Genomic DNA, 543,644 nt, shown 5'->3' with positions numbered 1-543,644 from the left:
TCAAGTACCGAAGAAGCTGAGAACTGCTCAAGGGCAGGGAGGGCTTAATTGCCGCTTGAGGTTCAGGACAAAACAGACCAGGCTACTCGGTTTGGGGAAGAAAACAGAGAAACAATTTAATGCAACATCAACTAAAACATACCCCCAAAAACCCAAAACATAACCAAGATGAAACAACACAGAGTAATACATCAATGAAGAGTCCAACCAGCCTTTTTAAGAGCACCTTCTTGCCACCCCTCCCCTCTTCCCGGGCTCAGAGCCCTGATCCCGGTGTTTTTACCTTGCCCCCTCCATGAACGGTTCGGGGGGGCAGGCAGTGGGGGTTTCAGTTTGTCTGCTCCCAATAGCTTCTGCCGTTTGTCCCTCTTCAGGACGGGTGAACTCCACACCAGTCCTTCCTGCAAGTCCGTGGGGTAACACACACACACGGCAGCCCTGCACGGGCTGCTCCGACGCGCACTTATTCCAAAGGCTGCAGCTCCTCTCTGCCTCTCGTGTGGGGCTGCTCTGCGGCCTGCAGGCTCTCCAACACGGCCTGGGCCATGGCCGTCTCCCCACACAGTCCCTCGCCCGTCCGGGCTCACTCACATGGAGCTGCTGGTAACTCTCAGTCCTGCCATGGATCTCCATAGGTTGCAGGGGCACAGCTTGCATTCTCGCCACAGCTTGCAGAGGAGTCTCTGGTCTATTGCTTCTCCTTCCTTCCTCCTTTTCTGTCTGAAGGGTCCGCTTGGTCGCCTCCATCTTGTACCACTCTTACACCTCCTCCCTCGCATTTCAAATTCCTGTCCCCTAAATAGTGATGGCAGAGGCGCCAGATTGGCCCAGCCGGGCCAGAGGTGGGTGTGAACCCAGGAGCCAGGGGAGAGTCTGCAAACTCTTTACCGGGTCTTCACTGCAACCCGCTCCCCCTGTTACTAAGCCAAAAGCTGCTCCTTGCTAAACCAGAACACATGTCAACAACTATCTGCCAGAAGTGTCACTGAGGTTTTAAATTCAGGGCATGCAGACACATCTTTCTCATTCCTTCACCAGAATCATCTCTTGCCTTTTCCTCATTTTAAATACCCTAGAAAGAGAATTGGACATTCTTTCAATGGTGTCAAGCAATACCATAGCCTTTACATTAATACATGTGCAAAGGACATTGAGTTTCAGTTCTTGTCACTGATTAGGGGATTATTATCCATGTCTCTTGGGAGATGCCCGTGCTTCCAAACTAGTGGTTGTTCTTAAAGCCTTTAATTCTTACCTCCTACTATCAAAGCTATGGCAAAGCTCATTGGTAACTCATTCGGTTAGAAATTGCAGCCATAAACCTGATATTGACCTCTAGTTTTGTGGTTAGAGCACAGTGTTAGGGGGGGACGACTTGTACCCCAGCTCCAGAGATGTTTGTGGCATTTGTTTAACACAACATTCCTACAACACATTAAAGCCTGAGATAATTACAATCTATTTTGTATTAGTGAAGTAGCAGTGATAGATGAACATCTAAAATACTATGCAGACAAACCAAGGAGTATACTTTGCCATTCCCTCATTGTATGTACAAATAAGCATAGATAGTAATACATCAGAGGTAAAGTTAATAATAAATCAGTAGATTTATTATGATTTTGGATTTATACACCCCTGAACTTTCTGTATGCTAGATATTTTTTATGTTTTCATGTGACAAATGGTTTAGTTTCATGCAGTTTAATTTCAAACATGGTTCATTGCCAACAAGACCAGATTTAGGTGAAAGTAGGCAAAGTAATTTTCAGTAAGAAAGCATGTGGGAGGGTGTATGGGGCTGAGAAGACAGGAGACAGATAAGAATTGTAGTTTTGGGGTCCTGGTTTGGGACAGCAGGTAGGCTCAGTGTTGGAAATGAAAATATTAGAATTAATTTTGCAAAACCAGAATTTATTGAAACTTACTAAAGTTGAACTGCATGAGTACTGAGCCCTGAGGCCACAAAACTTCAGGGTAGCAAAACCCTGGGAGTCCTCTGGTGCTAAACAAGGAGACCCGCAACAAGAAGGGGGAGGTAATTTTCCCACCTGGAGTTAACAAAAGACTGGGGACATCTAAGTGCAGATAAAACAATTGTAAATCTGCATGAGAAAGAAAAAACTTCTGAAATAAGAATGGAAACCAGCTGGAGACTGAGAAAGAAACAAGAAGACACCAGACACAGATGTTACTATTTGAATAAGCTGTCGAAGGAATAAATGAGAGTTTAGCTTATAAAATAACCCAGGGACGTCTTAGTTCAGGACTGTTACAGATTGCTGTGATAAAGTTCACAAGCCAATTTAAGTGACTCATGGATCAAATTTATGAAGCAAGTGGCAAATAAGCAAAACAGCGCTGGGCGGCCGGGAGACTCTGCTCCACCAAAGGCGCACGACCCCCCCTCCCCCCCAAACACAGTCTTATCAGTCAGGTGCATCGCTCCCTGGTGTACTCTGCGCATGTGCCCGTCTTGTTACTAGGGGGTCTTCTTCTGCCTCCTGGTGGTCGTAGGGTGGTCGCTGGGATGAAGTCAGTAGTCTTCCTCTAGGGGCCCGCTCATGAACTCTTCTCTTGGCTCTTATCAGCTCATGTGCAACCTATTGTACCTCCTATAAGCACCTTAGCCAGCTGCACCTGTGCACATTGTACAAACTTTACGGTTAAAGTCTTACAAGACTTTTACAATGACTTGAAACGATTCCTTTCACAACTATTCTTTCATAATTTGATTAACGAACATGACCTTTTCCATTACAAGGGCCATCCTTTTAAGAAGGAGTCCAGGTTGACCCTGCATCAGAACCCGGAATCTGAACTCTTCATTGCAGTTGGAAGCCGCACGTAGACTTCTTTGGGAAACAGTTTAGAAAGCAAAAGCATCAAGTCCACACTCCATGACTTGATGAGAAAGGCCTGTTGGAAACTCCAATGATGCTTTGGAAGGGTGAAGGTGCTCAGTATGCAGGTAGGAGGGGGCTGAAAGTTTGTAAAGTAGGTTCCCTGGAGCTGGAAAACAGGAGAATTTGTTTTGGTTTTTTTTTTTTTTTAAATATTATTAACTAGGACTTCACTCCTACGTTAGGTTTCAAGTCTCCACACAGCATACTGGTAGTTCTTGAGCTGCAAAAGCACAAGGGCATGTGATACATGTCCGCAGGATAAATATCTTGATTTTTCTTCCTTGCTGGAATACAAGTAAATAACATAATAAATAGTATTCTTTTGGCTTTTTTTCACAATGAAAAAAAATAAATTAAAAGTCTGTAATTCTTTTAATATGTAGTATACTCAGTTTCACTGGATGATTTGGGGGGATATTATAATATACCTACTCCATGCTGCTTGTCTGTGGTAGTATTTTAATTGTCAACAGAGAATATTTTCAGAATATTTGAGTTCAGTATCTTATGAAGCATGAATCTGAAAATTAGCTCAGCAACAATATAGGAATTAATTTTATTCATTATACATTTGTTAGCAAACTTCACCTTTCAAACGATGTGTAATTTCATGTATGCCTATTTACTTGACTTTTAGTTTTCAGTTCCATGTTATTATCAGTCTTCCAGATTCCCTCAGTTCCATTAAAAAGCCTTGAAAAGCAAGTCTGGCTTGAACACCAGTCTTGACTACCAGTAGAGATACCTGAATTTGTTTTTGACACAATATCCAACAATACTAGCACCGGCTAATACCCTTTTCTCTACACAGGCAGCTGGCACTTCAGTCCATTCTGTGGACTAAAGCAGGTTCACCTGCATCAGGTCACACAGGAATACATCCAGGCAGGTTTGAAAACCTCCAGAGAAGAAGACTCCACATTCTCCCTGGGCAGCCTGTGCCAGGGCTTCCTCGCTGTCACAGGAAAAATATTTTTCCTCTGTTTAAGTGGAACATATAGTTTTCCAGCTTATGTCCATTACTACTTGTCCTGTCACTGGTCACTACAGAAAAGAGTGTCGCCTCATCCTCTTAACATAAATCTTTTAGGTACTTATAAGTGTTGATAAGGTCTCCCCTCAGTCTTCTTCTCTCCAAGCTAAACAGCCACAGTCTTACATCATAAGGAAGATGCTCCAGTCCTCTCAGCATTTTGGTAGCCCTACGCTGGATTTTGTCCCAAAGTTCCCTATCCCTCTTGAGCTGGGGAGCCCTGAATTGGGCACAGGACTCCAGATGAGGCCTCACCAGGGCAGAGTAGAGGGGGAGGAGAACCTCCCTTGACCCACTGGCCACACTCTTCTTGATGCATCCCAGGATGTCATTCGCCTTCATGGCCACGAGGGTACATTCCTGGCTCATGTTTAATTTGCTGCCCACCAGGACTCCCAGGTCTCTCTCTGCAGAGCTGCTCTTCGGCAGGTCAATCCCCAGCCTGTCCTGGTATGGGGTTGTTCCTCCTCAGGTGCAGGACTCTGCACTTGCCCTTGAGGAACCTCATGAGGTTATTCACTGCCCATCTCTCAAGCTGATCATGGTCTTCCCATTGTCAGCAAACCTGTGTTGATACGTACCTTCCTAGACCAATATAGTGGGTCTGCATTCTAGAAAAAAAGATTTCTTTGGCTAGTGGAGTTTAAGCTGGAAGGAAATAAAGTGACCTTTTTATTACTGGGCATTTTGCCGATACAATATTGCAAAAGGCACTCGTAATTAAGATTGCTGTACCTGCTTAGCTTTTAGACAAGGCCTGAGACTCCAATGTCTAGTCTAAAGTTCTGTATTGTTTGCAGTTTAAGTGAGTATGAATGTTTCTCTTGAGTGAGGAACTACTTACATTAAATTACAAACTGTGTTGTTATTATTTAGGAAAACTGTAGGTGACTGAGATTACATCAACACATTGTTCATATTCCATATTCTTACTTGCAGCATAATCTACATTTTTATCTATTTTCATTGCTTTTTGTTTAACACAATAAAAGAACTGCAGGAAAATTCAGCTTGGAAGAGACCTCAGGAGTTGTCTAGTCCAACCTACTGCTCAAAGCAGTGTTGTTCAGGGCTTTACCCACATCCTGGTTTTGGCTGGGATAGTTACTTTTCTTCCTAGTAGCTGCTACAGGCCTGGATTTAGGGTTTATGCTGAAGAGAATGTTGACAACACAGGAATGTTTCAGTTATTTCTGAGCAATGCTTGCACTGCACCAAAGCCTTTTCTGCTTTTCACCCTGCCCTGCCAGCAAGTAGGATGTGGGATACATAAGAGGCTGGGAAGAAGCATTGTCAGGACAGGTGATCCAAACTAGCCAAAGGGATATTACGTATCGTAGCTCAGTATATAAACTGGTGGGAGTAGGTAAGGAGAGGGGATTTATGCTTGGACACTGGTCAGCAGGTGGTGAGCAGTTGCATCTCTAGGTTTTGGTTTTTTTCCTTTTTTATTTCTCTCTTTTTTGGTTATCTTATTTTTCATAATTATTAGAATATAGTTTATTATTGTTATAATTTAAGTTTAGTTATTAAACTGTTCTTATCTCCACCTATGAGTTTTACTTTTTTCCCCCAGTTCTTCTCTCCATCCCACTGAGGCAGAACAGGGGGAGGGAGTGAGCAACTGTGTGGTGCTTAGTTGCTGGCTGGGGTTAAACCAGAACAACCCAATTTAGTTTCAAAAACTTACAGAGATGAAGACTGCACAACATCTTCGGGCAATGTGCTCCACTGCTGCACTGTTCTCATGGGGAAAAAAAATGTTTCACTTCTTCTCCAGTCTGAACTTTTAGTTTCAACTCACACTCATTGTCTCTCTTCCTGCCATTATGCAGTGCTTTGGAGAGCCAGGCTCTGTCTTCTCAATGACTTGAAGAAGGGGAAGGCTGCTTTGAGATGCCTCCAAAGGCTTCTCCTCTCCAGACTGAAACAGCTCTATCTCTCAGCTGCCCCTTGCAGGGCTGATGCTCCAGACTTCGTGAAGCCTGCTGGCTCCAGTTTTTCAATGTCTCTCTTCTAGGGAAAGAGAAAAATGGTGCAGTACAAAAGATGTTATCTGTCATGGTTTAGCAAGGAGCCTCTATTCCTTGGTAAAAGGGGGAAGAGGTTGCAGTGCAGACCTGGTAAAGAGTTCTCGGACTCTCCCCTGGCTCTTGGGTTTAGACCCACCTCCAACCCAGCTAGGCCAATCTGGTGCCTCTGCCACCACTATTTAAGGATAAGAATTTAAAGTGCTTGGCAGGAGGTATAAGAGTGATACAAGATGGAGGTGACCACATGGACCCTGCAGTCAGAGAAGGAGGAAGGAAGGAGAAGCAATAGACCAGAGACCCCTCTGCAACCTGTAGTGAGAATGCAGACTGTACCCCTGCAACCCATGTAGGGCAATGGCAGGACTGAGAGCCAGCAGCACCTCCATGTGAGTGCACCCGGACCGACGAGAGACTGTGTGAAGAGGCAGCCAAGGCACAGGCCGTGCTGGAGAGCCTGCAGGCCGCAGAGCAGATTCACACAACAGGCAGAGAGGAACTGCAGCCTTTGGGATAAATGCACGTTGGAGCAGCCTGTGCAGGGCTGCTGTATGTGTGAGGTATCCCATGGACATGCAGGGAGGACTGGTGTGGAGCCCACCTGCCCTGAGGAGAGACAAACAGCAGAAGCCATCAGGAATAGACTGACTGAAGCCCCCATTCCCTGCCCTCCTGGGCTGTTCAGCGGGGGGAGGAGAAGAAGACACGGGGATCAGGGCTCTGAGCCTGGTAAGAGGGGAGGGATGGGAAGAAGGTGGTCTTAAAGAGCTGGTTGTACTCTTCATTGTTGTACCACTCTGTGTTGTTTTGTGTTTGTTATGTTTTGTGGTTTTATGGTTATGCTTTAGTTGGTGTTGCATTAAATGATTTTCTGTTTTCTTCCCCAAGCCGAGTAGCCTGGTCTGTTTTGTCCTGGACCATAAGTGGCAATTAAGCTCTCCCTGCCCTTTGGTGATTCTCAGGTCTTTGATACTTGAGGCTAATCGTGGTCTTTTGTCCCCTGATGGGCCTAAACCACAAATCATCTCATGAGTGCCAAATGAAAGGGGTGTTTATTCTCTTGATGTCCTGGCTATGCTCCTGTTCCCAAAACCCACGATTGCTGTTGGTTCTCACAGCTGCTTAGGGCGCATGGCAACCTGCTGTCTTCCAAGTCCATAAGATCTTTTCATCAGGACAACTCTTCACACAGTCCTCAGCTTGTATCACTGCACGGGCTTCTTTCTACTGAGGGCAGGGTTTCACACAGTTCCCATCAGTCCATTCCTCCAGCCTGCCTAGTTCCTGCTGTAAGAGACCGCTGACCTTGAGTGTGTTGACTGGTCCCTCTGTTTTGGTGTTATCTGCAAACTTGGTGAAAGTGCACATTACCTTCTCCAGGTCACTGACACCCATGTTAAATAGGACAGATAGAAGTATTGAACCTGTGGTACTCCACTTGTTGCTGTCTGCCAGGCACAGGCACTACAAATCTGTATTTTTTAGTAGTACAACATCTTTTTCCAATTAATCTCCACTGATGTTATTTCAGTCTCAATGACAATTAAAAAAAAAGGGATATGGTTATAAAAAGAACATGTTGATCTTTTAGAAATAAGATAGAGAATGGTTCAGATGAATGTGTATTCCCCTCTATGTGATGTCTTTAGAAAAGGAAAAGAAAACTCCACTGATGCTGTATGAAGCTTAAGTGATAACCTTTATCTGGAGTAAATAAATCTTTTAAGCACATACTATGTTTTCCATAAAAATATCTGTTCATAGGACAGAAACAAGTGAAAATTCAGTGCAGTGGTAGGTTAATACCTCCTCTTTCCTCACTTCTTCTTAGTGTTCTCTATTCACATAGGAAAGAAGAATAGCTGAAAGAAGAGAAGCAATCTTTTAATCTAAATTTCCATCATGAACTGAATTGTAGAAAAAAAAAAGGTTATTTTGTTACGGTACAAGATTGCTTGCCATGAAAAGAAAACCACACTAATAAAATGCATATTCCAACCACGATCGGACTTGTACCAAGTGCTGGGAATGCACAGTGCTTGCTGTATGCAAAAATAAAAACAATATTTAATAGCAGCTCTTCTCTCAGCCTTTGAGTATGTGGAAAATTTTAGTTTGTGGACTGTCTGGGTTACTTCCTTCAAAGCTACAGAGCAAAGGTCCCCTGCATACTTGGTATGAAAGCAGAATAGTTACCTAACCAAGAAATACCTGTGGAAACAGAGAATTTTCTTTAAGGACTTCATCTCTAAGGAATCCATATGAACATGCGTGCAAGCTAAGAAGGTGTAGGCAAATTGAGAAAAGAAAATGAAGGAATATCCTGCCACAGCCTGCACTCTCTTGCTGTCTCTTTCTGTTGTTTCTAACGCATTCATCATGTCATTATTTATAGCTAACATGAAACAAAGACCTATCTGACTTGATGAATACACTGACTTCCTAGTTCTTGGGTCAAAAAAAAAAAGTATCAATGAGAATATTTTCCTTGCTTTATTTCTGAAGAAAAGAGATGGAGAATAGAAACAAAAGTCATGCTTCAGCCAATACATTCAGTGCCCTTTTAGTTTCTTAAGGAACTTCAAAGCTGGTATCTTGGCCTACTTGTAGCACTATATAGGCTGTCCTGCGCCCTGGATGTTACATTAACCAGAAGAACTACTGCAAATGAATGAGTTTTAAGACAAACAATGCGCAAGTATTGCCCTGTGTATCTTAACTGAATCCCATCTGTAGACTTTTCAGTGCTTGTTGAAGATTATGACCAGGCACATACTGCAAAACTGGAATCCAAAGCCTGAGACTGTTTCATATACCTCTGTGTCCACATTATCCTTAATTTCCTTCTGCCAATAGCACAAGTTTAGGTGTCTGAGGAAGTTTCTGCCTAAAATGCTAGTGTCTAAAGTGTCTCAAAGGTTTAACCACATTAAATAAGGCCTTCTCGAATTGTGTCCTTGCACTTAGTTTCCTAAATTCTAGCACGTTAGAGACGTTACTGGTTTACTTTTCAAAGTATTTTATTGCTCGGTGTGAACTCTTTGTCTACCTGCTTTTTGCAAGCTTTGAGTGTTTTTACCACTTTTGCTACATATTCCGCCTATGCACCCCAAGTTCTTTTGTCTGTCAGATTTAGATGGGAAGATCATAGATGCTACAGAAGAGACTATATTTGATGATTTTGGTACTCAAATTCACATTAAACTGTAACATTAGTGTTACCATGCAAAAGACAGCAAATGAGAATTTGACTAAAGTCACAGTGTATAAAGCATGAGATTTAAATTTTTGGAACTAGTTGAGGAATGTAAACAGAACTACATAGTAGCTTCATTGTTTTCACAAGTTGGCAACTTCCAGGAACAGCAGAATCATTTAATTTACCATTCAGTTTAAAGTCTGTAATTGACAGGTCTTAAGGATATGTGACAGTAAGGGATTCAAGACAGGCTAACAAAATAGATATTGTTGCCTTCTCCACATAAAAAATATATTTTCTATCGAGGATGACATTAAGGTTTTTCTGAAGAGTTTTTTTGTTTTGTGAGGTTTTTTTACATCAACTCACAATTTTGAGAAAAACATCAGTAAATGAAAATCTTGTTTCAATGTTTTGTTAGAGTACCATTCAAATGCTCATAGAGAAGAAAATAGAATATTGTTATATACATGGAAGTTTACAAGATGATGTGACATAGCTCTCTAACTCTTCAAAAAGAATATGTTTATTCACATACTTCCCAATCCTATATTGTATCTTTCATCTAATCAGGTGTAAAAATCAGATCCACTGATCTGCAGTTAGGGCCCCGTTTTCTCTATTATAGAGCCTTTTTTTGCTGGTGGGATTACATTGATTGTTCTCCCTTCAGAAATCCAAACTAAGCCATAACTACCTTGCAGTCAAAATGCAGATCTCTGGACCATTTTGTTCCTCATGGTCTTTCCATTTCATTTCTAGAAAAAGGTTTGGTTGTCCATCAACACAGTCTAACGTCGTTTGGTCCTCAACCAGTGACTGGATCAAATTGCTGCACATAATTATTTCAAACCCTTTTCATCCTGATGCTAATAATCTGATGATTCTCAGCATCCATAATGGTACTGAAATGCAGTGAGAAGAAAAGTTGGCTGACAGAACTGACCTCAAAAGTAACCTGGTTCAGTCAGTGCCCAGCCTTTCTGATTAATGGAGCTGCATGCCAAGTGTTTTACTTTAGACAGAAGCAATGCAGTGCACACCTTATGCCTTGGAGAGGCCAAAGAATGGGAGTCCTATGACTAACAGTGTTCTTACAGGACATCAGAGCTCCATCATGGTTTGGGGGATAAGTTGAACATAAAGCTGGGGAAAATAGGTGACTTGACTCTAAATAAGACCTGATGACTACTTCTTTTTATAGGTGGAGAGAGTTTGAGGAGTAGCTCACATACCAGAACAGACCATACTCATCATGTGCTTGACATGCATGACATGTCATTATTTTGACATGGTAACCACATTTGAAATACTGAGGAGTTAAATGCATTGGAAACCTACAACTTACCTATTCCTGATGTAATTCCTTCATACGTTCCAATGCACAATTACCTGTCTTTACCTAATTCTTGGTATTTTCTTGAACTAGTGTTCAAAAACAAGTGAACTAGTGTTCAAGAACTAGTGAACAAGTCTCAGTGGTAAAGATCCCTCTACCCACCAAAACCACTTGTTTTAGAAATTCACAAGTTTGTTACTAGAATGTTTTCTCTAACACATAACCTTTCTTCTTCTTGCTACAATTTAAATTTCTGACATCTACCTAGTGTGTTTTTAAAATTTCATTTTATTAACAGTTGTAGCCCTAAAGTGAAGCACCAGCAGCTGGGTCCTTTACAGTTCCCTTTGACTGTACTTGATAACATTCCATCCATCCTGACGCTTGTAAACAGATGCTTAGATATCCAGCCAGCTGAAACCTCTGACAGAGGTCACATCCAGAAATAGCTTGTACAGAAATAATCCCATAAAAATATTTGACATAGCCAAGAGGAGGGCCCTGTAATGGTGAGATTTGTGCGGCTTGCATCCATGCAGTTTAGCAAGAACGTGATTGACTTTCACCCTAGGGACTGTGTTCCTGAGTCACGTGTGCTACATTATATATACACTGATTACCCAACATGTTTACATCCACTTCCTCTAAGTAAGAAACTATCACTAAATGTCTGTTTCCCATTTTTAGAAATGCAACTTTTAATGTTTATAACTTTGAAGAAGTAGTTTTCAGCTGTCACCCCTAGGGCAGACTTAACCTTGGCATGATGAAGACAGCAGAAGCTGGGGCTGTGTCTCTGTCACATGAGGGATACAGGGTTAAAGGTCTGTGTGCCTCTGCCTGCACTCCCAGATCATCCGTGTCTGGCTAAAGCTCCTAGAGCCTGGCCAAAACCCCAGGAGAGCCACTGGAATATTCTTGTTGTGTTCTTGAAGTTTAATTTAAAATATGAGATGAACCATTAACTTTCCTGAGAGTAGGAAAATGTGAGGGAAGTTTATAATTCTGGAAATATATCACATAAGAAAGTATAGCTTCTCTTACACGTGGAGAACCAACAGTATTTGACACCCTGTAGAGGAAGTGGAACCTCAGTGCTGAGATTTCATATCTGCCTAAAGGACTAGGACCTCCAAGCCCCATCCAATTACCTGCAGTGGAGAAATTCAGAGAAACATATAACTGGGTAGGATGGGCTGAAGCAGGCAGAACAAAGATGACAGCAGTAAGATAACTGTCTTTGGTATGTACACATTTCAGTGGTTTCAAAAAAATAGTCATGGCTGCAATCTTATATTGGGCCTGATTCATTCATTTTTTCCCCACATCTTCGTATTTTACTGAAGCTGGCAGGGACAGCAAAACCAGAAATGGGTGGAAAATTTTTATTAACTACTGAAGAGTAAAAACCACAGATACTAGTGGGATCTCAACCGGCCTGAGAGTTGGGCAGAGAGGAACCTCATGAGGTTCAATGAGGACAAGTGCAGAGTCCTGCATCTGGGAAGGAACAACACCACAACCAGTACAGGCTGGGGATTGACCTGCTGGAGATCAACTCTGCAGAGAGAGACCTGGGAGTCCTGGTTGATAATAAATTAATGATGAGCCAGGAATGTGCCCTCGTGGCCAAGAAGGCCAATGGCATCCTGGGATGCATCAAGAAGAGTGTGGCCTGCAGGTCAAGGGAGGTTCTTCTCACCCTTTATTCTGCCCTGATGAGGCCTCATCTGGAGTCCTGTGTCCAATTCAGGGGTCCCCAGCTCAAGAGGGACAGGGAACTTCCAGAGCATCTTCCTTATGAGGAAAGGCTGCAGGAACTGGGGCTGTTTGGAGAAGAGGAGACTGAAGGGGAATCTTATTAATGAGCATATAAATGGTGGACGTCGGGAGGTTGGGACATCCCTTTTTTTCTGTTGTATCTAGCAACAGGACAGAGGGTAATGAGATGAAGCTGGAACACAAAAAGTTCCATTTAAACATAAGAAAAACTATTTTACTGTGAAGGTGAGGGAGCCCTGGCACAGGCTGCACAAGGAGAATGTGAAGTTTCCTTCCTTGGAGGTCTTCAAGACCTGCCTAGATGCATTCCTGTGTGACATGACCTAGGTGAACCTGGTTCAGCAGGGCACTTGGACTAGATGATCTCTAAAGGTCCCTTCCAACCCCTACCATTCTATGATTCTATGATGATTCTATGATTCTATGATAGCATCAGATATAGAGCCTACATACATCCTGACAGCTAGATGTTGTGAGATAAAGGTACACACCACTGATTCTCAACAGCTCACTTACATGTGCAGAGAGGAAAGGATGATAGTCCTGAACACATCCTCTGCCACTCATATGCAGGGGTTTAGTCCATGTTTTCCAGCTTTTGTGTCATCAAAACATCTCAGACTCTCTCAGACCCCATCTTAAGCAATATGGCCTTGAGTATGGGACATCAGAACTCAGCCTCTGAAATGATTATGAGTTTTCATCTCATTTCATGCTTAAATACATTCATAGCCTGCAAAAATCCATTTGTCTGTCAAAACTGCCCTTTACCTGAAATTATTCACCTCCTCCTCAGTGCTTTCCCTAGGTATATTCATGGTTACTTTATTGCCTCTTGGCTTTGACTTTGCTTTTATCAAGGTGCTTTAATCCCCTCTCAGGGAGAAATCTGATACAGTATTCAATTCTAGTAGGAACAGAAGTTCCCCTGATTGTGCTTTGTATAATGATACTACTGCTGAACTGATCAAAAAGGAGAATTTCTGATTCAATGGAAATACTTTTATTATTTACTTCTTTCTGTTTGCTTTGATTTGGACCTAAATCTGAACATTTGAAAATTTCCAGTGAACTGAATTTCTGAGAATATCATTAAAAAACTACCCACGTGAAGATCACTCATCGCCTCGGTTTTATTGCCTGTGTTTTTGGCTAGAAGAGGAAATAAAGGTACTTAAACCTCATATATTGGATCTGTTTTGCCTGGAGTCACAAAATCTGAAATCCCAGTCATGAAGCATCAGCCCTGGTGTGGTACATCTGCTGAATGTAGTGTGAGCAAAGTTTCTGAAGGCTCTCAGCAGTTGAACCCTACCTTGAATTCTGCTGAGTCTCCTCAGAGCCTGCATGGTCCAGATCACACATTTCAGTGCATTAAACAGACTGTTCAGTGAATTGTCTTTTTAATCTTATTACTGCCTCTCTCTGCATGGTCTCTTGTCTGATACATCTTTCTGCCTATAGTCTCTCCTTTAGAGCAAGCCAGAGTCACTGGGTAGAGCTGGTAGTTGCTGGTAGGCCAATGCTGCTGGGGGAGAAGCCATGCCAGACGAGGAGCACGACAGGTGGTGCACTTGGAGGTCCTAACAGGACTATGTGCACGTATTTGCCATGATTCTATGTGCATTGCTGGCAAAGCTGCATGTAGTTATCAATTCTATACTTCATTTTTCAGCTTGTACTAAATTCTATCTTCTTTATCATAATCAAGATATTTTCACTGTAATGCTAAAAAACCCAGGATAATAGAATTATAGAATCACAGAATGGTAGGGGTTGGAAGGGACCTTTAGAGATCATCTAGTCCAACCCCCCTGCAGAAGCAGGTTCACCTAGAGCAGGTCACATAGGAACATGTCCAGGCGGGTCTTGAAGACCTCCAAGGAAGGAGACTCCACAACCCCTCTGGGCAGCCTGTGCCAGGGCTCCCTCACCTGAACAGTGAAATAGTTTTTCTTAAGTGGAACTTTTTGCGTTACAGCTTCATCCCATTACCCCTTGTCCTGTTGCTAGGTACTATAGAAAAAAGAGATGTCTCAATCTCCTGACATCCACCCTTTAGATATTTATAAATGTTAATAAGATCAGCCCTCAATCTCCTCTTCTCCAGACTAAACAGCCCCAGTTCCCGCAGTCTTTCCTCATATGAAAGATGTTCCAGTCCCCTGATCATCTTGGTGGCCCTGCCCTGGACACTCTCCAGCACTTCCCTGTCCCTCTTGAGCTGAGGAGCCCAGAAAAGGACACAGGACTCCAGATGAGGCCTCACCAGGGCAGAGTAGAGAGGGAGAAGAACCTCCCTTGACCTGCTGGCCACACTCTTCTTGATGCATCCCAGGATGCCATTGGCCTTGTTGGTGACAAGGGCACATTGCTGGCTCATATTTTGCTTATTATCAATCAGGACTCCCAGGTCTCTCTCTGCAGAGCTGCTCTTCAGCAGTTCTACCCCCAGCCTGTACTGGTGCATGGGATTGTTCCTTCCCAGATGCAGGACTCTGTACTTGTCCTTGTTGAACCTCAAGAGGTTCCTCTCTTCCCAGTTCTCAAGCTGGTCGAGATCCTGCTGAATGGCAGCACAGCCTTCTGGGGAATCAGCCAGTCCTCCCAGTTTGACGTCATCAGCCAACTTGCTGAGGGTACACTCTGTCCCCTCAGCCAGGTCGTTGATGAAGACATTCAACAAGACTGGCCCCAGAATCGATCCCTGTGGAACTCCACTGGCCACAGGCCTCCAACTCGACTCTGTGCCATTGATCATCACCCTCTGGGCTCTGTCATTCAGCCAGCTCTCGATCCACCTCACTGTCCACTCATCCAAGCCACACTGCCTGAGCTTTCTGATGAGGATGTTATGGGAGATTGTGTCAAAAGCCTTGCTGAAGTCAAGGTAGATGACATCTGCTGCTCTCCCCTCATCTAGCCAGCCAGTTATGCATTCATAGAAGGATACTAAGTTGGTCAAACAGGATTTCCCCTTGGTGAAGCCATGTTGACTTCCCCCTGATAACCATCTTATCCTTCATATGTTCAGTGATAACATTCAGGATAAGTTTTTCTATGATTTTTCCAGGTATGGAGGTGAGGCTGACCAGCCTGTAGTTTCCTGAGTCATCCTTCCTGACCTTTTTGAAGCCTGGAGTGACATTGGCCTTTCTCTAGTCCTCAGGCACCTCGCTTGTCCTCCATGATTGTTCAAAAATGATGGACAGAGGCTCAGCAATCACATCAGCCATCTCCCTCAGCACTCTTGGATGCATCCCATCAGGACTCATTGACTTATGAGCCTTAAGCTTGGCCAACAAGTCTTTAACCCCTTCCACCCAGGGCAAGTCCTCTGCTGTCCTGGCCATCCTGTTATCCTTGCCTGAATGGGCTTCCCAAGGGTCAGCCTTGGCTGTAAAGACTGAAGCAAAGAAGGCATTCAGTTCTTCGTCCTTCTCTGCATCCTCAGACACCAGGGCACCCTCAGCATTTAGCAGCGGGCCCACATTCCCCCTCACCATCCTTCTGCTGCTGATGTACTTGAAAAATGCCTTATTGCTGACCTTATCATCCCTGGCTAAATTTGATTCTAGAAGGGCTCTAGGCATCCTAGTTGTACCCCTGCATGCCCTGGCAATGTTCCTATACTCTTCCCAAGAAGCCAGCCCCTGTTTCCACCTCTCATAGATGACTGGTTTCTGCCTGAATTGTCCCAGCAGATCCTTGCTCATCCATGGAGGCCTCTTACCTCCTTTTCCTGTTTTCTTGCACATTGGGACACACTGATCCTGGGCTTGGAGGAAGTGGTGCTTGAAGATTGACCAGCTCTCATTGGCACTTCTGTCTTCTAGAATCATATCCCATGAGATCCGTCCAAGTAGATCTTTGAAGAGGCCAAAGTCAGCTCGCCTGAAATCCAGGGTCATGGTCTTGCTTGGTGGCCTGCCTGTTCCACACAGGATCTTGAACTCCACCATCTCATGGTCACTGCAGCCGAGGTTGCCTTCAATCTTCACATCCCCAACCAGACCCTCTCTGTTCGTCAGTACCAGGTCCAGCAGCACACCCCTCCTCGTTGGTTCCTCTATCATCTGCTACAGGAAGTTGTCATCAACAGTCTGTAGGAACCTCCTGGACTGCGTGTGCTTGGCTGAGTGGCTTTGCCAGCAAATATCAGGGTGGTTGAAGTCCCCCATGAGGACCAGGGACTGTGATCATGAGGAAGATCTCAGCTGTTTGTAGAAGGCCTCATCCACATCCTCCTCCTGATCAGGTGACCTGTAGCAAACTCCTACAACAATATCACCTGCCTTGCCCTGCCCATTAATTTTTACCCATAAGCACTCTACCTGCTCCTCATCTCCACCCAGGCACAGTTCAGTACACATTAATTGCTCCCTCACACAGAGAGCAACTCCACCTCCACGCCTTGTCAGTCTGTCTTTCCTGAACAACACATAACCCTCCATGGCTGTGCTCCAGTCATGGCAGCTGTCCCACCACGTCTCTGTGACCGCAATGAGGTCGTAGCCCCTCATCCGCACCCACATCTCCAGTTTCTCCTGCTTATTCCCCAGGCTGCGTGCATTGGTGTAATGGTAGCACAGGGGCTTACTCAAACACACAGGACGAGTGCAGGTGCTTCCTCCCCGGTTTGGCTCTTTCTCAGGGTGGTCAGCCTTCCGTATCTCAGCCCAGTGTGCAGATGAAGGGCACTTATCATTGCATTCCCCGTCCTGCCCTGTTTCCCAGCTAGAGGGGACAGCTTGTTCTGTTTTGCTTCTCCCCCCACCCCCCAAGGCCCTTAGTTTAAAGACCTCTTGATTAAATTTGCTAGTCTACTCCCAAATAATCCAGTGCCTTTATGGGAGAGATAAATCCCATCCCATCCTATGAAGCTGTAGTCCCCAAGGAAGTATCCACTGTCAAAGTACCCAAAGCCTTCCCACCGGCACCAGCCTCTCAGCCAGGAGTTCACTTGGCTAATTTTTCCATTGCAAACTCCTCCTTTAACTCTAGTGAATAGGATAGAGAAGAAAATAACCTGAGCCCCTCTGCCTTTTACCTGCTCACCCAAGGGTTTAAAATCCTTTTGGATCCTGGAAAATCAGATCCTGGATCAGGCAATGAGCTTGTTCTCTGGGCTCTAAATCACCCTCATCACTTAATATGTTGTTTGGCATAATTTTGACCTGAGTCAGTAAGTCTTAAATAACACCAGGGTAATAACACTGTCTGGGGACTGTTTTCAGTAGACAATATGGAGATGCGTAAGCCACTAGAGCTGGCTCCTTGCTTTTACACAGTCCTCCAGTGCTGTCCCAGCAGTGTCTGAATCCCCAGGTACACAACATAGTACACATCATAGGTATGCAATTCATGCCTTATGTTTCACACTATGAAAACACTGGTCTGTCAGACTGAAACCTGATACTTCACACAATTTTATTGACCACACTGAAATAATCATTATGCTATACAAGAACTGGATGGGGGCCCAGAGAAACCCATAGCCAAAAACTATGTAGTGTGGGTGCTGCCCCTATCTAACTGGTTTTATTTCATTTGGTATACAGATGTAGCCCTGGTCATCTGCCTTCTTGGTCTATCTCTTATTAGTTTCTATAATTTAAAACTCAATATGGTGAAAACAAGAGTGTTTTTTATTATACAGTAGCCAAACAGTCACCAGTTTTCACCACTCCAATCAAAAGCTTGCTTTGAGCCAATGCACTCACTTTTAAATGGTGCTTTGTGTAAACTTCTTTTCTCTCAGCCAGTGATCTCTAACCACAGCCCTCCCTTCACCCAACATGGTTTTTGGAGATTATAGTTCAGAAGAACATAGCTGGAATTAGAAGTCCTAAAGCAGCCGTTCTCATTGTCTCAATTGACCCTTTCAGCTGCTTCATCTAGCATCAAGCCTTCCTTTCTGTAGTCTGTCCCATGTAAAATGAAAACATTGACAAGTTACAAATATTAATGTGCTTTGCAAACCTCTGCCAAGCCTTCTCAGATCCTGCCTCTCTCCTTTACCGCTTTCAGCTGCACAACTCTGCATCAGTTCAGCTTAATATTTTCAGAGGTGCTGGTGCTCCTTATGATCATTCCGAGCTCACTCTTGTAATTGAACTATAAATTTCAAAGATTTGCTGGAGAGTCTCTTATCTGGTCATGGATCTGATTATTTGCGTCTGCACCCATGATTGCTGTTCCTTGGGCTCATGGTCTTTTCTGTTATTGGAAGTCAGTTAACTCCTTCCCTATTGCAGGGGGAGGGAACTATCTTCCTTTCCCCACTCTCAGGATTTATTTATTTTCTTTCAAGTTTTTATAGATACATGGTTGAAATATCCATTTGAACAAGGATGTTAAAAGATAGGAGAGTGAAGATAATCGTCAGAAACAAAGCTTTAATACTATTATGAATCTCCTTGTTCATTTATATCATTGAAGTAAAATAGATACCACTCTGAACTTTGCTGTTCATGTGCTCTCTTTTAACTGCCAGGCTCAAATAAGGACCACACCACAGGGCGTAACCATCTACATCCTGCTGTCCACAGCAGCAGTAGCAGCAAGATATGCAGCATCTGATTTTAAGCAGAGGAGATGGAGTCCTTGCTTGCTAACATCTCAGCTCCCTCTCCACAGCCACAGGTCTGGTCTGAGAGCACCCACACTAAGAATGGACTTGGTGTTTGATAATCAAAGCAGGCTGACAGCTGTGCTGAGCTGTGAAATCATAGGGAAATGCAACTAAAGATACAAGAAATAAAACTTTTATGCCATCTAATAATACCTATCAAGTCTCCAAGTCATTTTATCATGACTTTTTCAAACAGGGGAGCTAAATTTACAAATATACACAGTATTGTATATAGTATAGTCTAATCCTCACGTGTCTGTGTTGAGTGGTAATAGTCATGCCTCCTTTTCCAGGAAAATGAAGACCACAATCATAGTTACAAAAGTTGAGTCTAATGGGAACATTTGTCATTAAACTTAACACAAAACCAAATATTGATGTTAAACAGTGCTTTCATTAATAGCAGAATGAAATTATTACTTGTTTCTTCTTGCTGTTTTATTCATAGATCTTGTGTTTTCGTTAAAATAGGAATGATAAACTGCTGCAGAGGGTTCAGGGTACAAAAACTGAAATAGTCTCTTTCAAGGCATGTGAAGCTGATAGAACTGCAGAATCAAGTCTAAATCAAAATCTAATGCTGGCAAGCTAAGCCTGAAGTGTACTCATTTGCGCATTTTTTACCTAATTACATTTGATTACAACAGACGAGAATGACTTGATTCTTACCAATAGCAGTAGAGTAAATGCAATGAATCGCTTAGTTCTTTCTCCTGCTATAATAGCCTGAATCATCTTCATGCTGTTCAAAGAGTTTCAATTTGTCTCTCACTAAGGATGACCACTTTTCCTCTGTATTTACTAGACTTTTTGTAGCATTCAGACTTGTGCCACTCATCATTTATTCTGTAAGTGTTTTATCAACTACTTCCCAAAGTACAAATTTGTCATGATGATTATCTTTCTTCACATTTTTTTTATATTAAAGTCTCATTTGTCTTTTCTAGGGATAGCTTTTGTTCCTTGCTTCTGAATGCTGCCAGCTCCGTTCATGGTTACTACCTGTTCTTTCCTTCTTCAAATACTTCAGTATCCGCAGATACAATAGAAGTTAGACTTCAGAATTGTATTTCCTTTGCTATACTGCTATATCTGTTACTGCTTTTCAACTCCTTTTTAAAGTATCCAGTTATTCGTCTCCTCAGCCTTAAACAAACTCTTATATTTAATTATAATAAAAAAAATAATCCTCCAAGTTCCTATAATCTTGCCTAACAACACATTTTTCCAATGCTTTGAGCTATTAATAGAAATGTTTCCCTTAATTTTGCATACTAGCTATATATTTGTCAGAGTCCTGGCAATTTACAGGCAGATGAGAGTGAAGAACAGCTGTCTTCCATCTATTAAAGTATTCATTACCTTTTCTGAAGACAAACCTTCACCCTTGAGAAGGATGTGGTTCTCTTGTCTTGCTTCAAAGGCAGAACCCAGGAAATTTGCACTGAAAGTGAAATGAAGCTTGGAAGAACAGAAATTGCTACTGTAACCATCACAGTACTCAACGTTTTTCCCCACTCTATTTCATAAGAATGAAAAAATGGCCCCACAGTGAGTGCCCAATAAAATCAGGGGCTCCAAACTGGTTAGACAACTAGACATTTAAAGGAGTTATGTTTAGAGCAGTTATTTACCTGTAAGTGTTGGAAACAGTGGGACTTGCTAAAGTTAACATCATGACCTCATAATTCTGCCTGCAAGGACAAAGTGGGTGTTTGTCTTGTGTACCCTTTTCTAATAATCTGTGCTATTCCATAACATTCTGCTTATTTCACAACAACCTAATGAGCTTTGTGTGTTGCAACTTCACCCCAGAGCTACTTAGTTCAATGGGCTGGCAAGTATGCTGTTTGCTGGAGCGGTAAATACCAGCAGAGTTCTCAGGTCAGCAGGGTTTGTGGCATAACCTCTGACTGTGGTCTGGGCAGAGACTGGGAGCAGCATGTGTGCACCTCTGCCAGACTCTGGCTTGTGACCAAGGTCATTTAAACAAGGGCCTTGTTCCTTCAACTAGTCACTTGTTGATTTTCTCCCTATTTTTCCCTACCAGAAGCTGTTCTATGCAATTGCCCTACAGCATCTCTGGCAGGTACTGCTCATGAAAGGTGAATACAATGATTTCCTCTGGTGAAGCATAAAGCCTCTGAAGGGAGAGACCGTTTAACCTTGACAAACATCATCTTTGGATTTGGCTCTACCAGCTTGGGTGATTCAGTTCACTCTCCTTTCCTAAAGGTCAAGTAACACAGGATTTGCATCCTATCACACTCATGTCACACATGACCAGCATTTTGCTCTGGCCAGATACATTTCATTAGCATCTGAGCTCTAGGAAAAGTATGGGATTTTCATGTAGGATGCTGTTGTTCAGTGTGCCATTGGTCTGCTAATACACCAGAGGTTTCCATCCTCCCTGACCAGAAAGGTCCTTGAATCTTTCCATAGTGAGAAGAAGCCTTGGATCAAGCTTCAGAAAGTAAAGCAGAATGGGCAATGGAAGTGAACACCAGAGTCTAGAATACAAATCATATCCTCATTTTGAAGAAAAACAAACAAAACTCACAATCCACTAAAAAAAAGCCCACACTAGTATAAAAGTGAGACATAAATGTCTTTCCGATAGTAGTTTTGGTATAAGTTCACTTGTCACTAAGACAATTATAGAGAAAAGCAATCTCTTGTGTGCAGAAAGGAGATACGCTGAGAGACAGAAAGTACTTGGGATGTGGAGGACGTGTTAATCAGTGACGCGCTTTAAGTCAGCCTGTGAGTTTTAAGCACTTAGGCAATCTTCAAAGATTACATTTGCTCCAGATTCCTTTGAGAGTCAGACCATTACATGGGAATGTTCTTGTCTTAGTAGTGAAGAGTTGCTCTACAGTAGTGCTTGCTTTCTACTCAGTTTAATTATTGCTGTAAACCCTCATTAGTCCCTATGATCAGTTGGCACCGCTATCTGTTTTCCCGTTTAGTGTTCTGCTTGAATTCATCTCTCTTTCAGAGCTCTGCTCATCTCAGAGCACAATACACCTTCAGTTCCTTTCTATCTGAAGGAAGTAATTATTGCCCTCACAGCCTGTGTGTCTTCAGTCATTGCAAATGCCTGAGGAAATTTCAGTAGCACAGGCCAAGTGAAACTCCATTTCCTATCACAGTTATCCTGAGACAGTAAGTTTTCTGACCATTTTTGTTGTGACACCTCCATAATGTTGTCTATGTCCAACACTGACACATCTGTAATGTTAAAGTGCAAATACCTTACATTCTTCAATGCATTTATCTTCAGAACACATTTCTGATGCAGAAAAGTGCTTTATCCCTATTTCTAGATCAGAATTGAGGCCTCCAGAGTTTGTGTCTTAAAAAGCCTTATACTTTGGTTCTGTCCTCATTGCCTGTGGAGAGATCCTTGATAATGGCAGAAACTGGAACATCTAAACATAAGCAAGATCCCTTCTGAATTTCTTTCTGAAAACTGCAGAATGAAAATAGTTAGTGATTCAGGGAACAGGGCATGAGTATGTTGCAGTCCAAGATATTACGGAAGGTGCTGAGTAATTTTTCCTATTAGTATTTCCACGTACTCTTTCAGGAGAAGAAAAAAAAAAGTACTCGGTTTCAAGAGGCAGCTCACATATTTTGTACTCTAAAGAAAAGACTTCTTTTCCATTGCATGTATTGGTAAAAGGCCAAGAAGGTGGGTCTCATTTCAAGTTAGAGAGACATTCAGTGCATCATGTGAGAAAGGACAAAAAGGGAGGACCATGATTTTGCTGGATTGTTTTATTTTACAGTTGGTTGGGCTCCAAGCAAACAAGAAGTACTTGGCAGTGAGGCAAAGTTACTCCCACTGCACTGTCATTATAAATCAATGACTAACTGGAAATGGACAAATAAATATATAGACAAAATTTGTTAAGTCAAGTTGACCCTAAAACAGAAGCTGAGGATTATAGGTTAAAGACACAAGCAACCTCTAGCACATCTTGAAAATCAATCGCTTAACATTTATTTAAGAAGACATAAAATTTCTCAATACATTAATATTTGTCACTCAAATCATACCACACTGTAAACTCAAACTAGGCCATAAACTGGTTTTTTTTTGGTACAGCAGTCATTTTCAAGATTTAACCTTTTTTTTTTTCCCCTTCAGAGGGGTATTTTGAGAGAACAGAGGCAAGGCAGACTTTCCTGGGCTCCAGCCTGAGGATTCACACATGTACATCAACCTTATGGTGCCACATCACTGTTAAAGATTATCGTTGCAGTAATTTCCAGAGTAGCAATAGCATCCGTTTCATGACTGGACCATAGTAATCTTTTCTGACTAAAAAGAGATAGCAAAGCTGATTTATTTCTGATCACAAGATCAAGAGGGGGCAAACTGGTTTTTGAACTCTTCTCAGAGATTCTAGGCATTTCCTATCTCAAATACTGTCAATCAAAAATACAGTGGTACTGTAACACCTCTCCTTTAAAGCTGCCAGAGTTGAATACTGCTGCTTAGATAAACAGTAGAGTGTAAAATACAATACTTATTTCAATAAAAACACCTGTAAATTCTCAGCTGAAAAAGACAGTGTCATGGGTTTGTGTGGAGCCACTTTTTGCTTGGTAACAGGGTGAGGGGGCTGCAGTACTGGTCCCATTAAGCACTTCTCAAAACAGCCTCCAGGTGGACCCACCTTCAGCCTGGCTAGGCCAATTTTAGTGCCTCTGCCATCTCTGTTTAAGAGGGGAAATCTGCAGTGGAATAGGAGGTGGAGGAGTGGTACAAGGTGGAGGTGTCCATGCAGACCCCACAGTCAGGGAAGGAGGAGCATAGGACCAGAGAGCAACCTGCAGCTTGTGGTAAGAACACAAGCTGTGCCCCTGCAGTCCACAAAAGGTAATGGCAGGACTGAGAGCCATCAGCAGCTCTGGGTGAGTGTGCCAGGACAGGCAGGAGACTGTGTGAGGAGGCAGCCATGGCGCAAGCCATGCTGGAGAGCTTGTGGGCCCCAGAGACCTACACAGGAGGCAAAGAGGAGCTGTAGACCTCAGGATGAACGGATATCAGAGTGGCCTGTGCAGGGCTGCCCAGTACATGGAGGGCCAGCGATGAGCCCATTGCCTTTAGGAGTGACCAGCGGCAGGAATTATCAGGAAAGACTGACTGAAATCCTGCCCACCTGAGCTGTTCAGGGAGGTAGGAGATAAAGACACAGGGATCATTGCTCTGAGCCTGGGAAGAGTGGTTGGGTATGGACAAGGTGGTCTTAAAGGGCTGGTTGTGCTCTTCATCACTGTACCACTCAGTGTTTTCTGTTTGTTATGTTTTTGGTTTTTACTGTTTTGGTGGTTGTGGCATTAAATTATTTTCCATTTTATTGCACAAGTTAAGTAATCCTGTCTGCTTTGCCTGAGACCATCAGTGGCTATTGAGATCCCTTGTCTTTAGGGTGTTCCAAAGGCCCTTTGTACTTATGTCTGATTGTGGTACTTTGTTCCCAGATAGGCCTAAACCATAACAGACAGCTGTATGCTAGAGAAAGCACTTGACTGAGTATTGCAGTGTTTGGTATTTGGGATTTTATTGGATGGCACATAGAAGAAAAGTCTTTAAAAATGGTTAAAAATGTTACAGAGGTTTTTTTAGCTTAAGCCCTCAATCCCAAGAGTCTTTGACTGAAAAAAAAAAAAAAAGGTAACCCGAAGGAAAAAAAGCCCACAAAGATCCAAAAGCCAAATACCCCAAAAAACAAACCACAGTCTGGGCAAGTTATGAGTTCATTCCAAGTCAGACTCAGATGTCATGTATGTTGGAACTACAGGGGGAAAAAATGGACTAATCCTGTGAACCAGAGCTTCTATAGTTTTGAGTATTTAATCCTGCAAGTCAGTGAAATTCATCTCCAGAAACCAACTATGGTATTAATATAGCAATAATATCATAACTTTCTGATAAATGGCTTTCAAGTGGTAGAGGAAAAAAAAGTCTGTTAAGTCTGTTTGGAACCAGTTGCTTGAAGATTCTATTTGAAAATGATCCTTAATACAAATTTTAAGGAGTCCAGGTTTTTTTTTGCAGAGGAAGGGCAGTGGGTATATCAGCCTTACCGTCTTGCTAGTGAGATGAAAACTTTTCCCCTTGTTAGTACTTCATGACAGTAAAAGGCTTAGTAAGAGAAAAACGTTTTTCCTGTGCCATTCTTTCATCATTTCATTCTAGCCTCAATCTGCATGTGCACTCTTCCACTGTTTCCTGTTCAAAATCCACATGCCTCAACTACTCTACATCTTAAGTTACCCATTACTGTTGATTTCTTCTTTTGTTGCACTTATCCATCCATGTGCCACTACCTTTGAACACTATAACTTCCAGATTTCTCATCTTCTTTCAGTTTGGTTCATCTTCTTTCCAGCTCTGCCCTCCTCCACCCCCCATTCATGAAGCATCGTCATTCCCTGAAATCCTTACATCTACAGCTTCAACTGTCTTCTCAAGCTCTGAGTTCCTAGTACCCCTATATTCAACTTTAGAACACACCTTCTTCCCACAAGAAAAACATAGCATTACAAGAACAGAAACTTCTACTGCCTTACAGATATTGGGCAGTGTGCCTTTTTTCTTAGTCTCACATACAAATCTAGATCTATCTGCTCCTGAAACTAGAAAAGCAATGCAAAAAAAATTAATGAAAAAGCATATGCATAAGATTTGAAAGGCACTCACAGATGCCCACATTCCACGACACATCTCTCCTCATACCAATGCTTTTGAGGATACTTGAGTGAAAGCCAGATGCTACAAGAACACAAAGAGACAAATCTGTTGGTTGACACCAGGTTAGTATACTGTGAAGTAAGAACTCCCTTCCACAATCTTGAGCTAAGGCAGGTTTTATCCTGTGAGAATTTCCATAGTCTCTGTCAATGCTCTTGGGGACAGAGAAACAAGCTACATCTTGCAACAAGGATGTTAATAGCAAGGCTTTAATTACAAATGAAGAGAAGTACTGCTGTTCCTAATGATGCCTTTTGGTATATTTGCACACCCTATCAAGTGCTCACTAAATATGACATTCATTTTAATAATTTTCAGTCTTCACTAACATTATTAGTACTTCTGTATTTTTTCTTATTTCAGAACTTCATTTCCCCAATATGTTGCTGCAGCTGTCTGGTTGGATATAACAAGCATGGCACATTTGCCATTAAGCATATCCCTAGTACTCTGCATTGATCCATATGCTCTACACTGAGGATGTGATTTATGTAAATAAGGATGAAGCAACCCAGGAAAACTTTTATAGAGATGACACCATGAAATATCACCAAAAATATCACCAAAATATCACCATGAAAAGCCATGAAGGAGAATTGCAAAAACATTACATCAGAAAGAAAATTGTCTCCCAATTGGAGTAATTCAGCTTAATTTAGAAAACTTCAAAACACTCTGTACTTTTCATGTATATTTGACTAAATGGTTTCCAGGTTGCAAGAGAAGATCCAGCTCGTACTAGTCGTAAAACCTTTATGCTGATTTCAGTGGTGTTGGATTCAGCCACAAAGCCATGCAGCCGAGAATGCACTTGCAAATACACGGGAAAGTACTACAATGTCAAATACAGCTCAGGCAAACATTAATGATGCAACCACACAGATTTTTGTCACCAAAGTGCCTTGGTGACAGAGGATCCAGAGAAGGCTGAACTTCTGAATGTCTTCTTTGCTTCAGTCTTTACAACCAAGGCTGGCCCTCAGGAAGCCCAAGGATAGTAGGACCGTCTGGACAAGAGGACTTGCCATGGGTGGAAGAAGAAGAGGTTAAAGACTTGCTGGCCAAGCTTAACACTCATAAGTCAATGGGACCTGATGGGATGCATCCTAGAGTGCAGAGGGAGCCGGCTGATGTGGTTCCTAAGCCGCTATCCATAATTTTTGAACATTCATGGAGGACAGGTGAAGTGCCTGAGGACTGCAGAACTGAGCTTTACTCTTCAAAAAGCACAAGAAGGAGGACCAAGGAGACCACAGGCTGGTCAGCCTCACCTCCATCCCTGGAAAGCTGATGGAACAACTAATCCTCAAAGTTATTAATAAACATACGAAGGAAAATATGGTTATCAGAGGGAGTCAACATAGATTCACCAAGGGGAAATCCTGTTTGACCAATCTGATAACCTTCTGTGAGTGCATAACTGGCTGGCTAGATGAGGGGAGGGCAGCAGATGTCATCTACTTTGACTTCAGCAAGGCTTTTGACACCATCTCCCATAACGTCCTCATTAGAAAGCTCAGGCAGTGTGGATTGGATGAGTAGATAGTGAGGTGGATCGAGAACTGGCTGAATGACAGAGCCCAGAGGGTGACTGGACCTTATGCTGACAAATAAGAAGGGCCTGGCTGGGGATGTGAAAGCTGGAGGCAACCTTGGCTGCAGTGAACATGAGATGACAGAGTTCAAGATCCTCTGTGGAGGAAGCAGGACACCAAGCAGGGCCATGACCCTGAATTTCAGGCGAGCTGACGGTGGCTTCTTTAAAGATCTGCCTGAATGGATCTCATGCGATAAGATCCTAGATGGTAGAAGTGTCCAAGAGAGCTGGTTGATCTTCAGGCTCCGTGTCCTCCAAGCCTAGGATCAGTGTGTTGCCACATATAGAAAAGGAGGCATGGAGCCTCCATGGATGAACAAAGAGCTGCTGGGACAAATCAGGGAGAAAGCAGCCATCTATGAGAGGCAGAAACATGGTCTGATTTCTTGGGATAAGTATAGGAACATGGCCAGAGCATTCACGGGTGCAACTGGGAAGGCTAAAACCCCTTTAAAATTAAACCTCTCCAGGAAAGTTAAGGAAAAAGAGAAGGGGTTTATCAGGTACACCAGCAGCAAAAGGAAGACTGAATGTGGACCTACTGTTGAACACAGAGGGTGCCCTAGTGACAGAGGATACAAAAAAGGCTGAACTACTGAATGCCTTCTTTGCTTCAGTCTTTACAGCTAAGGCCAGCCCTTGGGAAGCCCAGTCCAGCAAGGAAAGGTCTGGACAGCAGAGGACTTGCCCTGGGTGGAAGAGGAAGAGGTTAACTAGTTGGCTAAGCTTAACACTCATAAGTGAATGAGACCTAATGGGATGAATCCAAGAGTGCTGAGTGAACTGGTTGATGTGGTTGTTGAGCTGCTCTCCATCATTTTTGAACAATCATGGAGGACAGGCAAGGTGCCTGAGGACTAGAGAAAGGCCAATGTCATGCCAGTCTTCAAAAAGGGCAGGAAGGACAATCCAGGAAACTACAGACTGGTCAGCCTCACCTCCATCCCTAGAAAGGTGATGGAACAGCTCATCCTGAACATTGTCACTAAACATACAAAGGAAAAGGTGGTTATCAGAAGGAGTCAATATGGCTTCACCAAGGGGAAATCCTGTTTGACCAGCTTGATAGCCTTCTATGAGTGCATGACTGGCTGGCTAGATAAGGGGAGAGCAGAGGGTGTCATCTACCTTGACTTCAGCAAGGCTTTTGACACCATCTCCCATAACATCCTCATTAGAAAGCTCAGGCATGGTGGCTTGGATGAGTGGACAGTGAGGTGGATCGAGAGCTGGCTGAATGACAGAGCCCAGAGGGTGGTGATCAGTGGCACAGAATCGAGTTGGAGGCCTGTGGCCGGTGGGGTTCCACAGGGATCAATTCTGGGGCCAGTCTTGTTCAATATCTTCATCAACAACCTGGCTGAAGGGACAGAGTGTACCCTCAGCAGGTTTGCTGATGATACCAAAATGGGAGGACTGGCTGATTCCCCAGAGGGCTGTGCTGCCATTCAGCGGGATCTCGACCAGTTTGAGAGTTGGACAGAGAGGAACCTCATGATGTTCACCAAGGACAAGTGCAGAGTCCTGTACCTGGGGCAAAACAACCTCATGTCCCAATACAGGCTGGGGATTGACTTACTGGAGAGCAAGTCTGCAGAGAGAGACCTGGAAGTTCTGCTTGATAGCAAGCTAAAAATGAGCCAGCAATGTGCCCTCATGGCCACGAAGGCCAACGACATTCTGGGATGCATTGTTTCCAGGGGGTTGAGGGAGATTCTTCTCCCTCTCTACTCTGCCCTGGTGAGGCCTCATCTGGAGTCCTGTGTCCAGTTCTGAGCTTCCCAGATCAAGAGAAACAAAGGACTGGATAGAGTCCAGCACTGGATCACCAAGATGGTCAGGGGACTGGAGCATCTTCCTGATAAGGAAAGCCTGCCGAAACTGGGGCTGTTTAGTCTAGAGAAGAGGAGATTGAGGGGGATCTCATTAACGTTTATAAGTATCTAAAAGGGTGGATGTCAAGAGGTTGGAGCATCACTTTTTTCTGTTGTATCTAGTGACAGGACAAGGGGTAATGGAAAAATCTGGAACACAAAAAGTTCTATTTAAAGATAAGGAAAAACTTTGTTCACTGTGTGCCAGTGGCACGGGCTCCCCAGGGAGAGTGTGAAGTCTCCTTCTCTGGAGGTTTTTAAAACCCCCCTAGATATGTTCCTGTGCAACCTGATCTAGGTGGACCTGCTTGAGCAGGGGGGTTAGACTAGATGATCTCTAAAGGTCCCTTCCAACCCCCACTATTCTATGGTTATGTGATTTTTTCTGAGAAGAAATGCAAAAAGAGGACCCTCTGTACAGGTTGTACAGAGTAAGATTGAAAAGAAAAATGAACAGTAAAAATGAAAAGAAATAATAAATCAAGGCAGGTGTTTAACCCTAAATCTTGTCACGAAAGATACTGATGAATTGGAAGTTTATGGCTACCTGGGCAGTAGCAGTCATAAACTGACTGTATTCATTAACACTTTCAGGAAGCCAGTACAAGCTCTACCAGTGCTTTCTGAAAGCTTAAGAAACTGTAATTTAAGATTTCTTTTCAGAACCCTGGCAAACAAAGCACATAATAGTAAGGAGTACCTGCACCAGTCAAAAAGATCTGAACAAATGTCACTTTAATAAGAGGATAAAGAAACACAGTAAGACAATAAACCAGTAAGAGATTAAAAAAAATCTACATAATAAGTTAGCACCAGGCAATGCTATTAACCTTCTCATGGTCCTGGGCAGAAGTCTTATCCCAGCTAAGAAGTATCTGTCATAATCAGTCCCTAAGGAATCTGGCACTCTACAAAATGTATTTCTGAGTAAAATACAGCTTTTGTTATTTGTATTGCTGCTCTTCAGCTCTAATACTGCTCTTCCTGCCTTGCTACTCACATCTCTCATTATCACAGCACTTTCCCATCTGCTGTTGATTTTCATCATGTGAGCTCTTTTATGCCCTCCATGAGACTACTTTAGTGCTTTGTTCTTAGGGAGATTACAAGCTGTCTCTTTACTTTGAAAACGGACATTATTGACCATCATTTTTTCTTATTTCAAACTGCAGATGCAGTTAGGGTAACAATTGCCTATGGGGACATTTGTCAAAGATCTAGTTTCTATAAGTTCTAGTCATGACTTAGAGCCTCACAATCTCTTCAATTTTGTAATTTACTTTTTCTCTAATGAAAGTATCCCAAGTCACTGCATATCAGGCTCGTAACTTATGTCTCGTACAGCTGTTCTCCTCTTGTTTAACAGATGCCAAGAGAGGACTTCTTGCAGATAGATCCCTCTCATCGAGCACTTTGGTAGCTGTAATGTATTTCTACTTCTGTTTGCCTTGAAGGACAGCTCTAGCAATGAGAAGCAGTGAGCTGAAATTTTTTTTCCCAACAGTAACTTTCAGATAATTATTTCTGAAGTAATTTTCTGTTATATCTATTGACAGGACAAGGGGTAATGGAATGAAACAGGAACACAAAAAATTACATTTAAACATAAGAGAAAACTATTTTACTGTGAGAGGGATGGAGCCCTGGCACAGGCTGCCCAGGGATAATGCAGAATAGAATAGAATGTAATAGAATACAAAGGCATAGTGTGATTTAAACCCCGTTGTGCTAGACCCACATAAACCATATACTTTTGCTTGCTTTGATTGCTTGATGCACAACACCTACATTCAGGAGACAGTCTGCAGATGGATGTAGGCATCTTTGGATGGTGATTCTCGGGACTGAAATTAGACACTCAAATCCAGACTATGTACCCATACCTTCTATAGTGTAATCTACAGATCAAATAAACAAGGGTACAGGAGTGCCTTGCATGAAGGACTTAAAACTGCTTGGAGAGAACGATGCAAAACACCATCTGTGTCTCTACCAGGAAACAAATAGGCATTACAAGCTCTAATTTAATGACAGTTAGCCTTAACCTTGTCTGCTTTACACAGAGCTACTGTAATGCATTCCTGTACCACCCCTGGTGCTTTGGGTGGGCTTGTTGTCTCTGGAATAGCACAACACAGGGCAAATGCAAGACCTATTATGGGCCCAGGTGCTGCATTCAAGTTAACATTTTCTCCTAGAAACCTGACAGTTCTAAGATGAAGGCATAATAAGTATAGCATGGAAAGAGTCTTCAGAGGACATGGAAGCTGATGTTCTCTGTGGGAGATAGTCCTGTCCCTTGTGCTTAGGTTCAGCTGTAGCTGTGACATACCTGTGCTGCAATCCAATGACATGCACTTGCATTACTCTTCTATCGTCTAGCTTGTTGCCAAACTCAAACAGTACTAAAGCTCAGACAGGTCCAGGTGTTCACGTGGGATTGCATTGAACCTAATGTATTTCCATGTATAACAAATAATCAGCCATCCAGAAAACTGATAATTGGCTATTGTCAGAAACACAGGCTTTAGAAGTTTTCAGGCTGAGAAAAAAAGTGAGGATAGACAGAGTATTAATTAAAACAACCCAATTCTCATGTAAAAATAAAAAGAAAACCTAAACCACTACTATTATCAGAGAAGAAAAAAGTAAAAAGGTCATTTAATGAATCTTCAAAGGAAAAAGGATATCAGACCTGCTCCATGTGACAGATCATGTTTCACTCACAGTCAAGTATTTATAATATTTTATAATTAGGTGCATTTTCTATGGAAGTGACATATACCACAGCCTGGATGCAATCTAATGATTCCTCTAATAGAAGACACAAGTGTTTTGACTCTATCTTTGTTTAGTGAGGAAAAATATCTTAATTAAAATAAGTTTGTTGACTTCTGTTCACATAGAAGTAAATATATACTAATGAGAGCAGCTCTCTGGAAGTTTTCTGGGAGTCTTCTTGGTGTTACATACGAGTAGAATGACATATTGGCAGTTACCTGGGCACGTCTGTAAAGAGTTCAATGGGATTGGCACACCCTGTCCCTTGGAAGGAATTGCACTACTATTTTCAATGTGAAATCCATGCATATATAAAAGAAAGAACCATTGACATTATTTCAAAGTATGAGGTTAACAATAAGCATTTAAACAGATAGCTATAAACCCAGTAAAGTGAGGATTAGTGCAGACTGTGATGCAAGTTGATTCCAGACTGTAGCTTTGTGGATTCCCATTTTATACTCAGAAAACAACCACAACGGACTACTAATGACATATTCTCTATTTTCTGGGTCCACAGCCCAAGATAGACAGAGTTTGATTTTGCAGATGCTGACAAGTCAGTATAGATGAAGCCAGCAGACACTGTGACTGGCTGGTAGGACAGGCTTTGGACATCTCCAGTGAAGTACATAGGTAATGAAGCACTCAGTTTAGGCTCTGATTCTGTAAATACTGGGATAAATATTTGTGGTGTTTACCATGTCAGGTATCCCGGAATCACAGAATCTTAAGGTTTGGAAGGGACCTCAAAAGATCATCTAGTCCAACCTCCCTGCCAGAGCAGGACCACCTAGAGTAGGTCACACAGGAGCTCACCCAGGTGGGTTTTGAATGTCTCCAGAGAAGGAGACTCCACAACCCATCTGGGCAGCTTGTTCCAGTGCTCCTTCACCCTCACAGTGAAAAAATTCTTCCTTGTGTTTCATTGGAACCTCTTATATACCCATTGCCCCTTGTCCTATCATTGAACGTCACTGAGTAGAGCCTGGCTCCATCCTGCTGACATCCACCCTTTACATATTTGTAAACATTAATGAGGTCACCCCTCAATCTCCTTCAAGCTACAGAGCCCCAGCTCCTTCAGCCTTTCATCTTAAGGGAAATGCTGCACTCCCTCCAATCTTTGTGGCCCTGTGCTGAAAATGTGAGAGAGCTAACTCTGTGTTTGCAAGATACTCTGGTCTCATGGTAACAAGCATCAGAGAGAAATCTAAGATAGAAGAAATCTTTCTTTGTGGATATAAGGTTCTGATTTTATACAATAAGCATGACAAAGTCACATAGTGAGTGAGGGGAAGAAAAATAAATATGATAACATTATCTCATCTAGTCTGCACTTTCCATTTACAACACAGAAGTACCTGTTCTGGGAGACTAAGGAGAAGGTTTAAGTGGCTTCCTCTGAGCACCTAAGTGCCTTGTTCAGCTGAACAATAGTGCTTATGCTTTGCCAAATGCCATTCTTTATCCCTGTACTACAAACACTGGGCAAGATAAAGGTTAAACAGCTAGACTTAATTTTATCATTTCTGCTTTTACAATTAGCTTTAACAATTCTGAGTAATAAATGCAGACAAAATAATCAATAAAGAAATAAGAGAGCTGGACCTTTGCCTACAATCCCTTAATAAAAAATGCTGCACAATTAACACTCTCTGCCTAGTCCACATACTGTTAACTAATATAACCATTTCAATCAATTGTAAATTATATTGCTATGAAATTTTATACACAGCATGAATCAGAGAATCATGGATTCACAGATTCACAGAATCTTAAGGGTTGGAAGGGACCTCAAAAGATCATCTAGCCCAACCTCCCTGCCAGAGCAGAACCACCTAGAGCAGGTCACACAGGAACTTGTCCAAGTGGGTTTTTAATGTCTCCAGAGAAGGAGACTCAACAATCCATCTGGGAAGCCTGTTCCAGTGCTTTGTCACCCTCACAGTGAAGAAGTTTTTCCTCGAAAAAACTTTGGAACCTCTTATGTTCCAGCTTGTACCTGTTGCCCCTTGTCCTATCATTGGACATCACTGAGAAGAGCCTGGCTCCGTCCTCCTGACACCAGCCCTTTACATATTTGTAAACATTAATGAGGTCACCCCTCAATCTCCTCCAAGTTAAAGAGCCCCAGCTCCCCCAGCCTTTCATTATAAGGGAGATGCTCCACTCCCTTCATCATCTTTCTGGCCCTTCACTGAACTCTCTCCAGCAGCTCCCTGTCCTTCTTGAACTGAGGGGCCCAGAACTGGACACAATATTCCAGATTCGGTCTCACAAAGGCAGAGTAAAGGGGGAGGAGAACTTCCCTCAGCCTACTAACCACCCCCTTCCTAATACACCCTTCTAATAAACTATAATGAAATTTCTATAATATGCATTATTCATATATTGAGCATTTAATATTATTTTATTTTTATAGAAGTACATTAATATTATTTATAGTTATAATTGAATAAAAAACATTAGTTAGTATGTTCCTTTTTCCTTCATAATATTTTCCTCCTGCAGTACCCATTTTACAGCACTGGAGACATTTATGTTTGATTCCTATTACTGTTCTGTTCATGCTGATGATTATTTGAAGGTATTTTAAAACCTTCATTTATAGTCAGAAAAAACATCTGTACAGTTACTAGTGATAGAAAATGAATTGTGACAGGGCTAAAAGCTCATCCTGTGAGATCTTAAATATGTATAGAATTGGATGCAACTAGCAGGAGAAAAGTAATAGCATCATAGAGACCAAAGAGTACATAGACCATGTCTGTCAGGTTATTTCTAGGCCATTCAGATACAAAGTTGATGTACTAAAATCAGTTCACCTTATCTACACAACTGTACTGCTTCAATGAGAGTGCATTTTACTGAGGTGGAGAACAAAATTTGTTTTTACTCTACATAAAACTAAGTGAAAGTACAAAAAAGGAAGGTGATTAAGCAGTGAATGTTCTCTGGAAAAGGTTGCCCATACACATATTCACAGCATGAGCATACATATTTACAGCTATTTGATACAGAATCTTAGCCTTGTCAAAGGCTGCCCATCCAGGACCTTTTCTTGTCTTTGAACTTAATCCACGTAACTCTCCTTTACAACTCATTCAGGATTCAGCTTGCAAGGCTTTTGAAAGGAAGTCTATTCAAATGAATAGTTCGTATCACATATATATGGCAGTTTTGCACTCTGTAATTCTATTACTGCCCATTTACACGCAAAACACAAATCTTGTCCAAACTGAGCAATCAATCCTTATGATGAGACTAAATCCTTGTAAAGTTCAAATGAGTTCATATCTGAATATATGGTAATTACTTGCTTATAACCATGCAAAATATTAGTCCTCAATGACACTACGAGAATTTCAAGATAGAGATAAATTTAATTTTTTAATGTTTTCTAAAAATACTTCATCTTCAAAGAGTAAATTTTAATCTTTCTTTCCAATTATCCAGGTATGCCAATTATACTATTGTTATAGTTATCAAAGTAACATTATTCATTATGCTTTGTAATAAACAAAATTCTCGTTAGTCATGTTTTGGGGTTTTTTTTGGTTGGGTTTGTTTTGGGTTTTGGTGTTTTTTTCTTTCCCCTGACATGTAGAATGGAAAGTACACATATTTTTTTTTCTAAAAACCATTTTGAGACAACTTCAAAGATGACATGGTGGCATATCAGTGGTACCAAACTGCACCCTCTATGTTGCTGGGATTTTTGACAGACAAGCATGTTTTATAAGTGTACAGATGCTTGAGTATTACTTATGTAATAAAAGCAGTGCAAGGTCAACTGTGGTATGTGTGTATTTCTCCACTACAAATGCTTTCTATTCAATTGCTGTCAGAAGCATTTTCAAGGCAGTGGAACAACTGCAGTGCTAATTAATGAGGGATCCTGAAGAATTCTTGCAATGAATAGAAATGATTGCCACAGTCTGTTATTTAAATTCACATTTGTCAGTCCTTTGACTTCACTCCTGCTACGTGGCAAAATATTTGAATTCTGATACATTAATACTTTGATGTGTCATGAAGGAAGGAAATCTCCAAGCTGACAGCAGGGCAAAAGACTTGGTGTATCTTCTCTGAATAACCGACACTGTGCACTGCTTAGTTTTATGCAGTAAATAGTTGATATGTTTCAGATATAGGAAATATTACAGACATCAATGAAGTTTTTTTGTTTGCACAAAGTAGTAGTATTTATAAATTCAGACTAGTTGCATATGATATTGGAAGACAGAATTTGTTGTAATGTGTGGTGCAGTGACTTGGTGATTCTTTTGGCATATACATGTTTTTCCCTCACTTTCACGTGTGACAGTCACTCCTGTGCAATGCTTATAAGGGTCTGACTCATTGCAGGATGAACAGGTGAGAGAGCTGCCCATAGGACAATTCCTACTGTGAGCAAGATTAAGCACAAGATTGTTTTCCTCCTAGCTGGAAATTTTATATCCTTTAAAATCTCAGTAGAGAAAATTTAAAAGTCAAGCTGTTGCTAGCACTGTAATAGTCCTTAATAGAAACAGATATAACAAATAAGGCAGAATAAAACCTAGGCCTTAGCCCTGCATAACAATTTATGCTTGTGGACTCCTCCATCTTACAGGCACCTTTTTGGTTGTTAGTGAATAAATAAAGATGCCAGCTTCAGTTGAAAGAACTCAACTCCACAGGGAGGCAGAAGCTTCATAAAGAGTTTATCAGAACAGTCTGTCACTGTTGTGAAACCCTAATATAGCTAATGGACTGATGGAACACATTTGTGCTATTTTGAGAGCTGCCCTTTGCTATGGCATATGGACTTCTTTCCTGAAGTTAGAGCAGCTGTGCTGTGGCAATGTAAGTGGAATAGGAGCAATTTAACTGCTTAGGGGAACATAAACCCTTTCATAGTGTCCCAAAGAAGTGCTTTATCACTCACAGTCAGCACTACTAAATGAGCGCCAACATATTTTCTTAAGTCTTTTAAAAACAGTAAATGATGATGAAACTGCAGAATGAAATTAAATTCTCTATTATTGTGCTGGTTTAAAAATCCCCTTGTACACTGCACATCAGGAAAATCAGGCTTTTTAAAAGTGCTTAATGCTCAAACATATTTTGAAGTTGTCTTGAACTCTTCTAGAACACAAAGAGCTTCAGATTGAATACTTTACCTTTCCAAATGTTTGAAAAGTAAATATTTGTTTGTGTTTCTACAGTATGTATGTTCATATCTCTGTATGTTAGAAATAGACTCAAAGAAATTTTCAAGTTATTTCAAGGGACTTCTTTTTTCACTGGGATACTGCTTGATTGATTCATGTTATGGATTACATAGTAAGAAGAGCAATGACAGACCCTCTCACCTTTTTTTTTCTTGCATAACAGCCCTTCTCAAGTACACAGCCCCACTGCAGCCAATTATGGTTATTATCTGAGATAATAAGACTAAGTTTTGCATGTTCACAGTCCTGAGAAGAAGGGGAGGTCAGGAGGATGACAAATACTGCTTTTTATGATAACACGTAACATTGATGACAACACTGTGAAAAAATACAAACGTACTAAGCCATTGATCTGAGTGAAAGCTTCAATTTTATGTGGAAAGACTTTTGCATTATAAAACTTAAGCAAGAAAACATTAATTTATATTGCTGACATACATGTCTTCTGTTTACAATTGTAGGAAGTATGTAAAAGAGAGAGACTCTATTTGGTTTGTTTGTTACATTTGCATTCAAATAATTAACACATATCATGCATAAATTCCAGGAGAGAATTTGTCCCAGAACAGAACAAAATCCAGCAATGTAATGACTGAAGCAAGCCAGAAACATAGGGTTAGTCTGAAGTTCCTCCTCTGAATTCTGATATAGTGCTAAACCTTTCTCAGCATAAAAATTGATATTACTTCTGTATCTCATTCTGGCCTAAGCAGATATCTAAACAAGTTGAAGTCCTCAAATATTAAACATCCTGATACATTTGGGATGGGAGAATGATTTTCAAAGGCAGCAAAATTACCTAGCAAGGAGGACATGAAACACTGCAACTCTTACTGTTGGTGCTGCATAGTTGTGTAAGCTTATGAAAGCATCTTGGGGAAAGCATCTTGAGCCTTTTACTGTGCCTCTTCATGAGATCAGAGGAAAGCTGGAGTGAGCTGCAAAAAGTGCTCAAGAAAAGGAACCATGACCAAACAGCACTCTAAATCCTTTGGTTATACAGACTACTTCTGGCTATCCTTGAACAAAAATAAGAAAGGAGCCAGGCAAGGGAAGCATAACTGAAGAAAATCTTTCCAGGTATGTTTTATAGACATTTGTCTCCAAGCAACAGAGAAGACCATACAAACTGTAATCAATTCATTACCGTAAAAGCTCAAAACTGGCAAGTGGTTTGAGGACAAGCATAAAAGTAGAAAAATACCTCTGGACAATAAAAAAAATCCTATGCTAGCATTTAAACTAATCAATAGAGCCCAGGACCTTGGAAATGTTGAGGCTCATACAGGTCAGTTTATACTGGAAATGGAATTTTTTCTTATTGAGGCATACAGAGGCATACCAGAGAATCACTTATTTCAGTTCTATGTGTTCAAGAGGGGTCTATGACACTTAAATGAGAGAAGATGTGGTGGTAGTAACACAGTAATTTTTAACTGTACTCCTTGTAGCCCTACTACATTCATAGCTAATCATAATAAAAGACTTAGTCATAAAAAAATACAAGACTGCAAGGTTCAAGTCATCTGTAAGTCACCTCTAGAGAAATTTTTGACTCCTAAAAATATATCTTACATTTTGTTTTCCTAAATAACAGTAGCAAGGTCCTGATCTGTTGGTTGACATGTCCAGGTAATAGTACAAGAGAGAGGCATTATACTTGGCTTCTAGGCATATAAAACAGCACAACTCGTTTAGGTAGATAGACCCTTCTTTTGAACTAACGTGACTGTTCTGTTCCATTTTTCTGGAAGATATATGAAGGCTTCCACAAGGAAACTCCTTCAAGTTCATAAGCTGCCAGGTTCCTTCAAGTTTTGAACCGAAGCTGATGTTAACTGCACAGAAGCAGGCAAATTCACCAGACAGAGGGCAGGGGACAGGGACTACTCCCTGTGCAGCCACAATTTGGCTCATTGGCCCTATGAACTAGAGACAGTGACTCGGCGCTACCTTGTCTCATGGGTAGGAAACCTGTGGTGAAGCTGTTTCTGCAAAGTTGCTGGGAGGTGACACTTGTCCTGGTCACAGCATGGCCAGCTCCACGGCAAACCTGGCTTGGAGGGTGTGCTGAGAGGGATTGTGCTCCCAGGGTTGTCCTGACATGTCCTCACAACTCAGCTATTAACCTGGGGATCTTACAATCCTCAAAAAACCTCCTTCTACAGGTGCTCTCTGAGGCACCTTCAGGGAACAAGGTTTGTTGAAATCAAGCTCTATAGAGCAGTCAGAATTGATGATTGACTAGACTAGTCTTTCTAACTTGCTAACAGCAACTGAAGAAGCACAAACAAGGAAAACCTTGTTTTTAGCAGTTTTAATTAGAAACACAACAATGCCACCATTTAATGACAAATGTCATATCAATTTGCTAAACATCACAGTGGTCTTCTAATCAACAGCATTATTAGGCTTGTAGTTAAGATAAAGTTGGTTTTACCATTTTAATGCATATAATTTTTCTCTGGAAAAATTAATCTTCATATTATTTCTGTTTTATGAGGCAATAACCAAATCAGACATAGGTGTTTGAGCTCTCATTCTAGCTATTCACTAATATGACCGTTGTTTCAGAAAATGATCTGAATATCATCATCTAATACAACCACCTTGTTGTTTTAGTCATTAGTAAGCTCTGGGCAGATTCTTGATACTTTTTCCAAGCTCAGCTAATAAAAACTAAGTGTTAACAAAAGAATTCAAAACTGAGTGTCTCACAGATTCTGGCATGCCCAAAGCATAGTCAAATTGATAAGATCTGTGAAAAATTTTTAAAAGTAGACTCATAAAGCTACCGTGGGTAGAATCCACAGTAAGAACCCACAGTAAGAGTTTTCAGGAATTCCATCAGAAGTTGTACAAATTGCTTTGTTGGAACTTTACATGCTATACGGATTTTTTTTCACCAGTTTAGCTTAATTGTAGACAAGAGTACAAATAAGGACAACATTCTCACTGAAGTCAGAATTAATTGGGGTGAAGTTTATGAATTTTTCAAAGAGTTTGACGATTACAAGGCATGACAGTGATCCTCTATAGTTTTTGCTATAGTTGTGTAATGTGTAAAAGCTCCCAAAAGATCACTTTTGATTTTATGACAGATGGCTTTCAAAGATAATTGATTAAAGAAACCATAAATAGAACTAAAACTACAGGTCTGATAGAATGTAGCTTTTCAGGAATGAGTAGTCCCAAATATTTCAACTAGTGTAAAAAAAAAAAAATCAAGTTCTGAGGTAAATGTAACAACCAGCATCCTACCAAAACCAGTTCCAACTCCTACAGGGAGCACTGCTTGTTTATAACTATAGATAAGTATTTAAAATAATTTTTGACATTCAGTTAATAAAAAATGGATCTGAAATGTTTCTTAAAATAAGATTAATTCAATTACAAATATTACAAAAAGAAACATTGAGGAAACATTGAAATTGCTGAAAAAGAAATACCTCATTTCAACATGCCTAAAAAATATTTTCAATTTTTAATGACTGAAATGAAATTCTATGCCTACAAACTGATACATATTTTTTAAAAAAAGAAAAAGCACACAGAATGTTTTAGAAAAATGGCTAAGCAGACAGGGTAGTAGACAAATCATTAAGTCTGTGGATAGATATTTTGAATCATTATATAATGAAAAAAAAATTAAAATTTTGTGGGTTATTTTTTGTGTTATTGGGATAATTCAAGGTTACTTAAGTCTTGGAACTAAAACTGACAGGCTCTCCAGAAACTATTTTAAAGAAAATAATTTCAACATGATGTCATTAGCAGGTAAAATGTTACATTTATTCCCTCAAATGCAATATCATCACTTCATCTATTTAACCATCTTTGGCAAAATGGAATGCAATTATGAGATAACAGAGAGGTCACTTGTGCTGTTTATCTAGCAGGATAATGTAATTTTAAATGGCATGCAGTTAATTCAGTTTTCTTTTCCAAATAATACCACACATACCACATCACATTTCTGTTTGCATTTCTCTATGATGATCTTAAGGTCAATTGTTATACACAAACATAAATCTAAAATTATTTTCCCAAAAGGAAACTTTCTATGGAGAGAAGAGGGAAAAAAAGAGATATTTTAAAAATTAAATATTCAATTTCTAGGCATGTCACAGAATTGTAATGAAAAAAGAATTTAAAGGTCTGCTTTTTCAGCTTCCTGTGTTGTTTTGAAATCAGAAAGTAAATTTTGGTTCTGTTTTGTAGATTTGTTAAAACTTCCTCCATCTGACCCCTTGCTCTCCTTTCACCATCTGCACTGCAGAAGAGAAAGAAAAAGAGCATGTAGGAGTTGTAGAAGGGAGTGACAGATATGGGCAGTCTCCACACCTGTCAGCCTCAGTCCAAACAAACAGTCAGACTGGATACAATGGTTTAATTGTCTAACCTGAAGAGAACATAATCCCTTCTGTCACCCTGTCCAATTCCTCACAATGAGGAAAAAAGTTTTCTAATAGATCCGTTGCTTTAGAAATGCCATTTTCAGATTTCTTGTGCTTTTTTTCTGCAACTTCTAGTGCTCACCACTATTAGAATAATGGAATTGTTTTGGTTAGAAAATATCTTCAAGATTATTGAGTCCAACCACTAATCTAACACTGCCAAGCCCACCACTAAAACATGTCTCTCAGCATCTCATTTATGCATCTTTTGAATATCTCTAGAGATGATGACTCCGCCACCTCACTGGGCAGCCTGTTTCAATGCTTAACAACCCTCTTAGTGAAAAAGTTCTTCCTGATGTCCAATCTAAACCTCCTCTGGCACAACTTGAGGCCATTTCTTCTTGTCCTATCTCTCTTTATTCGGAAGGAGAGAGTAATCATATCTCCCCTTTGCCCTCTCTTCTCCAGACTAAACAATCCCAGTTCCCTCAGCCACTCCTCATCAGATTTGTTCTCCAGAGTCTTCACCAGCTTCATTGTCCTTCTCTGGATATGCCCCAGCATCTCCATGTCTCTCTAGAAGTCAGGGGTCCAGAACTGAACAAAGCACGTGAGGAGTGACCTCACCAGCACCAAGTACAGGAGGACAATCACTCACCTAGTCCTGCTGGTCACATTATTTCTAATATATTCCAATAACATTTCTAATATTCTAAGCCAGGATGTCATTGGCTTTCTTGGCCACTTGGGCACACCGGTGGCTCATGATCAGCTGGCTGTCAATTAACAGCTCCAGGTCCTTTTCCTCTGAGCAGCTTTCCAACCACTCATCCTCAACCCTGTGGTGTTGCATGACATTGTTGTGGCCCAAGTGCAGGATTTGTCACTTGGCCTTGTTGAATCTCATACAATTGGCCTTGGCTTATTGATATCCAGCATATCCATGTCATTCTGAAGAGCCTTCTTGCACTCCAGTAGATCTATGCTCTTATTCAGCTTGGTGTCATCAGGAAATTACAGAAGGTGCACTTAATACTGTCTACTGTCTAGTTTAGGCCCATCAGGGAACAAAAGACCACAATTAGCCTCAAGTACTGGCTGAGAATTGCCAGAGGGCAGGGAGAGCTTAATTGCCATTTAAGGTTCAGGACAAAAGAGACCAGGCTGCTTGGCTTGGGGAAGAAAACAGAAAATAATTTAATGCAACATGAGCTAAAATATGACCTTAAAAACCCAAAACATAACCAAAATAAAACAACACAGCATAATACAACAACGAAGAGTCCGACCAGCCTTTTTAAGAACACCTTCTTGCCACACCTCCCCTCTTCCAGGGCTCAGAGCCCTGATCCCAGTGTTTTTACTTCCTCACCCACTGAACAGCCCAGGGGGGCAGGGAGTGGGGGTTTCAGTCAGTCTATTCCCTATATCTTCTGCCTTTTGTCCCTCCTCAGAACAGCTGGGCTCTGCACCCATCCTCCCTGCAAGTCCGTGGGGTAGTCCGCGTTTCTCCAGAAGGATGCCATGGGAGACAGTGTCAAAGGCTTTACTAAAGTCCAGGTAGACCATAACCACAGCCAACCTCCACTAAGAGGGTTCAGATTTTGTTATTTGAGCCTCTATGGAAATCTCCATGGTCCTACCTTGACTATGCAGCACCAGACAAGACCAGCAGCAGCTGCAGAGCTGTGTGTGTCTCCTGTGACCACTCAGGGCCTGACAGATGGAAGCTGGTTCTTGTTCAGAAGATGTACAGCAATGCAGGAGTGCTTTCGGACCCAAAGTAAAAGTCTTGAAATGGACAAAGCATGTAAACTTGTCCTTGGTGGTATGTTCACAGGATTTCAAGGGTTCTTGACAGAGATGTCCTGTGTCAGCCTGCTAAGAGAGATATGGCCTACCTGCATCCACCTATGTCAACATCCCCCTCACATGGCCTCAGAGCGAGGATCGGCTAAATGGTGTGACACTAGGCAATTATCTCATCTAAGGAAGTCCTTTCTTTGGCTGCTTCTACTTTGTTTTGAGGAGTTAGAAATTAAGTACTTTCTCTCACAGGATTTACAAATTCTGTCAGCTTTGCAGTCAGTGTTTGAATGCTCTCTGAATAACATCAGGATTTTATCTCTTGCAATTGTCAATGCAATGAGACTGGCCTAGAAGCCCAGTCCAAAAATGTGTTATTTGGGAAGACCTCTTAGTAGAGAGAAACTGTTTGTTTTGGTTAGTTTTGCATTCCAGATAAAGCCTTCAGTAGTTTGTTGAGATAGAAATGTTGCCCTGCCAAGTTTAATATTTCCACATCCTTGAGAAAACCAAGATGCTGAGAATCAGGTGGTAAACACAGATCTCTGGTTCCAGGGATGCCCTATCTTCAAGAGTCTTCTGCTTTATTGTTATAACACAAGATGTATTTTTTTCAGAGGCTAAGCTCTTCTGCCAGATCTTATATGCTCATTAACACATTGGAAAAATCTTTTGAAGTTAGTGGTATACATGCATATTAAACACCTTTTCTGAGGAGGGAAGTGATGAGACCACTCTGCCTGAAAGGGTAGAATGGCCCTCGAAAGGATTTGCTTGGTAAGGGTTAATCGTTTCTGGGAACCTGCCTGAAAGGGTTGGCTCCTTGAAGCGTAGGAACCTGCCTGAAAGGGTTGGCTCCTTGAAGCGTAGGAACCTGCCTGAAAGGGTTGGTTTCATGAGAACAAAGCCCTGGTTTTACCAAGCACATTCTGTGTTTAGAGTAAGCGATAGTAACAGTACCAGATGTCTTGTAGTCACGGAACATGCATTAAAGATATGTGGTAAACAACATCATAAATTTTGTAAAATAATACTTGATTGTTTTGTAGCATATAGAAACTGCACATATTCATATTGTTTGTTGATGTGAACCGATGATCTTTGCGATATGTAATGACTATAAAAGAGCCTATGAAGAAGTAATAAACTATCACTTGCCCTAAGAGCAGTGGTCCGCCTGTCCTTCATCGTCCTGGAAAGAGCTGGTCTCTGACAAATGGTGCCGAAACCCGGGAAACTCGGTTGCCTTTGACCAGGGTGAGCTGCCTCCGAATCAACAGAACCGCGGTAAGGAAAAGGGGAAATAAAGGGGGGCAGAACTTCTAGGAAGGTGTAAAATATAAGAAAGTAGAAATTTATCTCAGTAAAATAAGAACAAAATCCCTTTTTTTGTCTTAGATTTTCCGTTGACCAAGTCTGAGACTAAGTCTGGATCCAGCCGCACCTAAGCCCTTTCTATAAGGTGTCTTAGAAAGCAAGGGGGTCCAGACTGAACCTCGTGACTCAACGGTAGGGCTCCCTCATATTCAGCATTTACAATTTAAAATATGGGACATGTACATAGTACGGAAAGACAGCTGTTTGTAGCTATGGTTAAGACATTGTTAAAAAGTCGAAATATATCTGTAACCACCAAGCAAGTGGGTGGATTTTTAGAATTTATAGACACTGTGTGTCCTTGGTTTCCGAATAAAGGCACTATTAATTTAGAAACATGGAATAGGGTCAGTGAAAACATTAAAGGCTATTATGCTGCTAACGGCCCTGATAAGATCCCTATAGATGCTTTTCCTTTATGGACTTTAATTAAAGAATGTTTGCAAGGTGATACTGAATATGATAAATGGCAACGACAAACACGTCCTCGATCTCGTTCAGCGGATTCAGGTTTAAAACCTTCTGCTCTTATTAATCCCGGTTCACAACCCTCTGCTCCACCTGAATATCCAGCAATAATCAATAATGAACAAAAAGATATTCAGGAATCTAATTTCAAAAATCCCTTTCTTATGTACTCAAATAAGGGAGGTAAAAAATGCCGACCATTAAAACAAAGCAAAAGTACCTTGAAAACTATAGAATTATCTGAAGAATTATCTTCCAATGAGGAAGCTGAATTAGAAAAAGAGGCTGCTCAATATCACCACGATAGTGATGAGATTTTTGTTCAAACACCTTTTGTGCCTAAAAAACACCAAAAAAGAGAACCTATATTTTTGCCAGCAATAGAAGCTGGTAAGCGCCCTCCTCCACCTGATATTTATCATCAATTGTCACCCCATTCTCCTTTACAATTAACTTTGATGCAGGCTAGACAACAAGGAGAAGACGTTGGCGGATTTTCTAAGATGTTGCATGCATATCCTATAACATATACTCCCCATCCTAATCAGGCTAACCTTAGAATTGCTACTCATATTGCTATTTCTTTTTCCAATCTTAAAGAATTAAAAACAGCTGCTGCTCAATATGGTGCAACCGCACCATATACTACTGCTATTTTAGAAACAATTGCAGCTGAGGTCCTTCCTCCTTGGGACTGGAAAGGTTTAGCTAAAGCTACCCTAACAGGAGGAGAATATTTGCTATGGCTCACGGATTTTGTAGATTCTTGTTATGATTATTCTCAAAAACCACATTTTCGCCAGCAAGGAATTACTCATGAAATGTTGGCTGGTACAGGACCGCATGTTGATTTAGCACAACAACTAGCTTATCCTGCCGCAGCATACGATGCCATTAGAGAAATTGGCTTAAAAGCCTGGAAGGGATTACCTAGACATGGAACTTCTAGGGAAGAATTAACTAAAGTCCGACAGGGACCAGACGAACCTTATCATGATTTTGTGTCTCGTTTGTTACAAACTTCATCTAGGCTCATACAAGATACTGATTCAGCAATGATTTTAGTTAAAGAATTAGCCTTTGAAAATGCTAATAATATTTGTCAATCTATTTTAAGACCTTGGAAAAATAAATCAACATTAAATGACTATATCAGATTATGTTCTGATGTTAGCTCTGGGTATATTCAAGGCATAGTCACTGCCGCAGCACAACAGGGCAAACCTGTTGAGCAAGTTTTAGCTGCAATGCAATTTAAGAAAAACAGAAGGGTTGCAGGCTCTCCTGGTAGTTGTTTTCATTGCGGTCAAATGGGACATCAAGTACGTCAATGTCCTAATAAAAAGATTCCAAATAATAATGGAAAAAATCCGGAAAAAATTCGGAAAAAATGTCCGAAATGCAAAAAGGGTAATCATTGGGCTAATGAATGCCGATCTAAATATGATAAGAACAGAAATTCTTTGATACAGCCGGGAAACTTCTCAATGGGCTTGCCCCGGGCCCACCCAAACAAACAGGGGATGTACCCTGTGCAGGTGCAAACCTCGGAACACCAGCCAAACAATCCATTTCACAACTCCACCGAGCCACCAGTCACAGTGCCGGACTGGACCTGTGTTCCTCCTCCCACTTCGTATTAACACCTGAGATGGGGGCACAAGCCATCCCAACAGGGATATATGGCCCGTTACCTGCAGGAACATGCGGTTTGGTCTTGGGACGAAGCAGTCTGAGCATGAAAGGATTGCGAGTTATACCAGGCCTAATTGATTGTGATTATGAAGGAGAGTTAAAAGTTATGTTACAATCTGAAACTTCTGTCTTTAATCTACCTGCAGGAACAAAGATTGCACAGTTGCTTTTAATTCCTTATGTTTCATCTATAGGAAAAGCTGATTCCCGCATTCGGGGAACAGGCGGTTTTGGATCTACTGACGTTTATTTTTTACAGCCCATCAATCATCAGAGACCTGAACTTCAGTTAACTATTAACGATAGAGTTTTTACGGGACTCTTGGACACCGGAGCAGATGTATCGGTAATGACTTTAAAACAATGGCCAAAAGAATGGCCCTTACAGCATGCCTCAGCTGATCTAAAAGGAATTGGGGTTGCAAATTTGCCTCTTCAAAGCTGTAAGATTTTAAATTGGACGGATAATGAGGGACACTCTGGTACCATTCAACCATATGTACTAGAAAGCTTACCTCTTAACCTCTGGGGCCGAGACATCTTGACACAAATGGGTGCATACCTCTATACGCCTAGCAGTTAGCTTGATAAATTTATCAGTAACTATGTATGCAGATAAAATCTGTTGGAAATCAGATCAACCTGTTTGGGTTGATCAATGGCCTTTAACTAAAGAAAAGTTGCAAGCTGCTCGTCAATTAGTAGCTGAACAATTGCAATTAGGTCATATAGAACCTTCTACATCACCATGGAATTCACCTATTTTTGTTATAAAAAAGAAGTCGGGGAAATGGCGACTTCTCCAGGATTTGAGAGAAGTCAATAAAACAATGTGTACCATGGGAGCGTTACAACCTGGTCTACCCAGTCCTATTGCCATTCCTCAAAATTTTGAAAAAATAATTATTGACTTAAAAGATTGTTTTTACACTATCCCCTTACATCCAGATGACAAATGTCGATTTGCTTTTAGCATTCCATCCATAAATTTTAGTGAACCTATGGAACGCTATCAATGGAAACTATTGCCCCAAGGAATGGCTAATAGTCCTACTCTTTGTCAAAAATTTCTTCATGAAAGTATAAAAGTGACTAGACAACAATTTCCTGATGTTCTTTGTATCCATTATATGGATGATATTCTTTTAGCAGCCTCTTCTATCGATAAGTTGCAACATGCTTATGCTCATATTGAACAGATGTTAACTAAACATGGTTTGAAAATAGCACAAGAAAAAGTACAAAAATCATATCCTTTTCAATATTTGGGGTTTCAACTATATCCTAAATCTTTTATGCCACAAAAAATTGCCATACGAACAAATTCTTTGACAACTCTGAATGATTTTCAGAAACTTTTGGGAGACATTAATTGGCTCAGATCTTTTCTTAAGTTAACGACAGCCGATTTGCATCCTCTTTTTAAAATACTTGAGGGAAACCCTGATCCTACTTCTCCTCGCAAGTTAACAGAAGAGGGAAAACAAGCTCTTCGATTGGTTGAAAAAGCCATAGAAAATGCTCAATTACAATATGCAGACATAACAAAGTCTTTCTCTTTATATATCTTGCCTACAGTAATGACTCCTACAGGAGTCCTGTATCAGGATGGTGTTTTGTGTTGGGTACATGGATCTCACTCTACAAAAGGAGTTCTTGTTTCATATCCTCAAAAGATAGCAGAACGAATTAAACAAGGACGAAAGTTATGTATTACTCATCTTGGGAGAGAGCCAGCAGTAATTGGAATTCCATACACACCTACTCAAATTACTTGGCTGATGGCCACTGTAGACGATTTTGCTGTAGCTTTAGCTGCTTTTCCTGGAGAAATAACACAAAAGTTCCCTTCTGATAAAATTCTTAGTTTTGCTACCTATCATTCTTTAGCTTTTCCTAGGGTTGTTAAAGGAGCTCCTATAACAGGAGCATTGACTGTTTTTACAGATGGATCATCTAATGGACAAGCAGTTTTGTATACCCCTACAGATCATTATGTTTGGAAATTAGAGAATGTTTCTGCACAAATGACTGAGTTGTATGCTATTTATCAAGCACTGTTGAAATTTTCTGAACCTTTGAATATCTATTCTGACAGTCGTTACATTGTCACTTCATTACAATTTTTAGAAACAGTTCCTGTCATAGCTTCTAAAATTTCTTTTATACAACGATATTTTGGTTTGATTCAATCTCTCTTAATAATAAGAGATGCACCTCTTTTTGTAGGACACATTCGTAGTCACTCTAAATTACCTGGACCTTTGAGTCACGGCAACAATCAGGCTGATTTGTTAACTCGTTTTACTGTTGCTACTGTTGCAGAAGCCCAGCGTTTGCACTCTCTGCATCACTTACCTGCAGCTACTCTACAACGTATGTGCCATATCTCTCGAGAACAAGCCAGAGAAATTGTTCGAACATGTTCTTCGTGTGTTTCTTTTTTACCAATTCCTCATTATGGAGTTAATCCTCGAGGTCTTTTATCTAATGATCTCTGGCAAATGGATGTTACTCATTATCCTTCTTTTGGCCGCCTCTCTTATATCCATGTAACCCTTGATACTTTTTCTCATTTTGCAGTAGCTACTCCTTTATCGGGAGAATCAGCCGCACAAGTGATCTCACACTTATTACACTGCTTTTCAATATTAGGTATACCAAAGACTATCAAGACAGACAATGGCCCAGCATATACTAGTGCTAAATTAGCAAAATTTTGTGCTCATTTTTCTATCATACATAAAACAGGGATTCCTTATAATCCACAGGGTCAAGGCATGATTGAACGCTTTAATCTTACTCTGAAAACACAACTAAAGAAATTAAAAACGGGGACATGGGGGATTAAGGACACTCCTTTGTCTTTGTTAAATCATGCTCTTTTTGTTTTAAACTTTTTTACTCTCGATGCAGCTGGCCTTTCAGCTGCTGATCGTCATTGGCAATCCCCAGCTCAGCAGAAACCTGCAGTGTTGTGGAAAGATCCTATCGATGGATCTATGAGAGGCCCTGACCCAGTTTTATTATGGGGAAGAGGGTATGTTTGTATTTTCCCAACAGATGAGCCTGTACCTCGGTGGATTCAGGAACGCTGTGTTCGACATGCCAAAAACGAAGAAAGGCAAGTTCCGAAAGAGGTTTCAACACCTAATGCTGACACCACGACAACCTCGACAACAACAACAAAATCTTGATTACTGAGATTTGGTTTCAAGCATGTGTACCAGAATCTTATGTATTTTTGAGTGGATTTACACTAATTATAAATACAACAGATCACTCTGTAAATTGTACAAATTGTGTTTTATCTAATTGTGTTAACTCTTCTATTTTAAATTTTGTTATGTTAAAACAGCCACCATATGTGTTTCTACCTGTCAATTTAACACATGACTGGTATGCTGATGAAGGCTCTGAAGTGCTAACTATTGTGACTCGAGCACTTATGCGTCAAAAACGAATTGTAGGTATGATAATAGCAGGAGTTCTTGCGATAATAACTGCCATATCAGTTACTACCATGGCTGCCATATCTTTAACTACTGGCATTCAAACTGCGCAATATATAAACAATATTTCTGAAACTATGATTGATACTTTGAAAGAACAAGCATTATGGGATGATAAGATTGAAAGAAAATTAAATGCGTTATATGACACAGTTAATCTTATGGGTCAAGAAATTCAAGCTTTAGCCATCAAAGAATCACTGTCATGTCATGCGGCATATAAAGCCATCTGTGTGACACCAGTTCAATGGAACCAATCTTGTTATGATTGGCCTAAGATACAAAAACATTTGTCAGGAATATGGAATAATGCTAACTCTTCAATTAACCTAAAACAATTGCATGGAGAAATTCTCTCCTTACAAAATGTAGAAAAATTGCAATTACCTCTTGCCCATCGTGCTCACGATTTTGTTAGCATATTAAAGGCTTCTTTTCCATCACTATCTTCATTTTATAAAGGAATCTATGGCCTTATAGGAGCAGCTTTATGTATAGTGGTATTGATTGTAGCGTTGCCTTGCATGTTCCGTACAATATATGATATGTTAAAACAATCAAGTATAAAAATTAAAAAATTACAACTAATGACTACACAACATGTTCCTGCTACAATACATACTGAATAAAAAGAAAAAGGGTGAAATGATGAGACCACTCTGCCTGAAAGGGTAGAATGGCCCTCGAAAGGATTTGCTTGGTAAGGGTTAATCGTTTCTGGGAACCTGCCTGAAAGGGTTGGCTCCTTGAAGCGTAGGAACCTGCCTGAAAGGGTTGGCTCCTTGAAGCGTAGGAACCTGCCTGAAAGGGTTGGTTTCATGAGAACAAAGCCCTGGTTTTACCAAGCACATTCTGTGTTTAGAGTAAGCGATAGTAACAGTACCAGATGTCTTGTAGTCACGGAACATGCATTAAAGATATGTGGTAAACAACATCATAAATTTTGTAAAATAATACTTGATTGTTTTGTAGCATATAGAAACTGCACATATTCATATTGTTTGTTGATGTGAACCGATGATCTTTGCGATATGTAATGACTATAAAAGAGCCTATGAAGAAGTAATAAACTATCACTTGCCCTAAGAGCAGTGGTCCGCCTGTCCTTCATCGTCCTGGAAAGAGCTGGTCTCTGACAGGGAAGGCTCATTTTTTGATTGGAATCTATCATTTTATACAAAAGGCTAATACTTTGGAAGCAATAGGATTATGTATCTCCCTAACATTTGGATAAGAAAGCAAAAAGAAAAGCTGAAGTTATGTGTCTCAAAAGCAACGTATGTCTGGCATGAAAATTTAAGATGGGTTATCTCAACAGTTCCAATCATGCAGGAATGAGGGGATCAGGTAATGCAAACATCCATGAAGCCACAATTGTGAATAGCAGAACTGGATCCTGATTGAAGTTGCTGTCAGAAGAGTGTTAATTCACACATACATTTGTCTTTTGAGTAATGAATAAAGAATCGTGAAGGTATAAAAATATTAACAGAGTATCATGGTATTAACAGTAGTCTCTGATATTGGCTATTCCTTGTCTTCTTCTGTTTTTATTATTCGACTAAATCAATTTGCTTCTAAATGCTGAAATGTTGAAAGTTTACCTGGTTTCTGAAACAAATTTAACTTTGGGAGACAGGAGTTGACAACTTAGATGTATCTTGTACCTGGAGAAAAACCTGATTTTCTTCCTTCAAGAGATGGTTCACTCATATACATGTCCAACCCTGTGGGTCCATCACAGGCTGTCATTTAGGAGAGATGTCATGGGCTGAAAGAGACTTCCTGACAGGACAATCTACCTTTACAATGAACAATAAATATTTTGAAGTGAATTTTATTATATCAACACTATTATAGCTGAATTATATGCAGATTGTCTAAAACAAATCAGAATGATCCAGTGATTCATATTTTCAAACTATAGCAGCAAGGGTTTTTAACATCTAATTTTTTTCAAAGAGGGAAAAACTTGAAGCTTAACCATTCATTGAAAATATTCTCCATTGATATTTATCACTTCATTTGAGAACAGCCTTTACTGAACAGTACTGAGTTGTTGCTAAGACACACTGATATATGATACCCAATTATATTACTGACATCCAATTTTTACTCCTTGTCATGTCATAGCGTGCTTGAAAATCCTATGAATGGAAGGAACGCTAGCAGCTTTCATTCAGTATCTTTTGTATCTTAGTTACAGACTGAAGTCCCTTTTTACTACATGTTCATGACAGTTCCCCATGATTTCAGTGAAATTGATTTTTGGTGGTCTGCATCTGCATCTCTTACACAACCGTCTTGAGAATAAATCAAATGTTCACTTTGATTTTAAAGCACCATATGCCAAATTGTAGGAAGACAAGTCTTAGGGTTTTTCTATTTTCCATCTTAATGTGACAGCCCATTTTGATCTGCAGGTAATACATTAAGAAGCACTCAAACCCATAGCTAATGTTTTCAAGGCACTTCATATTTCAGTTGTTTTGACCTATGCAATTGACTGGTTGAAAGCTGAAAAGCTTAGTTTTTAGTATGCATTTTTATGTCCTAAGTTGTTTTGTATGTCTTATTTTTCTTCTAAAACAACCACTCATCCAGTAGTTGATGTATGACAAATACAGTTTCTGCTAGGGAGTGTATCTTCATTTATACAAACATAACTGTTCAGTTATGTATTTTTTTCAATTTAACAACAGAGCCGAGGATCCCCATAGCCAAGGCTGGAATCTCAATACACTCCAGGGATACACAAGTGGAAGCAGCAGAGCTTCCTTACAGGGTTTATGCCTCTAATGGCCAAAAGCAGACAAATGGTAAGGCAAGTAATGCTAGATTCCTTAAGATTTTGCAAAAAGGTTCATGATCTAAAACATCTGTATGTTGATCTAAAACATCTGTATGTATGATCTGAAACAGCATGTATGATCTTCAAACAACTTACTCAAACCAAACTCTCAGTGAGATCCTATTAGGATATCAAGATCTAATACCTAGGAGCCTTTTATAACAAGTAAAATTATCTATGTCATACATTACACATTGAAATATATGGAGGGTGAACAAAGCTATTACAACACTATATTGAAAAAGCCCATCAAATTAGTTTGCAAGACAGCAAAAAAACTGAGATATGTACACATATAAAGATTGAAGGAAGAGGCCAAGGCAGGAAACAGAACTATAGGTTAGGTTTCCAAATAAAAGAAAAAAAAAAGGAAAAAACCCCTACAAGGACAGTTGGCACTGAGGAAAGATGTAAGAAATGCAGAGGACTATTTCACATTGCAGGAATCTGTTAGCACTGGTTATCATAGAATCATAGAATCGTAGGAGTTGGAAGGGACTTTTAGAGATCATTTAGTCCAACGCCCCCGCAGGAGCAGGTTCACTTAGATCAGGTTGCATAGGAATATGTCCAGGCAGGTCCAGGAGACTCCACAACCGCCCTGGCAAGCCTGTGCCACTGCTCCATCACTCTCCCAGTGAAATAGTTTTTTCTTATGTTTAAGTGGAACTTTTTGTGTTGCAGCTTCATCCCATTACCCCTTGTCCTGTTACTATCTACTATAGAAAAGAGGGATGTCCCAACCTCCTGACACTCATCCTTTAGATATTTATAAATGGTAATAAGATCACCCCTCAATCTCCTCTTCTCCAGACTAAACAGCCCCAGTTCACACAGTCTTTCCTCATATGAAAGATGTTCTATACCCTTGATCATCTTGGTGGCCCTGCGCTGGACTCTCTCCAGCACTTCCCTGTCCCTCTTGAGCTGAGGAGCCCAGAACTGGACACAGGACTCCAGATGAGGCCTCATCAGGGCAGAGTAGAGGGGAAGAAGAACCTCCCTTGACCTGCTGGCCACACTCTTCTTGATGCATCCCAGGATACCATTGGCCTTCTTGGCCACGAGGGCACATTGCTGGCTCATATTTAGTTTACTATCAATCAGGATTCCCAGGTCTCTCTCTGCAGAGCTGCTCTTCAGCAGTTCGACCCCCAGCCTGTAGTGGTGGATATACTTGTCTTACAGGGGTGCTGGAATCTTTGCAACTAGGCTGGCCAACTTGGTTAAGACAGCTTTAAACTGAAGTACTTGGGGTGCAGGGTGTGAAATGGCGAAGCATGTGCTGTCCCATCCATTAGGGAAACAGGGCAGGGCAGGAGAAGCAGCAATGAATGCTCCTCAGTTGCACACGAAGATGAGAGGCAAAGGGCTGACTACCCTGAGGGAATGTCTGCCTGTGGAGGATCTGCTTGCAGCAATCCAGGGTAACCTGTGTGCTCAGGTAAGCCCCTGCAATGCCTGTACACCAACATACAGCCAGGGGAATAACCAGGAAGAACTGGAGATGTGGGTGGAGGTACAGGGTCATCATTTCATTGCAGTTACAGAGACACTGTGCAACAGCTCATGTGACTGGAGCACAGCCATGAATGGCTATGTACTGTTTAGGAAAGACAGGCTGACCAGGCGAGGAGATGGAGTTGCTCTCTATGTTAGAGAGCAATTTATGTGTATTGAACTGTGCCTGGGTGGGGATGAGGGGCAGGTTGAGTGCTTATGGATGAGAATGGAGGGTTAGGGTAGTGTGGGTGATACTGTTGTGGGTGTTTACTACAGGCCACCTGATCAGGAAGTGGATGAGGCCTTCTGCAAACAACTTGCTGCACCACAATCACAATCCCTGGTCTTCATGGGGAACTTCAGCCACCCTGGTATTTGCTGGCAAAGCCACTCAGCCAAGCACAGACAGTCCAGGAGGTTCCTACAGATTGTTGATGACAACTTTTTCTCAGAAATGGTCGAGGAGCCAGGAAGGAGGGGTGTGCTTCTGGGCGTTGTGCTAACAAATAAAGAGGGTTCCATTTGGGATGTGAGGGTTGGAGGCAACCTTCTGTTGCTCCACTGTTGGCTGCAGTGACCGTGAGATGGTGGAATTCAATGTCCATCAGGAAAGAAGAAGGATACGTTGGACTTCAGGAGAGTTAATTTTGGCATTTTCAAAGACCTGCTTGAAGAAATCTCATGGGATAGCTTTCTAAATGGTAGAAGTGCTCAAGAAAGCTGGTCAATCTTCAAGCACCACTTTATCCAAGCCTAAAATCAGTGTGTCCTCACAAGTAAATAAACAAGAAAAGGACTGTAAGAATTCTGTAAGAATTCCATTCATTCTGGAGAATGGAATCCTCCTCTGGAGTTAGAGGCCTGTGGCCAGTGGGGTTCCACAGGGATTGGTTCTGGGGCCAGTCTTGTTCAACATCTTCATCAATGACCTGAATGAAGAGACAGAGTGTACCCTCAGCAAGTTGGCTGATGATACCAAACTGAGAGGACTGGCTGATTCCCCAGAAGGCTGTGCTGCCATTCAGAGAGATCTCAACCGGCTTGAGAGTTGAGCAGAGAGGAACTTCATGAGGTTCAACAAGGACAAGCGCAGAGTCCTGCACATGGGGAGGAACAACCTCATGCACCAGTACAGACTGGGGACTGACCTGCTGGAGAGTGACTCTGTGGAGAGGGACCTACAAGTGCTGGTGGTGATAATAAACTAAACATGAGTCAGCAGTGTGCCCTTATGGCCAAGAAGGCCAATGGCATTAAGAAGAGTGTGGCCAGCAGGTCAAGGGAGGTTCTCCTCCCCCTCTACTCTGTCCTGGTGAGGCCTCATCTGGAGTTCTAGGCTCCCCAGCTCAAGAGGGGCAGGGAACTGCTGGAGAGTCCAGTGCAGGGCCACCAAGATGATCGGGGGACTAGAACATCTTTCTTATGAGGAAAGGCTGCAGGGCCTGTGCTTGTTTAGCCTAGAAAAGAGAAGACTAAGGGAAGACCTCATTAATACTTAGAAGTATTAGAAAGGTGTAGGTCAAGAAGATGGGGCAACACTTTTTTCTATTGTGTCCAGAGATAGGAGTACAGGTAATGGAAACTAGCTGGAAAACAAAAAGTTCCACTTAAGGAGAAACTTTTTTCCTGTGAGAGTGAGGGTGCCTTGGCTCAGGCTGCCCAGGGAGAGTGTGGAGTCTCCTTCTCTAGAAGTTTTCAAAACCCACCTGGACATATTCCTGTGTGACGTGATATAGGTTGACCCGCTTTAGAGGAAGGGTTGGACTAGATGATCTCTAGAGGTCCCTTCCAACTGCTGCCATTCTGTGATTCTATGATAGAATCTTAAATTTGAAATATACATGTTAATATTGAAGTAATAGAGCTACAGAAAGATTTTAACATTGTCCCAGCTAAGTAAGGTATTGTATATTAGGTACTCTAAAGCAGACTTGGATTTGCTCAAGAGTCTGGACAGGATGATTCTTATCCTAGTCACTCTTACCCTGAGAAGTCCTGAATTGGAGCTACTTTGATTCAGTGCAATTGCTGAATCTACATTTCAGTAGATCTGCTTTTAAAATGCACCAGTTTCTTATGAAACTTTCTTTCCTTCTGAGGAAGAATGGCTGTGGTTTTGATTAAAAATACAACTTTGATATTTTGTAATTTATCCTTTTTGACTTCCTTTTAATCCTTCAGTTTGCTGATGAAATAGAAAGAGAATCTGTTTGTATATCCCCACTGAATTATCTATCAGAGATACATTGTAGATTGAAGGACTTGTTCTTACTTTTCTAATTGTATTGAAATTCTGTACTATAGCATTTCATTTGGGAAGAATTAGCTCATTAACTACATTTCTCAAAAATAATATTATTTGGCTTCCTCCTTGCCTCCAAAGAACATTTACTCATAATTTCTCTCTTAGGAATGGGAATATCAAGATTTGTTTTAGTAGTCATTATCACAACAGACCCTAGATGTTCTGATTTTTTTTTGTTTGATAGTGTACATTGTTTTCTACTTTCCTAATTTATTATTGTTAAAACATGTATGGATTTAATTGTTAACCTTCCTTGGGATTAAATCCAGAAATGCTTTTAAAATCAACTGCAAAATTGAGATTAACTTAAATAAATTTTAACCTTGTTTTTTCACAGCTTTGAAACATGTTTAGGCAGCTGCTATAGTACCAGATGTTCTTACTTGATTATAAGGAGAGAGGAGAAAATGCCTCATAGTTGGTTGGATTGTGCTATGCATTCTGGATTTCCCTTGAAGAGTGTGCTGATGCTCAATATTTTAGAAACTTGAGTTACCTATAAATAGGCTTTAATATTGTTTTGATGTTCTATGTTTTGAGACTACTGAATGTTTATATATATTGAATTACATTCTTTGTGCTTCCCAAATTTGTGTAAGAAACAAATAAACAGAAAAAACAAATATAAAAAAAAAGAAAAAAAGATACATAAATCCCTTCACTCAAAAAACCAATATTTATATTCTACTGGTCTCAGATTTCTCAAATGTACACAAATGACTTAACACCAGATGATAAACACAGAATCATAAGGTGGTTGGAAGGAACCTTAAAGATCATGTAGCTCTAACCCCTCTGCCATGGGCAGGGACACCATCTACTAGAACAGTTTACTCAAAGTCCTGTCCATCCTGGCTTTGAACACTGCTTGAGATGAGCCACCCACAGCTTCCTGGGCAACCTATCTCAGCGCCTCACCACCTTTACAGTGAAGAACAAATTCTTTACATCTAATCTAAATATGCCCTCCTTCAGTTTAAAACCATGAGCCTTTGTCTTATCACTACATACCCTCATCAAAACACAAAGAAACATCTCCACAGATTCAAAATTGGGAACCCTTGTCCTTAAACACTAAGTATAAGCCAGCACTAAAAATTTAAACACTAAATGTGAGACAGCAATGTGCCCTTGTGCCAAGCAATGTGCCAAGAAGGCCAATGGCATCCTGGGATGCATCAAGAAGAGTGTGGCCAGCAGGTCAAGGGAGGTTCTTCTCCCCATCTACTCTGCCCTGATGAGGCCTCATCTGGAGTCCTGTGTCCAGTTCTGGGCTCCTCAGCTCAAGATGGACAGAGAACTTCTGGAGAGAGTCCAGCGCAGGGCCACCAAGATGATCAGGGGACTGGAACATCTTTTATATGAGGAAAGCCTGCGGGAACTGGGGCTGTTTAGTCTGGAGGAGACTGAGGAGAGATCTTATTAACATTTACAAATATCTAAATGGTGGGTGTCAGGAGGTTGAGACATCCCTTTGTTCTATAGTAGCTAGCGACAGATCAAGGGCTAATGGGATGAAGCTGGAACACAAAAAGTTCCACTTAAACATAAGAAAAAACTTTCGCTGTGAGAGTGACGGAGCAGTGGAACAGGCTGCCCAGAGGGGTTGTGGAGTCCACCACAAGTAAATAATATAAATCTTGCTTAAGTAAAAGCACATTGTAAAGAAAAATATCAGTGACGTATTTGGTATTCTCAAACAGAGTAGAACTGATGTTGCAAGACCACTGCAGTGATTTCAGCAAGGTTTATATTAACTAAAATTTTTTTTTTTATAAAGATATTCATTTTTTTTCTCTTGGTCTTGATATTAGACATCTGCTATTGGTGTGAATGGCCATTATCTTGCAAACACACTGCAATAATAAATCCAAGGGAGTCAGGTACTATCCAGTTTATCTCCTAGTATTTGCTTTTTATATTTGGAGGCCACTGAAATTACAGCCCTTGTAATCTTTGCACAGCACAGCTCAGGAGGCAGCACAATCAGAAGACACTGCTCATCTTAAACAATGCCTCAAGTGAACACTCATCTCCCTAGTTTTATTCAGAACATGCTTGGAAGAACCTCATTTCTCTTCATTGGCTTAAAACTTTCCCTGGAATAAATCCTAGCTATGGTTTCTTGAGAGAGAGCCTTCTGCACCATGGTTTTCCCAAATTTGAATAATGTATGCCTGTCAGACAAGGTTCCAGGCAAAAAAAAAAAAGGGTAAAGAAACCCTTGCTTGCCCATTTCTCTTTTCTTAAAGATTGGAGAAACATTCAGAAGGCTGAAGATTTGGATTTTGTTGTCTTCCAAGATGGGTTCAAACACACATGTTCAATCTGCTGAAAGTAAAACTGAAATCGTAGGTACTGGAATGGAAGTCCATTCTGTCCTCTCAGACCTATTTCAGTCTGTGTGGAGTTATTAAATGTTCATTGGAAATGGTAAGGCTTTTCATGACTTCATGGTCTGGTGGCTAGAGCACTTTCCTGAGAGAAAGCGATGGAATTCTATTCTTGTTCTAATTAATATTTCATTATCTCTATTAAATGTTTGTGATATATGGACAGGGAAGAGTACACTCCAGCTCTCTCACTTCTAATCCCATCAACACCAGTACATCTCAAAGTCGCAAAGCAGAAATATCAAATTGGTTGCTTGCAGTCTGTATCAGGAAAGCATCATCATCATCCACTTCTAGAACAAAAGACTATTTCTTCCTCTCTTAGCAAAAGAGTGGACATAGAAACAGTGGAGGAAGGCTCAGACTCTGAAGCTCTAGTGAAAAGAAGCTCCTTCATGACTATCAGAGTAAAGCACCTATGACTCAGAAAACATAAAACTTAATGAACAATCTTTTTTTAACTTCCTCTGGTGACTACTTACATGGTGTACTGAGATTTTTTTACATTTTTGTAAGCATCTTAATCTATTTACACAGTTTACAGAGATTAGAAGCCAACACAGAGATATGGAGTATACTTCTGAGACCACATACCTGCTCTGCTCTGTGCTGTGATGATCAATTCCTTTTGACCTTACGTCACAGATAATTGAAAAGTGAGAAGTTGAAAAAGCCTGAATATAGTATCTCAAAAATCTTGTTTTGATCTTCAGTAGTGAGATAATTTTAGGAGGATAAAAAGGTGTTGAAGAGGAAATGAAAACGAGAAATCTTGAAGGCAGAATGAGAAAATAATACATATTTGGGTAAACACTATTTCTCTGAAATTTGGAGATAGGAAGGAGGACTTAAAAAAGCAGAGTAAAAATTATTTTATTATCTTAAGTGTCAATTTAGTCTCATGTTGAAATAGCAACCCTGGCCTGAAAAATCCCAGGAATCAGCCCTGTATCTCTGTTTTCCATCTTTGATATTTTACCTTGTATAGACCATCTATGCTAAAGAAGGCAAAAATAAATCATGAAAAATAATACTTTTGGACAGCCTGAAGATCATCAAAGGGGATCTGTCACACAAGGTGGAAACTCAAATCAAACCTCCAAAATATTTACACACAGAAGCAAGCAAACAAAACCAGCTAAATAAGGTATAAAAAAAAAAAAAATCAAAGTTTTGCCTAGGGTGTATTTGGTTATAGAAGAAAAACATAGTAAGAACCCTGCACAAATGATGTGTGGATGTTTGTGCAAAAGAGAAAGGTTGAATTTCTGCATGTGCATACAGTTTGTATATGGAAGCAACACTCAGCATAGCAGATGCCTGACCTGCTGAGCTAGTACAATACACCCAGAAAGTTACTTAGGGTTGCTAGGATAAGATGGAGCATCTTGTTCATTTTGTGTGTTACCCTCATCACTCATTCTGTGTATGCCTAGTTTGAAATGGCATAAATGAATCATCCCTAGTTAATACATTGAGCTCATCCATTTATTTGTATGAATGATTTTGGTGCCTTATTATTTTTATTTATTTGTCCTAGGAAACCTGAAGAATACTTTTTTCCCAGTCTTTCAACAAAGATAATGAGTTATATTTTCCCAAATCAGACACTGAATTGCAAATCTCTAGAAACGATGATCTTTCTTAATATTAATATTAATATAGTTGCAGGGCAAGCACAATACCTGAGCTTTTGGTTTTATGTCTTGGATAATTTGAAACAGATTTTACATATTTGATTGTCTCTAAATTGCATCACATGGTATCATGACACCTTGACTAAATTCTTGAGCTGGTAATTCTGTTTATCAACAGTGTTACCCACTAAGCCCCAGGAAGTGTGGTTCACAGTGACCGACTGTGCTACTTCTTAGGCATAGAGATACTTTCTACCCAGATCTCTGGAGCAAGGGCAGGTGGTAGAATTTCACCATGAATTGGGCACCTATGCTCTTTACTCAACCACAGATTGCCTTCTTTCAATCTGCCTTCTCTAGCATAAGCACACAACAGTTTGTTGACTAGAAAGACTTTCTAAAATATCATATAGATAATATATTCAATATAATCATTCCTCAGAAAAAGATAAATAGGCAGTGGTGAGAGTCAATGGTTTATGTTTCTTATATGCCAGTAGAAGAGAGTTCTATAACCATTTGTGGTCAAAATAACATAAGAACAAAGGAAAAAAGTTTTTGTTGTTGGTAAGTTGGATAAATTGAACCATCTCTAAAATGTGTCAGAGCAGAGAAGTACAGAACAGTCCAACAAGCTGATGTGTTTCTGATTGCACTGGGTCTGTCAGCTGCCAGGGATGTTGTGTCATATGCATCTAGAAGCACAGTTGCCCTTGGCTTTGAAGTGGTCTGTGTGAAGATGTTCCTGGAAACTCTGGCTCCTTGGGAGGCACCATCTCCCTACCTACCTCTAGCAAATTTGACAAATGAGTTTTCCTGGGAATCCAGCTTACTCTTCAGCAACAGTTATTAAATGGGGAACATATCTGTAAAGCATTTAGCTTTTAATGTAATGTTATGCATATGACATTTGGTGTTTGTCAAAAATCTGGTGCAACAAAACTGCAAGCGGTTCTAATCAAGCCCTGGGGGAGGGGAGGGGGGAGGAGGGAAGAGGAAAATAACATTCACTGAGCTAATCTTTAAGCTGGTTTAGTCCCAAAGGCACCTGTTGACATGTCCTGGAAGTCTATATGTTTCAGATGTTTCATCTCAATATAGGAAAATTAATTCCAGAAAGGTAATTCTAGACAGGTAATACTGGAGTTGTCCTCTCAAGCAGTCTACTGTCTTTCAGTGCCTTGGTTGGTACCAAATTAGAGATATATCTGATTCTTATTCTGAACCAGAGAAAGGCATTGCAGTACTCAGAAGCCCACATTTTCAAAAATATGCTATTAAAACCAGATCTGGTTACTAATAGAGCTCAGCTCCTACTCAGGCAAGTGGAAATTGACAGAAAATCCAGCACCATGAATGTTACCAGAGAAAAAAATATTCTTCTGCTGGTAGGTGTTGAATTCATGTTCAAAATCATGCTGTGAAGCCACTAAGTCCAAATCAGCATTAATTATTATTAAAATAATTAATTATTTTTATAATAACAGACAGTTCATAATCTCCTTTGAAACATTACAATTCTAGGTCTTATTGAAAAGGAACAGATGCAGTTCTTTGAAAATATTATGGACAAAAATCTCAGGTTTTAAAAAAACCCCAAACCACTGGCCATTACTAATGATGTATTTCATGAGACTCTCAGGATTTGCTTTTGTGTTATTAAGTTCTTAATATTTATGATCATGGAGGGGAGCCTAACATTCTGACCCATATGCATCAAAAAGAAAATGAAATGAATCTCTGATGTACTAACGTACAGATTTTCTGAGGTTCAACAGCTGAGTTTTTAAGTGCTTAGTGTCAGCAGTCCTAGGTGCATATGTCTCGTTGGAAATTATTTCTTTTTGGTTAAACATGTCTTCATTGAAGATGTTGATTCATCTAAACCAAAATATTTAATGAAAAAAGGTCATTTTCAAAAAGTTTCTTCAACATTTTAAGATGTTTTGTGTTAACACTTTCAAACTCAAGCATTTCATCTTCTGAAGCAGAACACTGCTAGAAACTAGTACAAAGAGTTGGTGCACAGCCATGCTGACAAGCACTCATTTACTATGGAGAAATCATGACTAATTAGCTGATCAAGCTGTATGGTACCAAAACTTTATTTTCCAATGGCACTTTATAAGGCAACACAGCTTTCCAAGTCTTACTTAAAAAGTATCAATTCACCTGTGTGGAAAATAATGATAATAAAAAAGTCATCAGTTTACATGTAGTGTTGATGTGTGGGGAAAAAGCAATCTGAATTTCTAATACTACATTCGGGAAAAAAGACTTTACAGAATTTTCAAACACTCAAATGAAACCCTATGATTCTTCCTCCTCATCCCCTAACCTCATATATGTAAGACATGCTTAAAGAAGTAGTAAGGGGAGATAAAAGTAAAACACAAATAGGTACAGGCTAGTAAGGTGAATGAAGAAAGTTTCATGCCTTGCTATTTCTTAGATTTGGAGAATATCTTTTCAGTAATCAAATTTCTTATTCATTCAAATATTTGACATTTTATGTTTTTTTAAATGAAATTCTGCAAACATAGGGACTGGACTCTTATTATGAGTACAGTAATGAGCCACACCTGTAGTTTGGATTGAGGAAATAAAAAATTTGGAAAACAATCAGAACAATATAGGTGATTTGAAATTTCCTGTTAAGTACAGAGCTTTGAACCTGAGAAATTTTATCTGTTTAAAATTCTTCTGATATTCAAAACACAGCTTTCTTTGATCTGAAGCAAAAAGAGAAAAGTTGGAAATGCTTACATGTAACCTGCAGAGATACTAAAGCCTTTTTTTTGAGGGGTGGGGGAGATAAGACTAAGGTGATACTGTGTGACTGGCCTTTTAAAACTCTAGAAGTAACTTTTTTGAAAGGAGACATAATTAGTTCTCTTCTGTCATTTTTGTTTCTTGCCTCTTGACTGCTGTTTCTTTGACCTTATGAAAACAACATCATTAGATATAAACTCTGATATTACTTTCACTCAAATGGTGCTAAAGCTGCAAGTGATCACAAGGAGCAAAGTTTGTATGTTCTAGTAAAATATCAGAATATGGCACATCATTCTTTCTAATGTGCACATCTATTTGTTATAACATATGGAAGTAAACCAGACTCAAATATATAAATTAGCTGAGATTTACTTTGTTAAATATTGATTATTTAAACATCTGGTATTTTCCACAGCAGAATTCTGTTAACTCTGCCATTCTCATTAATCGTAGCAGAGCTATACATGGAAATGAAGGGCAATAAACCTTTTCCAAAAGGCTGACTCTTGAATTCTAGCCAGCAGCAGTGAAACCAAATTTCCATGTTCAAATTTTAGTTTTTCTTAGGTACAGTGATGGAACTGGCAAGTCAGTAAAAGACAAAAACAAACCAGGAAAGATGCTTAAATGAAATCAGCATGGCAACTTAGGTTTCTTTCAGCTCCACAGAAAGCATAATAATGGTGTTCTCCTTTCTAATTTTGTGTTTAAAACTTTTTGTACTACTTATCAGAACAGCCGAAGAGAAGTAATTGGAAAAACACCTTTCCTATAGCAGAGGTTAAAAGTATGTAATAAACTGTTCTTATTGTGAAAATAATTGTTACAGCCTGGGTGCATTTTCAGCACATGCAAGACAATACTTCTAAGGAAAGAGGTAAAAACAAATTTATGGGTTTAGAGAAATATAAAGGTTGTTTACATGTTCAGCTGGGGCTGATATATGTAAGTAAAGATTAGTGGCCCAAATTTATGCTAATTTTTTAAAAGGCCAAAGTTTCTGGAACAAAGACTGCAACATATGTCTCTCTGAACAAAATAAACAACAACAAAAAAATCAGCTCCTGCTTAACTAGTATACAAGAACAAATTAAATACAAACCTGTAGTGGTTTTGCCTGGGCCAGGTTTTTTGGTATTGGGGGGAGCTACAGGGGTGGGTTCTTTAAACAAAGAGCTGCCAGAAGCTTCCCCTGTACCTGATAGGGCTGGGGCCAGTCAATTCTAAGATGGACCCCGCAACTGACCCAGGCCTGGCCAATTAGTGATGGAGGTAACATCTCTGTGAATAACGTATTTGAGAAGGGGAAGAAGTTGCTGTACAGTTGCAGAACTGCAGCAGCTACAGGGAGTGAGAATGTGAAAACATCTCCACAGACACAAAGGTCAGTGGAGAAGGAGAGGGAGGAGGGTGCATAGGCCCTGGAAGAAAGATTCCCCTGTGACCTGTGGTGCAGCCCATGGTGAGGCAGCCGTGCCCCTGCAGGCCATGGAGGCCACCGAGGAGCAGAGATCCACAGCCCGTGGAGGACCCCATGCCAGAGCGGGTGGATGCCTGAAGGAGGCTGTGAATCCATGGGAAGTTCACCCTGGAGCAAGTTCCTGGCAGGATCTGGAAGACTGTGGGGAGAGAGGAGCCCACGCTAAAGTGGGTTTGCTCTCAGGACTTGTGATCCTGTGAGGGACGCAGGCTGGAGCAGTCAGTACCTGAAGGACTGTTCTCCTGGGTGGATGACCCACGTTGAGGCAGGGTGTGAGGAGCTGCCCCTGTGGGAGGCCCCATGCTGGAGCAGTTTGTGAGGAACTGCAGCCCATGGGAAGGACTTACATTGGAGAAGTTTGAGAGGGACTGTCTCCTGTGGGAGGGACCCCACAGTGTAGCAGTGGGAAGTGTGATGAGACCTCCCCCTGAGAAGAAGCAGTGGCTAAGTCCATCTATAATGAACTGACTGCAACCCCCATCTTCTTCTCTGCTGTGGGTAAGGAAGGAGAGTCCCAAGAAGACAGAGAGGTGGGGGGAGGTGTTTTAAGATTCAGTTTTGTTTCTCATTTCCCTGTTCCTATTGTTCCTTTAATAAATCAAACCCTTTTCTCCCCAAGTTGAGTCTGTTTTGCCCATGATGCTAATTGCTGAGTGATGTCTCTATCCTTATTTCAACTCACAAACTGCTCATTATATTTCTCTCTCTCCTGTCCAGTTTAGGAGAGGGTGTGATATTATGACTTGGTGGACATCTGGATAAACCACCACAAAACCAAATCTTCACAGTAGCTGTTATGGAAGGAGTCATTACTAGATTTTAGTGGCTAAGTCTTCCAGCATCTTTAGAGTTGCAGTTCTATTTGTAAAATATGTTTTACTCTGTGTGTGTTCTTTGTTTGTTATGTTCTGGTGTCCATGGGATTAATTAAAACATTAATACAGACACAACAATATAATAGGTTTGGTGTATAGTTTCATGGCTTTGGATAATAGCAAGTGGAACTTGAAGTTCTGGTATCTTGGTGGAGATGGCAGTGTGTGCTTGCAGCCCAGAAAGCCGACTGTATCTTGATCGCATTAAAAGAAGTCTGACCACAACGCTGAGGGACATGATTCTGCCACTCTGCTACATTCTCATGAGACCCCACCTGCAGTACTTGTCATGGTTTGACATGACAGCCTTTTCTGGTAAGGGTGAAGGGGCTGTAAAGATGGCTCCTGTAAGAAGTTGCTCAAAACTCCCCCCAGCTCTGAGCCAGACGCACTTCTGGGGCTGAGCCAATTAGATGTCTCCACAATCACTTTTTAAGAAGAGGAGGTTTCTTCTTCCATCTTCCTCCATCTTTTTCCTTCTGCCGCCCCTTCGTCTTTTTCTGGCTGGTGGTGGTGCAAGAAGTAGGAACAGTGAGAGAAACAACCATGCGGACTCCAAGGTCAGTGATGAAAGAGAGGAGGAGATGTTCTGGAGCAGAGACTCCCCTGTATTATATGGAGAGAACTGGTGAAGCTGAGATTTATTTTCATTTCTTTAAAGACTCTGCATCAGTAGTAGAGACTCATTTTGATAATGAGCCCGTATCAGGGCCAGAGACTCATTTTGCTAAAGCTGGCCCCAGACCAGGGGCAGTGATTCACTTCATTAAAGGCCTTGAGCCAGGGACAGTGACTATGGCCAGAGGAGGCCGTGTCCTGTGGGGGGAATCCAATCACTTCACGGCAGACCCCGAGCCAGGGGCAATGATTTTTTTCTTTAAAACTATGGCCGGAGCAGGCCATGTCCCGAGGAAGGGACCCAATAGCCACAGCTGTAACTGTGGGGAGGAACCCATGACAAAGCAGCTCATTAAACTCGTGCCCAGAAGAGGCCTTGTCCCGAGAAGGGGACCCTGTAACTGCAGAAACTGCAATCATGGCAAAGAATCCACGCCAGAGATATTCACCAAGGACTGTGTCCCGTGTGAGGGACCCTGTATCGGCAGAAGCTGCAGCTGCTGGGAGCAACCCACACCAGAGAAGTTTAAGGACTGTGTCCCATGGGAGGAACCCCATGTTGGAGCAGGGGAAGAATGCCAGGAGTCATCCTCATCTGAGAAGACAGAAGCGGCAGAGCCCATCTGTGAGAGACTGACCACATCCCCCATCCCCTGCCCCTCTGAGTCAATGATGGGGCAGGAGGTAGAGCTATCGGGAGCAGTGAGCTGGGCCCAGGAAGAAAGGAGGGATGGGGGAGGGAAATCTTAAAGTGCTGGTTGTAATTTTCTCATCATCCTACTCCCTTTTTGCTTTTATTCCATTCTGTTTCTTGTAGAATAAACTTTCCTACTTTCCTCTCTAAGTCAAGTACTGGAGTCTGTTTTACCCTGAATCGTAATTGGCAGCGAGCCCTCCCTGCCCTTGTCTTAATCCACAACAATCTTGCTTATCTTTTTACTCCCATTTTTCTGGGGCCTCTGCCATCCTAATGAGGGCGGGCATGAATGGGGGCACTGAGTGAGAGACTGTCGTGGTGCTGCTGTGCTAGCTGGGCCAAACCATGACAGTATTGCATCTCAGTCTGGGACCCCCAGTACAGGGAAGATACGGACCTGTTGGAGTGGATGCAGAGAAGGGGCCATGAAGATGACAAGAGAACTGGAGCACTGCTTCAGGTGAAGACAAGCTAAGAAACTTGAGGCTGTTCAGGTTGAGGAAGAGTAGATTCCAGGAAGACCTTGTAACTCCAAGTATCTAATAGAGGCCTACAAGAAAGCTGGAGAGGGACTTATTACATGGGAAGGTGGTGCTAGGACAAAGAATAAAGGTTCCAAACTGAAAAAAGGCAGATTTAGTTTAGATATTGGAAGTTCTTCCCTGTGGAAATGGTGAGGACCTGGCACAGGTTGCCAGAGAGGCTGTGGATGCCTCATTTCTGGAAGTGTTCCAGGTCAGGCTGTATGAAGCTTTAAGAAGCCTGGTCTACTGGAAAGTGTCCCTTCCCATGGCAGGGGGGTTAGAACCAAATGATCTTTGAGGTTATTTCCACCTCAAACCACTCTATGTTTCTATATTAAGTGTTTGGGAAAATGAGATGAAAGTTTTGTTTGACACATGTTATTGGTCCAAACTGCATATGACTTATTTATACATCTTGCTGGAGGAGGTGGTAAAATCTTAATGTGAATTTATTGTGCCAGGAAGCAAAATGGATGTACCTATTTTAAGGCCTCAAGTTAGTCTTTATCGTTTAAAGTCTAATCATGATATGATAGTAAATAATCACGATAGTACAGTTTTTACCACCTTCCCTGAATGTCTTGCTTCTAGTTTTAAAGTTGTGGGTTTTTTCTGTAATCAATTTCTAATTTAATTTAGAAATAAACGGACAACTAATCTACAATTCTAACTACACACTCACATTTATAGTCTATACCTGAAGCAGATTCAGTGTTGACTTTTCATGACAGTCATGAGGAGTGTAATAGTGCACTGCATCTTATCTAGGAGGAAATAAAAAGTAAAATATATGCCATGATATTCTATGATGACATTACCACTTTGAAAAATGTCACTAAGAAATAGTTTCAGGGAAATACCAGCTTAAGTTTGTGAAACAGACACATGTATTTATAAGGGTGAATCCATCTTCCTTTTGAACCTTCCTTATACTGCATCTAAAGTAATACTTAAACCTGCCTCTCCATTCACTGGATGAATTTGTGTTCTTTCAGACGAGATGCTTTTTCATAACGGAACATTCGTTATTTTTTCAATGTGATAATGAAATAAATGTGTTTAAGGTTTTTCACCTAAAATTTCAACATATAGGTAAATTACCTGTGATAAATTACTTCATTTTCTCATGAAAAATATTAAGTACCTTGAGTCCACTTACCCCTCAATGAAAAAAAGTTGACAGAGAGCTGGAGAACATACCTATACATGCTTTACATCTGTCATAGGATAATTTATCGTGCAGCTACATGTTCATGAGTCCAAACCATGACACATGGGTAGAGGATTATGGGGTTTTGTGTCTTTCAGAGGAAACAGGGTTGGGCAAGATAGTGAAACAGTGTTCCAACATTTTACTACAGCTGCTGCCACAGCACCATCCCTTTATCTGAATTCTGCTCAAGGGAAACAATGCTCCCTATAAATAATTCACTATCTTTGATACTCTATGAGGCAGAGAAAGTTAAAAGAAAAAGCACAGAGTAAAACTACATCAAAAGACCAGAGGTGCCTTTATGGAGGTGAGGACTGATATCCAGCAGTTTAAGTTCTAGTTACCACCATCAGTAAAAATTTCTGCAAGAGCTGCCTCAGGTATACAAGTCACTCTTCAGTGCATTACTGAAATAACATTCATTTGTGTCTAGGAAACTCCCTCTTGTTTATTTTCCCTGAAACTTACATCTTTTTAGTATTAGTGATACGAGTGTTACACTATTTTCTATAGCAAGCAACTTGCTACACATACACTGTGAGCTTTGTGAATAAATAGGAGTATCTATGAAGTCCTACCTGGCACTACATTGAAGCTTTTTTTCTATCTGTAGATTTTGTTTTCTCCTCAAATATTACAGCTCTGTCTCCAACTCATGCATTACTATTTATTAGTACAGTGTGTTCCTCTGCTTCAAATACTGTGGCAGTTATATGGCATTGACTTGATGCCTTAGTAAACAAAAGAGTAAAAGGATAATCAGACAGTCAATAAAAAGATTGCCAGAGTAGACTCTGACCTTTGTAATTCTTTGCAAATAGCAGTTCATTTGAGGTTACCTTGTTCATGCAAATTGAGAACTTCTTGTGATGAGGCTCAAAATCCAGCCTGTTTATTTGCAGGATGGATCTCATTAGCAATTTCATCTAATTGAAACTATGAAAAACCTGTAATATTATAACAGAATGCTATTTAATCTTAAGATTCTTTACCAACTTATCCCTTGGCATTGAAAAGAGTACAAACTGACTGTAGATTAAAGCAACCACTTTTATCATGGCCTCTGTTTCTTTACATGAAAGCTACCGAACAAGCTTGTCCTTATTAAAATAACTATGAAAATAAGCTCATAGAGATCTACAGCTGCAATGACAACTTTTTAATAGCAGCTGACCTTTGTAAGCTGTAGGCAAGATCTAAGTTATCTCTAATCAGTGCCTCTCTAATCATATAACTTGTATTTACAAGACTGTTGATCAGCCTCCTGGAACAAATCTGCAGCAATTGTCACAATAACAGGCTGTGAATACAGGGCTCACATCCTTTGCAAACCTAGGCAGAGGCTTCCAGCAATCAGGTTACAAATCATGTCATAGTCTTACACTCACAGACAGACATTCAGTTTGTTTCTCTCCAGTTTCCCAAGACCATTGATGAGGATGCTGTTTCTATGATCCCGTCTGGTTCAGAGTTGCAGAAGTTTATATGATAACTAAGGAAAACACAAACATGAAGTACAACAGAATATGTCTTGTCAGAAATCTCAGGCAGTGTGGCTTGGATGAGTGGATGGTGAGGTGGATCAAGGGCTAGGGGAATGACAGAGCCCAGAGGGTGGTGATCAATGGCACAGAATTGAGTTGGAGGCCTGTGGCCAGTGGGGTTCCACAGGAGTCGGTTTTGAGTCCAGAACAGGGCCACCAAGATGATCAGGGGATTGAAGCATCTTCCTTATGTGGAAAGGCTGTAGGAACTGGGGCTGTTTAGTCTAGAGAAGAGAAGACTGGGGGGGAATCTCATTAATGTTTACAAATATCTAAATGGTGGATGTCAGAAGGTTGGGACATCCCTTTTTTTCTGTTGTATCTAGTGACAGGACAAGGAGTAATGTGATGAAGCTGGAACACAAAAACTTCCATTTAAACATAAGAAAAAACTATTTTACTGTAAGGATGATGGAGCCCTGGCACAGGCTGCCCAGGAGGTTGTGGAGTCTCCTTCTCTGGAGTTCTTCAAAACCCACCTGAACATGTTCCTGTGGGACCTGACTTAGGTGGACCTGCTTCTGCAGGGGGATTGGAATAGATGATCTGTAAAGGTCCCTTCCAACCTCTACCATTCTCAGAGTCTCAGATTCTATGATTCTACAATTGTATGATTTGGACAAGCTTGAGAAGTGAGTTCTTGTGAACCTTGTGAGTGTAAGGCCCTGCACCTGGTTTGGGACAAACTCCTGTATCAATACTAGCTATTGAGAGTAGGCCTGTGGAGTACTGATGGATGAAACCTGGACATGAGCAGGCAACATGTGCTCGGAGCCCAGGAAGCCAGCTGTATCCTGAACTGCATCACAAGAAGTATGGCCAGTGGGTTGCCTTCTATTCTGCCCTTGTAAAACCACACCTGCAGTACTGCACCCAGCTCTGTAGTCAGTGCAATAAACACATGGAGCTATTTTGCAGCAGGAGAGTGGTAAAAATACCAGAGGGATGGAATGTCCCTCCTGTGAGGACAGGCTGAGAGAGTTGTGTTTGTGTAGCCAGGAGAAGACTTCAGGGAGACTTTACAGCAGCCTTCTAAAACCGAAATGAAAGACGTGAAGGATGGAGTGAGACATTTTATAAGAGCATATAATAAGATGATATGATATGGTGATAGGATAAAGGGTAATGGCTTTAAACTGAAAGAGGGCAATTCAGACTACATGTAAGGAGGAAATTCTTTATGATGAGGACGGTGAAACACTAACAGGTTGCCTAGAGAAAGTGGTGGATGCCTCATACTGGAAATGTTCAAGGCCAGCTTGGCTGGGGCTTTGATGAACCTGACCTAGTTGAAGATGTTTCTGTTCACTGCAGAGTGATTGGACTAGTTGACTTTTAAAGGTCTCTTCCAACTCAAACCATTCTATCATTCTATAGTTGTTTAATTTCATTATCAGCAGTTTTTGTTAGAAAACAAATTTTAAAACAAGGTTGTTGCACATGATGAAGATACTTCAACAACCTCTGAATGAGCTTAAAGTAACATGAAAGCATGAACAAAGCTTTCTGCCTAAACATATTGCCAACTGTGATTGCATTGCACCTTGAGATGTGAGATGTGTTTAAATACTTGAGTTAGTTTTAGACTCAGGCATTTTAGTTAACTCTATGGGGAAATTCTAATTTTATGCCAAAGTTATACACCAGGAGGTATCAAATACTAAACCAAAAAAAGCTGCAGAAACTTTTGTACATCAAGAAGAGGTGCTAGACAGAAGTAATTCTTGCTTATGAAAAGTCAATGAAATTTTGTTGCAGGATTAATAAAGTCAGTTCTAGCATTTATGTGATGAGGAGCTGGATTGATCGGAAATCGTTAATCTGATTTGTAGAATAGTTGACCCCTGACAAGTATCTGTAGATAGTACTAGAACAGATGATAGAAAGCTAGGAAAGTTCACAATTTATTAAGAATTCCTGAAAAAAAAATTAGCTAATTTTGCATGTAATATACAGCAATACAAACTTGTGGTTGGAGAACAAAATGCAAAATTATGAGGGAAATTAAGGCAAGAGAAGGAAAACTTGGAAAAGAAGGCAATATAAAATGTGAACAAAAACTTTTTAAAATGGCTTGACAAAATCTCTGAAATAAAATGTCTTGGATAATTAATATTGTTGAAAGATATTGTTAACAAGGGCTGTATATGCAAGTCCATACATGTTAAAAAAAAAATAGTGGAAATTACCAGCAACAGAACATATTTTGTAATATTTTTCTTGTTTATAAGCATGGCTATGGTCACAGAAATATTTCAGATATTTATAAGGTTAAGTCTAAAGCTTTTTTTGTAGGAAACAAATATACTTGAAAGTAAACATCTTTTAATAACCTGAAGGTAAAAAAGCTCATAAAAGCAATGTAAAAACAGAAACAATACTTCCCCCAGGAGTTCAATAGGTATAAACCTGCATTTTAAAAGATTAATTCTAATGTGTCATTCAGTTTTGAATTGTTAAGCTGGGCATGCCCTGAAGATGATTAACCTTCAAAGATCACCAAAGCACACATTTAGAAATGATCAGGAAGGCATGAGCTTTCCATTCAAAGAACAGTGACCTCAAAAATCAATTCAGTGCATCTTCTCTCATCAACCCCATGGCACTGAGTTCTGTGCAGCTGAAGTAATAAACAAAATGATACTTCAAGAACAGAAAAGTAAAAATGGAAAAATTGAATCTTGAATCTCTTTGAGAAGAGAGTACTGTGATGTCCTGTTGAACTTGCACAGTGATCTGGTTGCTCTAAGTGCTGAGTCTGAAAGAAAAAGAAATCTATCAACATGAAACTGAAAAGAAAAATGATCTAAAATGCAAATCATTGTTTATTACCATTGTGATAATACATAACAAGACCTTCATCAGTCTCTTGCTCAAGAACCTCAAATATTACAGTAATAGAAGGGAGACTCTGTCTCCCTTTTAGAAGGGGATTCCTTAATGTCTTTTCAGAAAGACAGACCATAGCATGGAGATTCTTCATATATTTCTCCTGACTTACACTAACTGGTAAAACATCAATAGTTCTTTGACTTTACCTAAAACAAGACCCATCATATTTACTCGTTTCATGTACACATGGTTAAATTAATATACCAAAATACTCCTTTAATGAAATAAAACAATTTCATCCTAGTACAGAAGAGTGTGGAAGCCTTCACAGGACTGCAGAACATCAGCATGTGTAAGGCCTCACCCTGTAAGTTTTGTTAAGACACCTAACCTAGCAACTAAAAATGGCTAACCTGACATGAAAGGTTGCCGGAACAACAAGAAAAAAAAAATATAGAGTAACTATTAAATTTGTATTTTTTCTTTAATCTCATTAAAGCAATGATGAAAACTCAAAGTGTAGCTTTCCTCTTCACTTGTTCTGCAATAGACTACACAGAGAAGATCTAATATATGCTGCTGAAACATTTAACCACCAATTTTATTTTTTTCAAAATGCTTCAAAGATCGTACTCTCTCAAAAAATAAGGGGCTAGATATGGAGATAAGAGCAATGCAATATCTAAAATATGTGGATACAGCTCTCTGCATTTGTAGTGTTTATGCAGTTCACTTCTAAAATACAGTAAATTTACAGAATTACTAAAGCAGGCTACTTCCTCAGCTTTTTTCACAAATCACAGAGTGGTAGGGGTTGGAAGGGACCTTTAGAGATCATTTAGTCCAACATCTCCATTAAAGCAGGTCCAGCTAGATTGGGTCACACAGGTGGGTTTTGAAAACCTCCAGAAAAAGAGACTCCACACCCTCTCTGGGCAGCCTGTGCCAGGGCTCCTTCACCCTCACAAGAAGGAAGTTTCTCTCAATGCATAAGTTGAACTTTTTGTGTTACCATTGTTACCATTGGCTTGTTACCATTACCACTAGTCCTATCACTGGACACTACATAAAAAAGCCTTGCCCCATCCTCTTGACCTACACCTTTCAAATACTTCTAAGTATTAATGAGGTTCTCCCTCAGTCTCCTCTTCAGGCTAAACAGTACCAGATCCTGCAGCTTTTCATCATAAGAAAGATGCTCCAGTCTGCTGATCATCTTGGTGGCCCTGCGCTGGACTCTCTCCAGAAGTTCTCTGTCCCAGAATTGGACACAGGACACCAGATGAGGCCTCACCGGGGCAGAGTAGAGGTGGAGGAGAACCTCCCTTGACCTGCTGACCACACTCTTCTTGATGCATCCCAGGATACCATTGGCCTTCTTGGCCATGAGGGCACGTTGCTGGCTTGTGTTCAGTTTATTATCAACCAGGACTCCCAAGTCTCTCTGCAGAGCTGCTCTCCAGCAGGTCAATCCCCAGTCTGTACTGGTGCATGGGGTTGTTCCCTCCCAGGTGCAGGACTCTGCACTTACCCTTGTTGAACCTCATGAGGTTCCTCTCTGCCCAACTCTCAAGCCAGTTGAGATTGTGCTGAATGACAGCACAGCCTTCTGGGGAATCAGCCAGTCCTCCCAGTTTGGTGTCAGCAGGGAACTTGCTGAGGGTACACTCTGTCCCCTCAGCCACATTGTCGATGAAGATGTTAAACAAGACTGGCCCCAGAACTGATCCCTGTGGAACCCCACTGGCCACAGGCCTCCAACTCAACTCTGTGCCATTGATCACCACCCTCTAGGGTCTGTCATTCAGCCAGCTCTCGATCCACCTTGCTGTCCACTCATCCAAGCCACACTGCCTCAGTTTTGTGGTAATATTCCATCATAGCAACAGGACTTCAAGGAGGAACCAGAATTATGATTGGTAAAGACGAAATGAGAGCTGGAAAGATGAATTATAAAAATTTTGCACAAACTGACTCTTTTAATTTTTCCTCCTGATGTGCATTAGGATTGAACAGACAATATAATTAACTACATCGGGTTCAGTCTTGTTCTCTGCAGCCAAGACCTAAGGCAGCTAAGGTAAGGCCCTGAGTACCTTCACTGTAAGGCTATGAAGAGCTAATGCAAGTGAGAAATTGCACCAATAATTTATTATCTTTAGAAGATATAAATACTATCCACATTGGATTATAAACTTTCATTTCTAAATCAAATATCACTATTATCATGTTTTATCTCAACACACAGATTTACAAAGCTTTAAGTTGATATTTTTATTCCCATTAATGTGGATATTGTAAAGATAGTTGCCATTCCAGTTAGAATATTGTAACTTCCAGCCTACATTTATCCTTTCTGTACATTTTTAAAATATTCACTGGTCTATGCTTTTAATTTAAATGCCATTTATTTCTTCTTGTTTTATGAAGGTTTTCATTTAATTCATGTATAGTTTATGCCAATACTTTTGTATCATAACTGCTATTTCTTTTGTTCTTTAATAGATAATCAAAGATTTCCAACAGATTGAGGGAGCAGATAATGCAAGAAAAATAGTAATTTATTTATAGAAATGCTATTAACTGATCATTAAAATCATCTTCGTATTGTTTGATATACCCCTTTATTTTGCAAAGGAACGAGAACCACATAGAGCAGCCACACAGAACGAGCTCCTGCTGGCTTGCACAGTGGCAATTAAACAAGGACACTATTTTCTCACTGATTCCTCAGCAAAAGCAACCTAAAAGTTTCCTACTTGAACCAAAATGTTTCATATCTGTTTTGTATAGAAATATTCTTCTGTTTTCTAATTCGTCCTGCTAGACTTATGAAATACAGGTAGACACTGGTAGCAGCTACTTCTAACTCTCCTTTAAGTTTGTACTACTAGTCTACAGCATTTGTTATGAAATACACATGCTTTGAAACTCTAAGCATCAAGCTGTTCAAATGTGTCTACTACTAGCAAAAATTAAATATCAGCCACCAAAACGTAACTTTATCATGAAACAAGGGTGCTGACACCGAAGTCCAGGGAACCTGATCCTCTTTGAAAGCAAATATTTATCTGTAAAACGTGTTCTTTCTTGAGAACTACCATTTTGCCAAAATTCTTGCAATATTTATGCTACTATCCAGAGAATTCATAAATCTGTATAAAATTCTAGATTACTTCTTTCAGAGCATGACCTAGATAAATTGCCCAAAACAGCAAATAAAATCCTGGAAAATCTTCTTTTCTTTTTCTTTCCACAAAGGCATCTAGTCTCAGTTTACATGTCTCAGTTTACCAGGGATGCCTTTGGCTAATCAACCATGTTAGCACTAAACATAATCCTTTCAGAACTGTTTTAGGCTAAGGTTTGGAATACATTTTAGCAGAGCTGACTTAATGTAAAATGTACTGTTGCACCAGCAGTCTCCTGAGTACACATACTTTGGACTTAACATATTGCTATGGCCTTATCTGTTGAAGTCAGCTCTCTTCTTGCAATATTTGGCACAATACAGCATAATGAAGTTGTTCTGTATAACTGTTAAATCTTACTTTTTAGTTCAGACTATGAATATGGTAAGCACCTATCTGTCTGAACTGGACTGCGTGGATACGGTATTGCATAATCCCTGAGAGGAAAGGACAGAACGCTGAGTTTCATCAGTTTGCCTTGCCCAATTGCATGAGTGTTTGCATGCCTGTCATATGACAAATTACTCTTGAAATGCATACAATCATATTTTTCTTATGGAACAGAATTCAAGACTAAAAAAAGTACCCTTTTACTAGTTTTATGCTAAACTATAGGTGACATTAGGATTGCTAAGATCCACACAGTGGATTATGCTTAAGGTTTTTCCAATCATTAACATGTTGTTTATCTCTGCTAATGATACCAGTTATTTTGTGACCAAGAGACCTGAATTTTCATCTCACAATTGGACAGACAAAAATATATCTCAAATCCATGTCACTGCAAAGGAGTCACTGCCAGTTCATCCATCCTGACTGTGAAGCAAAACTGTAATTCTCTCAGTATACTACTACTCTGTTTGGAAACCTGTTCAGAAGCAGAAGTCATGCTGTAAAAGTTAAGGGAAGAAATAGGAAAGGAAGGATGATTATTCTATCTTGAAACCTTCATAGTTCAGTAGCTCAGCTTTTAAATCACATGAAATTACTTTATCATTCCTGAGCAGTATAAGCAAATCTATGTTCAGTTAAAACCATGGTGTGATCAACATATTATAATATTTCCCTGTATTTTCAAGTCTTATGCAGTGAAATTCTAGAAATGATGGAAACATTTATAGAAGTCTTCTGACTAAACTTCTTTATCTTAGGAAAAGAGCTAGAAGGATATGGCTTCAAGATTCTTCATTTCAAGTAATGCCAAACTATACACCGTTCGAAAAAAAACCAACAAAATTTTAAATGAACTTCTCATAAAACAGATCTGCATTAAACAATCAAGATAGAGACCATGGAAAGAACAAATAATCAGTAGAACTATTTTATCATCTATAAGGAATGAAATAATTTTTACAACAGAACTAATTAAAAAAAGCCTAAAGGAAGAGAAGCATTATTCATGTACTGAGTAACTGAAATCTAGAGGCTGTCCAATACCATCATACTGGAGTTGAAGTGTTAGTGATGTCATAAACCCCAGGAAGCTCTTCAAATGCTGGTCAAAATATATTGCAATATTAATACACATATCAAACTGAATTTCTAAATTCTCTGTTTCAGTACTTACTAGATGTATTCTCAGAACTTGAAACTAGGGGATCACACAAGTACCCTTGGAGGCAAATAACTGAATTAATTTGAATTCCCCCAATCTTTTTTTTCTAAACTGAATGGCCATTTCTTGATCAGCAGAGGCTTTTCATATGTGACTTATTCTCAGATAGAAGGAAGTATGTTATTCTAGTAGAGAAGGAACGATTCATCAACTTCATCATTATTTGGATGAGGCTAAATAAGAACAATTAATCCCTGAAGAACAATCTGTTTTATTTTCCTGGTCTGGAAAGAGCAGTGACTGGGTAGCTCAGAATTCCATTTGCAGCATGGGGCACCAGTTATGTGATGGTTATATGATTTCCCTGTCAGATGTGAGCAAGGGAAAAATAACTTTAAAATTGGCATTCCAGAAAGAAAGGAGAAATCTTGTCCCCAGGGAAGTGCACAGAATTTTCTACCATGATACTCAAGAAAGTAGTAGCATGATGTCCTCATCTTATTTCAAATCCCTGTCACAAGTCTCTATGGTATGAATAATTTCTGCTGTTGCTTTGTGGATGGCACTGGCAGAAATATCAATTAACAGTGCTATGGCTATATAAATGTCATGCATACTACCACTTGGTCTGTTTTAATCAGCAACAGGGGAAGATAAAAAGGATTCTTAAAGTGATCTTACAAAGTGTTTCCTCTGTATGTGCTGTTTTCATTATTTATCTATACTCACAGAAGGCAATTTAGAAAAAAACTCAGGTAGGCAGACCTGATGTCTCAGTGCCAAGAAGACCTGCCCCATTCTGATCTTTTGCATAGTCTTCTAGGACATTGGTCGCAGATGGAACTCTTTCAATGTCTATGTGTCAGCACACTTTAAAGCATTGCCATGATTGTTTTGTAAATTAGCTCTGCTCAGAAACAGAACCCTTGATGTTGCAGATATCTCTGGTGAGCTCAAACTAGCAAACAAAATAGGCTCTCAGGGTTTTCTAGTTTCTTCCTCATTAAGCCTGAGAATTTGGGTTGTTCCAGATATATAGCCTATGGCAGAAAACCAAGTAAATAAGATTTCAGCAGGAGAAAGCACACTGCAAAATTGTGACAATTTACAATTGAGTGGGTTAAGGTTTGTTGCTAGCGTATGGCTTAATTAAATAAAACCCACTTTTAAAAGGTTACTCTGTGTGCAACTGTTAATATGTAAACACTCAGTACTGAAAAAAGAAAAAAAAGAGCTCCAAGGCAATTTATTCGTTTAGATGTCAACAAATAAGCACTAAAAGAGAAATCTGGAATTAATATTTGGTGTTTGGTTGGTTTTTTTTAAATTCTGATTTTATCAGTTGGGGGCAGCTCCTTAGGTGACAGATTTAAAATCTGTGGGCAGGAAAGTCAATTGTGAACTCTATAAACTCTCAGATCCATATTCAACAGCAGAGGGAAACAGAATAGGAGAGAAAAATATTTCTACACAACAAGAAAAGTTTAAGTCTGACAAAAAATACTACAGTTGCTACTATGTTACTGCCAGTAGTGCATACGTCTTATATGGGCAACTGAATGCTTTCCATTCAGCGTGTAAGAATCCTGTTCTCTCGACCTATATTAACTGGACATGCTCTAAAATTTTCTGAATCAGAGCCATACAGAAACCTCTCAAGTATAATTATTCCCTGCTCTGTAAACTGTCTGAAGTTTTTTTTAAACATGTAGGTATGGGCTATTGCTCATAATATTGTAATGAAAAGATAGACACCTTCACTTATAATTCAGAGAAAACAACCAAAAAAAAAGAAAAAGTAACTACAAATATATCTATATTGCATCCTAATTGGTCTTTTTGGCAAGCTGAGACAATCCAGATGAGGTGTACTGTGGGAACACACTAGGACTCCCCACTGGCCTACGTGCCCAGATTTTCTCCTTAGAAACAGAGTGTACATATGTATCTGTGTGTGGATGGAAAACTGCACAGACAGATTTTGTCCTACAGGGAGTCAACATGCTGAGGGCAAATGTCCAGGTCTGGAAACTGGGAAAGTTTCCCAGATCCCAAAGTACAGACATAGCCACAGAGAGACAGGATCTGGCTCCCCATTTCTTCGATTTTCGTGCTCCAGTTGTCCAAAACTATCTAAAAACAGGTCTAAAAGGGTTCACTGTCATTTGCTTTTTCACAAAAGGTGCCTTCAAGGAAGAAAGAAGACTCATGAATACTGATGTGAAAAGCTTCAGATCCCAGTTTTCTGATCCTCTTGAATCAGTTTGATGAGAAATCAAAAACAAGGACCCAAATAAGGTTCCGGTTTGAAGCAAAAGAGAAAATCTCCAGCAATAAAGCATAGCAGATGAGAACATCTGTTTCTGAGGATGCGTAGTGCAACTCTTGAACAACATCCTGTAAGCAGAACAAACAATATAATCTCCCAGCCTTTCCTTCTGTAGGCTTAGGAGAAAGTGTTCAAAAATAAAATTGCGTTGAAGAGAGATAGCCAAACTGGCAACCAACACTGGAAAATCACCATCTTTGATGGAAATCTGTAGCCATCAAGTTCAGTGTTTATTCCAGTCCAATGGTTATAGTCTATAAGAAGATTCCTGTTCTTGTAAAGTATCATTTCTGAGTTTCATAAGATTTCCAAGTGCTTTCACAACAAAAAGTAAGTCACATCAAAACTAAGATCCAGCAACTTTTTATCAAATATCTGACAGAGTGTAGAAGATATAAAAATAAAGACTATTACATCTCACTGAAAGTCTAGAGAGACTTTTTTCTTAGAGATTTTTCACAAAAACACTGACTGAACTTTGCTTACTCTCTGGATTAGACAAAAAACCTCCAATAAATGAAAATAATGTAGCAGTACAACAATTCTCCTATTTTCTTGACAGCAGGTAATGCAAGTATTTACAAATTATTCAGGTATTTCCAAAAATAATTAAGTTGGACAAGCTACATTTGGAGTGATAGCAATCTAATCTCTCCACTAAGATTGCACTTTTCCCTTTATACTTCTGATGATCAAAAGATGGTTAATGTGGTTGACAGAAATAGAAATCTTATGTGTTGATCTCCTTCAGGCTACTAGTAACTTCATCTACTTCAATGTCAGTTGCCAAGGGAACCAACAAATTGAGTCAGTGATAAACAGGGTAATCAATTTTAGTTATTTTCTTCTGCTTTGCTCTACTAAGACAAAATGTCCTTTCATCTTAGTAAGCTGATCAAGCACACAGGTTTTGTCTCTTGTTCAATTAATACAGTTTGTATGAAAAACAATACTTCTGCTGCATCACAACAGTAGAGCTTGACAGATCAGTGAACTGAAAAGCAGTCACATTTACAAACGCTAAATCAAAGCTTGCAAAAATGGCATGGCTCTTAGTAACTGACTGTTAAGAAATGCCTTTCCTTTGAAAGACAGATGAGCAGTGTAGATATATAAGCCAGGATCAGTTTAATCTTCATTTTTCACCCACAGCTAGTTAACTAGCCCTAAATTTGATTAAAGAATCAAACTATAAGGAAGTAAATTGTGGGTTCAGACTTAAGGTACACTTGAATAAAACCCAAGGAAAGTCTGAGAGACTAGAATGGCAATAAGAGTCAAGAAAAACATTTCTGATCAAATTTTTAGTGGAAGAACTCTTGCTATTATAATCTTCATGTGGACAGCAACATGGTTGCCATGCAGTATCCCTAAAAGAAGCAAAGAGACAATATGATAGTTGTGTCAGAACACAATCCAATCCCCTTGGTCTTGGTCATTTCTTGAGCAGAGGAATGTGTGTTAGATGTGTTCTTGAAGTAAGACACTCAGTCCACAACCTGTCTTTCACTGATGCATTCCAGTTTAAAGCTGTTTGAAGTCAGTGAGAATTTTTACCATGAAAGTTTTGCATTAGATGTCATCATTCACATGTGTGACATAATAAACACAAATCATGTATTTAAAAGGGAGAAAAAAAAGTGCTAGTATAAAATTTACAGAAAGAGCTACACATATAAAAACAGACTACTTAATATAAAATTCAGGTTCAAAAGACTGATAACTACTTTTTTTGAAGAGTGAAAATGCACCTTAATTTAAATTAGGTGAGAAAATGGATGCCTAACATTGAAAAATGGAAGTCCTAGGACTACAGAGAAGCTCTCATCCATATTTTTTATTTAACAACACTGAGTTTCTACCACGTTTCTATCCCAACTATAGTTTAATGTACTTAGAATTACAGGAAATTTACATGTCCAGTTATTGTAAAATCACACTAGAATTGTTTTGAAACAGCAGCTATAAATTTAACTTGAAATCAAAATGATATCTGAGATTACTTCAAAGAGCAGTTAGTATTTTTTCTGCTAATAGGAGAAAGGTTCATCACACTATGTTGAAAGGTGAAAGGGAACACTCTTTAGCAAAAGAATTCTTTTCTAGGAAGGCTTATTTAGTAGTTTTGCAGTCAAGATGTTTGTGAGGTCTTAGAAATAGTTTTGGTTTAGCAATTCCAGTTGGACAGATAAAGGAGAGATTTAAAGAACACAAAACCAAATTTATTAGTTGTAGTAACTCACAGGCTTGGACGACAGATGGGCCAACCATTTAGTACTCAGTAAGTCTGATTAAACTTTAGCAGTAAAAAAATTATGCAAAATAAATTCAAATAAATTATGGATGTGATGTCAGTACCTTCAAATGCGATAGCCTCTTTCCCCTTGGATTTATTTTATACTGATTCTCTAGTAGCAATGATAGCCCATAGCCACATTTTTTATCCTGCGTGGCAAATTTTGTCAAACAGTAGCAGTGGAGAGCAGTCAGTTGTGAATCTAAATACTAAAGAAATTTTTTTTTAGGACATGACCTTTGAGCAAGTTTATCTGCTGAGAGCTGTGGCAATGCAGTTTGAGTGACAGAAATTCAAGCTTCTTCAGTGATTTTTAAACAGTGCATAATGAAAAGTGTTGACCACAAACATCAAATGACCATCTGAACTATTTTACTTCTAGAATATTTCAGGAGTATTCAGTACTTCTGGTAGTTCAGGAGTGTACTTTTAGCAGTCACCACTTACTGTCTTGGGTCAAAACATAGGGACAACTAAGAGCATCCAACCTTGTTTCCTTTCAGGCAATGCCAATCTGGAAGAGCTATTCCAGCAACTACTGTGTGTTCTGGACAACTGAGAAGACCAGGCGTTGTCTGAAGTAAAACTCCAAAAACATATATGATACAGGCAGTTCATCCTCAGCAGCAGTTCCACCATAGAGATCATCTGCTCTCCTCTCCTGTACTGTTTGCTCTTACAGACATTGCGAGTGGCACCATCTCTTTGAAGCTTGTGCTTCCTCCCTAATCAGAACTGGTTCCAGAATTGGTGATCTGCCCAAAAAATACAAGAATTAGGTTCAAGACAAGATTATCTGTGCAGGTGCTGCTTCACAGCTAAGGAGATATGAGAACTGTGAAAGACAATCTGCTGAGCTTACAGAAAGCAAGGTCTTCTGTAAAAGAAGTGGCAGTGGCAAACATATGAACAGAAAGAACTGTGACTCTGAATTATAATTCTTTTTTTGTTTCAGACCACTACAGTTTCATTTCACCCTTTCTTCAGGGCATAGTCCTTATCCATCCCTACATGTCTTTTTCTGTCTTTTCATTTGCATTTGTTAATTCATGATGAGGAATTTGTCCTGGCTAAAGTTGTTTATCTCATCTGCTTTGTTGTCCAGATAATGCCTAACAGTCTAAAGGACAGTGCATCAAAGAAGGTCCCAGTCTGCTGTGAGACAAATACATAACTTCACCAATGTTTTAACAAAGATTTGCACCAAAATACATCTGGATCCAGACCTGAGTCTTCTTTTAAAACATTTCAAGGCAGAGAAGTCAGGTTTGTTTTTTTTTTTATTGCACCTCCAGCCAAAACTGAATTGGTGTAATAATTTTTTGAGAGACCTATAATACCTTCAACATTACCCTCTTTCCTCACCTCTTATTTCCTGTCTTAAATGACCATTGGTATATAGTTAGACTGGTATAAGACAGTAAAATATTTATCTGCATTTAATGGCAATCTTCTTAAAAGAACCAGATGCAGTTGTCCTTTCTTTACTGTGGACTAGATTGAAATTCCATTTCATATTCTTCATGAATTCTGGTTATACTTTAAGTTAATGTCTTTATCTTCCCATAAGTAGTAAGCAATTTAAGGTATTCAACTAAATCATTTATGCAGCTGTTAGTGACTTGAATGTCTCCCAAATGGTTGCAAATGAAAGTATAGCCTGAATTGATTTTAATACTTTCAAAGTTTTAGAACAGTCTCTTAAATCTACACAGTTAGTCTTCACTTTTGAATTTAATATATGCAGTATAATACATTGTTCTTTCAGAATCATTGTCTATATTGTCTGAAAAAGTAAAATTCAAGTGGTGAAACATAAAACCACCACTGCAATAACTTTAGAAACAATAAGCAGAGCATTTATTTACTACTTGCTTCTAGAGATCCAGAGTCTGCCCTTTGCTAAACAAGTTGTACTCCTGCCACGATTTGATATGGAGCTGTTTCTCGTAATGGGGAGGAGGCTGTAAAGATGACTCCTGTAAGAAGTTCTTCAAAATTCTCCCCAACTCTGCACCAGACTCACTTCTGGGGCTGAGCCTTGGGCACCTTCACAATCCAGCTTTTCCAGCTGGTGGTGGAGCCAGAAGACAGTTGGAAGACAGAGGAAAGCAACCATGTGGATGTCAAGGTCAGTGAGGGAAGAGAGGAGGAGGTGTCCTGGAGCAGAGACCACCCTGCATCCTATGGAGAGGACTGGTGAAGCTGAGAGTTCTTTATATTTCATTAAAGACCCTGTGCCAGGGGCAGTGACTATGCCCAGAGGAGGCCATGTCCTGTGTGAGGGACCCTTGCAGAAGCTCTAACTGTTGGGAAGAACCCATGCCAAAGAAGTTAATTCAGGACTGTGTCCCATTGCAGGGACACAGAGGAAGAGTGCGAGGAATTATCCTCATCTGAGAACAGAGAAGCAGCAGAGCCCATCTGTGAGAGACTGACCACATCCCCCACTCCCTATCCCCACTCCAAGCCATTGAGGAGGAGGAGGTAGAGTTATTTGGAGCAGTGAGCTGAACGGAGGGAGATCTTAAAGTACTGGTTGTATTTTTCTCATCATCCTGCTCTCTTTTTGCTTTTAGTCCATTCTGTTTCTTGTAGGTAGTAGAATAAACTTTCCTACTCTCCTCTCTAAGTCGACTACTGGAGTCTGTTTTGCCTGAAATTGTAATTGGCAGCGAGCCCTCCCTGCCCTTGTCTCAATCCACAACAACCTTGCTTATCTTTTTACTCCCATCTCGCTGGGGCCTCCATGATCCTAACGAGGATGAGGGTGAAGGGGGAGCACCAAAGCAGAGACTGTCCCAGTGCTTCTTTGCTGGCTGGGCAAAACACAACTCCCTTTAAAGAGGTCCATGTAACTATGGATGAGAACATGATATTACAAACTAATAAACAGATCAAAGATAATTTTTTTATTATGTCTAAAACAATACCACCAGAAAATCAGAGCTGTCCTACTTATTTCAAATGACTACTGGCCCTTGAATTCACAGGTTGCAGACATGATATTTCAAGTGTGTTCACTAAGCTCTGACTTTGCTTTGTACTTTTCTTATACTGGTTTTGTTAGTTGTTTGGAGTATTTTAAAGTATGTATATGTTTATAAGATGGAATTGTAAATCTGCCTTTTGTAAATGAACATGCCTGTCTGGAGTGGATTAGTATTTGCACCCTGATTTGCAAAAACAACTACAGAATACCCAAGAAACAATGTTTTTATCTATCATCCCAGATGAGAAAAGCTCAAAATATCAAGTACTTAAAAAACTCACATGAACTGTGATGATATTATTTGTATGCTAATAGGTTTGCTAGCCTAACAACAATATAAGGCTGTGAGAAACACAGATAATTCTCATCCATAACATCAAAAAGTCATCCATAACATCAAAAAAGCCATTCATAAAGTGGTAATACTTATCATGTGAAAAGGCTGTGGAATCTAGCCCTATCTATCCACTACTTCACTCAGATTTGAAAGCACTAAAAACTACTAAATACTCACTTATTTCTTAATCCATTTTGTTCCACTATACATTGAGAGATATTCTATTATGTGGTGTGAATGGCTGCTTGCTGAGAGAAATTAATGACACCCCTACAGCATTCTGTGGGAGGGGAAAGGGGAGAAGTACTTGCTCTGTTTTAGCTTGGACAACTATTTACTCTCAAATATTCACTGTAGTATGTTGAAAAAAAATAGTGAAGAAATTTTACCTCCTCTTCAGGATTAATTGGTATACTGTGTTGTTAGCTGCCTGTTTTGGAAATAAAGGGAATCTTTTAAAAGAACTCCTGCAGGCAAACAGTTTTCACTTTCTGGTGAGAGACAGTGAGCTCATTTTTACAGAGAGGTTTAGGTGAAGCTCACACCACTTCTACAGCACTGTATCTGATAGTTTGCAAAATAGAGCAGCCTCTGCAGCATTTTGAGAATGATAATCACAGAGCTTCATTTCATTTATTTGGGATGCACAGATACTATTGTCTTTAAATGCTTGAAATTGCCTGACACTGAAAAGTAATTCCACCATATTGTATTTGTAATTGATCTAGCTGGAATAATTTTCTATTTTCAGAGTCATCCTTTCTTGTAAGTAACTTATCTGAATGAGACTAAATAATATAATACAAGAAAGAAACAAATCTTTAATGTTGAGTTTTCTACCACAGGAAAGATTATGCTTCATGTTCAGTATTGGCAGACTTCGCTCCTTAAGTGACAATCAAAAAAAAAAAAAAAAATCGCTGCTGATGGGTAACTGTCAAACTACACAGTGTGAAGGCTGACAGCTTCTTTACAACACAGCCAGAGACAAAGCTTCAACCTCTCTGTACTACCAAAATCTTGTCTGGGAAGCACAGACAAACTTGACCTGACAAGGATTTCCACTGGCAGCCACTTTAAGAAAAGTGTGGTCAAGTTATCCACTTTCACTCTTTAATTGTTAGTTAATGATGTGAATGATCCAGAGCTGAATTTTGCCCTGGGTCCTTCTGAAAGACAAAGCACTGCTTCACAGAGCAGTAAGCTGGAAGAACCACAGAAGCCAAGGAAATTGGTCTTGACTGATACTCCCACAAGTGCAACAGAGCACCTGCTGTTGCTAAATTTTAAAAAAAGAGGCAAAAAAAAAAACCAGAGAGGATAAAATTCAGACTATCTAAGGACAACTGGGACTTCACTGTGTGCTCATTTCTCCAGATCATTGATGAAAATGTTGGATGGAAACTATCCTTCTCCAGTCCTATGGACCTCCACTGCTGATTTGTTTCCACCTTGAAAAGTGATAATTGAGCCCTACATTTGCTACCTACACCTTAATGAGTATTCAGTCCTTAAAAGGAAAAAAAGAAAAAATATTCAGAAATTGAACTACACCTCATTTGTGATAAAGGAATGGACTCTTTTGAATTTTGTTTTCATACATACTTGTAGACTGAGAACCAAGTGTCAATAGGATATGCTAATGTGTCATGTTTTAACCCCAGCCAGCAACTGAGCACCATGCAGTCACTTGTTCATACCACTTCCACCACAACAAGGAGAGGACAACTGTGGTAAATGAGATAATAATAGTTTAAAATCTGAAATTAAATAAAATTTAATAATAACAATTATTATTAAAAATAATAGTAATTAAAATGTAATAGACAGAAGGAAATAAAGCACTCAGAAAACCTAAAAAAAATCCCAAAGCCAAGTACTGCACAATGCAGTTGCTCATGACCCACTTATCAATGCTGAAGCATTGGTATACATCTCCTGCAAAGTCCTCCCAGTTTATATACTGGACATGAGGTTCTATAGTATGTAATGGCCATTTTCAGGCAGCTGTCTTGGCCATGCTCCCTCCCAGACTCTTACACACCCCTATTCCACTTGCTGGCAGGGCAGGGTGAGAAGCAGGAAAGTCCCTGATGCTGTGCAAGCACTGCTCAGAAGTAACTAAAATATTCGTGTGTTGTTAACATTCTTTTCAGCATAAACTCAGAACACAGACCTGTACTAGCTATTAGGAAGAAAACTACCTCTGTTATTACTGAAATCAGGACAGAGAGTGGACGGGAGAGAGGGAAGTATGCCTTGTTTGCTACCTCTTTTTGACAGTGAGAGTACCACAAAACCCCACTTGATAATCAGGAATACTACACAGTGCAGAAACAGTACAGGTGGCCTAGCATGCATAAGAACACACTTTGGTATTTTAGAGGTGTTCTTGAGTTAATAAACTATGCTGTAATGTGAGCTATATAAGTAATAATAGTTACTTTGCAGCATTTTTTATTATAAAGAATTCCAGAAAGCTAGGTGTAGTAAAAGAGCTGGCAAACAAAACCAGCTCAGATGCTACAGAAACTGTGCTGCTAAAAAAAATTAATTGCTTGGACAAATCAGTGGTACCTGGAAAGCCTGAAAAATTTGAGACTGTAGTTTGACAAGTTAAAGATATTTCTTTTCTCCAACTGTAATAATAGAACAGGGAAGCTATTGGTAAAGACAAGTAAGCCCTACTAAATTATAAAAGGCGATTGAGAAAATCCACAGTTGTATCAGAGAAAAAAAATCTTCCCTTTATTGCTGCCCCAGATAACAGGTCTAAGTTTGTTTCCCCAAAGGCTCTTCCAAAACCAGTAGACACTCATAAAACACCTATGGAAATGGAATATAAAAGCACACAGCAAAGCTCCCTCAGAACACAATTACCCTACTCTGGTCAATTGTATTTTTAAGCAAACTCACAAAATGATAGGTTATGGAATTAGTTAATATGTTATTTGGTTTCCAAAAAAAAGAAAGAAAACGTTTGCAGAATTAGATGGAATTGCAACATATGTTAGAACCCAGATATCAGAGAAAACAGAAGGAAAGCTCTAAAGAGTAAGAAAACTGAACAGTCAGACTGGGAATTATAAGAAGACTGCTATTTGATGGACCATGGACATATAGGACATACTGAATACTATGTTTCTCTGTCAGAATTGTAACTTAAAAATTCTATTGTAGCTTTGAATGTATTTTCTTCTTTGTGTGAACCTCAAATGCTGCTTGTATGTTGCCTATAGAAGTTTTATTTGCTATGCAAGACTGGCTGAGTCTAAATATATCTTTATATTGAGTGGACTATTGTAATGAAAAGTGTAGAATTGCCACACTTGGAGGCTTCCACTATATTTTAGATGTATTCATACTTAAAACTGAAGACTTTGGCAGAAATGTATTAGAAGAGAACTTAAATGTTGCATTGTAAATAAAGCCTATTTTAGCCATTTGAACTCCTTGCATGTTCTAGTCCCACTTAAACTACCTAAAGTCTGCAGAATAAACACAATTCTTCCAATGAAACTTGTTTTAAAAAAAGTTAAGAATACAATGTGGCACTGCAGAGATTAATTGAACTATCATCTTCCAAGGCAGTGTGTAATGAAATTGCTAAAAGCTGCCCTGGAGTTTTCATTAATACTAATACATTTGTGCTTGAGTTGAAAATGATTGTGTTTTTCTTCACAGAGTGTAACTTGATTATTCTTATAATCTTTCTGCATACTAATGATTTTAAAACAGTATCCAATATGTTCAGCACATTTATTTCACTGAGTAGAGTAGCATGGTTGGCATGGCACTGGTTAGGAGAACGAAGGATGTATTTTGGGCAGTAAGCTCTCAGGACTCATCCATACTTGTGTCTCTGTATCTTAGCATAGAGGTCTTTGGGCCATGGTGGCAGTGCTTATATTTGCCAGTGTATATACTTGTCTGCTTCACTGTGTGCAGAAGTCATGGAACAACAGTGAAATAGTCCTACTTGTGCAGGTCTGTTAGCTAGGTATGAAGAGCTTCAATAATACAGTTTTTATTGGAAGACTGTATACAGGTTTTGTTCCAACAATGAGAAAGAGATGCTGAACTGGAAATTATTCAGAAAGCATATCTAAAAATGATCTTGAAATCTGTTCCTTAATCCCACTTGAATGAGATGAAATGGTCTATATACATGAAGAGATTTCTAATACCAGACAGTTCCCTCATCAAGCACAAAAGACATGAAGTAATTCAACAATTAGAAGCTGATACTAGCAGACATTATTATTTTCAAGTTCTGTAATGATCAGTGTGTGCATATAGTAGATTGTCTGATAGTTGAATAGTTCAAATTATTAATTGGATATTTATCACCATGGTACAGAAATTGTTGGCTTATAAACAGTTGGTTTGCAACAGATCAGGCTGATGAATTAGAAGATTTGGACTCTTCTCATAAAATCTATGACTATACTGTTTTTATAGAAGACCATTACTAGAAATGCCTTCTTCTGGCATTCCAGATAGCTTTGAATAGACTTTCTTCTCCTGGTCATTCTTACTAAACAAGTTTCTCACTATAAGCAGATTCACAGTGACACTGGTGAGAGGAAGGGAGTAAATAAGATGAATGAGATGAAAAGTGAATGAGACAGCACCTTGAAGAGCCTATCTCCTATTTGTTTGGTGCTTTTGCCTCAAAGTACTTCACAAAGATTTATGATATAATAATCATTATATTTTGAAAGTTAGAGAGATTTGAAAGCAAACATTTAAATAGTGTTAAAAGTTTTGTAGGAAAATTTTGAAAAGGAGCCCAGTTGTCTTTCCAGTCTCCAACCTTGAGCAAAGGACCACCGTGCATTCTTTAGAAATATTACAGATATATTTGAAACATTGACAAAGATCCTGATCTGACAGAGGAATTGATAAGCCATTTACTCAAAACCATAATTGTGAAGTTTATGAATGCCCATTTGTAACTTGATAAGTACAGGAGTAACACACACCAGAAAATAAATATTAAAGAAGGAAATAAAAATATGTATTAAAAGGAAGTAGCATTCCTACATCAAAATTTCTCTTCATACAAGATAAACAAGAAGGAGATATATTTTTTTCCCCAAAATGTCATCACAATAAAAGAAATTAGAACACAGCTAAACTACAAAACTCTGTCTCAAATGTGTTCCCTCTTTTTTCATGATCAAAACTTGTCTATTTTACGGCTAGAATGAATGAATGATACTCAGTAATAACATAACACAGGGAAGACAGAAAAAGCACAACCATTATACACAATTTAGTGAGCCACTTCAAAGGGAGAATGCAATTACCATATTGCAACATACTAGTGAGCCCACTAAGGGACAAGAAAGACAAGGCAAAAAGTTAGTGACACAAGACTTAGGACCTCTGTTTCGTGTCCAACATAAAGTGTAGCCGAAATGCAAGTCTAATCAGCACAGTTGGAGCAGAAACATTTCTGCCATGTTCAGACTCTATGGGAGCAATCACTGGCAATCCCTATTTATTCAGCAACGTACGTCTGAATATTGCTATTAAGGATGTTACTTAAACACTGATAATGTTTCTATTCTAAAACCAGAAGTGCCCTGAAACACTATATTCCATTCTTGAGCTATGATTTCACTATTGAAATAAATGTAATAAACACGTTGACTGAATGACTAATGACACAATAGAAAGGCAACAGCATTCAATGTCTTTGTCATCCTTTGAGTGGCTAGCAGCAGTGATCAGATATAGCAAATGTTACGTTTTAACTGGTATAAATTATCAACAAAGAGGCAGAGAACTAATGGCTTGATTAACAAAAGCATTGAAACATTTTATGAGATGACAGAAAGATTGTTATTAGCATAGGTATCTAAATTGAAAAAAAAAGTTCCGTGTTGCTGTCATCTACATATGAAGATGTCTAGCAATCTTTGGTGCTCAAAGTTTCCAAATTAATGTTAATTAAGATATGGAGGATATTACCATGACAATTTTTTGGATCAGTTTTGATACTACTAGTCAGCTTAGTATCTTCTTCATACTTGGAAAATTCTAAGTAGGTACTTTACTTCTCCTCTCTGCTGAGGACTATATTGGTACAGGTTTTCAAAGCATACCTAATATATCTCTGCATAGGAAAATGTCAATCTTCTTTATCTGGGAGCTGTGTGAGGATAAATGAATTTAAATGGAATAGTGTTTAACAGGACCTCAACATCCACCTTTGTCTTCAAGAAACATGAACTAATTAACAGGGGATCTAGAGCGCTTTGAACCCTTCTGGTGGAAGCATGTGGCAGCTGACACGAAACTGCATTTTTCAGCCATGTGGACATAATTTTGTCCTCCTATTAACAGTTCCTGTGGGCCCATTAATCTAATTCTTTGGCAATTGCTCAGCTTTTCTAGATTTTACCTGAAGTTTTTTCACCCTGAAATATGAAGCACATTTGTACATGTTTTTGTATATCATTAACCGAAAAAGCTCTCCACTGGGAAAGCCTCTCATGAGGTTTACATTATTAAACTGTATTGAACGGTGCTAAGAGAATAATTTTCTTAATGATGTCTTAAGGTAAATAACTGCATACCCATGGTTTAACTCCAGCACTCAGCAATGGAAGTGCACCTTGAGACACTTTCTCTTCCCTTCCAGAGAAGAAGCCAGAAAAAGATCACAAGAGAATTGAATGTAAATCAAATACAAAGGAATAAGCTCTTGAGTTGCTAATCAAGAAAGGATTACAGCCATTCCCTTGTAGTGTGGAGCATTTTCACACTTTGCTTATACAGTTGTTTGTGTACAGTGTGTTTCAAAATTAGATATTGCAGGTTTCTTCTAATGTCAATAGGAAAATTTCCATTAATCTTTCATCAGTGCTAACACAAGGTCTTCAGCCATTTTGTCTAAATCTCATACTTCTTGTGGTACAAAAGTACAAGCATCATGGTTACCACTTAGCTCTGTCACCATATTAACTGCTGTTTTTTACTACTAGCAGGATAATCAGTGGCAATCACTTCTTTCAAAGTCTGGAAAACCAGCCATCAGTTGCATGGGGAAAAGCTCTCAGATACTCTTTACTTAACTAGCATTTCAAGCCCAGCTCCTTCTTCTATATCTGGTGTCTCCTTAAGCCTTCCTTTACCTGTCTGCCTATTCCTCTAAGGAAAGGTCAACTTTCTGTAAAGAACAGTGAAATCTGTTATCATTTTTAACAGTGATGTGCTTCTATGTGGTGGACAATTCCTGTTTTGATTTGTTGGCTATATAAAGAATCTTAACATCTTCCTAGAATTGTTGTAAACCAAGAGATGTACTTACATTCTTCAGTTATGATAGAGATGATTTACTGGTGCTGAATTCAACTAATAACTGGCACACAGTCCAAAGACCTTAAATGCACAAAAGAGATTACTAGGCGTGTAGATGGAGAGACATTTTTTATCTAGCATTGACCCAATTAACTTTGAAAGAATAGATTAGAATTTACTGAATAGTTGAATAATTGTTTTCTCTCTATTTGCAATCTTTCATGTTGTATTTTCAGTTATTGGTTAGTATTTTTCCACTAAGAACAAGAAAAATATTCTTGAGTTTGCATTTAGTTAAAACTTGTCAGTGGATATACATTAATATCTACTTGGATCCAAAAATAAAAGAAAGGTTTCATAAATATTCTGAAAATATTCCAATATTTATCAAATAACCATCTTTGCAAATTTTTTTCTAAGTGATATTTGTGTTAAAACTAAAAAGTAACTCACTACAAAACAATGTCTATGTTCCAATCCAGAAAGGTACTGTCGTCTACCCAGAAGTGCACTGACCCACTTATTCTGCTGAACAATGGTGCAGGATAAGGTCCATGTTAGCATATTGTAATTTCTTTAATACCTAAATTAGTCAAATACAAAACATCAGGAGACTTTTTTTTTAACTGTTTAACTGATTCAACTATTGTTTTTACACTTGCCTATGAAAAAATAATTGGACACAAAACCTAAATCAAGACCATTCTCCCCTTTTTAAATATAATTTTCAGTTAATAGCATTGAAACATTTCACCTTACAGGCTGAAGGGAAAAGAGCAGGAGAATTTGCTTTTCGAAATTAAGTAACTCCAGTTTCAGGATTTTTGTGTGATTCATTTGCCCAAACACATTATACTCATCTTTTTGTATTGAAACTGGTATATTGATGCTAGTAATAGAATCACAGAATGATAGGGGTTGGAAGGTACCTTTAGAGATCATCCAACCGCCCTGTAGAAGCAGATCCACCTAGATCAGGTTGCATAGGAACATGTCCAGGAGGGTCTTGAAGACCTCCAAGGAAGAAGACTTCTCAGCCTTCCTGGGCAGCCTGTACCAGGGCTCCATCATCTTCACAGTAAAATACCTTTTTCTTATGTTTAAATAGAACTTTTTGTGTTCCAGCTTCATCTCATTACCACTTGTCCTGTCACTAGGTACAACAGAAAAAAGAGATGTCCCAACCTCCTGACACTCACCATTTAGATATTTATAAATATTAATGAGATTCCCCTGCAGTCTTCTCTTCTCTAGACTAAACAGCCCCAGTTCCTGCAGCCCTTCCTCATAAGGAAGATGCTCCAGTCCCCTGATCATCTTGATGGCCCTGTGCTGGACTCTCTCCAGAAGTTCTCTGTCCCTCTTGAGCTGAGGAGCCCAGAACTGGACACAATACTCCAGATGAGGTCTCACCAGGGCAGAGGAGAACCTCCTTCGACCTGCTGGCCACACTCTTCTTGATGCATCCCAAGATACCATTGACCTTCTTGGCCACAAGGGCACATTTTCACACATGAAAAAGAAATGATGGTTACATGATGCAAGTAATTTGAAAGCAAACAGACTAAAGTAAATCACTGGCTTTAATAGTTCAGTATAACTATAAAGAATTTTTTATAGACTATGAGATTCAAAAGGAAAATTCTCAATTATTTTTTATTAGTTCCATTTATTTCTTTAGGGAGTTGCCCTCACATCTCTTCACATGAAAGACAAGAAGTACTTGCCTTCCCATCCATTAGCTCAAGTCACTCCTGATGGAACAAAAACTGTTTCCAAGAATATACAGAATTGTGACCAAACAAACTAACATATGATTTCATGTACTCTGCTGTTTATACACTAATGACATCATGATTGGTTATTAAGAAGAACTCTTTCACTGAGAGGGTTGTTATACACTAGAACAGGCTGCCCTGGGAGGTAGTGGAGTCACCGTCCCTGGAGATATTTAAAAGATATGTAGATGAGGTGCTGAGGGACATGGTTAAGGGGTGGCCTTGGCAGTGTTAGGTTAGTGTTTGGATCTGATGATCTTAAAGTTCTTTTCCAGCCAGAACAGTTCTATGATTCTGCAAATACTGGTTCAGATTCAGATTTCAGTTACACTGACAAATACAAAAGGATTTCCTATAGATAAAAAAAGGTTCTTATTATTTATGCATACATAAATGAGAAAAATATCTGTCCCAATAGAGAACTATAGTTAAAGCATGTAGATCAACATTTAAAGACAAAAGCAATATACAAACTTAGAAAAAAGAAATGAAAAGACATTAAAACATCTCAAACTCCTTTCAGAGCATGGTTAAGAAAGTAACAGAACAAGTACTATGTCTTAATTACAGTGTAATCAAGACAGTAGTAGTTGTACACACTTCTGATAATCTTTCAAAAAAAAAAAAACAGGATTGTGTTATGTCAACTTGTGCCCACAGGCTGGCAACACAAGAACTCTCTCAGTTAATAAAACTGAACAATAATTGAAGGAGCTTTGGAAAGACAATTTCTATGCCTGGGGAGAAGGAAATCTCTATCACATAACAGCATTAGGAACACCACTGGGCAGGAAACAGCATCAATACTTTTTTTTAAATTATTTTTTCATTTAGCTCAGATGCTGACAACAGCTGCTCAGCACTTCTTCCAGTGGAAAAGAATATATCTTCCATCTATAAACACCCTTTACTACTGTACTGTAGCAATGGTAGTTAATGATGAAAAAGACATAAGTATCAGAACACCCATGGGAAGAGTTAAACTTCAAACCAGAAGGAAAAATAAAAGCTTTTCCATTTCTTTTTCTGTGTTGCCTCTTCCACGGTTCCAACAAACCAGGCTGAAAGAAGCATCTTCCTGCCTAACACAAATGCAGATTTCTTCAACAATTTAACTTTGGCAATAACAGGTCATTCTTCAGATGGGGCTTTCTAGAGAACAGATAGTAACAATAACATCTGCTGCCTGTCTGTGCTAGCTGGAAATTCAATTTGTGCACCTGACTCTATTCCAAATAGAAATTTAAAAAAATGGCACATTCATGCAAATGTTTGAGAAAGCTAAATCTCATATGACTCATTCCTCTTCCTGTCAAAATAGATTAATAGTCCTGTTTATCCACACAGAACATGCAGCATTATCAGTAGGACACGGGCTTTCCCACACAACTTGGGTAGTGAACAGTGAGATACAGATCTACAGAACATTATATTGCCACCAGCCACTTTCATTTATTCCTTCATGACTGGACTGGAAGATGCTGGTCTGCTACTTTAGTAGTTGGATAGCCTTCAACTAGCCCACTCTGTGCTTCTCTCAAGTCTGGATAATAAGGACAGATGATTCAGATGAAGGGTTAGCAGCCCTCTAAAAGTCAAGTAGCAGAGTTTGATTTATGCAAGAAATCCTGGACATTTGTAGGAATATAATGGAAAACCCTTTTAGTTCCTGCAACTTGTTTCTGTCTTTGGGAAGAGGGGCTTGAAAGTGGGTATTTCTCCAGAAGCCTTGGGAGAGTCTCTAATTCTTTAGTAGAGAGGAAAAGCATTTCAGCATTTGAAAAGAGCAATTGCTCTCCCACTGTGAGAAAAGGGGTCTTGACCTTCTGCTTTCAAGAGAAGATTCTGAATTCCACATCCTAAATGCACATGGAAAAATTGATACCCTTATAACTATAGGATATGAAAAAGGCCAGAGTTGCATGCAGAAAGTTTGCATGGATTTCCACGATAATGGACTTATGGATTCAACTTAGCCATAGAAAAGTCAAGTGTTGCAACACTGTAGCTTCTTTTAGTATTTAGATACGGTTTTATACATATAAGCATTGCTAATCTGTTTTATTTTGTTTGCAAAATAAACTGGCTCACAAAAAGTTTTCCAACACAGTTTAGATGTGGCAGCTAGTCCTCTCGGGACAATAGTGGCCAGCAGCTAAAGCACTTGTCATTGTTCTTATTAAACACAAAGACTCTACATTTAAGCACACATACAACATTAAAATGTTGAATACTTGTGATGTAGCTGCAATCAGAGCCTGGTGTTTGCTGTAGTTTCTGTCCCCACAGAACTTTACCTGCAAAGGTGAAAGGAATCAACAATACTCCTTTGCAGACAGAATCTACCTTCTCCTTTAATAGTACCTGCTGCACTGGCACAGTGTATACCTTATAAAATAGATGGACAGCAGCAACTTAACATAGGCTGGGGATGGGACACAAATGCCCCAACTCCAAATTATTAAAAGCCTTGGGAATGTAAACAAACAATTTATCCTATGTCCCAGACTGTAATCCAGACACCAGGGCTGTCATGACCAAGACCTGGAGGATCCTCATTATATACTCAGTGGTGCTCATGTGCATGTCCTCCCATCTTCTGCAGAAAATACTCTTTATTTTATGTAAAATGTGGACACGGTTTAACAGGCTCGTAAGGAAATGTGTTCATCTATAAACATGTTGTAGGCACTGCCCTGGAAAAAGGCCGATGAAGGACCTCAGGCAACTATATAGAAAGAAACTGATTGTACATACGGAACCAAAAAACATACTGGTTATCATCTGTTACATTATCTTTGAGATGTCACATAATTTGCTTTTATCTGATTCTAGACTTCATAGTAATTATTCTTGTTCTAATGGTACAGTTCATAGTTATAACTCACTCACTGCCTTCACAGAAAGAGCTCTGGATGTATGAGTGCTCCACGTTTGTTCACCATTAAGAAAAGCGGCAGCAGGAACCACCTTAGTGAGTACAAAAATTTTATAGATAAGATTTAAATATTTTTTGTATCTCTACTACTATCAATTCCTACTATAAATTCCTTGTATTTTACCTTTTTTCCTCTCCTGTATGGTACAATTTGACCTACATTCACATCTTTAATGCCATCACTTTATTACTGTCAGTACTTTCTTTATTAATCCCATATTTCTGAAAGCATGCAAGTTAATAGCAACCATGCATAAATCAGAAGCATTTTGGGGGATGGCCCTACTTCCTTTCCCTGTCTATGCAACACACAAAACCAGTCTGCAGATACATGCCAAAAAAAAACCCAAAAAAAAAAAAAGACAACAAAGGAACAAGAACTTGACATTCTCAAAGAACTTTTTGCAACATATTTGTGAAGTGGAGAATTTTGCAGCACTGAGAGCAATGAGTGCAGTATGGACCAAGTGAATACATCAGTTGAGAACAATCAACTGAAAAAGCTGAAGGAAACAAGAATCAGAGAGACTCATAAATGATCTGGACTGTAGTCATGCAAAAGGATGTGGGACGTATGTAGATGCTTGAAGATTGTAGGACCATCAGGGCTGGGAGTGGCAGGGTACAGGAACACAGGACATAGCCAATTTGAAACAATCAATCAGCCTGGGAAATGTGAAACAATATCTGAGACACAAAAACAGAGTGGCTAGTGATAATCTGGAAGAAAAGTGTCATGAATTTGCTTTGAAAATTACAAGCTGTTCTAAAAATGGAATGAGCATGAATAACCAGAACATTTGCAGCCTCTTGGATAATAGCTGCAGATAAGCATTATTCTTTTGCAACAGTATAGTCAGTGCTAAAGGGTATTAAAAGATTATCTGCTAGGCAAGATAGCATGAACAAGAACTGAAGTCCATAACAAGCGGATTTTTTAAGACCTTAACTCAAAACTTAGTCACCTAGTTGTTAGTAAGACATCATTGGCATGTTTCTCTGCCACTCATTTCCCTCTCAAAAGCTTTGAAATTACTTTACTTCATGGGGACACAACCCAGATCAGTTAAGAGTGTATGAACAGGGAATGCTTATTGAATATTCCTTAAAATAAAATAAATAAATAAGACTTTTCTCTGAAGTTATCAGGATGTTTGAGACAGGCTACAGAAACACAGTTTAATTACACTGAATCAATTAATGGAATTCACTATTTCAGCTTATAGAGGAGATCAAGAGGATTGAATCAATTCAAGAAATATAGACTGTCGATCCTGCTCACGCAGCCTTGATCTCGGTCAGTCTCTAATACTACTGACTGCAGAAAGCCAGGAGACAACAGTAGGGGAAAGACCAGTCTACATTTGTACTTTACTTATGCTGAGACTTTACCACTGATGGAGACCAAGATACTTTAGTCCAGCCCAGTACAGTTGTTCAGGAACTGGATCAAAAGAACATGATATAGGCATGAAAATACTAAATAGGATAGCACACAAATTCCAGAAACCCGATACAGAGCAAACTCTCTGACTTGTAGATCTCCTTCAGCAGAACTGCTCTCCTGAGGCTTTCCCTCTGGAGTTTATTGTTCAATTCATAGACTTGGACTGAGAAAATAAGTTTTTCTGTCAACTAAAACTGCATATTTGCTTTCAGTGATAAAGATTTAGAACTGTAAAGCAGGAACTGACCTGCACATTAAAACGAAAATAAGTTCAGTTCATTAAATACTACGAAGGGAGTCAATGCTGCCATTTTGCACTTCATTTTGTTCAGGTTAACATCTTAAAAATCCTTTGAGATTCTCTTCTGAAATTGAGCCAAGGTCCAGTGTAAGTTTGCAATGGCCACAGATTGATGGAAGAAGCACATTCCAATCCAAATGTACAAAGACTGTATTTATATTACTGTTTAACTACAGAAAGAAAAACTTTGAGTCCATTGTGCAGTGGCTTCCAAATCTTTAACATCATAGAGTTCATGGTTGTTACAGTAGTCAGAATCAAATAGGAGTTGATAAAATCCGATTATTTCTCCCTAAAACTGTAATAGGACAAAATACAGTGTCTCTGATAAGTTTTATATAAAATTGAATATCAAGAGACATTGTTCAAGCATTTCTCAAAAGGAAGGTGACACAAATAGTCTTGAATTGAGATGCTTTTATTGTATGTGATTTTGCTATAGAAATATTTGTGAAGTTTTACCCCAGAGTTAAAAACCAAAATAATACAATATATTATGGTAGAGTTCAAGACCCTGTGTGGAAGAGGCAGGACACAAAGCAGGACTGTGACCCTGGATTTCAGGTGAGTCGACTTTGGCCTGTACAAAGACTTGCTTGGACGGATCTCATGGCATAAGACTCTAGAAGGTAGAAGTGCCCAAGAGAGCTGGTCAATCTTCAAGCACCACTTTCTCCAAGCTCAGGATTAGTGTGTCCACATATGCAAGAAAGGAGGAAAAGGAGGTAGGAGGCCTCCATGGATGAGCAAGGATCTGCTGGGCCAACTCAGGCAGAAAGCAGCCATCTAGGAGAGGTGGAAACCGGGGCTGGCTTCTTGGGAAGAGTATAGGAACATTGCCAGGGCATGCAGAGGAGGGGGAATGTGGGCCCGCTGCTAACACAGAGAGTGCCCTGGTGACTGAGGATGCAGAGAAGGCTGAACTACTAAATGCCTTCTTTGCTTCAGTCTCTACAGGCAAGGCGGACCCTCGGGAAGCCCAGTCCATCAAGGATAGTAGGATGGCCTGGACAGCAGAGGACTTGACCTAGGTGGCTGAGGAAGAAGTTAAAGACTTGTTGGCCAAGCTTAAGGTTCATAAGTCAATGAGTCCTGATGGGATGCATCCGAGAGTGCTGAGAGAGCTGGCTGATGTGATTGCTAAGTCCCTCTTCATCAATTTTGAACATTCATGGAGCCCAATGTCACTCCTGTCTTCAAAAAGGGCAGGAAGGATAACGCTCGAAACTACAGACTGTTCAGCCTCACATCCATCCCTGGAAAGGTGATGGAACAACTCATTCTGAATGTTATCACTAAACATGTGAAGGAAAAGATGGTTATCACAGGCAGTCACCATGGATTCACTAAGGGGAAAACCTGTTTGACCAATCTGATAGCCTTCTCTGAGGGCATAATCGACTGGCTAGATGAGGGGAGAGCAGCAAATGTCATGTACTTTGACTTCATCAAGGCTTTTGACACCATCTCCCATAACATCCTCATCAGAAAGCTCAGGCAGTGTGGATTAGATGAGTAGATGGTGAGGTGAATCGAGCTATGTGAAATAAAGGGCATGTTCCATGATGCTGTTGCCTTTGTCCTCATCAAGTTGTTTAAGATGCTGTGGTTTGATGAGGAAAATTGGGTATTTTAGTTCTAAACTGCAAATGGTTTATTAAAAATAAACATACCTTTCACATCGCAACTCACTCTTTGTAGTTTCCACTTCTCACCTTACTTGTGGTTAAGACTGCTCAATTCAATGAGATACAATTTTTTTAAAAATTAACAATTTATTTCAAGGCTTGTTTAGCATTACAAACAGAAATATTTAGTAAGGCCCAAACATTTGGGCTACAAAAGTTCCATACTTCATATGCAGAATTATGACTGTTATGTCTGAAAAAGTTATGATGAAAAGTGTCTAAGAAGGTTATGAAGAGCAACTAAAGCTAGGCGAGGAAGCCCATAGAAATCCATGTGTAACACTGACATGTGAGTGTTACTCTTCCACCCAGCCTGAATTCCAAAATCCTACTTAGAAAATGTTAGGTACAAGTAACATTATTGCTGGTTTAGCCCTGACTGGGTGGCATGTGCCCACGAAAATTTTCTATCACTCCCTCTCCTAAACAGGACAGGGGAGAGAGAGATATAATAAAGGGCTCACTGTCGAGATATATGCTCAATATTTATCATTACAGCCAAAATAGACTCAATTTGGGGACAAATTGTATAATTTAGTAACAAATAATCAAAACAAAACAGGGAAACATGAAATAAACCCTAGATTTTGAAACATCTTTCTGTCCTCACTTCATTCTTCCTCAGTTTCTACCTTCTCCACACAAGGAGTGCAAGGGGGTGGGGAATGGGGGTTACAGTCAGTTCATCCCAGATGATCTCAGGGGCAGGACATCTCACCCTTCCCCTGGTACAATGTGGGGCCCTTCCCACAGGAGACAGTCTTCCATGAACTTTTCCAACATAAGTCTTTCCCACAGACTACAATTCTTCACAATTGCTTCAGTGTTGAGTACCCCATGGTGTCAAAAGTCCTGCCAGCAAACTTGCTCTGGCATGGACTCCTCTGTCAACAGGTTCCCAGGTCCTGCCAGGAACTTACTCCAGCATGGGCATCATGTAGGATCGCGGCCTCCTTTAGCCATCCATCAGCTCCAGTGTGGGGTCCTCCACAGGATGCAAGTGGATATTTGGTCCCCTGTGGACCACCATGGGCTGCAGAGGCAGGGTCTGAGTCATCATGGGTTGTACCACAGGTCACAGGGGAGCCTTTCTTCCAGTGTCTGGGCACCTCCTCTCCCTCCTCAATCGATCTTGGAGTCTGTAGAGATGTTGCTCTCACATTCTCACTCTCTTCTGCTACTGCAGTTTAGCATCTGAGCAACAACATCTTCCCCTTCTCAAATATTAGTGTCCAGTGATAGGAGTAGGAGTAATGGACAAAAACTGGAACACAAAAAGTTTGAATACAAAAAGTTCCACTTAAGGAGAAACTTCTTTCCTGTAAGGGTGAGGGGACCCTGACACAGTCTGCCCAGGGAGAGTGTGGAGTCTCCTTCCCTGGAGGTTTTCAAAGCCTGCCCAGATATGTTCCTGTGTGACCTGATCAGGGGGCTGGACTAAATGATTTTCAGAGGTTCCTTCCAGCCCCCACCATTCTGTGATTCTGTGAAACATGTTAATCACAGAGGTGTTACCTCCATCACTAATTGCCAATTTGCTCCACCTTGATCAGCAGTGAGTCCATCTTAGAACCAGCTGGCATTGGCTGGGGAAACAGGGCAAGCTTCTAGCAGCTCCTTATTTAAAGAAGCAACCCCCATAGCCTCCTGCTACCAAAGCCTGGCCACACAAACCTATATGTTTGCTGGGTACATCAGTAAACACAATTACAAAGCTACAATTAATACAACAGAAATGAATATTCATGGCATGGTGCAAACCTTGTTTGATTGGATATGAGGGTACTTCAAACAAAAAGAGAATTTTTTGCATTCTTCTGGTCTGATAACAATGCTCAGGTGACTACTAAAAAAGCTTCAGTGTAGTCTAATTCTGAAATTGTACTTTTAAGCTTGTACTAAGCTGCTGCTCCAGTGATGATGAAGGAGATAGAGTCAAGAGTGTTTGAGAAATGAACTGAAAGTCTATTCTTTAACTATCTTGAGTTTTTTTCCATTTCCACCCTATTTCTTCTCATCTCTATATCTTTTTTGGTTTAGATGTTATGGTATAAGTGTGCATTATTTGCATGCATAATTTAGAGCTTTAAATTCTGCCTACATATGATGGCAGAACCAGAATTTTGTTTCAGCAGAAGAACTCTCAATGTCATTATGAAACTGGAGACTGAAGTGAAGGGTTCACAATAATTGGAAAGCTATATCTATCTTCAAAAAAGGCCAGAAAGGGCACTATAGTTGTCAGCTTCACCATATGCAATAGGCAATTGGAAAATTATGGAGTAAATATTCGTGAAAGCCATTTACAGGCACATGAAGGCCAAGAAGGTAATTAGCAACAGACAGTATAGATTTAACACGACCAAATCATAAATTCCTACACCTTTAGCAAGGCAATCGTGAATAGCAGGGATATCACACATATGGAACTTGGCAGGCTGGAGGAAGGCACTAGCAGAAACCATGTGAAGTTCAATTAAAAAAAATGGAAATTTGTGGACCTGGTGCAGAAAAACCCCTGTTCAGGCTGAGTACTGACAAATAAGGGAGCTACCCTGCAGGTAAAGATTGGGTGTTCTGAGTGCACACGCTGAACATGGCTTGTTAAGGTGATGAGTGCTAATAAGGTACTGGGCTATATTAGCACGTGTATCCAGCAGGTTTAGGGAAACAATTATCCTCCTCTCTTATAAAACTCACTGGACTTGTATCCAGTTTTCTAGGTTGGAAAAGGCCTTTAATGATGATCTCAAGGCCGGATGATGACTAACACTGGCAAGTCCACGGGTAAGTGACATCCCTAAGAACCACACCTACATGCCTTTTAAATACCTCCAGGGATGGTGACTCAACCACTTCCCTGGGCAGCCTGGTCCAGTGCTTGACAGACATTTCAGTGAAGAAATTTTTCCTAATTTCCAATATAAACCTCCCCAGGCACAACTTGAGACCATTTCCCATTCTCCTATCACTTGTTATTTGAGAGAATATGTCCCCTCATCCTCTTCTCCATTCTAAACAATCCCAGTTCCCTCAACTGTTTCTCATCAGATTTGTGTTCCAGACCCTTCACCAGCTTTGTGGCCCTTCTTTGGACATGCTCCAGCACCTCAGTGTCCCTCTTGTAATGAGGGGCCCAGAACTGAACACAGCACTCAAGGTGCAGCCTCATCAGCGCCCAGTGCAGAGGAACAACCACTTCACTGGTCCTGCTGGCCATAAGAATTCTGATACAGGCCAGAATGTCACTGGCCTTCTTGGCTGTCTGCTGGTTTATGTTGAGCTGGCTGTTGACCAACATCCTCAGATCCTTTTTCTTCAGGCAGCTCTCCAGCCACTCTGCCCAAACCCTGTAGAATTGCATGGGGTTGTTTTGGCCCCATGTTGTTTTTTCCACCTGGCACTTGGCCTTGTGGAACGTCATACAAGTGGCATTGGCCCATCGATCCAGCTTGTCCAAGTCCCTCTGAAGAGCCTTCCTGCCCTCAGGCAAATCAGCACTCCCACGTAACTTGATGTCCTCTGCAAACTGACTGAGGGTGCACTCAATCCTAATATCCAGATCATTGATAGAGATGTTAAACAGAACAGACCTTAACACTGAGCCCTTGGGAACACCACTGGTGACCAGCCAGCTGTTGGTCCATTCCCCACCACTGGTTAAAAGGATATCGTGTGATGTATGAAAACATTCTGCAGGATCTGAGCTTGTTCACACTGGAGAAAAGAAGGCTCAAGAGGATTCAGCTGCTGTTTTTGGCTTCAGTTCTACATTTAAGCAAGGATCAAGTCAGACTCCTCAGAGGTATACAACAATTAGGCAAGAAGCAATTACTAGAAATTGCTGCAAAGGAAATTCTGACTACATATCAGGAAAAGAAACACAACACAATCTTTCACAGTAAGGGTAGTTAAGTGCTGAATAGGTGCCCAAGTGTCTGCACAATCTCCAACATTCCAGATTTCCAGAATTCTCCTGGGACAAGGCCATGGCCAACTTGATCCAATTTCAGCATAAACAGAGGGCTAAATTAAACAGTTCCTTCAGACATTAATTTTCCTTTAATTCTATGGTTTTAAATTATAGAGACGTGCTCTTTTAAGCTCTTCTGCACAAAACATCTGCTCATTAGCCACGATTTTGTAATAACATTGATTTGACTTCAGCAACTCCTGCAAGTAAGAATTGTGTTAAACCTGTTTTTATACAGCTGGACTTGAAAATTTTGTTTGTCTTCAAGATGCTCACGGGGATTGCTCTGTCATCTGAAGATTTAAAAATTGTTGCTCATCTCAAATTCATATAACACTTAGTAAGAGCTTAATGCCCTTCGGCGTGAAGAGAGTACTATATAGGGCATGGCAATCTTCAAAGAAACAAAACAATTTACAAAACAGCTATTTGCAGAATTAAATTCCAAACAGTTCTAATAGATAAAAAAAGGGTAAAGATTACTATTAAAATGCAATAGAATTTGTCTCATAGCATTCTGCAATGATATTCCTTTGGGAACAATACTCTTATTGCCATATGATTTGTAGTTTATAGTCTGCTGGAAATCTTTGCAGAGGAAAAGAAAAACACTTTACTATTCTATACTTTACTAGCAAAAACATCAGTGGGTACATAACCTAGTAGGAAACTTTTAAAATATATCAAGTGAATTGCAATCATGCCTTTGATTAATAAGAAAGTACATACCTTAGGAAGTGCCACAGGTTTCAACAGGGGTGTACTAATTGCCTGAACACAAAACTAGATCCAATAAAGGAATTATATGTCTGTGATACATTACCACTTCCCCTTAGTTCGGTGACTCAGTGCACTCCTACACTCAAGAGAGGAATGAAAATGAATATTCAGACAGACCCTTCCTTTTGATCTTTGTGTCATCATTGCAGATCTTTCTGTCATTTTCTATCTTGTTCTTCAGCTACACATTTTATCTACTCTCTTCAGCCCTATTTCATGGGAGTAGTAATACGGTAACCTGCATGTATGCAGAGGACTTGTGTCAACCGAGTCTTTCTTTTGGCAGTCTGTATGTCTCATTAGTGTAAGGCTTCTCCCTGTAGTTGCCTGAGGATAGAAATAAATATTTTTTAAACTGTTATAGCTTTAGAAATTAAATATCCACAAAAACATGGCTCTTTGAAACTTCTGAAAATTTTAACAAACTTATTTTCTCACTTAAAATGGTCATGCACACTACATTTATTAGTTTTGTAAATATGTCATAACTGGGCACAGATGTAATGTTTCTGGAAAAATAACTGGAAGCTAAATCCTCTTAGATGTAAATTTTTAATATAGGTTATCCAGACTGCTTATAGAAGTGCATTTCTCCATTATCAGAAACAAAAGTTGCTAAGATCAGCTGCCGCAAGTTGCATTGAAGTCAGATACTTCAAGCAATCAATGTGGATATTCTTAATACTTCAATATTTTTATTTACTTACTTCTCTGTATTGAACACACTGGGCAAGGGAAGTAATTCTCGGTCATTAGTAGTGGCTCTAGCTGAACAGTACAACCACCAACTGCAGAAGTGACCTCTTAGTGCTCTGCTGCACAAATGCATGTGTTGGAGATGTCAACAACTTCCAATCTTACAAGAATGTGACAGATATGGTCAGGATATGATCAAAAGGGACCATATCCTGAACATGCAATAGGAGGCACATACTGGTTCGTATGTTTCTTTGAAGCCATATATGGTATCCAGTGATATTATTAGTATTATTTTCAGTTCAAAGTGACTCTTGCAACTTGTCAGAATGGTGTTTTCATAACAGAAAGCTGTCAGTGGAGGTTATGTACTGAATGCCTAAGGATAGGCACAAGAGCACACAAGCATCTGAAGATGCAGGAACAGGGAAGGAGGGCAGTGCAGCGTCACTATTTCCATACTGCCTATTGAGCATGCTTCTGGTGCATGCTATCACTTTATCTGTGCTTAGACCAGTTGGCACAGGTTACTGGACAGATAGGATGGTCAAAGACTGGTTGGCACAGCCATAACTGTAATGGGTTCTTTGCTATGAAGGAAGCAATGGGACTGTCAGTAGCCCAGTGCTCAATTTGCATCTTGACATTCGTATCAATATAAATGCAGTCAATATTCATGCTGAAGCATCAAATCTAACAGATAACTCTTTACCTGTTAGTGAAATTGTTATTCTGTAGTTATTTCTGCCATGGTGACATGTTGCTTCTGTAAAAAGATCAGTGTCCCAGTTTTTCTCTTGACAAACTGCAATTGCAAGGCTGGGAAACAGCAGTAACCGTGTGCAAAGTTCAGCATCTCATCTTCTTTAAACCTTTGACTCACACATTGGCATTTGCACAGTGACACCCCTCACTACTTATCAGAAGACAAATATCACCACTTATAATTTCTAAACATCAAAGACACAACAGCAAGCTATGCAGTGTTAGTATTATGCCAGACTGCACACATACATCCTGAACAGATTTATCTGTAGGACAGTTTTATCATTTATGAGACTAATGGATTGAAATCCAGTTACTCACCTCAGATTACTTTGATTGGATCATGTGCATAACTCTTAGATTTTACACTTTTGAAATCTATTGCTCATATTGTGTGAACTGGTTTGTGCTGTATCATTCACCTAAAAGAAAACAGACACTTTTCCAGTTCTGTTTTCCATATGGACAATCCTAGTTAATTTTAATTCTATGATCTATCATTGAAAACTATTATTTTCAGTGGGGGGAGAAGGAAAACAGAACAAGCTGTCCCCTCTAGCTGGGAAACAGGGCAGGACAGGGAACACAATGATAAGTGCCCTTCATCTGCACACTGGGCTGAGATACGGAAGGCTGACCATCCTGAGAAAGAGCCAAACCGGGGAGGAACCTCCTGCACTTGCCCAGGGAAACCTGAGTAAGACCCTGCACTGCCTCTACGCCAATGCACGGTTGGACTAGATGATCTCTAGAGGTCCCTTCCAACCCCTACTATTCTATGATTCTATGATTCTATGATTATTTATTTCTGTTTGTTTTTAACTTAGCATTGTTCACAGGACTGTAAAAGATGACGTATATATAAATTGCTGACTTATCCCAAAGAGTTCTTTGTTTAATAGAAATTCATCAAGGCATTAAATCATGTGTAATATAAAGTGTACACACTCAGTAACATTAAAGGAATACAAAATTTTCTGAACAAGCTGGTAGCTTAAAGGATCTGAGTAGGTTACTCATGTTATGAGACATACATAGTCTCTTTCCACCAATCTGCATTTCAGAAATATTTCAGGGTTTCTTTCAATACACACAGCACCAAAGAAATGTACCGGGTTTAATTATAAACTAACAATTTGTCAAGGCTTCCTGAAAGTTTTGAAAAAACATGTCTAGAAAATGTGAATTGTTTACATACCTCCTAATAAATAACTTCAATTCATGGAACTCATGTTTCACTGACATGATCAGAAGTAGTACTAGAATTGCCTAGCTTGATTAGCTGTGAAGATTTCTTCTTGTATTTGTAATTTTTTTCCAGGCAATATGGTGGGGTGGAGGGGAGTGGTCTGAGTAAGAAGCATGGGATAAGACTACACATAACCACTTACTACAAAACTGCAAACATGCTTTTAAAAATTTGATTTTGACAAGAAAGATATTCTAGTCATAATTCTTGCTCTTCCAGTGTCAGTTTGCTAGTGTTTGGGAAGACTAGGACAAAAGCAAAGCTTTAATTCTCCTCTTCATTATCATACATAAAGGTTAAATTTAACCACATTATTATCAGAATGCTCACAGAATATACTCTGCTGCTAAGATAACACTGACTAATAACTTGAATTTTTGACACACTCAAACTTTTTTGGCACTTGATTTTCCAGTCTTACTATACTTATCAAAATATATTATTTCAACTATTATAATACTATTGTAATTTATTTACAAATTTAAAATATGTTATTTCATGCTCTAGTTTATTATTTTAGGAAGTTAAAGTGAGGCATATCTGAAAAGAGCAACCTCATTCTTCTACAAAATACAAGACAGATTTGCAGTAATTTAGGGAGGACAAAACAAGCTTAGGGCTTCTATAAGGGAGAGTCATTGGAAAACAATAATATTGGTTCTGGATAAGGCATTTTGGTATAGAAACAGATCATTTTTCTTTTTAAAAAAATTAATCAAGTCCTTTGCCTACCTATCCTGCTAGTTGCACTGCACTATCTAACCAATGACAGAAATGCCAAAGACAAGTAGAGAGCCCATTCCTAGCTGAAAGCTTGATCAAAGGTGCAAACTTAGGTAGTAAAACTCAGTTATAAGAATGTCAATGGTGAACACAGATTGGTTGGCTCATTCCCCAGAAGGCTGTGCTGCTGTTCAGCAGGATCAGACCAGCTTGAGAATTGGACAGAGAGCAATCTCATGAGGTTCAACAAGGACAAGTGCAGAGTCCTGCACCTGGGCAGGAGAAAAACCCCATGCACTACCAGTACAGGCTGGTGATTGACCTGCTGAAGAGCAGCTCTGCAGAGAGACACCTGGGAGTCCTGATTGATAATAAACTGAACATGAGCCAGCAATGTGCCCTCGTGGCCAAGAAGGCCAATGGCACCCTGGAATGCTTCAAGAAGAGTATGGCCAGCAGGTCAAGGGAGATTCTGCTCTCTCTCTACTCTGCCCTGGTGAGGCCTCATCTGGAGTCCTGTGTCCAGTTCTGGGGTCCCCAGGTCAAGAGGGACAGGGAAGTGCTGGAGAGAGTCCAGTGCAGGGCCACCAAGATGATCAGGGGACTGGAGTGCATCTTCCTGGAGGAGAGGAAGCTGAGATGACTTCATTAATACTTACAAGTATTTGAAACGTGTATGGGGCAACACTTTATGGACAAAAGCTGGAACACAAAAAGTTCCACTTAAGAAAAAACTTCTTTTCTGTAAGGGTGAGGGAGCCCTGGTACAGGCTGACCAGGGAGGTTGTAGAGTCTCCTTATCTGGAGGTTTTCAAAACCTACCTGCACACATTCCTATGAGACTTGATCTAGAGGGATCTACTTGAGCAGGTGGATTGGACTAGATGATCTCTAAAGGTCCCTTCCAACCACTACCATTCTGTGTTTCTGTAATTCTTTGAAGGTTTTTTTTTTTTTAAATGTAGCTGACCATTCAGTTAAAGGACTGTTACAGTACAAAGCAGGTTTTGCAAAGCTTCAATAAACAGAAGATTTATGAATACTGGGTTTCTTCAATGGAAAAAATGAATTAGTAATGAAAGAACGGAGCTCTTGTCATTAAATCATGTAAAATATCAAGAAACAAAAGCCATTAATATAGTGTTCATTTAGCTGGAGGGTTAAAATTGAAATTCTGGAGGACTGAGGTTATATATTTGTGAACAACCCAATCACAGCCTCAAAAAAGTCAGTAAGACTCTGATCGCTGTCCCTTTATGTGATTCATCGGAAAAGAAGAATAAATATTAAGAGGTAGCTTCCAGTAGAAATTGAAATTTTGACTATGCTGGACTCTTCAGTAAGGCACAGCAGAGATAGACCCAAGACTCATGGATGTAGAACAAAGTTACCACAAATCCTTCAGTCTGCCGGTGGACCTCTTTGTCTCCATGTAGAAAACACCCAATGGTCTCCCATGCAAATTCCACCCTACCCTGACAGGCACCCAGCAGCTGCGAAGGTATGAAAAGAAGTCCCAGTTGTGAGTGGTCTCCAACAGTCCCATACCAGTACATTCTTCACAGCCAATGCTAGTACAAATTAAAATATTTTGAAGCTTTCAGTAAATGTAAGCACTGAGCAAGTTCCTTGGCATACAAGGTAGACAACTAACAGCTTTACTTGTCACTACATGCTGTGCCTTTCTTAGTTGTACCGACTCATTCGTCAGACTTTATTATATTCAGAAATTCCAGGTCTTGATTTCTTGTTGTGTGTTAAATCTTTTAGCATAAAGCTACAGTTGGATGTCAAAGTGGTAGAAGACAGTAGAAGACTTTTGAGTTCCAGTTAAATATTGAACCAAGTGGTGACTCATACAAATTTTCCCATGAATGCTTGTAAAATAATCCTGGAATACGTTCTGTTAAACTACAAAGATATTTCAACAGCAGCTACCCCACTCCTTTTATCTGGAACAAATTGATTTGTTCTAGTAGTTGTTAATACATCATTAATGTAATTAACAGGCTATGATTTCTTTTGATGCAAAAGGCTTGCAAACTGTAGCAAAGCACACTCATCACACCAACATTGCCACAGGAACAGAAAGATGCCACCCAAGTTCAATACTGAAGAGACCACTGTTATCTCAAGGTGCTACCAAACATTCTTCATCAGCCTATAAAAAGGCATCTGAGAGTGGTTATTCAGAGCACATCTGTAGAGATAGCGTAGTCAGAAGGTACCAGGACCATTTGTCAAGAAAACCTGGATCGACCAAATGTTGGTTTCAGAATACAATCTTAACCATAAATACTAATGGTTAAAGACTGTCCTTTATTATTCAGTATTTACTCTACCTAACAGTATTTTCTTCTCATGCTATCTTTCCTTGCTTCCTAAAATTTATTTATTCCATACTATCCTCATATTGTTTATCAGGAAGAACATTTCCTTCCTTCTTGCTGTTACCACAAATTAAGACATTAACTGATACACAGAATGAATGGGTCTGAATACTAAGTTGCTTCTGCGTTACATGAAACAGTGGTAACTAAAGCATTCAATAAGATCTAAACCTGATAGCTAACAGTATGATAAAAAATAGACAGAGTCATTTCTATTTATATGTAGACGACAGAATGAAAATTAAATGCTACAGTTTTATAATCAGAATTCCCTATATTACAGGACAAAAATGCAAGTACATTGATAATTTATGAATACATGTTACAATGAATTGAATACTGAAGAGTTGGAAAAACAGAGCAAAGGTTTATTTGTTTCATCTAAGTGATACATTAAACTAAAGCAGACAAAACAAACAGTCTGGCAAAATGGTGACAGTGAGTCTCGAATTAACTACAACTGCAAATAGGGACAATTTTGTTTGTGGTGAATCACTAATAAAAATAACATTCAGTTAATGATAACAAGAAGATCTTTGAGATCGATGGAAACTGATCTGACATTAACTGTTGTGCAAAATTTCAGCTGATCAGAGCCTCATAGCTCTCTATCTTAGACCGATTGAGGCAGCATTAAAATTGTGGGGGGAAAAAAAGGACATAAAAATTAAATTGTCGATGAAATTCTCTGAAAGTTTAACAAAGAGAGTTGAATACAGTAAGATTAAATTAAATTAAGAAATTACATTTCTGAGTGCAGGATATGGTGAGGGATATATTAGCTTTCTAGTATTAGCTTCTGAATCCAGAAGATTCTTTAAAACTCTGCCCAGTTGTCCATAAGACTATGTTTCCCAGAAAAAAATACAAAATAAGTCTAAATGAGGTGCCAGAAATTGGGTACAAAGTCTGAATTTCTCAGTTTACTGACTGAAGGATTCTTGTTGGAAACAAGGACAGGAAAATACATTAACCTTCTAAGTGCAAGATGGGGAGAGAAGGGAAAGATGAGAGAATTAAAAGCAGATGGGAAAAGGAACTAATTTGTTGAAATGAGGACATTTGATGCATTCATGGGAGAATCAAATTAGTGTGGGCAGAAAAACAACTCTGAAAGGGCTCTCCCAAAAGCTATTTATAACCTGACAGATTATGGATGACTTAGTGTAACAGAGGTGCTCATGAAGTTGAAGGCTACCTCAAATCCTTTCATTGATCAAACTGAACTGAGGAATGATGATTAACACAGTGTCATTGCTTAATGGTTACAGATGCACGCAGGACTTTACTGGTGGAAAAACACAGTAAGTTGCCAGTTATCTAAGTTACATAGCAAGACATTTACAGACCCTGCTCAAGACTTCATCACTTAGAAAAGTATTGGTTGTTCAGCATTTTATTATATTCTGTGGATTAGCTTTCACATATTTTTCCTAATGGGATCCCTAAGTTGCAGTGACAGAAATTTTCCAGATAGCTCAAGCTGCCAAAGACTGACAGTGCCCGAGTACTCCTCCTGGCTGCCTGAGCCTGCTTTTCTCTTCTAACCAACCTGATCTTCATGCTACGAGTGAGGGAAAATTGCAAGGTGAATTTAAATCTGACTTTTCTATGCTTAGCACTCCAAAGTATTCCAGTGATCTAATTTAAGTTCTAACTCTGCAATAATTTATTCTCTGTGCTAGGTTCCTCAAGTGTCAGATGAACAGAACAAGCAAGAGTGCAGCAAAATTAGAAACAGAATCACATGCTTCCCAGATAATTTTTCAGAATATATCTCACATGCTCTTGTTAACAGCAGTGTCCCAGTCTGGTGTTTTATAAACAACTCCTGTACTGAATTATTCAGAAGCAAGTAACAATGCCTTTTGGCATTTTCTTTTGCATTGCAGCAAAGAAGCTGGACATAGGGGACAATTAGATATTAGGCAATATGCTGTGAGAAAGATTCACTAAAAGTGCAGCAAGAACAATTTAGGATCACTAGGGATACGTGCAACTAGAACTGAGACCACTTCAGTATGCTTGTCTGCTGAAGGATATCAGGAGCTCCAGTTCTGCCAGATGGCTTCTAGATCTCAGCTGGTTTGGAGGTCTCCTCTCTTACCCTCTCTTCCCAGATTTTCAGTTCATATATAACTAGTTCTTGGGTGAGGTCTGTTCAGGTCAAAAATGCCATAAAACCAGTTAAAAACTGGAAAAAACAACTTGAACTTGTCCAATCCAAAACCTATGTAAGGAGACGATTCCTCTTTTCTCATGGAAAATGAAGTCATCTAGCAGTTCCCAACAAAGCAGCTGACAAAATATTTGAGGAAAGGCTGCCCTGCTGTCCTCAGGCATTTTTTAAACTACTTAGAAGTCTTCAGTATCACAAGTACTTAAAATATTAAATGATGTAAAATCCAGACCTACACTGTGCAAGTCATTAGCTCTCCAGAATATCTTGATGTAAGTTGGCATATACTCTTCCATTTTCACAGTCCAGGCCTTCACTTGGGTTACCAAATGTCTTGCAAATCTGAAGAGTGCCTTTCCAAAGCCAGGGAAGAGCTGTAAAATGGGCAAAGGTAATACTACTGCATGTGATCCACATACAGTATGTCTCATCTTCCAGAGTGTACCACCAGAGAAATATGTCAGAACACAGTGAAATCCATGGAGGATGCGTTATCCATGACTGATTTTTCATGCTGACTGCTTATATAAAAACAACTGTCAGACCAGCAACAACAACAAAACTAAAACCTAGTCTGAGCAGTATATTCCAAGGTCTAAGAGCCATCTCTAGTGTATCAAGACAAACTCTCAAAAAGGAAGCAGCTGATGAAGAACTGGTCTTCTCCTTACAAAAGCTGCAGATGAAACGTTCCTTACTGAGTTCAGTCATTCTCTGACTTACATGTGGTACAGCCACACTATCTGAATGTTTCAGTAGATAACATCCTTAGCTGAATACAACCTGAACAGTCTCATGCACAGTCTGCTTCTGTGGTGCTCCTTCTGTCCACACACTACATGCACCACTACATGACCAGTACCAACTAAGAATTGCTTCCCTTTGTGACATTAGATTCTGTCTTCACCTGTCCATAAGAGGTCAAAAAGCTGCCAAAATGAAGACTTTTTGTATTCTTCACAGTGAACTACTACTTATCAATGACACTTTGCTAAGGTCTTATTCTTACTCCAATCCATCTCAAAGAGATTAGTCTCAAAATGCTAGAGAATACTCTTGTTAATCATAGTTCTCCTTTCAACATGCATATCTGCACTCACAAACCATGTTATGATTGATAGAGCCCCTCTGATCCACAACAAATACAGTCATATTCTTAAGATAAAGGATCTTTTATCAATGACCAAGCCTCACCATTTATCCTATTACCTGCTTTTCAATTTTTTTAAAATTAAAATTTAAATTTCATTTTTTATGTTGCACTGTTAAGTACCTCACACACCACGTACAGTGAGGTCACTGAGTTGGCTACATGGTGTCCATGATCCATATCTCCAGACGGGGTTCATGTATTGAGGCTAAGGACAAGTCCAAGTGACAGTGTGCCCTGTAGAGCAGTGCCCTCTAGTTTGATTTTATGTTAAATGCTGTTGACACTCAACATTTACACTTGTTGACTTTGCCAAGATGCAGATTCACTAGATAATATCTTCTATTGATACTGTTGTGTAAAAAAAATAAACCCTTACTAGCACAGGATACATAACCCAGATGTAACTTGTCCTTGATTAATCATTTTCTGAACAGCAACTCAATTCTCTTCCATGAGTCTGAGAAATAAATACCTAACAATTTTACTAAAAGCATATCAGTTTCTTCAGGACATACATAGACCCACATCAAATAACCTGATGGTTGAAATACATAACCAGAAGATCAAGGAACACAGGCCAGGAGCTCTTATGACAAGGAGGACTTTCCATTATACTTATGCAATTACTTAATACTGTCAACATTAGCATTAGCACCAGCAAAAAATGTTCACAACTGAACATTTCACAACTGAAATAGTTTGGAAAAAAAAAAAAGCCTACTCATGAAGAATTTCAAATCACTTGTGGCACGTAATATTAACAGAATATTTCATTCAAATCTACAGTGCATTTGAGCCATGAGAGGCATGAACACATCAGTATAAATATTCTCCCAAAGTCACAACATTTGAAATCACAGTTATATCCTGATGTTGTGGGAATTTGTTTTTCCAACTGATTTCCTAGACACATCAGGGTCCTAAGAGCACCAGCAGGCCTTATAGCCCAACCCAGAACCTACCAGGGCCTCCTCCGTCTCTGACCATAGCCCAGGAATTCACTTTGCCCAGCCCAGAGCCATCAGCCCATGCTCTTGTGCTCCTGTGTGGCAGTGTACCTCACTAGTCAATGTCCTAGCCCAGCCTCAGCCTTTCTCTGTAATCAGGGGAAGGGTTGATGCCTGGGACTGGGGCTGCCTGGCCCACTGGCTGACTGCTGGGATGGGGCCTGGCTGTCAGATTCCTGCTCTGCCATCTTGTGGAGCTGCCATGACAAGCTGTATGGTACCATGACAATTTAAATGCAAACACATTATTTGCTTTTCAAACAAAAGATTTCTTTGAATTATTTAGAATACAATAACATGCATAGAGAACTGGAAAAAAACTGCAGCTGAATTGTGTTTTCACACTACTGTAAAAAGCATAGCAATTATTATCTCCAGCTTGTAAACATATGACTAAATAGGTACCAGAAATTCAGATGAAGTAATGACTGGTAAAATATCGCTGCCCCAAAATAAAACTGATATGACTCAGAACAGAATTATATGGCATAGCCTCCCTTTAATAGTATTTCTAATACGTGAGAACTTTCCTCATGTTTTTCTACTCAGTGGTACATTTTTATCTGACAGATAATTTATATTAAGCACTTTAGGCTTGCTCAGTGTTATCTGCCCATTTACTGTTGTTCAAACAGAAAGCAACACTGTAAAGATAGGGCCAAGTGACATTAAAAAGGTGAAAGCTGGCACGTAGAGCAGCATACTACCTATGCATGTGTGAAAAAAACAGAAAATTTGACTGTCTCAATCATGAGACAATTAGGTGATAGCTGACAGATAGCTTGAGAAAAATATATGTTATCTGAAGAGAGAATGTCTATATGGACAGCTGCTTAAAGACTTTTGATAGAGTGATTTTGATCTAGTAAGTGATTCAGGCTCCAGAGCCTTGGTTAATCATGATAGGACACCTTTGATCTGACTTATATCAACTATGGCAATGGTATTGCTCAACAAGCACACAGACCAGAAAAGATCTTAATGTAACATTTAGCAAAGACCAGGTGAATGACACTAACGGCCATGCATGTTTAGCACGTGAGCAGAGTTAATAACTCATTAGGTAATACGTCATACAGACACAAGAGGTAAGACTGATAAACAAATCTTAGCGATTATGAAGCAATAAACTTCCTAAACTTCTCCATGGTTACTGAACTAAGGCTGCTACAGAGATGCTTGGACAGGCTATACTGTCAGACTTCTACGTGTTCCTTTCCCCATTAGATCATAAAACAGTCTGAAGGATGAATCTGAAGGCAAGTATTACATCTGGGCAAAGTAGGATATGTGGCTTCTGGAAGTGGTGCCATTGGCAGCAGGCAGTGGTAAAGTGCAGGATGAAGAACTGAAAAAAGTATATTGGGTTAGGTTGTCAAGTTCAATACTGCATTTTGAACAACAGCCCAAGCAGATGCTTAAAAGTGAATAAAATAGTACCATAAGCAGATAGCAATGCATTTGAAAAGTGTTCACCTAGACTCTAACTACTTGCAGCTCAGGGATCCTCAAGCCAAGTGTATTTAATAGTTCTCAGAGAATCTCTCTCCCATTATCATATCTTGTCTACCGTAAGTCTTCTGTCACTCAAACTCTTGTAGTAAGAGGCTCCTCAGGTCACTAGAATGGTATATGAGAAGCCTTTATCATCATCATCATCATCATCATCATCCTCATCTCTCAAACCTGGCTTTTATTAACTTAATTTGAAGACTTACACTCATGTACACAAAAAAATCCTATCAGTAAATTATTTTGCGTCATCTCCAAGCTAATTTCACATAACACACCTTTATTCTAACTCCTGTCAGTGTTCTCTTGTGGGCTGGATGGTCTTTAGTTTAATGAGTAATTCCTGGAATGTAAGCCATCTCATATTCTCATCAACTTTTTCATATTCTTCATTGTATTTTTGCTACTTTTACTAGATTGGATTTTTTAGATGAGGAAGGGGGTACAGTCATTTATAAAATTGCTACTTATTATTCTCATCTAGCTTCTTTCTTGTCTCTTTATCCCCCTAAAGGCCTTTGTTTTCATTCAATGGTAATTTCTTTAGGACTCTGTGGTAAGGGAGCTCAAAGAAATCTCTTTTAAGGTGTGGGCAGACTAGACCAAGCAAACCTTGCTTTCTGTCACTCAAAGTTCCTAATGCCTCTAAACCACTATGCCCCTCCACACATTTATACAAGTATCCAGAAATCATTCTTTATTACAGTTTCCTACTAATTTGACCATTACAGAGACCAGGCTTAGTAGATTTTAGTTCCCCTGAATCTCCCGTACAAAGTTCTCTTAGATCTCTCACATACAGGCCTTTCTAAAATTGCCATCAGGTCTGAGATCTTTGAGTGCTGAAGTGGAGGGATTTTTGAACATTTCAGTTAACTAGCTCAGATATTTATCAACCTTGAACTGAACTTTTTTAAGTCCTGGTTAAATACTCTGGTCCTGGCAATCTATTGCAGTTTGGTTTCTATTTGTTCCACAACTTCTTTCACCAGCATTTCGCTCTGAGCAAAAATACTGATGAATTTTTCATGAAAGAATTTTAGCATATTAACATTTGAAATTCATGTGCATTGAACAGAAACCTCATTTAGTTTTTCTGATAAATATTTACCTTCTCTGAGTGCTCTTTTTCACATAGTGGTATCTAGTGACCCAGCATAGAAGGCTACCTGCTCCTGATGCCTTTAAAAAAAAGGTTTTTATGTTGGACTTGAGGTTTTGATTCTACCTTTTGCTACTTGTTCTTCCAGCTTTCTTGTCTGTTTTATTGTATTTTGCATTTAACTAGCAAATATTTCCAATGTTGTTTGAACTTTCTGAAAGACATATTTTTGCTTTTAATAAGTTTTCCCTTACACTGGTACTTAGTTATGCCATCCTCTTTTTGTATCTTCAAAGGGGTATATATATATCTATTGGGTAAGTAGTATGGATTCAATCTGTATCTCTGCTATGTTGTCCTTAAATATCAGCCAGAATCATTCAAAACTACACAATTGGCCATCCAAAAGATAAAAAATTGATTCTGCATTCTGTCAGTCTGCTCATTTGCTCAGCTTAGTGAAGACAGAAATATTTCAAATGTCATTTTAATTTCCTTTTAAATACTCTAAAACTTTCTCTAAATTGTAATCTCAAAAGTTTTGCATCTTAAAGATACTTCTTCCATTTGATTATCCAGATCTCAAATCCCTAAACAAACTTGCAGCTTAGTCATCTTTGTAGGTGACTAAGGATTTCACAATAAAGTGATATAAGAGCTGAGCTTCCCCATCTTACATCAGGAAGGGAAAGAGGTCAAATGTAACAACCAGGCTCTAACTCATCCCTCATCTCCCAGCTGCTTGTAAAGCTAATACAAGAGATTTGATTCTTCTGTAAAGCGGAAGTGTGTAAGACTTCATATGACATGCTACAAAAAATGGAACTTTCTTGATTTGGGAACCTAACTATTAAAGAACAAAGGCTGGAATTTCCATCTTTCCTCTTCTATAGAGTCTGGTATTCAGACTCTCAAATCTTGTTTAGCTATTGAGGACTAGTAATCTCATTTGATTTTTTTCTTTAAATGAAAGTGCAGTCTCTGTTCTCTTCCTATCTTTGTTCTCTCTCATCTTTAGTCACACAAACAGTTAAACAGTTCTTAAAAAGTACTAGCGAGAAATGGAGAACAACTACAGCAATTTTCCTATTTCTATTACCAGAAGGTAAGTCTGTAAAAAAAGTCAGTGAAATGATTAGGTTTCAGTGAGACCACCATAATTTTCCCCAAAATTCTCATTCTTACCATGAAGTTGTATGGTCATGGTTTGTTAAGTAATAGCATCCAGATTCTGATCTTATTTGCATCAAATTCATCCAAAGACAGCTGCACTGGTGTGATAAAAATTAAATCAGAACCTGATTTCTTTGCAATTCTTCGATCTGTTCTTTCTGCAGTCTCAGAAGCCTTGATAAACACAAACACTTATTTGCCATGACCTCTTGCTAGTATTACAGTAATTACAATCCCTGAGAAATGAGATTTCAGTCACTCCCTCATGTCTGAGCTGAGAGCACCTTGCACTGCATTGTCATGTAAAAATAGAGCATTCCCAAAAAAATAGAAATCACAGAATCTTAAGGATTGGAAAGGAATTTGAAAGAACATCTAGTCCAACCCCCCTGCCAGAGCAGGACACCCTGGAGTAGGTCACATAGGAACTTGTCCAGGTGGGGTTTGAATGTCTCCAGAGAAGGAGACCATATAACCCATCTGGGCAGCCTGTTCCAGTGCTCCATCACCCTCACAGTGAAGAATGTTTTCTTAATGTTCCTTTGGAACCTCTTCTCTTCCAGCTTGTACCTTGTTGTCCCTTGTCCTATCACTGGACATCACTGAGAAGACCCTGGCTCCATCCTCCTGACTCCCACCCTTTATGTGTTTGTAAACATGAATGAGGTCACCCCTCAGTCTCCTCCAAACTAAAGAGTTCCAGCTCCCCCAGCCTTTGATCATAAGGCAGATGCTCCACTCCCTTCATCATCTTTGTGGCCCTGCACTGAACTCTCTCCAGCAGCTCCCTGTCCTTCTTGTCCTTCTTGCCCAGAACTGGACACAATATTCCAGATGTGATCTCATGAGGGCAGGGGAGAGGGGGAGTTGAAGCACGACATGTACTGAAGACTTGTAACCGGGCAGAGTCCTCAGTCCCTGTCTCACCCTACATTCTATTTCTGTGTGCATAACATCTGTGAACACATAATAAATGTCCCAACAGCAAGCTAGAACACGTGCTGTATGTAACAGTCATGTTCATTTAATGACAAAAACAAGACAGATGTGTGAGCTAGAGAAAGATGCAGGACAGAGGGCAGAGAAGTGGAAAAATAGACAGTATGTTTGATGAATGTTCTTTGGTCTCAAAACTTTTGATGTTTGCAACTAACTTTCTCTTTCTAAAATCAAATTATTGGATGGATACTCATCTCTAGTACATCTACAATAATTCTATCTATTTTGTCTTGTTTTCCGTAATAAAAGAGATAATATTACATATATTTATATTTAAATAAATTGCACAAAATAACATTAGAAAAAAAAGTTGTGCTGTTTCCCCCAAGATAATACAACAAAGGTTTGGATAAGATTTCAGATTGCAAGTTGTAAGAGGCATATGACATCATTCATCTAACAAACCACAAAGAAAAAAAAATCAGAGAAAATCTGAAAGCCAAACTTCTATTGCCATAAACAAACAACATGCACTTCCATGTGACTCTGCTCAAACAGTGGATAACCTTCAATTAATACCTTCCAGTTAAAGATCACAGAATCACAGGATCACAGAATAGTAGGGGTAGGAATGGGCCTTTAGAGATCAGGCAGTCCAACCCCCCCTTGCTAAAGCAGGTTCACCTTGATTAGGTTGCATAGCAATGTGTCCATGTGGGTTTTGAAAATGAGCAGAGAAGACTCCACAACCTCTGTGGGCAGCCTGTGCCAGGGCTCCGTCATCCTTACAGGAAAGAAGTTTTTCCTTATGTTTAAGTGGAACATTTTGTGTTCCAACTTCTGTCTTTTACCACTTGTCATAATCACTAGACACAACAGAAAAAAAATGCTGCCCCATCCTCTTGACATACACATTTTAAATACTTATAAGTATTAATGAGCTCCCCCCTCAGTCTTCTCCAGTCTGAACAGTCCCAGGTCCTGCAGCCTTTCCTCATAAGAAAGAAGCTCCAGACCCCTGATGATCTTGGTGGCCCTGCACTGAACTCTGCAGAAGTTCTCTGTCTCTCTTGAGCTGGGAAGCTGTCACTTTTTAGGCCCAGTCAGCAGTGAAGCACCACGACAGTTTCTTGCTCACTGCCCCACTATCCATTCCCACCCTCATTAGGATACTGGAGGTCCCAGCGAAATGGGAGGAAAAAGATAAGCAAGGTTATTGTGGATTGAGACAAGGGCAGGGAGGGCTCACTGCCAATTACGGTTCTGGGCAAAACAGACTCCAGTACTCGATTTAGAGAGGAAAGTAGGAAAGTTTATTCTACCACCTACTAGAAACAGAATAGACAGAAAGTAAAAACAGGAGTGACTGGAGTGACATTGGCCTTTCTCCAGTCCTCAGGCACCTCAGCTGTGCTCTACAATTGTTTAAAAATGATGGAGAGAAGCTTGCCAATAACATCAGCCACCTCCCTCAGCACTCATGGGTGCATCTTGTTGGGACCTGTGGATTTATAGATGTCCAGCTTTCCTAACAGGTTTATACATCCTCATCCTCCAAGGGAAGGTCTTCTGTTCTCCAGACTCTCTGACTATCCTCCAGGGACTAGGCTTCCCGAGGGCCAACCTTGGCTGTAAAGACTGAAGCAAAGAAGGCATTCAGTAGTTCAACCTCAGCATCCTCTGTCACCAGGGCACCCTCCTTCCTCAGCAACGGGCTCACATTCTCCCTAATCTTCCATTTGATACTGGTGTATTCGAAGAAGCCTCTTGTTTTCCTTTACTTCCTTTGCCAGGTTTAATTCTCAAAGAGCCTTCCTGATTGCACCTCTGTTATGTTCTGGCAACGTTCCTATAGCCTTCCCAACAGCTAGGCCCATTTTCCACCTTCCATAGACTTCTTTCTTCTTCTTGAGTCACTCCTGTATCTCCTTGCTCATCCACACAGGCCTTTTGCCTCCTTTTGCCGATTTTCTACTTGTGGAAACACACTGATCTTGGGCTTGTAGGAAGTTACACTTGAAGACTGAGCAGCTTGCTTGGGCACTTCTACTATCTATTGTCCTAGCCCATGAGATATGTCCAAGCAGGTCTTTGAAGAGCCCAAAGCCAACTCGCCTGAAGTCCAGAATCTTCTGATGCCCTTCTTGATGTCCTGCCTCTTCCACACAGAATCTTGAACTCCACCATCTCAGGGTTACTGCAGCCAAGGTTGCCTCCAACCTTCATGTACTCAACCAGACATCCTTTATTTCTTAGCACAAGGTTCAGCAGCACAACCTTCCTTGTTGGCTCCTCAACCACTTGTGACTTTCATAAAGATATGATTAGTACATACTACCACTCTTCCATACAACATCTTTGAGGAATTATTGAAGCTTCAACTACAACAACATACTACAACAATATATACTAACGTCTTTACCCTTTTTTATATCATTAATAGTGATATTAGACTGTTATCTTCCATTACTTAACATGTAGATAAATAGTTTGATTTTATTCTTTCATGTGGTGGATTATAGAGTGGGATGAGACTGTATTGAAAAGTTCTCAAATTTAAGAAAAAACAATGTGCAATGTCAGTCTAGTCTTCATCTGTACACACTAAAATGTAGTTCCTTTCATGATTTACCTTCTCAGAAATTTCTTTTAAATTGACAGAGACTATGGAGTCAAAGGCTCTGTATCCAGTCTGGATGCAATAGGAAGCTTTGCTTCAGTATTCTGAAGACAGGCTGCTGAGTAAACCTGCAATAAAGTTAAGCATGGAAGTTTACGCAGTGTTTTAGAGTTGTTTTCTATACCTCGAAATAACTCTGCAATTTCTCTGACATATGTGGATCCCACTGAATCTTCAGTCTCACATCAAAAAAAAAAAAGTACACATTCTATTCTAAAACCATATACATACCTTCCTTCCCTGCTTCCCCCAATAATATTAATGGCATCTAATTTAGAGGTATTTACACTCCAATATAGCAAAAAAAATTGAGGTAGAAGCAAAAATTTGAGGTACAAGTAGATAGGGACATGGGAGAGTAGAAGTGTGCTGTAGCAAGCATCTTAGGATTCATTCTTCTTTTCTTAGCAGTGCAAAAAAATTAATATTTTGTATTGGTTTCTGAGAAGAAAACAAAGCATAGGTAGAAAATAATACAATCCATTCAAAATTGATTTTTTCGTATAAACATTCTACCCATCTAAATGAAACTATCATTCCCTTCCTAAATTGAGGAAGAGTCCCACCCTATAGTCTGTCATGATATTGTTTAATTGTGTGTCGCTTCACAGTGTGATACTACATCTCTACAAATGTGAATTCTTCAGAACAGGTTAACTGCAACATAGTTCATAGACTAGTTGTCACTAAAGCTGAAATACTTCTAGATTCTAGCAACAGCTATGCTACACACTGAAGATTTCAGTTGGCCAAATTGACAACTTGTCCTGAGATCGGGAGATATTTAGATGTCCTAGCACTTACACACTTCTAAAAGTTCCTCCTCACTGTTCGGATCTCTCTTGGAGGACTCTCAGTGTTTATTCTGCAGATTTCCTCCAGTTGCAAAGATGTGGAAGAATCAGGATTTCAGACTCCAAAGAACAGTTCAAGGGACTTATTTCTTTGCTGAACACTTACTATGGTTCCAGAAGTAAAAGATAACCTTGCTTTTGTTGCAACTCTTCAAATATGTTAACATTAAAAAGTAGACTGCTTGGTATATCTGTGGCATATCCAAACCCTTGAGTGCAGATGTAGGGGGCTCCTGTGAATTTATAGGAATTTAGTGAAGACTAGCAAATTACATCCATCAGTTGTTAGGAAATGAGATGCAAAAAACCAGTTTAAAATGGACTTGGTTTGTTGTGGTCTTTATCCTAAAGCCCAGCCTTATAAATTAAATCTCAATACTGATAAAACAGCAGTAGCTAGTACTATGTCTTTTAGACCAATAACTTCACAGACCCTGCTAGGGAATAAATAATACTCAATCTCACTTGTTTTCTATCCTCACATGTTTTCTCTTTTCCTGGAAAGAACCTCTGCTTCCACCAAATAACAGCAAAACTCCTATTGATTTGCAGACAAAACATGAGTAACCTTTAGGGTATTTTAAGGCTCAGTTCTAAAAGCTAGAGACAATAACACCCAATTTTGTAAAGAACAGAAACAGGAATATTAAGCCTTAGTGGCTTGTCTGGCAATTTCACAGTCATTCAGTGGCATAACAATAATAAAGATGTTTTAGCTCCTTTTCTAATTAAATTTCAATATGTTGCTGTTGTGTGAGAAAGTTGGGATCTAAAGATGCAGTTTTTACCTGATGCTAGGGGAAACTTATTTGCTTCAGTTGTTGCATTTCCAGCACAGCCACAAAATGGCTAAATGGAGGAAATATGTGACCTCAAACATACTTATATCTGCAATTTAAGAAAGCCTTTCTCATACATTTTTCTGGTAGATTTCTTCATGAACTACCTCAGAAAAATCCAGGCAAAAGACCAGGAATTCTGAATGAATACATTTTTTCGTTTAAAAAGTATTTTTGTCCTTTTTTTCCCCCATATTTTTATCATAACACTATATTCAATCAACAGAAACAAAGAGGTGAAGGAAGGAAGTTGGCTGTAAAAATGGAACCTTTAGGGTAAACAGGCAACTAAATATATCAATCATGACAAGGAAGATGCTATGGGAAAAACACCTCTAATTTTTCTTCTAAAATTCTCTTGAACTGAAATTACAAAACAAAAACTGAAGAGAAAGCCAGAGCAGAATGTCTTAGCCAAGAAGCTGTGGAGTATTTCTTTATGCAAGAAATTCATCTGAGATCTTTGTTCATATGTTCTCAGGTTTTCTTAAAACTTAAAGGCTTAAAAGCTTTCTTAAACTGCAGAGAACAACTTTAACTTATATCCAGTATGACATGTATCTTTCATAATGAAATCATCATATTCAGACTGGTGCTTAAGGTCTTTCATCAAGTATGTTTCATGTCAAGCTTCCAGCCTTGAATGAAGCCATTTGTTTACTTCTCCTACAACCATTTTTTGTTATTTCTTCTGCTTTTGACCATGAGAGCACTAAAACTCTTGAAGAACTATATCCCGTATGACATCTTCAAGAGCATCCAAGGAAAATATTTCGACTTTGTGCAATTCAGCTACTTGGTAGTACCAACAAAAAGATCAAATGATAAAAGAGAGAAACCTATAATATAGTTCAGATTTTCATCCAAAGATCTCAGACTTAAAATTTAGGAAAAAAAATCATCTTTCAAAATGTGTTATCTGGACTGAAGATGTCCTCTACTCAACCTTTGTCCCAAGCTGGTTTTGTTACTTCATTTAAAATATCACTGCAGTCATTGTGTGTTCTGATGTTGCTAACATTCATTACTGAAACTAAGTGTTTTCTATTGAAAACCATGCTTTCCTGTCCCTATGGGCTTTCTCCTTAGTAAAGCAAAGAGGCTTAATGAGGTTTTCCTGTAAGCTAATTCCAATAATAAATGCATGAACTGGGAGTAAGAAAGAATTGATGGGAGAATGCTGATTCCCTGTTTTCAGAATCTTCCTTTCAAAACAGCATGTTCTCTTTAATCCTCAAATACTATGGCCCCATGGAAGGCCATGGACTTCAGAAATGTAAAGGATTAACAAACTCTCAGATAACAGCTATTTTGGTTCTAGTTCTGCAGGCAGTATCAGAACCACAATGTTATTTCAGGTTATGGGTGTAAGCTACAATAGAAACAAGGAAGAATGACACTTAGACTTGAAAGTGAGACACTGGCACAGACCACTCTTTGTTCTGATACTTTGCTGGAAAGTTAAATGAGAGGTTCAACTGTTGCTTGTGTGAAACAGCAAGGTGTGAAGTAAACTAGCAGCTGTCAATTGGCTACTGTAGGGGTAGAAAAAAGACAGCAAAGAAAGTTCTGCAGAAGAAAACAAACACCACAAGGGGAAAAGAAATCTTTTATCCTAGACAAGCCAGAATTTTGCCTGTGTGAGTTAACATGTTTGAACATAGTTTGCTTCAATGTGTATTGACAAACAAAGATGAAGTGAGTTACTAAGTATGCTAACACAATGATATCTCCCATCTCACCACCTTATGAGATGTAGAAAAGTATAAAACACTATCAGACAAAGATGATTGTTTCTATGCTGTGACAAATTGGAACTCCACAGAAGACTCAACTGCTTCTGTCAGCATCCTTGGAACTGTATATGACTAAAATTAATTACTAAAAAAGAATTCCATAGAACTGAAGAAAAAAAGTTGAAGAGCTAAAACAGAATAAGAGATTATACACATGAGATAGTCTGTGAACTACTTAAAATCCTATTAAGATCTGTTCTTCCTTGTTACTTTAAAACCAATTAAATATTAATAAATTAGATTTAATTACTAACAATTAATTTAATTTAATTAAGTAATATTAAAACAGAATTAGTGAAAAACTTGATTTTTTTAGTATACTATCTAGAGGTAGGTCAATGTCGGTAACTAAAAACAGAGCCTCAAGCAACAACTCTAATATGTGGATAGTGTCTTGGTGATGTCCCTCTTTAAGTCTATGGCTTTTCCAAGATAAGTGATACAAATGATACTGGAAAGGAAAGATGTAACAAGATGCTAGAAATGTAATTCCGATATAACCCTTGTCTTTGACGTCAAGGGAGTTCATGCTGCTGCAATAGTTAAGTACTTTTTAAGTTTTAATGCCTTTGGCTCATTATTTCCTCAATGACTAGGTTTATTCTTAAGTGTCTAATTTCTGCTGATTTGGGAAAATCACCTAAAACAAGAGGAGTTCAGGGCTGCAGACAAGCTATAAAGAAACAGAAATTAATTTCTGATTCCTGGCTACGGGAATGTATGTTTTCTCAAGAATTGGTTTCACCAAACCGTGGAACGTTAGAATTACAATAATAGATACATCTGACATTACATAATATGATCACTAGTGCCACAAAAATATTACATTCTCCATCACTCTTCAAGTAAAGAAAAAATTGAAAGAATAGGAAAATGGCTTTAGAAGATACAGAAAATGCTATGAATTTCTCATACAGATTTACTGCAACAAGAAAGACAAGCTGCTTCTATCTTCATTTCCAATAAATTTCAATCCTTGTCCTAACATAACTGTGCTTTATTGATTATGGAAAGTTTGACTCTCCACTGAACAGCCAGCAGAGACCAACAGTATTTCTTGCTACTTATTTCCAAGCAATGCTTATGCTTTTTCAGACATCACATTTTTGGGAAACTACTTGCAGATAACCATGTAATGAACTGTTGTGTTTTGGCCCAGCTAGCACAGCAGCACCATGGCAGTTTCTCACTCAGTGCCCCCATTCACGCCCACCCTCCTTAGAATGGCAGAGGCCCCAGCGAAATGGGAGTAAAAAGATAAGCAAGGTTGTTGTGGATTGAGACAAGGGCAGGGAGGGCTCGCTGCCAATTACGGTTCCGGGCAAAACAGACTCCAGTAGTCGACTTAGAGAGGAAAGTAGGAAAGTTTATTCTACAAGAAACAGAATGGAATAAAACCAAATAGGGAGCAGGAGGATGAGAAAATTACAACCAGCACTTTAAGATCTCCCTCCCTCATTTGTCCTTTCTTCCCGGGCCCAGCTCACTGCTCCCCATATCTCTACCTCCTCCCCCCTCAACGGCTCAGAGGGGCAGGGAGTGGGGAATGTGGTCAGTCTCTCACAGATGGGCTCTGCTGCTTCTCTCTTGTTAGAGGACGATGCCTCCTTGCATTCTTCTGCTCTAACATGAGGTCCCTCCCCAGTGACACAGTCTTTAACGAACTTCTCTGGTGTGGGTTGTTCCCAACAGCTGTGGCTTCTGCTGATACAGGGTCCCTCACAGGGGACACAGTCCTTGGTGTATACCTCTGGAGTGGATTCTTCACCACAGTTACGGTTTCCACAGATACAGGGTCCCTCCCATAGGACACGGCCTCTTCTGGGCATGAGTTTAATGAGCCGCTATGTCATGAGTTACTCCCCACAGTTACAGCTTCTGTGAATAGTGGGTCTCTTCCTCGGGACACAGCCTGCTCCAGCCACAGTGATACAGAGTCCCTTCCTTGGGACATGGCCTGCTCCAGACATTATTTTAATGAAGAGAATCACTGCCTCTGGCTTGGGGTCTGTGATGAAGTGACTGGATCCTTCTCACAGGACATAGCCTCCTCCAGCCATAGTAACTGCCCTGGTCTCTGGGCCTTTAATGAAGTGAATCGCTGCCCCTGGTCTGAGGCCAGCTTTAGCAAAATGAGTCTCTGCCCCTGATACGGGCTCATTATCAAAATGAGTCTCTACCACTGATGTGGGGTCTTTAAAGAAATGAAAATAAATCTCAGCTTCACCAGTTCTCTCCATAGAGTGCAGGGGAGTCTCTGCTCCAGCACATCTCCTCCTCACTGACCTTGGAGTCTGCATGGTTGTTTCTCTCACTCTTCCCACTCCTTGAACCACCATTAGATGGAGAAGAAGAAGGGACAGAAGAAGGAAGAAACAGGAAGGACCATCCTCGCTTCTTCTTAAAAAGTGATTGTAGAGGCGTCTAATTGGCTCAGCCCCAGAAGTGGGTCTGGCTCAGAGCTGGGGACAGTTTCAAGCAACCTCTTACAGGAGCCATCTTTACAGCCCCTTCCCCCTTACCAGAAAAGGCTGTCATATCAAACCATGACACTAACCTTGTAAAGCAGCCCCAGCTCAGCTTTGAATGTTGATCTTTTTTTGAATAACAGAAGGCATAAGTTGCTCCCTTACAAAAATACACTTAATATTATAAATAAAATAGCCAGTCCTCAACAGCACTGGGGAAGTGTAAACCTCTACTATATTGTCCTCACCTGCTATCTGGTCCTACTTAGGCTTTTTTTTCTAAGAAAAAAAAAAAAAAAAAAAGGCCTTTCCATCAGACTGTCCCTTGTAAAAAACAAATGGTATAAGGTCACTTCAATCTGCTAAAGAGTCTCTCCCTGGAAGTCCCTGTCTGCTGCTTCAGGCAGTCCTGTCTCAATATGTGTTAAAACTGAGGACTGTCCACAGTTTTCTTTTCCTCTTTTGCAGAAAGATTCTCCTGGGCTTCTGCAGCTGGATGTCAGGAAGGTGCTCCAGTGCTTCAGTCAAGCTCTGTGCTCTGCAGATGAGTCCTAGGACTCCAACAGCAGCAAAAAGTGCATTTGCCTAAAAGCTAACATTTCTCTTGGTGTTTACCAGAAAAGAACTAAAGCTTTCAAATGTTGTTTTCAGATTAGACATACAAGGTCTCATCAAAAGTCATGTTATTTCATTTCCTTAAATAAATAAAGTACTCCATATATTGGAGGTTTTTTTCTGATTAAACTAAATACCTGCCTGAATAGGAATATACACAAGGTCAGGAACATTTTGTTTCTCCTGAAAATGCAATATTGCCACAGCATTCAAAACAAGAGTTACAATGTAAATCAGTATTTTATTTCCCAAATTAAGGTAATTTTGTTATAAAGTTAATTCTTCTAGCACTGCACCAGGTTTTCAAAGTCTTAAGTATGCTTTCATTTTTCCCCTTAGTAGCAAAATGGTTTTGATTAAATAATTTTAATGAAGGTACAATTTCAGTATTTATTATCTGATAAAATAGGAGTCAGAGCAATGATAATTTACAATCTCAGCCTTATCTAGTCTTTGTGATGTACTCCAGAATGCAGCTCTGAGTCCCAGGCTAGTCTTAAGGTCATAGAATACAGTCAACAATTGAGCCATTTAAAATCCTAAATTCTTTTAGAACTGGGATAAATTATCTGCAGGCTTTGACATACTGCTCATTTTGTCTCTGCATATGTTGCCTTTTCTCCAGCACTTTGTTTTGAGACAGAATCTCTTGTGAACTTCTCTAGAGAAAGATTCTGATGTAAACGTCTCTACTAATTCTAATACAGTCAATGCGGAAAGGAAAACTTTGGAATTTTGGGTTTTTTTACTATAGTCGTATCTTCTCCTATTATTCTGACAGTCTTTAAGTTACAATCACATTAGGAGAGTCATGAACATACATGTAACTAAAAACTTATAGAAAAGTTCATGCAACACCTTGCTATTTGGTAAAACCAAAAAAAATTGAAGGATAAATGGGACATATATTCAGGATTCTATGCGTCAGGAAAAAAAACATAAACCAATCCAGGTACAAAGCAGATATACGATATTCTAGTTAAGGTACCTATGGACTTGGGCAAATCATTACAACCTCTCATTGAAATTTTTCAGTTTTGTTTTTGTTCAACACAATTTAACAAATCAACAATTGTCACAGATTTTTATGAGTAAGGGGCACTTTGAAGATACTGAGGTTAATATTCCAATTTTCTCATTCTGAAAGCTATTCAATAGTAAATTATTTGAGACAGGAAATTCACAACAGACACTTCTGCTAAACTTTGATTGCATTTGTGGCCTTTGTGTTATATAAAGTTGTTACAAGTAAAAGTGAAAAACTTTCCCAGACATTCATTCTATTGCTTTTATTTATACTCACAGTTATGAGATGGTAATTTTTAATTTAATGTACAGAAACAGCTTGGACTGTCCAACTACAAATATCTGCAATTATTCTCAATGTGAAATAGAAATTTCACTTAGTGTTACAAGATTATTAATAAGATCACCCATAATTTATTAGTATACAGCAGTTGCCACATGAAGCTTCCTAACGCTTCACTCTCTCCTGAAAGTTTCACTTCCTACATTTTTTTCTGAAGTTTCTGATTAAAAAAAAAAATGTGTGGAAAACAACCGTGCCCAATCCTAAAAGATATTATGAGATTTCATAACAGTGGCTGAGACTGAATGCAAAACCAAGGCTTAGTGAACTTATCTAAAAGCAAAAGATTAATTTTTGGCTCCATGAATTGCAATGGAAAAATACTCTAACATGGCTAAGGTTAGAATTTCACCCACACTGAAGAGATGACTAGTAGCATTAATATTCATTAATATTCAGAAACAGCAAAACCATTTTGAGAAGTCTCCTATGAATATTTACAAAATAAGTTTGCATTTGCCAGTTTCTAAATGTGTGGTAGGCCCATCAGGGAACAAAAGACTACAATTAGCCGCAGGTACCGAAGAGGCTGAGAATTGCCCAAGGGCTGGAAGAGCTTAATTGCCGCTTAAGGTTCAGGACAAAACAGACCAGGCTACTCGGTTTGGGGAAGAAAACAGAAAAATAATTTAATGCAACATCAACTAAAACATACCCCCAAAACCCAAAACATAACCAAAATAAAACAACACAGAGTAATACAACAATGAAGAGTCCAACTAGCCTTTTAAAGAACACCTTCTTGCCACACCTCCCCTCTTCCCGGGCTCAGAGCCCTGATCCCGGTGTTTTTAGCTCCTCCCCCACTGAACGGCTCGGGGGGTGGGGGGGGGGAGGGGCAAGGGAGTGGGGGTTTCAGGCAGTTTGTCCCTCCTCAGGACGGGTGAACTCCACACCAGTCCTCCCTGCAAGTCCGTGGGGTAACTCACACACACGGCAGACCTGCACGGGCTGCTCAGACGCGCACTTATTCCAAAGTCTGCAGCTCCTCTCTGCCTCTCGTGTGGGGCTGCTCTGCGGCCTGCAGGCTCTCCAGCACGGCCTGGGCCATGGCCGTCTCCCCACACAGTCCCTCGCCCGTCCGGGCTCACTCACATGGAGCTGCTGGTAACTCTCGGTCCTGCCATGGATCTCCATAGGTTGCAGGGGCACAGCTTGCATTCTTGCTACGGCTTGCAGAGGAGTCTCTGGTCTATTGCTTCTCCTTCCTTCCTCCTTCTCTGGCTGAAGGGTCCGCATGGTCGTCTCCATCTTGTATAACTCAAACACCTCCTGCCAGCACTTCAAATTCCCGTCCCCAAATAGTGATCACAGAGGTGCCAGATTGGCCCAGCCGGGCCGGAGGTGGGTGTGAACCCAGGAGCCGGAGGAGAGTCCACAAAGTCTTTACCGGGTCTTCACTGCAACCCGCTCCCCCTGTTACCAAGAAAAGCTGCTCCTTACTAAACCAGAACACTAAATTAAATACATATTTTAGCCACAAAACAAATTCAAGTATTTTAGTAGGTTTGTTGGAGAGCTGCAGGTGCATGAACGAATGTGTTAGTCAGAACACTTCTTGTTTCAAAGAGAAAGTAAGAGATCAAAAAGTTCGGCTAACCTCTGATAAACTAGATTACACAAGTAACGATGCTCACCCGATGAATAGGACTGTGGAAGAGAAAGGAGATACCACAGAGCATATACTGCACATCTGAAGTGAGGATTGTTTTTTAGACTGTGTATCACTTTGCCTCTACAGTTAATCAGTTTCATTTACTGATTTACTACCTAGTCATTATTATAAGACTTTTCTGAAAGTCTTTGCCTTCATTTTGTTTTGAATTGCCCAATATTAACAACAAAGTAACCTCAATGCTTTTCAATGGAAATAACATTGATGTATCACAAGGTTCTGCAACAGTTAACTACCAAGAGTACAACATATCTGAAGATGCACAGGTGCATGTAATTTTGTTAGATTAAATACAATTTTGTGTGCTTTTTTATATATAAAGAGGCCTGGTCGCCATGCTTTAAAAAATACAGTCAAAACCTCTGAAGAGTCCAACAGGCTACTTTTCTATGATAACCACAGATAATTACTGTAATTCATACTCTTCCCTTTCACACCAAAACCGTGGCTGTTTGCTGTTCCCTTCCCCACCCACTCTACAGACCTCTGCCATGAGAATCCTCAGGTTATCCACCTTAAAGTAGGAATCACAGGTGAGGGGATCTCAAGTAATTATTACGTTCCTGTATTATAACCAAAAGCGGACTATGTCTTGCCTCATGAACACCAAGATAATTTTTATGTCAGTAAGGAACAAGTCATATCTAGAGTATTTACCAACTACAGCCAGTGAGTTCTATTGTTTTTACTAGATTAGGTATAAACAGTGTGCATGTTGATGACAGCTGCACCAGTGTCAGTTTTGGTCTGTTTCTCCATCTGGGAAATTTGACTAGCACTGATATCCTCCATATCAGAAGCTTAAGATACATGAAGCCTGTGAGACACTTCTTCTAAGGAGGAATTGACCACCGGAGAGACAGAAATGGTCTGAAAGCACATGTGAAAATGATTGAGTTCCTCCAGCTTTACCAGATTTGCAATAGAAAAGAAATTGCTGAGAACAGTAAAGGAAAACTACTGACACTGCAGTGCTGTTAAGACAGAGTTTGGGATAACAGCTGCTCTGTCCTTCATGTCCTTGGGTGGATAAGGGCTTGGCATGTACACTGCAAGTTGGTCTGGAAGGATCAACCATCTAAACGGATTCTGTGAGTGCTGAGAGGGCAGAAAGGGGTACAAAAGTATTCTCACTCATGGATCTTAGAGATAACCTTAGAGTTTTAATGTTTAGTTTCCAGGGAAAACAGTCAATGTATTGGAAATTAGTAAGATTTTTCAGCTCTATGTGTAGTGACATATCTAAAAGGTTTTGCATAGTTTTAGAATTATGCAGAAATAGTAACACTCAAATCTACATTAATTCATTAAAAACTCAATAGGAATATAAATTCTGAAAACTGTATGTAAGGGTAGCTTCACATAGGAACTCTGAGAATCTAGCAATGAGGAACAAGAGAGGTGGTCAGTAGTAGGTTCCACAACATTAGGAAAAGACCATAAATACTCTGGCTCATAAACACACAAGCTGCCTTGCAAACTTACATTGAGAGACCTGGAATATTCTACAGGGCAGAAAAGACGGCACACACGTTGGTTGAATCATAGAATTATAGAATGGTAGGGGTTGGAAGGGACCTTTAGAGATCATCTAGTCCAACCCCCCTGCAGAAGCAGGTTCACCTAGAGCAGGTCACATAGGAACATGTCCAGGCGGGTCTTGAAGACCTCCAAGGAAGGAGACTCCACAACCCCTCTGGGCAGCCTGTGCCAGGGCTCCCTCACCTGAACAGTGAAATAGTTTTTTCTCATATTTAAGTGGAACTTTTTGCGTTACAGCTTCATCCCATTACCCCTTGTCCCGTTGCTAGGTACTATAGAAAAAAGGGATGTCCCAACCGCCTGACACCCACCCTTTAGATATTTATAAATGTTAATAAGATTTCCCCTCAGTCTCCTCTTCTCCAAACTAAACAGCCCCAGTTCCCGCAGCCTTTCCTCGTATGAAAGATGTTCCATTCCCCTAATCATCTTGGTGACCCTGTGCTGGACTCTCTCCAGCACTTCCCTGTCCCTCTTGAGCTGAGGAACCCAGAAGTGGACACAGAACTCCAGATGAGGCCTCACCAGGGCAGAGTAGAGAGGGAGAGAAGAACCTCCCTTGACCTGCTGACCACACTCTTGATGCATCCCAAGATGCCATTGGCCTTCTTGTCCATAAGGGCACATTGCTGGCTCACGTTTAGTTTATTATCAATCAGGATTCCCAGGTCTCTCTCTGCAGAGCTGCTCTTCAGCAGTTCAACCCCCAGCCTGTACTGGTGCAGGGGGTTGTTCCTTCCCAGATGCAGGACTCTGCACTTGTCCTTGTTGAACCGCATGAGGTTCGTCTCTGTCCAACTCTCAAGCCAGTTCCCACTGAATCCCACTGAATGGCAGCACAGCCTTCTGGGGAATCAGCCAGTCCTCCCAGTTTGGTGTCATCAGACAACTCTGTCCCCTCAGCCAGATTGTTGAAGATGTTGAACAAGACTGGCCCCAGAACCGATCCCTGTGGAACTCCACTGGCCACAGGCCTCCAATTCTACTCTGTGCCATTGATCACCATCCTCTGGGCTCTGTCATTCAGCCAGCTCTTGATCCACATCACTGTCCACTCATCCAAGCCATCATACCTGAGCTTTCTGATGAGGATGTTATGGGAGACAGTGTCAAAAGCCTTGCTGAAGTCAAGGCAGATGACATCGTCTGCTCTCCCCTTATCTAGCCAGCTGGCTATGCACTCATAGAAGGCTATCAGGTTGGTCAAACAGGATTTCACCTTGGTGAATCGAAGGATTGACTCCCCCTGATAACTACCTTTTCCTTCATATATTCAGTGATAACATTCAGGATGAGTTGTTCCATCACTTTTCCAGGTATGGAGGTGAGGCTGACCAGCCTGTAGTTTCCTCGGTCATTCTTCATCCCCTTTTTGAAGCCTGGAGTGACATTGGCCTTTCTCCAGTCCTCAGGCACTTCACCTGTCCTCCATGATTGTTCAAAAATGATGGAGAGAGGCTCAGCAATCACATCAGCCAGCTCCCTCAGCACTCTTGGATGCATCCCATCAGGACCCATTGACTTATGAGCCTTAAGCTTGGCCAACAAGTCTTTAACCTCTTCCACCCAGGGCAAGTCCTCTGCTGTCCTGGCCATGCTCTTATCCTTGCTGGACTGGGCTTCAATCCTTCTTACTTGTCATAAGTTGACACTGTGCCCAGGTGGCCAAGAAAGTGAGTGATATCCTGACTTGGTTCAGAATTCATGTAGCCAGCAGGATCAGTGAAGTTGTTGTCCCTCTGTACTCTGCACTAGTGAGGCTGCACCTTGAGTACTATGTTCAGTTCTGGGCCTCTCACTACAAGAGGAATAATGAGGTGCTGGAGCATGTCCAGAGACAGGCAACACAGCTGGTGAAGGGTCTGGAGCACAAGTCTGATGAGGGAACCGAGTGTTCTTAGTCTGGAGAAAAAGAGGCTGAGAGGAGACCTTCTAACTCTCTACAACTATCTGAAAGGAGGTTGTAGCAAGGTGGTCAGGCTCTTCTCTCAAGAAATAAGTTACAGGACAAGAGGAAATGGCTTCAAATTGCACCAGGGGAGGTTTAGATTGCAAATTAGAAAAAAAGATCTTATCAACGATTGGACCAGGCTGCTCAGAGAGGTGGTGGAGTCACCATCCTTGGAGTTATTTAAAAGACACATAGAATGGACACTTAGGGAAGTGGTTTAGTGATGGACTTGACAGTGTTAATGGTTGGAATGGATCTAAAGGTATTTTCCAATCTCAGTGATTTTACATTTCCTGAAAATGTAGAGTTTTCTTGTGGAACTGTATAACCTGAACCATCTGCGTAGGCAAAACTGACCTTGACTTTGAAGCTTACAGAAATTTTAAGGTAAAGTCAGTAAAGGAAATCCTTAGAAACATTTTGTGGTACCACTGTTGTGTGTGGAATTACTGTGAATAAAATGTCATAGTGCTGCATAAAAGAATTAAAAAGACAACTCTAGGGCAGATCCTAGGGCTCTATTGAAGAGTTTACTAACTACATTTCTTTATTGGCTTGAAAAGACAACTACCTGGAAAGCAAGCTCCTTTTAGAGGTCTCACCTGCTAGTCCTTCACACTGTTTATTTCTTGGCAAATAATCCACATTAAAAAGAAAATGTAACCCCTGGCAGGTTCTTCCATAAGATCAAGTACAGACAAATGTGTTTAAAATCACTGTGAGTTTCTGTTTTACGAAATAAATACACCACATCAGAATAGTCCATTTTCTGTCAAGACCTGCAAAACTGCATTCAGGTAACAGGATTGAAAAGACTTCATCGAGCTGAAGTTTAAGCTGAATGGCATCTCTCTACAGTAGGTTGTTGCTTACTGTGACTGAGTTAGACAATTGTTTTTTATAGCTGAAGAAATTCTGAAAATCATTGTAGGTCACTATACCAATCTGAAAACAAGAAATAATAATTAAAAAAAATTTTCTACCTAATTAGACAGTGACTTGAATAACACTGTGATACCATCCATGAATGAAGGCTTGGGCTTATTTCCACCATTTTCACAGCACTGAGAGCTAACCTATTGTTTGAAAACACAAAGTTTTAGCCTCCAGAGAGTGTCTTCGATAGAGGGTCCTGTTAGAGACAAGGCACTCAACTTCACAAATTCTGCAAGATTAGACAAGAGCACAGCATCTTGCAAAACCAAGATCTTTTTAAGAGATGAATCCCTGAAGCCTTGGTAGAGGAGAGATTAGGAGAAGATAGTGAGAAAGAAAGCATTTAATTTGATTTTCCAATATAGGTCACTCAGGAATCTCAGATTTAAGTCAGACATGCTGTTCTGCTTGTTGTCAGCTAGGTTGAACAGGTTGTTGCTCCTGTCCAGTACTGACTGCAGCCACCTTCCAGAACTTATCTCTGCCATTCAATCTGCCATTTTTGCTCCCTATGTGGAACACTGTACAGTGTTCCTTTGTGTAGGATAAGGACGCTTACAGCTACTGCAAACGTATTACACAACCTGAATTTTTTTAAGAGTCAGGTGAAGGAGCAAAAGCACACTAGATACTGAAAAGCAATCCAAACCCTGCTGTATTTGGAATGCACAAAGAATGAACTACCATGCCTTTGAAATGAAAAAACAGATGTGTCATCTCATTTGAATTATGGTATCTGATCTGCAACTGAAATCCTTTGAATTAATCAGAGATTTAACACAAAAAGTTAAGTACCTAGGCTTTTAACATGACATCAGGGTGCTCTTTCTGTTTCTTAAGTGCACCTAATTGCAGTCCAGGACTGCACAGGCTTCTTCATCAATTTATACTTTGTTTTTCAAAGCATTCTGAGGAGACAGAGAATGAGTCAGAGAAGAGAAAACAGCACAGCTGATTGATCTTCAAATCAGTACTTTTTAATGTTCACTGGGAAGTGGGGAGTTTGAAGGCAGATAATGCTTACCAAAAGCTTCCTTTTATTTCTTTTTCAGAGAATTACCTGATCTGAATCAGAGCACATCAATAAAAATAAAGAGGTTCTGGTAAGCTGAAACAAAAAAAGGAGCTGTTTAAAGCATTTTCTATACTATTTGGAAACATTTAATTTCAAAAAAAAAAAAACAAAACCCCAAAAAAGATCTTTCTTCCTCAAAAGGAACTGAAAGATGGAGCAATTACAGACTCCAAACAGAATGAGACACATAAAAATAATAATAGGAAAGTGTAAGAAGAAGTTAATGACAATAACTACAGTATTATCCTTTGCTTTTGTGACATTATTTTGAAGCATAATAAATCTGAGTTTGTTCTCACCTTCAATATCTCTTTTATTGGTGAATCCGATTGTTTTATTAGAAATGGGTTTAGAGAAACTTTCTTTAAAAATATTTACTTATTATCATTGGTTATGAATGTGGGTCTGGATATCTGAGTATGTCTATACTGCTGGTAAAGGAATGACCATGGAACAATTGAGAAAGTCTTGACCTTACTCTTAAGTTAGCTGTTTTGGATATCGTTCTTAACATATATACATAGAACTTAGAAAGGCCGATTTAGATAGAATTACCTACCTCAGATAAGTCTACACTAATCTTCAAGGAAATTTCACTTAAGGGAACAGAAATGTTTTTTCATTTAGAATTTGCCATTTAAGTACTGATCCAAATACCTACTTCATTTTACCACCTATTGGCAGAAAACAGCAAAGGTGCCAAAAGACTGCAAGAAACTCACACTAAGAAAGCAGTACAACCTGCATGAATCTCCCTGTAATCTCTTAGGCTGATTTAAACTTGGAAGTGTGTAGCTTCATAGACTCTTGTCTGCAGTTATGATTACCCTAGGTAAATTATTCCTCTTACATATATTCTGTTCCTTGAAGCAGGAATATACTGGTTAATATATTCCTATAAGAATATTAATTTCTTGTGGCAGCATTATATAAATCATTATATTGATTTATTGTATCAGAAAGCTCCATGGTTGATATGGGTATTAACTTTCCACAGTATTAAAAAAAAAGGAGCTAATGTAGTAAATTCATCACAGAGAGAAAAAGTAATGATTCACTAGGGCCTCTTGGAACCTACTCAGAGATTGAAATTATATGATTCAGAATATTTAGGCAAAATACTTATCACGTATATAGGATCTTATTTTCATTAGATGTTGCATTATATAAAACATAGTATATTCACACAGAGGTTGCTGAATACTGGGGTAGACTTCTAAATTAAGAATAAATTTACTGGCTTAAATGTGATCAGTAGTAAATCTCTCAGGGAAAAGGCAAAATGAATATCTTAATACAAAATGTATTACAGCTTTGTAAAAGTGCTTCTAAATGGGTTCTGAAATACTAATGTGATGAAAACTTCGTTGATGTATGCTCATTCCCAAAACTGAGATCAAGAACTGCATTGGTTAGTGAACTAAATTATTAGTTGTGGTATTTTCAGGCTTTATAACACTGCAATCTCATTCTTGCTAGACACAATTAAACTCAAGATCTTATTGCATTAGGCCTTCTACTGATGTGTTGTCGTGGTTTGGCCTTCCTAGCAAAGAAGCACCATGACAGTCTCTTGCTTGGTGCCCCCCATCCACTCCCATCCTTGTTAGGATGGCAGAGGCCCGAGAGAAATGGGAGTAAAAAGATAAGCAAGGCTGTTGTGGATTAAGACAAGGGCAGGGAGGGCTCACTGCCAATTACAGTTCTGGGCAAAACAGACTCCAGTATCGACTTGGAGAGGAAGGTAGGAAAGTTTATTCTACTACCTACAAGGAACAGAACGGAATAAAAGCAAAAGGGGAGTAGGATGATGAGAAAATTACAACCAGCACTTTAAGATCTCTCTCCCCCATCCTTCCTTTCTTCCCGGGCCCAGCTCATTGCTCCCCATATCTCTACCTCCTCCCCCCTCAACGGCTCAGGGGCACATGGAATGGGGAATGTGGTCAGTCTCTCACAGGTGGGCTCTGCTGCTTCTTTCTTCTCAGATGAGGACGACTGCTGGCATTCTTGCCCTGCTCCAACATGGGGTTCCTCCCCCGGGACACAGTTCTTAGCAAACTTCTCTGGTGTGGGTTGTTCCCAACAGCTGTGGCTTCTGCCAATACAGGGTCCCTCACATGGGATACAGTCCTTAGTGAATAATTCTGGTGTGGGTTCTTCCCCACAGCTGCAGTTTCTGCAGATATAGCATCCTTCCCATGGGACACAGCTTCTTCTGGGCATAGTTTTAATGAGCTTCTTTGGCATGGGTTCTTCCCCACAGTTACAGCTTCTGTGAATATTGGGTCCCTCCCATGGGACACAGCCTGCTCCAGACATAGTTTTAATGAAGAGAATCACTGCCCCTGGCTTGGGGTCTGTAATGAAGTGATTGGGTCCCTTCCACATGACACAGCCTCCTCCAGCCATAGTTACTGCCCCTGGCTCAGGGTTTTTAGCAAAATGAGTCTCTACCCCAATACGGGGTCATTATCAAAATAAGTCTCTGCTGCTGATGCAGTGTCTTTAACAAAATGCAAACATATCTCAGCTTCACCAGTCCTCTCCATAGAATGCAGGGGAGTCTCTGCTCCAGCACATCCCCTCCTCTCTTTCCTCACTGACCTTGAAGTCTGCATGGTTGTTTCTCTCACTCTTCCCACCTCTTGAACCACCATCAGATGGAGAAGAAGAAGGGACAGGAGAAGGAAAAACAGGAAGGATCCTCTTCTTCTTGCTTCGTCTTAAAAAGTGATTGTGGAGGTGTCTAATTGGCTCAGTCCCAGAAGTGGGTCTGGCTCAGAGCTGGGGAGAGTTTCGAGCAACCTCTTACAGGAGCCATCTTCCCCCTTACCAGAAAAGGCTGTCATGTCAAACCGTGACATGTGCTCTTTTAATAGGTAAATAGATAATTTAAAAAAAAAACATTTTAGCACTTATCTTCTAAATATATTTATAATAGAACATTCATTATAATACTTTATCTTTTACATGTAATTATCCCAGTTTTTGGCAGGATGGTTACTAATCCTTTTATTGTCTAGCCAGTCTTGCAAAACAAGAGATATTCGCTCAATGACTTTCACTCAATATTTTTATATTGTATTAAAATATTTCCCTCCAGGTCTTCTGTCTTTTTTTTTTTTAAGTCTTAATTTGCAGTTATTTCTGAGGGTATGGTATGTAGCTAACAATTCAGTGTATGTATCCCAGGTATGTCTGCAATCACATGTACAATTGGTAATATTAAGGAAGTGAAATAATTTTGACATGAATATTTAGTTTATTGAATAGAACCTAGAAATTAAACTTTCATTTGCAAGATTTCTATTGGATCAGAAATTAAGTCCTATAGCAAATCTCAGTGGAAAATCCGCCTGTTTCTTTTTGCAAAAGAAAACAAATATATGAAAGCATCACAGTGATACACACAACCCCTTCATTACCACTAATTATAGCAATTTCTAACAGGCTGTGAAGAAATTTACTTATATCAGTGCAGTGCAGTCACAATATTTCTCAGTTATTTGTAATTTTAAAAGCATTAGGAAAAAATGCTATTTCATATCTTCTTGATAGCTCATTCTGAATGAGTTTGTTAAAATGAGACCGATTTTCAAAAGGTATTATCTAGATAGCTAATGCTCTCACTAATAATGAGAGATGTTTTTTAGTGTGGATAATTATACTAAATGCTGAAGTAGAAAGCATAAAGAATGTGGTTTATAATACAGACTGAACATCCATGTGGTGCCAGAATATAAAATAAACATATCCGGAGTAAATGGATTCCGTGGATTAGAGGGAGAGGAACAAAATTGCCCCCAATTTAGTACTAGTAAAATGTTATTTGTCACAGCTGAGGTTCTGAAGTAATTAATCTCTTGGAGCCAGAAATACAATTTAAAATTCTGTCCATGAAGGTGTTATTAGTTTGATCTCTTCACAACTTCTTTTTTTTTTTTTTCTCCTGGAAGACAGGACTAGGGGTAATGGGATGAAACTGGAGTACAAAACTTTCCAATTAAACATAAGGAAAAACTATCTCACTATGAGGGTGAGGGACCACTGGAACAGGCTGCCCAGGGAGGCTGAGGAATCTCCTTCCTTGGAGGTCTTCAATACATGCCTGGACACGTTGCTGTGCAACCTAATCTAGGTGAACCTGCTTCTGCAAGGGAGTTGGACTAGATGATCTCTAAAGGTCCCTTCCAACTCTACCATTCTGTGATTCTATGACAAAAAGTCAAAGTTTCCTAGTATTGCCAGTTAGAGATGTAGGTTTCTGAGTCAACCCACCACTTATGCCTTTGGCATCTGGTTACATTAATGGTAAATATAGGTATTGCAGTGTTAAAGCAGATAGTGTCTTACTTGAAAAAATATTAGATAGATAAAGAAACCCTATAAAAACTATGCAATCATCTAAAACAACGAGCAATCATGTTGAGATATCTACATATCTGTTAAGAAAGAACAGTGAGTGCCTTAGTGTATTAGTATATGCACACAATTTATTTAAATGAATGGTTTACATCATCTTCTATTTTACCTTAGAAAGGGAAGCCATATTTCTGTGTGTAGGAGAATAATTTCATCTGCCATGATATAAATACCAAACAAAATGTAGTAGCCAGTTTCTATGACAGAGACACTAACAACAATTTTTCCATTATTATAACAATGATTGTACTAAATTGTATCCTAAGATACTACAGTTCTCTTGGGTTGAGGAAGCACTTTCCTATGAACTTACTGACAAGTACAGAGATAGTTTTTAAGTTTATGTAATCTCACAAAGCATCCACATTAGTTCATACAGCAAAGGTATTGGATCCCCATCACATATTTCAGAGAGTGATACGATAAAGCTAAGTGATATGAAGGGACTAGTGAACTAATAAATTTTATTAACACATTTGGCAAGACCTAATCTATCTTGAGAAAGCAACAATATCCACCCAGCCTCCTTTAAACCCTGAATATATTTACTTTTGTCAGAAAGTAGCACACCTGACCCAAACTGCTCCCACACTCGCTGTCCTATGGTTTCCGTTGCCTAATCTTGCACAACTTGCATTGGATATCAGAGCTTCATGGGAGCCCTCTGGCTTCATGATACCCAAATGATCTGACAAGTACTCCTGAAGAGAAGGAGCAGAGGTGGCACTACTCTTCCCCTCGAAGCTCTCAGTCTTGTAGACCTTCATGATTGGCTAAAATGAATGCAAGTGATGGAGCAGAAACATCTGTCCCAGTTGAGGGGACGCCTACCCTGACAGAGCTCTCATGGGTGAAAAGATAGAAAAGGGAACTTTGAGTCTGACTTATTTTGAGAGGTTGATGTATTTCACAACCTTATAGTGAGAATTTTGTATTGGCCTTCTTTTGCTGCCTTGAAAGCTGCCTTAAGAGCTATGTTGCAAATTTAGGGCTTTAAGTATTGCAGTTAGTAAAGGATGTATGATGTGCTCATTTTTAACCACTTCCAATGAGGGATCCATGCTCTTCTACATTACTACAACAAATTAAAAGGGCTCTTTAAGTTCAGGATCTGACTGTTCCTTAATCCACTGAGTAGGATTTTGTGTCTCTGCCATTTGACAGCACCACTAGGACAAGTATCCCCAAAACAGATGTAGTGCTTGAGAAATGACCTCTGAAATGTGGCACAGGAGGGACACATCACCTCTTTCAACCTGTGGCCTCCTGTCAGGTACTGCAGCCCAAAATATGAGTAGCCTTCTTCACTGAAAGAGCACATTACTGCCAAAGAAGTGTCCATATTGTCTCTTTTTCTGATTTATATCAACTTATTTTAGTTTTGGGTGCAAGAAATTGCTTCACAACCTCTAGTAATGTACAGAAAAGAGCACTATGACCAAAAGTGATTCTTACAGGAGCTTCACTACCAACAAGATCAAATGGTACAGCCAAACTGTGGAATTTTCCTACTACTTGTTGGTACAAAGGGCTGAGATACATCTCCCTCTTTTTGTATCCCTGCTATGTACCATCTGAAGGCAAGCAGGAAGGTAGTTCAGGAGGAGACAAAATAGATGAAACCTAGACTTCTCCATTCTCTAGCTGCATTGCTTTGATACTCAACAAAGCCAGCAAATAGTTTGCCTTTCTGAAGGCTCCTGTTCTCTGCTCAAACCCCAGAGGGCTGCCTCACTTGGGGAGTGCCATGTCAGCTGTTGCCACTATTAAGTACCAACTTGTGGAGTTGGCCATTTTTGGCATTCACTCAGAGGCTTTGTGTGAAAATGCCTGACTAAATACTCCTGGCAGTCAGCTGAGACCTTTGCCACCAAAACACAACACGTTTCATCGTTTAAGTACAGTCTCTTCCCTCAGTGGAAGGAAGTGCAGCTCAAGGGGAGGCAGCATCAAGACACCAAAGCCAGCCCACAGCTCGCTGCAGCAAGCTGAATGTGGCTGCTAGAGCCACAGGGCCTCTGTGGGGTGGCCCAAGCCGAGAGCCCTGTCAAGAGCACCTAGGAGGCATCTGTCTTTGTAGCTTGAATTAAAATGGCCTGTTGTAAGCAGGAATAAAGTAATATAATGTGATTTGTACCCAATATAATGCTATTACCATGCCAGAAAGATAGTCAAAGATCTGTGGTGTAAATGGCAATGGGACCAGCAGTTTTCAGAGGAAATGTCTGTGCATCCATTACTATAGATAGGCCAAAAGGAATTTATTACCTTTTTTTCCCTCTGTGCTTGCATTTTTCTCTCACATGAAGCTTTGTAGCTTAATATGCAAGCCAAATGAGGATGATATAGTCACTTCCTAGTCCCTCTGGCAGAGAAGCCATAGGCATTGCAAGGCACAAAGTGTTCTATGGTTTTCTCCTGTTGCCAGTGGGACATTTCTAGGCTTTGTTGAGGTTTTTTAAATTGTTGGTTTTGGGATGCAACTTTTCATTCAGGCAGTAAAGATTATCTCACACAACACTACTGCCTTTGAATTGGCAAACAGGAATCACTGTGACCCTCACCTATGTCCTCTCCATGGGCAGCTCCAGCTCCTGCTCCAGGCTGTCTCTTACAGGACATATGGTACAGAGGAAGCTTGGAAGTTCTCTTCCATTGAAATGTGCTTTCTTCTGTCATTTGCATAGTATAGTTTTTCCCCTTTTAGCTAAGGTATCAGAACAGATAAGAACATGAAATCAGATTCTGAAGTTTAATTAGTGTAGTTAGGAAATCAAATAGGTAATTTCAGATGCTGCTGAGGGAAAAAAAGAAAAATCCTTACTGACAGTAGAGAATTGGACTCATAATATACCGTTCACATAGCACTAATCTCCCTATCTCTGAACCAACAATTATGTCTTTTCAATAATTTGAACACCAGCTGGCATCAGGATTTTGAATACCATGAACACTTGCAATACAATTCTTGGTGTGTGTGTTTGTATCTCCTTCACAGCTAATAAAAGTTTGGCTATGGATTGATACTTGCTTTCTCTACACAGAGGGAGTCTAATTTGTTGTTCATATTCTAACTTGACATACTGGCTCTAGCCGTTCAATGATCTGCTCAAATTTTAACTGGAAATCTAAAACTGCCACTGAAGTCTGCAGTGTGAGTTCAGTTTATTGCTCATCTTCCTCATCTACAGACTTTCTATGTTACCAGAAACAAACTTCACCATGCTCAGGTGGGACGGTGGAGACTTTCTAAGAGGTGCAAAACAGACTAACCACTCTCAAGCATTATCTGTTTGTCAAAGTTGCCAGAAGTTCAACATGTCCAAGTTCTGTTGCAATTCAGAAATACTTTATCTAACATTTCCTCTTACATGCCACCCAATCATACCATTGTCAAATAGAAAACATTTAGAAATAGAAAACAAATGAAAGTGGAGGTTTTACAGGACCTTTCCAAAGTAGCTTAGTAGTAAGAGACTTGCAAAGGAAACAGGAGATGAAGAATCAAAGTCCCTTCAGCTTGGCATGACAATGTCTAAGAGTGTGTTTCCTAGTCAAAATGAAAGCAAGGAAACACCACCAAAAATGCAAGAATCTTGTGGCTCTCACTTACTGTTTTGTCTGGTAAGGTGAAAAAGGAAAGAATGTGGTTTTGTCATCCATGTGTGATCTTTTCTGCTCAGGAGCCAGCAAGAGGGAATAAATGCACTCTGAGAGCATGAAACAGAACTCAAGACAGCCTTCCCACTGAGTGGCAAAATCAGAATTTCTCTTGATTACACTTTCTTTGGTGTTAAGAGTTTTGCATTCTTTTTGAGCTTGCTTAGCTTAGTTGCCCTTCCTCAGGCTATATTGTCACATTAAAGTCTTTGCAGGCTTTTGAGGACAACAATGTGCTTTCTCATTTCAGGACATGCGTCATAGTCACAGAACTATTGAAATAAAGAAATTATTCTGCTTGCAAACCTCTCCAGTTTATACAAAAGAGGTATTCAAATTCCAAGTGCCAAACTCTCTTCAGTCCCATTTAGTCCTTTCCATTGAAAAGTAGTTTCCTGCCTTCTTGGCATTTTTGAGTACCACTGCTTTAAGGATCTTAGAACTGCTGTTTGTGTCACATATGCTGTTGATGAACCTGACACCTTATTTCTTATATGTCCAGATTTTTCAATTGTTTGCAGCACTGTGAATACTACAGTTTGTTTAGACAAATCTGTTGCACACTACCACATAAGCATACCTAGACAAACTGCGATTTTATTTTCAACTGTTTTTAGGCATAGTTTATTTCACAACTTTTTGTCAGTCTCAATGATGACTGAATTCAGTGAACAGTATTTGCCAAGGGAAGAAAGCAAGGAAGGAATCACCAGGGTGGTGAAACAATTAATTTACTATTTCCATAATGGAATATTTGAAATGTTTAGACTGTAAGTAAAAAAACGTAGGAGAGGAAGAAGTAATTGCAGCAATGATGCTATCTTTTACACACTCTAGACCTTATGAGAAGAAGATCCTCCAGCCTTCAGAAGAAACAGAAATTCTAGCTCCTTCTCTGCCTGACTGAATGCCTGGTTTGAGCTGAGATTTACTCCTCCTCAGAGAATAGCCCAAAGCTCTCCTTAAAAGAGAGATTTAACTCAATCGTACAGTCAAGTCCTATAAATTCTTGTCATATAGCCATCCATACTTGCAGCCCTAGAGATGCATAAATTGGAGACATGCAGTGTCTTTTCAGAAATGCCTCATTTATTTCTGAGTGAGTTCAGATGTCTACATGACACTGCGTGAAGAAAATACTACTGGTTTAGTAGATGCAGACCCCTTGTGGTCATCATTCTCTTCAGGCAACGTGATTCTTTTGTATCATAGCCACATTTGATTCACATTTGATCACATTTGATTCTAGCAATCAAATTTCAACAGTTTCAAACAAATATTTGCCCAGGATTTAAAACCATAAATGAGAAAATTTTAAAAAATAATTTAATTTTCAAACAAATCTGAAAACATCATAGAATCATAGAATGGTAGGGATTGGAAGGGACCTTTAGAGATCATCTAGTCCAACCCCCCTGCAGAAACAGGTCAACCTAGATTAGGTTGCACAGTAACATGTTCAGGCGGGTCTTGAAGACCTCCAAGGAAGGAGACTCCACAACCCTTCTGGGCAGCCTGTGACACTGCTCCCTCACCCTCACAGTGAAATAGTTCTTTTCTCATATTTTTTAAGTGGAACTTTTTGTGTTCCAGCTTCATCCCATTACCCCTTGTCCTGTTGCTAGCTACTATAGAAAAAAGGGATGTCCCAACCTTCTGACACCCACCCTTTAGATATTTATAAATGTTAATAAGATCTCCCCTCAGTCTCCTCTTTTCTCCAGACTAAACAGCCCCAGTTCCCACAGCCTTTTCTCATATGAAAGATGTTCCAGTTCCCTGATCATCTTGGTGGCCCTGCGCTGGACTCTCTCCAGCACTTCCCTGTCCCTCTTGAGCTGAGGAACCCAGAACTGGACACAGGACTCCAGATGAGGCCTCACCAGGGCAAAGGAGAGAGGGAGAAGAATCTCCCTTGACCTGCTGACCACACTCTTCTTGATGCATCCCAGGATGCCATTGGCCTTCTTGGCCACGAGGGCACATTGCTGGCTCATGGTTAGTTTATTATCAATCAGGACTCCCAGGTCTCTCTCTGCAGAGCTGCTCTTCAGCAGTTCAACCCCCCAGCCTGTACTGGTGCAGGGGGTTGTTCCTTCCCAGATGCAGGACTCTGCACTTGTCGTTGTTGAACCTCATGAGGTTCCTCTCTGCCCAACTCTCAAGCCAATTGAGATCCCACTGAATGGCAGCACAGCCTTCTGGGGAATCAGCCAGTCCTCCCAGTTTGGTGTCATCAGCCAACATGCTGAGGGTACACTCTGTCCCCTCATCCAGGTCGTTGATGAAGATGTTGAACAAGACTGGCCCCAGAACTGATCCCTGTGAAACTCCACTGGCCACAGGCCTCCTACTCAGTTCTGCACTATTGATCACCACCATATAAAAATATGTTTTACCTGGAAGCCATTGCAGACTTATTCACTTAGCTTAAAGCTAAAACCTATGTTTTCCATTTAATTCCTTCCTTTTTTTCCTTCACTCTACTGGCTTCATTGAGGTGCTTATTCATTGAATTTATATTGTTCAGATCATTAAGTTTGTGTATTGTACTGATGCTTCAGGAAACCTGTGTGTGAATGGGCTTTACAGCATTGTCTGCAGTCAAGTAGTCCGTTTACAATGTTGATATTAAATTACAAGTGACTGTTGCATCAGTGCTTCAACATAATGTGCTAAATTTACAGCAGGTGTGATTTAATTAAGACTCAGGACCTATTCTTCTTGAATTACTAGATTTCACAGTCATTGATCACATCTCTTTAGTTATTCAAGGTCATGGACATGTTAGCAACACAATAGACAAAAGCTACATGTGAAACATGTAGAGAAATATTTAATGATGTACATGAAGACAATAAAAATGTTTCCATAAATACATATGTAACAAAATAAGAGCTAAGGAGAATCTCCATACTTTATTGGATGCATTGGAAAACATAATGGCAAAGCATGAGGAAAAGGCTGAGTTACTTGATGGCTTCTTTGCCTTTGTCTTTAGTAGTAAGACCCATTGTCGTCAGGGTATCCAGTCCCTGAGCTGTAAATCCATCCACTCTCCATCATTTATCAACAGTCCTGGCTAACCAAGAAGGGCTCAGTTAACTGGAAGTTAGCAAATATGACACCCATCTACAAAAGGGCCAGAAGGAGGATCCAGAGAACTACAGGCCTGCCAGTCTGAAGTCCATGCTGGGGAAGATTATGGAGCAGATCTGCTTTAGTGCTATAACACTGCATCTACAGAACAACCAAATAATCAGGCTTAGTCAGCATGGTTTCAGGAAACACAGGTCTTGCCTGACTAACCTAATCTCCTTCTATGACAAGGCGATCCACTTAGTGGATGAGAGAAAGGCTGTGAATGATGTCTACCAGGACTTTAGTAAAGCCTTTGACATCATTTCCCACAGCATCCTCCTGGAGAAACTGGCTACCCATGGCTTGGACGTATGTACTTTTTGCTGGATAAAAAAAAATGACTGGATAGCCATGCCCAGAGAGTGGTAGAGAATGGAGTTAAATCCAGTTGATGGCCAGTCACCAGTGGTGTTCCCCAGGGCTCAGTGTTGAGGCCAGTTCTGTTTAATATATTTATTAATGGTCTGGATGAGAAGACTGAGTGCACCCTCAGGCAGTTTCTAGAGTACACTATGTTGGGTGCAAGTGTTGATCTACCTGAGGGAGGAGAGCTCTTCAGAGGGACCTGGATAGGCTGGATTGATGGGCCAAGGCCAATTGCATAAGGTTCAACAAAGCCAAATACTGGGTGCTACACTTGGGCTTGAATAACCCCATACAATGCTATAGGCTTGAGGCAGAGTGGCTGGAAAGCTTCCCAGAGGAAAAGGACCTGGAGGTGTTAATCAACTGCTGGCTGAATATGAGCGAGCAGTGTGCCCAGATGGCCAAGAAGGCCAGTGGCATCGTGGCCTGTATCAAAAATAGTGTGGCCAACAGGACCAGGGAAGTAATTGTCCTCTTGTATTCAGCACTGATGAGGCTGCACCTCAAGAGCTGTGCTCAATCTGGGGCTTCTCACTACAAGAAGAATACTGAGATGCTGGAGTATGTCCAGAGACAGGCAACGAAACTGGTGAAGTGTATGGAGCACAAGTCTGATAAGAAACGGCTGAGTGAACTGGAGTTGTTTAGTCTGGAGAAGAAAAGACTGAGGGGAGACTACTCTCTAAAACCACCTGAAAGAAGGCTATAGCGAGGTCAAGGTCAGTCTCTTCTCCCAAGTAACAAGTGATAGGAAAAGAGAAAATGTCCTCAAGTTGCAGCAGGAAAGGTTTAGATTGGAGATTAGGAAAAAAAATCCATGAAAATGATCATCAAGCATTAGAACAGGCTGCCCAGGGAAGTAGTTATGTCACCATCCCTGGGAGTAAGTAGCACTTAAGGGATTCGATGTAAAGATGGATGTGGCATTCCTGGGTTAACAGTTGGACTCCATGATCACAGAATCACAGAGTGTTAGGGGTTGGAAGAGACCTCTAAAGATCACCTAGTTCAATCCCCCTGCTAAGCAGGTTCACCTAGATCAGGTCACACAGGAACATGTCCAGGCAGGTTTTTAAAATCTCCAGAGGAGATTCTACACCCTCCCTGGACAGACTGTGTCAGGACTCCCTCACCCTCACAGTATGATCTTAAACGTCTTTTCTATCTGAAACAGTTACATGATTCTACAAAAACAGTTACAACAGTTCTTGGTGTATTGACTTTTAACATTCAAGTAAAAAGGGTTTTTTATAGACCTAAAGATGTAAAACAAGTACAGTGCTCTTGAGAGGGTAGAATACCACTAGGTCTTTTGTCTGGATGTATATATGCATTTCCTTTCATGTCAATAATGCTGCAGGGCATGTCCACATCCAAAAACCAAGAACAAAATATCAGAATAACAACATCCAAAACCAATAAACATACAATTAAAAAACCAAATAAACAAGCATCTATCCTCCTGGATGTAGAATATTCCTTTAGTTCTTTCCCTTACATGGGAAGTTAACTTGTTTTCCCCCTTCTGTCTTCCAGTTCATTTTATTTATATCCTTCCAAAATTGTCTATACAGTACTATAATCACTGAGATTAACATCCTGCCTAACATATCTACCTGTAAAGTAAGAAAAAAAAAAAAGGGGTAAACCCTCTTTATTTTTCTGGAATGAGGTTTATTGGTCTGGTGGAATGAATGCAAATTTCACCTTAAACCACCAGTAATCAACATGAAAGTGTAAGTATTCAAGAAGCACTTAAATATATTTCTATGTTAATTATGTCACTAGCAGAAATATGCAAAATGGTTCCAGCATTGCTGTACTCTCTACTGTTTGTATGTTTAGCAGTAAGCATATCAATTTCAAACTGTTTCAGTTTTTTTTTCAGTTCTAGCTAAATGAAAGAAAATAGTTGGTCTAGGCACTGCAGAGCTGGTATTGAATTAGCTCTTATTATGCTGTTAATATCTCTGTCAAGTACTGGGGCTGTTTTTTACTGTGAACTGTGAAATACAAAGTCTTCCCTTCTCGAGAGTGTACCGTTTGGGCTTATTAGTATTCCTTTTATATTGTGGCTCTGACACCAGAGCAGCAGATGTTTGGTTCACTGCCTCTGCTCTTTTCTCTGTGACAAACACATCCACTGTCATTTCTGCAACAGACAGAGAACTAATTAGGCAGCAGTGATATTCTCCCTCATTGTCATGAAGAGAGAAATATTGAGGATTTTGTGTAGCGTTCTGTTAGAAAGAGGGAACTTTCTGGCTGTTGTCATTTTGAGATGTGCTCTCTGCTATTACAGATTGCCCCAACATTTCCGTACCTTATTTTCCATTCATTTTTTGTTTCAAAGACACATATTCTTTGCATTCCAATGTCTGCTGACAATGGGGAAATTATTAGCATATATCCAAAATTCATTTCCCAAGATTTTCTGCACCTTTTTTCTGTTTGGTTACTTTGTAATGGAAAAGGTCATGTTCGTTAATCAAATCATGAAAGAATAGTTGTGAAAGGAATTGTTTCAAGTCATTGTAAAAGTCTTGTAAAACTTTAACCGTAAAGTTTGTACAATGTGCACAGGTGCAGCTGGCTAAGGTGCTTATAGGAGGTACAATAGGTTGCACATGAGCTGATAAGAGCCAAGAGAAGAGTTCATGAGCAGGCCACTAGAGGAAGACTACTGACTTCATCCCAGCGACCACCCTACGACTATCAGGAGGCAGAAGAAGACCCCCTAGTAACAAGACGGGCACATGCGCAGAGTACACCAGGGAGCGATGCACCTGACTGATAAGACTGTGTTTGGGGGGGAGGGGGGGTCGCACACCATTGGTGGAGCAGAGTCTCCCGGCTGCCCAGCGCTGTTTTGCTTATTTGCCGCTTGCTTCATAAATTTGATCCATGAGTCATTTAAATTGGCTTGTGAACTTTATCACAGCAATCTATAACAACTTTACCAAACCCATTTATTCAGTCTTTTTCTGGATTTCAGATAATAAATGGAACAAATTTCAAAAGGAAAAATTCATGTATGTTTGCTTACAATAAGAAATTTTTAACTTTCTTTGCTGAGTAGTTTTCATGAGGAGTATCACGGCTATTTTTAACAGCACTTTTCTTGCATTCAAGAAAGAGCTAAAGTTGCATATTTTCGAATTAAAATAGTGCGTTTGTTACAATTGTTAAAAATACCTCACTTTTTTTCTGGAAACAAGAATTTATTTCTTGATAGTTTACCTGTGAAGCAAGAGACAGCAAGAGACTGTCAGGCTGATATTTTTATGAGAGTTCATTCTGAGCTAAGAGGGAAGGATCTGATAATCACTGAAATTTGAAATATGTCTGATTTTGTTTGCCTTTTAAGTTCTGAGGATTTAGTGAGTCTGAGAACAACACACAGGAAAACATACCTAGACCATTCAGCTTTTCTCTCAGCCTTCATCTCATCTCATCTCTTCACTTTAGGTTTCAGCTTCAGGTTTTCTTGTTTCTTATTAGCTACCAGACTGTTGCATGGTCTATAACCAACAAGCTCTTTTCTAGGGCAGTGCATGAAAAGGTTCTCCTCATGTAGTATGTAAAAATGATGATCACCAAAATATTGGGAATTAGACTTTGAAAAAGGGCTATTCAGATAAGACATTTCTAAATATATTCTTCAGCTGTCACACATAAGCAGCATTTTTTTTAGGTGATAGATTTTTCCAGCTTCTTTTTTCACTCCTGATTTAGTGATGTGATCAGGAAAACTAATCTTTGGTTTTTCACAATAAAATGAAAGAAGCAACAGTGAAAGTTTTCGCAATCTGGTTTTCAAACAAGAGAAAGAAGCCACTCTGAGAATAACAAGCATCTGAACTATCCTGAAACATGGGGAAAATGACTGTTTACCTAAAACAGTGTCAGAAAGGAAGTTGGTAAATAAAGAGAAATGTCTTTAAAACTATGTTTTACTGTGCTGGTTTTATCACTGTGCAGAATCATCCACTCACCTCACATCCAAGAACTCCCACTTTACTCTTATTTACCTCTATTTCTCATCTTATAAACAAATGCTGAGTGCACTGGAGTAAGATCTACCTTCCTGCTTTGTGTTTGAATAATACTTTGTGCAAATTGATGCCATGTCTATGGCAGAGAGCAGTGAATGCTGCAGAAGCAAAATCTGGATCCAAAGACTTGGATAAAGAGATACCGTAATTCAACTAGATAAAGAGATGGTAAATGAGCTTGGCTTCCAAAACATGTGAAAAGAAATGAGACAGCCACATAAAAATGGGCAAGGAGGCAAAATTACTAGTGTTTCCGAGTGCAAAAATACCATGACTGCTTCAGAATATCTGAAAAACTAATTGCTAGGGGCCAGGAAAGTATACTTCATATCCAGTCACTGTAGATGATGTATCTGTCTGATAGGATAGATGATGGACTAACCTACTACAGCTACTTGATGACAAACTCCTATAAATGATCATAGATATTGGACAAACTGAGATGTGGTGAGCAGTCAGAGAAGGAAAAGAGCACTGAGAAGCCTGGAAAGCCTAGGGAAGGTACAATTTAGAAAAGTACAGGTAAGGGCAGAAAGTGAATGCTCAAGCTAAAATGCAATTGTCAGGATACAAAAACAATTAGTATATCTGAGGAAAGAGGGAGAGGGAAGTGGGACTTGGCAGGGCAGGTTCCACCTTAGTATTGAACAGCCAGCCAGCCAGTACAGAGACAGGGGAGATTCAGAACTGAAAACTAAAGTTCTCCCTGGGACTGGGAAGCCAGGATAAAGTCTGGTGGAAGAAAGGAGAAGGTCAGAGGAGTTATGAGACAAGTACAATGTACAGACATTGAGTACTGTAGTGGTACATATGCTGAGGAGATGAAGAACATAAGAAGATGCACTTCTGTCCATTTTGTTCAAAATCTTTACAAGCAGGTTTGGAAGGAAGGCTGGTTGGAAGGGTTGTGTGTGCTTCTCCATTGCAGGGTGGTGGTTGAACTAGATGACCATTAATGATCCCTTCCAACCCAAACCATTCTATGATCCTACGAGGGAAGAATATGATGATGGTTACTAGAAGACAAATCTATGCACAGATCAATAAAAATGCATTTGGCTCTTGATTCAAAGCAAATAGTCACTAATGACTTCAGTAGATATTTTTTTTCCCTCACTGGTATTGATTTGTCTCTATTTATTTGACAGAAAATGATACCATTAACTCACTTTTTCTTTAATTAGGAAACCCAAGTTGCTCTAGTCACCCTTGATTAGATAGATTTTTTATTATTCTGTAGACTGCTTCTTTATTATACTGTAGACTGTTTCAGTTATGTCAGTAATCACCTAAACTACAGTAACCTGTTGCTAAAGCAGGAAAAAATCACTGCAGAAACCTCTAAGTAAGCAAAGGGTGGTTCTTGCTCTATACAGAGGGGAACTGGCAAACAGAGGACTGGAGAAATTGTAGTGCTTGGTTTGTGACAATTAAATCATCCAAGACATCTGTACAATCAAATAAAACTAGAGGTTCAAAAGGAGTCTGGTTAGGATACTTTGACTGAATAAGAAATAAATTTAATGAATTACTATATCCTTTAGACTTTCTAAAGGAAAACCAAGACACTCATTTTACAAAGACTCACATGCTAAACTTCAGGAATGTGAGTACTAATGACTTTGATGACCCATGCCACATGTGGTATTTGAAGGATCTGTGTCTGTAGTCAGATTCTAGATTATACTAAGCACATCAGAGGACTAATAACACTGGTCCTATTACATTTATGGCAGAAACACAGTCTGATGTCCTAGATTTAAAATAAACATTTTGTACAGGAAGCTCTTATTATTCTGCAAACAATTGGGGTAATTTCCCAGAGGGACGAGTCCTGTGACCTCTGTGTGTGATTGATAGCAAGGAGTAAGACAATATTGCCAATGCCCAGACAAAAGCAGAGTTTCAGCTGGGAGAGACTCTAGTACTTTTTATACCCAAGGCTTTCAGGCTGTCTCAAAGAGATAAACTAAGAAAGAATTCAATAACATCAAATTCTTTAGGAGTAGTGATGTTGCAACATGCTAAAGTAATACAGGATTTTGGAAATGCTCTCTGTGAATACATCTCTCTCTTTATTTTGGTATAGGTACTTTGAGTCCCTAACTTCAGATATTCTCAAGAAGACTCTACATAGATAGCTTTGAATAACTGCAGGATGAAAACCTCTCTTCATAAACCTTGGTGATCAATACAGGGCAAGAGGATATTTAATGATTCCTTGATCTAGAGCAGGGAGTTTGAGGATCCTAAACCTCTTAAACTGAGGAAGCAGAACTGTGGTTTCAGGCTACATCTATGCTCTATTTAGTAACTGTTTCCAGCTCACAATGTGGCTGGAACTAAGTTTTAGATTTTGTGTGGAGTCCAGTGCCCTGGCAGCTCAGAGGAGACAAGAGAACCTTGCTCTGTTATATGACTTACTGTCACCCTGGATGGACTGTGCGAGCTGTGTCTTCTAGACCTAAGTCCACAAACATGCAACTCAACATTCGGTTTCTTGGCAACAAGCATCTATATAGGACTGTAATGATGCAAACAGAGCTGCGGTGCATCTCATTGGAATGTGGTGCAGCTAAAGACTAGGGCAAGCATGGCTCAAAACTTACTGGTGCCAGGATATGTGCTTCACAGAGACCCCATGATCCAATTTTGTTAGACAATGATCCAGGTGATCCAGAAAGGAATAAAAATACTTAATTCAAAGATTTAGCTCACTACATTTGTAATTTTTTTTAAATGCATTGTTTGTTTATCTAACAGGATATTATAATTTAGGGCTTCCCCTCTGTGAAATTATTCTGGATCTGTTTTATGACACTTTATTGCTGAGTACAAATGCAATGTGCTGATGCTCTTTAACCAGGACAGGTGTATGTCCTTAGAAGTGTAGTTTAACTGACTTCAAATTATCAAAGTGCTCTTATTTTGGAATAACAGTGGCCTCACTTGTAATTGTTCAGGAAGAGCAATTTTTTTCTGAACTAATCCTCTAATTAGAAACAACTTTCAAACATAGACAATCTGTTTAGAGATTTCACAGATACATCAGGAAGAAAGCACCCATTCTGAGGAGTGGTGCCCTAGCTGTCATGTCAGCTTCTACCTGCACCTCAAATAAATATGCAGGCTGACAATCTCTGGGTAAGTTGCAAGGACCTTTCTGAAGCAACTTTCTGCCATTGTAGGCAATGGTGTGCCATTTCATGCAAATATCTCCATTCCACTTCAATATGAACAAGAGGAAATCAAACTAGGAACATATAAATGCACATAAATACACCAGCAGCATTTTCACCAGGAACACAGGATCAGACTTGAGGAACTTCATAGCATATTGTACATGACAATTGAAATACTGTGGATGTGGATCAAATATTCTAAGACTTTCCTTTCTCCTAGTGTATGCAATTCAGTGTGGCCAAGTATGGGGTAAATTTATACACCTGGGATGTGAGGATTAGGATTAGGATTAGGATTAGGATTAGGATATCGCTACATCTCTGAGTGCAGAATCTGTCATGGAGCTCTGGCTTTAGATGAAGCATTTTCTTCCACCCCTGATTTCACCTGATTTCAGAATCATCTGCTCAGATAATCACAGGTCAAGCCAATTAAATTACTTTGGTGTGCAGAGTAACAGAGCAGAAAGGAAACTTCTGTGCTGCACTGCTTGGAGACCAGAGATACATGTAATATACCCCTGGGGGAAAGTAAGGCAGGAGTTGTCTGTCAAGCTTATACTCAGCGTGTGAGACTTAAGGGAGGTGACTCAGGGGGCAGTAGGGAAACCCATAGACAACGGGCACTGTGGAAATATCAGTATCAAGTTTTTGGGTTGTAGTCAGAATATTCCATTATTGATTTTGAGTGCCTACCACAAATCCTATTGGTTACTGTGGAAGCAGTTTCCAATATCTTCTTCTAAGATGGCTCTTCAAACTAATTTCACTTTTAGGCAACACTCAGGCATACCAAGACACTCCTAAAAATCTTTGCACCAGTACTTCCTCTAACTTATTTAGTTTCCAGCTTATTTATAAATTATTAGCTGCTTGCAACTGGAACAAGTCATCAGAGAACTGCTCAGGTAAAAAGTTCTCATTGTGTGTCTGTATGTCAGCTAACTCATGTCAATTCACTTCCTGTGGTGAAAAGCAAGTTAAAAACAGTATTTGGGAGAAGTTTTTCTTATTTTAGTGAGTCCAAAAGCAGTTCAAGTCTATCAGCTGAAAAGAAGGATATTGATATTGGCTCAGCAGCACTCCTTTTCAGCAAAAGACCAAAAAATGCTGGAACCCAAGCGCACAATTCAGCCACTTATTGAATACACTCACTCATCTCTCTTATTTTATTTGAATGTAGCAGTAATCAGGTAACTAGGCTCTTTGCTCTCAATAACGAATGTTTTACAAAACTTGTGTTTCTAATTTTGAAAAAACATACAATTCTTTGAGTATTTTTATTAGGTAATCTTGCAGATTGGATTTCTTTTATTGCAAGTAGCTTGTGCTTTTAAAAAGCGCCTAATGCACAGCTATATCAGCTCATTCTTACTCTGTAGCATATGAGGTTTAGTCGCATGATGAATGAAAGTTACATTCTAAAAAAAAGGATTCCCAGCTAACTTGTTTAGTTAAATGCTCATGATTCAGATTCAGAACAAAATTAGAAATAATTTATCCCCCAGAATTTTGTGTGTAGCACATATTCAGGTCAAATTTAAACTATTGCTTTCACATGAATTAAAGGTATTTTTAAAACTTCATTTAAGATCAAGCTAGCTGAATTTCAAAGGTAAGGGTCTGTGAATATCCTCTTAGAGGAAGCATTTCAAAGCAATTGCTGTTTCTCGTTCATTTGTTAAGAAACTTGTGTAAAAATCTTCCATAAAAGACAAGCTGGATTTGATTCGAAGCAGAGGAGAATGCTTGGCTTTGTTCTTGGAGAAGAGCCTTTATATGTTTGCATTTCTGCAACGTGTCTCCCCTGACATGAGGCTGTGGAATCACCTTCATAATTCAAGTCAATGGAAGACAAATGGAAGATGTCATACCAGAATAATATCTCTTTATCAACAGAACATTATTGATTAAGAAATATAGCCCTCAGTTCCTCAGTCACCCTCTACCTGCCTTGGTTGTTTGATTGTCACTCCTGAGAATAAATAGGAGAGTTTATTTTATTACCACTTTGCAGAGAGTAATATGAAATAATTTAATAAATACAGTAGATGTTTCTGTGTTGACATTGGGATCATTTCATAATGCAACATTTTTTAGAGCCTGGCAAAATGTGCTTTTGAGACCACATCAGCCTTTCATACTCAGAGCTCTTGTCTTCCAGCAGTTTGCCAAGCTACAGAGGAATTTATTTGAGGCTCCAAGACTAGTAATGTTCAACTTTTTTGATGGAGCAGATGGTTTGATTGATTTCAGCCTTCAGGAGAAGACTGAACAGCCTGTTTCTTGTCCATCATGTGACTGAATCCGCCTGTTGCCATGTGCAGGGCCCATTCCCAGAGACACTAGACTTCTTGTGTGCAGACACCCAGAATGCAAATGTGCATTTAATGGGCCAACAGGTGCTTCAGGAACCTCCAAATGTTGATCAAAGATAAACACAAAGTCCTGCACCCAGGAGGGAACATAGTGCACACCAGTGCGGGCCAGAGGCTGAATGGTTTGGGTGCAGCTCTGCAAATGAGACCTAAGCTCCTGGCACACCAGGGAACATAGATTCAGCAGTGTGTCCATACTGTGATAAATATACACTGGTCTACATTGAAGACAAGTGTTCATTCCCCTGTGCCTTTGACTTGGGGATCTTAATCTGGAGCAAGCTGTCCCGTTTTAACACTGCAGTATGTGAGAGAGAAACCAGAGAGAATCCAGCAAAAGGCTACTGAGTCAATTAAGAGGTTGGAGCACCTGCCCAGGGACTTTGGACTGTAATGCACACACTGGTACCTGGGAGCAGTTGCACAGAGCAAATGAACAGGACTTTCTTCCTGACCCTGGACCAGCTGTGACCTCCCTCCTGGGAAAGGAAGGCTAGACAGAGCAAAGGTAATGTTGGAGGAGGAGTGAGCTAGCATGGGAGATAATGTAATCTCACTGGTTCATAAATGTACACTTCTATCCAGATCCAGTGTGTTTTGTTGTTTGCTTTGTCTTGCCGGTTGAGCGTCCCAGCTATGCATCTACCTACATTCTTGATTTGCAGCTTCATCCTCCTGAGGGAAATGAGAATAGCATGTGTGCAAACGTCCTCTGTCCCAAGACTTAAGTACAAGCTCTAGCTGCAATATCACCTTCTGTCCAAAGAATATTATTTCTTTACACTTTCAAGTAAGGAAAATAATTTATCCAGAATCATTAGTGCTAAAATGTCATCAAAACTAAACTAAATCACAGACTAAAGTAATGATGCCACCAATTATTTAACATCCTCCTGATATTGATATCAAACAGATTAAAAGACCAGGCAGTATATGCCGTCATTAAGAGGCTGTAAAACATGTTGATATTCTTATAGGCTTTTCTATAACAGCCAGTGCTTGCTGTCACATTTGAGAAGGACGTGAAATTGATTCCTTGAAGCAATTTCGACAAAGGGTCTAAGTATGCCGCCCGGACAGCATCCGTGGGTGATGTGGATCAGCACTGCCATCCAGTGGGACAGTCAGCGAGCCACAGCTCCTCTCTGAAGCCGCGAGGAAGAGAAGGATCCAGTCCGCTGGTTGCCGCTTGGAGCCCCTAACCCGCCCCGGGCCACTCCGTTCGCAGGAGCTGTCCTGTGCGAGGCAGGGTCGCAGCCCGAGGACTCCTGCCTCCCTTGCTTGGCAGGCACCCTCGCACCCTCAAGTACTGCTGAGGAGCTGGCAGCTGGCTCTTTTGTTATTGTTTTAAAGACTTAAAAATTTGCATCCCCACAGCCATTTTGGTTTTGGGAAAGATGTTTAGAGGATCATAGAATCATAGAATGGTAGGGGTTGGAAGGGACTTTTAGAGATCATCTAGTCCAGCCCCCTGCAGAAGCAGGTTCACCTAGATCAGGTCACATAGGAACATGTCCAGGCGGGTCTTGAAGACCTCCAAGGAAGGAGACTGCACAACCCCTCTGGGCAGCCTGTGCCAGGGCTCCGTCATCCTCACAGTAAAATAGTTTTTTCTTATATTTAAGTGGAACTTTTTGTGTTCCAGCTTCATCCCATTACCCCTTGTCCTGTTACTAGATTCAACAGAAGCAAGGGATATTCCAACCTCCTGACATCCACCCTTTAGATATTTATAGATATTAATAAGATCACCCCTCAATCTCCTCTTTCTCCAGACTAAACAGCCCCAGTTCCCGCAGCCTTTTCTCATATGAAAGATGTTCCAGTCCCCTGATCATCTTGGTGGCCCTGCACTGGACTCTCTCCAGCACTTCCCTGTCCCTCTTGAGCTGAGGAGCCCAGAACTGGACACAGGACTCCAGATGAGGCCTCACCAGGGCAGAGTAGAGGGGGAGAAGAACCTCCCTTGACCTGCTGACCACACTCTTCTTGATGCATCCCAGGATGCCATTGGCCTTCTTGGCCACAAGGGCACATTGCTGACTCATATTTAGCTTATTATCAATCAGGACTCCCAGGTCTCTCTCTGCAGAGCTGCTCTTCAGCAGTTCAACCCCCCAGCCTGTACTGGTGCAGGGGGTTGTTCCTTCCCAGATGCAGGACTCTGCACTTGTCGTTGTTGAACCTCATGAGGTTCCTCTCTGCCCAACTCTCAAGCCAATTGAGATCCCACTGAATGGCAGCACAGCCTTCTGGGGAATCAGCCAGTCCTCCCAGTTTGGTGTCATCAGCCAACATGCTGAGGGTACACTCTGTCCCCTCAGCCAGGTCATTGATGAAAATATTGAACAAGACTGGCCTCAGAATCGATCCCTGTGGAACTCCACTGGCCACAGGCCTCCAACTCGATTCTGTCCCATTGATCACCACCCTCTGGGCTCTGTCATTCAGCCAGCTCTCGATCCACCTCACTGTCCACTCATCCAAGCCACCATGCCTGAGCTTTCTGATGAGGATGTTATGGGAGACAGTGTCAAAAGCCTTGCTGAAGTCAATGTAGATGACATCCACTGCTCTTCCCTCATATAGCCAGCCGGTTATGCACTCATAGAAGGCTCTCAGGTTGGTAAATCAGGATTTCCCCTTGGTGAATCCATGTTGACTCTTCTTGATAACCATCTTATCCTTCATATGTTCAGTGATAACATTCAGGATGAGTTGTTCCATCACCTTTCCAGGGATGGAGGTGAGGCTGACCAGCCTGTAGTTTCCTGGGTCATCCTTCCTGCCCTTTTTGAAGCCTGGAGTGACATTGGCCTTTCTCCAGTCCTCAGGCACCTCGCCTGTCCTCCATGATTGTTCAAAAATGATGGAGAGCAGCTCAGCAATCACATCAGCCATCTCCCTCAGCACTTTTGGATGTATCCCATCAGGACCCATTGACTTATGAGCCTTAAGCTTGGCCAACAAGTCTTTAACCCCTTCCACCCAGGGCAAGTCCTCTGCTGTCCTGGCCATTATGTTATCTTTGCCTGAATGGGCTTCCCGAGGATCAGCCTTGGCTGTAATGACTGAAGCAAAGAAGGCATTCAGTACTTCAGCCTTCTCTGCAACCTCAGACACCAGGGTACCCTCAGCGTTTAGCAGTGGGTTCACATTCCCTCTCACCATCCTTCTGCTGCTGATGTACCTGAAAAATGCCTTATTGCTGTGCTTAATTTTCCTGGCTGGATTTAATTCTAGAAGGGCTCTAGCCTTCCTAGTTGCACCCCTGCATGCCCTGGCAATGTTCCTATACTCTTCCCAAGAAGCCAGCCCCTGTTTCCACCTCTCCTAGGTGGCTGTTTTCTGCCTGAGTTGTCCCAGCAGATCCTTGCTCATCCATGGAGGCCTCCTACCTCCTTTTCTTCCTTTCTTGCACATTGGGACACACTAATCCTGAGCTTGGAGGAAGTGATGCTTGAAGACTGACCAGCTCTCTTGTGCACTTCTAGAGTCATATCCCATGAGATCTGTCCCAGTAGATCTTTGAAGAGGTCAAAGTTGGCTCGCCTGAAATCCAGGGTCACAGTCCTGCTTTGTGGTTTGCCCCTTCCACACAGGATCTTGAACTCCACCATCTCATGTTCACTGCAGCCGAGGTTGCCTCCAACCTTCACATCCCCAACCAGGCCCTCTCTATTCGTCAGTACCAGGTCCAGCAGCACACCCCTCCTCGTTGGTTCCTCTATCATCTGCTACAGGAAGTTGTCATCAACATTCTATAGGAACCTCCTGGACTGCGTGTGCTTGGCTGAGTGGCTTTGCCAGCAAATATCAGTGTTGTTGTAGTCCGTGAGGACCAGCGACTGTGATCGTGAGGCAGCTCTCAGGTGTTCGTAGAAGGTCTCATCCACATCCTCCTCCTGATCAGGTGGCCTGTAGCAGACTCCTACAGCAATATCACCTGCCTTGCCTTGGCCATTAATTTTTACCCATAAGCACTCTACCTGCTCCTCATCTCCATCCAGGCACAGTTCAGTACACATTAATTGCTCCCTCACATAGAGAGCAACTCCACCCCCCCGCCTTGTCTGTCTGTCCTGAACAATACATAACCCTCCATGGCTGTGCTCCACTCGTGGCAGCTGTCCCACCACGTCTCTGTGACCGCAATGAGGTCGTAGCCCTGCATCCGCACCCACATCTCCAGTTCCTCCTGCTTACTCCCCAGGCTGCGTGCATTGGTGTAGAGGCAGCGCAGGGGCTTACTCAAACACACAGGTTTCCCTGGGCGGGTGCAGGAGGTTCCTCCCTGGTTTGGCTCTTTCTCAGGGTGGTCAGCCTTCCGTATCTCAGCCCAATGTTCAGATGAAGAGCGCTTATCATTGCGTTCCCTGTCTGTCCTGTTTTCCAGCTAGAGAGGATGGCTTGTTCTGTTTTGCTTCTCCCCCCACCCCCCAAGGCCCTTAGTTTAAAGACCTCTTGATTAAATTTGCTAGTCTACTCCCAAATAATCCAGTGCCTTTACGGGAGAGATGAATCCCATCCCATCCTATGAAGCTGTAGTCCCCAAGGAAGGATCCATTGTCAAAGTACCCAAAGCCTTCCCACCAGCACCAACCTCTCAGCCAGGAGTTCACATCTCGCAGTAAAATCCCCTCACAGGAGCTAACGTGTTAACGAAACAGGTCGTTCATTAATGGCTAAAGATAACCACCACAATTTGTTGTATTATGACAGCATGACTGTGGACAGTGTGTGCATGCATGTGCAGGCATACAGGAAAGCCTAACACACAGAGAAAGACTGGAAATATCGTTCTTAAAAAATAATTTATTACTTACAAAGAAAGCAGAAAGAGAATCTTGCATAAAAATCCCGTATTTGTAATAGCTAACATAGAAACAGGTTGCTGCAGTAAACCATCTACAGATAGATCATTACAGAATTATTATGATTAGCAGGAAAGCCAAACACGCACACAGTCACAAGTGTCGAATTTTCCCCCAAGTACTCACAAATCTTCAGTGTCTTCTGTATTTTAAAGGGTAAAGCATGCACACTCTATTAAAAAAAACAAATAGGGCAAACCACAGAATTATCATAGTCTTGCTTCCCACGGATTTTCCCTTGAAAGACTAAGACGATATACAAAAAATCCCGAAAGACGAACTAACTGAATATAAACATGGGAATAAAAAAAAAAGACACTTCCTGTGTCTGTCCTAGTTCATTAAAACAAAAAAAAAATCTCAAATGGAATGTCTGTGACATAGCTGTGTTCAGCACAACACACATACACTGGATTGAAGGCAGTTACAGAACGTGCACCATGTAGTCATTTGTCTATGTACCAAGACAAGACTATAGCATTTCCATGGAGAGAACACCGAAAAAACTCAGAATAAAACAAATAGAAGCAGAGGCAAGAAATCCAAGGGAAGTTTCTGAATACTCACCCAATAATTTAAAAAAACCTTAAAAAACCCAAAAAAGCTAGAAGACCGGATCTATTCCAAATTACACCAAAATGGAAAATGCAATCCCAGCTCCAAAATATTGTTTCTCTTTTTATAAAAATATTTGCAGCTGCGTAGGAAATTTCAAGCCAAGTACACCTCATATCTGCAAAAGGTCACAACTCTTTGAGTGGCTGACAGACACCTTGTAGTAAATAAATGTCCTGAAGTACTGGCAATTCTGTTTAACACTTTTCATTTATGTGATCACAGTTCAAGCTAATAATTTCACCACAACAAAAGCACAAGATGCTGACGGTTAATAAATCAAGCAGTACAAAGTAGTTCATTTGTTTGCTTCTAGGAACTTTAGTCTGGGGTAACAATTCTCATGCAGACATTACATCTTCTCTAGGTATTGTTTCTGGAAAAAAATAGAAGGGAATTTACTCTTTTGAAAGAGATACTGTCTTTCTAACCCATGGCTGTACAACGTACACTGTATATTTTTTGGTTGGGAACTACTGCTGTCAAGATCTCCAATGAATATACTTATTAAATGTGTGATGCACGCCACACGGCTGTGCCAGTAAATTAATCTAGCATAGGGTATATTTACAGAAGACATTAAATCAACAGATATACTGAGAAAAGATTGCATCCAGCTTGAAAGAAAGTAAAAAACCAAACCACACGGATTGCGCCCCCCACCTCCAATCAACTCCCATTCAGCTGCTAGAATACAGGCAACTTGTACTTCTTAGAACTACAGTGGGAAGACTGTTCCATGCAGTGAAATATATACACGCAGTGAAATATATACAGGTTTGCCTTTTGAATATCCCTTCTGACAGAGTCACAACAAGATTGTCATTTCATCTGAACTGCAAAACACCAAAGTCTCTATACAGAAAAACAACATAATGTCATTACTGAGCATTTTTACAACTTGCTTCTTCCAGGAGCCACTCTATTCCATTTAGCAATCCAGCTAAAGTTGCAGCTACAGCGTCCTGCACCTGCAAAAATAATAATAAAAAAAAAAAGATAATGCATCAGACATAACAGGTAACAGGATCTAACAGCAGTTTAGCCTCACTCCATGTCTACCCTTGAAGTCAGAAATCCTGGTATCAAATCTAATTTTTTTTCATTGGTTTAAAGGTCTCTTAGGTAACAAAAAAAAAAAAAAAAGGATTCTTAAGAGCAAGGTACAAAAAGAAAATGCTACTCTTTACAAATTGAATTACAAGAGTCATTGGGAAAGCCCTGCATTCTTGACATCAAGGTGAATTTTGTCTTAATCATTCCATCAGCTAGTCTGGAACATTATACTTACTTCATGAATATAATCTACTAGAAAATTCTTCACATAACTCTTAAAGGAAAAACACTGTCAGCTTTAGAATTCAATGCAAATCATTAATTCTCAAATTCTCAGACTCTGTACTGTATTACAAAGTGGCTACTACAGGTGGTATGGCTTTTAGAAAGCCTGTAACCATTTTCCTCACGGGAAAAAAAAAGAAAGAGCAATTATGTCAAACCAGGCTTCTGCTTCTTCTGATTAAATATTATTCTTTGGCTACACAACACCACCAAAAATAAATTCTGTGTGACTGAGCCATACTGATACATACTGTGCTTGACAAACATAAAAAACAAAACAAGACCTCACGTGCTAGACAAAAAGCTGATTTGGGAAAACCACAATATGTTATATCAAGTGAGTCACAATTAAGTCTCCTGAAAATGGAGGGAAAAAGTCTCCCTTGTGTCCAAAGCCTCGGGTCACAGATTTAAATTATCTGAAGCGTCCTCATTCCTGCCAAGACCAGTATTCCAATCTTCCTCACATTCTGGCTCCATCTGAAGTTTCTTGTGTGCCCTGGGATGAGCTATTGACCTCCCCTGTCTTCAGATAGGCTACTGCTTCATCTTAGAGGACCAGAGAAAATGAATTCTTCACTTAAGTGGAGAGCTTGTGTACTAGTGTTGAATGCTGCTCGCTTGCAGGCAGCTACAGTTCAGGAACTACCATAAGCCTAAATTAAATTTAAGCCACAGAGAAAGAGGAAATGAAGATTTAAAAGCAAATACCATCCAGGGCTGATGTAGCAGATTTAGTTGAAGCTGATGTGCCATGTGAACACATGGAATTCTTTCCACACCAATGTGAGAGACACAAGACAAAACCAGCAGAGGTCTGTTGGGAGGCCCAAGGGCTGGATCAATCATGGCCAAAATATGAGCCAGTTCCTCCTGACGATCATGCTCTTAGGGAAGAATTTTTAATACATGGCTATTAAATACATGGAAATCACAGGAAATTCAAGGTATTTTTAAAAAAAAAATATTTTTCAAATAAATTTAAGATTTCAGTAGTGAGGAAACAGAAGCCCGGAAGGGATAAGGCCAAATTACCTAGATCTCCACATCACAATACTGGATCCTTTCCCTCAATTTAAAGTTTATCAATGTAAAGAAAATTAACACAGGAGGTATTTGGGTTATTCTTAGAGGACCATCATGATTTTTACTAATTACAACTGTCCATCTGTCACTGCAATTCTGCTGGTGAAGGCTCTTTTTCCAGGCTATTACACCACCATCAATTAATTTCAGGCTTCTTCAAATTATATATTTCAAATAAGAACCCCAGGCCCCAGAGTTTCTTTAGGTTTAGGGGGTTTTTTTGTTTATTTTTTCATGGGGGCTGTTGGTGGTTTCTTCATTGTTTTTTCCTTTTTTTTTTTTAAATCCAGATCGCTTCCCACATGTATCTTAGATAGCAATCCTATCAGTATTCACCACAAACAAAAGAAGAAGGCATAATCCCCTCACAGGGAGAAGAGAGAGTCTCTAGGATAAGCAGATCTTGAAAGCATCAGAATGTGGATTTTGATTTATCACAAATTCTTTGCAATCTTTTATGACATCCCAATCATTCACAAAATATGAAACAATAAAATAAAGAGAAACTTCTTACTTCTATGAGCTTCTGCATTAGCAACATAAATGAATCCATCAACTACTTCGCACACCTTTTTCACTTGAGCTATTACACTGTAGTGTACAGTTTGCTGATTCCCTACAATGCTGTTCTCTTGGTAGAACATCTTATTCACAGCAACAGCTTGTTCTGCCCTTGCTCTCCTCCTTTCCACACTGGAAGATATTGAAATATTTCAATAGTCGGGTTAAATGAGGAAGCAAAAACACAATTTCAAGAGTCTAGTCAGCACAGGAAAGGGATAGAAAAACGTCCTGGGCTAGCAAAACAGTTTCACTTCTCCCTGCCCCCTCCCTCCTCCCTCTTCTTTCCTAGAGCACATATATAGATGGCTAGCAATCCACAAGATGCAAATAAAAATATATCTCAGGTCAAGTTTATATAGCATTTCAAAATGGAAACAATCAAGGTACCAGGCGGGACAGAAGTACTTGTTATGCATTTGTTACACACACTTGCTATGTATGAGGTTTGGAAAAGGCTTATTACTTCCACATAACAATTTAGCAGTTAGAGAAGAAAAAAAGAAGATATGCACTGAAGCTTCAGTTTATAAAGGATATCCAAGAGTGTTAATGCATACATAAAAAACACACAACAAAAACATTAAGAAAAGTATGAAATAACCAAGAAACTGTAGGGGGTGGGGTGGTAGTGTAAAATGAACCTACCTGGTGGCTGAATATAATGTCAGAATATTGAATTTTTGGTTGTTATTATGCTGAAAACTGACTCCTGATCCAATTCCTACAGGTGAAAAAAAAACCCACAAATATACAAAATTACAACTACTTGGTTACTGAATACAAGTGGGAGGCTGAAAAAACAGCAGTGCTATAAAGTGCATATATTTAAGCCCAGGTTGTTGCTGTTAGGAGTACCATGTTTACTATTTAACAATGGAATTTCATACATGCTCTAAATGATCTGACTATTAATTTAACTAAAATCTACTCAATAGCATTTAAAGAAAACAATGGGGCACTTCCGAGTTTCTGATATTTTGACATGAACCTAGAAAACCACGTTGGACAGGAGTTAGACTTGTGTTTGTTAGTTGTAACTGCCATAGCAAAGGCTCTAGTCTGTATCTGACAAACTGCACTGAAAAGGACGAGAGAAAAAAGAAATCACGTTTTCACACTTTCTATAAATTCATTTTAACTAACTGAAATAAACATCAGTAAAAAAGTAATACATTTTTTGGTCTCTAGTTTGGACTGAAGAGAAATTACAGATGTTCAAAACTATATTTTTAAACAGTGAAAAAAACAATCCTTCACTTGCTCCTACAGCTCTTCCAAATGAGATTAACATCTGTTCACAACGCAAGACTGAATCATAAAAGGATCAGATCATAAAAGAATCATAAAAGGATCTTCCTCTATGAAGACACAAATGTGTTTTTTAGCAAATGACTGCAAGCAGTTTCTAGAGAAAACTAGCCACTACAATGGCAGGCCTGACTGCCATTCAGGATTGAAATAGAATTACAAGGATCAGAATGATCCCTCTGACATCATGAAAATGTAATCATAAAATTATAGCTGCAGTGGTTTTATCTCAAATGTTCATTGCATTTATCCTTCTGAATTAACACAAAGAGAGAAAATATTTTTTTTACAATTATGCTATTGAGTTTCAAGGGGACAAAAAAAAGCTTCCCTTTTCTCCATTTCTCTGTCAAAGCTGTGGAGTTTTTGGTCTGTTACATCTGTTTAGAAAATAAAAAAGCCAAACCCTCAAAACAGCATTACCATGAACTTGTCTTTGAGGCAGGCCAGCTACTAGCAGAATTTCTGGACATGTCATCATCTTTTGCACTAAGGAGTCGTCCAGCTCTTCCAAACCCGGCCCAAACATAGCAAAGCGGGGTTCTGTGTGAGTGACCAGGGACTGCAAAAAGGAAGCCACAGCCCCATGTCGGGGACGGCTGGATTTCAAACTTCTTCTACTCTGAGGACAGCTTTTTTTGTATCTGTGTAAAATAGATGCAACTAGAAATTAAACTCAAAATACAGAAGAGGTATTCAACAATGGAAATGGACTTAGGAACCACACTTCTCAGGCTTTGTTACCGGTCCAACTCAAGCACAAGGTAAAAAGTTCCAAACTGATGCTTTCTAGCACCAGTACAAAGCAAGTAAATGCTTCAGTCCTTTCGAACTCCAAATACTGACTTTTTGGACCTTAGTACACTTTTTAACTATAGATTTTTTAAGTTTACTTTAAAGATGAAAAAAAAATAAAATTACAACTACCCCCACCCATGCTGAATACACAATATTGGTAAAATACCATCAAAGCTGATAGGTCACAAGCAATATAAAAAAATATAAAAAGTACAAGAACTATGAGTGCATATCAACCCTGTGTTTACTAACTATGAAACAGGTAACTCCACTGGAAAAGGACCATTTCCTCTGTAGGTACAGAGAATACCTGCTGTGAAAGGAAAGTTGTTTGCAGGTTCCACGATTTTGTGATTTGACTACAGAAGCTGGAATGCATGAACAGGCATTGGTAATCAGGGAAAAGAAGTGTCAGACATAGAAGTGCCAGAGATCCTGGAGAAGCAGCTTCAGTCTTTTGCTACTGTGATTATGGTATGCTGCTGCTGGACAAATCACTTCAAGGAAATACTAAATGTGTAAAATAGATGCAACTAGAAATTAAACTCAAAATACAGAAGAGGTATTGAACAATGGAAATGGACTTAGGAACCACACTTCTCAGGAGTCTCTATACTATAGACTATATACTCCTCTATACTATAGAGGAGTCTCTATAGCCAAACTGAGATGCTTCAGTTGAAACCAGAAAACCATCAAGTCCTGACAGACACAACTGAAACCTGTCATACAGGTGGTGTCATACAGGTGATGCTCTGAAGTATTCAGACCTGAAGAGATTTGAATTTAATGTTCAAAAGCAGTACATAGTTTGCACTTCAGTTTCTGGGTGAGTCTTTCCCTTCTGGGATGGGGAAGAAGGTAAAATGGGGATGAAGGGTATAGAGACTGCAGAGGTTAGTGCACTTATCACAAAGCAAGAGTGTCAGGAAATCACTTTTGGAATATTTAAGTTCAAATAAAACAAAACAAAACCCTCTGAAAATTAGTTGATTGAATGACGTTTTTAAAAAATATCCCCACAGAAAAATCGGCTTGTCTTAGGAGCTCTTCTCAGCTATCCAAACACATTACGATTATTGCTATGCTGATCAACTAAACTAGCTGAAACCTTTGCCTTCTGGCTTTTGACCAGCAGCAATGCAGTACTACTTGTTACTCTGTGCACATTCAAAAAAAAACTTTGGGTTTTTTCCACTAGGTCTCCAGGGCAAGGTTAAAAAAAAAAAAAAAAAAAAAAAAAAAAAAGTAACATTTACTGTAGTTTGAAGACTTCCTAGTACTTTTATTAACAAAAGGAATCATTTAGCACTGCACTGAGAGCTCAGACCGACAGTATGCAGAGCTTCTGAGATGACTGTCTTTCTGTGGCATAGTTCACAAAAAGCTGTAATTTTTTTAATAACATTACCTTTGACCTTTTTTACAATGTTTTACATTTTTCTTGAATTCCAAACAGAACGAGCTGACCAAACTGTCAAACAACAGGAAATGTTTTTTTTCCAAAACAAATTCTAAAATATTTTGTAATTTAAGCAGCTGCTTACAGCACAGTTTTAACGCTGCAAGTATGAAATATGCCTGTGGGTTGAGATTAGTGCTGTAAAGAGACTCTAAACCATTTAATATGAAGATACTTACACTGCCATGTAATCATACAGCTCATTATCACTGCCTTCTGAAAAGGCTTTATTAAAAATCTCCACGTCTGGGAGTGATTTCCAATCAACAGATGTCCAAAAAGGGAGATCCCTGAGGAGAAAATACCTCCACAACAACGGATCTTGCACAGCCGCCCTCCAATAACAACTCGTGCTTCCCAAACGACACAGATCTTGGGGTGAGAGGAAAGACATGATGTTCAGCTGCACGTCGATCTGAAAAAACCATCGAGAGCTGCGGCTTAACAACGCAGGAAGTGAGCGGCGAGGTGGGACGCCGAACTTCCCACACAAATACACACACGCGCGCACACGCACACAGACCGGCTCTACTCACGGGCAGCGCCTGCAAAGCGCTCACCTCCTCCGGAAGCGACGGACGCGGAGGACCTGCGAACGCGACGCTACCGCCGCGTTCGCGGGTTCCTCACGTCCATCGCTCCCGGAGGACGCGGAGACGACTCCACACAGCAGCCTCCAAACTTCCTCGCTCTTCCGCTCCAGCGGCAGCCATCGCCCTCAGCCCTGCTGCCGCTACCGCCCCTCGCAGCCACCGCGCCGGCGCTGGAGGCGAGGCGGGACCCAGGGACGGTCATCCTTGCATGGCACTTTATGCCACAGTCCTTGAGGTTTTTTGTGCTTTTGTACAAATGCTCGATTACACTTTGGACGTGTACTCCAAGAGTTCTTTGAACGCGTGTTTTTAATGCAACAGAAGCAAACATTTGGATAAGAACAGTCAGACAATGAAGCAGAGATCACCTCCTCAAAGCGTGCTCTTTGGACACAAGGGTTTCATCCAGCACAGGCAAAGCAGCTTATTTTTAGTCATGGGATTTCATGAAATAACACAACATTTGTTCTGCAGTTGTTGTGTTCCACCCTTGGCCTTTTAAAGGTCCCTCACATACAGACACATACTTCATTAACATGTTTTTGCCTGTTTCTCGGAAATCCAGTGACAGGCTGTGTGATCTGTAACTCGGGTCACCATTGCAGATGGAACTCATCTCAAGGCTTTCCTGTGACTCTTCTCCACAGTGCCGCAGTCCCCAGTAGCACATTTCTCCACTGTACATCATCGCCAGTAAGTGAGTATCACTAAATATACCTGCAAAAATAATTTAGATCAAGTACTTTATCATCTTCCTGTAAGCACACAGCTTGTGAAATTCAGGTTGGGTTTTTTCAGTAATAGCGGAAGAAAAAAAATCCTAAAAGGCATCATAAATCCACTGAAGGGGTATTATAAAAAACACAAATTTTAACCGTGAGATGACTGACACTGCCTGGAAGAGAACCTACATCAAGGCCTTGCTCATTACTCTATCCCTTTTGCCCCTTAATGACAAATCTTTATGACTGCCATGTAAGTATTATTCAGATACTTGTGTTTACCTATTTAGAGAATTCCAGTATTTCTTTACAACCCATTAAGCAAAAATATGCATAGTCATACCTATTTTAAAATACTCCTGTGCCTCCCACAATTTTAGCCTAAAAGAAGATGCTGTTTGAGCATCACCTTAACTCAGTTAACCAGAAGTAGCTTTAGTCTTTGAACAGAAAGCCACAGACGTGTCCAGAGTAATTGAAAAAACAATTCCTGTTAAATACATCTTTAAAGCAGTTACTTATCTTGGCTTTGCACTGTTCAGTCAAGCAATCTCACTTTCTGATGAAATTAAGCAAGGTGCTCCACGCACCAACAGCCAGAGCAAAGCTAGCTTTGAGTGTGTACAACTTGGACAATGTCCTCAGCACCAGATGATTCACCATATGAATCCCCTCCTTCTGCATTACCCTATCTGCATCACACCGATTTGGATGCAGCCTCAGATCCTCATGTAGATGTATGAGAGTAATGACCTTCATATTAAGCTACAGAAAGTGCAAAATAGATTATGAGTTTGCCCAAACTAACCAATTCTGCATGTACTTCCTACTTGAATCAAGTCAGTAATCCTGTGTTGGTATTTGTGCTCCCCCAGATCTGAACAGAAAGACTAACATTTGAATATCTAGCACTCTCTGCAGTTGTGTTTGTGCTTTCAACATTTGTCATCTGAGAACGGGACAGCTGTAAAACACACCCACTGTGTAGAAAACACACATTACTTCAGTTCACTTTCTTGCAACATAGTCAAAAATGTGGACAGAGCACTGATGCCTGTTTATCTGTCCCATCTATTACGTTGTTCTTGTTGTCGTAAAAGGTGTCAGGTTTTGAATTCAAACAAAGGAGAACAACAAAAATACAAAATAAGACAGTTTATAATGTGGAGCAGTTATTAAGAAGACCAGGTTGTGGAGTTTTTAGAGTTGTTGGGGTTTTTTACCTTCACTGAGTAATCTAGCTGTCTCTTTATCTTGAAGAAAGACATCTTCATTTACCCGAAGAGAGCATCTAAAGTCAAGCATCTTCACCAAGTAATGAACTCCGTCATTAAGACACTGAGCACAGTTAAAAAAAAAAGAGGAAAAAAACCCCACCCTTTTAGGTAAGTTCTGATTAATTTAATGATATCCAGAAATACTTCTCACTATGAATGTCCCAAAACCCCTATTTAAATGACAAGAAAAAGCACTATATTTTAAAAGGGAGAGTAAAACTTTACAACTATATTCCTATGCTCACAAAACTTTTTAAGCTCTCTTACCTTTTTTAATATGGCAGTGTTTTCTCGTAGCCATTCACTCCTTTCTTTTGCTGTATGACAATACATGTAAAGTAGGGCTCCTTTTCTCCAGTAAAGACATTCTAACAACTCTGTACCAAGGATGTTGATGGGCTGAAATAAAATCCAACAAATTGGTCTAATCCAATACTAGGCTAACCCAGAACTCCTCACATACACACTCACGCATGCAAACAGCATTGCAATAAGTCTCTAACTTTAGAAGCTGTACATCACAGCAGCAGCTACAGACATAAGCCTGAAACTTTGCATGTAAGCTGCCAAAAGCATGTGGAATCATGGAATGTTAGCAATAAACATTCTGAGCGGACAGTAAGTTATTTGAAAAAAAATAATTGCGGCAATCACTACTTAAATATTACAAATAAGACTTCAACATTCTTCAAAAGATCTTAAATTCCGTACGTCAAATATACAAATACTACTAGCCTGTTTCAGACTTTAAATTTTAAATTATGAAATAACTAGTTCTCTCGCTGAATTAACTCACTTCTTCGCTTATGTTGCATTCCCTTACTAGGTCTTCTGGTTCTGAAAGAATACAAATAAGTTCTTTAACTTTTTGCAAGGAAGATTCTTCCGGGAAATCTTCATCCACAAGCTGGTTTTCCTCAAAATATGTAATGTCTAAGACAGCCTACAAAAACAAGAAGATAAACAATGCACCCATGCTACTGGTAAAATAATCCCAGTGGTGGTGTGCACTAACAAACTTGCTACAGTTTATAAAACATCACAATTTTAAGGTACTTTTTAAGACTTAGTTTATAAAACCTGCAAGTTAAAAGTATTGTTAAGACCGATGACAGTGAATGTAAACTGTTCTAACGATACTAGCACAATCATTATCAACTCTAAGTTACCTTAGAATCCAGATGAAACAAGCCCAGGGCTAGTTTCGTGATGTTCACCACACACAAGATCTTTTTTTGCTATACCCTCTTTTTGACACCCAACCTTCCCCCATACCCTGCGCAGATTTTTTAATGCTTTAAATGTACTACCTGAGCATAGAGCTGCAGAAGCATAGAAGGATGTTCATTCCCTTCATTACTGAGGTCCTCCACTTTGTCCAGAGTAGCACAACCCTTTGCCAAGAAGGCATCTAAAAGGAAGAATACAATACTTCCTTAGCACTGAAAAACACTCAGCCAAGAGCCTTTGAAGTCCACACGGTTTTACCCATCCTTGCAGTACCTAAGAGAGTATCTGAATCATTCAGCCCCACTTTTCACAACTAAATGAATAGGATTCATGGCTACGCCCTGGTGTTTCAAAACCAGTTCCACACACGCCATTTGCAAAGACGCCACAGACCAAGAGCCCGACATGCTGACGCGCATTTTAGGCCCGGGCCGCCCGGCTCCACAGACACGTCTCCCGACGGAGGCCTGGGCCGGCCTTTTCTCTTTCTGGAGGAGGAAGAAGCGCCGCCCTCAGCAGTTGCCCCGGCGGCCGCAGTCGTCGGCCTCGGGCCCGCTCCCGCAGCGCGGCGGGCCGTCAGCAGAGGGCGGAGCGGGCCCGCCGAGCAGGGCTCGGCCCCGTCCCCTCCCTCCTCCGGCCTCTCACCGTCGCCGCCCGCTCTCCGGAGCGCCGCCAACCGCCGGCCCAGCGCCGCCCTCCGCCGCTGTAGCGCGAACGGGGCACCGCCAGCCTCCGCCATCACGAGTACCGCCGCCGCCGCCCGTAACCGCGGCCTGTGACGCGGCGCTGCCCGCAGCGGCCCTGAGGGCGGGACGGCCCCGCGCGGGGCAGTGAGGCGGGAAGGGCGCGCAGGCGCTGAGGGGCGGCGGGAACGTCCACTCTTGTGCTTTGTGAAGCTGAAACAGCGCGTCCTGAAATTACGGGTGTGGCGTGGACTCCATCTTGTGAAGGGAAAACCGACAGTTTTTCTTTTATCTTGAGTGAAATCTTGCTGTTACCCCACACCACATCCTCAAATGTGTTTTCTAGTCACAGAAATGCTGTATTTCGCTGTATTGCTTCTCTAGCTTTCTCCATCTCTTTGCCTGGAGAACGCAAACACCTCTCTTTTCACTGTAGTGATCTATTGTGAGTTCACACAATAGTCCGCAGTGTGTAACTGAATATTTTCCAATAATAAAGCAATTTTCCCCTTTTGTCTGTGTCCCACCAGAGTACTTAAAACCCAACTAAATAAAAACAAAAAGCCCTGCCATTCACTAGAGTACTTAACATAGTTAAAAGCTCCTCATGTACAGACATGGGTGTTTTTGCTCTTGCCTGTGGTATGGCTTGTTTAGAAATGAGTTGCTGACCACATACAACAGAAAAAAAAAAAAGTAACATCGAAAGAGTAAAATTCTATTTGAATATCTTCATGTTTTGAATATGTGTAGTCCTTTATTCCTGTGTAGTCCATGGGCACAATTTTTCATCTAAGATAACTGAAAGCTACCACTATTGTGGTAGCTAACCATATCATACCTGAGAGCAAAGGAGATGGTGCTTCAAATATTAAGTGAAATGCAACACTTTTCATGTTGTCAGTTTTGGGACAGAAGAATGTCTGTGCACTGATAAGTTCCCCTCATCAGATCCTTTGCTTGCTTGATCCTGCCTCTACTTCTCTGATTCAACACCCAGACAGAATTTTCTGTTGCTTTCTTTATTGCTTTCTTCATAAGAAGTGGGAGAGGAGGTCAGCCCTTAATAGTGAAGCTGACATCTAGCTTCCAAGGTGTCTCTGCTAAAAAAACCAAAAAATCCAAACCAAACCAAAACCCCAAAATGGTTCTGTGCTGACTAATTTTATAAAGGAAGTGGTATCTGTTTTTCTTCCTGTGCTTCAAGCACTGTGGCAGCTCACTTTAGCTGTATCTGTTTTGAAAGCTAGATGCACGTAGAATGGCTTCTCGCAGGTAATTTAATTGTTAGTTATCTCTGACTTTTATTTTGACTGAGGTAGATGTGAGTTGACTAAAGACAGATGAGATTAGCATGTTCAATTGTGTGATATATTTCACAATTTTTTTTTACCTCTGGTAAATTACTTAAAATGGGGATATGTTTGTAAAATATTAAGTAGTAATGATATGTTTTTCTTAGCAAATAAATGAGAAGTAACTTATCTTCTTTGTTTTTTTTTGTCTAAGAAGATGGCAAACTTTGATACTGTATAAAAACATAATTACCTAAATTAGAGACAAATTCCATTCTATTGGGTATTAAAGTGAATTTGGGATTTGATCAGAATTTTTATGTGTGTGGTGGCATTATGCTGATTTAGCTGTCTTTGCTGTTTTCGTATGCCTCTAGTAACTAAGGAGCACTTTATGAAAATTAACCAAAGGTATTTGCTTTTTTAACTTTTATATATATATTAATGATATTTAGTCATATTTGTATCCTGTGGATTTGAGTAACAGAAATTTGCTCAAAATAAATTTGAACATGACTTCAAGTCCATCTTGTTTCATTTACATCAGTTGAAGAGCTTTCATGAGCAACAAGGTGAACCAAAGGGATGTGAGAGCTTCACAGTTTGTTTTGTCACTCACCTGATCAGAGCTGCTTCAGTAACAACTGGATAGTTCTACTCAGATGTCAGTCTAGCACCATTAACTCTATTAGTTGAGGATTATAATTAATGTTTTTTCTGTACTTGAGAGAATGTTTCACAGAATACTTGGTCCTTTGCATGTCTTTCATCACTGTATTCTTCAAACACTTCTGCTCTTGAAAATGTGAAAAAAAAAGTAACACAGCACAGAAACTGTTAAACAAGGGTGAGCTTCAGTAGTGTTTTGTATCTGATCATACCTGTAAGAGAGATGGTCGATATTATGGTATCGTCTTTAAAATGTTCCTCAGATTCATAAAAGGAAATGCACAGTGCCTCTCTCTTTCACTGTGTGGCTTTGCAATTACCAGGGAAGGGGTATAAAACTGAAATTTATTCAGAATAATCCCAAGAAAGTGAAACACAGTTGACAAGTTCTCCTTTCATGTTTGTGGGATTAAGCACCATGAAATGACTTCCAGAATTCAGTGTCATAGTGCATAATGTCATAGTATTGAATAAGAGGTACCAAATTCAGTTGGTCCTCTTAAATTAAAGCTATGCATTCAGTCTGAAATGTATCCATGTCAGAGCATGTCAATACTTATTCTGGGTTGTCAACTATTAGACGTTATAGGTGTATTGCACTTTATTTTGCTTAATGTTTAATGACCATTCTTTGTTCTACCTGCTTTCTACTCTGTGTATAGTTCAGTTGATGCACTAATGAAGTATAAAACAGTCCCTTTCTTACAGTGTGGTCACCTGCAGCCGAGACAGCATGGTACCTCTTTCGCATTTAAATAGGTTCTGATTTAGCAGTTTGATTTTTGGTTATTAGAGGTGACATGCTTTGATCTTGGATCTGCTCTCTTCTGAAATGACCCCCCTAGAAGAAGCGATTAGAGGTTGACAAATAGAAACTGCTTCTTGCTGATTGAGGGAAAGATTAAGTAATTAATTTTTTAAAAACACGTATAAATGGTACAGTCTTAGTAATGGAATGAAACAGTTTGCTTGCAAAAGGCAAGGAAACCTGTGTTTATTATATGGTTAATGATCAAAGAACTGTCTGTACTGTGGATGCCTTCATCCAGAAGAATGCTTGTGCCTGTCACATCTCATTTATGGGCTCTTTTACATTTTGGTCTAGGAGAATTTGCATACAGCAATTTTCACTGCAGTATACAACTGTTACAGGTTACTGTATATGTAATTTAGGGTATTACTTCACAGTCATCTTCTAGCTAACACAGAAATAATGTCATTTGGTCAAACAAGTGACCAGACTCATGTCTCTAACTGCATGTTCCCATCCTTAATGGTATTAATCCTAGTGTCATGTGATGGTTTGGTGTGTAAGGTCAGCTCACTTGTCTTATTGAATGCTGTCCATCTTTTTCCACAGATCTAGTCTGCAGTTGGATTATCAAGCTAAGACTGTAACTTCCTTCTGAAACTGTAACAGACCCTGTAACACACCCTCAGAGAACCTTGGTCTGGTACACTCTGGTCCCCTCATCCAGGTCATTGATGAAGGTGTTCTTCATTTCCAGTTCTGGTGGCTGACCCATGATGTTACTGTACAGCACTAGCCATAGTGAGATACAGGATAAGGGGGGGGTGTGTGATCTGTTTACTGTGAACAACTGCAAACAAAGTTATCATTTAAAGGCTCTATATTTGATTTTGTAAGTTTTGTATCAAATTAAAAAAAAAAAAAGATTTCTTCAATAGTAATTTTACAAAGTTCTCCTAGGTTCTAAGTTACTTCCTGTTGCTGATGGAAGCACCTGGGCAGTTTAGGAATGTAACAATGCACTGCAGAATCCGGAAAAGCCTGTAACAGTAGCATTACCAAACATGAACTGACTTGCAGCTCAGGATTCCTGTTTCTGTAGACCTTTCTGTTATATTTGCCTTTACTCTGTTACAGTGCTGTTTGGTATGGAGCACAAACCAACTCCACTCTTTCAGCTAGGCCAGAGGGAGGACAAAAACCTTTCCTGTTATATCGCATTCCTGAAGCAAAAAATGCTTGGTAAAAATGGAGAGTAAGGATTAGTAGGGTTTTTTTTTTTAATAAGAATTTGAACCAGGCTCTATAAATATCACTACAAAAACATATGGAACTTATGCAGCTGATGTCTGAAAATATCTGCTGAATAGGCATTTTGTTTTTTCCTCAATCCTGCAGAAAAGGAATGATAAGTCACTTATCCTTTCTCTAGAACTAGTAGACATACAGCCTGTCACCGTTGAAGGTTATTACACTGAACTAATTTACAGTGTTGACGACAGTTACTAAATACACAATATATGAACATGAAGTGCTAAGGATCAAGTTGACTTTTTGATTCTATTTAAACAAAAATGACACTTTAATTGTAAGCACTATATAATTACACCTTGTAAGTACTGTGGTTTTGAATTTAAGTGCATCATTTTCAGTGGCCACAAAGTTTGAAGTTTTGTGGTTTTAAGGCTACAGAACTGAGTTGCAGAACCACAGAATGGTAGGGGTTGGAGTAACTATTTAACTGTTGATTTAACTGCTGATATTTCTGTGGCTTTTTCTCAGTGCTCTCAAGGTTAATAAGTGAATAACTTGCTGTTGTAACTTTAATTCTTCAATTTTGACCAAAGATAAAATGTTCTGTGGCTTTCTAAGGAGGTCTGCATAGTTGCTTAGCTTATAATAATATGAGAGTCTGACATGATACAGAAACTTCTGTGTCATTTATATGAAAGAAAGTCAACCTGCCTAAGATATGATACTGCTGTAGTGCAACTGGACTAATACGAAACAAATGAACAAAAAAGCCTCCCCGATTTTCACAATATGGATCTCCTCATCCAATTGTGGTTTTGGGTTTGTTTTTTTCATTATTATTTTCTTAATTAGGTGGACTCCTGTATTCGACTATGATATTCATTGTAACAAAAATTTTTGTTGCTTTTGTGTTGTCTACTGAAAGAGTCCTTCAGGGATAAAGAAGTGCCATTATTCTTGAATCTTCCTTGTGATGGAGCTTCAGGATCCTTTCATACTTTGATATTCCCTCTAATCATAAGCTTAGGGCTGCAAAGAGAAAATATTGTCTGAGTTAGTCAGCTGAGAGATTCCTTAACAGCTCCAAAGGTTGTTTTCTTGAAAAATCTTGGCTCTGTAGTTCTCTCATTTGCTTTACATTTATATAATTATCTAGAAATTAGGAGTTTTTGTTTATTTGTTTTCCAATTTAATTTTGCCTTTGGTATTTATGTTTCATTATATATGAATTTTCATTTGCCAAGTCTGTGCTGGTTTTTAATAAGTATAATTTTCACTAGACCTATAAATATCCATTGTTCTTTGTAGTGACCTTCCTTTCACTTGAACCATGTTAATAAGTTGAATGTTTAAGTTCACATGGCTTACTAGGCTCACATGGCATAGTGATGCAGGTGGCAGCCTTTTTGTCTTCCCCTTGTGAAACACATTTCCTGTAAGTGATATGAGTTGATCTTAAAATTGTTGAATGTAATGCTCAGGATGTAATGTTTTGAGCTGGAATATATTTACAATTACCTAATGCCTTTATGTCTATATCATAATCTTTATTTGTTTTCAGTACTCCATTCTCACAGAAAGATGTAGGTGCTGTGAAATAATCTTTCCATTTACTTTGACTTTCCATCCCATATTCATCCCACTTTATCCAAAGCAAAGTTTCAAGTGTTCTTAAGTGATTAGTATTAAAAACACTTTAGAATTGTTATTAATACTTAAAGTATTTAAATACCAACTTCCTGTTTAAGAACTGAAACCTATTATCATGTTAGGTGTTCTGTGTCCATTCTGATTGCTGCATGGTTTAGTGAGTTTTCCCTTCTATGTGGTTCTATATGTGACTTTCTTACCCCAGTAACTGGATTTTCTCGTGAAATTCCAGTGGATTGGAAAGAAAGGTAAATTGCCAAATTTTAATTAGGTAAAGTCTAAGTCAAATCAAGTATAAGCAAATTTTAAGAAGTTTGTCTAGAAACAAAGTTGTTCTTCTCAGAACTCTGTTTCTTCTTCCTGTACAGGTAAGTAAAATATATAAAAATAGCCTGCCTATCTGCTAACTCTTCAGTAGCATATTTGGGAAATATTAATTCACTGTAATATGAGTGCTGACTTTGATGTCCTATTATGCTTGGTAGTAGTATAAGTAAGCAGTGTTATACAGTGCATATAATGATTAACCTGTGGTAGCTCCAGAATGCCTACCTGCTGATTTGATTTTGGCACTGAGGGTTCAAAACTCCCCCACTACTCACTTGTAAATGCAGTTGAACTTGAAAAGTGTTTGACTTGCGTGCTACCACTGTTACATAATTTACTTCAATGAACAAAATAAGACTATATTCAAATATTCTTGATGATTTTAGAGACTTATTTCATGTTGGTTGCTTAGTTTTAGTCCTTGTCATGTGCAGAGCTTTAAGACATCTTAAAAATTAAGACAAAGCAGACGACTTATTACCCTTTATAAACTACTCCAGAATGAATTCATCTGCTCACTCAGACATGCCTGCAGCTTTTCTAAGCCAAAATAGAAGGCTTGCAGTCCAAAGCATATGAAAAAATTACATGTTTTTTGATAATTCATAATACTTGTTAAGGAAAAATTATATCCCTCTGTTTCCTAGTTCAGAAACTGCAATTTTTAGAAGCAGAATTATCAGCTGTACATAATGCATTTTCCTAGGACTTATTAATACTCAGGCACTCTATTCCTACTGTATGCAGTTAGCTCTCATCCTATCTATAGCCTGCAAGGAGGAACACTGTTGTGAGTCATAAATATTCCACTTCCCATACAAATAGGTGGTAGCGAGATATGTAACAAGTACTCAAGAGTGAACACTTCAGTAAGTTTGGGAGTGCACATTGTTAAAGGAAGATACTTAAGATTTGAAGAGAATAAACTTATTTTAGATAAATTTTTCAACACTTAGGGAGGGTGGTTTTTTTTGTAGAAGGAAATGTGATTTAAGGACCTTATATGTCTATGTGAGTTTGGATATGACAGGCTCAGAATTCCAATCCTGTAAAACTTTTCTGGTGATGCTTGGCCCTGGAAGCATACAAGCTGTACTGTTTTTGTGGAGAGAGGGGGGGTTTCAGTTCACTACCCCCCTGTAATTTTTAGCTTTTTACATCTGGAACTGCCCTAGATTTCACCAGCTAGCTAAATATAGTGAATATCTGGGAGAAAAAAACCCCAACCAACCAACCAAACAAAAAAACACGTCAAAATCTTCCCAACAGTGAAGATGTCTCTGTCATGATTCACTGGCATCTGCAAGGTTTATCTGTTATACCAGCTGTAACTACAGGTACCACCACCTTTTAAAATGCATATGAGTGGCATGGCGAGGTCCACGGACCAGCACCTGCAAGGCTGGACCAGCCCTCTGAATAAAGGGATAGGGTGTGCACAAACACTTTGGAGACTGTCAGCACACTCTTAAAAACTTTTCTTCCTTGTAAATGATCCTTTTGTATGTTCATACCATGGTGGGCAAGTACAGTGAGGCCAGCAGCTGCACTGGGGACAGCTTGGCAACGAGATGAGGGGCAGCATGACCTGCAAGAAGTGTGACCTGTCATGTGTCTGAGGGGTATTTCTATTTTTCTGCATCCAAACAGCTTACATTTTTCTGTGAATCCTTATGCTCCATCAAGCATCATTAGGGCATGCACTGATTATTTGGGGTATTTTTAGAAAGCACAAATAATGGCAGAGGCATGCTTTGAATTTTCCATCTAGCAGCAGCAGAAATGCCAGCAGTTCATATCACGTGGCTGCTTAAACAAGTATACATCTATTCTAGTAACATTTTCCCACCCAAACATAGCACCTAAGCACCCTGTGGAGACCACGTGCTTCCCGGCGCCTGGCCCACGCTGAAGGCTGTGCATCGGAATCTTAACCACTCAAAGCTTCTGTTCTTTAATTCTCTTTTCGCTGCTTTAAATTCACAGGGAGACACCTGGAATGGTGCATCTGAGATGTCCATCTGTGGAAGCAGTGGATCACCAGAAGGAAACTAGAAACCCTCACCCTTTACAACTGAAGCGGTTCTGACACTGATGGGTGTGCTTTCCGTGGGTCTGAGAGTATTTTTATGAACAATCGGTCGGGGGTGGGGGAGTATCAGTAGGAACCAGCACTGCACTGGTGCTTCTGCTCCCCGAGGCTCCCCACCGGAGGCTGCTCCTCCCGCCTGGCCCTGCCGCCGATTCCCCATGGGACAGCGCCCAGGTCGGGCTCGCTGAGCTCGGCAGCCGCGGGGCGGCTGGACAGCTCTCCCGCGACCTGGCCGCCTGGGCAAGGGACGGTGCCTCAGGGGAAGCAGCAGCCGCCAGGCCCACCCTCAGACGGCCCCGCCTCGGGCTCAGCCGACGTCAGTGAGCGTCAGGGCCGAGCCCCTCACCCTCCCTCCCTCCCTCTCTCCTTCCCTCTCTCCGCCCTCTGGATTCGCAGTCCCGCGCGCTTTCTCGCTCTCCTCGACCGGGCTTGGACTGAACCACCACCACCTCAGCCCAACCCACAGCCCCACCGCACCCCTCCTGAGAGCAGCGTAGCGGGAAGATGGCGGCGTACAAATTTCTGCTGCCGCCGCTCAGCCGCCGCATCCTCTTTGCCGCCGCGCGGGCGCGAGGCGCTGGGGCTGAGGTAAGGTGAAAGCGGCGGGGACACGCAGAACCCCGCACCGTCGCACGCCCGCCCTCCCCTGCAGCGGTCGACCCCGCCGGCGGCCCACGCCCTTGCCGCCTGCCCCCTGCCCGCCCGGCCTTCGGCGCCGGAGCAGCTGTGACCTTGGCAGGGTACCCGCCGCGGCGGGGCCGCGCTTCAAGCCGTCTTTGCCGGGTGTCGACGTCTCCCACGGACAACGGCGGCCGGCGTTGCCTGCCCGCGCGGGGAAGTGATGGGCTTTGTTTGAGTTTTCTCTATGAACGTGTCGGGGTTTGGTCCGAAGGAGGCCCAGGGGCGGCGGGAGGGAGAACAGAACACAGCCCCGGGGCAGGAGCAGCCCAGAGGTTTGGATTTGATGTTAAATTTTTCATTTATGTGTGTATTTATTTATTTCGCTTGCATTTTAAATTGCAGCACAATTACAGCATATTACTGTATATTTTGGTCTGGCACTTGCCACATTAGTCTTTCCTAGAAGTTGGCAGCAGGTGTAGGCAGAGAGTCCAGGGCAGTGAGCACAGCTCCCAGACAGCCCCACTGGGTATTGTCTGTTGTAAAGGTGAGTGCAGCACTGCAGGTAGCTGCCTTGCACCCTCTTCCGGGGTGAAGCATCTGTCCACCCTCTCAGATCTAGTGGCTTCGAGCCCACGTGTAATCATAGCCAAGTTCATTTTTTTGTCTCTTGAGTTGTTTATGTAGCTTTTCCTACTTTAGTTGAAACAGCTCATCTGCTCTCCTTGAGCCTGTGCTTTCTCTTCCTGATGTGTTTGTGGACAAATAGTTACAGCTCTTTCAGCCTTTCTTTTGCCAAGTTGTATTTTGCTCTGCTATAAAATTCACTTTGATTTTATTTGTCATTCTAGGGGCTCATCTGTTGCCATGTTACTTCTCTTTTAAACTTGGGCTGACAGAATGGCAGCCGCCTGCTGAGGTCTTAGCTTGCTGCCATGGTGTGCAGGGGAGTGTCTGTGATCCCTGGCACCTTAGGTCCCTGTAACTCCAGTGCTCTCAAACAGCAGAGAGGATAGGAAAGGGACTGAAAAGAATATGTTTAGTGTGGAAGGACAGATACCTCATTAGAGACATCTAACCTGGGAATGTCCAGATATGTATGCTGCTCGGTTGTTCCCTGCTGTTAGAGACAGTTGGGAAGATTAAAGAAAAGGTACCATGTGGTCTCTTTCAAATATTTTCCAGTGTGTTGGTAGAGAGACACAGTGGTGGCCTGGTCTCCCTCCAGCTCTGGTCCTCATGCCTGCTTTGCAACCCTATGGTACTGAGGCTGGCAACACTTAATACTCATGTTGCTAACTGAATGCAACCAGTCCTACTTTTTTATGAGAAATGTTTCTGAAAGAAATGGTCTTAGGATAATTGAGCATGGGAAAGGATCTTTTTCTCACCTGACAGTATTCCTTGTGACCAAGTTGCAGATTTTCTTGGTTTTGAGCCCATCAAAGCAGAGGAACATCAGTGTTTCCATTAGGTAGAAGAGAAGTCACTATTCAGAAAGATTTCCTTAATATTCAGTATAAAAATCTTGCAGCTTTAATTTCATAAAGAAGGCAGTTTGTGTAATGTTAAAACTGAGACAAAAAATTGTTGCATTGGTTATAACTGGATCTTAAGGCAACTCTTTAGGGAAGAATTAGGATATTGTCTTTAAACGTGGGTAGATTAGCCTGTTGATTATTTATTTACTCCATCTTCTTCTTTTCCAGTTTAAGATTTCTCACTTTTACAATCAAATTAGAAGTGGAAACACCAGTAGGTAGTATTTTAACTTCCTCTCAATTTTAACTACTGATTACAATCCCAATTTATGAAGACTGTGTCAATGTAGTGATAAATGTCATTTGCTCCTTTGGCAGTACTTGCTTAGTATTAATGCATGGTAGTATTAGTAGGAAATACTTCAAGGTAGGGGTTTTTTTCTTTTTAAAAAGGGGGTAGCTGTGACTTAAGAGTATACTAGATGAATTATGTGGTTTCTGTGCAATGACTTTGCACTGTAAAGTCAAGTTTTGGGAGTGGAATTTATACTGATTTCTCACACAAGGGAGGGTAACTCCCTATTTGTATCAGTTTGTTTCAGTCTCCTTGGTTCCGGGCTGTCCTTCAACCATGCAAAGAGCTCTAAGACTGAGTTATGAAGCTGGGAGAAGGTTCATTCAGTTGAAGAGAATCCCTGCTTACTGTACTGCCAGCACAGCACTGTGCTTCATATAGTTCCTTGGCCTCTACTCAAATCTGGTGCTGGTAGTGGCTCTCTTGCTTCAGCAATTTCTGGTTGAGTTTAATATCTGGTTATCTTTGAAGCTACACATAGTGAGCGATAGACAGGTTAGAGCAGTGTTTGTGTTACTCTAACTCATGTTGAGGAGTTACATTTGTGAATATCTTCACAGTAAGACACAACTTGTTAGCAGTTTAGGATGAGATTTCGACACTTAAAATCTGTTTGATGCAGCTTATGTCAAGCCTCAAGTCTTCATAATACATAGGAATGTTGTCTCTCATAGGATAGAGAGATAATAAAGTCATTGTTTTGCAGGCCTGAACCCTTTGCTCTCCCTGCCAATGTTTAGTGTTTGCAGTAGCCATATCTTTTGTTATGTGTTTTCCCCCTTATCTAGCCAGAGGGTTGGTCATCATTATAAAGCTACTATATAATGCTTTTTATTAATTCACTTGGTTCTTTTAATGTTGTTCCAGATTTGTGGATGCTCTTTTTCAACCAGCTGTCATCACAACACCAAATTTTATATTGATCCTGTTGAAGCTGTCAAAGATATACCTAATGGGGCAACTATACTTGTTGGTGGTAAATATTTAAATTTTTTTGTGGATGCAGTCATATATTCTATTAATGAGATACTTCATAGCATTTTAGCATGTTTCTCCTAATATTAACTAATTTGAGAATCCATATAGTTGTCTTGGTGTTTTAAACAAGTGATTTCCTACTCTGCTAATGAGGAGCAGACTCTCAGTGAGAAAACTGCTGTTTGTTTCTTACAGGAGGGAAGAGTGTCAGAAAAATAGTTATGTTTTTGTCCCCATTAGGAAATATTAGACCTTACCTGTGACAGTTCCAATGTGGAAAATCCACTTGGGATTTTTCAAGTTAGCATTGTCATCTCAGGTGGTGAAGAAATAAAATTTGATTTGATTATTTTTGTGGTGACATTCTCTGTGTTCTGTGTCTGCCTAGTCGCTGGGTCTCTGTGACCTTGAACAAATGACCTAACCTGTTTCTAGCTATAGGACTGAAGATAATACTTATCTACGTTACTCTAAATGGTTATGTTTAGCATTTCCAGAAGAGTCAAGAAGTTGTGTCATACTGACTTTCACTGTGACTTGAGCTTGTGAATGTTCTAGAGGATTTCCATAATTTCCTGCTGTGCAATCTACTGAAAGAAAAGCAGTATCTCAATTTACTGTATTATAAGTGGTTTTCAGTATTGAAGAAGTAGTGAATGGAGTGTTTTAAAACATAGGAAACCTCACTGGAGATGTGTAATGATGCAAAATACCTTATAGTAAGAATTATTTAGGATGTTGTTGTTATTGGAACAAAAGAATATCTCAGGCTAAGTGTCAAATGTGGCATAGTATCTCATTCTGGGCATATTGGGCTGTTGCATAATGGATAGGAGTGTGAGGCATCTCAGCGTGGGTGGAGATCTGGGTTAAAGTGCTTCCAGTTAGATGTCTTCCCAAGAGCCTTACAGTTCCCAGGGTTTTATCACCTAATTATAGACTAAGCTGTATGGGAGAACTCCTGTTTGGCGTTGTTATGTGAAACAAAGAACCTAGGGTTAATCGGGTAGAAAGAGAAGGAGGAATAATGAGTACAGTATTAGGGCACACATTAGGAGAATCAAGGTCCTGGAACCCTTTTGTGCAAGCAGACCACTGTTGATTAAATGTTTTTTACCCAAACTCTGAAGCATATAGTGACTGGGAGATTCAAGTACTAGGGTGCAACTCTTTCCAGAAGTGTTGGTTTTTATTTAGTTAACTAAGGAACTTGTTTTGCTCAGGGAAGTTTTTTAGTTAATCAGTGTACATTCTCAGACTTCCAATTAGTCTATGTTTTTTCAAACTCTTATTACATATTCAATTTTATTTTACCTAGGTTTTGGATTGTGTGGGATTCCTGAAAACCTCATTGCGGGCTTACTGAAGACTGGAGTAAAGGGAATCACAGCAGTCAGTAATAATGCAGGGTAGGTATTTGTATGACTGTGATTTAATAAGTACAGATTAAATATTCTATTGAAGTGAAAAGGTAGTTATGTATGGAAAAGTCTTACTTTTCATCATAACAATTTAAATATTAACTGCACAGCTTTATTTAAAATTGTTATTTTTTGAAAGAACCCAGAAAGCACAATATTGTATGAATTTCACAGTGTGTTGATCTTCACTTTTTTTTCAATGCTTCATGCTTGCTGTTGCACACTGATTGGGTGACAGATATGACTTGTATTGTTATTTGGCACATACAAAGTCAAACTAAAACTCCTTAGAATCTTGTGCGAAACAATTTCTGCTGGATGACTGAAAGGGGAGAGGAAGAGACAGAAATGATTTTGAATGCAAAACCCGATCAGAGTAGAGATCACTCACTTTCCTCATACTCTTGTTTCTGAACGACACGCATATACGTAGGTAGAGAGTCTGCACAGATGCTCATGGGAGGGAGGGGAAGGTCTGAATATGGAAGAGTGAAGAGAGAAGCATTATGAAGTAGAACAGAGGAGAAGACATTTTTATTCTATGTATAGTTGGTGGTGTTATAGGTTAAAATTATGTTTGCTTAAAGTAACACTAACTTTCCTAAAAATTCTTTGTACTCTGAGGCTAAAGTGATGGCTATAAAGTGCTTGGTTGCTGACAGGAAGGTAACTTTTTTCTTTAAACTCCTCACAGTCTAAGTCTCTTCCCAGAAGAGCATCAAGATTTAAAAATGCCTCAAGGCATCTAAGTTTTTTGTAAAGTCTTATTTGTAAAACTACTGGCTTTGCTCTCATGTTGGGCAGCATAATTCATTTTTATATATAAATTAATATGGTCTCATCTATTGTTTTTATTTATTCTAGTTCTTTTATATGTAATATAGCCTGCTGTAGTTCGGTAAGGTTTGAGAGCTGGGCGAAAAGCACAGTTGTCATCACTAATAAAAGCAGAGTCTTCATCACAGCAATTCACATCATGTATGCACCTCTAATACCATGTTAAACAGTATGGTGGTATTTTCAAGTATTGCAATAGTAAATGGATTTTAAAACTGACGTAGCACAGCAATCAAATATACTTCAGGAATAGTACTCAATGGATGAGTTGTTCCTGTACTGCAGAGATATCTGTTGCTTTGTGGGTTGAGTAATTTGTCACATGCCAAGATGCCTCAGGATTCAGTGTGTTTTGCTTTGGTTCTGTTGTGCTTCAGTTGGTGACCTGCTGTGTTTCGTCTTCCTGACTGCAGCTGTTTTCTCCATCTCTTACAGCAAATAGGAGGTAATTGATCATCGTTAGGTTTTCTCATCCTGCAGTGGGGTTAGTAGGCAACTAACTAAATTGAAGCAGGGAAGGAGCCAAGTATGTAGACAAACAACCTGTTCTGGAGAGCAGTGCAGCTGCTTGAAATAAGTCACATGTGTGAACCACAAAATGTATCACAGAGCTATCTGTTTATAACTAAAATAGTAGCAATGTAGACAGTCCTGAAAGTCCTGAAGTGCTGCTACCAGCTCTCAACTAGAAAGAAGATTTAGCAAAGCCTAGAAATGCTTGGCAATGTCTGGAAACAACTTTAAAGGAGTATGATGTTCACAGGTTCACACCCTACTGTTCTGTGCTACAGTGTAATAGGGAGGAGATTGCACATGTGAATCCTTGTTCCAATCATGTAGTTGCTGTCAGGTGAACTGGATTTGACTTCTGAGAGGCTTGACAAGGACAGGCTGTACAGTAGCTTCTGGGATGCTCCTAGACACTGCTAAACTTGTTGTCTCTTGCTGTGTGGCGTATACACTGTATGCTAGCTACTGAAACGGCACCTTTAAGAATGGTTACTTTTTTGCCAAGCCAAATAAGGCAAAGTGTTTGAAAGGGAGGCAGTACAAATATCCAGTATCTCTGGTATTTACACAACTTGCTGCAGGAGAAGCTGGAACTTGTGAAGCAGGAAGATAGTGAAAGATATGGTAATGTGTGCTTCTAAAGTGCAACCTCTCACACCTTCCCCTGTAACTTGTTTTGCCTACATTGTTAGGGTTTTAAGTATGTCTATTACACTATGTTATTTTAAGTCCTTTAAGTTTAGATTATTCTGTCTCAGCAAGCTACTAAAATCGATTTTATTCAGTTTTTGTTTAAATTTAGTTTACTCCACAAATGTCAGCCTGTCATCATTTTAAACCTTGATCCAGTAGATTTCCAGCGTAATTGTGATTAGTGTACAAACCTTCTTACATGTGGCTGTTTTTTCATCTGCTTGTGACATTGTAATACCTTGTTGCATACTGATTTCAAGTTACAGTGGATTTGGATGTTTCAAGTCAGCTTAGGCTTAGACTTCTCTAGTGCAAGCTGTCAGACCTTTTGTTTCAAGATCTATGTTGCAACAAAAACTATGTTTTTGTCTGCACAGCCAAATATTTAACATGAAAGTTTGGCACCAAATGATTATTTTTAATCAATTTTTCTTTGTGAAATGGATAAGTAATTTTAACTGTAATTGTATTCTGAGTTCAGCACTTCCATCTTTACTACCTCAATAGGCTGAACTTCTGCATGGTAAAAATGAAGTCTGTTATATATAACAGGTCCACATGTGGTCTGACCTTTGTATCAAATGTATAATTTTTTAATGAAAAACAGTGTTGAGTTTAGAGTAAAAATAGAGAAGTCATAGTTAGTAACTTAATCTGGGTGATCATCTAAAAGGAGATTGACAGCATACTATCAGGTTATCACAGATTCAGACTGCTTAAAAGGCCTTACCATATTTTTAAAACTTTGGTCTTTTCGCTTTTTTGAACTTCTTTTTATGTTACAATGTTATGCACTAGTAAGGACAAAATAGCTGAAGTGCTGGTCATGATGTCTGAATGCACTGTTACTTAGTTCTGTTGAACAAAAATACCTTTGTTTTACCAACGAATGGTTTGCGGTTGTCAAGTCTCTACTTAAGGCTTTACTTGTAGCATCAGCTCTAAGATAAGGTTCTACTTGTAGCATCAGGTGTAGCGGTAGGCTTACTTCACTCTATATTCTAAAGTTCAAAAGCTATTTCTGTGTTCCTAGCAATTAAGTATTTTTTAATATGACAGGTTTGATAAATGTTATGTACGTTTAAGCTTACCTCATTTTTCAGTCATTACTTTGAGTTGTATGTTTCTGTTAAAAACAAATGTCTGCCATCTTTACCACAGATACCCTGTTTGTTCTTGCATGTGTAGCTCCAATAGCTTAATTTCATCCTTATTTGTACTTTATATGTTATATATACTTTTATATATTAATGTTATTTATATATATTAAAGTATATTAAAAATGTGTATAAAAATACCATCAGGTGGAAGTTGAATTCCAGATTCACAGAAAGTTGAGAAATTTTTTCACATGGTATAAAGTATTAAGTGGTTTTAATGGCATGAATTTCACAATCCCTTGATTTAGAAGGAAAAAATGTAACTGAGAAGATCTGTGAGGGACTGAGAAGAAACCTTGTATATACACAAAGTTATGATCAAGGTAGTGCTCAGAGTATCTTAGATTGCATTTGTCATTTTTTTGTATACACAAGAAGTACTTGAAACATCCCAAACTGAAAATGCTTTCAGAAGTGAATTACATGGTTAACAATGACTCTGCAAGCGTGGTGTTAGGTAAAATCCTGTGCTTGGGAAGTTGCCAAAATAATAAGTCATGATGTATATGATATTTTCAAATTGTTTTTTTGGTTTTTTAAAACCATCCCCATTCTTTGTAAAGAATCTAATCAGGTCCTTTGTTACAGATGTGTTCACAGTGTGAACTGCAAATCCCTGAAAATCTGACCAGGTCATCCTGCTAATTTTAGTGTGGAGGTGATTTAGGATTTTGGCAGGGCAAATTGTACTAAACTTTGCACTACATGAACTGTTGAGAAATCATCTGCAGAGATAACTTTCTGGTTGTATTAACAAACAAGGACAAAATAGGTAGAGAACTCAGAATGATCAAGGAGCTGTGTCAACTTGATTTTAGGAAAATGACAATATCATAGTTTAGGCCCATCCAGGAACAAAAGACCACAATTAGACTCAAGTACCACAGACTTGAGAATTGCCAAAGGGCAGGAAGGGCTTAATTGCAGCTTATGGTCCAGGACAAAGCAGACCAGGCTACTCGGCTTGGGGAAGAAGATAGAAAATAATTGAATGCAACACCAACTAAAGCATAACATTAAAATCCCAAAACATAACAAACAGAAACCAAAACAGAGTGGTACAATGATGAAGTGTACAACCAGCCTTTAAAGACCACCTTCTCACCACCCCTCCCCCCTCTTCCCTAGCTCAAAGTCCTGATCCTGGTCTTCTCTTCTCTTCTCTTCTCTTCTCTTCTCTTCTCTTCTCTTCTCTTCTCTTCTCTTCTCTTCTCTTCTCTTCTCTTCTCTTCTCTTCTCTTCTCTTCTCTTCTCTTCTCTTCTCTTCTCTTCTCTTCTCTTCTCTTCTCTTTCTTCTCTCCATGAATGGCCCAGGGGGGCAGGGAGTGGGGGTTTCAGTCAGTCTATTGCTTATAGCTACTGCCATTTGACTCTCCTCAGGGCAGGTGGGCTCCGCACCAGTCCTCCCTGCACCTCTGCGGGGTACCTCACACACAGCAGCCATGCACGGGCTGCTCCGATGTGCATTTATCCCAAAGGCTGCAGCTTCTCTCTGCCTCTCGTGTGGGGCTGCTCTGCGGCCTGCAGGCTCTCCAGCACAGCCTGCGCCATGGCCGTCTCCCCACACAGTCCCTCGCCCGTCCAGGCTCACTCATCCGGAGCTGCTGGTGGCTCTCAGTCCTGCCATTGCCCTCCATGGGTTGCAAGGGCACAGCCTGTGTTCTCACCACAGGTTGCAGAGGAGTCTCTGGTCTGTCACTCCTCCTTCCTTCCTCCTTCTCTGACTGTGGGATCCGCATGGTGACCTCCATCTTGTACCACTCCTACACCTCCTGCCAAGCACTTCAAATTCCGGTCCTCAGATAGTGATGACAGAGGCGCCAGATTTGCCCAGCTGGGCTGGAAGTGGGTCTGAACCCAGGAGCCAGGGGAAAGTCAGAACCCTTTACTGGTTCTGCACTGCAGCCCCCTCCCACTGTTACCACGCAAAAGCGGCTCCTTGCTAAACTGTGACAGACGTGAAAAGTTAAACCTATCTTTCAGCCAGGAGACTGAAGTATGATGCATTCATGATTAAATTCAACAGTTTATCTTATTAAGTCTATACCATATAACTTCACCATGAAGTAAAAATATGCTAAGTCTTAAAAATTCTGAATAGAGTTGTTTTTTAATGAAAAAAAACTCAATAAGCCATTTCATAGCAGAAAGTAACATGGAAAGAGGAGACCTTGTTGCTGATGTAACTATGGCACTTGGCCTCTTCAAAAATTATCTGCCTTTGCAACCCTTCAATGAACTTGGTCTACATAACCTTCACCTATCGTTCTTATAGGAGTGGAGCATTGGTTTCTTGGAAGAGGATGGCAGAGGAATAATACTGCCATTTTGCTGTGAGACTGGAGCTGATGAAATGGATAGGGCAGAGTTCCTCTAAGAAGGCTTTAGTAGTGGAGGAAGAAGAGTGCAGACAGGAGCAGAGGGAGTTAAAGACTCAGTAAAAAGCTACTTGTATGCAGGACTTCCTGATTCCTGGCAGCTGTGAACTCCCTTATTTTCTCTGTTTTTTCTGTTCTGAAAGAAGAAGTCCCCAGTAGGTCCACATTTCCTAGAGAAGTCAGGCATTGCCAGAATTAGTCTCAGCTGCTGAGCTGAGAGAGACTCAAGGCACTATTTATTTTATTCTTTGCCAAAGGCTGAAAAGGTGGTGAGACAGTTTCTGTGGTTTCTAGAACCTATGACCCTACTTCTCCTGACCGAGTCATCTTTAGTATATGGCAGCATCTATACTTCTCTCTCCCTCTTTTCTTGGTCACCTTCCCTCAGAGAGCTTCTGCTTTCTTTTCCGCTTTGCATTAAACAGTTCCCTTTAGGACAGATGGGAAAGTATCCTGTGAAAAAGGAAAGGAAAAAAAATAGCTGAAGACAGTGTCTCAAGAGTCAATAGGGCAAATAAATCTGTCTAATTTTCTTTCCTACGTTTTGAATGTGTTTTCCTCTCCCTGTTGTTTGATTCCCATTCCTCATTTTACCTCATTCTGGGTCCAAGCTAGTAGTGGAGGACAGAAAATGAATGGGGAATTACGTAGTCTCACTGTTGGGAAGCAGCTAGAAGACTGGTGAAGATGAATCATCAAGAACTGTTATTTGGGTGATTGTTACATTTATTTTGCCTTTGATATGCCTGCAGTTCTGTTTGATGTCTTCTGTCAAGCATCATCTAGTTGGCATACACTCATTTTTTGCACAAACACTATACAGGATCACTCTTTCATACTGCCTAGATTATACTTTATGATCAATTTTGGGGGCCTCTGAATGTGTGTCACTAAGACCTTGGATAATTATCTTCAGCCTCATGCCTTCTTTCATTTTGATAAACTTTCATGCTATAGTCTGGCACCCCTGTGAGCCTGAAAACTTAAGTCAGTGTTACTAAGAGATGCCAAACAAGTAGTGACTGATGGATTCCTTTTAGGGAGTATGTATCTCATCCCTAGGAGGTGTTGACCTGTAGGGAGACAAAATAGCATTTAACTTGGAACAGATCCTTTTGAAGACTGAAAAACTGATGTTACAAAGTAAAACAGATGAGATGAACTCTCTTTCAAGTGGATTTACCTCTCCCACTCCTAGCCTCTTGCTAGGAAAATTTTCAGCTCTGGAAAAGGTCCATCTGTAATCAAATGTCATGCATAGTTAAGCAACACTTAGACCTGCTGAATGCCTAGAGAGGTTGCTCATATATCTTCAGAAGCTGACTAGTTTCTTTACTTACAGTATTCTCAAGGAGTAAGACCAACCATAAATACCTCTTTTTTCAGCAACAGCAAGCAGCAGGAAACTAATTTCTGCCTGAGGTGGAGCCTCACCTCAGGATTCTTACTACATGTTTTTCTTTCTCAATCCGTAGTTTTCAGGGGTGGTGTCATTACCCTCCCATCCTTCCAGTGCTCAAATTGTGAGAAGAAAGAAGTCAATTAAGGCATCATGTTAGCTACTCTTTGGCCAACAGGTGTTAATTCTCCAAAACTCAAATATTCAGGTTAATGTGTTATAACCAGTGACTTCTGATTTTAGTGGGATCTCCCAGGAATACGCATCTCAGGTCCTGCAGAATCTGTTAAAAAATCAGTATAGAGGAAGACTTCTGTTTAAGAGGTGAAGAACGAATCCCTTATGCTAATTGGCAATGCTCACTATCACAGTGTTCCCAGTATGGGCAGCCAGGCTGTCCTGACCACCACTGTTTTTCTTAGACACTGATAAATGTCTTTACAAAGGCAAAAGAGAAGACAGTGTAATTTTCTCCTTTTACTAAAAAAAAAATCCAAAAAACCAAAAGCCGCTTTACCAGAGTAGCATGAACATTCTATGTCTTTTTTCTGCACAAGAATGCAAATTTCCATTCCTTTCTTCATTGGTCTGTGTAGGACTTGATGTGTGAAGTTTTTAGCAGACTGGAAACTTGGGTAATGTATTCTTCCCTGTGATGCTGTAGAATGTATTTTACTTCAGGCACCACAGAGAGAGATCTGAGAGCTGGAAATTACCATTTCTCTGGAATGTAACTTCAACATGTTGCTTTTGACTCTTCCTAGTATACTTGAGATCTGTAGGCTAGGTCTTCCTGGAAGTTGTCTTTGGCTATTTTTTTTTATTAGAAAAGTCAGACAATTTTTGACAGGAATGTTTCATAGGTCTCAGAGGGACAAAACAATAGGAAGGAATATGTTACTAAACAACCAGACCTTAATTTTTTGTTGTCCTCATGACTAGAATGGGGAACTTGGGTCCAGCTTTTAAAATAGATATCCAGGATGTATTATTTCCATGCACTCAAAAGAGGATATTTATTTTCTTTTTATGGTTACTATTTGATAGAAAGGACATTGCCTGCAAGGCATATTTTAGGGGTTATATTTTCAGCATAAACATATTATTTTAATATTAAAAATTAAAATAAAAGAGTTCATCCTTAAAAAAAGATTGATAACAATCTATTTATTTTAAGATATTTGCATCTTAAAAAAGTAACAGCAACTGGATTTCATAATGCTGCTCTGAAGAAGAAATGAACCTGGGGATTGAGGTAATTTTGTATTATCAGGAAGGCAGAGCCTCTTGATGCGTAGCTTTCCAAAGGTGAAATTGCTGTTCTTATTGTGCTAGGGAAATAATGTTATATGACCTGTGTGCTCTGTGACTGATCCCCACTGCACTTTTCTCTTTAAATGAATTAGCTGCCTTTGAGGTGAAGAGAAAGAGTGACTTAAGAAGTTAACAACTTGGGATGAGTGTGACCAAGAATGACTCTTGTGTAACTTTCTGCTTAATTTCTATGGGGAGCTTTGCAACCACTAGGTTTTGTGTGAGAGAAGATGCCTGCCTGTAGTAGATGAGGGAATTAGGTGTATCAATATGGGATCCTATTTAAAATCCTGTTAATGACAGTGTGCTCCAGTAGCTGCTTCTGAGAGTAAATCACAGAATCTTAAGCGTTGGAAGGGACCTTGAAAAATTATCTAGTCCAACCTCACTGCTAGAGCAGAACCACCTAGAGTAGGTCACACAGGAACCTAATCCAGGTAGAATGAAGGTAGGTGTGTCTTGGCAAATAATTTGAGATCAACTTGATAGAAGGTTGGTAAGAGGAATTAAACATGCTATTAATCTTGATCTCCAAATGCTTTTTAATGCTCCATGAGAAAATGAGTTGGAAGAAGGAAAAAAAAATCACCAAAGCCTCTCACCAAGACAAACAAAAGATTCAAACTAGATGCTACTATATTATCTGGTCAAACAGAGATACAAGAGAAAGTGCTGGCATTCACAAACTCACTGGTCATCAGTAAATCTACATAAACTGCAATATCCAAGGGAGAACACTGTGGACAAAACAGTGACCTGCAAGACATCATCATCTGAAAGACAACAGCACCTTCTGACAATGCACCAAAACCACATAGTCTTTCCTTATTCAGTAAATCACAAAATCATTGACTTACAAAACTGAAATGTACTTGCTTGTTAAGTCAGCTCAAGCAACATATTTTGAAAAAGCTATCAACAACATATAACCTGCAGTTTAAACACAGCTCTTAAGTGCTGCTATTTTTGTTTAAAGTTTAAAACAATATAAATGGAATCTAGTTATGATGGTTTAATAACCTGGAACACAGAAAGCAAGTTACAAGAAAAAAAACATTTATCTATAATCTTAAGATTATTAGGAAACAACTGCCAAGCAAGAATAATAGCTTCATAAAGTAGATCACAGTTAAAGTCTCAAACTTATATACTTGAAAAATATACTTAAAAATACTTATTAAAGTATTTAAGAGATGCTGTCTCCCAGTGACCAAATACAGACATATTGTTAGGTATCAAGTGTTTTTGCAAAGCTGATTACTGGCACGGGTACAAGTAAGTGGCTTCGATACAACATAAATTTTTAAGTCTATTTTTTCTGTGGGGTTCAGAGCCTTTAGCAGTGTATGGTTCAGAAGACATGTGGATTGTGCACATCTTTTGAACCCCTCTATTTCATCACAGGACATACATAAGTCACCCAAAACATTCTACTATGCAACAGAAAATACATACTATGCATACATTCTACTATGCAACATACTATGCATACATTCTACTATGCAACAGAAAATGCGTACATAAGTATGCACACATACTTATTTTTTGGTAGTATTCCTCCCAGGCCTTGTCAACCTACCCTGCTGGTGCTGGACTTGGCTGATCTCCTTGTCCATTAGTTTGAGGTCAGTTTGTAAGCAGTTCAAGCTGCCCCTGATTGTTCTTGCACTGCAAAGCATTACACAATTTTGTACATATTACTGTAGTTACCCAAAGCCATTAAACTGCCATAAGATAACTGGCTGGTCTCTTGCATTTGCTTACTACCTTTTATAATGAGATGTCAGGGTTTGCTGGTTTCAAGTCCCTTTCTTTGCCCACAAGACTCCCCTTTCTACTCTATTCCCAGCTTTTTTAGTTTCAAACTGCTGGATTTTTTTCATGTGGGAAATTAGAAATACAGATTGTTTCCAGGGAGCACACATTTTATTTCCAAGGTTTTGGCACTGCAACATATTGCATCAGAGTTAGATGTTAAGGGATTTTTTAATAGGTCAGAGTTGAGGAGTGGAGCAGACTCTTGTAGTAATTAGAGTTCTTCACATGTGGAGAACATAGAATAATTTCAAAGAAGCAGATCAGATTAGGCTGTTTTACATCCTCTCATGCAGATTTAACAAAGCCTAAATACGTGTAGAAATGGGTTATCTTCTTAAAATAGTCCTGACCGTAATATAGTCCCTGTTATGCATGCAGTTGAGAGGTCTTTCTGGCAGCACCTTCGTCCATGCAGCCTTTGTGAATGTTGTGGTAGGAGATGAGGACTTGGTGCTGGTACTGCTCTGCTCAACCCTTCTCCATTCATATGTAGCACTGTATGTAGCATATGCTGGGGACATGAGCACTGGCAAGGAAGAGTGTAGTGGTATTGTTCTAGAAGTGAGTTCATCTTCACCGCTTCTATGTTTGGAAAAGAATACCATATACTAGTAAACTTTTTGAATATGGCCTTTTGAAAGGATGTCAGGAGTTTGAAGGTGAGGTATCTGACATGGATCCTGAAGTGGTAGGAGTGTTAATATACACTGAGAATTGGTAACATCTCATTGGATTCTTGACTCACTCATTAATGTGTCTTAATTTTTAAGGGTTTTTTCCTTTTTTTTTTTTTTTTGAGAAAGAGTTTTTCAGTATGGAGAAGTATAGATTTGTATTCCAGTACTTACATGTCTCCTTTACATAGCTTATAAAGCTAGGGTTAGGGGATATACGTACTGATAATTTGGGTAAAGTATGGGGAGGGAGAGTAGGGGGAAAACTTTACTTACCTCATGCGTTACTTACTGGTGCATTACTTTTCATAGAATCATAGAATGGTAGGGTTGGAAGGGATAGAGATCATCTAGTTCAACCCCCCTGCAGAAGCAGGTCAACCTAGATAACGTCGCACGGAAGACCTCCAAGGAAGGAGACTCCACAACCTCCCTGGGCAGCCTGTGCCCACACAGTAAAATAGTTTTTTCTTATATTTAAATGCAACTTTCTGTGTTCCAGTTTCATCCCATTACCCCTTGTCCTGTTGCTAGCTACAATGGAAAAAAGAGATATCCCAACCTCCTGACACCAAACATTTAGATATTTATAAATGTTAATAAGATTACCCCTCAGTCTCCTCCAGGCTAAACAGCCCCAGTTCCTGCAGCCTTTCCTAGTATGAGAGATGTTCCAGTCCCCTGATCATCTTGCTGGCCCTGTGCTAGAGTCTCCAGAAGTTCCCTGTCCCTCTTGAGCTGAGGAACCCAGAAGTGGACACAGGACTCCACATGAGGCCTCACCAGGGCAGAGTAAAGGGAGAGAAGAACCTCCCTCAACCTGCTGGCCACACTTTTCTTGATGCATCCCAGGATGCCATTGACCTTCCTGGCCACAAGGGCACATTGCTGGCTCATGGTTAGTTTATAATCAACCAGGACTCCCAGGTCTCTCTCTGCAGAGGTGCTCTTCAGCAGTTCAACCCCCAGCCTGTACTGGTGCATGGGGTTGTTCCTTCCCAGATGCAGGACTCTGCACTTGTCCTTGTTGAACCTCATGAGGTTCCTCTCTGCCCAACTCTCAAGCCAGTCAAGATCTCAGTGTATGGCAGCACAGCTTTCTGGGGAATCAGCCAGTCCTCCCAGTTTGATGTCATCAGGGAACTTGCTGAGGGTACACTCTGTCCTCTCAGCCAGGTCGTTGATGAAGATATTGAACAAGACTGGCCCCAGAACTGATCCCTGTGGAACTCCACTGGCTACAGGCCTCCAACTTGATTCTGTGCCATTGATCACCACCCTCTGGGCTCTGTCATTCAGCCAGCTCTTGATCCACCTCACCGTCCACTCATCCAAGCCACATTGCCTGAGCTTTCTGATGAGGATGTTATGGGAGACAGTGTCAAAAGCCTTGCTGAAGTCAATGTAGATGACATCCACTGCTCTTCCCTCAAATAGCCAGCCAGTTATGCACTCATAGAAGGATATCAGGTTGGTCAAACAGGATTTCCCCTTGGTGAATCCATGGTGTGTCCCACTGATAACCATCTTTTCCTTCATATGTTTAGTGATGACATTCAGGATGAGTTGTTCCATCACCTTTCCAGGGATGGAGGTGAGGCTGACCAGCCTGTAGTTTCCTGGGTCGTCCTTCCTGCCCTTTTTGAAGCCTGGAGTGACATTGGCCTTTCTCCAGTCCTCAGGCACCTCGCCTGTCCTCCATGATTGTTCTAAAATGATGGAGAGAGGCTTAGCAATCACATCAGCCAGCTCTCTCAGCACTTTTGGATGTATCCCATCAGGACCCATTGACTTATGAGCCTTAAGCTTGGCCCATAAGTCTTTAACCTCTTCCTCTTCCACCCAGGGCAAATCCTCTGCTGTCCTGGCCATCCTGCTATCCTTACTGGACTGGACTTCCCGAGGACTTGCCTTGGCCGTAAAGACTGAAGCATAGAAGGCATTCAGTAGCTCAGCCTTTCTCTTAATCCTCAATGCATTTGGTCTTTAGTAGAAAGACTTTATTTCTGACAATACCTAAAGAAGGAACCTGTATTATAGATATGGTGGTGTAAGAACGTAAAAAAGATGAGATTTGTATAAGAAAGGGATATATTTCATTAAAGCAATTAATAGATTTTGAAAATACAGCCTTTTTGGCTCTTCTTCAGGTGTGGTGTTTTCAATAGAATTGTGGTGGTTTAGCCCTGGCTGGGTGCCAGGTGCCCACCAAGTCATTCTGTCACTCCCCTTCCTAAACTGGACAGAGCAGAGAGAAATATGAGAGTCTCGTGAGTTAAGGACAGGGAGATGACTCAGCAATTACCATTATGGGCAAAACAGACTCAAGTTGGGGAGAAATTATTTCATTTATTACTGAACAATCAGAACAGACCAGGGAAACGAGAAATAGAAACTCCTCCTCCCAGTGGCACAGGGGGATGGGAGATGGGGGTTATGGTCAGTTCATTATATGTGGACTTCGCCTCTGCTTATTCTCAGGGGTAGGCCTCCTCACACTTTTGACTGCTACACTTTGGGGCCCTTCCCCACGGGAGATAGTTGTCCATGAACTTATCCAACATGAGTCCTTCCCACAGGCTATACTTCCTCATGAACTGCTCCAGCATGGGGCCTTCCCATGGGGTGCAGCTCTTCACATCCTGCCCCAATGTGGGTAATCCACGGGGAGAACAGTCCTTTGGGTACAAATTGCTCCAACATGGGTACCCCACAGGACCACAAGTCCTGCCAGCAAGCCTGCTCTGGCGTGGGCTCCTTCACAGGTTCTGAAGTCTTGCTAGGAACTTGCTCCAGTGTGGACTTCCCATGGAGTTAGTCTCCTTTGGGCATTCACCCACTGTGGTGTAGGGTCCTCCACAGGCTGCAGGTAGATCTTTGTTCCAGGGTGAACCTCCATGGGCTGCACCACAGGTCACAGGGCAATATCTATTCCAGTTCCTGGGCACTTCCTTCCCCCACCTCCTCTGCTGACCTTGGTGTCTGCAGGGATGTTTTCATATTGTCACTCTCTGTTGCTTCTGTAGTTTAGCAACTGTGCAGCAACTTCTTTTCAAAGACCTTAGTCACAGCAGCGTTACCTCCATCACTAATTGGCCAGGCCGTGGTCAGGGGCGGGTCCCCCTTAGGACTGACTGGCATTAGTCCTATCAGCTACAGGGGAAGCTTCTGGCAGATCTTTGTTTAAAGAAGCCAGCCCGGTAACCCCCCTGCTACCAAAATCTGGCCGCACAGATCCACTACAAGAGCACAGATGTTTTAAGCACATATGCATGTTAATTACAGCATGATGGATACTGGGTTTGGTTTCTTAAAAGATTTTTTTTAAATGCTTTACTGTATTTTTTATCTTGAAATCTCATGCCACTGTGTGAATATTTAAGTTACACTGAGTTGAAAAAACTAGTGGCAGATACACATCACTTTGATAGGTGCTTCTGGATCATGGCAGTTTTCCTTTACTGGAAATGGAAGGCCTGAGTTCTCTGTTTATGTTGCAGAGACCAACATAAATGTAGCGGAGCTTTGCTTGCATGTACCAGTCAGCCAACATTTTGCATAATACCTTGGGAATGTGGAAGAAATACGCCTTTGTAATATCATCTCTATTTCCTTTTTTAATATTTTAACCTCATGTTTTTTTCAAAGTGAAATAGCTGGGTTTTTTATAGAGTCTCTTTGTTGTAAGAACTCCTGAAACACTGTATAAAAAACATCAGTACACAATGTAGGGTAATGAACGTCACAAAAATGCTAAACACTGATAGAAAATAATGTCTTCAGGATGCCAGAATTTAGAATCACTGGCACAAGAAAAATATTGTATTTTGTCTTTTTCATTCAGTTTATGCTGATAATATGACACAAACAATGAAATCTTGACTTCAGTGTACTATCTTTTACTGAAGTCAGCAAATTCTTAATAAGAATTTGAATTATTTACTGTAATACAAAAATTAAGTACAAATACCCTCTTACCTTATGTACAGACTAGCACTATAAATGTGCCTTTCCTCTTTAGCTGCTAAGCAATCACTTACATTTTTTTCCTGGAGAGCAAGAGTTTAAAAAAAGAGTAAGCCTTTATTCAGCCACAACCAGGCTGTCACACAAGTGACTTTTTATTAGTAAGGTTTTTTGAAGGAGAGGGTATGTTAAATAACACTAGTTAAGCTCATATTTGTAGCTACTACATGCAAAATATCTTTGAAAAGAAGTTTTGGATGGAGTTGGTGCCTTGGAAGAGATAAGATCTCAGCACTGGACTCCTAAATTTTAATTATAGCTTTGATATTTTTCCTTCTAAAAGCTTGAATTTTATATTTGTCTCAAAATCCTTATGTCTAAAGTGGAGGGAGATAGTCTTATTAAGTCAGTAGAGTTTACCAAGTATTCTGAGTACAGTGAAGCTCTGAGTGTTGTCTGGCTTTTTGTTTTTTTTTTATACAGTGTTGACAATTTTGGACTTGGTCTCCTGCTTCAGACTAAGCAAATAAAACGCATGGTGTCATCATATGTTGGAGAGAATGCTGAATTTGAACGCCAGTATTTATCAGGCGAGCTTGAAGTTGAGCTTACACCTCAGGTAAGAAGTGTCTGCAGAAGGCAGTGATTTATAGAATAATGCTTAAGTGCTCTTATAGAATTGTTTTGCAATCCAAGTGTTTTGCCTGTGTGTAGCTGTGCAGTAAAGACAGATGGCACTTGCCGTCAGTGGTGAGTTGACCCTATCTGGATGCTAGGTGTCCACCAAAGCCACTCTTATCACTCACCTCCTCAGCTGGACAGGGGAGAGAAAAGGCTTATGCATTGAGGTAAGGACAGTTAGAGATCACTCAGCAATTACTGTCATGGACAAACTAGACTGGACTTGGGGAAATTAGTTTGATTTATTACCAATAAAATCAGAGTAGGATAATGATAAATAAATCCTAAAAAAGCCCCCACCTTCTCACCAGCCCTCCCTTTTTCCTTGGCTTAACTTTACTCTTGATTGTCTCTACCTGTTCTCCCCTCAGCGGAACAGAGGAATGGACAATGAAGGGTGCAGTCAGTTCATTGCATGTTGTTTCTGCCACACCTTCCTCCTCAAGGGAGAACTCCTAACACTCTTCCGCTCTTCCAGCATGGTGTCTCTCCCCTCATGTTGGAGACAGTCCCCCATGAATTTCTTCAACATGAATGCTTCTCACAGGCTGCAGTTCTTCATGAACTGCTCCAGCACAGGTCCCTTCCATGGAATGCAGTCCTTCAGGAAGAGAATACTCCAGTGTGGATTACCAATGAGGTCACAAGTCCTGATAACAAACCTGGTCCAGTGTGGACTCCTCTTTCTAGGGGGCCACAGGTCCTGCCAGGAGCCTGCTGCAACATTGACCTCTATGGGCCTGTTTCATCAGGGTCTTCACTATGGGCTGTAGGGATCTCTTTGCTGACCCACAGACACAGACACACAGGCACACACACAGACACCCCCCCCCCAATGTTTTGTTATAGAATGTTTAATTTTTGGTAGTTTCTCCTACACTGTAGAAAAACAGACCAAATATGCTTACTCTTGTAGCCAATATAAGGGGTAAAAAACCAGCCAACTGCTGAATTCCTGTATTGGTGGTGGTTCATGTGTGCTTTTGGGGAGGTTGCATGTGCAGTGTCTGCCATCAAGTGGGTAAGAGTCAAATTAGGAGATTTCAGTTGGATGTGAGACACAACTCTTTTGGGCTTCCTCATTACATCTTAACTAAATCAATCTCTGCATAGTCTTATGAGCCAATATTTACAACTTTACTGCTCAGCACCATAGTTGTAATGTCTTTAACACTGCCAAGCTAACTCAAATAGCCTGAATGCAATGAGATCCTAAAATTATGAGTATCAGTCATATTCTACTGAGATCTAGTTTTATGACATTAGTACTGTAACTTTAAAACCTACTGTATCTATGTCCATAAGTGACACATAACCTTTGAGCTTTAAACAGCTATTGATTTAAGTCTCTGAGAAAAGCAACAGCCTTAAGTTTTTATGGAGAAAAGTGACTCAGACTGCATCTCCTGAGGGTGTATCTTTGAATCTCAGAGATGGGTAGGAAAGCTCCCTTTATATTCAGACAACTAACATCAAAATAACCAGGCACATGTTGTTTCTCATGTTTCAAAAGTCACAAATCTCAACGCATTCTTTCGTCCTTCCTACTTAATGTTCAATGCTTTCATCTGGAAGATGTGGAACTCCTTAGACATATAATTGTCTTTGTGGACTGCACTGACAAGCTATCTAGATCCAGCATGAAACTACTGAGTCTACAATATGCAGTGGTAAACAGTGAGGTGAATTAATAATTTGCCAGGAGGTGTGGAGGTTTGAAATATTTGTGTCAAATTGCTTTTTGGAAAATGTGCTTCAAGTTTGGTATGACTTTAGGTAAAATGGAGGTCTGTTGTGTTGTTGTTAAACAGTAGGGGAGAGGTCATGGTGAGAACATGAAATGCTAAGGCTACTTTGACTACAGGGCTTTGTATCACTGCATGGTTTGCATCTGCCTCTTGCCACCGTTTTGTGAATCTACCAGAAGCCATTGTGTTCTTGCAGGATAACTGGAGAAAATGTAACCTATGTCTTGGAGGCCATCAAACTAGATAATTGTCCATGATGGTCTTGTCTTGCTTTAAATCTAGACAAATGTATTTTTAAAAGTGTGGAAGGATACTAATGAAAAACAGGCAAATGTATCTTTATCCATAAGTCCATAATTAAGGCTGATGAAGAGTTTGTTCTATTGATATCCATAGTACAGCTGGACTTAGAGCAGAATGCAGATGGCATGGTCAAATAGAGTAGAAACGCTTTTCTGACAGCCTCTTGGTATTCTAAGCACAGGTGACCCAAATCTCTGGACTCCCTTTCTCAATCTGCTATGCATGGTTGTTTCAACTTGGAATGAGGTATGAAGTTATTCTTAAGATGTTGGAGGGTGAAACATGTATATGTAGGACTGTTATAAAAGAAAAACCTCCTAGCATATGTAGTCAGGTGGGAAAGCAAAAAAGTACTCTGTACTCATCTCAGAATAATGGATTGGGAGACAAGCTGAAGGAGAGGAGGCTTGGGAGTTGACAGGAAGCTGTGTGACGGAGTGCTTGTGAGCAAATTATGGCCATGTGTGAAGCAGTTCTTGTCATACCCAGTATCAATCCCACAATGGAAAAGTAAAATGGAATAAATAGATGTTGTGCTCTGCTGAGTTCAGAAGGAAAAGCTCCAAATGTCAGGATATAAAGTAAATTAATGCATTATATTTGTCAAAGATTGATTTGTTTTTCCCAAATTAAGTTCTTAAATATGTTTCTCCATAGGGTACTCTCGCTGAACGTATTAGAGCAGGAGGAGCAGGAATCCCAGCATTTTACACCAGTACTGGCTATGGGACGCTGGTGCAGGAAGGGGGTGCGCCTATCAAATACAACACAGATGGCACCATTGCCATTGCCAGCCAGCCAAGAGAGGTAAGAAGTCAATTTGTTATTAGGAAGCCTTCTGCTTTGAACAAATGAATTTCTTACATGCTCGCAAGTTAAAGAGTAGTTTAATCATCTCCTGGCCAATTTTAACCTTGCCATGTTGGATTAACAGGATGTTTGTGGTACCAGACACAACAGTTTTCCTTCCGCTTACTTCTGTCCTCTGTGATGTATAAAATAAGTTTTTACAGCTTCAGGGTAACTTAGAATCAAGAACTGGTCCAAGTGAAGAGTTAATTTAGCAAGTTAGGTTTTTGCTTAACAGTTCTCTGACCAGGTTCACTGTGTATTCAAACAAAGCCCTGTACCAGGCCACTGCAGTGCACAGTATGGATTGAGAACAACCTCCTATTAATGAGATGAGTGCTCCTTAAATACTCTGGTATGGAGTAAGCAGAGCTGCAGCTGTGCACGAATCTTTAGCATTAAGAGAGAAGGGACATTTTCCTGTTAGATAGGGAAGAGCTCAGCTGGCAATTGAACTGCAGTTTGGTCTGACTCGTTGAAATTAAAGAAATAAAAAGACTGTCAAACCATATCATGTCATGGTTTGACATGATAGCCTTTTCTGGTAAGGGGGAAGGGGCTGTAAAGATGACTCCTGTAAGAAGTTGCTCACAACTCTTCCCCAGCTCAGAGCCAGACCCACTTCTGGGGCTGAGCCAGTTAGACGCCTCCATGATCACTTTTTAAGAAGCTGGAAGAAGAGGTTTCTTCCTCCATCTTCTTTCCTTCTTCTGCCCCTTCTTTTTCTTCTGGCTGGTGGTGGTGCAAGGAGTAGGAACAGTGAGAGAAACAACCATGCGGACTCCAAGGTCAGTGATGAAAGAGAGGAGGAGATGTTCTGGAGCAGAGACTCCCCTGCATTCTATGGAGAGAACTGGTGAAGCTGAGATTTATTTTCATTTCTTTAAAAACCCCATATCAGTGGTACAGACTCATTTTGAAAATGAGCCCGTATCAGGGGCAGAGACTCATTCTGCTAAAGCTGTCTCCGGACCAGGAGCAGTGATTCACTTCATTAAAGGCCTTGAGCCAGGAGCAGTGATTTTGGCCAGAGGAGGCTATGTCTCAAAGGAGGGGCCCTTTATCACTACGGCTGGAGCAGGCCGTGTCCCGAGGAAGGGACCCAATATCCACAGCTGTAACTGTGGGGAGGAACCCACGACAAAGCAGCTCATCAAACTTCTGCCCGGAAGAGGCTTTGTCCCGAGAGAGGGACCCTGTAACTGCAGAAACTGCAACTGTGGTGAAGAATCCACACCAGAGATATTCACCAAGGACTGTGTCCCGTGTGAGGGACCCTGTATCAGCAGAAGCCACAGCTGTTGGGAGCAACCCACACCAGAGAAGTTTGTTAAGGACTGTGTTCTGGGAGAGGAACCCTGTGTTGGATCAGGGGAAGAATGCCAGGAGTCATCCTCATCTGAGAAGACAGAAGCAGCAGAGCCCATCTGTGAGAGACTAACCACATCCCTCATTCCCTGCCCCGCTGAGCCGTTGAGGGGGGAGGAGGTAGAGATATGGGGAACAGTGAGCTGGGCCCGGGAAGAAAGGAGGGATGGGGGAGGGAGATCTTAAAGTGCTGGTTGTAATTTTCTCATCATCCTACTCCCCTTTTGCTTTTATTCCGTTCTGTTTCTTGTAGAATAAACTTTCCTACTTTCCTCTCTAAGTCGAGTACTGGAGTCTGTTTTGCCCAGAACTGTAATTGGCAGCAAGCCCTCCCTGCCCTGTCTTAATCCACAACAATCTTGCTTATCTTTTTACTCCCATTCCGCTGGGGCCTCTGCCATCCTAATGAGGGTGGGGGTGAGTGGGGGTGCTGAACAAGAGACTGTCGTGGTACTGCTGTGCTAGCTGGGCCAAACCACGACACTTCCAAGTGAGTAATGAGGGCTTCTTAGTGTTTTTTGGGTTTTTTTTCCTTAATTTTCTTATGATACTGATATGATGTTTTACCATTTGAAAGAATGTTTTGTTTACTGAAGAGCTTGTAATCCCAATAACATTTTTAATCTACTTTCAACATTTGTGAAAAATCTCTCTTACTCTCCTCAGTCTTTTGGGGGCCTAATAACATGACTAGCATGATTTGATCGAATTAATTTTTCAAGAGTTATTTTAAATACAAGTGTCATTTTATAAAAGCTCAGATGTCCTTTTACAGCTAACTTCTGATATACTTTTGTCTTGCCCTCTTTCTCATAAATTTTAAATAGCTCTCAAGTAGTATTTGTATACTGTAACTTTCTACATTGTTAAGAGAAATGCTATTTCTTGTTTTTATATAGATTTAAAAGACTAACTGTTCCTCAGTTACATATTCTGGCTTCAGGCACAATATTGCTACAAATATTGATCATAAATACAGAGTAAAACAAATGAAATTCAGCCTGTCAGATGATGTGATTTGAGTACTCCGTCTTAAATACTCTTCACTTTAGATTTGGGATTTCTGGTGATGGGCAGTAATTAAGAACTTTTTCAATAGTTCTGCTGTAGCCTTCAAGTTTTTGGTTAGCTGGTAGATGTATAGGAAAAAGCATATCTAAGTCCACTAGATGGAGCCACAGGAATATGGATCTGATTCTTGCTCTGTTTCACTAAACAGAGACACTATGATGAAAGTAGAGTTTTTAGCCCTTTGGTATTTCTCTGTTTTTACACAGTTGAACTACAGTTTTTCCAATAAGTCTTTATGTAGTACAACAGAAGTTTAAATAAGTCTGTAAAATTAACCCAATGAAAGAAATACTACATGGGAGGTCAGCCTGAAAAAAACCTTCATCTAAATAGCATAATTTTCCCTATAGGTGCGAGAGTTTGATGGCCGTCACTTTATTCTGGAGAAGTCAATTACAGGAGATTTTGCTCTTGTGAAGGCATGGAAGGCTGATCGTGCAGGAAACATCATTTTCAGGTATGACTTGTTTACCTTTGGGAAAAGTTTTTAATGGTTTAGATAATGAAAGAGAAGAAGAATTCCATCTCCTGTGTGATGGCAAAATAATGTTTTACTGATTTCATTGTCTTTCATATTGCCTTTCCCTACTGTCAAATTGTACTGCTATTAAAAAAAAAAAAAACCTTTTTGTAGGTAGCTTTTGATAATTCAAACATAGCCATCAAATAAAACATTGGTAATTGAAGTGAGACATGGCAGACCAAAGTAATTAGGATGACTGTCAAGAAATGTAGTAACATTCTCTTAATTTCGAATTTCACATTAGTTTAGGCCCTTTTCTTTGCACAGTAGAAGGCTGGCACAAGTAGTGCAGGTATGTCAGAAGAGAAGGGAGCTAAGTCAGTCTTCTGGCGAGATGAGAAAACTTGGTTCTGTCCTTAGAGAAGTGTGTTTAAGGTTCATTTGATCTCAGCAGTGTAGGAAAGACATCACATAAAGTTAAACATCCTTTGTAGTTCAAAAATTTGGACATTGTGCTAGTGATAATATAATTTATTCTTGTTACTGTGTTTATGCTCTGGTTTGTCCTGGAGACGGGAGAGGCTTGCCTATGTTTAATGTCTGGTTTTTATTTGTTTGTTTTATGGCTATCAGATGACTAGTGTTAGGGTACTCAGTTCTAATTTACTACTGGAAGAAGCTGAATGATGCATTCTGTCGCAGTATGTATTAAAAATACAAACAAGGAGTTGGAAAAAGCAACTGAAAAATAAGCAGATAAAATAAGATCAATAAAGTAATGTTTTGTGTATATGTGTATATATAGTCATGTATCCACCTATTTTTTAATCTAATATATTGTATTCTAATAATATAATATTAATCTACTTTAAGGTTTGGGGTTTTTTTTACCAAACTCTGAACGTTTTGGCTTACCATTGACAAGACAAGATGGTTTCTGATAGAAATCCAAACTTGTGTGCTTGCATGTGAATGCGATGGCCACTAAAGAGTTTTCTTTAGGCTCTGGGACCTGGAATACAGAAAGCAGTCTTTCCTCATGGGCTTGTCTTTGATCTTGAGCCTCTACAGTCTGTGCTTTTACCACTTATCTGTCTACTGATGCTTACTTACCTTTGAAAAATTCTTTCATTCTCCATACAAACAGATTGGTTGCGTTCTCTTTTGTTCCCTCTCTTCCTTTGTGTCCTGTTGGTCTCCATGACTTTCCCCCTCCCTTCCGTTCCTTTTGGAAGTCTTCATATGTCTTCCACAGTTGCACAAATCAATTGATACCAGATACTACTTCTATTTGGAGTGGAAACCTAAAAATCTTGACTGTTTCAAATGTAACTAATCAGAGACAGAAAGATACCATCTGATGCCTTGTTCCAGATATTGATAGCTTAAAAGAATTTGCTCATAATAAGCAGTGACTCATTCTATTTTTGGATCAGACTCAGATTATCGTATAGCCTAGAACAAAGAAATATAGGCTTATCTCATAGCCCATGGGAAACAACAGCGGAGGAAATTGTAATCACAGAATCACAGAATCTTAAGGGTTGGAAGACACCTCAAAAGATAGACTATAACAGCAATATTTCTGTGATCAACAGGATGAAAAGGAAAAAGTGTTTTGACATCCTGCTGCATACATGTGTATGTATTCAGTGTTCGGTGCGACACTTCTGTACCTTTTTTAAATGATGTGACTTCTGTTCTTGTTTGCTGAAATATAACTAGATAGGCATAGGCTCTGTGTTTACTCACATCTGCAGCTGCTTTCACTGCAGCATGGTACTATTTATTGTGTGTTTCCCATGACTAGTATGTGTGGAGCCAACGGGAATGGAATAAATGCCTGTCAAACTCATCACCCTCAAGCTAAGCACTTTTTAAAATCTGCATGAGTTTTTTTTTTCTGTTCTCATACATGAAACTGTACAGGAATGCCTATACCAGAATGTCACTGGTTCCTTTAGAAAGTAACTTTTTAAACAGGATTTTTCTACGTCATACTTTGTGTCACCTAGCTCTTTTGCTATAACTTTGATTCTGTAGGTGTCTACACTAGAAATCCTATTAAAACTGCACGGTAGCTTCAGGATTTGGCCATTTCAGTTCCCTGCTCCCCCTAATTCCACAAGGCGGCAGCAGCATCCCAAAATTCAGCATGGCTTTAGCACTAGGCATGGTCATTGCACTAGAGTGTGAAGAAGGGAGGAGAAGGCTTTAGGAAGTAAGAATGGTCTGGAAAAAAAATATGTTTTTGTGGAAAGAAACACAGGAAACAGGGGAAAGGCAGTTCTGATTTGTTTTGAACTCTAGTTTTATGTATTTTGATGAAAGTTTTTCAAGAATTCTACTTTTTAAAAGAGAAAGGTGCTGAGAACCTGTCAGTAGAACAGTACTAAAATACATATATTTATTTCTTAAATAGTATGCCACACAGTTCTGTTTGCTTTCTGAAAAATATAGAGAGGGGCTGACACGGGTCTCTTGTTTTATCTTGTGGCTGCTGGAGTCTCTGAGCAGATACACAGTTATACATGTTATGTATTACTTTTATTCCCTACAGATCCTTTTTCATTGTTACAGAGGTACTGTCCAAGAATGTTTAGGATGAATGTCAGAGTATGTGTGAGTGCCGAAACAGGCACAACTTTTTTAATCAAGAGAACTGGATTAAATTTACTACTGTGCAGAGTGTTATCACAAGTCTTGGTCTGAATTATGAAGGCATATATGGGACTTGAGAGGTTGTTAGGCCCTGTGCTGGCACCCCTGTGGAGATTAATTTCATTCTTTGTGCAGTGAAATAATGGCAAGGTATATTGTACAAGGCCCAGCTTGCTGCTGCTCTTGGATCTAATAAATGAAGATGTCAGTAGAACACTCAATTTCAATTAAACGTGTTGACTGAAAGTCAAAAGAGCTGTAACAAATATTTTCTAATGTAGAAAAATATGGTTGATTTCATATGCATCTTACACAAATTCATAATATTTTTCCCTCCCTACTATATTTTTGTTTGTCCTCTAGATATTCGGTGAAAAGTTTTATGATATTATATTACAGAGATACTTCTTGTATTTTATATCAGAAAAATCATGCTATTACAGCTTCTGATATTTTTTTTGTTTTCTTTCACAGGAAAACTGCAAGAAACTTCAATCAACCTATGTGCAAAGCTGCCAAGACAACTGTGGTGGAGGTAGGGAAGTGAAAAATAGTAAGCCCCATACCCATGTAGTCAACAAACCTCTTTGTTTTGCATAATATTCTGGGGACAGAGTTCTCATTTTCTTGACTCATTGGGGTACTTTATACCAGGGACTATGGTCTAACCTGTCTACTTCGGTTAGTGCTCCTAACATTGTTCTGTGATTTATTGACTAGTTCATCATGGTTCCCCAGCTGTTTACTGTTCCTCTGATCCTTGTCAGGACTTCTTGTTCCCTGTGATCAACTTTTGAAAGGGAAACATAGCGACAAACTTCAAATTTCTTTCAAAATAATATGTGGAAGATAGAGTAGTAGTAGGATGAAGAGTAAGTAGGCTGAGGCTGTATTTGAGAAGATTGACATAAGACCTCATGCAAGACTTCCTAATAATAATAAGTACATAACTACACAGATTGGGCAAGTCATGGAGCTATCACAATCACAATCTCTAAAATGTCATAAATTACTTAAATATCAGTCTAGAATGAGATACAGATATTTGATTATGTCTTGAGAAAGAGGATGGAGTAGATGATCTAGAAGTTTCTTCCAATCTTTTTGTCCTGTGTCCTTATTATCTAAAATGATAATGTTTAAAAACATGGAGCAATCTACACTGTGAATGTATTGGTAACTGGAGAGTTGTTAAGGCATAGCAATATCTAAAAAATAGACTGTTCTATTAACTTTTTCATCACTCTCTGGTAATTTTTTTAATATCTTTAATAAAAGCTAAATATATTAGGACAGTAAGATCAAGACAAACTCTTCTAGACTATTTGTAGTAAATTTTAAATGAAAGAGGCTTGTGTTTCTTCAGGGTTTTTCTTTTTTTTGTTTAGGTGTTGATTTTTTGTTTTGGGTTGTTTTGTGGTATTTTTGTAACGTTTTATCTGGAAAATATGTTTGTTATATAAATATCTGTGGATGATACATTTGGGAACTTTTTTGTGTTTTACAGAACTATGGCAAAAAATACCACAGAATTTGTCACATGACTCACAGTGTCAACTCAGCGACACTATGTGGATTTTTACAGTTGGATTTTAAGAAAGGCTTAAAATATTTTTCCATTTAAAACTGCAACAAGGAATCTTTCATCATTCCCTTTCTTTTTAGTCACTTAAGCTTTAAACTTTGTTCACTCTTATGTTTAGAGATTTTAAATAGATCAAAACCTTCCACCGCCGTTCTATCTCATTCTCCCTTTCTGCTTTTCTATCCACATATGATAGGGTAGAATTTTCTTGTCAGTGACCACTGATTAGTGACATTCTTCTTCCTTTAATTCCTTTTAACAGTCTTCAGTAGGTCTACTGTGAACTGTGTCCACTGTGAGTCTTGTTACAGTTTCAATACCATTTAAAAGGGACAAGCTTTTTGAAAGATGATGTATTAATATTACTTTAAAACTTTTTTTTATTTTATGGGCAGATTAAGGAGTGAAGAAGCATAACCAGAAATTTAGAACAAGTAGCCCTTTTGAGCCAAAGGCAATGCTTCATTGGTGTACCTTTTAAGTGTCTGTCTTCCAAAAATGGAATTGAGAATTTTCAGGCCAGGAAACTGGAAGTAGATTTCTCAATATGACCTCTACTCAGCACTGTCAGCCTGCAGCTGTCTAGAGGTAATCACTAGGGAACTAAGGCAACTGAAAAGAGTTTTGCCTGGACTCCTTAGTTAATGTTGTTCAAGGCTGAAGGTTGAACTTCTCAGTCCCACTTACAGGGCAAAGAAAAGAGTTTGTGTAAAATAGTAATTTGGATACTTGCTTGTCAGCAGGAATTTTTGAATTCTGGTACCTATTCCCAGCTCTGTTTCTATTTTTTGCCTGCTGACCATTCACTTTAAGCAGACAGTCCTAGAATTAGAGATTTGAAGCCATCCCTGCCTCTTTCCATCAAACTAAAGGTCAGACTTTTCTTCAGAGTTATGCAGTGATTAATTCAGATTTGCAGGACTGTAATTTCTCAGTCTGGCACTCCTGTCTCAATTTTGAATGTAGAACTTTGTACCTGTTGTGCAACCAGACTTATGCTGTTATCATCTGTTTGTGTAGCATGAAGCATCAAGCTGAGGAGATAACTAGAAAAAATTAGAGACACATCTGTCTGTGTTTCTGGTTTTTGAGTTGCTGAAATTTTTCTTTAAAATTATTGCTCAAATACTCAGAGAAGCAGTTGTACTCCTTGTATCTACTCTGATTTTTTTTCCTTTTATGGGAAATTTCTAAACATTTCCCCTCCTAAAAAAAAAAATTTAAAAAAATTTAGATATTTGTAATTAGAGATCTTGTTAACATTTACAAATATCTAAATGGTGGGTGTCAGGATGTTGGGACATTCCTTTTTTCTATAGTAGCCAGAAACAGGACAAGGGGTAATGGATGAAGCTGGAACACAAAAAGTTCCACTTAAATATAATAAAAAAACTATTTCACTGTGAGGCATGCACTCAACCTGAGACCTTCAGTTGATTTTCAGATCTATAAACACTTTCCTACTCCTATTGCAAAGAATGGTCAGAAAATCAGTGAATCTGAAAGGACCTCAGCGTTCATAAGTTATATACAAGCCAACAGCACTTTGTGAAGGTGCAGAGGAAGGACTTTGCATGTAAAGAAACTCAAGGGCTTGTGTGGCCTTTATATATGTGGTAACATTTCCAGCGCTGTCTGCTGAATGGACACAATCTGCTGAATTCAGCAGGTGACACTGCTGTCAGGACCCTCAAAAAATTAAATTTGTAGCAGCTCAGATTTAGAAGGAGGCCTTTGTGTGCCTAGACTACTAGGGCAGGGGCTGTGGTATTTGGACACTTCCTAAGTCAGGCATGGTCCTGTAGAGGCTCCTGTGAGCTGAATGCTGCTGGGAGGGACAGCTTTGGCGATGATGCCTACTTTTCAGAGAAAATCAAGGCAACCCAAAGCCATAGGAAAAACACAGCTTGACTTTGTCAGGTGTGGATGTCAGGACAGAATGGGAGTGAAGGGTGGTACAGGCTTCGGCTCTTGCTCTCTATTGTGCAGCAGTACAGCAGTACATGGAGGACTACATAGACATCCATAACAGCCCCAAACATCCTGGAGCTGTTGTATATTTTCTTGCCATTCTGCTCTGAGATGCACTGAATGCTTTTTCCCAGTGAAGTAGTTTGAGATCTCAGCTACTGCCATGATGTAAGTGTTGGATAGTGGTAATAGTATGTTTAGAAATATTTACTGATTCGCTATTTGAATGTCCAGTTTGAATAATTTTCTTCTTCAGACTTCAGAGGATGACCAAATATATCTCCCTCTGTAAACAGCATTTCCACCTCAAATAATACCAGGGGAGGAGAAAAGAGAGTGTACCTTCTCATAAAAATGCATTAAATAAAAATCATTAAACCCTGCATTTTATCTCTGGTTGCTTAGTAACAACACAACCACGTCAGTAAGCACCATTATCTCAGGTACAATGAACTATGATGCATTAAGGGACAGAAGCAGACTGAAATAAGCTATTTGTATCTTGTTATGTGCTAAATCATGGCATTGTGTTTTATTTAGGAAACTGGGAAAATTAACTGTTTTTTTTCCTTTTTTTGATGTTTATTCCTCCAAATGCCTTTACAATGGCAAAACTTTCCTCAGATGCATAGCTCTGTTCTGAGGAATTCTTCAAGGTTTTTACACGGTGACAATTTACTGCAAAAAGCCAGTAAATAATATTTTAAAGTGGCAAAATAATGTAAAATAATATTTTTCCTTACCTGGATGCCCAGGCCATGGAACTTGAAGCTGAACTCGAGTGTAGTGACGACTCTGTGTGCACTCAGGAGATGGGTGCTGAAGGGATTTCTCAGGGATCTGCAGTGGAGCATCTCACTTGGCACAGGATGGACACTGAGATGCTAAGTCCTACCACCTTACCAGCATCTTTTGGCATGACTGAGAGTAGAATTCTGGTTTCCATAAGATATTAGTATAATATGTGCAAAATACTTGTGTATATAAACACATATTACAAGTATGGATGTCTTTGCATCTTAAACATCTAAGTGGTTAGTCAGACCTTTTGACTTTGGGATTGTTTTTACATGCCTAGGTTTTGGCTAAATCCTGAATCAGAGATGCTTATGGATCTGAATTTAGGTAACCCAGTTACAGAGTATAGACATTACAATATCCTTTCCAAAAGGAACTGTACATGAAAGATTTGAGTGAATGCTTCTGGAAGAGGCAAGCTTGTGATCCTTAGAAAGCACGGAAGGGAAAACAGCAATCTATCAGGAATGCCTCTTTGGAAGGCTGATTTTGTGAGCTCAAAGACTTGGTAGATGAAGGCTTCTGGGAGATATAACTAAAGAAGAAATTAAGTTAGGGAAAGACTGTGTTAAGAGCTTGAGAAGAAGTGTTTCCAGTGTGGAGAAAGCATTGGAAGAGAAGTTTGACCTTGATCACAGTCATGGCAATCTCAAACACAGAAAAGTAACTGAAAGTGAGACCAAGATCAAATGTCGGACACCGAGCATTACAAGCCTCAAACAGACAAGTAGCTTAAGGACATAGGAGCACACTCAGAAATCTACAGTGGAGTACAAAATGAAGACGACTTGAAAGTTAACCAGGAATCTTTAGAATATAGTGGGCTGGAGGACCAAGGGTGGTGATACTTCACTGCTTGATGAAGTTACCAATGCAGAATATAAAGAACTCTGAAGTGTTGAATCCCTTTTCTGCTTCAGTATTCAGCAATGTTAGAAAGAAGTTTGTCTGTTATGGCACCAGTCGTTAAAGGTTAAAGAGTAAGTAAGAGTAGGATTGGAATTGAAATCCAGGGACTGCTACTACTACTGACTTGGAAAAGCAGCTCCTAGAAACATTTGGACACTGTTGCCACAGTAATTTTATTTTGCTAAAAAGAAGTCCTCCCCTATAATAAAATCATTTTTTGCTGGTTTTAATTCCCTTCATTGTAATTGATTCCTTGCTTCTGTGTGTGGATGTATTTAATAAAAGATGAAACAGAAAAACAGAACATTTATATAGCTGTTGTGCAGTCCATCTTGTGATGACTTGAATGGACTGGGCTAGAAGGGAGTTTATAAGGTAGTTATTTTTACATTTTACTAACATGCATCTGGTTTTCAGGAGAATAAAGTTATTTAATAGCTAAATTAGCTATGTGGTAGGTTGATTGTTTGGTGGGTTTTTTTTCCTACAGTTGTTTTTCTTTTATAGATAACCTCTAATTATGTGCGTTCAGATTTGGTACTTCATTTCTGGGGTAGTGAATGTTAAGTGGTTAAAATTCATAACAGATCACATTGTTGCTGACCGCTGTTCTCACAATTTTGCCTACACACAACGCTGCGCTGGAAGATTTGAATTTGTTTTTCTTTCATCTGTATGAATTTGTATGTACTTTTATTTATATGTCTTAAAACAGTAATTTGTTTTCTGTGCTACTAACACCTTTGATGGAGATTTTTAGTGAAGAAAGAGATTAGACATTCAAACTGAATATCTTTCAAAAAGTTCACAGTGTGAGTAATTGCCTACTGACATGAAACAGATGTACTTTTTCAGTGGTCAAAGCATTGAGATTTGTAAAGCTTACAGCCCTGTAACTATTGCTGCAGTGAGAATTTTTGAGTAATTGCTTGAATCAGTAGCTCTTCTTTTGCAGAAGCCTTCCCTGCAAATGCTATAGAATAGAATTGTTTGGTGAAGAAAGTGAGGATTTAAGGAGATTAAAGGATTGAGATACCAACACTATCTTGATTTAAAATCATGCTGATTTTTCAGGCTGCAGAAGATGGTAAAAGAATGGATGGGGACCACGGAGTGGTTGTTTATTTCTCTACGTTCCTTGGTGTTTATTTGGAAGTCACTTAGTCTTCCTTTTTTTTTCGAAAACTGTGTTAAATTGCATTGTAGAAAACTTGCAGTCATGAAGCCCAGTGTATGGAAATGCACTACTTTTGACATTCCAGTAAATTAGATACTAAGTTCCTTAGTTTACCACTTATGATTGAGCTGCAGAAAGCGATAGCTGAAGGAATCTTGAAACAACTTCATTTTAAATAGGCTGTTGTGGTTTTTGTCCAGCTGGAAACAGACCCATGAGCAGCCCCTCCCAGTGGGACTGGAAGAGAAGAATAACCAAGGGGCTCCTGGAAGTCCCCAAGGATGTGGAAAGCTCACTCACTGCTTGTGGTCTTGGGCAAAACAGACAGGACTAGTCCACTTGGGGAAGAAGAAGAAAATTAATTTAATTTACTATCAACCAAAACCGTAACAAACAGAGAACACAGAGTGCAATGAGGATGAAAAGTATGACCAACCCTTTAAGACCACCTTCTCCCCATCCCTTCCTTCTTCCTGGAATCAGAGCCCTGATTCCAGTGTCTTTACCTCCTTCCCCGCCAAGTGGCACAGAGGAGCAGGGAGTAAGGGTTTCAGTCAGTCTTTTCCTGATGACTACAGCTATTTGTCTCTCTTCAGGGCAGGCAGATTCCTCACTGGCCCTCCCTGCTCCAGTGCATGGTCTTTCACAGACCTGGTAGCCCTGCACAGGCTGCTCCAATGTGTGTTCATCCTGAGGGCTGCAGCCCCTCTCTGCCTCCTGTGTGGGTCTCTGGGGCCCTCAGGCTCTCCAGCACGGCCTGCGCCATGGCCGCCTCCTCACACAGTCTCCTGCCCATCTCAGGGCAATCTGTTCCCCTGCCATAGGGTCTTCCTGGAGCTGTGGGTCCTGCCAGGGCCCTCCATGGGTGCAGGTGGACAGCTGTTCTCTTACCATGGGGTGCAGGGGTCCTCCCATCTGGCAGTGCTCCCCCTTTCTTTCTCTGACTGCAAAGTCTACATAGTGACCTCCATCTTGTCCCATTCCTTCTACTTCCTCCTCCCGTTGCAGATTTCCCATTTTAAATAGTGATGGTATAGGTAACAGATTGGCTGAGCTTGGCCGGAGGTGGGTCTGCCTCAGAGCTGGGGGAAGTTTCAAGAACTATTTACAGGGGCCACCACAGCAGCCCCTCCTTCCCAAACAAAGATCAGCTCTGCACAAATCCATCACACAAGCCTTTTACGCTTTTTATTATAGAAAAAAGAGCACATTTCTTTCTTGCATTAGCCTGCAATAAGTCAAATGTATTACATCTTTTTTTCTTCTTCTTCTTGAAAAAAGCAGGGAAAAGCTATATTCCTGATCAAAATGTGGGAGGTATGTAGGCAATTGTCTGTGTAAGCAATGGAACAAGGAGCATTTGCTCCCCCACCTCAGCTCTCAAAGTGTGGAATTTCTCAAATACTGAGCATTAAGAGCTGTAAATGAAGGTACAAATGCATGTAGCTGTTAGGTTTTTTAGGGAAACTAAATTTCTTAATACAAATAATTTCAGTTACTAATTTTTTCCCACAGTACCTTTTGTCTATTTTGATAGACACTTACATTTTTATGCTGAAAGTTTCTCATGGTTGTCTCTTGTTCTTTTAAGTCAGTTAGGTTCTTATGCACCATTTTTTTTCTGTTGCTTTGTGCTGGTTTGGTTTGGTTTGGTTTTGAAAGTTCATATTTTCAAAAGTCTTGTAGCTTTTTTAACATCTTGGGATAAAGTGAGATGAGAACAGACTTCCTAGCTTGCACAGCAACACGTCCTTGATGCTGCGGTATTTGGTCACCTCCTGTAAGGCTTACATGTGCTTTGTATTTGCTTTGGCCACTAGGAGTTAGAAAAGACTCCTGTCTCCCGATGCACATTGAGGAAGACTCTCCCTTGATTTTCCTGAGTTATGTAGACATTCAGTTTCTCCTGTTGTTCATGCTATGTTTACAAGTTTTTGGTTTTAAATTTTAGAGAACTGTGATAGTAGATGTGCTTCATTCATTCAAAGTTAAAACTAATTTGGGATTTTAAGAAACTCCACATTTAAGGGATGAAATTTAGCTGACATACAAGTAGAAATGAATTTCTGTTTGGAGTAGATTCCATCAGATTCCATCAAGGTTGAACATATGCTAACCAAATGTATCTGATTTAGACATCTGCTAGGAGGCTTATGTGAAAGAACTAGATAAATTACATGAAGTTGGCCACCCAATCACCCACTTCAAGACATCTAGACTTTCAGACACAAAAAGAACAAATATTGCAAAATGAATGTGAAGGTTTCTGAGAGCACTGTTGTTTTCTTTCAACTATTCAGAGGACTCAGAGATAGCAAAGGCAACATTAATGTATTTCTATTTAAGAGGGCTGGGGTAGGGACGGGTTAAAAACCTAAACAAACAGTTTATCTAAAAACCAGTTAAAATAATTTATGTTCTAAAGTTTAAGCCAGGTGATATTGTCTTGGTATGCTTTAGTTGTTATTCCTCTTGACTAATAAACACAGAGACAGAATAGAAAACTTGGTATGTTAAGGAGATTAGAGGTCATACTTGTTATGACTTTGAATATCAGATGTGCTAAAGACAATTTTCACCATAGCTAAAGGGAAAGAAATCAGAATTTTCTCATTAGGGTGTGACAAACAAAAGATTTCTTATTTTGATGGTGTGAAGAATTGGTTTAATGTGTTCCTGTCAGCTTCAGCATTAAATAGTATTTTTGGTTCAGTAGAGCACTTTATTCTCATTTTTTTATGTCCATGCATGCCTACTGCTTTCCTTTCCAGGTAGCTTTAGGAAGGATAATGATTAAATGTAAAAAATGTGTCGTTTTTCTTAAAATTTGTTACATACAATCTCTTGATACCCACATTCCTGAGGTTTCTGATTAACCTGTTGAAAATGTCTAAAGTTGTCTGACATACTACCATCAGTTGTTTTCTTTCTTCCAGTTCTTTCCCTAAAAAAATACTCTTTATCAATCTCTAAGTCTGTGGAGATGTTTTATTGATCTTGAATATTTTTAGGTTTGGGTCATCTGCTATGATTTTGAAAGTGAAATGGACCAGACTGATCCCTTATTGAGAAAGTGATGGCATTAAAGTAGTTTTCAGAAATCTTTGAGAACTGCTGTCTATAATGAATATCTGAAATAAGGAGGGTAACTGCTACATGTGTGCACATAAAATGTCATTTTGAGATGACGTCTCATTTCTTCATCTCTGATGAAAAACTTACGGGGTTTCATTTTCTTACTACAAAGAACCAGAGACACGGTTTGTTACAAAATAGCTGCTAGTTCATTGTTTTACCCTGATCACCTTTTTATGACTCCTGCTTTGCATGCTCTAGTTACGTATGGGTATTCTTTGAATTTGAGGGTGGTTTAATTGGACTTGTCTGGAAAATACAAAGAATTCCTCTTGAACGGTGCAATTTTAGGTTTTCTTTTGGGTTTTTTTTTTTGTTTTTTTTTTCTTTTCTACCTCTCCTTCCAGCAATTAAATTCTTGTTTTCATTTTTGAAAGCAGAGTTTAATTTTTTGTCCTGACTTTTAAGTTACTTTTCTTTGAATACATAGCAGATGAGTTCTCTTTCAGGCTCTTTTCATAATTTCTCTGATATAAGAATATAAAATCTATTGTTGAGATTAAAGCTAGCTTTTTTTTTTAAAATAGGTTCAATTCTTCTTGATAATATGTGCATAATTTTAATTTTTAAAAGTAAATTATTTATTTTTACCTTCTAAACTAATGTAGGTTACCTTCTAGTCTAATGTATTTTGAAAATATGAGATGAAATATGTGAATGATATATTTAAAGCATCATATGTTTTGTTTGCAAAAACGTTAAATGATGTAATTCCAGTAGTTAATATTGTTAGCAGCTGTGCTATGCTGGAGTGGAAGGGCTTGAAATGCGGTCAGTTACCTTATTCAGCAGAGGTACTTGGTACAGGTTCAGCAGTTTCTTTTGCTGTTAGCTAACCCTTAACAAATTAAGACTGTGTTCTCTGAGTGTGGGTTTTTTGTTTTTCTCCTGGCTCTTCTCCCATTATTTTAATTATTTGACTGAAAAAAATAACTACTTAATGTAATATTAAAAAAAACCAAACCAAACATAACCTTCCAAAATTGCCTTTACTAGATCTGAGAAAGCAATTTTATATATATTCCATATGGATGGTTATGTTTCATTTTGTGTTACAAATTTAAGTACTGAATTCAAATTGGGTACTTTATAATTAAAAGTTAAGAACATAATGATGTTCCTGTTTTTGTTGTCACTACTATCATCCAGTTGAGTATAGTAAAAATAAACATTGAGGTCTTTAAAATCACCTCATTTCACGAAGAAAGCATAAATCATAAAATGTGATCCCAACCAACATAAGTTCATTCATGGCTTAAATTAAAACACCCAAGTTTTAAGAAAGGTTTAGGAAGAGATGACTCCTTAGGTATTCCTGCTGCAGGAGTGTGGGCTGGTTGCTAAAACGGACTGGTGGATTGCTGGATCTGAAAGTAATCTTCCATACTTTTAACTGAGTTAATTTTACAGTAGAAAAATAGTATAAAATACAAATGAATGGATTTAAGGAAGATCAAAACATCAATCATTATCACTTTTGCTATTTGATGCCTACGGAATTGTATAGACCTACTTGTGCAAATTGTCAGACAAGCAGTTCTGTGAATTTAATGAAGTAACTTCAGTAACTAGTAATAATTAGCAGATTGCTTTTTTTCTTTGTTGTCTACCTTGTAAACATCTTGAGGAAAAACCTACCAGTTTCAACTTATACTTACATAGTACATTTTTATGGTACATATTTGTAGGCATAGTTGATAGCACGCATTTATTGTTGAAATAGTTACTCTTTTATAAAAGCACGTCTATTGTGATTTAAGTGAGTATGCCTAAGTGAGTTTTCCTTTCGGGTAAAACTGCCCAGTTAGAAGGAAAAAAAAGGTGAAAATACATTGTTTCGAGAATGATACTTTCTAAGCATTATTCCTATGAGAAATTTCAGTGTCTTCTGACTCTGAACATATTACTGAAGCTTCAGAATGTTCTGAATCCTGTGACTAGTTTAAAAATTTCCAAAGAGGTGTAGTACTATGTATATGATAGAACCTTTTCAGAGGTGGATGATTAAATTTTTCATAATCTTTCGTGCATGTACAGAGCTTTACATACAGATAGTTTCTGCAGATAATCAAGTATGCTATGTCTTTTCTTTGTGGTTATTATCTCAGAACTGCTACGCATGGGTATCTGGAGCAGTTAATTTAGTGCAATCTATTTTTTTCTTTGCTGTCAGCAATACAGCATGGAGGAAGAGGTTAAATGCATGGAATGGAAAAGGGAAGTTGAAAGAAACAGGCAGCAGGCGCAGAGAAGTGTGAGAGAAGAGATGAAGTCTGAGGCAACTAGAAGTAGAAGTAGTCAAGGGGATTTAGAACAGAAGACAATGGTGAAATGAATATAATCTATCAGAGGCTCCTACTTTATAGGAGAATCTGTAGTCACCTAGTAAAAAAACCACCAGGATAAAATTGTAGGAGATTTAAATAAGTTTTACTTCCTTAATGATCAGATGTGACATGGTGGCAACACACATCTCACTGTTTTTCTATGTGCTGTTTACAAAAGATAATAGTCTGCTAGAAACCATGGTAAAAAATAAAGGTATATATGGATCATCATTGGTATGGAAGAGGGAAATAAAGAGCAGTTGTGTGCTATTCCTGCTCTGTGAAGAAAGAAAGAAAAAAAAATTGCTTTTGCAAAATTTTATGCAAAAATTTCATACAGTGAAATTACAGGAGATAATGAGAAATGTTCTTCATACTAAGAACATACCTGTTTTTTTCCAAAGAAGAAGAGTTACTGGCCTAAATGGACCCTCATCATGACTCAGTCTCATTAGGCTAAAGGTACACAAGTAAATCTGAAGTTTCCTGATTTTTACTATTCCTCTGCCCCTCAGTATGCTTATGAAGACATTCATTCCAAGTTTGGTCGAGCGTTATTGTGGCAATTATTGACCAATATGTGCCTTTATCATAGTACTTGGTAGTTGTTTGTTTTTGAAGTTGTGATACCATCTCTTCTCCAGGATGGCTATGACTGACTGTCTTTTTGTTACCTTCGGGATTTGGCAGGAGTAGAAATTTTGTAGTCTGACTGGTATAAAAGTCAGAAAAGGACAGAACTAAGCTCAGTAGATCCTCTATTTCATCTCCCAGTGGGTAGGCAGAACTGAGTAATTAATAACCTGTTTTGCTCTTTTTGTGTAGCCCAGTAAGTCTGTACAGAGTATATAAGAATATAAATTCTTGATTTACAGTGACCTGCTTTCAGAGCACATTCCAGTCTGAAGTCTCAAAGTTTTTTGTGAAGTTCAGTTTAAACCATTAAAATTCTCTTTTTTCCCGTTATTAGTCATTAGCCATGGGAAATGTTTGATCACCATTTCTGTGATCTTGAGTGAACCAGCCACATACTACAACTTTTCTTCATAGCTATTATTGTGGGATTTGGGCTTTTTTTTAACTTCTAATGATTTTTAAATGTTACAATGAATTTTGCATTGACATCCTGACTCTTCCAGTAGTGAACTGAAGAAGTGCTTACATGAGTTTGTCTTGAGCATCTAAGGGGCTAAATTGAATTTAATTTCTTTTTTGTCTTGGGTAGTTGACCAGTTGTAATGTTTTATTGTACTTATGTTCTACTGGGTTTTTCTATTATTTCAGTTAGAAGAACAGGTAGTGATTGAGAGATTTAATAAAGCCAATGTAAAAATAAGATACTTAAAAATGCTTAGGCTTTGTTATGCTCACTCTCCTCCAGTCTCTTTCTCTCTCTCACCCACCTACACTTGCACATTTTGAATTTTTTCCCCATAATACTGAATTATATTGTCATTTCTGGTTATAGCTTAGTTTTATGAAAACCGAGATTTAAAACTGAAACAGCAGAAAACATTTCATGTATCATAAAGGACCTAATAGGTTAAAAGGTACATACTCAAAGAAAAGACCTGTATATTTTCAAGTTTTGACATGAATAGTCACTGAAATTTCCTTGGCAATTTTTGGTCAAGACTCAAAAATTTGGTTCTTTATCTTCCTCAAAGTCAATAACCTTTGTGGTTCTCCCTTCTCTGTCTGTAAGCCTTCAGAAATTGTGAGATAAAAACTGTAGAAGGTTTTCCATAAGAAAAAGTTTCCAAAAGAATTTCCATAAGAAAAAAAATCTATCAAACTACTTTAAAAACAGGAAAGTGGACCTATGTTACAGAAGGAAGTGATACTGTGAAGCAAATGACCATTGATTCTATGAGCGCTGATACCAAAAGGAATGGCAGAAAGCACTTATGAATCATAGCAGGGAACAGCTTTTATGTTCTGGGTGTACTTGGAGATACACCAGTATTCAGAGATGACTGAATGAATTCATTCTGCTACTATTGTCAGCAATGAGACAAGATTTGCAAGAGCATGTATACCAAGGAAGAAAGCCAATGCTTTAAAACTCTTGAAACACTGAAAAGATTCTTGAATCAGACATCTCAGCCTTCCCAGAATGGGGAATGCAACCTATACAGTCTCTTGAAGTCAGTCTTTAGCTTTACCCATGTAGCAAAGATATACATATTTTCTATCTTCCATCACATTGATAAAGTTAAGATTTAAAGTGAACACATGTGATCAAAGCAACCTAAATGGTACCAATATAAAAGATCCGTTGTGATTAGTTCCCTCTTTATGCTTTGACAGACTTTGTATCTTTTAGGTGAGATGCCATATGATAATTTCTGATGTTTACAGGGATTTTTCTGTACATGACAAAATAAAGCCTGAGGCAAGGTAAGTAGGAAGAAGAGAGAACTAAAGGATAGATAAGGTGGAGGGCAGAACAGGAAGAAATCTCACACATGTTCTTTTAATTATTAATATGAGTGCTCTCCTGCGTGTCTCATTGATGCTTAGGCTGTGGATGTGTTACAGAAAAGACTCATAAAAGGAGTATGAAACCTGAAATGGAAGTGAATATGCCCAGCTACAGATCTATTTATTTTTACACTGTGATTCTTATCTGGAAAGGTGCTTGTGGTAAATCTTGCAATGATCAAATAAAGCTAAGTTGCTGATTTCCATATCTATCAGATTTTCCAGTTTCACTTTTCCTTGGTACAGCTTCATCAGTGGTAGCAGTGCTGACACTACTAATGGAGGCTGCTGGCAGCCCATCTACAGTGTCTCAGGTGGAGTATCATCTAGTTGCCTGTGATCAGAGTTGGGAGAGAGAGTTGGAGCAATCAGATGACATTTGTATTTCCACTGCACAAATTCCTCTTTTTGGTATAAACATGCTGATTAATTTCATTTGCAGAAATAGATATATATTTCAGCAGATATTACATGCAGATTTTTCATTGCTTTTCAAAATGCCATTTTATTACTCTGTGGATATTTTAACATAAACATACTTAATTTTAATTACATTTGATGCTTATTTCAGATAATGATAAAACTCGGAAATTGCAAAATACCAGTCAGAATAGTGACAATCTAGCTGTGAACACAAAGATGTTCCAGTCTGAAGTAATCCATAGGCTCATTTAAAATCTCTAGGACAAAATACTGTTTGTCAGTGTTTTGTTCCTTTGGGATAATAAATGGAAATAATAAATAATTCTGTTGATGATTCTTGAGAGGAAAAGCTGTTGTGCTGACTACTATTTCCAAAGAAACAAGGTACTAACTGATTAAGGGAATGGGATCATTAGTAAGAAAATTCCAAAATTTATTGTTAGATAAATTATTTATTCTGTGTAGTCTGTGGGGGTAGAGATAGAGTCTGTCAAGTTTTCTGACAGCATAATTCTGTTGACGTTGATTGAATTGTGCCAGCAAAGATTGTGAGTTTATAATTTCAGCTACTGAAACAAGTAAGTGTAGTTCTCTTATGATAAAGTTCAAATCAGTAATAATTAGTATTCCCTAGGCCTAATTTTCCACCTGATAAGTGAAGACAAATTTGATCAGACAAGGTGAATTTGGAAATTGTACTGGTAGCAAATCATCTGCTTGTATATGATTTCATTGAAAAAATGTTGAGTCCGGCTTCTCCTCCCTTTTGAGCATGTTCTGACAGTAATCACTGCATCAGGAAAGCAGTGTGTTTCATCTTTGTGCCTCAGGATTTTTTTTGTTTACCCTGTATTTGACTTTTTCTCCATATTAATTTTAAAAGTCATGTGTAAAATGAGAAACTTTAGATAAGAGAGAGGGTATGGATGCGATTGCACCATGTTTTTTTTTTTTGTGAATGCAGTAATTTGAATTTTTAAAATATTGTTTTCATTGTTAACTCCTTTTGTGGATAAGAGATTTCTAGATATATGATTCTGCTCTCCATGACCACTGAGGTTGCTGGCACTGTGGTTGTCTTTTCCTCTCCCTTATTACTTTTGCCTTAGAGATTTCAAAATTTGTCTCTTCCTGTCTGCATACCCCAGGGCTTCTTCTCAGGATCATCTGAAACCGATCCTGTGGTCTTTAGTTTGTTAATTTTTCCTCTCCTTCTGCTGCTTTCAGGGTGGATTTTTTTGTTGTTACACTGCAAGGCACTGTAGGAAGATAATTGTTTATCAGATGTACTGTAGATTTTATTATTGATCATATTGTGCAGTAATGGTAGGATGTCAAATTGCATTTTAAGCTCTTTAATGTTGTTTAGTGTAGCCACTGGTGATGGCTGCTAAGTGATGTGTCTGTACTGATATGTCATATCCTGAGTCTGGTTTTGGGGTTCTTAGTCTTTGAACATTCATCTAAAACAGCATCAAATTATTTAATTTTTATTTTAGTAGATTGTTTCAGTTGTTATCTTTGACATATTGCTTTATAACCTTATACATTTTCTCTGTGATCAGATGCAATTCTAACAGCAGTGTCTGTGTTGTGGCAGAGCAATATGTGCTTATCACACCTGAGACTTCTGAGGGCCAACAGCAGATATGGCTGAGGTCTGTGCTGCTGACGTCTTGCCATTAGCAGGGTCTTGAGCTAGACCATGCTGAACTCAGATGTAGAAGGAGGGAAAACCCTCACATCTGTGGTGCTCCTAAGGGGTGGCCTTTCAAATCTACTTTGTGTGGATCAGTGCCATTTTGTGCCGAATCTCTGTTTCACTAACTGCAGAGAGTTCTAGATCTTCATGTCTTTCTTGCAATCAATTATTATAGTTCAAATGTTTTCAATTTTATTTTTGAGTACACTGTGAAGAAACTTCAAGGCAACTTCTGTGTTTGCATCCTTAAAGTTCATATTTCTGCTTTGTACTCCTGACAATTTGTTACCAGTATATTGTTTCCTTCTATTTGAATGGAAGTTATTTGTAGGTACAAACAACTCTGAAGTAAAAGTACCTGATATATTTCTTCAAGGGAGTTGTACAGATTGGGCCATTAAACCATAAACTATTTTCTATTTTTATGTAGAGATACTCTTTGAAAGAAGAGGAAAGATTAGCTTTTAAAATAAACTATTTTAAAGGATATATCTCTTTTATCTCATTCCTTAGTTTTCTTAATTTGATACATTGTATATGTAGTATTTGGAAATTCATTGCTAATAAAATCTATCACTGAAAACTTTTGTCTAAACATTTTAACTCTCCCTTTTTCATCTGCAGGTGGAAGAAATTGTTGATATAGGAGCATTTGCCCCAGAAGACATTCATGTTCCCAAAATCTATGTTGATCGTCTGATACGAGGAGAGAAGTTTGAGAAGAGAATTGAAGTATGTAACTGAGCTGTATTGTCACAACATACTTCCTTGGGGTGTATTACAGAATTTATAGGGTGTTTACTCTAGGCACTAAGGCTTAGCACTGAGAAAACAGTGTGAGAAAGATCTGTCAACTTTTGCTGAGTACTGGAGCTTAGGTAGGTGCTTAAGTAGTAAGTAGTTAGGTAGAGAACTGAGCATTGGGTCTTTTCCTTATACTTCAGCCTCTCTGGTTCAGTCCAGGAATAATTTACAGCAACTGCCTGTAGTAGGAGATGGCTTTAAGGCAGTTGAAAATGTGAAGGAAAGCACTACTTCATTCTCCTTCCTTCTCTTAGTTCACCTTCAGTAGACATAACAAAGGGAACACCTAGACTAGGAGCTGACAAATATTTTCTTTTCTACTGGAGCGCTATTTGACATGTAGGGCCACTCTCTGTTTATGCTGTATATTGAATTATGTTACACTGCAAAGGTTCTGGAACATTTCTTTGCTTTTCTTTAATCATGACCTTTTTCAGCCAGTAGCGTCTCTAGTCTGAACAAAAGATGTGAATAACTATTAAAAATTGCACCAATAAGAAATAACTATTAAAAATTGCACCAATAAGATTTTGCCACTGAAAACATCCAAGAAAATGATGATTATGTAATTCTTGTTCTTTCTGTGGCTTTCCCTCACCAAGTTATGTCCCTATATTAATTTTGGTGATGTGAAAAAGCTCTTAGAAGTGCAATTTAAAATTCTGTATTTCTACTGTGTCTCCATACTCTGAAGGTGGGAATTGTTCAAAATGTTATCAGAATTTCTGGTGGAGGAGGACATATATGACACAAGAAAAAAAAAATCTTTCATAAAGGATTTGTAATAATTAGACTTTTATTATTAAAATCAAGTCCCAAAGTCTTAGAAAGCCATACTAGGGCTTTTCTCTGAGTGAACTCTGTTCATTCTGCAAAAGCGTGTTGCATGTTGTTGAGTACATGACTGGGAACAGATGTGGGGGCTTTTCCCCTCATTTTTTTGTTCTGTGAGCATGTTTTGTTAGACTGAAATTAATGGACTACTTCCTTCTTCTGAATGGATGCAATATCTCACAGAAAAGCTTTCACTTTTCATAAGCGAAATCTGTTTTGTGTTTATAAAGCTGCTGTTCTTATTGTAGTTTGGCAGTGGGTGAAGAGGTGACTCTCTGTCCCTGAAAGGTCTATGTACGAACACCTGATTTTGTTTGACTTGGCTGCATAAGTGAATGGACCTACCTAGTTAGCTGTCCCCCTCCCTAAATGCCTCAGAAAAAGAGGAACTGAGAGTGAGAGGGGTAAGAAGCACTACTACAAACTGCACAGAAAGTTCTAACAGATATTAGTTTTGTTTGTGTAATTTTGTAATTCTGGCAGTGACACTTCTGATTAGTAAAAGTATAACAAGGAAAAGTATAACCTTTCATATATGTTATATATGAAAGGTTATATATGAAGTGGCTGTATGTATGAAAGTAGTATGATAGGTAGTAAGAGGAGAGATAAGGAATAAAGAGAAGAAGGAGAATAGTCCATCATAATTCTTACTGGATTTAATAATCATTCTTTCTGGATTACTTGCCTAATTTGACTTAGCTATGGTCACTTCAGTGCAAGCCATGCTTTCTATCCAACCCTATCTTTGCCTACAGGGAAACCCTCTGTAACTGTTTTTTCCAAAACTCACAAGTGAAGCAATTATAGGGAAAATAACCAAAGCATAAAAAGGATGTTGCTGGGAAATTTGGGGGGATTAATACTGACTGTTTCTGACTGCCTAAGATAAAAATTACTTCCAACATAGGGAGAAAAGACAGTGCAGAAATTCTTCTGTGTTGATAAAAAGAAAAAGAAGATAATTTTGACTGATGCATTCATCATGTCCTGAAGTAGGAGAGACCGTGGAGACATATGAGAGTTCAGTATGTGATGTTGCTCAGAGCCTTTTTATATGCATGAGAGAGATGCACAAAGAACATAATCTATTTAAACAATAATTTACAAAAAAGGTCTTGCAAACTGTTTGAATGCCATGGCATTTTCACCAATATGTGATTTAAAAACTATCAACTTAAGGCCAGGAAATCTCAGGAAAGTGCTTCAGGTGGCTTTGTGCAAGATTATGCAAGATATATGTTTTAGAACTTAGTTGTTTTTCTCCAAGTAGCTTTAGATGACTGGCATTTGTCTGTCTCACTTGTGTAAATCTAGAATAGCATTGAATTGGATCAATGCAGAAAGAATCCTGTATTTATATCTTAAGCTGATGTTTTACAAATCTATTTAGGTATCTCTAGGGTAGTGAATCTCAAACTTGCTAGTATTTGCACTAATGCTTGATGCCTTCTTAATTAATTGTCTACATATCACATACTCTCCCAGCGAGGCAGTGAAACAAAAAAAACCATTTTGCTCTAAGGCTATCATTGGGGATATCCAATGCTTCTGTTAGCTTAGATAAACTTGAACTGATAGAATGAAAGGTCTTTTTTTTTTGTAGAAAATGCATAAATAACATTATTCTCAGACCAAGTGTCTCATTGCAATCAGAAGTCAGGCTTTTGTGTCTTAAGAAGCAAGAATTTGTATTCTAATCTTTGCTTATTGTGACTTCTTTTGCAGCGCTTATCAATTCGAAAGCCTGAAGATGCAAAAGCCAAGCAAAAACAAGGAGACAATGTGAGGGAGAGAATCATCAGACGTGCTGCTTTAGAGTTTGAGGACGGCATGTATGGTATCCTTCATTTGTGCTGTAGGTTAAGGTAACTACTCGTTAGAATAACAATTGCAGCTCTTTTGTTAAGACAAGTTAATTATCATGCTCATTGTCTTTCCTAGACCTTGACATTCTCTCTGTTGGAATAGATGGGATGTTAAGACTAGGATACCTGAGGTTTTTATACAGATATATCTGAAGAGCTTGTTACCATTTAAATATTTTGTAAGATTTTTTTGAAAAAGTTATGTATGTTGGAAGTTAAGCTTACTTGTGTTGTGGGTTTTTTATAATGTGAAGCATCAGACTGAATGCAGTTAGACAGTCTAAATGACAAAATATTTCATCAGAAGTATGAGACACCTAACTGAAAATGTGTTTATTGGGAGAACAGCTCTAATCTAAATATAGTACAATAACTTTACAGTAAATATGTTCTTGTTTGTGCCTTAACCAGTTCTCTTCAGCCAATCTGGGAATTGGAATCCCACTGTTGGCCAGTAACTTCATCAGTCCTGACATAACTGTTCATTTACAGAGTGAAAATGGAGTCTTGGGTTTGGTAAGTATATATTTGGTTACTTACTGCAGTGTATTTATCTTGGCAGTGGCTGAGTTTTATTCCCTGCCCATCTCTACTGTGGTTATAATTTTACTAAATATCATATTCAAATATATGCCATATTGTATGATCGTAAAATTCTCATTGTAGTGCAGGAAAGTTTGAAGTAAATGCTCATTTCAGGAGTATAGCACTACTTTGCTAAGTATGTTTTTAAGTACACGTTTTGCAGGAAGGAGTCAGAACATTGAGTAGCTTGCAAGACCAAGCCTAGTAAGACTTACACAACATGATTTTAAATAAAGTTTAGTATTTTAAATAAAAGTTAGTATTATTTTCACTGTTGTATGGCTTTATGGAGTTGGACCTGCATATCTTTGCCTGAAAAATGAAAAACAAAAAAAACACCCAAAAACAAACCAAATGAACCTTAATTTCATTACTAATTTAGTAATTCTAACAGCCTCTTACGTATCAGTCCTGGTATGTTAGCTGATGTAAACTGCGGCTTGTATCATCAGGGATGTTGTTCTGCTATAGATTTAAAAAGTGCATGTTTGTGATGATGTTTTCAGTAATAAGCATTAGAAATAACAAAGCAGTTATAAATTGTACCTCAAAGGTATGTTAATATAAAGCTGATGTATGTCTGGTTTTTGTCAGGGTCCTTATCCACTTGAAAGTGAAGTAGATCCAGATCTTATTAATGCAGGTAAAATATTTTACATAAATTTAATTTATGGAAAATGATTGCTCATTGTTAGTCTCAAAAACAAATTGTTTTGATGCAGCATTTGAACTCAGACTCCCATTTTATTTTTTTTATAAATATCAATTGAATTGTTTTCTTTCAAGTGAAGGTTGGTTTTGATCAATGAAGGTGTTTAATATTCTAGTAAGAGACCTTATACTTTAATGCATTGTAGTAGGTACTGAAGAAAACTCTCTTTCAGGCCAGAGAGTAAAGTGTCAAAGCTTCCTTTTCAGAAGTGAGGTTGTTTTCTGATGTTTATATGCATATATGGATTTGTTTTCCTGCCACTTTTCACTTTGTATCTTCCAGAAAATGGTTTTCAGAGATTTATGTTTAGGACATGTTTATGAATGTCTTGTGTATAATGACTTAGTTTATGTCTGGCTAGTGAGTTGCCAGGAATGCAACTCATTTTAATTTAGATGGGGAGCAGTAGCAAGGCAGGGGGAAGGAGCTCCCCAGACCACTGGAAGGCTGTGCTGTAGGGAGGTGCTTTTGCCTCTGTAGGAGGGGAATGCCAGTCCTCAGATACTGTTTTTGCCCAGCTGTTCTGCAGCATTTCACCTCAGAATCAGCTATGCAATGTGAAAATTTAAGCCTTTGATGGTTTAGTGCTTCTGTCTGATGTTAGTTTTCTTCATGGGATGTTGTGACCACGTAAAATTACTCCTATCATTTTGTCACAAGCAGAAGTAAGAATTGGCAACTTATAAATTCTCACTAATGTTAATGGAATAAGTTATAGACCCATAGCTGTGTTTGTATGAATCTTTATAGACAATAACTTTCCTCAGTGTTTGTAAGCAAGTGCAATTAAATTCTGGAAAGTCAAAGCAGATAAAGCATTGATATCAAACAAGCTTTTAATTTAGTATCAGAGTGTAGTCCAGCAATTCTTCACTGACTTGAAAAACTTATACCTGACTTAACTGATAGATCGCATTATCATACTGCTACGTTATTTCCCATTTCAGTGTTATATTTTAAATAAATAGATACTTAAAGTCATCTTCTGATTTGAAATAAATTTTAAAAGAAATTGAGCCCACTATTTTGCCAGTAGCTAGGTAATTATTGTGAAACACAATATGAAGGAAAATCTTAGAGGCACTTGAGAGCTCTGTTAATGCTTGAACTGAAATTTAAGTGAGGGGGTTTTTTTAAAAATAAATCATGGAAGATGTCACTTGAAGTTAAAAAAATATTAGAATAAAAAGGTTTACTGTAAAAGGTGAAATTATATGCACACACATTAGAATTTCTGTTCTAATATGGCTACATTAGAAGAGAATATGTTAACAGAGTGATGAGGGAAAAAAGATCCAATAATTTGATAAGTACTCTGAAAATCATTGTATTTTTATGTGGATGTCAGTATGATCTTAAATTGTTATTTATGGTTAATAAATATTTTTTAAGAGATAATCTTGCAGATGTGAAGCTTACATAGGAGATGAGAAAGCCACAATGAAATCAGATTATTCTAGTGTTGATAACTCAGTGTTGGGCACCTTCACATCTTCCTCTGAAGCTGCAGTAGACAGGACACTGCATAGATGAACCTCAGTTCTGCCACCAAAGTTATTATTGCTGTCATTGCTAAAACATTCAGAAGCTGCGAAATCCCACTGACAGTTGGATTAAGAGCATACTAGGTGCTTTCCAGATATTTATAAAACCATATGAAGAAAACAGAAGCTACATGGCAAAAGAATAGGGTTTAATTTTGTTCTTATTTGTCACTCCAGTATGTTGTGGCTTAAGTCTATCTAGGAATATAGAACCACAGTCAGCCATAAATAGCATTGGGCCATTAGAACTCTCTAAGGACAGGGAGGACTCAATAGCCACTGATGGTCTTGAGGAAAACAGGCAGGATGACTCCACTTGAGGGACAAACAGAAAACTACACAGAGTGGGACAATAATGAAAAGTACAACCAGCCCTTTAAGACCACCTTCCTGCCACCCCTCCCCTCTTCCCAGGCTTAGAGCTCTGATCCTGGTGTCTTTACCTCCTCCCCTGCTGAGTGGCACAGAGGAGAAGGAAGAGGAAATGGGGATTTCAGTCAGTCTTTTCCTGATGCATCCTGCTGTTTATCTCTCTTCGAGTCAGATGGGCTCCTCACCAGTGCTCCCTGCTCCACCATGGGGTCCCTCACAGGCCGGGCAGCACTGCACAGGCTGCTCCAGTATGTATGTTCATCCCAAAGGCTGCAGCTCCTCTCCTTCCTGTGTGGGTTTCTGGGGCCCTCAGGCTCTCCAGCATGGCCTACGCTATGGCTGCCTCCTCACACAGTCTCCTGCCCATCTGGATGCACTCACCCAGAGCTGCTGGTGGCTCTCAATCCTGCCATTGTCCTCCATGGGTTACAGGCGCAGAGCCTGCGTTCTTGCCACAGGTTGCAGAGGGGTCTCTGGTCAGGCCTTCCTCCTTCCTTCCTCGTTCTCTGACTGAGGGTCCACAAGGTCAGTTCTGTCTTGTACCACTCCTACACCTCCTCTTCCACCTTCCTAAATAGTGATGACAGAGGCACTAGATTGGCCTTGGCCAGGCCAGAGGTGGGTCCAACTCAGAGCCAGGGAAGAGTTTCAAGAACTGCTTACTGGGACCAACTCTGCAGCCCATTCCCCATTATACAAAGCAAGATGCAGCACCACACAAACCAATGACATTATATCAGTCCTCAAAGTCCACATTTTCAAAATATACTTTCAGTTTGGGCTTTTGCTGAATTTTTATCTGCAACTGTAGTTGTATTAGACCTTCAACTGTGTTTCTGATGCCTTTCCAGAAGCACTTGGTACATATATTTGTTAGACTTACTTGAAGTACTGTCAGGAGAGAAAGAGTGGGATCTGGACACAATCAAAATAAGATACTTCCACGTGTGCTCTATTGCTTGACCCAAGCACTGTGCAGAGAACAGTGCAGCACACAGGAGCACATTTTCTTGTGCACTTTTAAAAATCAAGAGCAAACTAGATCTGTCATTTATTTTTCTGTATTATCACCCAAGACTGTTCACTCTGGTCCACTTGCTGTTCCCTGCAACCTCCCTATCTCATTGAAGAGTGCTCCTCTGTTTCAGAAGAGTTACTCCATGGATTGAGCAGAAAGCTGAAGTCGTAGAATCATAGAATCATAGAATGGTAGGGGTTGGAAGGGACCTTTAGAGATCATCTAGTCCAACCCCCCTGCAGAAGCAGGTTCACCTAGATCAGGTCGCACAGGAACGTGTCTAGGCAGGTAGAAATTTCTTAATCTCTGATGTCAGTGATGTCTTGCCTGGAACTGCTGATGGTCAAAGAGTAGACAATGTTATTATTAAAAACTGTAACAAACTGTTTCACAAGTCATTATGATTGATTAGGTTTACATGTGACATAGTAAGTGTAATCAGGTCCATAGTTGTACAGAATCCAAAGAAATTTGATTAAAAAAACCCCTTGTTTCTTGGTTAGTAGCTTTTGCTTCATTTGTCAAAAATACAAAATACATACATATTATAAGATATTTCTTTTACAGGTAAGGAGACAGTCACTGTTCTTCCAGGTTCTTCCTATTTCTCCAGCGATGAATCATTTGCAATGATAAGAGGGTATGTAACAACACAAACCCTGGTCTTTTGAAACATGAGAGAAATAAATTGTGCCAGTGAGTGAACTCATTAGCAATTCTTGGAAATGTGGTTAGCATTTAACAACCTGTAAAACGATCACGGACTTAATCAGTGATGATTTATAAAAGATTGGGTCTAACTATTGGAAATAGAAAATCACTGTAACTAATAGATAACCATAGTGATGTTCATATCTACCACCACCTGGCCATATATAAACACATTTATAACTATGTTTTAACATCTACTTTTTGGTAATTTCCAACTATCTAATCTGTACTTGCCCTCTTTGTATTCTCTTTACTCAGATTACAACTATGATCTTCATTCTACCTCTGTAATGGAAATACACTATCTGCACCTGTTTTTTGTTTGTTTTTTTGGGAAGCAGGTTGGATGCAAACAATCACTAACTCCTAATGGCTCTGAAAAGATAAGGAGTGCACTTAAAAGTATGAGTTCAGAGCTGATTGACTATGCATGCAATTAACCAAAATGAGACAAAAGTAATAATCTTTTTGAGGCTCAATGGGCAGACAGAAAAATTTGTGTCAGCAATACATTTAGAGGGAAAAAAACCCAACTACATGTGTAGTGTAATGTGGTTGTTACCTCTGTGGTATACCACCATTTTTATACTCATGTTATGAGAATGTGAACAAAAGATTGATAAGATTTTGGGGGTATTACTTGATATGCTAATTGCATGCTTTGTGTTGCCAGAGGCCATGTTGATTTGACAATGCTTGGAGCTATGCAAGTGTCCAAGTATGGTGACCTGGCCAACTGGATGATTCCTGTAAGTAGGTGTTTGTCCTGCTGTCAGTGGTCTGTATTTAGAATAAGATAAATGTAGCTGGGGGTCAGGCAAAGGAGAAAACGACTGGAGCAGAATGGGGTTTGTGAAGCTAAATGCGTTGAAGTAGAGGATGTGTGCAGCTTTAAAGTTATCAGGTTTTCTTGTGTACTGCTAGCACCAAGCAGTAAATTATCAGGAGTCAGCCCTCTAAAATTGTGCTTCTGTATGGTGGAAAGCTAAATACGTTTTATGTGAGCCTTTTTTCTCCCTTTTGGGTCTATACTTTTGAAATTTCATGGATTCTTGCTGAGAAATTATGTTTTTTTCTGGAGAGTCATAATTCTTGTATAGTTGTATATAGAGCAAGAGCTAAAGTGTAAAATAGCATATAACTTATCATAAAATTATTTAGAAGTCTTCATTGTTTTTCTCAGTGTTTCTGTCAAAGGATCACAGCATTGCCATTTTAGAAGGAGGCAACACTTTTGCGTTTACCCAACTAGCCCTACAGGTGTCAGCCACAGAAAGACAAGCTGTTCCCAGTATTATTTAAGCAGCTGATGACATCAAGCCATTTTTTGAACACAGTTTATATTTTAACATACATATCTTTCACATGGTTTACAAGTTTGAAATATGGTGTGTTTTCTGATACAGTTTGTATCAGAGATATCCAGAAAAACATTTCTTTTTAGCCCAATTTAATGTAATGAGGCATGTTTCTATCTGCCTGAGCAATGCTAAAGGTCTTGGGAAAGTCTTTGAAAACTGAAAGCTGGGTAGAGGAGGTGGAAACTCCAAATGAATATCCCGTCTCTTGGAGAAGCATCAGTTGAGCCCAGCAGTCTGTATGATTTCTCCAACAGGTCTTGTGAGGGCTCAAGTCAAGAGTGGTGTCTGGAGCATAAGCTGCTTTTAGTGATAGAGTACAAAGACAAAGTCTGTACAGGCAGATGTGGGAGAGGAGTTATTTGAAGGGTTGTTAAGGTGTCTGTGTGAGCAATTCTAGGGGATGTGAAAGTGTTATGTCTGGGTTGGAATATGGCACATAGGAGATAGATAAATCTGTAAGAAATCAGTCTTCCTTAGATGTACTCACAGCACAGTCTGAATTTATGGTCACACAACTGAGAGCAGACAGACTGATGCTGGTTAAGTCTTTTCAGACCCCACTCATGCAAGTGCTAGCGTTTTCAAGATTCTGTTCCACTTGCAGTGTCATTCAGTTAATATTGTGAAAAAAAAGGTGATCTGGAAATTAACGCTGCTGTTAGTGTGTCACTCTGGGATCCTGTGTGCTCTTCTCTTGCTACTTTATATCTTTTTATAGAACTCTGTGTTTTAAACATAATCTGATAGTCAGATATAATGTAGGAGTCCAAGTGTGATGTGCATTAGAGTAATAGTGGTTTACGTTGCATTATCCAATTCCAATTTCTTTTTTTTTCTTGAGTTTCAAGAACTCTTCACTAGAATCCAGTGGAGGAACCCACAGACACTTTGAAATAAATCAAGTTCCATTTTTGACCTTAGACTTGCTGTTTGAGCCAAAGCAAAAGTATGATTCTGTAAGTTTTCAAGGAGTTGAAACTTCAGGTAACTAAAATTGGATTTCATCTGATTTATCCATGGCTCAGTATCTCAAAGTCACCTAAACTCTAATTATATATTTTAAATACCAACTTTTAAAATCTTACATTTAGTAAACTGTAATTTTTTTTATGATAACATAAATAAATGTAAGTAGTCTGAACTGTCCATCCAGCACTGCACATAAATGTCACTGAGATGCTGAGTGGGTTATTTTTTCCGTGTCAGCCCAAGAACGACTCTTTTCTTTTAATGGACGAAGTTGGTCTGCTTTTATGAAAGCATTTCCTTCATGTTAACTTAGAGTGGCTGTGATGTCTTAAACAAGTAGAAATTACTTGCTTACATAGAAGTTTTTGTTATTATCTTCTCTGTCAATATTCTGAAGGTAGGATGACTTGTTATAGTGTAGACTGTTTTTAAAAAAAATAATATTTAGAGGTTTTCTTACAGGCACAGTTCAAGATTATTTCAATCTATACATCTTTTTATTTTCATTGTGAGATAAATTCTAGGCTTTGTTTAGCTGCATTGCCTTAGACTGACATTATCTTTATAGTTTTGCAAAGTGACAGTCACTATATAAAAGTGTTCCCAGACTATCTTTTATATTCAAGTTTACTTAACTCCTCAGATTTTCTTTTTTGACAATCACTTGGTCCTGTAAAAGCAGTGTTAAATAATCCCACATGTGGTAAAGTCTTCTGTTTACTCAAGCTGTTTCTGAAAGGCCTACTAGAAAGTAGAAGGGAGTCAATTGAATTTTAAGCAGGATGAAATGCATTGTTTACTTTTTCGTTGCTTTTGTAAATCAAAGTGGCAAGAGAGGTATTCTAAATACCCAAGTGAACAAGTAATAAATAAAGATTCCTGCTCTAAAATATTCCTGTAAATGAGCAAAAAGGCACCTCTTGTAATAGCTGATGAAGCCAAGAAGTTTGACAAAGGTCACTCCTGAATCACCAGTGCTTAGATTTTAATGCTAAATAAATAATCTCAATAATTTCCAATAACCTGGTACCTCAGGATATAAAATTTCATGCAGCAGTGGCTGTGCTAAATTTAAAAGCTATTCACTAGAGCATTCATCCTTGAAAAACAACGTTGTGAGCTGGTAGCAATTCATCACAGGTTTCCTTGCTTGGTTTCATTTTACTTCAAATGGGTTTGTTTTCATGGGTTTTTTGCTTTTTGTTTTAAAGCCCATTGTACTATATTTACGTTTTTGTTTTGACCTCCACTCCCACCGGATTTCCTAGAACTTTCTTGCTATGTTCCAAAGATTTTTTAGCAAGCAGTATTTGGGGTTGTTACTCATTATCTTATTTTTAAATAGAGTTGCAGGACTTTTTAAATTACAACTTGCAGTTATTTAATTAGAATTTTAAAATAGAACTTGCAGTTAACAACATTTTCACATGACAACTTTTTTTGATTTTTGTAGTTCTCTCTTTTCTATGTTTGATAAAATTAGTCATGCTTAACAAGCATTTTCTAAACCTCATACACTACATGTGTTTATATTTCATACAATGAAGTATGTTTTGATATTAAATATTGAATGAAAAAATGAGGAAAAATAGAACTTTTTCTGTATTTAGTTAAAATTAAAAATCAAGATATTTTGTACAGGTGTTTTCCCAATGTATTTAGTTGATGGTCCAGAGCTTAATTCCTATTAGCATTTCCAAAGATATGTCACAATGGGAGACTATTGGAATTATTTCTCTGTTATTTTCAACTTGCTAGTAACATCTGTGTTGAACAAAATCATTTAATGGTTTAAACTTCTTTCTATTCTGAAGACTTCAGATACAGAAGAAAGGAGTACTTATGTTCTTTAAAAGATGATAATTTTAGTTTTGCATTCATATTTCCAGAATTTCCATATTTGAAATGGCTTATTTTGCTTATGAAGATGCATCTCTATTCTTTTCAGCCACAAATGAAAAACAGGTACATTTTCAAAACAGGAAAGTACAAAATACAACTTTGTGTAGCTTTTATTTGGGTTTTTGTTACCCTCGAAGTGTATCTTTTTACCAACATACAGTATGCAGGTCTCTGTGACTTTTTGATATTCTCATTAGTTGCTCTTAATAACCCTTTGGCTGTCTGCAAGTTTCTTTTGCAGTGAGTTTGTATTTACTTGTGTGTAAATATGCCTGGTGATGCTCCATAAATTCTTCCGGGAGTCTTTCCAATCAGCAGTGATATTCTTTTGGTTACTTAGTTTCAAGATCTGCTGTTCAGATGATTCTTAATCTGCATTACTGATGTGTTATTGGTGTTGTACAGTACAGACTGATTTTACTGAAAGCTCATAAGGTAAAGAAGGTTTAAGCAGTATTTTATCGTAACACTTTTCCTTTAGCTTTGTGGTTAGATTTGGTTTAACTATTTATTATATGCTTTTGAGTTCGTGGATTAATGGTATTCCATGTTATTTTAGAGACAAGTAATAACTCTAAATTTTGTGTTTTCAGTAAGTACTGTCATGAGATTATCCTTTCTGTCTGATAAGAGTTTGAGAACACTTGAGCTCTAGTGCATGTGTGCATGTATTTACTTGCACTTAGGAACTTAGCTAAAGAAGGATCATCACAATAGTTACAGCCTGTTCTTCACCCTTACCTGGTAATTTCTAATAGAGAGGAAAAACCCATGACTAAAGGAAGAAGAGAGTGTGAATATTTTATGCATATGCAGTAAACAGTGCTGTTTGCTTAGGCAGAAGTTATTTCCTAAACTCTGGCACCTACTGGTAGTTTTACTCTGTTAAGCAGTACAACTTAATGGTTTTTTGTCACGTTCCCTTTGGTATTTCTCCAATTAAGAAGAGAGTTTATGGGGAGAGAAAGACAAAAGAAGTGGCGAATTTCTAAGGAGCCCTTGGGAACAGAGTGCGTGTGCGAGAAGGTAGTGAGGAGAGGTGGAAGTAAAATGCTGAGAACATGGCCATGGAGTAGGGTAGACAGGCCTGAGTGGGTGGGAGCCTATGGCAACTGGGAGCTACTAGCTGGAGCCACACTTTGCAAGTGAAGGAACACAGTATCTGACCTATCAGTGTCTCTTAAGCTGTTGTCAGAAATTGCTGCTGGCAGAGCAGCAGCACAAGCATGCACTGTCACAGTGGTCTAGGCTCCCATTTCACTTCTCACTTGGGATTTTAAAAGTTACAGGATTGACTGCCCATCTTCTTGTCTGAACGTCTGTTGTTTGTAGTGCCTTTCTGCCAAAGACTTTTTGAGACTCCCAGAATAGAAGCATTTTGTTAAATAGTTTCTGCTGCCCTGCTGGTGGCTACATCTTACTATGAAGTACTGCTTTATTTTCTACATCCTTGCTAATGAAAGGTCAATGACTCTGGTTGCCATTGTGACATGTAACAGAAGTTAGGCACTGATCAAAACAAAACATTAGGACTTCTGAAATGTTCCACCTGTGACACCAGGGCCTCTGTCTCCTTAATATTAATTTCTGAATGTCTCTAAACCATTAAACAATGCTAGTAATCCAAATACTGATATACTGTACCAGCAGAAAAAACATTGAACCTATGGTGGAGAGGCCCTACAGCTGAAAGTTGATGAAATTGAAAGAGCAAAAAAGATAAAATGTCTGTGAATCCAAACTCACTGTCTAGTAACTCTATTCTAATATTTCTGTTGCACCAAGTACACCAATATGTCAGTATTTTATTTCAAGTTGTATAGCACGGCCAGAAATTTCAAAAAGTATATCTTAACTATTAGCTGTAAAATGAGTTAAGCAGTAAAAATTAGGTAAATTCTTCATGAAATTAAAACATGCAGGTTACTTATGTTCAATAACTGAGTTTCTCCTAGAAATAATTTGAAGTAGTCTAGAATGTGATGGAGCTGGTACAGCAGTAATTGAACAAAGAAGGACAGGACCAGCAGTTACCTAGAGTCACCTTAGAAATCTACATTTCAATGGGATATTATATTAGTACAAAGAGATACTAGGTTTTTGCAGACACGTACCTTGAAATGAGACTCACAATACTATTATCAGCTTGCTGCCTCTCTTCCAACAAATAAGTGCCCGGAAGCCCTGCAGAACTGCAGCATGTAATTACCACCATCGGAAGAGTCCTGGAGCCTCAAAGGAGAATGATGGCATATGGTGTTAGCAGTACTTCTTCTACCTTTTTGAGGGCCTTTTCTACCAGTTTTGTTGTGTTTATTTCTCTTCAGACTGCCCGGAAGGAATGTGGAAGTTCACTGTTGGTATTTTATTCATACTTTCTCAAATTTTCCATGTGGAAAATGGCAGCTCTGCAGTAGGCATGCCTATAATGAAAACATGCAGAAATTCTGCCTATCTCAAAAATATAAGCATATATCAAAAAGTCCTGATCTGTGACTTAGTGGCAATAATTGTGACTATGATATGGAACCATTACTTTCAAGTGAGACTAGTATTATGTTGGCAGCAATATTTAATTATTGCATGCTATGCTGTGTATTTTGGAAATAGTATGTAAAGGTAATGGAAGGCTTCACTGTCCAATTACACTGAAAAAGCATTCATCACTGTAAAGGAAATCCATTTGATTGATGCGTGTCATAGACTGGTTTAGGTTGCTCATGAAATGCAGTTTCTCAATGTGTTCACTTGAATTTCAGTTAGTCATTTAAATCTGTTAGTGGTTATTTAAGGTTAGTTTAATGTTAGAATAAAGGAATATAATTTGAGCAACTTTCTTTGCATGTGTTTTATGCTACTTACATTTTCTGGTTATGGAAAGTAAAAATATAAATATAGTTGATGCACATATCTGTGTATGCTACATTTTGGAGAAAGATTATTAGTAAATTTTGTCAAGAAGTATCAGCCACTCAAGAACTTACATTCCATTCTTTCAAAATATATACTTACTTTTTAATTTTGCTTTTAATTATTTGTGTGTTAGGAGATACCTCGTTACCATTCTTGAAAATCAGGTCATTTTCTGTATGGCTAAGCCATATAACTTAATCTTTATTTTGGACATCCTTTAAAAAATATCTTCATTTCAATGTGCATGTAGAGAGTGCTCAACTTTGTTGCATTCAGACAATATTAACTCTTTGCTCTATTGTCAGCTCTACTGATTCAGAAATCTCATTAATGATTTCCCGTAGGAATATTTATTCAGTAATATTCCTAGGAAGAGTAAAATCTAATCTAGGTGTCATAGTTGGCGGTATAACCACAGTAATTCTGTAGTTATGCCATATAAGGAAATAAAATCAGTGGAAATAGGACAATGAAGTATATTTCAGAGCACTTCATCTTCATCCATATTTTTTGATCCAGTCTTCATCCATTTCTTTTTCACTAAAGAAATGGAAACTGAAATTTAGAAGAGTATATAAACATACTTTTACTTTAAATACTGAAGAGATCTGTTAAAAGTGTGCAATGAATCATTATCTACATTTTTATGTGGTTAGAGTAGATTTTGCTTCTGTATATTTTTTAGTATTAACTTCTGCTTGTTATGGTTTTTGTACATAGCTAATGTCTGAGCTAAGTACACTCCCTCAAGCAAACAATACTCCCAACCCAATCACATCTGACCCCACAACAATTGACAAGATGTTTTTGTTAAATGGTTGCATGTGGTTCCTTGTGCTCTGTAGCTGCCATATCTATGAAGACAGACAGTATATGGACAGAGAGAGACCTGTGTGGCTAGTGTATGTTAGTAGGGTACACATACTGCTGCAGAGAGGGGCAGAACAGAAAGCTTTGAAGAGGTCCTAAATTCATCCTTTTGACTGCAATGTTAGCACCATTGATGATGCTACAGAAGTATTTTGTATTCACTGCTACCTTTGTTTCAGCTTTCCTCTGTGGAGTCTACATTGTTCCAGTTGCCCTGAGTATTATTATCTGTTCCTTTCATAAGGAAGCTGAGACTGATGATGAGTCTGTACCTGCCACCTAGTCTGTGCCTGTGGCCATAGATACCATACTGACATTAAAATGCTTGTTCTGACATCCTATGTAGCTTGTCAGTGTCTTCCAGGAGGATCTCTGAAAATTCATATTGTGTAGGAAGAGGATGAGATGAGTCTGTAGTGTCCAGTGAGAGGACAAAGGATAACAAACTCAGCTAGAACACAGGAAGTTCCACTTGAATATGAGGAGAAACTTCTTTCCTATAAGGGTGAGGGAGCCCTGGCATAGGCTACCCAGGGAGGATGTAGAGTCTCCTTCTCTGGAGGTTTTCAAATCTGCCTGGATGCGTTCCTGTGTGACCTGCTTGAGCAGTGTTTTGGACTGGAAGATCTATGGAGGTCCCTTCCAGCCTCTAGCATTGTGTGAGTCTGCCTGAATCTGTAACTGCACGAGAACTGTAGTTGAAACTAGAAACATTCATTGTCTTCTGTAAGAGATTTTGTAATAGTAGTTTTATTGACCCATATATATGTAAAGTGTATATATATATATATTTAGTTATATATATATATATATAAAAATATAAAGCATGTGTTTTGTTTTTTTTTAAATGGAAGGAAAGAGAAATTTCAGACCAAATGTTACTTATTTAGTACAGTATTAGGGCAGTTGGCAACTTTACAAGGATTCTTAACAAGTAGCTCAGTTCCTTTTCAAACAGGTATACATTTTCACCTTGGTTGTCCTTTGATACTCAATTGTAAATGGAGTTATTCAAGCTTTTATTTCCATCTGCATTCCAATACTTCAAACTCTGTATTTACTACTCATAAATTGTTTGTTGAAAATGTCATTAACATCTGCTTTGCTGTACTGTTGATGTGATATGTGTTTGTCTCATAATATTACATTCTTTTAACATAACCAGATTAGTTCAGGTACTTTTTATCATATGATGTTGGGAGTAGTTGTGAAATTCAGTTATAGAAAAAAAGTTCTTTCCACTGGGAATATAGAGGAAAGGTGTAAGACCAGCATGGATTCAGGACCTTAAGAGTGTTTGAAAGCTTCTGAGTTTACCACTTTTGTCTGTGTAACTTTTAGTCTGTTTGGATTTTTTTAAAATTGTTTGCTGCTTGCTGTAGCATTTTTCTAGCTTGCAATATTATTATGGAGAAACTTGACATTCTCTTGAATCTTATCGTGACTGTCTTGCCCACCTTAGAATACTCTCGTATTTTCTGCTGAAATGCCAGAGATTGTCTTGGATGCCACAACTGACAAAACCAACAGAGAGGTTTCTGTTTAGGAATTAATATTAGGCTAAATTACTTTCTCAGGCTCTTTAATTTTGTATTTTAATACTTAGTATTCTAACTTTGTATTTTTATAACACTCAAAAAATGTTCAGATATGTAGACATTGGATGAGAAAAAATGTACCATTCTCATATTTTCTTAAAGATGCCTAATCTCCACAACAACAATGTAATTTATTGTGCAATAGGTGAGCATTATAAGAAATTCCATTAATTTTCTGTGGTTTTATGGTGGTGAAGAAGCAGAGGAGCTGAATATCTTTGTATTAAAAACAGATGAAGTAAACCCCAAATTCATCCATCAATTTCCACTTCTTACATCCCAAAACTTAGCAAGAACTGCTGATGAAGCACAATGTTAAAAGCAGAATTCCTCTGTGTAATACGGACATTTTATGGTAAACTGAGAATCTACAAGGAAACCGTCAGCTTGCTTCTGTCCTCTGCCTTTGTATAAATATTGCCAAAATTAGACCTCCAATTAAAAAAACTCAAATCGAGCCATTGCTGATGAGATGGGCATTATATTAGTGCTTCAAATTACCAGTATTCTGTCACTGAACAAGTCTTTGCTTCTAGTTTCTTAAACTAACAGTACAAATGTTATTAAGAACTAACAAAAGCAATCTTAAATAATGCATTGGGGCACAGGGCACATACAAACCCTGGAACCCTGGACCTTACCAACATGGTAAGTAGCAGGAAACCTGAAAATGTACTTTAGTAGTTGCTTATTTCAAATCTCTCTCTCTCTCCTTTTTTTTTAAGTGAACTATTTAAAAACAATTAAGCTTTGTACATTTTTATTTTGTTACACTTAATTGCCTTGTCAAATAACCGAGAGTGAACAGTTTTATTGTCAGTGGTTTGCCCTGTTCAGTCACAAATAAGTCAAAGTTAACATTTGATTGAAATGTAATGTATAGCTTCTGCATAAAGAAAGGGATGAAGTCTCTTCACAGAATCACTGAATGGTAGGGGTTGGAAGAGACCGCTAAGAGACCATCTAGTCCAACCTGCCTTTCAGTCCTGCATGACAGCACCTCCAGCAGCAGATTTATCATTGTGCTTCATTGGCACTTAATTCATCAGATATTCCTAGTTGCTGTAGGTTTTTCCTAGTTAATGGAACTAAAAGACCTGGAAAATGAACTAATGGCATTATCAGAATGTGTACTGATAGCATAGTCCTCAATGTAAAGAGATTTTGATTTACTGAGAAAATAATCCATCATCTTCAGCTAATCTGCATTATCTTTTCATTGAGCCTCTGGCAAGCAGATGTGAAGTCACTATTGTCTTTGAATGAGCTCTGTATTACCAGTTAGGATGGAGAATGATCTGAGCAGTGCCTTTAAGTTAAGCACAGAGATAAATCCTCTCACGCCTTTCAGATTTGTATTTGCAAGGAAATATTTAGTAATAATGTTAATTAATTTGATTAATATTAATCTGACCTGCGAAATTCCAAAGGGATTGTTCATAGATACAAGAATATGTGAATCATTCTTCACTGTGCAAAAAGTAAGAAAATACGGGTTTTTTTGAGACTGCGTGTGTATACCCTTTGCTATGTTCAAGACTCACCAAGCTGCCAAGTCACCAACTCGTTGTCTCTTTTAATGGAGGTACTGATGCTCTTTAGCAATGATGGAGTAGCAAGTGAGATTGATGCCTTCTTTGGGTTTTGGGGCACAGCATTTGTCGTCAAAAAATGACTGTTCATGTTGTACTGATAGAACGTTGTGCTTATAAACATTTCCTGTCAGAAGTGTGCTAAGTTTGGACCTCTTCCCTTCCAAGATCAGGTGCATTAAGTTTAAGGTGGTAGGTACAGGCAGTGGCTGAATGCTGTAGCATTATGGAAAGTCAAAATAGAAATAGCTGAACACCAAGCTATAGTATGGCTGCAGTGATAACAGGTGGAATTATGATACTTTTTAAGAGAAGAAGAAGATGAGTCATGGAGAGAGAAAGCATTGCTTGGCTTGAGGGACAAACAGGAGAGTACTGATCCATGTTCATTCATGTGCCCATGTTCTTAAATTACATCCACAGACATCTAGAATAGAACTGAAACAGAACAGAAAGATTTTGTTTGTGCTGAGACAGTGGTACAAGTCACGGGTTTCTAAACTGACCAGTAAAAGAGTGCTCAGATGTTCTTGTTGCTGGGTTTCATAAGCAAAGATTTATTGTGAGGAAGTAATGACATTTCTATCAGCAGAGAATGAAAACTTTGCTTTTCTAATGTCAGAAACATTAGAACTAAATTCATCACTCCTCAGTGTCAGATTTCTGTACTACTCATATTTAAGTTACGTCCCAGGACACCAGCCGTGGTAGTGGATCCCTACTCTACTAATCATCCTTCTCCTATTTGCCTCATATAAAGACTAGAATGAGAAAATGATAGCTTTTTTTGCTCTGGTGGGGTTCTGTTAATGTTTTAATACAGTGGTGGTGAAATAGTGGGCTCTCTATGCAGGAAAATGTGAATAATGTTTGTTGTCATTGCAGCTAATATGTTAAAAAAAAAAGTTAAAAATGTTACATTTCCATTAAAAAATTAATTTTAGGGTAAGATGGTGAAAGGAATGGGAGGTGCCATGGACCTGGTATCCAGTGCAGAGACCAAAGTGGTTGTCACCATGGAACACTCAGCCAAGGTAAGACTCTGGTGCTTCTTTCTAAATAACGGGTTTGATTTTACCAAAAAAGGAAGAAAAAAAATCTAAACCACCAGACATCTTACCTTCTTTCTGCTACTTTGTGAAGATTTGACAGCTTTGCTGTTAGTTATTACAGAGGTGCAACAGGAGGCTAGGTTAATATCATTCCATTCCTTTTTTAAGTAAATGAATCATTCATCATGGAAAAATTGAAATATTAACTTGGTGTTTAAAAGCTGCACACATTTTTTAGTTACTTCATGAAAATTTAACGGAAGCAACAATTGGAGAGCTACAGTAGATACTACCCCAGAGGTTTTTCTCTTCACCTCAGAATAATTTGAAAAATGTAATTCCCCATGGTTAAATACTTGTTGTGATGGAAAGATATTTACCTTTGAAATTACCAGTCAAATTGGTGCTGATAGTTTTGTAGAACAGATCTTTCTAGCATGATGATATACAGGTTGCCTTACATCACTGTGTGATGAAGGTTAATCTAGAGACTTCTTTGTGGGGGTAGTTTTGTAGATAGATGTAAACAGTCTCCCACAGATGGTCATAGGAAACTTATCATTTGAAACTTCTAAAACAGAACAGTCCAAACTATGAGAAAACTATGCTAAAGGACAAAAAGCTTAATTTCAGGGAACTATACTGAATGTTTAAAAGATAACTTTTTGTTTGATTTCTGTGTTTTCTGGTACTCTAAATTTGTTGTATGTCTGAGGTAAGAATTAGCTGTGTATTGTGCAAGATAATATCCCTGTCAGAATGCATAAGGGTGGGCATAAGGAATTTGCATGGTAAACTATAGTGAATATATGAACAGTTGTGTTGTTTTAAAATGTCATTTGAAGAATGAATTAGGTTGAAAAATATGATCATTTCACAATATATACGAAGCTGTGATCTCAAGGAGTCAATTTTCAGTTACAGGACTTAAGTCTGACCCAATAGTTTTTGCAGGCATATATATGTAAGTAAGTAATTGAATGTAGAAAGCAAGTTCATCTATATGACTTGCATTCCTGTCACAGCCTCTCCAAAACTGGATGTGTAATAATCCATTTGGTCAGACACATACGTCAGGTATTAATGTGATCTGAGTAAATATTTATACTAAATTCTAGTTAGAGTGGTATTTGGTTAAGGCTCAGAGTGCACACACAGTGCCAGTGCCACGTAGTCATGCCAATTTTTCTCTTATTTACCGAAACCTTTTTTTGGTACAGTGTCTGCATGTTAATTTTTTTATGTCAGAAGGAGTACTGAAACCTGAATAAGAAACACAGATAGGTTCACTGTTATAAACAGTCCAGGCATAGACATTTATTTTGACACATGTATACATAACTTGGGCTCTTATGTATATGAGTGTGCACTTCTAGAGAGCCAGTTACAGGCTTTCATAAAATATTTCCTCTGCTTTTGTGAGAAGGCACTGCAAAACTAAATTAACCATGTGATTTTACATTTTATTCTGATTTTAAAATGGAGGATATTCTTGGCAATCTTTCCTGTTACGTAGACTATTACGTGTCTTCATACTGTTTCTTGCATGCTCAAAAGTGAGAATGATGAAATACAGAAATCAAATGTTTGGAAATCAAAGTCTACTGTTACAGTTTCAGATGCTCTTCTTTTTTAATTTTTTTTTCATTTTTTAAAAAAATATACACAAGCAAATACGGCACGCATGAGGCTAATTCTGAAAATCATAAGCCAATTTCAATTCTGAAAGTCATTGGGAGAAATGCATGTTACAGAGATGATGTTGTGTTCATGGCTTTTTGATTTGTCAAGTAAGTTTTCTCACAAACTTACTGCACCTGTATCTATTCATCAGAAGAGCAATCTTGTCCTGCTCAAGGCCAGTGTGCCCCTGAGCGAAGTAAATTTCTGCTGTAGTGTCACAATCTGTTGTGTCTGCTGTCTTTTTAATATGTGGACATTTTTGTCATCTTGTTCTCAAATAAATAATAAGAAATCTATAATGAGACACCAAAGTCTCCCGTAAAATCAGCAGCACTCGAGATTTGATGGATGGAAATAGAGTGGAAGGCATGGGATATACTCAGTACCTTCAATGGACTTGTTCAAGAGTTGCTGTAATAGGTAGTTCATGGAGTCAGTTTTGTCTAATTTGTGATCTTGAGAAGAATCTTTTCATACTTTCTAAGGTTTCTTTTGTTGTTCTATCATATTAATGGCTTGTTAAACATTAAAATAAGTTTTCTAAGAGTTTGAAAGTTCATTCTACTCTCAGTACACATGTTGCAGTTTTTAAACAGCAATAGGCTGAGTCCCTGCAGTGTAGGCAAAATGTAATTTATACTTAATTACGAGCGTGAAACTAGTATCTATCTTAACACTCAAATAACTGATAGGAATTTTCCTCTTTTAAAATTCTGATGTGCAGTATATTACAAAAAAAAAAAAAGCTTTACTCCAAATTATTTATGTTTCTAATTACTTCCATTTTTACACGTAATAAAACCCAAAAGGTACAGAAGAAAGATTACAGAACATAAAATGAGTTTTGTGGAATTCTTTTTGGCTTAAGAAATGCTATCGAAGAAGGATTACATAGAAATAGGGAAAATAATAATGACACAGAGAAGATGGATGCAGAATAGCTAGTCACTGCCTTACAAAAGAAGTAGGGTTAGCCTAGTTAAATTAGCAACCAGCATGTTTAAAAGAACAAGAAACATTTTTCAGAGTCAACTAATGAAACTGTGGACAGTCAGCATGATGGTGCAGGAGGTCAACCCTTCGGTGGAAGGATTTTTTCTTGGCACGCTTAGGCCACTCTAAGACACTAGGCAAATGGACCTCAGGTCTAATTTGTTACAAGTATTTCTTGAGGTATATTTTGCTAAATTACTTTTTCATTTGAAACCACAAAGAACAGAACATAACATAAGGTTGTTACGTGATCTTTAAACAGTCACTGTGAATCTATGTCTAATCTGGTAAGTACTGCCTAAGATAAATAAAAGTCATCCCATCATTGACATGTTTTGCAGAAGGTGGTAATGTAATGTCTGGTAATTGTTCTGTGTTGTGAAATGAGTTGTCTACACCAGTTAGAAAAATTGAACAGAAACTAGTTTTAAGCACTTGATTTGGACTTGACTGAAGCATGGAGCATGGAACTGAAATCTCCTTTCTATCATTATCGATAGTTTTGATTTTAATGTGTTGTATAAAATTAAGGACATTTTTGTTCAGCAGAATTTTTTACTTAAATACAGGCTGAAACACCTTTAAGGTTTTATGTGTCTTCACAACAGTCTTTATCTGAAAAAATCGTGTATAATCTCAAATGGTAAAAATTCATGCAATTCCATTTGGATTGCTGTTCAGATAGGGCCCTGATCAATGTCTTCTAAAAGTCACTTTAATGCTAACTAGTAATACAATAATCTTCAGCTCATGTGTTAAGAAGCCAGAATGTATCAGTTCTCAGGATTGCAGCAGCTTTTCAAGCTGTCACCTTGGCAAGTCCATGGTTTTCAATCTCAACTGGGCAGTAAGAAGAAATACTTCATTTCATATGGCTGATAAATATACCTGATATGTTATTGGAGATATTACAAATAGCACAAAATAATCTTGAATCTTAGGCAAACTGTGCAGGAAGGTCCTCAATGCAGACAAGATAAGTAGATCAATTGAAAGTAACACTGTCACAAATCATTATTTTCATTAAGAATGTGTGAGTTTCATCAGAGTAGTTGCCTTGGTACCAGATGCAGATGTTGGCAGTATAATTAGAATTGGAATGAAGAAATAGTACTTCACAGAAAAAGATAAATTCAAAAGGACACGGATTGCTCATTTTGTTATCAATCAGGAGTGAAACTGGATGAGAGGTGCTTCCTGAATTTGTATTAAGCCTTAAGGCAAACTGATGATTGTAAATTCAAAAAGTATTACATTCAAATGCTTAAATGAGACATGTAATACTCTAAGAGGTTTAAAATACATAACTGAAAACTGATAATTAGAGAAAAAAAGAAAAGCATGGGATAGTGGGAGAAATGTACACTTAATGCTATGTCTGTAAAACGCCTACGAATACTGACTAAAAATGTAGTGAGCCACCTCTTTTGTATCCATTCAGAGCTCTTGAAGTCTGCATTGATTTAGCAGAATTGAAAGCCATTTGTGAACTCTTATTAAAAAATTGTAAGAAAAAAGAGAGAAAAAAAGAAAAGAGAGAAGGAAATATCCCAAACCCACACTACACAAATCTTACATGTCCAGATTCTCATCAGAAGCTATATCTTCTTATTAGATAATATTTTTGCTGGGATTTAGAGTACCTGGCTTTTGATACCCCAGAAAAATAACTGCCCTAAAGTAAAAACTTATATCTATCTCCTTTTGTACTACATTTGCATGCTAATTTTTTCTATCTAAAACAGAAATAATGTAACTTCTATGTAAGCTGAAGATGAGCATATTGCACTCAACTCTTAGTCTGCTTTTGGGCTTTCCTGAAGACCTGGAGGGAATGGGAATTCAATGTGGGTAAAGAAACTACTTTCAGAGGCTAGCTATGCACTTGAGCCCTGGGGATCAGCTGCATGTACTGTTTGTGATAAAGTATTAGAGACAAAAATGTCATGCCTGCAATGTCTTTCAATAATTTTTGTCTTTTATCAGTGTCATCAGTGTGGTTCCATGTATCTCATGTCCTCACATTGCAATAGGAAAGACAGATTATTAAGTGAAAGTATGCACAACTTCTAAACTCGGAGCCCACTCGGTGGTACAGTAAGATTCATATTAGTCATCTCCCTACATGTGAGATTTAAATAATAACTGTCCCAAATTTCCAGAGATGTAATCTGCCATAAAGGTGGATTCAAAGTATATTCTGAGTACAGCGAGTGTTTCAGTAACAATGAATGATTTTCATATACATATTACAATTCTGGGTAAGTTGTATTGGTTTTGAAAATTAATGTTTGTCTGTATATTGTTAAACACAGGGCAATGTCCACAAAATCTTGGAAAAGTGCAATTTACCACTTACTGGGAAACAGTGTGTAAACCGCGTCATAACAGAGAAGGTAAAGTACTTTTCTTGAGTCCTTGTCATTACTCTTCTCTATCCGTAAGAAGGGACACTAGGTAGAAGTAGTAAAGCATAGTAAAAATGAAGAATGTATTTGATATCTGTTGCCGGTGAATGGCAAATATTCTCTTGGAGTCAAAACCCAGAGGTTGGTGGCTTGTGCTTTTCCTTTTAAAGCTCTCACCATTGACATCTAGCATACTGGACAGTGCTCTTAGGCACCTTCAGAACAAGGATGCAATGCATGATAATTGTGCAAAGTGTGTCTCCTTGTTTTTCTCAAAGCATTCCAGAAAATTTGCCCTGAGATATGTAGATCCTCAAGTACTGCTGTAGTCACAGCTCTTCTTGTTTTTCTGGCAAGCAACTGTGTAGCACATGTATGTCAGACATTTTGCATCTGTTTTGGAGAATACTGCAAACTCTTTCAGAGAAACACAAACTATAGCTGTTGCAGAGCTTTAATTCTTCTGTTCTTATTTGATTCCTTTTGTGAAACAATTTACTGTCCAGATATATGTGAACATCTGATATTGCTGCTGCTCAAAATACATTAGTGAAACTTTTCAGCAAAGGATAAGTGTCTTAAGGTTTTTGCTGCAATCGTACTGCTTTTATCATCAATGTTTATGTTTTTAAAGTAGTCCCTCAGTGAGCCATCTGTCATACTAAGTAGAATATATCAAAGGTGCTGATGTAGAATTTTCTTTCTCCTGGTGGAATATTGCGACTATAATTGAAAGAGTTTTTTATCCACAAAGTAAGGGAAAATAAATGAAAATGTGGGAGTTTTCCTAATCTCCTTCTAGCTGGACACATATAGATGCCAGGTATGAAAAGATAAGAGTGAACATGGTCTGATAGAAAATAAACAACCAGAAGAAATTTTTCCAAGCGTTACCACTTGTCAGATGTGGTTGCTTTTTACACAAATATACAACAGTACTTAGTGTTTCAAATTCAGTTTCTACACTGTCTTTCTAGTTGCTTATGTTTGTTACACCCAGCTTCTCTTTTAAGACTTAGGGGAACTATTGTTTTTCGGTCCTATAAATCATTCTCATGTGCCCAGAGAACAGATGAACTTTACTACACTTCTGGGATGAGCTAAGACTTTGCTTTCATTTCAAGTTCAATCTTCACCAGTCTTTTGCTACTGCCCTTTTTGTTTTTTTAAAGGGAGGTTACTGTAGACCTTATGATTTCCCTGACAACTGACTTGCAACCTGTGTAAACTCCCTCTGATAAGCACCATTAAAGTGCACATAGTTTTACAAGTAGTTTTGTTTGATGTGCTTATGAGCTTTGGAAGTGGAAAGCATCTCTTAAAAGACCTCTGAAAGAACAGTCTTTACTCCTTCAGCCTCTTCCTCACAGGCTTTCTATTAAAAATACAAGACTTCATGTATTTCATTGCTATCTTCTGAAGGTACCAAAATTTGCACTGGGTATGGAGTAGCGTCAGAGAAACTTATAATCTGACAAAAGTGATGAGCCACTTGGTACCTCTGTACTGACTTTAAAATGAGCTAGAGAATGAGGGAGACACTGTCTTTTCCTATTTTCCTTCATGATCTCTTGGTGAGCGCTGTCTTGCAGTAAAGAATGTCTCAGCCCTTTCCTTTGGAACTCCCAAATCTCACCAGATTGGAGCAGAAGGCATGGTCCTCATTTTATGCAATGAAGAACAGTTGCACATTCTTCTACACAAAACTCATATTTTAGATTCTTTAAGGTACAATCAAGTGTAGCAGAAATATTTACTGGTCAATTGGAAAAGTCAAAAGTGAAATCAATTAATAAAAGTATCTTTGTTACTGATGGTACACTACCTAATTCAGCACATGGTCTTGTGCAACATTACTGCTTACATCCTCATTTTTGGCTTTGATAATAAAAAATCAGTTATGTGCTGCTTGAACTTGACAGGCTGTGTTTGATGTGGACAAGAAGAAGGGATTGACTCTTGTGGAAATCTGGGAAGGACTGACAGTGGATGATATCAAGAAAAGCACTGGCTGTGACTTCACGGTAAGTTGTTTTACAGACAAATACAGTTACTCTGCTGTCAAAACAAACATTCTCAAAAAGTATTTTGGAAGACTTCACATGAAATCACATGAAGACTTGTAGACACAGTAGGTTTCCTCCTTGTAGGTGAAGGCTGGGTAGATTACCTGTGGTATTTACAATGGAAATAAGGAGGTAGATTAAGGCTAATCTAGTATGATTCTATTGGAAACATTAGAAGCTAGGAAAAACAGAAGAGATGCAGAAATGACTAAAATGACAATGTAGAAAGGGAACTTTTATGATTGTTTAAAGAGGGGAGCTGATTCATATCTGAGCGTGGATGAATATTTTTTTTCCACAGTATAAATTCTCTCTGTTGCTAGGTTTTCATGCTGTCTTTAGTTGGGGATTTAAGTCTTCTCAACATGGACAACTACCAGCATCCACTCTCTATTACAAGTGCCAGTCAGTTAAATATCCTGCTGTTGATATCTTTGCTTTTTCTCTTCCATTACTTTATAGGAAGGAAACTTATGCCCTGCATTAATCCAGAAAGCCACTGCCTTTTGATCTTCACATTCATTCTTAAGTCTCACTTAATGCTAGCAGAAAACTGGCTTGTTAATGGAAAGCTGTAGCACACTAGATTGTAACTGTTTTCATGCATGTGGTTGATAACATGTAGTTTCTTCATGGCCTTCTCCTATGTGCACATTGTGATTTTTTTTCTTCTGTATTGTGAAGTCTTTTGAGGCAGGTCAGCCCTCCTTTGGCTAGGACAGAAAGCATGACAGTGTGCAAACTGTGCTATAAAAATAGTTGCAGGATATTTGGTAATGAAGTGCAGTACTCTTCCTCTATGCAGAGGTTCATGGCACGGCTAGGGAACATAACTGAAAGGTTGTAGGGCAGTTAGCACGTGAAAGAGTTGGTTTTTAAGGCTTTGAGCATACTACTGCAGTAAGTAAAATTTTCTGAGCAGTGAGCCCATGGAGTTTGATTCCTTTTCTGTGTCTGAAGAGAGCACTTCTGGTAGCTAAGTATGGTAGTCTATGTTTTTCACATGGAGTTTTAAACATTTTAACTAAAGAGCTCTTCATTTCTGAAAATACATTAGTCTACCTGAGAAAATTTGTTTGGTTAAGGACAAGTGATATGCAACTGCAGAGTGCAGGAAATCACTACAAAGTCACTTTGCTCCATTATTAATTTTCCACGTAACACTTTATGGAAGTCATTATTATTTTTTCATTTACAGTGAAAGCAACATTCCATATTCAGCAATTCTGTATGAAAAAGAAATTATTAATTCAGCTTCTGACTGTGCTTTAGGAAAAAATGATCAATTTTTTAAAACTTCAATAGTGACAGGACTTCTTTTTCTTTTTCTGATCAGCTTGCCAAATAGCTGACATCTATCATTAAAATATAAAAATGACCTTGTAGGCTTGTAGCTATTGCAGTCAGTTACTTTGTTTTGTCCTTGCATACTGAATTTGAAGATTAACTTAATGATGAATTTGGACGTGCCACGTGCTGTAACCATTTACATAGACTGAAGCTACAGGAAAAGACTTGATGTTGTTAGAAGACACCAATTCTTACACGGTCCAAACCTGTTCATTTGTAAGGAGATGATTTCTTTATGGTTTGGGTGACCAATATATATCTATTTAATTGAGCACATTACTCAAAGTAAAGGCTAGCAGCCTGTGCTCAAGGCAATGAAAGCAGAAGCAACCGGAGTTCAGAGAAAGAAACAATAAGCTTAAAATTATGGGCTAGGAGATTAAGCTTTGCAACAGCACAGTGCATGTGATCAGACAAGACTATTAGAACCAAAGGAAGTATTAACACCACCAACTGTCCTTTAGTGCTTTCCTGTAAATGTTATAAAGAAGTGGTATAATTTCTGAATCTTTATGGTAGCCTGAAGTTAGCAGTTGATGAGAGCTGTTGCAATAGTCCACTTCACAGGCTCCATTTCCTAGTTCTCCTGAAGACAAACTCCAATGCAATCTGCTTTGCAGGTTGTGCATGAAGTCACAAGCTGCACTAATGGAGCTGTGGTTGTGAAAAGAGTAGATACTGTTTGGGTTATGCACTTTCATGTGCTTATCTTGAAAGCACACAGCTTGCATAAATGCTTGCAGAGCATGTACCTCTGCTATGGTTTCTTCAGGAGTCTGTGTTACTGATTGATAGTTCGAAATGTACCTGAAATCTCTATAGTGCAGCAGATGGAAAGCAAGAACCTCAATGACTTGTTTACTAAAGCTGTAGTGTAGAAAAGCACTAGCTCCTTCCTCCCCAAACAGAAAGAATGTTTCCAGGCCACAGTGACCCAGTCCTCCTCTCACTGAAATCCTTACCAAAATTTCTACTGACATCTGTGACAGCAAGTCTGGGTCACTGTTGCAGGATGTTAGACCCTTGATGGCCTGATTTTCAAATACAGAAAACACCTGCAGCTCTTTCACTTAGTTTTGCAGTTCAGGAAATAGAGATTTGAGCATTGCAGTAGGCATTTGTTCAAAAAGCAGCATCGTCAATCCTGTTTTCAACATTTCAAGGCTCTGACTGAGGCTTCCTTGCAAGAGCAACAGTTGTGCTTGTGATTATGTTCATTGAATGAGACATCTTGTTCATGTTTATATTGGTGACAGAAACTTCAGTGATATTATATTGCTACAGAAAAACCAGATTTTTACATCATACATGTTCCTAGTTTAAAACAGAACTAATGAGTGGGAAAATAGGAGCTGACCCTTTCCTAGCAGCTCTTCTCAGTGGGCGCAGTGAGTGACCTGAAACAAAACAAACACGTCTCTGGATTCATTGCAGATGAGATTTTAAGGGATGGCTGTACCTTTACATACATCTCTCCCTGTACCCACTACTCCTTTTTGGAGAGAACTTTACAGCCTGTAGGGCTTTCTTTGAGACGCATTTGACTATGTAGTCTCATTTTCACAGCCTGCATACTTACTTGGAAAAACATCTCCTGAAAGACTTTTGCAACAACAAAATGTCAAAAGAAATGTGATTTAGAGTCAATGTTCTTCATTATAGACTGGCATCATATAAAAAATGAACAGTTTGCCCTCAATTTCACTGTGCTCTGAAGACAAAATGTTGTCTTTTCTTGCACGCTTAAATCAGATTTACTGTAAACTAGCATATAGATCACTTTGACAGGTAATCTGTTTGGTCTTCTACTGGCTTTTACCATTGATGAGGCCATGAGAGAACAGACCGAGAACGATATTTTTGCAGATACAATTTGTTATAAAAAGAATATGGATAAGTCTATTTGGGTAAAAATTCCCTATCTTCCCCCTTTTCTTTTTTTTCTTGATGTAAAAGCTCAGTTTTATAAAACAGTCTTAAAATATAACATAGAGTTTAAGAGAAGCATCCAACAAGGAAACAGGCAGGTAACTGTCTAAGTTTAACCCAGTGAATACAAAATAATAGAAGATATAGTTTTACTTTCTGGAAGCATAATTTCCTTCCAGGAAACAGACTTTTGGAGGATTAAGTCCATTTTTAAATGGATGTGGTTTTTTTTCCTGATCATTCACCCCCATTGTGAAAGTCACATTAGGAGCAGATTTTTATACAAAAGCTGATGTTGGAATTGTGATTTGCTTTTATGTGCAATTTAAGATAATTAGGAATTAATAAGGGCTAAGCAACTTTTATTATTTTGAAAATATACTACCACTAGAGGTTTTAGGGTTTGTGGGTTTTTTTAAGAGGCTGGTTTAGAATTTTTAAACACCTGATAATGTCATTAGAGGTTGTTAGGATTGAACACAATTCAGAATCAGGCCTTGGAAAGAACTACTTACTATAAAGAAACAGAATGGAATAAGCATAGATCTGTTTGTATATCTGAAAAGAGTAGTTTGGGGTTCCAAATTGGAGAGTCAATGAGCTTGAGTTGCGGGGAGTCCCTGAGGCCATGCATCCCCTTACCAGTTCAGAGGCTGCCTACAGAACTGCCCAGGCAAACTCCTGCCAGAACACCTGCCTGTTCAAAGGTGGCGCCTGTGTCTGTGTCCTGTAAAACAGCATCCATTACCCACATTCAACCCTTACCAAATGCCATACACTTTGCACTGGATGTTACCAAATGGACGGATTCTGCTGGGATTTAAAGCAATGGACTCAGGGGGCTTTCTGTATTTGAGACTTTATTACTTCTTTTTTTCCAAGCACAAATAATTCCTTTTATTACATTAACATTTTTCTACTTTTTTAATCTTGCTTTATTTAGAGCAAAAAATTTTATTTGGGTCCAGTTCTGAGTGGTGCTGGGCTTTCACCATCTCTGTTACCTTCAGGCAGGCATTGTGGCACTTCAGCACTCAAGAGGATCAGACTCTTTCTGAAGTGGATAGTGGTACACACAAATGGCAACTGTTAGCATCAGATGTGCAGACATCGCATTTAACATAATATACTCATTCAAATGTAAAACATGTGAGGCTTTGATGGCACCAAAATCTACAACAACAGAAAAACAATAATATCCTCCAGTAGTTGCCTTTTGTCATTATTTGCAGAATGCAGATTTTAGTCGTGCTGTCTTTATCCTCTAGTTTTTGCCTTTACTTCAATGGAATGACCCCTGGGTGAGGCAGAAATAGGAACAAATTAAGTGAGTCACATGGGCATTTGGAGTCATAAATGCTGAAACATTTCTGGAACTAGTCCAGGGATTAGCATGCATTCGGGAAGTTTCTCTGGCTCCTCTACACTTGTGCCTATTACATCTGTTATCCTAGTTCACATACATCCTCAAAACATCAATGAACAATTTTCCGTCCATTGAAAACATTTCATTAGCATCTGATACAGCCAAGGTGTTCATCATGAACTAAGCTTTCCTGGTTGGCTATTCTCATAAAGTTATAATTAATGATATGTAGTGGCTGGAGGAAGGATAGCATAGAAATCTAACTGGTACAGAAAATACAGCTTTGTACCTCTAAAAGACACTTTAAAGCTTAGAAACGCTAATATGTGTCATTCACACAGAATCACAGAATGACAGGGGTTGGAAAGGGACCTCTAGAGATCATCCAGTCCAATCCCCTGCTAAAGCAGGATCACCTCGGTCAGGTCGCACAGGAACATGTCCAGATGGGTTTGGAAACCTTTAGAGAAGGTGACTCCACAAGCTCCCTGGGTAACCTGTGCCAGTATTCTTTCAGGACTTAGCTTGTTTGGGCTTCTAAGTGAAAGTAATGAGGTACAGAGGCAGAGGGATGCAGTGTGTGGTGTTTCAGCAGGAAACATTAATCAACTAGGACCCACCAGTAAGCTCACATAAGTCATCGTTAATCTTCATAGGATCATAGAATGGTAGGGGTGGGAAGGGACCTTTAGAGATCATCTAGTCCAACCTTCCTTCTAAAGCAGGTTCACCTAGATCAGGTCACACAGGAACACATCCAGGTGGGTTTGGAAACCTCCAGAGAAGAAGCTTCCACACTCTTGCTGGACAGCTTGTGCCAGGGCTCCCTCACCCTTACAGTAAAATAGTTTTTCCTTATGTTTAAATGGAACTTTTTGTGTTCCAGGCTTCTTTCCATCACCCCTTGTCCTGTCACTAATTCATCCTGTGGCACTTGTTTAAATAGAGTTGGGAACCGGAGATATCTAAAGAGTCTTGGATCTTCTGTGGAAGAGTATTTGTGTAGACTTTCAGTCAGTGTTCAGAAAAACATTAACCATTTCTGTTCTTCAAAGTCTTTTCTGTAGTGTTCCCATTTACACCTTTTTTCCTCATGTGGTTTCCTATTTGGACTTACTGTGTTTTATTTTTTGGTCTACTGGATATCTTGTGTTGCTATTTTATGAGTATATGGAATTAATAGAATACACAAGTGTATCCTCATACAAAAATGAATGTGAACAGATAATGGCAAGGTTGTGGTTTTGTTTTGTTTGGGTTTTTTTAAATTAAGGATATTGAATTATATCATCATCAAGCAATCAAATTAAATATATACATATACTGTAGATACAGTATGTATATAATATATGTATATGTTTGACTACATATCCCCTGCTAATATGCGTGTTCCAAAACTCGGGTGACTACTTCTGCACAGACCCAGCATTTACAGAGAGCATCCTATCTTCAGGTGGATGGGAAGGAAATGCAGATTGAGCTTGGCTATTGAGCAAAGAAGGGAAACTATCAGTTTAAGATTCTTCAGTATGCTTGTTTTAAAACTCCAGTGGCAAGTCAATTGTGTATTGAATATCATTTGTTTTGTTGCCTCTGCATCATTCAGTGTATTGATGTGTGAGTGCAAGTGGATTAGAAGGTGATGGACAAAGCCACTGTCCATCTGCAACTACCTGTCCTCTTGCAGTCATGATGAGCACAGCCCAACTTACACAAAGCTATGAGCATGGATGGGCCATTGTGTTAACTAAGCTGTGGCCTGTTTTTGAATTATGTCCATGTGCCATCCTGTCTGCTGTGTAATTGAGGAGCTGCTTCACCTGAGTTCAGTTCCCTTCTCCAGGAATTGAAAGCTGTCCGAGAAGACAGTTGACAGAGGCAAGTATAGGCCCAGCTGTCCAAGCTGCTTACATTCTTAAATCAATAGCTCAGCTCAAAGTAAATGACATTTAGAGGGTGGATACTAACACCACACATATAGAATCATAGAATGGTAGGGGTTGGAAGGGACCTTCAGAGATCATCTAGTCCAATATCTTGTATTACTGCATCAGAAAATTTAGTTCTGGGAGTGTTTTATCTGGAATAATGCAAATACATCTGTTTACAAAAATACGGAGTCTCTAGCCATCAGTGGTACATAGTTCTTAGAGGTGGAAGTGAACAGTGGGTTTTAATGCTGCATCTGCATGACAACTGTTGTGGTTTTTCTCTCCTTTTTGCTAGGTTTCACCAAAACTGATGCCAATGAGGCAGATTTAAATGTGAAGTACAGAGTGGGCTTAACTTGCCAGAAGGCTTGTTTCCAAATGGGAGTTCAATGAAGAGAAATCTATGACTGTCTTGCAATTTTATGTCTTTTTTTTCCCCCTCTTTTTAAAGGGCTTTGTTAGTAGTTTCCAGATAGTTAAACCCAGGCTGTGACTGTCAGCCTAAATTGTATTTTACTTTCATTACATTACCAGTTTTAATGGAAGCATGAATTTATTCGCTATATTTTGAATAATATTACACTGAAATGTTAATGAGTAATGTCAAAAATTGCCTTGTAGTCTCTATGCCAAAAACTACATTTTTTACACAGATTCAGAAAAAATGACCATGCAAAACTTCTGATTGCCTCTGCAATCCTTTTCCTGATGTTGTTAAACTTACAAGTCACTCCATTGCTCTGGAACTAAGCACTTAGCCTGTCCACTCATCTGTAAAAGTGTGGGCTTTTTTCAGATCTGTAGCAAATGTATGCAGCTGTGGAAGAACATCAGGAATATGAACTTCCCTTTTCCTGAACTTTTACTGAGTCTATGACAAAAATGTGTGTGCTGGAGGAAATAACTGGGTCCTTAGCCCCGAATGTATCTGCTATTTCCACACTGGATATCTGTTGACATTAAGAAGCCTACACTTTCCAAACTCTGACCACTTGAGCTTAAATCATACAAACCAGGATGGGGATAGCACAGAGGAGGAAGTTTAAAAAGTCTCTATCCTTGTGTGAACAACTGGTAGCTGCGCAACCGTTCCATGTGAACAGCTCTTGCTCTCCAGATATGATCCTTCACCCCAGGCCTGACTCAAAGGCAAATTAAGATTGTTTCTGGAGTGAGCTCTGTCCTTCCAGTGTTACATAGAGAAACAGGGGAAGAGAATGATGTGGGCACTTGGAAGATTCTTCTGAAAGGAATACAGTTGTTTAAGGGTGAAAGCACTAAGTTTACACCACTTGCCAATGAAGGCATTGTCAAAAACTGAAGAGTTTGATACGCCAAATTCATGACAACCAGGATGAACGCCACGAGACAATGAAAATGAAAGTAATTCTCTCATACGGGTTCTGCTGTGTGATAAAGATCTCCTTTTTCCTGTTCTTAATTACAAAATCACTGGGTTTTTTTTGTTCAAATAGGTAATATGACAGCATTGAATCTCACATCCTAAACCAGTGCAATTTATTAAATGTTTATTATCAGTGTTTATTAAACAGAGCATGAATTGATTGGAAGTCTACATTTACTAAAATGCAGCATTGTCTCCATGTGTAATGGTTTCTGTCTTTCATGTAAATAGGAACACTTAAAACCCTGCAGTTAAAATAATTCCTGACGTAGTGTTTGACATCAGGACTGGAGCAGATCAAATGACTGAAAAAACATGTAAAATGTAGCTGCACAAATAAAAATATGCATATCATACATGTGATAAGCAGTGTTGGGATATGGTATAGGAGGACATTCTAACACCAGGTGGATGAGATGTTCATCATAGTCAATGAGTGTTGTGGAATGAACATAACATGTTTCTATGGTACTGGACAGGAAAAATCCTGCAATAGTTAGCTCCTGCACTAAGCCTTTGTACTGCATTTTTCCATTCTGAAATAAGAAATGCTTCTCTCATGGGACAGTTATCAAAATTGTCTTGTTCCACACATGGCTTGTATAGCAGTAAAACTGTTTATTGATTAGAGAGATTATTTTCTTTAGCTGCACTTACTTTAAACAGTTCTTTGATAATCTCTTGTCAATGTCAACACAGGTTATCCTTCTTCTCACCGATAAATAAACAAAATGCCTTCATAAGCACCTTTACGTATAGAAGTACAGAAGCACTCCCACTAAGTAGTATGACCTGAACTCATGGGTGCTGATGGCTGGTAGGGTCATTGTATAGCCTGAACATGTAGGCAAGACCTGATGCTGAAAGAAAGATGTTGTACAAAGACCGGTGTTAATTTCATGGTTAAAGTTGTACAAGTGATTTGGTTGATAGGTATTTTGCATGCAAGTCTTGAAGCTGCTTTCACCAAAGTGCCCAGACTTAACCCAGGATTAGCACAAGTTAATTTTCACACAGTTTGTTTTGTTTAGGTTTATTCCTTATGTTATTCACTCATTCCAAACAGGCAACTTTCTTAAAGCTTGTCCATGTCTATTGCTCACAGAGGTTTTGCAGATGAAAAGTCTCTATGTAACAAAAGTTGAGTCTGTTTTAACTCAGTAAGAAATTGGTTCCTGATAGGGTAGCCCAGAGGCCTCCTCCCCAGTCTATAAAAACACTTCAGAGACATTTCTGACAAGGGACACAAGTTACTGTTGGCTTACCCAGAGTGAAAAAAAAAAAAATTGCTGGGGAAGTCTTAAATCTAGAAACAAAATGTTGATCTATTGCAATTACCTATGCTACATTAGTTGTAGGACTGGTTAGTTAGTTACAAAGAACATTTATTGACATGTATAAAGTAGAGGAGAAGTGTCTGAGGACAGTATCAGGTGTATGCTGCTGCTGTTGCCATAGAATTGTGGCATACGCACAGAAGCCATCATTGCCATTAACATATGGCTACCAGAAGACTGGTGACCTGATGATAATGTCTGGGAGTTCTGCATCTTGCTTTCTGAAGCAAAGAGTTAGGAGCCAAGAACGCCCAAGTTTCATCTTTTCCAGTTCTCCACTTAACTGCCTTGAGAAATATCACCTGTGCTCTCTGCCTTGCCTCCTGTTGCTGGAAAAGGGGATATTATTCTTCCTACCTCACAGGGATGTTGTAAGGAATAACCAGCTAAGGTCTGTGCAACAGGTAGGTTTTTTTTCTCTTCAGCATGGAGATTGTACTTGCTTGAGAGTTCGGAAGAGAACTTCAAGATTGTCACACATTCTGGATTTTTGAGTGCTGTGTCTTCTCTTATTTGCATCAATGTTAATGGAAGGGAGAAAAAGTCAATATGGTGCTGAAAATTGGGGATGAAAGGAGAACAGGCTCTCTCCATATATAGAGGTGGCACAAATACCCCTATGTCACACTGCAGGGGTTTTTTGTATCTTGAGGATGGTGTATTGTGGTGGAAAATTGGTATTGTTATGAAAACACCACACATCCGGCACAAGATAATTGCAATGAGGTGTGACTCCGCCTTATTAATTGATTTGTAAAGTAGAATTGGAAATTGAAGCACTCCTAAGTATTTCACTCACTGTGGATACAGGTGTGATTCCTGAGTAAGACATATTCTGAGCAGCAGTTGTGACTGTCAGTGTCACAAGGGTGAGAGATTCTCATTCCTCTTTGGTGGCTGGTGGTATGCACAAAGGGTTATAGGGACAGACCTGAGATCATTCCCTGCTTGACAGCACTTCACAAGACAAGAACAATTAATACTCTTTGTCTTGAAGAAGATGATTCTGCTATGTTATCACATCGGACTTATTTTGCTTTCTGTTTTATTGACTTTTGTCCCATAAAAAGTAGAAAAAAAAGAGAAATAGTAAGCAAAATGTAGTTGTACTGTAAGCTGTGCAAGCTAAACATAAAAAATCGTATGTATTTGCAAAACAATCAATAAAATAGAGATTAAAATTCCAGGTTTCTTTTATTGATACCATTTTTCGTGGTGTTCTGTTTTGTCATTGGGGGCATTAAAAGATTCGCTCATGTTCAGACCAGTGTGTCACACCTCAGCACATGCCAAAAACTCAGAATTGAAGATGGAGGCATTTGATAAATAGAAATAGTGAAGCTCAAAGCTCATCTCTAACAGCTGGATTCTCCATGTTCTCTGCTGTCACTGATGTCTGTGTTGAGTCAATCTCAAACATAATTATCACATTCATTTTTGTAATGACATGTTTTTTGATGGAATCCAATAATGGACTACAAGTGTAGTCCTTGGAAAAGTGATTTTTAAACTTTTCATTAAAACTGCTGTAGAAATTATAGGATTTTATATGTTAATCAGTGATGTTAGTGCATGGCTGCTCTCTGAAAACAGTGCTAGATGATACACAAAGACAAATCCCATTAACCACCTGGTAAATGAGTAAGTAAATGATTACAAAGTGACAAAAATTCTTGTCTTTGGCTAGTAGCGTCATCCTTCCATGCATACTGTGAGGCCATGAGTAGATATGTCATAGTATCATTTTGTCTTCAGTATCAGAGGAAAGCAGGTTGATAAATGTGAAGATAAACCTTGATGATTTGCTCTGAAATTAAATTCTTCAGTAATTTATGTGTATGGTCAAAATCCAACAGTCTGTCACCCCTGTGAAGGGGGATACAAGGTAAGTGACCAAACCACTGAGATAACACATCTGTCTTGCAGCTTTAAAATCCACTCACACAAATGTGAAAGGTCAACTTTTTCTCTGACAGGAGAAGAAGGAAACCAGCTGATTTCAGGCATACCTGAGCAGTATCTTCTCTTGCCCAATTTATAGTATCCCATTTTTTCTTTGATGCAGTGCAGAATCCTGAGCCTCTCTTAGCCTGTACCCATCTACTCCTATAGACCATGGGCTTTGCTGAATATACTAATTGTGCAGGTACATGTGGAAGTTTTTAATGGAACAATTTCAGGGAACACCGGGCAGGATGGGCAGGGAGATGTGGAAAATCCTTTCCTAGATATATTTATGTAACATCAAATTTAGAGTCTCCAGTGAAGGTAAAAGTAGCTGTTGTGTTTGTGTTGCAGAAAGTTGCTGTGCCTGGTTCACATATACATCCATATTTAGAGGAAGTAGGAGCATGGAAGAAATTGTTGCCTTTGAGGCCAATGGGTTCTCCCTCTGCTTCCTGCAGTACTTCCATTGTATTTATTGTGTTTTATTACTGCAACGACTAGCACAACCAAAGAGAACATCAGTCAATTGTGGGAGCAGCAGAACCTATGATTAGAATTTGTATTTGTTTGCTCTTAAAGCCATCCCCTGAGCATGCAGTCCAGAGGAAAACTGTTAAACTTGTGTAAAGCCTTGGCAGACGCTGAGGCTGCAGCTGCTGTGCTGCTCTTGGGCACTGCTGCCGCTGCTGTGACATAGGTGGGAAGTGGAGCCCTTGGTGCAGGGCAAGTTGTTGCGTGTCTCGCCAGCCTGTGCCCAATGTGTGAGGTTCACAAGCTGCCAAGCTTCTGATGTAGAGCTTTATACTAACATGTACTAATAAACCTTATACTAACTTATCGCAATAGTATAAAGCTTATTTTTCAGACAGGACAAAATTCACACAAGCTGTAAAAGGTCACGCTTATCTCCTCACACAATACCTCCGGGGTCCTCCAACTTCCTTGAGGGCAGAAACCGGTTCTGTGAGGGGCCAAGTGATATCTGAAGATCAGGGCTGAGAAAGCCTCAGAACTTACCAGCCTCCATCTCCCAAGCCCCAAAGACCATCACTGGCCATCACCGGGAGAAATCACGCAAATGAAAGGAAGAAAAGACCTAATTTACATGCGAAATCTCGGACAGGTTGTGTCTTTGTCTAGGCGGATAATCTCATCATATGATTTTGTAACTTTGTAACAAATATAAGTCAAGCAAGTTGCCGAGTCGGGTGGCACGTTTGTGGTGGAGTGATCCCCCGTGCGCCCGGCGCCGAATAAACATACCTTCTTTATAACTCTTTGGGTTATAGAGTCTGATTCTGCAAGTCACTTCTGCCCAACCAATAAAAGGTCTCACCAGGTATGTAGGTTCGCCTGCTTTCAGTGTGGAGGTGGCACCGCCACAGCTCTGTTACAAAATGACAGTGATGCGTCTTTCCCTGTTGTAACCCAGTGCAGGGAGAGCGTTTGTGAAGGTTTGGTTCCTAGCCTTGCTCAGGAAGATTCAAAGCACGTCTTGCTTGTCCCAGCAAAGCACCCAACCCACCATGCTGTGGGGTGGTCTGGTTAAAACTGCTGTTTTAACTGAGGAATGTGAGCTTACTTTGCAGGAAAGTTTGCAAGGGGTATGAGGCTGTGAATACAGAAGTCAAGGAGCAGGAGACAGTCATCAAGTGTGTCAGTCATTCACTCAGCAGTCACAAGGCCTGAACTATCCTTTTGTTTTATTAACACAGACATTAAACTGTGTAGGCAACTCACTTCCCCTCTGTCTGGGTCCCCTGTGTGTCAGCACCTACCTGTATTAAGGCAGGTGTTTCTGGGCAAGGTCACAAAAGGACAGGAAGGCACCTACAGAACTGGCAGGTCAAGCAGTGAGATGACCTGGCACCTTGGCACAGTACAGAGCCAGGTTTTCCCTCTTAAAATGAGATTGCCTAGGTTAATAAAATTCTATCATAGGTGCCTATGTCAATTACTTACTGGGTTGTGGGTTTTTTTGTACTGAAAGGTTACTTTTGTTTCTGTCATCTAGAAAGTATATAGTACATAGGTAGAAAAGGGATTTGAAAACTTGTAAATGTAGGGAAAACATGTTACAAAAAGCACAAAACTGTAGGTAAGAGGATGTCATGGTTTAGGCCCATCAGGGAACAAAAGACCACAATTAGCCTCAAGTACCAAAGACCTGAGAATTGCCAAAGGGCAGGGAGAGCTTAATTGCCGCTTAAGGTCCAGCACAAAAGAGACCAGGCTACTCAGCTTGGAGAAGAAAACAGATAATAATTTAATGCAACACCAACTAAAGCATAAACATAAAACCCCAAAATGTAACAAACACAAAACAACACAGAGTGGTACAACAATGAAGAGTCCGACCAGCCCTTTAAGACCATCTTCTCCACACCTCCCCCCTTTTCCCGGGCTCAGAGCCCTGATCCTGGTGTCCTTACCTCCCCCATCCCCCGAACAGCTCAGGGGGGCAGGAATGGGGGTTTCAGTCACTCTATTCCTGACAGCTTCTGCCGTTTGTCCCTCCTCAGGACAGGTGGGCTCTGCACCCATCCTCCCTGCGAGTCCGTGGGGTAACTCACACACACGGCAGACCTGCACGGGCTGCTCCGACGCACATTTATCGCAATGGCTGCAGCTCCTCTCTGCCTCTCGTGTGGGGCTGCTCTGCGGCCTGCAGGCTCTCCAACACGGCCTGGGCCATGGCCGTCTCCCCACACAGTCCCTCGCCCGTCCGGGCTCACTCACATGGAGCTGCTGGTAACTCTCAGTCCTACCATGGATCTCCATAGTTGCAGGGGCACAGCTTGCATTCTCGTCATGGCTTGCAGAGGAGTCTCTGGTCTGGTGTTCCTCCTTCCTTCTCTGACTGTGGGATCAGCCTGGTCACCTCCATCTTGTACCACCCTTACACCTCCCGCCTCGCATTTCAAATTCCCGTCCCCTAAATAGTGATGGCAGAGGTGCCAGATTGGCCCAGCTGGGCCGGAGGTGGGTGTGAACCCAGGAGCCGGGGGAGAGTCCGCAAACTCTTTACCGGGTCTTCACTGCAACCCACTCCCCCTGTTACCAAGCAAAAGTTGCTCCTTGCTAAACGTGACAGAAGAGAACTAGTTTGCATAAACTGAGCAAAAGCACAGTGTAAAGGAAACTTGCACTTTATCCCAAAAAGTAAAGGCAAGACCCTCAAGCACGTTGGTACCATCTACAGAAAGAATACATTAATTCTAACACAAATTCAGTCTCATCTCTTCAGACAGTGACTGAATAAAGACTACAAATGGGGTCTGACATCCATATCCTGCAAAACAGTGCTTCACTCACCCCTTTTGAAAGATCTATCTGCATGAGAAATTAACACTTTCAGACCTCTTCAAGGATAAAGCAGACTGTGTGACTCTATAGCAAGCAAAACTGCTTGTCCAATAACTATCCTTAAAATATAGATTTTGAAGGTATGATCAAGCATTGCCAGTCATTTCTATTCTGTTCCATCTGGCATTTACTTGTGAGGAAAACTCGTGCTTTCCTCCTTTGGGCAGCCTTCATCATAAGGGAGCATCTCCCTCCCTTGCCCAAGGAAGGCCACTCAAATTTCAGCAGTCTTCCTACTTGCTTGGGCTTGTTCTCAGTTGGTGAAAAGGTAGAAACCTGTGTCCATGTGTCCACTGAGCCGTGGCAGTGGGGGGAACCGAGGACCAGAAGAGCAGAGCTCTGTGTGCGCGCTGTGCTCAGCTGGATGGCTTCAGGGACCACTACTTGCCCTGACTGCAATGGATCATGACTGCAATGAGCAGCATGGGCGGAGGTGGTGCTAGTGAAGGGTGCTGGGGAGCTACTGCTGCTACTCACATGCCTCCTGCCAGAAAAAAATTAAAGGAAAAAAAGGATACATGATATGTTATCTCTGCTTTTCGTTTCATTTCCGCTTGGAGATCCCACTGATGCTTGTGTTTGGAAAATGAAAATAATACACCCTTGTGAAGTGGACATATCTTGGTGAAGGAGGTTGTAGCCAGGTGAGTGTAAGTCTCTTTTCCCAAGTAACAGGTGATAGAAAATGGCCGCAAGTTGCACCAGAGGAGGTTTAGATTGGATTTCATGAAAAATTCCTTCATCAAAAGGGTTGTCAAGCCTTGGAATGGACTGCCCAGGGAAATGATGGAGTCACCATTCCTGGAGATATTTGAAAGAAGTGTAGGGACATGGTTTAGTGGTGGCCATAGTAGTCCTGACTTAACAGTTGAAATTGATCTTAAAGGTCTGTTCCAGCCTAAACAATTTGATGATTCTGTGAACAGCCAAGGCTTTGCTAAATCATGTGCTGGGTGTAGTCCTGGTTGGTATGTCTGCCAGGGTGAGGAGGAAGACATCAGGCTTGGATGTGGCTCACCTTGGATCCTGGATGCTCATTCTATGGGTTGTGCTTATGTTGACACAATAGCGGAAAAACTTATCTACACAGGAATGCAGATAAGCCAGGCACTTCTTTATTATGCAGCTCTGGGAAAACACGCGGGATAGCTCCTCCATAGCTCCTCCATGCTTCGTTGTTAGTTACCATTTTCAGGGTTTTTATACAGCTCAAACAAAGGAATCACATTTGCCAACAAAAGCATGCATTAAATATCCATCTATCAATGTAGCCCTTCACCTTGATTGGTTTCCAACAAACACAAATTTTCCAAAATCACAGTGATTGGTCAAAAAAAAGATATCAGTCCCTTTGTTTTAGTAACAACTAAGGTAACAGCCAAGGTAACCTAATGAATACATTTACCAGGGTCTTGTAGTTAAGGTAACAGCTAAGGTAACCTAAAATACATTCACCAGGGTCTTGTAGCTAAGGTAACAGGTCCCCATCAGGTGTGGTATATCACTCTTGCAGTTTGATCCTTACGTGATTCAAATGAATACTTACTTAATCAATAGGTGTTTGAGTTATTTGCAAGTGCTTAGCTAATTGATTGAACTATTACTAGGTGATTAAAAAGTGCTTAACAAGTGCTTGATTACTTATTGTGATGATAAGTTGTTAACTAATTGTTAACTTAGTTAACAATTAATTGTTAATTGTTAATTGTTAATTAATTGTTAACTTAGTTGTTAACTAAGTTGTACACTAATTGTGTATCTGCAACACTTGCAGCAGCAGAGACAGGGCTGTACTACCGTGTCTCTCTGCCTTGGCTAAAATGGCTGAGGACTCACTCAGAGCAAAAGGCAGGGCTGAGACATGGGATTGAAATGATACAGAAACACTTCTCTGTCCCATGCAGCAGAACTGGTGCAGAAACTTTCAGTTCCATGAAGAGATGCGTCTCATAGTATTGCTGATGCTTCTGCTTTGAGTTTACAGACTGTTATTTACTGATTCTCTGCTGCTCTGTTGATTAATACTGACACTTTCAGATTTTTCTCTACTTTTGGCAACCTAGATCCTGAAAAAAAAAGAAAAAGGAAAAGAAAAAAAAAAGAAAAAGAGAAAAGGGAAAAGAAAAAAACCCCAACTATAAATTTGCTAGCTATGAAACTGAAGGATGGTGAAATTAGTCTGCAGCAGCATATCCATGTTCTCATCAAGAGCATTTCTGCACTTTTAGGACACATTAACTGCTGCAGTGAGGAGAAGAGGCTGCAGATCAATATGAAATAAACCACAGCCTCACAAAATATCATTTGTAACTTCCAAAGTACTGTCCTGCAGACATGCAGGAAAGTCATTCTTGGTACACTGGCAGGTCAATAGTTCCAAAAAAAATGCCACAGACCAGTTTGGATACGGAGCTGGAAAATTCATCCAATCTGAAATAAATCTCTACGTTTACAAAGACAAATACCTGGAGATGATTTATATTGTCACAGAGAAACTTTAAAAGTGAGAGAGATCATGGTTGGTAATTAATTATTCAAATCACTGCTGTTGTATGTCTCTAGCTAACAGGCTGTTCCACCCTTTGCAAAACAATCCCCCTGGGAATGTATCAACCTGAGAGCATGTTTCTATGGGGATTGTAGTTGTGTGGCAGATTATTTTCATGGCAGAGCTCAAAGGGCTAGGGGGATCAAGGAGCAGCAAATGTCAGCTTGGGTACAGCAGGCAGAACCCACCCACCAGCCATTGCCGCTCATGGGTATTGATTTGGATGTGATCCTCTTTTGAGTGGTCTCTACAAACACATGTTTAGTTTAAGTGTATCTTCAAATCAAGCACATACTTGGGGCCTCCAGGAGCACGAGCTTAGAGGAGAAGGCCAGAGGAAAGCAGGAGGCAGGTATCCTGACCTGAAAGAGCGTTTTTGTCTCCATCAAAGCATGGCCATGTAGGACCTCCAGAGGCCGGGACAGTTGTTTGCAGTTTGTGCAGGGCATACTGTTATCCTCAGGGCAGAGCAAGCCATGGTGTGACAGGGCAACTGGGAAATTCTATGCAGTGCTGCTGTGGTGCAACAGTTGACATTGCTCCATTCTGTGAACACCCATTTCAAAGTCTGGTAGATGCTGTGCAGGGCTGTGAAAAGAGGAGGCACTCCAGCCTGTTATGCAGAGATTTTGCATCTTTTCTCTGGGATGCTGAGTGCTGAGCCCTCGCTTGTGTGAGACATATCTGAAGGCTGTCATATACAGAATGGTTCTTCTAACATGGGAAATTTTGGCAGTAGCTGACAGTTTTTTCTCAGAGAGATTGTTTCTTAGTACAAGACAGCAGAGCATAATGTTGTTACTGAGGCAGACATGTCACAAGGGTGGGTGGAGGTCACCTAGTGTAGCTTTAGCCAATTAAACAATAACTATAAATATGTATTAATTGAGACTGCATCCTAAGGATCCCAGGATTACTGCTGCCAGGGTGGGCTCTCACCAGTGAGTCATAGTAAATGTCTGAAGCCTGTGGCTTTCAAGTATTGACATAGGCTGTGCTAAAATCTATAAATAATCTAATAGTACTATAATCTATCAACTGCCTTTAATTTGAGAGGTTCTGTAAAGCTATTGGAAAGAGAGAGTGCAGGAAGAGAAGGGCTTTCCTGTGACATTTATGGTACTTAGCACTTAAAATTGTCACACAGTGAAATACATTCACACAGTGCTTCACAGTTTATGAGGACTTGGGCAAGTCAAACCCACCAGAAGACATTCATCTGCATTAATTACCGGGGGATAGAGAAGAGGAAACAAGCTCTAATTGCACTATCCTTATTTGCAGGTGAAGCCTTCAACAATAAAAATTAATACAGCTGGAGTCTTGCTACATATATCGATCCTTTAAGGTGGAAAATTAAAAAAAGATATATGGATTTGCTGAATAAATCAGTACTGTCATCTCTGCTGAGGAGGGGGTCAGTGCCCTGTGCCCAGGCACTCTGCAGTTGTCTGGGTGAGTGACCTGGGCTGGGCTACAGATTGGTAGAATTGGTGCCCTCAGCACACGGTATCCAAATGGGCTGAAATGACAGAAGAAAAGGTCAATTCATAGCCAGTTTCTGCTACAAAAAGGCCAAGATCTCTGAGCAGAAAGGTTTCCTGCTTAGGTGAATATTGTCTTAGGTGAATTAAGCTGGCAATCTAAAAGGATCATTAATTCCTCTCCAAAGCATGGTTTTCTGGGGTAGTGTGGGCCCTGACGCTTTGATGCTGCCCTTGGCTGTGAGAATCTTGGTGGCAAGGAGCCAGCCCACTCCCAGCAGCACCTGTCTACTGGATTTGTTACCATTACTATTTTTTAAGACATCACAAAACAGTGGAGGCCTTTAAGCATGAAATGAAGTCGTGGCAAAGACATTATTCAGAGCAATGGACACTTCTATTCGCGTGGTTCAGCTTAAGACTGCAGAGATATTTGCTAATCCCAGTAAAGAAAAAAAAATCCCTGCAGCTGTGGGCCTTCTGCTGTAAGCACAGACAAAGTTGGCTCTCCCACACTACCCTCCCGTGTTTTAACTTCCTTCTCAGTCATGTACAAGCACAATATTTGTTTTTCACCCTTTGCCCTGCTAGGGGGAAAAAAAGAAATTACATTTTTTTCTTGGAAAAAAAGACTGGGGTTTTTTTTGTTGCTTGTCTTCCACAGATGCTAATGGGATAGACTCAGGATACTCAGCACGTGTGCATCTGTATGAGTGCAAGATAAAGGAGAGGATAGTAATCATACTCTACAGTGAGTGAGTGATACCAAGTGTCATGGGGCTAGAAATGCCACACGATAAAGATAATTTAACATATCTTTGTCTTATCCTGGAAAAGGCAAGACACACCTTATTATAAGCTATAGTACCTGAAAATCCTGTGATTTTCTCTTGAAACCACTCAAAATGAGGGAGCAAGGAGGCAACAGATATTCTTTCCCAGATGCAAGACTCTACACTTGCCCTTGTTGAATTTCATCAGATTTCTCCCCACCCAACTCTCCAGCTTGTCCAGGTCTTGTTGGATGGCAGCACAGCTGTCGGCACAGTGTGTCAGTCAATCCCCTAGTTTAGCGTAGAGTATGGGAAAGAATAACCTCATGTTATTAGGTTGGAGAATGATCTGTTAGAGATCAGTGTAGGGGAAAGGGACATGGGGGTCTTTGTGGACAGCAGCATGAGCATGAGCCAGCAATGTGCCCTTGTGGCCAAGAAGGCCAATGGCATCCTGGGATGTATTAGCAGGGCTGTGGTTGGTAGGTCAAATGAGAGGTTCTGCACCACCTCTACTCTGTTGTATCCAGTTCTGAGTCCCTTGGTTCAAGAAGTACAGGGAGTTGCTAGAGAGAGCTCAGCGCAGGGCCACTAAGATGGTGAAGGGAGTAGAACATCCCTTCTGATGAAAGGTTGAGGGAGCTGGGGCTCTTTAACTTGGAGGAAATTGAGGGGTAACCTAATTAATGTTTTCAAATATGTAAAGGCTGGATGTCATGAGGATGGAGCCAGGCTGTTCTCAATGATGTCCAATGACAGGACAAGGGACAATGGTTACAAGCTGGAATACAAGAAGTTCCAAAGAATTACAAGGAAGAATTTTTTCACTGTGAGGGTGACAGAGCACTGGAACAGGCTGCCCAGATGGGTTGTGGAGTCTCCTTCTCTGGAAACATTCAAAACCCACCTGGAGGAGTTCCTGTGTGAACTACTCTAGGTGGTCCTGCTCTGGCAGGTGGTTGGACTAGATAATCTTTTGAGGTCCCTTCCAGCCCTTAAGATTCTGTGATTCTGTAAGATTCTGTTCAACTTTCAGACTGCCAGAGAGTTTAGATAACCAAATAGCATAAAGTTTACCAGTTAGTATTTTGGACAATGCTAGAGATGACAGAGAAAATGCAATGCTGGCAGGTCAAGCTGTGATTTCAATAGTGGAGATATGTATTATAATTCCCAAAAATTATTTTTGGACATGTCAGAATAAGTATTTCTGATTACAAAATAGGGAATGCATGTGATGCCTGGGCTGGGGGTACTGATGTGAGCCTGAAGCTACTACTGCCCTTGGGGAAGCAGAGATTGCGGGTAGGAACCTGCTGGTGGGATGGAGCTTGGGATGAAGATGCTCTGTGTGCACTTTGTTAGGGTTTTGTCTTTTAATCAGGTTCTGGAATAGGCAACAGTAAATGTGAGTAAAACCATAAGAACCAGCTCATTTTAAAATGGAGAGGAGCAGTTCCCATACTCTCAAGGCTGGCTGAACAGTTTGTCCGTTGCTCATATCCATGTCTGGAAGACATCTTGTGAAACTTGTATTAGAGGAAATTTTTGGCCAATAGGGGAAATTTTTCTGCTACCAGAATTTCTTTTTTTTTTAGCTCCCATCTGACAATATCATTAAAGGTTCATCCTCTCACTTAACCTTCTCTGCAGTTCTTAATGAGTTTAGGTTTGACCATCTGTATTTTCTCCCCTATTAAATGCTCTTCTCATAATGAATTGTACAGTAACTCTCCCAGGGGTGGTAAGTCTGGCATAGTTTATTCCTCAATCATTCTTTTGATTAAGTAAATCTGCTCCAACAGAACAACCACAAGGGATAGTGCAGCTTTCACCCATATCCCTGCCACAGGCTCTGATGTTTATGGCAAAGAGGACTTACAGGATATTGTTGAGGCAATTTCCCAGGCTGTTCACATGAAAATGCTCAAGTAAACCTGGAAAAAGACAGGGACATTACAAGACTATTTCTTGGGACTTACGCTGTGCAGAGTATGGCAAGGTCAGAGAGAAGTGCTGCATGAAACACAGGGAGAGGCACTTGTTCCTGAATTGTCAGAAAGGAGGATTTCTTGCAAAGAAGAGACATGCGCTGTGGCAAGATAACATGAGAGAGAAGTGCTCTAGTCTGAGAGATAGACAGACAACAAATTAAAAGAGTTCCTTATTTTTTCCCTCATCGAAGCCAAAAGCTTTTGCCTAGCCCTACTGAAGCTGTACTGCCTGATTTCAGGCATCAACCCATCTCAGCCATGATGCAATGACCATGAAATGGTGGAGTTCAAGGTTGTTAGGGCAGTGAGGATTGTACCCAGAAAGCTCAGTACCCTTGACTTCAGGAAAGCAAACTATGGCCAAGTTGTGTGGTGAACTCAACATGTAGGAGCGTACACATCCAGAGGGACCTGGACAAGCCTAAGAGATGGCGCTATGCCAGCCTTATTAAGTTACATAAGGCCAAGAGCAAGGTCCTCCAGATGGATTGGGGCAATCCAAAGCACCAAAACAGGCTGGGCCATGAGTGAATTGAGAGCAGCTCTGCGGAGGCAGCCTTTGGGGATGTTGGTGAATGAAAAACTATGAACCAGCAATATGCACTTGTAGCCCAGAAGTCCAGCTATATCCTTGGTTGCATCAAATGAAGCACAAGAAACAAGTTGAGGGAGGGGATTCTACTCCTCTACTCCACCCTCATGAGACCCCCCTACTGCAGTGTTACATCGAGTTCTGGGGCCCCCAGCATCAAAATGACAAGGATCTGCTTGAGTGGGTCCAGAGAAGGGCTCACTAAATTTCTCAGAGGTCTGAAGCATCTCTCCTGTGAAGGCAGGCTGAGAGTTGGAGATGTTCAGCCTGAAGAGAAAGCTTTGAGGAGACGTGATAGCACCTTCCAGTACCTAAAGGGGCTTATGGGAAAGCTGGAGAGGGACTTTATAAAAAAGTGTGAAGGATCTGCAATCATGAATAAACTTATCTACCCAGGAATGCAGATAAGCAGGCACTTTATTATGCAGCTGTATTCCGGTGTTAGTTACAATTTTCAAGGCTTTTATGCATTTCAAACAAAAAACTACATTTGCCAACAAAAGCATGCATAAAATGTCCATCTTTTAATTTGCCCTTGACTGGTTCCTAACTATTATAAAATTTCATAGTATCATAGTGATTGCTTAAATGCTAATAGAAAGATATCAGTCCAATCTGTCCCATCCACCTATATTGGCAACAGCTAAGTTTTTCCTAACAAACACCTGTGCCAGGTATCTTGTGATTATGAGGTATAGAAAACTAAACAATAGTTATTGTATTAACCACTTGTTTCATAATTTGCCACACATCACTGCTAAAGGTCGTGTTGCTATGACAGAAGGATCAGACCATGAGGGCCACCTGGCAAACACCATGTAGAAAATGAAGACCCCTTTATAACAAATCTTTAGGTTTTTGCAATTTAAAGGAGTACTTACTTTAAGGTTAGGTGATTAAACTATTTGCAAGTGCTTAGCTAGTTAATTAAATTATTAGTAAGTGCTTAACAAGTGCTTAACTAGTTAGTGTAATGTTAGGTTATTGACTAAAATAATACCTGCAATATCTGCAACAATAGGATAATGGCTTCAAACTGAAAGAGGGGACTGTAAGTGTAAGGAAGCAGTTCTTCCCTGTGAGGATGGTGAGGCACTGGAACAGATGCCCAGAGCATCTGTTGATGTCCCATCCCTGGAAGTGCTCCAGGCGAAGTTGGATGAGTCTTTGAGCAACTTGGTCTAGAGGAATGTGTCCTTGCCCATGGCAGAGGAGTTGGAAGGAGATGATCTTTAAAGTGCCTTCCAACTCAAACCATTCTATGAGTCCATGCCTCTCAGAGCCTTCTGCAGTGGAGTCCTATGCCTTTCCAGCACATGCTTCTGCAACAAAGAAACGGAAACTGCAACCCTGGTAAAAGCATAGGAACAAGAACTGAAGGCAGATGAATAGAATTTCAGGCTTTTCTTTCCCCTTTTAGCAAGGGTCAGTGGGGTGGTTGGCACCCTTCCACTGACTTTCAGAGCAGCTGCTGGTCCAGGATCCTCTTCCACAACCCTCAGCAAGACTTCACCCCTGTTCTCTTTTATGGTCATGTTGCAAAGGTGTCAGTTTAATTTTTTTCTCTAAGTGGCTATGAAATCATATTATTTATAGTCCTGTGCCCATTCACATCACCTTTTATCTCTAACAATAAATTTAACAATGCCTTTGCAAGCCTTTGTTATTTGCTGAATGCTGTGGGGTGCTGTGTTTCTGAGCTAACACACACTTTGAAGAGCCTATGATTTGTCTCTTGAGTATGTTATCTTGCTATTAGCTGTAAATAGGTATGTAGATAATGTTTTACATTTGTACCATTTACAAGCAACAAATGAGACTCTTCCCCAGCTTTCTTCCCTAGCTCATAAATCTTTGTTAACTCCAGGAAAAATGGAATTAAAAAAACATTGTTTGTGAAGATACAGACAAAAGTCTGCAATTCATATGCTTGTGAATGTAACAATGGAGATTTTTAAGATGATCTGGTTGAAATCCAATAAGCCTTTTCCTGGGAAGGTTCCAAGATATTTTTCTTTGTTTTTATAACATAATGAAAAGAAAGCCCAAAGCATCAAAGTTTCCTTTACAAAATGAAATCAAAAGCAATTATTTTCAAATCAATAATTTAGAACATTTTTCTTCAATGAAATACATTTTATATTTTCAATAAGGTGCAACACAAAATAAAACACTTAAGAATGAAAGACCTTTTCAGAATAAAAAATATTAAAATATTCCTTCCCAGTGCAACTGAAACATTTATTTTCAATCTATTTGCCAAATAAAATAAGCAGCTTGTAGGTATTCTCTGGAAAGTGTTGCTTTCACAGGCTGACTGGGCAGCAGCTTTTCAGCTGCCTTCCCCAGCCAAATTTCCAGTGCCTCCTTGCAGGCTTCCTGCACAAGCCAACCAGAGGGCAAAAGTAGGTGGCAAATAGTTGCAGATACTCACTGGAAAATGCTGAACTTCTTGCCCCATAATGTTGGAGAGATTTGGGAGTTTCAACTCCCAAAAGATGGCGGAACAAATATTATTTAAAATTTTCTTCTATCATTGATAAAATTCCAGCCCTTTGGCTTTTTTTTTAGGTTTTGAAGCTAAAAAAAGCACAGCTTAGTTTTGGACAGAGTCTTCTGGACAAACAGCCTATGATGGACGTTGTGCCAAGGTGGTAGGACAGACAAAGTGCTCAGGCTCCCCGCTGTCTCCCCTGGGCTCTCACCTTGCCAAGACACCAATGCCTTGATGGGCCTTTCTGCGAATGTGCATCCCACTCAGTACAACATTTTCAAGTCATATGCTTAGAGGCTTGGAATCTCAAACGAGCACTGAGAAAGTGGGTTTAAATATCATGGATAGTTTTTGGAAACCCAAAGAGGTTGACATCATCTCATTGACTGAACTCCAGCTTCTTCCATAACTTCTGCATGAAAACTGTAGCAACCTCTGCTTACTTTGGTAAAGTCTCCATTCCAGCTAAATGGATATATTTACGTTAATTTACTGTTAGAGAACCCATGTTGGGGTTTTGCGCTAAACTAAGTTGCTTTTTGAAACTGATTTTTGTTCAAACAGTGCCACATCCCACATAAAGAAAATTTCCTGGGCTATAAAAGTGCAATAATCCACCCAGAGACTCCCTAAACCTTCCTCAATCACTGCCTGATACATCCCCTAACACAGAAAGGTTTCTACACAGACGTTTAAGGAGACATATTCTCTCCTGAGAACATACATGGCACCTTTCACCCTGGGGGCAGGCAGAAGCTCTCACATTTACAGTTAGATTTGATGATCTTAAAGATATTTTCCAACATAAAAGATTCCAAGATTCTTGCCTTAATTTGGTGGGAAATATATCTAATTGGACAGATCTAAATTTGTTGGAAACTGACTTCTATAGTGGTGCTAAGCATGAGCATAGAGAGTGAAGCTACTTTTTAATGTTGGCACATGTTAGAAAAGCTGAAACTGAGATACTTGTGATGGTGGCATCATGCCTTGGGCAGCTCTGGGTGACGAGCTTGTCCACAGGGGTTGAAAAAAAGACCTCCAGAGGTGCCTTCCCACCTCACTCAGCCTGTGATATTACAAATGACTAGATTTTAGAAGCCTATCATTCTTTCTACTTCTTAAACTCTTTTTAATTTCATTTGAGTGAAAAGGATTCTATGGATGAGTCTCCCATTCCCTGTGGTGTTGGGCTTCCAGCTGGGGTCATCTCCAGCACCTATCCCTTGCCAAGTTTGACAAGGACACCAAAAGGCTTTAAATTCCAGAGCTAGAGCAACAAACTCTGAAAATGGAATAAAAACCTCAAAGTGAGACAGAATAGGAAAAAGTTTAAAAAGATAAACCAATAAAAACCTCTCCACCAAAATCCTTTTGCTGCCTACTGCTCTTTGCAGGCCACTGTGTAGTAGCTTTACAGGTTTCCTGCAGCCCCGTTGCCCCTGAGTGAGCAATGGCCATATCCTGAAATTGTGACCTGCCCTTCCCTTTCATGGGGCAAGATTAGCCTGGTGAGCCCGTGTCTGCTGTGAGTGGAACAGGACTGACTGTAGATAAACTCATGATCTCGGAAGTGGGCAAAAGTGGAGCTGTATTTGTATCCATGTGGGTGTATGCATTTACACATAGGCTGCGTTGAAATGATTTCATTAATCACTTTTCTCTCTTGCACCCACAGAGCACAGGCATGTTTGTGTGCATGTGCTGTAGGAGACCTACAGGGTAAAGGGCTCAAATAGACTTGCTTTCTGGAACAGCATTAGCTGCAAAAACCAGACAATCCTATATGAAGATTTCTCTGATTTAAAAAGAAAAAAAAATCTTGAGAAAGTAAATGCATTAAAGACTAAAATGCTGACAGTAAGGAAGATTAACCTCTGGTCCTTTAGAGGAAACAAATGTAACTATTTGACTCTGCCTTGCTTTAATATTGCTTTAAAATCATCTGCTTTGAAAGTAGATTAATATATTGCAGTTTCCCTACTGTGTAGGGCAATCCTATCAGACTGCTTTGCTGAAGAAATACATGTCATTAATACTTAGTAAGGTTTGATTGATTTATTCTAGAGTCTGTTTTATTGTGTCTAAATTACAGTGTTTTCTGGTCTAATCTGACATTTTTTTAGTAGAAAAACGTCAACTGATGTTTTTCATCATTCATTTATCGCCTAAGCTGGCTGCTCATGGAAACTGCTTTTCACAGGAGTTGACTTTGAATAATATGGAGTCTATTTTCTTTAAGTTCCATCTCAATGCTTTTCTTGGCATCATCAGAAGGATATTCATCTATTGTAGCACCTGAATCCCTTTGTGGCTGAAGAAAACACAGATTACCTTTTTCCTACTCCAGGATATTTCCTCATGGGTTCAGCAGCTATACAGAATGTCAAGATCTTCCAACTTCCATTTTAGCAGTGCCTTCATACTCCTATTGGGCTCTTGCTTAGCAGGAGGGGAAGGGGAAAAGAATCAGCCTCAGCCATGTAGTAAATGGTGCATGTGAACCTCTTCACACAGGATTGTGTTCATGTCCAGCAGACTCAAGCCTGGGGCTCTGGGATGCTCCCATTGTGGCAGGGTGCTGGGAGTCTGCACCAGGCCAGGCTGAGGACCTGGGGGCCTTGCAGTGCTCAGTGATTGGAGTTATGTACACTGATGAAACCTGAGTCTACATTTAAACACCCTGAAATAAAAATTATCTTTCAAAGCTGACAGTGAAAATGAGATAAAAGGAAGAATGGAGTTATTTCCTCATAGAAAGCGATTTGTTCTTCACTTATTAACTTGTTGTCCACCTATCCAATGCCATTGCACTTTTAATGTATTACTTTTGCTGTGTGTAATGTTGGGGATTTATGAAAATATCTGTGAGGGTATGATTTGAATGGAACAGAAAGGCTAATTTTATTTGAAGTTGTATTATCTTCAAACTGAAGTCCTGTGTGCAGGTTATACCCTGTTACTATTTATTGCTTGTACCATCAGTGTTTCTTGGAGCCCAAATCCCTACTGTGGGAAGGGGTTGTGGAAAAGGGCTCTTCCTGCCTCTTTCTCCTGATCTCTTCCACCTTTTTCTCTTGCTTATTCATGCTTTGTGGGCAAAGCAGATATTGTATCAGGTGCTGCTTGGATTAATCCAGTGACAAAAATCTACAGGGGTGTTCCATAAAACACACTTGTCTGACGCCTGGTCCTGGCATGCCCTCCTTGGCAGCTCTAGCTGAAATTTCCTGGGGTGACACTTACCTAGGAGCCCCAGCAGCACGCTGCAAGCAAGCCACTTCCACTCATCTGCACAGCACCCCTCAGCCATATGGTGACATTTGCAAGTTCATCCATCACTCAATATAATGAAAATACAAGCATTTGTTTTGCTGTAACACTTGTCTTCCATGAATGTCTTGACATTTATGTCCCAGAAGAGACATTACATTATGTCAGGGTTTTATTCCTGTGGCATTATCTACCCTAATTAAGACTGTCCCTACTTACTTCAACCATGCAGCAAAGTAACAGTGGGGTGGTTTTAATTTCTGAGCCTTTTGAAGTTTTATCAAAGGAGGCAGTTGATGCTAGGAAGATGGATGCCACATCACCACACTCTGCCTCAAACACTGCTCAGGGCCATGTCATGCTGTACTGTGCCATAAACCCCCCCCCCATCACCTGTTCAGAGCAAATTCATGTCCTCAGCTGTGGCTGACACCAACCATCCATCCAGCAGCCATAGCATGGGAAGTGACACTACTCCTGAGCACCTCTCTTTTACAGACCAGCCACTATAAACCAAAATAATTTCATTTATATCACATTTTGCAAAGCTAACTTTCTGGAAAGCTAGGAAAGACCAGGCTTAAATCAGCCTGAGCAATGGGAAAAGCACTTGTCATGCAGATGCCTGCAGGCAACATCTGTGAGTACAAAAGATTTTTTTCTTGTCACATCTCCCTTTCCTGGAGTGTACAGCCTGGGTGGGCAGTGGGGCAGGTAATAAAAGAAGCAGCTCTCTAGTGATGCCCCAGGCTCTCATGTGGTTCAAGTGTCTCAGTGCCTCCTGCAAACCACCCATGTGTCGTCTGGTGCCATTTCCTGACCTGCAGCTTCTGCCAAGTGCTGCAGGTCACATCCTCTCTTCTAACTTCCCTGAGGTGCACCAGGACCGCACCAAATATCTACAAGACAACATGTAGGATGTAAACTGTGTGCTTTGCTAGCAAACAGCTGTAGTATCCCATTAGAATGTGTTTGCTTCTGGAGGAAAACATAGTATGTTGGGAAAAATGAACTGCAGATGAGGAAGAAAAATTATATCCTACAGCTTTTACAAGTTTTTTCAAACTGCAGTGCAATAACATATTTCTTTCTCTATGCAAATGGAAGCAGCTTTTTCTAGGGTTTATGGAAGCATCTTTTATATCAACATATATATCTGCCTACATATAATAAAATTCCTGGACACTTAGAGATGCTGTGAGAAGAGTCATTGGGATTTAAGATAGTTAGCCAGAGTGGTTAGAAGATTCAGCAGCTAATCAATTCCTCTTGCTGGAGTAGATTTGTGTTAATGAAGCACCCTGCATTCCTGCAGGGCTCTCAGACAAGGAGAAAAGTGCCCGGAGGGTGTCTTCCCAGGGTCTCTCTTTCTGTGCACAAGAGAGCAGTGCTGCATTCTGAACACAGTTTCATGCCCATTCAGCTAGTGGCTGCAGGAACTGGGTTGTTTAATCTAGAGGAGACTGAGGGGGGATCTTATTAACATTTATAAAGGATGGGTGTCAGGGGGTTGGGGCATCCCTTTATTCTATGGTAGCTAGCAACAGGACAAGGGGTAATGGGATGAAGCTGGAACACAAAAAGTTCTATTTAAACATAAGAAAAAAACTATTTCACTGTGAGAGTGACGGAGCAGTGGCACAGGCTGCCCAGAGGGGTTGTGGAGTCTCCTTCCTTGGAGATCTTCATGACCTACCTGGACATAGTTCCTATGCGACCTGATGTAGGTGAACCTGCTTCTGCAGGGGGATTGGACTAGATGATCTCTAAAGGTCCCTTCCAACCCCTACCATTCTATGATTCTATGATTCTTGAAGATTGTCATTAAAATCAAAGACTTTTTTCTGCTGTTCCCTTTTGGAGATTAAGTGTTTGGTGTACTGAGTGCTCCTGGTTTAATGACAGGGTTCTTCCCCAACCTGAGAGCTAAAGTTCCTGGTTCATTTACTTGCCATTCAGCCTCTAACATATCAAAATGAAAACATAAATGTCTTAAAATCACAACTTGGTTAAAGAAAAGAAGGATTGCTCATTCTTGTGGAGTTTATTTTTCCTTAAAAAAAAAGATTGAAAACAGGTGTGACTGGAAATGGAGTTAAGTGGGTCCAACAGCCTACGTCAGTGGGAAATAAATTCATTAATAATCTGTGGACTAATGGCTTCTCAGCACGGCCAGTCTTTTGCCTCAACGCACCCTACCCACAGATAACACACTTACCAACTGTGCTGCAGCTAGAGGGAGGGACATCCTGAGACCTGTGAAGGTAAAGGCCGGAAGATGACCAAAGAACTGCTCCAGCTGGAGACTTGCTGGGTTCTAGGCAGGTTTGGCATTGTGGAGCATAAAGTGAGTTATTCTGTTATCTATAGTAGGAAAATTGTTCATTGCCATGTCTCATGGGAAAAATGTGTTTGGGAAATTAATGATTGCTTCCAGCTAAAATCTCTAAGGCAGGTAGCTTCATGTTTTAATTATTCCTACTGAAGTCCCTATGACTTTGTAGTTGCTCTATTCTCTCTCCTTAGCAGAACTGGTAATTGTATTTTGAAATAATTATAACATTTTCCTCCGATGAACACAGTTTATTTAGCCAGGTTGAACAAAGGTTAAAGGGGATGTAATATCTCTTGATAAATACAATGGTTGGTAAATGCTGAAAAAAGAAAAGAGCTCTTTGAGTTGAAGGATGACACCAGCTCTGGATCAAATGGCTACATATTGGTCATGAATAAATTTATTACTGTAGATTAGAAGACAATTTCTGTGTGTCTGAAGATGCAAATTCTGATTGGTTGGGCAAATGTGGACCTTGAGGTATCCCTGATTTGTTACCTTCCTGCAGGTGGATCTCAGTTTATTATCATTGGCTTTGACTTTGTTGAGAGGGGATGTCCTGTGGCCTGAAGCACATCATCATATCCTGGGGTTCTTCTATACTTGGCACTCACTGCCTGGCACCTTGTGATCATGACATTCCCCTGAGTTTTGCATTTCTATATGAACCGTCTGTTGCCCTGGAAGTAGCTCTGAAAAGCAAGAGTTGCTGCTTTGTAAGGTTTTTAGCCCAGGCTGAGCTTTTACAAAAAGTTTATGACCACGGCTAAAACTACCCTTATGTATCTATCTGCTGTGCACGTTTTTTCTGCATTCACAGAGGAAATAACAAAATTCTATATAAATTAACATTTTTTCTTAGAATAAACTTTCTCTTTAAAAATGCTAATGTATCAACTTAGCCTATAACAGCTTGAAATGTAACATTCACAGAGTAAGAATTGTTTAAAAAAACCTGCTAGTTTAACTGTACACTGCCTCTCTGACCATTGTCAGTGTGTTGTCTGCCTGAGACATGGTCACGGAGTTGAGTCTTCTCATGCAGTAAGTATGCAGCACTTGCAGCACTAACTTTTAAAACAGTTCTTGAGGACATAAATATCACAAGTCCTGGCTATCTTTTTTTTTATTATATTCTTGAGTGTAGGCAAATGCCATTGGATGGACAAATTTAGTGGTTTTGACAAAAAATATTCCGCTAATTTTGACAGTGTGGTATGCACATTGAAAAATATTGAGTTTTCAGAGAATTGAGGCTTTTTGTGAGAATGTGATGTGATGCTGTCTGAAACTGTGCCCTGTCCTAAAAAGCAGGTTATTTTTGTATCTTTCTACACTCATTGCTTCCAGAAAGTTCAGAAAGCTTCATACAAAACCCATCATGGGTTGAGAGCCAAATCTGACCTAGAGTGCAGTACCTGCAACTTCTAGGACTACAAAGAAACGTAAATCAGACAGTACATCCATTTTCCTACTACTTGTACTGCCGTTGTATGTGTTTTGCCCACTCTGCACAGAAGACTCTTGTATGCAGGAAAGATGTGACGCTTCCCACATGGTATCACTAGCATGCAATCCCACTTAACCCCTTAGCACTCAAAATCAATCTTATTCTGCATGGTAGAAGGATGGAAAAAAAGTTTGACTGCACACAGAAATATTGTGAAAACACTGATTCAGTATCTGCAGCCCTGATCAGTCAATAGCTCTTTAGCTCCTCACTGCCCAGCTCTTTCTTCATCTGTTGAGGCAGTGTACAGCATGACTATTGAACTCTAGTCATCAGTTTTGGTTGACAGAAGATGAAAGACCAAACCAACTTATATGTCAGGGAGACTTCTTTTGGAAATACCATCAGGATCAGAGAGAAATCAAATGGTTCAGCAAGAAGGCAAGTCTGAGGAAGACAGTCTTTGGGTATTTCCACTGTTCTAAAGCCTGGAGCCCTACAGGTATGTCTGTATATGTGCATGCTGGTAGATGTGGTGTGTGAATGGCAGTTGCTGTCCTTTTCTCAGAATAATATTTTCTGCTTGTGTTTTTATCTTTCAGTAAGGAAGAAATTTTTGTTGGAAAACACAGCTTGGAAGTAACTAGCCTTACTTTATATAGAGCTTTAATTTTAAGCACTTTACTGTCAGCAAACTACTGAATTAATCATGGATATCTTAATAAATAGTCTACAATCATAGATGTGCACAGGATCATGTCTAATGCTTACCATTGGAGCCTGGCACATCATTTAGGAACTCTTTATAAGCAGAGTCTGCATAGAAATAGTGACCAAGGATTGCAAGAAGCTACCTATATCTCAATCCACCACTGGTCTAAATGAGAAGTGTCTGTAATGTGAGCAGCCTCTACAGGGACATGCAGTTGTTTCCACGTGTTTGGGAGGGGCTGCTGTCTTAAGCCAGCAGAACTCACTGTCCCAGGTAAGGTTTTCCTGGATAGCTCTGTCCTATCCATCAAGAAAATCATATAGGTCTGAATTGTTAAGACTGTTTTTGTCACTCTTCCCAGTTTACAGGAATCCTGCAGATTCACCCCTTGCAAGAATAATTGTCTTGTCTTTTGAGGACAGCCTTTCATTACACAGGAGCTAAGATGTGTATGCTTGTAACCCTTAAAATGTCATTCCCTCTTTCTACTCAGAACATGCAGCAGTCACACTCAGGAGGAAAAGATCAATGTCATTCCTCAAAGACTGTGGAGTCACGAGCACAAAATGAAGCCTTCTCTAGACTACCCAGGCAGTACATGCAGCAATGGTCCTTATTTATTCTTCAAAACCACCTAATGTTCATGACTGTTTAGCCTCTCTTACACAAGTCACGTATGAAGGCACATGCTGTCAGACACTTATGTTTGTAAGCCTAGAATATAAGTGGCTGAAAGCAGCTTCCTCACTCACTATAAAGGCCCAGATTTTGCTGGTCCCATTGAACACCCAAGTTCTTTGCAAACATATGCACATAGTGCCCGGTGCCAGGGCAAAAGATGCTGTGGGGATGGTGCTGTGAGAGGCCTATGGGCACCTCAAATGATTCTGCAGGCATATTTCAGAAAGTCTTTTCTACAGAGTTTGACTGGTTTATATGAGAAACTGTGGGCTTGTATCTCATTCTTATACAATATTAATGACATTGAACAATATTTTCCCAGATGGTCTTAACAGAGGTTGTTATTTCCTTCGTCACAGTTAGATTTACAATGGAGAATAAACTTTAGAAGGCACCACATAAAGCAATTCACAGTTGCCTCTGCAGAGACTCTAATGCATTGTGTTAACCTTACCTCTCCATTCTGTGCACAAATACTGATTGGAATTGTACAGACTTTATACAGGTAATGTTTATACAGGTTTTTGCAGAATCCCTCTCACTGTAACATCTGAGGAGTTTCCATGGTACTTCAGTCAGCCACAGGCCATTCTGTAATATATCTTCAGAGGAAACAGTGTAGTTGCAGAAGAGCAGCATTTTACGTCAGAAGAACTTTTGTTTAGATTTGAACATTTTTGAGTTTCAAATCCTGTCAGTGTTACATGTCTACAGTTCTGACGGCAATAATAAACAGCTGTGAAACTAAGGCTTGATCATGTGTGAGGATGGAAATGAAACAGGTACAGAGATGGCAGTGACGAAAGTACTGTCCATTGATGCTATCTGACATCAGCACCATGAAAAAGCTGCACACTGCAGACAGAGCTTTTTCTGCCTGCAGATAAGCAAACGGAAACCAAGCCTTCCTGCACCATCCCGTTTAGTTTCTCACTACCACTGTCAGCCACTTTATGTTTTCCTGTTCATAGGTCTCCCAAGCCCCATTTCATTACATTTTCTTGCCCATTGTCCAGGCTGAGAGGCTGCTCCAGAGCCTTCTGTGGCTGCAAACTTGGCTTTCCTTCCAGTCTGGTACTGTTAGCGGCAGTTTGTGCCTTTTGCTGTAGTTTTTGCCAAAAGTATCTCTTGATCTTAATAATTCTTCCTTCTGGTGTTCAGTTTATTCATGCTATATTTCAAGAGAAAGATTCCATCACATCTTACCAATGATTTCTGCAGTTAAGTGCTCTAGGATGTTTCATGCTCTTACAGGCACTGTCCAAGTGCTCTTACCCACCTCGTTGTGTGTCTACTCTAGCTTGCTTTCATTCATACTGCAGATAAACAGCTTTCGTAGTATGCCATTGTTCTGGTTTTGCCCAAGTCAGAAGTAATTTTCTTCCTAGTAGTTTGTGCAGTGCTGCACTTTAGATTTAGTGTGAGAATAATGTTGGTAACACAGTGATGTTTTTGTTGTTGTTAAGTAGCACTTATCTTGAGCGAAGGGTTTTTCATTTTCCCATATGCTGCTGGCAAGCAGATGCACAGGAAGCTAGAAGGGAGCATGGTCAGGACAGCTGACCTGAACAAGCCAAAGGGATATTTGGCTAGTTCATATTCCATAGGACATCATGCCCAGTATGTAAACTGAGGGGATTGGAGGGGAGAGGGGATTCCTGCTCAGACCTCAGTCAGCAGGTGGCAAGCAATTTCATTGTACACCGCTTGTCTTCTCTTGGATTTTATTTATCTCTCATTTTGTTACATTAATTTTCTTTGCAATTAACAATACTAAATATTTTAATTATTAAAATTGTTTGTTATTGTTATAATATTTTATTTCTTTTAATTTATTAAACTGTTCTTATCTCAACCTATGAGTTTAATTTTTTCCCCCAGTTCTCCTCTCCATCCCACTGGGAGGAGCAGGAGAGAGCAAGTGGCTGCCTGGTGCTTATCTACTGACTGGAGTGAAACCACAACAGGCATTGCATTTAAAAAACAGATTAAGTTAATGATTTGTTTTCTACATTTTGTACTACTATTGTTTAAAGGTAGTCACTGTAAGAAGTAAGCCTGAGAGATGAGAGCTCTGACCGTGCTCCTTGTTGTGATCACATTCACTCCCTCTCCATCCTTAGTAGTATTTCATTATCCCTTGCAAAGTGGTGCTCACAGTGTTTTGCTCCAGAAGAGACCATAGCTGGTTGGTTGGGCACTCAGGCAGGTTCAGACCCTTTTCAGTGAGATTTCTTCATTGAAGCCTTTAATATGGGAACCCTGGCAGGCCCTTGGGATCCACAGGGTCTTTACAGACGAGTGCAGGGACACAGAGTGTTGATGAACCAATGTGGCAGGTGAGAAGAGCGTCACAGGTTTAAAACTGGTGACTGTTCATCCTGGACTGGCAAGTCAGTAGTTGGGGCTCCAGCGACATGTTGTACCTTAAGCCATTCTACTGGCCTTTGGGCACCAGTCCAGGCATGGTCACCTGAGCAGCTTCACCTCTTTTGCAAAAGAGTTTCTGCCACAGGCTGGAAACCCTCTGGTATAAAGGCATGGATGATGGGGCAAGGAATTTTATTTCACCACTGCCACCAGCAGGAGAAATAGGATGAGCAAGTGGTTTGGTGCTACCTAGAATAATATTTGTGGAAACCATGGCAACAGTCTTCCTCAAAATAATAGCAGACTTGCTGTCTGGGAGCTCATCCTTCACCTGCTTAAGCTGTTACTTGTGGCTAATCCCTTTCCTGTTCTTGGGCTGCCCAAGCAGTTGAAGCCAAGCACCAGACAACTTGTTGGAGAGAGTCTGGTCATTTGACCATTGTGACTTTGGAGGAACAGCTCAAGGATAATTTTGTCAGTGAAATCTCTGTGTATTCATGCGAGTGTGTGTGTCTGTGTACAAATTCCAACTAGCTAATTTTAATTTATTGATATATAAAAGTTTTCTGTTCATCCTGCACTGTTCTTATACATGGACAAATAACTTTTCAGTAGGGTGTCAGAAACAATTAATTATGGCCTGAGGAAGGTCTCATTTTTCATTACATTTTATCATTCTTTATACTAATTACAAACTGGGACTGTTTGTTTATTTACTCAGACCATGGTGGCTTGGCAGTATTTCTCAGGTACTTGGCAGGACCACGTGAAATGCCAAGAACAGGCTTTATCTCCAGTTGGGCTTGTTTTCACCCAGGCACAGGGCTACCACCATTATGAATGTGTGGAGTTACCCACATTTTGTTTATTCTGCCAATTTTATGTATTAATGCTACTTAATGTTCAATATAAGGAGGTTATTTTGTAGGACTTCTAAGGATGATTTCATGAGGTCTGTTTTGTTTGCTGAGGCATGCAAAGAACATCTCAGAAGCTGTTGCAAGAGCATCTCTTATTGCACCAACTGGTCTGCATTCTGAAGCAGACAGTGCTGTGGTAGCTCCTGTTTGTCAACCATCTACTGCAGAAGGACTGAGCACATAGGCGAAGCAGCTGTAAGCCCTTGTGCTTTCTCTGCACTCTGCTGCAACCTCACAGCTGATCTGTCCTGCTAGTCTGAAGGTCAAATCACAGAGTCACAGAATCTCAAGGGTTGGAAGGGACCTTGAAAGATCATCTAGTCCACTCCCCCTGCCAGAGCAGGGCCATCTAGAGTAGGTTACACAGGAGTTCATCCAGGTGGGTTTTGAATGTCCTTAGAGAAGGAGACTCCATAACCCATTTGGCCAGCCTGTTCCAGTGCTTCCTCACCCTCACAGGGAAGAAATTCTTCCTTGTAATTCTTTGGAACCTCTTATGATCCAGTTTATACTCATTGGCCTTTGTCCTATCATTGGACATCACTGAGAAGAGCTTGGGTCTGTCCTCCTAACACCTGCCCTTTACATATTTGTAAACATTAATGAGATCATCCCTCAGTTTCCTTTTTTTCCAAGCTAAAAAGCCCCAGCTCCTTCAGTCTTTCATCAGAAGGGATGTTTTACTTCCTTCATCATCTTTGTGGCCCTGCACTGAACTCTCTCCAGCAGCTCCCTGTTCTTCTTGAACTGAGGGGCCCAGAACTGGACACAATATTCCAGATGCAGTCTCATGAGGGCAGAGTAGAGGGGGAGGAGAACCTCTCTCTTGACCTACTAACCACAGCCTTGCTAATACACCCCAGGATGCCATTGGCCTTCTGGCCACGAGGGCACATTGCTGGCTCAAGTCATCCTGCTGTCCACCACAAAGACCCCCATGCCCCTTTCCCCTATGCTAATGTCTAACAATTCATTCCCCAATCTGTACTGGTACATGGAGTAATAACAAGTTTTTTTTGGCTCAGAGATTTCTGAACTATTCTGCCACATTCAAATGGGAGAACAATTAATTTAAAAAAAAAAAATCCAAGTATTTCAGGCCTGTGTTTCTGGAGGATTTTTTATTAACATGACTCACTGAACACTGGTATTCAAATAAAAACTATTGTCCTAGTTGCTACAAACAGAAACAATGTTTTATAGCAGCTCTTTTAGCTGCAGTTGCATAGAGCCTGGTGTTTTTTATTGAGTCAGAGAGAGAGACGGGATTTGAACAATACATTAGTGCAAAAGGAAAATCTCATAATTTTGTTGCTTGATATGGTGAAACATCTGTAATTCAATATCATCAGTTTTATATTAGATAGTAATAAAATCATGGTGATCTGAGGTACAAATCTGATGTTGATTTTTTTTTTTTTTTAAACTTTTCAGCTATTTTTAAGTAGCTCTCCCTGGTACGAGTACAGAAATTGCTTTTACTTGATCCAATTTCACATGAGGGCAACAAGTAAATTTCATGTTACATTTCATTTTCAGATGTAGGATATAAAATGATGTCTTTATCCTTTGTCTCACAATGAAACAACAACAAGAAGAGTGTGGAGAGAAACATGAAGTTTCCTAGAGCAGAAACCCCCACCACATAGGGGTAAAATCAAGGATACACTGTGGCTTTATTTTTTTTAAGCAGCAGCAGTTTGCCTACTGGAAGATCACAAGATTATATCCCCTGCCTACCTCAATCCCTGCCTGTGGTTCTTATTGAATGCATGATCTTTCATTCACTGCTCTGATTGGCTCACTGATGGACATTAAGTGTGGAAGATAACTCTAGTTATTCAGTCTGACCAATGTGTCATGTGCTAAAGGGCTCATGCTGGCCCTTCGATCTATGATTTCTTTTCCAGAAAGATACCCAGTCTTGATTTGGAGAGACCAAATGACAGCTGAACATCAATGTCTCTTGATGCTTTGTTCCAGCTTTCAGCCTGACTTTGTGTCCTCAAATCTCTAAAGTGGAGATGTCTGCCATTCATTCTTGATGTTCTTAGTCTCTGACAGAGATGGCTTGTCTTCGCTGTTATATCTCAGTGGGTGACAAAAGGAGCCCTTATTAAGCTTCTGACTCTACAGTTCTGGGAAGCCCTATACACTTTTTATCCAACTAAAAAAATACAGTAATTTAAAAATTATATCATTAACAGATTATGCTATCTGACTTCAAACAGACATCTGTCCCTTATCTTTAGCTGAGGATTAAACCTCAGAAACAGGGAAACTATCACTAGGAAAAGGTCAGTTCATATAACTGAACTTTTGTTTGAAAGCCTCAAGACAGTATATTGCTGGACAAACACCATCTGAACATTTCCAAACAACACAGAAGAAAACTCACTGGTGGAGAGATTAGCATACTGATACACTGATGAGATACTACAGATTCTGACCATGTCACATCTACCCCCACTGTACTTCTTCAATGGTTCCATATCTCTTCATTATTTTGTGATGAGTATATTGAAAGAAGGAAAAAAAAAAACAAAACCACAAAAACCCACAAGAAAACTCCAGATATTGGCATCCCTGCAGAGAATTTTTTCAGTTTCTAAGCACAGGTAAAAACTCTTGACATCTTTCTGTGTTGCCATTTCAATAGGTACGTCCCTCCCAGGCACAACTGTATCAGACAAATCCTAACTACTATAGCAGCTCTGTGTCAAACATGGGTAATTAGTCCTGGCTCTCAGTTACGCTTTCAGGGGATCTTTTTTGTTTCTAAGTCAAAATTAGAGTGATTTTTGCTTAGAGGTAACAAAACCCAAGAAAAGGCCTTAGTGAGTTTTAGACCTGTCTTCTGAAACAGAAACCCAGAAGGCTGTTCATGATCTAGTGAATCTCAGTTTGTCTCTGGGGTCCATGTGGCCAGGCAGCCAAGAGTACCAAAGCCTTTGTGCAAAGCTGTGACTGACGCACCACCTGCAGTTCTGTCACTGTCACTATATACAGTTGATGCCCTGCCACTGCCTAGAGTCAGGCTGCTATCCCTGCCACAGTGACAGCCTAGTATGAAGAAGTGCTCATATTTTGGGTCCCAGACCTCACCTTTGGATGAGGGTTTACTAGTGTGGCAGGAAGCTTGCTGCTGGTCTTAAGCTGTAGGTACCAAAAACGGATGCCTTGAGAGGTTTCCTATAAGACTTTGATACCAAAGACTGTTTAAGACCTTATAGGAGGACCTATACATAGAGCTCCATACACAGAGGTATAACTTTATGAATCCTGATTAGGCAGATACTTCTGCCTATTTAGGTATGTGTGAATTCACCTGGTCTCTATGTCTTCTATTTTGTTCCCTCCCATTGTTCAGCCCCAGGGAGCTCTTGAGACAAAACATTTCTGCCATAGTCTTGTAGAGATAACAACAGATTTCTTTCTTCTCTTGTTTTTACAGAATCACTGAAGCTCGGAATATGTCTGATGGGCAGAGAGAATAATTGATCAAAGTTTTACCCAGCCAAGACATACATAGGCGTTGCTTTATACCACTGTTAGGAAACACTGTAAGGTTCAGTTTAATCTTTTATTCTCACCAGTATTTTAAGCATCTCAAAGCAGGCTACCAAAGTAGAGTATAGCATTATGCTCATGATTTGTGTTTTGTTCAGAAAGTTTTCAGGTAGTCCAGAAACTCTCATTTTTTTCCAGCAAGGAAACATCTATACCAATAAACATTCCTGTCAGGCCTAGAATAGACTCTTCCAGGTCCTTTATAAGTTGTCTTAATATGAATGTGGCAGGAAGCTTGAGATTGTACAGATAAACAATGATGGCCAAAGTGAGGAGCCTGTGCTTTGCTAACCATGTTTTATCCTTCTCAGTTTCAGAAGAGAGTTCAAAATCCTTGTCATCATCCACAAAGTCATTGCTAGAATAGTGAACTCTTGTCCTGTAGGGACTTTTTGATCCTCTGGAAAGCTCCACGCTCCAGGGAAGATAATACTTCTGAGACAGGTTCTTGGTTACTTGAAATACACAGGGCTTGTCAGCTGAGTATCTTGCAGAAAGAGGATAGAATGGGCTGAAAATGAGCCTGACTGTACATACATATATATATGCATATGCATATACACATATATATGTTCACAGTCTGAAGCAGTGCAAAGGAATAGTCGAGGCAAGTAGGAGAATGTGGTGACCTGTGATTAAAGTATTGCCCACAGGTTTTACCTCTAGGCTCCTCTTGCCTAATTTAAAAACTTTCTGGATCTTTCTATCTTATCTGTAAAATGATGGCTTGAAATGTTGCTTTTATCTTTTATCCAGATAAAATGAGACTATGTTAATGAGACATTCTAAGAGATTGGGATAATATAATGACAGGAAAAAACATTTGCTTTTGAATCCGTGGTCCTACTTGGATAAAATGAAATTAATACATAAAAATCACATGTTTTTTTCTAGAATTACAAATGGTAGAATTCAAGATATATTTCATTAAAGCTCTTGGAGCAGCTTGGAGTCACCATAAAATTGTTCATTATCATATTTCTACACTGGACTAAAGACAAGCAGTTTTCCCTCTTTTTTTTTTTTTTCACACAACCATGCTTTCTGTAGAAGGCACATTCAATAGTTTGATACAGCTTTTTGCTTAAGTAATATCATTGTTTCAACAAAATGGCATAAGTCCAGAGCACATGTCTCACTTGTGTTTTTCTGAAAAGTCACCATGATAGTGCCATGCAATGCTTACAAATGTGACCAAGCCATTGCTGACAATAGCAATCCATGCCCTGGTTAAACTCAAATAATAGATGAAGCTGAAAGAACTGCTGAGCTGAAGAAGCCACCCTCTCATACTGCTTGTCACGAAACAAAGACGTTAGATCTAGATTTACAAATAGCAGTGCTAGCAGTGTGTCTCAAGTCTGGGAAAATATTCAGCTCCTTTTATTTTGTCTTAGAAAATCATATTGTAAAAAATTACTTAGTCTAGCTGGGATTTAATAAAGCAGCTCTATTATATTTTATGTTGTGGAAAATTATATTGAGAGAAGAACATATTCAGTAGGAAATAGGCTGTGTCCTTTTCTAATAGCTGTCTCCCTCAGGAGAGAGGGCTGTCAGCTGCAAGGACACACTGTTCTACTGCTCTCTGGGAGCTTTGGGTCATGGTTCTTGCTGCTGTTTGTTAATGGGAGTCACTCCTTGATGTGAAAGCAAGCCCTGCTGGCAGCAGGAAAAATTCTACTCACTCCTTTCATTGGCTTCTTCAAAGTTTTTGTAATTTTGTGAATGACTGCAATTGCTATTTTGAAATCAGTAAGGTCCCAAGTTGTCAAATTATGTAATACCACAGTTCAAAAAAATCCAAACCAACAACAAAACCAAACCAGACAAATTGTGACAGTGTGAAAAGTTGGTACCAGTAGTAAGTACAGTGGCTTGAAGTGAAAATAGTCACATGGCTGCTGGAAAATCTGTTGTGATTATCAAGGGAAGAGAAAGTTCAAGGATTATTCCCAATTAATTTGATAACCATGACATTCAGTCCTTTTGCTGTACACAATAGCTATTTTTGTATTACCCAATAAAATTAAGCTATCCATAAACCTGAAGGCTCTGCTCTCCTAGGCAGTTTAATATGCCAAGAGGAACAATGCAATTTCCTGAGGATGAATAACTAGGGGCTTGCTGGGAGCTAATAGGCTAAGGTGTGCACAGAAACAATCTCACCACTCTGGTCATTAATCCACGAGATCAGCATGTTCTGATTATTACTGTACAATTAGTTAATACAGCCACTTTCAAAGTGGAAGAGAACCATCTTCTCTGGGCATAATGTGTATTGTATCCATGATGTTTTATTCATTCTGGGTGAATTTGGCTCTAATGTAAGAGGATATATGCTGAAAACTTAATGTGTAATATTTGTAATGTTTCTATTGTTTTCAACATGACAAAAATGAAAGAAGATTATTATTAATTATTTTAATCTTAAGGAAATTTTAAAGAAGCAGCTTATGTTGGGAACAGTGTTTTGGGTTGGATATTAAAAGTAGAGGTGAAGGAGAGAAATTTAAATTTCAGAGACAGATATTTATAGAAAAAATACATATAATCTGAAAACCAAATATTTTCACTTTTTGTCATCCAGAAATCGAGTGATGTTTGATTTACTATCTACAATTAAATTGCTATTTACTATTAAATGTGATTTTTTAAATAACTGCTTTGAAGAGTAGCTAGTCTTCAAAAAACATCTTTTTGAGCTGTCTTAATTTAACACATATATTGCATGGCACTTAAGTGCAATAAAAAAGCCTTAGTCAGGCTAAGGATTCTAGAACTTGAAACAACTTAGCAATGAGTGTCAGATCATAGAGCAAATTCACTGAAGAGAATATTCATAAAAACAAGTATTTAAAGACCTCATTGTAGTCAAGTGACATTATTGAAAAATCTTCAATAAATATTGAGATAGTTTTGCTGTATTTTTGTTTTGTTTTGTTGGTTTTTTTTCCTGGAAGTACACGGCCCAGGTTAAGTGATCGACTACATATTAGAAAAAAATTTTCCCACTCTTTTGGGGAAGTTTGATGAGTTTAGGTCCTGCTTCAGAAGACACAGTAAGAATCAAATCCAGTCAGGTTTGTTTCAATCCCTGCTCAGCAAGTAACCTGATCTTTATTATTAAAAGGGTCTTTATCAAGACATAAATACACTCTCAGCATCCTTAAAGAGAAATGTTGACCACCTTGCTGATACTGCTTGGCCAAAGGACCTGTTATGGGTTCATATAAGCAATGAACAAAACCACCTCTCTCCTCATACCATCAGATCATCAATATTCTATTTTATTTCCAAATCTCTGTTGGGAAATTAATGGAAGAATCTTTGCAACCTTTTATTTTATAACAAAATCCAAAGAAGAGGTTGATTAGGTGGAGTGAGTGAGTATAGCTGAGAGCCAGGATGCTCAGGGGCTGGAGCTCCTGCCCTGAAGCGGACCCTGAGGGACAGGGCTGCTTCTGTCTGGAGAAGGGAAGGCTTTGGGAGCACATCAGAGCAGTCTTCTCAAGGTTCTCCGCAGCAGTGCAAAGCAGCAGGATGAGAGACTGTGGATCTAAGCTGAAAGAGGAGAAACCAACATTACATATAAAAATAAATCTGTTTCCCTGTGGGGACAGAATGAAATAGGTTGCCAAGAGAGGCAGTGTGGTCTGCATTCTCTGAACTTTTCAAGATCAGGCTGGAGAAAGGCCCAAATTGAATGGTCTGACCTTCTTGCAGCTGCTGTTTTGAGCAGTTGGTTTCACTGAGGACCTCCTGCCATCCTTTCCAGGCTGAATTACCCAAGCTCTTTAGAAGAGAGCCCAGAGACATCTCTGTGTCATGCCTATTTTCTTAAATTGTGTTGTGCTGAATTTGATAAGCTTACAGTCTCTTTTAGTCTTATCTGTGTAAGTTTTATCTATCTGTTCACTATTTTTAAACCACTTTTATACTTTGAAACCCTTGCTATCTCTTTCTCTGCTCAGTGTCTGACTCATGCTGTGACACATTTATGCCGTACTGTTCTGTATCTCAAAACGGTATTACCATTTTAAGAGTTCCTTCTTACAAGCTATGAAGCTAACTTAAGATGTTTTACTGATTAATGCAAACAGCAATTCTTCTATTTTTTTCCCCTATACACCTCCAGCTATACTACAGGCTCTCCCTTGTTTAGGTGCATCAGCATGAGAAGTCTTTAAAAGTTAGTTGGGTCTCTGGGCACAACTGAGCTTGTACTGCATATACAAGGTTGGTACAGTTCTGGTTTTACATTTGTAGTTAGGTCAAGTGAATGCTTCTTTGAGGACTGAATTTTCTCTGCTTGGGGATTATCTCAGTAAGGATTCTGCAGTGCACATCTGCTCTGTGCTGATTTCTCAAATGCATTGTATCTTATTTACAGTCTTCTGCTGCTACCATGTAAACTTTCTGTGTAATTGAGTTTGTTTCATGTTTTAGCTCATTGCTTAGGTTATGAGCAAGCTGCTGTGTACTGGAGCTCTAGAATTGATAGCGGATGATGGGTTTTTTTCAAATTTCGGGCAACATTTTCCCCTATTATCTTACAAGAAACATTCTAATCCATTAGCCAGTTCATGTGCTTTGAAGCTATTTTAGAACACTCATTTTTTAGTTCATGACTTTGTAAAGAACAAAGTCAAGTACACGTTGCCACCATTCAAGACTTCAAGCCAGTTACCCTCAGCCACTCAAAAAATTAAATCAACTGTCTGGCAAGACTTGTATCCCATAAAATCATATTGACTCAAGTTAATTATTGCCTTCTTCTAATTCTTTATCAATTAAAGCCCTATGATATATTAGATAGACTCTACCTAATAGCAGCCAACAGGTTCAATGAATAAGATGTCTCTACAGCTCCTACTAAAGAGCGTTGATTCAGGAAAAAGGAATAAGGAAAGCAAAGAGCACAAAAAAGACAGAAAGTTGGGTACAAAGCCAGAAAGGCCTTAACGTTTGAGATTAGCTGTATCTTCTTCATGACTGCAGAGTAAAAACCTTCCCTAAGCTTTTGGGCAGAATAAAGGGGAGCAGTGGCAAATGTGTTGCCATGGCAGATGTAAGACGACTCATTTAATGTAAGCTGAGTTTCCTACAATTGGTTATTTGATTTCAACTATTTTACCTGACATTGCTATCAAATTAAGCCACTATCTGTCAGTCTGTTTGCTCCTGGTGAAGTGTGGACCATATAGCAGCTCTTCTAGCCATCAGGTATTTTTTCTTGCCTCTCCTAAAATCTATTTTATATAGAAAATCAACTGACTAAAATCTTCCTCAGAAAATTTATTTCACAACTTGTGAAAAAGTTATCTGGCCCTGTTGATTCAAGTAGTTCTTCCCTATATATAGCTTTGTGTGCCGCTTTGGTTACCACAGGCCTGGGAATCATATTATTATCATCCATCTAGTTAGTACCTTGTCTTGCTTTTTTCCAGATATAAAGAAGTAAATTATTACAGAAAGGCTGTTACTAAGCAGGCAGAAAGAGCTGTTCAGTAAATGGGTGCCCATCTAGTTTTCATTACCTTTTTTTCTTAAAACATTTAAACAGAAGTTGCTATGCTCTTTGCCTTGTCTGCCATGATTTTTCATTTAACATCAACATCTTTCACTACACCTTCCTATACTCTGAGCCAGATATTATATTTGTTTTAACTGTTCCTCCTTATTTCTTTATTATATATCAAACTTTTATCTGTTTTTCATTTAAGTGATCGGAAAAAAAATCTCTTCCTTGACTGTAGCTTTCTCACCATCAAAAACTTGACTTAAAGAACTACAATATTTGTTCTTATTCCTTCTATTTTGTCTGATCTTTTCTTTCAGATGACGTTGTTTAAAACTTTCCTTATATAAAAGAAAAGAACTGTCTCCTTTTTATCAATATTGACGCCAATCCATGATTCAGAAAGAACTGCAACAGGAGAAACTTTCAGACTTTGAAATACTTCTAAGTGGGAACGTATATAATGAAACTTCTGAGAGGAGAAAACCAACTTTGTTCAACGGCCTTTTTAAATTAAAATTGATGAATACTTACCTAAAGCTCAAAAAACCACCAGAGAAACACCAGTTAGCAGTCTGAAGGGATGACAGATAAGTATAGGATCTAGCAGCATATAAGCCAGGTAGCAGAATAGCAACTTGACTAGGACAATAGTCTTACCATCTACATACATATTCTTCTAATTGGTTTACTATGTTCAATCTACTCATATGTGTCAAATGTGGAAAATAAACCAAGATAAGTAAAGAAAAACAATCCAACTTGTAACTGATATAATCAGCTTTCAAGCTCTTGTCCATTTTGGGGTTTTTCATCATTGTCATCTTATTACTACTATTGACATTATTATCATTATTAATGTTGTCTTTGATAATGATTAATAATTATTACTAATATTTGTGCTCTGAGTTGTAGTTTCAAGTCCCAAAGGTAACGGTGACAGTGATACATGATGTAAGTCTCTCACCTGTATTATACCTGCTTTATTCCTCTAAACCAGGTCAAAAGTAATGTTTTTAACATTCTAGACATGCAAGTCCTCCCACCAGATTTCTGTAATGCCAAATGTATTAAATATCTTTTTGCAAATGAGACATTTCAAATTATTTCTTCTTATTATTGCAAGTTCTAGATATTGGAATTGTATTTATTTTCACTTTTGCTGTCATTGTAGGTCAATTTGTTCATTATTTGCTGAGCTAATACCAGATTTACTTTTGTCTGCTTTGCATAGTCATAGAATGGTAGGGGTTGGAAGGGATCTTTAGAGATCATCTAGTCTACTGTCCCTGACAAAACAGGTTCACCTAGGTATTTTTTAAGTACTACCTTCCTTACTGCTCTGCTTGCCTCCATTCCTAATAATTATTCCTGCTACTCAGGAGATACTGGTGACCCAGTCTTTCAAGACTCTTAAGGTTGTGCAAAAAGAAAATGCATTTCAGTCTAGGAATATGACTAATGATGTGTCTCCTTTATTTTTGTCCTGTTCTTATCTTGCTGTTGTGAATAGAAAAACAAAAATGGAGGTAATTTTTTTTTTCTCTAATCTATCTTGTTTTGATTGATATTATATTGGTCCCTGAGTGTATGATCATTGCCTATATTTTTTTTTGATGTCTTCACAATTCTATCTATTTCCTGCAGTTCAAGCAAAAAGTCAGGATGTGTACTTTTCTCCTCCAAAGAGACAGCATACACTGTCCTATTTTGTTTGTGTCACCGAGAAGAATGATGTATAATCTTGATCTTGATAATGGTTGTCTAGAATCTTGACGCAGGTGACAAACTTCTCTTGGTTGATACTTACTTTGTACCACAAGGATGCTTTTCAGGTTATGTCCTGTTTAGCTGAGTTTTGCTTCATCATAGTCAGCTTTCTTTGCAGTTGACTTGCCAACAATCTCACAACTGTCTGATATCTCCAGCTCTATTAAAAACTATTTCTATTTCTCATCTTTGACTAACAGACTCCAGTCTGGATAGTACATGGGTACAAATAATGAGGTGTGTAAGAGAATTGTGACTTTTATACTGTCTTGTAGAAAGTCCTGAATATCACCAAGAACTTGAAGTGATTTTATTTTGACATTTCAATTAGTTGATTTGAAAGGTTTTCTTGATTTGGACCAATATTGGTCTCTGTCTAGCTTTGTAGAGTGAAGGAGACTTTAAAATTGACGAAGGTCTCAGCCAAAGTTTCCTCAGTGGTATGGCTGAGGACAAGAAGTTCACAATTCTTAGCTATAGCTTGAGAAACTTAAAATGCTGGTTGGGTTCCCTCCACAAAACTGCAGAGCATGCATACACAAACACAGAGATGCTAGCAGAGTTAAAATTTAAACCATATGAGGCTATAGTGACATTTTATTCTCATGATTTTGTTCTTGACAGTGGATAAACCAGTGAAATTGCAGGAATGAAAAATGATGGAAGTTCCTGTAATTGGACAATGACTGCTAAATACCCTTACCCGCAGAAGAAGGGACTTTGGTAACTGCTTTTGAGATATACATAGGGTAATTATCTAGTTACTATAATGATACCATCACTGAATTCTGAGTTGCACCTGGATGTATGGGAAAAGCTTAGACCCATGATTACTCTGTAAGCGAATAGTGATATTGTGGCATTATCTGTGAGGTGTGGTCCTGAGTAGCATGGAAAAGAAAGATGTAGAGTGGTGCATAAATGAGCATAAACCAGCAAAGCCACTAAATTATTCTGTGGAAATGAAGTTACATTTCATCTGTGCACAACTATGTGCTATGTATTTTGAGGGAAAGCCTGTGTCCTCTTTCACACAGGAAGAGCACGTACAAATGATGCTCTAACTCCTCTAAACTGAGCATCTTCCTCCTGAGCTGTGTTGCTGTACTTCCACCTCCAGAAGAAGTTTTAAAAGCTTTTTGAAAAAAGGGGAAAAAAAAAAAAAAAGCACAGGAACTCTTCAGGAGCTTGACTCTTATCCCTACATTCCTACCACTGGTGTGAAAATTTCCTCAGGTGCTTTCTTGCAAATAGAGCAAGAGACAGCATCTGCCCAGCCTGCAGTCCCTTAAGGACTGCAAAGCTGAATTGAGTCACATCCCTGTGCCTCTGTGCATGGAGTCAATGGTAGCTTTGTTTGTTTCTTTGTTGCTTACAAATCTTATTCCCTATGGCCTGGGCAAATCAACCATAAAAACAACTATATTGGGGAGCAAAGCAAAGAAAATGAGTCCCAGTGAGTTTCTGGCCATTTTTAACAGGGTACTGTGAACAGCAAGCCAGAGGCAGCATGCCTTGGCTTAGTGATGTGACCAAGGGACTGGATATTGACATGAATGAGAGAAAGGAAAGATTAAGAGAAGTTGCTAAGCAACCAGAGGAAATTATTCTTGGAAATGACATTTGGACTGAAAAGAGCCAATGTCTGACCTAAGCCTTTCTGCTGAGAGAGGTTAACCTAATAAGAGTGTTATGCACAGTTATCTGCAGTGGTCTCTTCACCACCTTAAATGGAACTTACTTCATAGCACGAGAACTAATTTGAGGATGGAAAAGCTGTAACTAACAGAAGTGAAATCGGCTAAGATAAAACTAAAGGGAAAAGGCAGAATAGTAACTGCTTGCAGTGAGAGAGGCAAAGCCCTCTCATTGCTATAGCTGGAGCACAGATAACAGTGAAAGAAAGAAAATAGCTTTTGGGGGGGGGGGGGGGGGGCGGGGGGGGGAGCGGGTTGCAGTGAAGACCCGGTAAAGAGTTTGCGGACTCTCCCCCGGCTCCTGGGTTCACACCCACCTCCGGCCCGGCTGGGCCAATCTGGCGCCTCTGCCATCACTATTTAGGGGACAGGAATTCGGAATGCGAGGGGGCAGGTGTAGGAGTGATACAAGATGGAGGCGGCCACGCGGACCCTTCAGCCAGAGAAGGAGGAAGGAAGGAGAAGCAATAGACCAGAGACCCCTCTGCAAACCGTGGCAAGAATGCAGGCTGTGCCCCTGCAACCTATGGAGATCCATGGCAGGACCGAGAGTTACCAGCAGCTCCATGTGAGTGAGCCCGGACGGGCGAGGGACTGTGTGGGGAGACGGCCATGGCCCAGGCCGTGTTGGAGAGCCTGCAGGCCGCAGAGCAGCCCCACACGAGAGGCAGAGAGGAGCTGCAGCCTTTGGGATAAATGCACATCGGAGCAGCCCGTGCAGGGCTGCCGTGTGTGTGAGTTACCCCACGGACTTGCAGGGAGGACTGGTGTGGAGTTCACCCATCCTGAGGAGGGACAAACGGCAGAAGCTATCAGGAACAGACAAACTGAAACCCCCACTGCCTGCCCCCCCGAACCGTTCAGGAGGGGACAGGGTAAAAACTCCGGGATCAGGGCTCTGAGCCCGGGAAGGGGGGAGGTGTGGCAAGAAGGTGTTCTTAAAAAGGCTGGTCGGACTCTTCATTGATGTATTACTCTGTGTTGTTTCGTTTTGGGTTTTTGGGGGTATGTTTTAGTTGATGTTGCATTAAATTGGTTTTTTTTCTGTTTTCTTCCCCAAGCCGAGTGGCCTGGTCTGTTTTGTCCTGAACCTTAAGCGGCAATTAAGCCCTCCCTGCCCTTGAGCAATTCTCAGCCACTTCGGTACTCCAGGCTAATCGTGGCCTTTGTTCCCTGATGGGCCTAAACCACGACAACTGTCCAGCATATCAGATTGCATGTAGTATGTTTACAAGTGGCATGTTCAGTATTATTTCTTTAAGGATACAATATGACAGTATGGAAATATATTGTGAAATATAATGCCATACAAAAAGGAACATAAATATAATGGATTGCAACAGTCACTTGTTCATTAGCCACCTGAATTCACATATATACATGTATATCTCATTCCCAACGGTGCAGAAGAGTCTGAATAGTTCTCTGACAGTACCAGATTAATAACCTGATAACATATTCATATAGATGTGTGTGTATGTGTGCCACCCACAGAAACATGTTATTCAATGTCACACTGTTGAGGACAACATCGTTAAATGACGCTGGGGATCAGATAGCTACAGCAGTGATGACATCACCTAATCTAAGTCAAATTTCAAGGGGAAGTTGAGTATATGGTGTCTCAGGGATTTGGCCATAGGTCCTACTAAATGGTCTAGACTCATATCTCCAATTCTAGACAGTCAAGAGTATAGGAATGAAACTTTTATTTCTAATTGCTCTAATAATCAAAATGTCTTATGGACAATAGTCCAAGCTGGCAATGTTGTTTATACTACTGTAAACTGCCTTATGGCAGTGTGAAGATGGAACTAGTTCATTATGGTGAAAGAGAAAAGTGTAAGAGAGCTAAGCCAAGCTCTTGCTTTCACCTGAGCAGAAGGGTCCTAACTCTTCCATTTCCAACATAACCAAGATTCCTTGTAGCAGCCATATAATCTAGGTCCATGTTTTGGGCTAAGTTATGTTAAGTTTTGTACCAGCTGGAACCAAGAAGCTAATTTTTCACCTTTTTGTGCTATAGACATTCGCATTGGTATGAGAGGACTGTGTCAATACAGATGTTTTTTGTAAGTTCACAGAACAAAGAGGTAATGGCCTTTTTGTTATAAAACCAGCACATCAGCATCAGTAAAGAAAAAACACATCTTTAAAAACAAAGCATATTCCTACAATTTTGCTTTAAGGCTGATTTCCTGAAACATTAAGGTCTAAATGGACTATTATCATCTTACTCCCTTTTACTATTGCTGTAGACACAAGGAGAGTTGACATCTATGATTCTTGAATTTCTTGCTCACCTATCATCTACTTCAGCATATGTTAAATGCTTATAGCTCTGCTGCACCAACAAAAATAATGTCAAACATGTATGTTCATTGTCAGCATTTAAAAGGCAGAAATATTGAAAATTTATTTACTGGTGATGAATCTGAAAAAAAAAAAATTGTTTGAAATGATGAGTCAGCCTTTGATTGAAGTAGCCTGTTTTGCAGCTGCAGAGTTTAGTTCATTTTCATCAAATAGTTCTAATACAGATGAGTTCCATAAAAAAAAAAAAGTCTAATTGCAAAAAATTAGGAAAGCTTGTTTTCCAGTTTATGAATAAAAATGAAGAACCAAATGTATTGGTTCTAAAATCTTGAAGGACATAGTGACCAGGAACAATCTCTTCAGTTCATTGTATCTCTTAATAAATCACTTTTTAAAGTAGAATATGATTGGATAAGCTTATTTTTTATTCTATGTCCAGCAAATTCAAGGCAATTTAACAAATAAACCTACTCTTAAATCTTGCTGCATGTAATTTATCTGACTTTCAATCTTTCCATCTAAATGTTACTTTGACATATCACAAATATGAAGTTTCTTAGAGGCAGGGTACACGCTGATTACATTTATGTAAGCAGCTATTGAATCGTAAATGGTTATGTAGCTTAACAGAGTTATTCAGTTTTTAGAAGGCATTGTATGCATCCCTGTGTTATCAAGAATTATGAAATTGAGTGAAAGAACCAGAATAGTTTAAAGAACTATAGTGCTCAAAAAGTTCACATGTAATTGTAGCTTCACAACATGAATTAACTTTTCTTTAGGAAAATAAAAATAGAACAAGATTAAAATGCATGACAAGGTGAATGAAGATCTCTTCTGTGGTGTTGGTATGGTGTTTTGCACTAATTCATCCTGAACATACTGTGTCGATCAGGCTGTTTATCAGTTTGGCATAATTTCAACATTATGAAATGTTAGATAGATGGTGGGGTGTCTTTGCCATTGTTAACCTGCAGTGAAATGCACCTAGCACTGCTATGGACCCAGAAAGCCAAGATAATGAAAAAGAAGTGTCAGAAATTTTGGAAAAAAGGGTGCTAGTAGAGCTTGAGTGGCATGTCCATTTTCACCAGCACATCCCTCATCAGAGAGAATGGGTCATCTCATTCCTCTCTCCCTGCCAGAGAGCTCAATGAAGTAAGGGTCATGGGACATGTGATAGTGGGATGGATAATGCCCCAATTTGGCCACCTCTCCAAGGCCATGGCAGAAGATAATAGCAGATATAAGATCACCACTTGTGTCTCTCCATCAATGAAATGTTGTAGCATTAAAGTATTAAACATGTTTCAGACTTGACCCTTTGGGGTAACAAAATTCCCCAGAGAAACTGCTTAGATTTAAGAAAAACAGACACACCTAGCAAACAGTGTTTTAAAGTGTTACAGGAAAGTTCCTGAAATTTTATTTACAGGAAATATCTAAACATTTACATCTAAAATGTGAATATCTAAATGTTGACAGTGAAGCTAGGTTTCACACAGAACAGGGAGGCAGCTCACAATGCCACAACATGTTGCACAGGAGGCTGTAGCCTGTCAGCTGTCCTGGTTGGGAGACTACCAACAGCCTAGTTTGGTGTTCAGCTGTGATACTTAGCTGCCTTCAAAGTCCTGTGAGTGCTGAAATCAGTGGCCCCACCAAAGTGGAGCCCATTAAGCAAGATAAAGGATGGTTGCTGTCCATACAGCCTAGTGCCCAGGAGACAGGACATGCTCAGGTAGGTTATCTCCTTTTGGAGGACTCTGAAGGATACCCAGATGTGGGCATAAAGAAGCTCAGGTCCAAATGACCCCAGGAGTCATTTTAAGGATGCACTAAACCAGGGCAAACATTGAGGCTTTAGGCAGGAGCTGAGTGTTCATAGAATCATAGAATGGTAGGGGTTGGAAGGGACCTTTAGAGATCATCTAGTCCAATCCCCCTGCAGAAGTAGGTTCACCTAGATCAGGTCACATAGGAACATGTCCAGGCAGGTCTTGAAGACCTCCAAGGAAGGAGACTCCACAACCCCCCTGGGCAGCCTGTGCCACTGCTCCCTCACTCTCACGGTGAAATAGTTTTTTCTTATATTTAAGTGGAACTTTTTGTGTTCCAGCTTCATCCCATTACCCTTTGTCCTGTTACTATCTACTATAGAAAAAAGGGATGTCCCAACCTCCTGACACCCATCCTTTAGATATTCATAAATGTTAATAAGATTCCCCTCTCAATCTCCTCTTCTCCAGACTAAACAGCCCCAGTTCCTGCAGCCTTTCCTCATATGAAAGATGTTCCATTCCCTTGACCATCTTGGTGGCCCTGCACTGGACTCTCTCCAGCACTTCCCTGTCCCTCTTGAGCTGAGAAGCCCAGAACTGGACACAGGACTGCAGGTGAGGCCTGATCAGGGTAGAGTAGAGGGGGAGAAGAACCTCCCTTGACGTGCTAGCCACACTCTTCTTCTTGCATCCCAGGATACCATTGGCCTTCTTGGCCATAAGGGCACATTGCTGGCTCATATTTAATTTATTATCAATCAGGACTCCCAGGTCTCTCTCTGCAGAGCTGCTCTTCAGCAGTTAAACCCCCAGACTGCACTGGTGCATGGGGTTGTTCCTTCCCAGATGCAGGACTCTGCACTTGTCCTTGTTGAACCTCATGAGATTCCTCTCTGCCCAACTCTCAAGCTGGTTGAGATCCCGCTGAATGGCAGCACAGCCTTCTGGGGAATCAGCCAGTCCTCCCAGTTTGGTGTCATCACGGAACTTGCTGAGGGTACCCTCCGTCCCCTCATCCAGGTCGTTGATGAAAATGTTGAACAAGACTGGCCCCAGAATCAATCCCTCTGGAACTCCACTGGCCACAGGCCTCCAACTCGACTCTGTGCCATTGATCACCACCCTCTGGGCTCTGTCGTTCAGCCAGCTCTCGATCCACCTCACTGTCCACTCATCCAAGCCACACTGCCTGAGCTTTCTGATGAGAATGTTGTGGGAGACAATGTCAAAAGCCTTGCTTTTCGATGGTAATGCACTGCTGGTTATTGAAATCTTCTTTCAAATTAGGCAGTTGCTACCCCAGTGCTGACTGCAACCCCAATTGATGCATTAGATGGTAATCAACTGAAAAACTGACAATTAAGATCACTATCAGGTTTTATTTGTGTATGAGTAACAGGAATTCAAGTTTTTTAAGCTGTCAATGCAGTTGCAATTGCTAGTAACTTGTGTGCAACTATTTTAATTCATCTGACAACACTCACAAGTTCACAAAATGAAGAACATAATGAAACAAAATGTGGTTCTGCTTGCTGAAAAGTGATGGTGTCTTTTCTCCATTCTGTGTACAAATTTTTAATAGAATAGGAATGCTATTGCAACAGCCATGGGGTTGGAGTCTTTTGGAATAGGGATGCTAAACATTTGTATCTGGCAGTACAAGTAATATTTGCTTCATCTTATTTACACTTCTATGCTAGCATACAATAAATACTACATCTAGGTACACAGAAGCACCTGCTGCCTATTTGCTTGTATGTTGGTAATGGCACTTAAGCTAGCTTTTGGCTGCTTTTTACCTCACTGAGCAGCATAAACAGTTAGAAAAATTGGCTGCTGCTGCTCTCCACCAGCATGCAAGTCTCTGCACCTTCACCTGAGATGGGCTGTGGGGCTGACACTGCTCTGCAGAGGCATTGGAACAGCCTGCCCAGGGAGGTGATAGTCACCATCATCCACGGTTGGACGTTACACTTAGGGAAATGGTCTAGTGGCTGACAGGGCTAGGACAAAGTCTGGACTCAATAATCTTAAACGTCTCTTCCAGTTGAAATGATTCTATGATTCTATGACCCTCCTTCTCCACACAGAGCCTCCAGGTCACGGATGTTGGAGATCTTGCCTCACAGATTCCTATGGGACACTACTGAATATATTTATTCTAGTGATGTTCTATGTCTCCATTTTCAGGTGTGTCGCAGAAAGTTTCTTGAAGTGGGGATGAATGCTTGTATTAGAGCTGGGAGTGAAAGCTGTAGAGAGAAAATTGAGACAATGCAGAGAGGAATACCATCAGATGAGCTCTTCAGAGAACATAGTGGCTTACCTTTTAGTTTCTGCATAAGAAGTGTGAAAAAATGTTTCTCGCTTTGTTATATGGATAGGAATGTATGTGTCCATATGTATATATAGATACGTTTAGATATATATACATAAAAGTCTTGAATCATTCTTGAAATCTCTCATCAGGGAAGGAGGACTTATAAAAATCAAACAGCTGGAAATTAACAGGAGGAAAGTCATCCAGGCTGTTTAAAACCCTAAATCTTATTTATGATCTCTTTTAAAACAAGACGATTGAATTTATGAGTATTCCTAGTAATAAATAGATGTATTTTACTGTGCTGTCAGATTATCTCATGGGAACAATACCCAAATCTTAAAAGCAATCATAATCTGGTTATCAGTTACAAACTCTATTGATTTATTTCTTTAAATGAAAATGTAACAGGGAAGGTACAATATTTGTTTCTAAAAGATGACAATTTTACTGACTTGTGTGGGTGGAGAATAAAAGAGGCAGCTGATGGAAAGTCTGAAGATCTGATTGAAGAATCAAATAGAAAATTATTCCTTCATGAGATGAAGCACAGACAAATAACCTAGTTTGCTGTGTTTATGATGACTGCTAGTGATGTGGGACCAGAGAGGAGGCAGGGATTAATAACATTTTATTACTGTTTAGGGAAATTTTAACTGGAGCTATTGTGATCCTTTACTGGTTAAAGGTTCATTGGGGAATGAGAAAATACTCTTTTAGATTGTGAGTAAAGGAACTTCTCGCAGATGAGTTTTGCACATCGATTGGGAATTTGTATCTCTATGGCTAACGTGCATGTTTATGATGCAGAGTTCATTAGACATTTTTGCAAGTAACACAGGCGATAGAAAAATGTTCAAGAAAGAAGACCTATGTCAGTCATAGAAATTTGCAAATTTGCAACACAGTTCAACAAGAGCAAAAAAAATGACACTACCCCTCTAATTATCAAGCCCTCTCCCCAGTTATCAAGCCCCTGGATAGATACTTAACTGCTGCTGGAAGAGGTGTACCAGAGCTGGAAACTCATCTCAGAAATATCAAGCATAGGCATTTCACAAATTCTTTCCATTCTGTGGCAATAAGAAAGGAAAGAGGAGCAGAAAGTATGGAATGCAGCACATAAAGAGTTCAATGATGAGCTGCCTCAAAGGCTCTAGCAGCACAGCTTGTTCACTATTTCTTTCCTGAGGTGTAATGAGGCACTCCAGGAGAGAATGCCTCTGCCATTATTCTACCTGACTTTTTTGGTCCATCAGAGAGGGGACTTAGGACTGTGTGCTTCTCTTGGTCTCTCCTCTTGTTACAAACTGTAGCTTTGTGTTATGGCAGAGTATTTATGGAAAAGACTGCCTCCAACTCCTGTAAGGGAATTGCAACACTCAGACTCACTGACAGCCTGTTTTGCCTCTGAGTTTAGTTAGTTTTACTAGGACTGATGTGAGGCAGTATTGAAATCAGTATTTTATTATCCCATAGTCTGTTTGTTTCTCTGTGCAACACTAAACACACACTGAAAAAATATAAAACAGCCTCATTAGGATGCTGAAGAAGTTGGTATTTATGAACAAGCTAAAGAGTAAAAAATTAAGATAAAGTCCTTCCTTTAACAACTGTAGGTTGCTTCGTTTAATGAAAATAACTAACTTAAATAAAGTTGTATCATTTAAAATGAGCCTGCCAAAACCAAGAAGTGCACACGAGGAACAATGTTTAGTAAAAAGCATAATACATTAGAAAGGATGAAGTAAAAGGATGATAAATAATAAAACTTTTGGCATTTCTATCTCATCATTCAAATACTCCTATAAGGAAGGGGTACCAAAGCCAGAAAAAAATCCCCCCAAAAGGTGTCTTGAACCGTTTTTTAACTCTTTCAAGTATAAAAAACTGCAAAACAGGGAAAGCATAAAATACAGAGGTTTATTTCCATTGGGATCCTTTCAAACTTTGTACAAAGACAAATTTGTACTTTGTATTTGTAGATACAAATTTGTAAAAAACATACTTAAAAATAATCAGTAGATGAGCATTAAAACAATTGAAAATTATTTTGTTTTCCACAAGTCTATTTCTCCTTTTGCAGAGGTTTTATGCCAGAAAAAGCTTATTCACATTGACATATTCATATATACAAATGGAACAATTAGATTTTTCTCCTTTCTAGAAAGACCTCAAGACCTTCTGACTGCCCAGATGAGAAAGATCCAAGCAGCCTTTCCTGGTGTTTTAGAGAATCAGGTTCTCAATTTTAGCACCTTGTGCCACTTGGCAGGAGGAAACAGTGTGTCTCTACAGAGAGCGGAAGACAGGTGCATGCCATGAAACTGAATCATAATTTTCATCCAAAATGAAACAATGACATATTTGAGCTTGTTGATATCACCAACCACGCAATTAGTCCCACAGATTTGGTGGTACTATTCACATGATTAAAGTTCTTTTGATATTCATAAAAGAAATTAGACATGCATTTACCTGTTTTGTAGTGTTAGGGCCAACTAGCATTTCTTGAACCTCTGAGGGACTGTGATTTGATGTAAAAATCTGTGTTTGATTATGTTGAGTGAAAAAGGGGGAGTGGGAGAACAAGCTTGGTTTTGGTACTGCATCAGATCTCAAAGAGAAACTGTATTTTCTTTTCAAATATTCAATATTGCAGCGAGACCTGATTCATGGAAGCAGTGTCAACAGGAGTGTATCTCTGAAGTCAGGTAATAAATCCTAAACTTTCTTTGGTCCAATATTTAGTATAAATCCAGGCTTACACTACTGCAAGAATTTACCACTTTGAAGGAAAATGCTATTAAAAATAAAAAATGTTATAACTTACAGTTCTCTGCTCCTTTAAAATTAAGTAGCAACTGCCAGTTAATGAGAATTTTTGTAGATTATCATAAAAAGTTCCAAGTGAGAGCTCGCCTAGAGAAGCTCTACAGAAAAATAACTTTTAAAATCAGACAAAACTGAGGTAAAGGAGAATGGTCTAACAGGTAGGAAATGCTCTGCAGTAAGATTCTACTGTTACTTTTCCAAAGAAAAGTCATTTAAAAAAAAAAAAATGAGGAGGAAACCATTGAGCACTCACCTATGTAAGTGAAAAAAACCCAAGAGGTCCAGAAGCTATTGCAAGTACAAGGCAAGGCAACTCTTCCCTAATGTGCTGAAATTAGGCAGGCTGGCTTCAGAACTACTACAACTGCTGAAGTAGCACCCCAAGAAGTGAAAAATTGAAAGTAAATTAATTCCTGCCAGGAAAAGACGGGAACTGTGGTTAACTGTGCTTAACCTGGCTGGGATAAACTCTGGCTGGTGCTGCCAAGAGGAGTGATAGAAACCTACCCCCAGCCACCTAGCTCTCCAGAGATCTTCACATACCCACATCATCTCTGCAATTTCAGAGCTGATCCCTGAAAATGAGAGATGGTCTACTGATCTTTACTAAGTCTTTCCACTCTGCTTACTGGTATGAACAAGCTTTAGATACTGGCATTGCATCCAGCCACGTGAGTGGGAGACAGTGGCTTGGTGATGCTTTCCATCTCTCATTTCAGGGCAGAAGCTCATCCTGATGCTAGTGTGGCAGGGATGGGCCAGGGAGCAGCAATGCTCTCTGCCCACTCTGCATCAGGCCTGGCAGCACATTCACAGGGATGTGACATATGGGTGTGTTGGTTCCAGCACCAGCAAGTCTGACCCCTGGAGAGAACTGTGCCATTTCCATGCTCCATCCTCACACATTGGTTAGCAGGTCTTCCTTGACTTCAGTGTTACAGAACTTGGCACTTCCTTCACAAACCACTACGTCTTCAGCAGTGGAATGAACACTGCTGTTTCAGAGGTTGTACAGTTTTCTAGCAAGAGTAAGCTAGGGGTTGGGGTAAAATGTTAACAGGAGTAAGTGCTTGCTTGCGTGCTTGCTTTTTTTGAAACACACAGGTGTTGTTTCTGCACCTGAAAAGATGATCTCTACCTAAAAAGCAATGGCTCAGGGAGGCTGATTTATAAAAAGCAACTTTCACTTCCAAAACCTCAGCTTCCAAAGCAAATTTCTCTTAACTAAAACAGTATTTTTTTCCAGGAAAATATTGCTATCTGTCATTGCATTTGGCAAGCCTCATTAGCTTTACAGTTGTTATTTCGAAACACAGTGTTTGCCAACATGATACAATCGTAGATGCAAGTCTCTTTACTTCAAAGAGGAAACAGCTTTGAAATGGCAACTGAAATCTGGCAAATTCTGGCAACTAACAGTGAATTATTACTGAAGATATTTATTTGCTGTGCAATTACTTTGTTTTCAATGTGAACTCCTGCTGAGCCAGCTCTTGGGCAGCAGACACAATGGAACCATTTTCATAAGCTAAGGCAAAGACTTGGTAAAGAATTAACACACATCTACAGCTGCCACCTAAGCACTGATTGATTTACAATAGATTATTCTTTGCATGCTAAGCATTTGGCAGGCTGAACTGAGACGCTTAGATTATTTAATTGATTTACATTTCTATTATAATCTTGTATTTATTAATTGTTGCCCCTGTTTGATGCCAGGGAAAGGTATTTGGGCCCTAGAGTTTTCCTCAAGTCCCCTCTATATATTGTGCATAGAATTGGCATTGCAGTTTGGTTTGTTGCTTGGAGACAGCTGCAGAGACGCATGGTGCCATAATTCACACCTGACTCTGTTGCTAAGGAAATAAGACCGTCTCTTGCTTTTCCTTCAGGCCCTGTAATAAGAGAGGAAAACAAAATTCGTATTCAGGATACTTAAAGTATTGCTTTAATTTAGCAAAAGTGAAAAGGAAATTACATAATGCACATCTGTAACAGCCTTCCCGGGGAAAAAATACTGCACCTTCTTTCTTCTGGAAGTGATTATTGGCAGCACTGGATTCAAGCACATTGTGTGATGGAGGAGAACATTTAGACACAATCTGGATTTGGGGCATAAAAACTCAATAAACTTTTTAAACTTGCAGAATGGTGCCGCCTGCTCACTCAAATGCTTATGGAGTTTCAAAGAAAAAAAAAACCAATGTTTTGCTACTGGATTTAAGAAGCTAGTTTTCCCTTGAGGAAGGCCATAAAATAAATGCATTTGTCAAGCTAATAAAGAATCACAGACACAAACTTCCGTTGTCCTTGAAAAAATTCTAGTTGAATCATAGAATCATGTTGGTAGGAAAAGACCTTTAAGATCATGGAGTTCAACCACTAATCACTACCAAGCCCATCACCAAATCATGCCTCCAGAACAGTTAGCTTGTCCCTAGAAGAGTTCCCTTGAGAAATCAGGTAAGAAAATGTACTTGGGGAATAATGTGACTTAGAGAATATGTGACCACATTTCTTAGTCTCCTCCAGCTTTCCCTCAGGCTTCTCTCCCGAGAGGAAACTGGGAAGAGATGTGCACATGAACGCTGTTCAGATGGACCTTTTGCTGCTGCTGGTCCCTTCAAGCAGCAGGAAGCAGTCAGGCATTGGCTGCACTGAATTATGTTCTTCCCTTAGCTAAAGGAGTGTGCATATAACTCCCTTTTTGTAAACACAACTTCACTTTTGCCCTTTTTCAAGGAAGACAAATTTTCTAATCTTTTATCCTTTGTAAATCCCATGTAAGTCTCTAACAAACACGGCATACAAAATCTATGTTTGCATCATGTTGGAAACAAAGTTCTTCACTACAGGGAAACACATTCTTGGAAATTGTACTCTTGAGAGGTATTAGGAGATTTAGAAATACCTAAACATTTATAGTCTGTTACCAACAATGTCGATGATTTGCAGGTCTCATAATTATTTCTTTATGTCTCATTTATTTATTTTGATTTATACAACCAATAAAGGAAGAACCTGTCCCTAGGTACTTCTCATAACTTTTGAGATATGTCTTGAATTTCCCAAGCTTTATCAGACAAAGCACAAGCAACAACATTTACTCCATCTTATGGCTCTTTTAAATACACCAGCTTAAATGCCCACCCTTTATCCTCGTAAGAAGTTTTGCCCTGAAAATTCAGGAAAGAAAGATGAGCTTTGTAAGCTTGACCAGAAGAGTATCTTTCTTGAGGCAAAACAAAAATGTCAAACAATATAAATATTTCCTAGTAATTCCTTTTCTCTGATACAGGGCAAGGCTGATGGCATAAATGGCTGGTTCAGGTGACAGCCAGTGGAAGGTCAGGTGGGTGGTGTTTCTTGCACCTTTCCTCACCATGGGGGACTTTGAAGCTAAGAGTGCCTCTGAGGAGAGCTGTATAAATGCTAAAACAAAATACCTGACCAGGATCTCACAGGAACATTTAACCACTTGAATGCCAGTAAACTCATTCAGGTTATTAATTTGTACTGTACTCATGAATAGTGGTCTCTATTAGCATGTCCACCGTGAACACCTGAGCTGAAGAATTTACCACTATAGTAAAGAAAGTAAACTGCAAGCAGAGGGAAAAGTGAGGAAACAGAGAAGGGCAAGATAGTATGTATTGCTGCCAGAGCATCTGCCTAACCATTGCAAGGTGTTTTGTAGGTGCTGTGCTGTAAGAGGATTACAAGACAAATTTAAAAGAAGTTACTGTTCTTTCTGCTGCCCTCTTATGTCTCACAAGCACAGACAGTTTTAGCACAGAGATTCATTGCCTTTTTGTACTTATATTTTAAAATATTTTCTTTGTGTGTGTACATGAAATGCCAGGACTTCCTTCTATATATAGCAAATTTTCTTTTTTTCATGGATTGGGTACACAGTAAAAGGACATTCAGATTATACCAACGTATTTTCGTGAGGTTTTTTTTCCCCCAGAGATATTATTCTTTGATTGGCAAACAATTTATCCACTGCTGGCACACATACTGCTTCTGAAATCCTTCGGTCTCATATTTTTCTTAATGATCCTACTTAATTGTCCTATAGCTTCTCTCCATGCAGCAGAAAGAAGGTGGTGCTCCAAACCAATCTTAGCTGAACTTCTCTAACTTTCTAAAAGTTGCTCTAACAGCTTCTCCCAATACACTTTCTAGAATATTTTATAATGAGAAGAGTTGGAGAAGAGAGTTGGGGTGGTGACTAATAGGTATTCTCCTCTCAGAGTGCTGAAATCACCCTGGTGCAGATGATGAACCACATCCCAGCTAGACACTTGGGCTGTTTAGCCAACACTATGACTTGTAAAGATCTTGCAATATCCCACATAACCCCAAAACAGCACTCAGGAAGGCTGGTTCTTTCACATTTGCTACCAAGCCTCCCATCAGCTTCAAAGGGGTGAGGATTTTACCCACTGTGTCTCCTCAGTCTGTGCGTGATTCAAGTTGTTTATCATCCAGACCGTTCACAAACCTCCCACTGCTGTTTTCCTTTCAACAGTGGAAAATTCTTCCAAAAATGGAATTCTAAAAATGAGAATGATTTTTACTTGCTTTTTCACTTCATATGGCCAGTGGAATAACACATCAGTGCTCCTATTTCTCAGACAGAATATGCTCAACATAACAGTGAAGAGACATTATCGGTTTATCTTTACAATTTAGCTGCTGCTGAATATACTGTACCATTTCACCTTAGAATTTTTAAAAAATTACGCATGTCCTGAATCAATATACATTTTCTTCCATCATAAATATGTATTGTTTGATTTTGATATGCTTACATATATAGGCCTACATAAAATCTGTTGATTACATAGAGCTGTGTCTCATCACACCTGAACCTTGAAAGAATCTTGTTAAAGCAAAAGGCTACTTAAAAATCCTCAAATTGAACTTTGTACTTAAATTTACACTAATTAAGCCTACACAAACATTTTGTTATGTTCTGTTACTGTGCTCTGCTCAGAAACATCTTACAGCAGCTGTGGACACAATCCAGTTGTCCCCTGGCTCTCCAGATCCAGACTCCACATCAGACCCAGTTCCCAGAGGAGCTTTCTCAGCACTGCATTTCACAGACACCAATATTCTCAACACCACTCCTGACAGCCTCCTCCCAAGGGTAGTTTAGCTTCATCCTCAGGTATACAGGTTTCACAAAACTGTAATTACCATGAGAAATGCATCCTAGATCTCCCCTTATTTTAGAGCACATAGTATTGACACTGCCTGGATTAAGTTTCTGATTTCCATAGCCGTCAAAATTGGGAATTTGTTGCTTTGCACGGACCAGAAAGGTTTTTTCAGTGAAGTTTGTACATTTGTGTGCAGGTTACTGCAAAATTTTTTTTTGTTGTTTTGTCTGTGTGAGTCCCCACCGACCTCCACAGGGTCTGGGGCTGACATGAGGAAGAGCAGATGCTGCACATTGTAGCACAATTGTGCTCCAGCCTGCTCAGCCCTTGCAAAAACTTGTGTTCAGAGCAGACTAAGTATCAGGAAAAAAAAAAGTAGAACAATATGTATATGCCATATTATTAATAAGTACATGCCAATATCTTGCCATTTAGTGGGATCTCAAGAAAGGTCAGCAAGAACAAGTGCAGAGTCCTGCATCTTGAAAGGAACAACCCGAGTATATGCACCATGGCAGGCTGGGGGGACCTGCTGAAGAGCAGCCCCTGCAGAGAGAGACCTGGGAGTTCTGGTTGACAATAAACTAAACATGATCCAGCAATGTGCCCTCATGGCCAAGAAGGCCAATGGCATTCTGGGATGCATCAAGAAGAGAGTGGCCAGTAGATTCTCCTCCCCCTCTGCTCTGCCCTCTGAGGCCTCACCTGGAGTCCTGTGCCCAGTTCTGGGCTCCTCAGCTCAAGAGGGACAGAGAACTTCTGGAGAGGGTCCAGTGCAGGGCAACCAAGATGATCAGGAGACACAGAACATCTTTCATACGAGGAAAGGCTGTGGGAACTGGGGCTGTTTAGTCTGGATAAGAGGAGACTGTGGAGGAGAGAATCTCATTAATATTTACAAACATCTCCACGGTGGGTGTCAGGAGGTTATGACATCTCTTTTTTCTGTTTTCATCTCGTGACAGTACAAGGGGTAATGGAAAGAAGCTGGAACACAAAAAGTTCCATTTAAACCTAAGGAAAAACTATTTTAGTGTGAGGTTGAGGGAGTCCTGGCACAGACTGCCCAGGAAGGGTGTGGAGTGTCCTTCTCTGGAGGTTTTTAAGACCTGCCTGGATGCATTCCTGTGTGACCTGATCTAGGTGGACCTGCTTCTGTAGGGAGGATGGACCAGATGATCTCTAAAAGTCCCTTCCAACCCCTACCATCCTATGATTCTGTGATATGTATATGTTAATATGCATATTAAAGGAAAAGTGATGGCACACTGAGTTCAGGCTATAAGTCAAAGAGAGAAGCTGCCCAGTCCTGCTGTGGGAAGCACAAGGGATTTATTTTGCTGTTGGCATGACACTCTGGATTTGCAAGTAACACTTTGAATTTAGGCTCCACTTTTGATGAGACATCCTCATCTCCCTTTACAAAAGAAAGAAAGAAAAAAAGTTATATTTTAATACTCTCAGTGGACATTTTGAGGGTAAGGCACAAACAGCTGTGCTCCTAGACCTGGCACTGCTCCTGTTGGCAAGGGCTTGAGCACCACCTTTCCCTTTCATGCTGAACAGCCCCATCCCTGCCTTTGACACCCTGCTGGGATCTGTCTTCCCTTCCCTTTTGGTTTGGCTGAGGGCAAAAGGCAAGATTTAAGGGATAATCTTAATTTGGCCAATGTGTATTTTTTAAGATGGCTCTGGATGTCAGGAAAATGCAATCAGTCTTGAATTCAAAAAGCAGATGCTGATACCTTCTAGACATTTTTATTGGCAGGACACAGCGGAGGCAAGGCTCGTTTATTCGTGGCTGTGCAGCTGACTGAGGTAGTCCAGGGATTCCTGGAGCATGGGGAGTGGAGGAGAAGCGAGGAGAGCCACCAGGACCAGGCAGCTCTTGTAAGGGGGATGGTCTTGCTGGGAGGTGGACACGAAGCAACTACGGGGGATTTAGTCTTCCCCCGGGGAGTGTGAGCGACCAGGAGCATGGTAAACATGGAGTGATGAGGCAGTTTGTGTGGCAGTTTGTGCAGGCAGGGTGGGCAGGGAGGATGGGCAGGGAACAACCCCACAGCCCACATAGAGAAACTGAAGTCAGAGAAGTGCCCCAGCTTCAACTAGCAAGATGGCGGGCACTCACCTGAGGGCTAAAGCCAAGGCTTGGGTGGACAACACCCTAGTGAAGGTCAATGCATCCACCCAGACAGAGACGGCTCGTAGAGATACTTCAGTCCAGGTGGAGTGCAGGGAATGGTTAGGATGCTTGGGGACATATGCTTCTGAGGTAACCATGTGTCATAAGTGCCCTCAGGTTCAGGAACTACAGCGCCTGCTGAAAGAGCTGCAGGAAACTGAGTAGACTGTGTAGAGGGTCAGAGGTGGAGAAAGACAGAGGCTTCCATAATCAGGTACAAGCCTCCAGTGAATCTAATAAACCTTGGACACTGGTAACAAAAAAAAAAAAAAAAAAGGACAAAAGCTCATCTTCAAAGCCCTCCTTCCAGAGTGCCCACTACAAATAAGTATGAGGCACTGGCGATAAGGGACTTTGATGAGCAAGCTCCAAAAGGGGAAAATCTATCAAACAACCCATCAGCTGGTCCACTAGCAACAGGTAATGGACACCGCAGAAAGAAGTGACGGGTGCTTGTTGTGGGTGATTCACTGCTAAGGGGCACTGAGAGACCCATCTGTGGAGTGGATAGGGAGTCATGAGAGGTGTGCTGCCTGCCTGGGGCCAAGATCAGAGATGTGTCTGAGAGAGTGCCATGGCTCATCAGGGATGCAGGCTACTACCCCCTACTTGTGTTCCATGTAGGTATGAATGATGTCATGAGGCATGACATCTCCAGGATCCAGATGGATTTTAAATCCTTGGGGGTGCAAGTAAAAGGTAGAGGGGCTCAGGTTATTTTCTCCTCTGTCCTGTACACTAAAGGGGGAGTCTGCAATGGAAAAATCAGCCAAGTGAACTCCTGTCTGAGAGGCTGGTGCTGGTGGGAAGGTTTTGGATTCTATCACAACGGATCCTTCCTTGGTGACCACAGCTTGATAGGACAGGATGGGATTCATCTGGATTATTTGAGAGTAGGCTAGCAAAATTAATAAACTTAAAGACTTTAGGTCTTTAAAGGATTTGGAGGGTGGGGGGAGAAGCAAAACAGAACAAGCTGTCCCCTCTAGCTGGGAAACAGGGCAGGACAGGGAATGCAATAAGTGTCCTTCATCTGCACACTGGGCTGAGATACGGAAGGCTGACCACCACGAGGAAGAGACAAACTGGGAAGGATCCTCCTGTATCCATCCAGGGAAACCTGCATGTTTGAGTAAGCCCCTGCGCTGCCTCTACACCAATGCACGCAGCCTGGGGAATAAGCAGGAGGAACTGGAGATGTGGGTGTGGATGAGGGACTATGACCTCATTGCGGTCACAGAGACGTGGTGGGACAGCTGCCATGACTGGAGCACAGCCATGGAGGGTTATGTATTGTTCAGGAAAGACAGACTGACAAGGCGTGGAGGTGGAGTTGCTCTCTATGTGAGGGAGCAATTAATGTGTACTGAACTGTGCCTGGGTGGAGATGAGGACCAGGTAGAGTGCTTATGGGTAAAAATTAATGGGCAGGGCAAGGCAGGTGATATTGTAGGAGTTTGCTACAGGCCACCTGATCAGGAGGAGGATGTGGATGAGGCCTTCTATGAATAGCTGAGAGCTGCCTCACGATCACAGTCCCTGGTCCGCATGGGAGACTTCGACCACCCTGACATTTGCTGGGAAAGCCACACAGCCAAGCACACGCAGTCCAGGAAGTTCCTACAGACTGTTGATGACAACTTCCTGTCACAGATGATCGAGGAACCAATGAGGAGGGGTGTGCTGCTGGACCTGGTACTGACAAATAAGGAGGGCCTGGTTGGGGATGTGAAGGTTGGAGGCAATCTTGGCTGCAGCGAACATGAGATGGTGGAGTTCAAGATCCTGTGTGGAAGGGGCAGAACACAAAGCAGGACTGTGACCCTGGATTTCAGGCGAGCTGACTTTGGCCTCTTCAAAGACCTACCTGGATGCATCTCATGGGATATGATTCTAGAAGACAGAAGTGCCCAAGAGAGCTGGTCAGTCTTCAAGCACCACTTCCTCCAAGCCCAGCATCAGTGTGTCCCAATGCGCAAGAAAGGAGGAAAAGGAGATGGGAGGCCTCCATGGATGAGCAAGGATCTGCTGGGACAACTCAGGCAGAAAGCAGCCATCTAGGAGAGGTGGAAACAGGGGCTGGCTTCTTGGGAAGAGTATAGGAACATTGCCAGGGCATGCAGGGGTGCAACTAGGAAGGCTAGAGCCCTTCTATAATTAAATTTAGCCAGGGATGTTAAGGACAGCAATAAGGCATTTTTCAAGTACATCAACAGGAGAAGGAAGATGAGGGGGAATGTGGGCCCTCTACTAAACACAGAGGGTGCCCTAGTGACCGAGGATGCAGAGAAGGCTGAACTACTGAATATCTGCTTCAGTCTTTACAGCCAAAGCTGGCCCTTGGGAAACCCAGTCCAGTAAGGATAATGGGATGGCCAGGACAGCAGAGGACTTGCCCTGGGCGGAAGAGGAAGAGGTTAAAGACTTGTTGGCTCATAAGTCAACGAGTCCTAATGGGATGCATCCAAGAGTGCTGAGGGAGCTGGCTGATGTGATTGCTGAGCCTCTCTCCATCATTTTTGAACAATCACGGAGGACAGGTGAGGTGTCTGAGGACTGGAGGAAGGCCAGTGTCACTCCAGTCTTCAAAAAGGGCAGGAAGGATGACCCAGGAAACTACAGGCTGGTCAGCCTCACCTCCATCCCTGGAAAGGTGATGGAACAGCTCATCCTAAATGTTGACACTAAACATATGAAGGAAAAGACAGTTATCAAGGGGAGTCACCATGGCTTCACCAAGGGGAAATCCTGTTTGAACAACCTGATAGCCATATATATGAGTGTATAACTAGCTGGCTAGATGACGGGAGAGCAGTGGATGTCATCTACCTTGACTTCAGCAAGGCTTTTCACACTGTCTCCCATAACATCCTCATCAGAAAGCTCAGGCAGTGTGGCTTGGATGAGCAGACAGTGAAGTGGATCGAAAGCTGGCTGAATGACAGAGCCCAGAGGGTGGTGATCAGTGGCACAGAGTCGAGTTGGAGGCCTGTGGCCAGTGGAGTTCCACAGGAATGGGTTCTGGGGCCAGTCTTGTTCAACATTTTCATACATGACCTGGCTGAGGGGACAGAGTGTACCCTCAGCATGTTGGCTGATGACACCAAGCTGGGAGGATTGGCTGATTCCCCAGAAGGCTGTGCTGCCATTCAGTGGGATCTCAACTGACTTGAGAGTTGGGCAGAGAGGAACCTCATGAGGTTCAACAAAGACAAGTGCAGAGTCCTGCATCTGGGCAGGAACAACCCCATGCAGTAATACAGGCTGGGGATTGACCTGCTGAAGAGCAGCTCTGCAGGGAGACACCTCGGAGTCCTGATTGATAGTAAATTAAACGTGAACCAGCAATGTGCCCTTATGGCCAAGAAGGCCAATGGCATCCTGGGATGCATGAAGAAGAGTGTGGCCAGCAGTGGACAGAGTTTCTCCTCCCCCTCTGTTCTTCCATAGTGAGTCCTCATCTGGAGTCCTGTGTCCAGCTCTGGGCTCCTCAGGTCAAGAGGGACAGGGAAGTGCTGGAGAGAGTCCAGCACAGAGCCACCAAGATGATCAGGGGAATGGAACATCTTTCATATGAGGAAAGGCTGCAGGAACTGGGGCTGTTTAGTCTAAAGAAGAGGAGACTGAGGGGAGATCTTATTAAAATTTACAAATGTCTGAATGGTGGGTGTCAGGAGGTTGGGGCATTCCTTTTTTTTTTCTATAGTAGCTAGCAACAGGACAAGGGGTAATGGGATGAAGCTGGAACAGAAGAAGTTCCACTTAAACGTAAGAAAAAACTATTTCACTGTGAGGGTGATGGAGCAGTGGCACAGGCTGCCCAGAGGGGTTGTGGAGTCCCCTTCCTTGGAGGTCTTCAAGACCCATCTGGACATGTTCCTATGTGACCTGATCTAGGTGATCCTGCTTCTGCATAGGGGTTGGACTAGATGATCTGTAAAGGTCCGTTCCGACCCCTACCATTCTGTGATTCTATGATTCTATGATTCTATGTAGATGTCTCCACAGAACAAGATATTATTCTGATTTCCAAGCCTCCGCATCCAATGAAGAAAAGTTAAAAAATGGTAAAATGGGAAAACACTGCTAAAATACAGGCAGGCTGTGAGGACCATTATATCAAAACTGTAATCTGCATGAGCTACTGGAAGCACGCAGGACTTGCGCCGTGTTGGGAAGCAGTTTCATGCTGTCCTGCCTGCTCAAGAGCAGAGGGAAGGAGGCTGGTTGGAGCCGGACTGCATCTTTTGCCCTTTGCATTGTTTTAAGATGCTTTCAGGTTATGTAGGGAGAAGTCTCTGATGGCCTTTTAACCCTGGTCTTTTCCAAGAGAATGAGGCTAGTGTTCTACAGACTAGTGGCTAAAATACATGACTTTATATAGTAAAATATAATGAGTTTTAATCTTGAGGCAACTTTATTTTTATTAGGAATTCCTTATATCTTTTATTTCCTCAGTGTCACATTGATCATTACATTTTCAAACTTAATTATCTTTATAATCCAGAGCTACACTGCATTTGATGAAACTGTTTTTAATAACTTTTCATTCTGGTAGCAAGTTGTGATGCACAGCAATTAGGACCAAATCCTGAGGGCAGAAAATTCTTTTTGAAACTGATGCCTGATTTCCAAGCACTGGCTTTAAATATTTACTACCTTCTGGAATGGTTTATTATCTACAATGCAGTCAGGCTATTAAGTTCTTAAGTGCACAATTTAATTTGTCCTATAGGTCAAGGTCAAGGCAGAAATTTAAAGGAGAGAGAAGCAGAGCCAGGTCCACAGGAACTGTGAGGAGCTGGAAGGCTGAGGGACAGATGCTCTCTGAAGGAAAAAAAAAGACCAGCTCTTCCACTCTGTTGTCCCAGAGGATGGACATCTGGGGACAGAGATAAGCCCCGTAACTTGGTCTCTAACTTCTTAGTGATACCACCACCTTTGAATATCACATTTCTCACTTGGGAAATTATTTTTCCTTCTTCATTACTACACACTTTTTCCATTTTCTCGTTCTATCCTTCTTTCTCTTTCATCTCAGTTTCTTGGGCTGGAAGAAGAAATATCCCTGGTTTCAGAATCACAGAATCTCAAGAGTTGGAAGGGACCTCAAAAGATCATCTACTCCAATCCCCCTGCAAGAGCAGGAAACACAGGAACTCCTCCAGGTGGGTTTTTAATGTCTCCAGAGAAGGAGACTCCACAACCCATCTGGGCAGCCTGTTCCAGTGCCTCGTCACCCTCACAATGAAGAAATTCTTCCTTGTGTTTCTTTGGAACCTCTTATATTCCAGCTTGTACCTGTTGCCCTTTGTCCCATCATTGGACATCATTGAGAAGAGCCTGGCTTCATCCTCCTGACACCCGCCTTTTATTTATTTATAAACATTAATGAAGTCACTCCTCAGAGCCTCAGCTCCCTCAGCCTTTCATCATAAGGGAGATGCTCCACTCCTTTTACCATCTTTGTGGCCCTGCGTTGAACTCTCTCAAGCAGTTGCATAGGATATTACCTTTGATCAACCACCACGTAGCATTCCTTAACATCGCAAGATGGAGTGGGGCACAACAATGAAATGATGACTTCCCACAGTTAGCTGTCATCTCTGTTTCTCTAGTGCCTGTGATGACCTATGTCTACCTCCTCCTCTAGAGAAATCAGGTGCACCACTCCTTTCTTTGGGGTTGAGACACTGCTCTGCATACCTCACTACGTGACCTGCAAATGCCAAGCTGGAACAACTGGACTGCTCACACGGATCATAGTGTGTGTGTGTAATTAAAAAGGAACATTACCTCTCCTCCTCCTCAACAGGCACTGACTGCAGCCTGTAAAATGTGGCAAGCATAGCGATTCAAGCAGTGTGCTAAAATCTCATTAGTCTTGGTGACTATTTTCCGCACTTTTAGGGAGTGCTTCATTACCATGCAAGAGCAAAAGCCTGTTTGAAAAACAGCATCCAGGAAGCAGAAATACATCTTTTGTGAAACGTGACTCCAGTTGCCAAGAGGGGAGCTGGCCACTGTTAACACTCTGCTGTGCCTGGTAGAAATTCTCAGTGTCATTCATCATCCTTTCTATTTCAAACCAGAAAACATTTTTCATCTCCAGTGGCTTAGCATATAAGCACAGCAGACACATCTGCTATTAACCAACTGAAACCAGTTTTCCATCCAGGGGATTCAGGTTCCACTGAATTCAGTTGAATATTTTGATTATATTCGCTGATTTTGGATTATTCTCCAACACATAGAGAAAAAAAAAATGTTTATTATGGCTTAATATTCAACACTTAAAGTTATTTGCTTTCATTATTTTTTCATTTAATGCAGTTCCAATACCTTTTGGCCTCTTTCAAATAACATTTATTGGAGAACAAGAATTATTTGACTGATGTTTGCTCTTCTAAAAATAATCTTACAGCAAGGAAAAAGAAACTACATAATAATGCATATGTGCTGCTCAGACATAGCCAAGATCAATTACAAGATGTCATTTTAAGCATCTTGATGGTAAAAAAGCCACTGTAAAATCTGAGAGTGTCTTTTTATAACACCTGATTTCCATACTTTAACAAATTAAAAACTACTTTAGTATCTGTTTAGAAATACTATACACATACAAACTGATTTTATTTTCTGTTTCTGGTGGTCCACTGTAAAATCCTGCAAAAGTTATCTGCTTCTGGTTATCTCATCCATTTAATTCCTGCTTCCTTCGCTGTTTTTACTTTGTATGGGTTTGCCTTTCATACTGCTATGAGATAATACAATAGATACTGTCAATGAAAATAAGGCTTTTTCTTAACTAAGTTCTGTCTTACATTTTTAACTGTTTTCACCCTGCCTTAAACATTCCTAATTTTTCTATATTACCTACAAGCCCAAAGATAATATCTCAGCATCCAGACAACCTGAATTCTTCCGGAGCATGATTCCTGTTATCACGTTGCTTTTTAGTAAAGATTTTAGTTAGACTGGTGAAAATTTTCTGATCATACAAAGGCCCCTGTTGTCACGGGACTACCCGATTGCATTGAAAACATTTCATTATTTTTTGTTGATGCTGAAAAACATAGAATGTGAGAGGTTGGTTTGGGCCTCCAAGTATATATTTTTTTAAACCAAAGGTAGTTGTTTTCATATTGACAGTCTTTTGTGACCAAGTCAACAGTTCTTTGGGTGGCTACATAGATTATGGTCAGCAGTTGTGCTTGCTTCTGCATTTCCTGTGGTAACTCCACCACTAAAGTACGTCACTTAGCTCTTGTTTTTGTCAAAACATGGTTTTCTATCTTGAAAATGTTCTGAAATTCAAACATTTGAATCCAGCTTTCTGAAAGTCCTTTTGCAAGCTAAACATAGGATCTTTGAGTCATAGAGACTTGTTCATTGCAAAATACTCATGGGTTGATCTGATAAGAAATAGAAAGCAATCTCTCTTTCCTCCTTCTCTGTACTGAAGTTTCACACTTTGCTGTGGTTTTACAGCACTGTCTATAAACAGGGCTTTTCATATTCTGCCACTGCTCTTCTCAACAATGCCATTGGAACCTTTTTCGTAATGGCAACATAAGCAAACTTGTTTGTTTCTAACCAGATAAAAAAGTAGCTACTGCTATGTGTTTTTAAGCAAACATCTTAGGTTAGACCTAGTATGACTCTGCATGGCAAACTCAGGAAATAAAAATAAAACAAAGCATTCTTCCAGAAACAAATTAAGCCAAACTTTCTTCCAGAAACCTGAGAAATACTCTTCAGAGAGGAGCAGTCATGCTAAATTTGATTTCCAACCTGAGGACTGGACAAAAATATTAACATTTGTCTTCCAGTCTCTTTATTTCAAGTTTCGAGAATTTGGTCAACTGTAACAAACTGGCTCTCCATACACTTTTATTATTTTATTCTGTTCTAATTCTAGACATAGCTTGCATTTTGGACTTGATTTTTATTTGCATTTAGCAACATTTTCTTGGGTCCTATGTATATTCTTGTTGTGTTTCTGCTTGGGTTATAAAGTACACAAGTAAAGATGTATGTTGGATCTTTGTATTAACTCACTGTGTCTCTGTACCTCACAACAAAGAGCTGGTATAACATCAACATCTTGACATTTGTCACATGCTCAGAACAAATATGGCTCCTTCTCAGATGCAATGTCAGCACCAGCAAGAATGCTAGGAGTTCCTTAGCAGAGAATATGTAGAAATCAGAGTGCAGAATAAACCACATTTTCTTTTGCTTTAGAAGCAGAAACAGACACATTGTTTCCAATAAAATGAAGGAAAGACTATTTACTTAGTTTCTTCAAGGCTTTTTTTCTGTTTACTCAGAAATTTTGTAAGCTATTTTGACAGGATGGATACTGCTAAATACAGACTGCTTAATGAATGCAAGGCAAGATTGTCAAAGCAGCCAGATGAAGTATGAAAGTACAATAAAAATAGTTGTCACCTCTTCTATTCACCCATATGGTCATTTAAAAAAATATCTAATTTAATCAATCTAGTTACTTTGAGTCTTTAAGGTTTTATGCGCTTATCTCACAGATAAAAAGGACTTTTTACACCTGTTATCCATGAGGAGTAAGGAAGTTGAGAATAATGCAGATCCACTGAATTCTTAGATAATAAGATAATTGGGAACTCAGCCGCAAATAACTGGAAGAGCTTCGCTGCCCAGATGTGACTGATGGCATCATTTAAAGTCATACAGCTGCAAAAACATGGGATGGCAGCATGGATTTTTTCTGAAAAGCTTCTGTTCATAGAAATGGGTAGCAAGAAGGAGGAAGAGACCAAATCTCAGAAGCAGAATCCACTAAAAGAATTCAAATATTTAAACAATAGTAATTCTTTTGTCCAAAACCCAATTTTGAATTTGTTAACAGCAGATTCAGAGTAACCTCTCAAGAAATTAGATATAATAGGAAAATTACAGAGAGACAATGCCCCATTAATCCATTTTTTCTTTTGCCTTCCAGAGTGGAAAGTACTTGACATAATTTAGAGAAAAAAGATCCTGTTACTTCTTTGTTATTCACATGATTAAAATGGATGCCAAGGACACATGAAGAGGCAAACTGACTTAAACTGAAAAAGTATAACAGTGAATATTTACCACTAAAATTACAAATTTTAAGAGTATAAAAACAAGAGATAAACATTTTTAATACTGAAATTAATTTTTGAGTGCTGAAGTGACACTCCTGCTGGCTAAATTACTCTGTTTTTCTGTTCCATAGAAGCAGAGGTGGCACTATTCATCCATGCTGTTATAGCTGCAGACTGAAGAGAACACAATGCATGATGAACAGATACAATTTCAATTTTCCTTTGTGGCATCTTCAGTGAGCTCAGCATAGCTGTGAATAAAAGAGCAAAGGTGGTACTTTTCAGTACCTTGGCACTGCCTTTCATTTTTGTTGTACCTTGTCTCTCTTAAGCTTTTAAAGTATTTGATTCCTGGAATCCATTTTCCTTGACATTTCAGACTTGTCCTGTGTACAGATTTCAGTAATTTGACCAAAATTACTTTTCTTCTTTTTTTCCCCTTCTTTTTAAATAGCAACAAAAGTTTGTCTGGATGCTCTGATTTTGGTTTGCAGGCTGCTGCTGTTTACATATCAAAATTAATAAAATGTCAGGTTCAAGCTGCTCTACAATTAAGATAAGTGAGAAGTTTTGTAGCTGTGTTTTGTAGTAAACTCTTTCCAAGCACATACATAGACAAGTGCTGAAGTTTCAAACTACTGAAAAGCTCCCAAAAGTTACCTTTTTATTTAAAGTCAAAGCCTCCATGTAAATGTTTATTGAGGTTGCCACAGAACTGTTTCCTACTTTCTCTCCCATCCATGCTTCCTCTCCTATCCCACTTCCCTCCAAATTATTAAAGTCTGCATTCTCAGAAGCTCACAAAGACCCAGATTTTAAGCCTTAGCAGTTACAGGGCATTATAAACAGAGGCAAACCTCTTCAAACATAATTAGTGTGAGGAATGTTAGAGGGGACTGTTTTTTACAAAGCAGAGTATCCATGGTTTGAAAACACAGACTATGAAGAATCTTACCCTGAGCATCAAAAAGATGATACAAAAGCTCTAATTACTTGTGGAAGCAAAGGCCAACAAGTTTTTAGTCAGCACATAGAGGAATGTTTACAGTTCTCCAGTAAATTAGAAAGGATTACTGAGAGATCTGGAATGATGTCAGATGATTTAGACACTATTCTACATAACAGAACATTTTAAAACGACAGGGGTTTGCAAGTATTTGTTTTATTTTGCCCTGAGCTATACTCAAAGCTTTAGAGACTGGAAGAGATCAGCAACAGTATTTAGCAACATTTTTAACATTTCAAAAAGCTGTATGCTTCAGTTTTAACTCAGAAAAGATAGAACATGTAATGGAGTGGATAAAAATTTGGCAGTAATTTTCCAGGTAACCAGTGCAATCCACTAATAGCTTTGACACTTTAACTGATCTAATCAAATCATGTTGATAAAAACATTCTCCTTACTTGAATGCTCTTTAGAAATCTTGAATACTGCCTCCTGTTTTCTGAAGTCAATGTAAACTAACGTCTTCCATCATTAGGTCATTGGTGGCTTTTATGTCTTTGTATACGATATATGGATTTGTCTTTTTTTTCCCTGCCCTATGTTTAGTAATACTAGTGATTTTGGGAGGGTCAGATTGGCATCCTAATAGGCAGGAAGTAATACTGCAAAAAGTAATCCTGTCTCAGTGAGTGTTTGCTTACTCCTCCCTTCTCATGCAGTACTCAGTTCAGATTCAACATCTCCCCTGAGGTCAACCATCTGCTCATGTTTCCTCTGTGAAATTGCACCTTAAGAGCTATGTCTATTGCAAAGAGTGAGTCAGCAAAATTCCTGTTGTTTAAGTACCTCAGAGATACTAATTTTCCAAGAAATTTCATGGAAATTTCCCTTATTTCGTGGCTGAAGGAACACCTTCTCTTCATACTGGCTTTGGAAACTTGTACAGAAAGAGAAAAGAGGGTTATTACTTCTCTGCATTTTTCTTTCTCAAGCCAGCTGTTACAGATGTTGAGTGAGAAAACAAGCTACAGGACCACATCTCACCCTCCTAGGAATTCAAGGTGAACTGGACATCTTTTTTGACAGATCTAGCAGGTGAACTTCTACATGCACATCAAAATCTTTGATAAAAACCCAAACACTCACTCTGAAGTAAAAAAATTTTGGTTTGTTCCAACAGTTCAAGACAGCTCACAGAGTTTATCAACTTCATTCATTCATCAGTCTGGAGGCAGTAAAATAAATAGTTTGTTAATGACAACATTTAAGATACTTTTCCAAAGATAGTTAAGTCAAGAATGAGATGGAAGGCACTAGTTTGCATCATCCTCAAAGGATGATAAAAAACTTATTGCCAGAAGTTACAGATCTCCAAGGAATGTTCAAGTAATGAGCACTGTTTTCTTTTAATGTAAGAGAAGTTTGTGTCAGAGCCAGAGAGGCCTGTCACAGGAATCAGCACCGAGACGTGCTTCTCGGCAGTGAAGGCATTCAACCAACTGGTCGCCAAGGTCGATGAGGTTGTTGCAAAGTCTCTGGCCTAAGCAGGGCAACAAACGCCAGACAGTACCCTAAACGCTATCCCTAAGGCAGGTGCCGTGTCGGCTAAGCCCTGCGGCCGTGGCCGAGCTCTCGGCTGAGCTTTGCCGCCTCCGCCCGACCTGGGTGGTAGCCAATGGGTCTGAGACAGCTGACTGCCGGGGAGCTCGCCGTCTCCCGCCCAGGCCCTGGGCCATTGCCCCTCTCCCTTCCCCAAATCCCCCCTGTTACTGAGGGCGCGTTCCTCCACCCCAGCACCCTGGCCCGCGCCAACAGCGACGGTGCCCGGCCCCGTGGGACCCGCGGCTGCGAAGGGACAAGGCTGCACGGCTGACACTTTCCGGGCCTGCAGCGCCGGGACTCGGCGGGGCGGGGCGGGGCCGGGCGGGGCGGGGCCAGGACGGCCGGGCTGGAGCGAGCGAGCGGCGGCGAGAGAGCGGCTAGGCACGGCGGCGGGAGAGCGACTAGACACGGCAGCAGCATGGCTTCGTCGCAAGGGAAGAACGAGCTGCGGTTCGCCGACTGGATGGCAGCTATGCCCGCCAGCATCCACCGCACCCCGCTCACCAACTTGGCCATCCCAGGTAGGTGCTGCCGGCCGCCCACCCCGCGGGCTGGGATGCGCTTCGCTCGTCTCGCTTCTTCCTGCCTCCGAGGCGGCGGCAAGCCCCGGGCTGTGCTGCTGTGGCTCTCCTCTCCAGATACCGTACCACGCTGCCGTTCGGCTGCCTCGAGCAGGAGTGAGGGAGGCAGATGCAGGTAGAGGTGCCCGCAGGACGTGGCTCTTGTGGCCCCAAACTGTAACCAACTTGGAGGTAGTAGTTGGCAGAGTGCGTAGGCTGGATCTGCTGTTCTTGTGGACTAGTAGAGTGTTCCAGTACCGCTTTAAAGGCGTGACAGCCCATTGCTGGACCTCATGTACCACCATAAAGCCACGTATTGCCTGTTTCGCCTACACTTGGGTCGCAAGACCGGGTCGGCATTAGAGGGCAGCTGGGGAGGGTTGCAGGGCTCTTGCCAGGGTGGACAGATAGCACTACTGCGTGACTTCGTTTCTTGTCACCATCAAAAAATATTCCATCTTGACACTAATTTGAATAAGATGGAGAATGACAGGTCATGGTGCTCTCTGAACTCCCTTTCGTGTATTCTCTGAATTTTTTTATAAGCTATTAACTATAACCATAGACTAATGCAAAATAAATGTCAGAAGCAGAAACAGTGGTTGATTCAGATGCTCCCCAGTTTTGAGGGAACATCTCATTTTGCAAGACCTGTTTACTGGGATCCCATCCCCTCTGAGATGTCTTAACAGGAATAAGGTTTCCGAGATGCTGAAGCTGTCACATCTCTTAAGCTCCTTAGGAGAAATGTGCACTTCTTGCAAGTTTTGTGTACCAGCTGCTCTTGTAATAGCAATTTTTGTAACGCCAAAGATAGTTTTTTAAACAGTATAATTGTCACACCTATTTGATAGAACATGTTTTCTGTAGTTCCATTTAATCACAGGTGTGCCCTTGTGAAATCATGTGTCTCTGCTTCTTATGGTTTACGCAAGCTATGTCTAGTATTTTACTTGCAGCACTGGTTTTTGATAGTGGTTGAATATATCCTTTATAAAATTGTGTCACTCCAAGGCATAGGAATCCAGCATCTGTAACAATTGTGTCAAATTACGTTGGAGCTGTAAAAGCTTTTGCTGTTAGTAACTTTTCATTAAGCCATAGGCTGCTAAATGTTCTTGCAGAATATTGGCTATGGTGAAAAGTGAATCTATTGTGATTCAGTGGGCCTTTACAGGTTAAATGTATTGGGATAGACTTGGTTTTGAGGAGATCATGATCAAACTTACTTATTTCCAAATACAAGAAATTGACTCTGATATGTATCATGTATAACTGGCTTCCTTCCGCATTCATTTCTTATTAGTGCATATATCTTAGTTACTTTCTCATAGCTGGTTCATAAAATATAGGACAGTTTTTCCACAGTGAATGTTTTTCAGATCTGTCACAAATAGCATAAGTTTTCACACTTATGTTTAAATTAAAAAGAACTCAACCAAGTGATAAACTACTGTGGACCAGTTAATCCTATACAGCATTAAGCAGTGGACAGGTTCTTCAGCCTCTAAGTGCAGAGATTGACCCCTTGCATTGACAGAAGGGTTTTGTTCTTGTAACAGCCATGCACATAGGCTGGCTTTTTGTGAAATTATCAGCAAAACTTCTGTGAATTGAGTGGCATAGTGTTAAGAACTTTGAAATTTGCCCTTCTGTTACTGTCGATTGACATAAACCTCACCTGTCTGTCTAACTGACTTTTAAAATGCCAGCTTTGGCAAATAGAGTCTTATGAGGATGGAGGCAATTTGTTTCATATGAATTTCTCAGTTAGGGAGCCTGGCATACAGGCTGTAGGTACCAGTGCAGTTTAAATATTATCTTCTAACAGTAGATTTTTTTTATTATATTCAACATAGAGTGCAGAAATATGCAATATTAGTACAAAGGCAAACTTAAGATTGGTTTAATCCCTGAAGAAGGAATAACCTTTGAGACATTTATAATATTTGTTTGGAAGTTTCCTCCTATATGACCACAGCTGAATGTTAATGCTATGTGCGTGAAATAGCTATTTACATATAACTAACACTTGAGTAGTTTGTGCAAGCAATGTGTAGAATCCAAAACCACATGTACCACATTGCCATAGTTTTAACTTCTGACTTTTTAACTGTCTTAGGAACTTTAACATTTAATTACTAATTATAATAGTATTGTATCTTGTAAATAGCCTTTTGTTTAAATTTCTTTTTTAAAAAATTTTCCTTACCAAAAGAAGTTAACAATAAACTTTTTTTTCTTTCTTTCTTTTTTTTTTTAACCCCAGCAGGATGCAAACTTACCTTGTGCAATAGGAATACTGATTCTGACCGTAGTTCAGCAGGATACAACTCAGGTCTAGAGGCAGAGTAACAGTCCAGTGCTGATGTTGAAGAAAACAAACTATTAGCTTGAAAATGATAGAATGAATTTGCCAAATAAATGTATTATCAGTTACCCAATACAGAGAATGTTTCACTATATTAGTGGAAAAAATGTTGTTGTTTTATTAGAAATCATCATTACATTTCTCATTGTTTAGAAGGAGTGCTTAGAACTGAGATGGTGCACTGTGTTTTGGCACAGACCTGGCTATAGTATTTTGCTGTTGCAAAGCACAAAACCTGTAGTTTTCTGTTCTGATTGTAATGCTGTTGAAGGTATGTTATGTTCATATTATGTTTAAAAACATGACTGATCACATATAGTTTTCTCTTTTTTTCTTTCTAAGTTGTTAAGCACATGTAGGCACAAATTTATATTATTTATCACTACTTATGTTTCTATAGGTAGTGCTGGATTTTGTTAGTATTCCAGTAAATTAATTTACTCATTTTATTCTCTGCAGTTGAAACCAGGTACTTCTTAGTTTCCTAAGACCATGAATCCAGTAGATGAGGCAGAGATGTCTAATATAACTTGTGCCAGCTTTGCCAATCTGAAACTTTTCCATTTGAGTTTCTTCCAAATAGGAGGATGATGCGTTATACCATCATGTTTTCTCCTTTCATTGTGCTATCTATGTCTGTGTTCTCTTGCACTGCAAATGGTAGATTTTCTTCAGGAGAAGAATATCAGTAGCAAATAATAGTATACACTGTGGAAATAAAATACTTATCTTCCAGAAAATACCATGCATATTTAATCTTCTATTGCTATGACAATTAGAACAATGGAAGGATACATTCTCAGGATTTCAATCCAAGATGAACATCTCCTAGTGTTTGTAAACTGCCTCTGATGTTAAAAGGTCTGCCTGTCTAAACTCACAACAGCCTGTCACAGCAAAAGGTGGAGGATAGTGCATTGTTTTTTTGTTGTCGTTGCTTGGCGGGGGATGTCTTTTGGTAGTTGGTAAAGTGCAGATTTTTCCAATGCCTGTACTTCTTAGACTAAGATAAGAAGTAGGGGTTTTTTAGATAATGTATGTTTATAGAACTGAAATTTTTGTGCCCCCAGGTTGAGGCTAGAAGATGATCTATAAGAGAGCCTGTGTATTCTACTGTGTTAATGCCCTCTTCTCAAACCAGGTTGAGGTTATGAGCTATGTGCAATGCAGTAAAATAGACATCAGTAGGCAGCATTTCCTTATGAGTTGACCCACTTGCTAGCCAATTAACGTTCTTACGGACAATCTGTAAATAATGTGTCTCGTTTGTATATCAGTCTGAGTCTTTGTACAAAAAACATGTGTAATACATGTTGCCTTCTCCCATGGTGCTAACATTCCGGCCTTCTGAGAAGTCTGTAAAAATAATTTACGTTGGAAAAAAGTATTTGCCTAAGTGACTAATTCCCCCACCAAAATTAGTGCTAGCCTAAGATCTGACATATGAGCAATACTGATGTGTGCTAAGGAAGTGTCTGTCCTTCATATACTGTAGATAAAATCATCTGAATGAGTTTGAGACCTAAAATATCCCTTGAGTGTGTAATGTTGAAAGTTGGTACTCCTCGGGTGTTCATAGGGGAGTTTTCTGCTTTCTTTGAGCAGATTAAACCTTTGGCCTCAGCACATGCTGGAGGATTCACCGCGAGCATTAGAATTCCCAGTGAAAATTGTTTTCAGTGATACTAGCTTGGCAGCTATGTTTGCTTAATGTGGTTCCTTAAGAGGAGTGCAGAGGACCTGACTGGCTTCTTTTCTTCCTCACATGATATTTTTTTTTTTAATTGCAACCTATAAAATTCTTTGTCTATCAGCCAGAAAGCAATTACTAGACACAGCAGAGCTAAAGTTGGGTTGTTTTAAATAAGAAGCTGTTGGCAGGTGAATCTGGGTGTTTTTTTGTTGGGTTTTTTTTTTTGTAACCCATCTTTAGAAAGAGTCTCTGAGACCTGAAATTCGTATTTCCCACTATCCCATGATTATTGTGCTTTTAAGAGAAAGAGCAAGTCCTCGTGGATAACTGGTTTACAAAAAGGGAGAATGTGTGTTAGAGTCAAAAGTGTATTAAGAGATGTAAGATGGTATGGGAAGACTTGGGAAAAGCATACATGTTACCGTGGCTAGAATATTTTAGATGTATGGAGAATGACAGCACTGCTAAGGTAACATAACAGCTCTGTTTGAAATAGTTTAGGCTTCTGTCTTCTGTTGTAATACCTTGCTAACATTCAAGTGATTACCTCCTGGGAGGTCACTCCTCCTTCTCAGCCCCATGGGGAAATTCTTTCATCTTAAAAATGGCTAAAAATACTTCCTTGTGGGTTACATAGAGACACAACATTTTCACTGTTTAACTGTTGTTAAAGAGGTCTTGCATCTTGAGATTGAATAGCCAATAACTGGATGTTCCTAGTCTGAGGAGTGGTTGTCTTTGGGAAGCACTTTGGACCTGTTTCATCCTTCTCTGTCCACTAGTGGTCAACAGAGTACCTCTGCTTTGCTTACCAGATCCATTTCTGTATAATGTTAGGTCTGTGTAGAACTGTAAACTGAAGATTCAGGTAAACTTCCAAATAAACCTATAATGAACGTTGCCCATTAGCTTTCGACACACACTTAAGTACCTGGAATAACCATTTCTTTTTCAGTGCACCCTGTACTCTGTAATGTTCTTCTACCTGAAATAAGTATTTAATGCTTTATTTTCTGACCAGAAAATGGGTGAAGTTCTTAATAACTGAATTACTTAACTTTTTTAGGGTAGATTCTTCCTTATAGATGGTCTTCATTTTACATGGCTTTTTTTTTTTTTTTTTTACAAAGAGTCTCTCTGGCCCTGCAGATGCAAATGTGTCATCTCCAAGCTTTCAGCAATATTTCTGTTATATATATAGTTTCCTCTGGCATTCACCATGAATTTCCCCTGCTGTGACATGTTTCTAGTGTGCACAAAATGAAGCTGTTTGGTTCCTCACACTGCCATAAAAATCAAAACAGTTCAAGTCCTTCAGTTACTTGCCTATCTGCTACAAGATGTTATCTGAAACTACTTTTACTTGGTTTCCCAAAATGAGTTATTTATTTAATCCAGCAATCTCTGTCTACACCCCATCTCCTACGGCTAATTTCCAGCAGACCTGCTGCTTCCTCTGACTAGCCTCACATCGTGCCACCATGGCAGGTGTAACAGAGAGAATGGCTTTATTGCCATCTGGAATTATTCCTCTCGTTCCACCTCACTGAATTTCTGCTTCATTTTATCTCTTGGCTAAAAAGTTCTTGACTGTTCTGTGTATCCAAACTGCCCTTACCTTATGAGAGTTTTTGATGTTATGTTTGTTATGTTTTTTGTGTTTGATAACATTCTACAGTTATTACTATAGTGCAGGTTGTACTGTGTTTTTCATGCAAAGAATACTTGCTTTGAAGATGCTGAGACACACTAAACTATGCACGTAATTAAGTATGCAGGTGCAAAGCAGACAAAAGTTATGAAGACTGTAACTTTAAGCTCCCTAAGAGGACTATGCAGTCTCTTCTACTGCTCTGTATAGAGACATTAATTAAAATGTTAGCTACTTAATTAGAAATTTGTTGTATATATTTACCAAATACTTTTCAGATTTATTAAACAAGTTTGTTTGAAAAGCAGCCAGTTCCGGAGAGAATAACCTCCATGCCCATCTTGTCCTTTCTTTGAAGTAAGTACAAATTATAAGTGCCTAATTTGTGAACAGATCTGCTTGTGCAGTCCTTACAGTAAAGACCCTGGAACACTGCAAACAATATCATTTGGAAGAAAGACAATTCAAAACCTGAAAGTTTAGATCTTTATCTAATCTTTCACAAAGTTGAATGGATTTTCATTTGACCTACTGTACCATACTTTGGTTTAATCTTATCTTTCCCATTATTTTGAAAAACTATGGTATCAGCTAGTAAGTATACAGTAATACTGAAACGCTGGGATAAATCATTGTGAAATAAATGCAACAAAACACTTCTTTTCCCTTCTCAAGTAGCCTACCAGAAATGGGAATCGCTAGTGATTTCCTCTGGAGGACACTCATCTACAGAAAAGGCCACAGGAGGACCTGGGAAACAGGTCTGTCAGCCTGACCTCTGTGCTGGGGAAGGTTATGGAGCAGATCATCTTGACAGTCATCACACAGCACATACAGGACAACTAGGTGATCGGGCTCAGCCAGTATAGCTTTAGAAAAGGCAGGTCCTGCCAGAGTAAGCTGATCTCCTCTATGACAAGGTGAACTGCTAAGTGAAAGAGGTAAAGACTCTCGATGTTGTTTAGCTGGACTTTAGTAAAGTCTTTGACACTGATTCCCACAGCATCCTCCTGGAGAAACTGACTGCCCATGGCTTGGATGGATGTACTCTTTACTGGATAAAAAACTGTATGATGGCTCAGCCTAGAGAGTAGTGGGGAATGAAGTTAAATCCAGCTGGTGGCTGGTCACCAGTGGTGTTCACTAGGGCTTGGTGTTGGGGCCTGTTCTGTTTAACAGCTTTATCAATGATCTGGATGAGGGGATCAAGTACATCCTCAGTCTGTTTGCAGATATCATGAATCTGGGCAGGTATGTAGACCTACTGGAGGACAGGAGGGCTCTTCAGAGGGACCTGGACAGCTGGAGTGATGGGCTGAGGGCAATTACACGAGGTTCAACAAGGTGAAGGACTAGGTCCTGTACTTAGGCCACAACGACCCGAGGGAATGCTATAGGCTTGGGGCAGAGTGGCTGGAAAGCTGCCTGGTGGAAAAGGACCTGGTGATGTTGGTCAACAGCTGCCTGAATATGAGCCAGCAGTGCACTTGGCCAAGAAGGCCAATGGCATCCTGACTTGTATCAGGGACAATGTGGCCACCAGGATCAGGGAAGTGATTTTCCCCCTGTACTCAGCCCTGGTCAGGCTACATCTGCTGTGTTCCATTTTGGGTCCCTCACTACATGTCATGGTTTAGCAAGGAGCAGCTTTTGCTTGGTAACAGGGGGAGCAGGTTGCAATGAAGACCCAGTAAAGAGTTTTTGGACTCTCCTGGGTTCAGACCCACCTCCAGCCTGGCTGGGCCAATCTGGCACCTCTGTGGTCACTATTTAGGAATGGGAATTTGAAGTGTTTGCAGGAGGTGTAAGGGTGGTACAAGATGGAGGCGAACACATGGACCCCACAGTCAGAGAAGGAGGAGCACCAGACCAGAATTCCCTCTGCAAGCTGTGGCGAGAACTCAGGCTGTACCCCTGCAACCCATGCAGGGCCATGGCAGGACTGAGAGCCACCAGCAGATCCAGGTGAGTGCACCTGGACTGGCGAGAGTGTGTGAGGAGCCATGGTGCAGGCTGTGCTGGAGAGCCTGCACACCGCAGAGCAGACACACATGAGAGGCAGAGAGGAGCTGCAGCCTTTGGGATGAAACTACATTGGAGCAGCCTGTGCAGGGCTGCCATGTGTGTGAGGTACCCCATGGATGTGTAGGGAGGACTGGTGCGGAGCCCACCTGCCCTGAGGAGAGAAAACAGGAACAGACTGCCTGAAACCCCCACTCCCTGCCCCCGTGAGCTATCCAGGGGGGTAGGAGGTAAAAACACTGGGATCAGGGCTCTGAGCCCGGGAAGAGGGGAGAGGTGTGGGGAAGGTGGTCTTAAAGGGCTGGTTGGACTCTTCATTGCTATACCACTCTGTGTTGTTTTGTGTTTGTTACATTTTGGGGTTTTATGTTTATGCTTTAGTTGGTGTTGCATTAAATGATTTTCTGTTTTCTTCCCCAAGCTGAGTAGCCTGGTCTGTTTTGTGCTGGACTTTAAGCAGCAATTAAGCTCTCCCTGCCCTTTGGCAATCCTCAGGTCTTTGGTACTTGAGGCTAATTGTGGTCTTTTGTTCCCTGATGAACCTAAACCATGACACTACAAGAAGGACATTGAGATGCTGGAGCATGTCTAGAGAAGGGCAGTGAAGGGTCCAGAAGCTCATGGACTTGGTTAACAAGTCTTAGAAGGAGAGGATGAGGGAACTTTGGTTGTTTAGGCTGGAGAAAAGAAGGCTGAGGGGAGACCTTGCTCTCTACAGCTACCTGAAAGGAGGTTTTAGCAAGGTGAGTGTAGGTCTCTGCTCCCAAGTAATAAGCAATAGGACAAGAGGAAACATCCTCAAATTGAACCAGGAGAGGTTTAGATTGAGTATTAGAAAAAATTTCTTCACTGACAAGGTTATTAATGCCAGGGTGCCCAGGGAGGTGGTGGAGTCACCATCTGTGCAGGCATGTGCTTCCAGGCTTTGCTCAACTCAGTGTGTGACACTTAGGACATTTCAGATGATTGGATATGCATGATATCTGCTGCTGCTATGAAGGTGAAAACATAACCACAAAGTTTATTGGATTATGCATTTTGCTTGTGATTTTAAAAAGCCAGGATAAGGGGCACCAAAGTAAATAAATTCTGTAGCTTTTTCTTTTTACAAAGCAAAAACCAGAAAGGGGAACAGTATATTCTTAACTTGTTGTCTTGCTATCATCGACAGTATATTCATGTTTTGATAGAAAATCTGTTCAGTTTTTTAGGTCTTATTAAACATTTGGCCTGTAAACATCAGCCATTCAGCTTGCTTTTAAAACTAGGAAAGGTTGCTAAACTGTGACTTAAGTGAGAGTATGAAAAATGTACAATATATAAGTTATGTGTAGTGCTACGCAATCAATCTGTTGGCTTAGGGCCTCAAAGTGTACTAGTTTGTTTGGTTTGCTAAATCCTTTTATTAAAGCTTTGTTTTATTAAAAAATACATGCTTCAAAATGGTCTGTATGTTCACACCAAAGGCAAATGATGTGTTTGTCCATCTTCTGAGCCAGCATGTGACTGGAGTTGTCTTCTGGTGTTTCACTTGGATGTCTGGCATTAAAGAATAAAAGAGAAATGGAGAAGTTTTCATCATTTCGTCATACTGTCTCAGAAATCATGGAAGCCAGGGAGATGATCTTCCTTGATATATCACGTGTGAAAATGCATGTTTCCAATATGTAATGAAAAAATGGATGCATCAATTCCCTTAGACTCAAAATGTTTGTTTTGACATCTCACAAGTGGCATGTAATAGACCGCTTTGAAGCTACTGCAGAAGATCTGTGCCATTTGCTTTTTGCATTGCTGGAAAGGAGGAATATGTTGGTGTTCTGTATTGCACTGCAGTAGGAGTGAGTCATTAATCAGTGCACTGGAGTAAGATGAGTCTAGGTGAAGCAGATTTTGAGCAGAAATTCCTCACTTATCCTCAGCCCCTAAAAGGAAGAGGAGGGTGTTGACTGGAAGTCTTCCTGGTAACAAAGATCTAACTTGGACATTGAGTAGCAATTGTCTGCATTCATCTCTGTATTCTCACTGTGCCAAAAAAATGTGTTTTAAGGAGGACACATCATTGGATCCCCAGAACCTCTTCTCGGCAGATTCATGCTGGAATTAGCTGTGCTTGCTTCCTATGTGTGGTGGGCCTCAGAGTGATACCAGAACTCTGAGATTTCACATTCTTTTCTAACCCTAAATCCCTGTCCTCACTGTTTTATATTTAAGCATGATTTAAGCTGAAATTGCAAGCAAGGAGTTAAAAGTTAAAAATGCTTAAAAGTGCTAGTACTGACTTATCTGTTGTGCAGACACCTGGAACCTATATCAGCTTGAAAAGAGGCCAAAGGACAGAAAATGATGGCAGCAGTTAACTGTATTTTGGCTATAGGCTGTGGGACTGAGCAGAAAAAAACCTTCAAAACAGTTTCAGCAAGGCCACTGTGTTAAAAAAAATATGATAATTCTCTGTAATGTACATAAGGAGCATAATTTCACTTTGTGGTGTGCATGTTAGGTGGAGCAATCCCCATGCACCTAGTACTGCAATAAAGGAATGCCTACTTCTTAATGTTACACTGGTGTTGAAGAGTTTATTTCCCAAGTTCAGTGACAAGAGGATACCATGGGAGTTGATAGTAAATTGTTTTGGTCAACAAACTGCATATTTAAATTCAGGACTACTTAAGCCATACAAGTATGTGAATCCAAGTCTGGAATTTTCTGTTTTAGGCAGTGTTTGTGTGTTGGTTTGTTTTTTTAATGCCTTGGCTTTTCCCCCAGTAGGTGTAGTTCTCTCCACCATCTCCAGGGTTGAAGTGCAAGCTTTTCTATTGGCATGGAGATGCTCATTTGTGAGGAACTTCAAAGCATTGCTTGGTTGGTGTTCTGCCTTACGCTGTGTCTGATACAAAATTGACAGCCTTTACACTTTCCAGTAGGACAGGTTGCCTCAAAGGGTCCTGTCTAGGAAGGCAATGGATTTGACCTTTTTAGTCATTCTTTGAGGCTAATCTAGTAGTGCAGGTTCTTGCTGCGAGAGAGAGCTGGACTTATGCTGTTAGTCAAGTGTTATTTGATACACATGCCTAGTGAGTGTTTTGAGAAACATTTTAGAAGTTGACAGTAAATAAGAAGGAATTAAGCCAGCTTCAGTAATTTTTGAATGTACTGTTTTACAGGGCAAAGAAACAAAGGGACACTGAGAAGGACATGAACAGTGGATGTATATATGAATGCTGTTGCTTCTAGTGTGCAGAGAGTGGAGTCCCTTTAGAAATCACAATGTGGAACATGGAGAAAAGTGGTTCTAAGACGAGTTTTAATTAACTGGCTGCCAATAATGCAGGCTTTTCCATCTGGAAATGATGTGAGTATGAACCAATAAAACAAAGCACTGACTTGTTAGAGAGCTCAGGATAATATGGTGGTGGATGCAGAGAAATGGTTTGCTTTTTTCCCACTATGTATTTGTCCTTATTATCTCTTCTTGCAGGAGTCAGAACAAGTCACTGAAGTGTTGGAAGTTTGATCCATATTACGATTTCAATTCCTACCTGTTTGTTAAGATACTTTATATACCACAAAATTCTTCTGTTTCCTTTGAGGTCAATCCTTTACAAAAAACAGAAGTAATCACTGCTGTTGGAAAGTGACTTCAGTTTTGTGGAACAGTCTTGTTGGTACATAGCAAGGATTAAACTGATCCAGGATTACATGGTGTGGGAGATGCAAGAGTGGAGATCATAGAATCATAGAATGGTAGGGGTTGGAAGGGACCTTTACAGATCATCTAGTCCAACCCCCCTGCAGAAGCAGGATCACCTAGATCAGGTCACATAGGAACATGTCCAGGCAGGTCTTGAAGACCTCCAAGGAAGGAGACTCCACAACCCCTCTGGGCAACCTGTGCCAGGGCTCCCTCACCCTCACAGTGAAATAGTTTTTTCTTACGTTTAAGTGGAACTTTTTGCATTCCAGCTTCATCTCATTACCCTTTGTCCTGTTACTATCTACTATAGAAAAAAGGGATGTCCCAACCTCCTGACACTCACCCTTTAGATATTTATAAATGTTAATAAGATCTCCTCTCAATCTTCTCTTCTTCAGACTAAACAGCCCCAGTTCCCACAGTCTTTCCTCATATGAAAGATGTTCCATTCCCCTGATCATCTTGGTGGCCCTGCACTGGACTCTCTCCAGCACTTCCCTGTCCCTCTTGAGCTGAGGAGCCCAGAACTGGACACAGGACTCCAGATGAGGACTCACTAGGGAAGAGTAGAGGGGGAGAAGAAACTCTGTCCACTGCTGGCCACACTCTTCTTGATGCATCCCAGGATGCCATTGGCCTTCTTGGCCATGAGGGCACATTGCTGGCTCATGGTTAGCTTATCAATCAGGACTCCCAGGTCTCTCTCTGCAGAGCTGCTCTTCAGCAGTTCGACCCCCAGCCTGTATTACTGCGTGGGGTTGTTCCTTCCCAGATGCAGGACTCTGCACTTGTCCTTGTTGAACCTCATGAGGTTCCTCTCTGCGCAGATCTAAAGGGTTAAGAAGTATTGTGCTGAAGGATATCAAGGATGCACTTTAGATCCCTATCTCTGACATCTTCTCTGGCTTGTGTCAGGCAAAAAGCATAAGGACAAGGTGATAAAGGGATATGCCCACACATCCCCCCCATCCTTTACTATTTAGCCTATAGTTTTCTTGAGACAAAAGATTGTAACCAAATTATTTTGTTATATAACCCCTGATGGAGTGCTTTTCCAACAGCTTTCAAGGGTGAGCCGTGTCCCTTAGTCTGTAAATGAGGCTGGAGTAGAGACTTCATTTATTTCCTTTTCATTATTCCACGCTGGTGGAGCATATGTGTTTTGTATGGCCATGAGGAGAGGATATAAGAGAGTTTGTGACACTGAGTCAGTGACAGGACAACATGACTGGGACAAGGGAGCACTGACACAAGTTTGACTGCTGCTTCTGGGACTGTTTAGGTTTTTGACACTGAACAGATACTGGATAAAGCAACAGCACCTGTGCTGGGTGTGCAGCAGATGCAGCCTGAATGTCATCTTCTCAGCCAGGCATGGATGTTCATCTTGCTTGTGGTCTCCTGAGGCGTGTGAATGTCACCTACCACTGGAGAGATACAGTGGAGAATGGTCCTTTTCATTCTCCCAGTTCTCTGTAATTTCTGTTTACAATGCATATAAATCAACATTTCTCTGCTCTGGAAGAAACTTCCTGACCATCTTTCTGAATTGCATGCATTGTGCCACCTACCCTAGAAAAGCTAACATTTGTGATGGCCTCTTATCTGCCTAGCCTACTTCTTCAGGCAACAATAAACAAGTGTAATTTTCAGACCTGGATTTTATCCTTCTTGGTCATTGTTTTCCCAGATGGGCCAAGCAAGATAAGGATTCCTAATCTTTAAACCACACTTCTAGGTTGTGAATTAGCTTGAATTTTATCAGAGAGAGGTGACTTGAGGTGTTTTGTTGTAATTTTAAGGTTTTAATAATGGGTGTTTTCAGGTTTCCAATGGTATTCAGAAACACCAACAAAACAAACTTAATGCCTTGAATGCAATTTCTCAAAGTCAAGTAAGAAATAATGGCCTTTTCTTTCAAAATTTATATCGTCTGCAAGAGTATGCTTTTTTGGAATGCAGAAGCCAAGAAGTGAAACTTCTATGTTGAACTGTCCTTCAGGTGTCACTTCAGGTCTATCTTGAATGTGGGATACTCTAGAAATAGTGTTAGAGAATATTTAAAGTTAGTAGAAATATAGATAAATATTCTTCGAATGTGGAAATTATTAAGTGGAGACAGGCTAGCAATTGTGTCACTCTGTAATAACAATAAGCACTGTTTTAATCAGGGAGGTAAAATATTGTGTTTTCAAAACTCCCACCAACTTAGGGACAAATGAGGAAAGATACAGGAGGGAAAGAAGGAAACATTATGCTTGAAGTAAGCTTTTTGTGCAAATTCAGACGAGGTCACAGTTAAGTTTGGGTGACCTGGTTTGGTTTGGTTTTGGTGGGTTTATAAGATAATAGAATTCAGCAATACCCATGAGAATTTTTTACGTTAGTCTGACTGGGCTTGGTTTTCCACTGCCTTGTACTGTGTGTAAATGCAGATCTGTATGAAGTGCCATTAAACTCTGTATTTTTACTTTATCCTCTATGCAGTGTGGAACTCAATCTGTCTTGGTTAGCTCTTGATGAATAAATTGCTCTGAGCAGCTGAAGAAACCAATGCTGATTAGATGATAGACTTAAATATGGCTCTCTAAAATACCCAGTGCAACCCATTTGTCAGAAAGAGAAGTACCAACTTGTGCTACTTTCAGTCTTCATGTGAACCATTATTAAATAGCTACATGAAAGAAAAAAATAATCTGTCTTCTAGGTGAAAAAAAATCACGATCTTTACAACTCAGTCTTTTGTAAAAATTCCATTGTCTTTGAACATAAAACACAAATTAAGGAACAACTAGAGAAAAGCATGATTTGAGATTTTACCTATTGCGTTTTGAAGTCAACACTGTGATGACTAATAGTGCTAGATCAAGCCTTTAGCTGATTATTACAGTGAGACAAGGAACACACAGAAGAGGAGGAAATAGCACATAATCTAATATTTTTTTGGGACAGTGCACTACTGAAATACCACCAAGTTATATTTTGGTTTTGATCTGCGTTATAATGACACTGAAGCCAGCTGGCCTTTTACAGACTGGCTGTTTTTTACTGTGAAGTTAAAAAAAAAAAAAAAAGAGGCTTTCAAATGTATTAATTTAATTAGGTTTAGGCAGAAGTATTTCAAAAGCAAGATAGCTTATTTTTGAAGTCTTGAATCTTTTAAGATGTTCAGGTAATTGAATTCTAGAGAACACTTGAGACAAGTAAAGGTTGTAGTTTCTGGGTTTTGTCTCCCAGATGAAATGTAGTGATCTCTTTCTGGAATTACTATGCAATATAGTACACACAGAAACATAGATACACATACAAACAGAAAATATTCCCCGAAAAAGGGCTTTAAAATGTTTGTGAAGTAGTTGAGGCCACATGTAGTTGTTTCATGACAAGCAGTATCAGTCTGTTTTCTTGAGCCGTGTAACACTAAGGCACTTTATATCTCTCTTGAACAGTTTCTTAAAAAAGACAATCTGTTCACTGTGATCTCTGATCTTTTTAACTGTAGGATAGTTTGAAGGCAAATAATTTAAATAATACTGAGATGCAATGGGACATCAGAAGAGCAGCTGTCACCAACACTGCATGGATTTGTGTATCACATTAAAGAGCTGGAAATCTTTGAGATGTCACAGTGCAAATGACCAGACTGGATGACTTTGACATTAGCCCAGCCACAATTTGCAGAAGAGACATCTCTCCATCAGTGTGTGAAAACACTGATAGTTGGTGGTATCACTCATCTACGACAGGGCTTCTGACTTTTGCTCATGTTTCCAGAAGGAGATGTGAGATCAGGTTCAGTAGTGGACTTAGAACCAAAGACGTGTACTAAAGCTTGGAGAGTGCATGCATTATTTAACTGTCTCCATAGCCTTCATATTAAACACAAATTCTAAAGGATTCTGTGTTATGATAGGATGTTGTCAGTATTTCAAGCACCTGAAAACTAAGTGGCTAGCTTACAATGGTGGAGGCTGAGACAGGAGTAGGAAATGAGTCTGAGTTTTATGGATCTGAATTTAGTAATTTAGCCTTTGAACTATGCTTTTCCCTAATAGCAGCGTAATTTAGAATTTATGCAATTCAATGTCACAGCAAAATACAGTGTTGTATAATAGAGGACAAAGACGGTACCTGAAGTTTCTCACAAGAGCTGACACATTAGATTTTGATGTCTTGTATGTGAGATGTGTGGTTGGCACTTTGTCATACCAGCAAGGAAAGGAAACATTTCCTACAGGAAAGCAACACAATTCATTAGTCATCAGAAGGTGTGATGGCATAGGGAGTGTTAGATTGTATCGCTCTCCTCTGAGGTTGTCTCTGAAGAGAAGGACCAGTCAGAGGCAAGACCAGATCATAAGTGATTGTGGCAAATCTCCAGCGGTTAGAGGAGGTGAGCCACTGAAATGAGGTTTCTGGCCTCATTTGAAAATTAAAGAAAAGTTTACAACAGCTTCAGTTAACTGGGAGGTTTTCAAGATCTGTAGAGGAAGGGCTGGCTATGTGTTAGCAACAAATTCTTAACCATATTCAGGGTTGCACATGCCATCCATTGGAGCTACGTCAAACACTGACTCTCTGTTGTGCTGGATGTCTCTTGGTTTCTGATGTTTCCACTTCTTTTCTTTCAGCTGATTTTCTGTCCTTCAGTCACTTGTACTGAGGAAGAACCAGAGTGTGTAATTTCTTTCCTAAAGTGATGATCATTGAGGAAGTTGTGTATCACTATACTCCTTAATATATGCTGATGGAGACTGGGACAAGGTGTGAGCACTCAGAGACTTCTAGTGCTGTCTGAAAGTGCAAACGTGTCAGTAGTTTCATCTATTCATCCATGCAAGAGAGAGAGAATGTAGGAAGTTAAAAGAGGAATAAACACACTGAAGGCTGGAGGAATGAGGAGAAGCCATTTAGGTAACTACCCTAAATTTCTGCCTTCAGATCAGGGAGTAAGTACTGCCAGATTATGCTGTTTGTGCTGTTACCAGGAAAATAATTGGAGTTTATGGTAACAAATCCCACAAATGTTACTGCTAAATAAAAAGATATAGCCAGGCACTTTATCAGCTGCTAAGTTCATTTGTGAATTCTAGTAAGACTGCTTCACTGCTGTCATTCTTAAGTATGTTCTGAAAATATACATTGCTGCAATATCCTGAACTATTAAATTTTATCCTCAGGACTTCTATTTGGAAAGAACTGTCTGTATGCCATTGTAGCCCAGGCCTGTCTTAAAAAAAAAGAGAAAGTGACAGAATTTGCTGGGAAGAAGTTCAAGTAAGACAACCATAAACCATATAGGAAAAAGTTTCTGCGAGCTCCCAGCAGAATGGAGCTGAGTTCTGATGATTCCTGCTGAGATCAAGCTATTTTGCAGTATTGAAGTATTCTACGATTGCCAAGCCATTTAAAATCAAAGCTGTTGAAGGAAGATTTTATTTTTACAGCTGCCGAACTTAAATCAGGAGACAGAATTGCCAAGGGCCTAAAATGATTTTTGCCAGCAAGTCCATGCCTATTGTTACATGCTTCTTGTTGCTCTCCTTAGCAGTCAATTCATACTGACTTTAGAAAAGTAAGTTTTTTTCCTTTTTGGGGGGAACTGATGAATGACTTTGGGAAAACCACAGGTTAAAACTTGTTTGCTATTGTCCTGTTCTTTATAATGGTTGCTAAAAAAAAATCTTGGTAGAAATGTTCACATCAATCTAAACGGCTTTCAGGTCAAGACAGCACTGAACTGGTAAAACTGAGTTCTGGGCACAGTGTTTTTTCACTGCTGCAGTGCTTGGGTCCTGTTTCATTTAATGTCTTTCATTAGTAGCCTAGATGACAACAAGCTCCTTATGGAAATATGTGAGTAATAATGATTGAAAGAAACATAGGAGGAAAACAGTCACCCATATTGTACCACAGTAAAATGAACTTCATTTAGATAAAAATAAACTAATTGACTGGGGCTGTACTGTAGAATTATTCAGAAGGCAATTGTTTTTTCAGAAGAAGGATTTAAAAAGTGATTCAGGAAGAGACCTGGAGGGTTGCAGTGTCTGGGATTTTGGCAAGTGAGTCAGCTCGGAAGAAATCACTCTACAGACTTCAGTTACACGTGCAGAAGCATGGTGCATAGCACAGAGATGGTAGTCTGATGTGGCCCCAAGTGGGGCACGGTATCCATCATTACTGGAAATATTGACAGAAATGCAAGCTGGAAGTGAAGTGAAAAAGCCCTTTGAAAAACCATCAGAGTAAAGAGGTATGAGGCATCTGGATACAACTCTGGAAACTGGGCTGAGATCAGCAAGAAGTGACAACAACTGGAAAATCTATGAGTGATGAATTAACTTACTATGTGATTCTAAGAAATGAGATATCATCGCTTTGAGCTTCTTTAACATGGACTGGAAAGAGCACCTCATCATGTAAAAGAAAGTAACCACATTAACAGGTAGATGCTTGGCCTGATCACAGAAACCCTCTCTTCCCATCCTTTGCTTATCTTCAGAAAACCTAAGTTGAAATGTGGTATTTTTCAACCAGCCTTAATTGTGGTAATGAGGGATAAATCACAATAGTTCATGTGTGAAAGCACTGGAAGAGTGATTTTACTTACATGACTAGACCTCTGTCTGAGCTCTTCTCTACAGGGGGCATCTTAAACTCTGTCAAAATGCAGTGCTCCTTTTCAGTGAAGTTTTGTGCTGAGTAGCTCTGTCCAGTAAAGATCCACCATTTGTGACCTTGAAGCCTGTCTCTAGGTGGCTGTGTGTGTGTCAGAGCCTAACCAATTGAATTACAGCCTAATAATTATGCAGAAATTAGACTTTATCAAGAAGCAAATTTTGACTTTATTATGAATAAGGTTTTTTTTTTTACACATGAACAAGCCTCTGGTAAAACTGATTACATCTTAAGAAACCTCTTATAAGCTGGGAAATGACAACCACAGTTGAGCCTTGGGTTTAATTCCAATTGTTCATTGGAATCAAAGCACATTTTATTTTAGAAGATCTAAAGCAGGAAAGATGTGAGGAAATATATTAACAATTAAATGCAGTATTCCTTTCCATAGTACAGTAATACTTTGAGGTTAGCCTCCCATGAGCCGTGGGGACTCACTTGACCAAATACTGTACCAAGGCAATTCCCTGGCAGCCGTGTGGCATGTAGCTTGCTTCCCATTGAACTTGAGCTAGGCAAGCTGAACCCTTATTTTGACTACTGCCTACACTGTCCTTACAGCTCTGACAGCATTTCAGCTTAACCACAAGCAGGAACCTCTGAAAGAGACAAGCAGGGAGGAAATTTGACCTCTCCATGTGTGGTTCTGATGTGCTAGTCATGTACTGTGTTGCAGAAATAGTTTGTGAGATGAAAGCAAACCAGAGGTTTGGTGATGTGGAAAAAGTGACTAGTATCTCCCTTTCTGAAGCTTACCTTGTAAAACACATACTTAAAGGAGCTCCTGTTAGTTTTAATTTATACAGCTCCTGAATGAATGTGTTGGGATGCCTAGTAGAGACCTCACATGGTATCAAATGGCCTTCTCCTTCCAAGAGTGATGCTAGTTTTCTGAGCTGTCCCTGTATCTCCAAAGGAAAGAAAGAATCAAGCTAAAAGCTGCACAGTTACCACAGTATTTGTTACTTGGTTCACACTGCTTGAAAAGCCCTTCCATCCCTAATACAGTCCTCTTTTTACCCCCATAAATACATTATACCTTTCAAAGAGCATTTAAAGTTTAGGTATGTGGGAGTGTCATTCTGTATAAAAAAGTTTGTTTCTGAATGTGCTGTTCTCCATTATCACAGTTCTCTGCCTAAGAAGAGAGGATTGCTGTACAATACATCTGGATAGGATATCAGAGCCTCAAGAAGAGCAAACGGCAAGGAATTGCTTACCTTAGCTAAAAGGAGGAGGGAGAAGTTGGTGATGTCAGAAGAGGCTGAAATCTTTGCCGCTCCTGTGCATTTCAGTCTCAGTACCCTTGGGAGTCAGTTAAAGATGATAATGCTATATTCCATGAAGTGCCCTTTGAAAGCTCTTAGTGACACATTTTATTCTGTCACTAGAAATTACAAAATCCTAAGGAGACTATTTGCTACATCAAGACCATGAAGCAGATTGGTGTTAGAGACCTTGTGAGGTGGATATTTTTGATGGAGCTGTCTCTTCCTATAGAGTATGAAAATGTTTCCGAGTCTGATTAAAGAAGATGAGCAATGCTTTTTCAGGGTGGCTCTCTGGTAGGAACATAACTATTACAGCATGTGCTGGAGGTTGTCAAGAAGTGAAATATAAATATGTTTTTTACTCCATATATATTCAGCTTGGAATTAAATTGTGCTTTTTTACCAATGAGACTGCTAGCACAAGTGATAGATTGAGAAGAAATCTGTTAAAGCAAGATTAGAGTTCTTTATGGGGAAAAAAAAAAGCTCCATCTCAACACAAGCTTTCGACTTTACTGTAGAGTCTATTGAATTAAATTATTCCGTGGCTTGATTTCTTCTTCTGTGCTATGCAGCAGTCCAGCATAAATAAGCATTACCTTTTGTGGCCTTAAAGGTCTGTAAAGAAATCCAGACCTGAAATCCTTGAAGACTCTCATTGTCTATTTTCCAGTAAATTCTTTTTTATCTGGAAAAGAACTTGGAAAGCAACAGATGCATTTCTTTGTTAGCAGTTGACAAAAGCCAATGGAAAAGGAATGCTTATTTGGTATGGAAAAAATAGGTATTTTTACATTCAAAACAAAAAAGTTATACTTCAATCATAAGCCAATTAAAATTTACTAATTCAGTAATGCCAAGACGTATCAAACTCAAAGGATTTATTTCAAACCATGATGTGGTGTTTAAAGCACCATATAAATAGCTGCCTTTCCATTTCCCCACTGCCCTGCTGTCCAGCAGTGACTATATGCAGTTGTAGGGAAGGGCAAGAACAGGAGCAATATGCATTTCCCTTGTATGCCCTTGCAGTTTCCAACTACTAAAAGTGGCATAAGCTTGCTTTTTTTTTGCCTGCTGGTGATGCTGAATGGAGAGATGCATGCTTTTTCAACACCATGAGCAATGTTCAGCTAGTTCTGTCCAGAAAGCCTCCAAAGTCAAAGTAGCTTTTTATTGTCTGAGTTTTTCTACATCTTGAGGGTTTTCTAATTTTTATCTGGGTCATTCTACAAATAGGACATTTCTCGTAAAGGATTATTTTTCAGGAGCTGAACATCCCTGTGCAGAATGCTGTGCTTGATCAAAACCATGCATATCAAGCTCCTATTTTAAAGCTGTTTTAAAAAAGGAACATATTTCTTGTTGAAAGCTTTTCTTTCTCTGACATCTGTAATACAGATTATATTTTTTAAAAAAACAACCAACCAAACAACAACCCCATTTACATCACATATTTTGTTTTTTCGTGACTGTGGATTCAGCAGGAGTAGGACTTGTAAGAAGGAAACTCTTGGCAAAGAGACAAGATGGGCTGGACATACTTGAGAACTAGGTATGTTTCTGACTCCAGCGTTTTAAATGTGCTTGTCTTGTGGAGCCAGCAGTTGTGGCCCTTTGCTGGACTCTCTCTACAAGTTCCCTGTCTATCTTGACCTGGGGAGCTTTTTCTTTTACCTGCAAGACCTGGAAAGTGTGGTCGAATCACTGCTTTTCAGAAGCTTCTAGATCTCTGTCAGAAACCAAACCCCATTGTAATTTCTTTTTATTAAACAAAAAAAGGCCTGCAAGAGACAGAGACTACTCCTGACAAGGTTATGAAAAATATTTCACTGCAATGCCAATATTGCTGTCTACTTCAGCAGGAATTTTACCTGGATGGCTAAATGAATTTTTACTTTTATGTGCCCTGAAATACGAAATTATTTAGGAGCAAAAATTTTGGTTTTAGGACTCAGATACAGTCAGTGATATCTGAAAACACTCGAGAAAATATGCAGAGAATCCATAGAGTGACACAGTACAGCTCTCTAAATTGAACAAGGAGCAATAATTCTTGCACAGTTAAACAATGTCATTTAATCATGGTTACAATTTCTTATAACTGTTTTTCCTCACTTTATTTCCTCCGACTTATTTAATTGACATAAACAACAGAGAGTGCAGTCCCATTGATTCATAGAACTTTTGTTTTCCTTACTCGTACCTGTCTTTTGACATTAGTTACAAATTTCTTCATCTTTAATTGTTTAATTTTTGCAGTTTTAGAATTGGATATTTTCTTCCGTCTTTTCATCTTTTTTTTTTTTTTTTTTTTTTGGCAGTAGGATAATATTTGGTAAGGGTTTTTCTTTGGATATTTTCCCTGCAGCAGAGTAAGATATGGAGAGTTTAGAATGAATTTATAAACGTAGGCTGTTGTGGGGTAGATTAGGGTAAGGTAGAACAGACTGTAGAAGTAAAAAGCATGTTGTTTTCAGCTGTAACTTGTATTCAGTTTTTCTGGCTAAAGTATAATCCGTCCAGTATTAGAATAGCTCAGGTAGAGCTTTGTTCTCAGTATGTTTTATAAAAGCTTGAATTCTAAAAGCATATCCTCAAAACGGAAAAAGTAATGAGTGTGAATAGAGTACAATGTGACTGTTCAGTAGGTTAAAAACATTTGGGATAGAGTAAATGAAAAGTATGAAGAGGTACTACTTGAATACAGTGACCCAGTGAACTTTCCTGAACACTCACACAGCCTTTCTTATGAGAAGCAATTATGTGTGGGAAAATAATCCGAGGGAGTTCACTTACCCCTACTCGTAGAAGAATAAATTGATGGATCTGACTGATAAATAGACTGCAAAATGCAGACAGTATTATTAGTCTCCTACAAATTCACTGTTTCAAAGTAAACTGTGGATAAAGCTATGTAATGTGAAGGGTGAATGTGTATGCTTGGAATACATGCAAGGATTGGAAGCGTGAAGAGCTGAGCTACAAGATAAAGAAAAAAACCTCACTCTGTAATCCAAAAGGTAAAGGTAGTGTTTTTAATTACTTGTTTACAACACAAGCACTGGACTCCAAAAAGCAAATGATATCTGTATGTATTTTTCAGGCCTCCAGGTGCTTAATGTCAGGTGGACAATGGAAATATTTTCCTGTGGTATTTAAAATATTTAACAAGTGTGTACCTTCCAACTTCGTATTTTTGGTGACACTTGCTCAGGTAACATGTATATGTGAAGTTTACTTTCACCGGAACTGGTAAAAGTTTAATTGTGGATTTTCGTATGCGTCAGGAATTCATGAAACTACATTTTTGAGAGGCCAAAATTAAGTCAGTGTATGTGATGGTCGATTTATGTTTGTTTTCCCCTACGCTGCCCCATTTGAACCTTAGGCAGATGCCTGTGATCTCTCCTGAGAACAAAACTTTTTTTGTTTTCAAGGCATTTTGAGTGTTGCCCTGTTATGTGACTGTGTTCATGATGCCTCTTTCCTAGCGCAGGGCAGAGACCTTGCTGTCTGTCTATGGGTGTCCTGATTTCACCATGTGTTCTTGAGTTCCTGGAGAGGGCAGTGAGTAGGGTTATGATGTAACAAATGGTTTTGAAGATCCATCGTACCCTTTTTAAGGTGGCTGTATACATAGCAGGGTAACTCTTTAGGCTCCCATTCATATCTACATATGAATTAAAAAAAAGATTTTTCATTTGTCTATGTACTGTGATATGTGTGTATATGTATATATACACATACATATCTATATGTATAAAACTCATCCATTCTTTAATTTTTCCAACTATTAAACTAAGCTTTCACCTATAGCGATCTTCTCAATTAATTACTAATTAGCGCAGTATGAGTTTTCTGTACAAAGTTCATCACTATTTAATTGCTATGTCAGACCTGGAAATATGCAGCATCCTTAGCTCTGTGTTGGACACCAGCTGTGCCCCTGATTTGAGAGGGGATTACCAGAAGTACCTGGAAAAATATCTCTCTTCATCAAATACTTTAACCAGATGAAAACAGGGCTTTGTAGCTAACTTACCTTCTCAAAGCTGAGTGAAAGTAATAGTACCAATCATACCTAGAGTCTTCAAGACTATTAGCTCAGTTTTCCTCTGGTGACTGGAGTTTTTTTCTTAAATTCTGGCAGTTAGACCTCTGAAAAACATTGTTAAAACCGAATTCCCAGGGGTACATTGGTCCAGTCTCTCCCTGCTATGCATACTCAAAGTGCTTGACGATTAAAGAGCCTGGGCTTGCTCTGCACTGTACTTGAGCACAGGCTTCACATACTGAAGAGAGTAGTTAGGAGGCACATTATTTGAAATCTTGTTGCATTTTTACAGTTATGTAGAATCACAGAAGCACTGAATAATTTGGGTTGGATGGGATCTTTAAAGGTCCAACTCCCAGTGCAATAAGCAGGGACATTTTCATGACTGAATGTGTACTAGAGACTAGCATGATGTTACTTTGGTGAGTCAGCTCTTCATTAGACTAGCCCTCCAATTAGGAGGGTCTCTCTGACAGTAGTAGTTGTGTTACTGTTCCTGCACAGGTATGCAAACCTAACATAAACATAAACAGGGATTTGGAAAATTAATTTTCTTGCCATTTATGGCAAGATTTGTCTTTACTCCTTTGCACTCATTTTTCTGTCCATCTCTTACTCTTGTTTTAGACTGTATGATGTCTAGGGCAGAGGCTGCCCATGGCTTAGCCTGCTTAACTGCTGCAGAAGTAATTTTAGTAAAATATTTTCTAAAACTGGGAAAAACAAACCCCAAAACAAATTAAAAAAACGGGGTAAAGGACCACACTTGCTGTTGCATGGGCTGTGGGGCTTTGAGTGAGTGAAAATAGAGGTCTTGAACTGAAATGCTCTTCTGGGTCAAATCCTGATTTTTTTAAAGTCGTGCCTTTTCCAAGAGAAGGCAAAACCCCTCCCAAGGAACGTGGATTACCCCTTCAAAGGATAAAGACCTAGGTTTCATGTGATTCTGAACAAATCACTTGCATAACAGATAAAATAATTTGGATATGCATAAATCATTGCATTGACTCCAACACATACGTGTGTGTTTATTTGTGAATGTGTACCTACATTTTTCTGTGTTTGTTCATTAAGTGACAACTCTTGGTTGAAAGTTCATAAGAGATGAAATTTTAATTTATTTTACAAGCAACACAAAGTATATGGGACAAATCAAGTGATGAATAAACAATCTAGAGAAGAAAAACGTATTTATAAAGTTCTTATGTCTTTGTAGGAAACCCTCAAAAGCTGAACAAACCTTTTTCAGAGTAAACATTGCCATCATCTTCTCCAGTCCTCTCTATCTCTCTTCTGTGTGTATGTGGTGCTGTTGAGAACATGGACACCCTACACTAAGTGATGCAGAAGCATTTAAGGAGCAATACCTGTCTTAGTCTGATGAGAGCCCACAGGGGAACTCTCAGAGAATGTACATAAGTTGTGCCTGCTCAGGTACTTGATAGTAGTAATTTCTATACTGTTTGTCAAAGAATGAGTGTATTTCAATTTTTAAAATTTTTATTTTCTGGGTAGTTCATATCTTTACCTCTTGTAAATGAAAGTATCCCAGAGAATTTAGATTTGATTAACAGAACCTTGCACAGACTCCATACTGTAGTGTCTGGACATCTCCCTGAGTTTTAAAAGATAAATGACAGCTATTTATTTTCCCTCTTTTTTTTTTTTTTTTTCCCCAACACCTGTACACAATGTGTCTCATTTGTCTGGAAAAAGCTGACGAAGGGAAGCAGAGTTGAAGAAGAAGGGATCGTGTTCTAGTGTGGGGTAGCTTTAATTCCACAGCTTCTCTATAGTGAGAGCTGCAGCTTACCTTCCCATTGTAGGTGTCTACCAGTCATTTGTAACAGCCCCATGCTTTGACCTTGGATGTTTGCAAGCTTACGCTTAGTAAACCCTGCCTTAGGTGCATGTTCCCTTCAAATAACTTGGTGTGGATTACAAAACTATAGGGTTTAGGGCCACTGGTCAAGTACCATCTCTCTGCCTCAATGCCTTTGTAATAGCTAAAGCATGCCTTTGGTAAAGCACTGCCTGAGATAGCAGCATTCAGATATTTGAGCATTAACAGCAACTGCATGCAAAAGCTTCCTTGCAACATGGGTATTTTACCTGTAGACTAAAGTATGGGTCATCTAAAACAAAATAACAAATGCCTATATGCAAAACCTCCAATACATATCCTTGGATCTGCTGAAAATCTCCTGCACTGTTGGCAAGATTATGACTCTCTATTTCTGTCTCCTTGCACAGCCTTTTCATTTGTTCAGCTGATCTCTTCTGCTGTAGTTAATCTGCTTTATTGCACTGTCTCTTCTGCCTTTTCTTTGAGGATTTTCCATTTGTGAGTTGTGATTTTCAACATCTCTCTCTGTTTCCCGCCTTCCCCCTTGCCCCTACCCCTCCATGGCTCCATAGCTGCCAAATATTGGTTTGGTACAGTGGTTAGGAACCATTAGCAAGACAATACTCTTTTGCCAGGAGTCATCATTACCAAGGACCAGTAATTTCTCTGAACAGACACAGAGATATTTCAACTCCTTTCTTGAGAAAACAGGATGAAAAAGCAACTCAAATTGCTGCAATTGTGGCTGTTGAGAGAGCAGTCGCCTCTCCAGGGACAGTCTCATGAAGAATGTGATCCAGGTCTGAAGTCCACAAAGGATATATGGACCATGTTTTCAAGCTGAAACATGGTGCTAGCTCTGTAACTGCAGTCTTGCTTAATTTCACTGTGATAGTGCTTTTGAAGTGAAAGCTTTACATCTGTAGACCAAATGACACAGGAATCTTGTTTACAAGAATTCATTAGATGTAAGAATTTTTTTTGAACTATGAAATACAGATGATACAGATGTAGAATTAAACTTCTGACAGTGAAATGGGCACTGCATTTGGAAGCTTTAGGCAAACTCTGTGCCCTTTGAGTTTCCATTAAATGGTTGTCACCCCCAGAGATTTGCTGTGATTATTCTGTAGGACACTGCTGGACACATGCTAAGGATGTTCTCTACTCAATAGAACCTAATAGAACTTTGAAATATTGATGAACGAAAGGTTAGCTTGTAATTCCCTATCAGTCTGAACTACTTGGAATTCAGTATGCTTTTGTCCAAGAGACTTTCTGATATTACATGGTTTAATGAGTCTGCACATTTAAATAAACATAGAGCTGTGGGATTTTACTTTCTTGGAGGCCAAGGTTTTATGTTTAATAGATGAAAATGTTTTTATGTGCTTCTATTATGCCAATGTCCTGAATTCCACTCCTGCATATTCTCTGACTCTGGTCACATAATTCTGCTTCCATTGAGCTAATCCAACCATAAAGTCTTCAAGAGCTCATGCCATGGATCATATATTAATAAATTAATATTGAGCCCATTTGAACAATGGTATTCTGTAACCAGAGATGTAAAACTTGTTTGGATTCTTGTGTTGGATCTCTGACCTGCTATGGCTTCAGTCTTTAGTGCCTCCATTTGTGCTTGTGGCTTGAAGACCTGAGCCAGCTAGAGTGATGGTTTTATCACTTCTGTCCTCATTAATGTTTTGGTTGGCTGATGGTTCCACCTAATTAAAATTCATGAATTTCTGTTACATGTGTATTTAAAAAATATAGAATGATGGTTACAAATCCCAATTTTTCATTAGTGTGATAGAACCTAGCAAAGCACAACGGAAAAGAAACATTAATCCCTGGCTTTCATAGTCAAATGTTTAACTTGAAATGGATGAAATACAACTGACATTTTGTAGTCTGTTTATGCTGCCAGGACAAAGGAGTTTAATAACACTACAAGAAATAGGGGCAAAGAAGCAAAGAAGATGGGGAAATGTTTTTTGTGCCTCAGGAAAATATGTCATTCAGTGACTGCCACTGTGATCTGTATCTGACAGCCAAAATTCAACATAGTTACTGTTCAGATGGCAATTCTGTTTGAGTGAACAGAGGCAGTGTTTGCATAAGCAACAGCCACTCAGTAGATGTGGCCAAGAAGGAGGAACTGCAAGTGGTAGGTCACCAAAATAATTGCTTCACTGCTGGTTGTCCAAAAGGTCAGTTCCATTTGTGTATATGACATTGAAGCATTTATGTGAGGCCATCTTTGGCAATACGAGTTCAGCCGCTTTTGTGCCAGAGAAGATAAACTTGAGACTCTTTTACTCTGTCCTCCTTAATGGATTTTTTCTGAAAAACTGGGGAAATAATTGCTGGTATATGCATGGTAATAAAGCTTGTCAGACAAAGCCAGACAGAATTCTTTGGAATTCACATTTAATTTATTCACAGCACAGCATGCAACAAAGCTGATGGCTGCAAGTTAATGTGCTACTCTTTAATGAGGTAACTGTTTGCCTCCCAGGTTTTGAGGTTTATTTCAACCAGGCCAAAGCCTGAGCCATAAGGAATCAAACTGCTACACTGAAATATTCTATTTACTCAGCTGGTGCTTTTGCCAGAAGAGTAATGTAAGAAGTAATTAAATGGTACTGCTTGTATTTTATAATAGGATTTTAAAAAGGTTTTTTTTTTGAGCCTGTAGTTTACAGTATGTCCTTGTCAGTATTTTGGCCCATGAGTATTACCAAGATAAAAATATTCTATTCACAATTTCTCTGTACTTCTGGAATTAAATTTCCACCTGTCTTTGAAAAATTAATCCCCTCTTCGTGTTTCCTTTAGAGATGTATATTGATGGGGAGGTGGAGGAGAGGAGATGAATGGAGTTAACTCTGTACCATCAAATGCAAATGCAGAAATTTCAGTGTGACAGAGCCGCAAAGACTCCCATTAAACAACAGATTATATGGCTCCACTTAGGTTTTGAAATCCAGTTTGTACCAATCCAATCCTTGTGTTACAACTCACTCTTTTACAAGTGACAGTGCCTCCTCATTAACTAATTACTGAATCCGTAATGAAAAGATGAACCCTAGTCAAGAAAAATTACGTTATCAGAGAATCACAGAATCATAGAATGGTAGGGGTTGGAAGGGACCTTTACAGATCATCTAGTCCAATCCCCCTGCAGAAGCAGGTTCACCTAGATCAGGCCACATAGGAACACGTCCAGGCAGGTCTTGGAGACCTCCAAGGAAGGAGACTTGTTTTTTTCTTATAAAATAGTTTTTTCTTATAATTATATATTTATAGTTCTTATAGTTTTTTCATAAAATAGTTTTTTCTTATATTTAAGTAGAACTTCTTGTGTTCCAGCTTCATCCCATTACCCCTTGTCCTGTTGCTAGCTACTATAGAAAAAAAAAGGAATGCCCCAACCTCCTGACACCTGTCCACCATTCAGACATTTGTAAATGTTAATAAGATCACCCCTCAGTCTCCTCTTCTTTAGACTAAACAGCCCCAGTTCCCACAGCTTTTCCTCATATGAAAGATGTTCCACTCCCCTGACCATCTTGGTGGCCCTGCACTGGACTCTCTCCAGCACTTCCCTGTCCCTCTTGAGCTGAGGAGCCCAGAACTGGACACAGGACTCCAGATGAGGCCTCACCAGGGCAGAGTAGAGGGGGAGAAGAACCTCCCTTGACCAGTTGGCCATACTCTTCTTAAAGCATCCCAGGATGTCATTGGCCTTCTTGGCCATGAAGGTACATTGCTGGCTCATGTTTAGCTTATCAATCAGGATTCCCAGGTCTCTCATGAGGTTCCTCTCTGCCCAACTCTCAAGCCAGCTGAGATCCCACTGAATGGCAGCACAGCCTTCTGGGGAATCAGCCAGTCCTCCCAGTTTGGTGTCATCGGCCAACTTGCTGAGGGTACACTCTGTCCCCACAGCCAGGTCATTGATGAAGATGTTGAACAAGACTGGCCCCAGAACCCATTCCTGTGGAACTCCACTGGCCACAGGCCTCCTACTCGATTCTGTGCCATTGATCACCACCCTCTGGGCTCTGTCATTCAGCCAGCTTTCGATCCACCTCACCATCCACTCATCCAAGCCACACTGCCTGAGCTTTCTGATGAGGATGTTATGGGAGACAGTATCAAAAGCCTTGCTGAAGTCAAGTTAGCTGACATCCCCTGCTCTCCCCTCATCTGGGCAGCCAGTTATGCACTCATTAATGAGACTCTTTCTGTCATCCAGTGGGAACAGGCAGCCCTTGCAGGTCTGCTGTCTGAGCCAGAATGCTATCAGGGTGCGCTGAGAGGAGCACAGCGTGTGGCTGTGGTGTCTCTTAGCAATTTCACAGTCTGTACTGCTTAAATCAATGTAAGCATCGCCTGAGAGGCTTGCATTGATTTATCTAAAGCCAGTTAAAATATCATTTTAAGTCTCACTTAGACTCGTGCTCCTTTTTGCTGGACTAGACAGTGCTAGGTTAATAGTCGGACTCTATCTTAAAGGTCTTTTCTGACCTAAATGATTCCATGACTCTGTGCAGAATCATTGTTTCTGTATACAAAAGGCTGCTTAGAAAGAAGTCTTTGAGATGGAACTAACATACTTCGTGTGTGTTAACATTTAATGTCTAAAACCTGTCAAAATGAAGGTCAGATTGACCTTTCACTTCACCTTTGTATTATGTTTTCTGCAAAACCAAAGCCTGTTTCACTTGTCATCTGTTTCAGCAGGAATACAGCCATGTCAAGAAACTGTCATTCTCCGTTGGTTTTGTGCACCATTTGTGACACAAGCTGCTGTCTATTTGGATACAAATGCATAGATAAATAATTGTTAGGAAATAACTGATAGGTTTATGGGAAAATGCTGTAATAGGCTTCAGTTGAAATGTGCCTGATGTTATAATCTCCTCTTCTCTTGTTTCTTTGCTGCTAACAGAAGTCTGTGGACAGTGGAAAGGGATGGAAAAGAGGGTGTGTAGGAGGGAACATGCTACTAAACATAATTGGGTTTGGCAACAGGGACACCAAAATAATGTCCAGCCCTTTGCTAAGACTTCAGAAAAAAATATACAGGGGCTATATTAGGAAATGTTAAATTGTATTTGGCAACTGAATCTGGTGATGTAACCCAGAGAAAATACATATTGAGACGACCATCTATGCATTTTTTCAGTCAAATTTTTAAAATGTTGCTTTCCAATGCTGTGCAGGTGGAAGGAAGCACAGAGACAAAATACCAGCACATATGCCTATGTGCAATGCTTTTTATTTATAGGCATCTTTCCTTTCTCTTGGACCATGATCTGCCTGTTAACGTGTGTATCTTCTCCAGATGCCAGTAGCATGTGAAAAGAAAAAATCATGTTTGTGAACAGAGATGGACTGTGGAGGTGGCTGGGGGAGAAAGGGCTTTGCCTTTGAGCAAAGCTTTGATGAAGCCTTAGGTGCGAGAGCAGTCTGAGATTAATAGGTATTTACTTGGCAAATGAAAAGGTGAATTACTGCCACAGATTGCCAAGTGCTGTTCCCTGTGTTGTTAAGAGCAGGAAGCTGAGTTTGTTACCTGTTGATCAGGAGTTAATGGGACTAGCTTAATGAAAAAACTTAGGGCTCACAAAAATATCAAAAGTTTGAAAGGTTTGGGCTTTTATTAGCCTCCTACCATTCAAGAAATAGTCTTTTTAAGGACTTTGCTCCAAACTTGTGTCAAATCTAAGGTTATTGTTATTTTTCTTGATGGTCCTAAAGAGCTTCCAAGTCAATTTGTTGTTAGTGGTGGGTATTGTCATCATGTTAATGATATTTTTTTTCTTGTTTTATCAGTTATCATATTAATTTGACAGCGTTTTAGATTTGCTGTGAAGTCAGTCCTTGTTTTTTGTTTCAGGAGTGTTGGAGCACATTTCTCGTTTCAATGATTTCCTATGGAGTTGAGTAGCTGAGTGAAAGAGATGATTCCTTGGTGTTTTAAACTATCTACCTAGTTGCATATAGTAGTTAAAGATGAGTAATAACATAGATTTGGGGATTTAAGTTCTTCTGGGTATGGTGTGTAAATTTGAGAACTAACTGATAATATGGCTTCCTTTCAGGCAATCTCCTTTCAGTATCACCAAACTCAGTGTTTTCCCATATTGCAGTAGTTTTCTTACTGCTGTGATAGTCACAGACATGTAGAAAAGATGGTATCTTTTTAGGATCAGGAGCTATAATTGGAAAAAGCTGGATAAACTTTTAGGTATAGAAACCTTTATCCAGGCCTGAAATGGAAGCAGCAGGTTTTAAGATAAGTACAAAAACACCACCTAACACTAATCTGATCCTAATGCCATCTAAGAATAAACACAGTCTGAGTAGCTTAGTCTGTGAAATATGGAAGTATTATTGTCTGTATACGGTAATAATGGAGTTCAACATCGGTTCTGCTGAGTGTATCCCAAAAGGCTCTTTCTGTTGGACCACCAAGGACTGACTAACTGGCACTAACAAAGCACTACAGGGTGATGTGCTTTTTCTCCCTGTAAGGAAGTCTGTCTCATGGCTTAGATAGTGCTCAGGTGGGGTTTGTGGTGATTTTCTCTAAGCTGCATGCTGCATACCTTCCTCTCTACACTGCTGATGTGCAGCAGACAGGCAAAGGGGACAATGCATTTCCCCACAAGTGTTTCTGCAGGACTTGTAACAGCTACTCTGACCTTACAGGCTCTTCTTCTTTTTATCCTTGTCCATACCTCCCTGCCCATCCCATCAAATGCAGGGAGCAAGACACTTTCAGTTCATGCATCCAGACAGGGATTATATGCTGTTTGTGCACTGAGCTGCTCATCCGTGAGACTGACTCCTTTCTGGTCAACTTTCATTGCTTGGGAAATGCTGTTGTTAAGAAATAAGACTTCCTATTCTTTACCTGTCTGCCACTGAGGAGTTTCAGGGTCATAGTTTCAGAATTTAAATTCCACATAGATGGGCTTTAAATTCTCTTAAGGTACTACTTTCAGCATGTTGAGACCTTAACTTAGCCCATTAGTAATAGAGAGATAATATTTCTCTCCCCTTAAAGATGCATTTATTAATAGCACAAGTATGTATATATGCTAGGAATTAATCTCACCTAATTTTATCTGCGTGAAATGAAATGTTTGTCTCATTTAACGTATGGAGAAAAGAATTACCTCCACTGGTGAATTATCCTAATTTAGACTGGACATCCATATCTGGACAAGGTAAGTGCATGCCAGAGGACCCTCTCACTCTTAGCTCTGTAGGAATTTAGATGGTTTAGTAGCAGTTTAGATGACATACTTAATTTTAAGTGGCTGCAATTGTGTGAGATGGTTGGGGTGATAAACATGAACCAGGAAAGTGGATGTTCACTGGTACGGTGAAATTAAATACTCAACCATTGCTGCTCCTGCAAACAGCTGGGGGATGCGTTTATGACCTAAATTTTTAGAGATTTCCCACCATTTTTGAATTTTTTGAGGATTTGAATCCACTCATAAAAAGACCCTGGAAATCTTTATGTCTGAATATAACTGTACAGTTGCAGGAGTGAAATAAAAAATATTCCTTTCCTTTGGCTTGGTTTCAAAGAGAGTGATATAATTTTTATCAAACTGCTTCTGTTAGTGCTTTTAATTCGGCAAAAAGAGGTTGCTAAGTAAGGTTCTTTTTCCAGCCAAAATGTCAATCAGAACTGCATGCTCCACAGAATACTGTACAAATTAACATTTTTACATTGCTATTGTAGTAATTATTCTGAGCATCTTTCTTTTATGATAGTCACAAGAAAATGGAGTTGCTGAGTTTCCAGACTCTAATTTTCTCCCCATATATAAGTGTGCTCTGCTGACACTTCATTCCCCTCTGGCTGTGCAGTGTTTCTCTACTGCTCATACCCAGCTGGGAGCTCCCTGTCTTAGTTACTGAGCTGCCACAATAGAGGGCAGAAAGGATCCAAACAGCCTTTGTCTATGTGAACAGGTGGTTTGAATATTCAGATGATGTGATGAATAGACAGACATATGATTTGACTGCTAGGGAGATCATTTGATGGCAAACAAAGGGTCACATACCAGGAAAACTGTTAACGGGTAGAAAGAGGGTGGGGACTGCTGTTCTGCTCACTATTCATTTTCCTCCTACACTGAAGAGCAGGTTCTGCCTCCATTGCAGCTGCTCTTCCTGCATGGAACCAGCGAGTTTTCTGGGTAATATGCCTGTGCACAACAACTAAACAGTGCATGCAGTGGACAGGGATGGGTTCCAGCACAGATTGATCTCCTGTTCTTCTCTGTGGGCCATTTATGTGTGACATCATACACAAACCTGTGTGTGGCACCTGCATTCGCACTTGTCTCAATATCCTTGAACACACCATTTACTGTCCAGAGTGCAATAACTTTGCATGCAAATTTATTGCCATGTAACTCGTGAAGATCAAGTGGTGTCGTGAAATCTGTCTTCTGCATTCAAATAATTGGACTATCTTGTTTTTGGAGTTCTTCAAAGGAGATTCACTGGTGGAAGAATGAAACGGTGTTAAACGTGGATTTGTACCTCTACAAAGAGAGAGGTATGTTAGTGAAATAAGGCAAAAAGCAGAACATATCTTTTGCTTGAGGACCAGGTGCATTTCTCATGTATTGCCAGTCTTGCTCAGACAAAATAGCTTGCAGTTCAAAAGATTTTCTTCTCAAGGTTTTGTGCTGATTATTCCTTTGACTTTCATTCACCTGCACGAGATTTACTTTTTATTCTTACTACTTAGGGGAAATAATCCAGCAAATTCGTAAAACTCTGCACTTGATGACTGGGCTGCATTAAGCTTGCCTGGGACAATGCCTGGAAAACAACTGTGGATGTTGAAGAACTGTATAGTAATGAGATCTGAACTTCAGTAACACTAACGGCTATGGCACTATTATAAAGGATAGAAATCTTTCATTTAATTTCTAAATTCCTGCCTCTTCGATAGCAGTGATACTGCTTGTAGTTAAGCACTGCCAGGCTGAAAACCATCTCTCTTGGAAGAGCATAGACTCCCAGCAATAGACACCTGGCAAGACAGTTTCAGAGGTCTTTGGGAACAGAAGTAGAGACTTGTATGCTTAGAAGGTTTTTCAGAAGACCTAAGGAAAATGAGTTTCCACATCTTGTTGAAATGTATTTTAAAAAAATACTAGTCCCTGTAGCAAAGGAATTATTTCTTCCTTTTCTTCTTTCTTGCATTCAATGAAGATTTTTATACTTTTAGCTATTAGCTTGCAAATGACTCTCCACAAACCAAAGTACTTAATTGGAAGATGGATGTGTCATAAATCACAATGTGAAAAAAAAAATCCTTTTTGTTGCATTAGTGACTTCTGTAAGGTTAGAGGAACTGTATGTTGATAAAGCTGCAAAAGTGCTTCATAACAAGTGCATTGCAAATTTTCTAGACAGTGATTATAATTTGTGAATTAGAGCTAATTAAAGTATGTCAGTAACATAATGTACAAAATGGCTGATTACTAGTTGCGAGGACAGATTTAGGAGCTTCCTGCAAAGTCTAATTTTTTATGTTTATTCTTTGTTTGTATGTCAGTGCTGTTGCTAGAAACAGATGTGTTTCTCGTAGGTGAGAAAGAATTTGCCGTGCAATTATTTTGATACTTTCCTTTTAAAATATTGAACACTTTCACCATATGCAAAAGTGAATGTTTTATGGTCATGAGCACCACACAAAACCAAACTTCTGAAAAAGGACCTTATGTTGTGTGTGTAATCTGTTTTTTTTGGTGGCTGTACTGCCGGGGCAGGAGAGGAACACAATGTCCTTGTGCTTGTGGCACCATCTGGAGCACTATATGCCTCTGAGAATGAAATGCAGGCTGTACAGCTGCAGATGTGGCTGTGTTCGGCTCACTGAGCTGGTGGCAGCCTGGGCTGCCTGGTTGCTCGTTTCATGCGTGTCTGTGGCGTGGTGGGTGGCAATGCAGCCTGCTGGCCCTTGTGGGCGAGGCAGATGCCCTTACAGTCTGTGGCAGACATTAACAAGAATATTGTTCAGATGTTCGCTGACTGCTTCCATCTTTAGTTCAGGTGCTGCCTTAACTAAAAATTCAGCAATGCCTAGTTCCTGTATGGCACTTTTTACTAGGAGACCTTTAAAGGGAGATAGTAGATTAATATCCTCTTTACAGAAATTATGATTGAGCAACTAACACATTTCCATGAATGCTAAGTGCTGAATTTGTCTTCCATACTGCTCTCTGGGTCACAGTTGTTTGTCTGAGGGATAGGGTGTCCTTAGAAATTGTCCCACATGCTCCATAGCTTCAGTGATGTCCTGGCAGGAAGGCGGTTCTGCATCTGACAGAGAGGTTAAGGTTGTTGAAAAGCTTTTTAAACAAAGTGAAATATGAAGATCTAGGTCTCTGTCCAACTCCATCTGCTTTGCAAGTGGCTTGCTAGATTGGTTTTTTCCAGTACAGCTGCACCTAAAAGAAGTAAAAAGGATTTGATTTTTCAAAAGTTCTTCATTGCTCAAAATTTGTCAAGTTCTTGAATTAGTATATATGTCTATTACTGAAAGAAAGGCAGAGAGAAAAAAAGAAGAGACTGATAAAGACTCAGTTTTGACACTTTCCTTTTAAAAGAGGCAATAATGGCAATGTGGAACAGCTGTCATTGTATCTGTCTGTGCAGTGGGACTCTTGAACCGAGACACTGTCACTGGTGCCATTTTATTAAAGAATGAATTAATAGTTTAAATCAAAGAGTCTCCATTCACACAAGCCATTCACATCCTCTCAAAACTGGATCAGAAATAGGCTGTCTTAAGCCAGCCCTTGTAAATGTCTTGGAATAATAAATAATATAGATGCCGTAGAGCTAGAGTGGAGAGGAAGGGGATACTAAAGCAGTTTGGTCTATGATATTGCTTCCTGATTATTAAGATCATTCTCTACCCAGAAGAAAAGAGTGGCACAGAAGTTATTAGAGAATTCAAAGGAAGCATGAAATAATTTGTGCTGGCATAATCACTGCACCAGTGTTACTAGCTGTGGGATTATTGCAGCTAACAATATTTTGACTTTTAATCTGAGGATGTGTCAAGGTAAAGCCAAAACACAGTCAGTTTAGGTGGACTGCAGTCATTGTCATGATGTTCAGAGAAAAGATGCCTTTTTGGGGCCACATTCAAGATTGAAAACATTCCGTGTTTGGATGCTTTGTGAGAATTTACTGATTTGTAAGGTTTATTGGGTCACATAGAATCATGGGATCTTAAGGGTTGGATGGGACCTAGAAAGATCATCTAGTCCAACCCCCCTGCCAGAGCAGGGTCACCTAGAGTAGATCACACAGGAACTTGTCCAGGTCAAATTCAATTTTTTAACCAGGGGATGAAAGCAGCTGAAATGAGTTAGAGAGAGGATAAGAATAGTATCCAGTTGCATGTTAGTAAATTACTGTGAATGGTAGTATTTGTGTACTATTATAATGAAATAGCTAAGCTAATTTTTGTTTTTAAAGACATGAGCATATCCAGTGTAAATTACATATATCCTGAGCCTGGACAAAGTGCAGGTCAGTTGACTGTTCATTCAGTTAATCAATAGTACTGCCTGTGCATTGACTTCTTAATGCTAAATGGTAAACTATGACAGCCATACATGCAGCAGTCTGAATTGGCCTAATGGCTCATTACAGCTATACTGATAAATACCAACTGGGAATCTTGTGTGGACAGTAGACTGGAAATTTGGGAAATGGAATGCTGCTATTTTATAACTTGTTTTGTTCACTTCTTAGAGTCTTCTGTATTGTATAGTGGCCTGCTTGATTGTTGTATTGAATCAAGAATTAATACTGTTAGCAACAAATAATGCACAAAGGACTGGTTGAAATAGTATGGCTAGTTGTCTTTGACAGTACTCAAAGTTGATCAGTCATGTGGGGCTTTAAATTGCCTGTTAAGTGATGGTAGAAGAATAAAAGGCAGACGTTGATACTTGAAATCCTGTCTATTCTATGTGTCTTGGACTAGAGGTACACCAGTTGATGTGGCTGATAAACACATTTTGCAATCCCAGCTAAAGACACTTCCAACAGTGGCACCAGTAACACACAGTATGGCATTTTTTATTTGATCTACCAGCTAAAATAACATCCAAGTGAGTCTCATTTACTACATACTGGTTTAAGACTGAGACCTTTCTTTAGACCTCTGGTGTTTTCCTGCATTTTCTTTTCTGTTCTTTTTTGCTCTCTCTTAGTCTTCAAGGTGAAAAAATGAAATGAGTCAGCTGTGTGGATAGGAAGATTCCTCAGAGTTATAATTAAAAGCATGAAAGCTGTGAAAGGGGTATTATTCAGCACAGGGCCACAAAGATAATGAACGGAGTGGAGCATCTCCCTTATGATGACAGGCTGAGGGAGCTGGGTGTCTTTAGCTTGGAGGAGACTGAGTGGTGATCTCATTAATGTTTGCAAATACATAAAGGGCAGGTATCAGGAGGATGGAGCTAGACTCTTCTCAATGATGTCCAATGATAGTACAAGCAGCAGTGGGCACAAGCTGGAACATAAGAGGTTCCAAAGAAATACAAGGAAGAACTTCTTCACTGTGATGGTGACGGGGCACTAGAACAGGCTGCTCAGATGGGTTGTTGAGTCTCCTTTACTGGGAACTTTCAAAAACCACCTGGACGAGTTCCTGTGTGACGTACTCTAGATGGTCCTGCTCTGGCAGGGGGACTGAACTACATGAGCTTTTGAGGTGCTCTCCAACCTTTCAGATTCTGTAATTCTGTGAAATTTTAGGGTCTGACTCTTTTCAAGGGTGGCAGATTATTCCATATCTCTGATTTGAGGGCTCTTAAACTTTTGCTGATGTGTAGCCCCTGATAGAAAGGTGATTTTGCCTTGTCATAGCATGGCTGGTCTGATAATGCTTACCTGAACCAATCTGGGCTGCAAACATACTTGCACCCAGCTCAGGTAGGATTTAGTTTTAAACCTCTCTTTTTGGTTGCAGAGGTCTCCTGTCTATCTGCACCTCAGGAATGAAAATGCAGCACATCTTTTCTTATGTTTGCATTTAGTAGTGACCAAATAACTAGTTTAACTAAAACTTGTTCGCTGGATTCTCCTTTTCCAACTTGCCTGCATCTTTCCACTGTTCCCCTATATCAAATAAAGCTTTGGGGGGCATTGTATTCTAGCCATGATGTTATCTCACTGTAAGAGGCTATTTTTCTGGCATTGATCTAGTGTTTTACAGGTGTTGTGGTTGCTTTTCATCGCAGAACATTTTTATCTTCTGTATGTGCACGTAGAAAAGACTGCTTATATAGTGGCTATGTGTGACTGGAGATCCTATGTGAAACTGAGCAACAAAACATGGTACAAGAAGGTGATGAAATATGTGAGGACAGCATTGACTGTGAGAAGGACATGCTCTGACACTTGCCACAGACTCTGGGTGCCAGCAAGGTCAGTGTTGCTGTCTGATGATTCACAATGCCTTGCAGCTGGCTGACATGAAAAACACAACTGTCTTAAACTCTCACGTGCAAAATCCTTGAGTGAGATTATTTTGCTTGCTCTTCAGTTGGATGTAAAAGTCAAATACTGATACATGGAAGAGAGAGTGAGGCCTCCTAGAAAGCTGTTGATTTTTTTTCCCTTTCTGAGTGCTTTCCCAGGGAGTCATGTTGTAAAGCAGAGGTTGTATGGAATAAAGCAGAACTGTGCTGTAACTGCAAACCTCTGGGCCTGCAAAGCCCAGTGACACCATGGTGTGGCAACTTGGAGGAAAGGTTTGTTTATGGCCAGTGGAATGAGCCTGTGTGCTCCCTCATGGCAACACTGTTCCCATTTTCTTGCACCATGTTGAGTTACAGCAAAGCAAACAGACTGCAAGGGATCCTTGGGGCTGGACGCATACTCCATTTGTACATGTGTACCTGGTAACTTCCTGAAGTTCCGATTTCAAGTGCTTAGTGATGTTTTTCTGGATTTTTTCAGGAATAAAAACGCTTTGGCATAGTGTTTTCCATTTGCATCTCAGGGCCTGCAGGAAAATTCTTGTTTTTCTCTGTGGTGAAAACAAAGTCAAACATTGCAATGTCTTTGTTTATAATTGAGGAGATCTTGCATGAGAAGCTTCTTCTGGAACACCTCATCTTGGCAAACATGTCTTGCATCCAGCACAGTAGCTAAGGGTGTTATTGTGTTTGTAGCAGTTTGTCAAATGTACCAGGCAGTACATGAAAGTAGAACAATGTCTAATGCAAAGATTTGAAGCAACCAATGGATGGGGAGAGGTCCAGAACAAGGGGAATGGTCAAAATAGAACACTTCACTTGCAACTCTCTTCTTCCTCTTCCTTTGCAGTGTTTCATATTCTTTTGTTATCTATCTGCCTTGGTGTGGTCAGATCATTTAGCTGAGTTCATATGGACAGCTTATTAAAAGTGATCTTTTTAAGAGGGCTTGTAAATGAAAGTGTGAACTGACTCAGAAAAGGGAACAGTATTTCTCCTGACTGCTCTTCCAGTGTTCTCCCACAAGAACCAGATGAACTGCTCAGATTTGGATTGCTTGCATGCTAATAGAGAACTCCATCAACATTGTCTCTAGGACAGCCCATCCTGGAGTGCTACAAGCTGCCAGTGCACACATTACAGTGCAGCAGGAGTCCTTATTCTCTATATAGTGGGTGTCCTTGCAGCAGGGTTTGATGCATGTAAAACGAAAGATTTTTCATTTGCTTGTAAAGTTCTTGTGCAGATCCATCTCAGGTGGCTCTGGCTTTCTTGTAAGTGTCATAGAAGCATCATTATTCCACTGGCTTTGCAGTGCTCTCTCATTTTATGCAACCACACCTTCTGGTTTTACTTTTCTTGGCTTTGAAATAATCAGTAAAGATGTAGAAACTGCAATACGCAGTGCAAGAAATTTCTATCAGCTGCAGAATCATTAGAATTCTTCAGTAGTTGTGCTCAGATTTAGTAGAAAACACAGCATTTTTGTTTGTTTGGTGTTTTTTGTTTGTTTGTTTTAAAAACAAGGAAGAGCATAACAAAATAAGAACTATACTGAGGCTAATACATGTGCCAATGGAGCCATGAGTTGGATATACTGTACATGCCAGAGAGAAAGAGTAGATCAGGAGAGAAAGACAGGAAATAGGGGAAATGCAAAATCAAGTCTCCAAAATGTTTAGTATTGCTGAAAAGAGATCTGTGTAATGAGAAGCAATTATTTCAAGGAAAATTTCTCTTTTTACCAACTGTATTAAAGGACAATTTTCCATGAAAAGAAATCAAATAAATAAAAGCACAAGAAGCAGAAGCTTTTTTATTTGATCCACTTTTAGAGTGTGAACATTGACTTAGTTGTGGCTATACATAATGAGTAGTGCTTTATGTGTGCATGGAGAGAAAGAGAGAGGAACAGATCAACAGTCTGTTGTCTCTTTTTATACGCCTTCTCAGTTACTTACTGCCCTCCAAGGCTGTTCTGTCAGTGGTAGCATTAGGGTTATGAACAAGAGTTATGATTGGAAGGCACTGGCTGTTGGAAGATGCCATTTTGCATGCTCAGCAGTTCTGCCTGGGGTCATCACAGGTTCTTGCTAGTCCCAAAGCTATCGGCTCACAATTCAAGTACTGCAGATTGCCCCAGGAAATATGACTTGAATGCCGATGACATACTCAGCTAGGCTGAGCTGGTGCTGGAATAAAATATGTCCCAAACTATTCCTGGCACATTAATTTCATGGTTAGAATCAGACACATTCCTTGCTATTTTTTCCTTCCTGAAATGTTCACATTCTTGTATGCTAGTCACTCAGTTGAAGTAAGAAACAAAGCCGCTAATACAGTAGTGCTTTTGAGACTAGCATTTAACTAAAATGTCGGATCTGATAGAGAACTCTGATGCACCTGAACATGCAGCAGCAAGATTGCAGAGCAAAAAGAAAAAATAACCCAATATAATAGATTTTGCAATGTTCTGGAAAAGGCAAAAACTTGAAAGAATGTCATTTGTGGAATGCTGGTGAAAAGACAGTAGAAACAACTCTGCCCTCAATTATTTTATTTACAGGTCATTATTATATAGCTATTTTTTTCTTCAAATTGTAGTTGTCCATAAAATACAAGGTTGTATGTTATGCTTATTAATGTGATATCAAATATGCTATTCAATCTTCATTTATGCAGTGAAATTCATAAATGAGAAGGCTGTGGAAGTCTTGCCTATCACAGCACCTGACCTGCATCAATGCAAGCCATAGTGTTGTGTAAAGCCTGCTGGTGAAGTTGTAGCTTTCAGTGATCTTAAACTGTGTATGTTAGGTACTTGATCAGTTCTAATGTAAAGATTGGTTTAAAATTTGGTAGTTACTCTTGCTCTGTCAGAGATAACAGTTTTAGTAATTTTTGTAACTTTGAGTTGAAGTTCTTGTTCCATGTATCCTGCTGAGTTTTAGTCTGATAGGTGAAAGGAGCTGGCCGCCATTAAAAGTATTTGTGCCGTGTATCTGCTCACAAACCATTGTGAAATCATGTTTACAGTTTCACTTGACTGAACAAATAAAAACAACTTTTTAGTGGCTTATTGTAGAGTGGATTTTTAAAGTTTTAAGGCTTTTGCACATTTTAATATTTTCAATGCAGGGCACAAACATCCATCAGTGATTTTTTTTTTTTTTTTGCATGTGGTGTACCCACATATACATTATGATGTTACTTCCTTATCCACCTTCTTCTTCTGTGTACAACTGAGGGGTTTAAATCGGATTTGGAAACAAATAGCAGGGAAGGCACATGAACTGATTCTCGTAGTTCTCAACATGATCATTTCCACTTCTGCACCTGTAACATAAAAATGTTCCCCACACTGTTTGCACTTAGACATCTGCAAGAAATCTGACTTGCATTTGGTGTAGCAACTGGGTATGGCTGTTGGAGGTGGGAAGAGATTGTGAGAAGTGCTTCTGCCTGGAGCTTGCCCTACTGCCACTATGGCACTGGGCAAGGTCTCCACCATGTTTGACTAATGGGAGGATTAGCTTGCTGTGCTTTGAGCTACGGCCTGATCTTGCTCCCCCTTTTCAGGTTTCCAACAGTGTTAATCTTACATTTATCTGAGTAAAGACTGGCTTGTTCAGAACTGCATTTTAAGAAACAAATAATTCACATAATGGTAACCTTTATTAGTAAAGTCAGATGCTCTTGAAAAGCCCTGCCGTTTGTGTGCTGCTCCACTGTGCTGTCTTCTGTGTGCTGTGTGCATGAAGTCTGCAGGGAAATCTGTCTGGAGGTGGTTTGACTTGGAAGAGGTAGGAGGCTATCTAGACTTAAAAATGTCTCAGAAAACATTATAGCATCTCCTCCTACACAAATAATTACAGGACACTAAAAAGTTACTAAGTGAGAAGGGAAACACTCTCAGGAGGGCAGCATGTGCTATTTTTTTGTTAAAGACCAGTTCCTTTAGCAGAGTTGGCTTTGTGATGTCCAAAGTTGTAAATGGGCTCGCAGTGTTTGGAGAGCTGGAAATATAACTACACTGTGTTTCTTTCATACTTCTTCAATTTTCAGCAGAGTTCTGAGAATTTGAAATGATGGATAAAACTGATGTACATTCTAAGAGCAACAGGATCTGTTTTACATTTGCCAGAGGGAGCTGTTAAGAGACTGAATCACAGAATCATAGAATGGTAGGGGTTAGAAGGGACCTTTACAGGATATCTAGTCCAACCCCCCTGCAGAAGCAGGTTCACCTAGATCAGGTTGCATAGGAACATTTCCAGATGGGTCTTGAAGACCTCCAAGGAAGGAGCCTCCACAACCCCCTGGGCAGCCTGTGCCACTGCTCTGTCATCCTCACAGTAGAATCCTCACAGTTTTTTCTTAAATAAGTAGAATTTTTTGTGTTCCAGCTTCATCCCATTACCCCTTGTCCTGTTGCTAGCTATAACAGAAAAAAGGGATGCCCCAATCTCCCGACACCCACCATTTAGATATTTGTAAATATTAATAAGATGTCCCATCAGTCTCCTCCAGACTAAACAGCCCCAGTTCCCACAGCCTTTCCTCATATGAAAGATGTTCCAGTCCCCTGATCATCTTGGTGGCCCTGTGCTGGACTCTCTCCAGAAGTTCTCTGTCCCTCTTGAGCTAAGGATCCCAGAACTTATGAGGTTCCTCTCTGCCCAACTCTCAAGCCGGTCGAGATCCCACTGAATGGCAGCACAGCCTTCTGGGGAATCAGCCAGTCCTCCCAGTTTGGTGTCATCAGCCACTGATGACAGACCACCCTCTGGGCTCTGTCATTCTGCCAGCTCTTGATCCACCTCACTGTCCACTCATCCAAGCCACACTGCCTGAGCTTTCTGATGAGGATGTTGTGGGAAACAGTGTCAAAAGCCTTGCTGAAGTCAAGTTAGCTGACATCCACTGCTCTCCCGTCATCTAGCCAGCTAGTTATACACTCATATATATGGCTATCAGGTTGTTCAAACAGGATTTCCCCTTGGTGAATCCATGGTGACTCCCCTTGATAACCATCTTTTCCTTCATATGTTTAGTGTCAACATTTAGGATGAGCTGTTCCATCACCTTTCCAGGGATGGAGGTGAGGCTGACCAGCCTGTAGTTTCCTGGGTTGTTCTTCCTGCCCTTTTTGAAGACTGGTGTACACTGGCCTTTCTCCAGTCCTCAGACACCTCACCTGTCCTCCATGATTGTTCAAACATGTTGGAGAGAGGCTTAGCAATCACATCAGCCAGCTCCCTCAGAACTCTTGGATGCATCCCATTAGGACTCGTTGACTTATGAGCCTTAAGCTTGGCCAACAAGTCTTTAACCTCTTCCTCTTCCACCCAGGGCAAGTCCTCTGTTGTCCTGGCCATCCTGTTATCCTTGCTGGATGTGGGTACTTTTATGTACACTAAACATATTAGTATGAATTAAATAATGAGTAACCTAATGAGATTTTTAGCCAAGCTTGCCTGTTTTACGGTCATAATTGCCAGCAGATACTTCTGTACCTTCCAGCCTGTTTGAATTTAGAGGTTACTTATAGAGGTTACTTATTGCACTGCTTAGGTGAGGCACTGGTTTTGGCTCAGTCTAATGACTAGAAACACTGTCCCCATGCAGGTATCAACATAGACCATAAGCTGTCTCTTAAAATACAGCTTAAAATGGTTAACAGCTTCAGTTTGACTCAAGAGTGATTTGTCATGGTCATGGAGATTACTGGCAATGCCAAAAGTTGTAGGCATGTTGAAAATTGCAAACCAAAATGATTCTCAGGAGTATTTCATTGGTGATAAGACAATGACAGAGGAACAAGACTAATCAGTTGCTTAAAATCCTTTCTTGTGGATGAAAATTTTGTTTATAGGGAGGAAAAAACATAGAGTCATTCCAGATCTGAAAGTTGGTCACTAGATACAGGATGCTGTCTCCAGACTACTGGTGCTCGTTTCTTCCTAACCAAAAAGCTGGTTTCTATGGGTCTTTTTGAGCAGTCTTTAATGATTTGTAGTAATCTGCAAACATTTTTCTTTCCTTCACTTCTCTTTGGTCTCAGGAGGAGGGGGAGATGGGCCAGGTGACCTCCAGAGGTCTCTTCCAGACTCAGCTATTCTGTGATTCTGTGAAGGATAAACTCTGTTTTGTGTTACATTGATCACACAGTTGCTTTGTGCTAAGTTTTGAATGTTTTGTGTTTTGACACATGCATCTTTAGGCAGTGCATCTGTTTGTAGTTGTGCTGTGGATGAAGGTGCTTTAGCCAAGATGTTTTGGCTGAGAAACAGCCAAGATGTTTTGGCTGTTTTGCAGAGTTCCACCTATGGCAGTAATAGTATTAGAAGCCATGTCTGGCAGAGGCTGACAAAATGGAACTTTGAAGTGGTTTTTAATACAAAGTAGTTCTGCTCACCCTTGCAAGCAAACCATGTTTAAAATGTTTGCGTACTAATTACCATGCACCTGTCTTGTTTCTCAGATCGACACACATCTTTTGCCTGCAATAGCAGTCCCAATAAGGCAGCACAGACTTCTGATGCTGTGTCCCTAGGCCCAGGACCAAGGTCCAAGTTATGGTTATTATGCAATTCCAATAGCTGGTTCAGGACTCACCTGATTGTGGAAGGAAAATGCATCTTTATCTCCCACAGGAAGAGAGGGTGGGGGGATTGAGGGGGCTACTACCAGTTCTAGAAAGTAATGGGGCAGGAAGGAAGCAAACTATTTCTTTCCTTTTCCCCACATTATCACTGAGTCCTTCAAGGCCAAAAAGGATACAAGCAGAGGAAGAGAAGAGGTTGTTTGAGGCAGTAAGGCTGGTGCAGAGGACATGGGCAGACTGGTGAGTGGATAACTGATGGGAAAATTGTCATTGTCGTCTTTGCAGCAGCATCTAAATTCTTGCAAAGTTAATAGTAATGTAGCAAATGTTGCTTTAATGGCATCATTCTCTGTCACTGCTGTCACCTTTTCTGCTTACGTTCTCAAACAGGACCAAAGTACATTTTCTCTTTTGTCACTGCCTGTTCTTACTCCCTGATATTTGATGACTTCAATTTATCTGATATTAATGTAACTCCAAAGCAATTTGGAATTCTACTAATCTGGAATAAGCTAAAGCAAAATAGGGTTCTTTCCTGCAGACATTTGTGAACATAATTAAAATCATTCAAACAGTTAAGTGTGCTTAGAATTGGGCTCTGGATTTGTACTTCATTGGTAATCTCCCACTGAAAACTCAGGTTAATTCATCCTTGTAGTTACAGTTTGCAAGCTTATTTAACAGGTTAAAACTGTTGACTTTGGAAGATTTAACTGATGGGATATGAAGTTGTTTGTACTGTATGACCTGGAAAAATATTTTATTTTAAAAGTGGAATGATTTGGTTCCTCTTACCTCATAGACGTTTCAAGTTTGTATTGTGGGCTTATTTTGAAACTGGCTTAATTTTGGTTTATAGAAACTTCAATAGAAACTTCTGGGCTTTACAGACAAAAAAAGGGAAATAGGTCTTCTGTTTTCACTGCTTGAGAGATTTCACTGCTTTGATTTATGTGTGGTCCATCTCACCACCTGCAAAATACAGGCTTATAATTTTTCTTCTTATTTTTTGATCAGACAATTCGCTTGAATAAAACACAGAAATTCTTACATACTAAAAAATAACTCCTTTTGCATAATGAAAAGTCTGGCTTTTTATTTTTAATGAAACCCCCAGTTTCCATGCTGAGACCAAGTTACAAGACTATGTGATTGTTTAGCTGGCCAGGACTCTGGGAAGAGCACCTACTGCTCTGATTTTCCATTGAGAGGGTTTTCTGAGCCTTTAGAAATCCAAAAGGTAGGCATGATCTTGCTAGTGCTGCAAGCAACCTTGCCTGAAAACCTCCGCTAATTTATGGGCAGTGCAGGAATTTGGGTAGGGAGTTGAAGAAGTCACAGGTGACTATTGGAGACTGTTGGTTGCCAGGTACTTACACCCTTAGGTAACTGTGGCAGTTTGTTTGGTTGTGATTGTGGCATTTGGGTGGGTAAGACCTTGGAGGCAATCACCTTGGTCTATGCAGGCTTCTTAACTCAGAAATGACTAAGACAGAAATTTGAGGGATTGCAGGGAAAAAGCTCCGTGGTCTCTCTACAAAGAGACTCTGTAAGGCTTCTCAAGGCTTCTTCACAAGATCGAAGTTGACTTACATAGGGCTTTTTGTGCATCTTCAAGTGGTTTACCCAGAAACAGCTGCATGGTACTTGGAGAACTGAGCTGTTTCTCATAGGATTTTGACAGAGTTTGAGCCTAGAAGGAGGTTTTGTGGGTATCAGAGCATTTTCTGTACACGTGATATCATAACTTAAGGTGATGAGATACATAGCCAGTGGACATATGTATACAAGAATGGTTCATACATGCACTCTTGTTTTGACTGCAGCTCGTGCAGTATTTGGATTTTTGCATTGTCTGAGATAGTGGCTACTTGTCTTCCCATGCCTTTGGGTTGTGAGGAGCTAAGTGTACGTAGATGGCTAAACCCTGTAACACTGGTTGTTGTCAGGGGTGTACAACTGGTGATGAACACTGGAAGAATAATGGAAGCTGATAAGCTTAACAAAAGCTGGAAACTGATAAGCAAGACAGTTACCTGTGAGGAAGCTGAGTCACTGCACGATCAGTTATTTGTTTTTTTCCCTAGATGATTTTCAGTTGCTCTCTGGGTGATTGTTTTCATAAACAAAGCTTGTACTACCCAAGCAGTTTTAATGCTAAAGGTAACTGGCCTATGAAGTCTTACATGTATTGTTCTTGGGAGCACCTATTCCTGAAATTCACTATGTCTTTGATGGAGAGGATAGTGACCTCTTAAAAGAAGGCGAAACTTAAAAAGAAGGTGAAGCATAGTATTGAAGTGCACCAACTCCAATGTTGATGACTAGTCTTTGCTATTCCTTGGAATCACAGTACTAGGCTAGATGAAGTTTCATAGGGCTTTTTCCACGTTTGATTGATTTTTAAGTCCAAACAAGACAGTGAGAAGAGACTAGATAAGATTTTGAGCATCTGCATTGGCCGCCTGTGTGCCAGAAGTCATGGAACTTGTACTAGCTGTTCTGTGCAAAATCCAAGAAACATGTTGTAGTCTGTCCTCAGTCACTGTAGAGCGCTTATTGACAAGAATATTTTAAAAAACATTAGGTCACACATCATGTGACATTTCAGCAATAGTCACCAAGGAATGCAGTGTCCTAAATATAGAAAGACAACAGCAGGTACAGCTTTTAATGACTCCCAAAGCAGAAGTAAAAAACACCACCTCAACAGGTGTTGGATAACTCCCAGCACGGAGACAAGAGGAGCTTGACACTTATGTGAAATAGGGAAGAGAGTAAAACGTCAAAAACTCTGAAACTTTGCTTCTATCCATTTGTGGTTTTTCTGTGACTTGTGGATCTTTGGGGTGTGACTCATGCTGTCAGAAGCACATTAGGCAGCACTGTTTGATTCAGTACCTCTATTTTGGGTGCTGTTTACCAAGCTGTTGTTATGTGGGACAGCCAGAGCCAACAGTGAGTCAAGAGGAGAGCAAAGCCAAATTCAGCAATGCTTGCTGGCTTTATGAATGGTTTGTTGAAGCTTAGACACCAAAAATAGTAGCTTCGTTGTGCCCCTGTAAATCTCTGTGAGACTGAAGAAAGTATACTGAACTGAAATGCACTCTCCCTGAGGGACTTTTTTCCAGCACTAAGCCCAATTATCTTTTAAATGAGGGGTTTAGCCTTCCAGGGAAGCCATAAATATGTCCATAGCTGAGCTGTAGTGGGTTATATATTCCCAATTGTCCTATTACAGAAATTCAGTAAAGAAAACAGGAGACCGTTCTCCCTAGTACTAGCAGATAAGGGATTTTTTGCATTCTAAGTAATACTGCACATTTTACTCTTGAACATCCAAATAGTGTTTGGCTAAGTCCTAAGTTCATGAAAATTTAATATCTCAATGGTTGCAACTGGCCACTTCAGGGTTTTGTATCATGGCTGGCACAGACATTTTGAATGTCTCTTGCTAATTCTCTTCTTGAATGTCTCTTCTGAAGTTGAGAGTCAGGAAATTAACCTTTTTTATCTTGGAGGAAGGGGAACAGAACAAGCAGACCTGAAATAATTTACTTTGGAAAGGAGCTCCAGAGGTTATCCAGTCCATCCTCTGCTCAAAGCAGACCTAACTCCAAGTTAGCAGGGGCTGTAGAGCCAAGTATTGAGAATCAAGGATGCAGAGTCCAGCCCTACTGGGCACCTGCTCCAGGGCTTAAGCAGTCTTGTGGGAAAGTTGTTTTTACCTACAGCCAAGTAAAAAGTCTTTTTCTGCAAAGCTGCTTTCTAGCCAGTTGGTCCCCAGCTCTGCTACTGAACGGGTTGGCTTGTCATGAGACTGTCTTGCTTTTGAACTTGAGGTTGCTGTCATTGAGCTTCTCTGCTGCACCAAACTTTCTCTTCCAGATCATAACCACTTTCCCTTCCAGATCATTAACCTCTCCCTTATCCTTGGTTTCACCTGCAAACTTGTAGAAGGTCCTCCCCATCACATTGTCTATGTCACTAATGGAGATATTAGACAGAATTAATTGTATGCTGTTTCTCTTAGGTAGTTTTAAGTAGTGTCTGGCACTGTGTTTTCACATTGGCCATGGTAGTGAATTGTCAGATTACCAGTGGCTGTAGATCAGACTGTAAAGGGAAAATGGCTTAATTAGTCTTCATACCATTTTGAGCCTACTGGTGCAGTGATCTGATCAGATTTATATGTGTACTTATTCTGACATAAAATTCTACTGAAATAAAAGGGACTTCAATGGACAACGGGAGGGTTTGCAAGATCCATCCCGTGCTGATATCAATAGCCAAGCCTTGTTTTAAACAAGACAGGATTTGCTTCGATTTCTGGATTAGTGAAGGTTGCGTTGAGCTGAACATTTAATGTATCTCATTGATTCTCTATGTAATACTGTTGAAACACAAGTCACTGCTCTGATCATTTGTTTTACCGTTAAAATTATGCATGCAGATCTGGTCCCCTCGGATATAAGTGATACTACGTGATCTAACCAGTTTCTGCAAAGAATATGCTGTCATTTTAAAATTCATCAGTAGAAAAGTTCATCAAAATGGAAAATTTGTCTCATATTTAAAGTAAAATGCAGTTCAAAGATACAGCCATGAAAATCAAGGCTGTACAAAATTTCACAAGACACTTCTCAGATTAAACAAAGCCAAATCCAACCAGTCTAAGATGATTTGTCATGACTCCATTTATTATTAAAGAAGAAAATGTTATAGCTGTCACTTCAGTTTATAGAGTTTATTCCAGTTCAGTTAAAATAGCATTGCCATCAGAAATGACTGACTAGCAGGATGTCATTAATGTTATACTTACTTGCCACAGCATGCGTGCTCTGGAAAGTAATTTTGAAATGCTCCAAAAGCATCAGTAACAGGCAAGGCTTGTGCTGTAAACTCATTTTGATGCTAGGATTTGGATTTCTGGAGGTCTAGTGCCACAGACCAGTTCAGAATTGCAAGTCCTGCTGACCTTGAAGGAGCTTTGAAAACAGTTTGATGTCAGATGAGGAGCAGATCTGCCTGCCTCCATGAGTCTAACCAGAAGTGTCATCTCCAGCTGGGATCCTGAGAGTGTGAGTGTGCCTGCAGCCAGACAGTATTTCTATATAAACTGCTAGATTGCACCACCAGGTATTCAGAAGGTCACTGGCAGACAAGGGTGATGTGCATCATCTAGGATCAGCTCATCTCTCCATAAAACAAGACAAAATTCCTTACAGAGGAATGGTTATGTGTTTGCACGTCCTCTGCATTGTCAACTGCTTTGATGTAAATGTCTAAACACAGATCAACATAATTTGTCATTTTTGTTTGTTTTGTTTTCTTTTAATGGATGTACCTTGAGACAGAGAGAATTTTGCGTAACAAAGTGTTTTACATATTTGTATTCAACTTTGTTATGTTGTGAAAAATGCTAACTTCTGTACATAAGCACATTAAATACATCTCGTTCTTGTAAAGAGTGTGCAATAGAGTTTTCAGTGTTTTGTTTGTGGAATGCAATACTGTTCTTGACTCTATCTGTGGTACTTGCCATAGAATCATAGAATGGTAGAGTTGGAAGGGACTTTTTTAGAGATCAATTTAAGAATGAAAACAGCATTTGTTAGCCTTGTTGATGACCAGATGAGACTTGAAATAAAAGCTCAGAAAGGTTACACTGGCGTTTTTCAACTCTCATTTTACCTGGCTATAACAACATGGGATGTTTTTGTTTTGTTTTGTTTTTTTATTTTTGGTTCTGCAATCTAGATTAGTGCATGATTCAGTCCTCAGGGCCAGATACACTGGCTTTAGGGATTTATTAGGTGACAAGCTTTGCTGGAGTTACCAAGATTACTTTGACATTCAGAGACTTCTGACTTCAGTGAGGTTAAAGACGCAAGAGCTAGAAGAGAGTGAAGGGGTGCCTAAACAAGCAGAGAAACAGGCACTGCCTTCCTTCAAGTTCCTGTGACGAATGTTCTGTTGGGATAAATGCTGCCAGACAAATGTAGTGCATTGAGAAAAGGGCAGGAAAGGAGTCAATTGATGAATGTTGGTACAGATCAGAAAATTGTGTTTATGAAGAAAGAATTGCTGGTAACTTTTCATATTAATATAATATTGTTTTATTTTGTTGTATTTTTAGGGTCTCATGACTCATTTAGCTTCTACATAGATGAAGCCTCTCCAGTTGGGCCTGAACAGCCAGAGACAGTCCAGAATTTTGTGTCTGTTTTTGGGACTGTAGCTAAAAAGCTGATGAGGAAGTGGTTGGCTACACAGACCATGAACTTCACCAGCCAGCTCGAGTCAGGCATACGGTATTTTGATCTTAGAATTTCCACCAAGCCCAGAGATCCAGACAATGAACTCTACTTTGCTCATGGTTTATTCAGTGCCAAAGTCAAAGAGGGTCTGGAAGAGATCAACGCGTTTCTCGCTGACCACCCAAAAGAAGTTGTCTTCTTGGACTTCAATCACTTCTATGGGATGCAGAAATACCATCATGAAAAGCTTGTCCAAATGCTCAAAGACACGTATGGAAACAAAATGTGTCCCGCTATATTTGCCCATGAAGTCAGCCTCCAGTACCTGTGGGAAAAGGAACATCAAGTGCTGGTGTTCTATCACAGTCCAGTGGCTCTCGAGGTTCCATTTCTTTGGCCAGGCCAGATGATGCCAGCTCCCTGGGCAAACACAACAGATCCAGAAAAACTGATCCAGTTCCTCCAGGCGTCAATCACCGAAAGAAGAAAGAAGGGTTCCTTTTTTATATCTCAAGTAGTACTGACGCCAAAGGCTAGTACAGTTGTGAAAGGAGTTGCCAGCGGTCTCAGAGAAACGATCACAGAAAGGTAGGTTTCTGACATGTGATGTGCTGGCTGTGCTGAATGTGCGTGTTGGTAATGCTGCTGTTCTAATTCCTTTTAAAGAAACTCCAGCAGATATGTTTGTTCCATGCTACTGTGGGTTAGTCAGAACTTGCACATAATCCTAAAATATTTAAAGAGAAACATGTTAAGGGGAAGCTTTTGTATCTTGTGAGAAAGTCTGACACTAAAACCTAGTGAGATCTTACAGAATTGGTTTACCTTTTTTATTCTGAATGCAGGTTTTTTTTCATTTGTTTTTTCAAACTAGTGTCTTGCCACAAGCACTGAACACCTTGCCTCAGATTTCCTTACTGGATGTGAACAAATCTGTCCGAATGATCTAGGTCATTTAAGTTTTTATTTATCCACTAGGCTTCAGGTATTGGGTAAATAATTTTCTCATTTTGGCTTTCTTGTTTTCTCAAAGTCTGACACTGCAGAATTTCCATCCTTATCTACTTTTACACACCTTAAAGATGCATGGCTTTTTTGTCTGCATACTGTCACACATTATATCGGTGATATCAGTACACCATTAGAGTGAAATTCCCTCCTATCAAGCCTTCATTTATCATACAGCAAAGAGGTTGCAGACCATTGTTGAAGTTCTGTACATGGAATACTGTGTTGACAAGCCATTAGTTATTATGTTACTAAAAAAAGCTGTCTGTGCAAGACATACATTATTTATACCGTTCTGACGTTGATAAATCACAGCCAGTTTTCAGCTTAAAGGCATATATGTGCGAGTGTGTTCTTGAGAACTTCATAGAAAACCTGAAATTTAATGCCAAGACTCAAGTGCTAGATCTTTCCCTCCCCCTCTTTAAAAAAAAAAAAAAAAGTTATGAAGTATTAAAAAAAAAATTTAAAATGGAGATCAATGAGCTGTTAACTAACATGCTGCTCTCTGCATGGTAATGCCTATGCCAGGAAGGTCTGTTGGGAATGCTGTCTGCTTCTACAAGATGAAAGATGCACTGCTTATGACACTACAACCTCCAAAGAAAACATGCCTCATTTTTGAGAAAAATTGAGCCATTTTTATTGGCAGCCTTCCTAAGTGACTGTTAACTTGAGAAAACGGGCAAAACTTTACCTGAAACGGTAAAACACTGACATAGACAGTTTTATAAGCAGTAGAATATGTTTCAGAAGCGCATGTACAACTGCACTTGCATCCTCCACATATGTTTTTATAGGCTCCATTGCACTGGGGATCTCCTTTTCTGCTGAGTCTGAAGAGCAGTTCTCTGCATGGAGATACTGCTTTACTGATGGATGTTACTGTTAAATGCTCACCTTGTTGATCTGAGATTTGTTTTCCCTGGTAAACAAATTTCTGAATGTTCTTTATAACACGGAGTAACACAATCAGGAAACTTCCAGGTTCTTCTGAAGACTTGCTGCTTTAATAAAAAAGCCATTAAAAAAATACTTTTCTTCTTCTCTGGCTCATAATGCCCCTATTTGAAGCTGTTAGGAAAAACAAATGCTTCAAATGGATTCTGGGTATGTTTGGCAGAGCTCTGAATGACATAAGCCTTTGAACTCAGTGTGCCTTTTTGTACAGCAGATGTTGAGATTACAATTAACTTTAAATGTCAGTAAGTAATTGGACTGGAATACCTGGAAGTGTTTTTCCATATTGCATCTGAGTTTTTTCATATGGTCACAAGTGTGTAATCACATCTGCTACCTGAATACTTTTCCCCTTCTTTGCATAATTCTTAGAATCATTGCAAAAGAAAGATACCTTGAAAATTATTTCCAAAGCTAGCATTTAGTCTTCCAAGTGTGGCATCTCATTTTGAATTGTTATTTTTATTTTTATTGCAAAAACACATTGAAGGAAGACACAGGCTTGGAATGTGTGTTAATCTACATAGAAACTGAATTTGTATATTAACTGCTATAAAAGTAAACCTATTCCTCGGAACTGTTCCTCATTTGATGATGATCCTGTTAAAAAATAACTAAATGAGCAATTAAAAGCTGCAGCACATTAGTAGAATTTACAGAATTACTTCAGTCTTGGTGCATTGACGTTTTAGAAATTATAAGTATGTAATCCACACTTAAGGAGCCAGGGCATATATTCCATAGGATTATTTCAGCTGGAAAAGACCTTTAAGATCATTGAGTCCAGCCTTTGTTCTAGCCCTATCAACCACTAGACTGTTTCCCTAAGTGCAACATCTCTTAAATGCCACTAGGGTCAGTGAATCCACCGCCTCCCTGGGCAGCCCGTACCAGTGCCTGAAAACCCTCTCAGTAAAGAAATTACTCCTCATATCCAGCCTGAACCTCCCTTGGTGCAACTTGAGGCCATTTCCTCTTCTTGTATTGCTTTTTCCTAAGGAGAACAGATAGGTCTCCACACCTTGCTACAACTTCCTTTCAGGTAGTTGTAGAGAGCAAGAAGGTCTCCCCCGAGTCTTCTCTTCTCCAGGCTGAACAGCCCCAGATCCCTCAACTGTTCCTCATATGAGACGTGCTCCAAATCCTTTGCTAGCTTGGTAGTCCACCTCTGGACCCTCTCCAGCACCAAAATGTCTTTCTTTTACAGAGGAGCCCAAAAATGGACACAGTATGTGAGGTGCAGCCTCACCAAAGCCAAGTACAGGGGAATGATGGGCTCCCTACTCCTGCTGACAACACTGTTCCTGATCCAGGCCAGGATGCCATTGGCCTTCTTGGCCACCTGCGCACAGTGCTGGCTCGTGTTCAGTCGCTGTCAACCAACACCACCAGATCCCTCTCTGCTTGGCAGCTTTCTAGCCACTCCTCCCTCAGCCTATAGCTCTGCTGGGGATGGCTGTGGCCTAAGTGCAGGACCCAGTACTTGGCCTTATTGAAACTCATGACATTGGCCTTGGCCCAGCAATCCAGCCTATCTAGATCTTTCTGTAGAGCTTCCCTACCCTCAAGCAGATCGACACTTCCACTCAGCTTGATGTCATCTGCAAACTTACTAAGGGTGCACTCTATCTCCTCATCTAGATCATTAATAAAGATGTTAAACAGGAGTAGCCTCAGTACTGAGCGCTAGGGGACACCACTCATGACTGACCACCAACTGGATTTAACTTCATTGACACTGACTCTTTGGACTCGACCATCTAGCCAGTTTTTCACCCAGGAAAGTGTATGCCCATCCAAGCATAGAACAGTCAATTTCTCTATGAGAATGCTGTGGGAAACAGTGTCAAGTGCCTCACTAAAGTCAAGGCAGACAACATCCACAGCCTTTCCATCCAACAAATGGGTTACCCTGCCATAGAAGTAGATCAGGTTTGTTAAACAGGACCTGCACTTCATAAACCCATGCTGACTGGGCCTGATCACCTGGCTGTCCTGCATGTGCTGCATAATACAACTTAGGATGATCTGCTCCATCATCTTCCTGGGCAATGAAGTCAAACTGACAGGTCTGTAATTTTCCAGATCGTCTTTCCATCCCTTCTTATATATGGTTGTTATGTTGGCAGACTTTGAATCAGGTGGGACCCCCCCACTCAGCCAGGACTGCTGGTAAATGATAGACAGTGGCTTGGGGAGCACCAATGCCAGATCCCTCAGCACTCTAGGATGTACCCGCTCTGGCCCCACAGATTTGTGCACATCAATCTGGACCAGCAGGTCACTGACCATCTCCTCCTGAATTGTAGAGGGGCACAATTTGCTCCTCACCCCTGTCTTTTGGCTTGTGATCTGACTTTCCCCAGTGGAAATGTTCCTATTAGTAAAGACTGAGGCAAAGAAGGCATTAAGCACCTCAGACTTATCCTCATCTTTTATTACCAAATTTCCTTCTGGTTTTTACTGCTTCGAACCATCTCATACTTATTTATAAAAAGTTTATTCTGTCCTTTTCAGAATAAATGCACAGATGAAATCCCATTATTGTGTTCAGATAGGTAACATATGTGCTTTTGTTGCCAGTTGCTGCATAGATTAATATATTTTATACTATATTCTGTTTATTAATAAATGCTGGCAAAAAGCTTTTTATTAAGAATTCAGTAACATGCTTTTAGAAGCAGTTTTGTAACGTACTTGGGTGAGGTTTACCCTCTTACATTGAATTTTGAAAGATCTGAATCTAGATATGGAATAAGGTTGAGTTTTTCAAGTCTGTCGGGTGTGGATTGGTGTCTGGTCCATCCCATCACCCCCCAATTTAATATTATATTATAGAAATGTTCCTTTGGCATTTGTAATAAAACTTGTAGTCATCTCCTTTTTTCCCCTGTCTGTACAGTGACCATTTTCATTTATGTATTGACTTAGTTATGAAAATAGAGCAAAGTTTAGATCCTTTCAGACCAAATAAAACATATCACATTTTGATATCTGAAGTTATTTGTTAGTCATGATATTATCTATGAGTTGAAGAGCAGTGGCCACCTTAGAGGGAGAATGAGATTCTTCTCAGTAGCAACAACTATCAGATCAGGAAAACTGCAGGCAGACACTGTGCAGCAATCCATGCTCCTTTCTGCTGGTTTGTAGCTCATGTTGTGAAAGAGCACAGTGAAATATTCTTCCACAGCCAAGATGGTTGGTTAAATAGCTTTTCATCATGGCTACATGTTCAAATTGCAGTGAAGCAGTCTCCTGAGGCTATACATTTCATAACAAATGATGTCATTCCTCAACCTGTTTCCTACACAGAGATATGCAAGAAGGGAGGCCCACAGTAACCTTGATTAGAAACCAGCTTTATGCTCCTAAGACTGAAATCGGTAGAAGATATACCAATGCTGTGTTTTACTGGTAATGCTTGCTCACAGGCTTTGTTCCTGTCATCACAGGTAATGATCTGTGAGACAATAATTTGAACAGAGGAGAAATTATTAAGTCATCAAGCTTTCTGTACTGCACAAATGCAAGAGGGAAAAGTAATTTCTTGAAAGCAATTCCTAGGGCCACAGCTCAGCATTACTCAACTTTACAACACCACTTTCATCTTTATTACTTCAATGGGGAGAATTGCTCACGTGCACATGTTATGTTTCTTGAATTTGGTGAAAAACTTCGAGGACTAACAATATATTTTCAGGCTTAACACTCTGTCATATACAGTTTAGATGCCAAGAGATACTCTTTGATTAGCAAACAGTATGCACCAGATGAATTCTGTTCCCTCTGCTTATCGAATTAGCTTCACAGTGAGGGAGCTGCCTTTAGTACCTCTGAAAGGAGGTCATAAAACAACCTTTTGATGAGTGTAGAGCTGTTCTTCATAATAATCCAGCTTGTTTTCAGACAAAATTTTCAGTGAAATTTTATCTCTGACACTGGAGACAAGCATGATATTTGTTGTCTTTGAGGTGGAATACTGTAGAAGAAGAACAGATCTCCTTGAGAAGATGCAAAAATCCTGTGCTACTTTGAAAGCTTTTGAGAAATAAAAACCAAATACATATCCAGCCAATTGTCACTTGATTTCTAAATTAATCTCCAAGGATAATGTTCCTAGGAGCTCACATGTGACTAAATGCTTGCCCACCATGCTAAAGCTTCCCCCTTAGCAACCAAAGCAAATTAAAGAAAAAAATCTCACATAAGAACGAACCTTGAGAGTGGAGGCAAAGAACTGCACTATTTACAAAATGGGTAGTAAGTAGGCCACAGAAGCTGTCTAGAGAAAAGCCAGCTCAGAGTGCAGTCATAAACTGCACCCATAAATTATGCAGGAATAGATTTAGCTAGTGAATAGGTGGGTATTATATGAAAAACAATCCCTGAAGTTGCAAGAAGTGGAATTTTCGAGTCCATTAATGAGGGTGCATTCCTCCTCCAAGCCATAGTTCAGCCAGCTGAATATTTTAGAGTTTCTGGAATAGTGAGATGGGATGATATTTTGACCCATACTAGTGCTGACTGATGCCATTCATAAACTATTTAATGTGAAAACGTAAAACAACATATAGCAACCATATTTTGCTAATTTTCTGAGCACCCTGCCTGTTTGTAACCTTTATATCTGTCTCCTCTGTAGGCTGCAGGAGCGCAGCAGGCTCTGACAAGCTGTTTTAGATTTAGGGTTCAGTGACCACACAGCAGCACAGGTGGTATGTAAGCTCTTTAACTGCCAGGAGGCAAGTGTAGACCCAAACCCTCACTGATGCGTATGTTATAAACACACTTGCCCCTCACTGTGTTTGACTTTGGAGGCAGCTGTCTTTTTTTTTTTTTCTTTATTCCGTGTTTTTTTTTTTTTCTTTTGGGCTCACAAAGCATCAGCTGTGGTTCTAGTATATTACTAGGGAATTTGCAACTACTCTGGAAAACTCATCCAAGTCCTTACTATTTCTGTTCTCCTTCAAACTGTCCTTAATGGCTTTTCTCATGTTTCCACACAAGAGGCAATCTCCCTGTTTGCACACAGGCCAACGCAGGATGACCTTGGTTTCATCTGGAGCACCCATCTGCCACATCAACAGGCTGCACAGTAAAATCCCGCATGCGCTGTGCATGTTCAGGCTGATTTCACTGGCAGGCATTCTAGTGACATTTCATCATTGTGGCATCTGCCTGCACAAGGATTTCAGTATAGTGTTCCCTTGGGAAGTGCTGGGTGACTGTGTCTGATGGCTTTGTTCATGAACCAGGAATAGTATTAAACTGCCTTAAAATAATAAGCACGGGATTTTTACTAACTTTGGTATGGAAAAGTATTTCTCTACATACCTAATAGTAGTGTGTGGGATTTAGTCAAGCAAGAGAGTTGGCATGGTGACTACCAGCTTTATTGATGACTTAGCTTTGGGGTCTTTGTTAGGGTAGTTGGCTTGGTGTTTTCTTGTGGGGAGGTGGGAGTGTACCACAGTCTTTTTGTCTGTTAGGCCTGCTAATAACTGTTATCATGTTATACACCAAAACACCTGCTTGCAGTAACTGTATATGCTATTTGACTGCTTGTAAAGATATTTTATGTGATTTCATTATCACACTCTAAGCACAGTCTGACCCTGAGTGTACAGAAAGCAGCAAGTGTTTTTCATCACAAAAAGGAAATGTTCCTTCTCTCAGCCCTGCTGCTGTAAGCTGTCACTAATGTCTACTTGTCTCAAAGATTTCATGCTTGAATCTGCTTTAGTGAAATTGCAAATGGCTCATTAAGTCAGTTGGATTTTCTTTGATCTTGCTGACATTACTTAGATCGCTAAGGAAACTCTACAGCTAATAGATGCTAATAAGTGCTGATGCCAAGGGAAATTTGTGGATGCTGGGCCCGGTTCTGCTTAGAAGCTTTTACCTCATTATGAAAGGAATGGTTCCTTGATGAGTTGGTCCTTCTCCATTTGTAAGGTACAAAATGAGCAGAGATTGACACAAACAAGCCTTTTCAGATTTATTCACAAGGTAGCTTTCGGTCAACAAAGGCATGTAATACAAGCTTGGGCAAATATGAACTCAGCAGGTAGGACAACATCTATGTCTTTATGTTCTTAGCACTTACATGCTCTAAATCATTGCCTTCTGGACTATATGAGTAAGCAGATCTATAGGCACGTCCCTGGTAATTTTTAATCAGCAAACTGAGTAGTTCTGGATTAACTAACATACAGTTGCTATATGTTTGAATGTTGCAATTTTTAATCTGCCGTAGCTGGTTAGTGGTCCTGGAGGGGTAGGATGTATATAAAAAATTGTCAACAAATACTGGTGAGTTCTTAAAACCTTGCTGCACATTTCCAGATGGATTTTGGCAATTCTCAGCATCTTCCAAGCCCATGGAGGGCTTTCATAGAATCATACAATCATAGAATGATAGTGTTGGAATGGACCCAGGAAACTACAGGCTGGTCAGCCTCACCTCCATCCCTGGAAAGGTGATGGAGCAGCTCATCCTGAATGTTGTAACTAAACATATGAAGGAAAAGGTGGTTATCAGGGGGAATCAACATGGATTCACCAAGGGGAAATGCTGTTTTCAGTTGTCATCTAGAGAGAACATGTCCACACTCCCTAAAGAAGTCACCTACATATCCTCTGTAGTGGCTGTCTCTACTTAGGTGGTAGTCTAAGAAAGCTTTAGCTACAGAAAGCCTTTGGGATCCATTATCAGAAGGTATACCAAGTCTGCAATTAATTTTATTAAATGCTTCGCTGTTATTACAAACAAGTAGCCTTTGTGGACTAAATGACCAGTTAGACATGCAGGTTACACTCAGAGCTGTGATGGGGTGAAGTATACAGAGAAAGCAACAAGGTTCCTGTCTTCACAGTGCCGTATTTGTACAAAAGAAATGGCTGGAACTTGGGGAGAATGGAAAAAGACTTGTAAATACAGAAGGCAGCCAGGTCAAAGGCCTTGGGGATGTACCGCCTTCCGCATAAGACAGAGCTTGCATACACTCTAAAAATGCCCATGTTTTTATTCTTTTAAAACAGACATAATAAAGTTTTGGGGTTTTCTCCCCTAGGAATTCATTAATGTCTATGGGATGCAATGCAATTCTTAGGGAGACACTGTCATTGTGATGGATGCTGGTTTGATACAATATAAAGTTTATTTTGATTTCTTTTGTTCTTTTGTCCCAGGCTGTACAGTTATTTCAACAGAACACAGCCTATTACATCTTTCAGTATTTATCTTGGACACTTAGAAAAATAATAAAAGACATGTCTTTAAGACACTGAATGATCACACGGTGGGATTTGACCTTTGGCAAGATTTTAATATTGTAGCTGTTGATCTAAGGGTTTTTGTAACTAAGCAACTGTCATCCAGAATGTATTATATCATAAAATAATATCAAGATATGAAAAAGACTGAGCAGTTAGAGTGGAGTAGGAGACAGCATGAGATGCAGACACTTTCCCACTGATTTTTTTTCTTTTTCTAAGCTACAGCACAAGGGAGGGATGTTACCATTATTTGTTTCATGGTGGGGTATCAAAACCTGCTTAACTTTATCGTTCAGATAGCGTCAAGGTGCTCTCGGTTGTGCCAGCAAACACTGTTGTGTACTGAATCAAGAATGAAATTAGATCATTGGTGATGAGCTCCTTCATTTTGCCGCTGGACAGCCAAGGGGGAGAGACATGGACCTTTACTCTCTTCCTACTTAGATTTGCGTGCTCTGGAGTCTTAAACTGGCTTCTCTCCTTTTCCACTAAGACCTTTTCAAACTACAACTGTGAGGTAATGCCGTCATACAGATAATTCCTATGGTGGTATTCTGTGTTGCTTGAGTAACTGGGAAGAGGTCATTTTAGCTATTGTGTTTGCTGCCTTGTTTCTCAAGATTTGAGTGGATACTGCAAAGAAATTTGCCTCCTTGTATGCTGGCTTTTTCTTAGACCTAGGAAGTTCATTACGGTTTGCCTTAGTTTTGCTGCTTACCAGAGGAAAGCAACAACTGGGTGACCCCTCCATTCCCTGCTTTTGACTGAGGAAGATGCTGAAGGACTGAGGACTTGACTCCTCACTACCCTTCCCTGCTGACCCAACTGAGTTCTTGTCTGTGCAAGGCTTATGACTGCTGTCTGTGCATTAGGAGGAGGATCTGCCTCTGCTCAGAACTGCTGTTGCTGCATCCTTTCCTTAGCTGCCTTTTACTGTCTCTCTCTCCTTCCTCATCTTTGCAGTGTTTTAGTGTCTTCCTCTGGGCTGCTGCAAGCAGTCAACCCAGCAAGTTCCATTTGTATGTCATCTGCATGTGCAGTGAGGATTAAAGCTTGGATGATTAAGATGAAATAATTAAATCTGAAACCAGAGTATTACCACTGGCCTTTAAAGTTGCCCTTGGGAGGAATTAGGAAGTGTTTTGTACCCAGAAAGGCTGTTTCAGGCTCTCAGGGGGTGCTAGGTGGACAGGCCTGAAGCTCATTGTTGGAACATCATCAAAGTTTCATGAATGTTGTCTTAGGCCAGTGTTGTTTCTCTGAAGAGTATAAGCATGTGGCATGGCAATTGTCTGTGCCTGGTTTGGTCTACCTATTAATAAGATCCTTCTGCAGCCAAGAGTTGTGTGTAAGGTCACCACTGTAGTGCTGGAAAGGATAGCTGTACTCTCATCCTGCTTACACACCAGGCACAGTCAAGACAGTTCTTCTGAGCATGCTGCTAATCTTGGCTCAGAGAGCATTTGGTTGACAATGATCTGTCTAAGTGGCATTTGCTGCTCTCTCCCTCTGCATCAGACAGCATTTCAGTGCTAATACTGTTTGGCTGTGATAGAACAGAAAAGATCTGAATCCAGCTAACACTTTTTTTCACGGTGGAAAGCTCCTTCCTTTGAATTCTGCAGTTTGAAGAACATTTCAGAAAGTAGTTATTTGTATGATTAATATCTAGTTTTTTTTTTTTCTTCTAAACTCTTCCTTGTGAGAGTTACAGGTGGCCTGATGCTTGGAAAACTATTTTCCAGCTCAGGCAGGGATTTTCTTCACTCTTTAGTAACTGGAAATAATGCTTTGGACAGAGTGACAACAAGGCTCAATTATTGTAATTTCCTCTCAGTAACCTGGGCTTCTGTCCTATGTACAGCCAGCATTGAGTGTATTGGCTGTGCAGGAATTCTCAAGGTACACCTCTTCTGAGATACAGACTCACATGTGCTTTTTCTTTTTTTAAGTGGTGTGTATTTTTCTCTAGGCCCATGTTTGTGAACTCTTACAATCTCTTGATTAACATGTCTGCTGATATACACTTTACCAGCACATTGGGTCACAGATCTCCCGCAGAGTCAGTGCTGGGTGAAGGGGGGCAAGGCCTCTCTTGCTTGTTGCGAGGCAGATGCTCAGCTGAGGCACAGCGTCATCAGAATATGGTGTGAAAAGTCCATATGAGGAAGGGGACTGAAGCAGCTCTATGGTGAATGCACAGCTTGGTCTGTACCACAGAAGACAAGTGTGAGCTGCTGTAGGGACTTGCATGGCTGATATAAGAGGTTTGTGTTTCCTTGTGCTGATGGAGTGGAGCAGTTCATCATGACTCCATGTCATGAGTACACCATGACCTCTTTTGGCAACCGCTTCCCACAGTTCTCAAGTGGTTGGACTACAAGGCAGGACTGGGAGAGTGAAATCCCTCACACTGTGAGAGAAGATCAGGTTCAAGACCCTCTTAGGAAACAGAGCATACGGAAGTCTATGAGCCCTGATAAGATGCATCCCAGAGTCATGAGGGAGCTGGCTGATGTAGTTGACAAGCCACTCTTCATGATATTTGGAAAGTCACACTAGTCTCAAGTGAAGTCCCTGGATGTTGGAAAAAAAAAAGAAACATTGCACCCGTTTTTCAAAAGGGTAGAAAGGAGGCCCCTGTAACTACTGACCTGTCAGCCTCCCCTCTGTGCCTGGGAGGATCATGGAACAGATCCTCCTAGAAGCTATGCTGAGACACATGGAAGACAGGGAGGTGATTTGAGACAGCCAGCATGGTTTCCCCAAGGACAAGTCCTGCCTCACCCACCTACTAGCCTTCCATGGTGGAGTCACTACATCAGTGGACGAGGGGAGAGCTACAGATGTCATCTGACAGGGTGTCTGTATGGCCTTTGACACAGTCCCCCACAACATCCTTCTCTCTGAACTGGAGACAGATGGCTGTGATGGATGGACTCTGTGGTGCATAAGGAATTGGCTGGTTGGTTGCATCCAAAGAGTAGTGGAGAATGGCTCAATGTGTGGATGGAGATCAGTGATGATCAGTACAGATCCCTCAGGGATCTATACTGGGACCAGGATGCTTTAATGTCGTCACGTATACATATACATATACAGAGAGATTATGTGTAGCCTCAGCAGACTTGCAGATGACACCAAGCTGAGTGATGTGATTGACATGCCCAAGAAAAATTATGCCTTTCAGAGAGACGTGAACAAGCTTGAGAAGTGGGCTCACGTGAACCTCAGGAAATTCAACAGGGCCAAGTGCAAGGTCCTGAATGTGGGTTGGGACAACCCTCATTATCAATACTGGCTGGGGATTGAAGGCAAGGTCCTGAATGTGGGTTGGGACAACCCTCATTATCAATACTGGCTGGGGATTGAAGGCATTCAGAGCAGCCCTGTGGAGAAAGACTTGAGGGTATCGATGAATGTGAAGTTGGACATGAGCAAGCAACGTATGCTCAGAGCCCAGAAAGCCAACTGTATTTGATCTGCATCAAAATCAGCAGGTCGAGGGAAGGGATTCTCCACCTCTGCTCTGCTCTGATGAGACCCCCACCTGCAGTACTGCATCCAGTTCTGGGTCCCTCAGCACAGGAAAGGCATAGGCCTGTTGGAGCAAGTCCAGAGGATGGCCACAAAGCAAGTCAAAGGGATTTGAATACCTCTGAGGACAAGCTGAGAGAGTTTGGGTTGTTCATCCTGCAGAAGAGAAGGCTCTGGGGAGACTTTATTGCAGCCCTTCAGTACTTAGAAGACACTTAGAAGAAAGATGGAAACAGACTTTTTAGTAGCACCTGCAGTGATAGGACAAGGGGTGATATTTTTAAACTAAAGGAGCACACATTCAGACCAGATATAACAAAGATATTTTTTACAATGAAGGTGGGGAAATAGTGGAACAGGGCACCCAGGGAGTAGATGCCTCATCCCTTGAAACATTAAAGGTCAGGTGTGACACAGCTCTGAGCAACCTGATCTAGTTGATATTATGCCTTCTGACTGCAGGGGAGTTTTACTAGATGACTTTTAAAAGTACCATAACAAAGAGGTCATGAAATGACAGAATAGTTTGGGTTGGATGGGTATGTCTCAATCAAATATCTACACTGGCTTAATTCCAGGACTATTTTAGTTTATTGTTGATGCGTCTTCTGCAATCTCTTGCCATATTTTTACAAGCTGTGTAAAGCATTTTTTAGTCCACCTTTTCCCTGATGGTCTGTGATGTGGTTTGTTTCATTTTTGATAAAGCAACCCTAGCTCATCAATGTGGAATTCTCATTAAATAAAATATGAGATCAATTCAGAAGTTACCAGTATTACTGGAAACATGAGACTTCTCACAATGTCTGCCTATTTTTAGTGCTGATCAGAGAACCGGTAAGAGTTGTCCAAGCCATTGAAATGTTTTTGATTTTAAAGCTAATTTGAGATCACATCAGTGATATATTGGTAAATATTTTATTTACCTTTTTAAGACTTTGGTCTATAGTTGTTAGTTTTTCCAGATTTGGCAGTAAGTGCATGGCTATGTGTTTCAACTTGGAGATTTAAAAAACATTTGTTACTTTTCCTGTTGGTGCAACTTTTTATTGAAAACTGCAGATATCTTAAAGTCCATTCCTTTTTTTTTTTCAGGAGTGCATCTCTCAGTGTTTTTCTCCAGGGAGAAGTCTATTTTAGGAAAATAGTTTGTCAAAACAACTCAACATTTTATTTTTATTAATTCTGTTTACTTGAAATTTATGTTGTGTTATTAATTGCAATATTTGATGTTGTCTGTATGTTCATAGCTTTTAATTTTTTTATTTAGAAATAGATCTTGAACTTTATTTGATGAGAAAGGCCAACATTTTGTATTTGTTTTACAATTTGAAAGAAAAGTGTGTTTTGAAACCTTGGAGTTTCTCACAGAACAGCCATTCCTAGGTTTGGGCTAAATCTGTTCAGTACCACAATGGTATAACACTGAAGTATTCAGTCAATTGCCCGTCAATAGCACTGTTGATCAAGTGACAGTTTGCAAACAATGACATATTTATTTTCTCATTACTAATGTCCGTTTTAATTTTGTTTCTGGCTGTTGGAAATTACAGTTTTATCCTTTCTCTATAGTGAGTGCCACTGACCAAGCAAAGTAGCAGTATTATTAACAATAAAAATTCACCTGAAGTGCATGGTAATAAACACAGTAAAAGGATTGCTTAAGATTAGATTAATGGTTGAACTTGATCTTAAAGGTCTTTTCCAAACAAAACAATTTTGTGATTCTATGCCAATTCTTCATGGAGAGACTATTGTTAAAATAGTACTATGTCACATCTCAGGCCTTTCTTTTTTTTTTTTTTTTAAATTGTCTTCAGGAAGACTAAGTCAGAACCTATTTTTAATATTTCTCTAAAACCCCTCTTTTTTATTTTGTCTGGAAGTGAAATGACACAACTGCTCTTTAAAATTAAAAATGGTTTGCAGTCAAGGTGTACCTAGGATGCTGTTTAGGAGGATATTGCCTCTGGGATCCAGTTCATTAACAAAGCTGGTTTTGCTGTGTGAGGCCAAAGCTAGAAGCCAGAGAACATATAAAGAATAATAAGCAGCTTACTCTTCTTTTCTGGTGAGATGTGAAGCAGCTGTGCAAGAGCTAGTGGGTATGTGACAATCTAGACTCCACAGCCTGTAGTCGGACACTGAGTGGTAGAACCCTAGGTGGTGATAGAAGCGGTGCAATAAGGATCCATGGTGCTGTGTACCTATTTGATACACAACTTGGAAAGGAAATGATAAAACTTGCTGATAGAGAAAGAGGTAGAGGAAGTTCAATCCATGCAAAAAGGCAGTTGCTAATAAAGAAAACAACAGTGGGAAGCAGAGGAGGTGATGCCTTGGACGGAAAAAGGTACAACAGGAAAGCATTTTGATGATAAACAGAAGTTTGCTGGAAAAACAGATTTGTGAGCATTATTTATACTACTTGTGAAATTGGGTCAAACTTAACGACTAGTTGTAATTGAGGAAAATACTATAGAGTCATAGAATGGTGTGGGTTGGAAGGGACCTTGAAGATCCACTGGTTACAGTTCCTCTGCCATAGGCAGGGACACCTTCTACTATATCAGGTTGCTTGAAGCCCCATCCACCCTGGCCTGGAACACTTCTGGGGATGGGGAATCCTGGGCAACCTGTGCCAGTGCCTCACCACTCTCACAATGAAAAACTTTTTCCTTACATCTAATCCATTAGATGTAAACCAGTAGGCCTTGTCCTATCACTATATACCCTTGTAAAAAGTACTTCTCTGGCTTTCTTGTCAGCCATTTTAAGTACGGGAAGGCCTCTCTTAAGGTCTCCTCAGAGCCTTCTCTTCTCTGGAGGACAACCCCAGCTTTCTCTGCCTTTCTTTGTACAAGATGTGCTCCAGTCCTCTGATCATCATGGCCCACCTCTAGGCTTGCTCCAATAGGCCCGAGTCCTCATTTTAGGGACCTCAGAGCTGAACACATATTCAACATATGCAGGAAAACATTTGATTGTGATGTTTTCTTACTGTTTTAGAAATTCTGAAGTGTTTTAACACTTTAAAAATAACTTTATTTTTAAATGATGCCTATTTTAATTTTTTTTAAAAATTAAAGATAAAAAAGTGAAAAAAAATGAACATTAACTAGACATTTAATTTTTTTAGTTGACTGGAACACTGTATGTTACTATATAATTTTGTCCCACACCATCTCATTTCCTGACTTGTTTTAATCACAGCATCATTCAAATAAGAGCTGTGATTATGCACAATTTCTGTTACTTGGTTGTGCAGCCTGAAGCCCTCTCTATATTCTCTGCTGCTTTTTGCTGTCCATGTAGCAGCACCATTGAAAAATATTTCCCTGTACCTTTTTTCAAAGGCAATTATTTTGTTCATAATTCTACATTTCAACTTTGTTGAGTGAATTGTGTCATCGTAATCTACTTGCTGACATTTCAGAAATGGGGCAGATTTCCACCTTCTCTGAAAAATCAGAAAATATTAAATTCCTGCGAATGCTGCAAGACCCATCTGTTTAGTGCAACTTTCTCTAATTTGAGTATGATTATTTTCCTTGCATTTTTCAACCTTAAATTTAACATGAATTAGTCTACAATGTCTTTCTGAATTTTGTGGAATATACTTAGCAAAGTACTGTCAAACATCTGTGAGCAGTTTTGTATACGTTGTTTGTCTGTTCTGTGCCATTGCAGACTGACTGTATCTCTCCTCAATGTAACAAAAAAATTACAACCACTTAGAGCAATTTATCTTAAAGAAAATGGAAATTGCTTTGCTCTGTGTTCAGTAGCAGAGAATTTAAATATAGGTGAGAGTGAATTTAATTTCAAAGCATATGTAAGGAAGAAAACATTAATTTTGCAGGTAATGGACTTAGACTAAACCAGAATTTTTTAAAAATCCATATTTTACCTATTTAAGTAATTTAGATTTATTGTAGTATCTATTTCAGTGGAAACTGTGCAATGATGTGTGAAATTCTGTTACATGTCATATAGTGTTTCTTAAATAAACTCTGCCTTCCACCTAGATATACTACTTTCTCTGATAGTGATGCATACCTTTTAACTAACTTTTCCAGTTAGTCAAAAATGGGTTTTTTTCTCAGAATCACTCTGTTAATTCATCTGTATTACAAGGTCTAGGCTGGACTAAACACTGGTAAAAATCACTACTTCTTTTTTGTCCTGGTGGACCATATTTCCTTGTTTACATGTTAAATTTCAGAGTAGTTCCACCGTGCACCACCTTCTATGGTTTTTATTTGTTACCTTTTAATCTCTCTTTTCTTTCTTACATCATTCAGACTTTTCATGCTTAAGAATGTGAGCTGAGCTATCAGCAGCAAGTGAAACTGTGAACTGAGCAACTGGGCATCTCTGTACATGAAATCCGATAGATTACATAGGGGACAAGCGGGAGGGCTCTTTGAAAGGTTGCAGGCAACACATAGTGGCAACCCTTGGAGAAAACAAAGCCCTTGGTTGAGCCTGGTGGAGGAATCCTTGGTTGTTAATAGTCTAGTACTGGTTACAACATACACTGATAAAGCAGTTCCCTCTCTGCAATCAAGTCTGACATCTGATTTTCATGGTTTAATACAGTGGTTCAAGTGTAATGAGTGTATGAATAAATGATAACTTTTTTTTATAGAAGATGGGAGTGGGGGGAAGCCCCAGACCTGTAGCTGGTCCCTTGATTAGTGACAGATGTTTTCTTATGTAAAGCAGAGGTTTTTCTCTGAGTCACAGGCAGTAGAATAAGTTCCTGTTCCCATTTCTGTAGTCCACACTTATTGTAGTTTCTGTGAATTTCTTGACCTTTCTTGAGCAATCAAGTTTACCTGTGGAACTGGGACTAGGACCAACTCTGTCAAGCAGGTGAACTATGCCACATGCAGGCACCTGCATAAATGAGCATTTTTGGACCTGTGAATGAGCATTTGGATGTGTAAATGAGCATTCTCTATAGCAGAAAAGCTTCAAAGGAAAGATGTCTGAACAGCACTCAGAGTTCACTGTTTCACTCCATTTTCATAACTTAAGTCTTACATCATTGTTCCAATAATGGGAGGTGTTTCTTCCCTTTGTGATCTCCAAAGTAATAACTAATCAGAAGAGCAGTGGATGAGCTTGTCTAACGTAATCTACTGGATCACTGAGAAAAGACAACCTTTTAACACAGACATCCTCTCAGGCAGTAGTTTTCCTGTTAAAAGTTTCTTGATTCCAGTAGTTTTTCTGTTTTCCCTGTAATCCATGGACTATCACATGTTTGTACATTAACTGTGTGTGTTAAAAGTACTTCAGTTATGTTGTAAAAGCTTTGCGTGATAGCAGTTCAAGTTTTTTACTCTAGCATTGCCCAGTTCTCCACTAAACTGACCAAAAGACTAGCCAAAATACTAGAATGAGATCTTTTATATTACAGGGTCCACTGAGTCCTTTCCCAGGTGTCTGTATTCCTGATTCCTCACTGGGGCTGTTTAGTCTAGAAAAGAGGAGACCAAGGGGGGATCTTATTAATATTTACAAATATCTAAATGGTGGGTGTCAGGAGGTTGAGGCAAATTTTTTTTCTATCCTATCTAGTGATAGGACAAGGGGTAATGGAATGCAACTGGAATACAGAAAGTTCCATTTAAGTATAAGAAAATGCTATTTTACTGTGAGGATGAAGGAGCAGTGGCACAGGCTGCCTAGAGAGGGTTGTAGAGTCTCCTTCCTTGAAGGTCTTCAAGAGCTGCCTGGACATGTTCCTATGTGACCTGATCTAGGTGGACTTGCTTCTGCAGGGGGGTTGGACTAGATAATCTCTAAAAGTCCCTTCCAACGCTACCATTCTATGATTCTGTTGCTGTTAGTTAATGCCCTAGGTCCAATGGCTAAAATTCCAGAATCAGGGTAAAATAGGATGTTGAATATTAATCACTTCCAGAACCACCATTTACTGCTATTAAATATGCCATTGCATTTTTGTACAAGCCTAGATGCATAGTTTTGGTAAATTTAGCTGAAACGTTCTTTGAAGGAAGGGCCCTTTTGAGCTGATTTCTGTGTTCCCTTAGGGATGAAATCCAGAAAGCCAGCAACAGCTCAATAGGGGAGTGAAGACATCTGGCCCTTGGTAGCTCTGCTGCAGAGTAGTGTACTGTGATCTTTAATTACACTAAAACTTTCATCTGATTGCAGTGAGGTATTCTACATCTTCTGATTAGATGCTTTTCTAAACAATACAAAGCAATTGGAGATAATTTCAAAGAAATAAATTCAGGGTTGTTGGATGCTAATGTAAGTAGTTCTTGCAATGTGACAGTGGGCTCTCAGTGTAATGTCCATACAACATCTGGGCAAGGTTTTTTCCAGTCATGATTCTTAAGATTCAGTAACACAAGAGACATCCACTGTTCCCACTGGAACACTGAATTCTCAACATTCGTGAAAAGCAAAAGCCAGCGTGCACTGAATTACAGCTCCAGAATTCATCAGTGTTCCTGAAAATGTGGATAAAGCTGGATAGAGGGTGGAAAGTTTAAAGAGTATAGATATTCAGATTCAGGCTCATGTGAATTCATTCTACTGCAGAGAAATGCTATTTTTCTTCAACAGTAACACCTATTTGCAAAAGGCTACAGGGAGGCAGGATGTATGCTTTGCTGGAGAGGGAAGAAATGCCACGTGTCACTTTGCCCTGAGCCAGTGGACCTACTTCAGTTTTCCCTCCTGTTGCCGGCAATGGACACTTAATGCTAGGCAGCATCACACTCTAAATGAGGCTGCTTTCTCACTCTGAGTTAGGTTGTACTGGCTCCCTGCGCTCCAGAAGAAAACATGTTCTTTGCCTTTAGTGATCAAACTCTCATTAAACAGTGAACAGCCCTTTTGTTTGGTGTTTAAGAAGCTGGTTTTCCCCCTCCTTTCCCTTGCAAGCTCTGCAGAGAGGAACGGCTGTTTTGCCACAGGAGGTCCTGTCTTAGAGCACTGCTGTCATTAGTCTTCTGTCGCTTTGTCAGGCTTTGGTGACTCACACATTAAAAAAAAAAAAATGAATGAACAACCACTTATTTTTCTGAACTAAAATAGCTTAAGAGCAAATTTTTTAAAGCAAATTTTAATGCAGTTAGTTTGGTCATATTTTCTTTCTGAAAGCTTGTAATAAGACTCACGATTTTGCTGCTTGAACTGAAGCTACTTGAATGCTTCATTATGATTTTTTTAAACAGAATTCAATACTATTGGAGGCAACTTGAGATCTTTGATAGATTAAAAAAACCCCACAAACAAACAAACAAAAAAAAGATGTCTTGAATATTCAATAGCTTTGAAAAGGGCTATGCACATTTTCTAGTTTAGGGCAATGTTTCTCATCTGAGTTCTTTACTGCATCAGAAAATGGTTCCTGAAAGAAGTGAAAAACTTAAAAAGAAATCTGTACACATTTCTATTTGTACAAGCAAGCAAAAAAACCAGGAAGAACAGTGGTAATAAAATAACTGTTAAAGCTGACTCTGAATTTTACTGGGTTGTAAACAAAAGTCACTGTAACAATGCTATATAAGAAACTACATGGCTCCTCAGGAGCCACAGATGGGAAATGGTGATGGAAGCGGCATGTTGGTATTGCCTGATGTAAGCCAATCTGATACCAAAGCCATGACAAAATGGTTACTACCTCTGACCTAGTGAGGTGCCACCTGGAGATAAAAGTTTTGGTCTCAGAAAAGATATCATTAAATATCTCAGAAGACACATTCAGTATCTCTGCAGGATGCTGCTTTGACCATCATAGGTAGGTCCCTTCTGCCTGGAGCTCCTCTGCTGTCGCCTTTCTCATGGAGAATTTTTGGTGTATGAGACCCCCTGCAGGAGGCTGCTGAGCAGTGAAGGTGGTGGGTTGGGTCCAGCAGAGGTGCAGTGGTGGTGGGCAGTGACTGGACCACAGCTTTCCCCGCTGGGTTCTTCTACATCACAGCTGGTCACATCACTTTCACATCCCTGCTCTCTCTCCCTCCTGAGTATGAGGAGCAGCAGCCCGGTACCTCCTGATTCCAAGTCAATTCAAATTATATATTCCACATATTGCTTCAGGACAGAGAATTTAAGATTACTGATTCCATTCTCTAGTAAAACCCAGGTAATGCGCTGTTCCACTCCATCCCCACCACTGTTCAAACCCCGAGTTTGGTGGCTTTCTCCTCCCTACCCTCCCTGCTACCAGGAGCCTGGGAAAAAGGAGTCAACTTCAGATGCTGGCATGTGAGGCAGTGCTGTACTAGTCTGCCAGCACTGGATCTGGCCAGTCCTGACTCAGCTCAATAGAGCTGGAGCAGGATCAGAACAGTGCCCCAGGTACTGGGGTGAGAGGAAGAAGAGATTCTTCTTTTTCTCTCTACTCAGATTTTACCAATGAGCTCATCTTCTCTTTTCTCTGACTGTTGGCTGAGGAAAGAGTGGCCTTCTCTGTGTGTGGCTCAGCCTTACACAGTGGCTTCTGCAACTATTAGAGATTAGAAGTGAATCATTCCAAGAACTGGGATTGTGGTCACAAGGGCTGGACTGTGCAGCTGCACGGCACAGCCAACTTCAGTGAGTCTAAGGGCTGACAATATTCTGTGTTTGTTAGCTTTTCCAGCTGCCTGACTCTCCATCTGTAGCATGTTAACCTAAGACATTTGGTCTTGTATCTGTATCTTCAGAACACTTACTCAATGGCACTGAAACCTCACAACTCATCTCTGAGGCCAGTAGGACTCCTGATCAACTCATCCAGCTTTCACTGCATCAGTGAAAGGTAGGCTGGAAGACTAAGTTTCCCTCAGGAGAGCTAGAGCCTGTCCTGCATGGAATTTCAGTAGTGTCATTGATGTCTTTATTATCATATTAGGAAATCTCAATGTACTCGCCCAGTGGATCTGTGAATGTAGTTACAGTGTGACTGTACCACTGTAGTTAGTGCAGTGACAGCAAAGATTCCATGAGTATCTACAAGTATGGCACATACTTACATGACTGGGCTGTCCTGAGCCCTTGCAGGGTTGGGGTCTGGATTGTTGGTGCCAGAACTTCAGAGAGACATTGATATCCTCCATGGGAGAGCTAGGACCTGCATAACAGAGAGGCAGTGATGCTGTCAGGGTTTGCAAGCTGAGCAGCTTGTATATGCTCATGCCCAGAGCCATTTATTATCAACTTTACAAGAGTATCTTCAAAGTCCACAGTGCGTACTGGGTTTCTGTGAGCACAGTCATGTAGGTGGCTACCACACATTATAGTTTGTGTTCCTCTGACTGAAACCCTTAATGAGAACAATTACTAGTTTAAGCCATGAAGAGACTAATTACAAGGAAGGGTGAACAAGGTTTGTACTGCTATCACAAAGGCACCCTGAAAATCATTAAAGCAGGCTTATTCTAATAATTACTGTGAGCATGTAAGATATTTGTACTGAAACTGAGCAACGTGTGGTTTCTCACAGTCACTGATGTACTCCACTTTCAAGATGGAACTATGGGAGGAAGGTGATCTGTATGGTTTTTTTTCCTATGAATTCCTGTCATAAGCGGAGTCCCATAGCCTGGAATAAAATCTTTATAATCGGTAGAATCTTTATTCAGGTTTTTGGTGGGTTTCTTGTACAGGATTGTGTTCTTTTGCTTTGCTATGCAAATAAGCTTTTTGTAGGATAATCTAATTCACTTACTGACTTTTATTTTTGAATGCTCTCTAGTCTCGTGAGCAAAAGATTTCAGTGACCTTTGTCTGACAATTTGCATATGAGCAAAGGGTCTTGCAACTGTGTCCTTCCCAAAATATCAGTAAAATGTAAATAACCTGTTTCACTACCAAGCCTAACAAAAGATGAAATAGCAGGGCAAACAGAATTTAAAACAGAGTACTTATCCAACGGAGACCTGAGTATCTGTTAAAGGTTGGTCTAAGAAGAACACAGGAGGAAAAAGAAAATGGTATTTCAAACTGTATGGCTAAGTGTATAGACAGCAAACTCTATGGTCTGAAGACAGAGTTACCACGATCCAGTTTTAGAACAAATGAAGGACACTAAAAGAAGTTAAGTGTGCCTCAAGGGGGATAAAATATCAAGGGTATCAAATTATGCAGAAGGAAGGAAGGAAAAATCTCTGCCTTCCTATAATCAATCTGTTCACCTTCAAACCTGAAACTCTTTGAGCTTACATAAGATCATACTGAAGATAAAGGCAACATACTGCCACCAGAGAAGTTCAACCTTGTGCATTCCATAGAATCATAGAATGGTGGAACTTTGAAGGGACCTTTAAAGATCATCTAGTCCAACTCCCCTGCAAAAGCAGGTTCACCTAGATCAGGTCGCATAGGAACATGTCCAGGCAGCTCTTGAAGACCTCCAAGAAAGGAGACTCCCCAGTCCCTCTGGGCAGCCTGTGCCAATACTCGATAACCTTTACAGTAAAATATTTTTTTCCTATATTTAAGTGGAACCTTTTGTGTTCCAGCTTCATTTCATTACTCCTTGTCCTGTTGCTAGCTACAACAGAATAAAGGGATGTCCCAATCTCCTGACACCTACCATTTAGATATTTGTAAATATTAATAAAATCTGCCCTCAGTCTCCTTTTTTCTAGACTAAACAGCCTCAGTTCCCACAGCCTTTTCTCGTGTGAAAGATGCTCCAGTCCCCTGGTCATCTTGATGACCCTGCACTGGACTTTCTCTAGAAGTTCTCTGTCCCTCTTGAGCTGAGGAACCCAGAACTAGACACATGACTCCAGATGAGGCCTCACGAGGGTAGAGTAGAGGGGGAGGAGAACCTCGCTTGACCTGCTGACCACACTCTTCGTGATGCATCCCAGGATGCCATTGGCCTTCCTTGCCACAAGGGCACATTGCTGGCTCACGTTTAGTTTATTATCAATCAGGACTCCCAGGTCTCTCTCTGCTGAGCTGCTCTTCAGCAGGTCGACGCCCAGCCTGTACTGGTGCTTGGGGTTGTTCCTTCCCAGATGGACGACTCTACACTTGTCCTTGTTGAAGGCAGCATAGCCTTATGGGGAATCAGCCAGTCCTCCCAGTTTGGTGTCATCAGCCAACTTGCTAAGGATACATTCTGTCCCCTCAGCCAGGTCATTGATGAAGATGTTGAACAAGAGTGGCCCCAGATCCCATCCCTGTGATATTCCACTGGCCACAGGCCTCCAACTCGATTCTGTGCCATTGATCACCACCCTCTGGGCTCTTTCATTCAGCCAGCTCTTGATCCACATCACTGTCCACTCATCCAAGCCACACTGCCTGAGCTTTCGGATGAGGATGTTGTGGGAGACAGTGTCAAAAGCCTTGGTGAAGTCAAGGCAGATGACATCCGCTGCTCTCCTCTAATCTAGCCAGCCCATTACCCATAGAAGGATATCAGGTTGGTCAAATAGGATTTCCCCTTGGTGAATCCATGTTGATTCCCCCGATAACGTCTTTTCCTTCATATGTTCAGTGTTAACATTCAGGACGAGTTGTTCCATCACCTTTCCAGGGATGGAGATGAGACTCAGCAGCCTGTAGTTTCCTGGGTTGTTCTTCCTGCCCTTTTTGAAGACTAGCATGACATTGGCCTTTCTCCAGTCCTCAGGCACCTCTCCTGTCCTCCATGATTGTTCAAACATGATGGAGAGAGGCTTAGCAGTCACATCAGCCAGCTCCCTCGGCACACTTGGATGGATTCCATCAGGACCCATTGACTTACGAGCCTTAAGCTTGGCCAACAAGTCTTTAACCTCCTCCTCTTTGACCCAGGGCAAGTCCCCTGCTGTCCTGGCCATCCCATTATCCTTGCTGGACTGGGCTTCCCAAGGGCCAGCTTTGGCTGTAATGACTGAAGTAAAGAAGGCATTGAGTACTTCAGCCTTCTCTGCATCCTCAGACACCAGGGCACCCTCAGCATTTAGCAGCGGGCCCACATTCCCCCTCATCTTCCTTCTCCTGCTGATGTACCTGAAAAATGCCTTATTGCTGTCCTTAATTTTCCTGGCTAGATTTAATTCTAGAAGGGCTAGTCGGCTCGCCTGAAATCCAGGGTCACAGTCCTGCTTTGTGTGCTGCCTCTTCCACACAGGATCTTGAACTCCACCATCTCATGTTCACTGCAGCTGAGGTTGCCTCCAACCTTCACATCCCCAACCAGACCCTCTCTGTTCGTCAGTACCAGGTCCAGCAGCACACCCCTCCTTTTTGGTTCCTCGATCATCTGCAACAGGAAGTTGTTGTCAGCAATCTGTAGGAACCTCCTGGACTGCGTGTGCTTGGCTGAGTGGCTATCGCAGCAAATATCAGGGTGGTTGAAGTTCCCCATGAGGATGAAGGATTGTGACTGTGAGGCAGATCTCAGCTATTCATAGAAGGCCTCATCCATTTCCTCCTCCTGATCAGGTGGTCTGTAGCAAATTCCTACAACAATATCACCTGCCTTGCCCTGCCCATTAATTTTTACCCATAAGCACTCTACTCTCTCCTCATGCCCACCCAGGCACAGTTTGTCCAGTGTTCAGCAGTAACTCTTGCATATGAAGATGCAATGGAATTTTTATCTACTCTGAGCTGCCTTTTATCACCTTGGTGGCCTATGCTGTTCTGCTGAGATCTGTCCTGGTTCTGGTTGTTCAAAGATCTTTTTCGAACAGTCCAGGGATTGCTGGATATTTGACACCTGACCTGTGCCTGTTACAGTTCCATGGAGTGCAGCTTTTCAGGATTAGACAAAATCTGGGTCTTACAGAGCAGAGTGCTTCAGCTCAGTTTTATGATCTGGTATGCATACAAACATACACCTCAGTCATACTGGATCAGTGAGTGAAATAAAATCTGTTACTGGGCTTAAATGTAGATCTTATGGTGGCTTTAAAGACATTTTGATGAAACAAAACCTTAGTATTGTGTATTCTGCTCTAAAATCATAGTGTGGGCTAATTAGAACTGCTCGGATATTTTCTCTTGTTTTAAAAATTGTTTTAAGACTGATTCTGGTGGACACTGAGAAGTACAATCTGCATTTGTTAATAGTTGTCCTTTTTTTATTATTTGTTTTCCAGTAGCTTTTGGGAGCAGATTTAGGTTCAGCATGTTCAATTTGATATAAATTACTGTCAGACCAACATTTTTCATGTACCTCACTTCTGTGAAAAAGGCTGTACAATATGCTGATTGAGGGGGAATCACAGATGTATAGATTTTAGAGCAAAGGGAGAACACAATGTTCATCTAAACCAACTGTGGTCCTGCCCAGTCCATAAGTTCTTTTATTTAACTCGGCAGCCTGAGATAGACGAAGATTGTATTTTTGGAATTATATCCAAGCTTGATAAAAAGACTCCAAGTTCTACAGAGTTTGTCACAGTTATGGAGAGTTTGTTCCAATGATCAATTACCCTTTCTCTGAAAAATACGCTTTCTCTGAAAAATATGTACTCTTTTTTTTTTTTTTTTAACTCTGTTAATTTCTGTCTTCTGAAAACTGGATCTTGGTGCCTGACTCCCTCAGCAGGACCAAGGAGCCCTTAGTTTTCCCACAGATACTTCTCAGTCATTAGTTTATTTTCATGGTGTCAGAAAAATGTCTTTTTACTCACAAACTCAGTTAGTTTTACACCCCAGTATTCCTGTGCTAAGGGTTTGACCTAATGAAAATAGGCATTTTTAGAAAAGAGTCAATATGACTGTGGTGGTTTTTATTTCAGGTACTGACCATGGGTTTGTGACTAAGTATAATTCATAGCTAGGATATCAATACTGGGAAAGAAAGGGTGTTCAGTATGGGCTGTACTTATGCTGTAGAAATCATGATTGCTCCACTGTCCACCAAAATATTATTTTCAGGATTTCCTTGAATGTGTCAAACATGCTTTGCAAATGCCTTGAGTTCTCCCTTACTTCTTTTTCCATAAACCATTCCGATGGATCATATCGAAAAGGCGTGTGGTCCATGCCCTTACCCCTAGGCAAGATCAATAATTGCTGTGAGCCTGTATGATCTCCCTTTCATTCTTTGCTACTGAGACATTGAAATGTACTCAACACATTATTTCCAAAGAGAATGAAAATTATAAAAAGAAACGTATTCAAAACTCCTGAGCAGTAACCTCTGTCCTTTCTTGCATGGTTCCCTTAGAAACCAAAAAAGGTCAATGGGAGTCACTGTTGGTAAATCCTGCCTCAATTCATTGATCTCTCTGCTTTATGGGTAATTACTGTTCTTGTTTTCTCCTTAGGGCTCTTCCTGCAATGATGCAGTGGGTCCGAACTCAGAAACCAGGAGAAAGTGGTGTGAATATCATCACTGCAGATTTTGTGGAACTTGGTGACTTTATCAGCACAGTCATAAAACTCAACTATGCCCTGAAGGAAGGTGAAGATGACACTACTTGATAGTACTATCACATGTGTTTTGTTACATTGTTCAGAATTTAAAAAGAAAAGATTAAAAAAAAATTTGCATTTTCAGAGAATTGCCTTGTAAAACATTAATATTCCTATGACACACTGAGGTGTTTAAGATTTTATTGGGTGCGTGTAGGGGAAATGTTTCAATCCATTGTGATGATTTTTTTACATTTGTGTTCCATGTGATGAGCAAAACTAAACCTGTTTACAGTGTTTGATAAAAGAAGGCTGTGTAAATGTTTTCCATGACATACCAAATGTGATTCATGTGTCTTCTGTGGTTATGAACAGTGCCAAGGAATTTGCTGCTTTCAGAGCAGTGGGATGTATATTACCCTCTGCCTACATGCAGCAGGATTCCTGAGGATGTCACTGAGGACACTATACCTGGCCCAAAAATTTTAAGCTGCTACACTTCATCTGTTAGGTGGTTTAACCAATTGTATTTATCAGTGAGCTACAGGTTTAAATGCCTTTGTGAAGTAAATCCAAAGTCATGCTTCTAACACGTGCATAATCTGTGGACAGTAAACATGATGTACTATGTAGCTTACACAGAGCACAGACTAAATCGTGCTTGCTTTTCACTCTCAAGATGGGGTTTTCCAATGTGTCTGCTGAAGGTCACATCAGCAGATATGTGATGTTGACCTAACTCTGAAAAAAAAAGCTGCCAGTGTGTATTTGCCGTGATTCTACCAGGAACAAAGTTAGACCAGCTTGGGGCACCACTTCCTCCCAGGATTAATCTTACCAAAGATCCTGATCCAACGTCCACTCAATTTAGTAGGAAAATTTCCTGTGTTTAGCATGGATTGGGCATAGGATCAGTAAATTATGTGTACTGTAAGGTGGGCAGGATTTTGTCCCATAGTGGAAAGCTGCTTTCTGCAGGAGTAAAGCTGCACATAAAAAAATGAGTGCAGTCTAAGCTTCTCTCTAAGGCAGCTACAAATGTAACAGTTCTTTGCTGATTACAAAGAAATCAGTGCGAGTTTCGTCAGTGAAAAATTTCTGTACTAAAAGTGTAGCATTTCAATCTCTAGCTAATAACAATGCTCTGTCGTCCTTAAATTGTTTCTGGGATGTAGTACTGCATAACAGAGGGATGGAGGTCTGTTTAGTGGCACTGTTCTAGCAACATGATCACTGATCATCCTACTTTTAATGAAACATATCTAAAGCTCAATTATGTGAAAAAAATAGTTATTTATAGAACAACAGCATTGCTACTGTATGACACCTAACTGGATACAGTGCAATCAGTCATATCTCCTGGACACATCAATACACTGGCACACAACTTTGGAAAGCAAAACATCTCATCTGTGCAAAACAGTAGATGCTATAGTGTCTTACAAGGAAAATGCTCTTTGAAATATTGCAGGGCTTTCTAGGATAAGACTAAGGTCAAGTTTCCATTGATATTCCTAGAACTTTTGCTTGAGTGAGAGAAGAGAATGGCATCATGCAGTCCTTTGCTGTTTCTATTTGATGACAAGGAATACATCTACTGCCAGAGTTTAGAAACACAAAAATAGTCTTATCAAACGGATGGGTTATGCGGTGGTTATAGGGGTTTTGTTGTTTTTAGTCTAGGAAGAAGTGAAATAAAACGAATACTTGCTGCTATTTTGTACTGAGAGGGTGCCTTGGATAAAGTGTGTGCATGTGTGTACTATAAAGAAACATTTATGTGTATGTGTAGTATAATGACACATTTAAATGTATGTATATGACAAAAAGATATCCATGCACATTTGCATAACAATATTCTGGTTTCTGGACAGGAATATTATAAACTTGATTGAAAAAAAAACTTGTCCAGTTGTTACAAACTTAGGATGCCTCCTTCAGTTGCAGTTTTTTCTGTATAGGTTAGGACCATAAGATTCATCACCAGTAGAATCTGTGATTTAAGCCAGTTAGGTTTTTTACAGCATTAAACTGAACTGCCTCAAAAATTTACTGAGTCACAGCCCATCTTTGGATTGAACAATGAGGTAGGATTCTAATGCTTGCACCCACAACTAAGTAAGATACGGAGTGGGTTGATGCACTTTGTTTCCAGTTTCCACAGGCTCTCCAAGCAAAATTCATGTAAGAGACACACAAAATGAAACATGAGCATATGGGGTTTTTTGTACCCACCCTATGTGGGTGTCCCACATAGAGTCATGCAAATGTTTGCTTATATATTGGCCATGTGGTGTGAAATATTCCTTCGATTTTTTGTGTTAGCTGGATTTGTTTACTTCCAAATTTGTCCTGCTGTCCTTCAGATGCTGAAGTATAGTCGAGAGGGTTAACCTGTCCTTTTAATATAATAATCTGAATCCTTGAGTACATCAACACCACCAAGTTCCTCCTGGGACCCTCTCTCTCAAACACACAGCAGACACACTGAGCTTTTCCGCTTGCACAGAGGTGTACTTGAAACAAATGTTCTGCTGTCTTTATAAGTGTATGTGTGTGTGTGTGTGTGTGTGTGTGCGCGCGCGCGCGCTTGTATTTATGAATAAATAGCTATCCTGAGCTTGTTAGCATTGTTACAAAGTGTTCGCTTAGCGTTGGTTTTGTTCTAATTGTGATTTGGGGTGCTGGAAAATAAAATCAAAGCAAAAAAAAAAAAAAATCCTCTGACAAGAAGGATAATAGTCAGACCATATAGTTTCTCCATTAATGGGGAAAAAAAAACTTAGCAAAATGTTAAATTTTGGTCAGAAAATTATGTTTTCATTTAGCTGTTGGTCTCCTTTCTGTTGGAGAAGCACAGCACTTTGTTGGGGACAGGTAAATAAACTTGCCTTAATTACTAAAACAAAAAAGTGTGTATGGGGAATATCAACACTTTTCTGGTGATTTCATCTGTGAGGCACTGAAACTTTTAAGTTCTGATAGGGATACACTCCCTGGTGATGTTGTTTGGGAGATTTCACCAGAAAAGAACACGCCAGAAAGGACTATGCAGCACAACTGGACCATTCAAGAGCCCAGTTTTGCCACCTATATGCAGGTAAAACTCTCTTTTGATTTCAACCAGAAATGTGCTTGTGAGATTAGGTCAGATGAGTTGTTCTGACCCAATCTAGGACGTTTTTACATGTGTATTATGAGGAATCTTGCATGGGAAGTGAGATGACTGTAATCAGCCCATCAAAGGAAAAACAGCTGTCTACGCTATTGATCTTCATGAGGATCTGTTTACTCAAACTGTCATGTCATTCTCTGCCAAGGCATTTATTTTCTTCCCGTGTTCATTTTTCACCCTTGATATGTTCACTGTATAGTCATCAAGTAGTATTGTTTTCTGACATTTTCACATGATTACTTAGCCCTTTCTTTTCAGTCATACTTGAAAAATGGTGACTGCACAGCACAAGATGTGTATATTGTCTCAGCTGATGTAAACCCTCCTGGCTCAATTTTTCAGTTTACACAAGCTGAGATGTCTTTATTCAGCATCAGTCTGACCTGCAGTGATTTGGACCAAATAGCAACTTGTCCTGGGTTCTGACTCCTGCCTTATGTGAAGAAGTGTAACATCAGAACCAAACCACAGGAGCCTAGTTTTAAAATCACAGTTATTTGTGTTCCTTTGCCATTCTTATGTTACTGGTTCTGTAGGTCCTGCCATTTCCAAGCCATTCTTTTAAACATACACACATGTGTATATACATATTCATACATGCATGAGAGGAAATGTATGATCCTGTATGCTGGGCTAAGTCTTTCTGTCATACTGATACAAATCTAAACCCTTTCTACTAACTTCAAGGTAGTTACTAAACTGTTACCCTGGGCTGAGAGGGAAGAGATGGTGCATAGTATGTATACGCTGTGTTGCAAAGGAAGTTTAAAATTGTGTACCTTAACTTCACAGTATCAAAAAAAGTGAAGTGCCCTGAACACACAGCTCCAGTGCTTTTTATGCTGAATATAGTGTATGGAGCACTAGGTATTAGCAACTGAGTAGGCTATTTGGGAATCACAAGAGTTCAGTTAACACCATTTTAAACTTCTAAACTCATTTTCAGTGAAGTAAAAGCTAATAGTATATATGATGTATTTGCCGTATCTTAGTGGTAGCTTCTGTGTTATATACAGTCAACGTTGTTCTGAATTGTGTATGTTTACTCAATGATGAGGTTAAAATATGCTATACAGTGTGCACAGTGTATTTATTACAAGTACATTGGAGTTCAGTAATCTATTTAGTTCTTACTGTGCTACTGTTATGTAGGTTTGTATGTGTACAGGAGTATGGATTGTCTACAGTGTACAAGGAAATAATCCTAAAGGAAAAGGGCAGTTATGTAGCCTGCCTTAATACATTTGTATACTCTTGTTTAAATCCCATGGTTATCAGTTCTGATTTTTAACATTACTGAGGCTGACCTCCTCACTTTCTGGCACTGAGGAGTTAAACTTGAAGTTACTTGGAGCTCACTTACATATTGTTAAATAAAGAATGGGATATTTGCCTGAACAATTACCTTGACTGTACAAAGTGGCAAAGATGTGGCTTCCAGAGTGACATGTGTTACATTATGTCTGTGCACAGCTCCTGCCAATGCCAGAGGGAACTGTGATTGAATGGCCTAAAATTCACCATCTGGGATACGATTTTGATGGGAGGGTGGTGATGCCCTGGCTTTGAGGAGGTGCCTGGAAGCTCTGTGTAGTAGTGCTCCTGTCATGGGCTGGAACTTGACTGTATGTTGTCAGGATGAGCTTTGAACTGTGCTCCAGTCTGGGTTGGATTGTAAGAATCCTTATGTAAACATGATAAACGTCAGAGGCTGAGCAGCCTGGCCTGGCCTGCCCCATAGGGCATTCTGCTTTGAGGAGCTATGGCAGCTTTAACTAAAAAAGCTATAATAATTTCCCAGTGGCTTACAGGACCTAGTGCTTTAGCTGTGAATCTCGGCATTGCCCACAGGTGTGACTTGTCTGCCATTCCCACAGCCAGGTCTAGCTCTCCCTTCATGGTTTCTGCCTGAGATGCCTCTGCCTGATGGCCAAGGGTAATTCTGAAAGATGCACTGAACAGAGAGAGTACACCTTGTGCCTGGCCTTCAGACAGGAGTAGGCAGAACATTTCTGCCCTATGTACGGTCTGACCCTTGTGTACGGTCAGATTCAGTCACTGCTCACCAGAACAATGACTGAGGGAAGACAAAGGTCTGATTTCAAACATTCTTCTGTTATCTTTGTCTAGATAAGATGCATCTTACTATGCTTCTCATTTGCCTCAGTGCTCCTTATCTCAGCTTCTGTGTGTGCATCCCTTTAGCTGCCAGCTGTGAGAAATGCTGCTCAAAGTGAGTATTACAAGTGTGTGATCCTTAATATACCACAGCAATCCACAAGTTCTTATTAGATGTTAAGTATGGGGCTTAAAGATGGCAGTGGCCCACATCTGATGTCTGGGGATGGTTTGTTTCCACACTTCCACGTTATATTCATGTTTCCTCTTAGGTGGACCTCATCTTGTCTGATGAGAGCCCAGTTACAAACTTTCTCTCTCCAGTATCTCCTAAGTTAGAGGTACACTCATGCTTATCTCCCAGCAGTGAGATGACTTGTCTCTTTCCTCAGCTCTGGGTCCTGCAAAAGCCGATTTGATTGTGAGGGATTCCTCAGCTGAAGTTAATCTAGCTGTGAAGCTGGGATCCTTAAAGCAGAATCCTGGGTTTATGTGTGATTGTTATTGAAATTTAAAAATGTGATTAAAAATAAAATATAAACAACTACCAAAAAAATCACAAAAAAAACCCCAAAACCCAGCCCAAAAAACCCCATAGAACAAACCCAAAAAGAAAATAGGATCTGGGCTTGCAAAGACAGTTGTTAAGTTTTTGGCTGCCTCAGTCATCAGTAGCTGTAGGATCTTGTAGGTGATCATAAGGATGTTATTGCCACATTGCCTCCTGACTCTGTTCATGGTCTCTGTACAGAAGCCTTATTATTCCCAATGAGCATTAATGAATTTGAATGACTTTTCTCCAGAGAAGATTGTGTAATACTGAAGACATGGAGCTCCCTGTGTGTTGTGCCCACAAAGGTTCACAAAACTGCACCTTCTCTTTTTAGGATCTATTCAATAGTCCTTTAATAAATGTTGTGTTAAAAATGCCTACAGTTCTGAATAGTGAATGTGAGTTTTTATGACAAAAATGTGTATTTAATGTAAAAACAAAAAAAAGGAGTAATATAAAATCCAGTTTCTTTGTATGCAGTGAAACATCTAATAAAGCTCTATTACCTGTGCTCTTGGTTTATGGCTTCATTGCTCCATTCAATATTTTATATGTAGGACACTTCTTAAAGGCAGTGTTGTGGTACGGAGTGGAGGAAGATGTTAGGCCCAGGCTGTGCCACGGGGTTCGGGGGCCCATGGACTGCCTCGTTCTGGCACTGCTGCGTGAGTAGTTTCTATGTGGCTACCGAGATGATCAGGGGACTGGACCATCTCCCTGCTAAGGAAAGGCTGCCAGAGCTGGGGCTGTTTAGCCTGAAGAAGAAAAGGTTGAGGGAGAACCTTATCAATACCTCTAAATAGGTAAAGGATGGGTATTGAGAAGATGGGGCCAAGTTTTTTTTTCTGTAGTGCTCAGTAACAGGACAAAGGGTAATAGGCATAAGCTAGAACACAGAAAATTCTACTTGAACACGAGGAAAAACTTTCTGTGAGAGTGATGGAGCCCTGGCACAGGCTGCATAGAGAGTCTGTGGAGTCTCCTTCTCTGGAGGTTTTCCAAACCTGCCTGGATGCGTTCCTGTGTGACCTGATCAAGGGGACCTACTTTAGCAGCAGATTGGACTGGATAATCTCTAGAGGTCCCTTCAAATCACTGCCAATCTGTGGTCTTGTAAGAAGGAAGGCAGAAGGCAGAAACTAGGCCTCTGAAATGTTCATCTGTTCCACTGCTCCCCTAGGTCCTCTCAGTAATGCTGCCCACAGCCCACTCAGGCCTGGTGAGGAATGATTACTGCTCCTTCAAACTCAGCTTGCTAGCACGCGCTAGTAGAGCAGACCAACTGCTGCCTCAAGCCTGGCTCTAAGACATGCTGGACAGCAGATGAGATTTATCCATCATTTCCCAGGTGACTCCTGAGGGGTCTGGGGACCTGTTCCTTCTAGTGGAATGCAGGCAAGCCCCCACCAAGGGCTATCTGTGCCCAGGAGCATGGCCAACAAAGCTGGGCTTTGCAGCATCCTGCAAAGTTGGAGTATGGCACACTAGAAGCTAAAGCCTTTCTGTATGGCCATAGCTTGGAGTCTGATGTTCTCGCTGCTTTTTCTTCCTAGTGAGGTGTCGTGGTTTGGCCCAGCTAGCACAGCAGCACCACGACAGTCTTTCGCTCGGTGCCTCCATTCACCCCCACCCTCATTAGGATGGCAGAGGCCCCAGCAAAATGGGAGTAAAAAGATAAGCAAGGTTGTTGTGGATTGAGACAAGGGCAGGGAGGGCTCGCTGCCAATTACAGTTCCGGGCAAAACAGACTCCAGTACTCGACTTAGAGAGGAAAGTGGGAAAGTTTATTCTACAAGAAACAGAACGGAATAAAAGCAAAAAGGGAGTAGATGATGAGAAAATTACAACCAGCACTTTAAGATCTCCCTCCCCCATCCCTCCTTTCTTCCCGGGCCCAGCTCACTGCTCCCAATATCTCTACCTCCTCCCCCCTCGATGGCTCAGAGGGGCAGGGAGTGGGGGATGTGGTCAGTCTCTCACAGGTGGGCTCTGCCGCTTCTGTCTTCTCAGATGAGGATGACTCCTGGCATTCTTCCCCTGCTCCAACATGGGGTTCCTCCCCCAGGACACAGTCCTTAACAAACTTCTCTGGTGTGGGTTGTTCCCAACAGCTGTGGCTTCTGCCGATACAGGGTACCCCCCACGGGACACAGTCCTTGGTGAATATCTCTGGCGTGGATTCTTCACTGCGGTTGCAGTTTCTGCAGTTACAGGGTCCCTCTCTTGGGATAAGGCCTCTTCTGGGCATAAGTTTAATGAGCTGCTTTGTCGTGGGTTCCTCCCCACAGTTCCAGCTGTGGATATTGGGTCTCTCTCACGGGACATGGCCTCCTCTGGCCATAGTCACTGTCCCTGGCTCGGGGCCTTTAATGAAGTGAATCACTGCCCCCGGTTCAGGGCCAGCTTTAGCAAAATGAGTCTCTGCCCCGATGCGGGCTCATTATCAAAATGAGTCTCTACTGCTGATGCAGGATCTTTAAAGAAAGGAAAATAAATCCCAGCCTCACCAGTTCTCTCCATAGAATGCAGGGGAGTCTCTGCTCCAGAACATCTCCTCCTCTCTTTCATCACTGACCTTGGAGTCTGCATGGTTGTTTCTCTCACTGTTCCTACTCCTTGCACCACCACCAGCCAGAAGAAGAAGGGGCAGAAGAAGGAAAGAAGATGGAGGAAGATGGAGGAAGAAACCTCCTCTTCTGGCTTCTTCTTAAAAAGTGACAGTAGAGTTGTCTAATTGGCTCAGCCCCAGAAGTGGGTCTGGCTCAGAGCTGGGGAGAGTTGAGAGCAACTTTTTTACAGGAGCCATCTTTACAGCCCCTTCCCCCTTACCAGAAAAGGCTGTCATGTCAAGCCATGACATGAGGCCAGAAGTGTTACTTTACAGGGCAGATCTTTTTAGCCTGTCTATCCTACCGAGTCATGTGCAAACCCAGCCCAAGTGCTCTGACTGCATACTTCATGCCCTCTTACTTCGCCCAATTTGAAGCCAAGGAGCCATGTGGAGGCTGCCAAGGTTGCAGAAAATGATGCTATGAAATATGAACATTGCCAAGGGGGGCTCCTCTTCCAATCCCACAGGTACTGTCTTACCAACTGGAGCTTGCTGTCTTACCAACTGGAGCCTGTGGTTTGCTCAGTATACAGAATGAATTTTCCTCATTGCAAAAGTGGTTCTCTTTTCTTGTCTTTCTTTTTTCCCCCTAAACTACTGTAATAGAAGAATCAGCAGGCCAACTTTATCCTGCTGTTGCAATAGCTACTTTATTCCAAATACAGGTTGCCTCTGTCCTTGCCATTAATATACTGGTCTGACGATACACAAGAACACAGTCAGCTGAGATGCTAATGCCTTTAAGAAAGCATGTGTAACACTAGGAAAGACAGGTATTTAGTAAATGGTTCTGTTTGCAGAAAGTAATTATGTTAAATCACTGGATTTATGAAGAGGAAAAAAAAGAAAATGTTTTACTCTTTTTTATGATTTACATGTTTTTAATTTGATAAGAGAGTTCAGTTAAAACAATTATCTCAGAAGGTCAATTTTAAATACATTTTATGGAAAAAAACAGTTTGTGGGCATAGACAGAGTGTAAGTGATAAGACTTCCACATTTTTCACCCAGTTTCTTACTCCTTAGTGCCCTAGCTTCAGTTTCTGGCATTAGTAATTTATTTTTTGATTTTTTTTTTTTTCTCCCAGCAACTGTGAAATTTCTGAGGAAGAAAATAATTCCATTGTGAATGTATTGATTGAAACCAAAGTAACTTAAATAAGTGGTCTTGATCAGGTTTAAATCTTCAAGTACAAACAGAGATTTAGACAATGAATTTCAGTCTTGCTTTTCTTTTTTTCATTGTGGCTTTTTGTTGTCTAAAGACAGGTTAACCCTTACAATTAAGATCTGATTTAGCAGCTAGGTGGAATAGCATATTGGTATGTCCTTGCTAAACTAATCTTCTAATGACTGTTTTAGCATACATATTCATGTAGATTGTTGGTTCCTCTTTTATTTTCTGAAGAAATAGAAAAAACCCATTTCTTATGTATAAAGTTGGTTTTTTGAGTTTTTTCATGATATATCCTGAAGATGGTAGAATGAACACATATAAAATCAGCACCATGACTAATGAAAGTTTTGTCAATTAAATGCAGATAAATGTGCTGAATCCCAAAGAAAATCTGTGTCAGAACTGAAATCTATGGAAAAGGAATTTACTGAATAAAAAAAGTTTCATGTAAAATTAAGGATTTGAATAGAATAATTTTTATATATATATTTTTTTAATAGGACTGAAAGGCCCCCAAAAAAGGTGTATGTACTTTTTTTTTTTTTTTTTTCCATCCATAAGCAGGAAAAAAGCAAGTCTTCTGGCTTTTAAATGAATTTTTTCCAGCTTTGAAAAAGCTAGTTATTGAATTAATCTACAAAGAGGAAAGCTTACTGATTTTTACTGCAAAGATCTCACGTTCCAAAAAGGTTGGGAAACTATTGCACTATTCAGGAAACTGTTCTTAGAGCTGGGGATCTCACTCATTCAGTGGAAATTATTTTACAATAAATGTATGCTTTAATTTGTATCAGTATCAATCAACAAAAATTCTAACCTCTCCTTTAAAATGGTGGAAGTGATACTCAGTTTTCATACGGTTATTACTAGATAGCAGTCCTGCCCAGAAATGAGGGCAGCCAGCTTAAAATATGCAACTCTTAGGAGATGAGGAGAATTTTACTCTGGTGCTGATAGAGAGGAGTATGCCTAGGGAAACACAAATCGCAGAAGGAACTGGTCAACTGGAAAAAGACTGAAACATGGGCTTGAATTTCACAATATGGCTCCAAACAGGATGTCCTGGGAAGCTGTGGTGTGGGAAAAAAAAAGTGTTTTGGGGGAAGCATGCCATGAGAAAGCAGAAAAATCTAAGAATAGGGCAGGGGGAAGCTTTGTTCACTTGCAAGGAGAGTTATTGCTTCAGGAGGCATCACATGGAAAAGGGCTGGGTTTTCTGCCTCACAGAATGCAACAGCAAATGCCCCAGGTGTTTTGAGAGATGCAGACGTAAATACTCTCCGTGGTTGATCATGCAGATTCAGCCCAGCCACTGTGGCCTGAAAGACATACCTGAGCACCTTCACCTTCAAATAACCACGTTTGAGCCAACTTGAGCCATGAAAATGAAAAAATGTTACAACCGAACAACAATCTGCAGGCAGATAGGAGCTCGCAGAACTTCAGGAGATTAAGAGAGATTTTTAAAAAAAGCCTGTGTTTGATTTACGTGATGCATGTGATCTTCCCTCATTAACACTGAGCAATCTATGCAGATGTAGTCTGTTTTCTTGTTCCTGTACACTTTGCACAGGTGAAAAAGCATCATCCTCACCAGCAAACATACTGGATGACCAAACCACTTCCATTGCCTGAGCAGCTATTACAATTCTGAAACTTGTCAAGATCTTAAAATAAGCCTTGTACAGTTTGCAAGGACGAATTGTGGGGCATGAGGTGAGATGTATTTTAAATATATTGCTTACTGCATGGATGAAGGAGCCAGAATAGATCTTTGCCTTGGAGTACAAAAGCCTCTGTAGCCAGTTATCTATATCTTCTGGCATTGTTTTTCCAGTAACTCAGAAAAAATCGTGAAACCCATCTCTCAGTTTGCATTCAAATCCAGGAGGTGTGGTGCATTATGTTGCTGGGTGATACCTGAACGAATTTCTTATTCATGAGCTTCCAAGTCCTGCCTGCCTCAGTGCAGCTCCAGCCTGTAGATAAAGCATTGCAGTTGACAGCAGTGACACCAGCCGGGGTTTAATGCTTTTGTCTTTCTCTAGTGCTGTGCATGTCAGCCTGGCACTTGTATGACCAGAGTCATCAGAGACCTTGCAAAAAGTTTTTTTTGTATTGCTTTCTTCATAGCAAATCACCATTTATTTCCCTGCAGTAATGGAAAGATTTGCCAATGTTCAGTAAAAGACTTGACCCAAAATCTGAGTGAATTCCTTTTCTAATGTCATGTATCTTCCACCTCATAAAATGCAGCTCTGCTCTTCTTCTAATTACAGCATTAAAAACTGGAAAGCATGAGAAGATGTCAGTAATAAAACATACTGGATGTACTTTGTAGCTCATAGAGAGTCACCACAAGCTCCCAAAGTGTCTGATACATTTTAATAATCCCTTTGGCGTTGCATTATTGGAAGAACAGATACCTGGGTTTATATTTTAACTGAAATTAGGTATGTGATTATCAGTGGATACAGACAGTGAATGGCTGTAGCCAATTCTCTGGGCTGTTGAGAAACAGATATTTGTCATCTATTTACCTTTTGACTGTTAGCATCAGCACTGAAAGAAACTACAAATAATGAAGCAATGAAAGTCATTTGCTTTGGTGGACAAAAAAGCAAATCAGAGTGGCAATCTTGGGGAGAAAAACGGGAACAAAAGCAGAGCACATTTTTAAGAGTTCATCTAAGTAGCCTCTGCATCTCTAGTACTGAGTGCTGTTTGGTTAGCCAGTCTTAATCAGCCTGTGGTAGATCTGAAAAAGACTCAGAGAGGGGCAACAAGGATGAGCAAAGTTGCAGCTAACTTCCACTTCAGGAAGGACTTAGGTCAGGGCTCTTCAGACTGGAGAAGGGGCTGATGCGAGGATGTATCATAGATGTCTATGAAACCTTGACAGGCATGGAATGTGTGCACAGCAACTGTTGGCCCACAAATGAGAGAAGCCATCATCTGAATCTTGATGGAGACAAAATCAGAGCAAACAAAACTTTGGGGGGGCAGGGCGGGGCAGGGGGAGTGTTCACCTTCAGTGTAGTTATACATGGGAGCTCCTTGCTATGGGATGCTGGGGTGAGTTTTTAATGTTGTCGTCAGCTCAAAGGGAGACTAGACAAGTTAATGAAAAATAAATCTATTGAAGGTTACTAAATATACAAACAGTTCAGGGCTAGGAGGATGCTTAAGAGCTATTGCTTCATAACTGAAGGAAAAGTTGCTACTTTTGATGGGAAGTGGAGTGTAATGTTTCAAAATGATCTGCAGTCAAATAGGAGGTCACAGGGCTTCAGCAGAGCCATTATTCCCTCACAGCATTCAGATTAAAAGGAAGAGAGGTTTACTAAGCCACTTGTGTTTGATTTATGTGATGCATGTGGTCTTTGTTCATTAATGTCATGCAATCTATGCAGATAAAAAAATCCAATGGCACCTATCTAGTGATGAATAGGAAAAAACTTAATTCACATTACATGGATTTGAAGGTAAACTCTGCTTGGATAGCTCACCCTTGAGCACCTCACTGGTTTATTGTCGTGGTCTCACAGAGCAACTCAGGTTCATCTACTTCCATATTTAATCCTTCCTAATATCCTTGGATAGGCAGTATTATCAGATACTGAAAATATGGTCTTGGAGAAAGAGATCCTGCTATGCCTTCATTCATCTGTTTGATGTAGTGATTTTCATTAGACTGCCTGGCTATTTGCCCAGCCTGCATTTGTGTAGCAGTTTTTTGGGGTTTTTTTTTGTGGTGGCAGATTTGTGCTTATAATTTACAGCAGAGTGGAAAGCCAGGAGTACTTTATTAGCTGTAGCTGTAGCTTGTCACAGGGCTTAGTGTCAGACCAACTGGCATGCCTTGTCTCCATAGTCCAATCTAACAAGTGATTGTATCTTCATGTTCTGTGTTAGACAAAATAAAGACCTCAATAGCCTTTTCCAGATGAAAAAACATCTTCCACATTGAATGCTTTGGGATGATTAACTATGCAGTTATACAGATAGGTAAGCATACCCACAATTCATGGATTTGCACAAAGTAGCAGAGCTCCAATTAATCAAACCTTTTAGATACAGGTTTGTCGTGGGCCTGAATTACTGCATTACTAAAGCTCTAATGTGGTCAGATGAGGTGCTTTTTTGTAATATGATTATTACTCCATACGTCTGTTTACACAGACAATGTACTCTAAAAGAAAATCAGGTAGTCTGTATTCTCCTTGCTAGAACAGTTAAATGTGCAAGCTAAACTTGGCCAAACGTTTTTGTACAAGCGCACAATTGATCTGCATGGATCAAGGAAGGGAGGGGGAACTTCTTTCAAAAAGTGGCTTGCAGAATCCAGCAGCACCGTCATAAACAGTGACCACATAACCTGAATGCTGGGATTTCAGCTTGCATACAATAAAATCAAAGTTTAAAGTAAAGGAATCGTTAGGGCAATTATCTCCCTGCTCTTTTAAATGCAGCAAGGCAAAGCTGCTATATCTTAAAGCTAGTGAAAATTAATGTGGGCTGCTATATAACACGTCACCAGCTCATGCTGAAGTTCATTTGCTTTTTTAGTAAGGATTAAGGCTCCTTGCATTTACTGCAGAAGGAGGACATGGACCACACAGCCAGCCATCACAGAGTACTTAAGATAAAAGAAATTCAGGCTTTGGGTTTTACTGGTAACAATTTATTAAGAGCTGGTACCCTGGGCTACCATAGCACTCTGTCCAAAGAAAAGCATATCAAGTAGGTTCTCAGCTTTGGAAGGGTTCAACTAAATGGTCTTATTTTTTATAAAATTTAACTGAAATTTAGCCTGATGATGACAAATTGGCAGTTTAAAACCAGAAATAGAAGCAGATGAACATAGAAGGAACACCATCCTTCCTGGGTGGACAGAAGAGGAATCTGTTTGCTGGTGAAGAGAGTAAACAGGGCTTCTGCTGCTTTCACATGTTTGTCATCTTCCCACTGCTTTCTTTTTAATAAAGCCCAAGTCCTAAGTTAGAGCTTGCAAACAGGACTTGACAATGCAAATCAACAATTTAAGATGAAGCTGCTTTTCAATTTTCACGGCTGCTTTTTCTGCACATTGAAAGTATCGGTTGTGCAAAGACTGCTCTTAACAAAAATGTGTAAATCGTAGTGTTTAACAGAGTTAAGCTCTGAGGAACTTTTCCACTGATGTTCCCTTTGTGTAGCTAAGATTGGATTTTGAATTAAATAAATACAATTTTTACAGTGAAGAAGGACATTAATTTAAAAGACCAAGTTACTTGAGAATTTGTATATATGTGAAGCTCCTGCTACTTTTTGTTTTTTATTTACACTTTTTCCAAACAATCAGAAAAAGCTCTTGGCCTTCTAGATGAATTAAATAAATAGCTTCCAGAATTATGCAGAGAATTTTGTAGTGACTTTTAGTCTCATGGCATTGTGCATGTTGTAAGTTGCTGTGATAAAGTTCACAAGCCAATTTAAGTGACTCATGGATCAAATTTATGAAGCAAGCGGCAAATAAGCAAAACAGCGCTGGGCGGCCGGGAGACTCTGCTCCACCAAAGGCACACGACCCCCCTTCCCATATCACAGTCCTTTTATACAGTCCTTATCGGTCAGGTGCATCGCTCCCTGGTGTACGCTGCGCATGTGCCCATCTTGTTACTAGGGGGTATGCTTCTGTCTCCTGATAGTCGTAGGGTGGTTGCTGGGATGAAGTCAGTAGTCTTCCTCTAGTGGCCTGCTCATGAACTCTTCTCTTGGCTCTTATCAGCTCATGCACAACCTATTGTACCTCCTATAAGCACCTTAGCCAGCTGCACCTGTGCACATTGTACAAACTTTATGGTTAAAGTCTTGCAAGACTTTTACAATGACTTTAAATGATTCCTTGCACAACTATTCTTTCATGATTTGATTCACAAACATGACCTTTTCCATTACATGCAGAAGACTAGAGAATTGGACTGGAATGTCTCATTCTTGATATCAAACCAAGTGCTTGACATGCTACTGCTGCAAGGAGCTCTTTTTGTCTTTCTTAGGCACGTTGGACAAAAACATACTGTGGGAGACAGTGTAAAATGCTTTGCTGAAATCAAGATAAACCACATCCACTGCACTACCACCATCTATTCACTATGTTATATTTCCATAAAAGGCTATCAGGTTGGTCAAACATGACTTCCCTTTAGTAATGCTATGTTGTCTGCTTCTAATGGGGGTTGACCTGCTGGAGAGCAGCTCTGCAGAGAGAGACTTGGGAGTCCTGATAATAAACTGAACATGAGCTAGCAATGTGCCCTCGTGGTCAAGAAGGCCAATGGCATCCTGGGATGCATCAAGAAGAGTGCATCCAGCAGGTCAAGGGAGGTTCTGCTTCCCACCTACTTTGCCCTGTGAGGCCTCATCTGGAGTCCTGTGTCCAGTTCTGGGCTCCTCAGCTCAAGAGGGACAGAGACCTTCTGGAGAGAGTCCAGCACAGGGTCATCAAGATGATCAGGGGACTGGAACATCTTTCATATGAGGAAAGGCTTCTGGAACTGGGGCTGTTTAGTCTAGAGAAGAGAAGGCTGAGGGGGGATCTTATTAATATTTACAGATATCTAAATGGTGGGTATCAGGAGACTGGGGCATCCCTTTTTTCTGTTGTATCTAGTGACAGGACAAGAGGTAATGGGATGAAGCTGGAACATAAAAAGTTCCATTTAAACACAAGAAAAAAATATTTTACTGTGAGAGTGAGGGATCAGTGGATCAGACTGCCCAGGGAAGCTGTGGAATCTCCTTCCTTGGAGGTCTTCAAGAGCTGCCTGGACATGTTCCTATGCAACCTGATCTAGATGAACCTGCTTCTGCTGAGAGGTTAGACTAGATGATCTGTAAAGGTCCCTTCCAACCCTACCATTCTATGATTCTAACGACCCTCTTGTCCTTTAAATGCCTGGAGACAGCATTCAGGATAAGTCTTTCCATCGCCTTTCCAGGGATGGAGGTGAGGCTGACCAGTCTGTAGTTACCCTGGCTCCTCCTTCTTACCCTTTTTGAAGACTGGAGTGACATTTGCTCTCAACTGTATGACAGAAACAGGAACTTGGAGTATCCCTTTCATGGTCACTAGAAGGCCTATGTGTCCCCTGCTTGGCTGTCAAGCAGCTTGTGGTGCTTCAGCAGAGAGGGATATAACCACAGTCTGGAGCAGCCTGTGGAGGAGCAACCATAACTAGGGCAGCCAAGGATGCTCCCATGCCTCTGTGCCAATAGAATGCATGAGTGAAGGGAGCTGGAGGGAGAGGGATGGAAGGAGGGAGGCATAGATGGATGGATGGATGGATGGATGGATGGATGGATGGATGGATGGATGGAGAGTGTGGGACCAGTGAGGGTAATGGCAGCAGGTCATTGCTGCACTGTAAATTGGACAAAGATGAAAGTCCTAGCTGGAGTTGTTAGGTACTAGGAATGTATACAGAAGCTGAGAGCCAGGGCTGCTCATGACCAAGCACTGGCAGTAATGTTGACACGTCAGGGACTTAAACACAGTATGTTAGACATGAGAGCTCTTTGCTATGGAGTTAAACCCCAGAGGGTAGCATAGCCTTGCATCTTCACCAGTTTCGTCCACCAGAAGTCTCCTTGCATCCTGTATCCTCATGGCTCACAAGTGCAGAGCAAAATTCTTCAGATATACCTTCCTCTTCTGCCCTGTGTTGTCTTGTCTCTCCATGCAGCTCACACAACTGGTAGGGAGCAGGGAGGGAAGTCCAGGCTGCTCTCAGCTGTGCTGCAACATGTGATGACACACACAACTGGTTGTCAGCTATGTCTTTATACAAGAAAATGAATAACTTGAAGATCATGCAGTGGATTTAGAGGTGAACAAATCTTTTAATTTCTTTTACTTTCTTTTTTGTTTTTTTTAAATAGGCAAATAAAGCCCTGAGTCTAAAAATAGGTAAGAAAAGGGCTAGAAAAGTAACTGTCTCATCAAAAGAAAAGAAGGCATGGGACTGGGTGTTGTAATTTCTAGTTCCTAAACTTGTGTTTGGTTGTCTGGACTAGACTTCCCTCTGTTGCCCTATCTTGAATGTCATTAATTTAATTACCTCAACAGGAACAGGAACAAGACCTTAGGCTGGGATTTTCAAGGGCAATTGAGGGAGTCACTGCTGGTTTCCAGAGCAATTTCATTGTTTTTCAAACCTATTGGAAATCCAAGATCTCAGTTACTTGTAAATAGTTGCTCAGGGAATTTAAAGTTCCTTTATTCTTGTCTTCTGCTTTCAAAGCAGGTCAGCAGAATTATGTGGACCTTGACAGAGCCATCAGTTGATTGTCTTATTTGTTGGCCATTTCATGAAGCTATCAAGTTACCTTGACAGGTAAGTACATTCATATGATTTCTACAGTATATTTTAAAGACAACTTTAAAAAAAGAATGGGAAACTCAGAGTTGTGTGACAGGTAGACTTACAAGAAAAAAAAAGCACAGGATGACCTGCTGGATCCACTTCTTGAATGCCTGCTACAGAGGACTTAGCAGCAATGAGTAAATCATGGAGTCATAATGGAGATCCTCTTTTATTTTTGTGGATACACATGGTTGTATGATGCTGCTCAAGAGACTGAGGCTGCCAGATGCTTCCAGGTGGGGAGCTGGGTCAGCCTGAGGTACTCAGTGTGCAGTCTGAAGTTGCTTGGTAGGAATCTTGAGAAGGAAGATGTCAGGCTGAAAGACTGCCTGAACCATATAACACAACATATATTTTTTCTGCCATCTTCATACAGATGTTCAAGAAGTCATGTAGGCAGTTATCCTTGGATACAGAGACATGCACATTAAACCTGCATGGGCAGACTCTCTCTGCATGCAGGCCACAGGCAGGTAGATGCACTTGCAGCAGGTTTGGCATGCAATTCTCCCTCAGGCACACAAATATCAGCCTAAGGCATGAGGATTAGAGACCCAACACGTAGCCACTAACACTGTTAACAGGAAGAGGAGTTTCAGTGTCAGAGCACCCTGTGCTTTGTCTTGCCATAAATGGATCATGAATAAAACATTCTGAGTCATGGAGAGAAGCACAGCTCCCATAATTGCAGGTGAGCAAAGTAAAGATGATACGGCAACACCACCAACTCCCACTGTAAGGGACAGGGAGTGACAGAGGAACAGTCATCTCAGCTCCATCAGCAGGGCCATCTCAGGAACCTCTGCCTGCCACAGGGTCACGTGTGCACACGCAAAACACCATTAGGTAAATTTACAGCCACAGCTCCTTCATCTACTGCCAGGATGCTGGACTGGGAGTTCAATTCCATCCCAGGACTTGGGTGGAGAGCTGAGACATGGTGCAACTCCTCCATTGAGTTTTGGATTTCATCAATAAATTCTGTCCAACACTGGAGAGAATTGCCTTGCCACAGGGAAAAAGGACACATGTAAATGTTTCTTTGTGTTTGTAGAACTATAACTGAAGAGAGGACAGAGCTGACTTTTACACAAAATTACTTCCAGGATTTGTGTAAAGCTATGGTAACTTTAAACTCTCATTGTGCCCACAGCAAAGATGTTACCATCCTGTTACCACCCTACAGAACTGTGGTATAACCTGCAGTGTCTAAAGCATCTTTGTAGGGGTAAGGACACTTATGGCAGAAGACAGAGGTCATGTTCAGATCCAGGGAAGGGAAAGCACCATTTCCATATATGTCCTATTTCTGGGAATATAGTGTTTGCAGTGTGAAGAAGGACCTGCTACTTGCTTCTGTACTTCTTTTGTGAGTGACCTGTAAAACAAGAACACAGATATGCATACACATCGCTGTCATTCCAGCTGTGGCTCTAATTAGAAAGATCTAACCATGTACTTGTTCAAGTTACTTTCTAAATCTGTCATGATTGGTAGTGTGTCATGTTTCTTGGAAGCATCCTGTTTTGGATCATTGAGTGTAATTAAAGGCAATTAGTGTAATTACAACTTTAGGCCAGCATTTCTGATAATGCTCCAGATGCCATTACAGCACTGTGCTTCCTGCTGCTGGCCATCACAGGCTATGCCTTTATGTTCTCCTAGTGTTGCCATTGTGGTTAAACCAGGGGGCTGAAAATGGGAGAAGAGTACAATTTATTTTTCCTAGCTCCTCTCACTGTAAAAATTTCAAGTGTTCCAGGCAGACCTCAAATCCATTTGTCTATTCACTGATGGGTGAAGAGTAAGAAGGAGACAAGGGGTGAAGACTGCCATAGAAAATGGTCGTGGTTGATATCCTATAAAGCACATATATAAAAAATATATTTTACAGTAGCCTATTTTACAATTAAATGTATACTAAATGTATTGATTTCCACAAGAAGTTTTATAATTATGGAGTAGCTAATAAAAGGGACTGTAACTTTAGGCAGTAAAATCTGGAAGATTTGAAATAGCTGTCAACTTCAAACTTTCCATGTGGTATCCAGCACTGTCTTTCTCTTTTTTCTCAACTGATGCCAAGTAATTTATAATTCAAGAAAGGCTAAAGGAGCTATAAACAAAGCACAGATGCCTCTCACACTTTCTTTTTTGGTCTATAGTATGAAAACAGTCACTGCTTCCAGAGGAAGGCACATGCGTATTTACAGAAGTGCCTCAAGTCTCCTGTTTATCTGCAGAACACGTGCACAATATATCATCTTTTGTCTTCTGCAGGGGTAGCTTAAGGGGCTGAAACCTACTTGAATTTGCTCTCTGTCCTCTGGGTTTATTTTTGTAAAGTGAGCATTGGCCTACAGGGATGATCCTTAAACTCATTAAGTCTCTAAAGAAGGATTGACTACTGTAGGCTGGATTTTAAAAACTGTCTCAAATAACTGATGGAATATCTTTGGATGCCCTCATGAGCCTGTCAATCATTGAATGCACTGTAAAGCTCAATGTTTCCCACTCACACCAGTATGAAACAAAAATATCTCAGCTGAGCTAAGGAGTGTTGAAATCATTTTATAGTGATGCAATTGTGACTGAGTTCATTGACTCCAGGTTGGGACTGCCTTGTGTTCTCCCATGCCTTTCCCAAAATGCAAGTTCAACAGTGCTGGAGCTTGGGCAAACAGCCCTGTCCTGCTGCAGTGGATGTCCAGAGCACAGCCTCCCTCTGGGGCCAGTGGGCACAGGATACCCTGCACTTAGAATCATGGAATTGTTTTGATTGAAAAAGACCTTTTAGATCATCAAGTCCAACCACCTCCCTGAGCAGCCTTTGCCAGCGTCTGAGAACCATTTGTGGTAGTTTGAGCCTGGCTGGATGCCAGGTGCCCACCACACCGCTTTATCCCCCACCTCCTCAGCAAGCCAGGGAAGGGGAGAAAATAAGATGGGAGTCTCGTGGGTTGAGATAAAAGCAGTTTCATAAAGAAGCAGCAAAGGGCTTCAGTACGCGTAGCGGTTGCTTTGGGAAGGCCAGAAATGAATCTCGCCTCCCCTTCCTGCTCCTCTCCCCCAGTTTATATTACTGAGCTGACGTCATATGGTATGGAATATCTCCTTGGTCAGCCTGGGTCAGCTGTCCTGGCCATAGTCCCTCCCAAGATCATGCCCACCCACAGCTATTGGTGAAGGTGGGGGAAGGAATGCTGGAGGGACAGCCCTGATGCTGTGCAAGCGGTAGTCATAATATTGATATCAACAGTAAGCACAGCACTGCAGGAGCTGCTGTGGAAAATCGCTACCATCCCAGACCCACTACACCATTTCAGGGAAAAATTTCTTTCTAATATTCCATCTAAACCTCCCCATGCGAAAGGTTGACTTCCACCTCACTACAACCCTCTTTCGGATAGCTGTAGGGAGTGATCATGTCTCCTCAGCCTCCTCTTCTCCAGACTAAACATCCCCAGCTCCCTCAACTACTAGTCATTGGACTTGTTCTCCAGGCACTTCACCAGCTTCATTGTCCATCTCTGGATATGCTCCAGCACCTCAATGTCCTTCTTGTAGTGAGTGGCCCAGAACTGATCACAGTATTTCAAAAAGCTTCACCGGAGAGGGCCGAGTCCACTTCCCTGCTGCCCACAGGGATGGTTGCAGGAAAGGAGTCTGTGTGCCCAGACATATGCAGCAGGATTCATCCAGCACTTCCTTTGGAGGAGTCTGGCTGCTAGCAGATGCTAGTAGCTGAAGGTCAGCTTCACTGCAAGCAGGTGTGTTAGTGCATACATGTATTTCTCAGGACAGGAGACCAAATGAGCACAGGTAGACAAGCCTGCACCTGCACTTTGCAGTTCACTCCCTGTTTTGCTGAAGATGGGTTTACTGGCTGTAGGACCTTGCAGGGCAAGCAGTACTGCCAGATACAGAAGGGCTCTGTGCAAAGCTGAGGCTGACTGCCAGCTTTTGATAGTCAAGATTGCGCCGCAGTGAAGAGGCAAAAAGGCTGTGCCACATATGTACTGGTTAGCCTGGACAAAAGCTTTCCAGACCAACAGTTTTCATGAGCCCTGATGTTAAGCATTTGCATCTCATCTGGCAGGAGTCATGGTTTGATTTTTAGGTCTGCTCAGAAATACCACTGGTCAAAGCATGGCAGAGATGCAAAAGAGACATCAAGATCCTGGTTGATAATAAACTAACCATGAGAAAGCAATATGCTCTCATGGCCAAGAAGGCCAATGGCATCCTGGAATGCTTCAAGAAGAGTGTGGCCAGCAGGTTGAAGGAGATTCAGCTCCTCCTCTACTCTGCCCTGGTGAGGCCTCATCTGGAGTCCTGTGTCCAGTTCTGGGCTCCCCAGCTCAAGAGGGACAGGGAACTTCTGGAGAGTCCAGCGCAGGGCCACCAAGATGATCAGGGGACTGGAGCATCTTCCTTATGAAGAAAGGCTGTAGGAACTGGGTCTGTTTAGTCTGGAGGAGGCTGCAGGGGATTTCATTAATATTTACAGATGTCTAAATGGTGAATATCAGGAGGTTGGGACATTCCTTTTTTGTGTTATGTCTAGCAACAGGACAAGGGGTAATGGGATGAAGCTGGAACACAAAAAGTTCCATTTAAATATAAGAAAAAACTATTTCACTGTAAGAGTGAGGGAGCCCTGGCACAGGCTGCCCAGGGAGGATGTGAGTCTCCTTCCATGGAGGTCTTCAAAACCTGCCTGGATGTATTCCTGTGTGACCTTATTTAGGTAGACTTGCTTCTGCAGGGGGGTTGGACTAGATGATCTCTAAAGGTCCCTTCCAACCCCTACTATTCTATGATTCATGATTCTATGATCCCTCAAAGCTCTGAGTGCTTTTCACATGCCCCTGTCCAACACCAAACTCCTATTCCACTGAGTGTGTTGCTTTCAGGGCATTTTGAAGAGCCAACCTTTACGTAGGTGGTACAACTATAAAGGGAGGGCCGAAACCAAGTCTCCAAGGTATGACATTTGGGATGATTGTGCTTATTCTGAAAGGGAAGCAGCATTTGCCTGCATGGAGCATTATTTCTAAACTGCATATTAAAGCCCAACAGCCCTCAAGACTTCATCCTCTGTATGGTTTATCCTACTCATTTTTCAGCACACATCAAATATAACTGAGGTATATACTTACTGCTCTCAGCAATTCAGTTTCATCTCAGCTGCCCCACTTCTGATCCTGTTCCCATTACTTTCAAATGCACAGTGCCCAAGTGGACCAAGGATTCCTCAGATGAGCATTGGCACTCGCACTCCCATGGTCAGGAATGTCACCTCAAATGTCATTGTAGTACACAAGAGAGCAGGAGCTTTCCTGCTGAATTGAATTATTCCTTCTCTTGATATTTAGAGAACATTATCTACAGTGCTATTGGGACTATTGGGAAGAAAAAGATATGAAATATGCCATATGGGACCAGGAGAGCCTTAATCCAACTGGAAATGGGCTACTACTACAGGCTAGATTAATGCAATTTAGCTTCCATATGGTAACCAAAGAGCTCTTCATTGGAGTGTTCAGTGGGTCATCATCAACTGCATCCTGTTTGTACAGTTTTCTTTCTTGAATGTTTTGGTAGCTATGACACATACATGTTTGCTTGCAGAATTTCCCTGCAGTCATGGCTTCATGCATGGAAGAGAGACTCTATGGTCAGTGGCTAGAGACAAATCTCCAGTCAAACAACCTCTGTTGAAGGTTGGTGTGACATATGCCAGGGTAACTTTTCAAATGGATAGCACCAACATGAATGCATGTCATGGCGTTTGGAGAAAATGAAGACCAGGAAGAGCTGCAATATGGATGGCTCCTGAGTCACTAAGTAATCACAGAATTATTTTGGTTGAAAAAGACCATTGAGTCCAATCAATAATGTAATATTTCCAAGCTTACCAGTAAACCATGTCCCTTAGTACCTCATCTATGTGTCTATTTTTTCTTCTAGTGTTAGAAGTGGAATTTAAGATGTGAACTCTTACAGTGACTATCAGTATACGGTCTGTATCCACACAGCTGCTCAGGAGCTGAGGTTTTATTGACTTCAGCTTTACCTTCATTTCAATGTCCTGAGAGTCCCATGGAACCCATCTGATGAGGCATACAGTGAAATCCAGAATGGCCAGAGTTCCACAGAGCAGTCTGTCACCCCACTCTACACAACTATGACAGCAATGTTGATGTTTTGTGTCCACCTCAGACTGAAAGAGAGGATAAGGAGAACATATTTTTTGTGCTTCTGACAAGAGGAAGAGGAATTGAAGATATATGGGGTGAACTGTTAATAACCATCTCTAGTCAGTCCTGCTGTGCAGTCTGGGATTTGAGCTACAGGTCTGAATTTTCTCCATCTGCTTCTGAGTCACTGATAAACAGTCAGGGACTTCTGATCTTGCTCTGACAAAATAAAAATCCAAGTGCTTTTTTCCCTCAGCTCTGTAATATACTTTGGATTTGACCCAGAAGGTTCATATCTGGTGAAGAAAAGCTCCTTCGGTGCTTGGTATTTGTCTTTTTTTATCATTATGAGGTTACTAATCATATAGAAACTTGGGAAAAAAATTAGCTATGAGTTGCAGAGATGAATCAGGAGAGCTTTCGATTGGTGTCAATTTACAGACCTTGCCTAGTGATTACATAATTTGAAATCTCTTGCCCCTTTACTCTCGATTCATCTAATTTCTCAGTGGGCAGTTTTAAAAATTGCAATTTAAAATATTTACTGTGTCAGTGTTAAACGCACTCCATGTTTTAGATCTGTAGTTCGATTTAAATACATGAAACCTACAAAAGACTTTGTCTGTTGGTGCTCCCTAGTGGTGAAATTTGCGTGCAGTAAACCTGCAGGAATTTTGTTAATGATTGTGCAATTCCGTATCTGAATTGTTTTAAATTTAAGTCCCTAAAAAAGTGTGTTTGTGGGTATAAAGTTATTCAGAACCTATTGGTGCTTACAGGACTGCCCTATCATGTAACATAGGATGTTTACAATGCAAACAAATGTACACAGAAGCCAAGAAAATAGTTTTTCCTTCCTAATTTTTGTTCATTTCTGTCCTTAGCATTACTGTGCTACATCAGCTTTCCTAAATAAGACTAGGCATGCCACTCTTATTTCTCTTCTCATTCTGTATCAGATGAAAAGCCAAGTGACAATACAGTCACGGAAACACACACATATGACTATGATTCTGTGCATAGCACTGGTGAGGCCGCACTTCAAGTGCTGTATTCAGTTTTGAGCCCCTCACTGCAACAAGGAGCATGTGCAGAGATGAGCAAAAAAGCAGATGAAAGAGTCTGGAGCACAAGTCTGATGACAAGAAGCTGAGGGAAAAGGAATTACTTAGCCTGAAAAAGAAGAGGCTGAGGGGAGACTTCACTTTCTGCAACTACTGAAAGGAGATTGCAGCGAGGTGAGAGTAAATCTCTTCTCCCAAGTTATGAGTGATAGGACAAGAGGAAATGAACTAAGTTGTGCCAAGGGAAGTTTGGATTGGAAACTAGGAAGAACTTTTTAACTGAGAGGTTTATTAGACACTGGTACAGGCTGTCCAGAGAGGTGGTAGAGTCACCATCTCTGGAGATATTTTAAAGCCGTGTAGATGAGGGACTGACAGACCTATTTTAGTGGTGGGCTTGTAAATGTTAGGTTAGTGATTGGATGATGATCTAAATGGTCTTTTTGAAGCAAAACAATTATATGATTTTATAGAGAGGTATGGAGAATATTTCTGCTCTCAATTCTACCTCCAGAGTTCATTTCCAGCAGCAAGGTCTCCACAGGGTGGTCAGTCCTGTTCTGGGCTCCCTGGCTTCCTGCCCATAAATGTTCAAGACTGGGGAAAAATCGTTGGCAAATATGACTGATGAATGCCAAACTGATGTCAATTCACACCTCTGTCTTGAGCTGAGCTTTACCAACTTCAGAAATCTCTGAGAGAAGAGGAAACCCTCACAGCCACGAGTCTATATGACAGATGCAGTTGACCCCCATGTCACAGATGGGGTTCAGCAAGTGCCACATGAGCAATTTTGAGTGAATGTTTCTACTCCTGAGGGAGTCTGATGAAAGTATATTGTGTTCCCTCCAGAGTGAAAATAGACTTCTCTTTATCCTCCTCCTTCAAGGGAACCATAAAGAATCTGTCTGTTACACCTGGCACTGCCATCCAGGCTGCGGCTGTTGCCTGGTGGCTTTTATGTGTATGACATTCAGTGTAGCAGCTGTTTGTGGGGCTGCATCAGCATTCAGATATCAATAATCAGTTGTTAAATGATACCCATGTGTGGCTTCTGAGCTGGCCAGATGGGTGAGTTATATGGGGAGTGGGTTCTGGAGGTCATTTCTCACTATGATTTAGAGACTCACAGAATTATAGAATTACCTACCATTCTATGATTCTATGATTCTCCAAATCAACTGTGACTTCAGAAATTCCATTTTGTGCTGCAGCAGGAGGCAGACACTGTGGAACTTGGGTGATGTTTGACTGGGGGAGGGCAGGGGCTGCATGGACCAGCCGCACTGCAGCTCCTGATTCCCACTGAGGTGGGATCAGGGCTGGAGCTGAAGCCCCACAGGCTGCCATTCAGCAGGTGCCAGGTTCAGCCCTTAGAAACAAAGAAAATATTTTCACTGTGGTCTTTAATTGCAAAGTCATCTGTGCTTCTCACCCAAGAGCCATAAATTGAGCTTCGCAGCTGGATACACGACATTCCACTAATCTTAACTCCTTGCCATCCAGATCACATGCCCACCTGCTCCACAATTGATGTTAGTATGTAGTATTTGATGAAGTAGTTGATGTGCTCGTATTGAAATCTGAGCCCCTTGATCTAGTCAAAACTCCACCAGCTGTTTCTGAGGACCAACTGGAATTAAAAAACATAGGCCATAATTTATTCCCTGATAAGCCTCCATTTACCCACAGGCAGGCCCAGTTTTCTTATCGACATAACTCAGTTTTTTACTTCGTGCTCTATAATTCCTCCCTAAGGGGGAGGAAGAGGTTGTTTCCCTTTCTGGGGACTGGCAGTGGAGGAGTTGAAATACATTCCTTCTTTTCACTGTTATCTCATTTCTGGAATGTTTCAATCAGACTCAAAATAATGCAGGTAGTCTGACCTTGAATCACACCCCTGGGAATCACAGAATCTCAGTCCCAGAAGCAAAGGTGATTGAAGGGACCTTGAAAGATCATCTAGTTCAACCCCCAAATGCACAGGGCTAGTGCATTTCTCCATGACTCCTTCTTCTATTTTATTTGCAAGTTTTTAAATTTTATCTGGCTTTTGTTCCCTATTTCATAGGTCTTTGTTACACCCTACCACTGTAGTTAACAATGTCATGCATTAATTCTGCCCATTTCAGAAGCTGTTTAGGAATTTTATTGCCTGAGTTTTTATTCTATTCAGTATCTCTTTTAGTATCATCCCATTCTGTGACACTATAGGGTTTAAGAATTGTTGAGGGCCCTCTCTCTAATCTGGGGTTTTAATATTGTAAATCTACTGTAGCAGATAGTGGGATGTCACAGGGTCTTCATTTGTGCACAGCTTGTATGCAAACAACTTTTGCAATGTCTGTGGAGAGCTCACTTAGAGATTTAATGAGGAATTTAGCAGGTTCATCTTGCTTCATGGGGCCTATTCCACAGCCCAGTAAACTACCCAGCTGGTGATAGAATGAGGTGCATTTATCAGTTTGGGTACTAAATTTAAGAACATTCCTGGACCTCAATAGCTATTTGTTTGCTTCTCACTCAACATTATTCAGTCACTGCCACTTAGGCATTCTCATCACAAATATTCACTTTCCATTCCACCTGGTTTTCTACTGGATCTCTCTTGTAAATTTATCAATTGCAACAGATCCCAGGGAATTATTTGGGCCCTACAGTTCTTTCTGTTTTAACACATCTGACTTCATATTCAGAAAGACTAGTGGGGAGGAAAAGGATCACCTTCTTTGGGCTCACTATCATTGGGATCACCCCAGATATCTTGATCATAGACTCATAGAATGATAAGGGTTGGAAGGGACCTTTAGAGATCATCTAGTCCAACCCCCATGCAAAAGCTAGATCTAGGTTCACCTAGATCAGGTCACATAGGAATATGTCCAGGTGGGTCTTGGAGACCTCCAAGGAAGGAGACTCCACAACCCCTCTGGGCAGTCTGTGCCAGGGCTCCCTCACCTGAAAAGTGAAATAGTTTTTCCTTATATTAAGTGGAACTTTTTGTGTTCCAGCTTCTTCCCATTACCACTTGTCCTGTTGTTAGTTACTATAGAAAAAAGGGATGCCCCAATCTCCCAACACCCACCATTTAGATATTTATAAATGTTAATAAGATCTCCCTTCAATCTCCTCCAGACTAAACAGCCCCAGTTCCTACAGCCTTTCCTCATACGAAAGATGTTCTATACCCTTGATCATCTTGGTGGCTCTGTGCTGGACTCTCTCCAGCACTTCCCTGTCCCTCTTGAGCTAAGGAGCCCAGAACTGGACACAGGACTCCATATGAGGCCTCACCAGGGCAGAGAAGAGGGGGAGAAGAACCTCCCTTGACCTGCTGGCCACACTCTTTTTAATGCATCCCAAGATGCCATTGGCCTTCTTGGCCACAAGGGTACATTGCTGGCTCGTATTTAGCTTATTATCAATCAGGACTCCTAGGTCTCTCTCTGCAGAGCTGCTCTTCAGTTCAGCCCCCAGCCTGTACTGGTGCATGGGGTTGTTCCTTCCCAGATGCAGGACTCTGCACTTGTCCTTGTTGAACCTCATGAGGTTTCTCTCTGCCCAACTCTCAAGCTGGTCGAGATCCTGCTGAGTGGCAGCACAGCCTTCTGGGGAATCAGCCAGTCCTCCCAGTTTGGTGTCATCAGGGAACTTGCTGAGGGTACACTCTGTCCCCTCATCCAGGTCATTGATGAAGATGTTGAACACGACTGGGCCAAGAACAGATCCCTGTGGAACTCCACTGGCCACAGGCCTCCAACTCGATTCTGTGCCATTGATCACCACCCTCTGGGCTCTGTCATTCAGACAGCTCTTGATCCACATCACTGTCGAGACTGTTGATCACAGTCTTCAGGGGATTCTGTTAGTTTCCCGATCTGCATGATATTAGGAGCTGCTTTTTTTTTTTTTTTTCCCTTTTTTTTTTTTTATCTCCTGTAACTGTTTCTGCAGCTGTTATATTGTTAAAGACAGTAACAACTTATATTACCTTGTATCTTCTATTTCCTTCTCTAGGTCCCACACTTTCTTGTTTCTGTTCTTACTTTCAAATCATAGAATCACAGAATTATTCTGGTTAGAAAAGACCTTTAAGATCATTGACTCCCACCCCTCACCTCACATCGCCAAGCCCATCACTAAACTAAACCGTATCAGTCAGCACAAACCAAGTGACTGAGCCCTGATCCAGTCTGTCCTTGATGGGTACACTAATCAGGTCATTCCCCTTCTAAGAGCACTGCAATCTCCCTCCAATGTGGTTAAAATTAAAGAAAAAGCTTAAAACTTGGGCTTTTTTAAACTAGGAGGGCTGGTGGGGCTGAAAACCAGCTGGCCCCAGAATTCTCCTACATCCACAGTTGATCTGGGTTTTGCAGGAAATAAAGATAAAATATTTCTGAGAGATTAACTCCCTTATGACAGTAGCCCTTCTGCAAATGATCCCTGGAGGCGCTGACTGTTCAGTTTCAGCTCTTTCATCAGGGTAGCTTTCTTTGCATTCAGCTTGCTAACCCAGTTAATCACAGAATCATAGAATCATAGAATCTTGATATGCAGCTTCAAGACACATACCTGGAATCTTACAGATAACAGGGGTTTTTGCTTCTGGTTTGGTTTTTGGTCTCTTATGGTGTTTCCTCACTGCCACCCCTACCCCCACCCCCCCATCCCCACTTTGTGCTTACCCTAGTTACTTTTAGATGTTCTTCAACACTCAATTATGCCAATAGTCCTGAGTCAATTCTTCTGAGAAGTTCAGACTCAGATTTACTCCATGCCTCTCTAAATAATCAGTGATATTACTTGCCATTCTGCCAACTATGCTGACTTGTCATGGATGGAGAGACTCATTTCCCTTGTCAGGAAGTAGCAATATGTTTAGTGATATAAAATAGTGATTTAACAAAGTTTGATAATAAATGTGACAGTTATTTAACAAGACTGAATATCAACACAAACTAGACCATCTCCTGCATAGAAGACTGGATCAGACAAAACTGTCAGGGAGCCTCTCCCATTGAGTCATGGGGCTCAGAAAGGACCTCTTTGTTTTCTAAACTCCTTCTCAGAGGGGAGTTCAAGTGTGTCTGCATCAAGACTTAGTCCCAGACTGGGACTATGTCTAAAGAATCATTGAAAAAAAATCAATTATATACTATCACTTAGTTAGAATTTCTAAGTTTAGCATGCTATTGATCATTTAACAAGAATCTGTTGTGGCAATTAATCTCCCAACCTGGAGAAGTAACTTTGAGGTGTCCTTGCTCAACGGGAGATCTGGGTAAGCAGCTGGCTGCTGTGCAGGACAGCTCAATTGGCCCTGTGCTGTCCAATATTTATGGAGTTAGTTGATTGACTCACAGTCATGTTTACATGCTAACTACAGATGTTAGTTTCTTTAAAATATGGCTTGAGTTCTACACTGGCCAGCACCATGGTTAGGTGGGTGCATTAGTCAAACTATCCCTCAGCTATTGTGTCATCTGTCTCCCCTAAAGCCACTTTGAATCCACATTGAGCAGGATGCAGCCATCATGCATCAGATATATTCATTAAAATAACTGCCACTGATGGCTACCACTTGAGCAGAGAAAGTTCTGAGTATAAGGAGTCTTGTGCTCCTGTCTCCTCTGTTGTATGCAATTTGACTATGAGCCAATCCTTTTACTCCATAAATATGACAGTCCTTGTGAGCCACCTTTGAGCTCACTGTACTCAGCAGCAATGCTGCATAACAGCAGTCTTGCTTGAGCAGGGATGCCTCTCAAGGTTGCTCCTCAGAGCAATAAGGTCTTTCACTGACAGGAGATCATGGAGTGAGACCAATTTGAGTTCTCCCCAGACAGCAACCGAACTATATATCAAGTAACTCTGCCCTTGATCAGGAATACCTCTCAAAGTTAAGAGATATTAGACAGTTTAGCTTAAAATAAGTTTTAAAATAGAATACATTGTTTAGAGCCATAATGTTTTGTAATTTGCTTGCTGTTTGCTTAGCTTGCTGTATGCTTATGCTTATTTAGCATAAGCAGTTGGGCCACAACCCTTAAACTTTGACTGAGACTTACTGAACACCTATGTGCTTAAGCAAAACAAGGCCTTCAGAGCTAACCCAAACCAGGAGATAAGGAGGCTACAACTGTCAACAGCAGCTGCAACTAGAGAAGATAGTGGCCTGTCTGGGGACAGTGAAGAAATACAATGAGGAGTCAGAAGATCTCAGACCAGAACGACCATTGGACCAAACGGTTCATGGAAGGTGAATCTGAGTGTATGAGGGGCGGGTGAATAGTCTGTAAAGGTATAATTGCCCAGGAATTTCTTTATTTGGGCGTTCTCTCTCTGGAGGCACCCAGCTTGAGCTGATCCTGCTGGTGTACTACTCTATTAAGTTACTTATTTTTATGTACTTTGATGCCTGAGGCTCTGCTTTGCAAAAGCTGGGATCCAAACTTGGGAGCAGACTAACATCAGACACTTGGATGGTAAGTACTTCTTAAACATCCAGATTTGAGATTCCTCACCTGAGACTAAGAAATCCTTTCTTACCCAAGGCAGAGAGATACTTTATGCACAGCAGATCTTCATTAAATGACTGATAGTATGCTGACCGATTGTGTAATTAAATCTATGTAGCTAATTCTATTAGCCATAAACCTTTGTTCAAGTCTGGGACTAAGATGGGATACAGCTGCACCTAGACTCCTCTCAGAGAAGGAGTTTAAAAAGCAAGGGGATCTATTCTGAACACAGTGACTCAACGGGAGAGCCTCCCTTTTTTGCATGTCCAGTCTCTGTGAATATAATTCAAAATCGATTTTAACGTGATTTTCCTTTGTATGTTTCTTTCATGTTTTAAGTAATAGAATGAACCTTGCCATCAAACTCTGCTAAGACATACTTTTACAAATTCATATCAAAATCGTCTTCAATGGTGATCCTTTAAGGTTTCTAAATCAGGATCCACAACAGTCTGCTCTTGCCTGCAAAACAGCTATATGTAGCCAAGTGCTCTCCAATGTGGCAGGAGCCAAGCATAACTGTGTTAACCCTGAGCAACAACAGTTAAGCCAGTACAAGCCTCTTCTGCCCTTATCCATTCACAGCTGTGGTACAGGAATTACTCTGAGCCTGAGCCTGATATGTTTTGAATACATGTATGTAATTATATGTATAGCACCATATAAAACATGTGTATACCTTTTAAATTACACCACTCTCAAACTCTCAAGCCCAGCATGATAGTGTTGGCTCAGATTCATTTGTATGGAAGGCTGCTAAGGCTGTACTGCAGGAAGGAGAGTGCCACAGTACCACATGCACCGAGGCAGTGAGATGCTTCTGCACCAGGCAAACTGGCACTAATCCATGTCCAATAAAAGACAAGACTGACTATGATGGTTCAGGTTCTGCTGAGATGGGGATATTGTCCTAGGACTTAGAAAGGGCCCCAGAGTAACTAGTGTAGTCACAAGATCATCTCTTTTTGCACTGAGGCAGTGAGTTTGAACAGGAAATGGGAGCACTAGGAACAGAGTGATGATTAGGGATGCACTTAGTTTCTTTCATCACTTCCCTGTGGAGTGGCTTTTGGGTGCTGGTTTAATCAGACAAGATGATGCCTTGATTGATGATTATCAAACTGAAATAACACTGTATATCAGAGATTCTTACTGCTGGACATTGTTCCTTTTTAAGATTTTTCTATACTTTTTTCCATCAGGCAGTATCTTATCTTCCTGCCTTCCTTTCTACTGTGTGTTTTCAGCACCATACTATCTCTTTTAGGAAGCTGCCCTTCCCCTCGACACAAAAAAAGCCCTGTACAGCAGATGGCTCCTGCAGATGCAAAGTGTATCTTCAGCACATTGGAACTGAGCCTTTTCCCCATGTGATTTCCATGACGTTTCAGCTTTCAAAAGTGTGTTCCCTGTGTGCTTCCAAAGTCTATGGGCAGGCAATGCACATCCCAATTTCCCTGCTGCAAATGAGGAGCATTTACCCTGTTCAATATTTTGAAAATCAGCTGCAGCACAAGCTGATGTCTCCTGAACTCTAGGTATGCTCACAGGTACTTGTGCTACTGCTGTCTGCATCGAGCACTGATAAAGCTGCAGAGGTACTTACATGGCATGACAGGCATTTTGTCCTGTTTTTTGTCTAGAATACCTTTTCAACTATGGCATACAAATGACTCACAGCTCTGTTGTCCCTCCTGTTTGCTAGGAATCCAGAAGTACTATCATTTCTTGTACAAGAATAAATAAAGTTGCAGCTTACAGAATGGCATGCTGGGTAACGTTTCAGAGATACCAGATCTCCATCCCCATTTGCTGTCTCAGGCTTCAGTATCCATCTGTCGCGCCAGCGCTCCAGTGACCAGTCCGTCTACCAAAAGAGAGACTTCAGCACCAACTGTGAGTAATTTACAAGGTGAAAACAAACAGAGATTGTGGTCTTGCATTTCTATCAATGACCTGGATGAGGCGACAGAGTGTACCCTCAGCAAGGTCACTGATGACACCAAACTGGGAGGACTGGCTGATTCCCCAGAAGGCTGTGCTGCCATTCAGCGGGATCTCAACTGCCTTGAGAGTTGGGCAGAGAGGAACCTCATGAGGTTCAGCAAAGACAAGTGCAGAGTCCTGCACCTTGGAAGGAACAACCCCATGCACCAGGACGGGCTGGGGGTTGAACTGCTGAAGAGCAGCTCTGCAGAGAGAGACCTAGGAGTCCTGATTGATAATAAACTAAATATGAGCCAGCAATGTGCTCTTGTGGCCAAGAAGGCCAATGCCATCTTGGGATGCATTAAGAAGAGTGTGGCCAGCAGGTCGAGGGAGGTTCTTCTCCCTCTCTACTCTGCCCTGGTGAGGCCTCATATGGAGTCCTGTGTCCAGTTCTGGGCTACTCAGCTCAAGAGTGACAGAGAACTTCTGGAGAGAAGTTCTATGATTTCCACATAATACATGAGCTGTGTAGGTCAACATGGTGATGCCAACTCACGTGCAGTGATGTCCATGGTCCAGGCCCTTGATGTTGGGTTGATGAAGCAGAATGAAAATGTGAGGCCAAAAGCCCTCCCTCTCTCCTGTATTCATCCCTCCACAGTCTGGGGGCTCACAGGGTAACCTGGGTGGTCCTTAAAAGCCTCAGTGGAGGAAAAAAACACTTATGTGGAGGTGAACGTTATGTATAGCCTTTGGATTACATGAGGAATATGTTCCCTTTACAACCTTCCTCACCTAAAAAGAACATATAGCCACATAATGTAGCTTGTGTTATTTGCTGAGACATGAGGTCTTTTTTGGTTTGTTCTCCACAGAAGAATCCATTCCAGTAAATTCTATGCCTATAGAAATCAAATATTATATAAAATATTTAGTATGAATTAGATATTTAATGTAATTGACTACAAATATTTTAAAATTATGTAAATAATATTATATAAATGATATAAATTATAGATTGGTCCAGGCAGCCCACACAGGACTGGTGAAAAGGGACTCCCCTGAGATGCTGCCTGTACCTCTGGGCCCAAGCTGCCCTGAGGTGTTCACTCTGCACATAAAATAAGGACATCATGAACAGAAAATTCTGTTTTCCTTGTGGACAGGCTTCAGGAGATGTGTATAAAGTTTCTGACTGCAAGAAGAAAAAGCAGCATTGCAAGCTGCCTGTTCTTGCTTCTGAGCTGGGGTTTCTCTCCTTGGCTTCAGCCCACCCGTTACCATGAAATGCAAACACAGGGCTGAGGCTCAGCAAACAAAGCTCATGCTGGGTCTTCCTGGTGATGTAAGAATTGAATGTGTTTTTCAGAGCTAAATACCGTGACCTGTGCCTGATCTAGAGCAAAGCTACCTGAACACATCTTCAGAAGCGGAGAGTCCTGCTTGCTACTGTCCTGACATGACCTTGGTGCCAATCCTTCACCACAATGAAGTCCGGAGTCCTGGGCCGCTACTTATGCACTTCCAGCTTGTTAATTAATTCAAAGACTGGTAAATACTATATAAGAGAGAGAAAGCCTGGCTGTTTGTTCAACAAAGCAGCTCAAGAATCCAGCCTCAACTCAATGCTTTCAAATCCTGCAGCATAAAATCTGAAACTGCTAACGTGATCCTTGGACAGTAATAATTTTTCTCCACAGGTAACAGCTGCTTCACAGCATCCTCTGTGCTAACATAACTCCTCAAAGTCTTTCCCTCCACTCTTCAATCCCAAACCTCCTTCAGATCAGTGGTTGAAGCAGGGAGGAGACAGCGTTGTGGGCTTCCTGGTGAAGCAGAGCACAAGTGATGAGCTGTGCCATGCCAGAGGCAGTGCCATCCCATCATCATGCAGCCTGATGATGGACAGAGTAAATAAGATGTTTTATAGTCCACTTTTCTTATTGCCACAGGATATGTCAAAACAGCTCAGTATTGCAGTCATTCAGGTGACCTTTCCTGCTTAAAGGCGCCTTCATTTTTTTTTTTTTTCAAATATCATTTCTCATGGGGGGTGTATGAAAGTTGAAAGAGGAGGAAAAATACCTCACTGAATTACTGAATTAAGTGCAAAGTATATTTTTCTCCCAGTCCAGCCTGACACCAGATTTCAGTCTGCCATGTAGGTATGAGCTATTTCTCCTGTATTTTGTTTTCTGGAAGATTTTGAGGGGGGAAATGATGTCTAGTGAATACTATCAATTCATACTCTTAGAACTCTAGACTTTCTCAGAGAGCAGACAGCTGAAGCCATGTCTGCAAGACCTGTGTGAAATGAGGGACAGCTCAGTAAACTCTTGTTATTTATCATCTAAAGAACTGGAAGTAGGTAGTAACAGTCCACAGTTGTGAATTTCATGGAGCAGGATTAATGAGTCTCTGTCTCTGCACCTAGGGGATCTGGAAAACATCAGGGGATGTCACTTCAACTGAGGAGTTGTTTGACTTGCATTCTGCTTTCATCCCTGAAAATGTCATGGTGCTTGCCCACTTGCTTCTGCTTTTTCCCCTTTACAGTTCTAGAGTTTCTTCCTTGAGCAGAGCTTGCTATATTGCTAGACTTCTAGATGCTTGTATCTGTAAGCAGATTTGATTTCTCATAAAAGGTCATGAGGAAACCCTGTGAGTAGCTGAATGTGAAGACAGCAAGTGAAGATGAAGTGTCAGGTGTAAGGGAAGGATGTACATATGGAAATGCAGATCTCCAGACAGGACAGAAGACAGTGAGGCTATCCTATAGACAAAGCCTTTGATAAATTGAGATGTGTCTATGGAGAGCAGTCCTGAAGCATCATGAGGTGAGCTGCCACACATGGGAAAAGATTTTTTCTCTAGTCTTTTTGGTTATATCAGTGCCAGCTTTTTTATCCAGGTCCAGACTCTTCATTCCTCCAATCATCCGTTGTTCTTATAGACAAGCTGATAGAGCATACATTAGCAGTTGCACGCATCTTTACCAAAATGTGACTTAGCCCAAGCAGCACTGTTGTTGCTGTGGCACATCAGCTTCAAACAACTGAGCTAAGCTCACATGAACCCCCTTCTAAGGATTCAATAGAGATGAACTCCTGCTGTCCTCAAGCCAAGTTTCATCTCAAGTCTACCAGTGCCAGTCTGCACCTCACATTTCTGTTGATGCTAACTATTGTGCATGTGTGCATTCACTGATAATGAATGGCACAGAATGCTTGTAGACTGTGTAAAGTGTCTTTTCCTTATATTGTGGTTTAATCCCAGACATCAGCTAAGCACCATGCAGCTACTTGCTCACACTCTTCCCAGTGGGTTAGGGAGGAGAATCAGAAAAAAGTAGGTAAAATGTGTTGGTTGACGTATGAACCATTTAATAATTAAAATGAGATAAATTAGAACAATACCAATAATAACATTTTTACTACTAATAATAATTGTAATGAAAAGATAAGAGAGATAAATTAAACCCAGGAGAAGGAAAAAAAGTCACTCCAAACTGAGCAATGCACAATGCTATTGCTCACCACCTGCTAACTGATGTCCAAGCAACAATTCTCCCCTCCCCACCAACTCCTCCCAGTTCATACACAGGGCAAGACATTCTGTGGTATGGGACAGCCCTTTGGATAGTTTGGGTCGGCTGTCCTGGCCATGCGCACTCCCAGCTTCTTGTGCCTCTTCTTGCTGGCAGAGTATAAGTAACTGAAAAATCCTTAACTCAAGTGCTAGCTAGCAGCAGCCAAACACCAATTTACCATGTATTAGGAATAAAATGAACTCTGTGACAGCTGAAAATGGGACGCTTTGTAATATTTCTAAAATTTATAGATTTTTAATGTAACTTCTTGTTTTTCTCTTAAGAAATAGTTTGAAGGTAGCTTCTCAGCTCAACGATTTTAACCATTTGTGTTATATTACTATAAACACTATCTTGCAGCTCACAGTTGTGGCTTATTTCTACAAGCCTGGGAAAAGCCAGGTATCTCCTGTTTGGGTTCCCACTCTCAGTGAGCTGAGAGTGCTCAGGGTGAAGAGATGCTCTCTGAAAGGTAGAAGATGGTATTTTTCACATAACTTTACAAATCCCACCCAATAGCAACCATGGAGACAGATTGCTAACTATTTTGATTTCTTATGACAAGTTTACACAGTGTAATAAGGATCTGGCAGAACATCAGTTGGATAATTGTGTCCTCAAGCTGTGTAACAACACTTCCTTGCAGAATTAAAAAAAAAAAATCCCACAAACAAACTGCAAAGGCATTTGGAATGTGAAGCTATCCAGGAACCTCTGAGATGTTATTCTTTTTCAAGGATATACATGACCTTGGGTTCCAAAGAATTGGGAAATACATTTTGAGGACTCTGACATCTGACATGTTTCTGCCAGACTGCTGGAGTGAATGGGGATATAATGCATCATTGCCTTCTGGGTTGGACATAAAGGTTTTGGATCCAGATCCAGAATTTGATTATCTTTTTAGTGCAAACTATTTCCTTGATATTTCCTTTTCATTACTGTTTCTGTTCCATACAGATATATCATAGAATCACAGAATAGTAGCTCTCACTTTACATTCACTTTCCATTTTAATTTCTGCCCTGGCACCCTCAGTCTCAGGACAGAGGCTATCAGCAGCTCCTGTCTGCTGCTGCACTTCCCTGAGGTCACTGAGTGCCCACAGCTCATCGCAAAGGGCAAAAGGAAAAGAGCTGTAAATAACCTCAAATGGATCTGGATTTTTGCTTTCCCTGGGAGTCCCACTGGGAGAGGTCACAGCAGTGGACAGATATTTTGCCCTGGTCTGGACTCTGTCTCCTGTAACAATAACAAATTGCGAGCATGTGCCATCTTACCAGATTCTCATTCTCTTGCCTTCAAACTGAGAGTAGAAAATCTGGGCTGTTCTATCAGGCAGCACACGGAGACCTGCAGACCAGTCAGCCATTACAACCTAATGAAAAGATATGTTTATTCCTCTCAGCTTATATGAAGAGCTGTTCCTACACAGTTCTCTAGAACTTGGCTCTCTGAGGATGATGGCTTGTTCTGATTGTTTCTGTTACCAGATCGCATCTACTTTTGTTAATGGGTAACCAAATCAAACACAATCTCCAATGTTTCACTGAAAAGGTTGCAGAAAACCATGCCAAGGTCACACCAGTCTACAAAGTTAACTGACTGCAGCTAAGTTTTACAGTAGGGAAGCTCTTCTGTTGCCTTCAGTTACAAGACTTATGGGGAAGTGTGTTGTGGGGTTTTTTCTTCTTTAAAATGTTGAATCAATCTCTTGTGTACTTATGTTTATATGGCTTTTGATATACTTCTGATGTATTGAAGAAATAAACAAAGTAATTGTTCTGTAGGACTTCATCATTTTTCTACAACATCAGTATAGGTGCAAGGAGCCAGGAACCCAGGTAAGGGGAAAAAATAGAATACCTGATCTTCTCTTGGTTCATTGATAAGACCTCTGATGTCTCTGTCTTCAGTTTTACCATATTTTGCTTTTGATTACAGTTAAATATCTCTGAAAAATCTTGTTTGTTGAAGAATTAGTGTGTACAAGTGCTTTGAATTCTCACTAGGACAGCTATGCACATTCTTCTTTACTAAAAAAGGAAGCAATGTTTTGTCTTGATGCAATTTCATTTTTCTTAAAAAAGCATAAAAATCATAATAGCATATGTGCCTAAAAATCTAAAATGGAAAACAATTGCACATTTTGTGTCAACCTTTTCAAAATGAGATATTTTGGAGTATTGTTTTAAAATTAATACTTTGCTTTTATAACTTCCTATGGGGTTTTGGATTTTTTGAGGCAAAGCAAAACAATAACATTCTACTGTAATGGCCTATCAAATTTAATGCTGATTCAGTCTTACAATGGGGAGTAAAAATCTTTTGCATTTTTCAATGAATAAAGAGTTTGTGTGGAAAACGTTTTTAAACTTTACTAAGTATTAATACTTCCTAAGGACTGTCTGTAACCTCCTGCCTTATCAAATAAAGTTTGATTGACCAGAGTGAAAAAGAGTCTAGCTGTTCGGTCTTTTCCTGCTGGTAGAAAACTTGGATAAGCTTTGATAGTACTGATTTGTGATTTAGATAGGTTAGTCAAAACCCAGAACAAAAAAAGCTGGAGGACAGATTGGCTGCAGCAAAATGCTTCTGCAAAGTGAGTTTATAGGCACGTGAAAACAAATTGGTTACAGGGTAATAGATAGTTAAAGTCCTGTCTTAAAGTCCTGTTTGTTGTTTTACATGTTTTATAGGGAAAGCTGTCTCCAGATTTTATTTTTACTCCCGTAAAATATTTTTGAGAATATTTCTAGGCAATGAAGGGTAATAACACATCTTTATTTGTCACATTCAAAATGATTTATAAGCAACTTCTGAAATAAAAATATTGTGCAGTCATGATTGGTACTGATAAATAAGTGTCCTAAAAAGCCATTGTGATTTCTGCTTCTTAAAGTATCAACAAAATTACTGATGAATATATATCATGTATACTAGTCCTTTTCTAGTTACACTGCTTAGGAACTTTGTGAAGCAGGTTTATAGATCCTGAAAATTAGAGGAAGTATCTCTCTAAGGATACTGGCACAACAGTATTTCTTGAGCTTTTGCTATTTGTGCATGTGTTGTAGATGGACACCACTATGGATAAGACTGTGTTAATTCACTTGATCCTGATGAGCCTGGTGATTGGGGGCAGCCAGGAGTGCTACCGCGAGCATTACCCATGGGGGTCATGGTCTGCCTGTTCACAAACCTGCAATTATGGCACACAGATCAGGCACAGGTAGGGCCAAACTATCTCACTACTTCTATGCTGCTATTTATTCCCTGAGAAAATACATTTTCCATGGAGGGGGACCAGTGTCTGAAGCTCCAGTTTCCACAATACACCAGGAAAATTTGCCATATGCAAGTGTTTACCAGATGGATGGGATGCATTATATTTTAATGGTAAACCTTAAATATTGCAGAATTATGTATATAAAGCATTACAGTTCTTCCAAACAAATCTACATCTGCCAACACTAGCAATGAGGAGAGAATAGCCACATGCTGCAATGGCCTTGCTGCCAGCATTCACTGAGCAACCAGCCCCTGTGAATGCACTGGGGTAGGGATGGTGCTCAGTGCTCGGCATAGAGCAGAGCCATGACAGGGGTGAGCTCCAGCATGAAGAGCCTACATAGAGCACCTACCTGGGTGGTTAACTGTATGAAAACAGTTAAAGTCAAATAAAGATTCAGCAGCATGAAATTAGATGCAATTCAGTGATATTCTCTAAACTTCAGGGAAATCCTCTCTTTCCCTCCTGGCTCTTTATCTATCTGTTGTCTAGGATCTTTGAAGTGACATGAATAAAAATTAATTGCTCTGTAAACTTTAGACACATTCAGAGTTTAGTGGGTTGGTTTTTTTTTTTTTGTTTTGTTTAACAGACATTCTGCAACTACCTGTCATCTCTCAAAATTTTTTTCATTGGGATCAAATAATTTTCTTTATCAGCCTTCACTCACAGTTAGAGAACATCTACATTCTATGATTCCTTCCTAGTATAACTTGTTAAATTCTTTCAGGCAAATCAGAATGGATGATTACTATAGCCAAAACTGTAACCGGCTGTGCAAAAAACAGGAATCACGTGCATGTAACCAGCACACATGTTCTATCAACTGTCGGCTTGGAGATTTTGGCCCTTGGTCAGAATGTGACCCATGCGTTAAAAAACAAGTAGGTAAAAATGTATAATATAGGTTAAATGCAAGAAATTATTATTAAGATACATCTTTATTTCAGACATTCAGCTTTAAGGCAGTTGATCTGCAACATGATGATCTAAGTTAACAAGAGAAATTGGTTATGGATTATATCAGTAGAAGATTGAAAGATCAATCAGAAAGAGGTGATTAAGTAATATAAATCTATTTATGAGAGCTTGCTTCAAAAGTTCCATTGTCACAATTAAATGTGAGTTTTCTATGTAAAGGATACATTAAGGTATAGAATTTACATGTCTGTTTTAGTAGGAGAAAGTAATGTAATCTTTAGCTTATCCATAACATACTACATAATCTAAACACAAGAAAAATAAGATCAAATATTCTGATGAAAATTAACCAGAAAATCTTAACAAGCAGTGGCTAGAAATGCTCGGGTTCTTACATTGATATTTAGGAGCATTTTAAAAGTGCTGTCAAGAAATTCAGAACACCAGTCCCCCAACCTTTACGGCCTACAAAAAAAATGCAGGTGGATATGCTTAATATCTGTGGAGCAAAGCCCCAGGATGGTGTTTTTTAACTCTTGGGCTTACGTCTGTTGGCTGATGGTAGACTTAGAGGTAAGATGGCAAAGAGGGGTGGAAAGTCAGGTTCAAGTGGATATGACCCAAAGAACCCAAAACCTGTCAAATATAAAGTTGCAGGGCACAGAGCTGAGCAGCGTATAGATTGTTTGGGGTAGATACATGGCCTGGTTGTTATGTAGCTGGTCTGTCTGAGCATTGAGGATCACCATGATAACAACGCCAAGATTCAATGCAGATACAGCCTGCAGCTCTCAGGAACATCCTGCTCAGCTTCAGAGATGCACGCCTGAAATGCAATCTGGAAGAACGTGTCAGATATCAAAAGTAAATGTTTACATGCATATAACTTCCTGACCCTCATGCAAGAAGACATGAAGACATCTCTCTTAGGTATGAGATATGAACCACTGGGTGGAGTTCCCATCTTCCAACTGGGGTGGAGGCTATGAGAGCAGAGCAAGGAGACATAATGGGAGACAACAAACAAGCTGCAAGAGCTGAAAGGAGGCACTAGTCTCAACTGAGCTGGCTTGTAATCAATATCCTCCTAAATGGCTAAGTTTCTTACCTACACATTCATATATAAAAATGTTGTTCATTTTTAGTAACTTTAAATATTGATGCAACATATTCACTGCTTCAAGCAAAAAGGTGCTTTTGTGGACTGTGATCCATTTTTCTCTCCAAGCTGTAAAGACCACTGCCTGTGACTTTCAAAAATATAAAAAAAAAAAACAACAGAAGGGAAGACATGGCTTCCAAATTAAGCATGAAGTTTACTGTAAGCAAGGCCCCAGTGACGGGGTGAGATGTAGCGGTGGAAGCTCACAAATGGAGTACAAGAAAGAGTTATATTGAGCTCAAAAGCTTTCAGATGGTCTGATGTCGTACCTTGCACTTTCTGTTCATCAGTTTCTGATCTTTTACTAGACATTTTCCGGTATTATTTGACTCCAGAGTCTGTCTACAGGGAGAGAAGTAATAGAAGTTCTCAAGGAACTATGTTGTTCCAGTGAGGAAAAATTCTTACAGGAGGAACTTGTTAGTCACATGCAGGGAGGTCTTACCAGAAGTCTCTTGGAATAGGAAATATATCTGAAGCAGTCTTCAGCTTTTTTATTCTTCATGGAGAGTATCTACTTCAGGAAAGAAAACACAGTGAGCTCCAGATTTGTCTTCCACATCTTTAGTAACAGAAACTTTCAGGAAAACCATTTTTGTCCTCATCATGTAGCCAGTGCTCCTCAGGCAAGAAGCTTTGTGTGGAAGCCAAGCCAACTGGCTTGGGAATAGGAATACATGTCAGTGTTGAAGTATTTGAGAAGGTAAAGGACAGGATAAATCTCTGTAAGCTTGTTCACACACCATTTCCTACTGTAGCTTTAAAACTGAAGCCACAGGGATGGACTTTTAATTCCTGCAGTGATGTAGCCTAGACTGCAAAGCATTAAATCACGTATGCTCTGTCAGAGCTATTGAGGCTCTTGGATTTCAGTTTCCTACCTGCCTTACCTGGGATGATGGTGTGATAGGATGTAAGGGTATAAATAACTGATTATTTCCTTCAGGGGTCTGTTTTTTGTAAACTTCAACAGCACTGAGGCACATGGCTCTATTTGGGACACACTTCGCTATAAAAACAGCTCACACAAACAACCCTGGTTTTATTTTTTTCTACCTTTCAGTTTCGTGTCCAGACACTCCTGCGATCATCCCAGTTTGGGGGTCAGGTCTGTACTGAGCCACTGGTGGAGACTCGCCCGTGCTTCCCAGCTAGGCTCTGCAACATAGTGGAAGTTGATTGCAAGAATAAATTTCAGTGTGAAAGCAGTAATGATAATCTCCTTTGCATAACAGATGCATTAATAGACAGTTAAAAGGCTAGACAGTAAAACAAAAAAGGTCTAGATGACCCAGATCTTGTATATTTCATGCACAAATTCCAGGGAAGGGGAGTGGGGACAAATGTCTACTTAAGGATTTAATGTATTTCAGTAGTAGCTTATGTTTGCAGTTTCTTCAGTAACTAAAAGTAATCCAAGTGCAATATCTAGCCTGCAATATCTGTATATGTCCATAATAGCTAGACAATAGCACCTTTCCAGTAATGTTTCTTTGAACAAATTTTTCTTGTACGAACATATCCACACAATTTGTCTGACACAGCCTCACGCTATTTTTTATTAGATTTGTGGGTATTTCTTCTTTGCTTCAATTTAAATATACCAGATCAGCCTCAAAATAACTTTATTCACACATCCTTTTCCTAAACCTTAAATTAGGCTTTTGCAGCTTCAAAGCAAGGCAAAACTGGTAGAATAGAAACAATCATTTCTTATTGTAGTAATCTAGGCATTATGCTCCCTTGGTATGTGAGCAAGCTCACACCTCTACTAGGTGAAAAAAAACAGCTGCTCTTTTCTGCATTCAGACATGATGAACCTTTGCCTAATGTTTCTTACTGTTGCTGTTTTTCTGGTGCAGGTCGCTGTATTGCAAAAAAATTGGAATGCAATGGAGAAAATGACTGTGGAGACAACTCTGATGAAAGAAATTGTGGGAGGAAAAAGACCATGTGTAACAGAAAGTATGACAGCATCCCAGGTGTGCAGTTAATAGGCAGTGGGTAAGACATCTTTTCTTAAACTTGAGATTTTTATCTCACTAATTTACGTAAATGAGATAATCCCCAATTAGTATGTGAGACCATCTCATTCAAACACATCATCTTTAAAATAAAAATGAACAAGAAATTATGAAAACGCAACCAAACTATCAGACTAGGACTTGCCCACTGCGTCTGCCTGTCTTGCTCTGCACTGCTGATGTGCTAGATGAAAAGCTGTCAGGAAGTACTGCTGAGTGACCCTCCTGCCTCACAGCAAGCACAGGATCACATACTGGAAACTTCCAGCTTGGTTCTGTCAGGTGCTTCAGAAATTTTGAAGATGTTCCTCTATAAATGTTTTTCTATAATACATAACCACAGGATTTCTGCTACAGCATTTTTCAGGTGAATTCAGTGTAAATGAGAAAGCCTTGCAGACGAACATAATACAACCCAGGTACTCACAGCATTTCATTCCAAGCTACAAAATCTTCAATGCAGCTGAATACAACTAAACATTTCAAACCTAAATATCTTTCTGGGATTGCTTAATCTCTGGAAATATTTTTTGTTAGATTTCACATTCTGGCAGGAGAGAGTCGAGGGGAGGTCCCTGGCAACTCATTCAATGGAGGACAATGCACAACTGTGAAGCACAATGAGACAAGGAAGTTGTACCGTGTTCCTGTGAACTTGGAGGCTGTCAGCTTTCAGGTATTCTCAAGCAGCAACTCCTACCTGAAAAACTTGCCATATTCAAAATCCAAGTTATGTGTTCAAGTTCTAGGCAATAACATGTGTCTTAGGACAAGATTTCTCATCATGGTGAGGCCTGAACATGCTTCAAGGGATGTGTGGAAATGGGATAAATTGAGTGGTTGGATGGCTCCACTCACACCCTTCAGATCTGTGTTTGCTCATTGCATCATATATCAGACTCAACACGATTTGGGCTCTCTCCTGCTTCCTCATAGCTGTGGCCATGTCTTTGTTCTGTCTTCATGCAAAGGGCCACGTTCCTAACCTTGGCATAAACTGACCAGAGGCTTGTTCAAGTCTAATATAATCTGATCAGAAGCTTGTTCAAGTTCAAAGCTCAGTTCAGCCTCATTAGTGTATTCTTTCAGTACCAATGGCTGTCCTTACTCTAGTTTCCTTCTAATCACCTGCAGACTTGGGATACAATTCTTCCCTGCATCATTTCAGCCCTTCAGTCCTGTGTGCTCCCTGCCCAGCGCCTCCAAAGAGCAGCAAGGAGAGGAGACAGAACCCTAGTTTGGGAAGCAAGAGGACAAGAAATACAGTCTGGGGAGAAGTCTTGTCCAAGGACAAAAGGAACTTGGCTCGTGTCTTATAAAAAAATTGTGAATGGCTGATTTTTTTAGACCTAATATTTCCCAATTTTAGGCAGTGATAGTTAGAAAATACTTTGAAAACCATGATTAGGGCACAACATCTGCCTGTGCACACCTTGGCAAGACTCGTCCTGAAGCCAACAGATAGTGCACTGGAAAGGAGGAAATATAGGACCTGAAAAAATCCTTAACTAACGGACAAAATAACTGCAGGTTTTTTGCCATGAGCATTGCAGGTTTTTAGTATTACTTTAAAAGATGCAACTCAGCAAAGGGCAGTCTAATATGTTCCATGGAAACTGCAGTTGGGTTGACCATGACACGTAGGTTTTGTCAATAATGGTGAAAAATTATCATATGTAGAATTATCCAACGGGGGAAAAAAAAAAGGCCTTGGTTTGCTCAGCTCTCTTTAAAGCTCTCTGGTTTATTAAGTTCCTGATGTCTATTTGAGTAACTGTTAAGGGTTTAATAATCTTATTTTAACATTTAGAGCAGCCTAGATCACTATAGAAAGAATTCTTCTTGGAACTCCAGTGTGTTTCCATGCAGAAGCTTATGAGCTCTTGGAGAATAGAAGTGACCTAGGAGATGGAACCATCTCATCTCCCAAAGTCCTTACTCTGCCTATTAATCACACAAATCGAAAGATGAAAAAAAAAAGAATCTTTCAAACATCCACAGGGACTGGCCTGAGGAAAATCAGTAGTTTCTGAGCTGATACTAATGTTGTCTTGGTGCTTTGGACAGCACTGCCACTGAGGTTTAACAACTTTATCAGTCAGGTTTGCTCCCGATTCCTCTCCACCTACCCTTAGTCTACCATGTAGCATGCATGCTAACACTGCAAGTTAACTCTAAAACTCTCCTCTGGAAACCCACTCATTCCTTTAGCTGGGATTTAAGAAGAAAGGACAGAAAACATAATGCTCTTTGTCTCATATAATACAGAAGCCAAGGGCCTAGGACTTAGTCATAGTATAGACAGAGCATGAAGGTCTGAGAGTTTTGAAAATTGTGTTGAGACTCTTGTTGAATGTTATTACTGAGCTTTGGGTCATGGGAGTGGGGCTTTTTAGAAGAAAATATTACATGCTTACATAAATCCTTATTAGTGTTTCCACTTCTTATTTTGGATTCATCTCACCTATTAACCTCTCTCAGACTCATCTTTTGCATTAAGAAGAGGAGTTTTTTACTATACTGCCATATTTGAAACAGTCAGGCATATTTCTTTCATTAAAATATCAAGATTTCATTGCTTAACAGATTTCTGTTTAAGATAATTATTTGGGCAAATATATTTTGCTTTACTGTGTCCCCAGGTAACATATGAAGAGGATGATGTAGCATCAGATTTCTACAATGATTTAACTCCCCTGAGTGATAGAGCTCATGGAAGTAGTTCATCCACTCATGGACATACAAAATCTTCTGGTATCCCATTTATATTCTCAAGAAAGACACAGGTTAAAGTCACCTCATCTTCGTCCTTCAAGAAAGCCATTGAAGCTTCATATGAAAAGGTAATTGAATATTGCCTCCAATTTCTTCCTTCCATTCAATTTCTGTCTACTTATTTCAAGCCAGGCTACCAGGCTACTTCCCTATCAAGGCATCGACATTACAGTTTTTTAAAAAAACCCATTAGAATAATGCATTAAAAAGTCTGATTTCTGATAGTATGGGATGTTCCTGGATTAAACGTACGTTCTGTAATTCAGCATGTTTTTCTGGTTTTAAGATAGAAATCATAGACTTATTCCACTTAAAAAACCATGGATTTGATAGAGATCTGAGATTATCAGATGGGGCAAACCACTCTTTTCCCTGTCCTAGTTATAGATAAAGAAGGCAGAATGTCATGTATTAAAAATAGCAGACAATTCTAATAAGAAATGAAGTGCACTCAGGAATGTTATGCATATATGTTCTCAAGAACATGGAGACATGGTGGGACAGCTTGCATGACTGGAGCACAGCCATGAATGGCTATGTGCTGTTTTGGATAGACAGGCCAATGAGGCAAGGCACGGGAGTTGCTCTCTGTGTGAGGAAGCAATTAGAGTGCATTGAGCTCTGCCTGGAAATGGATGAGAGACGAGTTGAATGTTTATGAGTGAGAATTAAGGGATAGGGTAGCGTGGGCGATACTGTTGTGGGAGTTTACTGCAGGCCAGCTGATCAGGAAGCCTTTTACAAACATCTGAGAGCTGCCTTGCAATCAACAGCCCTTGTCCTCACAAAGGACTTCAAACACTCTGATGTTTGCTAGCAAAACCACTCAGCCAAGTGCACACAGTCCAGGAGGTTTCTACAGAATGCTGATGACAACTTCGTCTCACAAGTGGTCAAGGAGCCAACAAGAAGCGTGCAGCTGGACTTTATGCTAACAAATACAGAAGATCTGACTGGAGATGTGAAGGTTGGAGGCAACTTTGGCTGCAGTGACCATGAGATGATGGAGTTAAACATCTTGCATGGAAGAAGCAGGGCACCAAGCAGGGTTGTGACTCTGGACTTCAGGAGGGCTGACTTTGGCCTCTTCAAAGGCCTGGTTGGAGGAATCTCATGAGATAGAATTCTAGATGGTAGAAGTGCCCAAAAAAGCTGATCAATCCTTAAGTGTCACATCCTCCAAGCCCAAGAATGGTGTGTCCCCACAAGTAGAAAATCAGGAAAAGTAGGCAAAAAGCTTGTGTGGATGAATGACTACTTGTGAATGAAGGAGCTACTTGAGCAAATCAAGGAGAAGAAAGAAGTCTATGGAAGGTGGAAAAGGGGCCCGATTTCTTGGAAAGAGTATAGGAAGATTGCCAGAGCATGTAGGGATAACAGCAAGAAAGCTAAAGCCCTTTTGAAATGAAACCTGGCAATGGAAGTAAAGGAAAACAAGAGGCTTCTTCAAGTACATCAGTAGCAAAAAGAAGATTAGGGAGAATGTGGGCTTGCTGCTGAATGAGAAGGGTGTCCTGGTGATAGAGGATGCAGAGAAGGTAGAGCTACTGAATATCTTCTTTGCTTTAGCCCTCAGGACATACAGTCCCCGAAGGATAGTGAGACAGTCTGCAGAATAGAAGACCTTCTCTTGGTCTTGAGAATTGGGTTAGAGACCTGTTAGGCAAGCTGGACACCCATAAATCCATGAGTCCTGATTGGATGCATCCATAAGTGCTGAGGGAGCTGGCTGATGTGATTGCTAAGCTGCTTTCCATCATTTTCAAATTATTTAATTCATACTAATATGTTTAGTGTACATAAAAGTACCCACATCCAGCAAGGATAACAGGATGGCCAGGACAACAGAGGACTTGCCCTGGGTGGAAGAGGAAGAGGTTAAAGACTTGTTGGCCAAGCTTAAGGCTCATAAGTCAACGAGTCCTAATGGGATGCATCCAAGAGTTCTGAGGGAGCTGGCTGATGTGATTGCTAAGCCTCTCTCCAACATGTTTGAACAATCATGGAGGACAGGTGAGGTGTCTGAGGACTGGAGAAAGGCCAGTGTACACCAGTCTTCAAAAAGGGCAGGAAGAACAACCCAGGAAACTACAGGCTGGTCAGCCTCACCTCCATCCCTGGAAAGGTGATGGAACAGCTCATCCTAAATGTTGACACTAAACATATGAAGGAAAAGATGGTTATCAAGGGGAGTCACCATGGATTCACCAAGGGGAAATCCTGTTTGACCAACCTGATAGCCTTCTGTGAGGACATAACTGGCTGGCTAAATGAGGGGAGAGCAGCATGTGGCATCTACCTTGACTTCAGCAAGGCTTTTGACACTGTCTCCCATAACATTCTCATCAGAAAGCTAAAGCAGTGTGGCTTGGATGAGTGGACAGTGAAGCGGATCAAGAACTGGCAGAATGACAGAACTCAGAGGGTGGTGCTAATGGCACAGAATCAAGTTGGAGGCCTGTGGCCAGTGGGGTTCCATAGGGATAGGTTCTGGGGCCATCCTCATCAACAACCTGGATGAGGGGACAGAGTGTTCCCTCAGCAAGTTGGCTGATGACACCAAGCTGGGAGGACTGGCTGATTCCCCAGAAGGCTGTGCTGCCATTCAGCAGGATCTCAACTGGCTTGAGAGTTGGGCAGAGAGGAACCTCATGCGGTTCAACCAAAGCAAGTCCAAAGTCTTGCACCTGAGGAGGAACAATCCCATGCACCAGAACAGGCTGCAGATTGATCCGCTGAAGAGCAGCTCTGCAGAGAGAGACCTGGGAGTCCTGGTTGACAATAAACTAAATATGAGTCAGCAATGTGCTTTCGTGGCCAAAGATGCTGATGGCATCCTGGGATGCATCAAGAAGAGTGAGGCCAGCAGGTTGAGGTTCTTCTCGCCCTCCACTCTGCCCTGGTGAGGCCTCATCTGGAGTCCTGTGTCAGGTTCTGGGTTCCCCAGCTCAAGCGGGACAGGGAACTTCTAGAGAGAGTCCAGCACAGGGCCAGCAAGATGATCAGGGGAATGGAGCATCTTCCTTATGAGGAAAGGCTGCGGGAACTGGGGCTGTTAAGTCTGGAGGAGAGTGAGGGGGGAACTTGTTAATACAAGCATTTAAAAAATGTATGTCAAGAAGATGGAGTGACACTGTTTTCTGTAGTGTCTAGTGGCAGGAGAAGTGCTAGTGGACAAAAACTGGAATACAAAGAGTTCCTCCTGAACATGAGGAGAAATTTCTTTACTGTGAGGGTGAGGGAGCTGTGGCACAGGCTGCCCTGGGAGAGGGTGGAGTCTCCTTCTCTCAAGGTTTCCAAACCTGCCTGGACATGTTCCTGTACGGATCTGCTTTAGTAGCGTGATTGGACTAGAAGATCTCTTGAGGTCCCTTACCGCCTCTACCATTCTATAATTCATGATTCTATAATACATGTACTAGGATTTCATCTACATTAGTTTTTTATTTGATACCTAACTTGTATATTACAGTCTTATGACTGGAGAGATGTGTTTAGTCAAAAAATTAATCTCAGAAACAACACATCCACAGAAAAGTTTTGAGAACAGAATCCTTTCTTCCTGTAAAATTCAGCAACTTCAATGCAGGTGAATTCTTTATGATATAAGACTCTGTCCTTTTATCATAGAATCATAGAATGGTAGGGATTGGAAGGGACCTTTAGAGGTCATCTAGTCCAATCGCCCTGCAGAAGCAGGTTCACCTAGATCAGGTCACATAGGAACATGTCCAGGTGGGTCTTGAAGACCTCCAAGGAAGGAGACTCCACAACCCCTCTGGGCAGCCTGTGCCACTGCTCCCTCACCCACACAGTGAAATAGTTTTTTCTTATGTTTAAGTGGAACTTTTTGTGTTCCAGCTTCATCCCATTACCCCTTGTCCTGTTGCTAGCTACTATAGAAAAAAGGGATATCCCAACCTCCTGACACCCACCATTTAGATATTTGCAAATATTAATAAGATTCCCCCTCAGTCTTCTCTTTTCTAGACTAAACAGCCCCAGTTCCCACAACCCTTCCTCATATTAAAGATGTTCCAGTCCCCCGATCATCTTGATCTTGGTAAGATATTGAAAGATATTCTTTCTCTCAGGCATGTCAACCACACCAGCTTAGTGAAATCTGCAAATCTGTTGAGGGTACACATAATCTCCCTGTCTACGTCAGTGATGAAGATATTAAAGAATATTGATCCTAGTATGGACCCCTGAGGGACATCACTCATCACTGATCTCCATCCACACATTAAGCCATTCTCCACTACTCTTTGGATGCAACCAACCAGCCAATTCCTTATGCACCACAGAGTCCATCCATCACAGCCATCTGTCTCCAGTTCAGAGAGAAGGATGTTGTGGGGGACTGTGTCAAAGGCCATACAGACACCCTGTCAGATGACATCTGTAGCTCTCCCCTCGTCCACTGATGTAGTGACTCCACCATGGAAGGCTAGTAGGTGGGTGAGGCAGGACTTGTCCTTGGGGAAACCATGCTGGCTGTCTCAAATCACCTCCCTGTCTTCCATGTGTCTCAGCATAGCTTCTAGGAGGATCTGTTCCATGATCCTCCCAGGCACAGAGGGGAGGCTGACAGGTCAGTAGTTACAGGGGCCTCCTTTCTACCCTTTTGAAAAACGGGTGCAATGTTTCTTTTTTTTTCCAACATCCAGGGACTTCACTTGAGACTAGTGTGACTTTCCAAATATCATGAAGAGTGGCTTGTCAACTACATCAGCCAGCTCCCTCATGACTCTGGGATGCATCTTATCAGGGCTCATAGACTTCCGTATGCTCTGTTTCCTAAGAGGGTCTTGAACCTGATCTTCTCTCACAGTGTGAGGGATTTCACTCTCCCAGTCCTGCCTTGTAGTCCATCCACTTGAGAACTGTGGGAAGAGAGATTACCAATGACGACTGTGTCAAAAATATTGTTGATTACCTCAGTCACCTTCTTTTCTGTTGTTACCAGTTTTCCAGTTCATCCAGTGGATACGCTTTTTTTATCTTCTTTTTCTGGATGATATGTACAGAAGCCCTCCTGATTATTCTTGACATCTCTTATAAAGTTCCTTTCCAGTTGTGCATTGGCCTTCTTGACCCCATCACAACACAACCAGGCTGTGTCCCAATACTCTTCCTGGGATACTTGTCCCTACTTCCACTGCCCATGCACTTCCTGAGGTTAGTGGTTGGACTCGGTAATCTTAAAGTTCCATTCCAATGATTTTATGATTTTATGAATTGAACTACAAAAACTGAGTGCTCAAAGATAAGAAACTCTCCATCCGTGGGAATGTCAAGCAGGAATAGACATGGTTATGCAGCAGTTCTGCTTATGATATTTGGCATTGAATATTACTTAATCAGCATGTTTGTTTGAAACCCTGCTATGTTAGAAAGTTTCCAATTAAAACTGTTGGCTTCAATATCAGTCCAGCTCAGCTTGTGTTTAGCAATTTTTTGTCAATTAAGTAGTTTGTATGACAAAACTAAACTTGAGTACATAGGCATAGACCAGACTTTCTTTGGGAATAATCAGCCCTGGTCTACTAACATTTTGTGTTAGTAACTAGTACTCACAGGTCAAGCTTGCTGCTGGCACCATAGTTTTCCATTATGATTGAATATGTGACTGAAGACTTTGGAATCCAGGTTCCTGGATTGTTCTACTAATAGAGGTTTCCAACATTGTGTGTGTCTCAGGAATTTAATGTAGAAATCTCAGGGTTGCACAACTATATTGATAGGAGTAAAACCACTTAATTGCGAGTAATAAAAACATTTAAGATACTTTCATTAGCAGAAAATCCAAGTGTGAGATGCTTGTCAAACACAAATAAATATTTAGCATGCTAAAACCAGCTAAGATTTTAGAATCTATATTTAACCAAATGGCCTGCAGTTTCCTGGATCTTAACTGAAATATTAGCTAGAATGGGTGAAAATGGAGGGTCAGAAGCAAATCACCTGAAAATTCTAAAGACTACATTATCACAGGGTGTTTTAGGAGCTGAATGGAATTTGGGAGTTGTTACACAGCCTGTTTCTTCCTTTTTTATTCTTGTGCAGCAGAAACATGAGTGTCCTTAGTATATTTGTCAATGAGAGCAAAAGAGAGCACTGAAATGAGCAGTGCTGTACCAAATGTTGATCTGAGGTGTAGCTTACACGTTACACAGTCCTGACTGGGCATAAATCCCTATCTAAATGCATCCTTGCTCCTTCTAAGCCAAGTGACCTCAGAGACAGAAGTAGAGTAGAGCCAATCTACTGACAGTAAAATTCATCAGAACTCATGTATAAATCAGTAGAAAGTTTTACAATTAATCTTTCCGATCTGTTAGTTAGTAATTCGCTCATTTCCTACCCTTCTCTTTGCTCCTCATTTCTTTGCTTCAGCTTTGAGCCACCAGTTCACCTTATAAATCCCTTCTTCCAGTATTTCCTATTCCTCTCCTTTCCATGTAGTTAAACTCCCATATAAACAACCTGTAGCCTTTCAAAAATATATGAATTAGCTGTTTCAAAACCTTTTTTTTTCTAAATGTGAGAGATGTTTCCAGTTTTTTGAACCTTTCCTCTTTTTTTCCCTCTCAAATTAACAACCTGATTCTTGAACTCAATGAAATCTTTATCCCTGTTTTAGTTTTAACAGACTGATAAATTGTGAAACTAACAGGAAGCTAGAATCCAAAATACCCATTAGCCAGACAAGTTGCAAACAACCTGTCATGATTCAACATGACAGCCATTTCTGGTAAGATGAAAGGTGCTGTAAAGATGGCTCCTGTAAGAAATTGCTTGAAACTCTCCCCAGCTCTGAGCCAGACTCACTTCTAGGGCTGAGCCAGTTAGACACCTCTAAGATCACTTTTTAAGAAGAAGCCGGAATAGGAGGCTTCTTCGTGTTTCTTTCTTTTTCTGTCCCTTCTTCTTTTCTGGCTGGTGGTGGTGCAAGTAGTGGGAAGAGTGAGAGAAACAACCATGCAGACTCCAAGGTCAGTGATGAAAGAGAGGAGGAGGTGTGCTGGAGCAGAGACTCCTCTGCATTCTACAGAGAGGATTGGTGAAGCATAGATTTGTTTGCATTTTGCTAGACACCCCACATCAGCAGCAGAGACTTATTTTGGTAATGACCCTGTATCAAGGGCAGAGACTCGTTTTGCTAAGAACCTCATCCAGGGGCCGTAAGTATGGCCGTAGAAGGCTGTGTCCCATGGGAGGGACCCAATATTCACAGAAGTGTAACTGTGGGAAGGAATCCATGACAAAGAAGCTCATTAAAATTATGCCCAGAAGAGGTGATGTCCTAAGGGAGAGATCCTATATCTACAGAAACTGCAACCATTCTCAAGAACCCACGCCAGAGAAGTTCGTTAAGGACTGTGTCCCAGGGGAGGAACCCCGTGTTGGAGTAGGGCAAGAATGCAAGGAATCATCCTCATCTAAGAAGACAGAAGCAGCAGAGCCCATCTGTGAGAGACTGACCACATCCCCCACTCCCTGCCCCTCTGAGCCATTGAGGGGGGAGGAGGTAGAGATATCAGGAGCAGTGAGCTGGGCCCGGGAAGAAAGGAGGGATGGGGGAGGGAGATCTTGAAGTGCTGGTTGTCATTTTCTCATCATCCTACTCCCTTTTTGCTTTCATTCTGTTCTGTTTCTTGTAGAATAAACTTTCCTACTTTCCTCTCTAAGTCGAGTACTGGAGTCTGTTTTGCCCAGAACCATAATTGGCAGCGAGCCCTCCCTGCCCTTGTCTCAATCCACAACAACCTTGCTTATCTTTTTACTCCCATTTTGCTGGGGCCTCTTCCTGAATGGGGACTGAATGGGGGGCACAGAGTGAGAGACTGACATGGTGCTTCTTTGCTATCAGGGCCAAACCATGATACAACCTATGGATGCTTAGAAGCTGAAGCCTATCATCTGGAACTTTTGGTTGTCCTATCAATCGATTGTTTATTTGTTATGGCCAGAGTCCTTTTTCTTTCTGCTTGGCAGGTGCTCAGGGAGTCCTACTTTTCATTGGAATGCTATATACTCCTACAATATAAAGGAGTAATGAGCTCAAGATTCTCACAGAGCTCTTGGAAACTCCAGGGCTAGTTTTTTCATGGCTAAAGCAGCATGATACACAGAATTAATTAATTCTTGCAATGTATCTCAGAATATACTCTTGGCTCTTCCACTTTCTGCAATTAATTACTTATGAAGGTGCTAAGACTCTCCTCTTCTGATTTTCAGAATTCCAACTTTATTAGAGTCCATAAAGTAATTTCTGTTGCAAACTTCACTATGAAAGAGTCGGGTCTGCAGCTCTCAGATGTCTTTCTAAAAGCACTCAATCACTTGCCCCTGGAGTACAATTACGTTTTATATAGCAGAATATTTGATGACTTTGGCACTCATTACTACACCTCTGGGAAGATGGGTGGTTCCTATGACATTCTTTACCAGTACAGCTCTGAGGAATTGAAGAACTCGGGTATGTAATCTTCAAAAAGAAAATATCATTATTTGTTTACCAGCCTCTCTTATCACTGAATTTGTGTCTTATACAACACAGTAAGCTCTCCAACAGAAAAAAATCCTTTAGACTTGTGACCCACAGAATAGTGGGTGAGGAGCAGGGACACCTACTCACCTTGATATGGCAGTCTGGGGCATGATGCTGTCATGTAACAGGGTTATGGTGATGAAGATGCTGTTCTGTGGTATTTCTAGGCTTGGCAGTGGATGAATCAACCGAGTATGTCCGAACAGAAACAAGAAGACGCGTGTTACTCTGGAAGAAAACGAAAGTCAGTATGAGGTGCACCACAAACAGGATGACTGAGAAACATGAAGGTGACCATGATGGGAATAGGGCTCAGGTTGTGTTTCTTAGCCTGAGAGATACCATTGTCCTCAGCTAGGTACCTCAGGTGCCCTCTCAACTTTATTTAACTAGAGGTGCTCTTCCACCACTGTCAGGGGAGCCAATGTTTCAATGTTTGTCTCTGAAGCAAGCACTGGAAACATCCCCTTACTTGCAAAAGATATTGTATCATAGAAGCACTCTGCTCTGGAGCACTGTCAGTGGAGATATAGTGACACTGGGTGTTCCAGTTGGATCTGACAAATATTCCCTGTGGCATTTGGTCCAGTCCCAGGCATGCTGAACTGGGAAATGGATACAAGTAGAAATATGTGACTATGACTGAGTTCCTGATCTTTAACAGTTGCTCAGGGCTTAATGAGAGAGTTGGGCAGCAATATCACACTCTTTGAATTTCTTCTCCCATTTTGTTCCTGCCAAGCAGATTTCTAGATGCAGGAGTTCTCTGGCAATGACAGAAATATGTATCAGGAACTGCAGAAAGTTGGTGTATTTTCTGCAAGAATGGCAAGTCATGTTCTGCACTACTAAAATGAGAGATTTCATCACTTCCATATCTTTTTGTCCTCATTTTATGATAAATTTCCATTACTCATGTTTATAGCTGGCACTAAAGATTTTGCATTGCAGTGTTTTCTTCTAGAGGAATCTGCTGTATCCCTTGCTTTTTCCACAAGTGTGTTGTGTAGTTCTGAATGTCTTCACGTCTGAGGCCTCAGACACTTTCATTTGGAAGACTAGGACAGGCTGCCATCACAACAAAGATTGCTTTTCTGAGCTTAGAATTCATTCTGTAACTTAAAAAAAAATAATCACAGTAATTCTTTTATATGCTCTTATACTTTTTCTTTCAACTCTGTTGTTACATCGTTCTTTTGCCTGACAATGCTGTAATGAAAGCTCCTTTCAGGTTCCATTTTGGAGTCAGCTGAAAGGTCAATCTCACTGATAAAAGGTGGCAGGTCAGAATATGCAGCAGCTCTGGCCTGGGAGAAAAAAGGGGCTTTTCCAGGACATGTAGTCTTCACAAATTGGCTGGAATCAACAAAGGACAATCCAGTGGTAGTTGACTTTGAGATAAGAGAATAACCAAGAAGAATATTAAAGTAATAAAGTACTCATCAATTATCAGCTCTTCAGAGAGCTATACAGGTGTTTTGTCTTTTGAATTGGTGTAATGCTGTGTGTGATATGAAAGCACTTGATACTGGCAAAACATAGATACACACGACATTTGTTAGAACTAATTCTTGTGCACCCACCAGGTGTGCATCATCTGTGGACAGTGAGAGTAAGAGGGAGGAATACAAGTGTTTTACTGCAGCAATGGCAGGAGCTTGGGCTTGGTCAGGAGTTAATTACTGCGGAGGAAAACAGTGAATGGAACTGGGTACACTTCTTCCCGTGTGCTCATTCCCTTATCAAGCCTGTGGTGCAAGGGACGGTACATATCTAAACTGAGACAAAACAGCAGTTTCCTGGTAACTCTGTCCTACACATGTAATGAGCTTGCTGGAACTGCTGTAAGTGGGCCAAGGCCTGCTTGGCATCTTTGTCCTACTACAGCTGCTGATCTCCTGAAGGTAATGTAGGAAGGGTGCAGGTGTAAGCAAACCCCATGTCATCTGTGGTATCCTGAATTTTTATACAGAGTATCCCACTTGATTGTTTTTCCAGTGGCTCACATAGCCCTACACTGGGGAAATAAAAGCAATATAAACAGGACAATATAAATACATAGTACTGTCATGCAGCTTTAAAGTGTCTGTAACTTCCAGCGCACCTGTGTAATACAGATTAATGTGTAGACTCTAGTGCCTTTAAAATCCTGGAGCTTCCCCCAACAGAACCCTACTGTGTCTCAGTAACTGCTTGCTGAATGACTGTCTGCCATTGCAGGTGTCGCCCATCATGGATTTGGTGAAGAATGTGCCATGTGCAGCAACCAAACGTCGCAACCTGGGGAGAGCCCTGAGAGAATACGTGGGCAGGTTTGACCCTTGCCACTGTGCCCCATGCCCAAACAACGGCAGGCCTGTGCTCTCTGGGACTGAGTGCCTCTGCCTGTGCCAGGCTGGCACCTATGGCAAAAACTGTCAGATATGAGCTCCAGGTTACAAATCAGGTATTTGAGGTGATACTGTCAGAATGTGAATGTGGTCCTTCTGTTACCTACTTGTCAAAGATGAATCTGACATAACCTTCTCTTAGCACTTCTTACCCCATGGTTATGGTCAGAAAGTGTTAAGAATAAAAGTAGGATTAAAAATCAAGAATCAAACTGAACAGGCACATCTCAAAAGAAATTGTAAGGCATGATATCAAATTTCTTATCTACATAATAAGAAATGAGCTGTTCAGCAGTAAGGAAGAAGCTGACATTAAAGATAACCTGTGCAAAATTGAGAAATCTGTTCCTTAGTATTCTTTACAGCCTGTTGTGCTTAAGACTAAATGCCTAATGGAGATAAAAATTGTTGATTACAATGCAGAAGGAAAACTCAGTTGTCTGAAGGAGAGGGAACATAATCACCGTTCTGAAGAATTTAAAGAACAATTTCATGCAAATAGTTTTTTAAATTAAAATGGCACTAGTGTCATACCTATGGACAAAAGAAGCAGCTTACAGTATTATATTTAGAATTGCACATATTTCTATTCTATGACCAGAAAGAGACAGAAAGGAAAGTCATTTAGGCAGCTATAGATCTCGTTATCTGACCCTGATAAAGGAATACTTTGAAAGAAATAAACAACTGAAGATATGCAGATAGATATTTATGCAGAAAATCTATTGCATGCAGAAAAGAAAGAATGTGCAAATGAAAATTTTTGTATATGCTTCAATGTATCACAGAAAAAATACCCCAGGGATTAAGAAACGACATTAGTGTTTTAATTTAGCTTGCATAGGATGTAGATTTGGTGCTTAGACATGGAGTTAGAGTTCAGATTTATTTAATAACTCATTAAATACTGAGATATCTAAAAAGGCTGTCAGCATCATGAAAACTCAAACATCTGTGTGTGCAATAGAAGTAGAAAATAAGTTCCATTTGTGTTTGAATATTACTTGCAAACAGAACTACAAAAGTTTTTCATGGAGCAGCTATAATTTGGCTTACCATATCCTTAGAAAACTTCATATTCTAGGTACAATCTACTCACTTAACTGTAACAATGTTAAATGCTCTGAAAACTGCTATCATGATTTTACCACCATCTCTCTCATATGTGGTGTTAAAATAAGTACTGTGTATTACATAGATCTACCAAGAGACGGTATTTCTTTTATTTTTTCCAGTTGCTGTAGATGGATGCTGGGGCTGCTGATCTGAATGGAGTTCTTGTGATGCTTCCTTCAAAACAAGAAGGACCCGGAAGTGTAATAATCCCTCCCCAGTGAATGGTGGGAAGCCTTGTGAAGGAGAACAGGAAGAAGAGGAGGACTGTTATGTTTCTGTATTCATGGACAGGTAAGATGGTAGATTAGAAGATCTTTGTAGTCATGGGACAGAGTTAAGGAGCTCTCCAGAACAGCTTTGTGATTACCAAGGAGAAAGAGCAGACAGATCCCCTATCTGTATTATTCTGGTGGGGCTGGGAGAAGAAAATGTCTGAAAATCTTCACAACTTGCTTCAAGTTTGGATTTATTCACTGTTTATTCCTAGAAAATGGCTGAAGAAGTACATACTGAAGTATGCCTGTAGATTTCTGACACTATTTTGCATGACTTCCTCTCCAAAGCCATGCAGAACTCATCTGCTTCCATTCATGGGAGCTTGCATGTTCTTTTTTCTTTTTCTTTTTTCTTTTTTTTTTTTGTGTGGTTTTGTTTTGTTTTGTTTTAATATCACATCCTCTTCTCTTAGAGGTTTAGGTCTGAACTCAGTTTTAGAGAGGATTCCACTGAAACTACTGAGCTTTTCACATTCCTGCTTTCAAGTATGTCTGAGGTACTAGTTTTGCACAGTTTGAAATCAAATCCCTAACTCAAATCCCAAACTGACTTAGTTTCTTGCATCTTCAAGAGAAGGCTTTGTGCAGGTTCAGTTTTTCTCTACTGGAACGAAGAGCTGGAGCAGGATTTTCATCATCCCTGCTGTAATGACTACAGAGATTCCTGAGTGAAAAGCAGAGGATTAAAAGCAATGGGCTCCAAAGTTCTTTATTACTCATCTCCATTAGACATCATGGGCTGTACAGCTCCCTGCTCACAGAGACCAGCCTCCTTTAACTACTGCCTGCTGGCAGTAGATTATGTTAGACTATGCAAAGACACACATCATCTTAAACCCTATCAAATCACATGGACTCCTTAGAGACCTCCTCCATTTGCTGTTCTTTATCTCTTCTCCTTACTCTATGAAACTATTTTATGAGTCATGTCAACAGAAATTGCAACCTTGTATCTGTCACTTTTTTAGTGCTCTCACAATCTCCCTCCTGTCAACACCTGCAACTGCTGATGTCCACCATGTTTTATTGAACAGAATAAATTATATTTCACTGGAGGGGTGGGATGAGACACACTCACAACATTCCTTGTCCAAAGCTTCTGACATTCTGCCATTGCCGTTAGGTGACATCAGTGCTCAAGACACATCCTTACCAGGAAATTTGTTACTTTTCAGGGGTGCTCCTTGTATAAATGATGATGAATCCAGGAGAGAAGAGGATGTCTTGGTTGGTGAACCTGAGTCTGGATGCTCCAGGCCAGACCCACCAGAAAATGGCTTTATCAGGGTGAGCATGACAATTGAGTGATCCAGAAGGAAAGTGTAGTATCTGCAGAGCTGGGTAATTTTACATTTTCTTTGCTACATGTTCTTGACACCCAAGCTAGCTACTGTGCTGGTGAGCATGTTGTGTACATGACATGCTGTGCGACTCTAGTCCACAAACATCCACCAGCAACTGAAGCAAAGGCAAGCTAAAATCCACATTAAACAGTGGTCTTCAAATCCTTGTTTTGTAACCATGACATCAGCTAGTGCAGCTGGAAAAACACACCATTATACAGGCGAGCAGATGACTCATATATCAGAGTAGGAAAAGCATACATTGCATCATATCATCAGGCTTTTATCATAGTTTGTTTTGACAATGTCCCTTTTTGTTATCACAGATTTTTGAGGAGCTTTTTCCTTTTTTTTTTCTTTTTTGTAGAATGAAAAGAATTGGTATGCTGTGGGGGAAGAAGTTGAAATAGCCTGTGTGAGTGGTCATGTCCTCAGTGGCTATCGACTCCTTCGATGTCTGCCTGACCAAACCTGGACCCAACACACAGTTGAATGTCAAAGTAAGAAAGAGAAAACAAATTTAGACCACCAACAAAACAGAAGTAGCAGAAAATCACACAAAATTGGTTTTAATACAGATTTTAACAAAATAATCTGTAATTATACCTGAAGAGAAAGTATTTTGAGAAGGTTTTCTATGTGGAGACAGCAAAAAACCCAATCAGTCACTACATCAGTCCTTTTTCAATTCAGAAGTGTTGCTTTGTAAGGATATTGCAATATTCAATGCTTTATAAAACTCTGAGGGATGCTGTGAGGTCCTTTTGTCTAGTTTTAAATATCTTTATCAGAAGGACTCATCTTTGAGGCTTATATAGATATCTTTAAGTTGATACAGTCATATGGAAGAAAACATTCTTAAAGGAACTTGTCTGCCCTTTTTTATATTAAATAGATTATGTGCCTCTAACCACCAACACCTTCTTCAGACAACCTTGAAAACCTCCACAATGCCCTGAACAGTCCACTTAAGAATTAAGGATCAGAACTGACCTTAGTTTGCCAAGAGATATTCCAGTAATTTTCTAGAACTCAGTGTGATTTCATTGATGTAGTATTCATTTTAAAAAAAAAAAATCCTGAACATACTTACAAGCTCTCTGCTACCATCTGTTTAGATTTTAATAATAGCTTCATTTATAAAAGAAAAAAAATGCTGTTGATGCCATTCTTATTATTAAACTGTAAAATTCAATTATGTGTAGTAGCATACATTTGAAGCACATTGTAATTGTTTAGTTACTGATTGAAAAATATTTTTTAAAAACTATGACAATGTGCTGAAAATTTCTAGACTTAATTATGTTAAATATTTATTAGCTTTGAATGTCAGTTGCATGTTCAGTGTTATTGAATGTGTTTATGACTCTTCGGATGAAGCATTATGACTTGTTGTAAATATCTGCACACCCTAAAACCAACAAGAATTACACTTTTATCTTGTTTTCCACAGCCTCAGTATGCCCCAGGCCACCAACATCTGACAGCATCACAATTTCCCCGTTTAAGCAACAGTACAATATTGGCGAAATGATGACTCTAAGCTGCCAAGCTGGGTTCATAGTCACTGGTCAAACACAATATACCTGTGGGAAAAACCTGTCCTGGATACCTCACATTTTGGGATCTATTACATGTGAAAAAGGTTGGTATGCCTGAGGATACTTTGCTGTTTCTATATTGCTGCTATTAAAAGCACAGTTTATTTCAACTAGCTAGAACTAGGAGTCGGGTGGCTGGTTTTAAGATATATAGCAACTGGTCATTCATTTTGGGTTTACTTTGTGGCTAGCACAGCGTTCAACACCAGACTTCTGTGTTGAGTTCAGGGTTTTGGGTTCAATGTATGTATACTTCAATTATGAAATTGAGATACTGAAACTGTTTTCTTAAAAACAAACCAAATCCCAGCTGTATTTAAAAGGCTTTATGAAAGCCAAGCAGGAAAATGCATTCTACTGAAACTTCAGCCTCTCTTTTTGTACAGGATTTTCCAGTGATTTTTGCAGACTGATGTGCACTTATGCAATCCCAACCACAGCTGCTTTTGAAAAGAGAAATACGGGATAAATGGAACCAAATCCATTTTAGGTTTTATGCCATGACTCTAAAACATTTCGCTTCACTTTTTCACTAGTTACAATAACTCTCAATCTTTTATTTCAGATGTGCAAACAAAAATTAGAGGTGTTTGCAATCCAGGACAAAAGCAAGTTGGATCTCAGTGTGTTTGTATGTCTCCAGAAGAAGACTGTGGGTAGGTTAAGCACTTCAATCAGAGAAAGAAAAGTTAAAGCTTTGCCAGTGATAGACCAAGAGTCCATTGTGACACAAAACAGGGAGGCTAATAAAAGACAATGGCAATTCAGGGCTACTCTCAGTTCAGATACTAGCCAGCTATGCCTCCCTATCCAAATTACAGCCCTATTTATAGTTTATGAAAAAATGAACCATGACATTAACCAAATGGCATGTCATGGTGCATCCCTCTAATCTATATTGTCATCTGCTACTGGAGATCCTAACTCTTCCTTTTCTTCTTTTCATTCCTCCAATTTCTATATTTTAACTGTCATCACCTTGCTATAATAGATTGTGCTCCATGTGTTTGACATTCCCCTTTTTCAGACTAATATGTTGCAAAATACATGGTATGTTTTGAACTACAGAGCATACAAAATTATATAAGACTTGGATTTACTGTCTCTTTCCATAGCATGAGCTGCACAGACCATTGAGACTTAAATGAATAGAGTTTTATCCTAGAGCATTTTTAGTAAATGACTGTCCAGAGAGAGGGTGTGATCTGGGGCTGGAGACAGGAAAGATGAGCACAGATTGAAAATGAGCTGTGCAGTTCTAGGGCTGAGATTGACATGCACTCTATCACAGGTCTCCTGTGTGACCACACACAAGTACTTTTTTTCACATGGTATTCATCTCATTTATGTCAACAGCCAAATAATCAGGTATTTTCTCTCTCAATGGCCCTTGGGTAGAGAGGAAGCATGTTCAAAGGGTGATAGGCATTGCCAAAAGTAGATAGGCCAAGTCCTCTGAAAACTGAACAGGTTTTCTTGACTAAAGCTGTAAGCTTAACTCAGGAACGTAAACAAGGTGAGCTGTGTTGCTCCCTCTCTATATGAAATAACTAAGCTCCATTAAATGATGCTGCCTGGAAACACCTGCACTTGCTGAGAAGGGATCCATTCAGAAATTAAAAGCAATACAGAAAGAAGCTACAAGCATCGTGGCTGGGTTTGCCTGTCATTTGTCCCAAACTGACTATGTCTCAGAGGCATACTTGCACACACAACCACAGAGCTGTAGTGATTCAGACAAAGCACTGTGGAAATTTCACACACTGTGTGGAGGTAACAGGACTCCCTGTCTTGCGCAGGCACATGTCATTCTCTCATCTGTGGGACAGGACCAAGGCTTCCCCATCTCACAGGACTACACTGTATCAGACCCAGATCCTGCAACAGCTGAGACAGCCTTAGATCTTCAGACAGATATCCAACCTGGATGTGGGTTTGATGCATTGTGTCCAATGCTGGTGGTGCATTTAAAAGCTTACTAAAATAATTTTTCCACAGTTTGCTAAAATAATTTTCCCCTTTTGTCTTTTTTTTTTTTTTCTTGGGGCAGCCACTACTCAGAAGACATCTGTGTGCTACATGCTGTTTCTGAACGGAATGTAACCAAGTCCAGTTGTCAGCATTCAGCCGAAATATGCCTCGGAGAGCAGTCATTTCATTTTTTACATGCTGGCCCTTGCCATGGTGATTTCAACCTGGAATGGGTTATTGAAAGGGCAAAGCTCTCTACAAACAGCTTGAAGAAAGTGCCCTGTGGCTATGACACCTGCTACGACTGGGAAGAGTGTCCAGGTATGATGATGGGGTTTATCTGGCCCTTTCAATCTAAAGATGTGATGACTCCTTCACTGCTCCAAGAGAGGGATTTACAGGCATTGCATTCCACCTGAGCAATTTATGATGAGAGGAGTGTAAAACTGTGGTCAGTCTCATGTCTCTGCTGCCCAGCATTACACTTAGATATGTGCCTTTTGCCGTAGGCACAAGCGGTGTTGCATTGCCTCTTGCCATTACCGAGGAAGAAAAGGAATTTGGAGACTGAGGAAACTTTTTCAGGAGAATTAACACGTGAATCTTTAATCATAAAAAAGCAGTCACCAATGTTGTTGCCTATTTTCTGTGAGGCTACTATAACCACTAGTTTGTACTTCAGGAGTTAATTTGTGTCACATCCTCTATAGCATATTAATTAAATTATGATATTAAATCACGATACCAGTGAAAAAGCAATACTGGGGCTAGCAGGCTTAATGGGATTTTAATGGTAAAATATACTAATACCTGTATGTGAAAACTGTGTTTATTAAGAGTTTTGATGAACTAGCTAAGTTGGTGAAATCCCCAAGAGGATTATTTTATAAACACTGTTCTGCAACTTGGCTGCTTACTGTGTAACTTGGTGATAAGAGCAGTGGGTTTTCCTGTAAACATCTAAGGTGCTGTCTGGCTACACACACATCAAGCACTTTCCAGGAAAAGGCTGAGTGGCAGCTACACTCATTCCTTCACTTGTTTCTGGAGACAAATGTGATGCTTATCACACCTTGTCTTCTTATAATAAGTCAAGAAATAGCAGCACAGCAATCCTAAAACCCTCTTTTGAAGATGCTAGATTTCCTCAGCACAGGATTTGAAGTAGGCAGCTGTAAATTTACCTCACGAGATGTTCTTGTGGGGCTGAAGCATAAGGTATGACCAGGTGTGCACCTTGAGGGACATGCTGTGGTTGAACCTCTAGTCACCTTGAGCTCTTCAGAAAGTGGTTACAGTTGAAAGAAGTATTGGGCTTACTAATACCAGAGTCCCTCAGAAGCCTAGATCTGCTTCCACCATGGAAGTGGCTTAAAGCAGGATCCTGTGCTGGTACCTCAGTGTTTTTTTTTCTCAAAAGCCTACAGAGGAGCCCTGATAAGTGTGAGAAAATGAGAGAGGAGAAAAACACGTTAAGTAAAAAACAAGTTTTCATTGTACTGCTGAAGAGGTCTGAATTGGACTTTGCTCTTCACCATCTCCACAAAAGTCCTTTTTCTCAAGAGTGCGCACAAACATTTAGGAAGTGAAAGTTTTGAGTTTCCCGAGAATGAGTACTTGGTATCAAAACAGAGGCAGAGATACTGCAGTACCGTGTAGAAGCAGCTAAATGGAGGAAAACACGTACTTTTCACATGTCTTAAGAAAGGGGAGGTAGAAATTTAGTTTCCTGCCTAGGGAATTTCTCGGAAAGAATATAAAGGATCAGAATCAGATTAGATCAGAAATGGATAATGAAATAACGGCAGGATTGAGCTATACCACAAGCCAGCAGCAAGTAGCTTAGCATTCATAAAGGGAGCTTTAATGAAATAGGAACTGACACAATATGGACCTTAAGACTGCATTTCACAGCAACATTGTTTGCAAGGATAATTGGGAACAGAAAGTCAACTTAGTATCTTTTTGTTTAGAAGAAAGGACAGGGAAAGACAGTGGATAAAAACAGATACTTCATTGCTGGGCCACTGCTGCAAAACCTGATATTTAAAGCTGCTTTTGTTTATATTCCTAAAACCCTACTATCTAGTGTATTCACTATTGGCTTTTTGTAACCAGTCTATCACAAATGTCCAATAGCATTTTTCCTTGTTAGACTTTGAAATGAAGTTAAACTACAAAATGTGATTTTAGTCATGACATATTCAACTAGAATTCCAACATGTTCGTTCACAGAGACACAGACTCAGTGCTCCTGTCTGATGCCTTACCAGTGCCCCAAAGAAGAGAGACACCTTCACTGCATCCAAATGAGGTCAACAGGGAGGAGGAGAGCAGTTAGTCATTGCATGCTAGCAGCCATGAAGTGTGCTGGCATCAAACTAAAGGTGCTGGAGCAGGGAAGCTGCCTGGTGTAACCCATCAGCTCTCCTGGCAGCCACCACAGCCATCTCACTGTGCACAAGCTGAGCTGTACTGGGAAAAACTTGGATGGTTATGAAGGAACACACAGGTGAAAAACAATGGACTAAACAAAAATAAAAACAGATCTCACTTAGCAGAATTTGCAGAGAAGGTTGTCAGTGGATATTTTTTTTTATCTGAAAATGACCTGAGGTATCGGGTATAGGGACTGCTCTCACTGCTGGTAACCCTGTGGATGTGCAGAGAGGAGGGGAGTGGATGGCAAGGGAGAAAGAGGAGTATTGACTGCGGTGCCCCCTGGTGTTGGATGATATTTTTCCTTTCCTCAGCCATTTGCTGCTTTGTTCTTGTGCTTGTGACTGCTGTGCACATTGGTTGTCTTGCTAGCTGAGTACATGCTGTATCATCCAAGCAGGCAGACCAGGAAATTCAGCATCTTTGCACATTCCATCTGACACTTTACAAGGACTTGAAGGAGGCTGCCTATACGGGCACTCATGGTAGAAATTCAGAGAGCAATACAAAACACTGATAACCATCAATACGCAATGATTGAGGGAAGTCTTCAAAATCACGCCATTTTTAATTAGCGTAACTGAAATGAGGAAGTATTTGCTTTCTGGGTTTGTTTGCTGGCTTTGAGCCTTAGACTCTGTTGGGGATTTTTTATGTTACTCCTTGAAGTGAATCAAACACATTTCCAAGCTTAAACGTAAAGGAAAAAAATAATGAGCAATTCATTGCACAGAGTCTCATCACAATAGGTGGCTCTACATGGGATCTGCAAAGAGGCATCTCAGGCACATTCCTTGTATACTTTTACAGGAGCACTAATCCTGTGAGCAGCTGCACTGGGCACCTCAGCCTAGATGTGAGTCCATCCCCCAGCCCGGCTCTGCTGCGTAGACATGACCACTGAGCTTCAGCCCTCTAATTCCAGGATGACTACAAGACAATGATAAGGTTGTTTCTTCTCTCATCCCCAAGGGAAACTTCACTCTCTTGCAAGGAATCATTCTTTTTCTGGTATTTCTGCTTCTAGTCAGTTTAAGTCCTTTTTAAGCCTTCTTGCCCTCTGTGCCAGATCATTCCTCAGTCACAAATTACCACTGCTGAGCAGTTATAGTTAGAATTTCCCCTTCCATACCTAGAACTTTACAAAACTGAGGATTAGAAACCTGCCTTCCAAGAAGCGGAAAGCCACTGTTCCACCCCCACCCCCCAACAAGCAGTCAGCAGAGCAATGAAAATCTGAGGGGAAAAAGAAAAAAAAAGCATGAGAAGTGTCCGTCATGGAATAACCTGTCATATATGTGTGTCACACCTCCTCCAGGGCTGGGCAGAGTCTCCTGTGAGCTGGGAGTGGGCTGGGTGGGAAATGGTTATTTTCCTTCCAAGGAGGTATCAGCCACCTGTTCTTAAGATACTGTCAAGCTCCCTAAATTGGTGGCTAGTCTCAACCAGGTGGAGTTCAAGGAGAAGAAGCAATTAATCCTGCTGCTAAAGACAATAATGCATTATGTTTCCTTGCCTAAAATGTGTAGCCAAAAGAATTACAATAAACTTGAAGTTAGTTTTTTGTGGTTCTATAGCTCTAATTGTAGACATATACCAATGTGCTGCTGATTATCTAGGAGAAGGCTATAAATTTGATTGTACCTACATCGTTTTTTAGTGCTCTTATATCTTCTTGATGGTTGCATTCTGTCAGGGAATAATTACTTGGGACAGCTATCTGTGCTTTTTGTGCCAACATTCAATGAAGATTACTTGATCCTTACCCTCCAACCTTAATAATAACTTTTCATTACAAGACTCTGATTCCAATATGACTGTCTAGCAATGTTTCTGATAGGTGTAATTTTTTTTCCCTCTGGCACTTCTCACCATGATAAATTGCCAAATGAAGTTGTTTCCTGGTAAACAGAAGGCAGCCCAGAGCTCCCTGGCTGCCCCCGTTCCTTCAGCACCTCTGACCTCAGAGTGGTTGTGTGCTGTGCAAATGCTCACATTTAGAGTCGTGTTGTTCTCTCTTGCTGATTGAGGATAGCTCCCACATTTTCTGTTTTACAGCACAGAATGTTTTACACACTATGACACAGAATGGAGACATCATCTGCCAAGGTGGTGATTCAACCATAACCTAAATCCTGATAAAATCTTCAGCTTGCTGAAATTAGTGGGAGTTTTTCTGTTGGCTTCAGTAAGGTCAGGACTGCACTCACAAGGACTTTGGATTTGCTGCTGTGCTCTGTCACAGGGGTCCCCAATCCTCACATCAAAGACTGAAGCTCTTTAATGTTACCCATGACACCTATCTTTTTCTTGAATAAGCTCTCCTCTCCTACTGTGATAAATTATATTAGGTAATGATAAGGCCTTTTTGTTCACTGGTGGCAGGAAACGTCCCTCCTTTGCTCCAAGTAATGTTATCTGGCTTGATGGATCATTGCCTTGGGTCATAAATTATAACTGGAGGAGACGAAGCAAACCTGAACTGAGTCTGTCAATGTAGCCAGGGTCACAGGGACCTTACTGATTCTCAAAGGACAGCTTTCTCAGTAATGCAGCTCCTCTGTTGCACAGAAAAATCCCATCTATTTGTTCTTAATGTCAGAGAGGAGCCATTATCCAAAATGAATATAATGAGCCTTTCTACTGACTCAAAGTTCTCTACAACATCCTGTCACATCTAATTTTTCACTAGCTCAGGTGTAGGTGAAGTTTATGTAGAATACACTTAGCACAGTGAGACAGCTGAGGCACAATTAGCAATCACCAGCTGCTGTTGTGGGCTTCTGTATAAAGTTATTGCAACTGTAATGAAGAATGCAAAATTTGACCAAAAATAGAAGAGAGCTGAACACATATATGCAGTCTGTTATAAGGTTTGTCTTTATGCAACCTCAGAATGGGGTAATCCAGAGTTTGCTTCAAGGATTTGAAGATAAGGCAGATATATATGCTTTAATATCAATTGACAAACTTCTGCCAATGAGCCAATTACTGCTTCCTGTTACAACTATGAGATAAAACATCTTGAATTAGATCTTTGAGCCTTGATGTCTTTTTTTTTTTAGTTGTTATGTGAGAGGTAAACACCTCTGAATTCAACAACTTGATGCAAAATATGACCATGACTATTAAATGCAAAGTTATTGGATGCAGTGAGCACAGTAGAAGATGGATACCAGAGCTGTTTCTAATGCCACTTTCCCTGTAAGTGATAAACCAGAGGCAATCTCATCAAGCTTTTTCCTGCTAGATTGCTGCAGAGCTCACTGTTCCCACACATTCATGGGTTTGCATTCCAGAGAATGCAGAGATGCATTTCCAGCAGCAGCATAATTTGTGGCTGCCTTCCTTACTGACTTGATGAGTGTGCTTGAGTGTTTGGGCAGGTATGTGTCTGCACACATGTGCAAAACCACTCATTTACTGGAGGGACTGAAAATACTTTAGCATTGTCCAGATTCTATCATGTGCTCCCATCAGTGATACAGCCATGGATGTTGTAGTCCCCATTTAAGCTGTGGCTGGCCTGCATAAGTGAGCATGCACAACAAAGAGACTTTGGCAAAAAGATTAAATTCTTGCCACTGTAGGGATGAACGCAGTGTCAGGGCTGGCATCTGTTCCATTCATGTGATAGTATTTATGTAACTTCCCCCATCATAAGGTTTGATCACTTGAACAACAGTTCTCAAAGTTCAGCAACATGGCTTGTGTTTGTTAGCTGCCTTTTGATCAATATGGCCTATAGTAAAAGAAAGTTCAGTTATACATTCTGTCATTATTCAGGAAGTGAATACTACAATCACTGTAAAAGTCTCGACAAAATTGCTTTCAATGGTAAAATATATAAACCATAAGTAAAATAGAAAAATAGTATATAATTTCTTTATAGTTTTACATATTTTAATGTAATTTTTTCTATAAATTTTATACATATAATTTTATATATATAATATACAAACCTCTTGCTTTGCCAGAAGACAGTGGTTTAGCCTGGTTAACCTGTCACCATGTTCAAGAGTACTATTTGCAGCTGTTTGTAATTGCTTCCTTCTTGATAAATTTTGTTTAGTATATTCACATTTAATACAGTTCTAAGAGGCTTGAATATAAAAATAGATTTAGAGAAGTGCTAAAGTGACTTGATACATAATCTCTCTTGCCTGATGTGGGGCAGGAGAGCAGGAGTTGGAGGCTGAGTCTCAAGCAGCTACCATGTCCCCCGAGTTTGGCCAGAAGAGCCAGGGTTTTCGCTGGTCAGAGACAATTATTTGTGTTTTGCTGCAGAGAAAGAACTCAACAGCAGCTTGTGCTCTGCATCTCCCTGTCATACACAGTAACGACTCTGCTGTCACTTGCAGTGGCGGCATATCACACTGAGTAATGCAGCAAAGCCACGGTGTGGTGGAAACAGAACTGCTCTGTAACAACAGTACGACTATAGTGATGCAATGGCTTTAGGTGGTGACAACACCAGGGCAGGAGGTCTAGAGAGAGAAAAAGAAAGCAGCAATGTGCCAGATCTCAGATTGAAAGCGACTGGCAAAATCATCAGGTATAAAGACCAAAGACATTGCAGGCATGTTTCATCAGGGTATAGACTGGCAAGTGAGGGAAAACAGCAAGTTACACCCTACAAGAAGAGGGATGGAACAGTGGAAGTGTTCTTGACCAAAGCTGTGTAAAGAAGACACTAACAGAACAGGTGACAAAAGGAACTTCTCAGTGGCAGGTAATAATACATCTTGTAATATATCACTATACACTAGCTTTTTCATGTTTTCAAGTTATGTTTTTCTTCCAAATATTTTTTATCCAGTTAGTGACATTTTGCTTTTCATTTGCACAACCACTGTGAGGCTCCTGCACAGGGCTGCAGATCAGGGAGTGCTTCAGAAGCCCCAGCCTCCCTTTCCATGTGTTTCCCACTCTGAAAAGAGGAGAATACCTGTGGGTGCTTGATCACCTACTTGTTATCCAGCCCTTTGTCCTTGTTTGTATTTGAGACTAGTCAGAAGGGATTGGACTTCTAGGATGGGTACCTGAATGTTCTTGCACATGAACAATAGTGTCATCATCTGATTATACTAGACAGCATGCTTAGCAGTGTAAAGAAAGTGTGTAAGAAATTCAGGAACAGTCTTAGGAGATTATCCTTAAGCAACTGCACATGGAATGTCTCCATTTCTGTGAAGATACACTTTCCCTAATAGCCACCTTTGAGAAAGTTTTGCTGCAGAGGAAGGCCTCTATGTACAATGGTCAGCAAACTGGATGCAAGGATGAATGTGACAAATGCAGCTCATGATGATAGTTATGGAGATGTGAAATGATGATTTTTCATGAAGTGGTTCTGTGTATGGAAAGCTGCAAGCATAGAAGTCTTCTCATTACTTAAAACTGGCCTTATTATTAATGCACATTGTTTTGACCATCAAGAGTTTCAGGCTGAAGGACAGGTTCAATGCTGTGCATACTGCTTGCTCAACTAAATAAGGCACAGTATAAAGAAGCTACTTTATTAAAACTTCTTTTTTTTCAATATAAATCTACTCAGTGCATTCATATGTTTGTGTGGTTTTAAGAAAAGCATATTTACAATGTCAGACACTGTAACCCACCACTACAAATGCTAATTTGGCAATTGCAATTCAGCAGCATTTTTGAATTCTGATTGAAAAATGAAGTAAGCTTTATACTGCTAGGTCTGTGGCCTAAGCAAGAACCCGTGTGGTTCTGCCTAAAGAAGAGCCTCAGGCCCTGATTCAAAGAACCAAAGCACACAGTCTCATCAGCCGTGATGGACTTCACAGCAGAGATTACATTTGGTAGACCAAGGTTTAAAATACAACCTGCCAAGCGTTGACACATTCTGACATATCCCATGGCAATAAGCAAAATGAACCATAACATATCCTATTTTCTCTGTAGGTCACAGGGCCTTACGCTGATGAGGGTGTCTCCCCACAGCATCTGAGCCGCCCGGCCTCACACTCGGTCATAGTCCGACGGGCAGCAGAGCCGCTCACTTCAGCACAGATCTCAATGCGTCCCTCCTCAAACAGCCCATCCTCTTTACAAACACAGATGTTGGATTGTACTGAGAAAAGGCACAGAGGAAAAACACTCAGAATGGCACGTGACTCAAAAAAAGAACCAGACTAAAATATTTCCAACTAAACTGTAGGATTAACAGCACATTTCTGGAGGGTGCTTAGTACAAAAAAAAAAACAAAACAAAACAAAAAAACCCCATAAACCTGTTGTCCAGAGGAGAGCCACAAAAGATCAAAGGGCTGGGGTACCTTTCCTATGAGGACAGGCTGAGAGAGTTGGGATTGTTCAGCCTATAGAAGGCTCTGGGGAGACCTTATTGCAGCCCTCCAGTAATTAAAGGGGGCTTATAAGAAAGAAAAGGACAGACTTTTCAGTACAGTCTGTAGTGACTGAACCAGGGGTAATGGTTTTAAACTTAAAGAGGGTAGACTTAGACTAGATATGATGAAGATGGTGAAACATTGGAACAGGTTTCCCAGAGAGGTGGTCAGGTCAGTTTGGACGAGTCTCTGAGCAACCTGGAGTAGCTGAAGATGTCCCTGTTCATTGGACTAGATGACCTTTGCAGGTCTCTTCCAACTCAAAACATTCTGATTCTTCTCCTAACCAGAAGTAACTTCTGCTGATATTCAGGTTCAGTGGAAAAATAGAGGTGGAAATGAGTGGTGCACTGCTGGGGCTGAGAGACGCTGGTTGTGCTTGTGGGAAAAGCTTGCTCAAAGTGTCTGAGATATTGCTGCTAAAGGCTTCTCTGATGTTTCTGCTCTATACAGCTTATATACTGCTCCAGAATTCAGATAACACGTAAGATGAACAATGTGTCTTTGGACAGCAGCAAACTGATGATGCACGTAGAACTGGTATCTTTATTTGCATATCAGCAGTTTCACTATGATCAAACGATCTACTCCTACAATCACATGCATGTACTATCAATGACAACACCTAAATAAACAGACAAGAAGGTGGTCCCATGTCTTTGGCTTGTTGTTTTGTGTTTACTTTACTCTGCTGAAAGTCCAGTAAGTTTTTCTTTTTTTTCCTTTGTTACTATTTTTGTCTGTTCAACACTTACACAAAATAGATGAATTTCTGTTCAAAATATGACAATAAATGTACCTCTGTCTGAGGCACTTCTGAAAACCTAATTCATCTTCCCATTTCTTGCAACTCTCCATTAAATGAAATGTAGTGTAGGCCACTTAGGGAACTTAGATCAGGGAATTTGAAAATTTCCACTGCAGACAGATTGCAAAAGACAGGGACTATTTCCTTGGAGGAAAGAAACATTCTCCTTTGATCATAATGTGAGAAACTAAGGATAGGCAGTGAAGTACAAGTAGGTGACTTTCCTAGGTAGTATAGAATAAGACATTTAATTCCTTTCTTTAGATACTGCTGGGGAGAATGCTCAGAAAATTTCAGGAAAGAGTTAGCTATTTCTGTGGGCAGTAAGGACTCCCACAATTTCTATGTTAATAATTTAAATCAAGCTGATACAGTGAAAAAGTGTAGGGCAAGGTTTTCAGACAAGAGGGTAACTCATTTTACAGGGACTAGGAATAAGCTTTTCCTGTAAACAGTGAATTTTGTTACGATATCCTGTGGGTTTGGAGCTTCCTATCATATCTGGACACCAAACACTAAGCTGATGGTTTGAACCAGCTTAGCACTGCCTGGTGCTTCTGAGACAGTCTGGAGATATCATATCATACCAGCAGAGACCTACAGCTAATGCATTACTAAGAATAAAGATTTAATTTTCATTGTATAAACAATTTTGCACAATTGTGATGAATCTCTTACCATTGCACTTTTCCCATGAACGGCATGATCCACATATTTCAGCTGCCTGAGGCATTTTGCAGTTTTCTGTGTTAGCAAGAGAGTATTTTCTGCCCATACACTCCAAGGCATGTATCTTGCAAACAGTTAAAGGTATGTTTCTCTTGGTTCTTTGATCTGTAGCACAGATGTCCAGGGAGGGACTGAAAACAAAAGCAGCAATCATGCTATTTAAATGTGCTTTATCTTCCTACCTCTTAAGAGAGCTGAGGGAGTAGAAAAGATTGAGCTTCCAGTTCCAATTTCCCTGTTCATTGAAGTACATCCTAAGAATGCTGCAAGGGAACTCGAGACACAGACATGTGAATAATTCAGACTCCTTCCTTTTCCATGTGATGCTGCATCTAAGCAGAGCCAAGATCTGTCCTCTCCGAAGGACAGGGGTTTTTACTGGGTATTTGCCATTGACCAAGACTTTAGCTAAAAAGAGTTCAGATGTCAATTGTCCTCTAATATATTGCACATACATGCACCTAATCACATACACAGAAAACATTTCATATATATTTAATGAGACAGATCCACATACACAGGCATGTGTATTAAAATACTTTATAAATATTTTTTTAATTATGAGACATTAGAATAGAACTAAAAACCTTGTGTCTGCTATCCTTTAAAAGCTTCAGCTTTTACTAAATAAAATCTTATGATCCAAGGTCAGAGACCAAAGATACTTCTGGAAACACGCATATGACTCCACAGAAATCTTATGAAAACTGCTGTATTTGTCCAGGGAATTAGCTTGTCTATTTCCTGAAATATGAAACACCTATGAAAATTAGTTTGTAAAAGTGGTAATGACAATTTTTCAACAACCTTTAACAGTAGTTGCTTTGGAGATAGTTCAGAAAGATCTTATCATTTGTACTTCATGTCGTAAGTGTTGGAGGATAGGAAAAAACCCTCACGTTATTTCTAGATTTTCATCTCAAACCCCAAATTTCACTTGTTCTCAGTACAATCAATAGTATCTTTGTGGAGTGAACAAACATTATGCTTCTCTAGGGTAAGACGTGTGTACTCTCCTGGATGTGCTTTACAGCCACAGATGAGATGCTGTACAGGGTAGAGACAGAAGAAACATGCTTTGAAGTACAGTGCCAAAGTCTTCTTTCAACACAGTTGCTCCTTTTGAGCTCACAAACACTGCTGTGGAAACTTTTAGTGTCTGATGGACCAGTTCTGAGCATCAACCTCAGCTAAACAGGTGTGTGGTATGGAGAAGAGGCTGCTGAAAAATAGGCAAATGGTACTATTGAGCTTCATGAAGCTGCCTGAAGCGGAGGGTAGCAGTCCCTGTAGAAGTAGATTTTCAGATAAAGGAAGAGGAAGGTCTAGTAAGAAAGTCCTGACTCAAACCTTCATAGAATCATAGAATGGTAGGGGTTGGAAGGGACCTTTAGAGATTATCTAGCCCAATCCCCCTGCAGAAGCAGGTTCACCTAGATCAAGTTGCATGGAAACATGTCCAGGTGGGTCTTGAAGACCTCCAAGGAAGAAGCCTCCACAGCCCCTCTGGGCAGCCTGTGCCACTGCTCCCTCACCCTCACAATAAAATGTTTTTTTCTTATATTTAAGTGGAACTTTTTGTGTTCCAGCTTCATCCCATTACCCCTTATCCTGTTGCTAGCTACAACAGAAAAAAGGGACGTCCCAACCTCCTGACATCCACCATTTAGATATTTGTAAATGTTAATAAAATCTCCCCTCTGTCTCCTCTTCTCCAGACTAAACAGCCCCAGTAAATCTTGCTCACTTGCTGGTCAAATGTTATGGTAATTAGGACCTGGTGTTTGGTAGCTCTATAAATTAGGCACTGAGGAAAATCACCTGCTCCAACCTCTGGAAATGGTTCTTTGAGAGACAGTTTTGAACCTCTTAACAGAGTTGGTTTTACAGAAAGTTTAAACTATCTATAGAATAGTGCACCTCTGAGATGCTTAAAATTTGGCACAGGGTTCATTAGCTGAACCTGAAAACTTTGCTGCATCTACCTGCAACCAAATATGTCTTCAAAGATTATTAACTGTATTACATCTCCTGCTTAAGTTAGTAACCTCAGCTGTAATGGCCCCCTTGGCTGCTGTGCTCAGTCAAAATATCAGCCACTAAACACCTAGTAAAGTTTGTTGCCTGAATTTTCCTTCATGTTTTTTTGTTAGCGTAAAAGATGAGGTTAATGCTCATATTCTCAGACACAACAAGAGGACAGAGCAATGGATATGCAGCACCAAGTAGGTGTTAAAGGAAGGTGGTACATTTGTCTGCATTATAGTGTTTGGTCTTCTGGGTGCACAGCCTGTGAGACAGTGGTGCACTGATTTATGATGTGAAAGTTACCTTTATAGACAGAGGTATAAGAAAATCTTCATGTTTAAATACAATCTTAAATTTGAAAGAACAAAATGTGATCCAGGGAAAGAATCTTATCTGTAATTAAGTTGGTTTCTATGTTTGAGATCATTCACTGGCCTTCTTCATTTGTCAGAGTGATAAATCTCAGTATTTGAGTCTTACAGTCAAAATCTTAAACATAAGGCAGTTTATTTTATCTGAAAAGATTAGGGCCAGACAGAAGCACCAATCTATCTGCTTTGCATCACTTTACCAACACCCAAAAGGAGGCTGATTTAACCAGCCACTGAAGGCTGAACCCAAGGTTTTCATGGTCCATGTTGCCTATCTCTTGTTACAGTACGATCTCTCAAACTGTCTTGAGAATGCTTCACATATTTGCTATAGCTGGGTCAGCTGGGAGAAAGCCAGTGGAAATAAACACGTGTAGATGCAGATGAAAAAAGATGGAATGTGGACTCATAAGAGAAATTACTAATCTGCAGTCCTTACTGAGAAAGGATGTTACACAGCTGTGAGTATCACAGCAGTGCAATAAAAATTATTAGAGGCAAGAAAGAATGCTTGTGTAAAGTGAAGGCAAGAAATTCAGTACTTTTTACCTGAAAAAGAATAAGTCCTTATTAAAGCACATATAGTGAGAAATGAAATAGCAGAAGTAAGTCAGAAAATACCTTCTCTCCCCTTTTTATCTATAATGAGAGGCAAATAACTTTCAGTGAACTAAAAAGTAAAAAAATATCAGCATTCTGGAAATTAAATTAACTCTTAAAAATTATATTCAAAATCAAAAGTTTTAATATAACACAGGCCAAGAACTCTCAGGAGAGATATTGATGCTATGCAAATAAATTTGAAGGAACAAAAAGAGAGGGTAGTACATTGAAATTATGAAATCTCATGATTCACTATGGAGACAGTCTTCAGCTACAGGAGGCTTAGGTTTCATCTGTATTAACCTACTAACTGTGCCTTGACCCCTTCCTTGTGCTAAGACCAATTCACACAGAATAGCTGGTGTCCATACTGATAAACTCTCTTTGTCCTCAAATATGGGATCTGCATCAGAATGGAATGCCGGCTGACCCTAGAAACTCTTCTGTGCTGTGCCTGGGAATTATCCAGGCCCTTGACAAAGCTCTACCAGGAGCTGCCTCAGAAATTTAGCAGTTCTGGTGCCCAGGATCATTCGCTGTCTCTAACTGATGGGGATAGATGTAGCCTAAAGAACCATGTCACGTGGAACAGATTACCCCACAGTAGCCTGTTGTGAGGTTCTTGTACTGTCCCAGGAAATTTCACTTGCTAGCCTCTTGGAAACTGAAAGGATGTAGGATGGGTCTGAAACCATGGTATTCCTGAATTCCCATGTGAACTCTTGTTCCCAGCTCTCTTCTGAGCAGAGGCTGCTGCTGCAAATCACTGCCACAGCAAAGCAAGCCAAATTGCTTCTGCTTGGAAAAAGGACCAAAAATCTGCTTAAATGCTTTACTCCTACGGCCTTAACAGGCTGGCAGATTAGTCTGCTTTGACAGCTGATGACTTATCTTTCTATTATTAGATGTGTTATTTCAAGGCAGCGTGAAAAGATGGCGTCAGGTAGCAGAAATGACTGTTATCTATCTTCCTGTCATTTTGAACATAAGTATAAAAAATAGAAACAGGCAAGTAGTAGATCAATTATGACTGAAGCCTGAGTGCATAACTGAATGTAGTTCATTTGAATTCCAGTGTTATTATGACTCTACCCAAGGCCTTCCCTAGCACTGTGGACTCCTCTCATCTTCTATCTAACTAAATTCAACACAACCATGAATCAAAGGATGGTCTGTTGCCTCATTTTAATAAGCACTGAAACAAAAATGGTAGGACTGGATTATTTAAAATATTTACGTATTTAAGGATAGGAATAGTCTTGGTAGAGTTGTTTCAAATCTGGCACTTATCTAGGTGAACCTGCTTCTGCAGGGGGGTTGGATTAGATGATCTCTAAATGTCCCTTCCAACCCCTACCATTCTATGATTCTATGATCTTACCATGCAAAACAATGACCCCAGACCCTAGGGAAGTGCCCAGTGGATGTACAAAACGTGAACTAAGCTCACCAGTTTTAACTTTCAGATAGTCAAAGTGTGCTGATTTGGCAAATCTGGCTATCAGGTGGTCTCAGATGTCTTCTTGCAATTTGTCTGGTTTGGTTCGGTTACCTCCATATTTAGCAAAGAACTGAGAGTAACTAATTTCCTTACATTTCTCCTGCATCGCTTATTGAAGAATATAGGCTTAAATCAAACAGGAAACAATAAACTCTAGTCTGCAAGTCGTGAGGATAAGAAAGGTGATGTGACTGTTCTGTGCAAACTGCTGTGCAAATGGGAGATTGGATTATTATGCCTTTCATAACTCTTCAGTCTCTCAACAGGGAAAAAAAAAATCTTCTTTTTTCACTAGCTTACTGTTTTGATGGTTTATGTCCCAAGGGCCTCTGTTCTAACTTTTCCTGTCTTTCATGTCTTCAAAATACTATTTTATCTTTTTCCATTGATTTCACATATCAAGCAGAGCTGATATTATGCCTTCATCTCTGACTGACAGGCAGGTAAGTGATGAACAGGTCATGGATTGAACTGCACAGCAAACAAAGTACAATGCCTCCTTCTCATATGAGTAAAGCTTTCTCATCTGTCAAGGACTGAAGACTTAAGAAATTTAATTAGTCTTGAAAAAAATGAGAATGTCATTGCCAAATTCAGCCTGAACTTACCCACACTCATAGGGCATTTTGCACACACATTGTGACTGATGTACTTTCTCCCATGGATGACATTTAGGCTCTGTCACTTCTGGTTTCAAACTGGGCACTGAAGTAGAAGAACACAGACAGAACTATTAAACGTCAGAAAAACAGGGGCTGTTAAAACATCTTTTCTGAAATTACCCTATCAGTTGAGTTGAAAAGGCACCAAATTATACAAACAAGACCAAGTTACATCCTGCATGTTCATGAAAAGTATCTACTACATGGAAGGAGTCAAAGACACAACAGACTTGGCAAAGTTACTATTTGGTAATTTATCCACAGCTCAGGGGTCAGATGGAAGGAGTCAAGTGCTATGTTCAAGTTCAAATACTCTTCTCATTTCTGCAGCAGCTGTTTTTTTCTACTAAACTTAACAGTGCTGAGTCATAGCTGGCAACAGCTTTATCAATTAGGTTTCAGAGCTGCTGGCTTCACTACTGTCACTAGAAAAGCTAAGGCTCCAAAGTCCTGCATAGCAAAAAAAACCCCAGAATATCTGGTAATGAAAAACAGAAGTTCCATCATTAATTCTCAACCTGCACTAACTTTAAAAGTAAAAGCAATACGAAGTCTTGGATAATTTTCATCATTGCACATGTACTATTCTTTGAGTGCTGAGTTGTATTCCAAGCTTGAAGGTTAAATAAACCTTTCTTAAACATACTTCTGGAGATTTCTGTAGCAACTAATGGCAAGACTTTGCTAAATACATACAGACACACTTTCTGAGGAAGCTTTATCCTGACTCGTGTTTTAGATTATGTGTCTGTAGTTTTCTGCTTCAAGCTCTGAACATATAAAAAGTTGCTTATAAAAAGTAAAACCAAAAATATCCCTTACAGATTAAGATTTGCTGAGCAAAACAGGCAGAAATTGCCCTAGAAGGGATTAAAAATAAAAGTCAGAGTGCATTGCAAAACAGATAGCAAACATAATCCTGCCTAGTCTTCTGCAGTAGTAGCTGCTGTTTCCAGGCAATAGTCTCTCTGGGAATATGGGAACACCTGGGATCTCCATTGAAGACATGACCAGCTTGAAGAAACAAGATGCTTGGATGCCTGTGTATGATACCTGATCAGCATCATAGGAGTGCCCAAGAGAAAACCTCATCTGCCTTCCACAGCTGGAAAAGAAGGCTTAGAGCTGCTCTTTGCTCTAGCCCACTTCCTTCTCTGATAGTGCCTGCCAGTACCAACTCAGAGCTTCAACAGCTGGTACCATGAATTTGAATCAGCATATTCCCATTGCTTTTAGTTCCTGGATATTTATTCAATATCAGTTACGTGACTGTCAGATGAATAAAAAGAATCTTACATTCCTGTCTTTCTCTGCTATGAGAGACTGTGGTGCACTCAACTGCTTCCAGACAGAAAAGCTGTATCTCAAAGGTGCAGCTCAAGTGGTGGAGTGATAACAACATGGGTAGAACTGACATATAGTTGGGTGGTAAAATAGGCAGCATACATCGCAGGCAATCTCTTAAAATATTGTTAGTGGCAATATTTTGTAGCATTAGGGGAGTGTAATGAAAAAAGCTGTAAGTAAACCTCACAAGCAATGTCTTAATGCACCTTGTTTGAAAGGCCCACAGAAAGCATGTTTTCTGCACCTCCTGCTGGTGATAAGGGGTTTATCCATCACTGTATCAGCTATATCTCTGTTTATATCTTATTATAAGACATAATCTGTCCAGGAAAGAAACTCTGCATTGCACTTGGAGGGCTGCAATGGCTTACCTGGTCCCTTGCACTGGATAGTCTTCATGTCAGGAGACCATTTGAGACTGGGCTCACACAAAATAGAGTGTGCTCCTTCTAAGTGCATGCCATGAGGACAAGACAGAAAAATTCTCTCACCAATCTCATATACAGGTTTCCAAGGCTCTCCTTGCAACCCCTTCTCCAGTACAGGCAGGAGACAAGCGGTTTCTAAAGATTGAAGCATTTGAGATAGTCACAGTTAATCAGTAGACTGCAGAAAGCAGTCACATATTTTATCCTCCCCTAAATTTCTTAACAAATTGAATAGTAAGATTAGCTGATTTTCCTGTGTAAACAGATCAATTATGTCAGCATAGGGTACAAACTCATTGCACCAGCCAAACATGTGGAATACTGAGGACTGAATGACGATATCTTCTCCTGCCTGCAGGTGCAGAGAGTTTCTCTGTTCTTAGGACCTGTGCTTCTGTTGAGGGTTCATACCAAAGAGTATTATCCTAACAGAGAAGCCATACATACATGACCCTGGGAGATCACATACTGATACACAAGAGATGGTATTTAAACAGCATGGACTAGCATTTGTGAGCAAGTAGGCCTGTCTGGAAGCAGGAAAGATATGATCACAACCAAAGGTGACTCACAAATAAAATGTGCAGGGAAAACTTAATGGTTAATGGAAAACTTAATGGCTAGATTAGTGGAAAAGAGTGACACAGGGTCATCATCTAAGATGTGAAGTGGTCCCTGGAGATCTGTTCTTATGATCTAGTGATTATTTGACAATGTTGTGGTTGCCAAAGTTTGCTCACTGGACCTTTCCTCTGTTGGCTTTAGACATAGACTCATACCATAGTTCTTGGATATAGCCACAGGACTGAATTAAGCAACAGTTTGTTTACACATGAAGTAATTCCTGGACTGGAATTTAGTCTCCACTTTCAGCCTTCCTTAAAACCAGACTTTATGGGCATACTTCTACTTCCCTATTAGAATACCTGGATTGAAATTAAAAGTCAATTTATGCCTGACTATGTCTAAGGAACTTGGAACTGCAGGCATGTATTTTTCCTCCATTGTTCTTGAAAAGGAAGTCTTCAGAGATATTTCACTGGAAATCAGGAATGGAGTTGTATTGCAAACCAAGAATCAGTTAGATGTACCCTGGCAGTATCTGTCTCCAACTTGCCACTGTAAATTTTCACCACACTTAGCAACAGGATCACCAACAAGAGAATATCCATGTCTGCAAGCATAAACAATGCTTTTCCCAACAGGGTACAAATTTTCAGAATTCTGAAAGAAAAGGAATTTTGAAAATACAATCTAAGAACTACTGGCAGTGCTGAACTCCCTCTGTTTCTGGAACACAGTAGCTGAGGACAGTGAGAAATTTCAAAGCCACTCTACAAAATACTGGTGAAAGTGTTTGGGGTGCTGGGGGCAATTCTGGTTATCAATAGTTAGTTGGTGTGATCAAAATGCAGATGATGCTGCAAATAATTTGGTAGAATACAGAATATTTAGGCTATCTTAACTTAGTAAAGGGACGATTAGAATTGAGATGTCCTGTCACAGGGGTCTGGAAGTAGTACATCAGTGAGGGAACAGTGCTGTCCTGCCAGTGTATCAATTGGCTGCAAATATGGCTGTTAGCAAACATCTCAGGTTCTTGGATCTTGCCTCAGGTTGAGGTCAGAAAAGGCAATGAATGGATTTTAAACTAGTTATTTTGTATATTTATTAAGCAAAAGGACTCCATACAGCCTTGTAACATGGAGGAAGTATAATCCATTCCCCCAAGGGGGAGTTTAGTCTCCCTTGAACAGACCTAAGTTACAGTGAGCCAAATATCTTGACAGATCATAATTTTGACAGGGAACAAAAAAGTGGAATAGTGAATTATAAAGTGTAGAGTGAAGATACCTAAAACCTATTTATTGTTTTACTATGGACATGGTGGGTGACTTTGGACAGTTTACTTTCTCTGTCGCTTTTTCTCTAGTTTCTTTAGAGTGTAATTCATGAAGTTCAGAAAATTTTTAAGTTGTGTACAGAGTAAACGTCAAGTAGATAACTTTTCTCTTAGGACCCATGTTCCAGAAAAACAAACATGGTTTTGTGGGTAGGGATTATTTTCTTTAATTTTATTTTTAGTAATATATCTTGGCTAATGCCATGTAAACTTTATCCAGGAAGAAATGCTGAAACAGCTACAATACAGTAGCTCTGATACTAAGCTTACCAAGTTAAATACAAATTTGCAAGTTAATATTTGTATTAACTTTATCAAAGTCACTGAAGGTAGGGATAGGACAGATAACAGAGTAACAGAAATAACTTACTTGAACAAATCCATTTTCCAAAAGAGGAGGAGGTGAGCAGAATTCAGTAGGAGTCATGGATAAATCAAAGCAGTGTGGTTCAATCAAGCTATGAAGCAAACAAAAGTACTATGTAGCTACAATTTAGTCTCTCTTCCTTTCAAAATTCCATGTTTCTCAGTGAATCCCATTTTCAAGACTATTATGTTTCGCATTTACTTAGCAATTACATTTAAATCAGGCACTGTCGGGCTATCTGAGAGTGTGCTAAACAGAATACTGTCAAGTTTACTGCCTTCTACGCCATTTTCTACTCTTACCTTGTATAAGATTCACAGCTCCTGAGCATCATTGTGTTCCAGCTTCAGTATAAAAGCTCAGTAAGTGATCCTCTCCCTGAATTTGATAGTTTATACACCTTCCAAAATAAAATTTTAAATCTTCCTATGGTTGTGCTCCAAATGCTTTTTTTCTGCTTACCGAAAATGTTGCAACTCTTGTGGTTCGCAGGGCCTGGCTTCCTGCTGCTCTCCTGTGCAGGCCTGCCCGCCGCTGCTCGGGGACGGGTTGCTGCATGTCCGGTTCCTTGGCTTCCTTCCCCCTGAACAAGGACTCCAGGAAGATCAGCAGCTCCAGTGTCCATCAACAACACCTACACAACATTTGGGAATATTTCACGTTAAACCATTTTGTAGGAGCTTTAAAGGCAAGGGCAGTTCAAAGCCAGTGATTGTCCAAACTGTTCCCTTACAGACAATTCTAATCTGCAATGATCTAATATTTCACCTTTCCCAACATGCCTTTGACATAAGTGTAATTCCACAAAGTCTGTGTGTTATCAGAGTCTGAGAACATAAATACAGCCACCAGGTACAATTAAGTCCAAAATTAAAAAGCAAATATTTCTGAAATTAAAAATACTTACTCCTTTCATATATATACTTATTTATAGGTTACATTTTGAGCAGGTAGTATTGCCCACTGCATTGAACAGTAATAAGGAACATGGTTTATTTTTTAAACATAATTTGGACAGGTTAAGTAAGGACCCTGACTCAGCACGACTCTCCCTCTCCACACTGTGTGTCTGCAACATCTGGCCCAAACAAGCACTGCATGTGAGTCACTCATTTAGGCTGTGTAGTGGGACAAACAGACTCTGAAAGCAGAGGAGCATATTTTGTCATCTCTAAAGTCTCACAAGCTTCAAGACTGCTGACCTGGTTGATCTTGCACGAGAGTTCCCATCTCACAAGCTGCTCCAAAAGTGTAAGGCTTGCAGTAACACACACACTGAGTTCCTTCCACGGTTGCCTCACCACCATTCTGGCAAGGCTGACATTTGCAGGGATCATTTTCAGACATATATTCTTCAATGGCTTGCTTTAGGTAGTGCTTTTTGACTGAGGAGCAGGGCACTTCCTTTACCAGCTCATGTAATGGTGTTAGCTACACACAGTAGAGAAGCGTTGGTATTAAACATTTGTAATTGGGATGTAAGAGTTTTTAAGCATATTTTGTCATGTAAAATAATTTCTGATGTACATTCATGTACATGGGAGTTGAAATATGCTCTAATTTGGTAGCTAGCTAGCTAAAATCTTACGTTAGTATTTAGTACAAGTCTTTTTCTGAAAAGTCAGCTCTGCTTAAAGCCAGGTAGATTAGTCATGTTTAAACATATTTGAGCTATGAGATCACAGTTGAGATAAAGATGTAATGCAGACCACCAATGTACAGTAACTCAAACTCTCATCCAGCTATTCCCAGCCTAAAAACCTGACATTTAAACAACCTGTTATATTTTACATTTAATTGACCAGTGAGTGAAGGTAACAATAAATGAAAACATTCTCATTTCTATTGACTTTACATTTAATTGAAAGCTTCTTGACAGAAATCTTTTGGGTTTATATCATTCTTCAGTATGTGGGCAATTCCCAAAAGGCATTTAAACAACGGAGCAGTGAATATGGCCATGCCCAGTTTTGAAGTATCCATCTCCCAGTTATGCAAAATTTCTGAATGCAGGGAGAAGAAGGAGGCACAAGTGAGATACAAAGAAGCTGGTGAGCTGAGTGGAAACCACAAAGACCTGCCAATATGCATTTCAAGAAAAGAGCTATCTCAAATATTGCTTTTTTTCCAATGCTAAGGTGACCTTCTACTCTTAAGCAGAATTCCACTAAAGTCACAATCTCACCAGCCTTCAGTAGGCATTGACCTGCCAAAGGACTTGGATTAATGAGGCAGCTGATCACATTAGCTTCACAGCCTTTTCTTCCTGTGACCTTTTCTGTTTTCTAAAGTGATCTGAAAACAAAGTCAATGCAGACTACAGCCTGAATTATCACCAGCTTTATAATTTCTCCCTTTAAAGTGATGTTATCTACATATCCCTGCTTCAGGAAAATAATCTTACCTTTTGTTTAATAACTTTGGGGTAGTCTGTCACTGATCTGGCCCAAGAGGAGTATCTCTGACTGTTACCAGCAGCATTATTCAGCTCTAAATAACTAAGTCCAGCAACAGCATCGGGGCTTCCACCTTCTATGTAGGGATCCCCTTTAATATTATTACCACTGCTTCCTGTAGATTCAGGATGGAAAATACAGAAAATATAGGCATTGCTATATTTATGAATGGAAACAGAAACAATGCATAAAAAAACTACATTAGTAACGATAGGACTCGTAAGTGCCTGGATAAAGAGGTCCTTCATCAGTAATCATAGAATCATAGAATGGTAGGGTTGGAAGGGACCTTTAGAGATCATCTAGTGCAACCCCCAGGTCAACCTAGATCAAGTTGCATAGAAACATGTCCAGGCGGGTCTTGAAGACCTCCAAGGAAGGAGACTCCACAACCCCTCTGGGCAGCCTGTGCCACTGCTCCCTCATCCTCATAGTAAAATAGTTTTTTCTTATATTTAAATGGAACTTTTTGTGCTCCAGCTTCATTCCATTACCCTTTTTCCTGTTGCTAGATACCATAGAAAAAAAGTGAAGTCCCCACCTCCCAACACCTATCATTTAGATATTTGTAAATATTAATGAAGTTCCCCCTCAGTCTCCTCTTCTCCAGACTAAACAGCCCCAGTTCCCGCAGCCTTTCCTCATAACGAAGATGCTCCAGTCCCCTGATCATCTTGGTGGCCCTGTGTTGGACTCTCTTCAGAAGTTCTCTGTCCCTCTTGAGCTGAGGAGCCCAGAACTGGACACAGGACTCCAGATGAGGCCTCATCAGGGTAGAGTAGAGGGGGAGAAGAACCTCCCTTGACCTGCTGGCCACACTCTTCTTGATGCATCCCAGGATGCCATTGGCCTTCTTAGCCACAAAGGCACATTGCATAAGAAGTATCTGGTTTACACAGATGTCTCGGTAGCCCTGACTTAGGGTACTCAGAAAACTACTAGTTACTGGGAAAGCATCAGCAATGATTGATGAGCATTGGAGAGCCTTTTAAGGCAAGCACTTGGTGCCTAGGTTCAGCAAATTAAGAAAAAGTTAAACAAAGTCATCATTTGACAGCTCTTTAGGATGAGATAGGGCAACAGCACAAGTCACTGCTAAACACTTACCTGAAGAAGTCTGTAGCAGTTCATCCAGTTTGGAGCACTTCACCTTCTTCTTTTTCACAATGAATGCATTCCAGCCAGATGTTGTGCACTCATACATGTCTGTAATACTCATACCTACAGATAATTGATCCATTAACAATGCTGCACACAGTAAGTGCACTGGATTCATTTTTGAGTTTCCCATTGACTTGAAATATCATGAAGTATTAACTAAATTAAAAGGCAACTAACTAGTATATCCTGTGGGAAGGTCCAGTCATTGCCAAAGCCTGTGGATGGAGGCTGACAGATGGAAGGTGTATCTGGGAAAAGTTTACTGTTTGTTTCTTCTCTTTTCCCAGCAGTCTCTAATTCTACAGCACTGCTCTACACAGAGTACCATCATACATTCCTCTCTGGTGTTTGCTCTGTTTGTAATTTATTCTGCTTTACATAGTCTTATCCAATCTTCATCTCCAAGTAACTTTTAAGCTTTAGCACTGCTCGAGACTAAGATTGCCATTAGAATTCAAGTTTAGTCTGATAAGGCCCTGAACCAACTATGAAATCTTTGCTACCCAAAATACTGCATGTCACAGAACTAAATGTTGTGGTTTGAGCACTTTTTCTAATCTTTCTTTTGCCTATGAAGAGAATATGGTGCCTAGCAGAAGCCTCTTACTTGATTTTAGACTGTAGTTGGGCAAACACACAAAAAAATTTTTATTCTTGCATATTCACCTTGTTTCTTGCAACATGTACTCTACCTTCTGCTTTCATTTTGTCAGTATCCATATAAAAAATAACTTTGTAGTATCCTCCTAGAGATCCAGAGTGTAAGAAATGAGTCCCAAAACGTTCAATAGGTCTTCGGTAGGCACTGTACTTGTAGATGACTGGAAGGTTGGCCAGTTCTTTCCAGAAGGGCTCCGCCAGAGTGAGGAAGTCTGGGCTGCTGTTAATAAACTGAGCAATTTCGACACTGTTCTCAACAACCATCAGCTGTTTACTCTGGGGGAAGGAAGAGATGTTAGTCATACTCCACATTACTATCAGGGCAGTTTCTGCTAGCCAGATAATATGCATGTTATTTTGGCTACCAACCAGCACATTCACAGAACTGTTAAATGCATCTAAGCAAGTTGATGAATGCAAAAAATGAGAATACTCTCCGATTACAAAATATCTTTTAGACCTTTATTTATTATTTCTGCAACAACTTTCTTCCCGTATCCCTGAGAACTAGCATAAGGACAAATAAGAAAATAAAAAGATCACGCTCTAAAACTAACAGCAGATTCTAACACCAGCAGCCTGTCAGCAGCAGGTTAATAAGCCCCGTCTGAAAGCAAAAGAAGGCGCTAGAGAGGTTCTCTTCACATCTTGTTTTGCCTTGAGGAGCCTCTCTTTGTAAAGGTCTCCACACCATTTTGAGGATGCTGCTGAATTATTGTAGTGGTTTTGCCTGGGCCAGGTTTTTTGTAGTGGGGGGGCTGTAGTGGTGGTTTCTTTAAACAAAGAGTTGTCATACGCTTCCCCTGTAGCTGATAGGTTTAGGGCCAGTCAATTCTAAGCTGGACCCTGCACCTGACCCAGGCCTGGCCAGTTAGCGATGGAGGTGAATAACATACTTGAGAATGAGAAGAAGTTGTTGTGCAGTTGCTAAACAGCAGCTGGAGCAATAGGGAGGGAGAATCTCTGCAGACACCAAGGTCAGTGGAGAAGGATGGGGAGGAGGGTGCTTAGACCCTGAAAGAAAGACTCCCCTGTGACCTATGGTGAGGACCATGGTGAAGCGGGTTGTCTCCCTACAGTCCATGGAGGCCACTGGAAAGCAGAGACCCACTTGCAGCCCATGGAGGACCCCACACCAGAGTGAGTGGATGCCTGAAGGAGGCTGTGACTCTGTTGGAAGTCCATGTTGGAGCAAGCTCCTAGCAGGACCTGGGAGCCTGTGGGGAGAAAGGAGTCCATGCCAGAGCAGGTTTGCTGTCAGGACTTGTGATCCTGTGAGGGACTCAGGCTAGAGTAATCGGTACCTGAAGGACTGTTCTACCAGTGGGTGACCCACGCTGGGGCAGGGTGTGAGGAGCTGCCCTTGTGGGAGGCCCCATGCTGGAGCAGTTCATGAGGAGCTGTCCCATGCGAAGGATCCACACTGGAGAAGTTCATGAGGAACTGTCTCCCTTGGGAGGGACCCCACACTGTAGCAGTGGGAAGTGTGAGGAGGCCTCCATCTGAGAAGAAGCAGTGGAAAGTCCAACTGTAATGAACTGACTGTAACCCCCATCCCCTGCACCGCTGAGGGAGAAGGAAAGGGAGTCCCGGGAAGAGGAAGGGTGGGAGAAGATGTTTTTAAGACAGCTTTATTTCTCATCTCCCCACTCTTATTGTTTCTTTAATAAATCAAACTTTTTTTCTCCCTCAGTCTGTTTTGCCCGTAAAGCTAATTGCTGAGCAATCTCTCCATCCTTATCTCAACTCACAATCTGTTTGTTATATTTCTCTCTCTCTCCTGCCCAGTTTGGGAGGGGGAGTGATTTTATGACTTGGTGGACACTGGGCTAAACCACCACAATTACTGTATATCTTAGCCTTGCAAAGTTGCTTTTGAAATTGTTACACCAAGTCTGAAAATACGTCATAGCTAGTGCAGTAAAATGAGTTTGTCCTCTGACATCTTGGTGATCATAAAATATAAGTATTTGTTACTTGTCTTCAGCTGCTATAAAACAGAATTTCTAGTTCATAATTGAGAGTTACTCTCAAATTATTTATCTAATGCTTCTTTTTAAATAGGTCAAAGGCATAAGCATGGTGTCCACTTGGCTGTTTAAGACAATAGCTCTCTCTTTTAATGGATTTCTACCAGTGGAAAACGTACAGTAAAATAAATTAACTTTAATCACAGAATTATTTCAATTTTTTCACTCCAAGATTCTGACAAAGGTAATAATAATTTTTAAAAAGCAGTAAATCTTTGAAGGAAATTGAAAATATTAATCCATTATGAGAAAATGTCATTGTTTTTCTTCTTCAAACAGAGAGGAAAACAGCTAGTAAATACATACATTACTAATGAAGAGTTAAAATGGAGAAAGTAAAAACAGCAGCCAAGCTCCCTTAATTGATAGTCAAACCAAAGACTACATTTTCATCCAATTTTTTTCCATCTGGCACTTTTTGCCAAAAATACCAGGCTAAGATAAATATTTGCATCTCTCAATGAAAGCACATGAAAAAAAATTACATTTATGCAAAATACTAAGTCACAGTGACAACTTACACATACCTTTTGACTGTGTAGCTGAATTTTACTCTGTGAATTACTGTGGCCTCTGTTTGATTTTTCATACCTCTCAGTGTATTTCATATAAGACCAGCTGCTATTGAAAAACTCATAACTGAAATCATTCTGAATTTTAACCTAGAAGACAAAACACTGAATTCTACGTAAAGAGCTTCACAAAGGCTATAAAAATGATAACTTATAGAGTAGAGCAAGTCCTCCCTAATTACAAAAATCTGATAAGATCTTCCATCTCAGATTTCATAAACAGTACTGATCACTATTGGAAAAGCATTACATATATATATATATATATATATATATTTAGGATATTTGCATATTAAATATTTATGTTATGAAGCAAAGTACATTAAGAATTGTTTGACATGCTTCTGATAAAAGTGAGACAAATCAAATCCCTGAGACAATGACTTCAAACAAAGCATATCTCTGGAAGATTTCCACAAAGCACACTGAAACCTTATGTACATTTCATTTTTAAGGGTGATTCAGATGCTACTTAAGCTAAAGAGGTGGCTTCACCTTCAGTCTAACTGTGAAAGAATTATAAATCACATCTGAGGAATTCTAAGTCCTTTTTCCTTTCATTTTAGCAAGATACATACCAGTTTGTGTTCCAAAATAAGCAACTGCAGAGGGGAAACAAGCATCATTCATCTATGTCTAGGGAAACCTACATGCCAAGAGACCTACAAGCTTTTCATCATTCTCCCTGTTTTAATCATGACTAAGAATAAAACTGTGCTTAACAGAGACACACCTGGAAAGTCTAAGCAAGAACGCTTTCACTCAGCCTGTAGTATTCTCTGCCATCACCACTAAAGACCTTTCTGCACTGTCCTCCAAAGCTTTTTGTATGAATGACTCTTCCCCTAGCCTCACTGGTAATGGCATCAAAGCTATGAGAAGAAAAACATGAAAGATCATTAAGACAGAGAGGTAGTAAATTACTTTACAGGAGGCAAAACTTACAGAGTGACTGCTGTATCTGCAGATGGAGATTATGTGCTGATTTCCCCAAGAAGGGATATTAACTGTCAGAATTCTATACCTGCAGAACTGTCTTGTGCATAGCATGTTACAACATGGAAAGAAAATGTTGCTTATTTGTACAAAAAAGTTAACCCATATCTATATCTCTTAATGTGAAGTCATTCATATCTATAGTGCAACAGCAATTAACAAAAAGAATTAGCATTTCTAGCTCATTATTTCCACAGTGATTATCATGCATTACTGGTTGACATTTCATTTCATACCTTAAAAGATTTTTTTTTTATAGCTTGAATAAAAACTAAAAAGCTATATGATGTGCCTCAGATCAAAGGGCCTGTACATTCTGGCTACACTGAGCCACAGGCATGACAAAGACTGCCATACCGTACACTTTTGCATACAGGATATTCTACCATAGGCCCAGGAAGCCTGTCTCTACAGGCAGAGCTTGTAAATACAACAAAAGTGTAAATGCATTTGGCACCAGTACTGCTGAGCCTGGCACAGAACCTTACCCTGTTCCTGTAAGTTCCGAATTCGGAGGTGTTTTATCAATATCACATACAGTCCTTTTCTCTTCACATTTATCTTCATCTGCACCATCTTCTTCACAATCCTGATCTCCATTGCACACAAGAGATCTGCTAACGCATTGACCTAAATCAGAACAAAAAGACATGGGGAAATGGGAACCGTTTCTTTATTTAAAAATAAATAACCTGAAATCAAAGCAAAACTCCCAAAGTAAAAGTATACTTGAAGGAACACAGCTTTTCAAGGCTTATGACATATTAATGAAATAGTTGGCTTCTAGATTTATTTCCTGAACTTTCGTCCTTTGACCTAGTTACTTGTGATTAACTGTCACTATCTCTCTGATAGCATCAAAATGTGTTTATCAGGTTTCTCTGTGATAAATATCTACCTACTGAGATAATGTTGTCCACCATCCTTTTTTTTTTTTTTTTTTTTTTGTAAATAAGGGATATTAGCACTGTTTTAGGGACCATTAGCTTCAATGACTCAGTGATTCCCAAGATATTTGGATATAGCCTACAAAAGCTTCAAACAATCACATCTAAGGCTATATTCCTTATCTTCTTGTAATGAAAAAAATCTGTACTCTTGGGCAAATCATTAAGGCAGAATGACTTTGAGAGGCTACCAGGGCTACAGTATACTATCTGCAAAGCTCTGCAGAACTCCAGATGAAACCCAAAACATGCATTGTTGACGCTGTATTAAAAAAAAACCTTCCTAAATCAAATTTATCTGAAGGCCAAAGGTTCTGCAAAGCTATTGCCCATTTACTAAAGTTCAAAGACAACAAGGTTATCTTCTTAACTTTATGTTCAGAAAATGGAAAAAAATACAGTGTGTGGTACCTGAGAAACACCTGAACCGATCATCACAGCCATTCTCTGTTGGGCATCCTCTTGTAGGGGTGCACGGTTGTGTTTCAAAGGCATCCCCAGAGCAAGGGTTTCCCCCATACTGGCCATAAACTCCTACTGCCCGTCTGTGAATCTGAATGCAAATCAAGGGAGATCTTAGAAAATTCAAGTACAAAGCAGAAAGAGTTCTCCAGTGTAAGGACAATGCTACCACTCCAGTGCTGTAAGGAAATAAGGCAAATAATCACACTTGGTATTACTGTAACATGGTAACAAAATCTCAAGTTAATAGAAAAACAACTATTCTATCCATAAGGTCTTCAGATTTATGTCTAAGTTTAGCTGGTTTGTTCAAAAATCTAGCATGCAATTGAAATCAAACAAAAGTTGCTGACAAATTTCAGGTTTGTTTTACATTTTCAATAGCACCAATCATGCCTGATATTAATTTGCCAAAGTTCTTCAAAGTAAACAATGTTATTAAGGAACATTAAGGAAAATGATAAAATCCAACATCAAGTGGGCTACTTCTGCCTCTGAAAAACATCAGTGCTGTCTTATGGTACATTTTTAACTTCAACCTCTTACCCTATTTGATGCAAAGTCAAAGCAAATGAGAAGGAAAATCAAAAGCGTCTCACACATCAATGGAGTTCCACTGTAAAAACCATCAACATGTTTTCATCGAGAATAATATGTTACAACCAAGATTTCTCTCCTCGAGACATGACCACAATAGCGAAAAATCAGTGAAATTGGTACAAGCCAGTGTAAGTGGCTGAATGTCTCAGTTTACTGAACAGTGCAGCTGAGCTTTTTTGATCTGTCGTCAAATATATGCACAAATTCTTTTCCAACACAAATATCAGCTTCAAAAGGAACATATTTGGGACAGACTGGAAGATTTCTCTCCTGAGGTCCTTGTTCTTCAACCTTCTTTTTCTACTGATGCTGTTGCTTTACATCTGATTTGACTTTTTAATGATACAGAAGCTCCTTAATTACTGGGGGAAAAAAAAGCATATGCTTATGAAGACATGAGTACATGTGTCTCTCTATACCTGTTTTTGAGTACAGCCATCACACTCAGACCAGGGGCCAAAAGCATTCCAGTGGCAATGGACTGGAGGGGAAGGGCTACTCCAGTAGTATTTTTGCATTAAAAAAAAAAAAAACAAACCAAAAGGTAAGGAAAATCATGAGGGATTTTCACCCATAAGCATTAGTGCAAAACAAAGCAGTCTTCAATAACAATTACAGATATGACCAGGTTCCCTCTAAAACCACTTGGATTTATTTTTCCTGTGATGGCAGTGGCAGTGCTGACACCAAGCAGTGTCTCCTCTTCCAAGACCCCTTTAAGACCTGCCCCATATCATGCACCAGAAGCTGTGAAGTTACACATACATAAGTCTTCAGCACATAATTTACTAAAGAAATATTCACCTGGATAAAACTGAAAAGAAGCCTGAAACTTCCAGAAGCAGAGAAATCCCCAGCACCTGATAAAAGAGGAGCAAAATGAAACTTACTTTGTTTTTCTGCTTGTTTTCTTAGTTCATGCAGCTGTTCTAATTTCCCGCAATCTTTACACTAGTCAGCTTAAGAAATAAAGGAGAGTCACACGGATTTTCAGCAACTTTGTTATGCAAGATGTTTTTTAGTCATCTTCTTTCTTGCAATACTGCTCAATTACATTTTCAGTTAAGTATTTCTCCATATAAATTAATATTTCATTGGATTTGCCATATTCACTTGATCGGTACAGATTAAGTATGCAATTTTCTTACCTTCATGTTCGATGAAATACTCAGATATCCAGCAACTACCAGGGAAAATGCACTTCCACTCAATTCAGCAGCCAAAGGAGTCAGTCAGTCTGCCTGCTACCCTATGTGTCTTCTCATTCTGCCCTGCTATTCTGTTTTAATTTCCCTAAAAAGGCTGAAAATTGCCAAGGAATTTTAATCTTAACCTATCCAGTTCTCTCCAGGGAAGCAGCCTGCTTTTGGAGCTTCTCAGTGTTTTTAAGGCATATAAATCAAGGCTTGGATGTACTGACTAGGGCTGGCATGAAGTTGTGAAGAGCACTTACGGGAAGAATAATCATCTTTCCCTTATCTTCTCCCTCACAGTTTCTTTCCTCTGAACAAGACTTTTCAGAGATCCTAGGGCAGTCATAGTGTCACATACACTACACCACAGCTGAGTCCCCAGCTTCAGGAGGAAAAGCTGCTCCAGAATTAAGCTGATGTTATTAAGGTTTAATTTTGATCATAAATCTTCAAGTCTCTACTTCTGCAGTCATGCTGATAATTGTGTAATGGTTCTCACACGGAAAATCAGCTCATGGATCTAAATGCAAGTTTTGGCCAATTCTAGCATGGTCTTATCTGTGAAAGACTTCTTGGGATCATATACAGCCCCTAGATTCAACGATACATCAGCAGCTGTTTTTTGTAGGGATGCTCTTACAGCAGTAAGAGCATTTAATTTTCTTTTTTTTGTCTCCATGACATGCCCTTTTGTTTTTTTGTTTGACTTTTTTCACTTTCCAGAACTGATCCATTCCAGTAACAGCAAGAAACAACCACTGCTGGGGAAATTTACATGAATTTATCCTAGGGGAGCCTGGATGAAACCCCCATGGAAAAGCAGCAGGCCCATCTGAAAACGCTTTATACACTACATCTCGGATACAACATCTTTGTTGAACAGTTTAACACAGTCTTCAGAAAACTATATGCTTCCTGTTACTGTTGTCCAAAGAGTGGATGCACTACCCAGTGTGAAACTCATCAACAATCACACGCTCAGGAGAGACATTGCTTATTAACTTCATGCAAGTCTGGGTGCTCAGTGGTAATGCCACAAATCCAGCACACCTGACACAAGTTTCTGTGCTGTATTTATACACAGAGTTACAAGGTTTAACGTTCCATTTACAATGATTGGTTAGAAATTTGCATATAACATTGCTGTGTCATTCTAAATGTCTACTACATATGCTCTAAGAGGTTCTTTAGTGGCTTCTGGTGGTTCTTCATGGGTTGGTAGTCACATGTCCCCCTGCCAGAATTACCTGCCAATGAGTTTGGCAGGCATAGCTGGTTCGTCTCAGTCTATTGACTCTACTTCTCATCAATCCTACCCAGGTTTCTGCTTTTGACATGCATATACAATAGTGAATTGTTTCAAGGTTAATTGTTGTTCTCCCAGTGTTCCTAACAAAGTTGTCTTCATTCTTTTGACATTTTGACATCATCCCAGCATCACGACACGGTAGGTTTTAAACGCTGCACTTTGTTGGCATGGTCTGCTTTCCTTAACAGAGGGATGCCTGTGTCCACTCCTCAGAAGTCAGCAACCTTAGAGACAATTTAGCTAATCCAGACGCTGTCTTCAAGACTTTTCCGGTTTAGTAACTATGAATCTCTTTGATAACGTAATTTGTTCACTTTCATCACTTCTATACATATTTTATTGCCTTTGATCAAAATCCTCATGCTGCTGTTAAGCTTTATGACCAATTTGTGCACCACTGTTAGTGGTCATTTGCCTATGAAGGAAATGATTAAAAATGAGTTAAGACCTTTAATAGCTAGCCCAGAATATGAGAACTCTGAAGAGTATTTTATAGAATCACAGAATCATAGAATGGTAGGGGTTGGAAGGGACCTTTAGAGATCATCTAGTCCAACCCCCCTGCAGAAGCAGATCCACCTAGATCGGGTTGCATAGCGATGTGTTCAAGTGGGTCTTGAAGACCTCCAAGGAAGGAGACTCCACACTCTCCCTGGGCAGCCTGTGCCACTGCTCTGTTACCCTCATAGTGAAATAGTTTTTTCTTATGTTTGAAGATAAACATAATGATATGAAATGATAGAGATGTGCAGAACCATCCTGCAAACTGCCATGAACCAAAAGCATGGGACATTACCTCGGCTGCAACACCGCTACAGCAATGAGCCCTTGAGATGGAAACACTCACAGCTGGGATATCTTCAGCTTTGCCAGGGAGATGGTCTGCAGCTCTGGGTGAATGTCATCTAATTCTGCACCTTGCCCAAAGTTTTTTGTTAGAAGGCATGGTTGCTAGCTGTATGTACATGCCACAGCATTTACCCACCAGGAGACTCCCCCCCACCACCAGCACAGTCTGATACATGCAGGTGCAGAGGAAAGAAAAGTTGTGTTGACTTGGTCCCCTGTAAATTTTAATGCAGATTTACATTATTTTCATTAGTTTTAAAACTGCAAAAAAGCTTAAGTTTACATAGTATATGAATACATATATTATAGATACACCTGTTTTGTGTCAGTAGCCATCTGAACATGAGCCAGTAGTGTACCCAGGTGGCCAAGAAGGCCAGTGGCACCATGGCCTGCATCAGAAACAGTGTGGCCAGCAGGACCAGGGAAGTGATTGTCCCCCTGCACTAAGCACTGGTGAGGCCACGCCTCAAACACTGTGTCCAGCTTTGGGCCCCTCACTACAAGAGGGACATTGAGGTGCTGGAGCGTGTCCAGAGATTGGTAACGAAGCTGGTGAAGGGTCTGGAGAGCAAGTCTTATGAGAAGCAGATGAGAGAGCTGGGGGTGTTCAGCCTGGAGAAGAGGAGGCTGAGAGGAGACATGATCACTCATTACAACTACCTGAAGGGTAGTAATGAGTGATAGGACAGGAGGAAATGGGCTCAAGTTGCACCAGGGGACGTTTACATTGGACATTAGGAAGAACTTTTTCATTACGAGCATTCACTGTTAAGCATTGGAATGGGCTGCCCAGGGATGTGGCAGAGTCACCATTCCTGGAGACATTCAGAAGACACATACATGAGGGATATGGTTTGGTTTAGTTTAGTGACAAGCTTGGCAGTGTGACATTAGTAGTTGGACTTAATGATCTTAAAGGCCTTTTCCAACCATAACAATTTGATAATTCTATGATTCTACACATACAGATACAGCTATAAAATACTTATCTCTCCAGACATATGTCTTGATCTTGCAGTTATCTGTTCTAATGGATTTGATAGCAATTTCAATTTCTGTAAGTACATCATTAACTACAACAACCATCAAGATAAAGATAGGCTGTAATTTGCTCACAAAAAGAACATACAAATAAACATAAAAGAGGACAAATAGAGCTAGCAAAGAAATTAGGGAGGGGTCTGCTCTTAATTCATGGGTACTAAAATCATTAATAGTAATGCATATCATATTCAAATGAGTTTATATTGATGGAATGTCTTCTTGCAAGAAGCATCTCAGAGTGACAAAATTGTTGCTTTGTCAGGTACTGTATTGTAGCTCCTTTAGCACACATTTTCAGGTATCTCAGCCTAAAGACTTTATCTTCTTTACTCTGGAAACAAGGTCTTGCTTTTTTATTGATCCTGTCTTTGACAGTAAAACCAGGAAAGAGAATGAACTGACAAGTTGCAAAACAGGGGTAGGTTAGACTTGAACTTGTGTCACTCCCAGGACTGCAAGTCCACAGGCCCTGCAGCACTTTACTGGTTTGCAGTGGGTAGGTGTTCAATTTCTTATTGAGACTTAAGGATATTTGCAGTTACACGATAATCTACTTAGACTTCTATTTTGTGACAAGAGACTACGCAGCACCTACCTCAATCCCAGTTTGACTGGTATGAACTTCTACAATAACATAAATTATAATAAAAGGCCTGATTGAGGGAACTCTCCAATTACATCCCAACACCACAGTGGTGAGGGACAGAATGTAACTTATAGAGAAGATGGGGCTGATTTTCCCTTATTGTTAGTGAAATTGGCAACATTCTACTACCCATTTTACAGTAAAAATATGTTTTATCACAGTAACTTTAAATTTGTGCTAAACATTTTAAACATCTATTCAAGACTACAGTCTTTAGGCTCAAAATTGACGCTTTAGGCAGGCAAAAGAGGAGTAGTTTGAGAGACATAAAGGGTTAGCCACAAGTCGAGGCAGTTCTTGTCTTGCACCAAATGACAACTCTAGCACAAGAATGACTAATGCGATGCTTCACTTGCTGGGCTAATGATGTCCTACCTGGTCTGTAGACAGCTTAAAATGGTGTTGTCTGTATTCTACTTCACACTAAGGTCAGCCAGGATATAATTATATCAGTGACGTTTCCCTGTATGCTTCCAACATTTTATAGGATTGATGTTAAGGTTACTCAATAGTTTACCAAGCTTTAAATAGCCTTGTGTCTTCTTTGTCCAAGTTCATTATGTATTAGGGCCCTAAAGACAGTCTGTGCCCCATGACTGCTGCAAATGCCAAGGTTTCAGTGGCAATTGAGTGGAGAAAGCACATCTTGTCATTATGGTTTTAAATTGTGAAATTGACTTGAAGAGGCTTCTGATTTGTTTCTGTTTGATTATGCCATCTCACTTTTTTTTAAAAACAAGTGTTTTAATTACCTGTTTTGTGCTTAATGTATTTGTCACATTTCAAGGATTAATGACAATGCCTTTAGATGGGTCTCTATGAAATATGTCAATTAGCTTAATGCTGTGCTAACTGTAACGCAAATGATTCTCTTTCAGGAGGTCTCAGGGGACCTTGTAAGAGAATATTGCCTTGGATATTGGAAACCATATGCTGCAGAAACTACGTTAAACAAACTAGGGCTGTGAGAGTTCTGGTTTGGATGAACTGAGCTGGAAGAGAAGAGATGATGTTATTATAACTTAAAATTCAGAAAGCTTCAACAGGATACAGGTAATAAATCAGACTTCTCTAGAGCATAGACATTTCAGACCGTCTGTACACAAAGATCATCTCTTGGCAAACAAATAATTTCTGTCTTTAGAGTTAGGTTCTGACCTTAGGACACATGAAGTGATCAACAAACATTACAGCTTGAAATTGCTCAAAACAGTGATTTACTATTATGGTTTTTTCCACAATTTCTTCTGCTTTCTCTTCCCACCCCATCACACATTCATTCTGCACATCTGGTGCTGGCTTTTGACACATTTCAGTCCTCTCTGTGAGCCAGTTTAGTTTGTTACAATGACAACAAAAAAATCCAGAAAAAAAAATCAATATGGTTTTGTGCAGTTTTAATGAGTTCGATCATCCATCAGGAAGGCTTGGTGGGCACTAGGTCCAAGTAAAGGGTAAAAACATGTAGCCATGGAGGAAAGAAGGGGAAGAAAAGAGGTGGGAAGGTTGAAAGGAGAGAAGGCACTGAGGGAGTCTTCTGCTGGCAGATGCAGCCAGTCATTGCACCTGCTTAAGTGTTAGTGAACCACCACTTTGCACAAACTCTTCTGGTTGCTGGTCATCCTAGACTAGCAGATATAGGCCATCCTACTGCTTTCTACTTCACAGGATTCTACTGGATAGGATGGTGGCATCCAAATACACCATCCTGTCTACTGACCTATTGCCCAGACAGGCATGATTTAGGTCTTCATTGAAGTTTCTTTTTCATTTCTATCATTAATGTTACCTGCCTCCCTGAGACATCCCACTTGCAGGCTTAGAACTGCTGAGGTTCAGACCATCCGTCTTTGGAGACAACTGAAACCAAAGTATGAACAATGGCCTTCATCACTTAGGGTTGGGGGCAGGTGTAAGTCCACCCTGACTCATTCTCAATCTGAAAATCACGCTCACAGAGGTCATGGGGACTTCTGTACAAGATCTCTGAGAGCTCACTTGCCAGCTATGTACAGAAGTGGAAGTACTGTATCTGCAACAGATCTATATGCTCTCTCACACGTGCCCAGCAACAGAGAGGCTTACAGGTGAATAGGTGAATTACATGAACCAGAGAGATGGTCTCGTGATTTTAGCACTCTAAATAAGCAAACACAGAAAGAGTCACATAAGGCAGGCTAAAGTGGAAGTATTACTGAATTTGTGTTAACAGGAACACAAGACTACTCATAGTGTATAAAGAGGTATATCACAGGTTAAACTTCTTGAAAGATTGCAAAGCCTGTTTGAAGCAATTGATCCTGAGTCAATTTTTCACAAGTATCCACTGACTTACATTTTTGTTGATTTTTTTTCTTGTATTCTTCTACAGTGTTTATCTATTAATTCATACATTTTAATAAGTTCATAAGCAGCTTTATATGACTGCCTATCAGTATCTTGAGTTGATGATCCAGAAGATCTCTTTTATCTTGATATCTTGATGCTTTTAAAAATACTACCACTTTCTGATTGTTCTTTATAGAGCGAATAGAACATCAACCATTAGCCATTAGAAATCTTTCCCATGTTTTTATATTTCTGCTTCTTTTTGAGTCAGTGGTGTATGTGTGTTATATATTTTATTGCTATTGTAACCAGTTGGAAATCTAAGATGCTTCAAGCAGCAATCTTTGAACAAGAATTTTTCATCAAAGTCCACCAGTATCCCTCTGAAAATTTCCAAGTATCTTGAGATGAAAACATAAAAATTGCTTTTCAATAAGCAGGATTCCTCTCCCATAAAGGAGAGTTAGGGAAGAAAATGAAGGCAGGACTTCAAAGAAAGAGATATTATTAGGATGACATTTTGAACTCTAATATTTTTAGGACCAACTGGAATTAATTAAAATTTTGCCAGCTTACACAAGAAGTCAGTAATTAAACCTAACTGCTTCTGTGAAATTTTCTGGAATAAGTCCTCATAGATATCTTTCATCTGGAATCAAAGTTCAACAAATAAAGTAAGCTCTTGAAAACTTTAATGGAGATGATGGAGATGTACAATATTGTGTAGAAACAGAAATGACATGGTGTTGACTTTTGTGGTCCCTGATTCTGGGCTGCCTACACATAGAACAATTTTCAGATTGCAACAAATGAAAACACATACCAGTAATAAGGAAGGGCTGATATTGTTGCAGGGATTCACCTGAGCTCCAGAGAAATTTAAATGCATTCTACATTTATTACTTCTTATACAACATGCTTATAAGTCCTTAAAATTGGCGCAAGGTCCTTTTGTGAGTTATTCTGGCTTCTGTCTGTATTTGCAGCTCAGTTCAAAAGAGTAGCACTGAAGCACAGTGTAAAGTACTTTATATATATATATATATACACATATATATGTATATGCAATCTCTCTCTCACTCTCTGTGTAGGTGAATACATATCTCCACCTGTGCCTGTATTGATGATGTACTTTGTTATTTCCAGATGTAAAACTCTCAGGCAATTTTTGCCTATCAGTCCATACAATTACGAGTATGTACCAATTTTGATTAGTATGGGAAAAGTTGATTTGACACCATTTAAATTGGAATTTTTTTCTATCTGGCAGTGGAGACCATATCATTTAAAATCTTTGGAAGAATCTGCTTTTATGGAGATGGAGCCTATAAATACATCCCATTCTGTGCTTATTTGATTAAAGACCATAGGGACAGTGGTTAAAAAACACAGCAGTTTTTATGTTGGCAGAGGTTCTGTAGAACAATTAATAGATAGGAAAATGTATTCAGAAAATGGCAATGTCCAGATTTTTTAAAGCTAGCAAATGCCTTTGAGATATTCATAAATGATAAAATAAACCCCAACCCAGATAAATACTGATCATCCTAAGGAGAAAATGTGAAAGATAAGGCAGATACCACAAGAGGAAGCCTCCTGTTTCCTCCTTCTTCTGGGCTCATGGCAAGAGAGATGTGTGCTTCTGCGCATTTATTGGTGATTATATACAGTGTCTTCTGAGGCTGTAATGAAGTCAGGGCAGAGAAATACTGCCATCTAAGAAAAAAAGTGCATCTGCCAAGAGGGAGGTACCTTGAGAAAAGTTGGCTGTTGATTTCGACTGAAGTCAGTAACAAACTTGTAAAATGACTGAGAGCCTCAGTAGATGTCAGTTATCAATACTGATTTGAGAGCTTTGAGAGTTACCGCATTTTATTCTGCTGTTAGAATATGGCAAGACAAAATAAGTAGGCTTGGATTTGTCATAGTTTTGTGAGCTTTTTACAATGAAGCATTCCCTCAGACAATTTTCCCTTCTCAAGCAGACACTTTTTAGGCTACATCTCTCCCTAATATATGTTCAAGAGCAACCAAAAAGTATTTCTAATTTACAGCAATTAGTTAACAAGTATTAACTAACATGATAAACAAATCTAAAACTGCAAGTACTGGTACCTTCTCCACCATCTGCATGTGGATGGGTGAAGCTGAGTTCACCAAAGGCATCCTTCTAGAAAAAGTGCTAAGATGTAGCTCCTATGACAATAGTGGGAACTACTTAACTTGGCACTTTTGGAAAACCTTTCTGCCTGCATACCTGATGCCAGCAGACCATTAACAGGCAAGTAGATCATTAACAGACTGACAGCTGGTGCATAGCCTTTGCCTCCAGAAGGCTGAATGTGCTGCATGTGCTAAGCTAATCTAAGTCTTATGGCCATGGGATTGTGACCTCCACCTTGTGATCAGCTAAGCTGAGAAAGCTCATCTTCTTTTCAAGTGCCAATGAGAGCTGGTCAATCTTCAAGCACCACTTCCTCCAAACCCAGGATCAGTATGTCCCAATGCACAAGAAAGGAGGAAAAGGAGGTCGGAGGCCTCCATGGATGAGCAAGGATCTGCTGGGACAACTCAGGCAGAAAGCAGCCATCTATAAGAGGTGGAAACAGGGGCTGGCTTCTTGGGAAGAGTATAGGAACATTGCCAGGGCATGCAGGGATGCAACTAGGAAGGCTAGAGCCCTTCTAGAATCAAATTTAGCCAGGGAAGTTAAGGACAGCAATAAGCCATTTTTCAAGTACATCAGTAGCAGAAGGATGGTGAAGGAGAATGTGGGCCCACTGCTAAACACTGAGGGTGCCCTGGTGTCTGAGGATGCAGAGAAGGCCAAAGTACTGAATGCCTTCTTTGCTTCAGTCTTTACGGCCAAGGCTGACCCTCAGGAAGCCCAGTCCAGCAAGGATACCATGATGGCCAGGACAGCAGAGAACTTGCCCTGGGTGGAAGAGGAAGAGGTTAAAGACTTGTTGGGCAAGGTTAAGGCTCCTAAGTCAATGGGTCCTGATGGGATGCATCCAAAAGTGATGAGAGAGATGGCTGATGTGATTGCTAAGCCTCTCTCTATCATGTCTGAACAATCATGGAGGGCAGGTGAAGTGCCTGAGGACTGGAGAAAGGCCAGTGTCACTCCAGTCTTCAAAAGGACAAGAAGAATGACCCAGGAAACTACAGGCTGGTCAGCCTCACCTCCATCCCTGGAAAGGTGATGGAACAACTCATCCTGAACGTTATCACTGAACATATGAAGGACAAGATAGTTATCAGGGGGAGTCAACATGGCTTCACAAAGGGGAAATCCTGTTTGACCAACCTGATAGCCTTCTATGAGTGCATAACCGGCTGGATAGATGAGGGGAGAGCAGTGGATGTCATCTACCTTGAGTCTGGTTTTGTCCAGCCAGGAACAAAAGACCACAATTAGCCTCAAGTACCGAAGAGGCTGAGAACTGCCTAAGGGCAGGGAAAGCTCAATTGCCGCTTAAGGTTCAGGACAAAACAGACCAGGCCACTAGGTTTGTGGAAGAAAATAGAAAATAATTGAATGCAATATCAACTAAAACATACCCCCAAAACCCAAAACATAACCAAAATAAAACAACACAGAGTAATATAACAATGAAGAGTCCGACCGGCCTTTTTAAGAACACCTTCTTGCCACATCTCCCCTCTTCCTGGGCTCAGAGTCCTGATTCCAGGGTTTTTACCTTATCCCCCCTGAAAGGCTCCGGGGGACTGGAAGTGGGGGCTTCAGTCAGTCTGTTCCCAATAGCTTCTGCCGTTTGTCCCTCCTCAGGACAGCTGGGCTCTGCACTCATCCTCCCTGCAAGTCCGTGGGGTAACTCACACGCACGGCAGACCTGCACGGGCTGCTCCGATGTGCATTTATCCCAAAGTCTGCAGCTCCTCTCTGCCTCTCGTGTGGGGCTGCTCTGCGGCCTGCAGGCTCTCCAACACGGCCTGGGCCATGGCCGTCTCCCCACACAGTCCCTCGCCCGTCTGGGCTCACTCACATGGAGCTGCTGGTAACTCTCGGTCCTGCCATGGATCTCCATAGGTTGCAGGGGCACAGCTTGCATTCTCACTACGGCTTGCAGTGGGGTCTCTGGTCTATTGCTTCTCCTTCCTTCCTCCTTCTCTGGCTGAAGGGTCCGCATGGTCGTCTCCATCTTGTATCACTCTCACACCTCCTGCCAGCACTTCAAATTCCCGTCCCCTAAATAGTGATCACAGAGGCAACAGATTGGCCCAGTCAGCTGGAGGTGGGTGTGAACCCAGGAGCCGGGGGAGAGTCCAAAAACTCTTTACCGGGTCTTCACTGCAACCCGCTCCCCCTGTTAGTAAGCCAAAAGCTGCTCCTTGCTAAACCAGAACCATTTCAGCAAGGCTTTTGACACTGTCTCCCATAACATCCTCATCAGAAAGCTCAGGTAGTGTGGCTTGGATGAGTGGACAGAGAGGTGGATCAAGAGCTGGCTGAACGACAGAGCCCAGAGGGTGGTGATCAATGGCACAGAGTCGAGTTGGAGGCCTGTGGCCAGTGGAGTTCCACAGGGATCGTTTCTGGGGCCAGTCTTGTTTAACATCTTCATCAACAACCTGGATGAGGGGACAGAGTGTACCCTCAGCAGGTTTGCTGATGACACCAAACTGGGAGGACTGGCTGATTCCCCAGAAGGCTGTGCTGCCATTCAGTGGGATCTCAACCTGCTTGAGAGTTGGGCAGAGAGGAACCTCATGAGGTTCAACAAGGACAAGTGCAGAGTCCTGCATCTGGGAAGCAACAATCCCGTGCAGCAGTACAGGCTGGGGACTGATCTGCTGGAGAGCAGATCTGCAGAGAGACACCTGGAAGTCCTCACTGATAATAAGCTAAATATGAGCCAGCAATGTGCCCTTGTGGCCAAGAAGGCCAATGGTATCCTGGGATACATCAAGAAGAGTGTGGCCAGGAGGTCTAGGGAGGTTCTTCTCCCCCTCTACTCTGCCCTGGTGAGGCCTCACCTGGAGTCCTGTGTCCAGTTCTGGGCTCCTCAGCTCAAAAGGGACAGGGAAGTGCTGGAGAGAGTCCAGCGCAGGGTCACCAAGATGATCAGGGGAATGAAACATTTTTTGTATGAGGAAAGACTGCGGGAACTGGGGCTGTTTAGTCTGAAGAAGAGGAGACTGAGGGGAGATCTTATTAACATTTATAAATATCTAAAGGGTAGGTGTCAGGAGGTTGGGACATCCCTCTTTTCTATAGTAGATAGTAACAGGACAAGGGGTAATGGGATGAAGCTGGAACACAAAAAGTTCCACTTAAATATAAGAAAAAACTATTTCACTGTGTGGGTGAGGGAGCAGTGGCACAGGCTGCCCAGGGGGGTTGTGGAGTCTCCTTCTGTGGAGGTCTTCAAGACCCACTTGGACATGTTCCTATGCCACCTGATCTAGGTGAACCTGCTTCTGCAGGGGGGTTGGACTAGATAATCTCTAAAGTTCCCTTCCAACCCCTACCATTCTATGATTCTATGATTCTGTGTCGTTTTTGCACACAATAACAAAGCCAGGCACTGTTTTGTTCTCTATTATTAAAGTGCAGTAGTGTAAAAGGAGAATTGTGCATGTGTGTTAGGGGAATTCCCTGAAGGAGCCAATATGCCTCAGTTCCAGTAAATGCAAAGTTGAAAATGCCTGATAAGCAGAAAAACACATTCCAGAAAAAATAGGAGATAACACTTGTACCTACAGAGTTGAGCTGACCTTTGTTAGATCATTTGTACTTAGATTATGTTCTTAGATGGTGAAAATAATAAAATGTAATGGTCATTTTGATGAAGGAAGACAAGTATTTTACCTGGGTAAAGCAAGCTTTACCTTCAGTAAATACAGAATTTGCATTCGTCCACTTCATTCCACTGCAAAGACTTTTTTTCTTACAGTCTGTATCTCACAACTGAGTATTAAATGCAAGTAGCACAATTCCATAAAAGGTAAAGGGTGCTACACAACTGATGGGGTTTTACTTTATATTTTTATTTCTATAAAACATATGGAGTGACCGGGAAAAGCAGTAACGTGCCATAGTGCCAGAGCAAGACAAATTTTAAGTTTTTTAGGATGCATGAAGTGAGATGTGAAATAAAACAAATAAATAGCAAATAGTACATTAGGCTTATTTTACTGGTTTTCAAATTAATCATGAGTGCTACAGTTTTCTCTAATGTTCTCGTCTGACCGTCCGCTTTACTGCAGACATACATATTTTTTCCTTGATTATTACATCTAAAGTAACATTTGGAATGTTTTAACAGCAAATATTTGTGAGAAATAAATACAAATTTCTGAAAGAAATCAGATAACTTTGTTTATGTAATGCACATTTGGTGCACAGCTTTCAATTATTCATACACTTGGTTACTTCTAATTTTAGCATACTTTAAAAATATTGTACCATGTATATACTGTACCAGTGCTTTTAATGCTAACAGGTGCCAAACCTTGATGGGTCCTGTAAAAGTGAATTACCTGCTTACCTTTGGAGACAGAGGCACTGTAAGGAATGCACGTGCATTTCTCCAGCTACTCAGAAGAGTTCTGTAAGGAGAACAGCATCAAGTCTTGCTCTAAGGGACTGGTGAGAAGTCAAATCATTCACACACTTTTACTAAAGATATGCACTTGGAGGACAGATGAGCAACACATGGAGGGAATGTGACGACATAGATACACTAAAGCAAGTGAGAGCCGTCACACAAAAAGTGAGAGGGTAGGATGGCCAACTATTTTAATCTAACTTTAAATTTAAGATGGCTTCCTTTCCTGTGCTTCTGGCAAAGGATTTTACTTTAACAATTCTGTAGAAAAGGTTGTGGTTTGCTTTTTTTTTCCCCAAAGAGTTCAAATTGCATTGCTTTTCCAAAAAGTATGCCCATGCATCATGCATCATTCATGCCATAAAATTTGGGAGTACAAAAATATTAACATTGTAAGTCTCAGCTTCCAAGCTAGCAAATTGCAGCCACAATGTCTGGACATAGACATAGGCAGTGTCAGACAAGCCTCTGATATTTTAGTTTAAAAGAAAAGGAAGAAAACATTGCTAGTACTGCTAAGCATGTACCACGTATGTGTATGTGCCTCCACAGAGAGATACACACATATATACACACATGATCAGGTGACATACATTTGCTTTTGTTTTGTTCAATAGTAAATGTTTTTGGCTTAAGGTACTTCAGAATTAATTATGCAAAATGCAAGTCAGAGATCTAAACTACCCTGGGGAAGCATGGATGTTTAAAATGCAGGCCAGACAACACAAGGGAAGCTTGTAAAGTAGAGGTCATAGCATTTCTCTGGCCAGCCCTCACAATGGGAAAAGCAGACATATGAAGGCAAAATTTACAAAGATCTGTCCTTTTTTCCCAGGCATAAAACTAGTCAAATGCATCTCTCTGAGAACATGACAGCCAAGGAGATTACAGATACAGTTATGTCTTTATACTTACAGGCTTCTTACAAAATCACAGCATTACAAAAGTATGACTGGGAGGAACATCAGAAGATCATCCAGCCTATTTGCCTCTCTTCTACAAGACCAGTTACACCTAAGCCACTTCAGACAAGCATTTGTCTCAAAAACTTCTGCACTATCTGAAGGAAAATTAAGTTCAACACTTTGCAGTCTGTACCAGTACAAAAATTTTCCTAATTACCAACTTAAATATCTTCTGCTGTAATACAAGGGGAACGTGGTTGGAAGCTGGGCCTTTCTGCCTGGAATACAATGAAGGCTATAATTCTGGATTGTGCTGGGTCAAAAACTTTTTGTGGAAATCTACTGAAAATTTTGTCCTTGGCTTGTGTATTCATTTGTGCATGAATGATGCAACAAAGGTTTAAGAGAACAGTACCAATCAAAACAAGATCCATATAGATTAGTGTTTTTTAATAAGACAAGAATATTTAGTTGTTACACAACTGTGAAGAGAACAAAAATGGCTGTCACCTTATAAATGAACTTGTGGCTTTCTCTTATGTACCTTTTCTGGTGCTCAGCACAAATCACCACTCAACCACTTCTGCAAGTTTGAGGCTAGCCACTGCAATCCCCTTTGAGACTTACTGTCTTGGTGCATCGATGGACTATAATGCTTCTGTAATGTATCTAAATACAAACACTAAAGAAAAAAAAAAGGAAATCTTAAAATTCTGATTATTGCAGTTGCACTGTGTTACAGGTGTCTCTCAGGTTTGTAGCTACATCTGTGGTGTAGAGTTATGCTGCCCATGTTCCCCTAGCTAGAAGGAACAATGAAGAAAGACTGTAGTGGGGTTTCTGGTGGGGAAGGATACAGGACCCATCCCTCAGTGCCCACCATCCCCCCTGCTATCCTAAGGTAAAGGTTAAAGGCAGCTGAGAAGGTGAGTGGGGAGCTCTTGCTCCTGTTATATTTGTGATAGTAGTCATGCTTTAACCAAGATCAGGTATCACTGCCAGCCTCCAAGCATTTGCCAGTAGTCTGAACGCTACTGCCTGGTCTCTCTGTCTAGTACTAAGGAGTGATAATAAAAAAATATTTCTTTCCTTGTCTACCTTACCTATATGAGCACTGTTCAAGAGCACTTGTATAAGAGATGTTCTGTGATAACCAGTACAAACCTGTTCATGCCATCATAGAAAGGATGACTGATTATGAAAATTTCTAATTCAGTATTGGGGAAATCATTCAGACTTTCTTTAGTGTGAGTTCAAATAAATTTTTATTATTTAACTCTAGCATCAATTTCTTTGTGCTACATCTGAGGTCACATTTTGAGCTAGTTTTTATGAAGAGTATCAACACATGGACAGAGTGATAAAGGGGCTCATCCCTTCCCACTCACGACTAGCTACAGAAAGAAATAGTATCAAATGTATTTCATATGTACCATATAACCTTTGTTACACAAATGGTTTGTATATTTTTTAATCATTTCCACAATATTTTAAGAAGCAATTTCACAAGTTGGCAACAGCTGTTCTTCTATCCTTTTTTACCTTAAACAAACAGACAGCCTTTTGAATCACGATCATTAGTTTCTTAGTAGGATGCAAAGGCCTTTTTCATAAGCATTGCTGTTTGCTCATATTTTCTGTTACAGTCATAGAGATTTAGGAATTGTACAGATAATATCGTTTCTAAATTAACCTAATTTACTGTTAGCTGTTTGGAGAGATTTTACCAAGTTAAGAGAAAAGTTTTAGTTGAGCTATACTGTCATCTTGTGGTGACCAATTGTTGTGGTTTAACCCCAGTCAGTAACTAAGCAGCATGCAGCCCCTCTCTCACTGAGTCTCCCAGTACTGCTTCACCTCCCGTAAACTAGTGAAGAGAACTGGAAAACAAAACAAACCCCTCAGCTGAGATAAGGATGATATAATAAGTAAACTAAGATATAATTTTAAAAATAATTATAATAATGATAATGATGGTAGAGCTGGGTGAGAAACAGAAAAGGCTTTGACACTGTGTAAGCACTGCTCACCAATAACCAAAACATTCCTGTGTTGTCAACACTCTTTTCAATGTAAACCCAGGAGACCTGTAGCAGCCACTAGGAAGTAAATTCACTCGGCCCCAGTTGAAGCTAGGACACCATTGTTTCTGCTTCAAATTGACGCAAGTATTTGAGTTTTCTTTTCAAACCATAGAATCTGGATACCACACAAGTAAATCTTCTTGTGGCTGCTTAGTAACAGATATGCAGTGTAGTTTCTTCCCCACTAATTCCAGTGGATGCATCTACATCTGCAAATCAAGATGATATCTAGAAACAAAGGTGTCCAAACTGAATCTCATGAAAATTTGCCCTTTAATTCTTCAGTTCTCCTGCAGCCTTCATGGGACATTGTTACCTATGTCACAGTAACCAATAACTAAGGGGTCAGCAAAAGGCATTCTTTTGATCCAAGAGACCACATTTAGAAATAAAAACTTCAGCTTGTCTGCAGCTATGAAGATAACTGGTATCAAGCACTGACTAGCTTCTTGTACAGATGAAGACTGAATCTTCACTACCATCCTCCCTTGAAGTCATACCACTTGCACAAAGGACACTACACATATGCACAAATAAGTGATATCACGTGATACAAAACAGAGACTGCTTGGGTATCAGTCAAGCAATCTCTGCATTTTCCACACACAAATCTTTTAAGCAGTGTTCAAGTTTTGTAGAGCCAGTACAACTACCCCATTTTTTGGAGTAAAGCAGGTTAGCAGGGACTGTATGGCTGTACTGCACCCTGGTGACGGTCTGGTGTGGTAGCATGACACCAAACCTTTGAAAATAAAGTTATTTGGGTGCTCAAACTCATATTACTCTCTACTGCCTAGCTAGCCCTGGTTTTAGCTTCTCTGTTCCTGAGCTGGACTTATCTGTCAGGCTGCTCTTCTTAAGTTGTGGGGAGGAACTGGAAGTGAGTCAATCTCCTCTACCCCAGCAAAGTGCAAGGGCAGAGCAAGGCAGTCAGGAAGATGGCCCTCGGTAGGGAGCAGCTTGAGGCAGAGGGTCTTGTACCCCAGAGGGATGGAAATAAAAATGGATGACTACGTGTAGTGTTGCATTCCACTTCGGTTTTTCAATCTCAACCAGATCGGACAGGCTGCAGAACACAGTTCTGGGGGATACAGAAAGGTATGTGCATCCGCCGTACTTAGTAGAACTTGATCTAGATGCTTAGTAGCATCAGCATTTGCTGGCATGACTGAGTTTCTTCCATCACTGGCCCTGAACAGATCCAAAGTGCTGTGCGGAAGCCATGATGTGACAGTGGCTGCAGTGGCATACCAATGAAATCCAGATACATTACCTTCTACATTTTGGACTACTTCCTATGCACCAGAGCAGAAAGGTGAAATAGGCAGTGCTGACTTTAGACTGGTGGCATTCAGCAGCTGTCAGTATAACAATCTGTGGGTTTTGAGCAGGCTGGGGTTCACTATGGGAGGTGAATTCTGTCCTCACCCACAACTTGCATGGAGGCTTAAGGGCTTCTGGGATTGTACTGGGTCAGCCACGGCTCTGTCCATTCCCTACCCTGAAAGTTCTTCAGTGCCAGACAACCACATGATATGAAAAATCCTTCTTTTCTACCAGGTTCAAAGACAAGTAATTGAACAAAATTATTTTTATCCCACAAAAGACAAGAATAATTTCTCTGGCAGCATATCCTTGCAGCCAGCCAAATCAACACACTTCCTTTGGAGCCCGTTGCCATGGCATCTGTCCAACATCTTCATAGCATCTTCCAGATTTAATGAGAAAGGAAGACGGAAGAAGGCGCTAGTCAAAGGACATGTAGCAAGGCTGCTGAGAGAACTGTAACCCAGTCCAGCCTGTAGGATGTATTCATACTCTTTAATTAGGATTTTTTTTTCTGTATGACATTTCATCCATAGGACATTGAATTTTCCCTCTTGATTTTTTGCAAGGAAGATAGAATTGCTATAAAAATATTTGAATTAACTCACTCAGGGCAAAATTAATTTTACTTAACTTCATCCACCTATTCCTGTTTGAATTAATGGAAGGAGAAGGGTTCCTGCCAATATTTTTTCCAATCTACTTTAGATATCTAATTTAAGGTGGGACGATTTACCCTTTGGAACCATTTCTCTTAACTGCAGCATACCATAGATAGACTAAATGTCTGTTTTTTCCAGTTGAGGTAAAATGAATATTAGCAAAGATCTCTGCTTTAGGTGTTATTTTGGTGATAAAAGTTGTCAACTAAAATGAAAGAGCTGACTGAAGAGCCTCAGCTATTCCTTTGTTTATCAGGAAAAAACATGAAGTCAAAATGGCTTTTTTCCCCATCCCTCAACCTTTAGCAGACGTAAAGTCTCGCAGAACAAAAATTGTGGCCTCCAGCAAGAGGCCACACTCAGGGAACAAGTGAGGATAAATTAACACTCAGACAGCTATACAGGGTTGGTTTGTCCATCAGTGGAAATGCAACAGTCAGAAGCAGCCTCACTGCTCTGGGGACTGTGCCATGGGATGATGCCTTTCTCCAGACAATGAGCTCCATGTCACAGGGTTTCAACTGTTCACACGTTCACTGTCCTCAGAGTTTGCTGGCTTGTGGCAGGCCCAGATTATTTTGGAATAACGGCATTTTTAGTCAGAAAAGCAGAAGCAGTAGCAGTGAGATCTAACCTGTCAGGTAAATACATACTTCATAAAAGTATGGCTCTTGATAAGACAAAACTATGTAATTCCCTAATCAGGGATAAACTGGCTTTGTAATACATTTCTGACTTTGAGCAAAGGTGTTGAACTGGTAATACAACAAATACAAGTTTCTTCATTTTCTGTCTGTACATGCTATTTCTTCAAAATTAACTCTTCTAAGCTAGAACTGCTGACAGGTTGTGAGTCTACTTGAAGATACGTGGCTGGCCACGTGAGAAGTTAAAACAATGCACCTGAATAAAAGCCAGTTTTGCACTGATATCTGTTGCGGTGCTTTTGACCACAGGCAAACTACCTGTTTGCTGTTGCTGTGGTGTGGGAGGTCTGGGGGATGACGTGGACAAGCAAAGGGTGCAGGCAGGGAAACCCATTTTTAAAGGCAGCTCACTTTCAAATTATACAGCCACGTAACACATGTCTGTATACATAATTAGAGCCGAGTACCCTGCCCCTGAATTTCATCTGTTAGAACCGTTTTTAATGGAAGTGTAGGGCCAGGACTTGGCTGTCAAGCAGAGCTGTTGGCACCTCTTAAGAACAGCATGGGCATTGCTACAGAGATGGTGCATTAGAGTTAACTCCGACGTGGCACTAGGGCAGCTGCGGTGCGTTAAACGCGTTCTTTAACGGACAGAGTCACCTGCGGGAGCTGTCGGAGCAGGGCCTCGGGCACGCCAGCAACACTCACCCACTCGTTTTGGGGGAGTGCCACCGGGGACCACCGAGCTTCCAGAGTCCGGCTCCCCGAGGGTCGCACCCGAGACACCTTCGGGAGCCAGCCTGTCCCGGTGAGCCGAGCCGAGCCGAGCCGAGCCGAGCCGAGCCGAGCCGAGCCGAGCCGAGCCGAGCCGAGCCGAGCCGAGCCGAGCCGAGCCGGACCCCAATGCAGAGCGGCGCCCAAGCACGACCAGGCCCGACCAACCGCAAGAGGCCTCACGCGGGTTGGGCGGGGCCAGCGGCTGCCGCCGCGCCCCCGGAAGAGCTTTCTGAGCCGTAGCGGAAGTGGGGCGGTGCACGGTCTCTTTGGTGCTACCGGCCAGGGAAGATGGTGAGTGGTGCGGTCGGGGTGCGGGGAATCCGCCGCCATCCGTCGGCGCGCAGGGGCTGCGAGCCTTCTCTGAGGCGCGAGGCAATCCAGCGCGCTGCTGCAGCGGGGCTGCGGCTTGGCAGAAAGCCGAGGGAGGGAGGCTTGCGGCGTCTTGGCCCGGGCGAGGAGGCCGCGCTGCTTCCCGCGTGCCTCAGAGGCCTACTTGGGGTCCTCCTCGGCGGCCGCTGCGGGCCTGGCTCAGGCAGCTGTACGGATAGCATAACAAGAAAGGGGCCTGTCGTCAAAGCCTCTTGTAGAGAGCGTGCGGCCGAACAGTGTGATGCGGATAAGCATTCTTCGGGAAAGAGGGGTTCACTTTCTGTCAGCGATTAGTTTGGATGAAATGAGAAGGTCGTGGAGAGAACCCGCTCCATGGTTTTATTTCAGCACATGGCGGAGTGGGAGTAGGCGGTAAAGAATGCCGACGAGAGGTTTCTGAAGGAAATGGTGTCTAAAGGAAATGGTTTCTGAAAATGGAGGCTGCCTGTAGACAAAACTGAGCTGCTGTTTCAAAGTTCAGGGTGTCTTTGATGTGTCTTTTAGACTTGGTAGCTTTGTGCATGTGTTTTAGAGGAGTTTATTCTATTAGAACCATAGAATCATTTTGGTGGGAAAAGATTATCAAGTCCAAATGCTATCCTAACATTGTCAAGCCCATTACTAAATTAAGTCGTCTTCCCTCAGCACCTCGTCTATGCATCTCTTAAACAAACTCCACCACCTCCCTGGGCAGCCTGTTCCAGTGTTTAACAATCCTCTTGGTGAAACACTTTTTCCTAAACTCTAGTCTGAACCTCCTCTGGTGCAACTTGAAACCATTTCCTCATGTTCTGTAATTCATTACTGGAGAGAAGACCTTGGCCTGAACCTCACTACAGCTCTCCTTTGCGTAGTTGCAGAGAGTGATGATGTCTTCTCTCCACCTCCTTTACACTAGATAACCGCAGATCTCTCAGCCACGCCTCATAAGACTAGTTAAATGACTTGCAAGTGCAAGACATATTTACAGCATGCTGTGTCTTGAAATGCTTTTCAGACTAAGGGTACATCCTCATTTGGTAAGCGTCGGAATAAGACACACACCCTGTGTCGACGATGCGGGTCCAAAGCATACCATCTGCAGAAATCAACCTGTGGGAAATGTGGTTACCCTGCTAAGCGCAAGAGAAAGTGTAAGTAACAAACTTATAACTGACAAGTTTAAAAAAAAAAAAAGAACCTGTGTTTCTTTGTGTTTTTTTAGTAGTCTGGACTTTTTTTTTCAACTAAAGAGGAATACTGCATCATCTTGCAGGATTTGGGGATTTTTTTCTCAAATGAATGCTGGTTTAACTGTATTTTAGCTAATATGCAATGTTACAGCTTCAAAATTTTATGTAATTTATAATGTATATTTTTCTTTATCAGGTTGAATACTTGTGCTATACAAATGAAATGTGCAACTTAGTCCTTCGGTGTAGATGAATAACGGTAGCTTGTATGTTCTAGATAACTGGAGTGCAAAGGCCAAAAGACGCAACACCACTGGTACTGGTCGCATGAGACACCTGAAGAAGGTCTATCGTCGATTCAGGTATAACACTGTGTTACAAACCAGCATGGTATAAAATGCTGGAGATATATATGTCACTTCATTCTAAGATTCACTATTCAAAGATAACCTTTTTATTTATTTAGTACACTTAATATGTTATGATCTTTCTTTCAGTCTGAAATATGTCATGAAATAAATGGCACCTGATATAATTGGCTGCATGTTCCTTTGAGGGTAAAAACCCCTCACTTGCTGTTAATAGTGTGCAAAACAAGCTCTGGTGTTTCTATTAAGAGTAGATAATAGAGCACAGAAATTATTGTAGTAAAATGCCTGAATTTTTAAAAAATTGCTTTGTATGGTACTACAGTCTCTACTTGTGAGTCAAGTAAATTCCTGATTGCACTAAAGTGTAGGGTTTTGTAAGAGGCAAGTCTTGAAATGTGTTCCAACCCCCCTTTTGCCCCCCAAACAGAGAAGCTTAGGACACGAATAACTTCACTAGTCACTCTTATTTGGAGGGAGTTCAGTTAGCCCTAAGTAGCTGTAACATCAGATTCTGAGTTATAGGTTCCCAAAACTTGTTACAAAATCTTGGATTGCGTTTGTAATAGTAGGGATATTACGGTGTTAATAGAATTTGTGTGACCTCTATGTTCTGAAATGGAGCTCTGTAGCTTCTAGTGTAATGTATAAGAAAGCTGGGTGAAAAATACCAAATTCAGTAATCTTGTCATACATTGGTTTAATAGTGAAGAGTCTTTTAAGTGCCAGACCTGGATGTAGTTAAAGGAACCATTTATCTATTTGTTTTGGTAAGCACAGTTGTTATTCCTAGCAAGAGACAAAATAGGTTACAGTCTGCAGTTGTTACCCTCTCCCCTGCGTGGTGCTGAAGTAGAAAAGTCATATGCAAACCGATCTAGGGCTTGACATTTTTTTGTCATGCATGTCTTAGTCTGTGTTTGGAGGCAAAGAGGATTTCTGTAAGTAATTGACTTGCACTTCACAAACAGGGAGTCTTTTGCAGAGTTGCTTAGTAGGTATGTAAAGTATGCCTTCAGCAGATACGCTTTTTCTGAAGTCAAATTCAGCAGAAGAGCGTGAAAACCATACTGCTTGTTCTAAACACTTCCTAATGTTTCAGTACATTACTGAAAAAATATGGTAAACCTGGTCTAAAAACATTACTTGTCAGAAAGTAACTTGAAGCAGGAATTATCCTTTCAAAAACTGATAACCTTATTTCTATTGTAGGAATGGATTCCGTGAGGGAACCACACCAAAGCCCAAGAGAGCAGCTGTTGCAGCCTCCAGTTCATCTTAAAAGACTCATCGATTTGATAAAATAAATGGTCTTCTGCAGAAAATATGTCCTTTTTATATGTGTTTGACTTCTGTGAAATGCATCTATTTACACTCCCAGTTTCTTGATGGTAGGCTTTGAAGTGATTCATTAAAAACGGTCCTTTAATTGACTTTTTATTTGATAGCGCCCATGCTTTGCAAAAATCCATTGCCCTGAGCTTTAAAGGAAGGACTGACCTGCAAGGGAAGTGAGCTATTGACACAAAGGATTTGCCCTGCTTGCCTCTGGGTTTCGTTGTGCCCTGGCACGGGGAGACAGAATTTTATCCTAAAGGTTGCAACTACATGCTGTGCTAGGAGGCAGGAGTTAAGAGAGGATTTCCAGTCTCAGTCATTTTTCCCTGTTCTGTGGTCCCAAATGGCCTGTGAAAGTGTTGGTCATTCAGTGGGTCATTGCTGCTTGGGCAAAAAGGAACTCCCAAGTTTCTGGCATATAGCCAGACAGAAAAAAGGGTGATCTGCTGTAGTTGTGGTAGAAGTCTGGGGAAGTGGGTGTGGAAAGAGATCCAAGTAAGCTGCTGGGTGTGAGCAATAAATGGTAGGTAGTGTGTTAGTCACAGGAGTTAGACATGGATGGCTGAGGAATTTAGGCTCTAGGTGATCTGTTCCTGGACTACTCAGCTGGCCTTCAAACTCAGCTTTAGAGAAGTGACAAGAAGATCCTCTTACGAAAGTCCGGGAAATTGCGGTAAACACTGCAAGGGTTAGGAGGGTTTTTCAGATGCCTTGAAAATACCCCATGCTACAAGCTTCTCAGACCGTTGTTGCTCTGATTCCTTGGGTTTCATCACGGGCTTCCAGAAGCTGCACACTGCTTTAGTCAGTACAGAAGAATCAACATTTACCAATGTGGCAAATCATTCAAGATATTTTCAGCCTGGTGTGAATCTGCAGTGTGCCTGGCTGCACTTGCACTTTCACTTGGCATGTAACAAAAATGCTGTACTCGCTCTGTTTTCAGCAGGTCCTTCTTAAAGTCTGCGTGTTGGTGAAGCTGTTGAAATATGTGTTGTGTGTACCACACATCCTTGTATTCCTAGGGCTTAGGATTGCATCTGAAGTGTGGTCTGATGTATTAGCACTGTGAAACAGTGAGGTAGGAGGAAATAATCATTAATGTGTTTTTTAATAGTTTCTCTAGGAGGTGACAGTAATCTCTCAAAGCATCTTTAAATAGGCCAGCAAGGTGCTAATGGCTTGCTGAGCAACAGTACAGTTGGGCAGTGGTACAGTAGCTGTTGTTACAATAGTTGGGAATGAAAGTCTGCTTTGCCAAGTCTTACATGATCTTTGGGTAGTGTGAGACTTTTGTTGGGAGCAGCCTGTGTGTGATGCTGACCCACAAACATGATCTCATACTGCCAAGGGGAACACTTAATTTGTTGCTGCTACCTCTTGGCTCTCAGCACAAGTTCCTGAAAAACGAAGCATTTCTATAATATGCAACATATCAGGGTAACAGTGAGTGAAACTTAACAGTGGCTCGCAGAAACTGAAAACCTTGACTATTCATTTCAGCAGAAATTTTACCTACAGCAAGAATGAACTTTATGGCAGCCACTTCATTTTCACTCTTAAAATTCTTGATGAGGGGCAGGAAATCAGTACCAGTCCCTCAAAGGTAATTTAAGACTTCTAATACCATTGTCATCCTGCAAAGACATGACAGGAACAGTACCCAATTTGTAGACAGGTGGTGTGTGCAAGCTGGTAAACCCAGCAGGGTGAATGAGCTCCACTTCAGTCAGCGTGAGGTTGTTGACTGCACTGCCGGAATGGCTACACAGGGTGTTTCCCACTTTCTTACAGCTGCATCCACCATCCAGTGTGCTCACATGAAGTGGTGCTGATTTTACTTGACCTATACATTCAGACTACCTCCTCAGTTGTTATACCATGAGTAGCATGGAGACATGAGGAAAGTTTAGAGCAGGTTACTTTTCCTGTATGCAGACATACCTATTACACTAGATTCTTACACTTTTCTGCTATATTAAAATAGATTTAGAGCCTTAAATACAAATCTTTGAGGTCTTGGCCTTATGTTAAAAATTTAGAGGCTCCTTTACTCACACTACCAAATAATGTAACTGGCGCCATTCAGCCTACTGGCCTTCTCTGATGAGACTGGGTGCTCATGGATGTCATCTGGCTGGGTGTCTGTAAGGCCTTTGACACAGTCATCCAAAACATCCTTCTCTCTGAATTGGAGACAGATGGCTGTGATGGATGGACTCTGTCGTGGATAAGGAATTGGCTGGTTGGTTGCATTCAGAGAATAGTGGAGAAAGGCTCAATGTCCAGATGGAGATCAGTGACAAGTGATGTACCTCAGGAGTCTGTACTAGGACCAGTACATTTTATGACCTTGCTATCTCCCTGACCCAAAAGACTGTCTTCCTGAGCACTGGAAAGGAGATCCACGCTTGGGAGCCACACAGACCTCCCAAAGAACTTGTAGCACCAATCCCACAGAGATGGGGGTGTTTCCAAAGAACAGCAGCTCTGCTAAAAGCAGAGACCCCTGAGGAAATGGTTGGTGCAGGGCATTGCCATCTTTGGCCAGGAGAACTGGAGAGAGAGGCTTGTGCCTCTGCTCCTCCCTGGACCTGCACCCTGTCCCACCTCCAGCCTTCGTTCCTCTGTCCCTTAGTGGAGCAGGAGCCACAGTGGGTGCAGCCCATCCCATAAGTCCCGCGGCCTGGGACATGGCAGTGCCACGGCCAGCAGCAGACTGCAGGCTCGGAGCAGAGTTTGCACAGGCTGTTGGGTGGAGCAGGGAGCAGGGCCGGCAGCAGTGTCAGGAGGTGGTGGGTATCGCACCAGGCAGCGGGGCAGAAAGCAGCATGGGTAGGGAGAGCAACGTCCCCAGCACTGTAAGTAATACTGAGACTTCTACTGCAGCTGTCAGGGGTTTATTTTCTTGCACAATAGCTAGTCCTGGGGGGCTTGGATCTCTTGGGGCCTCAGCCGAGCCCCAGCTGCAGGCCCAGTGGTGTTCTGGCCCAGTGTCAGCGGGGCGGCTTCTTGCGGGATGACTCGGGCTCCTCAGGGCGGGCAGCTCTCCTCTTCCGGGCCCGCCGTAGCCTCTCAGGGCAGCGCTGGCAACCGGGGCTGGGAGTGGAGGGCCCGGGCACAGCCTCGGCTGGGTCCTCCTGCGGCTCTTCTCGCTCGCTGTGGCTGGGAGCATGAGCTGCACGGGGGCTGCCAGGACCCTCCTGAAGGGCTGTACTGGGGGCAGGAGATTCCCTTGGGGAGACAGTGGGGCCGGGAGCAGCCTCGGGGCCACTGTCCCGATGCCTGGCAGCCTGAGTGTCCTCCAGGCCCATCCGACGTCGGGCGTCCCTGCTGCACCGGCGCACAACTGTGTCACAGAGCTGCTGGACAAAGCTCCGCGTGCCCGTGCCCAGGGAGGACTGCAGCATCCAGACCAGAGACTCCTCATCCGACCCAAAATAGCACAGGCTCGACAGGACAAGGCTCTGCACTGCTGCTGCTTGCTGGGCATCCTCCAATAGCCGTCCCAGCTCCTGGTGCAGCCAGGGCAGCAGGGGCTGGAGGACAGTGGGGTAAAGGCGGAAAACAGATGCCCACACGGAGGTATAAAAGCCGCCCACTGCAGCCATGGAGGGCCGAGGTGCTGCAGGGTGATGGTGTCTGCGGGCAGCTGGGTCTCTGTCAGCTCCTGTGTCCAGCTGAATGTGGTAGGACGGTGCTGCAGGTGGCGGGATGAAGTGTTCTTCAAAGTCATCATCCGCCTGCACCGAGTGCACGATGGATGTCACCCTCCTCTTGCAGAGGGGGCACTCGGGCTTGTTCTCGACCCACTGCACAATGCACGGGTAGCAGAACTGGTGGAGGCACGGCAGGATGTAGCTGGCCTCCTCCCAGCTCTCCAGGCATATTGGGCAGCGGGTCTCCAGCTCCGTGGCCATGCTCTCCACAGGCTGCGGTGGGCTGCGGGGAGCTGAATATACGGAGCTGCTCCGTCTCACTGGCTCTGCTGCAGTGGAGGTGACACTAGAAAAGGCAGAGAGCAGAGAGGCCATGGTCCTTGGCTGGTCCAGGGGCAGTTGGAAGAAACATCCAGGCCTCTCAAGAAGAAGAAAGCCTCCCAGCTCCCCAGGCTGAGCTGTCCCGTCCCAACTCACCTGTGCTGCCGTAAGCGTGCCTCCTGGCTGCCCTCGCTGCCTGAACCAGGCAGGGCCACGGACAATCCTCCAAGGGCTCTGGGGTCAGACACAGAGAGTTGCAGTGAAGAACTCCCTGAGCCCAACCTCAGCACCAGGCAAGAGCCTCGCTCAGTGCTCCAACCTCGTGGCCTCACTCAGCTGGACTGAGGACACAAGCCGTCTGGCTTCTCAGTGATGTCACTGTGCATCCCTTGGAGACGTCGCAGCCCATGCCATGGTGACACCAGAACTCGTTGCTCAGTGACGTCCCCATCCAATGCTGCTTCCCCAGAGAGAGCCAGGTCGTTGCTCCTTTCATTGGATGCTCTTAGACCCAGCTGACTCCAGCTCTTGAGGCTCTCCATGGGGAGGAGGATCATTACATGCATGTCATTCATGAGGTTTTTGACAGTACTTTGACACTATCTGCTAAAGGAACCATAGCAGAACAAGATTAGATATAATTGTGGCCACAGTTCCCTCTCTTTTGACCCAGAAGGCCATGTTAAGCAACCTGAACTGTCATCACTGAAACCACAGCTAAAGCACATTCCCTAAAAAGCCTTCCAGACTGAGTCGGTAGAGCACGTCCATATCTGTAACAGCCATGCATTGTGCACCTGCAGCTTTAACACAGGCTGTTCAGCAGGGCGTGTTGCCAGATGTTACCAGCCCTCTTCTGTTGGTGTCTTGGTTGTTTGGGACCACTGAGGTGGATGTCCTGGTGAGGAATGCTAAATGAAGACAGTCGGTGAGCTCCTGGGGTAGAGCTGTCACAGCGGTGTTTGTGGTGGACCTCTCTGAACAGCTTGTGCCAGGGTGCAGGAGGCAGGGAAGTTGCCAGCATTGCTCCCTGCCGTGCAGGGCAGATGAGAGGGCTGGCCATACTCGGGCTCTCCCGGGAACAAGCAGTCTCAAGGTGAACGCTCTGCTGACCTTTCAATTGTCACACAAACATAGTCCCTCAACAATGTCTTTTGCCTGACTAGTCTGAGTAATTTTTACTAAATTCTTCATTTGCAACAGGAGAAACTAGTTCTCCTGCCTTCCTCGTGGTTTTACTCTGGGAACGGCCATCATGGCTGACAAAGCTCTGTGGTGGTTCGGCGTAAGGGGCACATGAGATGGAAATACCCCTGAGCACTGAGGTTGAATGTTTGAGTAAGACTGGCCAGAAACCTGAACTCGTTCTTCGTTAGCCCTTTACTCTTTGTGTGGTTTTCCTCTTTTTGGACACCCAGCATTGGAACAGGCCACCCAGGGAGGTGGTGGAGTCACCATCCCTGGTGATATTTACATGATGCACAGACGAGTGCTGAGGGACATGGTTTAGTGATGGGCTTGGCAGTGTGAGGTTAGTGGCTGGACTTGATCGTCTTAAACATCTTTTCCAACTGAAAGGATTCTGTGACTGTGGAATGCTGCTGGAAATCTCCACACAGGTGTGTGTGGATTCTGAAACTTGCTGAGTCATCCCATGACTGCGGTGGGTCAAGATGCTCAACAGCTTTGGTTCTTGCATTAATTCTTAGAGTGTGCCCCTAGTACCCAGCTGCAGAGTCACTTCAAAGCCTCTGTAAAAAGCATTGGCGTCTCTCTACATCAAGAAAAGGACTAATTCTGAAGAGCTGGCTCTGAAGAGTAGCTGCAAGCAGCTTGAAAGTTTCTGGGTGAGAATGAGAGACCGAGACAACAGAGCGACCTTTGGGGTTGGTGTTGGCTGCAGGATGCCCCATCGAGGGGAGGCTACTGCTGAAGCCCTACTCCAGCTGCAGCAGGCATGGCGCTGTGCTCACAGGCTCTCGTCCCACTGTGGTGGGCTTCAGCCACCTCAACATTGACTGGAAAAGCAGCACAGTGAGCTCTAGGCAATCCATGAGAGTCCTGGAGCACACGGAGGGTAACTTCATAAGCCAGGTTAACAGGCAGCACTGCCAGAGGCGATGCATGACTGAGCCTGTTTGTCACCAATCAAGTGGGCTAATGAGAGACATCAAGATGGGAGGCAGCCTGGTCTGTAGCGATCCTGCGCTGGTGGAGTTCACAGTCCTGAGGGATATGGGTCAGACAAAGTGGAGAGTCCAAACCCTCCGTTTCAGGAAATCAAAACTCCAGCTCTTCAGGATTTGGGCAATGCAACCCCTGGGAAACCTCCTGGGACTGGAGCATCTTTCTTATGAGGAAAGCCTGTGGCATCTGGGGCTGTTCAGCCTGGAGGGGGGACCTCATTAATACCTACAGATATTTAAAGGTATATGTCAAGGGGATGGGCAACACTTTTATCTGTAGTTTAGATAAGACATGGGCTAATGGACAAAAGCTGAAACACAAAAAGTTCCACTTAAATGTAAGGAAAAACTTCTTTTCTGTGAGGGTGAGGGAGCCCTGGCACAGGCTGCCTAGGGAGGCTGTGAGGTCTCCTTCTCTGCAGGTTTTCAATGCTGCATCCACCATCCAGTGTGCTTACATGAAGTGGTGCTGATTTTACTTGACCTATACATTCAGACTACCTCCTCAGTTGCTATACCATGAGTAGCATGGAGACATGAGGAAAGTTTAGAGCAGGTTACTTTTCCTGTATGCAGACATACCTATTACACTAGATTCTTACACTTTCCCGCTATATTAAAATAGATTTAGAGCCTTAAATACAAATCTTTGAGGTCTTGGCCTTATGTTAAAAATTTAGAGGCTCCTTTACTCACACTACCAAATAATGTAACTGGCGCCATTCAGCCTTCTGGCCTTCTCTGATGAGACTGGGTGCTCATGGATGTCATCTGGCTGGGTGTCTGTAAGGCCTTTGACACAGTCACCCAAAACATCCTTCTCTCTGAATTGGAGACAGATGGCTGTGATGGATGGACTCTGTCGTGGATAAGGAATTGGCTGGTTGGTTGCATTCAGAGAGTAGTGGAGAAAGGCTCAATGTCCAGATGGAGACCAGTGACAAGTCAGAGGTCCGTACTCTTTAGTGTTTTCATCAGTGACACAGTGGGATTGAATGCACCCTCAATAAATTTGCAGATGACACCATGCTGAGTGGTGCTGTTGACACACCTGAGGGACAGGATACCATCCAGAGCGACGTGCACAAGCTTGGGAAGAAGGCACATGTAGACCTTACAAGGTTCAACAAGGATGAGGGCAAAGTCCTGCACCTGGCTCAGCACAACCCCCAGTATTATAAACACAGGCAGAGGGGTGAAGAGATTGAGAGCAGCACAGTGGGGAACAGCTTAGGGGTAGTGTTAAATGGAAAGCTGGACATGAGCTGGTAATGTACGCTCACAGCCCTGAAAGCCGACTATCTGGGCTGCATCCAAAGCAGCGTGGGCAGCAGGTCTCAGGGATGAGATTCTGTCCCTCTTCTATGCTGTGGTGAGCACTCACCTGCAGTGCTGAGTCCAGCTCTGGAGTCAGTACAAGACAGAGATGGATCTGTGGAGCAGACACCTGCTTCTGACACAGCCAATATGTGTGTAAGCCTCTAACAGGCTTCCTTTGAATGGCATTTCTTGATGTTTACCAAGATGCAGCTTTAACTCAGAAACATGGAATTAGTATTGCTTTTTTTTCAAAGAACTATTGCAGTATTTGATGGCAGTAACTGACCAAAGGAACTTCATGCACTTTTGGCTTCCATTCAAATTTCACCACAAACATAAAAACTGCTGCCAACGGGAAGGAGTGACCACAGTTGCATCTGTCCAGGCTACTACAGCCAGTTCATGGCCACTGAAGACATTTTGTTCTACAAACACATGGGGACTGCTCGAAGAGCTCTAAGGCAGCAGTATTACACAGACAGATGAATGGCAATGCTTCACCTCACTAAGTACTGCTCCTCAGTGTCTTATGCTGGTGTCTAGTTTTCCCCACAGAGGTCTATATTTTACGTATTGCTGCCTGCCTATTTGTACTGCCTTCCACCATTGAAACTCTTAAAAGGCATCTCTGAACTACTGAACAAGTAAGCTGGGCTTAAAATACTAGGGTGGTAAAGGCAGGGCCAGAGACAATCCTTCAAGGGCTCTGGGGTCAAGCACAGTGAATTTCAGAGAAGAACTCCCTGAGCCCAACCTCAGCACCAGCAATAGTCTCACTCAATGCTCCAACCTTGTGGACTCAGTCAGCTGGAGTGCAGGCATGAGTCATCTGGCAGAGACTCAGCATGTAGATACAAGCTCCAAGGACACGTGGTCACAATCCATTGCTTGGGAATGTCACAGTGGGCTGTCTTTGGCCATGGGGCTCAAACACATCAGTGTTACTTTAACGTCACTGTCCCTTTCAACCCCCCGTCTCTTGTCTTGAGCTCGGTGTTTGACACCAGTCAGCAAGGCCTTGGCCACGTCTTTCTGAGGCCCCATCAGGTCACTCTGGCTGTGGCCAATGTGTCCACATATATATGGCAAGAGGGTTCACTTGATAATGTCTCTTGCCTCCACTAGAGGCTGCAGCACAAAATCCCACAGGGTATTCCCACATGCCAGCACTGCTGGCCAGCCGTTTGGGCCTGCTGCTCCCTGCCATGGCAGTCCCAGGCTCGCTCTCAGGGACCTTGTCCTATCCATCAGGGTGTGAAAGTGCACAGCTGCTTCCAGCTCTCAGTATTCATTTACCAAAGATGGCTGCACCACACACCATCCATGGAGACACCACCGGATGCAGTCCCTTTTCCAGAAGGCGTTTTGTGTTCAGTTCCTGGGCCGCTGTGGGGCTGGTGCTCAGCCTTCCCTGGTTGCAACCGGCAGCGTGCCCGAGGGACACAGTGCCAAGCACCAGCTCGTCCGCCCGTCCTGAGCCATCTGAGCAGCCTTATGGAAGAAGCTGGAGCGTCTTCCCTGCCAACTCTCAGCTCGGTGTGGCGCCTCACGGGCAGGAACTGGCGACAGCCCCCGTCGGGCCAGGAAAGAAAACGGCGGCTGCGCGCGGCGCCTCAGGCGGCGCCCCGGGCCCGCAGTGCCCAGGCTGGCTGGCAGGGGGCACCCGTGCCAGCCCGTCCCGCCTCCCCACCCGCGTCGTGCGGCCGGGGGCTGCCGGGGCCGGCGACAGCCCTGCCGCGGCGAGGTTCGTTTTCGCCGGGGGGAGTCAGTGGCACCAGACGTGCCGTGTCTCTGGAGTCCCTGCCGTGCCTGGCTGGGAGCCCGCCGCCACAGTGCTCGGAGAGGGCCTGGCCCGTCCCCCCATCGGGCTTTAACGCAGCCGTCAAGCAGTACGCAGCCTCTTGCTCACGAAGCCCCCGCTTCGGTGAGGTGAGAAAGCGAACCAGAAAGTGGACTGCGATAAGAGCAGTTTAATCAATGAAATAAAAAAGAAATAACAACAATAATAATGAAAAGGAAACTAACAAGAGAGTGAAACAAAACCCAAGACAAGTGAAGCACAGTGCAATTGCTCACTACTGCCTGGATTGACATGCATGCAGCGCCCAAGGAGATAACTGTGCCCCCAGCCACATTTAGCCAGTTTATATACTAGGAATGATGTCCTATGGCGTAGAATATCCCTTTGGCCAGTTTGGGTCAGAGATCCCACTTGTGTTCCCTCCTAACTTTTTGAGCTCCTTCAGCCTTCTTGCTGGCACAGCAAGAGAAGTTAAATATCATTGATGTACTATAAACAGTACTTGGCAACCAAGTAGCCAAGAGATAGCTTGCATCTGTTTTAAGTGCTAGCCCAGCTTTCCCCTCTGCTCTGCCCACAGCTGGTCTGTCTTGGAGGACTCTTCCTGGGGGCAAGCAGGCAGCCACAGATGGCCTGGCTCTGTCATCTCTGTGCTCTCTCATGCAGCAGCGACCAAGTGCCACGAGCTGCTGGTTTCCCTAGGTCCTTCCATCTTTTGTGGAATACTCTCTGCCCCATGTGCCTACAGATCTTGAGGTTCCCCATGGACATGAGGAGCATCCAAAAGTCACAGGCAGAATCCTAGTTGCCTGTGGCACCCGTGAATGCACCTGGAGGGGCTTTTCTGTGATGAAGACTGAGCTCTGGAGACTCTTGGAGGCCAGCAACTGACCTGTCAGTTCTCTTTGTGGTGCGTGCCTCCCTGCTCTGCTCTCCTGACAAGTGGAGAGCTTTCCATTCTGGGAGAGTGGGGGAAGGCAAACAGCCTTGAAGGATGGGGCTTGTAGCTCTGTGAAAAATAAAGGACAAAGCCCTGAACTGTAAGTCGAATGGCTGGATGCGCTTTGTGGCCTGTGCAGCCTCCTCACAGCCTGCTTTCGTCTCCCAAAATGTGTGATGGATCAGCTCTTTGCAGGCAAAGAAGGGTCCAACAGTCATCAGCCAGCACTGGGGCTCTGAGCTTGCAGCGCTGTGTGCGAGGCAGGCTGGAGAAGGGGATGCCATGGTGCCTGGAGACAGGGCACTGCAAGCCCTAAAGGAAAACTGCCATGGTGTTGTGCAGGAAGATGACAACAGAAGGCCTGCTGGCATCCCTGTTTAAGTAGTCCCCATGCAGTCAGCCCCCAAGCTGATGCAGAGCCTAAGTCACAACTTCCAGTAAGATCGGGAGAAGTTGGGGAAATCTTGGGACCAATCTGGTGCTCTGAAGAGTAGTGTGTGGGAGAGATTGGATAGTTGGGCAAATGCCCTCAATGACAGACTTTAACTTCTGGTCAGCTCTGAAGTGGCCAGGCAGTCGGACTAGATCACTACTGTGAGTCCCTTCCAACTGGAACTATTCTGTGCTCTGCTTTGCTCTGCTGTTCTGTTTTACAGAGTGCTGTGGGTGAGGATGTCTCACTGTGAGGCCTCCAAGCAACGGATGGTCAGCGAGTGATGAATTCTGATGTTACGAAGTCCATGAGCTATGGGTACAGATGTCACCAACAGATGGATTGAGATGTCACCTAATGACTCACTGTGACTTCTCAAGCAATGGATTGTGACCAAGTGTTCCTCAGTGCTTAAATTCAGGAGCTCTCATCCAGACAGTTTGTGCCCAGACTCCAGCTGAGCAGGCTGCAGTACCTGCAGTGTTGAGCAAGGT

General features: G+C 40.4%; 8 protein-coding genes across 10 annotated transcripts; 5 read left to right on the top strand and 3 right to left on the bottom strand.

Moving 5' to 3' along the window:
• Positions 1-45,717: 45,717 nt before the first annotated feature.
• Positions 45,718-50,113, top strand: LOC133628883 (endogenous retrovirus group K member 5 Gag polyprotein-like). The gene is made up of 2 exons (XM_062018821.1): positions 45,718-46,536; positions 49,973-50,113. The coding sequence occupies exons 1-2, from the start codon at positions 45,718-45,720 to the stop codon at positions 50,111-50,113; spliced, it is 960 nt and encodes a 319-aa protein (XP_061874805.1).
• Positions 50,114-165,279: 115,166 nt separating this feature from the next.
• FBXO4 (F-box protein 4) lies at positions 165,280-173,703 on the bottom strand. Its single transcript, XM_062019205.1, has 8 exons — positions 173,648-173,703; positions 172,707-172,942; positions 170,691-170,911; positions 169,605-169,680; positions 168,910-169,088; positions 168,021-168,196; positions 166,854-166,939; positions 165,280-166,344 (listed from the first exon to the last, which is right to left on the bottom strand). The coding sequence occupies exons 2-8, from the start codon at positions 172,919-172,921 to the stop codon at positions 166,332-166,334; spliced, it is 966 nt and encodes a 321-aa protein (XP_061875189.1). The 5' UTR covers positions 172,922-172,942; positions 173,648-173,703; the 3' UTR covers positions 165,280-166,331.
• On the bottom strand, positions 173,412-177,156 carry RIMOC1 (RAB7A interacting MON1-CCZ1 complex subunit 1). 2 transcript variants are annotated; one of them, XM_062019206.1, is made up of 6 exons: positions 176,995-177,156; positions 176,430-176,530; positions 175,916-176,062; positions 175,387-175,518; positions 175,066-175,180; positions 173,412-173,837 (listed from the first exon to the last, which is right to left on the bottom strand). In XM_062019206.1, exons 1-6 carry the CDS (start codon positions 177,086-177,088, stop codon positions 173,551-173,553), a joined length of 876 nt encoding a protein of 291 aa, XP_061875190.1. In that variant the 5' UTR covers positions 177,089-177,156; the 3' UTR covers positions 173,412-173,550. The 2 variants fall into 2 exon arrangements, with proteins under 2 accessions (XP_061875190.1, XP_061875191.1); XM_062019207.1 differs by lacking the exon at positions 176,995-177,156 and adding an exon at positions 176,623-176,868.
• An 8,417-nt stretch (positions 177,157-185,573) lies between these two features.
• OXCT1 (3-oxoacid CoA-transferase 1) lies at positions 185,574-268,687 on the top strand. Its single transcript, XM_062017847.1, has 17 exons — positions 185,574-185,658; positions 188,395-188,503; positions 189,824-189,914; positions 205,159-205,294; positions 208,065-208,214; positions 211,046-211,152; positions 214,294-214,354; positions 230,955-231,062; positions 233,697-233,808; positions 234,258-234,352; positions 235,016-235,064; positions 238,635-238,707; positions 239,452-239,527; positions 250,928-251,017; positions 256,027-256,107; positions 258,042-258,143; positions 265,057-268,687. Exons 1-17 carry the CDS (start codon positions 185,575-185,577, stop codon positions 265,090-265,092), a joined length of 1,560 nt encoding a protein of 519 aa, XP_061873831.1. The 5' UTR covers position 185,574; the 3' UTR covers positions 265,093-268,687.
• RPL37 (ribosomal protein L37) lies at positions 185,574-532,477 on the top strand. Of its 2 annotated transcripts, none has more exons than XM_062017849.1 (4): positions 185,574-185,577; positions 530,610-530,745; positions 531,062-531,146; positions 532,365-532,477. In XM_062017849.1, the coding sequence occupies exons 1-4, from the start codon at positions 185,575-185,577 to the stop codon at positions 532,432-532,434; spliced, it is 294 nt and encodes a 97-aa protein (XP_061873833.1). In that variant the 5' UTR covers position 185,574; the 3' UTR covers positions 532,435-532,477. The 2 variants fall into 2 exon arrangements, with proteins under 2 accessions (XP_061873833.1, XP_061873832.1); XM_062017848.1 differs by lacking the exon at positions 185,574-185,577 and adding an exon at positions 529,438-529,534.
• Positions 335,688-414,736, top strand: PLCXD3 (phosphatidylinositol specific phospholipase C X domain containing 3). Its single transcript, XM_062019115.1, has 3 exons — positions 335,688-335,790; positions 387,424-388,132; positions 414,580-414,736. Exons 1-3 carry the CDS (start codon positions 335,688-335,690, stop codon positions 414,734-414,736), a joined length of 969 nt encoding a protein of 322 aa, XP_061875099.1.
• Positions 455,096-481,862, top strand: C6 (complement C6). The gene is given in 17 exon segments (XM_062018946.1): positions 455,096-455,250; positions 456,041-456,194; positions 458,457-458,601; positions 459,256-459,397; positions 459,955-460,093; positions 462,060-462,260; positions 470,437-470,677; positions 470,917-471,039; positions 471,981-472,145; positions 472,968-473,195; positions 474,375-474,546; positions 475,706-475,817; positions 476,241-476,373; positions 477,327-477,518; positions 478,040-478,130; positions 479,525-479,766; positions 481,681-481,862. Coding segments are annotated over 17 exon segments (2,817 nt in total).
• On the bottom strand, positions 487,718-510,103 carry C7 (complement C7). The gene is given in 19 exon segments (XM_010196707.2): positions 487,718-487,844; positions 487,847-487,984; positions 489,748-489,929; positions 494,910-495,006; positions 496,682-496,873; positions 497,830-497,962; positions 499,012-499,099; positions 499,471-499,642; positions 500,211-500,439; positions 501,413-501,579; positions 502,572-502,685; positions 503,318-503,561; positions 505,843-505,977; positions 506,621-506,759; positions 507,372-507,513; positions 508,242-508,383; positions 509,312-509,387; positions 509,697-509,752; positions 510,041-510,103. Coding segments are annotated over 19 exon segments (2,496 nt in total). The 5' UTR covers positions 510,047-510,103; the 3' UTR covers positions 487,718-487,800.
• Positions 532,478-543,644: the final 11,167 nt, after the last annotated feature.

This window comes from Colius striatus, chromosome Z, assembly GCF_028858725.1.
Source record: "Colius striatus isolate bColStr4 chromosome Z, bColStr4.1.hap1, whole genome shotgun sequence".
Classification (NCBI taxonomy): domain Eukaryota; kingdom Metazoa; phylum Chordata; class Aves; order Coliiformes; family Coliidae; genus Colius; species Colius striatus.
This window is presented reverse-complemented; position numbering and strand designations above follow the sequence as displayed.

Coding starts and splice junctions, on each gene's coding strand:
- LOC133628883 (XM_062018821.1), top strand. CDS start 45,718: ATGTTGCATGCATATCCTATAACATATACTCCCCATCCTAATCAGGCT. Junction 46,537..49,972: donor GCGGTCAAATGGGACATCAA/GTACGTCAATGT, acceptor TTTTCCCAACAG/ATGAGCCTGTACCTCGGTGG.
- FBXO4 (XM_062019205.1), bottom strand. CDS start 172,921: ATGTCTTTCCTCTCACCCCAAGATCTGTGTCGTTTGGGAAGCACGAGT. Junction 170,912..172,706: donor CTGTATGATTACATGGCAGT/GTAAGTATCTTC, acceptor TATTTTACACAG/ATACAAAAAAAGCTGTCCTC. Junction 169,089..169,604: donor ACATTATATTCAGCCACCAG/GTAGGTTCATTT, acceptor AATATCTTCCAG/TGTGGAAAGGAGGAGAGCAA.
- RIMOC1 (XM_062019206.1), bottom strand. CDS start 177,088: ATGGCGGAGGCTGGCGGTGCCCCGTTCGCGCTACAGCGGCGGAGGGCG. Junction 176,063..176,429: donor TTCTGCAGCTCTATGCTCAG/GTAGTACATTTA, acceptor TTGTTTTTGTAG/GCTGTCTTAGACATTACATA. Junction 173,838..175,065: donor AGCTAGATTACTCAGTGAAG/GTAAAAAACCCC, acceptor TTATTTTTGCAG/GTATATTTAGTGATACTCAC.
- OXCT1 (XM_062017847.1), top strand. CDS start 185,575: ATGGCGGCGTACAAATTTCTGCTGCCGCCGCTCAGCCGCCGCATCCTC. Junction 211,153..214,293: donor GCAGGAAACATCATTTTCAG/GTATGACTTGTT, acceptor TTTCTTTCACAG/GAAAACTGCAAGAAACTTCA. Junction 233,809..234,257: donor GTTTGAGGACGGCATGTATG/GTATCCTTCATT, acceptor AGTTCTCTTCAG/CCAATCTGGGAATTGGAATC.
- RPL37 (XM_062017849.1), top strand. Junction 530,746..531,061: donor TGCTAAGCGCAAGAGAAAGT/GTAAGTAACAAA, acceptor TGTATGTTCTAG/ATAACTGGAGTGCAAAGGCC. Junction 531,147..532,364: donor AAGGTCTATCGTCGATTCAG/GTATAACACTGT, acceptor TTTCTATTGTAG/GAATGGATTCCGTGAGGGAA.
- PLCXD3 (XM_062019115.1), top strand. CDS start 335,688: ATGGCTTCGTCGCAAGGGAAGAACGAGCTGCGGTTCGCCGACTGGATG. Junction 335,791..387,423: donor CACCAACTTGGCCATCCCAG/GTAGGTGCTGCC, acceptor TTGTATTTTTAG/GGTCTCATGACTCATTTAGC. Junction 388,133..414,579: donor AGAGAAACGATCACAGAAAG/GTAGGTTTCTGA, acceptor TTTTCTCCTTAG/GGCTCTTCCTGCAATGATGC.